Source organism: Molothrus ater, chromosome 1 (assembly GCF_012460135.2).
Source record: "Molothrus ater isolate BHLD 08-10-18 breed brown headed cowbird chromosome 1, BPBGC_Mater_1.1, whole genome shotgun sequence".
NCBI classification, from domain to species: domain Eukaryota; kingdom Metazoa; phylum Chordata; class Aves; order Passeriformes; family Icteridae; genus Molothrus; species Molothrus ater.
The window spans coordinates 6542677-7119392 of record NC_050478.2 but is presented as its reverse complement, the minus strand read 5'-3'; the positions used below and the strand labels follow the sequence as shown (position 1 = coordinate 7119392).

At 42.3% G+C, this 576716-nt stretch overlaps 8 protein-coding genes across 16 annotated transcripts in view; 5 read left to right on the top strand and 3 right to left on the bottom strand.

The window, feature by feature from the left end:
* Window positions 1-136784, top strand: part of KMT2C (lysine methyltransferase 2C) — a 189246-nt gene extending 52462 nt beyond the window's left edge. Inside the window, exons 4-60 of the mRNA XM_054514634.1 lie at window positions 7064-7202; window positions 20537-20743; window positions 24733-24872; window positions 26564-26673; window positions 49445-49607; window positions 50267-50438; window positions 53173-53287; window positions 54062-54234; window positions 55014-55174; window positions 57583-57696; window positions 59250-59983; window positions 65062-65181; window positions 67595-67711; window positions 71432-71533; window positions 71710-71814; window positions 72978-73159; window positions 73833-73997; window positions 74596-74705; window positions 80070-80135; window positions 81600-81812; window positions 84572-84700; window positions 85909-86028; window positions 88426-88556; window positions 90159-90345; window positions 95573-95677; window positions 97219-97356; window positions 97542-97574; window positions 97657-97776; window positions 99686-99824; window positions 100082-100296; window positions 100409-100482; window positions 103063-103245; window positions 103872-105740; window positions 106782-107101; window positions 107881-109715; window positions 110776-110887; window positions 111820-111898; window positions 112018-112081; window positions 113946-114178; window positions 117038-118735; window positions 119988-120200; window positions 120577-120741; window positions 122464-122605; window positions 123728-123875; window positions 124691-124869; window positions 124968-125122; window positions 125312-125564; window positions 126143-126282; window positions 127240-127344; window positions 129182-130301; window positions 131246-131382; window positions 131546-131688; window positions 131953-132121; window positions 132994-133110; window positions 133713-133786; window positions 134433-134541; window positions 134767-136784. Of these exons, the coding sequence (XP_054370609.1) occupies window positions 7064-7202; window positions 20537-20743; window positions 24733-24872; window positions 26564-26673; window positions 49445-49607; window positions 50267-50438; window positions 53173-53287; window positions 54062-54234; window positions 55014-55174; window positions 57583-57696; window positions 59250-59983; window positions 65062-65181; window positions 67595-67711; window positions 71432-71533; window positions 71710-71814; window positions 72978-73159; window positions 73833-73997; window positions 74596-74705; window positions 80070-80135; window positions 81600-81812; window positions 84572-84700; window positions 85909-86028; window positions 88426-88556; window positions 90159-90345; window positions 95573-95677; window positions 97219-97356; window positions 97542-97574; window positions 97657-97776; window positions 99686-99824; window positions 100082-100296; window positions 100409-100482; window positions 103063-103245; window positions 103872-105740; window positions 106782-107101; window positions 107881-109715; window positions 110776-110887; window positions 111820-111898; window positions 112018-112081; window positions 113946-114178; window positions 117038-118735; window positions 119988-120200; window positions 120577-120741; window positions 122464-122605; window positions 123728-123875; window positions 124691-124869; window positions 124968-125122; window positions 125312-125564; window positions 126143-126282; window positions 127240-127344; window positions 129182-130301; window positions 131246-131382; window positions 131546-131688; window positions 131953-132121; window positions 132994-133110; window positions 133713-133786; window positions 134433-134541; window positions 134767-134859 (14654 nt within the window). The 3' untranslated portion in view covers window positions 134860-136784. The remainder of the gene's footprint in view (window positions 1-7063; window positions 7203-20536; window positions 20744-24732; window positions 24873-26563; window positions 26674-49444; window positions 49608-50266; window positions 50439-53172; window positions 53288-54061; window positions 54235-55013; window positions 55175-57582; window positions 57697-59249; window positions 59984-65061; window positions 65182-67594; window positions 67712-71431; window positions 71534-71709; window positions 71815-72977; window positions 73160-73832; window positions 73998-74595; window positions 74706-80069; window positions 80136-81599; window positions 81813-84571; window positions 84701-85908; window positions 86029-88425; window positions 88557-90158; window positions 90346-95572; window positions 95678-97218; window positions 97357-97541; window positions 97575-97656; window positions 97777-99685; window positions 99825-100081; window positions 100297-100408; window positions 100483-103062; window positions 103246-103871; window positions 105741-106781; window positions 107102-107880; window positions 109716-110775; window positions 110888-111819; window positions 111899-112017; window positions 112082-113945; window positions 114179-117037; window positions 118736-119987; window positions 120201-120576; window positions 120742-122463; window positions 122606-123727; window positions 123876-124690; window positions 124870-124967; window positions 125123-125311; window positions 125565-126142; window positions 126283-127239; window positions 127345-129181; window positions 130302-131245; window positions 131383-131545; window positions 131689-131952; window positions 132122-132993; window positions 133111-133712; window positions 133787-134432; window positions 134542-134766) is intronic.
* Window positions 136785-138886: 2102 nt separating this feature from the next.
* GALNT11 (polypeptide N-acetylgalactosaminyltransferase 11) lies at window positions 138887-185276 on the bottom strand. Of its 3 annotated transcripts, none has more exons than XM_036379053.2 (12): window positions 185229-185276; window positions 169214-169546; window positions 165891-166014; window positions 164401-164567; window positions 160009-160134; window positions 158457-158706; window positions 156062-156179; window positions 154297-154449; window positions 151522-151740; window positions 148309-148413; window positions 143306-143443; window positions 138887-139667 (listed from the first exon to the last, which is right to left on the bottom strand). In XM_036379053.2, the coding sequence occupies exons 2-12, from the start codon at window positions 169506-169508 to the stop codon at window positions 139536-139538; spliced, it is 1827 nt and encodes a 608-aa protein (XP_036234946.1). In that variant the 5' UTR covers window positions 169509-169546; window positions 185229-185276; the 3' UTR covers window positions 138887-139535. The 3 variants fall into 3 exon arrangements, with proteins under 3 accessions (XP_036234946.1, XP_036234945.1, XP_036234943.1); XM_036379052.1 differs by having other exon boundaries at window positions 185149-185231; XM_036379050.1 differs by lacking the exon at window positions 185229-185276 and adding an exon at window positions 178304-178390.
* A 31739-nt stretch (window positions 185277-217015) lies between these two features.
* Window positions 217016-433503, top strand: PRKAG2 (protein kinase AMP-activated non-catalytic subunit gamma 2). 6 transcript variants are annotated; one of them, XM_036399135.2, is made up of 16 exons: window positions 217016-217242; window positions 283099-283170; window positions 294542-294821; window positions 364951-365165; window positions 385595-385676; window positions 403982-404091; window positions 417036-417117; window positions 418635-418693; window positions 420123-420168; window positions 420848-420902; window positions 422748-422874; window positions 423589-423754; window positions 424204-424241; window positions 427484-427630; window positions 429864-429957; window positions 432390-433503. In XM_036399135.2, exons 1-16 carry the CDS (start codon window positions 217135-217137, stop codon window positions 432419-432421), a joined length of 1713 nt encoding a protein of 570 aa, XP_036255028.1. In that variant the 5' UTR covers window positions 217016-217134; the 3' UTR covers window positions 432422-433503. The 6 variants fall into 6 exon arrangements, with proteins under 6 accessions (XP_036255028.1, XP_036255033.1, XP_036255048.1 ...); XM_036399140.2 differs by lacking the exon at window positions 217016-217242 and adding an exon at window positions 268573-268705; XM_036399155.2 differs by lacking the exons at window positions 217016-217242; window positions 283099-283170 and having other exon boundaries at window positions 294797-294899.
* Window positions 433504-440954: 7451 nt separating this feature from the next.
* RHEB (Ras homolog, mTORC1 binding) lies at window positions 440955-480655 on the top strand. The gene is made up of 8 exons (XM_036406701.2): window positions 440955-441131; window positions 459885-459956; window positions 466253-466320; window positions 469418-469500; window positions 473694-473750; window positions 473851-473898; window positions 474422-474503; window positions 479645-480655. The coding sequence occupies exons 1-8, from the start codon at window positions 441080-441082 to the stop codon at window positions 479735-479737; spliced, it is 555 nt and encodes a 184-aa protein (XP_036262594.1). The 5' UTR covers window positions 440955-441079; the 3' UTR covers window positions 479738-480655.
* Window positions 480656-488115: 7460 nt separating this feature from the next.
* CRYGN (crystallin gamma N) lies at window positions 488116-496236 on the top strand. Its single transcript, XM_036407006.1, has 4 exons — window positions 488116-488157; window positions 488605-488853; window positions 491035-491180; window positions 496101-496236. The coding sequence occupies exons 1-4, from the start codon at window positions 488137-488139 to the stop codon at window positions 496234-496236; spliced, it is 552 nt and encodes a 183-aa protein (XP_036262899.1). The 5' UTR covers window positions 488116-488136.
* A 16032-nt stretch (window positions 496237-512268) lies between these two features.
* WDR86 (WD repeat domain 86) lies at window positions 512269-543907 on the top strand. 2 transcript variants are annotated; one of them, XM_036406698.1, is made up of 7 exons: window positions 512269-512285; window positions 512908-513179; window positions 515852-515993; window positions 517484-517916; window positions 526597-526732; window positions 540745-540848; window positions 542740-543907. In XM_036406698.1, the coding sequence occupies exons 2-7, from the start codon at window positions 513017-513019 to the stop codon at window positions 542956-542958; spliced, it is 1197 nt and encodes a 398-aa protein (XP_036262591.1). In that variant the 5' UTR covers window positions 512269-512285; window positions 512908-513016; the 3' UTR covers window positions 542959-543907. The 2 variants fall into 2 exon arrangements, with proteins under 2 accessions (XP_036262591.1, XP_036262590.1); XM_036406697.1 differs by lacking the exon at window positions 512269-512285 and adding an exon at window positions 512388-512504.
* A 2062-nt stretch (window positions 543908-545969) lies between these two features.
* NUB1 (negative regulator of ubiquitin like proteins 1) lies at window positions 545970-559617 on the bottom strand. The gene is made up of 15 exons (XM_036378814.2): window positions 559477-559617; window positions 557203-557320; window positions 556959-557120; window positions 555642-555700; window positions 555035-555105; window positions 554103-554285; window positions 552537-552625; window positions 551439-551545; window positions 550390-550576; window positions 549913-550020; window positions 549611-549763; window positions 548585-548731; window positions 548207-548302; window positions 547268-547460; window positions 545970-546645 (listed from the first exon to the last, which is right to left on the bottom strand). Exons 2-15 carry the CDS (start codon window positions 557317-557319, stop codon window positions 546482-546484), a joined length of 1836 nt encoding a protein of 611 aa, XP_036234707.1. The 5' UTR covers window position 557320; window positions 559477-559617; the 3' UTR covers window positions 545970-546481.
* A 3921-nt stretch (window positions 559618-563538) lies between these two features.
* C1H9orf152 (chromosome 1 C9orf152 homolog) lies at window positions 563539-569035 on the bottom strand. Its single transcript, XM_036379271.1, has 2 exons — window positions 568816-569035; window positions 563539-564110 (listed from the first exon to the last, which is right to left on the bottom strand). The coding sequence occupies exons 1-2, from the start codon at window positions 569033-569035 to the stop codon at window positions 563539-563541; spliced, it is 792 nt and encodes a 263-aa protein (XP_036235164.1).
* Between the last annotated feature and the right edge of the window lie 7681 nt (window positions 569036-576716).

The window sequence follows — 576716 nt, the reverse complement described above, 5'->3', positions numbered from 1 at the left end:
TGGAAGGGACCTCAAAGATCATCTTGTTCCATCGCTTCTGCCATGAGCAGGAACCCCTTGCTAATTCTGTGGACCTGTCGTAATTTTTATTACAGTAATGCTGTATTGAGGCTGACTCTTCCATTTGGTAAAAGAAATAGAAGTTCCCTGATAATGAATTGAAATCACAGTATAAATCAGGCTGATGTTGGAGTCCCACAAACACCTACCCTGGTAGCCCTTTTCTAGGTCAGGTTCAAAGGGGGAAAACATAGTGGGTAAAATGAACTTATTTAGGATAATAAAGGAGATACCCATTAAATGACTCTTAATTCAGTAGTAGTTCATGTAAAAGAACATGCAGGGCAAAATTACCATCCTGCTTTTATATAAACAAAATCATTCTCAAATAGCTTTTGCTACCTGAGCAAGTGGTGCTTCAGTTCTTCTGAGAATTGCAGAAGCTTTCATAAGTCAAAGAGAGAAGGAAATTCTAGGAATTACTGGCAAAGGTATAAGCAGAATGAAGCATCAGCAAGGGTTCTTTTTTTTCTTTTTACTGTTGCTTTATAAACCCTTGGCATGTTAAATGCCACGTGCAGTTCTGCTTTTCCTTCTCCAAAAGGATGATCTGTAATTGGGAAAGTACAGGAAAGGCCAACAAGTATGACAAGAAGTAAGCAATAGCTTCTGTATGGGGTTAAGGTAAAACCTTCAATCTGAAGTGATTTCACTGAGGAGGAATGTAAGAGGGTCCAAAAAATGATGAGTGATGTGGAGAAAACGGACAGGGCACAATGACTCATTTTGTTGTGCAGCACAGAAATTAGGGGACATCAGGTGGTGTTCATAGAGTACAGGGGCAGGTGCATTTGCACTCAGCATCTACTGCAATTACAGAATTCATTGTTCCTGGATGCTTTGGGCATGAACAACTTGACATGGGTTTCAAGAAGACCTAAACAAATTAGTGACAAAGTGACCTAAACAAATTAGATGGGTGCTGTTGAACACCACTCCTGGCTTAGGAAGTTCCTCAGTCAGGGAGGTTCCATGTTATGGTTATCCATAATCTGGTTTCATGTTTTTTAGGTGATCAAAATTACAGTTTAAATGGTCCTGCATTGAGTATCTTGGTCCTACATTGAGAATCTTGATTTTATAACTTATGCAAAATTTGCATTTTCTGTACGAAATGTATTTAACAGTTAAGAGGTTATTTGAATGAAAAGTATCAAAGTATACAGTGGAATGTACAGACAAGAATAACTGCAGGTTTTCTTCTCATCTCTAACACCTGTTGCAGTATGTAAATCAGAGAATTATAGAACAGTTTGGAATGGAAAGGACCTTAAAGATCATTCAGTTCCAACCCTCCTTCCATGGACAGGGACCCATAGACCACATTTCCCAAAGCCCCATCCAACCTGGCCTTGAGCACTCCAGGGATGGGGCATCCCCAGCTTCTCTGGGCAGCCTGTGTCAGAATCTCACACATTCACAAGAATAATTTTTTTCTAATAGTAATCTAAAACTACTCTCTTTTAGATTGTTGTAAAAGATTTCTGTACCTAAGAGATCTGTGCATGTGACTTCCTCAGCCACTGGCAGGAGAGGTGATGCTGCTATCAAATTGTGTCCAGAGCAGTAACAGAATTACAAACTCTGAGTAGTGGAAACTTGTTTTGTTCCTAAACTGGGAACAAAAGTGAGTGAAACTTGTTAATGATAGAACTGGGTAGTGTCAGGGTTTATCCCAGCTGTCTGCTTAGTACCACAGAGGTGCCCCCTCACTCTCTGCCCCATGGGAGCATTGGATCAAGGTAAAACCCCAGGGTTGAGATTAGAACAGTGCTGAGCCCCTGGCACAGGTTGCCCACAGAAGCTGTGGCTGCCCCATCCCCCTGGGTGTTCAAGGATGGATTGGATGGGGCTCTGAGCAGCCTGGTCTGGTGAAAGGTGTCCCATGGCAGGAGGTTGGAATTGGGTGATCTTTAAGGTCCCTTTCAAGTCAAACCATTCTGTGATCTACTGGGCATGGTGTTCTATGGTGTGGAGTATCCCTCTGGCCAGCTGGGGTCAGCTCTCCTGGCCATGCCGTCCCCTGGCTCATTTTTGCATCTCTTTGCTGGCAGAACAAGGGAAACTGAAGAGTCCTTGCTTTAGAGTAAACATTTTTTAGCAACAATAAAAACATCAGTGTGTTACCAAAATTAAATCTCATCCTAAATCTGAAACATAGATACCCAATACTAAAGAAAATTGACTATGCTAGCCAAACCCAGGACAGGTAGGCATTTTAAATTCATAGTTTGCATTCCCTTGTTAAGGTTTCTTTTCATATTGTTGCTGCACTGACATGTTTTTTTCTGTCCAAACTCCTGGAACGTTTTGGTGTGTTTGTAGTTCTGCAGACCCCTGTGGGGCTCTGTAAAGCCCTGGGGGTCCCCTTGGCTGTTTCCTGACACAGCACTACCCCTTCCTTGTGCACAAATAGCTGTGGCTGCCTTCAAAACCTCCTTGCTCCCTCTCACAGAACAGCTTGGTAGGCAACAGTTGAGACCCCTGGCATCTCCCTGCTGTGTTTGGTGATATTGGTATTTTCCAGCCTCTGCAGTACTTTCTGTTTTTAGTGAAGGTTTTGGAAGCCCATGACATGTGCTTCATTGTCTGCCTAATCAGTAGGTCTGACAGTAAAGTAGTTAAGTAGTCAACCTGCTGCACCTAAATATTAATTTAATAGTAGAATATTAATTTTATGTTTATGACAGGTCTTTGGGTTTTGTTTGGTGGGGTTTCTTTTTAAGTGTCACTTCATAATGAGTATTATAATATTTTAATTTTTTTTTCCTGGTAGAACTCTTACGGTATTTTTAGGTTTTGACTTGACAGGTAGTTTCTGAGTATTTAGAAGAAAACCCTTTTGGATATGCTGATGTCCTGTCCTTTGCCTGATTGCCACAGCAGAGCTCACACATCCATCTCCTTATTTTGTTTTATGTTTACGCAAGTAGCCTGTAGAATAGGGCCTTGTGATTGCAAGAAAACGGAAAATGATTGTTTGTAAAGAAACAAAAGGACATTATAGATCTGAAGTTGATTTTGCTTCATCACATCCCCAAAGAAAGCTGTGATCCTGTAACAAAATCCCAGCCATCCCCAGTTTCCTGCTTTCCACAAGCCCTGCTACAGGGGAGGCTCACAAAAACCAGGGCTTCCCTCCTGAGCCTGCATGTCCCACCTGTGTCTCACATGGAGAGAGTTTTCCAAGGGCTCTGGAGATAGAGCAGGAAAACAGGAAATGAGCAGCACGATTATTACTCAGAATGTTGTAAATCTCTACATAAGACATGTAAAGAAGGAGACCACTACTGTTAGGAAGGTGGTAGTCAACATAATCAGCTGGGGGTGCTGTGTGCTGTTTGTTATTTTATTTGAGTGTTCTCTGTATTCTGCTCTATAAAGGGGGATAAAAATAATAAGAAATCTTTGAACCTTTGTGTTTTTCTCTCTTGAAAAAACCCAAATTAAAACTTGAATAATGTAAAGCTAAGGACTCTGTTTTCACCATTGTATACATATTACTGAAGCAAATGTGATGGAAATGTTAATGAGAAGAGAAATTTAATACACATGCTGTAAATTTTACCGATCCCAGTGATTTTCCCTGCATATCTGTCCCGTGTCAGTGTTAGGCAATTTGATTTTTTCCTTCCTATTTCATATCTCCATCCTTGGAGATGCTCAAAAACCATCTGGCTCTGGTGGCCCTGCTTGAGCAGGGGTTTGGACAAGGTGGCTCTGGGCTGCCTCTACCAGATGTGATTCTATGAGTTACCCAAGTTGGATAGCATGTGAAGTCTCAAGCCTTTTGATGGCCCATATGGACAGGAACTTTAGTCCTTGTGCTTTTGGGGGGTTTCTTTTAATAGGAAAAGTAAGCTTTTCTGTCCTCAGCAGCCAGGTGAGAAAGAACTATGAATGCAATTGTTTTCAAGTAATAAAAAAAATTTAAGTGCAGTGTTTCCTAGTATTTTCCTAAAGTTTCAGTAAAGCATAATGACATTAAAAAATAACTTAGAGACACTGGGGAATTGTACAACTATGTCTTTTAAATTTCAGTCTCCCCACTAACTCACTATACAGAGGCAAGACCTTCATGGTGCCAGAAACGATCATGAAAAGAGGATGCAAAATAAAGCATTACATATGAATCTGCAAATGAGCTTCCCATTTATTAATCATCCATGGATCTTTCATTCCCAGTAGCTTCAAAGTAGAATGCCATAACCAAATCTGATGATATTCATTAAACATACTGTGCCAGCTGCTTCCAAGAACATCTCTGAGTTGTATCTGAGATATCTCCTTGCCAGGCCACTGCTGAGATCCTAGGAATTTTGACTCATGAAATGCATGGAGTGCTCCTGTTCTTCCTTCATCTTCTGCAGGAAAACTTTCACAAAGTTTTTTTTTCACAAGTAACACAGAAAATTTTCATGCTGTTTAGTGAGCACCGTGTTTTCAGTCTTCCAACGGCATATTGAGGCACAGTTTGCTTTATTGCAGAGACAGCAACTGAGATGTTGTTTGTCTCATTTAGTATAATTTGGGTCCCTCCTTCTCTGGAGAAGCAAACAGCAGGGGAAATGCACCATAAGGATGTAAGCTCATCTAGTTGTCATGTGTAGTGAAACAATCTGTGTCTTCTCACACGGCCCAGAGTTCCTGGGAGTGACTGGGAGCGCCCCTGAACTTGGCCTTCCCAGTGTGCTGGGTGCCCAGTAATGGTAATGAGCTGAAAGCTGGCAGAGAGTAAATGGCTTTTTTCCTTTACTTGATGGAAAGTTTCAGCAGGCACACAATCAAGCCAGAGTTCCTTTTGCACAGTTTAACTAGGTTAAAGAAAGTGGCCAGGATGGATCAGAGCGGGGCCAGGGTTTCCGGTGGTCTTCCTGCAGCGCTTCAGGCGTGGCCGTCCCGGGCTGTGCTGTGGGTTTTGTTCTGAGTGCTTTGGTGTCTGCCTGTCTTCTAGGTGTTTGTGTTTTGCTCTCTTCATTGAGGTTGCATTTAGAAATTTGGGGGTTAGTGGCACAAGATTGTCCTTTGGATCCAGCATTCTTGGAAATGCACCGCGGACCGTTGTGAATGGCTCTGCTGGACGCTGCCTGCTTCGGGAATCTTCATCCAGGAAACATCCAGGGATGTTTGTTCAGATGTGCCAGAAACTGAGGCTGTGGGGTTTGGGTTTATTTTGTTTTGTTTTCCCTACAGAGACATTTACTATTACAAGGGATGCATTCCCATGGGGATATTTATTTAGTGTCAAATCAAGATCCAGCATGCTTGTTCAGAATAGGTTGGTGAAAGGGATTTAACACAAACCATTGGGATTTTGGACAGGTAGTAGTCACTTTTGGATGTTTCAGATGCGCAAAAAACACTTCAGATGTATGTTACTGAGTTGTTTAACTGAAGCAGGAGATGCAGTTTCAATTTACACCAGCTCAGATAAGTACTTGGAACACTCAGTCATAACCAGGAATTTTTTTTTCCCTTAATGTTGTGTTTCTCATCACTATGGTTTGAGGTGTTCACTAGGGGTTTTAAATGTTATATACATTGTCTTCCTAAATGAGTTCACCTTAGGTTAAAGAAAAATCTTCTTTCAAATCTCTGTGCATGAAACAAGACAGATTTCCCATTTTCCATGTGCTGTAGCAGGCGTATGATTTCAGTATTTCAGACCAAGCTGCACAGTTTTATGTTCTGAGAATTTTCCTCCCTTTTCTTGGTTTTATTTATAAGATTAAAGCTTGTAGCAGGTTTTTATGCATGCCCACCCATGTGGCAGATTCTTCTACCCTTTCGTTTCTCCACTTGTCATTTATCCTCTGCAATATTTAATTATATTTTGACACGTATGTTAATTTAAAAAAAATGAATATATCTTCTGCTGAAGTTTTCTAAATAATCTGCTGCTTTACTCCAACTGGACTTCTTTGCAAGAGCTGGATGTACTGGCCTCTGAGCTCAAACCCATGTTCACTGGGAATTTTGAGGGGAACCAAAATGGCACTGCTATGAGACAGATCTAGAAGCCAGGGACGCAGGCAGGATGAGGCACATGTATCTTGAGCTGGATATGTCAAAGCACATCTGTCAGAGTCCTGTGATTTTTATGTTGCTTAGGTTTCAAAATCAAAGTACAGAGGAGTGCAGAAGCACCAAATTCTGTTCCTGTACAGCCTTGAACCTTGTTCTGTGCATTCTGGTGCACTTGGAGCAGCACTTTTCCATGTCCTTGTGGTAAATCCCTGACTCCTCCAAGCAAAGGGGGAAATGATTGGGAAGAGGATTTAAAGTTGCACAGACAGTGGCAACTTCACATTTCAGAGTAAAACCAAACTTTCTAGTCAAATCTAGCATTGTCAGCTAGATGTATATATAATTATACATTTATATATTTATATAGATGTGTATATTTTTCTGTCTAACAAGGTAATGTAAAAGTATGCTAAAAAATTGGTTATATTCCTTCAGTTCAGAATGAAGTTTAAGCTGGCATAAACCAGGTCTTTCATTCCTTCACCTCCTCAACCCTGTGCCAGCATAGTTAGTGCAACCAGGAATGAATTTGCAGGGAATTGAACAAAGTTAAAGGTAACAGGGGAGGAAAAGAGGTTTAATATACCCCAGAGTAGTGTGCTCACTGTGATGTTTGTTCAAGGCTGACACAGCAGGTGCATGAGAGATGTGGGGAGAATGGAAATGCCTAAAACTCCAGCCTTGTATGAAATTTGTCACTGAACAGCTCTCTCCTTGCCCCATTTCTTGTTGCTGTTGAACGGCTTTAGTTCACAGTGGTACTTTATGTTATGGAAATAATGTTGTAAGCATCCAGTTTCATGTTTTAGCTAGATGTGCTAATTTCCTATTCTTCTCATTTTGTTGTGTGGCAGAAGATATTTACATGGGTTAACCTGTCTGTAAATAAAACTGATGTTTTCTGTGCAACGGAAAGCTTCCAGGTGCAGATGAAATAGTAAATATTTTCCTCTTTGTGTTTTTTTTTTTAACCCAGAAGTCAAGGAGCAGTCTGCAGAAGAGGATGCCCAGACAGAAGTGGAGAGCACCAAGCAGCTAACACCAGTCCTTCAGCACTCTGTGTCCGAGGAGTCCGCCAGCTCCACCACCTCCGTGGGTGTGGAAGCCAAAACCAGGTGAGTGAGAGAGCCAGGGGGAGGTGGCTGCTGAGTCAGGGGCAGGGCTGGGGCTTTGGGGTGCAGAGTGCTCAGGGCACAGGGCTGGGACTCTCTGTAACTGCTTTGAAGTTTGGGGCTGTGCTTTAATTGGCGCACGGGGAGATCAAGGTGAGAAGCGCGTTCCGTGAGTGCTGTCCTCACAGGGCTCTGGGAAAGCCTGGAGTTACAGCTGGGGAAATGAAAGGAGGCATAAGTGATAGGAGATAAAATGTGATTACTGAAGCTTTCCTGCTGTGTAGGAAATGGTGTATTAGCAAATTTATAGAAAGTTATTTTTTGATGTTGCAGCTTGTATGAGTGTATTTTCAGGAACAAAGTAAACCAAATCTCTTGCCATGTCTCCTGTGTTCTTCCTTGTTTTGGAATTTATAACAGAGAAAATAACATTTGTATTTTTAAATATTTTTATTAATACAAATTAGCCTAAAAGCAGTGAAAGTATTAATTATGTTACACGAGGGAAACCAGAGCACGCTGTCTGTGATCACTGTTGAAATGGTGTCACACAATTCTAGCAGAGCTTCTCTGGTGAAGCTCTGATAAAAGCTTCTAACCCAGTTGCAGGTCTCTCCTGCTGCAGAAGGTGCTCTTACCAGCTACCAGACAGTTACAGGTGTAATTATATTTTGACAGACTTGGAGAGAATTGTCGTCATCATTTCTCTTCCTCCTAATCCAACACAGAGCATATTTTCCATGCACAAAAAATTACTTAATCTACTTGATGCATATATAATTCTCATGTTTTACATGCTCACAAACTTCTTAGATTTCAAGAGCTACTTTCCCTCTTACAGAAAATTCAGTTAAATAGTTTTTGTGCATATACCTGAGTGAAATACATAAAAATTTCTGTTCTTGATGGAATTTTCCAAGGCTGAGATTAAGTTGCACTAAATACGTAGAGCAACTTGAACTGAGCAGCTGTTTTGCTTCATTATTTGACCCTGTTTTGGATAACTTGCAAAAAATTTAGTGCTGTTTCATCCACTCTCTGTTCTTCTCAAGGTTACTTTTTTTGCTGTTATCATGAATATTTGATTACACCACTTTCCATAGCCATAGACTTGTTTCTTAAAAGCTGGACAACAGTCTCCTGGAAAAACTTTGGCCTGGTTCTGAGCCAGCCCTTATTTGCCCTCAACTTATTCTTCCTTCCAACTGAAAGTGTTGACTTTGATCAGTCAGGATGGAATGGCAATTATGTGCTCATTGCTTTGGCTGATCAAAGTATTAAAAGGCTGAGTACTATTATTTTTTAATTAAAATAATAGTGATCAGACTCTGTCTCTGACATTTTGGAAAGAAATGTATTGAGGAGATATGAAACTGTTAATTGGGAATCAGAGGGTTTCTCTGACCCCAGGTAATTTTGATTTCAAACTTGGATGCAGAATGAGGGTTAGTTGCAGAAGTCATTGAAGTCCTCAGAACAGTGGAAAAAGCCCACTTGTCAGGGTTTCTGTGGAAGTGATTCTTGATAAAAGTTTCTTCTGATCTGTGATGTTTGATCAATCATTTGTGTCATGGTCTGTGTAGTGCTGCCACTGAGATTGTGTCATGCAGGGGCTGGAGGACTGAATTCTGGGTGCTTGACTCTGTTTTCTTTGGAGAAAATGCAGTGTGTGAAATAACAGGCTCTGCTAATGCCTATGTAATGACTGGAGGAGATGTATCAAGATACAGGATAAAAAGTGACTCCACAGTGCCTTAAAGCTGTTACTTGGGGAAGTAGTTTTAAAGCTGATTTCCAAATAATTCGTACTCATCAGCTTCATCTCTTTCTTGGTAAGCTTTTCTGGTTTATAACTTAAGTAGCTTCCACTTTCTAATAAAATGGAAGAGTTGGTGTCTTTAAAAATAGCTTTAGGTATGTGAGACAGAGGAGCATTATGAGAGTATATCATAACAGACAGAGCAGAAATTGCCTAGAAGACAGAAAAGAATCCAAGCTTCCACAAGAAGTAGATAAAGGTGTAGGTGGAGCTACTTTTGCATTGCTTTTTCAGAGTTCAGTATAAGAAAATTCTGTGTTTCTGTCTTTGGTAGTGAAGATAAAGGAATTAGAGAAACACAGGACACAGGGCGTAAAATAAAGTCTTTTCCATGAAAAAAATTAAATAATTTACTACTAAAAACCAGTGATTTTAACATAGGAGGACATGTCAAAGCTAGGATGGGGATTTCAGTAGCTGAGAGATTAGCCAGAACTTGGCTTGAGTGGTGTTTCTCTCTGGATCCTTCCCGAGACTGCAGCTAAATAAAAACATTCAAGAGGAAGGCGAGAGAGCTGGTAAATTTTGGAACCTTCCTGAGGTGGGATATGGGAAACCAAGAGAACTACTGACAGCAAGTGGAATTGGGCAGGGAATTCAATAACAGATTCAGGATTAATGCTCAGAAAGGAATGTGTTAAAAACCCCATTGAAATAGAGAGAGTCTGAGCCATACTGGGGTGGGGAGGCTGAAAGGGCTGAGGCGTGTGCTTGAAAGGAGTGAGTGAATTATTGACCACATGTGGGGAGGGGCAATAACATCAAGCAGAGATAAACTCCCAAGCCTGGCAGGGGCAGGGGTAACACTGCCAGCTCCTATATATCACGAGCATCATGGGTTTTGGAGCCTTTTCCTTTGGTTGTTCCCTTTTTTCTTTTTATAAGCCTTGTGAGAAGCTTCTGTCAGGCCAGGACTTATGGCTGAGTGGAATCCAGCTTCTTCCAAAGGAATCTGCTGCCTTGGTTTGTGCTGCCTGCAGAGAGCAGGGGAAGTGCAGCCCTTGGGGAAGGCAGGGAGCCAGGAGCCGGCTGCGACTCAGAGCAGAGCCCACTTCCACCTTCCTCCTCTGGTTCCCACATTGGCAACCCCTGGCATTAAAAGCTAAGGAGAATGGCCTAGAAACACAATTTCATAGAAGAACAAAACACCTTTTGATTCATTTTAGTTTCTGTCTGCTCTCAGAGAATGTGAATTGCATTAATTGCATGTTTTCAGTCCTTTTGCCATAATCATGAAGACAGAACATTCTTAAAAAGTAGAAGCTGAGGTTTTCACACAGCTCTTTTTGATTTTGGTGCTTTGGCCTGCTTAAATATCTGCTCTTGTGAGATTGTTGCTAAAACTACAAAAAAACCCCCAAAGAACTGGCAAAACACCTTCCTGCTTTCTTGCTTCACTTGTAATTGGACAAAGCACGTAATTTTCATTCCAGACCAATTGCGCCATTCCCTGTTATTTTGTTGCTGCTGCTGAGATGAAATCTGGAGTGTGGAGATGGAGGGCTTGGGTGCTTTATTCCATCAAAAAGAAGTGGTTGGTGAGCATCTGTAGATTGTGTGAACAAAGAAAATAGTAAATAAGTAGCAGTGGGCTTCCTTATTTTTGTTCTTTTTTTTTTAAAATAATCTTAAGCACATTACAAAATTTGTAACAGAGCAACACTCAGTGGAAGAAGAAATTGTAGAGTGGCAGAGAGTAGACAGATAGAATAGGATTATTCTGGATAGAATAATACTGCAGTGATGGAAGGAAAAGCTAGATCTCCAGGCAGGAGGAAGTTAGATTACTATTTAATATTTAATATTAAAATATGTTTAAAAATTTGTTGAAGTTGTAAAGTCAAGCACATGTTTTGGGGAGATACCAGTATTAAGATTAATTTTGAAACTGATTATTTCTTTTTATGAGCATGTACTGTGATACAGTTTGTAGTTTTATGAGAATGTTTTTCTCCAAGGATAGTTTCTGCAGAGAATGGACCTTTGGCATGACGCAGGGCATTTGAAGCCATTGCAGAGTTTTGCCTTTACATTTCCAGCTCTAGATCCATATAAGCTATTATGGGATCTTCCTCTGAAGCCAGTGATTTACATCTGGAAAGAGGACATAGCATTCCTTTCTCTTTCAAACTGAAGTACTACTTCAGCATTTTATTAATGACCAGTCTAACCCAGAGTGGAATTACTGATTTGGCTAGCAGGGCACAACTAAAGACTAAGACCACACACTGAAAAATGAGAAAAAAAGTTAAATATTTACTGGTTTTCCATCCTGTTTGTTCATGCATTATTAGGGAAATGGTCTCAAGAAGAATTCTGTGACGAATCATTGTTAAAGCAACTTTTCCTTGGATTTATAGGGCAGGAAGGGACCTTTGGAACTCATCTAATTCACCTCCTTTTCCAAGGCAGTTATCTACAGCTGTCATTCCTAACACAAGCTTACATAAACTGCTCTTAAATCTTCCAGTAATAAAAGCACCAAATCTTCCCTAAACAGTCCCTTCCAGTCTCTTCTTTGTTTTTACTGTTGGAACCCCTTTGCTCACATCTAACACACATTCTCCTCATCCTGGGTTTATTCCATTGCTACTCGTACCATCTGCCAAGGATAATGGAGGACAGCTTTGTGCAAAGTCTCTCATTTAATTCCCCAGCATGCTTTACCTCGTAACAGAAATCCCAAATTTGTTCCTACTTTCTTTGTAGATGATGTTTTCTTGAGCTCAGATCCTTCTTGCTGGTTTGAGTTTTCTCCAGATGGTCTGTGTCTTTCTCAGAGCACAGAAGGCGTGTCACACAAATGGGGCCAAAGAAGGGTTTCACAGGCAGCCAAAATCCTGCCTTTTGCTTAGGCTGAACAATTGCCATTGTGGCCATAATGTGTTTGATGCTCTCATGTAGGACTTGTGCCTCGTGGGATTTGACACCATCATCAGTGACATTCATGGCTGGGCCTTTAAGTTGCACAGACCTTTGCTCCATGATTTAGTCTGTTCTGGAGGAAGGTCCAACCACAGAAACCATGAAATGTCTCCTGCCCAGCATGAGCAGGTGCTCACGGGTGCTCCAGGTTTCTGGAGTCCCACTCTCAGCCTCTTGGATGCTCTTAGGCAGCTTTTCTGTCTCATCCCCATCCTAAGACAGCAAGTCTCCACCTGGGCCTGCCCTGCTGCTTGCATGTTCTGCACTGGTGAGCAGCAAGCTGAGCACTGGCAGGTCAGGTCTGATGCCTGGACAAGTTTTCTGTCCTCTGGGAGATGGCAGACAGACAGACAGACAGAAGCACCCCATTGGCTGGCAGTCTGTCAGGCCATGCTGAAGGGCTGGGGGCAGTACTCACTGCAGCATGGGATGTCTGCTTTGTCAGGGATTGCACAGGTACAGGATAGTCACAGACTGGTAATAGTCTGGGATCTTCTGTGTCAGTGCTGAGTGAGTACAGCATTTTCTCTCATTTCTTCCAAATATCACCTCTTCCATTTGTGGGTTTTTTTTTTTTTTTTTTTTTTTTTTTGCCTCCAGCTTTCTTTGCCAGCTTCTTGTGTTTTTTATGCTGTTGGATAGTCATATTCCCATTCTCTTTGCTAATTCTAAATTGCTCATCAGTTTTAATCATTGTTTCAAGGTTCACCTAGTTGAGGTTTACTCTTCTTTGTCTCTTTGCCTGATGTGCAGTTTCCCTCCATCCATTTCCAGTGACTTCTAGACAGGTGTTTGTTACATGGTATTTCTTCTCACCTTTTTGTCCATTTTCTCATTCATTTCCTTGTCAGTTGTGACTGTTTTCTTCTTGCTTCCTTCAGATGTCTGTGTGATTTCTGTTGTTTCCCATAGTCAGTAGTCTCATTTCTCCAGCACCTTCCATTTCTCTCACACAACAAACTCTGCGTTGTGCCCTGAATTCCTTCCTTGCTTCCATACAGAAGCTGATGGAATGTATAAGCAATTACTCTGGTAAAATCTGGACTCTGAGCACCCCAGAGCTGTAGCTGCAGAGATGATCCCTGTGAGTGTCTGTGACCTTTGCCAGAAGGATGTTCATTCACAGGGAATGGATGGTTCATGTGGAGTCTGCTTTCACTCTGGGACTGAGAGATTGGAGTGTGCTTAGTGAGGAGAGAATCTTTGTGCTCGTGGCTTCAGTGTGCTAAAGCTGTTCTGAAGCACGTGTGCTCTGCTTGGTGAGGATAGAAGCATTTAGAGAAATGAGTTTGGACTAGTTTTCATAGGGTTACAGAAAGTCTGTCTAACTTCAGAAATGAATACAGTGAAACTCAAAACATGGCACAGAACAACAGAAGGGTTGATCAAAGATCTCAAGTAGATTCCAGTTAAACAATTCAGGACCCTTCAGTCTCTGAAAGATGTTGGAGAAGGAAGATAAGAAGCTTCAGAGTCATAGATGGAGTAGGAAAGGTGGCTGTATCCTGTCTGTTTATTTTAATGCAAGAAGCTGAGGGTCATCAAGTGAAACTTTTAAGGGTTAGATGCAAAATAAAAGGAGGGGATTCTTTGTACAGCAGAGAGTTGTCTAGAGTGATACCCTTGCCAAAGGATGTGGTTTGCTGAGACTTTAGGTGTGGTCAAGAGTAGACTGGGCAAGTTCAGGAAAGGGAAAATGAGAATGAGTGTAGAGGAATCACAGTTGACACAGGGAGGCCCTGAACTGAATGTGCTGGGGGCAGGGAGGGTATCGTGTCTGCCTCCTCTTCAATATCCCTGCACCTCTGCTTATCTGGCTTAGATGAAGCTTTCTTGAAAAACTGCTGTTTAAAGCCAGCTTGCTAAATGGTAAATCTCAGTAATTTTCAGATAGTAAGAACCTACTCAGTATTTGTATGAAGTTCCCTCCAAGAGAGGTTGGCACCTCTGTGTGAGTTGGGTGTGGCTGGAAGTGCTCAAGGCCAGCCTTGGAGCAGCCTGTTGCAGTGGAAGGTGTCCCTGCCCTGGTAGGAGGGCTGGAACTGGATGATGTTTAAGGTCCCTCCAGCTCAAACCATTCTGTGTATTACGTTTTAATTACCAAGAGAGAGAATTTGATTTACACAGACGATACTTTCTGGGCAGAGATGCATCCTGAAGGTTGAAGCTCCAGGACTTCTTATTCCTTGACTTCTATCCCTCAGAGGTGAAGATAACTCTCAGAATTGCATGAATTGTTACTTTTCAGGTACAATCAGTTGCATTCTATCAGGGATTGTTATTTGAGAGAACAAGTCAGTTCACGTGGACCTTAAGGAATTATCTAGAGGGCCTTGGATTGGACCTCTAAATTCCCTTTTTTTCAGCACTGGCATTCTGGTAACTCCTCTTGCATCTAGGGTATGTTAAACCCTAACTGAACTTTAAATACTTGTTTAAATTAAAGCTGACACAATTCATGGTGAATAAGAACGTATTTTCTACATTTCAAAATGTCAGCAAGATGTGTTGTTTTGGTTGTGTTTGGAGGGGAATGTTTTCTTTCTTTCAAATGAGAAGAGTATCATTAAGTTGATTATATGGCTGTAGAGCTCCAACTGTGCTGGTTTGAAGAAATTGGAAAGCAGTTATTGTCTAATGCAGTTTAATTGCTTTGTATAAACTTTTAAAATTCTTCACTTGAAGTTCGTATGAACTCTCTCCCGCCTCCTTTTTTTTTCAAAGAATTATGCTGCATAAGTTAAGTACTTACTTCAACCCCAAATCACTATAATAGTATAATAGTGTCAAACAACTTCACAATTTCAAGTTGTTCTGTGATTCAGGTACCTATTGGAAGGAGATTGTGCATCAAACGCTTAAATACGGCTTTTAGCAGAGATTTTTTGCTTCTTTCTCTTTGTGGTGTCTCCATTTGCCCTTTCCATCCTTGTCTGTCCTCAGTATCTTAGTTCAGAAGGGTGATTTATTGGGTTGTTAATGCTGTATCAATGTAAAGCTGTTATGCCTCACCTAATGAGGTTTCTTCAGTAGTTTCCTTTCAAGCTTTGTTATTATTGAAGTCCAGATATTTACAGAATATTTAGATACTGCTGAAAAGCTTCATCTGAATCTGAATCTAAATAAACTTTACCTCTGTGAATATCTCACATATATTTGAACTCACACTGATGCAGACCCCCAGTATCATTTTAAGTCAGAAATGGGTTTTTTTTTTCTTGACTTAAAGCGCAGCTTGGAGGTATTGATTTAAATTTACATAAATGATACAGTGATGGATCTTCACTAGGGAGAACACTCTACTCTTTAAATAACACAGTATAAAATGAGAGCAAAGGTATTTAGTGTATTAGCACAACTTGGCAGAGCTAAATAAATAGTAGGTCCGGTCCTCTGTAGTGTTTCATTTAGCCTTTTAGCATATGTTAAAACTACTAACAGGGTTAGGTGGAAGAAGAATTCTCAAGACCAGTGCTCATCAGTCTGCTTTGGTAATTAGTACAAATGATGCTCTGAAGTTCTGTTTTGCTCCCAAGTACTCCATTTCACTGTGATGAGCTTAGTTTTAATAGTGAAAAATAGATGCTAAAAACACTATAAATTTCTGTAACAAGTAGTGTGTGAAAAAGACATCCTGAAGGCATTTCCAGGCCCTTAAAAACAAATTCGTAGCAAAAGTCACATGATAATCCTCTCCATTTTCTTTTTCAACCCAAACCATGAATGAAAGAAATCTTGATGCTTTCCAAGTTGGATTTCTTTTTGACTTTAGTGCAATTGTTATCATGGTAATTGGCAGTAGTGATCATCTGCAACTTAGTGTTTAATGTTGAGGAAGTGGCTATAGTGGATCTTACTGGAATTGCCATGCCTTGCATTTTCTCAAATATAATCCATTGTTTTTTCCTGTTTAAACCTGGTTTTAATGTGATTAATTGGAATAGGTAAATGCACAGCAAAACTCCTTTGGTAATACCATTCCCACAGTAGGCTGGGAGGGATTTCAGAAAAGTTACAAGGTGAGCATCCCTGGAGCTGAATCCAAGAGTTTGAATTTCTCCTGCTGTTGACAGCCTCCCCTTTATCTCTGTGTGATGCTGGGATTCCCCTGTGCAGGCTCTGCTGAAAGAAGGGCACCTTTAACTCCTCTCTGCAGAGCAGGCAGCTGCAGGATTTCCTTTAGCCTGCCACCCTCTCCATTGAGTACTGAAAGGATTGGGTAACTTCAGGCATCTCACTGACAGACATGCTCAGCATAGGCTCTTTGCTGTCTTGCTTGGAAGGAAGTTGCTCTGTGAGAATGGGGAAGGAGGATTTACTCCCCCAGCTGTGGGGCTGCTGGGGCATGGCAGTGCCCCAGATCACTGCAGCTTCTGGTGCTTTCTACCCATGTATGAAAAACAGGCAGGAGAGTGAGAGTGTGAGATACTGTTGAGGGTCACACAACCTCCCCTGGACACATCTGAAGATTTGCAGAAGCTGCACAGTGCTCACATGGGCACAAGTGCACATCTGCGAGATATGGGCCACAGCATAAACAAAACATGTTTGCATGAGCCAGTCTGCACATCTGCTTGTTATCAAGGAGCCTTGGCTGGCACAGGATTACCCAGTGCCATTTCCCAGCTCAGAAGGATCTAGGAGGGGGCTCTGCTTACTCCTACAGGTATTGGTAATCCTGATGCTAAGGCTTAATTCTGCTAAAAAATAATTTTGGAGGACTCCCAGTTTTACCTCATTTCTCTGACTGAATATTTGCAAGCAAACCAGATGTTTCTCCTCCTCTGGTTGTGATTTAATATTGTGCAATTAGTTGCCCAATACTGCATGTGTTGAAATGAAGTCGTTTCAATGGGAAAGTCTGAGTTTGAGGATGAGTCCTGATGCCTGTCATCAGTCAAGTAAAGGAAATAGTGACTGGTCTCCCTTCCTTCAGGATTAAGTGGCTGCAGGGCATTTTGTTATCCTTTGTCAGGATGTGGACAGGGGAGGATTATAGCACTTCAGATTCTTGTCAGAGGGTTGAGTAAATTCTGTGTAAGGAAGAGACACTGATGGGATGAAATAAGGACCTGTAGAAGAGAGTGGCTGTGAAAGAGTGATGGGATCAACATGTTTCTTGTTAGAAAGGGCATCCTTCAATCCAAGGAGGCAAGTCTGGATCTCCTCCCATGGCTCAATGGGAACAGACTTTAGCTTCAGACATTACTAGGTTTTTTGCCTCTTACTGCATCCCCAAAACCCAGCATGTCTGGTTCATTCTGAACACAGTTTTTCCTCAGTGTTGTGTATTGAAATTAATGTGCATTCAAATCTACAAAATCCCCTGGGATGAGGTGAGGGATAGGAGCACCTCCTGGTAATAAACCACCTCTGGATCTTTAAACTCTTACAAGAAAGTAGCATTTCTCATGGCAAAATACGTAATTTAAGTTGAAGTTACAGATAACGATGAACTTTCATTTTGAGTTGGAGCACCTCAGATATATCTTAAATGGAATACTGTTGAGCTGCTTTTTTTTTTTTTAGTAGTTTATAAAAAGATTTGTGACACATTGTCTCTTGCTTTTTATCCCATTTTGAATTATCCTGTTCTTAAAATATGTTAATTATGATAACAGATCTAGGGTTTGATCTTAAGATTTGCCAGTATCTCTATTTCGTTATCTTCAATATGAGAGCTCTTCTTGCATCACAGATTTAGATCCTCTAATTGCATATTGACATATGGAAAGTAGATTTGTAAGTACTTTCTGCAGTCCTCAGATGATAAGAAAAAATCTCTACCTTCTGCCCATACAGACATAACTTAAAATATTTACTGAGCACTTAAAGCTAAAAGGCTAACGTGATGGACTGGCCACTTTGCACAGCATGACAAGCCAGCAGCTGTGCCATGTCAGGGGGCACAGGAGCATGGCTCTCCTGCAGAGGGTCTCTCCAGCATCCCAGCAGAGGCAGGGAGTTCACTGCCACTGTGGCTGCCTGGCTCTGGGAGCAGTTGAAGCCCCTCTGCTTACCCCCCTGGAAAGTGTGAAACCTTTTTTTCCCCCTTTGTATAATCTCTCTCGTCTGTCTCAGCCCCACAATGTCCTGCCAGTGCTCTGGGCACGTTCTGCTGCTCCTGTCTTTAACTTCTGTACTGAGTGCTCACAACCTTCAGTGAAGGCTCCCCAGCCCCCTCCCCGTGGTGAGCACTCTGTTCAGCTGCGTTCCCAGCTCTGCTGAAGCAGGAGCAGTAGCACAAACCATATGATTCTTGACAGCTTCACAGCTGTCCACACCACGCTGCAGAGTAGCTGTGAAACTCACTGCTCCTGTTGTTTCACTCCACCCTGCCTGCAGAATGCTGGAAGTTGTGATACTGGAGCTGCTTTACAGGCTCCAGAAATACCAGCTTTACTCCTGTATGCCTTTTCAAATAATACCACTTGAAAAGTTACTTTATTTTTTTCTTAATTACTGTTTCGTATTTCTCTTTTATAGATCTTAACATCATTGCATATTTGCTATGACTTCACTTTAAAGGGCTTTGTTTATTTGTTTGTAATTATCTTCAAGTCTTTTAATGAGCAGTGATAGTCTGTCCTAACAGGATGTATGAATAATTATTTATTCCACTGTGGATAATCTTGTGTTTGTAACTGGTGTAATTTATATACCATGGCATTGCCTGTTTAAATCTCTTAAATCTCCTCCCAAGTCTCTCTAGTCTCAACCAGCATAAATAGCTTTGCTTTCCCAGCTTAGGAACTCTGCCTGTGAGGCCATATCAGGTTTCCCTGGCAGTCCAGTGGTTACAGTCACTGACAGACAAATAATAGTGTATTTGTTGCTCTATCACACTAAAAGCTAGCTATAAAATAGACATATGTACTGTTCAGTGTAACTTTTCACTGCTCTCACACTACCTTTATCCATCTTTTCTTTGAATTTTTTTGTCTTCAGATATCTTTTTCTAAAGATTTCCAGAACGTGTCAGACATTTGCCATCAGCTCCGGGGGTTGTGCTGGCTCATGCTGGTTGTGTGTTGAGGCACATCAGTGAGGGATGTGCAGCCAAGGCCATGAGATGAGGACAAATGTTTCCTAACAGTACCATAGGAAGGTGTAATTTCAGTACCATGAATGGGACTTAATTTATCTGCCCACCAACCTGCATGTTTCCAGTGGTCCATCTGCCTTAATGAGAGTGCAGTCCTATCTGTCTATATATATAAAAGTTTTTTGCTTCATTCTGGGCTTCATTTTGGGCTCATGAAACACTTCTGCCTTCCTTAGCATCTGACTGTCTGGTATTAGCAGTAGTAGTAGGCCAGGTCAGTTTTCTTTCTTCTGTTTCTTTTTTCCTATTGTTGCTCTATGGTGAGAGCAAAAGGAGCCATCCCAGAGTATGATAAACCAAATATCAGAGGCTGTGCTGGATTCTTGGGGTTTTCTGTTCTGATCTGGAACTTTCCTTTTCCACTTCCACTTCTTTCTGTTGCTGTTCTTGTCTCTCCAGGCTGAAAAGCACAGGAGGCTTTATTTTCCCCCCCAGAATTTAGTAAATATTTTACAGCAGTTTAGCCTTAAGGTTTTCTCTTCCTCCCACTTCACTTCTCTCCTCTCACTCACACAGCACAGACTGTCCCAAATCCAAATGTGCCACCTTGGAAATGGACTGAAATCTATTTAAATGGAATCCAGGCATAACCAAGCCTCTATCCAAGTGCCTGATTCCCTGAGGCATCTTTTTGGGGTCTTTGGGGCATAAATACGAAGCAAACAGAATTGCTCATTTAAGCATTAAAAAAAAAAAGTGTTAAATGGCCTTCCTTTAATGCAAACTGCATTAGTTGCAGAAGTTCACATTTTAAGTTTGTGGGTATGTTTATTATAGAAATATTTTTCAGTAGCTTCCATATGATGTGACACAAGGAGTGCTGTCAGAGCTGTCATTTCAATCCTGTCGCTGTGTTGTGCATGTTAAAACATAATTGCAAATGGTACAGGGTATTGCAGCGGTCACGGTTCTGTAAATATAAAATTCCTCCAGTAGAACTTTTAGACATCATTTTGTTTTTAAATACTGAAGTAAATGAGGATGGTTGCATTTGTGCATGTGGTGTGCTCTGGCACGTGTGTCTGTAGCCATTGCTGTGGTTTTCTCGTTATTCCATTTTTCTCCATGTTAGTAAACCTTTTAGTCTATAGTATTTACACATTGGGTTACACATGAGCTGTGTGTGCTTCCAGAAAGGTGTGTGTGTTGTAATGTTCTATGTGTTCTGTAACATTGTGATGCCTTTTAGCAAGTATGTGTCTAGACACACAGAATTTTGGAAATTTTAATCATTTGAATATAACATGGACATTTTTTTGTTTGCTTCCTTAATCAGGCAGTTTTGTGAACAGTAAAAAGTTCTTTTAATGTAACTGTTAATTAGCTAGAGAAAGTGTTTCTGAATGCTGAATTCTGATACCTGACAGCACATTGGAGCTTTTATTGTCTTGTTATAAAGGGTTAAATTAGCATGAAATTTGCTCTTTGATGGGGTATCCTCTGCTGGTTTTCTCCCCAATAAAGCAGTAATGATCTTCCTTTTTACAGTGAACAACTCTGCGCCTTTTGTTACTGTGGAGAACGGAGCTCATTAGGACAAGGAGATTTAAAACAATTTGGTCCCACTCCTGGGTATGTTATCCCATGGAAAAACCAGCCTTTAAATAAGAGTGAAGCCAGTGACAGCACCGATGGAGCCTGTGAGAGAACTCCAAGGCAAAACTCAGTGCTGCGCAAACAGAGAGGCCAGAAGAAGTAAGTCTGTCCTAAAAGAAATATGTAGATTTTTTTTTTAATTTTGCATGAAATTCAGGAATAATCTTTACTGGTTCTGTACTGCAATAGGCAAGTAATTTGTATTTGTATAAATACGGGGTTATTAAAATATTAAAAATTGTTTGTATTAAAATATTAAATTGTATTAAAATTAAAAATAGAGAGGTAAGAAGAAGTAAGTTGAAGAAGTAAGTCTGTCCTAAAATAAATACATAGATTTTTTATTTTGCATGAAATTCGGGAAGGATCTTTACTGATTCTGTACTACAATAGGCAGCTAACTTGTATTTGTGTAAATACGAGGTTTTAATACTAAAAACATACAACATGCACCCAAGCAGACTCAGCGAGTGTGGAACACTCTGAGCAGCTTTTGTAAGAAAAATTAGTATATACAAAAACCTAACTAAAAATGGAACCCCAGAGCAACCAACACATGAGAGGTAAAGCAGTGGCTGTCTCTTCTGCTTTTTTATAAAAGGGTTTGTTTCTTCCCCAAGTGAGAATCTTCACTCTGGAAGAACACAGATAAGAGACATAGCTACTGTAAAGCACAAATCTGCTTGTGATGCTGAAGGAAAAGTACACATGAAGGGTGGAAGAGGATGGACTTTTGACACTTGATGTCTTGTGTAGCCTGGAATAAAGGGCAGCCTCTGCCCATTAGAGCCTTTCCTCTTGCCATCCAGCACTGACTCTCACCCTGGTGCCAGTGCTGTCCGGGCACCCAGCAGTGGTTCCTGCCCTGCAGGAGTGGGGTTTGCTGGCAGCTCTCCCAGACAGGGGCGTTTGGTCATGGTTCCCCGGCCTCTCAGTGATTGTGAGTGATGGCAGGGGCGTACCTGGCCCTGCAGTGGAGGTTGCTCAGTACATGGTGTGTAATCGCTGCCGAGGGCACTGGGATGGGACTGATCAGAGCCACATCTTTGTGGGTGTGGGGGCCCTGTCACTGGGGCCTTGTGTTGACTTGGGTTCATTCAGGGTTGGTGGTGAATGTGGGATCACTCAGCGCTCTCTGCATGACAGAGGGGCTGCAACCCTGGAGAAACATGAAGGGTTGCAGTGGCAATGTAGGGCTACAGGGCATGGCTACGGGATGGGCCGAGTGGGGTTGAGGGTGGTGGGGGACTGTGGGTGGTGAGGGGCTGAGGGCAGTGAGGGGCTGAGGGTGATGAGGGGCTGAGGGCGGTGAGGGGCTGAGGGCAGTGAGGGGTTGAGGGCAGTGAGGGGTTGAGGGTGGTGAGGGGCCACAGGCAGTGGGGAGTTGAGGGTGGTGAGGGGCCACGGGCAGTGAGGGGCTGAGGGCAGTGAGGGGTTGAGGGTGGTGAGGGGTTGAGGGTGGTGAGGGGTTGAGGGTGGTGAGGGGTTGAGGGTGGTGAGGGGCCACAGGCAGTGAGGAGTTGAGGGCAGTGAGGGGCCACAGGCAGTGGGGAGTTGAGGGGAGTGAGGGGCCGTGGGCAGTGAGGGGCCATTGGCAGTGAGGGGCTGTGGGTGGTGAGGGGTTGAGGGCGGTGAGGGGCCACAGGCAGTGAGGAGTTGAGGGTGGTGAGGGGCCACAGGCCCTGTGATCCAGGAGTTGAGGGTGGTGAGGGGCTGTGGGTGGTGGGGGTGGAGGGCGATGCTGGTGGTGTGTGGCATGGTGCAGGGTTGAGGACAGGACAGGATCAAGGGTGGTATGGGTGATGTGGGGTTGAGGACGGTGTGGGGCAGAGGACAAGGCAGTGATGGTGATGCACGACGCTGATGTGGAGCTGCGGGCAGGGCAGCAATGAGGAGTCGAGGGTGGGATGGTGATTTGGGACCGCAGATGGTGTGGGGCAGTGGTGATGTGTGGGGCAGGGATGCGGGGTTGAGGGCAGGGCTGTGATCCAGGGCAGTGGTGATGTGGGGCAGGGATGTGGGATTGAGGGTGGGGCTGTGATCTGGGGCAGTGGTGATGTGGGGCAGGGATGTGGGGTTGAGGGTGGGGCTGTGATCCAGGGCAGTGGTGATGTGGGGCAGGGATGCGGGGTTGAGGGTGGGCTGTGATCCAGGGCAGTGGTGATGTGGGGCAGGGATGCGGGGCTGTGATCCAGGGCAGTGGTGATGTGGGGCAGGGATGCAGGGTTGAGGGTGGGCTGATGATGCAGAGCCATGGGCAGTGTGTGGCACAAACCAGGCATTGGGGGATTGGCTCTGGGCTGGCCAGGGAGGGAACAATGAGGGAGGTGGCTGCTGGCTGTACCAAACTCCCCAGTCAGACCTGCCTGTGGCTGTGCTGCTGCTGCAGAAGCTGCTCAGAGTGTTCCACACTGGCTGAGTTTGCTTGGGTGCACGTTGTATGTTTTTGTCATCACGTTGGTGGTGGAAAAGTGCACGTTGTGTAATGCTGATACAGAAAAGTGGCTTTTCTTAAAGCTAATAAAAGTAACACCCTCACCTCAGGCTGTATTCTATAGGTATATGAAATATTTTCAGAAAAGTCTATAGAAAGGGTGAGATTGCAGAGTAAATTGAGAAGTTCTGGGAACGGATTGATCTTGTGAGAAAGCTTTTTTATATAGAAAAATGCCTTATCAGTGGAGATATATTTTTTCTTAAAGACCCTTTAAGCTTTGGTGTTGTGAGTAGCAGTTTGGTGTTGAAGTAGGCTCTGTTGTCAGGGGGTGAAGCACTGGCCCAGGCTGTGGATGATGGAGCATCCACTACAGAGTTGTGATTGTTGCATCCCTGGCAGTGTCCAAGGCCAGATTGGACAGGGCTTGGAGGAACATCTGGGATAGTGGATTGTGTCCCTGCCCATTGTAGGAGGGTTGGAATGGATCTCATTCCAGCCCAAACCATTCTGTAATTGCAATGGACATAAATGGTGTTCAGGAACCAGTTTTGTCAAACAGAACATAGTGCTTTGTTAAGGAGGTTTTTTATATTGATAGTGTCAGCATTTATAGGTTTTGGGGTAGATTTTTTTTTTTTTAATTATGCAGATCATGAAGATACCATGTAATAATGGCAAACTTAAAAGATTTCTTGGGTGATGCAAGAGAGATGTTGCTCTCCTCCCCATAAACTAAGGGGTTTTAAAATGTATTTATGAATGTAATGGCTGAAGTAAAGCATGGTTTTCAGGAAAGCAGAGTTATCACAGGTTAAAATTCCACTGGTTACTGTATCTACTGACAAATGCATACAATTGAGTTATTAATAGCAGAGAGTAATCAAGTTCAAAGAGCCTTAGTGGAAAATGCAGCACCACCTTTCCTACCAATTGTTGAGGCATCAGTGATCAGGTCTCTTATCAGTAGGCCTAAATGCACACCCTTAGATGTCCAAGATATTCTTTAGCCTGCAGGAAATAATGGCAGAATTATCGCTTCTATTTTTTTTTAAATGCAGCAATCTGAGTTGTGTGAATTGTTTTCTGATGAGATTAGAATTTGGGGAACAAATCAATAAGGTTATAAACTAATACAATATAGTTGTTTTTATATCACTGCATTTTTTAATCTCCCCCCTCCTTTCCTCCAGCTCAACCCCACCTTTTATTTTTTTTTTGCCATCTGATGGCATTGTATAAACATGTTTATTTCCAAACAGATTTTGAGGTCCTGGTCTTTTTTCTACCTTCTCCTCATAGCTGTAGTATTTTCCATAGGCACCTCACCTCTGGATGTTATTACCTCATTTTCAGTTCCAAGGGTTGGGCAAATTTTAATATCAAACAGAATCAAACTTAAAGAAGCATGTGTGTCCTGAAGAACTGGAAGAGAGAGCAGGCTTGTTTACTGAATAGTAGCTTTAAGTGGAAACTGTTACTGGGGAAAGTGTTGGGATAAAATGTAAGGAAGACTTGTTCATGTTGATTTATATTTTATCATATTAGGAAAAAATTGTACTCACAAGCCCTGAGTTTTGGATTTGTGAGTATCTGGCTAATTGAACAAAGAATGTGGTCACTTCTAAGTTTGTTCTTCTGCTCCCTGCTCCAGATCTCGATCGAGTATAGCACCGTGTACAAGTGTAAGCACCCAAACTGCTTCTGACGATCAGGTTGTCAAATTCTGGGATGAACTCAGTTTAGTTGGCTTACCAGATGACATTGATGTTCAAGCCTTATTTGAGCCAACAGGTAAGATCCATTCTTCTCCATCCTTTTTCTCCCTGTCCAGTAGCAGTACAGTAGCCACAGTGACATGAGTGAAGTTTTGCAGCTGTTGGTTTTTGGTGCTGTGGTGTTTGCCAAGTCTCTGATGGTGCTTTGGTAGCTTTTGCCTGTGTCAGGTTTTGTTTTTGTAGTCTTCCCTCCAGAAAAGAGAATCCTCAGCTTTGTGTGGGGAAGTGTTTGTAATCTGCTGCTGAGCTGGTGTTCAGGTAGTGATACCTTCAGTACCATGGTTCTGTTTTGGGGAGAAAAGGGAAAAGAAATGAGGCACAGATTAATATAATTCTCAAAAACGTTAGTCCTCTGATGTTACCTGATCTCCTGCAGCAAATTTTACTGGAAACAATGGAATAGAGGATTTAGAAGAGCAGTAGAGGCATAATGCACATGCACGTTTCCAGAATCTGCAGGCTTTCTGCCATAAAAATGCCTGGTTTATCACCTGCTTTTTAAATTTCAATTAAACTTCTCTATTAATTAAGTTATTAATTACTTCTTCAGACGGCATCTGTATCCAAATGCTGTGATGCCATTAGTCCATTCACATATTTTACTCCAAAAAATGGAAATACATTTACACTATCATAAAAATGTCACTCTTTCATGAGTATGGAAACTTATTTCAAGGTCCAGTTAAAAACAACAAAAAAAAATCCAGTGGTTTTGTTTTGTAAATAGTTTTACTATAGTGGGTGTAGATGGGTGGGTGTAGATTTAGCAATCTACATTTTTAAAGTTGCTGTTATTTGTAAATGACTCTTCCCAAACCCATATAGAGATTTTTGGGATTTTTTTTTGTAGCTTGAATTATTAAATTGGCTGATACCTAAGTTCAACAGTTAGTGTAAACCATCATTTCTAATTCCTGTATAAAGCAGTAAGAGTATTCCTTTGGAAGTATACATCATTTGCATTCTTTTTCACAGAATTGAATTAATAAAAAACTTCCTGTAAGAGTTACTTGTTGAATTGTACAAATTATGATTTTTTTTGTTAAGTAGATGTATCTCTATACTGTTTGTTGTATTGACCATTTTCTCAGTCTTTTATGTTTTATTTTATTTTTATTTTATTTTTTACTTTGAATTATTTTATTGTGGTCAATACCAAAAAATGTTTTTGTTGTATTGACCATTTTCTCAGTCTTTTATATGAATATCTGTTCATGTTGTATTTTGAGCTTTTAAACATTTTGTGTAGACTTACAAAGTACCATACTAGCATGTTCTACATGAACATACAGGTCTCCAGTCCTTGGGAATAATAAATTGAGAGTACAAACCTAGGGAAATGTTATCTGCAGTGAAATATGAGGTGAAATGGAACTGTGTGTGTGTTACACAAGCATTGAATGTAGAATCAAAGTCAGAGAATGCTGTGCACCCCAGTGCTATGATTACAAGTTCAGGCACTTGAAAATTATAAACACAGAAAAGGTGTGTTGTATATAAAAGAAAATTGCAGTGTCTGATAGCAACTGCAGTATATTCAGTGTATGATAAGATGGCTTTTCAATGTCACAACGAGAAAAAACAGGGGGAGAAGACCTCTCTGTTACTTGTGGCAAGTACTGACTGCCAGAAGGGAGTCCATGCTTGGAGGAAGTGCCTGCCAGAGCTGTCCAACCCCGGCCCTTTGTCCCTCTCTGTGCACACCAGGTCACTGCTGGGCTCATCACCGCTGCGCCGAGTGGTCTGTGGGAGCCTGCCCGACTGAAGAGCAGCTAGCGCTGAACGTGGACAAAGCTGTTGTCTCAGGGAGCACAGAAGTGAGTAAAAAACACTTGAATGCTCAAATCTCTAACAAAACTGTGTTGGTAGGGTTGATAAAAAAAACCAATGCAATACAATGTGTGGCTAAAAATACCCATGTATGGATCTCTGAGCTCTCATTTATAGTAAGGTTTCCTTGGGCAGATCCTGGTGCTAAAAACTTCCATTGCGATTTATTAAAAAGTTTTATGGAGTTGCACTGAAAATAGCATTAATTAGTTTTGAATTATTTCCTAGAATGTAGGAAGAGCCAGGCTGACCAAAACAAATTAGAGACAAAAGAAAAGTTGAGTTCAATTAGCAAATTCTCTGGTAGGTAGAGGTCATATTTATTGTTTCAGTTTATATCCTGAAATTATGTGACGCAAATACAGTAAAAAAAATTCTCAATTACTTTCAGGCCAGTTTCAAAAAGCAGATTAGTACAAAAAAAGCCAGTATTTGCCATGAAAACTTGCCTTGATACTCTAAATACCCATAGAAATACACAGATGAATATTTCATCTTTTAAATTGAAGTGGTAATGTCTTTGGAAAAGTAAGTACCTTTGAAAAGGATGAACTTGCTCTGGTGTCATATTCTGGTACCGTTTTGAAATCTTGAAGATGTACTTCACATTGGTTTTGACACATGTAGCTATATTTTTGGTCATATTTAATAATGCCTAAGAGGGTTTTTTAATAATTGTATTATTTTTTATATTAAATCAGACATGCTGTCAACAAATATTTGTAATTTTTGGTGGTTTTCCCATGGTTATGCATAGGCCTTTTTTCACTTGAGTCTTCTTGCTTTTCATGCATTATAATAAAAAAAAAAAATTGGCATGAGATACCAGTAGATGTTCTCCATCATTTGGACTAAAAAGATGCTTTACATCAGTCTTTCAATACAAGGATAGAATACAGCTTTTTTTGTACCTTTTTCTATTCAAATTAAGTAAATGCTTTGTTTTGAATAATTACTTAACTTCTGTGTTTCTGCTTTCAAAGTAAGACTATTGGAAGTGAGTGAACCTGACAGTATTAAGTTCTAGTTGAGCTTGAAAATGTTAAAATATTTTTGTGTATGTATAAAAAAACAATAGTAAGAATTGAAAGAATATTCAAAATTGAATACTTTTTTTTTTTAGTCTTGCTGTTGAAAGTTTTTCCCCCCTTGTTTTTGGCTTGCAGTCATTTTGTGATCGGCTCATTCCTGTCTGTAGCCATTTCTTTTAACAGAAGTCCTGGCTGAGCTGTTAAAGTTTGGGTTTTGCTGTGTTGAATTTCATCCTGTTTCCGTTATTTCGTTATTTCTTTCTGTCCAGTACCTTGCTCCTTCCCTGTGCTCAGGGTGATGGTGCCTCACCTTTATGTCATCAGCACCTTTGTAAGTTTTGCATAGGTGTTTACAATGGAATTATTTAACGACAGATTTTTTGAAGAATGAACATCTCTGGTGTTGCAGTTTCCGTTTCAGCTGTCTTTTCATGTCCTGTACTGGATCCTCCCTACTGATCTTTTCAAATTCTGCAAGTAATGTTTAGATCCCCCTGTTGCACATGTTTCATGGCAGTGCAGAGAGAGGAGAGGAGTTGAATTGAGTGCCATTCTGTGTATTTTCTATTCAGTCTTTGCTGAAGCCATTGAGGAACCTTTTTTTTTGTGTAGTTGAGCTGTCAGCCAGCGAAGAATGACACTGATTTGGTTATTCTCTTTTATCCTTCTTGTGATATCCCCAGGGAGAGTTGAGTAAAGGCACAACTGTGATTCTAGAAGAATAGCTAGATGGAATTGGACTTCTTTATCCTGCTATCACACCAGGGATTTATTTGCCTTTTTATTTTATTTTTTCAAAAAATAAGGACCAAACTCTTCTGTAGTTCTCTGTTCCTGACTACAGAGGAGTGTAGTGATTGCTCAAGGAGTTTCTCTGGAACTGGCTTGGAGCCCAAGTGTTTGCTTGTGTCCAGGCTGTAATACTTGGTAATAATTCTTCCACTACTTTTTAACTTGTTATTAAGATTAAGAAGGCAGTAAAAAACATAAGGTCCTGGCTGTCCTCTGTGGTAGTGGAAAAGCTCATCTTTGTATGAGTTATTTTAAAAAGTTTAGAATGAAAGGTAAATTAATTAATTCAAAGTATGTGTTCGTGTTTGCAGCATCTTCTGCTTCTGTTTGTTTGGGCTTCTTTCTAATGGGATGTTCCTGCATTTTAAAAGAAGAGTTCTGTTCAGATGTTCTGAAATCTGTTGGCCATGCAAAGGCAACTATGTGCTCAGGGCATACAGAAAAATAGTTTAAATAAAACCAAGCTGTATGCTGTTTCCTCTGCTTGCCACCAAATTTGCTTTGGGTTTGTTGTTGTTTGCTTGGTAGGGGATTTCTGCCTTCTTGGAAGTCTTTTTGGCATGAGGAACTGGTTTGTGATGTGGTCTGCAGTGCTGCATCTTTCCTTTTCTGGGAAAGTACATTTTCTTTTCCCTCTGTTCATGTAAAAATGCATATTTGAAGTGTAACCAACTATTGATAATTCATTGGTTTAGGTCTTTTAGCTTTTGGAGAGCATTTTGAGCCTGTTCTTACCTTGAGGAACTCTTTAATTTGTAAGCTGCATTCATGTTTCTCATCAGTCAGGCTGCCTATTGTTTGCAAATCTGCTTTAACTGGATATGACAGTGTTTCTTATTACTCTGTTTACCAGTTGAGATGTCCATTTGGCTTCACTGAACTTGTGATTGCATTAGTAAAGCTTGTGTGGACATACTCCACTGACCTGTTCCAAAATACATATTTTTATCCATTCTGGTTTTATTCTAGGCCCTTCTTTGCTGAAGGTTTAAAACACAGCACTGCAGAGATCTCAGAATCTGTGAATGTCTCACAAAATACCCTGCTTAGCGTGTCTTTCTTCTCCAGCTCTTTTGATTTGCTCATTGTGAAGGCCTGGCAAAGGCACCTGACCAGCTTGTTTCATGTATTTGTGTCTAGACAGTGGTGGATTCTTTGTCTTTCTTTCAAAGTCTGGGGTTTGCCATTCTTTACTATTCATGAGTGCACAAACCTGCATCTGTGAGGTGTTTGAAATGCTGTGTGTCACCTTGGTTTGTGACAAGGGACAAAGAAGAGCTGGAATTCACAGTCAGATCTGTGGTGGAAGTGCCTCAGTTCATCTCATTGCTTGTCTTGCTTATCTCAGCAAGAGAGTCTTGGCTTTTCTCAGAACTGCTTTCTAAGTTGAGGAAGCCATAAGGAAGAACTGGTGATCTTGGTGACAAACCTAGTGCCAGGGCTTTTCTCAGGATGATCCTAAGAATTCACCTGATTATCCTGGTACAGTGTGTAAGGTAGAGCTTCAACACCCCAGTGTGGCAGTGCCTTCCCCCCACTACTTCAATAGCATTTCATGGCATTTGGGAGTCAACTTTGTTTCAAGGTTTGAAAGAAAGCAACTCCTCAAAATACCAGTGGGGGAGAGAAAAGTTCCAGTGATTTGCTTGATCCAAAACTTAACTCAATTTTTCTTATCATTCATAAGATAAGAATGTACTGTTTTGCTCTGTATATAAGATTCACCATGGTGAAGAAGCTGTCATGTTGTCAGCTTCAGCAAGATGGACTTTACTGGTGTTTCTACAGATATTTAGTGTAAGATGCAAAACCAGTGTGAATCATAGACTTAATAAGACAAACTAAGCAAAAGAATCTGATCAAACAGAAATTAGAGTTTTTCCCCTGAAAAAAATACAATAGATGTGGACAAGTGGAGTTTACAGCTTTTTCTTGTATTTTTGGTTTCAGTCTTGCACTTTTGTAACTCTCCTGCTTTCTGATACTTGGAAATGTGAACTTACATTATCATGTAAAATGTAGAGGCCTTTAAAGCATACATTTGTTCAGCTTTTAACAAGACTGGTTTCTTAAATAGTGGTTCCCAAAGTATTTTCAGGTACTTTTAAGTAATATTTCATCATTTTGATGTTTATTTTGCATGTGCTGGGTAGGTTGCTTTTGTTTGTCTGCAGTCAGCTGAGGAAAAATAAAGTTTGCCAGTTACCTGCCTTACATTGTTTAGCCATAGCTGCTCTGTATGCTACAGTCCCAAATAACGTGGACTGCTGTTTGTTCCCCAGTATGTAAATAGCTCAATTCAGGAAGTGAGTGTGAGTAAATAATGTATTTAAAACACTTTTGAACACACTGAGCACAAGAGAGGAATGGAAGGGTAACTTTCCCAGCCAGCTTTCTCTTCTGATAAGATGTAGGAAGCAGTTTCCAAGTTTGAGAGAGTTTGTCAAGGACACAAAAGTCAAAGAGAACAGTGCTGGTGGAAATCAAGGAGGAGGTTCCTATCTGCTTGAAGGCTGAATAGGAGAAACATGATAGTAATGAAAAGTCTATTTTAAATTCTTTGCTCAAGAGTTGATTCTAGTGTGATGCCTACAAAGCTAGATCAGAAATAAATAAATTGAGGGGAAAGATGGGGAACATGCTTACACATCTTTTAAAACTATCCATATTTTGAATGTATCCTCCCTTTAATCTCAGTGCTCTTCTCATCTTGTTGAAAATTTTCTTGTTTTTCATGGTGTGTGTGTTTTATTTGTGCTGCTTCAAGTTGAAAACCAGTTTGGCTAAAATGATACTTCCTTTTGTTGTTCCTTGTATGTAAGAGTATCAACATCCTCATGTACTGGGGAGGACTGTGCCCATTTAACCTCAGCAGTTTTTCATTTGGTTTTACTTTTTGTTGAGAAAAACTGTGTGAGGAATGGCTTAGATGACAATGCTGAATGGTGTTGGCTTTGTGTATGTCACAACCCAGCTGAACAGAGCATGGAATGGTGTGGGGTTTTTTCTAGATAGAGTGAAGGATTTACAGTTCTTTGATGCTTTAAAAGCTCCCTTCTTCCTTTTTCATTGTTGGAAGAATGACTAATTCTTAAATCCAGAGAAAAATGCAGGAAGAGAATGTAATATATTCTAATTTATGCCATTTCTAGGTAGTGTCCTCTGCATTTGCCCATTTTTCAAGGATGAGCTTTGTAACATGAAAACTAAATGAGCACCTCTGGGATTCAGAAGCTCCTTTCTCACCCCTTGAGTTTTTTATGGTGTTTTTAGCACACAGCAGGCACTTGGCTTCTCCTCATTTCCCTTCACTACAGCTTGGGAGGGACTACCTGGCTGCTCTTGGGAGTGGCTTCTGATTTTATCTTATTGAGGTTATTTTTCCTGTATTTGCTTTTGTCCTGCAACTGAGGAAGTACTGCAGGAAGTTTTCTTCCAAAATAAAACGTATACTTTTTTTTTTTTTTAATGGGTTGCTGTCTCTTAGAGAACTCCAGCACAGAAAGTGCTGGAGAAAGACTGGAGAAATAGTGACATACATGCCACCAAGAAGACACTAGCATGTGCTTTTGGTCAGTTTGGTAGTTTCATTCAGTTCCTGGCATGTTTTAGACATACTGTAACAGTTCAGCAGTGAGGGTCCTGGACTATTCAAGTTTTCCAAGAATTTTTCTGTTGTTATTTGGAGTTTCTCTAGAGATCTGGAGCCATTTCCCTGCTGATGAGGATAAGCATTGTTTTTAAAGGACCTTGCTGACTGAGGGTACAACTTTAGGGATAGTTTAACACTGTAAATTATCTTCAGTGATTTACTCTGTTTCATAATGATTTGGGTTTTGGTCACTTAAAGCCAGATCCTTGTTGTCTTGAAGAATGTGAATTGTTCTTAGAGCTTGCAAATGACATCAGAAAGCCTGTGTCAATTGTTTTATAGCTGTATTTCCCAAGTTCTGGAAAGCAGCTGTGGTATCTTGAAATTATCATAGTTAGCTCTGATTTACATGTATAATTCTTCTGGAACACCTTAAACAATGTCAGTACAACTTCGGTAAATCTGTTCAGGTTACAGAGCTGCCATGGGACCTCTGTGTGTTCAGATTTTTTGCAGGTCAGCAGTTTGAGAACAGATATTTGATACTTGGTAAGATCTACAGCTTAGTTCTTGTTCTCATTGTCAAGTGAACAGTGATTAAAGTGTTCTTCATTTGAACCAAGAGAAGCTTTACCATAACATGAGTGTTGCTCGTGTGAGGTCACAGAATCAGAGAACGATTTGGCTTGGAAGGGACATTAAAGATCACCCAGTTCACCTCCCCTTCCAGCCAGGAAGGTTGCTCAAAGCTCCATGGCTTCAAACAGAAAGAGAGTGGGTCTAGACTGGGTTTAGAGTGGAAGCAGTTATTTCCTGCGAGGGGAGTGAGAGTTGGGACAAGTTGCCCAGAGAAGTTGGGGCTGCCCCATCCCTGGAAGTGTCCAAGGCTGGGTTTGGTTGGTGGAGCTTTGGCCAGCCTGGTCTGGTGGGAGGTGTTCCTGCACATGGCAGGGGGTTAGAGCTGGGTGATCTTTGATGTCCCTTCTAACCCAAACCATTCTTTGACTCTGTGATTCTGGTTTTTCTTCTACAGTGAAACATAGAACAGAAAAAATGTAAATTAAGTTCTGATAGAAGAGTTTTGTTACCTATCAAGACACGACACCTTTGAAGCTACAGACTTAAGGACTCAGCTTTCAAAATACAGTTTCTGTTTCTCATGTTGTCTGATAGACCACATTTTCTAGAACAAAATAAAATACATTTTTCTAAATCCCTGCTGGTATTTAAGACAATGAAGTATTAGTTAAAACTGAGTAAATGCAAATTAAGAACTTAGAGATTCTTTTCTTCTAGTACATTTTTGTAATTATGGCACCTAAATTATGGATACCTTGGGATATAATTAGACTCCATGCTTGTATCTGAATCTTTAGTGGTGTATTTAAAAGTTTGTGAGGATTACTGTAAACTACTCTGGTCTGTCTGAATAGTTATGGTCATAAAGTAAGAGGCAGTAACACACTGGAATTATGTGGCTGAAGTAAAGGCTAAGCATGTCTGATGATTGAAGGGGTCTGGAAATAATTTTAATTTTGAATTTTCCATTTATTGAGAAAAACTCCTTCATCTGTTTTCCTGGTGTTTCTGAGAATACTTTGATACTTGGATAGGTCCTCTCCCTCTCTGAGGGAGAGGTTGTTAGTAAGGGTTAATTGTTGCAATGTAATTGAGGTTTATTGAGTGAAGGGCTGGCCTGTTTTTTATTTCCCCCCACCATTTGTTTGATGGATTGATACTTCAGATTTGTACTGTGTGGTATGAGATACTCTGTTATCATTAAGTAACTTTCCAAGTCAGCCAGCCAGTGAAAAAAAAATAAACACAAAGCTACAGTATTAAACTGAAAGTATTTAATTAAAAACTTATTTCTAAAATAATCTGAGCAATATTACGTTTTTCTGCAGCCAGATTTCATTTAAAATAAATACAGAATTTTTAAGTAATTTTCCCATAATTAAAATTTTTATTATTAACATTCCAGTAAAGCCAGTACTATGCTTCAGCCTGTTAAGGTCTTTGGGATTTTTACAAGTGGAAAAGTTTATTAGGAATATGAAGAAATACTTATTCCAAGACTGTATGACACGTCCACTTTAGCGCTTTTTAAAATCAGCATCTCGAGAAACAAAAGATATTCCTTTCTTCAGATACACAAAACACTGATCTGTTTATGTGCTTATCTACTGTAGAGTATCAATATACCAAATATCAGTAAAGTGTTAGATTTAAAGCTTTTTCTGGGTATGGAGATTTTTTTAGGAGTTTTGTTTTGTGGGTTTTTTTTGGGGTTTTTTGTTGTTCTTTGTTTGTTGTTTTTTGTTTTGGTTTTTGTTTGTTTTTTGTTTGTTTGGTTTGTTTATGGTGTTTGATTCTTACAAAGTGCAGATACTTAAATGTCACTTTGCAGTCTCTGTAGTAGTTCCTTGTTTGATAACCTGTCAGCAGTGTGATTCTGACCTGTTGCCTGGAAGAAGGAGCACATGGTCATGTGAAACTTGCTTAGCTGTTGTTATTTTTTTATATTGTCTTCATCATGTTTATTGTATTTACAAGAGGAAGGCAGGCTTTAGTCTGTGAATCACAGTTTAGAGAAAAAATTGCCTTTTCAGATGAAGCAGAACAAAAGATGCACATCCTAAAACAAATTTTATTTTCAGATTTTTCTTTTGATGTGCTTTGTCACGAACCTTCTGTGAAATAACAGCTATTTTTTGTATCCCTACCTATTTGTTTCCAATTATATGAAAAAAATACTGTGAATTTGTGTGCAGATTAGGTGGTACTGTCAGTGCACATTGGAACTCACTGCTTAGAGTAAAACTGTGTCTTGTTACTTATTTGGGCCACAAGAACCGAGTTCTGGAGCCTACCCTTGCCAGGGACAATGGCCAGTGCATGGATTCCAATATATGTTTTAGGTTTAAGTAATAAACTTCTTTTCACAGTGAGCCAGGATTTTTCATAAACTATCACTTCTTCCCTGATACCATTTCTCTTGCTTCCATTGCTCTGTGTCCCCTACAGTTTTGTACATCTGAAGAGAAGCACGGTGACATTTCTGGCAGGTGAATCTACCTAAATGATCTTTCCCTTTATAGCTGCATTTGTGGATAACAGCAGCAAACAAGAAAGGAATACTTGAATTACTTAGACAGCACTAAGTGTCTTTCCTGAAGATGGTTTGTGATCTGAAGGGGGAAGGGTTTGATTTTGCAGCCTGATCCATTGTTTTTCTCTGCCAGAGCAGGGGTGCTGCTGCTGGGTTCCTGCTCTGGAGCCAGGAGAAGATTCCAGGGAGCTCTCCATGGGAGCACTCCCATGAGCGTCAAGTAGGAAAGCAGAGTCAGCTTAGAGTTTTCAGTGTGGGTTTTTTTTCAAGCTGAACGCTTTGAAAAAGGCACTTTTCTTGAACTCCAGATGTCAGATAGGTGGGTACCAGAATTGGGAGAGAGATTGTGGCTACAGAAACACTTCTGAGAGGGTTTTGATGCTGAATAAGTGATAGATAAGCACAGAGGGCAGGCCGAGGTGTAGGAACCAGACAGAATGGACTGGAGCATAGAAACAGGCTGAGAAACTGCAACAGCCCAGGAGTGAAAGCTGAAGAGCCTTGCTGAGAAACATGAAAGGGCCTGTGTTCCTGGAGGAATTTCCAGTGCAGGTTTCCTTTATTCACTAACATTCACTGAGATAATTTACTGGAGGCTCTGAAGTGAAATTGTTCAGTGTGTGTTCCAAACTGCTGAAGTGTGTTTCACAAAGACCTTTTCTTCCTTTTGCATGACTTGGGTAGAAAACACTTTTTTTCATAATGCATCGAAAGAAATCCTCTTTTTTTTCTTCTCCCCCCCACTTCCCTTGATGTATTTCATAAATGTCACTCTGAGCATTAAGGCAATGACATAGCAGTTCACTAACATTCCATTGCAGGATTTTAGGTTCTGAGGGGAAGGGTTATCTGTTAAAACCAGAGACAATCTGAATTCTGAAGAGCAAAGAAAACCCGCTAAAGGAAAATCACACTGCTCAAATCACACTGTCTCTCAACCTTTTTTCTTGGTAATGTGTCATTTTGCTGGTGGGACTGACCCATTTTGGGGCTTTGCTGTAGAAAATGAGAATGCAGATACTTGGGCCCTCCCTTTCTCCTGTCTTTCTGTGCTCAGCAACAATGGCATAGTCCTTCAATGTCTAAAAAAGTGAGAAAATGTCAGTGGAATGCTCCCAAACTCTGAATGTGGAACAAGGAAATAAAATCTCGTTTTAAAATGTATGAAAAATATTAAGAAACTTATTTAAATTATTACGCCATTAATATTTTCAGCAAATAAGAAAACTGGAGCTCTGTATATATTTAAAAAGTCAGGAAACCATACCCATCTCTTAACCAGCATGCCAGCAGTAAGTTTATAAAAATTTACACAAGGAAGTGTGGCAGTACCACCAATCTCTTCACCTTTGTAGGTGTTTTAATGCAGCCCTCCTTTTCCAACCTTATTACCAGCTCACTCATGGTTGCTTCTGATTTAAATATTTTATATTCAGTCTTTTCCATAGCTCATCTGGGGTTTTTTCTTGTTGGTGTTCAAGGGTCTAATTTTGCCTTTTGTGTGATGGTTATATTTTTGAAAAAAGAATAATCAGTCTTTTGGAGTTAATATTGGTTAGTTTCAGTCAAGGACAGGTCCTCATTATGCTTTGAGCATTATAGAAATAAAAAAGCCTCTTCAGCAGCTTTCCCTTTAATATATAGCACAGGAATAAAAAGAAAAAATACCTCAATGGGACTGGTGGGTGTATTTGCTCAGCTGTAGCATTGTTTGCTTAGTGTTACACAACTGACTCTAATCTAGGTTTCACAGCAGTTTCCCTTTTATATAGTATTTTATTTAAGCATGTCTGTTAAATTTATCATGAATGTGAGTCACATGGTTTTTTTTGAATGAGAGCTTTACAGTCCAGACTCTTTAATGAAATTAGAATTATAAAGGGGTTCTGATTATTCCAGTCAAAAGAGTCTGAGATTTTTTTCCTGATTACGATAAATTATATTGTGGATTTTCATTTGGGATTTTCACCCAGCCTCAAAAATATCTTACAAACATGCTTTAAAACTCAGGAGTACTCATATTAGTCTGTTGGCATCAGTTTGCTTTTAAGCAGTAGCCTAAAAACTACTTCTGAGCTTGGTGTACTCAGCAGCTCACAAAATCAAACCATTAGCAAAAAATAGTTTTGAACTCCCTGAAGATTTTGTTATTGACTTCCATTAGTGTAAGTTCTGTCCCAGAGTTGCAGATTGAGCATAAATATTGCAGACATCAGTATGAAGTAGTGCCATTAATGCAGGTGTCGTTGAGTGGTTTTTTAATAACATGGAGCAAATCAGGCATGAGAGAGGCATCTTAGGAATCCTCACAAATGGGGAGCAACTGCCCATCCTGTGCAAGTGCATCACCTCAGTGGGAGATCAGACATTAATTGCATTAAAGCTATTTTTCCTAATAGGCCACTGTTGATAGTCATTTATTTATGTGAAAGAATTAATATTGTTTATTTTCATGTATATACTTGTCCTCCCCATTCTGCAGCTCTGACCTGGGAATAAGAAGTAGGCAGACAATAGTAGGTCTGCTGCCAGTAATGAATGTGTAGGTGTTCCATGAGTCATAGTCATGATTAATTATAAAAATCCTATTAAATAACATTAATTGAAGAACTAATGAAGTGGCAGGTTCTCAAAGCAGCACTTCACATGAGGTTTTTTTTTACCAGTGTGATTTCAGTGATATTAATGGTTTCCCTCAAAGATGTCACTTTCCCCTTCAGTACATCAGGGAGGTAAAGTAGCTGTTATGAAATAAATAAATGTTTATTTCTTGAAGCATCTAACTTGGGTAAAATTACTTGATACACTATATTGCAGTGTCATGGTCTCACTTCAGATACATGTATTGAAGCTGCAATCTAGACACTTTTTTTATAAAACAGCAAGTGCTTCCACATCTTGCCTTTTCCTTTGCATTTCTTTTAATTTATACTTAAGTATTTCCTTTCTGTTCAAAAATTTTCTTCAGTATGAAACTGCTGTGCAAAGAACTGGGAAGAAAGACAGAATCTGCAGAATAAATAGTGAATGTGAATCTAAATACCTAATCCAACCAAATACCCAAGCAAATATTGAGGGCTTTTTTTCCTTTCAATTACTGCAGGTTGTTACAGAATCTTAGATGTTTTTTGTGTGCTATTTCCAGGGAGATGTGTTGATGAATTACAAACCTTTCAGAGCAAATAGAGAACTTCTAGAGAAATGACACAGGAAGATAGTTCAGTTGTTATAATTCTTTGAGCTTTGTGAGGCAAATGCTCTCTTTCCAAAATATAAATGGATTTGATGCGTTCAGTAAGTAGGAGTTTCAGTTTTCTCAAATGTCACACCAGGTGAGGTTTTTTAATGAGAGTAACTTGAAATAGATGGCAAATCATTGGGAAGACTCTTACCATTACACATCCATCAGCAGAATGTGCCTTGGGCACCTCCACAATGTTTGCTTCTTGTCAGACAAATGCTGTGATGGATAAACCCCCCAGAAAAGGTCGGCCCTGGCAGCAATGCTCGCTTGTCTGGGAAGCTGAAAGGTCAGGATGCTCAGGATTCTGCTAGGACTGGAAGCTGAGCCTCTCACTAACCTGTGGTTGGACTTTCACTCCTAATTTTATGTGAGCTTGTTGTGTGTGGCGCTTCTGGAAGTTCATATCTGTAGGTGAGTGCTCTCTTACAGTATTAAACACCAGCTGAGTGTTTTTCAGCCTTTTCTGAACTCCTTTAATTGAAATAAATCATTTTTGTGGGAAACCATCTCTTGTCTTATGGGTGTTTCAAGTAAAATACCTATCCTAGTACTGTGACAGAATTGTTATCTTAACACTGTCATGGCATTAGGATGTCATCTGATACTGAGATTTCTGTGCCATCAGATAAAATTGGTTTTAGAAAACAGTGCAATCATCTTGATTGTTTCAACCATCTGAACAGCTCTCTAATACTACTGAACTGCTGACATGAATTAGCTGAGCAGCCTGTGTCTCTTGAGGAGTTTATTTGTAGATGATGATGATGATTAAGCCCAGGAACCTCAGTGAAGTGGACTCTCCACTGTGTCAGCATGGGGACAGTCTATGTTTAGGGCTTTTGACCTTCCAGCCTGGTCTCTCTGGGAAATGCCCTGTCCAGAGCATAACACAGAGTCCACAATAGAGCTCTCAGAGTCTCTGACTGCCTTCTGCTCTCTCTCCAGGCACCACATCTTTTGTTGACCCAAATTGTTTCCCCTTCACTAGCTCTGATGTATTATTCATGTTATTTCAATGTGGTTTTACTTTTGATAAAGGAATGGGATTTCCCCATTTGACTGTAAACATGGTGAGAAAAAGCTTTTAGGACATTATTCCAGCCCTAGTTTAGCTGTAACCAGCTGAAATATAAATATCAAAACCTCCTTGTCCTTTCATTAGAGATTAAAGAAAAGCATTATGAAGAAGTAGGACTGTGCTTGGTTTGACTTAGTGTCACAAATGAAACAGAAGCTTCATTTAATTGTTTGTACCTTTGCATGTAACAATGTTAAAAAACACACAGAATCTTCCAGTGGAGAAAAATGGCTTTAATGTTAAAGAGAGCAAGTAGGAATTGGTGCTGGAACAGAAGAAAATATGTATATTTACTAAGGGAATCTGTGACATATAAAGCATAACACTAATCTCTGGCAGTTCTTTCCCATTTGATGGCACTAACATTTCTATAATTAAGAGCAATGGAATTATTTAGAGGAAAACTGTGTTATAAACCATTCTTTTTTTAATTGAACAGCTGTAATTTCTACCAATGGAGAAAACTATATTATAAGAAAATGATTATTAGTTTAAAATGCAAAGTTAAATGAATGCAAAATTAACAAACAGATGGTGAAGAATTATTGTGCTTTATTTTACTCCTGGGTAAAAGGGCTCATGCAGGATTGTAAAAATGTCATCACACTTCGTAAACCTGAAAGCAAACAGAATTTGCAGTTGTGCACATCTGTTTTGGGACACTGCTAGAGGGTTAGAAGAATCAATGTTGTTTTCAAATAAGGGTATTCATCAAAAGGATATCATTTACTTAACAGTTATGGCTTCTGCTAAGCATCAGACTTAATGTTCTGTGGAATTCATTACAAAATTTGGCAGCTTTTTTCTTCACAAGCTACTGAGGCAGCATTCTGCAAAACTGAAACAAACAGCCCCTTCTTACCCTCACCTCCCTGAAGCCCAGTTGAATAACCTGCTTCAATGTTTGACCAGTAATTTTAGGGTTTTAAATTCTAGGTCAAGATGTTGCACTTCACATTGCTTGCCCTAGGAATACCAGTGAAGGATCAGGATGGAAAGACATGGGCTTATTTATTTATTTCAGTGGCTAGTGAGTTAAAGAATTATATAAAATTTGGAATACCATGTCTTGGGAGAAGCAATGGGACAAATACATAGAAATGTCTAATTTAGTCAAGTTGAAAAAAAAAACTAAAAGCCCTAGCCAGATAAAACATGTCAAGTTTTTATTAGGGAAGAAATGATACTAATGTTCAAGCTGGTAGTTTCCAAGTATGCCACCTAATTGCTTTGTTTGAGCTCAATTTACAGAAATTAGTGAACTGAAGATGTAGGATTTTGTTTACGATGACTTTGTGCCATTTGGAGAGTGCAATTTAGGAACAGCCAAGGAAATAGGAATTATGAACAATAAGGTACTGATTGCAGTCAGTGGGGAAGGAATACTAAGGAGGTGCTCACTAATGAGGAAGGTATTAAAGGCAGGAAATTCTTGCATTTTTTATGTCTCTACATAATCCAGAGTTTCTTGTCACTCCATCCCTTCTACTACCTTGTAAATTATATGTATCATTGAGTGTATATAGTGACTTGGGCTGACATTAACTTTCTGTTAAATCAGGGTAATGTATCTTCAAAATCTTTCTTGAAAGAGTGCATTATTAAGACAATAAAATGAAAACACAAAGTAAGGCCATGTCAGAAGACAAGTTTTCTGCACACAATTAACATTTTTTGCACACAGTTTGTGTCCTTTGCACACAATTAATGTCTTCTGTGCCTTGGCCTGATTAAGCATCTTTAATTGTATGATCCCATGCAGAACAGTTTGTGCCTAATTCAGTCCATAGGATGGACATTGCTGTCTTAGTATAAAACTCTTCAATATTCCATTTTTTTTTATTGTTTAGTGTGTAGGTATGTAGACTATGCAGATACTGCTGAAAAGAAAGATTTCCTCATTTCTGCATTATTTTTTCAATAATGTTTTCACTATAATGAATATGTGAATAACTTGTCTGTAAATTTTTTTTTAAATAGCAGATATATATGGCCTTGTTATGTGTCTTAGGCTATGTTTTCCACCAGAGAAGTTGAATTTATTTATATCTGCTAATTTGGATGGCAAATTGAAGGAGTTTCAAAAATACTCAGACTTAGTTAAAAAGGTTGCACTGATATTGCAGTTCTTCATTCTGGTGCCGTTGTGAGTGCGCAATCTGTGTAGAAATTAAGGCTGAATTTTTACAGGGCAAAGAAAACTTTTAACAGTAAGATTAAGAACTAAAAAAAAAAACTAAGAAAAATTTTACTTAGTAAAAGTAAGTGATACCTGCCCAGTATCATCAAGGAGCTTCATGGAAGAGATGAAACTCTTTGCAGGCCATTACTCTGTTGCCATAACTAAGTGCTTTTCTTCTCCCAGGAGCCATCCACAATCTTTTCCAATATTTCCTTTCTTTTCTCTCTGTAAATTAAGCACAGTCTCACAGGTAACAGGTTTCTTTAAGTCAGTGACTCCTCTTAAAATATCTGTTCTATGCACAAAATCCACGTTTGATCTGTAATGCTCCTTGTGTCGTAGTGCACACACGTGTGCGTGTCTGCTCATTCCTTTATCTGTGTCTCTGTGTCTTGTGTTGCCTTGTATTTGTCTGCCTGTATCATTTCCTTTTGTCAGGGAGAAAAGGAAGAGGCAGACCTCCCAAACTGCAGGTTTAAAGCCTTTGTGGCTGCATGAGAGCACTGCTATTTGAGCTGGCTGGGTGACAGTGATACAGCTCTAGGTGTCAGAGAACAGTGTACTTTTCCTCCTTGTAATCTTCATCCAATTTCAGTTGTCTCAGACTTCTGGCTTTTTGTTCAGGTTGATATTTTTAGCCACTCCACTCTTCATCTCTCCTTAACATTTCTCATCCCTTTTGCCTAGGTTCTTTCTGAGATCTGTTCCATCACCATTTCCTGAGTCTTACACCCGAGTTCCCTTAAGGTCTTTATCCAATTTGAGTGCCCAGGTTTGATTAATTGGCCCTTCAAATGTTATCCCTGCCTCTCCTCAGCTTCCATCTCCATCTATGGTTTCTCCTCCCAGTCTCATCAGATTCATTCACACAGTGAATCCCTTTTGTCTCTTTGCTCCTTACTTGTCCATCTCCCTGTGTGCTGGATACTCCTGTTCCCCAGATGATTAAGTGACAGTAGTATCAGGATCCTTAGGGATGTCTTCTTTCCGTTTGAGTGGCTTTTTGTGCTTAGGCATAGTGCATTTATTACAGACTTCCTCCCTCTAATCCTTGTCACACTGAAGAAACCTTTGCAGGAGGTACATGATGTCCAGTCAGTGCTAGAAATTGGAGAGGATCAGTAATGATCAATGAGAGTAGGTTTTTCTGTGATTTTTCACTGACAAACTTGTGGAAGTGTTTTACATGAAAAAAAAAAAGAGATAGTTTTCTCAAGCTTGGTCACATCTGGATAGATCTGCAGGGAAAGGGCAGAAGTTGCATCCCCCATTCTAAAATTCATGACAAATTGCTTGTCCCATGAATGAGGCAGTTTTTAAGATGAACAAAATGTTTTTGTTAATGACTTCCCTTTTGTCAGAAATGGCTGGAAAGTTTTGTTTAAGTGTTCCAATAACATCTAAGAGAATTTAGAGATGTGTTGTGAGAAGTTTACCCCAGCTCTTTATTGTTCAGAAAACTTGCAAAATAGAAGAGGATTTATATGAAAGTATTTTTAAATGGTCTCCATTAACATCCCTTCTTTGATAGTGCTGTGCTGACAAAAACTTTGGTGTGGACTTGGCTGTGGGACCAGTAGAGAACTTGTGTCAACACAGGACAGCTCAGGACTCTCATCTAAATTTTGACCTCCCTGTGGATGTGCCTACCTGTGAGCTGTGTTCCAATTCCAGCTGCAGGCAGTGGAGATCTGGCCAGTATTGTCAGTGGAGCCTGAAAATGGTAACCCACTGTTTGGCCAACTGAATGGCCATGAGGTAAATTCCATAAAATGACTGAGCCTTATTAGATATAATGAAATTTGGATGTTCTCATCAAGGCTTGTGTCCTTTGGAAGCACAGTGTGATTGTATGAGCAGTAAATTCTCCTTATACTTTAAATGCCTTTATAAACGTACTTATGGCATAACCTATAGAATGTTTGAGCTACTTCAGAATCCCTATATATGATTTAGGAGTTTAGGAGCTGTGCTGTGCTGGGTTTGACAGAAAGTTGACTTCATCCCAGTGTGTTCTGCAGTGACCAGTAACAGATGCCTAGAGATGATCATTAAACAACAAGCATGTAGCAATGTTTCCCTCAATTATTTTTTCTCAAGCCTCCAACAATTTGTGGCTCAGCCCATGCTCTGCCAACACAAAGAAATGTCTACACACACTTCTTAAGACCTTCTGAGCATGAATCAAATGGAACTGGCACAATAGTCTGTTTTCTGAGCCTGCCAAAAAGCAGCCTCAAACCAAAGCTGATGATTTTTGTTCTTGCCTTGTTTGTCCTGGAGTTGCTGATGCTGAAGCCTAATAACCACAGTTTAAATTACATTAAACATTATTGACCTTCTTGTTGTTGACAGTCTAACTAAACAACAGGCTCATGTGTGCTCTTCTGCCATGGTGGATATTAGATGGGAATTAAGGGAGTAGCTGGTTGATAGCTGTGGAGAAGCTTAGCCTCACTCAAAACATTTACATTATCCTAACTCTTGCAGAAAGCGAGGAGGTGATTAAAAAAAACCCCTTTTTCTTCATGAAAGTGTGAAAAAAGCAGCAAAGGCAGAGCCTGTGAGGGAGATCATATCCATGCAGTTATTCTGCTAGCTTATGTAATGATGAGTAAAACACAGCTCTAAGGCACCCAAACCCTTCAGTAGAGCTTCTGAATAAACAGGGTATGGGAACATTTCAGGTTATATGAGGAAGAATTTATGTGCAATAAAGTTTGTATGTTTTCTCCTACATATTTCAGGTTTCAAATAAAAAATGGTATCTTACTTAGCAAACTTGATTCTTGCAAGTTTTTAACCTATTCACCCCCAATTTTACAAAAAAACACTCCTCCAAAACTTGAATGCTTTTTTTCTCTGAATTAGCAACACAGTTTATTTAATGTACTTTTAAATGAAGTGGTGTGAATGCAACTGGTGTGAATGAGAAACAAAGTAGTGACTTTTAGAGAGCCTGAAATTTCCACACTTAAAGAGACTTCTGCTTTCTGCCTTGATTGCATGTATTGAGTCACTTTGTTAAGGTTTGAGGAAGAGGAGTAACTGATCTCTGATTGACTTGCTTGTTATAAATTGAAGTAATTTCCAAATTTGTGACATGAGTCACATAAAATTAAAAAGCTAGAAGGTAATTTCCAGTACTCCTGGAAAGGTGTTCTGTTTAGTACTTCTAATCAGTAGTTCAGTCGAAAGCCATTAATTGTTTTTATGTTGCCATTTTACTGCATTGTGCTCTTTAGTGCTTTATGGTACTTAAACCAGTGTATTTGACATGAGAGGTGCTAATGGTCATTAGTGTCTGCAAGCAATATAAAGCTCTTTCTAGATGATGGAGTAACCAATGAAGATCATCAGAACATACTTCGTTAATCACTGTTTGTATAAAAACTTCTTCATGCTCTCATTAATGACAGGTTGTTAAGGTCCAGTTCTCTTCAGTCACAGGTTTATGTGACAGCATTTCCCTAGAGCTAAACTGTTGGAAATTTGCTCTTACAGGTAATACATTAAATTGTTTAACCAAGGACAGATGGCTTGTGTGTATTTTTGGTACACTGTCATAAAATTAAAAGTTCTTATTGTTCTCATACATTGTGTCACCTGATCTTTAAAAAAAGAAAAAGTTCATAATCAGTGAAAAACTTGTAATTTGCTTAAGAACATTTTGCAATTCACAGTACTAACATTTAGGTTTAGGACACTAACCAAGTTGCAAAGTACTTACTCAAAGACTGTATTTTAGCCTTTCTTTAATATCTGCCTTCTAAGGGTTGTTACTTGTCTGGTTGCTGAGTAATACTTTAAAATAATTCTAAGGGCAATAAAGTAATGATAAAACATGACCTCTGATTAGTTCTTGGTGCTATCTGGATAAACTCTTACATGTCTTACAGGCATCTTTTTATAATTTGAGCAGGATTTTGGAGTACCCTAAAGTATGGAGCAGCAGGAAGGTTAGAAATACGTAAACAAAAAGCTGCTGCTCTTGTCACCATTTTCCACTTTGGCCATCTGTTTCCAGTAAAGCCAGTAGGATTTGTGACATCAGCTGAGCTGAACAAGGCAGAATTAACATTTTTGTTCAGCTGGTTTTGGTGCAATTACGGTTGTAGCAAGGAGGTTTTTGAGTTTTTGTCTTCCTGGAAATCTTCTGTGGTTTCTGCCACTCTTATTTCATGGAGGATGCTCTCCCATAGAGCTAGAATACAGAGAAGTGATTAATCAGGTTTTGTTTTCTGTTGGTTCACTTAGTTCTTCCACTGTATTTGTACAACAATGTCATATTTGAGCCTGTGGGATTAGTAAATAAAGGGAATTCTTAAATCAAATTTTAAAGATGGCATAGCTTTTGCTTTCCAAAATCAGTTCCTTTTCTGTCTGAAAAAGCAGATGTAAAAATAAAAAAGTAAAAATTATCAAGTAGAAAGAGGAGTGGATAGTTTTAAATGATGGAAATCACAGTAGTAAGAAGTTGCACAAGTAGGGATGGACTCAGAGCTTTCTTGCAATGGACAAGTGCACAAGGAACTTGCTGAAGGGAACAGTTGGTAACCACTGAAGGACTTCCTGAGTAGGAAAATAGTCTGCTAGCTCTGCTTTAGTTTATTTCCTTGAGTGTACTATGAATAAGTAATAAACTATCTCTCCAGCTTTCTGACACCTTATAAAGTTGGGGTTTTTTTCCTGTAGAACAGGAATGTAAAATTATTTGATCCATAAACAAAACAGTGTTTGTCTTACCTTGACAGATTACCATTTTCCAACACCTGCCCTTCAAATTCAGCTTCCAGCCCCTTCCCATAACACCTTATTTTGTGCTCATGCTAATGAAACTGGAGACTCCAGCCTGTCCCTGGCTTTGGGACTGTCCTCATATGGGCATGCATCTCATGGGCAACATGATTGATTGCTTCATTCCATCTCCTGCTGTCATGGTGCCATGTTTTAGCAGTAGTAAAGTAGTATTTGTTACTGATTTTATTTAGCAGAGCTTTTAATATTTTTGTTTAATTTAATACATTTCTGCTGTTCTTTTGGGGTCATAGCATGGGGCCTTGCTTCAGAGGAGTGTTGGCTTCTAGTGCTGGAAAAGTAACTCTTCTCACCAACATCTGCTGCCAAAAAAATCCCTTTGGGCATTAGTTTCTTCAGACTGCTTTATCTCTCTTACAAATTCTGCAAATGTTGATATTCTGTGCTTTTTATTTGCTTTAGATGATACATACCACATTGTTTTCAAAGTGTGTTTCACTTATCTGCCAAATGCTTTTCATTGCCAGTGCAGTTTAGCAGATGGGTTTGAAGGGTTCAATTACATGTAACTTGGGTTTCCATTTTTCTTCCAGCATCTTTATGTGGTTCCTTAAAACACCATCAACATTTTTCAAGGTTTTTTAGTAATCCTGTAGTTTCCTAATTTTCAATAATTTCTTCATTTATTCATAGAACATTTGGGAAAAGTTACATTCTGATTTTGTACTTGCTACGTACCATGGTTGATTGGTGGTTTTGAAAAACAGATGTGGTATTTAAAAATGCCATTTGTATTGCTATTTTATTCCATTATTCCTAGCTTTTAATAAATGGTGGATTATTTTAGTGTTTTTTCAGTTCTTTCATAATTTTCTTTTCCTGATTAAATAGCTACTGAGGGTCAATGATGGGATCCAGCAAAGTCATGTTGAATACTTTTTTGAGAGATACACTTTGGACCTTAGTTCCTCCCAAGTTCCCCTTTCTATTTTTTCTCTACTGAGTAAATCTTTGAAAAATGTGGCCTGTAAGAGTTGTGTCTTAGCTAAACCTGGTCCATCTCCATAGGTTTTCAGAACATCAAGGACAAAGTAGGACACTGGTTGTGTGTGGGTCAGAGTGGAGCTGCAGTTCTTGTTGTTGGAGGCTTTGGGCTGTATTTTCATGGTTTTACATCTAAGTTCAGGATTTACCTTGTGCAGCATCCTCAGCAAGTGCTCACTGAAGGTAGCATTTCCTAAAAGGAGTTTCTTGTAGTATTTTGGTTTTGTTGGCAGTCCATAAATGTAATTGCCTTTGCTGCTGCCTTGCTCTCCTTCAAGAGCTTCATGTTATTATTTGCTTATCTTGTTCCTCTCCTCTCCTCTCCTCTCCTCTCCTCTCCTCTCCTCTCCTCTCCTCTCCTCTCCTCTCCTCTCCTCTCCTCTCCTCTCCTCTCCTCTCCTCTCCTCTCCTCTCCTCTCCTCTCCTCTCCTCTCCTCTCCTCTCCTCTCCTCTCCTCTCCTCTCCTCTCCTCTCCTCTCCTCTCCTCTCCTCTCCTCTCCCTTACCTGCACATCAGCAGGTGTCAGACATGGGTAGAGCTGATGATGTCCTGCAAGTCACAGGACAGACTTACCATTGTAGCCCACAAACTTGGCAGTAGTTCTCCTTGGTGATCCCCTTTCATTTCTTTGCCAAAGCATTTTCTCTCTTGACACTGCAGTTCTATTTAGCATACACTAATATTTTTTCTGTCTCTTGTCCATGAGTTTTGGTGCTGGCAGATATTTTTCTGAAGATGTTCATTTCATCTGGTTTTAAAGAATATCAAGGTAGCTGTTGACACAGCTTTGTGATTTGTATTTTCATAGGGCTGGTTTTGATATCTATGGACTTGTAGCACTATTTCATGCCTAATTTCATGCCAGGCTTTGAAACAGAGAAGAATTATGGGAATAAATATTGTCTGTATTTGAAGAATTAAGCAGATGCAGTACATAACTTTTCTTTGATTTGGTTTATGTTTGTATTTGGATGTTACTTGACACTTCAGCTAGTAATCAAACACAGCAGTGTTAGTGTTGTATTTTTATTGTGAAAAATGAGAGTCCCTGAGCTCAGTTGTTGCTGTATATTATGTATACCTTCCTGTGAGCTGCTGACCTGTTTTTTCTTAAGTTTACTCAAAATCTTACGGTGCTGTGCCTTAAAAATTATCGTTGCCTTGGTGAAAAAGTGCAAAAGGATGTTACAGTGCTTCAGGGACTGTAATGAATCTGAGAAAGAAAAAAGACTGATTAACTGAATCAGAAAGGTGTGGGTGATTTTTTACAAGCAGACTGATAGACTCTGCTCTCTCTTGACTGGAGAACTGGAGGATCATTGCGTAGTTCTTTCTGAGAAATTATTTCTCTGGTGCCTAATAATAATTGTGCTTATTTATGGCTTCTCAAAGTTCAGTGGTGATATTTGTGTAGTCTTGAAAGGCAAGATGAGAAGAAAGTGCAAGGTTATGTAATGCATTATCGTCCCAGAGAGAATTGTATAATGCCAGTAAGATTTCTGGGAGAACATCATACTTGAGTTCCATTTGCATTTCTGATTACAGTGTCTGTGGTTTTACATTTCAGCTTACAGAGCCATGTGGTTTTTAGTCATAACCTATCGACAGCATGGTGTCATCTGCCTTTATTTTCAGAATAAGTCTCCAAGCCCCATTACTGAAGGCATAGCTCAAGTTAGATAACATAGAATGGAAATGCTTTTCTGTGACAAGAAGAATTTTAATTGTCAGAGTGTGTTTAGAGCTCACTGTGTTTGGGAGTGCCACTGAAAGACAACACTACCCACTAATTTCCTTCTCAGTATTCACTACCTCCTACTGGCCAAGGTGTTCATCTGCTAAATGAATGGAGGGGGGGGACAGATCAGGCTAAAAAATTACAAGAAAAAGGAATTTTTAAATGACTTGTTCTGTTTGTTTTTCAGCGATGTGCATTTTGTAAGCACCTTGGAGCCACTATCAAATGCTGTGAAGAGAAATGTACCCAGATGTACCATTACCCCTGTGCTGCTGGAGCAGGCACATTTCAGGATTTCAGTAACTTGTCCCTCCTTTGTCCAGACCACATTGATCAGGCTCCTGAAAGATGTAAGTACACAGTGTTCAAATGACACAATTAGTACCAGGTTTTATAAAAAACAGGATCAGCTTAAGAATGAATTAGTTTACATGCACTGTCACAGTTCACATACCCAAGAATTCATGTGTATTCAGGGATAGAAAAGATGTGAGTTCATACTCTTCTGTTTTTAAAGACCAGCAGTCCTGCACAGCAAAGTGTTTTTCTTTTAATGACAGAACAAGGAAGAGGATTACTGGTAAACCTTGTCCTCTGTCAGGTTTTAGTTCAGTTGATAGACTTGCTTGTCCTAACTCAAGTTAGAGCAACCTTCTTGCAAACACTTCAGCTAAATAATAGATGTAGGTCTCTTAGATTTAGGTCTCTTTATTTTGTACTTGTTCCACAGAGGAGTTGGTTCCGAAGCTCTCAGCTTTATCTCGAGGAGAATAAAACTGTTTCTTTTGTAAGACTTCATTAAAGTTTAAAATGAATTTACTTTTGTTATGAGAAGATTAGTTGAGAAAATTGAATTAAAGTACTAGCTATTAAATATATTAATTAAATTTGAATTTCATGAGTATGGTCAAGTTTTCTATGCATAAGAACTACTAAGTAATTTTTTGAGTTCGTTGAATTGTTCATAATTTTGAACAAAATAGTAATTGAAAAAAATATTTCTTTTTAGCAAAGGAAGAAGCAAATTGTGCAGTGTGCGACAGCCCTGGAGACCTCTTAGATCAACTTTTTTGTACTACCTGTGGCCAGCACTACCATGGGATGTGCCTGGACATTCAAGTCACACCTTTAAAAAGAGCAGGTTGGCAGTGTCCTGATTGCAAAGTGTGCCAGAACTGCAAGTAAGTGAGACTTACAGGACATGGAGGAGGATGGTGTGAGATTTATGTGCTGTGGTTTTGAAATGCATATTTCATTAAATGTTTGGGGTTTTTTTCCAAAAAGTGTAGATTATTTCCCCATCTTTTCTGTTGTATTAAGTAGCTGAGCAAACCCTTGTATTGGAAGCTTTGTTCTAAAAGAGCTGAGCTGAAAGTCCTGTATGTTTTACCCCTAGAGTTATTATCATTATCATGGCAGGTTCTGGAAAGCAGCAAAACATTCTGATTTTTTTCCTCCTTTTATATACAGGAGGGTTTTTTCTCAAATTTACCAAATAAATAATTTTACTGTAGTGTCTTCACAGTCTAAGAACCTGTGCTTTTACTCAGCTGACAGTTCAGTTGTGCCTGTACCTACACTCTGGGCAGGTCTCCTGCATTAGGCCCTCTCATTTCATGTCTTTCAGAGGCAGATAAAGAATCATTATGAAAACAAAACCGTGCCTTAGTTGAGCAGAGAAACAAAGTGACATGAGTGGCCCTGTTTGAGTAGTTGCACCAGACAATGAAACTTAGTTGCTGTGGCACTGTAAGGGTTCACTTAGAAAATCCTGTCTGCTTGTGGGCTTGTTCTCTTATAACTTAATCTGATGGGCACTGCAGGGTTCTTTTGCTTGCTTGTTTTTTAAAAGGACTTACTGGAAAAGAAATGAGTTTTGTTCAGCTTTAGTCAGATCAGCTGGGACACTATGAAGGAAAAAACCCACTCTGCTACTGCTTCATGTGTCTGATCAGTCAATGCTTTCCTGTTTTCCAAGCAGAACACTTGGTATTTGCTAGCATTCACTCAACCCACTGCAAAAAAACAGGTGTTCCCTGATCATGCACTGCAGATAGCAAATCTCAGCAATGAAGCTAGAATAGAAAAGAATGTTCTAAAAAATATCCCTGAAAATGTTGTATTGGGTAATTACAGCATCTGCTAACAAATCTTCTCTTTAGTGGAAAAGCAGAGAAAATGAGGTATGTTCACAGCCAGTCCATGGGACCACATGGGTTCTGAGGGAACTGGTGGATGAAATGGCTAAGCCACCATCCATCATACTTTAGAAGTTTTGGCAGTCTGGTGAAGTTCCCACTGACTGGAAAAGGAGAAACACAGACCCAGTTTTTACAAAGGGGAATAAGGAAGATCTGGGGAACCACAGGCCAGTCAATCTCACCTGCCTGCCTACCAGGGTCATGGAGCAGATCCTCCTGGAAACTGTGCTGAGACACATGGGACATAAGGAGGTGATGGTGACAGACACCATGACTTCATTGAGGGCAGACAGTGCCTGAAAAATTTGGCGCCTGCTCTGATGGGGTTGCAGAGTTTGTGGAGGAAGAGCAACTGATGTCACCTACCTGGACTTGTGCAAAGTGTTCAGCACTGTCCAGTGCACTATCCTTGCCTCTAAACTGGAGAGAAATGGATTTCACAGATGGAGCACCCATGGATTCAAGAGCTGGGGTCAGGAACTGAGTGGAGACCAGTGATGAGTGTTGTTCCTCAGGGGTCAGAACTGGGGCTGGTGCTGGTATAAACATCTTTGTTCTGACATGGGCAGTGGGGTCGAGGGCACCCTCAGCAGGTTTGCCACTGACACCAAGCTGTGTGGGACAGTTGATGCTGAAGGGAAGGGACCCCATCCAGAGGGACCTGGGCAGGCTGGAGAGGTGGGGCTGTGTGAACCTTGTGAACTTGAACCAAATGCAACCTTCTGCACCTGGACTGGGGCAGTTCCAAGCACAAGTACAGACTGGGCAGAGGGGCACTCAGAACACAGAAACCAGGGATGCCTTACCCTGGAAGTGTTCAGGATGGGCTTTGAGCAGCCTGGGCTAGTGGGAGGTGTCACTGCCCATGGAACTGTATGGTCTTTAAAGTCCCTTCCAACTCAAACCATTCTTTGATTCTGTAATTACTTGATGTGGTATGGAAGTTCTTCACCATTATTGGAAGAACAGCGTTTTAAGCATATCTTCATGCAAAGAGAGGGCTTTTTAAAGCACCAGGTCTCCCACGTAATGAGGTAGTATCTAGCATGTATAATGCCATGTACTGCAAGGCTTTATCTAGGCAGATCTTGTTGCATGTTTACTTACTGCATTAATTTATTTAAACGAAGGCAGAACACAGTGCCTTTAGATATTACCAAACTATTTGTCTTGTTCTCAGCAAATTTATTTTATCACTGGAATCTGTGGTGGAGCTCTGTAATACATCATTGTAGAAAAAATTGAAATATCTTCTTTAATGTTTGTTTTGCTCTTGCAGTCATATTGTCTGAGATTGTAGGAGCTCCAGTAGTCAGACTTGATGGCTCCTTTTTTCCTTTGGAAAAATTACAGTCAGACTGCAGAAACAAGTACAATTGGCTGTTTTCTTCAGAAAGAAATAAAATGTATATTGCAGATTTTGAACTGATTTCAGTACAGAAAGGCCATCAAATCCATCTACACATGTATAAGTGAAAGTGGGCCAATATCTGGTGTCCAGAATGGTTGCACAGGCAGCTCTTGGTGAATAAACATAGTTGTATGCACTTGTATTTAAAAATGAATTTGAAAGCATTGTCTCTGGAGATATTTGTAAGTAGTGTTTGTATATTTTTATGTGCACACCTGTGTCTTCCTGTTTAGACTTTTCTTGAAACAGATATTTTGTTGCTGCTTATTGAAGTAATTTTTGATCACTTGTTGCTTTCCTTAGACACTCTGGGGAAGACAACAAGATGCTGGTGTGTGATACATGTGACAAAGGCTACCACACTTTCTGTCTACAGCCAGTTATGGATGCTGTACCAACAAATGGTTGGAAATGTAAAGTAAGTGGAAGGGTTTCAGAGTAACTCCTGGTCATTTATAAGAGCCCAAACTTTGTTGTCCACACTATGCTGTTCCAGGTGTATTGTGGATTGCTGTTGCTATGTAATATAATTTGTAATTTCTGAAGGAATCCCACTTGGACATAAATCCTGTGGCTCTACAGCTGCTCTGTGGGGGGAGCTGTCAGTGCTGTGGCTGAGGCAGCCTATGTAGGACAGTAAATCAGCTCCATAGGGAAAGGAGTGTAGGATCCAGGTGCAGGATAACCTGCAGTTAATAACAGCTGCTCTCGTGATACAATGGGAACAAAAATGTAAACTCAAAGTTATATAGTAGTGTATGGAATCCATACTTGAAATCTCTTGATATTCAACTCCTCCTTGCTTACCAAAACAGTTCTGCAGCTTGTGGGTTCCTTTGCATTTGAGGAAGGCAGGATGAATTTGTTGTTTTATCAGTAACTTTGTAAGTAATTGCAGTGGGAAGTCCTTGTATATGAGATTTATGTAATGTTACATCAATTTGTGGCAGTCATAATGTAGCTGAGAGTAGCAATAAAAAAGTTTGATCTCATAAATACTCCTTTCAAGCCAAGAGTAGTGTCAGGAAACTTCTTGCTATTGTGCAGTTTATTCATGCTCTGCTATCAGATCTTTGTGTTATCAGGGACAAAAGCTATTAAATTTAATTCAAATCAGGAATATGTCAGTTAATGGCAGTTCTGTCATGTTGTGAAATATCATAATTAACTACTAAATTCTTGTGATCTCTAGAACTGTAGAGTATGTGCTGAGTGTGGCACACGAACAAGTTGTCAGTGGCACCATAATTGTTTGGTATGTGACAGTTGTTACCAACAGCAAGACAACTTATCTTGTCCTTTCTGTGAAAAACTGTGCCTCCAAGACTTCCAGAAAGATATGTTGCATTGTCATATGTGCAAAAGGTAAGTATCCAGCTTTTGTTAATTTGTACTGAAGTGCATAAAGCTTATGATGAGCTGTGTGACACTGATGGGTTTCTGGGAAGGATGTACAATGTGTTTGATGTACAGTGCCACAGGATCTTGGGCAGCTCCTTGATCCTTCATCCCTAAATACAATGAACAATAGCAGACAGCTTTGTTTTAATCTTAGCAAATAAGTATTAATTGGGAGTTACTTGAGGGTACCTGGCAGTTACTTTCTGCAAGCTGCTGCTGCCTATTGAATTTAACCTATTTTGTGAGGAAGCAGGGTGAAAAAGTCATTGTCCTAAAGTTTAAAGAGTCATGTTTGCAGTGATCTAGGTGGTTTTGGTTTTTTTTTTAATTTTCAAGTTTATGTTTTCTGTTTAATTTTATGTCTTTTACTATTTCAGTAATTTAAAAAACCTAGAAATACAGTACTTGGAACTTTTTAAGAATGTAAGCTATGTTCTTATTCAATAATATTGTATATCACTGTGCAGCATCATGATGATGCTCCACATCTTGTGGAGTCTGACTGGCTTTAGGGACAATTTAGGTCTTCATGTTTAAGTTTGTTCACTGTTTGACATGCTGACATATCATGCTTATTCCTTTAAGGTTGTCCATAATCATCAAGCATTAGTTGAAAATCTCTATTTCCCCATAGGAATGGGAAATAGTGCTATTTTTAATGGGTTTTTACTATGATGCTTTATATTTTCATTACTAAAATCACAGTCACAATAAATTAAATGACAATAAATTAATCTCCCCAGATGGATTCACATAGATTGTGACAGGTCTCCAGGTAGTGAATTGGAGTCTCAATTGAAAGACTACATCTGCACTCTTTGTAGACAAGGAGAAGGGGATCAGACTCAGTCATGTGATGTAATGAACACTTCTGAACTCATTCCTGAACCTGACAGTATAACAGGTAATCAAACTTAAACTTCACAGCTCCACAATGCTAACATCAGATGTAATATCTGTAGTCTCACCAAGTCTTTTTGTGAACCAGCTACACAAATTCTACTCTGTGAGAGTAGAGAATTTCATCCCTTCTCTATTTAACAGCAGCTGCTCAGGCAGTCCATGGGTGGTTTCTCTTTCTGGCTTCAGGATCCTGGGTACAAACATGGGCTGGTGAGCACCATAATTGTGGCTCTCAACATTCCAGCTCCAGCCTCTCAGGCTGTAGCTGTAAACTTCACTAATTTATTTTGGATGTGGTACAGTTCATAAATGTATTCATTTGACAGCCTGGCTGTTTCACTCATTTTTGCCTGGTAGATATTTTTGGAGACATTCAGTTCTCCTGTTTCTCTCTAGCTGCTGGTCAGTCTCATAGTGCCTGTTCTCACTTTATCCAGGAAGGACAGAGCAGTGAGAGCTGGACTGTGTTCAAGGGACAGGTGTTTATTGAACTAGACAGCTTTTAATAGGTGTCCTTTTTCAAAGAAATGTATGATCAGTCATCTTGTTTCTGAGACATTCTTGTCTTAAGTGGACAAATCAAGCAGAAGGTGGAAAGTTGTAGAGAAGTGTAAAGTATGTTTTAAAAAATAAGTCAGTAACAGTAAGGAAGCACAGGGAGAACTTGGATCTGCTGATCTGAGCCCAGTGGTTCATCCACAAGAGCCGTGTTATAAACTCAAAACTAAATGCTTTTGTGTATTTCAAGCACCTACACTGATCCAGGCCCAATGTCCCTGGAGAAGCACAGCTGTGGTTACATTTAGAAGCAAGTTAAATGTAACACATTACCTGCACAGCCACTGCTATGTGCCAGTTTTGGGCTTGCAGCAGTGCTTGTGCACTGATCTTCTGTTATCCATAAGTGTCTGTGGTTTTGAAAGCCTGGTAAATTTTGGCAGGTAAGGGGAAGTGTTGGGCTACAACAAAACCCTAATGTTTGTGTTCAAACTGATGTTCTGTATAAACAAGTCATCCCTTTGATGTTAGCCTGTACATTACCTTTTGTGAGCAGTAAAGACATGATGGAAAAGGTGCTCCTGGAGGAAGGGCAGTGACAGGAGGGAAGTGCCTGTGAGTGAGTTCACTCTGTCAGTGAACACAGCCTCCAGGTTAGGAAGAGTGACCACTTCAGCCTCTGCAGAGCATTTCCCTTCTGAAAGCTTAGGAGAGGCTGTAGGCTCCCAGGCAGTTCTTAGAGCATTTTGAAGATGTCCAAAACAGAACATACACTGGCACAACTCCCAGTCTCCTACAAAAACCCTTTTTGAGTAGGTAGCAGGTTAATCTGAAGGAATGCTGAAGTTTTAAGCAATGCTTGTGTTGGATTTCTAGCTAGTAGAAACGTTGACAAGCATGCTCTTGTCCCCAAGGAAGAACAGGACTGTCATCTCACCTGCTGGGTGTAATCTGGAGCTATTACATCAGTAGAGCCATGCAGGGTTTTATACCCAGGAGAGCACTTCTGTACTTTAAAATCAGATTTGGAGCCAATCTAAATTACCATTTCCTCAGAGTTAAAATATCACTTTAAAGTTCACAGTCTGAGAGCAGCTTTTAAGGCGCTAAAAGTAGATCACCTAATAGTTGTGGGCTTTTTCAACTTAAAAAAGACTGTCTTGATGCAGAAAGCTGTGTTTGTTTCCCTTTTGTTTTTGTGCTAACATCCATGGAGGATCAGTTCTCTTCAAGTTAATGCTTGCTATATACTTTGTTTTCCATACTTCATCTAGTGCATTTTAATGAATTTCCTTAACTGAAAGAGCTTTTACACAAGGGGAAACAAATAAATTCCTGTTTCTGTGCTCTATAATGATCCTGTCAGCCAAAAGAACATTCAGTCTTTGCCTTTTCCATGCAAAGATTAAGATATCTTAGTTGTCAAGTGGCAAAATTCAGTTTTCAGTATGTTGTTGAATACATAAGGGGAAAATCAGTGTTGCCAGTGCTGATGGTAGATGGAATTTTATATCTATGCCATAATCCACTGTAGTATTTGTATACAAATTTGAAGCCTTCATGCTGCTGGTTCTGTTGAATTTTATAGACTTGGAATTTAAGAAAATTCTTTCTTGTATTGCTCAGGCTGTGCAGAAGTCTGTGACTGTGTGCATATTTTCACTATTAGGTGTATGCAGTTGCCTTACAGACATCTGAAAGCTTCAGTGTTAATGAGTAAAATATTCTTAATTTTTAAGGAATACTGTGTAGTCTCCTTAACCTTCTCACTGACCTGACTTGTCCTAAATCCTGTCATCATTAAATATCAGTCTCTCTGTAGCCAAAAGGTCAAACAGTGACAGCAGTTGCTGATGCCAAAGTAGTAGAATAAACACAGCAATTTTAATAACTGCTTTGCTTCTCCTTAAGCTTGTACAAATGAAATGGAAATGGAAAGTGCTGGAGACGATATGGCATTTCAGGAACAACCCATTACAGGTGATGGCCTTGATCAGGAATCAGCTGTTGGATGTGTTTCAGAAGGTAAGAAAGAGTTCTGCACTCTGAGAAAACACCAGTTCAGAACCTTCTTCCAGTCACTAAGGCTTGCAGTGCATTATAAATGCAAGAGGAAAGAGCACCTAGAAAGCAGTAGGAGACACATTGCAACAGTTCCATCTGAGCTCTCAAGCAAGAGTATTAACTTCTTTGCTTGATGAAAAGAAGTGTTTTACTGAAAGGGAAGACAGACTTCAGAATACTTGTGTTGCTTTACTTTTGTTTGTTGGTTTTACTTTTTTGTTGTGACTGGCTTTTTCCAAGCTGGAAAAATAGTTGAATGCTTTGTATGCTGGAAGTTTATTGTAAAACCCAATGACTTGTTGCTATTCAAGTACTGTCACTCACACTTTCTCTTATGGTTGTAACTCCACAGGCATCCTTGGTTAAGGGTTTTCTGGAGGATTTTTTTGGTTTTTTTTTTTTTTTTCCCTTTGTAAGTAAAAGATGATCTTTGACAGGGTTGCAGCAGCTGATCATTTCTGTTTTGGGAGAAACTGCATCTTATCAGATGCACAGGGAGGAGCAGCTAAAGAAGGGTCAAATCCACTGGGTGTGCTAGTGACCAATATCAAGGGTAAAGAACTTGGCAGGATGTCCCATTCAGATGTTGGACAATGGCTGCTGTAAGGGGATACAAGAAACTTGTATTTAAAGACAAAGTAAAAAAAACCACCAACTTTTCAGATTAGCTGTGATCACTCGGTTCTGCATCACAGTGCTAAAAGGGCCCTGATTTAAATTGTGAAGAAATATTCAGAATAAAATGCTGTCTATGAACTTAGTGGGTGAGGAAGTTGTAGCAGTGTGAGTTTAAGAAGAGTGCAAGTGTAATAGAAATAAATGGCCTGTAAGAGAATCAGGGCCCATCAAAGGAAGGTGTGAGAAGCCAAATTCAGAGGAAAGAATGTGGTTCTTTATAGAGTGGAACAAAAACTCTGGAACGCCTTGATGAAGAAAGTTATGGATGAAAGTTCTTGATTTGGTTCAAGGGAGGGCTAGATAAATATTTTTGAAAGAAATTCATAATATATTAGGAACTTAAATTAAACCAGCAGCAGCTGTTTTCATTTCAGTTGATTTCCTAAAGTCTGAAAGAGTTTGAGAAGGAAAATGTTTTTTATTTGTACTTGTCCTGTTCTTAGCTTTTTGGAAGTGTTATGACAGTAGCTTAAAATACATTCATTTATGATAGCATGCATCTTCGAACACAGAAATTAAAAAGAAGAAATTACTTTTGACTGCCTACCTGGAAATGTGTGTTCAGTTCCTTAAAAATGAATCTTGGGTCTATTTTCTTTTAATTTACTCTGCTGTGTTTTTAGGGAAGAAAAAGAACTAAAAATATAGACTACTGTAAAAATAGGTACAAAGAAAGATGTTAGTGAAGTATATTTTAAGCTAGATATTAAATTCACTGAAGTAAAGTGATATGTGTTGGCCTGCATGATGTGTACCAAGTATACTTGTTGATCAGAGCACCAGAAGTCTTTTTCTTTTTCACAGTGAGCCTTTAATATGGTTGTACTTAATTACAGGCATATCACCAGGAGAAAAGACCACACAACTGGAAGCAGAAGTCTCTGTTGAAATCAATTCAGCTGAAATGGAAATATCTCCTAAAAAGACACCAGCATCTGGTGACAGTCAGAGTGAGAAAATGATGGAAGTGGTAGAAGGTGTTCAAGCTGTAGCACAGCAGGAGTTGGACAAACAAGCTGAAGAGACACAGCTGCCTCAGGGTGGTGTGGAGGTATCAGAAGTGTCCACAGCAGACTCTCGGTCTCTGTGCTCAGTACCTGAGACCATGACTGTGACACCAGAAATTCTGGAGACTGAAAGAAAAGGAGATATTTCTGTCACCATAGAACAACAACTGGAAATAATAAAAGTGCAGAAAGATGTAGAAAAGGAAGAAACCCATGAAAAATCAGAAGCACCAGCTCTTCTGGAAGTAGAAACTACTGCTTCACATGGAGGTGTTGCAAATAGTTCACCAGTCAGAGACAAACCCATAAAACCACCAGCTGAGACTTGCCCCTCGCTTCCCCCATCACTTAATCTAAACAAGACAAACGTGTCTTCCTCACCAGATGTTTCTCTAGACTTGCATTCTGCACGAGATGTGCAGCACAGTCAGCCCCCAGTGCTGCCCCCAGCTGCTGGGAGTGCTCTCCCAACCACCTACATATCAGTCACTCCAAAAATCGGCATGGGCAAACCAGCCATCACCAAGCGCAAGTTTTCCCCTGGGAGACCCAGATCCAGACAGGTAAGCACATGCACTGTTCCATTCTGTGTTTATTAAATTGCAGTATAATTCATCAAAGTCACCTGTTTCTTATAAAATGCATTGATTCTCCTGACTGTGTAGTTTATTTCTTCAAGGAATTAATGCTCTGGTAAATAAGGAAAAAGTCATCGTAAAGCTTTTCTGGTGAGAGTTTCTTTTGGCTCATGGTTACAGCAGACTAGAAGAAAATTTGTTGTGTTTTCATCTGCTACAAATGCAGATAGACATAATGCTGTGCTATTTAACTTACCTTTTATATATTTTTCATATATGCATTTATTTTGGCTGGTACTTTCAAAGTGTGTTAAAACTTCTTAAAGTTTTAGAGAAGAACCTTCTACAACTCTGTGTCCTTTACTCTGCCAGATATTTTCTTGATGGACGTTTCTAATGGTGTGGTAAATAATTCTGTGGTTTTGTTACATTAGGAAATACCATGCAAGAGCTGTCTTGTACAAATCATTGTGGTTTGACTAGGATTAAATTTGATAAGTGAAAGAATCCTCAAGTCTGACACTTTCTGCAACGTCTTTCTCTCTGTTCGTGTTGTGTTCCAGGGAAAATGGTTTACCAATCCAGGGTATTCATTTCTTGTTGGTGAAATTCTATACAAAAAGTGTGTCAGTGTGACAAGTTAGTGTTTCATCTTCTCATCACAATTTATTTTTAGTCTTTGGGACTTCCAGGTTGATGATTTCATGCTTTTCTGGACTTAGTGTTAACAAAGCTTTTTTATATATTGCACAGTTCTTTCAGTTTTTACATGTCATCTAAGGGTTCAAAATTTTTGCTTCCTAAGGTATGAGAGAGTGTTCTGGGAAGTTTTTCTGCTGTTTCCATTGAATTTAGGAGATCTGTGTATGTTGTGCTGCAGTTAGGTTTTCCTGGGTCACTGTACAGTCAGGTGTATATATCATGTTTGCAGAAATATGTTAATGCCTTAAATTTCTATTCAGTACTCTTAAGTTCCTACTCTGGGCTTTTGATGAAGGACTGAAAGCTGTTGAATGATGTTCTCTAGACTGTGTAAAAGGGAGATTTTTAAATGTCCAGTTACAGGCAGGTGAGGTTTTTTTGAGCAAGATGTAATTGGACAAATTAACAATGTGGAAGGCATGTATTTAAATCACTTTGGATTGCAGACAGAAATAGGTTTAGGTTTATTTTGTGAGGGTTTTAAATTATTCTTTCTGCTGAAAACATTCATTTTTTAAGAGAGTGTGTACTTTTCCAAATGGAGAGTTGTGCAGAGGAGCAGAAGCAGATTCACAGAATGGGTCAGATTGGAAGGGATCACAATGGGCCATCTGGTCCAGCCTCCCTGCTCAGGCAGGGTCATCCCAGAGCACATGGCACAGGATTGCATCCAGCCAGTTTGGTTTCCTGTTACATGGGGATTCTGTGGGGTAGTGTTGGAAGAACACTGTGTTAAATGGTGTTGTATTTATTCTATATATATGAATTGAACAGAGTTGAAATGGTTATTTTTGCCACGTCACTGTGTGCTAGAAGGCATAAGATTAAGTCAGTAAATGGAAGGCATTGCAAATTCTGCCTCTGACACAGTGGTAGGTGAAGAGTTGAGAGCATTCTGTAGAATAATTTTGAATAAAAAACAATAAACTTCTGCTGGTTTTGTAAATTCCATAAATATTGTTTTAGTATTATTCCAGGGTGTGTTCCTTGAGAAATACCTTGTTCAGAGATATTTAATTTTCATCATGAAGATGTTGGTGATCACTGTTCCACAACACACTGAATATCTGTTGGTGTTTTATAAGAGATTGTTTTAAATGAGATTTAAGAAGGAAGAGCTCTGTGATGGGTTTGGATGTGTGCTGTCTTGGATGGGATGAGTTTTTTGCTGTCTTCACTTATATGGTACCACTAAGTATGTTGTTGTAAAAGGTAGATGTTGGAAAAGAAGAGAAAAAAAAGAAAAAGAGCTTTTTCAAGGATCAGTTGTTGTTACGGTTTTTATGCTTGGTGCTTGGTTGGTTTTTTGGTTGTTTTTTTTTTTTTTTAATGAGGAGAGCTGTATTTTCAAGTGATTAAAGTTTGTTCACAACCCTAAAATTACATTAAATATTAAATTGCAAATCCAGCTTTGTGCATTTGCAATTGCAGTAGGATTCATAAGCATTAAGCAGCTAAACAGTCAGTGGTAATTTAGTGAGATCTCCTGACCCTTGCTGACACTGGGTTTCCTTTTGTTATAATTTACTTGCAGCTGTGTTGTTCAATTTTGAGGACTCAAGAATATGATGGAGAATTAGAACTTCCTGTTTCTGTCACAGTACATAATTATTGCTGGGGTTCTGATGTAAATGAACTGAATAGAACTTTTTCTTCAGTGTTGTGTGGTAATAGGCATTAATTAAAAGCCAAAAATATAATTAATGCATCTCTTTGATGTAATTCATTTGTTCGTGGTATTGTGGAAATGTGTGTCTTTAATTAAGTTTATCTGACCAAGAATTCAAATTTTTCTGATCTACAATAAAACTTGGATTGAATTTCCAATTTAATTCTTAACAATATGGTTCATGAATCATATACAAATCATTTTGTTTTACAAGACTGAATATTTCATATTCAGATTTAATATTCTTTTCGCTTTTTAATCTTTTGAATATATTTAATCAGTAGAAAAGTTAACTTCCTAAAAGGAGAATAATTTTGTACCTCCAAACTAAGAGTGGGTAATTTTAGATGTTAAGTATTTTCAGCATGTTTAAGATCTTGAATTTTGACACTGTGAGCATGTTGCCTCCTTTACAGATTGATGTAAAGATTGCTTCTTTGATAAATAGATTTTCTTTGTGTTGCTATACAGATTTTCTTTGTGTTGCCACTTTATAAGAACAGTTACCTACCATGGGTTATGAATTTAAGAAGTAATGAGGAGACTAATTAAAAGTCAATGAAACTTTGAATTTTACCTGCTAATATTGACTGTTACTTTATATTAAAACTAGGGCTGGAATAGTTAAGGCAAATCTCCTGTACCACAGACCTGCTGATGTAGTTGCCTACCAGTGTATCAAATTTCCTTTTCCCCCCCCATTTCTGACATGATGTCCCTGTTGTGTCACAAATGTTCTGTCCTTGTGCTCTGGGTGTGAACAGGGACTCGTCCATCTTTAGGTCTGAAGGTGAGAAGGTTTCTGCCCAGCCCTGTTCCCCTGTTAGAGTGTGATGAACCTCTTGATCTTCTGAGTTGTCTGCATGGTGACCCCCTATCTGCAGTCAAGGAAAAAACTGGGATAGCAAAATCTTCCAGTCCAGGGTGTTGGTGGCAGCACACTGAGTGGAACCCATGAGCAGCTGCTGCCAGGAGCTCTTCTGGAGTGGGTTTTGGAAGCCCCTTGGCAGAGTGGGGGCTTTGATGGCCATCCCAAGCACACAGGTGCTCTGGGCACTAAGCAGTTTGTAGGTTGTGTGTCCAGTTTCCAGAATTGTCAGATGTTTGGGTTTTTCTAAGTTTTATGTTGTCCATATTCCTTTTCCTGTGCAGGCAGAGCTAAACTCCCAGAAAGTAGATTTATGCTGAATACCACTGTGTCCACACTGTGGGTTGTATCAAGTGTTGGTGTTCTTACCTTGAGACTTTTATCCAAAATTAGGCTTTTAGGCCACTGACAAGCTTTCTGGTTTGGGTGCTAGATCACTTGAGGGATGGCCCTGTTTTCAGTAAGTGCACCTGTTAGCAAGACACCTCTTTACAGTTCAAGATGAATCTATGTTTTGATAGAGTGGTTGATTCCAAAGAAACTCATTTCCCACATGTTCTTGATGGAGAAATTGCATTTCAGTAAAGGAAAACAAAACCCCAACATATTTTGCAGAGCCATCTCGTTTTCCTTGATTCTTCTTCTTATTATTATTCTGGTATATCCCAGTATTCAAAGGTGTAAATGTGTTTGAGCTTGCCCTTGTGAGCAGTTGTGAGTAGTTGGAATTGTTTGTATGCATGAGGTTGTTCCATATCAGCCCTGGGATTATGGCATTCTGAGGAAGGTAAACCTGCACTTTGCATCAGTTCCATTTTCATCCTGGTATTCAATATTTTTTACTCTCACAAATTCAGAATTAGGAAAATGTACTGTCCTTTATTAACCTAATGTGTAAATTGGCAGTGAAGTTATTTATGATGCCTGCCTCCTGCAGTCTTTCTTCTGTGCTTGAGAAAGTCTTCCACAGTTTTTATTTTCTATGAGGAGCCTCAGAATTTTTTTCCTTGGCTGTCTTAGCATTTTCTTCTCATTTTGCTTTACTTCTACTGACAATCATAGAGTACCTCACCATGATGGAACTACATAAATAGGGATAATAATTAGTTAAAAAGAGCTTGTAGGTACACCATATGGAGGTATATTATTACATGTAGATAATAACATGTTAAAATGTGATACCACAGCATAACATGAAAACACTGGGGTGAAAAAAATCAGTGGTAGGGTTTTATAATGGTTTATTTGTAGCAGACTTGCAGGAATTAGCTCCTTTGTTGATTACCATGACTATGTTCCTTTTCTTTTGTCTAGTGGTTTATTCATATTCCTTTTGTTTGCTGTGCTTCTCAGACTAGTTGTTGCTGTGATTGGGGGTAGCTTAGTTTGAAAAGTCAACTGAGGCCATCAGTTCTTTCAAAATGTGATTTGGAATATAAAAGGAGATGTTACCACCTTCAACTACTGTCTTCTTCATTGATGCAATAAAATTTAGGCATGTAATTTGTTGTTGTTATGATTGCTCGCTTTAGATTTGTATTAATCTTTGTTCATAAAACTCATTTTGTTGTGCTTAACCATCAGTTGGAAGTAAATACTGATTTTAGGGCATGTTTCATTGAGAACCTAAAAATTTCCCACTTTCTACTCACTCAGTGAACTAATTGACTGCTTAAATTAATGTAGAAATAAATGCCTATGCCTGCATGTGCTTTGCTTTTCAGATTTTTTTTTGTTGCTTGCTTTTTGCTTTTTGCTTTTTTGCCTTTTTTTTTTTATGTTGCAAAGTTTTATACATCTATTTTCTCACCTACCGTATCCTAGGGGGCTTGGAGTACCAATAATACAGTGAGCCCACCTTCCTGGTCCCCAGACATTTCAGAAGGTCGGGACATTTTTAAATCCAGACAGCTTCCTGGCAGTGCCATTTGGAGCATCAAAGTGGTAAATAACTTGAATTTATTTTCATGTATCCATTGCTATCTTTCTGCTGTAGAGATTAGTGATGAAATTCTGTCTCTCACACCTTAATTAATCTTCTATTCTGTTACTGCTCAAGATCTCTAAAAATTATTAAAGCTCTGGAGGTTTCAGGTTAAAAAATGTGAGCTTTCCAGAGCATAAACTATGATGGCATTGCCTTGATTTTCAGTGGCAAAGAATACTTTGTATTACCCAAATTTTGTGTGTGTTGAGTACATCACTTTCTGTGGTTGGCTTTACGTGGCTGTCAAAATAAATTACCTGAGAAGGAAAATGTCTTTAAGACTGGCAGTAAGGTAAGCCAGGCATGGAAAGGAGCAGAGATCTGAAGGATGGCTTGGATTTGTTGCTGTGGAGAAATCTTGCAAAGTGGATTCAAAGTGACATCGTTTTTAGCTGATGGGAGAATAAACAACAACTTTCCAACCTGATTAGATGGACCAAAATTGTATCCACAGTGACATTTACTATTAAAAACACCTGAAGTAACTAAAGTAGAATTATTTGGTTTAAGTAAAGGCAAAAAAAGCTAAATTATGAAACTGACAAATAGCTGTAGCTCCCAGTGATTTAAGTTCATCTCACTTTAACTCTCATGCTAATTTTATTTTGATTTGACATCAGCTTAGCTTTTGCTGCTTTAAGCATTAATTTTCAGCTTAATATTCAGCATTAACATTGATACAAGTATGTGCTTAGTCCTGTTACTAGTTGTGTGAAAATAACAATACTGACACCTGTTCTGAAACAGCAAATAAGAAACTTGTCAGAAGAGTTTCCATGTTAAAAAAATTGGTGATTGTGTGTCCTGTGTGTGCATATGTATTAGCTCCATAGATATCTAAGGACATTTTTTGTTTCACATCTTCCAGCAGCATCCTTCCTTTCACTCCTCAAATATCATTTTGTTACATGAACTTGGTGTGTGAGTCAATTTAATTTCCTTTTTCTTTATTAGATGAATGTTAATAAAATTTTAACATTGGGATCCTTCAATTCTCCCTTTAATTATGACCTCAAAGTTCAATATCTTCTTTAAGCCAGGAGTTGGAATATTTGAGAAATACTGTAGGGAATACTGAGCCCACAGTGCTTCTTTCCATCCAAGGAACTCCTGCCTCCATCAGTAAAGACCCTTCCTGGCTGTTGGTGTCACAGTCCCCATGGAGCTTTGTTGCTCCCATCAATGTTGTTTTTCAGAGCAAATGTTTTGCCTTGGTATTTAAAAGTATTTTGCAGCAAGCATTTGGAAACCCCATACTCTGTACTCCATACTTGGGCTGTATTGGGAGCTGAGATTATTGACAAATATGAAATGCAATAAATAATCTCAGTGCTCATTTTGTTGTAGGAAAGGTGCTTATTTGGGTACATGCCATGATTATCAGTTACACAGATTAGAGGCTTTGAGACTCATTGTAAAGATGTCTGGTATATCAGCCAGAATTTGTGGATGTGAATATGTTCTTTTTCTCTCTGGAAATGATTAGGGAGGATTAGGAATCCTCTTGTGCTTAGTTCATTTTGAAATTTTAAAAAAAGAAAACAAAAAAAACCAAAAAAACCACCCTAAATTTCAAACTTAAGTCACTGTATGAATAACAGGTAATTATTAGTAAAAACACACTTACTCTCCCAAGGATAATTGTAGTTAAACACACTGATACTCTAAAGTACAACGCTGCAACTCTGCATCTTAAATAAGGAAGGGAGAAAAGAAGCTCTCTGTAAATCAAGTGGTGATTGTGTAAGAAAAACTTCACATTATGGGGAATGTTGATCTGAGTGTAATTGATAGAATTCATATAAAAAACTCTCTCTGTATATACTGAATTAAGAGAGTTTCACAGAGCCAGCTCCCACTTTCCTTTGTGAGCAGACTCAGTCCTAATAAATTCCAGGTTTCACTTGATTATTCATAGTGTAAGAAAAGCATCTATGATTACCAGTAATCAAATGTCCAGACCCTGTGTAAAAGTCCCATGACTGTCTGGGCTGACTGTTCAAAGAGAAAAGAAAAATGAATCATAGAATAATAGATACATTTTGGAAACTTTGCAAATGAGATGGGGGTAACTGCTGGGGGAAATCCATATTTCCAGTTAACTCCTGAGAGGAATATAAACATTCCTGGTTTTGGCTGCTTTCTCACTGAAGATAAAGGTGATCATATTATGCCATGTAAGTAATTAAAGGTATTTCACCCAGATTTATGCAGAAATTTAATGACCATGCCCGGATGTGCTTGTACTCACCAGAAATCACAGGGTGTTTTTTACTTCTGTTTTTCCCTAGATGAACTGAACAAGTTTGAATCCCATGTGAGAAAAGACCTTGAGAGGTTGCATTGACATTGTTGCCTTCCACTGCATAGGGCCGAGGATCAGGATTCCCGGGGAAGCGGAGACCGCGTGGAGCAGGGCTCTCAGGAAGGGGTGGCAGAGGAAGATCAAAACTGAAGAATGGAGTTGGGGCTGTGGTCATTCCAGGGGTAAGGACATCTTTTTTTTACAGTCATATTGCAATCTGTTAACATAACAGTTTTATTAGGCTATAATTCTTGTATTAAAATAGTGCATAAAAAACCAACAAGCCCTACAGAGCCAGGGCTGTTTGATGGAGCCTGGCTGTTACTGCTTGTGCTGAAGAACTGGAGCACTACAGCTCAGTGGGCCTGAGGCAATTCTGTGCTGCTCTTGCCATTTAAAGACACAACAGTTGGGAGTCTTAAAGTACTGCTTCCATTTCCTTGGGTGCAGAACTACATGCTGGGTGAAGGCAGCACTGACTGGAGCAACCCAGGAGAGACCAGGGTTTGTGCATGAGAATGTAACAGCAGCCATAGGAGACCAGAGCAAGGTTTCTTCTAGACTGAGTGGTGGTGCAAGAGCACAGAACAGAAGAGGAGGAGACATTTCAGCAGTTTGTGGCTTGGGCACTTGCTGAACAGGAGGAGGTGGTCTTGTGCAGCCTGTGTTGGAGTTTTCTTTCATAAATCTTCCCATTCACTTGAAAAAACCTTTAGGAAACCATGTTAACCTTTTTCAGTTCTGCATCTCCTCAGCTTGTGTTTTAAGTGGCTGCCTCCTGGATTAGCTGCCTGCCCCTCAGTGCTCTTAGAGAATAGATAGTGGAAAGCTGGTTTCTATTCACTTCCTCCATCCATGCCACTCTGTTTCTTTAGACCTCCATCATTTCTCCTCCTTTTCCTTCCACTCTTGACTTGCAAGTATGGAGGATGCCAGTATTTTGAGTTGTTCCTTGTAGGGAAGCTACTCTATATTTCTGACCATCAATACCACTTCTTTTGTTATGTTAATTTCCTTATTTTGTGGACTTCCATCTGCCATTTTACAGCCCAGCACTCAGCTTTATGAAGTTCTTGTGCAGTTCTTCACACTTGTCTTTTGGATTTTATTGCTCTGAATATCCCAGTCCTGTTGGCAAGCTTTGTCACCTTGCTTCTCACTTGATTTTTCAGATTGCACATGAGTGTGTTGAGCACCACCACCTGTTAGCAGGCAGGCCCTGTCAGATTTTGACTAGTGCTATTCTCCCACATACAAAACTGATAATTTAGTCCCCTCTTTATTTTGTGTCTTGTATCAGTATAGGGACCGTTCCTCTTCAGTTTAACTTTTTTTAAGCAGCTTTGGGGAAGGACTTTGCCAAAAGAGTTTGGTGGTGAGGTAAGTTGCATCAATCAGATTTTCCTGTCCCCAGAATTGCTTCAGAGAGCCCTTACAGATCATTATTTACCATAACTAAAGCTTCCTTGACTCTTTAATGAATTCATATATCAGTGATTCTCAGTTCTTTGTTGTGATCAGATGTCTACTATTCTGTACACAGCTTCTGTCCAGAAACGCTTGAGAAAATAATGATTATATTTGCTGTCTCTTATTCAGTGCTCTTCTTCAGGAGCACTGAAGTGATTGTAAGCAGGTGATTGCTCACTGAAATTGGTAGTTAAGCTACTTAATACTTGAAGTATTTTTAAAACTTGAAAATCCTACACAGTCTTAGTCTGCTCCTCATAAGAAGGAGGATTTTGGTATGAAAAACTTGGAAATCTGGACTGTAAAACAATTATTTTTTTCCACTGTGGGCTTGTTCTATTTGAATGTTCCTTTTCAACTTTGATTACCAACAAGCCCTGCATATTTTGAGAGACATCCTGCTCCTTGTGTTCAGAGAGGGACTTGCTCATTTTTATGTATTTATGAAGTAATTCCTGAGACTCTCTTCAGAGCTGTATTTTTATGTTCTTACATGTAATCTGTTTGAGTTTGTCACACTTTCTGCTGCCTGTGTAATAATATCTTGGAGTACTCTGGTGTTTATGATTTGAAAAAGGAACAATAATCTCTATCACTTTTCCCTTTTAAAGCATTGGATGGTCGAGATTCAGAAGCAAATTTGTCATTTTAAACATACAGGATTAATTCCACTTAGGCTAGTTATAGCACCTTAATCAATTGGAGGCATTCACATCATTATTTTGCTGTTACAAAGCACAAATCTGTACTCAAGAGAAGCTGGGGTTTATAGATAAAGCTCCTAAAAGTTTTTGTAATTGATCAGAGGACAGTGATGTAGGTAACTTGCTATAAATACAAAGTGGACATCACTGTCCACCATTTCCTACAGAAATTTGATCCTTTGAGTCATCACATCGAAGGCAGCTCCAGAGTTCCAGAGATGAGGCTGCCTTGTGATAGAGTAGATGCAGTTAGCAATGCCAAGAGATCAGCCTTTTGTCAGATAAATGTTTGAAATGAGAATATTTTCAGTCAATTTGCACAAAATCATTCTTACTCAGCATGGAATCAGTGGACAGCCACACAGATTTGGAAGTACCTTGGTATATCTTGGGAGTTGGGTAAAGGTGGGTACAGGTTAACCCATGGTGGGTCAGTGCTGGGGTTCAGCAAACACCAACATTGCAGTCATTCAGTCCTGCAAGTTCTGCTCTTCTGCATTTGCAATTACAAGAACTTTGTGAAAGCTGTAGAAAAGTAGGTAAGGGAAGTGCTGTCCCTGAAGGTATCAAGGTGTTTCAAGTGCTCTGGAGTTAACTGGTTAGTTACAGCTGCAGTGCTCTCAAATATTTGGTAATCCAAACACATAAAGAATATATTCCCTTTTTAGCTGTTTCTTAGTAAATGCTGAGTTTGAGCAGCTGTGTATCAGAGGGATTCCTCTAGCTGATACTGTGGTATTTACATTTGTCCCTAGAGTTATATTTGGATTTGTAAAATATTTAAATTATTATTTAAACAAAACTTATCTGTGTAGGACTTACACTGTATTTAAAATAATCCACATATATATAATAGGAACAGCTGCTGAAACAAAGCTACATTTCTCTAGCATCTTTTTTTATGGAGCTGTGTCCCCCTATATTCCTGGTTCAGAGATAATAGTTGGGCCTATTAGTTTAAATTCATGAGCAGCAAATTCTGTGTTATAAGATTCACATGAAAGTCAGAATACAGTTGAAATGTTTCATTTGTGTTTCTGTTCCTGAGAATCTGTATATGAATATGCTGAATTAATAAAGGGCAGGTCAGAATAAAAATCACTTGATGAAAAAGAAAAATGGCTGTCTACAGTAAGAGCTGATGGACTGAGATCAAAATAGCTATTTGCAGTTCAGTGCAAGTATTTATGGTAAAGATAAATAAGCCTCATAAACTGCTTACAGCAAGTAACTTTAGAGCTCTTGGTTATTCCTCTAACATACTTGGAACATTAGCTAAACCTCATTTTAGGCAATATGGGACAAACCACATTTCTGCAGTTGCTTTTTGAATTAATATTCAAAAGTCTGTCACTGCAATTAACTTTTTGGTAAAAAGAACTTTAGTATTTACATGGAGGGAACAGCAGACTGGGCACAGTATGACAATTTCTGCCTAGTGATTTTTTTCTTAGACTGTGTCTTTCTTTCCATTTCTGTTTGGAAGTGTAATGGGATAATATGTGAAGTTGAAAAAAGGAGAGGAAGAGAATATGTGTGTAAAGCTATAATACTGATAATGAGAAAATGTGAATTAATGCAGTAATTTCTGATGGAGGCAGCTTTTTATGAAAGTTGAGACTGTATGAATAAATACGTGCAAAACTTATTTAGAGAATGTTTCATTTTGTCTCATGTCTTATAAAATGCGATGTGCTTGTTATTTCTATTTTGTGTCATTTTTAATAGGTCACAACCATGGATATTTCATCTAATAAAGATGAGGAAGAAAACTCGATGCATAATACAGTTGTCCTCTTCTCTAACAGTGACAAGTTCACTCTCCATCAGGTTAGGATAACAGTTACAATTTTTCATTTTGTTTCCCTGCTCTTAATTAGAAAAAAGTGCATGAAGTCCTTGTTAGGAGTTAAAGAATACAGCAAGCTAGTTGGATTTCCAGTTAGATGTTTTCAGAATGCAGTGTCTGACACGTGCTGAGAGTCTGCTCTTGTGTGTCCTTGCAGGATATGTGTGTGGTTTGTGGGAGTTTTGGCCAAGGTGCTGAGGGCCGGCTGCTGGCCTGTTCCCAGTGTGGGCAGTGTTACCATCCATACTGTGTCAGTATTAAGGTGAGTGCTGTAGTTCCACACAAAAACTGCTTGATTGCACTGTTTTCACATTGTACTTTAATAGCACCACGCTGCCTTCGGTTTTGAGGTAATTAGGGGAGTCATTAACTTGTTAGATATTCATCAGCTAATGTGACCATTATTTGTATGTGACTTATGAAAGACTTTAATTAAATGTCATTTTATGGTATGCATAGCCTCAAGAGAAATTAACCTTTTTGTAATTTCACAACCATAAATAGCGCTGATTATCCAGCAGTTGGTTAAAATAACAGTCTGAGATACAAGTTTTAAACCTAGATACAAGCAGAATTAAAAACAAAGAAAAAATTACACTGCATCTTCATTTACTTGGGGCATAAGGTTTAGTTGATTCAATTTGCCTGTTGGCTGTCAGAATTGACAGCAGTTGGAGTGGTTAATTAATACATTTTACATTCATTAGCCTAGGAGAGAATGTGTGAAAATTAAATCTGAATGCTGTGAAATGACCTAGCAAGCACAAAATAAGCTATTTACTGCAGTATATACACTGTACACTTTTCATTGGTTGTGATGTAAGTATATCTGTGTAAAAGTGGGATTTCTTTTAAAACATGTCAAAAAACTTTATTTTGCACATACTTTACAAAATGCCATATGCGTATTTCATGCAATTATAATTTGACTTTTTGTTTATATACTACACTTGCATTATATATTAATTGCAGTAAGTTAGATGCTTGCTTCACATGACTAAAACTCCAGCACCATGATCACATCATGAGGATCAGGTTTGTGACTTCTTGAGGAGCCAGAATGTACACAAAACTCTGGGAGCTGACAAGATGCATCCCAGAGTCCTGAGAGAATTGGCTGATACAGCTGCCATGCCACTTTCCATGATATTTGAAAAATCCTGGCAGTCAGGTGAAGTCCCAGGTGACTTAAAAAGGGAAACACTGCACCTGTTTTTAAAAAGATTAGAAAGGAGGACAGTTTCTTTCTGTTTAATCCATTCCTGTTCGTTGAAGCTTCAGAAAGTTTAATTGCTAAAGAGCTCCTTGAGATGTGGGTGGTGTGCCCAGAGGAGCATCCTGAGCTCCACAAGCCAGACCTTAATTTATACATTGATCACACTTCACTGAGCCATTTTCAACTAATTCTCACCTTGCATTTTTCAGATAACTAAAGTGGTACTCAGCAAAGGTTGGAGGTGCCTGGAGTGCACGGTGTGTGAAGCCTGTGGGAAAGCCACAGATCCAGGGAGACTCCTCCTGTGTGATGACTGTGACATCAGCTACCACACCTACTGCCTGGACCCACCCCTGCAGACTGTGCCAAAGGGAGGCTGGAAGTGCAAATGGTGTGTTTGGGGCTGGGGTCAGAGGTGCTGACTGCTGGCCTCTTCTGCTTCTCTCTGTCACTTGGTATTTGTAATGTCAGTTGAATTGTAACAAGGTTTTAGTTGTGTCTAAGTCAGGTGTATTAAACAAAGACAACAAAATGCTTTTGAGTTGTTTTATTCAATTAGAACTGCTTCTCATACCAAAAACCATGTAAGCAGAGATAGACAAAATTTCTCTTTTGAAACTCATAGCAAAAAAAATATTCCCATTTATATTCATTGTAATCATTCCAGTGTTCATTTGGAAAGATGAATGGGTGCTTCACCCTAGTGTTCTTGACATAAAACCTTGTGAAAACAATTTGTTTTACTTGGGTGAAACACAAACAGACCAGACCTCTCACATGGTTAAGTCTCCAGATCTCAAAGTGAATGGCAACTGGAAGCAGGAACTTCTTTGACCTGTTGAGCTGTTACAAGAACCCATCTGCCTGCTTTTGCAGTTTCAAGGGAATTATTAATTAGGAACTTTCTTTAAAAAGTACAAAAAATGTTGTTAAACATTTGTGTTTAAACATGTTGTTAAGTTAAAACTTAATTACTCACCTCTTTCTAAGTGGAAGAGATTTAAAGCCACAAAAATCATCTTCCTGTGAACTGACAGTAATAAATCCTTCTGTCTGTTCTGTAGGTGTGTTTGGTGCAGACACTGTGGAGCAACTTCTCCAGGTTTAAGATGTGAATGGCAAAATAATTACACCCAGTGTGCTCCCTGTGCAAGTTTGTCTACCTGCCCCATCTGCTACCGCACGTACAGGGATGAGGAGCTCATAATTCAGTGTAGACAGTGTGATCGGTAAGGATTTCTAGTATTTCACTTGTTTTTCCTGTTCAAGTCTTACTTTAATTTTTCCCCCTAATGTTGAAGTGTAGAGATGAAGGAAATGGTCATGTGGTAAAGAACAGTGGATTACTGAGTCTCAGAAGTCTCTTAGTAGTTCATTTCTGGTTGTACCACAGACTTATCTGTCTGACTCTGGGCAAATTAATTAATCACTTTGTGCCTCTTCCCTCCTGCCCTGTAAAAATAAAACTAATTTACCTCACAAGACTATTGTTGTGAGGCTGAATCTAGATTATATTGTATAAAGTAATTAAAATTATTGCAATACAGGGAGAAAATTACCATACAAAAACATACTTGGGAGATTATTTTATAGAGAGTTCGTTCCTGTGGAGGGAAATAGTTGATCTGCTGCTCCATATACAGGATGTAACACACACCACTGTAGAGGATGCTGTATATGGAAAACCTGATTCTGTGCTTTCTCCCTAAAAGAATTCAAACTGAACAACTGTTCCCCCTTTACTTGGACCATAGACTGATAACTTGGGTCTCTTAAAACACCACCTATTTCCTTTAAATTGTATTTTTTCCCCCACTTAATTTCTAGATGGATGCATGCAATCTGTCAGAACTTAAACACAGAGGAGGAAGTGGAAAACATAGCTGATATGGGTTTTGACTGTACCATTTGTAGGCCATACATTCCACCAACGAACGGTAAGGAGACGATCGAAACCAATGGCAGGATTGCACACTGCAATAAATAGCTTTGGGAATGTGTTCTGTGCTCTCATGGAGGTTTGGCTCGTGGTAGAAGTAAGATTTTATTTTTTTCACGTTTGTTTTAAGGGCTCTTGTGGAAGTGTTCTAGGCTCTTTTGCACCCTCAAGTGATTTCGACCAGAGGAAACCTCATGGGAATTCTAGGTAGAGGTATTAAAGATAGGGAGAAACTGTTAAGAGCAGTTGGTAATGAAGGAGTCAAAGGCATCTCACTTTGTCAAGTAGAAGGAAAAAATCCCAGTTCTCTGAAGTTACATCTGCAGAAGAATCAGAAAATTATTTCTAAGCAGAAAAAGTTTGTGTGTTTTGATGCTTTGAGGCTGTCTGAGGCAGCAGTAGCTGTAACAACAGTCTGTGTAAGCATTTTTCCCCTACTCCTTCATGTTTTCCTAATGCCTTTTCCTCAGCTCTCCCAGCATTCAAGACCAATGCTTCCCTCCCCGGCTGCAATCTCAAAAAGAATTATCCATACTTCTCTGTTTGGGAGTTATCACTTCCTTATTAATTAAAATGTGTAATTCCTTCTGATGAACTTGGCACTTTTCTGAACATGGACATGAGCAGCCTTATTGGTCTGTATCACAATTCTGTAGCAGTGGCACTTCAGGAGCTGAGGTTACTGCACTTAAGGCACATTTACAGCATCTGGTTCCATGGGATGATGCTGGTTAATGTTCTGTGAGTGACCTGTCAGCCTGTGCCATGATTTATAGTCTTATATTTTAGTCTTGCTGCAAGGGTGATAGCCCAGGTCTGTTTTCCCTGCATGTCAGCTCAGGGAGGTTGCTGCTTTAGTCAGCTCCTTTAACATTGACACCTATTCCCATTTTTAGCATAAGCAGATGAAAGTGTTCATATTACCCCTTCATTGAGGCATCACAAGAGAACAGGAGGAGGAAGGTACAAGAGCTAAGCAAATGTTACAAGAAAAATTCATATCCACTAAGAAGTTGTCAGTAAGATTGGTTTTCCTGATCAAGATGGAAGATGTTGTGATGCTTGAGAGGTCTGCCAAGAAAAGTTCAATAGAGCATCTAATGTCTCTTAACACTGATATCCTCATCACAGCAATAATTGTAACTTACTGACCTGACCTTGGAGGTTTATATACTCCCTGCTGGAACACTTCCAAGGAACCCATTTTTATCACTAATAGAAAAATGACTAATGCTTCTGTATTTCTGCAAGTCACTTCATTGTAAAGATCTGCTTTCAAAAATTCAAAAGGAAAGAGGTTTTGTAAGTGGAAAAATCAAGAAACTTGCAGATACAACACAGACTTTTGTATATTTTTATAATAAGCTTCCAGTACTTAAAGCAAAATGATCCAAGTAAGAAATACTTCTCCCTTTCTCCTTGGAGCTGGCAGGGCTACCTTGTAGAGATAATTAAAGTCCATGATATGTGAGATGGAACAGCTTCACAAGAGGTGTTTCACTTCTAGGCAGAAGCAGGCCCCTGAGTTAGTCCTTCTGCACACCTCTGTGTAGCTGTGCTGCTTAGGTTTGGATTTCAAGGAATAGGAACCAATCCTTTGGGAGTTCCCAAGTTTTCTTTGCAGGTTGTTTTCACCTTTTTCTCTAAGACTAGTTTTTCAGCTTATTCTTTCCTGTTTTGACTCAGTATTAAAACCTCTCTAACACATGTAAATTTGCACAGTTGCATGTCTGAATATGTCCTTTGATGCATGTTGATAGAAATACCTGCATGTACTTTTATATGAAATGTTTCAGTCTTTCATGAATTCTTTTAAAACTTCTCTGGAAAATTTCTGTAATTTTTTGTTTCAAAGTGAGAAGAATTAGTGTTTGATAAACTTAGGGAAAGAAATGTTACTTAGCAGTAGAAGCATCTAAAAATGTGTCATATTGTGGGACTCTTACTGGGATGGTTCTTGCCATTTGATGTGTCATAGATGTGTTGCAAGTATTATTACAGAGTTTTTAACCACTTTCTTTCTAGAAGAAACAAGAGCCCCTCAACCTAATAAAGAAACAAAACATTGCAGGTGTACCCTTTGTGAAGAGTAAGTGGTTCTTGTGTGTAGGTATTGAGAAGGAGCTTTCATTTCTCTTTCTTCAGAAAGTAGAAACTTTTTAAAATTTGTAAGAGCTCTTCCCTGTCTCATCATACCTGAAATTCTTAAAAAGTCATCTTCTTCAGGAAACAGAAATAAAAGATAGTGGTTTTCTTCTTGAACATAAATATCCAAATATTTCATAAATATCAAAAGCCAGAATGGTGTAAGATTTGCTGCAGTGTAGTGTACCAGAAACCTTCATTACTAGGTTATTGTGAAATAACTATCACTGATCACTCTTTTATCAGGTTCCTTTTAGTACTTTCTTAAGTTATAACAAATGTCCCCCAGCATATTGCTGTGTCCTGTAAAGAAATTTATAAATTCTCATGACTAGATGCTAGGCAGCTGCATTAGGTAGCAGCAGCAGCTTTTCCCCTGTGCTGTAATTCCTGCACACTCAGGAGGGGTTTGTGTCTCTCACCCACATCAGCTCCTTGACAAGCAGTTCTTGACCATCTCCTCAGCAGTTCTGCCTTTGTGTCATTTGCCCTTGCATGTCATATGCCCCGTCTGCAAATTTCATCCCTCCTCACTTGCTCCCATCCTGTCTCCATCCAGACTCCAGCTTCATCCTCCCTTGGTGCTGTTTTTGTTCCTCTGCAGGATGCAGAGCTCTGCCTGGTTTTCTGTAAGAGCTAGAACTGATCTGGGTGCAGTTCCTGCAGCTGCCTGTGCAGTTATTGCTCCTGGGGCTCAAGTAAACATGCTCATGGAGGCACTGAGGATTTGGTATCACCACTGTCCAGGGGTACCTGATGCTGCCAGTGAGACACATTGTGGCTAGCAGTCTCTGTTGTATCATTTTCATTAAACTGATGTAAATTTTTCTTCATTCTGAAATTTAATTCTATGCACTTTTCAAGATACAAACCCAACATAATACTGTGTGTTAAAAAATTAACTTTTGAATTTTTTTATTATTTAGCACATTTACTATGTCAACTCTGAAGTTCTTGTGTTACTGCATTTACCAGAAAAAATCCCTGTGTCATTGACACAGCTATGCAGGCACCCAGTAAAGAGTGCTCTGTTAGTGCTGTATTCTACATCAGCCATTCCACTCTATCCCATTTGCTGGTTGCATTTCTTCATAGAATTGTTCTTTTCTGTAACAGCCTTAAAAATGAACTTTTTTCATCATTGTATTCTGTGTAATTATTTGCTTTCACCTGAGGCTACTAAATGCTGTACAATATTCAGCACATTTAAACCCTTTTGCAGATAAGTTTGTCAATTTTGGTTAAACTTCAGCTGAATGCCTCAGAAAGCACTATTTTTTTTTTTCTTTGGATAGGCTTTCTCTAACAGTACTATGCTTTTCTACTATCCATTTTATTGATTGTAATCCTTAATCTGCACTCTAATTAGCTCCTTTTCTGGAAGTCTGTTTGATACTGTCTTCAAACACTGTTTGTTCATGCAGTTTTTGTGAGTGGGTCTCTGAAGGCCTCACCTCTGTCACTATCAGCTTGTTTATTTGAGCCTTTCAACTCTTATTCAGTCTCCAGAGCTAAAATTGTTTAGTCTGACCTGGATGAGATGATCTCTCTGTTGTTTGACTTTTAAATTAAGGATTTTAAATTTCTGTTCACAACTGTCTTTCTGATTTTCTTGTTTACCTTAGATTCAATTCAATAATTGCTACTTCATTCTTAAAACCATCTTGTAAATTATAAGAAATTAAATGAACAGATGATGTCTTATTCCACTTTGAATAGTTCTTACAATCTGCCTCTATTCTGTTTTTTCAATTCAGTGTTTTGAGTATCTTCCTTTCTGCAGCTTTTCCCCTGGTTTTTGTTTCTTTCTGGCTTCATATCTCTTTCAAAATGTCGTTTTCAATTTATTTTCTTCCTTGTCTTTCTCTCCACTGTTGAGTTCAGTTTTCCAGTAGTTCTCATAGGCTCCTTTTGTTTACTAATTGCATGAAATACTGGTTTTCTGTAGGTTACACCCTCTGCATTATTGTGCATTACATAAAACTTTGAAAGTGCTGCAGTTTTTGAAGACAGACTTGCACTTTCTTTCTATGTGTTTATATGCTAGAAAGCATCCTGTATGTTTCATATTCATTTTAAGTGTTACTTGGAAGCTTTTCTGCTTTTCCCCATCTTGTCCTGGCTCCCATGGTGTGTTGTGAGGTGGGAACAGCAGCACACTGCCATGGTTGATGTGACACACAGAACTCCCCCATGGGTTCTCTGCCTCAGGGGTCTCAGCTTGTGTGACAGGCACAAAGGAAATACTCCAGATGTTATCTTGAGTCCCAAATTCAGCATGAGTAAGATTTCTAGGCCAAAGAAAAAGGAAAAAAAAGTGTGGATAAACTTGTCTGTGTGGTAATGCTAACTGTGCCTGACTAACAGGTTTTCTGATTCTAGTTCAGTGTTTGTGAGATAGGAGCTCCTAATTTTCACTTTACTGCTCTGTCTGTGTAAACTCTGTGAAGCCACTACTAATACTAAACGTTTAGTCTACACATCATAGGTGAGTGAAGCATGATTGCAGTAGTGTAGTCAAGGCAAAAGGGAAGAGCATTTCTGCCCACTGCAGAAGTAGCCTTGTGTTGCAGGACATTTGGATTATTATTTTTTCAGTCCCGCTGTTCCACTGCTGCCCTGTGGCACACAAGGTGTAGTTTTTGAGTTTCTGCTTTCCATTTTCAATAGTCTTACCTGGAATAAGACTTGCCCTATCTAACTTCAACAGATCCTGTGTTATCTGTTCTCAATACCTCAGCCTTCTCCAAGTGCTGTGTAAGAGCACAGCATAGACACAGTGAGAGCCTTGTGTGCAGAGCCCCTCCTTGGGGAAATACTGATCAATACTCACTTCACAAAACCCTCACATTTTTAATGTTTAGGGCAGCAAAACCTGAACATCATGACTAGTGTACAGGTTGCTTTCCAACCCAAAAGACCCAGTGTATTCATTTGCCCTTGGTCCAGTAGAAGGAGATAATTTCCCATTGGCTTCAGTGCTATTCCAATGCCGTTCTTGGCTGTAGGAAATTGGAGAACTTCAGTTTCTGTCAGGCTTCTTTTGTAGTCACATCTGTGATGCTGAAAAGCACTTTATTTTAAAGGTGCAAGTAAATGATTGCCAACAGTATAAATTAGGGAGTTTAATGGAACTGCTTGAAGGAAAATTGATAGTTTCAATTTAAATCAAGTCACCATTTTTAAAAGTTGAAATTATTTTCCTTATATTTTTCAGTGCCTTCTTTGGACTGTTGTGATTCATCAGTTGGAGCTCAGATTATTTCAAAATCAAAAGAACTAGGTAAAGAATGGAAATGCTTAATATCTGATCATTTAGAATATTTTAAGGGTATATTTTTACATGAGACAAAAATTCCTTTTCCTGTGGTTTTGTAACACACAGCATTAACTATCCTTCAGTTACCACAGCATGCTTTCCATTTTTTTTTCCTCATTCTCTCTTCTTTCTTCTCTCTTGCCTGCCATACCTGCACTGTAATAATTACTTTAAATTATGCTTTGATCCTACAGTCTTAGCTGCTTGCCTTAATATCAGCAGTGGTGATAACACAGTGTGGCTGAGTCAAGCATGTACACAAATGTTTACAGGCTTGAGATGTTAGGAGGATGCAGCTTTTCTGTATTTGTCTGGTTTGTGCTAGGAATTTATAATCCTGACAAGCCTACTCACAAGTCAGTCTTTACAATGATAGCACCCAGCAGCTTCCATCATGTTAGGACAGCTTCCATCACATCAGAGTTTTGGTTTTTTTTTTCTGTTTGACACCTGAGAGAAGGTTCTCCCCTCAAATATTCAATCTGAAAAAGAGTGTGAGATTTTTTGAAACGTACACCTTTCAGGTTCTGTGTAAGAAGGCAGTCAAGTGGGAAGAATTTGTTCAGAACCAGCTGTATTGTCAGATGTTACATGAGGAAATGTTTTTGGTTAAATGGAACAAATGTTATTATATTTGTCTGTTTTCAAAAGTTGTATTACCAAATCATGATTTAATTGGCTCCAGAGAGCTGAAGCATCATTGCAGCCTCTTCATTATTTGGCAATTCCCTGAAAGTTCCCAAGCTTCCACTTGCAGGGCCTCAGCACAGGTGACAGGGCCTTTCTGCATGGTGAATTAAAGAATATTAGAGTTTATCAGTGGACTCAGTTGTCATTTAACAGCTTGAGGAGGAAGCGGTCTTGCAGGTCTTGGGAGACTTGGGTTCTACCCACAATTTCCTTTTTGATCTTGAGCAGCTCACTTGATACAACTTGGGTTTTTTGTCTGCCTATGAAATAGGGCTGATAACTTCTCTGAGTTACCAGGAGTTCTTGGAGATTTAAGGTTATTAATAAGATGAAGGTAAAGTGCTGAGGGCTGGATGGGGGCCTTGGCTGACAATCATCAAGGACCCAAAGTATGACTTGCACAGTTTTCTGTGGGTGCCAGTAATACAGAAATACCCTGCAAGGCACCAATTTCCATAATCAAATTGTTCTTTCTAATGAGTCCTTGATATAAGTTGTTTCATAGCAATGTAATGGATTATTGCTGGATTTGACATCGGACTCTAAATCATAAAGCTGTAATTGTAATATGTAAGACAGTGTCTGATATCTCTGGTTTATTTATTCCAATTTCTTCACTCATGGGTCAGCTCCATACTTGTGGATTATTAACTCTTGTAAGTGCTATTCCTAAAAAATCAAAGACTTGTAAATTAAAAGAGTTTTATATTGCTGTTATGATTCATTCAACTTTTATAGACCCACCGAAGACATACACCCAGGATGGAGTCTGCTTGACAGAATCCGGCATGTCTCAGTTACAGAGCCTCACTGTTACAGTACCGAGAAGAAAACGGACGAAACCAAAGCTTAAACTGAAGATTATAAATCAGAACAGTGTGGCTGTGCTTCAGACACCCCCAGATGCCCAGTCAGAGCACTCAAGAGATGGGGAGATGGATGACAGTAGAGGTAGCAGTCTACTTTTGGCATGTCTTGTAGCTTGGAGTGTTGCAGTACCTGTGTGTATTGCAAATATCCCTGGGAGTTTTTATTACACTGATACTCCTGTGTTCTGTACAGAATGTTTTATGGAAATTTCTTGAACAGTAGTCACAGCTCATTGTTGTCCATTTCAGGAATTTTCCTTGTTGTTCTGTTTATGGGTCATCCATCCTGTAGGAAACTCACCTTTCTAGGGCTGCCAGCACTGGAAATAGCAGATGATTTTTTGTCTAATCTTTGGGTTACCTGTGGAAAACATTGCACACTGACAGAGTATAGGTGTACTCAAATTCACTGCAAACTGAAAGTGTTGGCTCAGCAAAGCAACATCTGTATCACTGAGAGGCTGGTACTAAAATCAAGTGGGAAAGTGGAGTAGTTCTTTGCTGAGAATATTTCTCTTTTCTGAAAGGAAAGTCAGTGATCTGGGCTAAAATCAAGTGGGAAAGTGGAGTAGTTCTTTGCTGAGAGTATTTCTCTTTTCTGAAAGAAGTAAGGCAAGAGTCAGTGATCTGGGCTAACACTTGCATGGTGCAGCTCTGTTGTCCATGCCATGGTCTGCCTGTTCATGCTGAGGAGGGTGATGGCACAGTAGGTGTTAATCCATGGCCTGGGACAAGGCTCCTTCCAGTGGCAGGTGAGAAAGTCATTGCCTTGGTCATGTAGGTGTCTCTGGAGAGGAAATGAGGCACACAGGCACCCCCACCTCCCCACAATTCTGTTACTGCAGCACTGCCTTGTTAATCAGGTTAAATGTCATAAGAAGCTGGGTAGTTTAGCCATCAGTGAAGTTTCAGTGTTAGCTTATTGATAGAAGTATTATTCCTGTTGTTTAATGAGCACTTTCTTACCTTCTGTTGTTGACTAGAACTATTCTTTACTAAAAATAGCTTCCTTTTATTTCTTTATAACCTTTTAAACAGTTTGTTTTTCTTTCATGTCTTTCAGTATTCACAGGGTTTGGTACATCATCCTAGCATAATATGGACTCTGAAATTTCATCTCGTATTTTCATATTCTCCATCAATTGGATTTTTGACAGCAAAAAATGCTTTTGAATTTGGAGGCAGCTAGTCACTTCCCTTGTTCTCTTTCAGTGGTTAATAATCTTTATTTTTAAAAATGTGTGCCTGTTTTCTATGTGACTTTTTCTGACTTCTTTATCTGCTTGTTGGCTTCTATAAGTGGTAGGTCTTTACAAGTAGATAACAGGATATATAGGTGTGATACCAGGGTATGAAAGGGAGAGCCAGAGCATCCACAACTTCAATTTCAGTTCTATTCACCTTTTGTTGCCTTTTTGAGAGATAAAGCACATTGATGTGTGTGATGGTAACAGCACAGTCAGTACATGGGAGATAGGTTGGATTTCCTTGAAGCTCTGGGTGTGTAGGGCTCTACTCTGGAGAGAAGGGATCAGTGTCTATCTCCAAACATCTGGAATTTTTGTATGTGCATCAGCATGAATAAGGCTGTGCCATGGCTTTGATTGGAGTAACGCAGTGTAGTAACACCAGGGAAAAGGAAAAGACCCTTATTTTGACTACTGATGTTCCAGGTGGAAAAAAGGAGGCTTGATCTGGGAAAAGTGAGCTCATGGAATTTCGTTACCATCTTGTCTGTAGGCTTGCATCAGGTTCAGATTTCATTGGGTCTTCGACATTTTAGAGTCCACTTGAAAGCTGAGCTTGCTTTGGGAGCTTCAGCTTGGTGGCCTTTGCCATCCACTGGCCTTGTTGGTAGAACCCAGTGAGGTCTTTATCAGCTGGAAAGTCTGGGCCATGACCTAGGCTCTGGAAGAGTGAGGGTTGCAGTTCTGCTACAGCAAAAGTAGGGTGAAAGAATCCAGCTCTGTTATAACAGTATTTCTCCCTCTTAAAATTGCATGGGGTTTTACTCCATCTAGAATTATACACCTGTATCCAAAGCAGAACATGAGAATTCCAGTATCTTTTCAGGGGTGAGAGCATATTTAACATTTCAGAAGGTTTATGATTAAATGAAGATGCAAGGTCTTTTTGGGGATATCAAGAAGAATTCGTTCCCTCTCTCTTCAACACCAAAGGCTTTTTAATGTCAACATACTTTACATCTGTTTCTCCCCTGCTTTCCTACAGAATATAAACTCTAACTTTGAATTATAGTCTTCATCTTCAAGGCTGAGTAATTCCTTTGGGCTGAATTTTGTATTATATAAATCAAATTCCTCTTCATAGATCAGTCTGCTTTCAGTCAGTCACACAGCTTCAAGTCATGAGCCCGCTACACTAGAAGTCATTACACTTTACCTTCCAAGTGCAGGCTGCAGTTTTTGAGTGTCTTCTCAATAGAAAAAAAGCCCTGTCAAAGAAAACTGAGGAGGACAGTGAAGAAAAGGAAGTATCTATTGGTAAATTGGATCCATATTCCTTGATGTATTAGTTAGAGAGTGTCAGACACTTAGAACAAGCCTCTCCAAAGGAGGTACCAAAAACTTTCTCTGATTTACGTGTACTAATTACAGCATTGATTTGCTGGTTTTGTCTAAACATCATCTCATAGGAAATGTGTGTATAGATAGGAATGGGTTTTCCAAAAATGTCCAGGGATTATGATTATTTGTCACCCTTTTGAAAAATCTGTCATTCTCAGCCAGTTTCTCATAAAACAGTCAGATGTGGAAATTTTGTAAAAAATAATTTCCTTTGGCTTTTCCAGTTAAAGTTACCATTGCTTCTTTCCTGCAGAAGGTGACCTTATGGATTGTGATGGAAAATCAGATTCCAGCCCAGAACGGGAAGCTGTGGATGATGATACCAAAGTGGCTGAAGGAGCTGATGGGATTAAAAAAAGGAAGCGAAAACCTTACAGACCTGGTAGGATAGAGTAACTTAGATCATTGTGTGTCCATTGCTCATTTTTTTCTGTATAATTACAAAAAAAAAAAATTAGAAAACACTATGCAATTCTGAAGTATTCTACTGCTTATTGTTGACTGTAGATTTTTTTCCCCTATTCTGTTTAAAGTTTTCTTTTATCTTCTTTGCCAAAACACTTTTCCAAAGGTTGCTGGTCAGCAGTGCTCTTGTTCTTAGTGTGCTTCTCAATTACTTGTAGTAGTTCAGATCTGTGCCTTATTGATTCTTAACTTGATAGGAAATTGTGCTGTATTTCTATAATTGTTGAAGGAGAGTTTTTTCTATGTGTATATTTATGGCAATATCTGAACTTCAGACAACTTTTTGCAGTTATTTTATGTGTTTTCTGAAACATTTTAAAAGAGTAGTTTACCAGGTATTTGCAGATTACTTCTGACAGGTGAATTTTAATGAATTCAGTTACTGGATGAATTAATTTATTTTAATTTCTTTGTGCAGTTGACTTTTAATTATCCTGACTGAATTAATTAACTGTCTGTCTTGGGTGCACAAACAGTTGAGCTGTATCCACGTAGAATACATCCATTACTTGTCCATTAGTTTTCTGCAGCCAACAATTCCCCTGGAAAATGAAACAGATCTGTATCTGATACATTTAGATACATACACACCAACTGCAAAGATCAGGAACTCTGCAGTCAGTCTCTAATGAAGGATTCAGGAGTTCCAGGCCACTATGATGTTGATTAAGTATCTTTTTATTTGGGGTATGTCCTTCTCTGGTAGCATCATTTGGCGAGGTGGGCTCTCTAGAGCTATTTGCAGAGGATTTTTTGTGGTCCTTTGAGGTTCTTTAATAGGTTTCATTTGGTAGATTGACAGCTAATTCCAGCAACTCCTCAGTTTGCCCCAAGGGAGGGGAAAACCAACACCTGAATGTTGCCAGGTTTGGTGATTTGAACTTCTTGTGGATGTTCCAGAGTCCTGAAATTCTGATCATTTTTCATTACATGTGTACCCAGTGAGACATAAAAATTCAGAAATGTCTCGTAAAATTTGAAATGAAAACTCATCAAGTATCTCAGATTCATTCCTAGACATCTAGATGCAGCAGTCTCCTTGACCTGCAGAGTAATCTTGGCTCTCATTTGTACTATGAAACACAGTTTTTATTCAATCCATTGAATTTATACTTCCTTGTTCAGGTATTGGTGGATTTATGGTACGTCAGAGAAGTCGTACGGGGCAGGGGAAGACAAAAAGATCTCTGTCCAGGAAAGATTCTTCTGGATCTGTTTCTGAACAGTTGCCTGGCAGAGATGAAGGTAAGTGCAGAATTTGGTGTTAACTGTTTGTTCAAAAGCAGTACAGCTCAGCAACATGTATGTTTGTCATGATGGCTTTATGAATTCCACTGAAAATACCCATTCCTGCAGAGCTATAATTTCAACAGAGCCCATGATGTACAAAGAAACTGAAATAATGAATTGCAGGCTGCTGTAGAGATAAATAGAATTATTATTACTATTATTATTATGTTAGAATTAGAGCAATCCTCTTTCTCCAGATGTAGCCCTGGTCCAGGGGTGTCTTCTGGACCATCAGTTTTAATACTCAGCAGTGTTTCATATTCCATGAGTGTGTCTAATCAATTTTTATAAATCTGTTCATGCTCTAGGAAATCCTTTATTAGAGAGTTTAGTGATATGTTATTGTTGTATGAAAAAATCATTCCTTTTTATTTTAAGCCAGATATCAGATATCTGAGAGATTCATAAGCTGTCCTCGTGTTTAATGTTATGAAAGATTATTTTTTAAAAATCATTCATTCTAGAAATATTTTCTAGTTGTATATCATATTTCCCCATCAGTGTTGCCTTTTCCAGGGCTGAAGAATCCTTGACTTTGTTGGGTGCCTGTTCCCATGGCAGAGCCATTTTCATGCCTCTGACACTGCAGTGCTCAGTAGATTGGGCACCTAACAAGAAATCAGATTTTATTCATGGGCCTTTTTCTCTTCTTGCTGTGTCTGATTAGACTAAATTATTCCATCCATCTGAAGTTGCTCACACTAATCTAGGGGATGTTGAGGTATCATTCAGGGGAGATGTGGAATGTGTTTCGTTCAGTGCCTGTTCCCTGGTAAGTCAGTAGAAGGAGGCAGCTGCTTCTGAAGGATGGCTGATACCACCCCAGTTAAAGAGCCTGGCCTGAGATTTCTCCTGTCACTCTCTCCTTTCTGTTTAGATATTGTTTTTTTACCTTTTGTAGAGCCAGATCAGTCTCTTGCTGTAGATTTGTACAACGTGGTGGAGACTGGATCTTTGCTACAGCATTGAGGCAGTGTTATTGAAGTCTAACATTCAAGTGTTGGCTGTGCTTGCATTTGTAGAACTACTTCATAAAGCCAATAAACATTTCTTTTATCAGTGCAGCCAGAGATTCTGATTAAGTTCCCAATCTTGATGTAGTGTTTGCTTTCTCTTCAATATTAATGTTACAGCTGTGTTTCTGCTTTGTAAATAGTATTTCAGTGTAGCATGCTGCCTTATTTCAGGTTGTGCTGAAAATCTTGTGCTAGATCTTTTCATTTGCATATGGGTCAGCTCCTTTAAGTGAAACTTTTTTAAAAAAATTGGCTAAAAAGCTAATTCCCCATTCTGGGTAACACTACAATGCATACTGTTAAAAAGGAGTATTCTTAAGCAAGTATTCTTCAGTTGAAAGTTGGAGTTTCTTTTTGTGCTCAGGCACAATTGCTAGTTGAGAAAAATACAAATCATAGCTTGCCAAGAGCCTCCTTCTCAGTGGCCAGTTCTCATTCAGCTTTACCAGGATTTTTTGCACCCTTGTGGCATCCACTCCTTTTCTCTGTAAAGTCTCTCTCTCAGTCAGTGCAGAGGTCAGTGCTGGTGAACCTCATTCCACTCATGGTCCTCTGGATATCCTACAGGAGATCACTGCAGTACAAAGCAAAGCTGATTTTATTACCATGATAATTCAGTTTCTTAAATAACTTGCCAGAGTCCTTAACTTCATGTAATTTGCTTTGCCAAGACAGAAGTAGCAGAACTTGAAAAGTTCTGCATTACCTGCAGTGTTTTTCTTGCTCTGTTGTAATAAAATACTGAATGATTGATGAGCACTGTGTGCTTTTGTGTTTATTAGAAAAAGCAGTGCCACTTTGAAATATGACAGCTGAATAAATGTGCAATTTTTCTTGAAGGGCTTCTTTATAGATTTCTTTTTCTAGGCTGTTCATTATTGATATGATAGTTCTTTCTCAGATTTTTAAAAAAATTAGTTTTTTGCTTCTAATTTGAGAAAAAATAGTGTATGGAATGAAAGGTGGTTAATGTGTAACTCAGCATTGATGACACTGGAGGTACTTCTTCAGTGGAATTGTCTTTTTAAATACCTGGTTGAACAGCACCTATAATTTCTGTCAAATTGGCAAATTCTTAGGTTGCCTGCAGAAGTTAAAGGTCTGTGTGTCCCTGGGAGGTACAGCAGTGTTGTGGCTGGTGCCACATCTGGCATTTCCTGCTGCCAGAGCCTGGGTGGCCAGGGCAGTTCACAGCTGGATAAAAGCTGCTTTGGAATACATCTGGAGGGATGTGCAGTAACCCACACAGCCAGAGGTGGCCAGATGTGCTGCCACTGTACATTTAGAGCAAAATACTGAGTGGTTTATTTACTTGTGCCCTGATGTTCCTTTGTAGGTTGGACAGAGCAGCTGCCAGACACTCCAGTTGAGGAGTCTACCCCAGCTTCTGAAAGTACTGAGAAAATCAAAAAGCGTTACAGGAAAAAGAAAAATAAACTCGAAGAAACCTTTCCTGCCTACTTGCAGGTAAAGCTGGTGGTCTGCTCCTTGTCTTATAAATCTGTTTAAAAGCCTACTCTTCATGTGTTGTTTCATAGTTCATTTAAACCAGTACTGTTTCTTTTCTGGTTCCAAAATGATGATTTAAATGAAATGGGTTTTCTGTGAAGAACATTCATGAGCTTGTACAGGAAGTGTTTATTATGTTAAATCTCCAGGATTCTGGAGAATCCTTCTCAGTGTATTTGGATCTCTCCTTGTCCTGAGATGAGATGGGGTGGAAAATCATTCTTTTGCTGCCACATGATGTTTCCACGTTCAGCCCTGTAGGATGTCTTAGCCTGATCAGGCCACTTCCTCAGCTTCTCATTTTGCTTCTTGAGGATTGTAGAACATGGTTTGATAAGGGAAACTTGTTTCCTACAGTTTTATGGATTTATATGCCCTGCATCTCCCTACCTCAATAGTGTCTGCTCTTCCCTTCCATTGATTTCATGGTGTCCCTGGCATGTAAGAGGCAGCAGTTATGGATAATAACCAGGATATTAATGGTGATTGAGCAACTTTCCTTCCATTAATCAGGTTACAAACTGGCTGGTTTATATATATATATATATATATATATAAATCAATCACTTATTTGGCTTGTTCTTCTTCTCAGCCCCCTTCTTCATAGTGAAGGGAACTTGCCAAAGTTTTAACTTTCATTGTCTTGTAGATGTTCACCAGACTTCATGGCATGAACTGTATTCAGATTGAAAGCAAAAAATTAACAGAGAGGCAGAACATTTTCTCTTTAAAAGATAGTATTTCATAAGTGGGGAAGTGACTTGGAAAGAAAGTACTTAAACAATATTTCCTTTGGAGTAATGAGGACAAATACTTTTAATGCATGTTTTACTCCTTTAATACCAAGAATATTTCTTAGATTCTTTGTTGGCATTACAATAATTGCTACTGAAAAATCTATATTTAGATTTATTTTTAGAACTGTATCCTAAATCAAGATTTTAAAGACAACATGGGAACATGTCCCAACTTGTTATATAATGAATAAAGGTTGGCAAATTACTGAGTATTCAGGCTTAGGTGAGTGATAGCTGTTACATAATATTTTAAAAGCCACTTTTATAATGTAAGTTAAACATCTTCAAGTGTTTTGTTATTGCAGTTAGACATGAGGATGATTTTGTGAAATGCAGTATATGGTGAGTCTCAAAATGGAACCACAATTCTACATCAAGTTGCCCAGTAATGTGCCCCTTCTTCAGCTCTCCTTTTTGTGCAAGGAGAAATATTTTAAATAATAAACAAATTGTGACAGACAATAACACTGTATTGGTATGCTCTCTGTGCTACATATGAGTAAGAAGACTTAAGTTTTTCTGTATAATTTTAAGGCATGAATTTAATCCTAAAACTTTGGTCATGTAGCTTCCTCAGGTAAGTTGTAGCCACTGTAGCACTCCTCACAGCCTGGAATAGATATGGCCATACTGGAGTGTTTGTGAGACTGTGCTTTTATATTCGTAGTAATCCTTGGCTTTTAATTTTAACTTTGTCATTTACTCAAATTTTTCAGTCAATACAGTGTTCTTCCTACATGAAATCATTTTGTCTTCTTTGCAGGAAGCTTTTTTTGGGAAGGACTTACTGGATACCAGTAGACAGAACAAGATGAGCCTGGATAATTTACCTGAAGAGTCACTTCCACTTTCATGTAAAACAAACTTGGCCACCAATTTCCTGGATCCTTCATCTGACCCCCTTCTTAGCTCCACCTCCACTCCAGCTCAGGCAAAACTGGGAGCCCAAGGTATACAAACCTGAACTTAGTGATAACTCAGTAGTTTGATTTTATTGTGATGACTGGGCCTTTTCCACTCTATTTTCTTCTTTCCTCCCACAGTTTATCTGCTGTATTTTTCAGCATTCTATGTATGAACTGTCCTTGTGAGGTTAACTAACACTGATATTTAGTGATATTCTTCTCAAGGGCTCCAGCTGTTTCAGAAAGAGCAGTGGATGACACAACAATTGGCACTTAAGGCAAATCTGCAACATCTTGACTATAATATCCATGGCTATAAAATCCATGAAAATGAACTCTGTGTAGGAAAAAGCATAGAGTTCATTATAGAAGAAAACATAGATACTGTCATTAAAAGATATTTTTAGTAGTTTAGTGAATACTAGTTGGATGAATATCATCCATCTTTACTGTTTTAGATTATTTTAGGTTGCCAGTCCCTTGGAATTTTTCTTTCACCATGTCCTTTCTGAACATGAGTGCCCTTTCCAGGTACAGTTTGTAGCCCCTAGGCAATCTTCTGCTTCTGCTATTGCAGAACCTTACTGAAGGTTCTGCTGAGAGTTTTGCAAATAGCCAGAGGGTTGTAAAGTGCTGCTGAAAAAGCAGCCTCACACAAAAGAGCAATTAAAACCTTACTGTCTACTTGAAATTATTTTTTCTCTGTCATGTAGTAAGTATATGCTGTTAGCTAGAGGTGTCTTTATTTTAAGAAACTGCTGCTTTTTCTTTTGTATATTAATTAATTTATGGCCTGTGTTTCAGCTGATCCCCAAAGTTTTTCCATCCATAGCTGTTTGCACACACTACCACAGTTCCCACTGTCCAGAGAATCATTTGAAGAAAGGTCACCTATTTGTGATTGTTACTCAGTGAAAATCTGCTAAATGAAAAGCAAAAGGCTATATTATAATTAAACATTGATTCTTCTACAGTTGAACTTGTGAGTAATGGAGAATGCAAAAAAGTAACTTCCCTTAAGGTGAAGCTGCTGGAAATGAAATGTTGCATGGTCTGTATTTCCTCAGTTCCAGCACTACAAGAAGATAAGATCACTATGACTTATTTCCACCCTGGCTTTCTTTTGAAGCCAGAGAAATTCAACTTCAGAGGTCTTTGCTGGCCTATCCAACTGCAAGCTTGAAGTCACTAATATGTTCATGTCTTATGGTAGTACAGGGGTTTAGAAATTCATGAAGCTGATGTTAATTTAATGGTCTGTTTTTCCAAAGTCTGAAAATTCTTCATAAAAAAGCAGAGTTGTAAACTTTGTAGTTTCATCTTCTTTTTTATTCAGAAATGAATAATAAAGATGTGGCTATTAATAAATAAATCACCAGTAATGGCTTTAGTGGATAACCTACTGTCCTTTCCATTTGACATGTGAGACACTCAAAGGCTTTCTGGTCATAGCAATGTTCTCAACTCAATTGTCTTTCTCAGTTCTCTTGCAACTGTTCAGAGTTCCAGCCAGAAGAATTGTGTCCAGCTGGAGCTCTTTGGTGTAGTTGGGGCACCAGTGGGTGAAGTCACCTTCCAGTATTGATCAGTTCCAGTGCAGTTGGGAACTCTCTGCCTGTGACTTCTGGGACACAGTGATTTCCACAATAGCATCCCCCTGTGTGAGAGGTTCCCTGGCTAATTGCAGAGCTCCCTTCTGGTTGGAGCTGCAGAGGAGCTGCAGATGAGAGCAGTGTCCCAGGGCACTGTGGTGTTTTCATCATTGCCATACAGACCTGGCTGTGGAGCAGGAACAACATGAACTGTTTGTTCCCTGCACTGGGGGGCTGCAGGACTGTGTTGTCACCAACTGGGATGTTTTCCTACACTGCCACTTCCCACAAGGATTGCTGACTCCTGTGAGAGTCCTTCCTTAATTGCACAGGTCTTTTCCACAAGGAAAATGTTCTTCTCTTGGAAACCCCACTTGGATAATCCCAGGATGAAGGGTTGGGTATGTTTGTTCATCTTCCAGAGAGCTCTTTAACATCTAAAGCAGTGACCCTGCTCTGTTTTCCAGCAGGTACCCAGCACTGCTGGGGAGGGCAGTGATGTTCAGGCTGCTCCTGAGCTGACAGTGCATTTCAGGGACATGCTCTGGGATTTATTCATTCTCACACCTCAGTTAAGGGTAACTGGACCTTTCACTAGCCAGGATTGCAGCGGTGATGGGGATTGGCAGAGCTGGACAGAAGAGGCGTTTGGGAGTCCTTTGTTTACTGTTAATTTCTAGAAACTGTGACTGAAGTGAGCTTTAGGCTCCCAGCCCTGCATTTGTCTGACAGAGAGGTTGCTGGTTTTATTTTCAGTTAGAAAGGTCACCTTTGCTGTTTTTATACATGTGGCACTCTGCATGGGACCAACCCTTAAATCACTTCCCAGTGCTGGAACAGAGTGCAAAGGTTTGCTCACAGGTTCATGGGGGAAGTTGAAGGTGTTGCTTTAGATCTGTTGCATTCTGAGGACTGTCTGCCTCTCTCTTGAGTTTCCTGACCTATGTGTCCCTGATGAAAAAGAAGCCACTTGGTGAGGTGTGTGCTGTGAAGGCTCTGGTAATGTGACCTTTCCTTTAGTTTGAAATAGCTTAAATTCAGTGTATTTTTTCTGGAAGTACTAAAAAAGTCATCTGTTCAAGTGAGGTCTCCAGAGAATGCTAAAGAAATTGTTCCTAGACAAAAGGAGAGGAGTTGTCTCAGTCTCTGGAACTGATTCAGGTGCTGCTGGGACATTTTATGACTAGAAATGTTACTGTGTTATTAAACATCTTGGGATGGCTGCAGCCTTGGGAGAGGCATCTTTATGATTTTAGAACTTCATAAATAAATAAAGAGCTGCATTTGAGGGATCAGGCTCACAAGATAGCATTAGAACTGTACTCTCTTAGAGATCCAGCATTACAAGCAAATTATTTTCCTTTTTACATTGTCTTGGCTTTCATCTCCATTCTGAAAAGAGTCAAATTAATGAGCAGTATTGAGCTGTTTGTTTGGCAGCAGATGTCAACCAGCTATTGATTGTGATCTGAAGCAGCTGACTCAAGTGATTTCGTTGTTTCCAAGATAATATTTAACACACATGGAATTAAAACAAGGAAAAAATAGAAGAAAAAAAGTAAAAACATGCTTTAGATGAGATGTCTTGTGTGAGTTTCATGGATTATAGACTCTATCCCTCTGCTGTCACCAACACTCAAGTCTTTTTATAGACTTAACAAACTCCATTTTGAAAGCAGGATGGTTTTTCCAGCTTATCTCATATGAAGGCCACTGTGGAATCTAATTTCCTTCACTTGTGGAATCCTAATTTTCCTTCAGTTAGAGACCTCAAATTTGAAGCCTGAATTTATTCATGGCCAATTTGTAGCTACAGGTGGTAAACTTTGTATCATTAAATGTTAGATCTTTTCACCTGAGCTCCTCCCAGTTACTTACACAGTATATTTATATTCACACTAGAAGTTGAATTGTTAGGGCTGTGGAGAAAAGCACCATAACATAAAATACTAGAGAAGAATTAAATGCTGCCAGTACAGTCCCAATGCTTCCTTCATGGGCTTTTTTCTCCCTGATGCTTAGTTGCCTTCAAGTTAAGTTGAGGAAAGTTAAAGAAGGGCTAAGATCAATCCATCAGCCAGCTGAAGTTATCACATCACCTTGTGGTGCCTGCTTACAGTGACTTGCATAATTACACCAAAGTGCCAGAAGAAAAAAAGTATCTGAAAAAACCCAAACAAACTAAAAAAACCCCAAAAAAAGAACCCACCAAACACCCAACAACTAGGTTGTGTTGAGAGACCTACATTTAACAGAACTTTTTATCTGGTACACAAATAACTGTGCCTGCAAAGTGGTGTGGCTTTGAGGCACTTGGAGATAGTTTTGCTGGTATCAGTAGGAGCTGTATTTTGTTTATACATTTAAATGGACTGATCTGCACTGGGTTATTAATCCACCTTGTTGAGTGGCAAATATAAAACCTGATTTAATTAGGGTGGTTTCATCTTGTCTGCATTACAAAGGGTTAAAGTGAAGACTAAAAGTAATAAAGTGAGGAAAAACAATTTTCATTTTGACTTGGTAATGGAAGAAGGGAAAAGGGTTGTCTCTGAAAATCAGCAGAAGGCAGTTGTAATTCATTGTTAAACTTAGCAGCTTGGAAAGTAACCTCATGATAGAAGTAAATCCTTGGCACCAGGCTCTGAATTAAGCTGTATATTTTCCTGGGGTAGTTGGATTGTAACAATGGGAAATACATCTGTATTTGTCTGAAATGTGTGTGTTCTTTGGCTTTCTGTTCCCTCTTCTCCTGGCCATATATTTGTTCTCCACATTATATGTTTTGTGATTTGTTTTATTTCTTTTTTTTCTGTTAAATTTATATTTGCCATCTCATCATGTTTTATTGGTCTGGCAGTGATTGCTCATGTAGTCATGACAGTCTGCAGTTTTACTGAAAAATATTTTTCTCAACTTTTGTTTGTCAAACATTTTTTGCAAATGTTGCACATCTGTAATAGTCCAAAGCAACTAGTTAATAAAACCAGATGGGCCATTTGGAGTAATTCCTCTCTAGTGAATTGGAGGTCAAGAAGATAATAGTATCCAGAATTTATTATTTAATATTAAAGAATTTATTGCTAGACCAGGCAAGTTTTTCTTAGATGGCAAACAAACATGACATTTTTGTCTCTGGGTGTTACCACTCCATCAGGTGTTCTTCTGATCTTAAAAGTATCATCTTCAATTTCTATTTATTTACTCTTGCTTCTTACTCTAGTATTTCACTTCCCTATCAGGGTGTGATAACCAGGTGCTTCTGTATTAAGAAAGAGTGGTGGTAAAAGAAGTAACTGATTACCTTTAAAAAAACCCCACTCCTTGTAGATTTACTGTGAGCTGTCCTATATAAAACCCATTTGTTGACTTAAACATTCATGGGCCTTTGTGGCTCAGAGGTTGCAAGTTCAGAGTAGATTTTGGGGTTATTTTTCCCCTGGAATCATCCAGTCTATGTTTCACATGATCACTTCTGAAAAGACTAGACAATGTAAGCACATGCAGGTGGCTCAGTCCTGGCAGGGAGGGGCTGCTGCTCAGCACAGTCTCTGACCCCAGGGACCTGTGCAGTTTGACAGCAGAGGAGACCCTTGGAGCCCATCTGTGTTTGGGGCTGCAGCTCAAGAACATCACCAGAGATGCAGAAATGTTGATTTTGTCCTTTGCACCTTCTACAGGCAGCACCGACGATCCTTTAGCTGATCTTTCTGAGGTCTTGAACACTGATGATGATATTCTTGGAATACTTTCTGATGATTTGGTAAAGTCTGGAGATCATTCAGGTATGTATGTCCATGGGGTCTCTCCCTATTGTTTCCTTTTTTTCCCTCTTTGTTATAGATGTATTTGTTGGACTGTATCTGTAGGTTCTGCTCTAGGTCATTTCAGATACAATTTTCATATCTTAAGAGTACCTTGGTTTGGAATGATTTTGGTTTATTCTACCAAAAAAATGCCCAAACTTGTCAACATTTTGTTTTTACTTGGCTCTTTGCTTTGCTGCTTAAGAGAGGATAAAATGTAGCTGCCGTTGTCTCTCATACCTGCGTAGCTTTTTTCAGCATGCAGCTTTTTCTTTACTTTTTTTTGTTTTCGTGTTGTAATCATCCATTTTATCTGGTTTGGGTCCTGTAGGTCTTGATTTATGCACTTTCCAGGTTGAGAACTCACCCTCCCCATTTGGTAAGAATCTAAACAATGGATGATCCATGGTTAGCAGTAGCCCTCTTTTCCTAGTGGTTTTAGCTGAAAGAACTGCATGTGTAGAAATTGCTTCTCCTTTACTGTGTCACTAATTCATGTTTCATTTTCCACTCTGTGGTGTTTGACTCTAACACGACCTCTGAACTCTGCACTCTGCCTTTAAGAGTCCTGCATCAAGTTTTGCTTATAGCTTTTGAAACCTTCCTTAGTTTTTTGTGTTTCATCATACAGACCCATGCATTTTCTTGCTGCCACTGTAAATATTACTTCCTGTAGTAGTGTGTAGTTTTTATCATAATGGTATATTTTGTAAATGAAAAGCATTTTTATCAATGTGAGTATATAGAAGCATGATTAAAGCAGTCAGTATCCTTTTGTTTTCACTGGATAATGGTTCATCACTTTATGTTAAAGACAGGTTGACAATAAGTAGAATGGCATGTTTTATTATTTTAAATTTGGGGTTATTTGGTAATTATTACAGAAATATATTTTAAATACAAAGGACATGATTCTTTTTTCCCAGATTTTTCTCATTTGAGAGATTTATTGACTTGTTAGGGATGTTAGGAAATTTATGTAGTGAGTTCTGTTTTCTTAGTGCCAATAAATCACTTTGATGTAACCCTTAATAGTGAGGATTTATTTTTGAAAGAGAAACTTCTCTAAGTTGTTTTATATTGGCTGTACCTCAACAGCATTTCAGTAAATATTTTGTGTAATATTTGAAGTGAACCTAAGGTACATGAGGATGAACCATGTTTACTACTGGTGTGATTCTTTTCAAACAGTGAAAAATAGATAAAGTGGAACTATATTCTGAAACCTATACATTTGAAACCATGCTGAACCTAAACTCAGTAGTCTTACTTCCTGTTCTACCAGTTGCATTATATTCAATTAACATTCCTCAAACAATACAATAAACTGGAGGTAAAGAGTGGGAAGGGTTTTTTTACCTTTTCTAATCGGTGTTTTGTTTTGCCTTACCTTTCAAATATTAGAAAGTCCTGGTTTAATTGACAACTGAATTCTAGGGGAAGGAAACAGGGCTTATGCTCTTTATTCAGTACTAAAAAATTTGCTATTTATGTCTAATTTCATATTCTTTCTTCTCCAGCTGGATTGGATATTGGCCCCATCTCTGATGATCCTTCCTCCCTGCCCCAGCCGAATGTCACCCAGAGCTCACGGTCACTGAGTGAAGAGCAGTTAGATGAAATCCTCAGTCCAGAGCTAGACAAAATGGTCACAGATGGTAATTGGTTTTGGTCCTTAATCTTGATCTTCTACAGAACTTACGTAGAAATCATCTTTTCTTTTTTCTTTCCCCCAAATGACACATCTCTGTATTGTAACACACCTATTTGGGCTTGGTTGCACAATTACTTTCATTGCTTGCTCTGATGATTACTTACCTTGTGTTGCCTTTGCTTTGTCCAGGTGCTATTCTTGGCAAACTGTACAAAATCCCAGGTATGTGTTCTGATCCTCCTTGTCTTTTGTGGAGCACAGTTCACAAGCAATGCCAGCAACTCATGCAGAGTGTTTTTTGCAGAGCTGGGAGGGAAGGATGTTGAAGATCTGTTCACAGCTGTGTTGAGTCCAGCAGCCCCACAGCCAGCTCCTCTGCCACAGCCTCCTCCCCCACCACAGCTCATGTCTTTGCACAGCCAAGGTACGTTCCTCTGGTGCTTCTGTGGGCACCAGCCTGGCCAGGAGAGTTGTACACCTTTTAAATGCTGATGTAGAAGCAGGACTCATTGGACACTGTGCAAAATGGTGCAATCTGCCATTGTTAATTTGTGAAATACTATGCTAAACCTGTTCTGAAGGGAGTACGTGATTAACATCCATGTAAATGTTGCTAATAGAAAAGGACAGTTATTTGAGATTTTTCTGACATATTGGTGCTTTTACTTTAGCTGACACTTAGATGGTTTGGAAATTAGTCTGTGATAAAGCATATGTTCTCTTCTGACTTCACTCTTTAATTACTTTTGAGCACCTCCTCAAGGGTAAGGGAAGAGCCTATGTAACACTGATTTACTGAGTTTTAATATCTGTAAGAATGCAGTTTCATGTATTAGCTGGTCCTAATAGAAAGGAGGCTAAACAAATTTAAAATTTATCTTGGAAATTATACTTTATTTTTCTTCATACCTACTAAAATTAGCTTGATTTAGATACAGCATCTTGCTCTTGTACTGAAGGCAAGAGACAGATTGATTTTTTTTTATTGTTATCAGTAGAGCTGTTTTTTTAAGCAGTATGTGGGAATATAATTGAATGTGCTCCTTTTCTCATCAGACATCACCTCCAGGGGGTTTTCCATGAGCTCATGTGAAGAGTGTCCAGTCTTTGATACTGGTACTACAAGAAGGACTATGCAAATTGATTTGACCAGTAAATTAATCATAAGAAAACTGATTCATTCACTAGTTGGATCAGTTTTCATAAAAACAAAATACTTCAAAACCTCTTAGAAAGGAGAGTGTTTTAAGTAAATAATGAGTTGATTTAAAGCAAAAGATAATTTCCCAGATAACTGGGAAACTGCCTGTTTCCCAGTTACTTGAGTACTTGTGGATAGGTCCAGCCTGTGAGCTTTGTAAGATTGTTCAGCTCCTCCCTGGGGGAACTGCCATGATAACAAAGTTTTGGATTTACAGTTTGGTTCTTCCCCAGTGGAATCATCCACAGATAAATGCTTCAGTGGTGGTGCAGCTTGTGTCAAGTTTCAGCAATTTCAGATAAAATGATTGCTCTCTTCTCATAGACATGTGAGCACACAGTGCAGACCAGAGCCCTGACTCCATCCTGTTTGTTTGCCAGGTCTTCACAGTTAATTACTGTGTTTACCAGCACAGTAACAAAACCTTTAGATCAGAAACAGTCTCCTAAAGTGGGAGAATGATACAGTGTCATCCTGCAGATACATCTGATTCCTGAGCTACTTCTGTGCTTTTAAGGAAATACTGGGGCAACAGTTACAATCTCACTTAAGTGGTGGAATCCAAAGGCCAGAGTTAATTCTGTGTAGCAACATCTGCAAATACCATCTGCTGGAATGGAACTGCCTGTGCCACATTTGTAATACTGTAATCAAATAAATAACATTTTCTGCCTTCTTACTGCTAGACTGGACATTTAATTAGAAAATGTTAATGCTCATTTGAGTAGAGTTATCTGTTTCATTGGTTACAAATTAGGGAGTTAGTAGATAATGAGGCTTACTTTGGTACAAAGCTCAGGAGTCTCAGAAGAGGAGATGTTTAATTAGGTGGCTAATGATCATCCTGCAAGGACTGAAATCTGCCTTCTCCATGGCTTGCTGCTTGTGTCTGGGTCAAACAAACATGAAGAACATGAGCTTTTAAGTTTATTACCTCAATATAAAGTGAAGTACCATGGCATAGGATTTTAAACTGATTTAAAATCTTTTCCAAAAAAGTAAGGTCAGCACTGTAAAATTTTAAAGCAATTAGTTTTTAGAGGAGATATTGTTTTCTTAAAGATTCCACCTCTGCCTTAGAAGCATTCACCCTTGAAAACTTAAATGAGTGACTTAATCTGCTTCTTTCCAGGAGAGAATGCATTTCCAAGAGTGCCCCTCATGAATGGTCTGATTGGCCCCAACCCTCATCTCCCTCACACGGCTCTGGCTGCTGGAGGAGGGCTGGGCACCTTCTCTCCCATTACACAGCAGCCATACACTGATGCCAGGTAAGTCCAGATGGAGAATAAAAGGTATTTGGTGTATTTAGCATAAAAAAAAATCTAAGTAGCAAAACCACCTGGAGGATGTTGTTGGTTACTGATAATGTGATATTATTAGTTCTTGACAGCCACCACAAAACCTTGTGTGTTCTTGCAGTGTGTTCATTGCTGAGATAGCAAACAGAATGAGTACTTTGCTAATTGAGGGTAGGTTTGTTGTTTTTATGCAATCTGTAAAACAAATCCCTTTTCTGGTCTGTCAGGGATAAGAATCCAGCCTTCAATCCAATGGTGAATGATCCCAACAGCTCATGGGCACCAGCTGCTCCACCTCTGGAGGGTGAAGGTGATACCATGTCCAATGCTCAAAGAAGCACCCTGAAGTGGGAGAAAGAAGAAGCTTTGGGTGAAATGGCAACTGTAGCACCTGTTCTCTATACAAATATCAACTTCCCCAACCTGAAGGAAGAATTCCCAGGTGAGTGATTTACTGAATCAAGTTGAATATTTTGCAGCAATTGCTGCATCTTGATTTGAAAGTATCTCAAAGTTATCATAGCCTTGTGTATTGACATATTTTTTGTTTGCAGACTGGGCTACAAGAGTGAAGCAAATTGCTAAACTGTGGAGGAAAGCAAGCTCTCAGGAGAGGGCTCCCTATGTGGTAAGAACAATTCCCACCTGCATTTGCATGCTTCCAGCAAACATACATTTCAATTACAAGGTTGTGTTGTTTTGTTCTGTTTTTAATAACTCAAGTTCAAGGTTTAGTGGTAGTTCCCTTACTGCAAGAAGATCTTTTTAATTTAACTTCTAAGTCTGAATATTTCTACCTGTATTCTTTGTTTTTCAGTCTTGGAATAAACTCTATTAGTACTGTGCAATGTAAAGACATCAGCTGAGATGAGAACATTTGTGGCTCTCACTGCCTCTCAGCTACCTTTGATTCATGCCTCAAGTCATTTTTGCTCTGTCTCTTTCTAGGCAGAATCTCACCAGTTTCTTGAGAAGGATAATAACAGCTGATCATGAGATTTCTCTCCCTTTCATCATCCCCTCTCTCTGGGCTATTCTTTTTTCCCTGTTAGAGTTGCTGAAGTCTTTCAGCTATTGAACTAATGATTCCAGAGGTGTCAGTGCTCCCACCTCTGCTTTCCTCATTTACTTCTTCTCCTTGTGTTCTTGCTTTACTGTTCCCTTTCTCTGCTTACTCTCTTGTATTGCTTTGTATGGAGACTCTCCTGATAGCTGGTCCTATACATTTTTCTGGCACCATTTTGTGGGGAGCATGAAGGACTCCATTTTTCTCTCCAAAACCATTCACCTTCTTCACATCTGAGTTAAGTGAACACACAGGTACTTGTAGCAGCTGTCTGGAGTTATATGGTCATTGATTTCACCCTGCAGAACTTCTGCCATTCAGAGGGGGGTGACCCTTAAGCTTTGTTGAAGCCTCTCTTGAGGCCTGTGTGCATCCAAAGCATTATTGATTCTTTTGGACTTTCCAAACAAGTGCTGGCAAATGTACTTTTCTTTAACTTCCATTCTCTCCTGGTTCTCATCTTTGGTTCTTCACAGCAGCAATTGGATTATCACTCTCACTCTACAGGTTTCTGTGGATTTTGCAGTTTTCAGTCTCACAGCCTTCCCCTACCTGCTCTTTTTTCATGTAGTCCCATCAGTAAACAAACTTCATTCCTCTGCATGTTGATCACTCAGAGTATAGCAGTACTACACCATTTTCTACTGTCCAAATTCAAAATTGCTGTGATCTCTGGCTTAAGAGGATAAATCATATCCCAAACTCATTGTGAGAAGTGGAGTTCTTGGTCTTTCTGAAACCCTTTCCACTTGAAAGAATAATACTCTTGTTTTTCCTTTGTATCACTGAGGCATCAGCATTATTCCACTTTTTATTCAGTGTTGCAATTTCAGCACCTTCAGACCTCTGTGTCACCTTGCCCATGCTGTAGTTGATCTTGGTGATTCCTTCTTTGTGGTATTTATAAGATAATACCACTTACATGGGTGGCATTTACCACTTCACAGTTATTTCTATTACTGATTCTTTTTTTTCATTGTTCTTAAAAATGTAGTCGTGTCCTTATGATGGGTATCCAAAAGTCAGCAGCAAAAATTTCTTCCCTTATGTACAGGAGGAGAGGGCATGCTCCTGCACACCAGTATTTCCACAGCAAAATGTGGTTAATTCCTCTCAGAACAGTCCTTGTGCTTCTGCCATGCAGCTCCTGCTGGTGTTCCTGGCATTGTGCACACAAGAAGCTGCTGTGGTGCCTCTCCTGAGGGATTTACACTCTGAGGGGTTGAATGAAGGCTGAAATGAAATTCAGAGGAGTACTAGTAAATTTTCACTGTTGCTTTTTACTTTACTTAGCATGCACAATCCCATCACTTACAGGGAAACATGACAGTGATTTTTCTGCTGCTGTGACATTGGTGCTCTCATCCATGTCACTGTTTCATTGTTGGGGGGGATGTATTAAAGCATTTTCCTTTAGGCAAGCCCTACTTGATAGCTGCAGATAAATTTGTGAAAAAGAGGATGTGAGGGCTTGGTTCACAAAAGAAATCACATCCTAGATTGGTGGTAAAACAGGCTCTTTGAAACTTCCATTAGATACTTTAAAGTGTCACTATGGCTGTAAAATGCCTCATTGAAGAGGAATTGCCGTGTCTCCATACAGTTTGTCCTGATCCATAAGCCCATATCCTATGTTTATACTGTTAACTGTTAACAGACTCAGATCTTTAGAGGTCATTTAATGGACTAGACTGTATTTTTCTTGTCATTGAAGTTCTCTACATTAGTGGCCTTTATTGATCCAAACATCATCTGCTGTGCTCAGCCTTCATGTAGTAAGACCACACCAATATGTGATTTGAAAGGTAAACTGGTGCTATTAACGATTTCTTGGCACAGCACAGTGCCTGCAACAGACACCCTCCTGTATAGAAAAGCTTTGCTAATAGGTTTACTAATTTACTAATTGCTAGTAACCTCTTAGTTCCTTCCATATCTGTTAAACACAGAATTTCCATAGAGGTGTGAAATTTTTCTGTTTGGAATTCTTTCCAAAGTGCATAATGTCATTTCCACGAAGATGTGTGTGATTAAAACAGGCTGTACAAATAATTTGGTGATAGATTTTGTAGGAATAACAGATGCAGTGTGCCCACATAGTAAAAGAAAATAATTCTAACTGCATCTTTTCTCTTTTTCCAGCAAAAAGCCAGAGATAATAGAGCTGCTTTGCGCATCAATAAAGTACAGATGTCAAATGACTCCATGAAAAGGCAGCAGCAACAGGATAGCATTGATCCCAGCTCCCGCATCGACTCCGACCTCTTTAAAGATCCATTAAAACAGAGGGAATCAGAACACGAGCAGGAATGGAAATTCAGACAGGTGTGTAGCATTTAAGGTGTTTTGTTATTTTCTCCCTGCTTTTTATTGCATTGTAGGAATCTGTTGTAATAAAACCAGTTTGAATCTTTCTTTGTAGAAGAGTATACATTCAGCCATTCTGCTTGGGAAGAAAATGGATGTTACCAGGAGATAAACTGTTTGTAAAAAACCTTTTCTTTAAATTTTGACTCTTAAATCCTGTGTATTACAGAAACAGGTTGTTCTTTCTCTGCATGGGTGGTCGCTGCAGTAGGTTTTTATTACATCCCTGTATTGCAGTAACTTTGTCCTGCAGACTGCTGCCTCATACGGGGCTGGATGTCTCTCAAAGCCCACACCAGTGCTGCATGTCAGTTACCTTTGTCTCCAGAGTATAAGGTTGGAAAGCAGCGATGCTTTTTAGGCAACCTGGGAAATGCTTATTCCCAGGCAAGCAAGATGCATGTCAAGGTAATTAAACTTTACAAATAGCTGGACTCTCTGCTCCCTTTGCATTTAAAATTTGCAATTATTTGTAACTGATATTGAATGTGTCCTGAGGTTTTAATTATAGATTCAGTCGTTAGAAAGATTTTGTATACCCTAAACTTAGAAGTGTAACATATTTCCTCATCATTTTAAAACAGCAAATGCGGCAAAAAAGTAAGCAGCAGGCCAAAATAGAAGCCACACAGAAGCTTGAACAGGTGAAAAATGAGCAGCAGCAACAGCAGCAGCAACAGCAGCAGCAGCAGTTTGGTTCCCAGCAGCTCCTGAACCAGTCTGGCTCAGACACACCCAGCAGCGGGATCCAGAGCCCCTTAACGCCGCAGACTGGCAGTGGCAGCATGTCTCCTGCACAGCAGACATTCCATAAGGATCTGTTCACAAAGCAGCAGCTCCCTGCTACGCCCACGTCGGCGCCCTCAGATGATGTGTTCCTAAAGCCACAGGCCCCACCTCCCACTCCCACCCGAATCCCAGTGCACGAATCGCTGCCTCAGTCTCAGACTCCTCAGACACCATCACAACAGATGTTTTCTCCAGGTTCCACAAACACAAGGCCTCCTTCTCCGATGGATCCCTATGCTAAAATGGTGGGAACACCCAGACCAGCACCCATCAACCAGAGCTTTGTCAGAAGGAACCCCATTGCCCCCTTGGATTCCTGTGCAGCACAGCCCTCCATATCTCGGGAGCCGTCGGGCAGCAGGCCCTCGCCAGTCAGGGACTCATGTTCTTCATCTCCAGGTAGCAGCGATCCCTATGCAAAGCCCCCAGACACACCCAGGCCTGTCCTGCCGTCAGAGCAGTTCTCCAAACCTCTGGGAGTCCCCCGATCACCCATAGTTATGGAGCAGTCAGGGAAGGTTCCTTTAGCTGCCGGAAGCAGCGATCCGTTTACGAAGCCGGCTCCTAGGACTGACACATTTCAGAGACAGAGAGTAACCTCTGCTGATGCCTATGCACGGCCTCCATTGACTCCCACTCCTGCTCCTGTGGATGGGAGCCCTGGACCTTTCAAAACTCCTCTGCGCCCTCCTCAGTCTCCACAGGATCCTTACTCCTCCATGCCAGCCACGCCCCGGCGCGTCGCTGTCGATCCCTACGAAAGGCCCCCTCTGACGCCCAGGCCCGTGGATAACTTTTCCCATGCCCAGGCCAATGATCCCTACAGCCAGCCTCCCCTCACTCCCCACCCTGCAATGAAGGAGCCTTTTGCGCACCCGCCGCGGATGGTGCGGCAGCAGGGTGATTCTTTCCCTCAGGCTGGGCCCATTTCGAGGCCAGCCTCTCAGGACCCTTACTCCCAGCCTCCAGGTACTCCTCGGCCAGTTGCTGATCCTTATGCCCAACCCCCAGGAACTCCTCGTCCCAGCACGGTGGATCCATATATGCAGCAGCCACCAACACCAAGGCCTGCTCAACCAGCAGATCTGTTTGCTCAGTCCCCAGCAAACCAGCAGAGACATTCTGATCCCTATGCCCAACCTCCTGGAACACCACGGCCAGTTCTCAGTGATCCTTACTCTCAGCAGCCAGCAACCCCAAGGCCAGGGATTCCTGAAGGGTTTAACAGACCTGCCATGACAAGGCCAGGACTAATAACAAGTAGAGATCCTTTCCTGCAGACACCACAGAGCAGGTTGCAGGGCACTTTTGTCAGGCCATCAGACCCATGTTCTCAAACTCCCAGGTCTGCAGGACCTGCAATAACAGATTCCTTTAGCCATGGTGCAGCTACTCCAGCACATGACCCATATGATCAACCACCAATGACTCCAAGACCTCAGCCAGACTCTTTTGGAACTGGTCAGCTGGCCCATGATGCTGCTGAACAGCCACGGCCTGGATCTGAGGGCACCTTCAGTGCATCTGGAAATGCTCCCATGACTTCTCAAGGACAACAATTTCCCAAAGTTTCACAAGTTCCTGGCCCAGCACCCACCACAGGAGTAACAGATACACAGAACACCATGAATATGTCTCAAGCAGATACTGAGAAGTTACGACAGGTGAGAATTCTGATTATATTAAAATTCTGGAAGTAGAAGAATTTCCCCCATTCTTGTTAATACTTAAAAGTTTCTTGCCATTAAATCTAGCTGTGTTAGATACAAATTACCTTAGTTTTACTTAAATGTAGTTTGGTCCTTCTGGCTAGAACCATAATATACAGAATACAGAAACATCCATAATTTCTAAGGAGTTTGGACAAAACCCAAAAAAAAAGAAGCAAAGGATGTATTTGAAGCCACTGAAGACATAGATGGTTGGTCTGTCATAGTGCTTTTAGCTACAGTCTGGGGAAAAAAAAAAACATTTTAAAAGGTCAGTTTGTTCTATTCTGTAACAAATGAGGTGTGGAACTGATTGTCAGTGACTTGTTCACTGGCTGGAGAAGGAGTACTGACAAAGATCTCAGACCACATGTCTGACTTTGCAGTTGGCCAGCATGTTGAGGTGAATCCTTCCCTTGGTCACAGCTCTTCTTGAGGCACATTCACTCCAGGTTTCTGTCCATGAATATCTGGCAAACAGCTCTTGCTAAGAGATAGAATTACATTCAGCTTGGGGAAAGCTGCTCAATCTTGTTTGGAAGGAGGGATGGAAAGTTAATTTAATAGAAAACCAGTGGTTTTATCATAATGGTTATCATACAGAGTTAATTCTGCAGCTATGGTGTAAAAACCTTCTGCTGAATTTTCTTCAGTGGACCTCTAGTCACCTCTGTCTTTTAGAATGCACTTTTCCTGTGGTGAAAGGGCCTGCAATACTAGAATAGAAAAATGGAAAGAGAGTTGCTTCCATGTTAAATGGTAGAATGGGATCACACCATACACTTTACCAAGAGGTGGATGTTAAGTTGGGTTACCAGCACCCTGCACCATTTTGACCCTCCTTCTCATTTGTGAGGTGATTGTTGTTGTTAATAATATTTTCCTATAACAAGTGAAGAATTTCTTTCCTCTAAAAGGCTTAACCTAGCAGAGTGCAACACTTCAAAAGATGTCAGTTGCAGTGTCAAGTATAATGATTTATTTTCTTGTAAACAGCGCCAGAAGCTCCGTGAGATTATTCTACAGCAGCAGCAGCAGAAGAAGAATGCAGTTCGCCAGGAAAAGGCCTTGCAGGACGCAGCAGCTCCTCCCCATGCAGCCCCTCTTCAGCATTGGCAGCAAGACAACTTAAATCCAATCTTTAACCGCCCTCCTCCTCCCTACCCTGGGAATATCAGATCCTCTGTGGTCCCTCCAGGTGGGCCAAGGTTCTCCATGTACCCGAAGGAGCAGCGTGGGCCCTTCCCTGGCGATGGGCAGTTCAACAGGCCCCAGTTTCCAGGAGACATGAACACCATGGGGATGAGACCTCATGGTCTGAGGAGTGAGCTCTTGGATCTCTTAAACTCAGCAGTAGTTAAAGGGGGCATTTTAAACAGCATGAAAAATCATCTACAGGAGCTGATAACCTTCCTGAACTCTGTACGTGCAGTGGGTTTTCCTGTAACTTTTGTTTTTGTAGAATACTTTTGTTTTACACAAAGTATTCTACACTGTTTTGTTGGGAGTAATTCAAAAAAATAAGTGGAGAAACTAGTCAAACTTACATGACCTGAAGCATCTTGTTGTCTGTGGCTTTTGGGGCATTTCTAAAGAAAAAAAAAGTAAAAGACTTTATTTTTGATGTCTTAATAATGAATAAATTAATTTCTAATCAGCATGTTATCAAACATCAGTTTCTGTCTGTAGCACTTTTACAGTGAATGCTGCAATATAAAATGAATGCCAGTATCAACATACATCAGAAGTTAATTTTTTCAGTACCTGGATTTATTTCAGTAATTTCTAAATCCACACACTGAGGGTTTTTTGCTCTGAATTGCATTAATATGTATTTTAATTACTAGGTTAGTTCTGACTGTCAGAGTTTTCTATCCATTATTATTATTATTATTGAAATTGAAAACAGGTTGTTTATTAAACATAATTAAAGCAATTATTTTATTGTAGTCATAAAGCTCATTTAAATGTAAGTATAATTAGTCAAAACATTGATTTAAATATCTTGATGATGCATCATGTACAGCATTTTGGCGAACAGTTATTTAGTCATGTGAGACTGAGAAAAAAAAAATCATTTGCCTTTCATGCTTTATTTTAGATATGGATTTCCAGGAGGGGGCCATGGTCCACCCTCGGGCCAGGAACGTTTCCTTGGTCCTCAGCAGCCCATGCAGCGGCCTGGAGTTCCCCCACAGCTGAGGAGATCCCTGTCCATTGACATGCCCCGGGCAGTGAGCAGCCCGCAGATCAATAGCGCATCCGGGATCCCGCAGCATTTCCCCCCGCAGGGAATCCCGGTGCAGCAGCACAACATCCTGGGCCAGGCCTTCATCGAGCTGCGTCACAGGGCTCCTGATGGCAGGCCAAGGCTGCCCTTCAGCCCTGCTGCTGCTGCTGCTGCCACGGTGCTGGATGCAGCAGCTCAGCACCAGAGGCACCCTGGCTTCCTGCCCAGGCAGGACTTCCCAGGCCCAAGACAGGCAGAGCCGCTGAGACACAATTCTCAAGGAATACCAAACCAGCTGCAGATGGCTGCGGGTTTGGAGCACATCTCCCAGTCCCAGCAGGACCAGATCAATCCTGAGAACCCACCTGCACTTGTGATGCGTTCTCTGGGTCAGCCAGTTGCTGATGCATTCCCAGGAGCATCTTTGTCTACATCTGCACCAAGTGATGAAGCTGCAAACTTGCAGATTCCCAACCAGTCAAGTGATGGTCTAGAAGAAAAGCTTGATCCTGATGATCCTGCTGTAAAAGATTTGGATGTGAAAGACCTTGATGGGGTTGAAGTCAAGGATTTAGATGATGAGGATTTGGAAAATCTGAACCTGGACACAGAGGATGGGAAAGGAGATGAACTGGACACTCTAGATAATTTGGAAACCAATGATCCTCACCTTGATGATCTTCTGAGATCTGGGGAATTTGATTTAATTGCATACACAGATCCAGACCTTGATGTGGGGGATAAGAAAGGAATGTTTAATGAAGAACTAGACCTTAGTGTACCCATTGATGACAAACTAGATATCCAGGGCAAAGCAGAAGAACCCAAACAGAAAGAACAAGGTGATACAACTGTTGCCCCTGCTGAGATCCAGTCTCCACCAAAGAAATCAGCTACAGAAAATGAAATTAAAACAAAAGTACTTTCCCCAAACACTCAAGAGGAAAAGAAGAATGAAAATGAAAAAGGTGATGGAAATACTGAGTCCACAAGTGCTCAACAGGCTGCTGAAGTGGAGTTAAAGGATGGGGAAAAGGCTCCTGGGCAACCTGCTAACCCAGAATTCTCTGACAAAACTCCTGCTGTTCCTAGTCAGGATACAACTGTGCCTAGTCCAGATGCTCAGGGATCTGCTCCGCTGCCTGTTCAAGGAGCAGTAAGTTCCTGCAGTATTTCTGGGTCCACCCCAGTCCTCTCAAGTTTGCTGTCTAGTGAAAGCTCAGACAATGCTGAAGCAAGAACTCTGGGATCTCCATCTCAATCTCTGCCACCCACACAAATGAACCATGGATCAGGTATTCCACAAACACTCATGACACCTGCTGGACAGATCTTGGAAAACACTTTAAATTCCAGTCTGCCCATGGTACCACGAATGAACCATAACTTTTCTCAAGGGTCACCAAATCCAGGATTTATTCAGGGTCAGTCATCTAATCATAACTTTGGGACAGGACAGACATCTAATCAGACTGTGGCTGTACCAAACCGTCCTGGTCCCAGCGGTATCTCTGGTCCCCAGCAGATGATGCTCCCTCAGCCATTAGCTCAGCAACAAAACAGGGAGAGGCCACTTCTGCTAGAGGAGCAGCCACTTCTTCTGCAGGACCTCTTGGATCAGGAGAGGCAGGAGCAGCAGCAGCAGAGACAGATGCAAGCCATGATTCGCCAGCGTTCGGAGCCATTTTTCCCCAATATTGGTATGTGGGTGTCCTGTTTGTCTGTTTTTGGTTGGTGTTCTAAAAATGCAGCAACAAATAGTTAAATAATCAACAGGACTGCCAGAAGCAGGTAAATATGTAGAACTTGAAGGTGGCATAATAAAAATGAGCCTGCCTATTAGCTACAAAGGGAGTATGGAAATTGAGCATGTAGGTGGAATTCTGAACTCTGGCAAGGCTCCTGTTGTCATTACCAGGATCAGGGTAACTCTGCTTTACTGATAATGTTTGTGGCATCAGCTGTGTCACATACTCTCTTTATACTTTTGGTTCTCATGAGATAGGCAGTAAATGCATCCTTTGTAAACAAAATTAAGTGATCAAATGCAGTAGCTGACCTTCTTGATATTTGAGCTATCAATTGTATGTTTATGGTTGTTTTATGATTTATTTTTTGAGTATTTGTTGTGTCACAAGGAAGGGGATTATCAAAAGCTGTTACTAACCCACAGTCTAGGCAAGGCCCAGAAATACCACATATAATTCTGCTTGTACTAAAAAAATTTAAGAAAAACTGTGGTTGCTTGTTTAATATAACCTAGCAGTTTGAACATTCATATCAAGACCATGGCCATCATTTAACTGATAATGAAGCACTAAATTTTGAGAATTGTTTAAGTTGTAACTACAGTGACTATCAAGGCCATTCTCATAGTGCACTCAATGATGGTGTGGCACTTGCCAGTTGAGATCACAGGAACAACTTTTCTTCCTGAGTCTTAAACCCATAAATAGAATTTATTAATCTGTTGGGTCATAGGCCAGATTTGGTCTAGAGCCACTCTCAGACTGACCTGCTTTTGGATGTGTTTTGTGGCTGAAAACAAGGACAGCTGTTGCTGCACCAACTTCTACAGGATACGTGAAACTGCTTATTAACCTTGAATATCAAAGTGGGGAGGACAATTAATGTGAAGTAGGAATGCAGTTAATGTTTTACTGAAGATTTACACATGAACTAAATGTAAACAAATAATTTCCATTTAATAACTTGTGATGTTCAGCTGTGTGATTCACTGCTGCTGATTTTGTCTTACAGATTTTGATGCGATCACAGATCCCATAATGAAAGCAAAAATGGTGGCACTTAAGGGGATCAACAAAGTCATGGCACAGAATAACATGGGGATGCCACCAATGGTCATGAACAGGTAGGCAATTCTTGACACCATTCTTCACGACTACAGAATGTAAAAGGAAATGACAGAGCTCAGGGAAACTGTGTGCAGGAAATGAAAAAAAATATCTGTCCTGTAGTTCACATTTGAAGCTAACACAGGATTACCTCCTAGGAATAAAGCCAGTGTGGCAGTAGGAGCTATAAAAGGTACTCAAATGCATCAGATTTGTGTTCCAGTTGTAGTGTCATGGGTCAACATGGCCAGCATGTTGATGCTCTTCTTGTTTTCCCACTTGCTGATGAGGTAATGACACATCTCCCACGGGTTGTGCTAGAAAACTGGGGGTGGCCATGTAACAGTGGAACCTCATGTTGCAGCAAATCATTTAATGCTGGGTATAAGTAAGATTTTAGCCCAAGTAGTGGAAGTTCCATCCTCTCCTTAAATCCCTTCTGAGGACAAAAGGAGCCATGAACGGTGCAGGCTGCACCATGGCTGTCCTTAGGGCAGGTGGGGAGTCCATGGGCCAGGAGGGATCTGTGCCTCTTCTTTTTGTGTGGCCCTTCAAACTGGATTTTCCCTGTCCAGTGCCCCATGATAATAAATGGCTTACCCAAGGTGTGCATTTACCCAACTGCAGTTCTCTCTGATGGTGGCCATGAAACCTAAATACATTCAGCTGTATTTCTTTAAATTATAAAATACAAATACAGACTTGTGTGTGTTTTCACTATTCTAGCACAGTAGGTCATGTTTACTTCATCTTTCTGAAAAATGTAAAATGCAATAGTTTCAACCAAGGGCAAAATTCTGTCTGTATTCTCCAGATGTTGAAAAGGTTTGGTACAGAAGTTCAAGTGCATGTCTGTATAATATTTGGGTGCTTTGTTTAAGTTGAACATAATAAAGTTGTCTCTCCTAATGTGCTGGTTTGCAAGGTTACAATTTCTGTTTCTCAATAGGTTTCCCTTTATGGGTCAGCCAGTGCCAGGGGCTCAGACCAGTGAAGGCCAAAATCATATGCAACAGGCAATTACACAGGTAATGCAACTGGATATGGGCTTGAAACAAAACTGTTCAATACTGATCACTAAGTTTTGGGTATTTTAACTGAATCATGATTTAATATCCTTGTCTGTCTGTTTTACTGAAATTTCTAGGATGGAAGTTTGACACCTCAGATTTCTAGACCTAATCCTCCCAATTTTGGTCCTGGTTTTGTCAGTAAGTAGAGATTTGATTATTTATTTTATGGGTTGTTGTTTTTTTTTCATTTTACAGTTCTCTTTTTCTGGAAGCTATCATCAACAAAACCCCATAAGGAAAGAGGGAAACAGAAAATTAACATTATTTGGATTTGTGTGACAGCAATAATTTATTAACTGGCAGACTGCTGTATTAGAAACCTGGTCTTGGGTTGTGTTGCAATATTCTGAGCTCAATGAGAACAGCTGTGTGTTGATGGAATTTTTTATTTCAGAAGCAGAAAGTTTTGTGCAGCATCATTGTCATTTGAACAAATACCAGAAAAAGCTTTCCAGGCACTGGTTAGGCAAGCCTGGCTGGTGAAACACAGTTGGTGAAAGCAGAAATACACTGCACTAGCTTTTTGCATTCCATATTTCTGGCTGCCCTTGATCAATTGTGAATCCTAATCTCTGTGATGAGGAAGATTTATTAGCAGAAATTAAAACTGAGCATATGTTGGGAGAGGAAGACCGCGTGTAAATAAGTGTTTCTATCACTACAAATGCTTCACTTGATATTTGTGAATCAGAAACAGAAGTAAACACCTTCACATTTTCCAGAAGTTGAAGTAGCAGCACCGAGTATGCAATAAGGAGCTTTGGCAATATTATGTGTATTAATTATTTGTGGTGTGATTCCACATGGCACTCAGCATTGCCCTGCTCTGGTTGGGTGGTGCTGGGTTCTGAGCACTTGAGTAAATCTGGTTTTCAGTTCAGTAGTAGTTACTCTTACCTGGAACTCATTAAAATTTCACTGCTTTCATGTTTCTCATTAACTCTCAGTGTTTCCACTCAATTGTCCCCTCAGTTTTTGGGATCAGTTCTGCAGAACTTTTCCCTGAAAGCACCTTGAGGCTGTAGCTCACTCTGAGTAGGTTTAGTTGAGCTGTTCAGTCAGAGCTGGCACTGACACAGTGACTCCTGGAGGAGAAGGTGGCAGGGTCTGGAGCACAAGGAGGACGTGGTTATATTGAAATCATGGAGCTCTGTGGTATCTCTGTTAAACAGGGGTCTTCACAAGGAAAATCTCTGCTTATTTGTGGTGTCCCAGCTCACTGAAAATGTAATCAGGAGACAAATGGCACCATCATCAGTGTTCTCTCTTGCTTTCTGTGTTAGTGCAGGTCAAGTGTTATCAGACATGGTTGTTTGCCTCCAGAAAAATATCAGAGAGCAATGGACTGCCCATGGCAGACAAGCATTTCTCATTTGAAAGAAGAGCAATGTCTCAGTTACAGCCTAAATGAGAGACATTTATTTTGGGGGCATGAAACGACACTGCTGCTGAAGGCCCCATGCTGAGGGCTGGGACTGACAAAGTGATTTTTACAAAGAACAGTATATTTCTTTCAGTTTGTGAATATTTGATTGTGTTCATAATTTTAATATTTTTCTTCGAAGTTGTAATAAAAATAAATTCTATATGTACAAGTCTTCTGCAAACACCACAATTAATCAGGCCACGTTTCCTTTGTGTCCTTGCTCCCTGATCTCTTTGTACTTGAGTACTTCCAGAGATCTTCCATGTCCCCTCTTCTGTGGCAGGACAGGGAATCACTGCGTTCTGTAGCAGTTCTCAAAGCCACCTTTGCTCACTGGCAAGTTGTGTTTCCTCTCACAAATGCAGTAATTTGGATATCTGTCTCATTTACTCAGGTCACTCCAAGAACATACCACTTCTTGAAATACCAAGTTCCCTATCAAATTTGGCTGAATTTGACCACTAGTTTCTTAAAATAAGGGGGGGAACCTGATGGTTAAACTTGAGCTTTAAAAAGTAGGATGAGAGCTCATCTCCAGGATGAGATCATATCACACTTCATTTCCCTTCTCTGTAGATGATTCACAACGAAAGCAATACGAGGAATGGCTGCAGGACACACAACAACTGCTCCAAATGCAGCAGAAGTACCTGGAGGAGCAGATTGGAGCCCACAGAAAGTCCAAGAAGGCCCTTTCAGCCAAACAGCGCACGGCCAAGAAAGCCGGCCGGGAGTTCCCAGAGGAGGATGCAGAGCAGCTGAAACACGTTACTGAGCAGCAGAGCATGGTCCAAAAACAGCTAGATCAGGTAATCATCTGGAATCCAGACTGTTCTCCTTGGCACTGAGCTCTCACAGGGGTAGTGAGTCTCTCCTTCAAATCTTCTGAAAGACACAGTGGAGCTCTACCTGAAGGAGCCACTCCCTGTTTTGTTCTGCGTGTGTGTAACAGCGTTGCTCTGGAGTGTAGGTGACACTGGAGCTGCAAAGGAGTATTCTGTGACAAACATGACAAAAAGCTGGGTTAGTACTTTGGGAAGAGGGGAATTCCTTGGCAAAATGACTTGGAGCAGAGTTCTTGGCACCATGCAAAGCGAAATGAAACATTCAGAGAAAAGTTTTAACGTGCAGGACTTTGTTTCAGTCTTGAATGAATGTCCTAACTCAATGTCCTTTTTTTTATAGTTTGAAAATCTATTTTTATTATATCTTTAGTGTTAGACTAGTTTTATGGTCTGTCTCATTCCTAGATGCTGATCATCAGTATTGTGTCATGGAATAACACAGGTCAAAGGGATGTCTGGAGATCTTTTAGTCATGATCAAAGCAGAAGTAGCCTCATGATTAAATCAGGTTACTCAGCACCTTGTCAGTCAAGTTCTGTAAGTCTCCAGGGGAAGAGATTTCCCAGCCTTTCTGGGCCCCTGTTTCTACATGTAACTACTTTAACTGGGCTTTGTTTTCCTTTCCTTACATTCAGTTTGAATTTCATGTATTGTAACTGTGATAATAGTGAGATGAAACCTGTGATAGTTTTGCTAATATGCTTTGCCCACCAGTAGTTAGTGCTGTGTTCCTCAAGACTTTTATTATAAATTACCTGGCATGATTTTCAGGATCAACTAGTCCTGCTGAAAATGAAAATGCTTTAGAATTATCCTTTACTAGTATGAAGGAAAAAACTTGGCAGCAGACAACTTGGAATGAAGTCCTGAGCAATATCTGACCCTCGAGTTCTGCTGTATTGCTTCAAGACAAAGTATGTGCTGGATGGGATACTAGTTGGCTCATCTTTCCACTGTGTGGAAGAGGGATGGAGTGGGTAAATTATTTCTACATAATTTTTTTCCCTTTCCACAATGAATCACAAGTAGAACAAATGCAAAAAAAATTCCCTTTAACCAATTTTTATTGTACATACAAGAGTCTAATCTTTTGGTGGAATTAGACTGAAGTAACAGCTGTTAACCATGCCATTGCTGGCAGATCCATTTACTGCCCCATAATTAAGGTTCTCCTATTGGTAATTTTTAAATTTAAGTTTAATCTCCTGCTAGCAGAAGCCATGCACTGCCCTGTAGCCACTGATTTAGACCAGTGGTTGATTCATCCACGTCCTAAGCAGCATTTTGTTCTGTACCTAATAGGAGCTTAAATGAGGTTTAAAGCATAGTTTTAACCACCTTCTATTGGAAGCAATTTGCCACTCTTTCAAATCAGATCAAGTAATTTTTCTGCAATCAAGCTCCTGTTAGTTTTTGAAAAGTCTCTGTGTGTATGGAGAGAGAAAAGAGCTCCTGGATCCCTGGGAGTGGCTGGTCCTGGACACAGGCACAGAGAGCACAGAGCTGACTGTGCCCCAGGAGCTGATGTGAGTCAGGGTGATTGGCCAGGCATGGAGCCACACAGACACTGCCAGATGGCCCCTGTGGCACCGTGCCTGTGCTCACAGGCTCTGCCCTGCCCTCCCTGCACTGCTGAAATCTCCAGCTCAGCTCAGGGCCTCTGGGTGTGCTCAGCCCCGGGCCTTGGACACCACAGCTCATTCCAGGGACAGTCATGGCTGGTCCAGCCCTGGAGGTTGTGGTGCTTTGGGGGCCTCATGGTACAGCCCCACAGAGCCAGCACAGGTTTAGTGCTGTAGGACCACAGAGAAGCCCTGGAGCACTGGGTCTGTGCAGTGCAGATGGATCCAGTCAGTGGCTCTGTGCAGTAGCACTGTTTATCCAGCAGTGTCAGTGCCAAGGCAGAGCTCATAAATCATCTTGGACCTGGGATTATTGTGTAAATAACCTTCTGGGTGCATCTGTCCTGCAGCATGAAGTGTGTCCTATGGCATCACTGTTACCCTGAGCTTTCTGTCTTAGTCCTTGCTTCAGATAAAGGAGAGGGCTACACACAATTCAAAATCCATTACAGAGCTTCTCTATCCCTACATAAGCTGTGGAAGTCATAATCAAATGAGCATTAGAGAGAGGGAGATTTTCCATAATGTATGTATCATCAACCAGTGCATTGCAAATCCTTCTATTTTTGTTTTAGTTGGGTCTCTGCAGTGTTTCTGAAAAGCTCTTGCTTGTTGAGTTGACAGTGTTGTGTCCTTCCCTCAACTTCTCCTGTGTGTCTAAGCTACAAGGCATAACTTGTAGTGCCCATGTTGAGTTTATTTTGGTCTTAAAATCTTAAATTTTCAAGCTGCAGTTGCAATTTTCATCTGATACGGGGTGTTTGAGGATCTGCCTGTGAACAAATGGGAATATCCATCACTGGTTTCCTGCAAACTTTTCCTTTCCAGTTACATCTTTTTAAAATGTTGCTGATGTGTGAACATCATCCATCTCACTGTTTCCCTTTTCCTGTCAGTTCCCAACTGTTGTATTCTGTGCATGGATGATAAGATCTGTAGGACAAGGATCACTGCTGGTTTAGGTTTGTATATTCTCTCGGTGAGTCTTGATGTGTAATTAGAACTTCAAGACACTGCTGTTTTGTCTGAGGTCTTGAGCTGGGGAGTATTTCTGATGAAATAGTGGCTGTTTAGCATTAAAAACACTGCAGAAATTCTGAGGTTGGTTGTCTCCTGGAAGTACAGTGGTGAGTTACATGCTTTATGCTGCTCACACAGCCAGTTTGTGGCAGAGGTGAATAATGACTGTTTCAATGTTTAGATCCGGAAGCAGCAGAAGGAGCACGCGGAGCTGATTGAGGAGTACCGGATCAAGCAGCAGCAGCAGCAGCAGCAGCAGTGTGGGATGGCCCCACATTCCATCATGCCAGGGGTCCAGGGCCAGCCTCCCATGGTTCCAGGAGGAACAGCACCAGCAATGAATCAGCAGAGCTTCCCCATGGTGGCACAGCAGCTCCAGCATCAGCAGCACGCAGTGGTGATGCCTGGGCAATCCAACCCCACCAGGATGCCAAATTTACCCGGGTGGCAACCTGCCAACCCTGCGAGTCACATTTCCATGAATCCAGCGAGGATGCAGCCTCCAATGACACCACTGCCAATTACTCCTGGTGCACCAGCTCCTGTGCCTGGCCCAAATGCAGCTGCACAGTCAGGGCCACCCCCAAGGGTGGAGTTTGAGGACAACAACCCTTTCAGTGAAAGCTTCCAGGAGCGGGAGCGCAAGGAGCGCTTACGCGAGCAGCAGGAGCGGCAGCGCATCCAGCTGATGCAGGAGGTGGATCGACAGAGAGCTCTGCAGCAGAGGATGGAGCTGGAGCAGCACAGTATGATGGGGCCTGAAATGAACAACAAAACATCTTTATCTCAGATACCTTTCTTCAATTCTGAGCTGCCTTGTGATTTCATGCAAACCCCTCGGCCCATGCAGCCGTCCCCACAGCAGCAGCAGCAGCAGCAGATGGGGCAGATCCTGCAGCAGGGTGCTGTGACCTCCCCTCCTGCCACCAATTTTATGCAAAGCACAGAGCGAAGGCCAGTGGGACCTGCAGCTTTTGGACCTGATGCATCTGCTGGTGCAGGTGGAGCCCCCAATTTCCATAATGTAAAACAAACTCATGGGAATCTCCCTGGGGCTGCCTTTACGCAGAACCAGGTCAGGCCTCCGTTCCCTTCCACTGTCCCTTCATCTCCAGTGCTGGGGGGCAGTGCCTCATGTGGGTCGGACACTGGTGTGCCCCAGGCTGCAAACATCCCTGTATCAGGCCAGTCTCTCATCCAGCTCTATTCTGACATAATCCCAGAAGAGAAAGGCAAAAAGAAAAGGACACGGAAAAAGAAAAAGGACGACGATGCCGAGTCCATAAAAGCCCCATCAACTCCGCACTCGGATATCACTGCACCATCAACCCCGACCATTTCTGATGCTACCTCCACCCCCACAGTGAACACCCCCAATGAGCCAGGGCACCAGGATGAACTGGAGTCCGTGGAGCTAACGGGCCCCTCGACATCCAACACAGGAGAGAGTTCCCCAGAGCTGGAGGGGAAGCTCCCCAGCAGCAGCAGCAGCGTGTCCCAGAAACAGCCCGGGGGAAATGCAGAGGCTGAAAAGGCTAAAATGGACACACCCAGCAGCCTCCAAGAAGTTAAACTGGAAAAGGCAGAAACTGATCAATGCTCAGGTCAAGCTGAGCCTAAACCAGAAAATCCAAGCAGTATTAAGGTGGAGGAGGATAAGGTCACCTCACAGCCAAGCTCTTCAGCTCCGAGTCCAGCACAGCCACCCGGTGCCCTGGCAGCCAAAGGGGAGTCAGGGAATGAACTGCTGAAACACCTGCTAAAAAACAAGAAGTCCTCCTCTCTTCTAAATCAGAAACCAGAGAACAGTGGCCGAGCAGAAGAGGAGGCTTCTGGGGATAAAAAGTTAGCAGAGAAGCAGAGTCCAGCTGAAGGAATGGTGAGCCTGGTACTGTTTTGTTACACTGTGGTCAGCAGCAGCCCAGCCTAGCCTGTGCCTTACTGTGGGCATGTGTGGGGACATAACCTGCCTGTTCAAGGGTAGAGGAAACAGCTTTAAGAAACTTTAGCCTCTTTCCTGTCTTTTTTCCACAAGTAAATCACCTCTGCTGAGCAAAGAATGAATTTTAATATGGCTTCTTTGGTCAGCATATTCAGAAGTCACTAAAATGTAAAAAAAATATATTTTTCTATAGAAAATTGTCTTCAAAAAATACCACTTCTTAATATTAAGGCAGGATTTTACAGTATGATTCCTAATTATTCACTGGTATGTACAGAACATGATGTATCTCCTTTCTCCTTTGACTCCACCTGAGTTGTCTGTATGATCTATTAATTTATAAGGTCTTTAAAAACAGACCTAAAGAAAAGTGCTTTCTGTGTGGAAGTAGGATGCACTTTATACTTAGACTTGTTGGTCATTTTATTGTAATCTTAATCTCTGCTTTTGGATTTTGACTGCCTAAACTCTAAATTCATTCTTAACACGAAATTTAAGTGTGTTTAAAAGAAAAAAAATACTCATAAAAGTAAAGGTAATTGTGAGCAGCAGGTAATTAACCGTTGAAGATCCACAGTTAAAACATGCGATAGGGATATTAGAATACTGATGGTAGGGTTCATGTAGGGCTGTTTAAAATAATAATGAATTTTTTAAGAATGGACTTTCTTTTGGCTTGCCCCTGTAGCATTAGCATCCCATCCTGATTGCTTTTACCCAGCTTTGCTTCCATGGGAAGAAAGGCTTTGCAGATTTGTACTGGAAGTATTTAAGCAAGTGGAACAATCCAGAAAGATTTCACAACACATTTTTTGTTGCTAACCTCAAAATACTTTGGTATTATATTAACTTCCATGCCTCTCTTCTGCCACCAAGTCTGTGTTTCATTAGGCCCTTGTGAACATCTCCAAGGTTTCATGCACATGTAACTTTATTTTAGGGGGTATTCAAAAGAGAATGTTACTGGCCTGTGAGTCTTTAATGATGTTTTCAGATGTCAGTGGTGTTAATGGGAAGTCATAATTCTGTCTGTAGGGACAGTTTAGCAGTTCCACCTGCCAGTAAAATCCACTTTGTTATCAGTGAGATTTATTACTCTGAGCCTGTGCTTTCAGAATCATGCAGTAAATTGGAGTGAACTGTGTATTAACATGTCAAAAATTGTGCTGCACTTCCTTTTTTCACACAGCAAACTGCAGTAGCCCAGATGCAAGGTACATTTGGGTGCAGTAACAGCCAGCTCCAGAGAGCAGATGTAGGACCTGAAACCAAGAAGCAGAGAAACAAGCGGGCTCAGAGGACGGGAGAGAAGGCAGCTCCACGCTCCAAGAAGAGGAAAAAAGAGGAAGAAGAGAAGCAGGCAGTTTATCCTAATGCAGATACCTTCATCCAGCTGAAACAGGTGAGTGCAGGGGCTGGCAAAGGCAGCCCAGAGGCCATGTGGAGCTGTGGATTTCTCCCAGTGGAAGTGAAGTTGATGCTTAAGTTGAATTTTGAGCACAGGTTGGGGAAAATGTGAACTTCCACAAAATCAGGGAATTTAAAGTTTGGTGTTTAATTCTGGGAGGTGGGCTGACATGGCAGGTAGTCCCAAAGCCACAGAATTCCTGTCAGCTCTGGCAGCCTCTGGATGAGTGGCAGGGAGCTGGAGCTGAACAATTTCCTGACAGTGGATAAATTCCAATTCTTCTTTTAAATTAGAAACCACTCTACTGACTGGAGAATTGCAGTGTTCTGTCTTAGACTTAATTTCTGACTTTTTTTTCCTTTTAATACAGCAACTTTCTCTTCTGCCTTTGGTGGAACCAATAATTGGAGTGAGCTTTGCACACTTTCTCCCTTATGGCAGTGGCCAGCTCAATGGTGGAAATCGACTTGTGGGAAGTTTTGGCAGTGCTACTCTTGATGGGGCTTCAGATTACTACTCCCAGCTCATTTACAAGGTATGGTTTTAATCTGGATTTCTGTGGTGTGCTCTCTGTGGGAAGAGAAGTCCATTATATTATTACTCCTAGTCAGAGTTCTTGCCTTTTATGCAACTAGAAGAAAAATAATCTTTTATTGCTAGACTAGATAGTGTGAAACAGTCACCATTGTTTTACTCTCTGAAAGTGAAATTGGTTCTGGAAACTGTTGTTGTAAACTAATGAAAAACTGCAAATGCTCTTTTAACAAATGGATGCTAAAGAATGAAAATTGTAATTACAGTTTTGTGGAGCAGAAAAGACTGAATTCTCAGTATTTTGCAAAGTCTTTGAAAGCATTAAACATTTCTTAATGTGAATTAAATAAGAAATAGACTTTTTCTCATTTGCCCACCAAGCCCTAACTAAGACCCTGGGAACTCTGAACAAAATAGACTGTTTGTTGATGAGTTAATAACCCACAGCATTTAAAACTTAGTCTCTGAGATCAGAGTGGCAATACTGGATGGGCAGTGGGATACTGAACAGACAGAATCAAATTTGCTGCTTGGATACCCTAATATAAAAGCCTATTAAATCCAGTGGTGTTTTCTCCAGCCTTACACAGTGTGTAAGCTGAGAATGGGAGATAGTTCTTGTGGTCAAAAGTAAGTAATGAGGATTAGCTTTGTGGGCACGACTGCAGGAATAACAGATACTGAAGTTCTCATTTAATTTTCATTTAAAATGTGGGCAGTTGAATAAACTGGTGAGAAGTAGCCCAGAGTATGAACTTGCAGAGTATCTGCTGCTCCATGGTGGCTGCTTCAGTGGTGGCTGCTTCAGTGACAGCTCATCCTGTGCTGAAGGTGAGGCAGCTTCCCCTTGAGGGGCAGCTGGGGAGGCTGACTTGTTCATGGTGCTGGAGAGTCACCGTGGAACAACCCTCAGCATGGAGTTGGGACCTCTGCTGAAACTGGGGGAACTTGTTTGAAACCGTTCCTTACAACGTTCTTAGTGCATTTTTGTAAATCTTTTGGCTCTGTATTTGGCAGTGTTTACTCATGTGAACTGTTTCTCTGATATCCCTGATACAAGAAAAGCCAATCATTGTGTTTTGTACAGTAGATACTTTTGTGTCTCATGCTTGGGTCTCAGCTATGGCTGCATATCAGTTCTACCTCTGGCTCTAAAACTCTGAGTGGGTTGCATTGTCTGGTACTGGAACAGGGCAGGTTCTCTCCCTCTGTGATGGGGTTCACAGGGGTCTTAGGATGAGGGAAGAGACGAGGATCTGACTCCATGTTTCAGAAGGCTTGATATATTATATTATATTATATTATATTATATTATATTATATTATATTATATTATATTATATTATATTATATTATATTATATTATATTATATTATATTATATTATATTATATTATATTATATCTATACTAAAAGAATAGAAGAAAGGATTTCATCAGAAACCTGGCTAAGAATAGAGTAAGAATGATAACAAAGGCTTGTGACTGACCGAGACAGTCCGGACAGCTGGACTGTGATTGGCCATTAATGAGAAACAACCACATGAGACCAATCACAGATGCACCTGTTGCATTCCACAGCAGCAGATAACCATTGGTTACATTTTGTTCCTGAGGCCTCTCAGCTTCTCAGGAGGAAAAATCCTAAGGAAAGGATTTTTCAGAAAATATCATGGCTACACCTGTGTTCATCCTGCTTGATGATTCTTTAATCCCTGTCCTGCAGCAGAACAATCTGAGCAATCCCCCGACGCCCCCGGCCTCTCTCCCTCCCACGCCACCGCCCGTGGCCTGCCAGAAGTTGGTCAATGGCTTCGCCACCACCGAGGAGCTCGCGGGCAAGGCCGGAGTGCTGGGAGGCCATGATGGTAAGGCCATGATGTGTTGGGGCTGTAAGGTCTGTCCTGCTTCTAGCAAATGGCAAAATAGATCTTAGAATCAAAAACATGCTGAGCTGGAAGGGACCCACAAGGATTATTGAGTCCAGCTCCCAGCTCTGCACAGGACACCCCCAGCAATCCCACCCTGTGCCTGAGAGCGTTGTCCAAATGCTCTTGGAGCTCTCTCAGGTTTGGTGCTGTGACCACTGCCCTGGGGACCCTGTTCAGTGCCCAGCCACCCTCTGGGTGAAGAACCACATAGATATCCACCCTAAACCTCCCCTGACACAACTTGAAGCCATTGCCTTGGGGCCCTTCACTGGTGACCAGAGAGGAGATCACACCTGCCCCTCTGCCCCCGATCATGGGGAAACTGGAGGCTGCTGGGAGTCCCCTCAGACTCCTCCAGGTTACCTCCTATGATGCTTCTCAGTTGCAATGCTCCTTTATAAAAACAAAATGCCCAGACTTCTCAAGGTTCTAATCATGACTTTAGCTAGCCAGCAATATTTTACACCAGTATAGTGCCAGGTGTCGGTGCCTTTGCCTTGTTCCATTCAAAAACATGCTGAGAGCTAGACATACTCTTAAGAAATGAGAAAGAAAACCTTAGGATTAGTTTTTTAGGTCCAGTACAAATGACTGGCATGAGCTCCTTGGTTGAGTGAGCTCAAAGCAGCCTATCCAGAATGTGTGCAGTCAGTGTGTATTTCCTGGTACTTACAATTTGGACAGTTAAAATTGCTTTCTGTTCTTTATACTGGGTCTTTGTAAACGCCATTCAGTGATTAAAATCCTTTTTTTTCACATTCCGTTTCCTTTGTTGTTGCAAAATTGTTGATTTTTTGTACTTTTGTGGGTTTTTAAGTAAACAAACATCCTCTCATTGTGGCAGAAGACACACTCAAAAGTCTTTCAGGCCCTGTTTGCTCAAAATTTGCAGGTTTTTGTAAAAATGGAAGTTAATCCTGAATGGTCACAATTTTTTGAACTCCCAAATGTCTTGAGAGTGGTGTCACCATGAGGCCCCACCCACACCCAGCAGGCAGCATGTCTGTCACTGCAAGAGCTGTCCAGATGTCTCATTGTGCTGTGCCTCTCTGGTTTCAGTTACCAAAGCTCTGGGGCCAAAGCAGTTCCAGTTGCCTTTCAGACCACAAGATGATTTATTAGCCAGAGCAATGGCTCAGGGCCCCAAAACTGTGGATGTTCCTGCTTCCCTTCCAACACCACCTCACAACAACCAGGAGGAGTTAAGGTAGGTTTTACTTGACATCTACAAAAAGGTATTTGAAGCAGATTCTGTGATCTTTCATTGGATGAGACTGTGAAGGTGTGGAGAAACAAAATCCTTTTTGCACAGGCACAGAAGGGCAGAGAATGGAATGGGATCATTTTAACTCTTAACATTCCAAGTGTAGAGAGCAGCAGAGTGAAGTAGGTGATTCCATCCATTGCTAGACTTTAGATTCTGCTAAATTGTTAGGGATTCCTTACCTTGATATTTTAAAAGTGGAAGAAAATGATACAAATAGGTGCTTTTCCTGGAGCAATGTGATGCTGCAGTGACAGGTGACTGCTGTAGCAGCAGCAAGACTGTGCAGGAGCCAGCCTGAAACTGCAGAGCTCCACTCAGTTTCCCAAGTGAGAAACACTGGCTGGAACATGAGTCTCCCTGCAGAGATCTTCCCTTTTGCCTCCCTTTCACTTGCCTGCCCAAAATAAGGGTGTCTGTGAAACACTGGAGCCTGAATGTGGACAAAGGCCAGACAATTTAAATATTAAGACAGTTCAAATATTAAATGCTCATTATTTTACCCTGGTGGATAGAGCCATGGGGAACAGAGGGCTTGGCTTTGTTAGTGTCTTTGTTTTCTCTATGGATCTTTCCCAAGAAATGGAATATGTGTGCAATGGAATATGAGATACCCAGAGGTGATGGCCAACCACCTACTTGTGTTCTGTGACCAGGAACAACCAGCAAGTTCATTTAGTTCCCTGTCATGATTTATAACTTTGGCTTACCAAAAGTTTAGCCCATTTTCAAACCAGCTTTTTTGGGTTTTGTTCCAGGGTTCAGGATCACTGTGAGGACAGGGACACTCCTGACAGCTTTGTTCCTTCTTCCTCTCCTGAGAGCGTGGTGGGAATGGAGATCAGTCGCTACCCGGACTTGTCGGTTGTAAAGGAGGAGAACCCAGAACCTGTCCCATCTCCCATCATTCCCATCCTGCCCAGCAGCACTGGGAAAGGTGAGGCTGCAGCAGAGTGAGCACTAACAGCTAGGATTGCTTTTCTGTCTGTTCCCTTAAGTGTAAGATTAACCTGCTGTATTCTGGTTCATTTTCAGGTTCAGAAGCCAAAAGGAATTACATAAAATCAGAACCCGGTTCAGGAGCCTTACCTGGTTCTGGCTTCTTCTCCTCCCAGCTTGGACCATCCCAGAATGGTCCTAAATCTGGCCTTATCTCTGTAGCAATTACTTTACATCCCACAGCTGCTGAGGTAAAAAGAATAAGCACGTATTGTATGCATAGAGTACAACAGCAGTTAATTTGGGTTATATGTAGTGACTCTGAGGGGTTTACAGTGCAATAATCATGCTGTTGCAATCTTCTAATAGTTTGTATCTCTGCTGTCTGAGCTGCTTGTCAGATGTAAACAAATTATTTTGGTTTTTATTCCTCTTTTTAGAACATCAGTAGCGTTGTAGCAGCATTCTCCAACCTGCTCCATGTCAGAATTCCCAACAGTTACGAGGTCAGTAATGCTCCAGATGTCCCATCCTCCATGGCAGCCACCAACACTCACAGAGGGAACCCATCCATGGAGTACAGGCAGCACTTGCTCCTGCAGGGTCCCCAGGCAGGATCCATGGGACCTGCCAGGATCGTGGGGCCCTATGGACTGAAGCAGCCCAATGTGCCATTCCCTGCCAACAGCAATGGTGAGTGGGCTTGAACCTCCCCTGCTCAGTACCAGGGATTAACTGAGTCACTACTGATGCATCTCAGCCTCATAAATCCATGCTCTAAACTCAATATTCAATATTCAGTTCTTGTTCCACATAAAACTTTTCTCTTCTTACATGATCATGTGGATGCTCCTGGATTTAACCATGAGTAGTTCTCATCCATCTCTGATTTCCATTGTCTGTTTACATCACTGTCAGTGAGGCATTTCTCCCATAATTCCTAACATTATTAGGGTTTTTATGTCCAGTCTGGTTTTAAATACCTCATTCAGGAAGATTGTTTCCATGCTGAAAAGCTTGACATGATTGTTCAAGCCTGTATTCCTGTGTTAGTTAATTTTGTGCTTTTTTACAAAAGAATGTGGTTTTGCCTGGTTTTCACAGTTGTTTTAGATCTGATTTATACAATTGATCTGTCAGATCAAGGTTTAAAGCCCTCCTTCCATGGCCTATCCAGGAGGGTGGCAGTCCTCTAGACCAGTGAAGAATACTGTGATCTCATAAATCTGCTTTGATCTGATGCAGCCTCTGACAGAAAATCTGTTCCCCAGGTCTGGCTGGCTACAAGGATCACAGCCAGAGCATGGCAGAAGGCTCAGCCCTAAGGCCTCGCTGGTGCTCCCACTGCAAGGTCGTGGTTCTGGGCAGTGGTGTCAGGAAATCCTTCAAGGACCTGCCCTTCCTCAAACAGGTCAGTGTGAGGTGCCAGGGCAGGGCCCTGTGCTCAGCTGGGCTCCTTAAAGCAAGGGATGGCACAAAGTCCTGCTTGTCCTGCCAGCCAAGAGCACTTCAGCTTCCTGTGCTGTTCCCCTTCCTTGTGTGTCCTGATTCAGGTGGGACATTCAGGCACATCTGCAGCACAGCTAAAAAATGGCAAAGTTGTTGTTACTGATACAAAATGAATCCCAGGACATTTCATAAAACAGGTCCCATCTATGGGACTTCTCAAAGCTCTGCTACCAGCCTCCTTCCCTGACCTCTTCAGGGATCTCAATTCAAAAAAAAAGCTGATTTGTGAGGCAGCCACGTTGCTGTGTCAGGAATTACTGTAAGAGCAGGAATGCTTGCACTCCTGCTCTTGGGCAGGAATCAGATTTCAGTTGCAATCTCTTGTCCTTACACTGAGAGCTGTCATTCCTTCAAAGAATGCCATTGCTCCTCAGTGACCAGGAGGTGACTACACCACAAAGACACAGCCAGAACTTGCAGAGAGTAAAGTGTTCTTGCAGACAGGAATGCACTGAATTCCCAGTAAGGTTTTGCAGATGGATCAGGAGATAAAACAGTGTGATGTGGCTTTGATTAGGCTGAAATGAGACATTCTTTTGCCATCTAAAGATAAAAGAAAATGGATTTTGCTTTGCAAGAGTGCCTATGGAGCAGATGGGTGCATGGTGTAGAATGCTTTATTTTGATTGTTAAACTTCTGTGAAAGGCAGAAAATGCTGAAGAACAGGGGTGTAAGTGATGGCAACGTTAGATCTGTCAAATAATCAAGTATTTATATCACAGCATCCCTCATTATTTCACAAATGTTCTACAAATAAAAGAGTTTCCAGCCAGATTGGAAGACTTGTTTCATTACACTTACTATGTGAAGAATGGTATTAAAATGCACTTCTTACACTCTTCTGTGTTTGATTCCCAGGATTCCCAAGAAGGCTCAGATAAAATGAAGGACATTGTATTCTGTAGCAACAACTGCTTTGTTCTTTATTCAGCAGCTGTGCAAGCAAAAAACTCAGAGAACAAAGTAAGTATCAAACACTGGCAGACCCAAGTGAGCTGAAATTATTGCAGCTATTTGTTGGAGAACAGAGAGGGGCCAAGGGGGAAGTTTGCACTTCATTTGAGAGGTTTATAAATTAATTGCTCTATATTCAGACATTGAGATTCTGAACCAGCAGCATGAATTAAAAATCATATTTGCAGAACTTTGTGTCTGACAGATGCATGGCAGAAAAGCCATCACCTTTGGCTCCCCTCCCAGGCTTGGAAGATGCAGTCTCAAAAAATGAATGATTCAAGTTCTCTGGGCATTGTAAACAGCCACAGACATGTTTTTAAGGGGTATATCCTGCATTTGGATTTGGCTTTTACAGTTAAAACTAAAATTACAGCTGTGAAAATAATAATTGAGCAGCAAGTTTGTAAAAAGAGTTTAATTTGTTCAGTGTAACTGGGAAAATAGAATCCTGTTCCCTGACTTTATTTGGGTGAAGCTAGCATTTTAAAGCATTGATTACCAAAACACCAGCAAGGAGCCTGTGAGCTGACAGTGACCAGGAGAAGGAGTTTTTTATTACTGGAGAAGTACATCTGAAGAAGTTCATTCAGCTGAAGGTGAAATTAGGCCAGGGAATTTTCTCAGGTGGTCCCAAATGATTCTGCTGTAGTTCTCTACCTGCAGACACTGCAAGGGGTGTCTGACACCCGAGAGAAATGGGGCATCATTTCTTGCTGTCTCAAGGGTCATTCAGCCAGGAGAAAGGGAACTTAAATTTATCTAATTATTTAATCATTAAAAGTGAAATAGTCTTCACTGAAGACTGAATGATCTTGTTGAGTTTCTCACAGTTGAAATTTTTTGAGTACTTCTTTTAACTAACTTGTCTTCTGCTGTTTCTAGATCAAATGTACCTTTTTTTCCCTAAACTATTGGACAGAACAGGCTGTTTCCTTCAAGCTTTACCTAATTAATGTGTTCTCATAGTCCTGTATAGACTGTATAGTTTGAAGCCTTCCTTCAAGTATATCCTACTTACTTTCTCAGGAGGAACTGAATTTAAAAAATACAACCTGGAGAAGATAACTCTGTGTACATCCATATCCTTTTAGTGTCCCATGTAGCTCATTTTCAGTTGTTGTATAAACAGGGTAACATTCCTCTACAAGTGCATCAGCATGTACCTAATTTAGTTAATTAAATGTCATGTTCAGCCTCTTGATCCTTTAATTTACTCTTTCAAGATTAATCACACAAACCACGTTAAGCACTTCATAATATAAACTTCCTTTGTTGTTCTTGTTTTCTCTCTTAGCTTTTTGTGGGTTTTTTTTCCACAAATCTCTGCAGGTATAATTCTTGATTACTGTGACTGAGTTAAGTCCTCAAGTTGTATCTAATCCAAAGCCCTGGAGAAATTCCTCCTCACTTGTTTCCAGGAAAAAATTATTTGACATTAGTTCTAAATTTTCCATTTCTAGCATATATCAGATTCTTATGCTTTAAGTTAGTTTGTGACCCATATTTTAAGGTTACTTTGTGTTGTAACAAAACTTTCTAAGAATCCCTAAGAGCTAAAGCTGGCAGTCAGCTCACCAAGGGCAATTGAGGAGTTTTGCATTCAGAACCTGGACAAAGGATTTTTTGTGCTTTCTCTCATATATCAAAAGGTCACCATGTTCTAGGTAGGCTGGGAGTTTCCTGCTCAAAGCTGTGGTAACATGGGTCAGGATAATTTCATCTTTCTCTGTTGCTGCATCTTGATTTTAGGCATTTGGAGAAGCCTCTCCCATGTTTTCAGGTTATATTTAACAATCAACCAGTTTGGGATCTTTTTCTTAAAGAGTTTTCTTTTGATTACCAGGAATCGGTCCCAAACCTGCCACAGTCACCGATGAAGGAGAGGCCTCCCAAAGCATTCCATCAGTACAGCAACAACATCTCCACTTTGGATGTCCATTGTCTGCCTCAGCTGCAGGAGAAGGTTTCCCCACCCTCATCACCCCCCATCATGTTCCCCCCTGCCTTTGAAGCAGCCAAGGTGGAGGCGAAACCGGATGAGCTGAAGGTAACGGTGAAACTCAAACCCAGGTTAAAAGCAATACACAGCAGTCTGGAGGACTGCCGGCCTCCCAGTAAGAAATGGAAAGGGATGAAATGGAAAAAGTGGAGCATTCAGATTGTGATTCCTAAAGGATCATTCAAACCTCCTTGTGAAGAAGAAATAGATGAATTTCTTAAAAAACTGGGCACAACCCTTAAACCAGACCCCGTGCCTAAAGACTACAGGAAATGTTGCTTCTGTCACGAGGAGGGTGACGGATTAACTGATGGACCAGCAAGGCTTCTCAACCTGGATTTAGACCTTTGGGTCCATTTGAACTGTGCTCTTTGGTCTACAGAAGTCTACGAGACACAAGCTGGTGCCTTAATAAACGTGGAACTAGCACTGCGGAGAGGCCTGCAGATGAAATGCATGTTCTGTCACAAAATGGGTGCCACCAGCGGTTGCCACAGGTTAAGGTGCACCAATATTTATCACTTTACCTGTGCCATTAAAGCACAATGCATGTTTTTTAAAGACAAGACCATGCTTTGCCCCATGCACAAACCAAAGGGAACTCACGAGCAGGAGCTGAGTTACTTCGCGGTGTTCCGGAGGGTGTACGTGCAGCGCGACGAGGTGCGGCAGATCGCCAGCATCGTCCAGCGCGGCGAGCGCGACCACACCTTCCGTGTGGGCAGCCTCATCTTCCACGCCGTGGGCCAGCTGCTGCCACAGCAGATGCAGGCCTTCCACTCCTCCAAAGCCCTGTTCCCCGTGGGCTACGAGGCCAGCCGGCTGTACTGGAGCATGAGGTACGCCAACAGGCGCTGCCGCTACCTCTGCTCCATCGAGGAGAAGGACGGGCTCCCGCTCTTCGTCATCAAGGTGCTGGAGCAGGGCCACGAGGATCTGGTTCTGACTGACACAACACCTAAAGGTAAATTTTGTCAGCTAAGATGATGAATTTGTGGCCTTGCTGTTCATTGTTACTGTGGTAAGCGGCAGTACCTGTTTGAAGCAGCTGTTGCAGGCACTGTTCTAACAATGTTTATAGTGAGCTTCCAGGGCCCATTTTTAATACCCTGCTGTGAAGACTGTGATCACCTCTGAAGAAATTGTATAAGCTGCAGATCAGAAGAATTGTTCCAAGTCCACAGAGGAGACCCAGGACTGAGTGTTGAAAATGAACTAAAGCAGTAGGAAAGGAAGCACAGGTTTCATTTCATGAAAAGTGACTTTGTTTAAACACAGAGCCACTGCTGAGTTATCTTCAAATCAGCTGGGCTCAAATTAGGGAGCTCTAAAAACAGCTGAGTGACCACATTGTTCTCAGGGTGGGTAATGTCTCTGTCAGGGTGAAGAATGTCAGGGTGTCCAAAAACACTTAGGCAGGTCTTGGAAATTGGCTCCTGGATGTGCTGGAGGCCTGTAAGCCCCCGGGTCTCAAGGCCTTGGTGCTGTGGGTGCTGATCCCCTCACAGAATGAGCACTGACTATAATCAATCAGTGGAAATAGAATATATTGTGTCTTTTCAGAAAATCGTACTTTGCGGTGTTTCTCAAGAGAAACCTGCCCATGTTCTTGTCAGAGGACTGAAAGTTTCCTGAGAACACTGAAAGCTTAATTTCTGAGAACTGAGGGTGCAGAATCAATGGTGTGTTTCTTTGGGATTTGTTAAATCCCAAAAATTAGCAACTCAACAATCATTCTCCACTTCACTTTTTAGATCCTGACCTGTTTGTATAGGCAGTCAAAGACAAAAGCTTTCTCAGTGCTGGGTTCTGGTTCCCATATCCTCAGGAATTTGTTTTAAAACCAAGTGCAATAGTTTTTTGGGGTTTTTTTTTGATCACTGTAATTCTCTCCCAATGGTTGTGTAGGTGTGTGGGATAAAATCCTGGAGCCCGTTGCTTCTGTTAGGAAAGAATCTGAGATGCTCCAGCTGTTCCCCGGCTATCTGAAGGGTGAAGACCTCTTTGGTTTGACAGTCTCTGCAGTGGCCAGGATTGCAGAATCGGTGAGTTCACCACCTCACTTCTTGCTGGATCATCCCACTTGCTGGATAGACACACGAGAAGGGGACCAGAAAGAAGTGTGGAAAAGTAAACATTTTGTTGCACATGTAATTAAACACGTAATTATTTGGTTTTTTTTTTTCTTTCTCTCTGTTTTTTTTGCAGCTGCCAGGGGTTGAGGCCTGTGAGAACTACACTTTCCGCTATGGCCGAAACCCCTTAATGGAACTTCCTCTTGCCATCAACCCCACGGGCTGTGCCCGTGCCGAGCCTAAAATGAGTACCCATGTCAAGAGGTTTGTGTTAAGGTATTTTGTTTTAATTTCACATAGTACAGCCCAGGGTTTATAGGCTGCTTTAGGGTTATTTGTGCTTTCGTCTGCTGCTTACAAACCCTGTCGTCCTTGGCTGTGAATGTGCATGCCCCAGTCAGAGGAACTGCTTTGTGTCTCCGCTAGCTGGCTTTAAGTGTCTGTATGTCTGAGAGGGTTTTTATTGGGTTTCCTGGCTGTTTTCAGAGAAATCTTCAGTTTTTCTTGTATTCTTTCCTGTTACATGCCCAATCCCTACAGGCCTCACACCTTGAATAGCACCAGCACATCAAAGTCCTTTCAGAGCACAGTCACGGGGGAGCTGAACGCGCCTTACAGCAAACAGTTCGTCCATTCCAAGTCCTCCCAGTACCGCAAGATGAAAACCGAGTGGAAATCCAACGTGTACCTGGCTCGCTCTCGCATTCAGGTCAGCTCCCACCTCAGGAAATGGCAATTGAACAAATTGCATATGCTTTATTAATCTCTGTTTGACAGCTAAATCTTGTAAATGTCATATCTTATATAGAAATATTTATCCAAGTCCTGGTGAAAATTTGAAACTAAAACTATTGCAAAATTCCTTCCAGTCTCGTTCCAAAATTGGCAGTTTTTATGTGGCACATCAATTGCACAGATTTACCTTAAGTAAGATTTGTTTCTAATTACTGTAAATATCTTAAAAATTCCTTTGTTATTGTCATCTAGAAAAAGGATTTTTTAAAGTTCTGGGGTGGTTTGTTGTTTGGCTTTTTTAGCCTATTCCTCAAAACCATAGTAAAACTTAATAAAATTAAAAATAAAACTGTGGAAGCATGAGATGCTCAGGCCAAGCTGATGAAGTGAAACAAGACCAGCAGGAAGAGCTCAGTACTTGTTTGCCTTCATAGGAATATAGAATCCATTGCTTTTTGTCATGCTGCTGGTTTGCCCCACAGTCTGTTTTGGAAAAGCTTTGCCACTAATCCTGCCATGTGTGGGCACAGTTGTTGTTTATTTCAGGCTGGACTTCACCATGCCTGGGTTCTTTGCAGGTATCTCTGGTCTAGCAGAACCCACTTTTATTTAAAGTGAATTTATAACCTTTACACATTCAGTGTCAGAGGGTAAAGCAGCTTTCTCACCAAAACAGCAGCTGAGTTTTCTGAGATCTGTGTGAGGCTGGATTCTGCACTGGGCTGTTACTGCATCAATTATTTATCAGTGCTGCTTCTCTCTCTCCCCTTTCCACTGCTGGTTTGGGGCACAGTGAGGAACACAGTGTGAGTGTAAAGTTATTAACTCTCAGTGTACTTTCTGTAGGGCCTGGGCTTATATGCTGCTCGAGACATTGAAAAGCACACAATGGTCATTGAATATATTGGGACAATTATCCGGAATGAGGTGGCAAACAGGAAGGAGAAGCTCTATGAGTCTCAGGTAAGGCTGTTTGTTCATTCCCTCTTTCTCCTTCCCCATTCAGACATTCATAGAACAAAACAAATGCTATTCTGCCTGATGAATTCAGGTCCCCTGATTTGTTTTCTGCTCTGGCATAAATGCAAAATAGGCTTCAAATAAAACCAGAGGAGTCTACAGCGGTTGTTATCAGAGTATTTCAATGTTTAATAAATCTTATAGCACCCTGGCCAGGTAGGGAGGACACATCCTCTGTTCCAGAGGACACAGTTCTTGCAGACATGTCAGGACCTCAGTTTTTAATGAAAACTTCTTAAATCTAAAGCCACTTCCTTTGTGTAACTTTGTAACAGTGCCTATGACTGGAAGGCAGTCATGCACCCTGGATGAAAGGCAGTGGGAAGCTCTTGGGGAAAACTGAATTATCCAGAGGTTTGTGTTTATGACCCATGATCCCTCACAAACCCATGGGGACACAGGCAGTATGTGACAGTGCTTTCCCTCGTGAGCCAGGGGGCAGTGCCTGATGTGGAATGCAGAATGGAGCTGGGCCATGTTGTTGCTTCATCCCTGGCAATGCAGTCAAACCTTACCAGAGTCCTTGTGCCACTTGTGTCTTCCAGAACCGTGGCGTGTACATGTTCCGCATTGACAACGACCACGTCATCGACGCCACCCTGACGGGAGGCCCTGCAAGGTGGGTGGCCCTGGAGGGATCCCTGACCTCCTCCTGGGGCCTGGAGGGATCCCTGACCTCCTCCTGGGCCCTGGAGGGATCCCTGACCTCCTCCTGGGGCCTGGAGGGATCCCTGACCTCCTCCTGGGGCCTGGAGGGATCCCTGACCTCCTCCTGGGGCCTGGAGGGATCCCTGACCTCCTCCTGGGGCCTGGAGGGATCCCTGACCTCCTCCTGGGGCCTGGAGGGATCCCTGACCTCCTCCTGGGGCCTGGAGGGATCCCTGACCTCCTCCTGGAGCCTGGAGGGATCCCTGACCTCCTCCTGGGGCATCCCCCGTGTTGGCCTGGGGCTGTTGGAGGCTCTGAGTTTGTGGGGTGTATTCTCTGAGCTGGTACATTCAGTCTTCAAACTGCCCCACTGTCTCTTCCATCAGCTTTACTCATCTTTCAGTTACGTTTCGTGGCAGCTGTGAAGAAAGGAATTTTTTTTGATCCTTGATTTTTTTTGACATTTTCTAGGTAAAGAAACAAGTACAGAGTAATGTAATTGTATGTGGAAAGGCGGTGAGCCCGTGGAGCTAAGGCCATGCTGAGGTTTGGTTCAGATTTGCCTCAAGGGATGGGTTTTCCTAAGAGGTTTCATCTGTCCCACTCTTCTTTCGTAGGTACATCAACCATTCGTGTGCGCCCAACTGCGTGGCTGAGGTGGTCACTTTTGAGAGAGGACACAAAATTATCATCAGCTCCAGCAGAAGAATCCAGAAGGGGGAGGAGGTAGGGCAGGCTCTGGCTTTGCACCCCTCTTGCCACATGCATCCATTCCGTGATTCCTGGCCAGTGGCACAACTTGTCTGCTCTGGGGAGTGGTGACGTTTCCCTTCCCCTTTCCTGTAAAACTCTGCCTGTCCCTTACAGCACAGCCTCTGCCGGGTTTTGCTGTTTAAGCTGCTGTGGCAAATCCCAGCTCTTCCATAACCACTCTTGTGCCTTTCCTTCCAGCTTTGCTATGACTATAAGTTTGATTTTGAAGATGACCAGCACAAGATTCCATGTCACTGTGGAGCTGTAAACTGCCGAAAGTGGATGAACTAGAATGCATTCCTTGCTGTCTTTGAGGGTTGCTTGTCCCTAGGAAGAAGTGATTCACATTTTGATTTTGTCGACGGAAAATTGTTGCCTTTTTGAAGGGGAAAAAAAAAATCACTTCTGGAAATACAGATTCTACACAAGTATTTAAAAAAAAAAAAAAAAGAAAAAAAAAGGAAAAATAACCCACCAACCAACAAGCACCAGATGCAAGCCGGCAAAATCTGAAGCTGACTTTCCAGACACGTGGAGGTGAAACTGAGTTAACAGAATGGTCCAGCACTTTTGTTTTTGAGCTCACTAAGGAGAAACTGTTTAACTTGGGCAAAGAACCGCTGGCTGACCTGCAGGAGGGCAGGTGGCCACTATGAATGTAAGACTGAAATCACCAGCGAAAGGGAGAAGTCCAAAGTGCTGGCCACAGCCTTATTTGATAAAGGGGCAGGCCCTCTAATTAAAGAAAAAAATTTTAAATAAAAGTAGACACCACTGAACAAGGAATGTACTGAAACGACTTCCTTAGGGATAGAGCTAAGGGAAAAAATAACTTGCACTAAAATACATTTAAATACTTGATTCCATGAGTCAGTTTATTGTAGTTTTTGATTTCTGTAAAATAAGAGAACCTTTTTGTATTTATTATTGAATAAGTGAATGAAGCTATTTTTAAAAAGAAAGTTAGAAGAAAGCCAAGCTGCTGCTGTTACCTGCAGAACTAACAAAACTCTGTTACTTTGTATAAAAGTGTAAATATTTTGAGAAAAAAAATACAGTATAAAAATAGTTATTGACCAAATGCTACCAGACTCTGCAGCAGTTCGGGTGCTTATTCTCAAACGTTGATAGGGATGTTACAATATGATCTCATGTACTCACGGACACGCGATTCCCAGTTCGGAATAACCAAAATCTCAGTTTAAAGAGAGGGGGTTTTGTATGTTTAAAGCAGTCTCAACTGTGGTCTTATGAGAATTTTTTTAAGTAAACCTTAAGCCTGGTAAAGGCAGTGTATATTACAACTCTGACTTTTGTAGGTGTTTGGGTAATTTAGATTAATTTTATTTGTATTATATTGTTGCATCCCTATTTCTTAAGTCAGGTTTTTTTGTGCTTACAATTTGTGATAACTGTGAATAACTGCTAAAACCACCCAAAATAGAGGCTGGACATGGTTTTTTTTCTTCAGCAAAAGTAGTCAAGGATTAGGTGACTGTTCAGCCTACAGATTCAATCATGTAAACAGCATAGAATGAGTTGGAGCTTCAGTCTCATGCGATAGCCTTCTTAAAAGGAAAACAAGGAAAAAAATTAGGTGTAATGTGCTTGCAGCTGCAGGACTCTGGCAATAGGATTTTGGAAAATGTAATTTAAAGATGTGTTTGTATGGATTGTTTTTGTTTACATTTCTTTAAAAAATAAACACTGTTTTGTGTTTGCTTGTAGAAATTTAATCAGCATTTTGAACCAGGTTAGCTTTTTATTTTGTACTTAAAATTCTGGTACTGACACTTCACAGGCTAAATATAAAAAAAAATGAAGTTTTTTTTTTTTTTTTGTGTGCACAATTAAAGTGGACTGTAAACTGTTGGTATATTCAGTAATACAGTTCTGAACTTGTAATGTATATGGCATGATGTATTTTTATCTTACAGAATAAATCAATTGTATATATTTTTCTCTTGATAAATAGCTGTATTAAATTGTTTCTTGAATATTTTTCTTCTCTTGTACAATATTCCAACATCCTACCAGTATTTGTCCTACAGTTTTTTCTGTTCTGTATAATAGTATCTAATGTTGGCAAAAAAAATACAAAAACAACACAAAAAAAAGAATTTTTTGAAGTATACAGAGTGTTATGGGTTTTGGAATTTGTGGAAACAGATTTAGAAGATCAGCATTTACGAATAAAAATATTTTACATCTATAAAGTGCCTGCTCCTGTTGTCATTTGAGGTGTCTGGTTTCTGCTTCTTCCAGGACCTGTGTCTGCTTCCACCAAGAAGTATTTTGCCTTCCCCCTTTTCCAGTGCATCCAAAATTTCACAGTGGGTGCCACGTGCTCATCTCAGCCCATGAGTTGGAACACTGAACACCCTTCCCCAGTCCCCTCCAGAGTGAGCACAAAGGCCAGAGTGGGGTTAAAGCTCCCCATGCTGGCACTGTGACAGTGCTGGACATCAGAAACATTCCCAGCAAACTCTCAGAATGGGTCCAGACTAAAAAAAGGTTCCAGACTTACCATGGAGCAGTGGGAAGCAGCCAGGCCAGAGCTGTCCCCTGGTGTTGTTGATATGGTGCACTTTGGCTGCTGCAGGATCTCTGTCCACAGCCACCACCCACTCCAGGAGCCAGGAGAAGTCAGTCCTTGACACAGGGACTTAAAATCCAGCTCCAGAGTTTCCTTCTTTACAAATAATAAATCCTCAGTGTGACAGCAGCAAGCTGGGGGCTGTGACAGTGCCTGCCCTGGGATGAGGCTTTTCCCTCTGTTCTTCCTATTCACCAGAGCCTCCTCGGTCAGCTGGGAGCAGTCACTCACAGACAGGGCAGAGCTCTGAATTCCTGCTTGCACCGGGCAGCCCAGCTGGGAGCAGGCCCCTGGCCCAGGGCTGGGTTTTCCCAGCAGATCTCTCACCCTCACTCAGGTGCTGGCCTGGCTCTGTGGCTGCACCACATCTGTCTGTGGCCAGGAATGCCCTGCAGGAACAACTGACACCATCCCAAACGCCATCACCTCCCTCTGCTCCTGGAAACCAGCGCTGCTCCTGCTGACAGCAGCCTCCAACTCTCCCCACTGGGAGCAAAATGTCAAAAATTCTCTGTGGCTTCTAACTCAGACTGTAAGTAAAGCAAGCTGCTGCCCTCCCTGTTTCATGATTTGTTTGGGTTTCCTGATTTTTTACTTTTTTAAAAAAAGACAACATAAAGGCAACAATGTGGCTGCCATCACCAATGTAAGAATTTTGCCCCTGCACACAGCTGGGAGGAGCTGTGCCAGCAGTCAGGGTGAACCAGAGAGGCATAAGGGAAGATGCAGCCCATCCTTTCACCTCAGCAAAGACTGGAATTTCCCCCACAGCTGCCAGTGAAAGAGCCCACCTGAGCTGACAGCATGATCCAGCCCCAGCCTGCCAGCCCTGCCTGACTGCAGGAGGCACCTGAGAGCTGATGGAAGGCTCCAGGTGCCCCTGAGCAAGGCACAGCACAGGCTCAGCTGACCAAGGGGGCTGAGGTTGGTTTTAGAGGCTTTTCTTGGTAGGAAGGAGCATGACTGGTCTCTTACTTAATTACTCCCATTGTAATACTGTATCTTGAGTAACTTCAGCCAGCTGGTTCTGCTTTTCAAACCCTGGTCCCTCGTTCTCCCTGCCAGGGGCTCACTCCCTCCAGGACTAGTGGAGGAGGCAAAGCAGCTGCCCTGTGACCAGGCCACTCTTACCTGCTCCTTTGCATCCTCTGCTCTTCTCCTCCCAGGTGCTGGCCCTGGCAGGGGGCTGAAGTCCCAAGCAGAGTCTGGCACGAGCAAATCTCCTCTCTGCAGAAACATGTGGGTCTGTAATTACTCCAGCATTGTCATTATTTTCTTCACACTGCCCAAAAGGTCAGTAAGTGGATGCTGGAGTATTTATGCAGTTGGAGAATGTTTCTGCTGCCCAAGTGGAAGGGCAAGGCTGTCCTGGAACTTCCAAAATCCAAACTGCATGTTCCTAGGGAAGGCCATGGCTGTGGAGAGGGAAACAAGGCCAACAGCAGTGCTAAGAAAAAATGCACTGGGTAAGAGCAGCTGTTCTCTTCTGCAGGAGCTCCCACACACTGAAGAAGCTGAGGTAGGAAGTCAAAGAAATAGTAAAATAAATGAAAAGAGAGAAGTGGAGGGAAGAAACCAGAAATTATCTGTCAAGCCTTCCAAGATGCAGGGAAGGGAAAAAAGGAGTGAAAACAAGACCCAGATTGTCTGAACATTAATTTCCCTCAGTGTCTAAGTTGGTGCTTTCTGGTCTAACAGCTACAAAGAGTAAGGCCGTACAAATTAATAAAAAAATGATACTTTATTTTAAATGCAGCTACTGTCATGAGTCATCAAAATAGACTTTGCAATAGTTACTTTGTTTTAAATATGAGGTGACGAATGACAGCAAAGAACTTAAACTACATAAAATGTCCTAAAATTAAAAGAACTAAATTTAAATATTTCAAACGACAATTATCAGAAGATAAAAGGGAATAAAAATATTTTCCAGAAAAGTAAAATAATTTTGGCCAGTAATCCCATACTAGAAATGTAAATTATTGAGATACTGCACATGAAATAGTCAAGGAGGACTCCTTTCTGTCACTGTCATTTAGAAGATCCACAAAGCTGAAATCTCACCATTTAAATTACATTGCTCTAATGATTTCTCTTACTTAAAACCAGTCCAATAATCCAGGACCATCCAAGGAACTGATGATAAATTTCACTCCTTGGTGCAGTGGGGCTGCTGCTCTCATGTGTGACCAGGGACCTGGACCTTCCCACGCTCAGCTCCTCGGGGCAGGGCATTTCCAGCAGGTCCTTCCACGGTTGTGCCAGGTGTAGCGGCCAAGGGCTGCACACAAACCCCTCCAGAATGACTTCAGATCGTGGCTGAAGGGGAACCAGGCTCAGCTGAACTCTCCTCAGCCACCTGCTGGCTGTGTCAGCTCTCAAAGTGCCACTGCTGAGGAAGGGACCCGTCGCAGATGGCCACGGTCACGTAGCCCTTGTGGCTCAGGGGATCCACCACCTTCAGGCACTGCCCCACCGAGACCTGGTACAGGCGGTTGTTTTTCTAGAGCAGACAAAGACAGATGGGATTTATTTACTGAAACTTCTGTTCTCCATTGTCAGACTGGAGCTGGAAATGATGCCCAAGGGGAGGGGGTGCTCCTTCTGACAGATGAGCCTTTCAGCAGCCTCCCTGACACACCAGACCCACAGCAGTAGGGGACTACAGCACACCCCATAACCACACCCAGACTTGGAAACAAAGGCTCTCACATCCTCACGGGCCCCCAGCTGGGATTTTGTTTATACCACAGTCTTTTAATGAGGAGGAGGGATGATCAAACCCATTCCCCAGCACTCAGCAAAGAGAGAGCCCACCAGGCTGTAGTGAGCACAGACAGGTCATAGAATCCTAAAATGGTTTGGGTTGGGAGGGACCTTAAAGATCATTTAGGTCAAACTCTCCTGCCATGGGCAGGGACACCTTCCACCACATCAGGTTGCTCCAAGCCCATACAACCTTGCCATGAACATTTCTAGGGATGGGGCATCCACAGCTTCTCCGAGCAACCTGTTCCAGCACCACACCACCCCCACAGCAAAGAATTTCTTCCTAATATCTAACCTAAACTTGCCCTCTGTCATTTTAAAGCCATCCCTTGTCTTATCACTCCATGCTCTAGCAAAAAGTCCCTCTCCAGCTCTCCTGCAGCCTCCTTAGGCACTGCAAGGATGCTTTAAGGTCTCCCTGGAGCCCTCTCTTCTCCAGGCTGCACAGAGGTCCCTGTTTTGTGTCTGGCCATGCATTAGCAGTGCCCCTGCCCTCAGCACCCACACGCTGGGGAGCTGCCACACGTCGTGCCAGGCCTCGTGCTTGGTGGGTGCCCACAGCCAGGGCAAGGCCAAACCCCAGCCAAGAGTGACAAGGAAACAGATCCTATCCTTTTATTACCTTTAGAGGACTGTGCCATCTCTACTGCCAGCCTGTAGCAGCTGCCTGGAAAGGGCTCAGCCCCAGCAGCTCCCATGGGCAGCCACCTCCTGCTCTCCTGCACAGAGGGAGCAGATCCACAAGAACAGCCCTGCCAGGCTCTGCCACTGCCTGTGCCCACAACCAGACATCCAGTGAAGCAGGAGGACATGGTAAGAAAACAAAACACTCCTCCAAAATCTGCCCCCAGTCCAAGTCTTGTACCACAACTGGCAGTGCACAGTTAGTATTTCCCTGTATCAATGACTCACTCAATGGAGTTCCCCTGGTTCCAAAAGGTTTGATATCGAAAGGGCCCATATTCCTCATGGGAAAGGTGCCCCACACCTTCCATTTGCCTTTCCATGCCCCTCTGAGCCTTCTTCAGCCCTAATTCAGCCTTTCTGAGAGGAGGGGACCAGCACATGCAGCACAAACAAACTGCCATGGAGGGCTGACATTTATTTCCCTGCTTCAGTTTCTATCCCCTTCCTAATCAATCCTAGTGCTTGAGTCACTTTCCTTCCTTGTGGATCACTGATGAGCACAATGTGCCCCTGTTACAGATCCACCTCCCACAGCCACAGTGGGCCATGGCCAGCTCAAAGCCCAGTGTCACACGTGAAGTGCAGATTGTCCAGCCCTGCCACAGGCATCACCAGCAGCCCCATGCACCCAACCCCAGTGGCATTCCCCCACTCCTGTACATCCCTGCCTGCTGACACCAGCTGCAGAACCTTCAATAACCTCTGCTCAGCACAACTGCTCAGCTCACTGTTCCCACTGTCCCTGGGGGCTGTGGCAGTGCTGGTGCCAGTGTCAGACACACACACACAGCCCTGGCTCACACAGTATCTGCCTGTACCTCCACACCACCCTGGGCTGCAACAGGGCTTGTGGGACTCCCCTTGGCAACTCCAGCTGCCCACCAGCACCATGGTAGGAACCTGAGACAGGCTGTGCAGAGCTGTGCTGGAAGGTAGGAACCTGAGACAGGCTGTGCAGAGCTGTGCTGGAAGCACCACTGGCTGTGCCAGCAGGGCTCTCCTGTCGGGGTCTCTCGCTGGTCACTGTGACCCCAAGAAACATTAGAAAGTCTCTCTTCCCAGCCAGCAGTTGAAGGAGGAGTCAGAGCTCTTCATTTCTCGGTCTCAAGGTTGTTTATTGTATCTTATCTATAAAATTCTTTCTCCTGTCCAGCTGAGGTCCACTCAGCAGGACAGACAGAGGCACTCTGCCTGCCCCCAGGGCAGTGTTATGTCTTTATACTAAAAACTACCTGTACAATATTTACAATCACTTTCCAATACCTATCACCTGTGTTAGACAGTGAGCTTCTACTCTAAACCAATCTAAAAGTGCCAACACCACAGCAGAAGATGAGGCCAAGAAGAAAAAGAAGAAAGGCAGGACACACCCAGATCCCTCCATCTTACCCCCTGAACCTCCATTCTAAAAAACCCCAAAATCTATTTTCACCTCATGATAAATTCACTATCATTCTACTTAATTTGTTGTGGCTTGCAGATCTTCATCCAAGGTTGGTAACTTGATCCACAGGTCATAATCAAAACCCCAGGGGCATTTTAGGCTCTGTGCCAGGGTCCCTGAGACCCTTGGCAGGGGTCTTGGCTGCACAGGACAGCCAGAGGGATGCCCTGGGTCCTGACACTCTCCCTGCCTTTGTTCAACCATCTTGGTGCTACAGAGTCTCTGCTAGGCTGAGGGCATGTGAGGGGCAGCCTCTGAGTGAATACTCATGAGACAAATGCCATGTGTGAGCAGCACTGGCTCAGTTTTGTGGATTGGCCACTCCTGGCTTTAACAATTAAACTGATGAGATCAATTGCAGGGCAGAAGAACTGCTCTGCCCTGTGCTTCTTCAAGCACTGAGCAGGAATCACCACGTGGATTCCTCCTGTCTCCCACCCTGCAAACACAACACAACAAAGCTCTGGGGTGGATTTTGTTCTCTCTGGCATATCCTAGATGAGCCACAGTGCTGTGGGTGGCTGTGACTGGCAGAAGAAAGGTTTCTGCAGCTCCATTGAACCTTTCTTTGTTGCAAAGGGCCTGCATGTCCCAGAGCACAGCAAAAGTCTTACTAAGACTGAAATGCACCCTTCAAATCCTGTGCAACTTCTGTACAGGCTGCCTGAACCATGGGCTGGGCCTGGTGCAGTGCAACTGCCCTGGTACATCTGAGGTTTAGGCACAATTAAATTCAGCCCTGATGTCCTGTTAGTGCTACTGTGTCACTGTGATATTTTATGAAAAATATTTTTGCCAGGATTTTTCTCCTGAGAAGCTGAGAAGCCTCAGAAAAGAAATGTAAGCAGTAATTATCTGATTGCTTGGAATGTGGTCTGGAGGTTGCTTACCAACAGGTGCATCTTTGATTGGTTCCATGAGAATTGTTTTTACTTAATGACCAATCCAAGTCCAGCTGTGTCAGACTCTCTGGTCAGTCACAAGATTTTATTATCATTCTTTGCTAGCCTTCTGATGTCTCCTTTTCTCTTTCTTTAGTATAGTTTTAGTATATAATTTTCTTTTAATGTAATATAATATCACAAAATAATAAATCAGCCTTCTGAGAACTTGGAGTCAATTCTCATCTCTCACCTCATCCTGGGACCCACAACAACACTGCAACAATTAATAACCACACCACTGTCCCTGACTGAGACACTGATTACAAGCAATGTGCCCATGGCAGGCTCTGCCCTCACCCCAAACGTCCACTGCTGGGAGCCCCCGGAGCCGTGGCACTTCATCAGCCGCGGGGGATCGGACGAGCGAGTTTCAGAAACATCCAAGCACAGCAGATTATTCAAAATCAGCTCATGATCCTCGTTGTAAATCCAGACCTGCAAGAGCAGATAGAAAGACATTTATTGCAATGTTTCAGGGCAGTTTCATTGAGTCTTCGGTTCACCTACAGAGGAGATGCTTCAACACCTGGATGCCAGAGATGGGCCTTGCAGGGAGTGGTGAGAACTGAATGCAGCCCCTTCCCTGGGCCCACCTGCATGAAGCAGGAATGTGTAGGGGGATAGAACATAAGTAAATAAAGGTGGTACAGAATGTAATCTTACCCCCTAAAGAGCTGCAGCTGAGCCAATTATTAAGGATTAGGAGCAGGCCTGATGTGAACAGGCCACAGCTGTAGCCAATAATTAGAGTGTTATAAAAGAGTGGATTGGGTGGCTGAGGGAACCTGGAGTCAGTTGGCTGCTGTGAGAACAAGGAAGAGTCAGTGCCTGGAGGAGCTGCCTACAAGAAACATCAAGGAGGTACAAAACTCTGGCAATATGGAAGCCTTGCAATGTACTGATAATAGAACTTCTGCAATATAATGACAACAGGAATGCACTGGTTCATATTTGCAGCTTCAACTGCAATTGGGCTCCTGAATTTACATGACAGAAGAGTTTGTGATCACACTGAAAAAACCAACTGTCAGTTCCAACAAGCAACAAGGACACACTGAAGCTGCCTCTTGTCTGTCCTCTCCCACATGCTGCTTGAACAGAGCAGGTATTTTTATTCTTGGTACCAGAAATGTGTCAGGCACCTTCAGTTGCTGCCATTCATGCCCAAACCCTGCTGGCACTCAGCAAGGCACAGCTGGACATTGAGGGAAGCAGGAACAGCAGCCTGCTCCAACTGCAGGAGCTGCTGGCTCTCCTCCCTTGGCCAAGATCACATCTGTGGAAGACCTGGAGCTCTCATAACCAACAGGAGAGTCTGAATTCCCAAGCCAGAAAGCAAAGCAATTAAGGAACTTGGGGATTTTCACCTCAAAATATCCGGGGTTACAGAGGGGTAGAGAAAAGAGAAGTCAATGGAAAGTGAAGCCCTGCAGTGCAGGGAAGATCCTGGGAGCACCCAGTGACAGCTATTGCCAATCCTCAGTGCAGCCCTGGCACTCACAGGGCAGCTGGACAGCACTCCCCAGCCTCTGGAGCTGCTGAGCAAGGCAATTCCCTTCCCCTGACATGGGAGCCTGTGAACAAGAGGAGCAGAGCCCCTCATCCCTGTCCCTGAAGTATACCTACAGACACACAAAGTTCTTGTGGTGTGCTCCTGTTCCAGCCCTGTCCCCATTTCTCAGCTCAGTGCTGCCCTTGCCATGCCCACTCTGTAATTTATTTTTTTCCATTAAGTCTGCATGAGTTTCACAGTCAGAATATGGCATATCAAACTCTAGGCAGAAAAGTCAGGCACATAAATTTTGCTTTGTCTCTTTTTTTGGCCTATGAAACTAAAAGCAGCCTTCTGGGGGGTGCTGGGATTTGGGACACAGCCTCAGTTGGACAGCATGACTGGAAAGCACACAGTTCATTATCACTGTGACTATTATAACACAAGAAAGGCCTCCTTGGAAGAAGTGCAGGGATCACATTAAAATTTGCCCCAACCTCAGGCATTTTGTGCCTTCTAAAATAATCTTTTCTGTTTAAAGCCTGCCATGAAAAAGAAAGCATGGCAAGATTAAAGAGGGAGGAGAGAATGGAGAAATGGCAGGACTTGCCAGAGAGAATTACTATGGAAAGAACAATGATGGAGCCAAGTCCAAACAAGAGATGAACTGGTAGGAATGGAGAGAGAAGATGCAGTGACACAGGGAACAGATCTTCAATCAAAAGCTGAGTGATGGCAAAGAACACAAGGCAGTGGTTAAACCCAGTGTGATGCTTCACCAGAAAGGCTTACACAAGACAGCCAAAATTAATTTCAAACTAATTATGTGTTTACTGTAGAAAACAAAGGAAAGGGGAAAAATAGGCCCAAATTTGGTTCCAAATCCAGATTAGAGTATCACTATGAATTTGCAGATTATTAACAGATTCAAGCACCAGGAAAGCAAAGCCGCCCCATGAGGTTTCTTTGTTACACAATTGCAAGCCTTAGCATACTCCAGAAATAATTAACTGATTTTCTGCTGAAGACTGAAAGGATAATGTTCAGCTCTTGCTGCCAAAGGCTGTCAGGAGCAACAGCCCCATATAGCAAAGAAACTCCTGGCAGGCACACAGTATCTAAAGCCTGTAAGCAGAAAGGTGCCCTCCCAGGATTTGTCTCATTTCTGAGACCTCTCTTCTTTTATCCTCCTATGTATTTTCTTAAAATAATAATAAAAAAAAATTAAAAAAAAACCACCAAAAAAAACCCCCAAAAAAACACTCCAAACACAACAATTAAAAAAATCTAATCTATTTAAAAAAAAGAGGCAACAGCGGTGCAGGATATTTTCAACCTGCATGCACTTATGCACTTCCTAACTAGCAGAGTTACTGTGAAGACTTTGGTTTCTAAAACTGGGATTGTGTCCAGTCCCCAGAATTATCCCAGACTGTTTCTATTACAGTTAATGGAGCATCCTAGTTTTCATTATAACTTATAGACATAATTTTAAATATATTTTCTAGATACAAAACCCACTTCCCCTATTATTTTCTTTCTATAGCAAAAATATGAACTGAATGTCAGTCATGTCATGTCAAGCCTGAGAAACCAGGACAGTGTGATGTGCCTGACTAATTTTCAACTTTACTTAATGATGACCATCTAAGTCAACTACAATGAAAAGGATTGCCCATAATGCTGATGCAATTGAAAGCTACAGAATACCTGTTACTGCTTTTAAATCCAAGTTAAATGAGAATTTGAAATTCCTTAGCAGCCATGAAGGCTAGAGAAAACAAAGCAAGCATAAACCAAAGGTAAAACAGAACTGCTTTAAAGGCCAGTCCCATGACTTTAGAGAGGCTGGTCAACTCTCACATGCATTCACCAGACCAAACACAGGCTTTTTTCCTAGGACAAAGGCATAAACCAGATAATTCTAGGGCAAAACCAGCTGAAGATGCCAACAAGCTGAGTGAAACTACAGTTAAAAGCTTCCAATAGTCAGGATGTTTCTTGCTATTTTTATAAGAAGCTGCTAAATAAATGTCATCTTTCTCTACACTGTTCTCACATATCTATAGCAAGATTGTTCAAGAGGTTATGACAGCAAGTTGGCTGAAGGCACTCATGGGATTTATTAGGAGAACAAAATAAGTGTAATAGCAGAAAAACAGTGCTCGGTTGCCATCCTTGGTTGGAGAACAAAATCATTGTGAAAGAAGATAGCACAGCCAGGTTTTTTATGAGAAATAATTGCTAAGTTTACCAATAGCAAACCAGATTCATGAGAAAAGAAGCCAAAGATCAACAATCAGAGCACAGATTTGTCTTTCTCAGCACCAAAGGGACAACTGAAATTTGTTCTCCTGGATTAAAAAAGTCAGAAAAAAGTTTTGATGTGGAAAATCAACAGAGTTTTTCCTTCAGGCATGTGGCACTTCATTATGAGAAATATTGCAGCAAGGAGAAGGGAAGCATAACTGTGTGGACATCATGCCCAGGTTCTCTCACCCAAAGGCAGAATGGCTCAGAATTGCAGCTTTGGCACTGCAAATGTGCAATCACTTGGTGGTGATGGTGCCCATCAGTCACTATTACACTCACACAGCATTTATATTTACAAGACTTGCTGACTGTCCTACAGCTAATGGAATAGAACAAATAGGGAAAACTCCATTCTCATGCCAGCTTTAATTAATCTACCCTCAACACAGGAACTGGTAATTTGGTCACAGTGATGATTTCTCAGTGCTCCAGTGAAGTGCAAGGATGTACTTGTACTTGCCCCTGTCTGACAGCTGGACCTGGAGGCCACGTGTCAAGAGCCAGCCACACTTATCCTGAGAAGTGCAAACACCCCTCAGTCTTCCTCTGTCCCACTCAGCTGGTGAGGCCACCACAGGAGGCAGAAAGTCCCATTAGGTGACAAAGCCCACAGCATTTTGCTGGGACTGTCACAAATCACTCTGCCTCCACTGCTGCAGTTTCCATACCCTGGAAACTGTTGCCCATGTCATAGAGCATCAAGTTAGTCCAGCACAACCCACCTTTACTAAAGCTATGCTGCTTTACATCCCATGCTCCATTTATTCTGTGCCTTTGATTATTTTTCTCTTTAGATCCAACCTAGATTTTAGAATTGGATCCCAAGGGCTCTAAATCATAAAGTTCTCAGAGTAGTTCTTAGCTATGTAAGCCTTTATGGCATTAGCTGAAGATCTCTCTATCCTGGAGACTTTTTATCCAAGTCCTGAATTTCTGTCGCCTGCAAGAAGTGAAACAGCAAAGGCCTCATATAGTGATCCAAAAATTCTCATTAGGTTTTCACATCTATCCCTAACTAATCCCCAGATCAGCAATTCACCTGTAGCCAAAGAATCTCCTGAACTCCTTTTATTTAACAACAAATCATTCATTTATCCCAAACTGCAGCCACTCCAGCAGCAGAGGACTGGTTGTGCAGTACACAAACACCAGCAGGGCAGGAAAGGGCTGCTCTCAATTCCAGTATGAGGAACCAACTGAAAGAGCTGCTACAAATTCTGAAGTGCCAATCAGTGGATTATGAACCCATCAGGAGCCACTTTAGGGCAGCCTTCAGCCAAATAGAGAGATTCATGCCATAGAGAAGGAGATTATGACATCCAACACAGCATTAGTAGGAGCTCCGCAGTGTCCTTGGCCAGCCCCATGGTTTGAATGACCCTCTGACAGCAGCCTGTCTGCTGATGAGATGCCACACAGGGCACTTTGCCAGCAGGAAAACATTTTGGTCATTGTAAAGACATGAATGAACTCAATATAATTGGGAATCTCATACCTGGTTCTGATCGTTGTAGTCACATTCCCGAACAACCACCAGGCCTCCTTTCTGGCTTGGGTGGCCCTGGGCAACCAGGCATTTGTTGGTTTGGAGGTGATACAGCTATGAAAGGAAAACAAGTTGACAGTCAGTAAAAAACAGCCCTGGATCCCTAGTGTGCTCAAAAAAACTCAACCAACCCTTCCAGTTACTAAAAAAATCTTCCCTCTTAAAATGCCATTCTGTTTTTCATGTAATTTGGAGAAAAAACTGCATTAAATAGTTCCAATTTGCTTCCTAATTACATCAAGATTTCTCTCTCTGGTACAAATGTAGTACACACATCCTGGCTCTACTCTGTCAACGTTCTTTGCCCTCTTCACTCTCCATGGAAGCATAAGGCCCTACAAATTCTATTCAGGAATATTGACTGTACTGTATAAACTGCATTTCCCACAGTTAACTTAAACATAAGTCTCCTCCTACAGCTTCTCTTCATGGAACAGGACAGCCTCCCTGAGAAAGGAGAAGGAATTACTGAAATAAAAACAACTTCAGAGATTTATGTTGTTTGCAAATTGGTTTTCAAGAGCATTTATGTAACTGAAAAGCCACTGTTATCAGCTGTGGAATTTTGCTGATGGATCAGAGAGAGAGAGAACATTTTACAAGCATCTAAATGCTATTTTTGCTCTAATGGCCCACCTAGTCTGATTTAGGGGAATGGTGTATCAGAGGACTGATTCAGGTCAGGATCCTGTCCTGTGATGCAGAACTGTAAGCAGCCACCATCAAAGCAAACAAGGAGGCTCTCAGCAAGCTGCCAGTCTCTCCTGATCTGAACAGTGATGCCCACCCTAAGAGACATCCAAGACATTTTCTGCTGTACAATGTTCAAGTGTTCTATTTCAAGAACCAAAAAATCATTAAGATCTTGGTGTATCCCCACAGAGGTACTCAGGGAGACAAAGCACCTCTAATTCTGGCTTTAAATTACACACATGCTCTGAACTAACTGCTGGCCAGCAGATGACTTCTTTCCAGCCTGTTAATTTTGCTTCCCCTGATGTGGCGGGGATCAGGCTCTGCAGGCAGCAAACACTGCCTGCACACTCTGAGCTGAGAGATGGCAGGGCCTCAGATCTGACACCCACATTAAAAACACTTATTTCCAATCTGGAGCTGGATGTGGAGGAAAAAAGAATTTGCTGTCCTGAACTCCAGGCCAGGCTGATTAACTAGCCAGCTGAACTTTATTATGAAGGCATCCATAGCTGTCTTGGCATTGCTATTGACTCTACAAATTTTTAGAAACCAAAATACCCTTCCAGTAATAAAAGGAACAAACTGCTCGATCACATGATAGCAAAAATTAGCACAAATACCAAATAATATTTTTCACTAAACACCATTTCTGGAAATAGCTGTCCCAAGGCACAACAACAATTGCCTTGAGTGTACCATGCTTCTCCTGTTCCCCACACACATCTAAAACAAACTACACAAAACATTTTAAGTAACATTTCCTCACACCCCAGATCTAGCACAGATCTCATTTTCATCATTCCTCACTCAACAGAAGGTTTTTAAACCATAGACTACATGAGTTTTGTATGATTTTTGTCCTTTGTTTTTAATTGGCCATGATGGCCAGCATTGGATTTCACTGGTAACAGCTGCAACCATTTGTGATCATTATATTTCTTCCCAGCTGTCAAACCACCACTTATCTGTGGCCCAATTAGCTTTTGAGAATAAACTGAGATTTGGAGTGATTCCTCCCAAATCCTAAAGAGTCTGGCACACAGTGGTGACATTGGCTGATCATTCTGTTCCTTGCAGGCATCTGGAAATAGTTTATACAGCCACCAGAGCCAAAGCTGACTCTCTCATACAATGCTGGGTATAATTCTTGAACCCCAGAGAACCAAGCCAAGGAACCAGCATTTTTCTACTTCTTTTCCCCATTCTTAAGGGGTGCACAAAGTTTTTCTCTAAATTAAGCCATGGTAAATAACTGCTGGGAAGAGTTAACTTTAAGTGCTGCTGAGATATTCAGATCCCTCCAGGATCTGGTGGACTTCTCTCCAACATCAACAATTTCTCAGTCAAATTTCTGTCTGAATGAAAGTAAAAAGCTACTAAATTTTAAAAAGAAGAAGAAAAGGTCTGACTAGGGGAGTAACAGCATCCAACAACTAGGGGAATCAGCCCATCAGTTTTATTCAGGGAAACCACATAACAAACTTCACAGCTTGGCTGGGATATTGCTATAAAAATACTGCACAAATTGAGGATTCCCAGACAGCTGCTTCCAAGAAAAAAATCTAATGGTGCCAAGAGGTCCTGTATGAACACAGGTCCTCCTGACTCACTTCTTGCAGAACCAGCAGCTACTGCAGCCTGGAGGGACATCACTACTAAATGATTCCAACTACTGAGTTAAAAGGGAACCTGCTAACCATCATCTGTGTGCACATGAAGCAGTTTACTCCAGAGTATTTTCTTCCACAGGGAAGACATTGAGATAGTTGTCTTGGGTTTGAAACTATCAGTTATTTTTGGGAAGCATAAAAAGCACACATCAGGGGAATTTGACCCTGGAAAGAGCAGATGCAGCTGTTTGGTGACTCTGCCTGCATACAAACCTGTAAGCAAAGGTAACCTCAGAGCTAAGGCATGAATTTAATAATGATTTTCTTCATGAATGCACATAAAAATTTCTCTTTTCACTTCTACTTGGAAGAAAAAAAGAGAGGAGAAAAACTCATCTTTTGTTCATTAGCTAACAGCCAAGACTAGAAAAGCCATCATCAGCCTCAGATGCAAACGTTCACCTTTGCAGAAAATGACCCAGTAAAAGCAATGAGTTTGGAACCTAATTACATTGTACTCTTATCATAAACCAACAGAGCATGAATATTTGAGGCCAAATTTCTCTCTATCCAAATCCATCTTCAGAACCAACAGCCATGAAAACACATTCTAAAGACAGCAAAACTTCCCAAGTCAGAACTTCAAGGTAAGAAACCTCATAGAACATATCTAGCCTAAGGATGACCTGAAATATAGACCAGACTGATTTGACAAAAATCCTATTATTTTCAAGACAGCTTGTTGCAAAATTAAGGAATCAGACTATTTTTGTTGTATTTGAGCAAGTCTTTAAGGTAAAAAGGTCTCAGAACAATTAACACACCAGAATTCCATATATTTAAGTTTTTCTCTTACCCTTCCACGCTGGATTATTTTTGGTCGTTTCTGTGCTCTGTTAATAAAAACTGGCTGTGGAGCTTTGGCATTGGGCCCAGATATTTGCATCTCAGGATAGATGTTATCTAAATACCACTTAAAGGACTTGCAGTTCAGCCTCCTCCTCAGTTCTACACGGTCGGTGATATTTCCATAGCTTCTCATCCTCAGCTCAGGTCTCAAAGCAAAATACTGCTCCTGTATTTAAGGGAAACAGGTTGGGGAAAAGGAGAAAAAAATTTCAGATTTCAAGTAATTTCAGATTACTGATTCCCAATTTTTTCCTGTTTCCAGAACTCCCAAAATTTCACTTCATTTTGTTAGTGCTTTCAACCAGGAGGTTTGAAACTGGCAGTAGGAAATTGCAATGCTTGCATTGTCACAGGAAGTGAGATTTAATCTTGCCTAACTCTGAGCTAATCTTTCTAACTGAAGGCTTTTTTTTTAAGATAATTCCTGGGTAAAAATTTGCTGATCTTTGTTAGATGCCAACTTGAGGAAGAAACAAATCAGCCCCTGACTTTATTCCATTAGCAATACAGGCATCCTAAAATCAATAAGTAAAAAACACTCATGTATCATCAGCAGCCTCATCTGACAAAGGTGTCTTGAAATTATTTTGATTGTTCAATGGATTGTTTTTATTGTTGTGGGATTCCAGTGTGTTTTGTCTTGCACAGTTTCCAGCCTTCCAACTTTACAAATGGTCAGGGTAAAACCATTCCAGAATAGACCTATAAATGGACTAATATAATGAAGTTCAGTGGGAACACACCTTATTCATGTGAATAATCAGAACTGTCACCTGGGCTTTCTGGGAAGCCCAGTTCTTTCCATTCATCTGCATCATCTCCAAAAAGGCTCCCACAAAGTTATTCTTCTCACATTCTATTTTATGATGATACACAAATTAGGTGAGGATGGATTAAAATTCCAACCCAATCTCCTGTGCTGTTTGACTCCAATGCAGAGACAACAATGGGGACAAACAGGAACTCATGAATGTACAACATGGCACGAATACTATTGCCAAAACTAGGAAAAAATCCCCTTTTAGCATTTAATTCCAGATAGATTTACAGAGCCCACAAAAAAGGCATTGTGTTTGCATAATAATTTGTTTACGAGGTACCATTTAGAATTCAGTTTTCAGGGCACTGAACTATGGTATTTTGCTGGATTAATCTCTAAGAGACATCTGGAATCCACCCACCATAATGTGGTTCTGACAGTTTTCAAATATTTCCTGCTATCTGATACTCAGAAAACAGACAGCATCACCTCTGGACAAGTTACATATCTCTCCTCATCAAGATCTTTGAGCATTTGGATGTACTTGATGTATCAATGTTATCTTAACAGCAGAGGAAGGGGAAGTGTGTACTTGGGGTACATTGGACTGTTGGTCAGCTCTGAGGAAGTTTAGAGACAGACTGGACATCACAATCTGGCCTCCTTCAAAAAGTAGCTCTGCTATTCCAATTTCCTCTTTCCTGGTTGAAGTCCAAATGTTGGTATCCTACCTTGCATGTGTTATTTATTACCACTGTATACATGAACTTATAGTTTTGCATTTTGCTTTTGACAGTTATGAAAACTTTGCTGAATCATTTCCATGCCATTTCATTTATTAAATACTGATATTTACTCCTTTAAGTCTTATCTTTGTACTGTGCATTGTTAGATTGCTTTGGTAAATTATACTGGCCCTAAATACTTGCATTATTCTTACAAAAACAAAAATATTTCCAAGCTTGTCTTCCATACATCTCTGGCAGCTATCAGAGAATCAGACCAGAAACAGCTGGGAAGGTTCTGGACACAAATCTGTGATAAGAGACTGCTAGAATCAGCAGCTCAAGTGCTTGCTGGATAAATCAGTTCAACTGGAAATTAGAACAAAGAAACAAGTCCAAGCTTCAGAGAAAGCCATCATTAATCACAAAACAACTGTGCCCAGGCATTGGTAAAAGGGAAGGTGATAGATTAGATCCACCAAAGCATTACAGAGATGAAGAATGGAGATAAAAATGAATGACCTCTAACAGGTTCCTCAAATTGAAGATCAAGGTAAAGGATGGGGAATGAAACATAAACCTCCAAAGAACATAAAATTAATATAATCTATCTTGTATAGAAATTGTAGGGACCCTAGGAACTGAGCACACAGCAAATCCTGTGGTCTCAGAGAGCAAAATGTCATTAAGTATCTCAAAGATGAGGGACTCAGAAACCCCTGATCTATGTTTAAAAGCATCAGTATCAAGATCTGAAGACAAGATTCTGCCCTTGAATCCAGAAATTAGTCCTGATTGCTCTTCCAGGGCAAGACAGACTAAGAAGCAGATTGCTAATTAAAACAGAAAGCAAACAAGCAGCCAGAAATATCTCTGTCTCAGCAACATGGAAACTACCTGAAGGCACAGTACAAGGCTGCCATGTAATACTGATTTGGACACAACGCAATGCAGAGCTTACAAAAGCTCATCCATCATCTTTTACTTCACTAAAAGGGCATAAAACTCAATCTCCTGCAGGCAGTAAAGTAACAAGGAGGAGATTGAAGGACTCAAAAGCCAAATTACAATTCTACAGAATTTATGAATTCCTATCAGAACTAACATTAGGAGTTCTGGCTGCAGAGGAAAACCCAATCAGAGTTGTAACAGATCTCACTGTGACACAGTTCTTTGACAAACAAACCAGTCAAAACCATTCAATAAGCTTATTTCATGACCTAGAACTGTTCCTTACCTTGTATTCATCCATCCACACATGTGCCAGCCTCAGTGAGTTATGAGCCATAGTGTCCTGTCCCCCAGGTGAGCCATAGGGACGCCTCTTACGGAAAATGTGTCCCACCCTGGAGCAGGGGATGATCAGGAGTCTGCCCCCACACATCCAGATCTGTCCATGAAAAACCAGAACATGTTCAGGTTGCTCACTCACTGCTCAGATTGCTCACTAACTTCTCCCCTTCTTCAAGGGATACCTTGGTAGATTATACATTATACAGGATTAGGTGTCAGCAATGTTGGCCTTCATGTCACGTTTTCTGACAAATTAGATTTTTAGATCTCCATGTTACAAAAGATTATTCCTCTCATATGACCACACTTTCCACAAAACACATCATGGCTTTCAAGAGATAAACAGAAAATTTTGCTGTTTTGCTCTAATGACCTAGCAGAAAAGACTGGGATATATGGGCTAGGACTCATCCTGCAGATTAAGTTACCTAAATTCTTTTACCTGCATGAAAATAGTCCACAACTCTGTGACAGATAACAAAGACCAGTCTTTGTCATCAAGGGAACCTGGAGAGATTTTCAACTAAGTGTGGAAACTTACTGGACAGAACTGTTTGTGTTAAAATAGAGGAACTCAGAAACACTCTTCCCATTCAGATGCTACATTTAGGAGTCTCTATCTGTGGTACCAGGGATCTACACTTTATTTACACTCTACTTCCATTTCTTTTTTTAAAATTGCTTTTTTAACTTCATCTACCAGCAAATTACCAGCACTGGCCCTTTGCTGGACTAATATGTTCTCCAGCCCCAGAAAATCATCCCACATTAGCAGTTCATAATCAAGACACTTTCAAAACTCCTTCTAGACAAGATAAAGACTCAACTTCTTTCCAACCCTCCCCCAGAGAGACAGGGACTTCCAGAAGCTCTAAATTCTCTGAATGTGTTCCAATATTTCAAGGCCCTTTTTATTGAAACTGTGTATTACAAGATAACAACAATAATCTCCTCACACTCCACACACTTCTACTCAGATACCTAATAATTACATTTATACAGAAAATTGAAAGATTTTATTTATTCAGTATGCACTCCTTTAAAGTCACTCAAGTGCATGAAATTCCAGTTCTTATTTTTGAACCCTAATCTTGATTTTTCTACCTGACAGATTCTCTAAAGTTTTGGGGGCTTTGTGTCTGCTTTTAGGTTTGTTTGGTTTTTTTATGCTAACTTCACCTTTTAATCCCCTTTTCATATCTGTCATGATAGCATATCATTTTCAGGCAGACTCTTGTCAAACTGTTGATGAATGCCCTTTACAAAAATAAAGAGATAAGCACGACATTAAGCACAGTAAGTTGTTTTTCTTTCAGCAGAGTGACAGGGCAGATGAGAGAAAATACAGGAAGCTCAATGCAGCTCATTTTCACTGATTATGATTTTCTCATTACTTTTTCAACCAAGATGACTCCTCTCCATGATTCTCAATGTAGTTCCAGAAACCTTTACCTTTCCAGGTCCTCAAAAAGGAGGCAGAACTGTCCAAGGAAATACACTAAGCTTCCATCTTAGCAATATTACTGTGAGCCACACATCTCTAGTCAATTTGTGAAATTCATTAGACATTGCTCATAAACTAATTTTAAAAACTTGCATAATTCTTCTTTTCCTTTTTTTCTTCTTTACAGCTCTTATGAAAAGCTCCACCACCAAACTAAGAAAAAGCCACAAACATTCAAGCACAGAGCTGTAAATTCTCTGCTTACCCTAAAAGATATTTCCAGGTTTTCTCCTCCCCAGATGTCCATGCCACTGTCGTACTGCCCAAGCTCATTGAAGTACTCTCGATCCATGGCAAACAGCCCTCCAGCCATGGTGGGGGACCTAAAAAGGTGCATGGAAGGAAGGAAGTTCATTTTCTTTTAGACAGAGAAAAAAAACCCCACACAGTAATTTTTGCTGAATCTGTTGGTCCCAAAGTCCAAATTGATAAACTGACATAACACAATTAAAATCCTTCAGCCACTTAGACATGAGTTCTAGTCTCAAAGTATTTGCAAAAGCAGATCTGTAAGTGATATTTGTGATCTTCCATTGTTCCAATATCCATAAATCATATTTCTTTACCTGGTAAACTTGAGGAAAAGGGATAGGACAGAGAAAGAGGAACACTAAGTGCCAGAGGCAGCTCTGTTTCATTATTGACTCAATTATCAGTTCACTGGCAAGTTATTTACACTTTGTGTATTTATACCTGGCATTTCCCAGTTTTTTACCTTGCCTGTATGTTACTAGAATGTGTTCTATTCTGTAAAAATCTGCATATGATCCTCACTGTTCAGGCTCTAGATTGAATTCCTACTGTATCACAACACTAGAATATGTGGATGACCTACAAGAGTATAACAGAGTAAAAACACCATATAAAAATGTGATATGATAGCTGGAACATCCCATGGGCTAGAAAAAGGCTTTTTCCCATCCTTGGAAAAGCCCCCTGTGATGAAACCAAGCCTGGGTCAATATTTCATTGCTTGCTCTCACACAAATTTCTACAACAGATTCTGTCACCTTAAAAACTGGGTTGAAAGGTTACTCTCAATTTTCTCACTCTGACACAAAAATACCTCATTGTGGAAAGTCTCTAAAATTCAATACTTTCTGTTGGATGGAAAGCCTTTTTCAAGGTTAAATAGCAATCTAGGCTCCTTATTCAAAGGAGGCAGAGACCTTTAGGTAGGAAAAATCACTTTCATACTCAGAAAAGGTAATCTTTTGAGATGGTTACACTTGCTTTAAACTATAAAGTTCTCTGTCTTTTTAGCACAGGACTTTTCATAAAAGTGAGTTGAAAGAATGCAACAACAGAGTTGAACACAGCAACAGCTAACCTTCAGCCACTGACCACATTCAATGTGAGAATAGCTCTTAACACAATAAAGATTTTAACACCCAATGCTGATTCTCCACTCAGATTTTTTCAGTCTGTCCTTTCCCTCCAGGATCAGAAACTGCCACAGTGGCACTTTCCAAACAAGACAGTCAAGCTGTTAAATAACTTAATGATTTCCTGGCTTCTCAGAAAAAATCTTGGGATGGGGAGACATGGGAAGGCCAACTGCTGAGCTGTCAGATGACAGCAGAGAACCTGTGCTGGAACTGTTTGTGGCAGCAGAAATGCTCTTATTTACAGTCCAAGAAAAGAGAATGAGAGAGAAATGAAAACACACCCAATTTCTGATTCACTTGGAAAATCTTAAACACAAAGAGTAATTTTGTAAAAAAGGGACAGCTCCTCCACTTGACAAACCTGAATTCTTTACTGAGATTGATACCTGCAACTAGAGAAAGCACAGTAAGCTCCTTGCCTTTGCTGCAGCAGCTCTGGTTCTTTTCATGAAGGAATTCACTTGGGAGAGTTCTGCTCTTGTGTCTGAACCATACATGTCTGCTCCTAATAAAAGGTGCCCGCTGACACCATTTTACATCAGCTACACATCCACTAGAACCAGGTATTGCCAGTTCTGTACAGGTCACACAGCCATCAATGGTTAAAAGATAAGGAAGGTAACTTTCAAGTCCCAGTGTTGAGCTTTACTGAGACTTTTGTTTCAAAACAACTCTCAAAAGACCACAAAAACAAATTCCTATTACCACAAACAGATTTTCCTAATCCAGTAATTCTTCAGCATTTCATCACAGAAATTATATAGTTCTTATTAGTGGGATATGCAGGCTACTCCTAGAACAAAGGCAGTATCAGAATTATCATTAAGCCAAGCACATCAACAGACTGGAAACAAACATCAATGCATAGCTCAAAAGTGAAGTTATTGGATATATTTAATACAGACTACCCTAAGCTCCCCCAGAATTTTGTCTTCAGCAAAAGCTGCTATTGTATAAGCATTTTCTAGAAGTGTGCTTTCTTGACCTAATAAAACAGATATATCTAATTCCTGATTAAATGCCAGAAACTAAAGTGAAATAGAAATAGGGAATAGTGATCAAAACTAAGTGAAATAAACAAGTCAGATATTTGACAGGTTAGGCACCTGCTCCTAAACCTGCACAGCCAGAGACCACTCCCCACTGCTTAGAGAGTGCTCCTGATCACCCCTGTGTCACACTGAGCTTCTCACCACAGGGGAGGAGCCTTACTTGATCGGAGCAGTGGCTCCCTCGGGTCCCTCAAGCTCTGCCAGGGGCACCAGGTCCCATTTGAAGTGCAGGCCCCAGTTGAAGCCCCCGCGCACGACGGGGGAGGAGCTGTAGGCGAGGGTGTCTGCGCTGATGATGTCGATCACGGGGCACACCACGGTCCTGTGGTCCTCCCTGATGGGGGTCAGCAGAGGCTGCAGCCACATCTCATTCACCTCACAGTGACTGTCCAGGAACACCAGCACCTTCCCTGCAGACCACACCACACAAAGTGCCAAGGAAGTTCCTCAGTGCCATGGAACACAAACATGCAGTTCAGTGCAAACACACGTGCATTAGACAGAGCAACGCTTGGCAATTTCCACAGAGATTACCTGCAACATGTCAGTAAGAGCAGTTTGATCTGTGACACACCCTCATGCTCAGTTGGTGTAAAAAGGCACTAGCATCCTTATGAGACAACATAAAATTTATATAACACTAGAATAATATGGAAGAGATGGGAAACAGCTTTAAAGAAAACAACTTTGGAGCATGCAAGTATAACAAGTCACTCCACAGCCAGTATTTGACTGAGCATGGGGATGGAACTTCTGCAGTTCAGAAGAGCAATAAAATCACTTAAAATTCCACTAACTGTGCTTGCATTTTCCAAGCTGTGCTAAAATTCATTTCAATCTTCTCTCTGGATTATGCTGTTACAATGCTAATGGGCAAACATCAATTAAGAGATTTATCTGCCACTCAAAATTATTTAAGAAAGTAGCACACTTTCTCAGATGCCAGAGAGTTGAAATGAAAGCACATTCTGGTAAAGGCTGTTTATGAATCACCAAATATTGGTATTCCCAATTAACACTCACTGCAACAGAAGAGCTTATACAGAAAAACATTGTTATTAGATTTGAGCATTAAAAACTCAATTAGTGTACCTTAAAAGGGAGCAGATTTCATTTTAGACCAAAAGTTTGCACATAAAACATGCAAAAAATATTCTGCAACTACAGTATCTTGACCACATGGAGATGCTCCTGAGACAACATTCTTTCAGGGTAGGAATAAGAAAAACTCCACATTGTCTCACTAACACTGCAGTCATTGTTTGAGATACAGTGCAGGGGAAGATTTGGGATGATGATAACTTGTGTTCATAACTTTCAATAAAATGAGGTACTTTTTTAGAGTACAATACTGGTTTTGTTTCACAATTTCACTTACACGCTCTAAAATGTACCTCATTTTCTTGAAAGCAAATGTCTCCAGGAAAAGAAAAGAATCATCAGCTGAGACACTCAAAGTGTCTCAAGGTATAAAAATCACTCAAATTTGGATCCAAATTTCAGTTCTCATTTGAGAAAGTGCAGGGGAAGAAAGATTTGGGATAATGCTAAGTTGCATAGCTTAGAGTGTGGCATGACATGCAGAGCCCCCTCAGGAGGCTAAAGTAACCACAGGTCAAACATGCAACATCTGAAAAGCTGCACTACAAAAAGAGAAGTCACCCAAACAGCTAATCAAAGTATGCAAGGAAAAGAGAGAAAAGCAAGTGTACCTGTGGCATGAGAGGCTCCAATCATCCTTCCTCTGATCAAGCCTTCCCTCTTCTCATTTCTTACCAATTTTGTAGTTTTGGGAAGCTGAGTTTCAACATATTCACTCAAGTCTTTTTTCAAGTCAGCTGAAAAAAGGAAAACACAAGTTCAACAACAAGAAAGAAATTCTGAAACCTCTGTTTAAAATCTCAAGACATTTAACTCAAAAATGGCCAAAATCTTGAGCAAAACATTACCCTGACACAGCAGAGCTTCAAACCAAGAGTATCATAAGGACAATACTCACACATCCTATACTTCCCTCCAATGTCTTTAGTACATTACTCAAGTTAACTGGAACTACTAGGCTCAAAAAAAATTGAAAGATTGCTGTTCAAAGAAACACATTTCCAAATTCTTCTCATGGTGACTGTCATTTGCAACAGATGCAACAATAAACATTTCATGCAGGCAAATTATTTAAATTACTACATTCCATACATGAAAACAAATGCTGACACCTTTCAAAAGAGGCAGGAAGACACCTAATATTATCTGTGCCTGCTTAACTGACAGAACAACAGATACCAAGTCCAACTCACTCACAGCTGGTTGCTTTTCTTAAACCCAAAAGGATCAAAGCAAGCCTGTGCTTTTGAAGGAGTGCAGAGTTCACTGGAGTCTATGGGCACTACTGTAACTTAGCTAACATCAATGGCAATTTTAAGAGTAACAATAGTTCTTTCACCCAAAGTCAGTGGTTTCTAACATTAAAGCAGCACTACTGAAGAGAAGATGGACACATAAAGACTGAAGTAATGGAAAAGCATAAATTAATAAGCTTATGGAGAAATAAAGAGGAATATAAAATGAGAAAGAAAAGCAAAAACCCAACTGAGACTTCATAGAGAACCTTAGTACAGAGAGGCAGACAGACTTTTGTCAGAGGATATGCCAAAATAAACATTATTCTGATCAATGCAGCTCAAACATTAAAATTGCTGTTAACAAGATTAAATGCAATGGAATATATGTGTAACTTTAAGGAGGAATAAGAGATTTCAGGCAGGAGATTCCCAGATGCCATTCCAAATGTTAAGATCTCAGCCTTTGCACTGCAAGGAAACATGGTGGATCAGAAGTGAGAAGGTAACACACAGAAAGTATGATGCTAGAGAATACTCTAAGACAAAGGAAACTCTCTGGGGAGATACAGACAGAATTCATTTGAGTCATAGGAATTCTCTCCCTGGTCTGGAATAATGACATCATATGCCAGAGAAAATAGGGAAGATGTTTTCAGAGAAAATCTCCTAGAAAATTGATTAAATAATCTCTGAAGTATTTCCAAATGAGATACTCAAAAAGCAGGGCAGATTTGCACACCTTAAATTAAATAATGTTTGAATCATTCTCACCTGATTGATTATAGCAAGAGCAGAACAGTGTACACCTACAGAAACAATGGGCCAGCACAAGGCAGAAAAGCTCAGTTATCAAATTCAGCTCTTACAGCAGATGAGGCAAATAAACAAGGAAGGATTTTCACATCTGCAAACTTCTGAAAAGAATAGGAAGGCAAAACTAAGAGGAAAAGATGTCACATGCACACCAGGAGCTAAACCAGGTCCACAACATTGGCTTGAGCAGCAGAATGGAAGGGCCAGCAGAGTTTTGACCCACACAAAATGGCATTCTGCTGGCAACCGTGCCCATATCACAAATCATTCTTAACAGGCAGGTTTGTCTCAGACACATTTTGAGATTTTTGCTGTTGATGGGTTTTTGTGCATCACCTTCACGTCCACTGGGAACACTGATACTTCTGATACAACCCAAAAAATTGCTTCAGTCCTGAGAAATTTTCCTCCAAAGAGAGAATTGCTCCGTTTTAGCCAGTCTTCAAAAATTACTTCAGGCATTACCTTCTTCCATATCTATGCAACAAAGGCAAAATGGGCCCTAGGATGGGAGTCTGGGGTGTTGTTATTTTAAACTACTTTAAAGTATTGAGCTGCAGACAATTGGCTCCTTTTCTGTTCCTCAATCTCTCCTTCTACACAGAAGAATGCCTCCAGTAACAGCCTCCAAAACACATCCTCAGGCTTTTCCATAACAGGTTAAAGCTAAATCAGGGAGAAAGAGGTTATGCCAGAAAAAGAAATCCTACCTTTCATGGAATGGAAAAAAAAATACAACAGTGGGTTCAGCTGAGCCATGGCAATGCCTGCTTGGTTAGTAAAACTGTTGATGATTGAGTTTAAGAAGCTTTTTGAGGCAAAACAAGGTGCAAAGGCCCAAGGTTTGCACAACAGCACTGATGAGTAGCACAGCTTTCGTATTTGTAGGTGAAGAACTAGAGCAAATTTCATCTAGAACACCACTTCAGAAAGCAGGCAATGGAAGGAAAATTAATCTTTAATGAAAAAACAAAACAAAGGGGCATAAAGATCAAGTAATCTGCCTGAGCTCATGATATCCATAGCACAGCCAAAGGTTTTATCCATTTTCTCAGTTCCCAAACCATCCCCAGTCCCCACCTTTCTTCTTTGCAAGAATCCATCCATTAAAATTATGCAGCAGCAAAACCATAGGATCATTAGCATCAAGAGCAGTAATTCTGTGTAAACAGTACCTCCTCCTGCCTTTGGCTTCAGAACAAGTTTATTTGAAGTCAGAAAGGCAAAAATAGCTACCTGAATGTTTTGAACTTAATTTGGTTCAAATTCACTAATTGCTTCAATTTAACAACAGACCAGAAGAGTGATGGTATTACTGCCTCAACACAGGTACCAATCAAATGCATCCTTACATTCAGAAGACTGAGCTTTGAAATAAGGCAAGCTCTGAACACACAACAAATTGCACAAGACACTTTATAGCAAGGCATATGCTCCCAAAACACAAAACAAAACAAGCTTTTAATTACTACACATTCTTATCAGCAAAGAACAGTGTTTGATCTTTGTTCTCTCTTGTATCTCGACATTTGATCTGACCTCAGAGAAATCAACTTCCAGCATAACAAGAGAATGCCATTCTACACCAGACATATCTGATCAGTCTCTTAGAGCAAGTGAGACCTTAAACCAGAAACCAAACAATGAGACCAAGGGAGCTATAATTATATATATTAAATAAAAATGCAATCTAAAAAAACATTTTAAAAACGCAAGAAGTTGTGGACTTGAACAGAGGTGAGCAGGGAACCTGCACAGTCATGCTGGCAAGAACTGCTATGCTAGCACATTCCTCAACAGGCATTTGGCTTTTGAAGAGCCAAAATGAAAGGCTTTTTGAGGGCCATGCTTGAATTGCGTGTCTGTCTCTGCCTCGTCTGTCAATCCAGAGAAAAAACAGCAATCCTCCAACAGGAGCAAAGCAATTCTGCAGGGCCTATCCCTGCAGGGCCCCTCCACGCCTGCAGGAGCAGGGGCTGCTCCCAGAGCCAGGACAGCGGCTCCCGGAGCGGCCACAAGAGGCTGTTGGAGAGCCACGCAGAGCCCCGGCCCCAGGCGGTCCGGAGTGCTGAGCAAGGACAAAACACGGCGCCGTTTCCATCGTGCCACAGCAAGGCTGCAGCCGGGAGCGCCTCCAGCTCCTTTCAGATGCATGCACAGCGAGTAGTGGCCTCTCTGTCACCTGCTCTGAGCACCTGAGCAGCCTAAGCAAAGAACTGCTAAGAAAACCCAAACTATACACAGCTGCTCCATGACCTCCACTCATCAGTGTGTGCAAGAGGTAAGGTAAGAGAGGAGCACCTCCCCTATGAAGGCAGGGGAAAACTGGGGCTGTTCAGCCTGGAGAACAGAAGGTTGTGTGGAGACCTCATTGCAGCCTTTCTGTATCTGAAGGAACCCTACAGGGAAGCTGGAGAGGGACTCACCAGGAACTGTAGTGACAGCATAAGGAGTAATGAATACCAATTGAAAAAGGGAAAAGTAAGGTTAGATATTAAGAAGAAATTCTTTACTGTGAGGTTTGTGAGACACTGAAACAGGTTGTCCAGGGAAGCCCCATCCCTGGAAGGATTCAAGGCCAGGTTGAATAGGGCCTTGAGCAACCTGATCTAGCGGGAAGTGTCCCTGCCCATGGCACTAGGAGTTGAGACTAGATGATCTTTAAGGTCCCTTCCAGCCCCATAACATTCTTTGATTCTATGATTATTAGCTTCAAAACCTGATTTTGAATGTTAAAGCCTGGATGATACAAAGCTCATCAGTAAAATGGCACCAGTGGCAAAGAGGCTGTCACCTTGGCTATCTCAGGACACCACACATCTCTACTGGCTGGCACTCTGGTGATGGCCTGCAGTACAGATTGGTTTTGCATCATGACTTCCACAATTTATTTTGAGCAGTCAATAAAGCACAGGAAGGCCCAGGGGGGTAACATTCCTAAGAGTCTCTCACCCAATTCACTGTTGTCATCCACCAGAATGATTTCGTGCAGGAGGTGGGCAGGGGTGCGGTCCAGGACGCTGTGCACCGTGCGCAGCAGGGCAGAGAGCGCCTCATTGTAGAAACAAATCACAACGCTGGCAGAGGGAAGATCAGCAGGGTAGGACTTCTCTCTGCATCTGCAAACAGGAACAGAGTCTTTGGCACTATTTACAGAGGGGTTTCCACAGGGCTGGGTCACTGCTGAAACTTCCTAAGTAACAGGCAAACATTAAATGTGTAGCAGGAACCCCTATGGTGAACATAATGAGCCCAGACGTGTAACAGCTATAGGAGGGATCAGCATAGTAAATTATTTTCCACATAACACAGACTCATAGCTAACTCTGCTGCTTGTTAGGAAATAGAGGATGTCACACACTGAGGTGGGAGTAAGAACCAAAGATCCTCAAGACAGAAAATTAAGATAGTGAGGGCTTGTTTCAGCTGTCAAAACACAGTCTAGTACCCTCAGGTAGCTCAGATAGTTCATATATGACATGAGGCCCACAAAAATACCACAGCTTTATTGGCCAGCTGCTGCAGACAGAGTTGGATAGCCCAGAAAACCTCCACTGGTGCTAAATACCTATTTACACAACCAACACTGGGATTCAGAGGGCAGATTAAGACACTTAAGTCTAGTCACTGCTGTCAGTGCAGTCTAATAGTGTTCAGCTCACCCTAAGGCTGTCAAGTGTGTTTTGTCAGCTGAAGAGCTCTGCATGCTTCATTAACTCCACTGACTGGATCTCTGCTAATTATAACAAAAGCAGAGACAACTGACTAACAAGCAGTTATCTAAGCATCTTAATCTGCAAGATGAATCCCACTCAAAGCAAAAGATCATTCTTTCTTCTTTACAAAGCTCGTCCTTACTTCTAATAGGGCCAACTATCATAGATTAATGCCATATGAAGGTGCCAGGCATAGGGGGATCCAATAAAAATAAGAAATTATAAATGAAAAACCAGAAGTATAGAAGAAAAGCTTTCATTTACAGTCAGCAAGTATAATTCATTACATTCACCCACACCAGAGAAATCACTAGAAAATTTATGCAAGTTTATTTATTTTTCAGTGTTTGGAGTTTTCATTGTTGTTACAGAGGGAGTTGTTCCCCCCCCCCATATGCACCAGATTATAGAAAAATATCTACTGTTTAATAGAAAATATTCAGAGCAGTGCACAACCTATCATATACCTTTAGCAGCTGACCAAAAAAAAAAATTACATCTCCAGAAACAATATTCAGTAAAAAAAGACAAAAGACCCAAGAATAGAAATCTTAACTTCAAGCACTCCTGTTAAATAGCTGAAAAATCTGCCTTCAGCAACACATGGGGATGGAACAGTGTATGACAGAAATACCAAAATACCAAAAATATTAAATACTGCATCAGGTGTAACAAGTCATTGAGCTAAGAAACTACACCACGTTCTCTCCAAAAATCAGCACCTACTTTGGATCTCTTGTGTCAGGCACCTCCCTGTGGTATCCCAGCCGATTGCTGATAAGCATATTGAAAGCATGCTTCTGATAGCCCAAGTCTCTCACTTCCTGATCTTCTTCATTAAAAATCATTCCTGCAAAAGGAGCATGCCAAGATCAGCTAAAAGGCTCAAAAACATCATTTGAAAGAAATCAAGGATTGAAACCTTTAACCTCTTCTAAAACACATTATGCTCTTAAAAATCCCTCTGGTTTTGCAAAGCATGTATTTGTGCAACTATTTCTGCTCCCTCTCACAAACAGGCAGCACTTATGAGCCCTTGCAGCTGTAATAAAATTAAATCCTTCTCCAAAGATTGCTGGCTCCATTGTGTTTATTGCCTCCCTTCACTCATATGGCCTCTAATTCTTAGCACCACCTCAAACCAACACCAAACAAGCAACAGAGGATAGACTTTGGCACACAATGAATCAGCATCTATCCCTACAGATGACAGGTGTGAAATGGGATTTTTGAGTGAGGAAATACATTTAAAATGGTAGGAAAATCCTCACAACAGCAGTTCTTATTTCACACAGTTCTGAAGTCCGTGGTAACAAAAATAGTTATACAAGAACTGTAAACTTTTGTTTATCTCACCTGGGATTTTGACAGCAAGTAAAACACCAGCAGAGCTGCTGTTTATTGATTATTTTAGCAGAATTGGCAACTGTTACTAAGCACGGCAGAAGTAACTGTTGGTATTGGGACACTGCTATAAGGCAAGATGAAATTTTCAACTGCCTTGACTCAGTGCCATGGGCTTCTCTCACTGAGCCGTTCACCAGGGTGAACCAAAACATTGTGGCACTTCACACAACTCCATGAGGGGGAGACAGCTGGTGCCTGCCACCACCTGTGCCTCCAGCCACTTCTGCAACAATTCAGGTAGCACAGTGATTCGTTTCTGTTGTCTCTATTCAGCTGGCTGCACAGAACGAGATGCCTGTCACCTCTTCAGTTATTATCAAACTACACAGGCAATTTTACTGAAATTTCAGTACAAGAAGTGAGCAAGGATCATGTAAGTTATCTCCTTTCACCCTGCCTATCATCTCCATATCATTCAAAATCTGCAGAAAATAGTTAACAAGAGGGTTCCTCATTCACATGATACCATACTTCCAGGAAAATATGTTTTGAAAGGGACACCTGGTCTAATCTCCTTCCCAAGTGCGGGTCCAGCTAAATGAGGAACCAGAACCAATGCAGTTAAGTTTTGAAAGCCTTCAGTATCTCCAAAGAGGGCAATTCTACAACCTCTTGTTGCCCTGTTCAAGCATTTGACACCATCACACTGAAAATGTTTTTCCTCTTCCATAACTGAAATGCCCTTGCTCCAATTTCTTGTTATAATCCCATGCACTCTGGAAGGAGTCTGCCTCCATCTTCCCTGCAGCTCCCTATTCAGCTGCTGCTGCCAGCAATAAAATCTCACCCCTCTGCCTTCTCTCTGAGGCAGAATAAACTCAATGCTCTCAGCCTGTCTCTCATGTTCTCCAGTTTTCACTAGCTATGCAAAAGTCAGCTGAGCTCAAGCCTGGAGAAAATGAATTGAGTTAAACACAAAAGAGAAGTAATTTTAAAAGTTTGAAATGGAAAAAAAGCTTCAAAACAAGTAATCCATCTGGGCCTTTGGAGCACAGCTGTGTCTTAATGCCAAAGTCTACCCACAGGTACCAGGCAACGTTCAGGAGGGAATTCCATCCACATTCCCACCATTCACATTTACCACCCTGTGGCTTTTAGTCTTGAGTTCAGCAATGGCAATGCAGCTGCACTGTCCAACAGCTCAAGAGTAAATGCCCTGACATTTGAGCAGGACCAAGTGGGAAGTGCTGGGTAGTGATATCTGTGAGATAAAGGGGACTTGAATGATTTCAGTTCAAACAGCAGATAGAAGCCCTTGGAAAACAAAAAAACCTCAGTTTAGGCTTTACTTCAGCAGTGTTATGTGGCTCTCACAGGTTAACAAAAAAAGAAAAGACAGACTGACCTACCAGATGACAGTTTGATTTTGACTATCATACACCAAATTTCTTTTCACTTTTTTATTTTTTGCTTTTGTTTTTATCACTGTTCTCCTCTAGATAGACTTCAGGAAACCCTTTCCTACAACACCTCGTCTTAAGAGCTGTCTCCTGATGATTCCTGTGGAATTTATCCTGGCACTGTAACTCCCCTTGGCTTTCACCAACCAAACCAGTCACTTGGTTTGAAGATCAAAGGACTTCTCAGTTAAAAAGCTTCATTTCTTTCCTGGCCCAGACTGAATAGTTGGAAAGAAATGGCCACCTCTGGACTGCCCTTCACCTCACTTGGCACTCAGGCTTTTTGCAGTGAACTGAAAAACATTTGTGATGCCACAGGGCGACATGAACTGCCATTTTTCTAACATTCATTCTAATACCCAACTCAGAAAGTGAAGTTTGGTAAAGTTCTATAAACTCACAAAGCTCATGATTCACCATTTGTCCACAGTCATGACAGGGCACTTCACTGAGATCAGAGCATTAAACCCTGGCTATGAAGGTTTATTTCTGTGTTGTATTTCCCAAAGCAGCAGCAGAAGCCAATACCCCAACACTTCTGCCTCCAGACTCAAACCAAGATTCCAGCCAGTACACAGTGTGCCTGTTTGCACATCTAAACCCAGCAGTGAATATGCTGTAAGCACTAGAGTACACAAAGCATTTTATTTTGGAACACAAAACAAAACCACCTCATTGATGAGACATGCTCCAGTGAAACATCCAGACCTTTGCAGGATGTGGCTCTAACCATTGCCATCTCAATCTTGCATTGCAAGTTTGCCCCACATGCATTTCTTGTAGATTAAGTTATACTCCAAGCACATTCTCCAAATCAACAGGTCCTTCTCATTGTTCATTGATACCATGCTATTTTTAATTACTCCATATAAGTACAGTTTCTCTGTAGCTAATTAAGGCCTATGTATTTGAGCCCAATGAAAACAGGAGTAAGATATGAAACAAGCACACACTGAACCTTCCAAAAGCAAGATTTAGTTATATCAAGGGCAGACCCTGCTGGAACCCAGTCTTCATCAGAACTTACACAGCATAGATGCAAATGTTAGAGTGTATTTTGGATTAAGCACTGTAGAATAAATTTCAAGTAATTCCTAATGAAGAGAGCCACGAGTATCACCTGCATTTTAACCAACAAAACTTCTTCATTATACACTTTCCCCTGATAGAGTATTCTGTAAAAAACAAAATCTCATTTCTCCTGTTTTACTAAGTTTGTCATCAACACTAAAAACCACTTACCCATTTCAGGAGAGAATTCTATCTCCCCCTTAACTGGATCCTGGATATGATTTCCAAAAGAGTTTCCTATCTTATTCTCTTTCTGTTGCAATTCAGGTACATGAACTGGCCCCCGTGTAAAACGGGGGTAGAATTTTTTTGGGAATGGCCTCTGAGGTTCCAGCCCCTTGATGGGCACATTCTTGAAGGATTGGTTCTCTTCAGTGAAGTTGAAATAAACAAAGAGCAGAAGTGTCCAGGTCACGGATGTGAAGAGGCACCCATAGCAGAAATAGCGAAGTGTGACACTTCCCATTGTAGACTCAGCATCCTTGAGGGCCCATTCTCAATTACCTGGAAAAGAGTGAAAACACTCATTTTGAGAGTGCTGCCTGTTACCTTATACATTGCAAAATACATTCAATAGGTTACTCCTCCATTAAATGATTTTTAGAGCTTAAACTTCAGGCACAGACCATAAGAAGTAAATCCCTTTTAACTCTCCCATTCAAAAAGTAAACATGACCAGTTTTCACATTTAATGTGGATACCACTGCTTTAAAATATGGAGCAAACAATCACTAAGAGCCCAGTGACACACCACAATTAAAGGTAAAATTTATTAATTTCCCTCAGAATAGTTATATAATTATCTCTGTTCCATAACAATATATTTCTAGTACTCCTGCCTTGAATTAAACATATAACTATATAATTAAATATATCTACACAGGGAATTGATTCTTCACTGAACTGTTTTGGCTGGAAAGGACATCTGGAGGTCACCCTGTCCAACCTCCTTGCTCAAGCAGGGCTACTCTGAGCCAGTAGCCCAAGAGTAGGTCCATGTGTATCCATTTTCATAGCTCAGATCCTATCCTAAAGCATAGAATGAGAGACCATAGATTCAAAAACCTATGTGGTTCAGTTCTTCTTGCCCCAAATTTAAGAACAGCCTTCATGAACATCCCAGGAGTTCCAGAAAACATGGGATGCAATTGAACAACACACAGCACCAAGACAGTCACATTTACAGATAATCTTCTCCACAGAAAGAAGACAGATGGGACAGGAAAAGAAGGAAAAGCTTGAAGGTAATTTTCTGGGTTCCTCCAGGCCTCTGCAGACTCCAGAAAAGCTTTCATATTCCCTGAAGGAGGTGCCCATCTAGAGCTGGAAGGAAGCAACCCAGACTGGAGTTTTACTTTGGACATCCATAAGACAATTTTCCCTAAAGCCATACTGCATAAGCAAAACTGTGAAGTGAAGCTGGTGAAAATATTTTACTTATGGGCCAGAAGAGCTGGGTAAACTTTCTGGAGTTCCCCAAATCTAAAAAAAGTTCAACACCCTTCCCCCACCCTGCAAAAGAAACCAAACAAAACCAACCAAAACAAAACCAACCAAAACAAAACCTCCAAACAATACACAAAGCCCCCACACACACTAACAAAAAAAACCCCACATGCCTTAAAAACTATACAGATCAGTTCCTCAAACTGAGGAGGAAAAATGCTGACTCAAAGAATTTGATTTCTTTCATCACTACCAAACCAAAACAAAGTCTTTGCACAGTAACAAAAAGTCAGGAAATAATTTAATCACCTTTTAATTAGCAAAACTTTTATTTTAAGAAAACAAATACTGGGGTAGGGGTCAATCATTTATGCTGATATATTTTTCAAACTACTCAAAAAGTCAGAAACCACCAGAAGTTTTCAGGTCAGTCTGGCAAAGAACAAATCAGAACATTTCTGAGTACAAACAAATTATTCCTTCTCAATATGGGAAACTATAAAACAAAGGTAGAAGCTCTTAATGATCCCAAAGAACATTATAAACACACCATTTACTTTGGCAATGTAATTCTGAGTCCTTAGTGATTTGCATCCAAAAAGAATACATGTCAAATTTCAAGCTTACATTTCCCAGACTGCAGCAGGTCATCATCTCCCCAGAATAAAATATCCACAGAGTAAAGCAAAAAACCAAAACCTACCCTCCTCAAAAATAATTTAGCCATTGTTCTTACCATGTCAAACTCCCTCACTTCTGCAAGGCAATTCTACAGAGCAGTTGAGCCCAAGGAGCCTAAGAAAGTCTTAGAGAGGGTTTAAATCTCAGGCTGACCCTGTGCATACAGATGAATTGCACCCTCTGTGAAACAGGCTCTCTCTAACACTGTCACACAGAAATCTCACTGCTTAACTGCAAGGCCATTAAATTAGGCAGACATCAAACACCCTGGGGCAGAAATGATTGAAGAAAATCCTCATTTTTGCTAGCAGAATATGTTTCCCAGTTAGAGAAGTAGAGATGACCAATCCCCAGTGCCTCATGCCCTGTGCCAACACAACCACACCGGGGTGAACCTTGGCTCAGAACAAGCATGTGAGGCTGCAGAGGAGCAAGAGCAGACAAGCACTTATATCCTCTCATTATAATAATTCTTCTTGCTCAGCATTCTGCAGACAATTAATGCTTCTCCATAAAAGAGGATCTGGGTCCTTGCCAGGTTCTTTTTGCATGGCCACCAGAAGGTCATCTGCAGTAAGATTTGTCCAAGCCTAACATACTGCTCCTCAAAAACTGCTAGAGGTGTTTTTCCATTCACTATGGTAACACAGATGGACAATCCTAACATGCACTGACACTTGGGAACAGAACTGTCCTAGCAAGATAAAAATTACTATAACAGAGAAGGAACCTTCTCATTTCAGAGTTGTTTAAGGATACATCCACACTGCAGCTTGCACAGAAAAAACAATCTATTCTATCTCTGGTAACAAAAGACAGGCACATAGAGCAGAATTCCTCATGGATTAAATATTTCCATAGTTCCTTGCATCTCTTTCACAGCTCAGAGCTACACCCACTGCTGTGGCACTTCCAGCCATGGCAAAGGTAAAGTTTGCTGTGACTGCCATCAGGCACACACAGATTAAAGAGGAAGGGATAAATGACCAATCACCAGAGTGAGGACACTGCTGTACATCCCTTCCATCTCTAACCAGGCTAAAAGCTCATGCTTGGCTATTGCTACAAAAGTAATCAATGCAAACCAAAGCTAAATAAACCAAGTATTATTTCCACCTGATCTTTGCTAGATCTGCTTCACCTTCTTTTCCTCTCCTTCACTATTCTGTCATTTTGTAAAATGATAAAGATGTTGAAATACTGCATTTAAATCAAATGACAGAATCTCCACAATGCACAGCCTGTGCCCGTTCAGTACCTTGCTATTCAACCAAGACATTTGGTAATTTATTTGGCAGGAAAATACAGACTCACTATGCAGGACATTCTGAAGGCAGAACAGGAAAAAAAAAGTTAACCCTGGGTATGAAAAGCACATTGAGGCTAATTAGTTTATTTTATTCCCCAACACACATGTATTTACACAAACACTGTCCTTTGGATTTCAACCATTTCCACCATTTAAGCAGACTCATGATCTGTGTCAGAGCTGCACACTCCAGTTTTAGACAGTTTTAAATTGATTGTCTTCTTAAGATGTGCTTTAGGCCACAGGAGGTTTCCAAGTCTTCAGCCACATCAGTCCTGCTTGGGATCTGCCCTAAAGAACCAAGAGAACCTTTCTAGCCCTACACTTCTCTGAATACAAAGCACAATAACACAAATGTATCTCTGCCCTCCTCAATATACCAAGAAACAAGAATCCCTCCACTCATTTCAGTGTGCAACAAAAAAATAATCACTCTGCTAAGTGCAGAGGAAGAAGGAGAGGAGACTGCAGCTGGGCACAAGGAGGAAACATTCAGTTCACAGAGCCTGACACAGCCCTTGGCTCTTACCTCAGCCATCTCCCTAGCCATGAACTCCTTCCATGCAGACACAGTGAATAAAAGCCTTACTCTGTCCAGTCTCCTTTCCTCTCCAGTGTTGTGAAGTCTTCTAGGAAATATATTTTGCCAATTTACCCAACAACTGCCTCAGTCTATGGATGGTCAAAATATCTTGATGAGTGTCTTAAACATTCATCCTTTCCCACTTGGTTTCTCCAAGGAGGATTTTGAAACTTAAGCAAAGCCAAACCCTTCTTCATTTCTTCCTCACCTTTTTCTCCCCTTAAACAGAGAAAAACTGTTCCTGAATACAGGAGATGCAAAGGACATGCCTTTCAAATCCAAAGTATTAGGATCTTTCTCAGCCCTGATATATGTTGCATGAAAAACAGATTATATGTATTTTTAACTCAACAGCCTAAAGCTTTGCTAATGCAAGCACAGCTGGCAGGTTTGAACAGTTAAGACAGAAACAACTGAAATTTAAAAAAAAGCAGAACTGCAGAATTCAGATAACCAACGGGCTCATAAGAATAATTTTCACTTATGCAATGTTGTAACAATCAGTCCAGTCACCAATAAATTGCTATTTGGACAGTACAGTTAAAACCCTCTTCTATTTATTTATTCAAGTTCAAGCAAAAATACTAAATGCTACAAAAGAATAATCCATTATTTAAACGTAGCAAGAAGAAACGTTTCACAACACAGCTCCTCACAAATTTTCCTGAAAAGAGGCTACACTTGAGGGTCTATCATGCATCTCCCCTTCACTTCTGAAAAGCAGCACAGCTGCCAAAAGTAAAAAAAAAAAAAAACACCTCAAACAATTCTTCTTTCCAAAAACTCAAGTAATAAGGAACATCCAGAATAAACAGAAGGCATTTCCTTTCCCTTGGCAAGATAGGAGCTTCCAGAGCAAGCAATAAATGCAAACACCTTGAAGTATTTTACAGGCATTCATTCCCATGCCCTAGAGATGCATGGAGGGCAGGGCTGTTCACTCTGGTGTACTCAGGAATCCAGAGACACTTGAACACAACAAACACAAATCATCCAAGGTGGCAGCATCTCCTACATCAGGAAATTACAAAAACCGTATCTTAGAAGCTGCCTCCATCAGCTTCAGCTCAGAAGAGACCAAGACTGAAAGGAACAGTATTCTGAGAATTTCTAACCAAATATGCAGCCTTTCAGTGTCTCTCTTGTTGCTCTATTTTGACTGCCATATATTTATTGCATGACAGTTTTCCTTTGGCAAAGCCTTGGAGCTGAGTTTGCAGACCCACATACCAGAAATGCCAGTAAAATGCTGCTCTCTAATTTCCACAAATTCCAGCACAGAATTCTCAGTTCCTTGAACAAGTAGGAAATAATTGATTTTTTTAAGAGAACTATAAAGGTTAAATATGAATAACTCAGTAAAAGTCTCTTAAATTCAATCAATCACAAAGCTGAAAAACTCTCCAGGAGCCCACCTGCCAGAGCTGAGCTGCAGTACTCACTGTGCAGTAGGCTTTTCATGTCACAGCAGCTTCTTTTGGCAGCCTTACACCACCACCATGACATTTATTCCATACATCAAGCCCAGGAATATTTACATTCATTTAATAACTGGCCCAACAAAGATAGAACTGTGTTCCCCCCACAGCCCAGGAGGGTTTGTTGTTAGTAACCTGTGCAGCTCTCAGTAACACTGGCCCAATGTGTTGGCCTTGGATATTTTTAAAGGAAGCAAAAAATGTCAACCACAATCCACAATATTTTGGCTTGAAGAGCAATATTTGCTACAGACTCTATGACCTGCCACTGCTTAAGCACTGACATCTGCTTGGATTAACCTCAACAGTTTGGTAAACACACCGTATGAGTGGATATTTCATAACTGTGCCAAAACTCATGTTTGTCAGAGGTCAAACAGAGGATCAGACTAACCTCAAGATTTTTAAAATAGGAGTAAAAATTATTTGAGAAAACCTTAAAGTCTGTTTGAAATTTTTCCAAGAACAGCTTTTCTTAAAAAAAAAAAAAAAAAAAAACCAAAACCAGGAAAAGACAGATACTCAACTCATACTACTCAGGTCCCCTGCAAGACTACCTGTGTATTTTGGAACTACATTGAGGCAAGGAACAGATGTGTATAATCTTTATTTCTAAGGAGCATTCTACCAAAAAAACAAACAAAAAAAAATCATTAAACTACTTGATCTTTCTACAGAGTATTAGGATTTTTTGCTGCATGACTTTCTATAGATGCTTCTAATTTTTACTTTCTTATTCTTTGGGGAGATCACAACACAAGAATATAAACCAACACTACTTATGAATGCAACTTTGCTCATTTAATAGCCTTAACCCTTCCTACATTTCTTGGCCTCCAAGATGTTATAGCTACCCATGAACAGCCTTTCCAATTTACTGGCTGAATCATTATCAAACAACAGCATTAACAGTGCAATGAACAGAGGCCAGATAAGGAAGAGGTTGTAGTGCAGTAAGACACACTCATCATACAGAGATGCCATTCACACACTTCTGCACTTGCAAAAGAATTATTTTTTTCCAGGCAACCTTTCCATAAGGATCTCTCTCTTCAGGGAAAGTCACAGTTAATAGACCAGCAGGATGAGAAAGGGAGACCTCAGGCAGCTTTTGCTTCAGATCCAACACACATCACTAGGAGCAACATTCAGTCAGAGCAAAAGTAATAGACATTTCCAAATAAAAGTGTTTCATGTGCCTCAGAATCTAAGCACCAAGCCAATTTAACTCCTTCTTTAAAAACCTTCCTACAGGACTGATTTATCAGTAAATTGGATCAAACCTACCAGTTTGTTCTAAATTAAAAACCACTATTAATTTTTGACCTTACAGAGGGATGGGTGATTGCACTTTATGAATTAAGTGGCTTTTTTTGACAGAATGCAGGCAGTTAACTACTTATGTAAAGATAGGTTGGGCCTACAGGAACCTAAATCACTCAGCAGGGACAAATGCCAAGTGCTGCACCTGGGGCAGACAAACTCTGGGGCTGCTGGCACAGCCTGAGGAACAGCTCTGCAGACAAGGACCAGCCAAGGCCTGGCTAAGCCTGAGCCAGAGCACAGCCCTGCAGCGAGGGGAGTCAGGGATGGACCCAGAGAGCACAGGCAGCTGAGCCAGGGCTGCCATTCCACAGCTCCCTGTGACCACAGGCAGGGACAGCACCCAGGGAGGGACTTGCCAGTACAAGACAGCCATCAGGAAACTGGAGTGGGATCAGTAAAAGGCCACTAGGGTGGTCACAGGCTGGAACACTTGCCCGGTGAGAACTGAGGATGCTGGGCTCCTTCAGCCTGCAGAAGAGGCAGCTTTGGGATGAGAACTAAAATAGCAGCCTGTTGCTACCTACAGGGACGTTACCAAGAAAACAGACCCAGGCTATTTAGCGAGGTGCAAGGTAGGAGAAAGAAAGAACTAAAAAAGACGAATGTTAAATCATGTTAATGTTCAGTCACACCAACACTCATTCACAGAGATATCCCGTGGACCACAGTGGTCTTGCGTAAGACCACTGTTCCCATTCATTTTAATGAGATGACACATTAACATCTATTTTTAATTAGCCTCAGCAAGTCCCTTCTAAATTCAACTTTCAAAGCTTTGAGAGCCAACAGTTTAGTCATTTCAGCACAGATATACAAATCCATGTCATACCACCTAAAATAAATCCTCCTGGAATGAATACAAAATCTTGAGCAACACTTTACAGATAATCTTAAAATACCAATAATATTCATTATATTTTAAAGATAAAGAAAGGCACATAGTTGCCTTAGTTGCATGAATTGTTGAAGATCTATGAAACTGTACTCTGAGTATATGAAGTCTGAAAAGCTTTAAGTGTTTTAGGACAAATTTGAAAATTTATCTTATTAAGTCTTTATGTTCTCAGCCCTCACTATTTTTCCAGTGTCAAATGACTCACTCATATACTGATTTGTATTTCAGTGTTTGGGCTTTAACCAGAGATGTCTAAATATTGCACAGCATCATTTTCAAATCTGTGAACTACACATTGAAATGCCTCCTCTAGGAACATAAATTTGCTTATCAAGCTTTTTGGAATTTCTCAACTCCAGTAAAAAAGCTTTACTTAGCAGGCTGCCATTCCAGAGTGTATGCAAACACTTTGGCTTTTTTATAATAAGAATGTGAAACTCCTCCTTTATCCACTTCCATTTCAAAGAAAAAAAAGCACCCTAAAAGAAATGTTGAAGTATCTTCTGCAGTAACATCTTCCACTTCTTGTCAACAATAAAACATATTGGGTTTTTCCCTAATTGATAAAGGATTCTTTTCTCCCCATATAGTGCTCCACTCCATGAAGTGAGACTATCTCATGAGGGCTCTAATTTAAGGACACAATTTTAATGGAAAAAACAGTTACAAGTTTTGGAAAGAAAAACTTTTTAAACTCAGGATCTCATGTTAACAAACAGCTGAAAAGAACACCAGCTTTAGTTACAACCAGTGGTACAACATTGCATCAAGAAAAGTAACATAATAGTGCAGCCTGATTAGAGAAAACAAGAACTATTGGCTTGGAAATACAAGCTTACCAAAATCCCAGCTCTCAGTTCTGGGTAAGTAAATGCTATACAGTACACAGTTTCATGCTGCTGCAGTGTCCTCATTCCCCTCAAAAAAAAGCTTTTTATTTCCCAAAGCACAGTTATAAGAAAGAAATTCTTACCTATCCCCCTGACAAACGCTCAGGCTGCTGGGCTGGATGTTCCTTTAAGCCATCTGGCTCACAAATACATGTCATGCCATTCCCCGAGTCCTAAAAATACCTTCAGCCTTTCTTGTTGCTGACAAATACTTTCTTCTAATTCAAACAGCAAGATTTTATTTTCATCAATAAAACCAGCTCTGAAAGAAGCCACAAAGTCTCCAAAGAAAGCTGCAATGCATTTTGTAATACAGTCCCTTCCTTCGTCACAGAGCTTAGAAAACAGCAAGGTTAAACACCCCACAAGTTGTTCTTCATTGCATCTCTCTCACATTAAAGATCCATGCATCTAAATAATAGTTTAACAACCCTTCAGCACAATATACAAATGCAGAATGTAAGAGAGCTTACAAGGTCAACTACACACAAATAAGCTGCTTAATACCTTTTCTAAATGTTTAAAATCTGCTTAGCTGTTCCTCACATTTTATGTCTGCAAAGCTCACCAAAATAACAACAAAAAATGCAGATTTACGCAAAATAATTCGATTATGACACTTCTACAGGAGAGCTGAACTGTAGAACCCTCACCTTTTTCCAGAAGAGTCGGCACTAAAGCAGAGCAAGGTTACACAGGGAGAGCACATTGACTGCAGCAGCCGCGGTGTCTTCATTGCCAGTGAACAATGAACCGCTGAGCCAGAAACTTAACACTTTGTGGCTTGCAAGTCCTGCCTGGGAATGGGGCAACAAGCACAGGCTCCTCTAGGAAAACAGCCATTGGATGGGTCTGAGGACACCAACGCTGCATATACTCATTGGGCTGCATTCACTGCCCCAAAATCAGCAATATACTTTTCTGTTTGTAATTATTTTCCACATCTCTTTTATGATGTTTTTTTCAGCTGATGCATGGTCCATCTATCAATCCATGGATTTAGCAATATACACATGGTCATGTTCCTGTCACTCACATAATCAATCAGTAACACTCTCCCTCATGACTAGACCACAGTAATGCTAGAGAAAATCATCATTAAGTTGTATGAATATTCCCTTAGTTCTCATTTTCCAAATCCCTAGGAACTTCATAAGACTCCCACATTTCAACAGAAGTTTTCTAGGTATGTTTTCTGTTAATTTTCAGAAATTTTCATCAGAAGTGCTTTGGGCTTTTTTTCCAGTCTTTTACTAGGAAAGTGAAAACACATTTTTTAATTCTTAAAAAAAAAATTGACCAAAAAAAAAATTCAGGCCTTGTTTGTGCAACCCTCCTGAAAAAAAAAAAAAAAAAAAATAGCTGGCAGCAAATCTGTCAACCAAACAGACCTCACTGAAGGACTTTTGAGTGGGACAGTGGTAAAAAGTGGGGTTGACCAGTCTGTTTTAAACCTGTGACTGCTGACCCTGGAAACTGTACTTGGCACAGGTTCTGCAGAAGCTCCCAGAAGACATTTACCATCCACTTGTGCAGAACTCAGACTGGTATCAACAGCTGGATACAAAAAAAATACACAAAAGACATCTGCCAACTCACACTGGGAACTTCCAGAGACTCCACCTGAACTTGTATCAAATGCAAAACGGCTGCAATTGTGTTACTATTTGTACTAGAGAGTTGGAAACTGCATTAATGTTACATTGCACCTTTTCCTGCAGCCTCAGATCACAGAATTCCTAGACCTTCCTGCCTACTCCCCACAAATCATACAAGTCTACTTCATTTTGATTTCTGCATGGTTTTCCTTTTCAATAGGCAGAAATTTGCATAAAAATACTTGGTTCAAAATTCAGAATCAAATATCTTTATGGAGCCGAGTAAGCGATATAAGCAAAAGGATTTATTTGTGTAAAAAACCCAAACAACAAAAACTAAACACAAACAAACAAAATAGAAACAATAGATGAAATGTAGCCCCAGAATTAGATGCGAGGTTAAAACAAGTTACAGTTTAAATCCCTAGATCGCCTCTAATAGGAAAATATTTAACTCATGCTAAACTGCTCAGAGTTCTGAACCCTGTTACACTTCTCCATGCTGTTAAGGATAGCACTATCTTAGTGATTTCCTCAATGTACCATGTTCTGTGTTTTCTCATGGGAATGGCCATTGTTTAAAAAAAAGCAGAAGCTAAAATCTACTAAAAGCCTGAGTTGAAATTAATGTCCATCTGCATTTCTCATGCCCAGAAACAAACATCACTTGGAGTTTTTCACTCCAAACTTTAGCACACAGACCACAGTAGCCATGCCATTTGGAACTTTCATTTTTCCCCAGTAAGACATTCTGAGATAAACCAAGACCTTGCAATCTTCTTGCTTTGGATTCATTTTCTCATCAAAAGTTTAAAGTATTTTCTGCACACAGGTTTCTCTCTATGTCTCTAGACATTAATAAAAGAGAGGAATCCTAAGGATATAAACCTACTTTGTGTTCTGTCTTCAACTCACTGACTGCACCAGGACAGGTACCAGACCAAGCCAAGAAACACTCTGGTTGAAGTGTTTGCTCTGCTCAGGATTTTGCTGAGATTCTCAGCAACTCAATGTCTCAGCTCTCTCCTCATGCATTAAGGAAAATACCTTAATTGTTGGATTAAAGCAAGTCACTAGAAGAAACAGATTGTGCATTGCGTGTAAGGACAGCAAACTTCTACAAGTTATGCCAAAAATTAATTTTCTCGGTCTTTCATTCCTTCTCTGTGATCTTACAGACTCAGTCTTTCCTTCTCACAAGAAATCCCTTTGAGGAAAGAGTTGTGGACCACTCCTTTTCCATCCCCTCTTGGTCACTTTTCTTCTACTTATCTATTGCCAATGTTTCTAACAGGAAAAAATACTCAGGATTTTGATGTTGAAATCATGGATGTTGCAACAAAATGAATAGCAGATCAAAAATACATTTTCCTACTTCAGTAGGAGCCATGCCTCCCAACAGTCTGCTTGCACAGAAGGTTAATGTGCAATCCAGAACTTGGCCATCTCCTGGTTTATAGGTGATGAGTCTCAACATCTGCTGACACCAGAGATAAGAGATTCCTGCTAACTGACAAAATTAAGGTATTTCAGGAAATGGAAAACTAAAGGAAATACTTCCAGAAAACATATTCAAGAACAAATATGAGATATATCAATAGAGACAGTGGGACTCTTTGTTCTTGATGTTATGCTTGAGGTACTGGCAAAATAGTCAAAATACCTACAAAGATTGATTCATAAGGGGTTTTGAATCAAAACAAGATACTTTCTGCTTCCTGGAAAAGTATCTGTGTTTTAATTAAGGCCATCTTCAAGGTTTAAAGCATCCAATTTAATTCTTGCCTGCACAAGAAAATCTGTGTCATTTAGCCAAGCAACATTTGGATGGTTTTACACAAACTAAAAGGACCTCCATGAACATGCCTCTAACATTCATCAAGTATTTGCTTAAATCAGTCTGGCACATAGCAACCCTTCACTGAGGTACCTTCCTTTCAGCATGCCTCTGCAAGTTTATTAGCTTAGCATGTCAACTTAAAATCTGACTTCTTAAATGGTGCAGTGTCTCTGTAGCTGAAGTCTTGGGAATGACAAGAAGTTATTGCAGGCAGGCAGTTGCCCCCCAGACAACCACTCATGCACATATTCCTTCCTCCTTGAGCAGCAAGAGGAATTGCTTTTGTCTGCTCCATGGCAAGAGAGGCTGGAGCACAAATGTGAACAGTCTCTGTAGAAGAGCTGGTAAGGTAGAACTTGTCAGTCACAGCCAGCTTCAGAAACACAGAACTTGCAATGCCACTACTGCCATGAGACAGAAAACCACAAGGGCTCACCTGCTCCCAGCTGAACTTGGAGCCACAAAGACATCAAAGACCTGTGAGCACTGTGGGGGAGCAGCTCTGGACTCCTCCCTGGCCTGCACAACTTCTTCTTGTTCACCCTCTAAAGCACAGAGCAGGCAGCAGCAAATCCTACCTCAGGGGTCTCTAATCCCTATCAGCAGTGGAAAAGCTGATTCAGCCCTGAGCACTGTGTTCCACTTGCAAACATGCAAAGGATCAGGCTGCCAAGCCAGACTGCACAGGAAAGGGCTGAGATACAGCACATAAAACAACACATGCTTACAGAAACTTTAATCCATGCTCCACATTTCAGTAACACCATCAGGTATTTAATCTACAGATTTAATATATTTTCACATTTCAGGGAATAAGCTCAGAAGTTTCTACACCAAAATATCAGAAATTTAGTATGCCTGAAGTCAATTTTTGAATGAAACAGTACAATCAGCTTCCTAATTTTCTACCTTTTCTGCTGCAGTGTATTTCTAGTTTTTACAGAGTTTTCAAACAGAACATTTACACTAATTCTTACAGTGCTGACTCACATGAGAAACATGCTAGAACATGGCTGAAGGATGCATACAACTCTTCCACAAAGAGAGCTGAACAAATGCTTCCACTCCTGCTGCAAAACCCTGCTTGAACAGCCCAGACCTCACCTCTGACACTACTTCATACATTAACACAGTAGCTGCACCAGCAGATGCTTCCATCTCCATAAACCACCACGTTTTGAAAATAAACCCTTGATAAGAAGACAGTTTATCTTCCTTCCATACTGTAGCAGGGATTCAAACAGACTTCACCTCTGTAATGCTTTTTGAGAAGGAAAAATCAAATTCATTTCTGCACTTGAAATACAAGAACATACTTTTACTCTGTAACAGCAAGCAGTATCTCTCCAAAATGAATGGTACCAAAGGAATTGCTTGATTTTGGGGATACCTTTAGCTGCAGTATCACCTACCAGGCAGATGCAACTTTTTAGGAAGTTGACAAACAACAGTCACAGAAAGGAATGATTGTAATCTTGGAAGTTTTACATTTTCCTCTCAGTGGAAGTCTCACTTTACTTCTCCACTTCAAGTTATCAACAGACAGCTGCTACAGTGCCAAACTCAGCCTGCTGGCTGCTCTGATTGCAACCATTCTACAGGACTGCCAAGGAATGGAACCAACGAACCATCCTGCCTCTGTTCTTGTCACCCCACAGTACCTTGTTCTTTCTCACTGGAAAATCCCAAATCCTACTTTTACTACCTACTCAGACACTTCTAACCTCATCCATGTGACCCACACCACATGTACACCTTATACCTACCAGTAAAAACTTGAGGTTTCCATCACTTATTGTGAGGAAGCCTATTTCCTGTAGATAAATTTTCAAAATACCAATAACTTCTCTTTATTCCCCTTGCCCTGCTGTTTCCAGGCTTTCTGCCACCTAAAGTTCTTCAATCACACCTATTGTTATTTTACATCACTATGAAAATGATCAGACTCACCCATCCTCATAAACTACAGTCACACAGAAGCCTTTCAGAAACTCTATCCAGTGCTTCTCCTGTGCATAATGCAGTATTGATTTGTATCCTCTGAGAATGTGATTAGATAGTAGAAGCCAGGCCACAAGCCCTGAAATCTGCAGACTCTCTTCCAGCAGAACAAATGCCACTTCCCCCGCTGGCATCCTCATCTGAGGCTGGGAGACGAAGGCTCATTAGAGCTGCACTGTTATTTCTTTCCTTCCCTGCTGCAGAAGAGCTCCTAAAACTCTGCAGGAGCTTATCTTACCCAGAGATGAGGAAAAGCTTATACAGAAGGCATGCAGTTCTTCAGAGACAGTTCTACCAGGGGAGGCCAATTGCTTGTTAATCAAAAGCCTCTTATCTGGAACCACCTGAACATTTACACTGTTCTAAAATGAGGCCTAGGAATCCCAGCTGGACTATTTCACATATTTGGAGGTTCTCTATGGGGTAGCATGGCAGAAACATACTGGCAGGAAGAGATTGGTACCATCCTTTCCTGGGCACAATCTGCATTTGGATCAGCTTAAGCTAATCAGAGATACCCAGGAATAGTTTCCTATTAAGATGACATCCATAGGAAAGGAAAAAAAAAAAAAAAAACAAGCAGATCCTAGCTCATAAAGCATGCAAGAATACTTAATGTAACTTGCAGACTACCAGACTACTCTTTCTAAGGAAAGAAGGGATTTGATCTTATGTTGAAATACATTTTCCAGGGAAAAACAGCCTGTTAGCAGAGTGCTAACAACCCTGCCTACCTGCACAATTACCATGCTGGCACTGAGAGATTTCACCCTTCCCTTTCACAGAAAGCAATGCTCCAAATACTCTGGACCAAATGGAGAAAACACTGATTGTTTACAGAACAGCAACTAAGCCAGGGCATGAGATATTATTTTTTTTCTTCGGAAGAGTAGGGGCTGCAATTTAATTACATAATTCAAGTTCTGTAGGGTCTACTGCAGCTGCCCTGCAACTGATATTAAAAACAACTCAGGATACAGCTTGGCAGAGATGCTGTAATAGAGAGCATCAGTGTTCTAATTACTTTCAACAGCAGTTTTAAGGCTAACACCTGTGACAAAGTGATCAAAGATGAAACAGCTGTCTGGAAAGGTGGATTCTAAACACAATGTTTGCTTCCAGTACCGCATTACAGCAGGGAATTCTGACCTGCTAAGCCCCCCACTACAAGCAGCACGGGACTTTGAGTGGCTTATTCAGATCCATCTGTTTTCTTGCAAGCAAGGGACCAGAGAACTTTTATTCTGCCTTGCAGGTAACTTTGAGACAGTCCATTTGTTCCAGCATGTTCTGCTACAGCTTTCCTTACAAGCTTTAACATACAGACAAAAAAATAAAAATACCACATGGCAATAATGAACTGACTAAAGAGCTGGAGACCAGCCACGAAGAATAACACATATTTGCTAAAAGGAAGAGAGAAGCCTCAGTGTTGCATATAAGTTTATACTGAAGAACAAGGGGGAGTGGAGGACGGGGGGAGAAGGAAGAAACGGTTTCAAAGTAAATTTCCCAGTCACAAAGGAAAGAAAGCTTTAATACTTCACGAGGTCACACAGCGCTCCAAAAAGCAATGCCTGACCTCGCCCTACAAACGAATCAATGAACGGAGCAGCGCCAGCAACACCAACACGTAGCGATCCTCACATTTCGGGTCAGATTTGCAGAGTTTCAATCTACCTGCAGGCGGGCTGCTGCTGCTCCCTCACATGCATTTAAAGAGTATAAGAAACAGAAATTACGTTATCTCCCATCCTGTGTAGCACACCCCGCTGCAGCCCCTCGCTCTCCCCCCGGGGTCAGGGTAAACCAGGAGCCCCCAGCAAGGGCCGGGTCAGGCTCCCGCTGTCACCTCACCCAAGGCAGCCCCGCACCGCACCAGCCTCTGGGGCTCAGGAACCGCTGCCTCAGGGCAGGCGGGAAAACAGAATCACACAATCCATTCGGCTGGGAAAGACCTCCGAGATCATCGAGTCCAATCTACGACCGAGCACCACCGTGCACAGAGAGCCCGATGCCGCCGCTGACCACGACCCGCCCCCCCCAGGCTGCCCCTCACCCCGGCGCCGCTTCCCCCGCCGGGGCCGCCTCCTCTCACGCCGCCACCGCGGCCCGTGTCCCGCACAGCCCCGCACTCACCGCGGCGGTGGCATCGCCCCTTCGCCCGCCCCGCGCCCGCTGTGGCGGCGCTGGCGCCATGTGACCGCTGCCTCCTCCTCCTTCTCCTCCCCATTCTCCTCCTCTTCCTCCTCCTCCTCCGCCGCCGCCATGACAGGCAGGGCTGGGGCGGCAGGGGAACATGGCGAGCCCTGAGGGATAGAGCCGAAGGGCTGTGCGGTGTGTCCCGCGTCCCTTTTGCCGAGCTGTGAGGGGAATGGGGAGTGCAGGGCTGTGCATGTGCGGCTTTCACTCCTTTCCTCCCCTCAGATTTGCTGTGAATGTTTCTGCTCATCCCACCGGGTTTGTGCGGTCTCTGTAATGATTAAAGCCTTTTCCAGCCCCTCGAAGTATTTGTTTCGGTCTTTTCGGCCTTAAATGGCCCCATGGAAGTACAGAGTCACAGAATTGTTTGGGTCCTATCCAGCCCAAGCCTGCCAAGGCGGGTTCACATGGAGCAGGTGTCGCAGGAATGTATCCAGGTGGGTTTGGATCCAGTGAGGGCAGATCCATGACCTCCCTGGGCAGCCGTTCCAGTGCTCTGCCACCCTCAGTGTAAAGAAAGTCTTGCTAATCTTGAAGTGAAACTTCTTGTGTTTTAGTTTATGGCCATTGCTCCTCGTCCTGTTGCTGGGCACCCCCAAAAAGAGTCCAGCACCGTCCTCTTGGCACCCAGCTCTGAGATGCTTCTATGTTTTAATGAGATCCCTTCTCAGTGTTTAGTCTGAGCAGGGCCAGCTCCTGCAATCCCCCCTTATGAAAGAGATACTCCAGGCCCTGTACTTGTCCAGGGGCTTTGAAGGGGGGAAAAAAGGCTTGTGATGGAGGATGTCTGGATCCCTCAGCCTATAGGTTGAGTTGCTGTGGGGAATGTTAAAATCTACCACAACTACCCTGAAATAACCTGAGATTGGCAGTTAATGTGCTTCCACAGTGACAAGATTTGCGTCCCACAGGTGGGGAGTCATGCTGAAACCTCAGATCTTTGATATTCAGAATAAAGGGTCAAACCACTTGCTAAACCCACCACACCACAGATCCATCTTCATGCAGGACTGATTTGGCAGGTGTTGTTTCTCCAGGCAAAGGGGTGAAACTGGAAGGCATGTTGGGTTTGTAAACCCTGGTGAGGTTTAAGAACAAGCTTGATGTCAGATTTGCACAGCATAGTCAGGACTGGGAGCTTATTTTATAAATACCCGGATTACAGAATTTGAGCTCCTGAGTGACACTTTGAAGATGGCAGGTTTTCTTTTATTGAAGTGGAAATTAAACTGGGTTGACATATCCAAGCCCATTCTTTGGTGGATATTGCCCCCAATATCCAGAGATTATGGCAAGGTGCTTTATAATAACAAAAATAGAGCAGAACCCAGAACCTGTCAAAGAGCTGTAGCTGCAGCATTAGAGTGCAGAGGGCAAAAAGGCAATCCATAATCAGAAGCTGCAGTGAGAGAAAAGGGAGTTACAGCCTGTGGAGGGGTTAGTAGGTGGATGGCAAGGAGACAGCAGGGATCAGGATGAAAGCAAGGTGCAGTTAAATGAGATAGCCACACAGTCAGCCCCCTATCAGACAGCTTTTCAGAATTCCAGCTTCATAATGGCTAACATGCAGCTTTGATCTCTCTCTCATAATAATTTAGCCCAAGTGTGTGTTAAGCTCTTTTAGGTAAAAGCAACCTCAGCATATATGATATCTGTTTTTTGCAGAACCATTATCCTGGAAGTCCTCATCTGGCCAGTTGTTGCCCACCTTGTAATTCCAGCTATTTAATCTTTTTTAATTGATAAGAAGTTCCCTGGTGCTTGGATTATCATTTTATTAACAGAATTAATAAACCTATACTTCTTAGTGTCATTTACTGTAAGGTCTTTGAGATGTGTTTTATTTCTCAATATTCCTGATAATGATAATCTGTCCAGCCCAATTGCTTAATAAGATCTGTGATAATTCCTTAGTGTTAACTAATTGACCCACTTCCTATTTGTTCACAGCAAGAGGCAAGAACCCTTATAACAGTCCTGGCAAGAAGCCATAACCCAAAGCAATCCTGTGTCAATGTGGGTTGGGGTCAAAATTTGGGTTCCATATGTACTCAAGCTCTGAAATTTCATTTCTGTTGTTGACATGTCTTGGACACAGAAATTACACAAGAGAAAAGGACAATGAGCTACAAAAGATATTCTTTAAATCCTGTCTCTTTTTTAGATTGACCCATCTACTTCATGAAAAAGGAGGCAAATGTCCCCAAAACCAAACAGAATTAATGTGTATTGTTTTTCCAAATCCAAATTGTTCAGAACAAATTTCTCCAGCTGATGTGTAGTGCTTGTTGACCAGCTGTGATAGAGAAGACTGGAGGAAACTCCAGGTATTCTTTCAATAATTGGGAGGACTTGCATTTGTTTCAGTGGTTTCCTGTGACAATTGTTTGCCTACAGGCTGTCTATGACTGAAGTCAGTCTGCACATCCCCTAGCAGAGTTTCTAAGTGATTCTGGTTTTGAGTGGCATAGAAAAGCCCTTGCAAGTGCTAGAGAGTTTACTTGGAGTGTTTGAGGAAGCAGGACATTTGTCTGGTTGCTCTCAAACCTCTTCTTTCCCATTGTTACTTTTGCTGAAGACCACTTGATGTGGGTTTTTTGCCTGCTTTCCCCAGGGAAGGAGGTCAAATGACAACTCAGAACATGTATATGGGTTTATCTGTTCTGCTGTCCCTTCTCAAGTACTTCTGAAATCTTGGGCTATATGTATCAAATCTGACAGTGGGTGGAGATCTCAAAGGGATTATATTCTAAATAGCTTTGCAAAAACAACTGTCTGAATAGGAGAGATTCTTATCCACCACCAAGGAAAAGCCTGTAGAACAAAGTCATCCCACGTACCCTTAAATTTATTAGGAGCACTCAGGAAAGAATCTATGGAGCTCTTGTGGCTCATCTGTTGAAGGCATCAATTCTGTGCTTTGGAGCAATTGTAAAGGCAAAGAAGGATGTTCAGTACATGAAAACCAGAATATAGAACAAGATGGGAGGATTTGTACCATCAAAAATGCTTGCACATCTTAAATATTGTGTGGAATTCTCCCTAAAGCACCAAAAAAGGTACCTTTGTACCTTGAACAGCACTGAACTGATTGGAATTGCTTCCTAAAAAAAAAAAAAAAAAGGTGTTTGAATACACCTGAATGGTTTAATTTGGAAAAAGACCATGAAGGAATGTGAATGTGATAGTGGCCAAAAAATCTGTTGTAAGAGAAAAAGTCAATTCTGTGTTTCTTACAGCATAAGATTTAGATGTCCTGAGTGGAATTTCCAGGCAATAAATTTAAAATAAATAAAAGAGAGTATATTTTCTCTAGAATTACAGTTGTAAATTGCTGCAAGTGTAGCGGAGAGGCCAAAAGTATAAATGTTCTCATGAGTGGATTAGAAATGGAAATGAGAAAAATGTCCACTGAAGCCTCTTAAGCATAATGTTAATGCAGCTGCCAGCTGAGGAAATCTCCAAGTAAAGGGGTGGATTCAGCCAGCAGATTAAGGCGCCTAAATTTGGTTTTCCATGTGTAGGTGTCTCCATGTGAACCAGATGTCTAAGCTCCCCTTATACTCAGCAGAGAATTAATGTGGGATTTAGTTACATAAATGCAGGCACAGAGTGCCAGTTTAGGCACTGAGGAGTTTTCCACCTGGCCTCCTGCTCCAAGAAGCAGCAGGTATCCTAAAAAATCCTTTTCTGGCTGAAATCTCACATGGAAGTTGTTGATATCTCAGTCCAGCACAGTTGTCACTGAGCACAGATGGTTGGCAAGCTGAACCCTGCTCATGGAGGCACAGCAAGCTGTTCAGACCACCTCAAGGCAGAGAGATCAGTGTATTCTGAACAGCTCAATGGCTCCTTCCTCCATCAGCTGTACTGAGTAGTTCTGCATCGACTAGAGGAGGAATTTGCATGCAGATGAAGACATTGGCACGGGGACACTTCAGTCTAGGTGTCAGAACTTGTAGGTTCTGCCAGGCTGTACAGAGGGAATATTCCTTAGCTTTTCATGCTGTTTCCTGAAGTTTCCTTAGCTAGTCAGACCAGAGTTAATTCAGCAAGTATTGATTTAGGGGAAGAATCCAAGAGATTATGTATGAAGAGCCATCCTAAAATACTCAGATCTGTTGGTAATGAGGCTTATGTAAAGGATTAGTGACAGTGTGTTGTATCATGGTGCATGGATGTGGAGTGACACTTGGAACTCAGTTACATGACTCCCTCGGCCTGGAAGACACCCAATGGCCAAGAGTTCTGGGGCAGCCACAGGTACTGCTGCTGACACCCAGAATGGCCTGTTCTTAAGCCATTCAATCCTGTAGCTGAAAGGGATTTTATTTTTTATTTCCACAAAGGGAAATCAAAATGAATTTGGTTGATGACAGGCTTTGCATGCTGTCATCTGTGAATCAGACCAGTTAGGTCCGGTTAGAGTAGCACAACGTGTCTTAGAAGAATTTAGGCTAAGATTCAGGGCAAAGAAATCAAAAAGAAAGATAACTAGAAAAGCCAGATGATAATTAAATGAGTTTTGGAATGCTGAATCGGTTTTTTCCTCAGTCTCTCATGCTTCAAATTATTTACATTTCCTTGTTGGTAACACAAAAACTTTTAGCACTAATGCTGTCCTCTGGGGCTGGTGAAATTTCTAACAAAACAAGTTAGCAAGCTCAAGAGTTTCTTTCTTGGACATCCTACAGCAAGCTATGAAGCTTTTTTTTCAAACTTCATTGGGCACCAGCTGTGCTCCTGCACGTTTGGTATTTATTGACAGAATGCTTTGATGGTGCAACAAATACTAATAAATAATAAAAAAATAATAAATACCTTCTAGCATTGCTGGTGTCAGGAGAACATTGTACTCTCAAATATCCTGCTCAGACAGAGATGACAGCAAACCAAATATATTACAATAAACAGATTCTCTCCCTTTTCCCATACACAAATAAGATCTAAAAACCAGCTAAATATATTAACCCATCCTAATGAAGCAGGAAACAAGTAGTAAGCTGGAAGGATGAGCATGTGTGATGTGGCCCTAAAATCTGCAGGAATATGAGGAAGGCGCCAGTTGTGTGACATACTGTGCCTGGGAGAATCCACAGATCTCAGGATCTTGCTGAGAGTTGTTTTGTCTTAGCAAGGATTGCAGTACTGAGCATACAGAGTAACATTGTCATGCTCTCTTCAATTCCCTTCAAATTTTTGTCCTTCATTTTCCAGCCCAGGCTGTATTATTTTTCTGCACTTAGCATTTTTAAGTTCTTCTGTAGAGTCTCTCCAGAACTGTGGAAAAGTTGTATTTTATTTTTGAGGTGTTGCTGACTAAATTCCATCTGGTTTTCATGTTCAGAAGTTCTCACTCTTAAGATCTTTGAGTGAGATGCTACATTTTCTAGAATTTCTTTTTACTGAAATAAAACTTCCCTTGGAATCAGTGGAGGGAGGTAATTGGCTAAACATTCTGTCCAGTGTTGCTCAACTGTGCTCAGACCACTTCACAGGCTCTGGAGTCTGGGCCAGCCTGGGCTGATTTCTTTTCCACTTTGGACTGTTTTGCAAAGTTTGAGAATGAAAACAATCCCATAAACCCAAGAAATCTCATAATTGAATTGGCTTTTTACCAGTGAACTATATTACAACTCTACCAAGAGTTTCCTTCCGTCGTTGTTTCAACTCCCTGATAAGAAAAGGAAGAAAGTTTATTTGCAGAGGAGTTCAGTCTCATTATCTTCTTTTTACAGATGTGGAAGTTAAGCACAGAAAGTTGAAGTCGTTTGTTCCAGGTCATCCAACAAAGCAGTGGCAGACAAAAAAATAGAAGTGAGTCCTTCAGTGCTTTTTCTGTTGCATCACCCTGTCTTCCTGTTTTGATGAAAACTTCTAAAATGTCATTTTCATAGGTAAGTATCTGAGAAATATTCAGACTTCCTGAACAGTTTTGTCACATAAACTGAGGTTAGATAGAGTTCAGACTGACACTAGGACTCCAAGCCTGAATTGTGGCATTTCTATTATACAGAGGGTTTTTTTGGTAGTTTTTTCTCATAGCAGGTATAATCTTTCATCAAAAGATATCTCAGCCTGTAGCCCCAAATCTGTTGTACAAGAGGATGCTGAGCCTTTTTGCTTTTTCTGAGTTTTTTTCTGCGTTCTTAGGAATGGGCTTTCACTTTCCTAGAACTGAGAAATGCATAAATATGTATGTGTAACAAGGAAAGGGTGGTTATCCAGTAATATTCATAGCTCCATTTTAGATCTATTTTTCCCATTGGTTTTATAAAATTTATACAATTATTCTGATTCACACTAACTGGGTGTAATTCCTACTTCTCTGTAGCAGTTTCAATTACAGTGGTACCCGTTTTCTTTTTCTTCTATTCCCCCCTCCAATTTGTCTATTTTTTGTCTGTTTTAATAACACATCCTAAAAAAATTTTGCAACTTGAAAACTTTCATGAACAATCAGACAGTGATTTACAAACTTGTACTTTAAATTATTCTTCTTTTGCAGAGGCCTGACATGTTTGCAGTAAAACATTTCCTCATCTTTGTATTGTTTTTTCAAAGAATATGTGAAATTCAGGAGTATTTGTGGTTCCTACCTTATGCACATGTGAAAAACTGCAGAGGAAATTATATTCTTATAGCTAGGAGGACAAGAATTAGGAGACATGACTGTCCCTTGAGGCACTCTCTCCATAAATCTGGATTTATTGCTTGATGTCTTCATTTTTTACATACAGTATGTTGATAAAATTCTTAGTCCCACAATCTGTGCCCTACTTTATCTGTTTAGATTAGAACCACTTGCAGCCAAACACAGTTTCTTGTTGGGCAATTAAATATCACTACAAGCAGGGATGCCTAACTTCTCTCAGAATTCCCTGGCAGCCTGAAAGCAAAACAAGAAAAAAGTCCCCATCAGCAAGGTACTGTTCTTTGTTCCACCACCAACTTGTGGTTTACCAGAGAAATATGTTCGAGTAGGCTGTAAAAACCAATATTTCTAAAATGCAAGTTTTAGAAGTGTCATAGACTTGATTTCAATAAATGATGAAAACAAAAATAAGTGTTCTAATTGGTTTATACAGTAGCCAAGAGCTGTGCAGTTACATGTACATTTACTCCTTATTTTAGCATGAACAAGACTGGTATGATTAAAACCCTCAAGGCAAATTTGGGGCCTATTAAATTAAATGAATGACTGGAAGAAACCATTATTTCACTATCTGAAAATGCCAAGCTCTGAAAGAAGTGAACTGCCTAAGGAAAATGGTGAAGTTGGAAGATAAATCCCACAGAGATTTATCCTGAATAGACATTGTGCTATTCTAGGGAATAGCATGTTAATAGCAGGAGAATTCTGTGTGAGCTGTGAGATGCCCCCTGGTGTATTTCTGCTGAGACTTTGTACGTGGTCAGAGCAGGAGAAAACACCAGGACAGAACACCTGAAGAATTGACAGAGGATGAGGAAGTGTAAAAGGCACAGGAAGCTGCAGAAGAGGGATTGGTAGCAATGCCATTTAGCAGCTGCCATTTCCAATAGGAAGCATTAGCTGTAAGCTACTCAGATTTAGGTAAGATTTTCACCAGTAGAGGTTAGAGGATGCTATGTGGTTATGGGGATCCAGCTGGGGAAGGGGTCAGCAGCATTTTATGGATGCTGTAGATGGAAGGAGGGTTGGAGAGGCTTTGATGAGCCCCAGAGAAAGGAGTTCCATTCTTCACTGTGATGTCTCTTTGATAGAGAGCAATGTGAGGGTTATGGGCCTCCCCAAACTTGCCTGTGCAGCCATGTGGCTGAATTCCTCTCACCACAAATCCCAATACACTCTGCCTTCTTCCTTCTTCTTCTTTCCTAGAAAATTCTACTTGTTTGGAGCTGCTAAGAAGAGGAAGAAGCTGGGAAGGGACAGGAGAAAAGGAACTATTTCAGCAGAGGGGAAGGGAAGAATAGAAGCCCAAGAGGAAAGCTTTAGAGAGGAAGGATTTCTGTTCCTATTAGTGGGGTCAAAAATCACTGCTCCCAAGAACCAATGCTCTGACAGCAGTGCCTGCTGCCCTTGCTTTTAGGGACAGCAGTGGCTGGGAAGGTAGAAATCAAGTATGGCCTTGATGTTTGTGTGTAATCCAGAACCCTGAGCAGAGTCCCTGTGTCCCAGGGAGGGGTGCAGTCACTACTGGGACATGCTCTTACAGCAGCCCTGGATTTTGGGTACAATTTTAAGGAAAGTGTCATTTGTTACAGAAATGCTAGTGAGTAGCAGTAATACCTTGAATAGGATAAAAAGAGAAAGAAGTGGAAATATTTCAAGTGGAGGACTTAGAAAAGTCAGGATTTTCTTGGAATAGTGTTGTCAAGGGAGAGAGAAGAAAACTGTGATTGGGATAAGAGAAATTAGAATCCTGGTGCCTCTAAATTGGTATGGATGGCTCTTCTCCAAACTTAAGTGGCAGTTCTAGACACTAGAAAGTTGTTCTGTGGTGTCGATTATCCAGAACTTTTCAAGAAATAAAGTCACATAAACCAAAAGGACCTAAATATGTGTAGACAAGAGCAGAATCAAAAGCAGGTGATTCTAAGAGTTTGAGGAGGAGCTCCTGCACTATAAATTACCTGTTTATAACTGGAATTTAGTATTTGCAACTCTCTTTTGGAGGATGACAAAACAAAATGTGTTTGTTGCTTCATTCAAGAAGAAAAAGAGTATTATAAACTATTTTCATAATTAAATTAATTCAAATCTCAATCCTTTTTTGTATGCCCTTGTGATGGAAAAAAAAAAAGAGTATGTAATTTTGTATCATTAGGAGAAAATGACAGTGGTTGAGCCAGCCACAAAATATGTCTACATATTTTGGAGATTTTTTGCTAATGAAAGCTTTGGTTTTCTTGTGGATTAAATAAGTGAGGGCAGGGAATTGAGGAAATGAAGGCAAAATCCCTTTGAACAGATTGATACTGCCTGTAAAAAAATTTCATTTCAGCACTTTATTGCATAAAAATCTGTTGTAAACCAAACAATCCTGGTGGTGTTCTTACAGCCTTTGTTGCCAAAAGAAAGAAAATAAAAATTTCAGCTTTCATTGTAATGAAAGCCTCCAGTTCTTGTGATCACAGGAATAAAGCCTTAAAGATTTGACAAATACATAAAATGATGGCTCATCCTACAGATTCAAATTAAAAATAAAAAATAAGTGAAGAGACAGAGGGAAATAACTTCTAGTATTTTTTAACAAAGCCATTCTTCTGATTTTGCAAAAACCAACTCTGGGTTTTGTTAGTGCTCAGGCTGGTAATGCTGAGCATAAGTCCCAAATATGTTGTCTGGCAGTGCACCAGCTTGAGTTAAACCAAAATATATTATCCATTCTCCTAAATGCAAGCTTCTGCTGCACCAGATTTTGAAACCAAGTTATCTGAGAGTTACAAAGCAATACCAGATGGTGACTGTAGGTTGGCTGGAATTTGTGGTCTCTCTCGTCTTGCCACATGTTTCACCACTTGCAATATACTAAATTATATTGTTCAGTTATTTGTCTCCTTGGCTCAATATTCCCTTTCTTTCATGTTCTGGACTGGTGCAATTCTTCATGGTTTCACTAGGTGGGTCCCCACAACAGTGCACTGGGGAAGTAAATTGTTGAGCAGCCTGAACACACTCAGGTAACTTTATCTCCCAGTCAGCTTTATTTTCACTTCCTTTGGCAGGAGTTCACTACAGCACGTGTTCGATGTACAATCTGGTGATCAATGTGTTGGGAAGTTGTCATAAAGGGGCTGCTTCTTCCTAGGACTATTGCATTTCAAACTTACCTATTTCAAATTGAATTTAAAACCAGTTTTAATAGCCAGTTAGGTTCAGTCTCATAATTTTTTGTAATTATTTTACCTTTCAAAAAGTGAGGAAAAGCTGGTGATCAGCAGCATTACATATATCCTTCCTTTCAAATATGTAATAATTTTTAATGCTTTGATACTTTTTATAGTAGTCAAAAACAAACAAAAAAATCCTTTCCATGTGTGTGGAGTATTAACATGATGCCTTAAAGATCTAGAAATAAAGCAAACCACTTGCAAGACAATATTAGTATAGGAGGTATTATAAAGGCTGGTCTTTATTGGAAGCCTCCAAGGGGCAGATTTTGAAAAGTTCCCACCCCACACAGTGTGAATACAGTTCTATAAATTTAGCAAATTAGCATAATTGACAAGAATCACCAATTAGAGGCATAAGTGATAAAGTAATTCCCCCTTTTTGGTTCCACAACTTCTGTAGCCCCCTTTCAGATAGGATCTGAACTTTTTTTATGAAAATGTGTCTCAAAGAGCTCGTTTCAACCTTGGCTCCCAGAGAGCCAAGATAGGATAGGGGCCTTGGACCCATGGGGCTTGGAGCCTCTGGAATGTGTTTTGTCTTTCTGCCTGTCAGGGTAGGGAAGAGGTAGGGAAAAGTATTGCAGATAACTACAAATAAATAATAGGCTACAGAGCTACAAATATATGTGTAAAGAATATAGAGAGTATATAAAAGCAATAAAGGCAAAAATCAATCCGGCATCAATAGACTGGTGTTAAAAGACATTTTAGCTACAAGCTTCAAAAATTTTCTTTCCAAGTGTTTTATATGTGTATATTTAACATGGAAAAGTATTTACCCTCTAGACCTGACCAAAACAAAACCCAACACAAAGCTTCAGACCTCTGTATCTGATAATGTCCCATAGAGAAGAAAAGGGAAAAAGAAATCATAACGATATTTTTAACATCCATGGTGCTCTGACTGAGGAGGCAAGTGATTTCTTTTCTGTCTCAGATTTTGCAAAGAGAGAAGAGAGCTCTGTAGTGTTATGTCCAGGCTGTTTGTGACATTCAAACTTGTACACTTAAACCCATGGCTCTTTATCATGTTGTCTGTAACACTGATGTAACTTAGAATGGTTAACTCTTACTCTAGGAGACTTATCTAAGGATAACTTCAGTGTCCACTTCTCATATCTTGACACCTACAGAAAAAAATCAAAGCAGACAATTTCCATTATTGTGAGGTTTGAGATTTTTTTTTTCTTCCTCCTTTTCCCCTTCATGTCCAGGCTCACTAAGTGGATCTATTTAATCTGCTTGAGCTTATCAAGAAGCACAAATTCTGACTAAACTAAAAGTTTTATTCCTTGTGATTTATGTTTAAAGGGCAAAGAAAGGTTTAGAAAATTCTTACATTATGTATCACAGAGATAAACTGAAAATTAAAATTGATTGTTTTCTTGCTCAGTAACCAACTTGCATTAAATAAAGCTCATAATCATTATTGACTATATTTAAAGTCAGAAAAATCTTGTTTTTTCAAATGGAAGATGAGAAAGGCTGTCACAGCACACATAAACATGGTGGTACTTTATGTCAGAGATCTGGCTCAAAATTCATCCTCTATAGGAGTCTAGGAGTGATTATAACGTCTGATTTCCTGTTTTTAGCAAGTAGGTAGATAGTATCTTCTGTGTTTTATCCAAACCAGTTTTAATAGTCTCCTTCTCCTCATTTTGATGGCAAGACCCAACTTGGAAAAAAATAGCTTCTGTACTGTTTTAGTTGACTTATGTCTCTAAATGATAGTTATGAGCTCCAATAGTCCAAGTATCTCCCCATTATCAAAGTTGCATCACTTACAATCCCCCTTCTTCAGCTGGGGTCCAAATCTTCATTTAGGCTGAGTGCAAATGCTCCAGGATTCCAGGGCAATGAAGAGCAGTGAGAATTCCAATAAAAGTCTGATTCAGATTTGGAAAGATCTTATGTGTCTGAGTCTGGAGATTTGATGCACATAGGGGCATCTCATGCTCTCCTGGATTAGAGTCACCCTTCGGTGTCCCTGGGCAATGACCAGAGTGTGGTGGGAGTGCTCATCATTCCACTTGCAGAGTTACAAACCACACAGCCAGACACACTGTATGAGCTTGGTCTGCTCACACTTGTCTGGCACCATCACTTCCTCTGGGAAACTGGCAAAAGCAAATAGCAACTTGTCTGTGTGCATGTAGGCGTGAGCCTCCTGAGAACACAGCATTTGGCACCGTGCACAAGTGAAGTTCAAACGTCCTTGAGCTATGAGTTGTTGACATCTTCTCTCAGAATTGACATATAAACTACTTAAAGCAGTTTTGGTGCTACCTTATCTCAATATTGCATTCAAAACCTATCATGATTCCCAAGTCACCAAGTCAGGCTGACGGGGGAAATGTGCTTCCAGCAAAGGGTGTTAACATTTGCATCGTCCCACTTGTCTGCAGGCAGGGGGTAACAGCTCTTACAGCCTCGTCGGGAGCCTGAGAGGCAAAGCACACTCCATTAAATGCTTGTGTCTTGCTGCCCCACAGTGGCTGTGTTTACCAAAGGAATAATCCCCACAACAAAGGCAATGGTGAACACTTCAAATAGTAATAGTTTCCCAGTCAGGTTCTAACTCTGCAAAACAAACATTGCATTTGCATGGTTCTGTGTTTACTATTCTGAGTTTGAATGCAATTAAGCATGGCTGGTGTTGTCACACTTATGCTACCAGTGATGGACCTGTGCTTCCTCTAGAGGAGTAGAGAAGTGCCAAGTATCACTCTTGTAATGAAGTCAGGGGAAGGTAAATACACCATCCAAATATTCCAAGGCCTCTTGAGGCTGAGAGTCAGCAAGCGAACCTTGGCTACACCACCAAAAATCTGAGTTGTTAATAGAGGATTAAAGTGGTAGGCATCCTCTGGGCTACAGCAGGATTTAACAAATACCTGTGAATGAAACGTTCAAAAGGACTCCAAGGCAAAGCTTGACTGCGACTTGGAGTGTGCACAGAGGGAAAGGAGAAAGCAGTCCAGGATCACGTTACTCATCTGATTGCAATGGGCTCTGTTTTCAGCGCTGCCCCCGGGGCTTTACCTGATCTATCCAAATAAGTCTGCCCTTCCCACCCTGCAATCATTCATACATAAACAACTCTAAATACTTTTCTGACTGTTCTGCCAGTTTCAGCTCTTCGTGCTTATTCAGTGCCTGCTCTCCTGCCAAAACAACAAACTGAGCTCATGTGGGCTGTGGCTGGGGGCAGAGGCAGGCAACAGTGGTCTGCCCATTTCCTTTGTTTTCAGTATTTCTCTTTGGCCTTTCCTTGGGTGGAATCCAAGGGATGGATCATTGCTGGTTCCATCATGATGCAGACAGAACAGACATCAGTTGTCAAACAATGACAGCTTTATGAAGCTTAACAATCTCAGCCAAAGTCTTGATGCTATCATCAGTCATGTCTTTCTTCCCAGTCCCTGCAGGTGACTGCAGCTGGCAGCAGATCTCTTGACACTCAGATTCTCTTCGTTATCTCTTTTGGACCAAGCCTTTAAATAATTGGACAGGAAGATCTGGAAGGAGATATGCTGTTTCAAGGCATAAATAACATCCTGCTGAGTGCTACAGAAAGCTTTAATTTAATTTAGTTCGATTTGATTCAAATGTGGTCATCTCGTTTGGCCTGCAACCATGATTTCTGTAGATTTATGCTCAGTTTCTTCTTAGACCACTGACTGTCATACACAAATCATTTCACTGTACCTCCATTCCTCAGCTCTTCAGTGGGAATAAGAAGATGTTCTTTATTTACAGGAAATGGAAATAAAGACTGATGGGGTAAGGAGTTTGTGAGATTTTCTGATTTTCTAGTAGTAGAGATCCATACACATAACTGAAACACAGGGCTGAAATGCCAAGAGTCTTAGCTATTAACAACAAAGAAATGTGGAGAGTCTTGCTGGTACCCTGCCACCAAATCATGTGTTCCACCCCATGGAGAAAGCCAGACCGTGCAAAGTTAAAACTATTTAAGCTATCAGAGATAAGTGGACTTCAGTTTTGGGTACTCTGTCTGAAAAAGTCACTGTGATGGTGACAGGTATAAGGAAGAAGTGTTTTACAGTGAGGGTGGCGAGGTATGGCACAGGCTGCCCAGAGAGGTGGTGGATGCCCCATCCCTGGAAACATTCAAGGTCAGCTTGGATGGGGCTCTGAGCAACCTGGTCTGGTTGAAGATGTCCCTGCTTGTTGCTGGGGCTAGATAAACTTTGAAGGTCCCCTCCTACAACCCAAAGCATTCTCTGACTGTGTGCTTTCAAGAAGTTTAATTCTTCAATTTCCTTTTAGCCAATTGTGATGATGACTCAGAGCTTCATTTTAGGTCACAAAGTATTTTTGATAGTGATCAACTTCACCTTTTAATCTTCACGTATTAGCCCAAGGCTGTTTTTCTGCTTCTAACACACCAAAAACATTCACCTAAATGGAAAAAAAAAAAAAAAAAGAAGGAAAATAACCTCCACCAAGGACACACACACATTCATATTTGCCTTTTTTTTTATTCTCCCACCCTTTTTCACAAAGGGGCAATTGCAGCTACCTGGCCTTTTCTGGAATGTAATGTGGGAGGTGATTTAATTTTTCCTGTGGTAAGAGTAACAGCAGACTCCTGGCAGCAACAGCATCCTGCCAGCTAGTGCTGCCACAAGAGTATCAGCAGGAACTGTGAGCAGCTCCCCAACAGCTACAGATCAGGGGCAGTGAAGCAGCATTTGATGGTTTGACCTATGGCATTTTAAGATATTTACTTGCTTCCCAGAAGTCTGGGAGGCTCTGGATTCCTTGGCGCCTGCCTGAGCCAGGAAGATAGATTAACTGAAGGACTGTTACTGTTTTGTCTTGGGTGAGGCCTTGTGGGCAGCCAGCTGTTTTATTTTGTGTATTGCACAAAAGGTTCCTTTAAATCTGGGTGTTCTAGGAATGAAGGCTTGGAAGTGAGAGGGTAAACTGGGAATTTTTTTTTTTTTTTTTTTTTTTTTTACACAACAACCTTCGCTAGCCAAAATTATTGGCAAAAGCAGACAGAAGAAATTCCCTCAGAGCAGTGCTCATGCACACTGCCCTGCCATGGAAAGTTTAAACCAGAAGGGTCAGTCCAATATGGTGCTAAGGGCCTGATTATAAAATTCACTTTCTGCCTGTCCCTGGCTTTACAGGTCACTGCTGGAGCCATGTAATATGCTGAACATATTGAAGTTCTGAAAGTCAGAATCCAGAAATCTAATGCTGTAGCTAGACTAAAATTACCATCCTTATGTGTACACAGGGAGCTCTGCTGACTTCAGTGAGACAAAAGTATTCACCTAGAATTAAATGCTTATCTGTTTGCAGATGGTAGATAATGGGTGTCCTCCTGTCAGGAGGCAGCCTGAACAGAGCCAGGAGACACTGTGGGCTCAGTGATATTTGTGTAAACCACATGCAGTGGGCTTTCTTAGATCATCCTTTTATAGTGCCATGCTCTTGTAACACAGTCCTTACTTTTTTTTTACATTTTAAACCAGAAAAATTATTGTGTACTCTCTGCAGTACAGCTCCTCCTGCCAAAGCTGCCTCAGAACAGAAGGAAAAGCCAGCTTTGCTTTTCCAGCTATGGCTTTTTAAAACATTTTTGTCTGAATCTGTTAGGCTCCCAGAGAATGTTCCATGGATATGTAGCATATTATGTTATTACTGCAGTCTATCTGTGTTAAACCCTTTATCATTCCACAGCTCTTTGAAATAGGGAAGGCTTGTAAGTCCTGGTTTACAAATGAGAAAACACAGCACTTAACCCCTGTGAGATTTCTCTTGGGCAAAATTCCCACAAGGGAAGAGCCCATTGCCTTCTTTGTCCTTGCCTCAGACCACTCCTGTCAGGGATGTGAAGGAACCACGTGGGATTGTGTCCATGCTGGAGACAGGGGCCAAGGAGATATAAGCAGACCTGCTCCCACAGATTTCAATAAAAACTGTGAGCACACAGTACTCTGGAAAGGGGGGATCTTAAGTGATTTGGAGGAGGCACCTTCTAACTGCTTGTAAGAAAACTGCCAGGGATTTTGCTATTTGTATGTAAGTCTTGATCTGTTTTTGTTTTCTTATGCAGTAATGGCAAAAATTAAAATTGATAAACATATTAAGAAGTTAATGCATAACTTTCTCAACACTGTTGTCCTTCAGATTGCCATTAGGAAGCATTTAAGCTAATAGAGTGGTCTCAGAATTCTTATTCCAGCTTCCTTGCACATCTGTCTGTTTGTACTGATCAAATCTTTGGGGTTTTCCTCACAGCTGTTAAGAGATAGAAACTTTAATGGCATGTGTACCTATGTTGTACAGCTAGGTTAAAGTCCATACAGCTAAAAGAAACTCAGGTCTCAGGTTTCTAGGTTTATATATAGATTTTTTTCTGATGCAACAAAATGAAAAACAAACCCATAAAGCATGTGGACCCATCCCAAATTGCAGGTGAACACACTTTAAACCTCAAGACAATGTAAACAGAAAAGTGCTTGCTATGTTCAGGCTTCTGTCCTAGATTCACCCCGGCAGTTCCAAACTGCTTTGGCTTTTCCTGTCAAGTTTCTGGATATACTTAGATCACTGATATCTCACTAACGTATTAAATTAAATATATAATACTAGAGAATCTCACCAGTATAAGTAGAGATGTCATTTATATTGTCAGCATAAAAACTGGCATTGTAGTGGTGACTCTCAGTCTGCAACCCGTCCATTACTTCACTGTTTGCCACTGCTTGGACTAAAACTTGCTGAGCAAGTGTAGCTTTTCACCCCAGGAATTTTTGCTGTCTGCCAGTGGCTTGGGCCTTGCAACTCAGTGGCAGATTTCCCTTGTGTCTTGAGCAAGTCCTACAGCTGGTGTGCAATAAATATTCCAGGAGTTTGCCATTTACCCCCCCCCCCAAGGAACAGATCCACAGTGCTGAAAGGAGTGCTGAATTCATACTCCACCTGTGCAGAATCTGTTTTACCAATAGAGAAGATCTGGAGATAAAACAATACTTAAACCCACAAGATTTTCAATAATGGAAGAAATTACAAAAATATACAAGATGGGTCACTAGGATTATGTTTGTCAATAAAGCCCTTTCACAGCTGCTCCAACATCTCATGCAGTAGGAGGCTGACATGCTGATTTGTTTCTGCTGTCCACATCAGATTTGGCTCACCTAGAAAACTTGAGAGCTGCCTTTTTCCTGTCCTAGTGATAAAGAGGTTACTCAGAGTCTGGGATAGCTGTTCCAACCTGAAGCAGAATATCTTGTCACCTACCCCTGATAACACTTTCCCTTATCTCTTCCAATAGGGCACTCGAATTAATGAAGGAGATAAGGTCATTACTGTACTCTGTAAAAGCCTTATTTTCCTGTTTTACAGTTTGATTAGAACACATTCTTGGTTTCAGTTTTGATTTTGTTTTGGTTTTGGTTGTGGGGTTTTTTTTCCCTTACAGGTCCCTTCAGACAGGGTAATAATTTTTGCAAATCATAGCTTATAAATATATAATGTGCAATTCATAAATAATAAATTATTATTATAATTCCATTTCAAAATACAGCTGAAATTTGCTCATTTTTTTTGGAATTCAACGCAATTAAATTTTTAAAAATTTAATGAAGATAAATGGATGGCAAAAATGGGAATTGAAGTGTTTGGAAGTTTCAAGTTTCTAGGAACTCTTAATTTCAAGGGCCTTATTTCTCCTTAGCTCCTGTTTAGCAGAGAGATGGGAGAGTTTGGCCATCAGATGTAATAAACACAACACCCAAGTGCTCTTTGGTTTTGTGTGCAGGGTTGTGTATGGGAGTGTAGAGCCCTCAGACCCTCACAGCTCTGCTGTCACCTTTCTCAGGTGTTTTACTTGGTGTCACTTTGAACTTGGTACAGAATAAACAGCTCCCAGCATGGTGTGAAGCCCTGTAACACAGTCATTGCACTAAAATTGCCTCTACCAGACACAACAGTACAAAGTTCAGGCAGCTTGTTGAAGGCTGAACTGGACTGTTCTGATATGATTTTCTTTATCTTATCAGAAGTCCCCCAATCAGCTGGTGAGTCCAGACTGGTTCTTGGTCTCTGGTTCCTTGGCTCAGCTTCTGTCTTCAGGCTGCAAGAATCAGTTTGCAGTTCTCTGCCTACTGTTTTCTAATTATCTGCCTATTTTTTCTCTGGTCATTTTTATCTGTAACTGTATGATAGGAATATTTTGGTTCACAAAACTCTGACTTGTCTTAATCCATTTCAGAATAAAACATTTCTCTCTCACATTTTCCTAGTTCTGTCTCTGAACGTAGCCACAAAAATTTTGATTGCTGTGTTTGATTACTTACTCTGGCCATTTTGAGCTCCCTGCCACCTCATTTTCTATGCACAAAATCATATTAACCTTGTTTACTGTTCCCCAATTACAACTTCTACATACTCAAACAATAATTGGATATTAATTAGCAATTGCAGCTTCACAGAAACAGTCAGAGCTGTGGTCAGCACCAGTAGCCTGAAGCAGTGGGTTTAAAGTTGGCCCATGACATTTATTACCTCTTTTAGATCTGAGAAATGCTCAAATCAGAGTTTAAGACCATTACAGTTTGTCCAGACTGAAGCGAGGCTGGTGGGTGCGTGTCAAATGCCAGCCTGGGACTACTACAAAATAAAAATCATTTTCATGTGTTTAGTTCCAGTTTTATTTCTCATGATGTGTGACTAGTGGCTCATTTCTTCTGAAAGGCCTGTCTTTGGCCACTTACCTTCCAGCTGACCTTATAAGATTGCACTGTGTGTCTGAAAAATCAATTTAAAAAGAACTGAAATACACCTCTATTATATATTAACATGTGTCCTTGTAAAGAAAGGCCATGATTTGAGTATGCAAAAGCTAATAATTGACCAACTTGTGGTGCCATACTATTTGTTCTATTTATTTTCTTTGCAGAAAGCATGCAAACCCTTCACAGGGACACAAAAAAAATCTGCAGAACACCCACACCAAGTTTAAATGGGCACATTTTGAATGTTGAGCAATGATTATCAGTTTATATCACCAAGGCTGCAAAACTCTTCTAACAAAAGAGAAAATTCATATTTTATAGGTTCATAGTAATGCATGAAAAATAGGTTTACTTTGGCTCATTGTAAGACTTAAAAAAACCCAACAACTCCAGATCTAATGTGATAAAGGCACACGAAACAACAGGTTTGTGGTTTTGTGTTACAAGGGACAAGTTCAGCACTTGACTTCAGGAAGTTTCTGAGGGCTCCATGTGGCATCCAGCCTTTACTGAATGTGTCTGCAAGCCACTGGAACACTGGAGCTCAGCAGAGACATTGTCTCAGAGCAGAAAGCCCTTGTGGTCACTTGGGGGGACAAAGAGGACAGTGCATTCCTGTGTCAGCTGTAGTGGCAGAGGGGACATGGCCTGGAACTGCCATGTCCAGTGGCAGCTGAGAACTGATTTGGCCTCCACCCTTGTTTGCCTTCCTCAACTTGTCTGCAGTTTTTTGTACTCCTTTTCCTCCAAGGTTTGCCCTGTGCCCTGCAAATATTTCAGTATTTCACTTCCACAGATTTTATACCACAGGACTATTTTTTCCCTTAGCTACTTTCACTATAGAATCATTAGCATAGAATAACCTGGGTTGGAGGGGACATTAAAAATCACCAAGTTCCAGCCCCTCTGCCATGTGCAGGACACCTTCCATTAGACCAGGTTGCTCAGAGCTCCATCCAAGCTGGCCTTAAACACTTTCAGAGATGGGATATCCAAAACTTCTCTGGGCATCCTCTTCCAGTGCCTCACTCCCCTCATAATAAAGAATTTTCTTCAGTTTGAGGCCATTCCCCCTTGTCCTATCAAGTATTCCTCTTGTAAATAACCTCTCTCCATGCTTCTTGTGCTGGATGGCTGCAATTAGGTGACCTCAAAGTCTTCTCTTTTCCAGTCTAATTGGTATAATTTTGAGAATAATTTTGAGTTTCTATGCTCATGGTGGTGCCACACCTTCTTTGGCTTCACTTTACTTCCAGAACCTCTGGAAGTCTCATAATGTTCAGAACTATCTCACAGTCTGCAGGACTGAGGTCAAAATGAGTCACTCTTGCCCTTTCTCAGTAATTTTTGGGAAAACTCACCTTTCCTTATGGGCAAGGATATATATTCTTGGAAAACATGAGAGGACTTGGAGCATTTGAATAGTTGACTTCTGTTCACACTGTTGTAGGGTAATAATGGTCTTTCACCCAAATGAGTACATTCTTTAATTCAATTTATAACTCACAATGACCATGAGAGTTGAGCTAATCTGTGGTGCTTTCAATTCCAGCTTTGTAGTTTGAGAGCACCAAGATTTAAGGGTTGCTTTTCTTCCTCTGACTGAGTTTAACTGAGTGCTGTATTTAAACAATGTAATGACAGGGTAGAGCCAGCCCTGGTATCCAGCTGAGAATTGGACACTAATCTTTTGGTAGTCATACCTCATTTGGCCTAACTCTCAGATTAACATTTACATTCTGTGTGGGAACATATTCCAATCACCTGTTATTAACCCTGTTATCATATTGAATATAATCCCTTTCATTAATTTATTGCCATTATCTTTTTTGCCCCTGTTTCTCTTTGAAAATCTATTCCAGAACTTACTTGCTCTTATACATAAGAAACTTCTTCCAATTCTAAATGGTTTTGTTACAGGTTTTTTAAATTGTTTTTTTTTTCTTACAGCAGCTTTAAATTTTAGCTTAATTGATTTGGCAGAGAACACTCTCAGAGTCAGGCTGATGTTTTTTGAAAGAGCTTATAAATCTGTAATTCCAGTGCTCTCCAGCTTTCCTCAAGGAGAAAGTACATGTTTCCTCCTGCCCAGCACTCCTTTGATACCAAGAGCTATTTATTTGCTTAGAGCAACTCTTCAGTTTTGGGAGTTTCTTTTAATTTTGCTTTTGCAGCCTGAAATATGTGGTCTCTCATAGCAGATATTAAAGAGAAATTCAGCACAAACTACCCAGGAGCGATGTTGCTGCTAATTGCTTACCCAGAGGATAAATAATGAAGCAGCTTTACTGTGAAAAGAATTAATGAGGGACATAATTTTTTATGGATAAGAAGATTGTATCATCCACTCAACTTTACCATTGAAGCTGTAATTTTTTGTGTGATTTGGTGATAAATATTTGTGTGACCTTTGATGTGTACTTGTTTGGGTATTGGGATTCCCTCAGTTTCACTTTTAGTGTTAATGAGGAGAATGAACTAAAAATATTTTTCCTGAACTTGCCCTAATTTTATAGGACATCAGTGCTCTGGTGGGACTAAGCCTTTTGCTGTGGGATTACTGTCAGATTCTGCAGACATGAATGGCAAAAGTTGTTACTTTATCTCCAAAAACCTTAAAATAAACTGAGTTTCCACTCCCAGGAGTGGAAGTCTTGCTGATGAGTTGAATGACAGCAAGCTCACAGAGCTGAAGAATAGTATAAATGTTTTTCAAACACCAAAAAGTAAATTCTGAGTATTAACAGCCCAAGATGGCATTTGACTATTCCTTAAGTCAACCACATTGTACCAAGTATTTTGTATTTTATTTTGGCAGTGAAATAATATTTGTTGAATATGGATCCTCAAGGCCTGATGAAAACTAAACTTCTGTTATGATAAGATTACAGGATTAGACTCAGCTTTAGTAATTAATGGCCTGCTTCCAGCAAATTTCATATGGAATGCTTGAGACTGGTTTGAGATATATATGCCACATATGTTTATGTCTGCATATCAGCAATCCTGTATATTTATTATAGTATAAAATTATTATATGTTTATGGTGGGTTTTACATATGGGTGGTCCTCCTATATTCTTAATTAGTTATACATAATTTAATTACTCTTCTAGTATATGCAGTCAAAATACAAATGTGTTACAGTCCTGATTTGAAGTTCCCAGACACAAAATGCTTGTCTTTCTAATCTTCTAGATATTAAATACCAGTGCAGATATTCATCATTCTGATAATTCTGAATAACTGATAATTTTATTAGTTCAGACAGTAAAATAATGCTCAGTAGAGCTTACTACTGTACAATAAAAATATCTTCCACATGATCAGCCTTGTGCCATCAGGAGCAGTGTGGATGGGCATGAGGAAATTTGACAAGAGGATGACTGTTCTCTCCCTCCTTTCCCCCAAACTGTTGTGGTCCCAGAGCATCTTACCAAGGCCCATGGAGTGCAGCACTGAGGCTCTTGGGACCTCTCAGCTCATGGTCAGCTCCCAGGGAAATGGATTTTGTGTGGACCACAGTAATGCTGGGCATAAAGAACATACTTCACTCAGCTTAAGAGAGCCTCCCACATTTCCCACCCACATTTTTATGTATACCAGAAAATAAAATAAATTTGTATTTAGTTCAAAGACCATGAAGTCAAGATTATATCCTTCCTGTCATCTGTGAAGCTTGCAGAGATCCTTGCAGAAACAGAAATCAATTGCATCTCACCTGATATAGGACTTAAAAATTTTTTTCAATTATCCCCTTGCTCTCCACCCTCCTTCAGTACATAAGTTTTGTGCCCTTCCTGCACATGATTCCTGATTTTATTCATCCAGCAGTAGCACTTTTCCACACTTTGTGGCAGATTTCCTTGGACTGTAGAAGTGGATATGATTTTGGCATCTGTTCTTTCCAAGCAGACCTTTGTATCCCAATTTTCATTATTCCAGCAGGCAATTGCACTCTATTGATGCTCACTTCCCCAGCACTTTGTGTGAGCTTCTGACTCTGTCCTCATTCACTAAAACAAGAGATTTTCCTGCTGCTTGTTTGTATTTGTTTGGCTCTCTAAGCTGACTGTTGAAGAAGGAGTAAAGACCATGTATAGGGAAGTCAATTTGACTTCAAATAACCTAAATTCAAACTGTTCTCTGTGCTCTCCCTGCAGAGTTGAGTACCCAGAGAGCTGAGAGGCTGCTTTCTGCTGGAAGTTACTAAGTTGGCCCAAAATGGGGATCTATCAGTTACTAATTACAAAGGTAAGAGCTACTTTCTTTTTATTTTATGGAGGATGTTCAGTAGAAAATACTCTACATGCATGGCCAGCATAACTTTGAGGATTCATGTTAACTACCTTGTGCCTTCATATGTTAATTCATACCTATCTAGGAATATTACAACTGTAACCTCTCCATCAGTAACAGAACACAATCAATCAATAATGTTATTTGTTTGTTTTGTTGTCTGTCTTCAACATCTGGAAATTCTCCTTGAGCCATTCCTTTTCTTTTACCTCCAATGTATCTACTGAGCTTGCACATCTCTCTAGTGTTACCTTGTAATTTTTCATTTAAAGACTCTAAAGTCCAGGTACTTTGCATAGTAAGACATAATCAAAGTTTTAGTTGAGAATAAAATAATAATCTTAATGAAGCTACACTGAATTACATTAGCTATTTTTGGGAACTCTTTGGATTTATTGTGGGAACCACTTCTATATTCTAGGGTCATTTCTAGATATTTGTTGCTTCTAAAGCTCTTCTGATAAGATTTTAGACCCTCTTCTTAAGAAAAACAATAAAAATTAAATGATTTTGAGATATTTTGAAATGGAAGTTCTTCCTGACATGAAATTATGGTATTATAAACATTTCATTATGGACATTTTCACCATTTTCTAACAGTGTTAGTGTTAGAAAATGAAATGAATGAAATTTGTTAAATCTGCCCTTGCTATCTTATATACATATACTTAGTTTGTAATTACATCAATGCTATGGTGATGCACAATCTGCAGTCTTTAACTGGATATATCACTCACCATTCATATGTCAGAATAATTTGCCAATAATCATGACCTTGGTACCTTCATCATTGCACATCTGAGATTCCTCCTTGTACAGCTCATTTTCTGCCCAAACAGGAGCAGTACAGTGGGAACTGTGTTGTCCTCCTCCTATGGAAGTGGTGGGCTGACAGGCATTGAAAAGACTGAGGAACAAGTGTAGTTTAGTCTTCAGAGAGCCTAGGCATGCAGGAAAGCCAGGATCTAACATTTCCATCCTCTTGGCACAGGTTAGAGCTGCAGATCTCAGATGGTACAGCAAGGCTTTTAGGAAAGCTCTTACCTCTCAGACAGAGCAGCCATGACCAGGCTGCCTCCTGGCAATGCTCCCTGACTGGTGTTAATTCCTGAGCCATGCCTTGGCAGGGTCTTGGGGAGCTGCAGAGAGCCTGAGCCAAAGCGCTGCAGGGACTGTGAACAGTTTAACAATCAGGACAGTTCCAGGACACTGCTCAGGTCTGTGCTCTGCTGCTCTGGTTTGCTGGTGCAGATGACAGTTCTGAGCCACCTTTCCTACGTGTCACCTTTTGTCCTGGGGAGATGTCATCTTGGATCTGCACGAATTCCCACTGAACACCTGCTCATCATGCTTGCCTGTGCCCATCACACATGGAGAAGCAGAAAAACAAATCCTGCAGCACCTCAATGACATGGAGTAGATACCTGGGATCAAAAAAAGATGTTGGCATTGTTGCAAACAGGCCTAGTACAAGAGAAGTACAATTTATTTATGAAAACAAGGAGGAGTTGCTATTCACCTCTCATGCTTTTCAGATGTTTGGATCTTGTTGCACACATTGTGATATCCACAGATCCTGGACACCAAGGTGTGGAGCCAAGCAAAGTTTTGGAGCATTCTGATCCTTTGGAAGCCATTGTGCAGAGGAGGTTTCATATCATTCTGCTCTTTCTTCCTGTTTTTATTCATTCCTCTGTGTCATCCATAAACTATCACCTTCTCATTGATGCTTCACACATAATGGGAGTTTCTGGGGCTCTCCTGTTATTAGTTACTACCAGATGAGAGAACATGTTTGGGTTGTTTTATAATTGTTGCAATTTTTCCTTCCCTAAAGGGAATCTTGCCACTGGCCTTGGCTGGAGGTCAAGTGGAGAACACTGCTACAGGCGTGTTCTGGGACACTGTGCCACCAGTACCTTGCAGCATAACAAATTTGAAGGTAAATATGCAAAATTTATTTTCTTTGAGATCTTACAGACCACCCTGGAATCGACTGCTCATGATTGCTTTGGAAGCCTCACCTCTTTTTGTGTCTGCACCCCCAAGCAGTGACAGACTGATGTTTTGGGGCAGTCTCACCCCCTCCACTCCAGAAGGAAAGTGCTGTTCCTGCCCACTGTCCTGTCTGAAGCCAAGCACACTCCATGCCAAGGAATAAATTCTGATATTATCACACACAGAAGGCTCACAGAAAGTGTGTTTGTAATTCTTCAGCTCTCTGAATTCTTCCCAGTGAACTGGGAAGAACATGGAAGTACTTTCAGATTTGTGCTGCTGAAAACACTTTTTGTTCTTATGCCCACACATACCTGGTAGAACCATGTCTCTGCCTCCTTTAAATGTTCTTTTAGCTAATGTACTGCATTATGCATATTATTGGAAAAGAAAATGAAAAGCAGACTCCTCTTGAATTCTATCTGTAATTCTCTGTGTTAATTTGCACAACTGACAAAAGTCACTCAATATGGGAAATGAATCCTTTCTCACTGGTTTTGCATATAATCTGTTATATTAAATTTTGATTGAGGTTATCTGTCTAACTTGTAGGCCTACATATGCAAATCAAAGGTTCAAAGTATTGTGTTTGGCTAACAGCCAGAAATTCTGACTCACAATCAGTAGAAAACACAAAAGAAATTTTCCTGTATCAGTAAGGAGGAAATTAGCTACTTTAAAAAGTCTTTGTCATTTCTTCTTCATGACTCTTAAGTACTAAGAAAGCTTGAGGCTGAACAGCATCATTCCAGTTAATGGAAATTTGGTTTATATATAGAAACTAATATAAAGAGATAATGTCTCATAAGGTACTTCAATCTTTGGAAGGCTCTCCTGGCTCTCAGGACCAACAGACGTTGTGTGAACTTTGAAAATCAGCCTCAAGGTCTTTTATCAAGCTGTTGTGATTCAAACAAGAAAATGTGTTTTCCATGTTTGTACCTAGTCAGGTCTGCCAGATGCTTTCTAGCAGAGATGACAGAGAATATTATTCTTATTTTACAGTGTAGTGATACAAATGAGAAACAGAACTTACCTGTAGACACAGTCTATAGAGCAGTGCTCATGCCACCACACAATGGGGTTCATGTCACAGCACCATGCACCATCTGATTTCCTGTGCCTGCATTTCCTGTGGGGTCAGTGCTCTACAGCCTGAGGGCAGCCTCGTGGGGATTGTGGTTCTGGAGCCATGAAGATGGGACCCAGTGAGACACTACAGCTGCCAAACAGGGAGCCTCCTGCCAATCCTTGCTCCAGTGCCCATGCCACAGCCTTCTGTGTGCCAAATAAACCCATTCCATGGGCCTGCTCATTCTGAATGAAGACTTCTGAAACTTTTTGATACCCAGGATCAGTTGTCAAAATGGACAAGGTCTGCAAGTGAAAAGGAAGTAAACTCAAAAAGCTGCCCCTTCTCTTGGCAGTTTGAGAGAAATTAGCAGTCAGGTTAAATTAGAGAAACAGCCTAGAAAGGTCCTGTGAACCTGCTTCTCTCTCACTTCCCCTCCTCTGCACTGTGGTCAGGGTGAGAAGACATCCCAGTGACTCAGTGGATGAGCAGTGCAGCAGCCCTGGGGGAGTGCCCAGCACCCAGCAGAAATTCTGGGTACAGATTCTGGTGGCAGTGGGGAGGGAGCTGCAGGGCAGACCGTGCTGCAGGGCTTTGGGTGACAAGAGAATCCACTGCAGTGACCACTTCCCTGCCAGGAGGTGCCTGACAGCCTGGAGAGGAAGCACAGCCACCTGTCCACACAACCTTTCTTTCAGCATAAATATTTGCCACTCTTTGCTACTGTTATGCTCCTGGAGACCTTCTGGGGACAAGAAGCTCCTCTCATTAACCTCATTACCTCACCTTGCTTCAACCACTCATGCCTTCCTGGCAGATTTACAATTTCTCCTGCAAATTTCCCCACAGAAGGCAATTTTAATAGCAGTTTTGCTGCAAGCAATGCAATTTAGCTGTCTACAGGAATTTCCTCATGTTGATTCCATATTCTACTTGACTTGAAATTTGCACCCTGCACTGTGCTGTGTCAGCAGGTGAGTGTGGGTGTGGGCAGACAGATGTCAGGGCTGTGTCCTCTCTGGCCTCTACAGAAGACTTGTGCAGGGACTACTGCATCCCAATTCTGCATCAGGTTAATTAGATGGTACTGGTAATTAAGTTAAGGAGCCCTGTGCAGCAGGGTCGAATTCAATTTAATAAATGTGTTGAACAGAAACCAAGCAATCCACCTCAAGCGTGCTCAAAGAAGTGAGTGGCAAATTGGAGAAGAGAGAAAGATGGAGAACAACATCAGGAGGATGAGAATGAGAGGTGAAATGTGAAAAGAAAGGGAGAGGCAGAGGAGGAAGTGCAGAAACTAACATGGACAAATATTAATATAAGAAGAGAATAAAGAGAAAAATAGCTATAATTAAGCATAGTTAATGCTGGGATACAGCCAAACAAGGTCTTGGGCTTCCAGACTTCAAAATGTCTTGATTTTTAAAAACTTGTCTCTAAATCCTGGAAACATTTTTAAAAGGTTTGAAAGTCCCAAATAAGAATATATGTATATATATATATACTTAAGAAATAATGTGGTTGACCTGAGAAATTACAATATTTACCCTGGTATGGAATATACACGTTATTTATGGTGGGAAATGTAGTCACCCAAAATGAGACTTCTGCAGGAGTCTGTGCCTAAAATATACCTACAGATTGCATGTGTGAAAAATCTACATTGAATACTCACAGTCTGATTAATATATCATCTGCAGAGAAAGAATAATAGTTTGGTTTTTTTTTTCACAGATAGCTTTTTTTCTCCAAGGCAATATATATGGTATTACCAACAACAAATTATAAAGCATTACCAAAAAATGCTGGTTTTAATAAAGATTTGAAACCCACCAACAACTCACATAGCTCTCCCCATTCACCACTTTTTTTAGATATGCTTTTTCAGTGAAATTTAAAGCCTTTAGAAAATCTCTACAAATTGCATTTGGAACCTCAGCACCAAAGCTTGCTGGTGCCATATTATTTTCCTTCCAGCAACTACAATCGGTACAACCAAGGCTCAAAGGAAAGTTTTATGGCTATTTTAGAAACATAGCAATGGACTCAGGGAAATTTATTATGGAAAAATTGACTCAACCTGTATTTAAGGATTAAGTAGGGTAAGTCCTGTGCCAGGGTGTAGCCCAAAATGTGCTGCTTCTGCTGAGTTGCAGGTAGGGCTGAGTTATAATGGGAAGCGTTCCGGTGGTGTTGGGGAGAGGCAAAGTGTGGCTGGTGTGTTTGAAATGCTGTTCTGCTTTGCCCCCCCGAGGGGTTATGAAACCTGGAAGTATTTGGGTGATAAATGTAAACCCCATCCCTGGAAGTGTTCAAAGCCAGGCTGGATGGAGCTCTGAGAAACTTGGTCTAGTGGAAGGTGCCCTTGCCCATGGGAATGGGGTTGGAACCAGATAATCTTTAGGTCTCCTCCAACCCAAACCACTCTCTGATTCTATGATATTCTCCAAAGTGTTTAAGTACCCATTTGTCTGTGAAATTAGTAATTTTGATGCTTACATGCATCTGAAAACGTGGTTGTTGGTAGACAAATCAATCAAAATAACTTTAGATCTCATTAAAAGTATTGACAGTGCTGTTTGTTCAAATGCTGGCTACATTTATCCATGAAAGATAAAAAGCAAAGTGGTATAAAAACATTGTGCCCTAATGTCTGAAATAAGTCAGGTCTTATTAACACTTGATTTTACAAGGAGTCAAGCTCCTGAAGTATAGCAGCTGTAGGAGGATTTAGGCTTTGTTTTGCTGTTTGTTGTATTTTTTATGGTTTGTTTTCTTTTTTGTTTGTTTGTTTGTTTTAACATGTCTCTAATCCTCAGAGCTGCAATGAAAAGTTTAAAAATATGACTGGAGAATAAAAGGTCATATTTGAGATCTTAGAGGGTCAAAGGAAAAAAAAATAAGGATATCTCCTTATTGTGGTATTCTGAAAGTGATAAACATGCTTAAGGCAATATCCTGGTGGAGGGAGGTTGATTTGTGGATTTTTTTTAGGTTTGGGAGTTTGGTCATGCTGCCTTTATGTCACTTTCTGAAACTTCTTTTACAAAAACCACAATTATTCATACAAATAATCTAAAATAAGAAGAATTAATTTAGATTCAAAATACTAAATGTAGAAAATAAATTATAATATCGTGGGAAACAATTTTGCATAAACAAGGGAAAGGAGTATTTATATGGTAGATTTTATTCCAACTCGAATTAATTAATTAATTAAGTTAATTTATTTAATTTAATGAAGAATGGCCAGAAGATCTGAGTGCTTAAAATACCAATTGCTCAAATCCTTTTAAAGAAATTCTACCTTTTCTTCCCTGATTTTTTAACCTTCAACACCACAGTAGCTAGAAAAATCTTGTGACAGTTTTTTCATAGGCATGCTTCTTAGTAATTTTTAAATTTCTTTATTCCAGTCATTCCCTTATCCCTTGGCAACAGCACTTTGTTGGCAGAGTTTATATAAATACTGGGAGAAAGCAGGTGTTCCAGACCCATCCACATCCCTTCCTGAGCTGCTGTCAGTGATCTTAACCCCTGTTTCATTTCCAGGTCTGTTTCCTTCTGTGACATTCTGTAGGAACCTATAGGACAATTGTCTATTTCATTAAAGGGGTCACATCTTTATTTAATTCTGTATGGTTTTAGAGAAGTGGCTACAGGCTTTACACCCGACCAAGCTTTGGAAATACTCAACTTCCATAAGGCAGGAAATAAATCTGAATTCTTGTATTTTTTGATGATAACCTCTGCAACCCTGTATTTTTCAGAAGATAAGATTTCTGGTGAAAAGTTTTCTCCCTTCTCTCCTCAATCATTGTTTTATAGACTCCCCTAAGATTTGTTGGGAGTGATTACAGTGTCGGCTTTGTGAATGCATGCATGCACATCTTTGAACCTGAAAAATCTGAGTTTAAGCACTGTGATCAAAGGTCTGTGCCTGTAACGGGCTTGGCCTTATCCTCAAATTCAGGCACTGTAAAAAGATGCAGAGATTGACAAGGGAAGAAGAGGCACTTCTGAAACAAACCCTCATATTTTGATGCAGTATGTATGCTTGTTTAAACCACCTGCCGTCCTAAAAAAAAGACACCTCTCTGTCCTTGCTGTCCCAGACTCTCAGCAAGGGATTGTCAAGGGAAGAAGAGGCACTTCTGAAACAAACCCTCATATTTTGATGCAGCACGTATGCTTGTTTAAACCACCTGCTGCCCTAAAGAAAAGACACCTCTCTGTCCTTGCTGTCCCAGGCTCTCAGCCTTGGTGGCAGCCTGGCAGCAGGGTGGCACTGCCATGGGGATGGCAGAGGCACGGCAGCCGGGGGTTTTACCCAGAGGGAATGAAGCCTGCCAGGGGCCCCTCCTTGCTGGGAAGCAGGGACAGAGATTGTCAAGGGAAGAAGAGGCACTTCTGAAACAAACCCTCATATTTGATGCAGCATGTATGCTTGTTTAAACCACCTGCCGCCCTAAAGAAAAGACACCTCTCTGTCCTTGTAGTCCCAGGCTCTCAGCCCTGGTGCAGCCTGGCAGCAGGGTGGCACTGCTGTGGGGAGGCTCTGGGCAGCAGCACAGCCACAGGTGAAGGGATGTTGGAAACTTTTCCTTCTCTGGCACCCGGTGACGCCAAATCCATTGGCCCGCGGGGGCTGAGCCGCTTCTTTCTCTCGGCTGAATCTGCAAGCGCGCTGAGGACATTTTGGAGGGAGGGAGGGAGGGAGGGAGCGGAAAAATCTCCGTTCAGGAGTGGACTGCGGCCCTCCCGGGCTTGGCACGCGTTCCCTGTCAGCCCGGCAGAGGCAGGGCAGCCCGGGGTTTTACCCGGAGGGAACGAAGCCTGCCGGGGCCCCCTCCTTGCTGGGGAGTGCGGCTGGGAAGCGGTGCCTGGGGGGCACAGGAGTACCCCCGGCTTAGGGCAGGGCCGGGAGAAACCCTGCGGGGAGGGAGGCGAGGAAACAGCCTGGGAGGTCGGGAGGGAGAGGAGCCGCGCCGCCTCGGGGCGTTTTTGGCAAGGTGAAACGCAGCCTTTTCGCCCACCTCCGTGCTCCGGGAATGCAGGCACGGCTCCAGCTGCTCTCCCCGCGCCGAGGGGCCGGCGGGGCGGCCCGGGGCGAGCGGCAGCCGCGGGGAGCGGCCGGACTGCGGGAAAGTTGCGTGGTGCTCGTTTGGCAGCTCCTGGGGACCCTGCCGGGGCTCTCGGAGCGCCCGGGCACCTCCTCCCATCCTCCTGACCCCCTTCCCTCCCTCCCTCCTCCCTCCCCGGTCGGGCTCCCCGCGGGACTCCCCAGTCTGCCAGAAGCGTCGCCCGAGCGCTTCCCCTTTTCGGGTTTTCTAGCCTTTGGGTGTTTGGGGGGTTGTTTTTTTATTTATTTTTTTTCCTCTCTCTCTTTCTGTGAGAGTGCGGCCGAGCTGGGCGAGGGGAAGGAAACTTTCTCCCCCCCTCCCCCAGGATGCTCCGGATATTTTTGAAAGGGCGGAAGAGTGAGAAAGGGAGCAGCGTCTGTGCGGGCATCTCATGCTCTTGCGAAGGTCCCCCCTGACACCTCGCTGCTGGGATTAAAGACCGGAGCTGGAGAAACTCCTCCCCTTCCCTCGGCTTCTCTCTTTCTCCCCCTCTCCTCTTGCTTCCCCCCACCCCCACCCCCCAAAATTTCCTAAGGCCATTAGGAAGGGGAAAAAAAAAAAAAGAGAGAGAGAGAAGAAAAAAGAAAATAAGGAGCCTGGACTAACTGCGGCCCGTGGGACGGTGGGGAGAGGTGGAAGAGGAGGCTCCCTCTCCAGATCCATCGCTCAGCACCACGCTTGGGTGAAGGCATGGGAAGCACTGCCATGGACAAGAAGAAAGATGCCTCCAGCAGCAGCAGCAGCAGCAGCAGGAAAAGCTCCGGCCACAAGAAACTCATGTTGCGAGTGCACATCCCCGTAAGTGGCTCCTCGCTCTTCTCCCGTTCGGCAGCTGGCGTGGCTTGGGCATGTTTTTCTCTGCCGTGGAGCGCAGCGAAAGGCAGGGAGAGGTGTCGTGTTTGTTGTGTTTCCTGCCGAGCTCTGCAGTTTGGGGCGTGCTGGGCTGGGGGTGCACCCCGCAACAGGCGGGTCCTGCACACCTGGGGGGGGCTGAACAGTGGGGCCATGGCCCCACTCCCCTGCAGTGCTGGAAGCCCAGGATGCCGGGTCCGTGGCACGGAGGTGTGTCCCCCTATCCCAGTTTCAGAAGTGACTCTTACTCCCTGCTGTACAAGTGCCCTGGGCTGTGGGTTTGGCTCAGTTTGTCTCACCCAGTTCCCTCTCAGACTCGTATGGCTGAAGGTCTGCTCACCCCCAAACGCTGCTCTCAACTTTCCCAGCTTTGGCTCCGGGAACTGTCCCTGCCTGTGGCTGAACCAGCGTTTAATCTGATTCTTCCCTCTCGAGACTAATCCACTTCTGAGTTTCCCAGGGCTAGGGAACCCAGAGCTGGCTCAGAGTTGCATCCAAGCAGTCTGGTCACTGCTTAAAGAGCAGGGCAGTTGGATTCACAGTGGAGAAAACTAGTGAGCCGTGCAGCCTGTTCACCGCTCTGTTCTGTATATTCCACTATAAAGTAACATGCAAGAAATTCTAGAAACAGATACAGAATAACCACAGATCAAAAGTTTCTATTTCCAGTGAGTACTAAAAAGCTGACTGGCTCCGTCTTCAGAATTACATGCCTTTCAAAACTTAAATTACTGGGTTTTTATACTATTAGGATGTTCTTGTGATCCATGTAGCTATTAGTTTTCTATTCTCAGTCCTCATGTACTTTTGTTTTCGGTGCTTCTGGCAAGAAACGGCAAAGTCCTTGTATCTTCTCTGTGCCCTCTGTTGTTTTATTGGTTATTGGTGTTTGGTTTCTTTTTTTGTTGATTTGTTTTGTTTATTAGTTTGTTTTAAATCCCATTATATAAAAGTGGGAAACAGTTCTACCCGTATCTCTGCCAGGCCACCAAGGAGCAAAAAGATATTTGTGACTGTAAGATTTTCCTTTGTTTTAGGAAAGAATAAGAAATCAAAGCAAATTTATTAGGTGTCTCGAGTGTGTGGAATAAAATGGAGGAAAAGTACATGACTCTTCTGCAGAATTTATTTTTCTCTGGGGAGGAATGCAAGCCCAAGAGCCCAAGCCAAATTTCTGGAGCTCAGAGCGCATTCAGTACTAGAAGAAAAGGGTCTGTTTCTGCTAACAGAAATGGGTGTTGCCTATGTGTTTGTGACAGAAGATTTCAGGCAATAAACTTTACCATGTTGGCAGTAGTACTTCACAATAGGGATGTAAAATACCAGCAAATAAAATGTACCACACCAAAGCACCACTCCCCCTGTGCTCATTATTCCTTCCCACCCTGCTTGCAATATTGTCTCTGCCATCTCTTTCCACTGCCCCCCCACCTCTGACTCACTCTGGCCAGAAACTCTTGTGCAGTTGGATCCCCACTGCTGCTCTCAGGAGCTGCATTTTCTGCTTGCTGAGGAGCCATAGGTAGTTTTGGATTTTCCTGTGGTTGTTGCAGGATTTTACAGCATCCACCTGGTGTTTTTGAAATACCTGCTGATCAGCAGGTATCTCTGACCACACCAGAGCTTAGAACAATTTTCCTCCTTTTATGGTGTGAAGCTAACAGGAAAAAAAGTTCTTAAGGAACTCATTAGCACTAAATCATTATTGACAGAGGAATGCTAATGCTTTTTTCCTAATTTACTCCCTAATCCATCGACAACCTTTCTTCATGAGTTTTACCTTAATTCTACCTTGGATGGAATTTTTTTAGTAGTGGGTCATAATTTTTCATGTTCATCATCTCTTGGCTTTTTGGTATGAAGTTTGTCACCTGGATAATGGTAGGGACTCAGATACACAAGCTTGCAAATGCCTGATGTTGCACTGAAGTCAACAGTTTTGTTGTTCACCCAGTTGGTAATGAGATAACACCTTCTATCCTTCCTCTCCATCCCCAAAATATGACCTTTCTCTTCCATTCTGCATCATTCTAATATTCCTCAAATGGACTATTGAGCCCATGGTTATACTCATATTTTTAGTGGTTTTCTGTAATCTGGCAGAGTTTGAACATGGCTGTGCTATAAGAAAGAACATTTTTCACATTCTCCATACTTGACAGAAGAATCTGCATTTGAAAAGATCTGTTTAGACTGTTGTTTTTTTTTTCTCTTTCATAACGTTGTCTTGGCTGTTGTTTTGAAGCATCATTCCTATTATTTCAGTGGCGCCTGTCAGTGTAGCTGTAGTTGTCAAGGGAGCTTTCACCAGACTGTAATTTTTATTTTGTTCATCCTCTTCTTTGTGTTTCTGTGAGATCATGTTTATTACTGAGACATGTAATTCATGCTCATTTGGATCTTCAAATTAGGAACAAGAGAAGAGCTAACAAGGTCTGAGTAGGAGGGGAGAGAGGAGTCCATTCTGAAGGAGAAAGCAGTGGGACAGAGAGGTACTGTTGTGATGTATGCTGGCCTAAAACATATTTATTGGTCATGCAGAAATGCTGATTGAAAAAATAATATATATTGGGGGGGAAAAAAAGGGAAGGATGCAAACTACACTATAATTAGGTTAGAAGATTCTGGAATAATAGGGATTTCTGAAAAGAAAGTTGTATGCATTTCTTCCCTCCCCCACATAGTTTTATTGTTTTGGGTTTGTTTTTGACAGTGGGGAAAAAACAGATCAGTTGAAGAAAGCAGGTTTGTGGCTTGCAACACTCCAGGGCATTTCTCAGGTACATCTTTCTCAAGGAAGAACAAGACATGATACAAAAAATCTGGAAACACTCTATTTTCTCTATTTTCACCAACTTTCTGTGCTCAGCCTCCCTCAGCACAGGTGGGTGGTGCCCTGCCTGTACTTCTGGGAGTGGTGGTGCATCACTAAATTCCTGCAGGCTGGCTCTCCCCACTGCTCTCAGCTTGTGTTCAGTAGCCAAGAATAAAGTAGGGGCCACTGAATTCTGCAGCATGGCAAGGGAGTGTTTGTTAAATGGCTGGGATGATGGAACATCTTCTTGTTTGGTTGTTGTTTTCTTTGTAGATACACCACTGTCTTAAACTAGTAATTTAGATGGACCAGAATATAATTGCAGGAGCCTTTGTAAAGGTCATATCAACCTCTGTCTATCCCAGCAGCACACTCAGAAGTCTTGCAATTAGAGATGCCTAAATGGAAATTTCTGGTCCAAATATCTTTGAAAGCTGCTACAGATTTAAATAGAAACCTTTGCTCTCTAGATGCATCATAGCTGTAATATGAAGACATTAGCATTATAAAATACCTTTTTAAGCCATTAGAAGTTAATGCTTGCACATTGCTTTGAACATTTTTAAAACTCTATTCTGAGATGGGATGCAATTGTCTGCTGAGTAGGAGCGCACAGCAGTGAGATCAGAATGTTCTTTTGTCATCTGGCAAAATCGATCTGTTCTAATGTTAACGTTACCATTGTAGGCCCCTGGTGCTGAAAAAAAAATATTCTGCTCTTGTTTACTTTTAATTTCTTCTGGGATGGTTCAGTCAGTGCTAGCAAAGTTAAGTTGTATTTACATGAGCACAACTGAGGGCAGAACCTCTCTCAAGAGCTTCACTATGCCAGGTGCCAAGCACCTGCTGCTCCCAGCAGGTGGGAATTGCAGGAACTTGGCACTTCTTTGGATTTTTCCCAAAGACATCGCAAGGTGACTTTTTATTCAAAAGAACAAGAAGTTTTTTTCACAATAAGCACAAAAATAACATCTGTGAATGAATATCAGAACACCTGTCAGTTCAGTGTTGATGCACTAAAAGGATCTGCACAGCAGAGTTGATGCACTAAAAGGATGTGCTTGGTGATCAGGGTTCTTTGTTTTCCATGCCACACAAAGAAACATCTCTGCACAGTTTCTCCCTTTTCTTTGTCAGCCTCTGTAATTTTTGAAGAGACTCCTCAATGTCAAAATTTATTGCTGTTTCCAGGCTTGGTGTTATGGGGGGATGCCAGGCTGAACATCAGATGGGTTAAATATTTCTAACCCGATAGATGACAATGATGTTCTGACAGCTACTGTTGGCTCAGGCTCTGCCCCTCCATCTTGCTTTCCACACTTGCAAAGTCATTAGTGGCTGCATGCCTAATAAATCACTCTGAAATGATTTTGTTCTGTCACAGTTTTTGCAGGGTGCTTCTTGTCTCCCGGTAATTGCAGGGTGGGCTGATAAGAACAGCACTTCAGTCTAGGAGTCGCTTTAGGAAGTGCAAGTGGGGAATAATCTAGTGAATTCTTTCAAAGGTGAAAAGAAATCAGTTTCCAGTGTGATCTAGGAATGAAAGAAATGTTTGTTTTCTTGGAGAGAGGAGGTGAAGGGAGAGAGAAACAGAGGAAAGAGAAATGTTTCCCTAAAATTAAATCTCAACTGTTCTCCCTCTTGCTCTCCCAGGGCAAGCTCTGAGATGTCCTGAGCCTCTGTAGCCTTGAAGTTTAAATTTGGATTCCTCCCTCAAGAGCTGATATATTAAGACAGGAAAGGGCAAGAGGTATTTGCTCAGGAGTGTTGAGATGGTACTTTGAATTATCTGAAGGATAAAAGAAAGGATTCGTGTTTGCAATCATAATAGCTGCCACTGCAATCAAGGAAGAATTAGTCAAAATTTTTGGTTGTAAAGCATAACAGAAACACTCCATCAGTATATAGAAATGTGCTGTGTCTTACAAAATATTACTTTTCCTGGTTTGACATTCTGCTCCTAAAGGGCCTCACCCAACCTCCTTTATTCATACCTGAGCCTGTGAGGATTGTGGGCTCAGAGGAATATGAATTTCCTTGGAGAAATAAATAATGAATGTGGAAGAAACTCACAAAATTGTGGATGGTGAGACTTTTGGGCTCAGGGAAGTTTATGGTGTGCTTGTACTGGGAATTAGTGGAATAGAAGAAAAGTCATGCTCCAGAGGGATGAGGAGTGAAGTGAGGGGTAGTGATCTCCACCTAAGAGGAGCCAGCTCCTGTTCACAGACCCACAAGGCTCAGCTTAATCTCAATTTCTCCACATTAAATTCAAGGGAGCTACTCAGATGTGACTGAAACCAGAATTTAACCCTCATTTTGTTGATGATATATGGACAGTGATGGAAGTAGGTTGGTGTGCCCAGGTGCTGGCTTGGCAGAGATAATGGGAGGAGAAATGAGGCAAAACTGAGTCAGCATTGGTTGCCCAAATTGTGGATGTTTATGTTGAGTGAAGTAACACATGTAATTCTCATCTCTTTGAAGAAAAGATGAATTTCTGTCAAAAGGCATCCCATGCACAAGGAATAATGAAAGAACAGAGTTGGTTACAGGAGAAATGAGACATCAAGGAAGACATCAACAGCAGACAAGGAATGTCACAATGTGGGCTATTTTACCCTAGACTGATCACCAGGCTGTGGGAAATGGCTCCAGAGTCTGCTCTGGTTGCAGGGGTCTGCTGTCTCAATTTTGTACTGTTTGCACTGTAGATACACTGGAGAAAGTGTTACAGTCTCACAAACAGGGAGACCTGTGCATGTCTTCAAAGGCTAAAAGAAAATGATTTCAATCTTGAATGGAGTGTGGTTTTTCTTCTGAGAAGGAAAACTTATGTGCACACGTGAATATATGATGCCATCAATAAATATAAAATAATATTGTTGGTGTGGTGATACAGTGCTGTACTGCTACTGAACTATTTCTCATACCAGCAGTGAGCTAAAACACCAATGTGTGTTAGATATGCAGAATGATTTTTGTGTTTATTCTTTATGTAGTTGTAGAAACTGCAGTACAATGCTTCAGTTTAGTGTTTGCTTCTGTAATACTGTCTCTCTCAAGTTGCTTGCATATGAAAGCTTTAAAGCATGAAAGCATCATTTACACAATTGAGAACTGAAATATAACACCATACTCCAGCTTTTGACATTGAGAATTCATAGAATGGTTTATAACATCCTTCAAATTTTCATAAAATTCAGCTTGACAATAAATTACATTATGGAGGCGTGACCCAGTGGGATGCAGAGCAAATGCATTGCAGTGTGAGTTTCATGGCTGTCATTTATTTCCCACACCGTGACTCCTCAGACCCTATGGTCATTATTGCAAAGGGTGCCTGTGACCTTCTGCTCCAAAAACAGAACCTATGTCATAAGCTGAAGACTTAATCTATTTTTGTGACCAGGGTGAGAGAGCTATATGCCTTTTTTAAGCTGCTGGAGAACGTGCTCACACATCTGGGGATTCATCAGGAGGAATTGTGTGCATTATAAGCATTGTCTGCCATGTTATGAAACTTTATCATCATTTATGTACAACAGCATTCTGCAATTTTCAGTCAACTTTCCATGAGAGTAATGCTGCTGGAACAATGAAAATAAGAAAATACTTCTGCAAGCTGAAGAAAGCAAACTTCTCTTGAGAGGTCAGAGTGCTTCCTGATAACGTAAAAAAACCACAGGACCTTCCTGCTCAGTTGTGGACTTACCAGGGGTCGTTTATGAATGACTGAAGTTTGGGTCTGGTTTCTGCATGTTGATTTCTTTAGAAGGGGTTGGAAAAGTGTTTTCCATGGAATTGGAGAAATCAGTACTTGATGAGCTAGATTAGGGGTAAAATCTGAGTCCAAGCATGAAGAAATTTTTCAGTGAAGACAAGCTCTCCATAGAAATGGGATAGTTTTAGGAATGTAGTGGACTGAACAGGTGCCATAAGCATTGCCTGTTGCCTGTCTAGTGGAAGAAATGGATTGTTACCTGCTTGCCACTTATATTGAATGGGCTCTACATGGAAATCTGAAAAAAGGAATTGTGTAGAGATTGTTCAAGCGTGTCACAATGACTCCATTAAGGCTACCTAGCCCTAATCTTTGATTAGGGATTTCCAAGTTTCCACTGAAACAGAACTGTTCTTTAAGTAGGTGTGCATTTAATGTGTTTTCTAGGTCTGTGCTGCTTTGCTTTTGGCCATGGAGCCTTTAAAAGGTGTAAGTGCAAACAAGTGCTTTTACAGAATCATAGACTTGTTGAGGTTGGAAGTGAGATATCTGGAGGCTGTCTAGTCCAGGTGTTATTGCTGGCCCTGTGCTCAACTAGAGCAGGTTTCCCAGGACTGTGCCCCATCAGATTTTGAATTTCCTCAAGGATGAAAACTCCCAGTTTCACTGCTCTGACGGAACGCATATGAGCAAGTGAAAGTTCCTGGAAATAGTCTATTGTTCAGCCACTCCACAGGCACATGGAATTGAACTCCTCAGTTGGTTGGATCTTGTTCCAAAAGCATAGAGCCAGTCTGAAGAGTGAAACTGAATTTGGCTAGAAGGAGTGCAGAGACTTCTGGGAAAAGGATTCTCTGAGATGATATCAAAACTGGAGGCACAATAGTCTCAACAAGACTTGACAAAGGAAAGAAGAGTAAGGAAGAGGTAAAAAAAGGTGCTTAGTCAGTGCTACCATGCTGTGTATGACTTTGCCAGCTTCTCAGTAGATCATTGCATCTTCTGGAATGTGGTTTTCATCATGTGTTGTCATTCCTTTTGCATACATTCATTAGAGGGGGATTTGCTGTTACTGAGTATTAATCATGTGTTGGAAGAGTTATCTAAACCAAGAAGCATGAGGAAAGACAGTTCAAGGATAAATCCTCAGCAATCTGAGTCTCTATGTGCTGTATGGCCTGAGGGCAGAGGAGGTGCAAGCTGCCCATTGATGAATTGCTGAGGCTTGAGGTCCACAAAAAATGAACTTTTAAAGTGTCAGTGTGCCACACTGAAACACCAAAACAGCTTGTGGGATCTTCTTTCCATCCATGACTGAATGCTCTTAGATGTCTGTACATATGTTAGCAAAAACAAATTCTCTGAAGAATTTAAAGCCTTGACAGAATGGATTGGCTGGAGGAGGTGTGAAGAAATCCCTGTAGTGCTGATATTCAAGGAGATGGCTGGAGTTAAAGTGACTTTTCCCAGGTTGTACAGGAATGTGACAGTTGGACTCATGAAGTTTTCAGACCCAGTTCCCTTACCTTAACCATAAGCCAAACCTTCTTGCTATGGTATCCAAGACAAGCTCAGCCTAAGTCAGATCCCTATATAACATTAACCTAAGGCAGCAGTCATGGGAAGTATTTTTCCTTTTGCTTTTTGAAAATATGCGTGAAGTGAAAGGATTCCAGTCTAATGTCTACAAACAGTCATGCCAGGTCTTAAAATAACACTATTAGGACTCTTGGCAGCCTGAGCAGGAAGACCAAGGATTGAGGATATTAGATAAATTAGAGGAGACTATTTTAATTTCCAGCATCAAAAGTGGTACCAATGAGTGTGCCTAATTATCACATCCTCCATGTGGTCCATGTGATTGTTGAAAGCTGTGCAATGTTACTCTTTTATTTTCTGTATAGCTGGTGGCACATCAGTTGTAGAATTCTTGAAACAAGGCATCTACAGTATTTTCACATGTAGTCATCTACATTGTCAAGAAAATGGAGTTTGGGTACATATAAACAGTTCTTTACCAGTCATATTCAATCTACAGCAGTCTCCAAAGAGTTTGCAGGCATTCTGTATCCTTTCCTGAATTCCACTGGCTTGTGTTTCCAGTTATTGGAGCTGGGCATTCTCTAGTGCTGCTGCCAGCTAGAGCAGGAAAGAGAATTACCAGCATGGTCTCAACACCATTCTTTGATACTCCTTCCACTAGTCCTAGATCAACTCTACATTTTTATGGGAAAATGGGGAAATTCTGCCATTTGAAAAATTGAGCCAACATTATTTGTAAACATAAAATTTGGAGCCTGAAAAGAATGGGAGTTCGAAAATGTTATTCAGCTGTTCCCTTTGCTCTTTATTTGGTGAGTCAATATTCAAGGTAAATACTAATTTAAGAGACTTCTTTTAGTTGGGTGATGATTAATTATACATTTTCTTTATATTTGTACACGTTTTAGAATGACTCTACATGCTTTAAGCTGTGCAGAGGCAGGAAAGTACATGCCAGCATTTTTCTTTATAAAGTAAATCCAGTAATTCAAAAAGTGCAATTACTTGAATTCCTTTTTTTCTGTGTTGTACTAAGAGTTCTGGCTCTTTTCACTGCTGCAGATCTGTGGACATGTCATCAATTGGCATGTAAAAGTTGCTGTTAATGCAACTTTTCTGATTTTCAGCTGTAAAACACTGGAGTCAGTAAAAGAGGAAGTGTCTTAACCATGCACAGGATTGGGCTCATCTCCATTACTTAGCCAGACAAAACTCTTCTTCACCCAGTATTCCTCAGCTGTCCTGGTGGACCTCAAGCATTTACCAGGGCAAGGAAAGCTGTTGTTCCCCAGCTGGATTTCCCAACAGACTGTGTGCATCCTCCTGCAATGCTGAGCAAAGCCTTACAATGCCTTCCTACTTAGCCAATCTGTTTTATTTTCAAGGTGAGATAAAACGAGTGGTAACTTGGTCACCCTTGGTAACTCACTTGCTTTGATGCCCATCTGTCTGTAGTCTCAGATCCAAAAATCTGCAGAGATGACTCAAGTTTACTTGAAATGCCATTCGCAGGATTGTGAAAAGAAAATAGGTGCTAAGAAGGCTAGTAGCTCAAAAAGATGTGATTTTCAAAGGAATTTAGGCATCTCAGGTTCTTCTACAATATTTGAAGATCCTGCCAGTCCATTTGCATCAGGATATCCTTAATTACATTTGAAAATTAAGCTTTACATCTTTCAAACTTTCAAGATGCCATTCTTCCCTCTTTGCTATTTATAGCGGCATTACAAACAAGACACTTTGCTACTTTTCCACTTCCAGTAACATTCTCTTGTGCCTGATAGCTAAAATGGAAAAAACAAACAGACAAACAAAAAATACAACAGCAATCAAACACCAAAAAACCCCAAACAAATCAGAAATTGGCTTTTAGTTCAATGGAACAGAGATTGAAAGCAATACTAGGAAGTAATTTGGGAAGAGATAAATAGCATCTGCTCTCCTGATGATAAAGACTGAAACTAATACTGATGCTTGGTGCATTGCAATCTGTTGTGACACATAATAAAGTCAGTGTATGTTTGTCTTATGTTTGACTGAGAGGACCAAGTATTACATGTGATAAAGATTTCAGAAAGAAATTTCAATGTAACTTGAGAAAAGGCTGCAATAATTTAAAATTGTCAGAGGTTTTTTTGGTTTTATATTTTTTACCTGGGTAAACTTCAAAGGTTTTGTGAGCTACTGTAGGCATTTAATGTGTTCAAACTCTCTGTGGATAGTTACTTTATATTTACTTTCAAATATAAATGTTTAAAAATTAAAAAACAATATATTTCACTGCCATAATCCACATAAACCTTTCTGTCAGCATGTTTATGAAGCGGATTTAGGTTGAAGTAACCAAGGAAGAGGCACACATGTAAAAGCAAAGGATGTAAGATCAATGGCATTGATCACTATATGCACTTTAATGGATGAGAGTTGGGACACACAGGCTGAAATCTGGGGACATGTGTCTGGGGATTGATCACCTTCTCTTGGAAGAATGGTAAAATCAAAGTTCTCTACTTGAGCAACAAAGTGAGAGAAGATATTAACTAATGCAGTCTATACATTTCTGAAAGTTCATTTTCAGAGGGCAATAGGTTCCTTTGTTTGTGTTTTATGGTCTTGAATGTTCTATATATCTGATTAGGTTAATTTAAAAAACAGATAAGGACACAAGTCCTTACTGACTGTGTGGAGTTCAACAGGAGAAAGTTCTGGATTCTGCGGCTTGAATGGGGCAGCCTTGCATGTACAGGATGGGAGGCTGGAAAGCAGTGCACAGAAAGGGACCTGGGACTCCTGGTCAATGGGAAGATGAATGTGATCAGCAGTGCCCTGGAGCCAGGAGGGCAACAGAGCCATGGGGGGCATCAGGCCCAGCATTGCCAGCTGGGCAGGGAGGGATTGTCCCGCTCTGCTCTGGGCTGGGGAGGCCTCACCTCGAGTCCTGGGCGCAGTTTTGGGAGCCACATGACAAGAAAGACACTAAACCATTAGAGACCATCCAAAGGAAGAGATTAAACCATTAGAGACCACCCAAAAGAATGCAATGAAGATGATGAAGGGGTCTTGAGGAGAAGCTGTGTGAGGAGTGGCTGAGGGCACTTGGTCTGTTCAGCCTGGAGGAGACTGAGGGGAGACCCCACTGCAGTTACAACTTCCTTGAGAGGGGGAGAGGAGGGGCAGGCACTGATCTCTGCTCTGTGTGACAGCGGCAGAACCTGAGGGAATGGCCTGAAGTTGTGTCAGGGGAGGTTTAGGTTGGATATTAGAAAAAGGTTCTTCACCCACAGGGTGGTTGGGCACTGAACAGGCTCCCCAGGGCAGTGGTCACAGCACAGAATCTGGCAGAGCTCAAGAAGTGTTTGGACAATGCTCTTGCTCACATGAGGTGACTTTTGGGGATGGTCCTGCACAGGGCCAGGAGTGGGGCTTGATGATCCTTGTGGGTCCCTTCCAAATCAGCATACTTCATGATTCTGTGATGAGCAGAGCCTGTGTGTATGGAGGGGAGCTGCCTGTGTGCAGCTGTTTGCTCTGAACTGAATACATTCAGTGTGTATAGACAAGCTGGCAAATTGCTCATGTTGCAGAGAAATGAGCTGTGATGGAAAATACAATAGATGTTTAATTATTTCAGGGGAAAACCCCATGTTATGAATATCCTGTGTTTTCATGTCACAAAACAAACAGAGCAATGAGCCTGACCTTTAGGCTGTTTTGATTTCTGGTGGTTTTTGGTTTACAAGACTTAAGTAATTTAAAGTTCAATCACCTGGGCTGTTGTGCTAGGGGATTAACACATAGTGACTTGCATCCTATTGTGCCAGATGTAACCAGGACTAACTTCTCCCTTGCTTCTGTCTGATTCCCTGCATACAGCCATTGCTGTAGAAGGCCTCCAAGCCATGTCATGTCAAATAATGCATGGTCTTCAGAGCTCACTGGGGGAGAGAAAAGTCTGGGAACAATGTGAGCAGGCACAGCCAGGCATTTCCACTAATTGTTGATGTGGACGATGGAACACAAAAGCAGAAGAAGGGAGGGGGGAATGGAAATGCGTCTTGGTGTGGAAACAACTGTGTAAAAACAAATATGCCTGGGCTTGCTTTTTGGGAATGTAAATGTAGCACAGGAGAACTCCCACAACAGGAATCTTCTGCTTTAGTCTGCCCCTGCCAGATAATTTTAGAAGGTTTCTTTTTAATTTATATACCTCTAGACACTTTTTTGGCTATTGGGGGTTGTGGACTTCAGCAACCTTAAATTGTAACAGGTAGCTGCATTTTACTGCCGAGCTAGCTGTAAATTATCTGTTACTTTTTGTTTCTGGTTATTTGATATTGCCTAAATATTGGAAATGGAAAACTTTAATTACCTAATTGTTAGTGTAACATGGAAGTGGCATTTCAAAATATATCCTGGTGGAGTTAAATAGCTAAATGATTCTCTTCCATACTGTGTACTCTAATCCAATGCAGGGTGGAGTGATTTCCAGACCAAATGTATAAAATAAGTAAAATAAAATGGCATATTTGGATTTGGGTGAGGGGGGGGGTATTATCCATAATGGCAAAATAGAATTTCCTCTTGAGAACTGTCATGCAGAAATATCTATGATGTAATTTCCTTAAACTCAGAAACACAACAAGTAAAGACAGTGATGAAGACATGACCATTTGGTAGGATGAGCCTGAATATTGCGTATTTACCCTATAAAATGGGAGCTATATGGAATTAGCTGAAAATGAAGTTAGTAAATTTAGTGAGATTCATAAAGTAAAATTGGTAGATTTATGTTTCACTACACAGTGGAAATTTTTGTACACAGGTAAGCTACCAACCCATGCTGGGCTTCCTCATCCCCTCAAGATGGAAAGGTTTTTTACATCAAGGAAGCAGAAAACACAAGTTATGCACGGTGCACTTGCATGTTCACCTGTGCCTGAAGGATCATCCTACCTGTGCTGAAAAGCAGATATTTCTGCAGAGAGATGCAACAGCTGCAATTAGTAATCAGCAGAATGCAACACAACTGGTGTAAATCCAAATGCTTACTTTGTCCATTTTCTAAATGAATTGCAAATGTCTGACTGAGCTGAGAACCATTATGGAGGCAAGAGGAAAGGGAATAGCCATCAAAAACACCAATTTGTTGATTATATAATGGATCTGTCATTAGTAACTTGATCGTGCCAATGCAATTGCTTTTTTTCCAAGACAGATACTTGTTCTTACCAGGACTGATTGAAAAGCACTCTGATTGTGCCAAAGTGTGCTTTAAATGGAAAGAGGGAGATGGAAAACTATTTAACAGTAGAAATATGATTGCTGATAGCATTGCAGAAAAGTGACAAAGCAGAAAGATAGCAGGGTTTTATCCAAGCAGTTAGATTGATCCTTTTTAGTTAAAAATAAACTCAGTGCTGTGAAAGTTATCACAAGGACAGCTGTAAAGACTGATCATGGGTCAGAGTGAAAATTGAGTTCATTCCATGAAATTCATCACAGCACTCCATTGTGGCACTTCTATTTTGACAGGCAGGATTGGCCTCCCAGCAATTACCATTGAAAATATTTACCATTGCAGTGTGGAAATCTGACTTCCTGGCACGGGGCTGGGAACGTCATTTCACTGTAATCTCCTGAACATCTTTGCTGACTAAGGCTGATTCTGAGCAGGTTGCCAAAAGATCTCAGTTTCTCCACCTTCTTCCCAATCTTCCAGTTTTTACATCGGATTTGTCTTTATTATGTGTTCCTATTTTTGTAATCCTGTGATTTCCAGCAGCCACTGTAACCTCCACACAAATAATAATTGTTTATTTAAACTTCTTTGTTGTGCAGGTGATGACACATTGGGACAGATTGTCCAGAGAGGATGCGGAGTCTCCCTTGCTGGAGATATTCCAGAATGGTCTGGACATAATTCTGTGCCATGTGTTCTGGGATGACCCTGCTTGAGCAGGGAGGCTGGACCAGATGTCCCTCTGTGGTACCTTCCAACCTGACCTGTTCTGTGATTCTGTGAATATCCTTGAGCTGTATCCCCTGAGCCAAAAGCAGTAGCTGCTATCTCTAGAGTTTCCAAAACCTACCACAAAATATGAAGAACAAAAATCAGGCTCACAAAATTACATATTGGATTGTTATGGAAAGGATTTTTAGATTTTTTTACGTTCCTGAGATGTGGGCAAGCTCTAGGGGTGAATATCTTGTTTTTCAGAATTTTGGTGACTTTGCTCACAGCTGGGGTACTTAGTGCTGATTTGTGCCACAAGATTCCTGCTATTTCATGGAGAATTCCCACAGCTAGCATTTTAGGGGATTTAAAAATTATTTTTTATGGCTTAGGTAACCTTTTCAGCTGCCCACCACTAGATCTGCTGAGTGCCATTCTGGTGTTATTTGCCTTAGCAGGAGAATTTTCCCTGTCACTGGAGCTGCTGTGGACAGTGGGGCTGGAACTGGAGAAGCTCATTCTGCATGGGATGGAAGTGTTACGATTTCATTATGGCTCTTCAGCTTAGAGGGATGGGAGAAGGAACCACCTAAAGCTTGTGGGTGTACAAAGTATAAATGAGCAAAATATGGTGTACCAGAAATAGCTCATGAATGGATACCAAAATATCAGTATTTTTTGTTTTGATTTTGCAATAATTCCATTTGACAAACAACCAGGTTTCTTCTAGTTGTTCTGCCGAGACCTTTCTCTCCTTGCAGCCAAATTTTACAGCTCTGCTTACCACAAGGCTTACCACATGTGAGAGGATTGTGTAAAGTGTCTGATATAAGAGAGCTGTAATGGATTTGGGGGAGTGAAAGCAGGGTACAGTGGTAATATTTATGGCTAATGCTATGATGCACCCTCTCTGCTATTCTGACTGTGTTCCAGCTTTAATTCTGTAGCTGTGGTCTAAAATGGGGAGGCAGGTAAGAGGCTGAACTCACTGTGAGCCAGGAAACCTAAAATATCTCTTCTACTTTTGGCCAGTTGCCCAGACCAGAATAAATACATTCAGCCTTTCTCTTTCACATCCCCATTGTAGAGACAAAATACAAAAAGGCCAAACAGAAATCTGACAGACCATATTTTGTTTATATAGAGGTTTGTTAAATATATGAGATGAAGAGACAGTTATCAAGCTAAGTCCTGTATTTTATATGGATTTATAACAGCCATTTAAATAAAGTATGCCTTGTGCTCAGGCTGAGAATTTGTAAATTCAAACTGTTTTATGCATGTTTCCATAATATATGAGGGGGTTTTATGTGTAGTACATAGACTTGCCTAGATGTTTTTGCTGTTGGAATGATCATGGTGATATAATTAATGTTGTTTTCTTTTCTAAGGATCATCTCAGAATTTATCACTATTTCATTAATAGGAAAAATCCTTTCCTTTATCTGTGATCTGTGCTAATTTGAACACGAGGCCAGTTTGAGGGAAAGGTTGACTTTTCTGAGAATCTTCCAGAAGTTCCAAGAAAGGTTTATTTCCATCTGGTTATTTCCATCTGGCAATTAATTAAAAATAGGCCTTAAACTTCCTATTTCCCTTTCTAGGATATTCTGTTTCCCAGGCCTTTCAGCCTGGCTGTCTGTGAGTCTGATGGTGTGTCACTTTACAGAACTGCTCTGTGGTCACAGAAAAAAAGCTGTGACACCACTGGAGGGACAGGACCTTCCCCTGATGGCCGGAGCTGGAGTTCTTGGTCTGGCACATTGGCTGGGCTTCACAGGAAGTTTATAGCTTTGGGAAGGAAATTTTATTATATGTTCTGGCATAAGCCTTAACATTTTCTTGCTCTTTTTATTGTTGGGAAATTACATGTAAAGCAACTGCAACTGGTGCAACATATTTCTGTATTTTATGTATAACTTCAAAGCAGAGTGAGACCAAATGTTTATCTCTGCTAAGTCTTTTCCAAGTCCATGTATTCATTAAACTGACCATAGAAATTCAGTCAAACATAAGCTCAGCTATTGCTGGTAATTCATTAACAGATTCATCTAAAACTTTGTCCAAAGCTTTAGTTTCTGAATCAGGTCATGAACATCTCATTTCCTCACCAGTCCAAAAACACACAGTCAGTTTGGTGGTTAAACCAAGTTTAGCCAGACTGAGCAACAGCACAACCTCCTACCACAAACTTGCTTTATCTTGGATCCAGCTGTGCTTCTCCTTCCATGTGGCAGGGCTGAGGAGGAAGAGGATATCCCTGAAGTGTGAACATGAAAGTCTTGACCCTGCCACCCTGATGGCTTTGTTCTGCATCTTGAAGGGAGTGTGTGGCCCAAACCAAGCTCTCACTCCACTGACCTTTGGGTGGTTCATGACTTGGCTGGGAACAGAGTGTGTGGAGTGAACCCTGGAGCTGATACAAACTTCTGCATATGGAAAGCCCTGAAGTGCTTTAGGAGTTATGTTTTGTCATACATGACTGGCATATAGATAGCTATCTTAGATATCTGGGGCAGTGATCACTAAATGCTTTGCTTGTGTTTAGCAGTGCTAGGAACGTTTATGCTGGAATTCAAGGAAGTTACTTCATCTGGACTACATGATAGGGAGGACTTTGCCAAAAAATGCCAAGTGTGGAACAGAGTTTAGAGTAAAAGTTCTTTTTCTGAAGGAAACTGTTGTGAGATCCTGAATGAACAAAAGAAGTTTACTTCTCTGGGTCTGGAGAAAACATGGTTTTGTTCATTCCATGCAAACTCAATTTTCTCTGTAGCACTTTGCCTGACTGCACTGGCCCTGGCTTGTTTCCTGGTGAACCCAGTAACATCAGTGCCCTAACTAATCTGGATCAGGAATGTAAGGAATCACCAGCCTTTGAACTGTCAATTCTTGGACACATACAAGATCCTGATTTCCCCCAGTCTCATCTTGTTATCCATACAGTATTCAGTTTATCCTCTTGCAGCTCTTACCAGACAAGTGTGCCTTTTAATATCAACCTCCTGTGCACTCAAGGTTTCATTTACACCTGAAACACAGGGAGACCTGCTTTATTTGCTCTCACCAAAGTGGACTCTTGGAGGATATCCAGGTTTTTATTGAACAGGTATTTGATCCAAGCATTTTCTTTTAAAACTCTCCTCAAAAGAAAGCCTGGGGAAGAGCCAACATAATAACCCTAATGCACTGGCCCCCTCCATGTTCTTCCTTCTGCAAATTTCTAAATGTTTAGGAGAAATGGTTGATTTAATGTCACCCTGGAAGTATCATTATTTCTGATGTGAAGCTTGGAAAGAAAAAATTTAAGAAGTAATTTGCCCAAGTCTGTAGCATGCTAGAAAGTAGGGCTCAGCAGCTCCCTAGTCTTATATGTAAGCTAAAAACCCATCATGCTTAAAGCCAGGCCACTGTAGGTAATTCAGCACTGCAGATGTCTTGGCCCAATCCACTCCTGATTCTGCACTCTGTGGAGCTTTCCCTATATAAAATCATCTGTTGCATGGCTCCCTTTGGCCTCAGGAGTTTACCAGGGATGAGATCTGTTGCCAGACTTCTGTGTCGGTACATTTACTGCCTTCAGTTGTGGATGAAGCCAATTTGACTCACTTGAAGCAAAATCAAAGAGGACCATGAGCCTATGGCTCCCCATAAAACCTCCCTTCCCTGCCATTCATGGTTGTTACAGCTGATGGAAATGAGCCAGTGTTGAATAAGGGTGGGAAAGCATCGCCCTGCCTTAAACTGAGTACAGCTGCACTTTTGTTGCTCCAGTTATATGCAAGGGCAAGCAGTGTTTTGGCATGCTCTGGGCTCCTGAAAGCACTGCTGGGGCAGCAGAGGAAGTGACTCCCATTATTTTAAAAGGCAGGTCACCAGAGTCCCAAAGCTGCAGCAGATGGAGCCTCTGGAGAGCCGCGAGTTCCCTGGGCCCTGGGGAGAGCTGAGGAGGAGCCTGTGCTGCCAAGGGAGCTCACCGTGGGAACTGGCCTTGGAACCTGCAAGGATGGGCACAAATCCCTTCAGATGTCCCCAGTGAGGGTCTGATTTTTCTAATTGTGACAAAAGAAATCAGCCAGGTGGCTCAGACAGGTAAAAGTGGGGACTGTGGTGGTGGCTGGTCAAATGCTGGAAATTCCAGTGCTGTGCATTTCTAGGTGGCCTTTCCCATCCATTTTCGGGAAGTTGTGTTTTTTTTCTTGTCTTTCTCTGTCCTTGTTTACTTGTAATTTCACTTTTAAAGCTCTTCCTTCCTCTTTCTGGGCTTCTCTTTCAAATGTGTTAAAAAGAAATTTCTTTCAGATTCACAGAAACAGTGTTTGCTTGCTTGTTTGTTTTTCCAGGCTGTTCAGTAGGCTACAAAGATAATTTCTGCTTGTTGGTTAGTTTACATAGGTAGGATCCTCTTGATTCCCATTTGGAGTCATTATACAGCTCTTCATCAAAACTTGGGACATTTGAAACTCTTAAATAAGCAGATGGTACATTTTTATGAGCATGTTACGTCTATGTGTAGGTGGGTGTGCCTGCACACACCCATATTTCCATGTGTATTTTTTGCATATAATCCTTGGGGCACATCTGATCTGATCTGAGGCTTTTGAGAAGGACCAGAACCATGGCATCAGTGAGCAAGGATTTCTTCTGACACATCTGGTATGTTTTGATGCAGGTGTAGCCAAAGATGATTATCACACTCTGAACATGGAAAAGGTCACATTCTGACATAGAATGTAGCCACAGGTTGTGTACCAGACTCTTTCTAGATTTGGAAAACAGTTCAGAATTAACCTTTCTGAATCATCATATATTTTTATGTTGACCTCACATTGTACCTAGAATAACTCCTTTCAAGTGTCTGTAGCCCTTTCCTCATCTTTCAGTCATTAGACATCAGAGCTGATTTTCTTCTGGAGATCAGTTGAGATCAACAGGATCAGAGTATCTTGAGTCTAGAAAAAAAGTGCTACAAATAATTATTATTTATTTCCCTTCTTGATCTAGGGGTTGCATAAAGCAAAAAGGAGCCTTCTTTAAGTTGCCATTTATTTCCTACCTCCCGTAGGAAAACCCTTTAGGCAGTGCCATCATATCTTCCCTGCAATAAACTCCATCCGTTTGCAAAGTGGTGATGTTTCTTGCTCTCATTAGATCTTTCCTCCAGAACATCACACTTTTTTCCCTTCCTAATTTCCAACCTCAATTTATGCACAATAATTTCCCATTTTCTAATTGCACCCACAAAGTGTCCTTCATCTCTTCTCCCTTGTTGCTGTTTATGCACCTTATGTAACTGAGGAGAAGGATCACACACACTATCAGCTGTCAGCTGCAGAACCCAGAGAGCCAAGCTCCCTCAGTCACGTCCCACGAGGGAGAATCTCTGCTCCTCTCACCACCAGAACATTCTGCTAATGCACCTGTTGCCAGCTGAATGAACCTTCCCTGAGCAGATGACCAGAACTGCACACATTTTTCCAGATGAGCTTTCACACTGCCTATATAGATATATCAATATCGGAGTGAAGTTTTTTATCTGCTCTGGAGGCCTCCTGATGCCTCTTCTGATCTGTGCTTTATCTATGGCAACATTACCATGAGAGCTCCCAGGGAACCTTTTGAGACAGGTGCACTTCAGTTTGTTTCTACCCAGCTGTTGAGTGCTCAAGTTTTAGATAAAATTATAGTCCTTGAATACATAAATGAGGGATTAAGGACTGAACTAAAATAATTAAATTAAGTTGATTAAATTGACCTGATTCTGATCCTCCACTTGTTCACATTATCCAGTCCTTTTCATGAGAGATCCTCATGTTTGTCTTAGGGAGTGAGCCCAGTATCTTGGGATCATCACCAAGGTGTCTGGCTCACTTTAACACACTGCTGTTGTTTACCCAGGTTTCAGAAAGTTGCTTCATGGAAGGATTATTGCTTCTCTTTGCACTGGGCACTTGCAATTCCTTGTTGTCCTCCAAGATGCCCAGGATGCCAGCAAGAGAGAGCACAAGAGACTTCCCCTTTTTCTCAGCATTGTTAGCTGCCACTTTGAGTGGCAAAGAAAAATAGCAAGAGGAAAAAAAGGGGGAAACTAGGGTTTTATGGGTGCAAACTAAATCTTGGCAGAATTTAGTAAGAAATTGAGATGTCTCCCACAGCTGTCTGGTTTATTGCTAGGCCAAACTTGGGCAGAGTCTCACAGAGATGGCATGAGAAAGACCAGGAGACCCTACCAGATTTCGGGGTCATAGTGACAGTGACAGATCTTTGTGATTCCATATTGTATATTTTTATTTGAAAAATAATATATTTTTCTAATTTTTTCCATTTTAATTTTAGCTAAAACTTAGCTTGAAAAAATGTATACCATAAGGAAACACCTGTAATTTTTGTTGAATTACAGCCTGCTAAGACAGGAGCTGTTTTCTAAGTATTTGTGTAGCTACAGGTTTTATAGCCTATGGACCTCTTGTTGCAGAACTGTGAATGAAAAGAGATCAGTCTTGTGCAGGAAGGCAAAAGAATTATTTGACCAAGTTGTTAAGATGATATTTAGCAAGTTTGCATGTTTAGTTAGGACTACATCTGTCCTCCTTGCAGCAGTAGTAGCTGTCTAGAGCTTTAAATTTACAGTAGAGAGAGTGACTAGAGCAAGTGGAGGGAGTAGATGTTGGGTGGTTTGACTAAAACAGTGTGACCTTTAGTGCTAACCTGCTTACTCTTTTTCTCCCTCTCTTCAGGGTAACTTGCTTTCCACATTTTTTTAATTGATGTGGTGCATACTTTTTGACAGAAACTGAGCTCGTGTAATGTAGAAGATGCTGGGATTCTTTTTCAGGGTCTTCTTCAGCTGTCTTAAGAGGCTGATAATGCTTGGAATAAACTTTTTAAAGTTTTGTTTCCTTTTTTTTTAATGCTGTACTTTATATTTCTTATTCCTTGTTTCCCAGACCTATCTCTTTATTTTTTTTAATTTTATTTTTGCTATCTCTTGAAGGGTGTGAGCTGTCCTTTTTAAGTGGTGATGTTAAAGGGAAATAAAAGGTTAATACAAGATCTGGGCAAATAATGATTCATTTCCAACAGTGCTACCAGCAGAATTGGCTTTCAGCTGCATTGTGTACTGAAAACTGATGAGTTACAATTGGCTAAAGCTGACAGTGGGGCTGGAACAGCTGTGGTACAGCAGGGCAGCAGAAACTTGCAGAAACAACTGGATTTGTTAAAGCTGAAAAAGAATGTCATTTTCATCCCCTCTTGTGTAAGTAGGTGCTCTGAAGATTTTCTTGTGCTGTTAAATACCTGCTGAGGAACAGCAGGATTTCAGGAACAAAGCTGTTTGCATGTGTGTATACTTACATAGTGAAATGTTTAGGTTATTGATTTGGTAATGCTTAAGCTTTAGTAAAGTTTGGGGTTTTTTTTTATTTTCTTATGGATTTAGTGCCTGTGGCAAATTTGCTGGATGGACATCCCTGTAGTACTCCATTTATCCAGGGAGCAGGTCCTGCCCAGTCCCTGGCCTGGCATTTCCTGTGCCTCACCTGCCAAGATTCCCTGGAGAGGGACTCTGTCTCTCCACCCCACCACCATCCTGTGGAGGTGGGAGAAGTTAAGCTTTGCTGAAAGCTGTGATAATTCTGTGCTGCAGACTCTGGACCATACAAAATTCAGGCAAGCACAGATTCATCTCGTGGCAGTGAAGCTGATTTACGAGGGCACTGCCAGGGAGGGCATTTGCTGTGCCAAGGGAGCTGTGTCTGTGTGGCTGGTGATTCTGGAGAGAAACCAGCTGCTGTTATTCCTACCAGCTCCTCTTTCTGCTCTGCTTCTATTAGGACCAATATTCTACCAGAGAGCTAGAACCCTTCTGGGAAACAAAAACCCCATGTTTTCTTCTGTGAAAATAGATTGGTTTGGCTTGGTTTTGTTTTTAGCACTACCTAGAGTCCTTTCATCTGTCCTGGTGATGTTGCTGCTGCTTCCCCCAGGGCTGCAGCACCCTGAAATGCGTCAGTGCTGCCAGAAATGCTGAGCCCTTCGTTGTTTCCTTAATCCCTGCTGACTCCGTGGTTTTCTGGCTGTTAGCAGGAAAGTGCTCACCTCGGTAGCAATTCCACATGGGCCACTGGACTTCATGGCCTTGCCTGTGTCACCACACGGAGCGGTGTTAGAACTGGAGAGATCTTCCCTCCAAAGAGAGAAAACAAAGGGGAAGGAAGAGCGCAAGTGGCTCTTCTTATCAGCAGAGAAAGAGGATTTGTTTTTGAAGGCTAAGCTGCTAATGCTGAGTGACATCAGGAAAGAGATAAGAGAGCTGCTAAGTCTTTGAGGAGGGTCCTGGGGACAAAGTGCACTCTCCAAGGAGGATACAAAAGAAAAAAAGAAAGGAAAATCAAAACAGTTCTGGTAAGAAAAAGTAAGGTACTCCGAGAGGAAGCTTAGCAGAGAAGATGGGCAGCAGCCAAAAAAGTTGTGATGTTGTCTATGTGAAGGAAGCCAGGGCTGACAGAGGCTGGTGAAGATCATCCTCCACGTAACAGAGATAAGATCCATAAGCAGCAGGAGAGAAATGTTAAAGGTAAGGGCCCTGATTTTTCTCACCTTCCTCCAAGCTATTTTACTTTAGCTGCCTTCTTTGGGAGAGTTGGATGGGTTGTTCCCATATAAACTCCCCTGGTTTGCATTTGATTGGTAACAAATAAGCTTCCAACACCAAAGGTATAAAATATCTTCTACAGATGTAATTATTTCCTGAAAGAGAAAGAAGTATATGAAAGAGCAGAGAATGCTATCCAAGACAGAATATCTTTCTCAAAGGAAGGTATTGCAGAACCAGTAAATGAGTTTGAGTGCTCAGCTGGGAATCCTAAATTACCTTCAGAAAACATTAAAAGAAAGAAAAAAATTTTGCAGTGTGATGAGATTAGATGAACAGCCTGATGTAGAGGTGGCAGAAAATCTGACCTTTGCTCTCGGATGAGTAGCCACCAGATTATCTGTGGAATGAGAAGCTTCCAGTAGAGGCTGTTATAAGATACCTTTGTGTTTCTGATAAACATGAGAACTTTTTCAGAGTCAAACAGGATATTCTGAATAATATCCAGATCATTGATATTGTTCTGAGTAGGACATGGTGAAAAGAACTTGTGGAAAAAGCAAGACCAGCTGACTTGAAGAATTCACCAGGATTTCTGGAGTAGGTGATGGCTGTTACTGAGCCATTTTACCTCATTTCCTAATGGTACCCAGTAATACTGGAAATGGAGATCTGACACAGCACAGCTGTACACAGCCTTGTGTATTTTGGTATTTCCCCCAGATTAAGTTTATTTTAGCAGGCTGAAATTTTGACATGGGCATGATCTATCCTTACTCCTTGCCATGGATTTTGCTATATTTGCCATCTGAGCTTCTTGTGTGCTGGACAACACAAAGCAGGGCTGCTTCAAAACATAATAGTGGACTTGTTATTAGTAGCCTGTTTGTTTGTCCTCAGGCCTATTTATAAAAACAGCCCCAGGCAGGGAATTCTGCCAGCAGCCCAACCAACCACTAAACAATTACAGATCTTTTCTTGGAGCTGTGTTTTCCAATCTATGCAATAATTCAGCAGCAAACCATAGTCACTGCTCACAAGTGTATGAAAATAGCCATTTTTCTGTGTGGCACTGTTTTTGCTGATTTTAAAAAACAAAACCAGAGTCTCCAAAGGTATCCCTGTTAATGCTAAAAAAATACAAAATTTAACTTACAGGTATCACTGCCAGGTTAGTAAAACCAAGCCCAGTATGATATGCAGAACTCAAAAGTAAGTCAAAGTGGTCTAGTAGATATTAATCAAAAACTATACATAGGGTGCAATCTTGAACAAGGAATTCAAGGGACTGGTACTCATAAAGAACCAGGCTTTTCAGATCCTTCCTGTTAGGTTTAAGGAAAAAAACCAACCAACCAACAACAACAACAACAAAAAAAACCAAAACAAAACAAAAAACCCAAACAAAAAACAACCCCACCAAAAAAACCCCAAAAAGCAAACCAAAAACCAAAACAAACAAACAAAAACCAAACCAAAACAAAAAAAAACAAAAAAAACCCCAACTGAACAAACAAACAAACAAAAACTAACAAAAAACAAACAAAAAAAACAACAACAAAAAAAACCCCCCAAAAACAAAAACCCCATCACCAAAACCCAAAAACAACTGTAAGGAGAAGATAAATCTAATTTTGAAAGGACATTGTAATATCTGGTTTTATTGTGATCATAGAGTTCAATTCACAATTGTGACAGGTGGTTGATTGGGTTTGCATGGTTGCAATGCAGATGAGGTTTAATTAGTGGATAGGAAACTAGAGGGAGCAAACCATAGAACCTTGTTGGCCAAAATGGGATGGGAGGAAGTTGAAACACTCGGTTTTGTTCATACTAATTTAACAGCATAGAGTATTTTGTGAAAACAGCCTGATAAACAAGTCAGTAAATGAGTCTGGTGAGTCTTATGAAAGGTGGGAATGGCCAGATGAGACTTTGGGGGAACTCCTCTCCAATGGAGACAACTTTGCACAAGGCTGGGTCACTCCTCTGTACAAAGTTCAGAAGTCATGAACCAGAACATCTCTGCTTGGAGAATGTGGGTTTGTTAAACAGATTGGTTGTGTTTCAAGGGTTTGAAAGGTTCTTTCTGCACTTGAAATATGTGTCTGTGTTTGCTAGATATGACGCAAGGTTTTGGCAGTTTTGCTCTTGATTTATAATTTATGCTTTAAGGAAGACCTAGAATTTGGGATTTAACCCCAAATCACCATGAAACTTGTTAGGGGTTTTGGTATTGGGGTTTAAAAAACTGTTATTTTATTATTATTTTACTTTATTCTTTCTTGGAGGGAAAACAAAGCTAATCTGCCTGGCTGCTGCCATGGAGAGGTGTGGCAGGGACAATTTGTTCCTTAGATAACTTGGGCCTGCTTATATAAATACACCCTTGAAACATTCAATCCCTCTATTGATGTCTGAAGATTGAGGCAAATTGTGAAGTAGCTTAAAAATCAACTGCTGTGCAGAGCACAAGGGTTGGAAGTGCAGAAACCCTGTGTTTTCCTGTGTACATGTGAAAACACAATCTGTAAAAGGTGTGACAGAAGCAGAGCCACTGCATCTCCAGGATGTGCAGCAAATTGGAGGGATATGGAGCATGGATGTGGAAGCTCAGCATTGTCTGCTGCTTCTCCTTCACAGCAGCCTGGGACTGTGGGTGAGAAAGGTTTTATTCTAGGAAGCAAACTCTGTCCCTGTTCATTCCTCAGGTTAATGAAAAAACACCCAATATGTCATGGCTCAAAATCGAAGTCAACCAGTGCTGGAAAGTGAATATGAAGTGTCTTGAAGTAGGAGGTGTGGGAGAGGGAGGAATCTTGTAGCATTTGTAGAGGCTTTTCTCAAATGACAACTAATATATAATATTGTATTAATGAGTAGATGCAGACTTTAACAATAAAGTTTTAAGTTCTTCAAAGTTAGTGACCTTTTATATTTTTATTTTCTTTCCATCCCCTCCCCCCTGCCTTTTGCTTTGTCTTCTTTAGAGTTTAAAAATGGGGAGCAGCAGAATTGTAGCTTTCAGTCTCAGTTCCTCCTTTTTGCACAAAGCCCTTGTTGGATTGCCCTGGTCTCCTTCCCTACAGATTATTCAGCCACTCTTCTTATAAAACGTTAAGATCTGATGGTGTTGAAACCTCTTGTTTACAATCATTGCAGAACTGTAGTATGGAAATTTCCATCTGCAGCAAGATTAAAAAAAAAAAATCCCTGCTGTTTTTGTGAACATTTGGATCCAAATAAAGAAATAGTGGTTGAATCAAGCATGTTAATTCTGACTAGCACATACAGTGTGTTCAGCCAAAGAGGTCTAAGCTAATACCCCCATACTCTGAAGAAATTACTTTATTCTGCTTCTCCAGGAGCCACAGTCTCACTTGCAGAGGTATCTAAACTGCTCTGATAGTCTTTGTATTGAGGTCCTCTAAAGTGCAGTGCTGCCTTCCTTAGGGAGATATGATCAAGGTAAAAAATCACTGACTTGCTGCCAGCAGTGGGTTAATTTTTCTTCTTGTTTAGCTCTTCCAGATGTTTGGGCAATGCCATGTGCAAGGATGTCAGTGCTTTTGGAGAGTAGTGTTCAGTACTTTTGGAGAGCAGTGTTCATAGTGCAAGGTGCCTGTGACAGATTTAAGTCTATGATTTGATTGTTTTAGGAAGGAAAAGCAACCTGTGGACCCTACAGGCCTTTTGGAGAAAACAGTTACCTTCTCTAAAAGCAACATCAGTGCTGCCTGTATTTCTTATACTGTTTTCTATAAGTTTACAGTATTACAAGGAGTGTAATTTCACAAAGAACTTGGATTTTCCATATCAGTTCAGAGCAGACACAATAAAGCATCCATTGCCCTGCAGCCACAGCTGCCTCTCCTGCTCCTTCCAGAGCCCAGCATGGCAGCAGCTGTGCACTGGTTTCACTGGGCACAGAAGGGCACCCTGCTCGCATTTAAAACTTGTTCTGAAGACTCTGATATTTTCTCTCAACACAGCAACAGCAATTTAAATTCTGGGGTTAAGTTCCTGACAGGAGCAGATGACAAAAAGCAAACTTTATGACAAAATGCAGGGTTGTGGTTTTGGGAAGAGGTTCTTTCCCAAGCTGATGCTTTTCAGTTGTGTACATGTTAAGGTTTGTCACTGGGCCAGGTCTGAGGAGGAGCATTTGATACTTTTGTGAAGCTGGTCCATGTGCTGCTGGGAGCTAGGAACTGACTGAACTCAGTCTTGAGGCTGAGTGCTCAGTGCTCACTGGAGCACCCTTGACCACTGCCTAGTGAGCTCAGTGATCTCAGCATCTTCAGGCTGCTCTAAGTGACCGTGGTTTCGCACAACAGTGAAATTGAGGGTGTTCCATGCTCTCTATTTTGCTTTTGGGACAAGTTATAATTACTCTCCTCTTGCCTTTGTGAGCCCTAAACCAAAGCACTGCATAAACAATAATAATCAAGGTTAATAATTTTACACTATAGTGATTGATATTTTCAGAGGCCTCTACCAGCATTACTCAGTTAACTGTCTGAGTTATTTCTGTCATTTCTGCTCTATATGAGCATTAGGCTCATTTTTATGTGGGAAACCTTTTGCTGAAGAGCAGGGCTGTGTTGAAAGCATTAGTGAAACAAATGGTGGTGTTGGGATGGATCCCAACCGTGCCTTTTGCCAGAATAAGGCAGGATGCCTTGGGTTTACCTGGCAAGGGAGAATATATGAGAATGCATAACCTCTATAGCTGCTGGGAAGGGCAGGCATCTCCCCACAGCATCCAAGAGGGCTGTGCCATGTGTGTTTGCAGCTGTGCACTGACAGCTGCAGGTGCTTTCCTGTCACATAGCATGGAAGGTGCCTGGCTGGCTCTCTGCTGCTGTGCTGATCACTTGCAGAGGTGTTGCCTCGTGCTCATTAATTTGCTGGTGCAGGGCACCTGGAACAGACAGGCAGGATTTGTCTGGGGGAACAAGGAAACCCTATAAAAATCAGGAATTTACTTCTAATCTGACTGCCTTTGGGCTGCCAGTGTCCATGTGAAACATCATCTGTGGCACATGGAACACTCCAGTGGTTGCTTTTGGACTATTTGTGGGTTTTTTTCAGTCATGGAGTTGTTCCCCTGGCAGCATCCCTGTGGTAAAGGCAGGTGGATGTTTAAAGGGAGAATGTGAATATCCAGAGCCAGTATAAGCAATATTCTCACCTCATGATTTCTGGATCAGGTCTGCCCTGCCTCAGGGTACTTTTCAAAAGGATGCTCTGCAAGCTCCTGTGTGGCAGGATACCACCCTTATGCCACTACTAGAGTTGGACCATGGTCACTCCAGCTTCACCACTAGTGAGAAAGGCAGTGAAGTGGGAGGAAGGTTTCTGTACTCCATGCTATTTCTAAAGCCACAACTTCAAAAACAACAGAAAAATCAAATTCACAGCTTTTTTTCTCCAGACAGCTCCACTTTTTGGTTTTGTTTACATCAAATCTTCCTAGTATGTATAGAAAGAAAAATCTACAGTGGAAGAGAGAATATCGTAAAAATAAGAAAAATCCCCACACAGCTCTGGAGGAGATTAAAAAAACTTTTCCAAGTTTAATTGTTGCAGAGAGATGCACTTGTAAGATACATCTGGGTCTGCATGTGTGGCTTTGCCTGGTAAAACAAGGGCATATTAGAGGCAGAATCCTGGCAGTGGTCAAACCAGTGGGATTTTTGCCAGTGATTTTAATCAGAGCCAGAATTTCACCCTAGGTCTATAATCTTGTGTAATCTCCCTTTGAAGTCACATGGATTTTTAACCAATGTCTTATATAACACCAAAACAATTCACTATCCACCCCATAATGTCTCTTTTCCTTTACAACCAAAACGAAATGTCCAAATCACGTGTTCCAATACCTGAGATGAGATTGAATTAGAAATCTTTTTCTCCCCATTTTTCTGAAATGTTTGGTGTCTATAGAGCCACTTTGAAGCTATGGGTGTAGTCTTCTGTTAAACCCCTTGTCTGACCTTATAGCTAACCATGTTTAAAGCCTGATGTTTGGGACAAAGATTTATGTCTTTGCTTCCAATCTGCACTCTTCTCTGATCTCACAGTCCTACTTTAGATCTTACAGAAATGTCTTTTAGGCTCATCTGCTGATTAAGAAACTGAGAGGCTGCTGAAAACACAGTTTTTCCCATTATAATGAATAAAATTATCAATCTTAATAATTCTTCATAAGAATTTTAGTTTGGGGGGGGTTTGTCTGCATATTTGGGGTCCATTAACCAGTGACCAGCTCTGAAACCTGAGGAAATTCCATTTCCAGCTTAAATATCCCCAGAATTTCACTCTATCATCAATGCAACGTCTGGGTTTTTAAAGACTCCAGGTGTGCCTTGAGCCTGCTGAGCTAAAAGAGAGAAGGTGATATGAAAATATCATCAGTACAGTAATAATGCTTCCATGTCAGTGACAATTAGAGGAGTATCACACAAAACCACTGTTTTGAGACAAGAACTCCTGTGTAATTTTGAAAGGAGTTTTGTCTTTCAGATCTTGAAGATTATGAATATTTGGAGGTTTTTAAGACAAGGCTGGCCAATGCCCTGTGCACTCTGGTTGAAGTTCCCTCTTGACCTTACTTTCAGTAGGAGCTGGGTCTAAAGACTTAGAAATTCCTTCCCCTTTGAATTGTTTTATGATCTTGAATCATGCACAGGTCTGCTTAAATAAGCATTAGTGAATCCTTGTCAAACACAGACTATAAATTATCAGGTGACAGTACACAGGTTGTCTTTCCAGTGCATTTTGGCTTTAAATTCTGTTTTTACAGAAGGCAATTTTGCTTTCCTTTAATAAAAGTCAGAAGGTATATCAGTGACTGAGGCAATTCTCAATTCCTGACCTGATGGCCTGATAATACAGTCTTCCAGGACTGAGGAATTGTAACCTACATCTGGGAAGATTTTATAATTCACAGCAGTATCTTAATTCACAAGTAGAATTGCTGTTGACCTGGTTTATATACATATATTTTAATTTTAAAGCAGTTAAGAAAAACTTTCTGGCTGTATTAATCTATTTTTATTGTCAGTTTAATGAGTTACCTTTTTTACCTTATAGCAATACCTTGGTGGTTTGGGTTATGTTAAAAATAACTGGCTGACAGTTTCTGTGTCTTTGTGGCTTCTTAATTTGTGTGATTTTTATCTTAATATTTTTGAACTGTGCATTTCCTTTTAGTTCTTTCCTTAAAAGAAAAACCTGTGGCTTTGCAGTTCAGTCAGGTTTGAATGAATTTGCAAATATCTGACTCAAGCTAAATTTGCTGTAGAGCACATCTTTGCAAAGCCATGAGTTTTCTTTGTTGAAGGTTAACTTTATATTGCTTTGATTTGAATGCCTCAGCCTGGGCATTGTTTCAAGTGGTGGATTAAGAGGTTTGTCTAAAGTACTTAGGAATGCAGGATTTGCAATAGCAGGTGAAATAATTTGTCAGCTACATCTGGTAACCTGCCTCTAGCAGTTGTCAGTCTCTGTGGCTGTGGTGGAAATTTGTCCTCTTTTTCTCAGCATCCCTTGTACAATTGGGCTGGTTGCTTGTATAATGCAGTACAGGATAACTACAGGAAAACAGATTGTGTTTTTAAAGAATAATTAAGCTCCTTACACTGCAAATTTGACCCATATTTTAAAATTTCAAATTTGGTACACAACATTTCAGACTGTCAACCTGGTTTTTGTTCTCCTCCCCCCCAAAAATGGACAGAAGGCTTTACCCAGTTTTCTAATTCTTCTGAAGTAATGTGTTTTTTCTATAGAAGTCAATATAGTTGAGAGCAAAAGAATGCATTAGGTTTAGTGAAGTACACAAGAACTAATTTAAGAAGATAACTGCTAATCAAGAGATGATTAGAAAATCAGTGAATCAAAATTTGTTTGGTTGAAATTAGGCTGCATTTCTAAATGAGAAGATGACCATGGGCTCAGTACCACTTCTGGGATCCACCACTGGTAACCTGAAAGCTTAGAACTGCATCTGATGTTTGGAATTGGGGGCCAAAGCAAGCATGTCCTGCTGTCCTGACTGACAGCCCTGACCTGTCACCACAATGGCCTTTCCTTATTGTCATCCTGAGGAATGCTTTCATCAGGGACAGAAAGATGGACATAGAACAATGTAATCTCCCTGTCCAGCTCCCAAATGACAGCCAAACAGGGGTTTTTTTTCTCCATTTCTCTTTTAATTTGTCTTTTCAGAGAGTACAGGCTGTAATCAGTCATGTGTCTTTTCTCTAACTGTCAGCACCTGAAGGAAAATCTTAAATTGCCAAGCACTGCTATAAATTGGACAGGTTGCTGCATGGCTGGTTGGGCATTGTACCATGCCTGTGTTTCTCCAGCTAAAACAAAATGAATCAAGAATTGTGTTGAAATGAAAGCTTTCCATTTTTGGCTGCTTTGAATTCTCTTTCTTCACTTCTACATTTGTAACAAAACCCTTTTGAAGACAGTGTTTACTACTTTGATACTAATCAGGGCAGTGTTTCTGTACCTCGAAACTCCAAAACTTGCTTAATTATTAAATGTCATCCTATGCCAGGGTCATATTTCACCCTTGCACTCCCAGAAATTCTTTGTTATATAAATATTTTCACAGCAAGCCCACTGTGGTGGAACAGGGCTTCCCTCAGTGTTACCCAGAGGGCGTGTGAAGGAAAATCCATAAGCAGCCAAGGGCAGTGCTGGGACTGGGTGTTACTGTGCAGCCAAAGCCAGTTCACCTCTTCAGCTGCTCCATAAGCCATGAGAAGATTGAGAAGGGTCTGTTGGCTGAGGAACATTCATGAGTCAGGAAGCTTTTAGCTCTTGAGCCTGGGATTGACTTTATGGACACTCTTTGTGCTGTGTTCTTACCAAACAAAATGGAAAGTGCTCTTGGGTTTTGCAAGAATGCTTAGAGGTGGCTGAAGTGTTTGATGAACAGCCTGGGTGGGATCTTAGCCTGCTTGGAGCATTTTGCTGTGTAAACATAGCATAAAAAAGAGATCTGATCAGAAAATCCACTTGACTCACTGTTTGTGAGTTGAACTTTGAACTTTTTCTGGAGCTCTCTTTCCTTCAGGTGATCCCTGGGTCTTGCTGGAGGGAAGGTACAGTTTCTGCTAAAATAATGCCACATTTCTGGTGCCAAACAAGAGGACTTGAGACGCAGAGGTTGGAAGCATCTTGCTCATTCACTGTGGGAGCAGAGGATGGTCCAACCCCTTCTGTCCACCAATCTCATCTGAAGTTCAGAGTGTGCAGGGAAAGGGGATTTGATGTGTTTGCAGGAACAAGAATGGCTGTCAGTATGTATGTGTTAGCTCATCTGCTTCAGGGGTTATTTTCTTTATTAATTTTGTTATTTATTGATAACTGTAGACTTTGCATAGTGTCCTGTTTGTAGAATGCTGTTTGGTACCACAAATTGAATACCTAAGCACTGAATAAAAGGCAAAAAAACTATTACAAATTTTGTTCTTGTAAGAATATATTGAAGACTGCAGTATGTGAGAGGGCTCTTGGGACACTTAAAATCAGGACCATTCAAATATATACTTTTCTTTCATTTCTTATATGGGGTGAAGGGAACCATATCTGATGTTACAGAACTATATTTCATTCCTGCTGGGAATCACCAGATAGTCCATGATTGTCTGTTGTGGGAAAAAACAATTGAAATGGGTTCAGCCTTTATGAAATCAAAGCCAAGGTCTTCAGCCCCATTGTTGTGACACACCCTCTGGAAGGTGGCTTCCCAGTCTGGATCCTAGGAGATCCCTCAGTCCAGGCTCTTGCACTAAAGCAGGATAGGTGCAGCTGGACTGGACTGAGCCCATGGATGGCAGATGGGTGACAAAAATCCACAGGATCAATGAAAGAGGGAATGCCTGCTAAAGCAGCAGCTGGTGCTTCCACAACCAACTGTCCCATCCTGGCCCTGCACACACAGGTGTTCAGGTGAAGCTCTGTTTCTGCTGAATCCAGATGGGAAGAGGAGATAATGCTGCAATTTCCCTTATCCAAGACAGCCCTCTCCATGAAAGTGGAGTGTATGGGATGCTACAAAACTTAGATGCAGCCTCCAAAACTATCAGACCATCTCTGGCTAAGCTCTTTTTGATAGAAGCTCTTACTAGAAAGAAGAAGCTCTTAGAAGCTCTTACTCTTACTACCACCTCCCAGAGCAGCAGTTCCTTCAGCATCCCTCGGCTGCCTCTTGAACTCTGTGGTCATATTGACAGGAAATGATCCCTGCTGTCCAACCTAAATCTTACTACCTGCAAATTAAGTTAATTTGTCTTTGTTCTTGCCTTAGTGACCATGGAGGGTATTTGACCAATCACTGACACGTTTATTTTTTGTCTTCTCTTTCCTAGTCTGCAAACCCCAGTTCTATCAGCACATAGACCATATGTGATAATCCTCCTCTGGTTCTCTGCACTGCTCCATTTTGGAGTACTGTGTTTTGAAGATGCTCTGGACAAACAAGATCTACAATTAGACTCACAGAAGTTTTATGGAGTGGGAAAATTGTCTAAATTGCCTGTCTGACAGCTCTCCTAATGTACCCATTTGGATACATTTGGGGTTTTTTTTGCAGTTTCATGTCACTGACTCATCCTGGAGTAGTTGTCCCTTTTAGCAGCCTGGCTAATAGCCAGCTGCTCCCTGCTTCTTACTTAGATGTTGTCTCCCTTCTTTCTCTAACCTGTTGAGTTGAAATTTTCCCCTTCAAGGGGACACAGGTTTTTTTTCAGCAGGGATGGGATGTATGGACCTTCACAGAGGCACTAAAGGGCAAGCCTGTCGCCAATCCCTGTCCCTCAGCCCATCACACTGAGCAGCACCAGGTGCTTCTCCAGGAGTCAGACACAGCCCAAGCTCTCACAGTGAAATGACCTTCTCCACACTCAGGGGACCTTAATTTCTATCACACACACAGAAAGGTTAAATCACAGCCATCTCAGCAACCTCAGCTTTTTAGGCCCAGTCTTGTAGCTGTACAACATTTCAGTAAGAAATTCACAGCTCCACACCAGATCCCCTAAGTGGGAATGCACAGATGCCCTTGGGGAAAAACATTCCACAATGTCCCTAGGGTAATGTCACTAGGATAATGCCACTGTGTCATCCCAAAACTACTAACATCTAATATATTTCAACTGACTTTGATATTCTGTTGCTATTTCTTCTAACCAAAACTTTTTTATTTGTTGCTTTCACTGAAGGAACAAGATAATATTAAAAAACAGGAAACAAAAGAGAGAAGAATGAGATCCCAAGATATAAAACAAAGAAATTTACTTTGATTTTCTTCTCTTCTCTCTTTTTTTCCCTTCCCATATTCAATTGTCTTATAAATCTATCATGGTTCTTACAAACTCATAAAAGGAATAGTACAGAATAATTCTTTAATTTTTCAAAGTAATTTTTTAAATATTATTTCCCAATTGTTTAATACATTGTATTGTTACTTTGGGAACATCTCTTCTAGGTTACTCCATTTGCAAGCACATAGTTTTACCCCCAGTGATGTCTCCAAGCAGCATCATACAGGAATTTTTTCAGTTATCTCAGCAATGCCATTCTTGCCTTAAGCAGCAGGGGGTATGTAAAAACCAGCTTCATCTGGTTATGGTGCATGACAGTTTACTAAATTGTGTGCAGTTTACTAAATTTACTAAATTTGGGAGTACTTCGTTTTATTTAGCTGAGCTATTGATACACTGCAGTCAATTCAGCTGCTGATTTTTGGTAATAACACATTTACCTGCCTTTCTAGTTGCTGCTTTTTTTTGCTTCCTCTTATTTCTGCCTTTTCACAATTTTGCTTGGCCAACTAACACAGATATAAAACACAGTCTTTAACCTTCATCCTCATTAGATATCTGTTCCCCATTAACCATCATCTTCATTAGATATCTGTTCCCCATCTCTTTGGCTCACACTCTGGTTTCACATACAGGGTACAATTTACCCCAAACACATCCTAAAATGCACATATTCCAGCATGATTACATCTCCTCTCAGTGTGAGTGTTGTTGCCATGTAGATCAAGCCTATGAGATAAATTTTAGTTCTTCAGGGGCTGAAGTAAGTCAAACAACACCCCAGTAAAGTTGTATGTGGGAAAAACAAAGCAAAATCTCAAAGTTACCATTCATATCCACCAAAACAACCTGAGAAAAACACATCAGACACCCATGTAAAGCTTTATAGGCATCATTACTGGCCAGAGGTTGAGCAACTGGGATGTGCACATTTCTTGTAAGAGCTACTGAAGGAAGTGACAATCTATAATTTAGCTTATTTTTCTATGTAGGAATGCAGCATGAGCAAAGGCAAACATGATTGACAGCACACATATAACTCAATATGTTTCACTTAGGAGATCTTAGAGCATTGCAATTAGTGAAAAAACAAAATACATGTTTTTGCTGAAGAGCTGTCACCAGCTCAACTCACAGGATTTGCATTTTCAGTTTGAAAGAGTGCAGATTTAGTTTAGAGAATTCAGTTTAATGTTATACCAAATGACATTGAGCTTTTCTAGTGAAGGAGCCAAGAAAGCCCAAAATGACCCACAGCATAAATACTGTTTGCTAACAAATATCATATAATAATATCAATAGCAACCCAGAGTCTGTATTACATTGCCAACAACAGCAAACTCCACAGGTCATGTTTCCCTAATGATATTCATGAATATTTTTGACCACAAATAGTATTACATAAAACTAAAGGAATATTTGTACCAACTATAGCAACTAAGAACAACTCCTGGAAAAACATCCTACCTGCATGTAGTACCTCAACACCTTAAAATGGTAATTTGGGTCTCTTTGTTTATCCTACATGGTTGAAAGGTTTTTGAGTAATTCCTAAATAATGCCACCTTCAAGCCAAAAAGATCTGAATTCTGGAGCCAAGGCAGTCCAGCAGACAAACCCTCAGGGTGCTGGGAGCAGAAGGAAACTCTGAAGCCAAAATGCTATTCAGAAGTTTGAAAATAAGCTAGGAATTTCCCCCAGAAGAGCTCTGCAGCAAAAAGGCCTGGCTGAACTGACAATTGCTGGGGAAATGTGAATCTGGACAGCTCTTCAAGGGCCAAGGCATTCACCTGCTGCCAAGGAGCAGCAGGTCTGCTCCCATTCCTGAGCTGCCAACAGGCTGAAGTAGTCTTTGACACACACTGGGTAAATTAGCATTAAAATAAAACGCAACAAATTTTAAAAGTTATGCAGATGGAGGCAGAAAGTGGCCTCAAATTAGGATTTTCCAGGCTGCAACTGATTTGTGGCTTGTTGTTCAATTACTCTGGGTTTATAAGATCATTACTATAAACAGACTCATTAAGCCGCTGTAAAACTTAGTGAAGCTGCTCTCCTGGCATTCATTTCTATGGAATCACATACAATATTTGTAGGTCAAAGATTACCATCAGAGTTCAGAGAAATGCTGGTGGGTTTAATAAGGAGTAACATTCAAAAAAAACTTCTCACACCCAGAGTTCTACAAACACATCCTAATTCCAAATAGCTCCACTGGGGAGATAGCGACAAACGCTTCTCCTTTTTAGAAACTAAGGAAAGAAAAGCAGAAAAAGTCATTCCTCCAGAGTCACTGCAGGGGCAAGAAGGAGGTAACAAGCTTTAAATCTTTAGTCACACTTGTTGGCACAAGTGTTGGATCTACCCAAGCCCTTCTCTCAGCACAGCTCCCAGACCTGAGGAGAATTCCTGGTCACCAGCACTGTGTCTGTGTCGGCACTGCTGACTGAAACTTCAACAGGAAGACGTGGAAATACTTCCTAATGAAACAGTTTGGCAGCAAGGAGAATTAAGGACCAATTCTCCTTGCAGGCTTGGCACGTAAGTCTCATTAAAGTTAACAACAGATATGAGACTCGTGTGCAAGGGAAAGCGATTAGAGCCTTAAATCCAATCAATGTCATGTTTGCCACATTGTTCCACTTCAACAACTTCTTTACTGCCCACGCTGATGCTGCTTTCCCAAGGAAGTTTATTTGTACTTACAGTTTTCTTTCTGTGGCCATTTTTTTTTAATGAGAAATTTAAACATTATATGTTCAGTGTCTCACAGGCTCGTGGTGGTTGGGTTTTTTCCTTAGGTAAACTGGTAAGCAATAAATCATCTGCATCTTTTTTTTTTTTTCAAGTTAGCTGACAGCTGATTTCCTTCCTCTTTCTCTTTGAAGATCTGAGCTCTTCTTTTGTAGTTGTTTGTTGAACTACTGGCCCAAGGTCTGGTACAGTTCTCAAACTTTTGCAGCTCTGTGGTTACAGAACTTATTCTAAGATCTCAGGAACTGCAAACTCACGCCAGAAAGTAAACAGCTCTAACAGCAGGACAAAGAGCAGGGTTTTCTTTATTCTTTTGCACATAGGTTGGTGATTGCCAAATATCCACATCAGGTTTGGGGCCTGAACTGCTCGAGCTTGTGTTTGAGATTTCAAACAAAAACTGTTCATGATTAACATAGTGCAAAGCATGTCTCTGTTTCCAGTTGTTGTCTTCACTAACCTTTTCACAGTGCTTTCAGCTTCCTTTTTGGTCTTCATGAGTTACACAAGGACTTCTCAGTTTGAATTCCTCAAGGAGAGATAAACAGGAGGCAGAGAAATCAAACTAGACTGGCCTTGCTCTCAGTGCCTTGCTATTGGATTTCATAAACCATTTGTTTAAGCATATTTGTCTTTAGTGGTTAGGAAAACCATCTCTGGGGTTGCTTTATTTGGCAAAGGTACCTATCTGTAGAGAACATGCTGTGCATTATGTATGCCTAGTGCTGTTTTATGGACTATCACAAATCAAAGAAGTCTTCTTTGAATTTCATCAGATGCTTCTGGCTACCCCAGCCCAAATTCATATATAAGGCCTTTTTATAAAAATATGCAAGAAACATTGAAAGAATATTGGTAAGATTACAAAGTCAGTGCCTCAAAAGCTGAGAAACATTTGGACACATGTAGCTTGTCCAACTTCAATTCAGTTCTCTTCTGCAGATCCGTCAGGATGCCCATTTATAAGCCTGTAAGTTACCACTGGAGCTGTGCTAAGGTACCCTGCCAGCCCTTCCTCATTGACACTGGGATACTGCTGCTGTCCCCTCTCTGGAGAGGATATATCAGACACAAACAGTGACCTATTTTCTGCCAAAGGACTCCAGGCAAATTGGTGAAGTGTTTTCCCGTAGAGTGCAGGCCCCATGTAGATGCTGTGGCAGATGTCAGCCTTGTGCCCTCACCCCTGTTGTCTCAGATGGCAATAAGGACCTCTATTTCAGCCACTGAATGCCCCCCTTCACATCTATCTTCTATCCTGGGAATTTAAACACTAGGTTATGTGGAGGCATTTGTGGTGAAACACCTGAATTTAGGTGTCTCAGTCTTGCTTGACTCCTGCTCATAAAGTCAGTTTACCCAGTCCTGATGCTTTCTTCAGGAGGATTGATTCTGTTTAATCTTCTGCAGGTGGACAAGAAGTGAAGTCTCTTCTGCCCATTCCAGTAAAGCTGTGTCACTCACACCCTATGCCTTCAGCCACTTTGCCCTGTCCCTGCCCCATGTCTGCTTCTTAATCCCAACTTCCATTCTCTGGATTTCTGAACTCAGTTTCAGTCTCCTTGTCCAGCAAGTATTAGATTCTGTGCTCTACCTCTCAGTCCCTTGCTCCTTTTGAGATATTCTCAGGTACCACAGCTGCTTACTTGTTAGTCTGGCCACATTATCTCCCACATTTTCACTCCCAGTATTTGAAGGGGCTCAGTTTTTCAGTGCTAGTGCTTGTCCAATGTAAGCATCCCTCTATAAAGTAGTTTAATTTAGGTTCATTTTTGTATAGAGAACAGAAATGTTTGCCTTATGCTGTCCATCCTGCCAAGTCATAACTCTTAACCCAACCCAAGGAGGAGCTAGAAATCTCCCTCCAAAATTCACCAGAAAATTGTTTCTTATACAGAAATATTCTCTGCAACATTTTTTAGGAATGGCTTAAATATTTTGGCTGAAGTTTTCTCAGATAATTCCTCTTTGGGCAGACAGAGCTTTGGAAAATTTCTGCTCTTTCTCATTACAGTTTGGCAAGACTTGAAGGCAACTTAAAACAGGTTGTTAAAATAGCAATTGCAAAATACTAGATTCAGATGCAATCCTTGTTTTGAGCATGTGGCTGTAGCTGAAGCCATACATCAAGCATATGACTTTACAACTAGTTTTGTAATGTATTAGAGGCACTGACTTGCTGTACAGCTTTCTGAGTAGCTGACACAGAAACTACCTCTTAGAGATTTTCATAAACTGAAGAAATTTAGTAGTGGGATAAGATCAATATGGACTGCTCTGCATTGTCCTGTTACCTCATTTCCACAATGAAAAAAAAGAAAGACATTAAATTGGCCAGAGAGCTTAGTTTAATCTGCTGAATGTTTGTGGTTACATCTGGAGGAACAAGCTGATCTGGTGGTTGCTTAGGACAACAAAATGAATGTATCAAAAATTCTGTGTGCAGTGGCACTGGTTGCCATGAGCATGTTGGTGGGGTGTGTGCAGGGATGTTTGTGAGAGACAGAAACTTGGACATACATTCCTGAAGTGCTGTGTTTGCTTTTTGTTCCATGACTGGTTCCAGTTCTTTCCAAGAGGTGCTCCTCTGTCAGCTTTGGCAGTTGCCCTCTCCAAAGGTTTCGTGCTACAAGGATCTGCAGGACATTCATTACAGGCAGGGACCCACTACAGTCCAGAGCATGTCCCAGCTTCAGCAGAGGGTCACTGAAACCAAAATCCACTACCATGATGTGCTGCAGGAAAGGGGCTGCAGTAATCAAGACTGCTACCAGCTTGTTATTCTGAAATTTACTCTCCCAGCAGGAAGGATTTGTTAGGTAATCTTCTGAAGTGGCCCTGGAAATGGAACCACACATAAAAAGATGAAAACCAACCACACAGAACACTTTCATGGAAGGGAAGGAGGAAGGAGGAAGGAGGAAGGAGAGGAGAGGGAGGAGGGAGGAGGAGGAGGAGGAGGGAGGAGGAGGAGGAAGGAAGGAAGGAAGGAAGGAAGGAAGGAAGGAAGGAAGGAAGGAAGGAAGGAAGGAAGGAAGGAAGGAAGGAAGGAAGGAAGGAAGGAAGGAAGGAAGGAAGGAAGGAAGGAAGGAAGGAAGGAAGGAAGGAAGGAAGGAAGGAAGGAAGGAAGGAAGGAAGGAAGGAAGGAAGGAAGGAAGGAAGGAAGGAAGGAAGGAAGGAAGGAAGGAAGGAAGGAAGGAAGGAAGGAAGGAAGGAAGGAAGGAAGGAAGGAAGGAAGGAAGGAAGGAAGGAAGGAAGGAAGGAAGGAAGGAAGGAAGGAAGGAAGGAAGGAAGGAAGGAAGGAAGGAAGGAAGGAAGGAAGAGAAAATCCTTTCTGTCCTGGACACTCCATTTGTTTTAACCTCGAGCATGTGAATCACCTTTTCTTCTCAGTGATCCAATAATCAGTTCATTCAAGAACATTATGCTTGTCCTTTCAATACATGAAGTTCAAACTCTAGCACTAAGTTAGATAAACCTCTTAATTTTTGTAAAACCAAAGTGAGGAATGGGTTCAGAAAGATTAACCATTAACTAGTGGATGTTGCTGGTGCTCACTTTTCTCTGGATGGTTCTGAAATGCTTGTGTGGGCAAGACCACAGCTAAAATTACCACAGGGTACAGCTAAGACATTTTGAGGGACACTGGCTGACTGCCTTTCAGCTGGGATGTAATCTAGAGTCTCTGACACAACATCTGGATCATCATTGACTGGAGTAGATGTTGGACTTGGGCCTGGGGAAGGAAACTCCATTCTGGAAATGCCCTGCTGATATCTCTTTGGTGGTAGGAAAAAGAATTGTTCCTGTAGGCAGCCACATAGCCCCATCCTGTGCTCCTGTCAGTGTTAGGAGTTGTCCTGGATGGCTCTTTGGACAGGATGCCTGTTAGGAATAAGTTTGTACAGAAGAAAGGGGAATAGTTATTATTCTTACCTAAAAATAAGCACAGTATTGAGCTTCACAGTGCATTTAAATATAGTCCAGTCAGTGGTCACTTCCTTCCGTGACCTCGAAATCTAGCATTTGAAATGGTGTTTTCCAGGCAGTTGTAAGGGTTTCATTTTCTTCTTCCAGATGCTTTCTGCTTCCTTTCTTCCTGCCCTAGAGCAAATAAACCAAATTAGCTCCTTTTCTACTGATGCTTGAGATGTTGTCAGTGTATTACACAAAAATCTGACTTCACAGCCTAGCTTCCAAAGGCAGAGAAAGGCTGCACTGCAAAGTTCAAGTTAGATAATTTCTCTTACTCCTTTCCCAGAAAGAGTCTCTACTGATAAGCTTTCAGTGAAGATCTCTACTGATGTTCTGAAGAGAAGTAATCAGACTCTGAACACCAAGGAATGAATTCTGTATGGAAAAACCTTTTGTAAAAAAGCTTTAGCTGAGGTGGAAGCCAGTTTATTACAATGTCTGTGTGCTGTCAGAGTTTCAGCAGGAGGTCCCCAAGGTCCTCCTGCAACTTGTTAAATGGGCATATTTCTGAAGCATTCAAGTGGAAAGCTGAGGGACTGAGAAATCTGTTTTCAAAAGCTGCTTTGCAATCAAGAGAGGCAGTGGTCCTGGAGAAACAAATATCTTGAGCTGTATGTGGATGGAAATGTTTATTCTATTTTAGGGCATTGTAGCTGGCATATTATGCCACACTCATAATGTTTTAATTCAAGTACTAGGAGAGGGTAAACCCAGAAGTATTTTGTATCTGCAATTCCTCCTTTTTTTCCCTTTCAAAATAGCTGACAACTTGTGCATTCTTAAGAAATTGCTGCTAATAACACATACAAATAGTAATTAACATATCCTAAAGTAAATAAAATTCTCTTTTTGGAATATATTTCTGGGCTGTAGGGGAGGATTATCTTTGGCAGGAGCTCTACAGAGGTATCCAACAACAAGGGCAAGGTTGAAAGCCTTTCTGGAGTTGTTTGCAAAGCCCTGAACCACTGGCTGTTTGTTGATCAAGATCCAAAGCTGCTGTTTGTCATACTTAATGCTGGTGTTGTAGCCAAATGATTTCTCAGGTTTCTTGGTGCTTCCTTATTTAATGCCATATTATTATCTCCATATCAGAATTTCACTGAACAGTACTTGTTCTTGTATGTTCTGTTAAAAGGTGGCACCTCTGAATACAGTGTAGTCTAAAAAAAAACAACAAAGACCAGCCAGGAGGGGAGAAATGAAAACAGTAAAGTTTTTGGAACAACCATTGATGCTTTTTCCTTTTCGTGATAAATAAAGCAGAGTTGTGGGTGTACCTGCTTGTTCTAAACTGATACTCCTGCATTTTGCAAATGTGGCTGCACAACCTGGTGTGGAAGATTGGTTCTTGCTGGTAAATCAGTGGAAGTGTTATTAGATCTTATATTAGCACAATTTTGCCCAAGTCCATGTTGGGAGCCAGCTCAGAGATTGGGACTGGGACCCATGTCCACCAGCCCTGTTCTCACTGGAAAACGTGTAGAGGCTCAAAAGTACTACAAAAGGAAGAAAAAGGCATTCAATGAAACACATAAGAATGTGCTTTGAATTACTGAATGTTGCCAAGAAACAAGATTTCAGTCTCCAACCTTCAAAACAGATGATCCTGCTGTTTATGGGATGTGTTCCTGTTCAGGAGCTGCTCTGGTGCCGACAGCTGGAGGGGGTGGCTGGGCACTCACAGGGGGATTTCTGTCAGCTCAAAAGCCTTTGGACTTTTGTTACCCAGTGCAGCACTATAACATAGTGATCAAAACAAACACTATAGAAATGTGGTATTTGAGGTATGGGATTGCTCTTTCCAGGAGGTTTTCAAGATGTGACTGGGCAGGCTGCTAGATAATCTCATCTAGGCTCCCTTTCCATGAAAGGTTGGTCTGGATGATCTTTTGAGGTCTTTTCCAACTTGGGCAATTCTATGCCTTGGAGAAAATTGGTTGATCTTTTAAACTGATATGATGTAACTAATGTTCTGATTGCACTCTTCAGTATTTTTTCAGCATAATTCATAGAATCTCCCCAAAACAGATTTGGGGCTTCCACCCCCAGTGGAATCTGGGGTGTTTGGGGCAGGTTTGGAAGCCCAAATATCTGTGGAGGACAACCTCCGTGTGAGGAATCAAACAAATGATGCTTTGTGTGTAGGTTGTAGTTGTTGCTGCCATTTCATTTGTGTGTTTAAGTCAATATTGTGTCCAATGTACAAAGTTTAAAAATAATCATTGCTTTTTCTTCCAGTTCCACAAAATACTGAAAGTATTAAAAAAAAATAAATTAACTCTTCCTAAACAAATCTAGTCAATCTATGATTGAGAGAAAAGACCCAGCAGCCTTCAGGGCTTGCTGGAATTTGTCTGCTGGGAATAGAATGTGGGTATCCTGCCAACCTCAACCACAAAATCATCCTTCATCATTTAAATTGTGGATGTAACAGGGAGGCCATGGAATGGGGGAAGAACTAAAAATATTCACCTGCAACAGTAGTTTTCATGCATGTGTCTGTATTTATATATGTGTGTGTGTATTTTCTCAGATAGATGTACGTATATTCACACACGTTATTACTCTTGTTAACCAGAGTCACAGTGTGAATAAAATTAATTTAGTGACAGTTTAGACCCTTTCTTTGGTGATATAAATGTTACAGCCTTTAAAAGACTTCCCCTTTTAAATTATTTCATGAACTTCTTAAGTGAAAAAAGTCTGGTTTATATACACACTGTAGTGATTGCTTTGTGTGCACCTTGTCTTACCTTTAAAAAACCCAACCCAAGGAAACAAAAAAAACCAAATTAAAACCAGAATACTGCAGAAATTGACATAAGTGTTCCTTCTGATCTGATCTTTATATTTCTGTACTTTATATTTGATTTTTAAAAAATTTGTTGGCTCTTTATTAGTTGAATTCTTTAAAATCAAATTGCATTCACTTTTCTTTAGGCAAATTTTGTGTCCAGGATGTCTTTAAAGTGCTGTTCTCTGCGGTGAGAGACTTTGAGAGAACACTTCTCTTTCCAGTGTGGGTAGATTACTTTAAATTATTATTTACATGACCAAATTAGGAAGTAAAACCTAAATATGCTCTTACATGGGTTTGTTTTTTTTTTCATTTCATTGGTTGCTTGATTGGTATTTTGTTTTTGTTTTTCTTTTTGTTTTTGTTTCTTTTTTGTAAATAAATGCCTGTGGTGATAATCAAATATTTGATCTTAAAATAACTTCACTCTCACTGGGTGCATCCTATGTCCAGAACTGCCTCTGGCAGTTAAATAAACACTGGACTTCTATCATGGATGGCATCTATTTCAGAGCTCATCACCACAGGGCTCCACTGTGCTTGTGGGTGCCACAAAGGAGCAGGGGGGCTTTGCCTCTGAGCATTTGCATCCTTTTGGGGAGGGGATGTGGCTCTGCTGGGAGGTCCCTGAGCTGCAGCACCAGCAGAGGGGAGCTGGTGCCAGCAGCCCTGTGTGATGTGTCTGCTCTGGCACCAGCCCTGTGGAGCACCCTCCTGAGAGCTGGGCAGCCACCAATGCTGCCCAGGGAGTGAGTGGATGGAGCAACTCTCAGGGAAATGGTCCATCTGTATTCCAGGAATCCCTGAGATCACCTCTAGTTACAGCCTGAAAGTCTGGCTGCTCATCCCAATGGGATCCAGCATAATTCTGTGGATGTGACTATTCCTAGCGTGTTCATGTCAGCCTGCAAGTGCTGATGTGGCTTGTACCCATTTCATCAGCCCCAACTGCTGCATGTCTCTACATTAAATTGAGTGGATAAACTCATTTTTTTTCTATTTTGGTTAAGCTGACAAGTTCTTTCTGGTGAATTTGTAACTCTGTGTCAGGTTTCTGCATCAGGATGTATTATAAAAGTATTTCTTTTCTGGCAGTGCTGACCTACTTTAAATGCTGCAAGGTGCTCTTACCTCCTCTTTTTCTTTTCTAACAGCCAGTTGATACCAGCAGAGATCTTTGTACTTCAGCTTCTAAACCTTTGATGATATTTTAACTGTTCATTCCTGTTTGTAGGCAGCCACTTTATCCTTTTCTAGGTGGGCCCTTGCTTCAATTCAGAGTTAATGGTTACTATTTATTGCACACCTACAAAAGGTAAAACCTACATAGAGCAAAGCTGCTACGTGCACAGAGTGCCTTAGAAAGCCCAGAATCCCTGACCTGAAGAACAAATTGTGCCTAGCCAGGCTGTACAAAGATGTGAGGACGTGGGTAACTCACCTGGGCCCTGCAGGCACGGGGACAACTTCAATGAAATAACTCAACATCCACCACAACAGTCAAACCTAAGTCATGAGGCTAAAAGAAAATAAAACTTACTGTGAGCATGCAAGGGCATCTTAATTCCTGGATGGGTGTCCTGTGATGTTATTGTAGTGGGATGTTTTCTTTTGGGTAAATAATTAGTGCTCCCCTGAGAGCTGCAGATGTGCTGTAGCATTGCATGTTCTCCACCACGCTCTCTAAGCCAGTCTTAAAATGTTACAGACTGCTCAGGTGTGGCTGGGTTTATGTGCAGCTAATTACCATCACCTTTTTTCTCCTTCCTGCCTATTTTTCACCCTGTTCTCCTGTTTTTTTGGCACTGACACCCCTATCTCTGTTGCTGCCACAGCCCCCAGCAGCAGTGTGTGTGTTGCCAAGGGAGGGAGCACAAAGGCAGAGAGATCAAGGAGGCAGCAGCAGAGCTGAGACATCTCCACTCATCCATGTGGCCACTGCTGTGTCCTCATGGAAGTGCTGCTCCTCAGAGATCCCAGTCTGGGACCAGTGAAGCTGAAAGCCATATTGCAGAATTCACATTTTTATAGATCCCAATAGCCTTTGCATACAGATATAAAAGCATTTTTTGCTGAAGCCCCTGGTTGGATTTCTTACCCATAATCCACCAGATCCTACTTCCCAGTGATTATCTCCCATTTCTAAATGCTGCAGTATCATTCTTCTATTATCTTTTGGGACTGTTTCTGGCCTACAAAGGGTATTTTCATCCAAGCTCTTAAGGGATACAGTAGGAGCAAGGTAAGACCCATCCTGTGTCCTTCAAAATTTTTAAAATTCAGTGTCTTTGTAGAGAACAAAAGCAATGGGAGCTCTGAGCTAGTCCACAGTGTTTAAATCTGCTCATCCTGAATCACCAATTGCTACTGATTCAAAACCTCCCAGATCATCACTGATACCAGTGTGGCAGCCCCTCAAAATGCCTCAAGCAAAGCTGAATGAGACACCATAGAGGCACCACCAGGTTCCTGACAGTAATTTTGCTCTCTGGTTTATTCATCCTCATAGATCAGGACATCTCTGATGGGTTTCACCCACCCCACAGAGGATTATAGTTCAAAGTGTTGGTCCTTCACTCCCTGAGTTATTGAGCATTGTGTCCTAGCTCAGACTCTGTAATTCTCCCCAGGCACCCAGAGACCTCCACTGGCCCCAGACACAGCAGAGCTCTGCCCTGGCACCTCTCCAGAAGTGTCTCCACCCCTTCCTCCCCACCATGATGCAGGAAAGAGGCTCCATCCCTCCATCTGTGGGATTCAGACAGGTGGGAAGGGCAGTGGGGTCCATGTGGAGCAGGCACAAGGGTGCTGGGCAGCCTCCAGTACTGCCTTTGTATGAACACCTCATCATTTCAATGTCATTTGCATCTGGCTATATATGCAAATACAGAGGGAAAAAACCCCTCTGTGAAGAAATAAAGCTTTTCTCTGTAAAGAAAAATCTCTCTGCTAAAGAACTAGATTTGAGAATGCAGCTATCCATTTTTTGGTACCCAAACTGGCTGAGGCGTCCCTGGTGCAGTGTGATCCATCCTCACTGCAGAGGCTGGCAGGGCGCTCCCTCCCCCAGGAGAGATGGGTGATTTCTCACTGGGGTTTGGTGTTTCTCACATGGATGTTCTCCTTCTGGCTCGTCAGCAGTGAGTCAGGAATCCCAGCTACTTGGTTCATTGCTTGGTAGATCATGCTGAAAAAATGCGAGGAGAAAATCATGGCTGTTTGAGATGAAAAAGGGAGTAAACTGTGGATTTTGTTTTGTCATGGGATATTTTTCTCTGCTCCTGAGGTCTCTTTCCTTTTTGTACCATCTCCATCACCCTGCATTGCAGTTTTGCCTGATTTGGGTGGGGTGGACTCTGCAGTTCATCCCTACCTCTTACTCTGGGGGCTAAATGTTTTGGTTTTTTTCTTGTACTCCCTTTTCCAACTCTCGCAGATCACAGCTGCCCTTTGCTCGACATCAACTCTTGAAAGACAACTTTGGTTGTTCCACTAAGAGCTGGTGTGTCTTATGGTGCAGTTTAGGATTTTTTTCCTCCCCATTTCATCTTCCCCTTGGGCTCAGCTGCTCTCCCAGCTGCTGCTGTGGCTTTCCCTGTTCTTCAAGGACTTGCTTCTCTCATCTGAGCATTGCCCAGGTGCTTTGGCTTCATGGCTGGAGGCTCCACATCTGTGTTGCACGTTTCTTTTGGTTGCTGCTCGTGCTCAGTAGGAGTGGGGATAGGGCAACCATGAATATGATGGCTGTGTTGGCTGTAAAAAATATGAAAAATCTTTCTTAATTACACAGTGGACAAAAGCCCTGCCCTGCCATGCAGAGCTCTGGCTCACCATGCACTTCAATAATTGCTGTATCTGCTGTGTTCTGAAATGGTGTCTTCACAGACAGAAGCTCCATTGATTTCAAGGCACTGTTTGCCTCATAAGAAAAAGGAAACTATAATGGAAGCTGGCCCCATGAACTCATCTAATTTATGTAGTACTTACAAACCCACCATATCTTTGTGGAAAATTATGGAATATAAATAACAACAACCAATAGCCAGACATTTTCTGTCTCCTCTGGGAAATTGCAGAAGGTTGCTGTACTGCCAGATAGAAATTTATGATACTTTAGGCTTTTACTTGGACTAAAAGGATGAAATTGAGTTGGTGTTTTGGAACAGTTCAAGGAAATTGTGCAGGAATTATGTGCAGTCAAATCTGAAGCTGATTGAGGGGTCTGGCTCTGAATTTTTAAAAACCAAACTCTTCAAATGGAAAAATAAACGAGTACAACAATGCCTGTTTCAGCTGGACAGGGAATTCTGTAGCTTTATTCTGGTGAAAATGTGACAGTCATAAATCTGCTTTGCTCAGAGTTTGGTCTTTGGGCCATAGGTGAGTGTGTAATTCACAGTCCAAGGCACAAGCAGGTTTTGGTGATTTGTTTTCCCTCCAGAGTTACTGCCTGATAAAGTGTGAGAATCCTACAGTTAGTCCAAATATGTGAGTGATCTAGAAGTGCTCTAAAAGGAACTTTTTTTTAAGACATGCAGTTATAAAATGAATAATGACTGCTGAGCTTGAGATGCGAGGACTTAAGAATTGGGGGAAAAAATTGAAGATATCTGAAAAATCTATTGTCATGGAAAGTTGATTATATAAAGCATTTTCTGGAACCTCCTGAATTGTCCTTGATATGTAAGGAAGCAAGGAAATGGCTGGAGTTTTAGATCCCTGTTCATAGAGACTCCTAGAACTTGTCAGCAAAGTGTGGCTGAAAACATCATCAAATAACTTTATTTGTGTGATTTCCCATTTTGCACCATCTTGTGCTAGATGATGTGCTGTAACTCACTGCTGCTTTTAGTCACTGAGCCTCAGCATCTCTGATAGAGCACAAGCACTTGAAACCCAATGTGAAACAAGGTATTTATTCAGAAATTGGTTGGTTTCTCTCAGATCTTCACCACTTGCTTATGCAGCCACATATGAGCCCAGGTATTCAGTACAGGAATATTTAATAAAGAATATATAAATATTTACATAAATGTGATTTGGAAAACTCAAGTCTGTAGATTCAAGAATCACTTGGGCTTCTTCGGCAGGAGACATCAACATAAATACAAGTAGTCATTAAATAATGGTAAGAAATTATAGCAATAAAATCTCTGCCTATTTTTCACCCCAGAAGGGTGAAAGAAAATGGCAAATTATTCAATGTTTTTAATGGTTGTCAGAAACTGGACAGAATCCAAAAACCAGTTCAGCAAATATTTATGAAATGGTATCTAAACCATTAACTGTTCTGCCTATCTGAGATGTAGTTGTGCAATCTGTTTCACACTCCTTATCCAAAGGTGGGGGAGGAAAAGGCATGTTTTTGAGGTGGAATTTGTGCCAATCAGACTTTGAGACCAGAAACCATTTTAAGATTTTTTTTTAAACACTTTAATAGGTCTGTATGATTCTTGGCATTGGGTACATCGAACTGAGCCCATGAGTGATTTAAAGGGGATGATTTAGGGATGTGGGACATTTCCCTGGCTGTTAATGCCCCTTTTTGTTTGATCTGATTGCTAATCTGAATAATCCTTAGAAGTTACCTATACAGAGAAGCATTTGATCTGAACTGTGCTTTGCAGGAGAACCCTTTTTATTCCACTATGAATCCAATCTTCCCTTTTACCCTCTCTAGGTCAGCCACAGATTCCTTCCTTTCTCCTACAGCTCAAGGAGGAAAGACAAAATGTGTTTTGCTTGCTCCAGCTGGTTGACTCGTTTCTCTTGTACCCCTTAAACAGCATTTAAGAGGAAGCTTGTTTATTTTCCTAAACTACTTGTACATTCTGCATGCATAAAATATTAATTTAGCAGGGGACAAATCTTCTAAACACCAAATATTTGTGCATGTTTCTGCTAAAAAGTGCTGCCAGTGATCTTGTCTTGAGAGGATTCAAGTAATAGCTGCCATTTGTGAGTGAACACTATGTACCATTTTCAGCTTTTTTTGCTCCCAAGGGGGTTGTGTTATCAGAGGCACTTAGCACACTGAAGGAGGAGAGAGCAGTGGATGGTTCCCAGGGTGTGCTGTCTGCCTGGCACATGAGGGGTGTCACCTGGACCTCATCCTTTTGGTGCTGAAGTACTACCCAGCCTCAGTGGGGTTTATTATTTGATGTAGCAGAATTAAGGTTGGTGTTGGCTGCATCTTCTTGCAAAAGGGTGCAGCATCATCTGGTGAATGGGATGAATAGACTGAGAGTGATGTGTAAGCCAAGTCCATTCCACTGATCAGGTGGTTTAGTGACCTGGAGTCATTAATTAAAGCAAACCCTCCCTTTTAGGGGGTTTTTCAACAGATCATCACAAATGGTATTTTGAGATGACCAAGAAAGGACTAGCAATGCTCCGTGGCTCAAGATCTGGCCACTTGTTTCTCCAGAGAGGTGTCAGCTCTCTTTGCATGGTGTTTTGATGCCTCTGTTCAAGTATTGGAAGCTGCAGGGATGACCTTTCTGCCTTTTGCTTTCTTTGGCTTTCTTCTAGTAGAGGTGTCCTCATCTGAGCCAGCCTTCGACAGCATCTTGGCCAAAGATGTGTCCCCATGGTCTGGGGAACAATTTCATTGCCAGTGAAGGACAATGTGAGACTGGTTGGTGGAGTACTCAATGCTGAATGGGGTTATAAAAGAGGGATTTAGCTTGATGAAGAAGAAAATTGAAATCCCCACCATCCCTCAGCTCCTACTGGGAGAGTTTGCATTGCTCTGCTAAGCACTTGCTCATGTGGTGCCCTTTCAAAATAACTCTTATCTTTTTTTGGATGGTGATACTTTTGATGGTTATGCATTGTACTCAGGCACTTTATTTTCCCAGTGAGGTCTTTATAATAAATTAAAAAGTTAGCCAAGTCATCCCCTGTTCATGCTGCAGATGGGAAAACAAGCACAGAGAAATAAAGTGACTTTTGTGCAGCTACAAAGTGGGGCTGTGGTTAAGTGGGGAATAGGGCTGATATGGAGCAGCACAGACTCCAGCCTTGAAAATGCATTTGCTGCTCTGTGCTGCCTTCCCCAAGGTATTCGACACTGATGCAGATGCAGCCTCAGTCATCTGAAACTTCTGCTATTGAAAACGGGATCTTTTTTTCCTCCCTTCAGATCTCATTAAAACCGCCTGCGGTTATTTGAACCCTCCGACTTCCCCCGTGCCCCCTGAGCATCCTGCACCCAAAACTCCGCTAAATGACCCTCCCACCCTGGCCGAGCCCACGGCCGGTTCTGCAGGAAAGTAGCTGAACCTGGCCGTGATGCCCGAGCCCATGGCCGGTTCTGCAGGCGGGGAAACCGAACCTGGCCGTGATGCCCGGGGCTGTGACCGAGCCCATGGCCGGTCCTGCAGGCGGGGAACCGAACCTGGCCGTGATACCCGAGCCCACGGCCGGTTCTGCAGGCGGGGGAGCGAACCTGGCCGTGATGCCCGGGCTCTGACCGAGCCCATGGCCGGTTCTGCAGGAGGGGGAACCGAACCTGGCCGTGATGCTCGGGCTCTGACCGAGCCCATGGCCGGTCCTGCAGGAGGGGGAACCGAACCTGGCCGTGATGCCCGAGCCCACGGCCGGTTCTGCAGGAGGGTAGCCGAACCTGGCCGTGATGCTCGGGGCCATGCTGGCAGGGAGCCCGCAGGGGCAGAGCCCGCCCGCCCTCCCTGCGCTGCGGTGGCTCCGCCGGCGCTGCCATCCCCGCGCTTGCCGCGATGGGAGGCACCAACACACCCAGCCCTGAGCCCCATCTGTTGCAGCATCGGCTCCAGTAGCAGAGCCCGAGATGTTTAAATGCGCTTGCCTTTAGGGAAAAGCTTTCAATGCAGTTCTTCGATGGACGTTTCCAGCCAGACTGCAGGATTTTTCAGAGCTGTAAGTCAGAGCCGGGGTTCGGTTGTCCCTGGGTTTCTCTGGATTTGATTGTTTTTATTATTAAATTAATTTATCTTAGCAGGGGAAATGGGTTTTGCATTCATTTAGGTGGATGCCCGAGTGCACTGCAGGAGTCTGTAGAGAGGCAGGAATTCTTCAGGCTCTGTAAGAAATGCATGGTTCTTGGGTATTTTGGGTTTTTTGTCGTGTTTTGTCTCTCGTATGCATGACCGGCACGGGGCTGTTGTCCTGTTTTTAGAGCATTTAATTACAATAGATACTCCAAGGCTGAACAAAATGTTCTTTTATCTAGTTAAAGAATGTAGCTTGGGTTTGGGGTTGGTTCGTTAGTGTTTTGTTTTTTTCCCCTTGCATAACTTTTCCTTAATGTTTTGGAAAGAGACATTATCATTTGGGGGGCATTCATTTATTTTCAGCCTAAAACCATCTGGTCTCTGCATCCTGCAATGCTTGGTTTCTCCTACTGCTCATCTCAGAGCCTCCCGAACTGCTGAGCAACTAATTTGCCATGGCTAGTCACTGCAACCCAAATCACAGGTTTGCAGGAAGTGCTGTTTTGCTTAATGATTTTAATTTGATATTTGATGAGGTTTGTTAGGATAAAGAGCTGTATTATTGGCTTCATGCGTTCCCCCTTGCATTTTTCCCTTTCTACAAGAATTAGTGCTGAACACACGCAATTTGCACTGCAATTAATGGATCCGTGAGATAATGAACGGCCAAAACGGATGAGGCAGCTCCATCCTGGGATCAGAGCCTGAAGGGCTTCAGGATCTTCTGTTAGTGGGGTGATGGTGAACAGCAAATGAAATTTAATCCAGTATAAGATGCAGGGTATTTTGCCAGCATCTTGTGTGTTTTGCTTGTTGTTCTGTGTTACGGGCCACGGGAGAAATGAGAGTGTCAGCCTTTGGGGAAGGCATTTCCCCCTCAGCTGTGTCCCCTGCGTGGTGAGCGCAGGAGAGGCTGGAGAGCAGAGGCGGTGCTGACTTTGAGCAGCCCTGGGAGGTGTGAGCAGACTGGAGTTGCTGCAGCTGGGAGCCTGGGGGGCAGGATTATCTGATGGAGGAGGGAATGATGGGCAGCAGCATGAAAGGGATCCTGCTGACAAGGGGCCAGCCCTCAATTCAAAGGGAGGCAGTGGGAAACCCAGCAAAGAAGACTTGGTTGTACTTCAATTTAGTACATTTTTATTACTAGGAGTGGAATACAAATGTATTTTTTTTTTTAATGCCCCAGTTTGAAAAAAACAAAAAAGCTCAGCCATCCCCCCCAAATCCACCCCATCAATCTGAATGAACAAGGATGTCTGACATTCATCAAGAAGAAATTAGGAGAATTAAATGCAATATTGTTGCAAATCTTTAAAGGCAAAACACAGAGTTGATGGAAATCACCTGTAACCAGAGTTTGCTTCAGGCAGCCAAGAGCCATCGGGTTTCCATCAGGAGGAGAAAATCCTTCTGTCATTTCAGCCTCTTTGGCCACCCAAGTAGGGGCAGTGAGAAGCTGATTTGAAGACAGAAATATTTAATCATCCTAAATTTAAAATAAATGGCAGTTAAAAAATTGTAAGAGCTTGTTACCATGTCTGTATGCACATATGAATATATATGTTTCCCATATCCATTGCCCTACATGAAACTATGATTCATATGTGTGTAAAAACAGTGATGCCCTGTGAGTTGAACTCTGTCACATCTACATCTGGGAGGAAATCGTCACCAGGGCAGTTTGTTTCTGCTTCTCAGTGTAGGTGCCAGTGCCCTTGCTTTTAGAACTGATGTATATTTTGATAAAGTTATCAAAATTTACCTTTCTGTGCTGATGTAACAGACACTCTCCTCATAGGTATATGATGACTTCTAGTGCCTGACTTTGTGGTTCAAAGTCCAATTTCTATTTCTAATAGACCTCAAAGTAAGTGTTAATAAAACTTGGATGTAAATATATACACTAATAGTTATACAGCTGTTCAGTACATATAGAGAGAAATTAATGTTCCTGATGGAATATTATGTTCCTGATGGGAAAAAAATACCCAATATTTTTTAGGGCCATATTACTGGTGTGAACCTAATTTTTGGTAGTAATGAAAAAACAAAATTGTTATTCTGAATCAAAATTCCTGCTTATGGATTTAATTTATCTTGAGGGGAAAAAAATAGAAAAAAAAAGAGCTTTGCTGTGTTTTGCTTTGTTTTGTTTCCTTCTTGGGTGCTCATTAATTTCATGGGAGGTTTTCAGTGATGCTCCTTGGCAGGGTGGGTGTCCCTGCCAGGATGAGCTGCAGGCAGGGGCTCTCCCTGAGCCTTGGTTTTTGGTAATTCCAGTGTGAGCTTTGTTTTTTTGTGACAAATGGGGCTGGACTGTCTGCCACATGGCTTGGAGCAACAGCCAGTTCTGAAGCGGCCTCTCCCATGCCAGGCTCATACTCTGCCCATCTGTCACCATGTCCAGGGTGTCCTGCTAAGCTGGAAATGTTTCCCACACTCTCCAAGCAGGATCAAATTCTTCTTGACACATTTTGATGCACAAACTGTCAGCCAAAGCAAATGCAGATTTGCCTGTTTCAGCTCACCAGTGCCTGCTGGGTTTCAAAGCCATTGCAGAGGGCAAAAATTACTTTTGGTGTATGTGGATAATGAGCTTAAGTTTTCAGTTGGGCTTCTCTGAATGTGTGTTTGCTTGTCCTTTCTCCACAGCATGTTCAGGTTGGTCCATTGTAATTGTGGTGCTTAAATGGACTCATAAAGAATAATATGATGGCTAAAATTAGAAGACTCCTTCTAAAGGAGTCAGAATTTGATATGGCTTGTTTGTAATGTTTTCTTCCCTATACTGGATCTAAACTAGGAACTATTTCTGAAAAAAAAAAATTAAAAAATTGATGAAGTCATAGTCCTTGAAAGAAGCCTTGAAAGAAGAAGTTTACCTGGGGAAATATCTTCCTCAGAATTTTAGTACTGCATGTACGATAATTAGAAAAAACCCCTGGGTATGTGTCATTTCTTCCCTTCCATTTCTATATGAGGATTATTTCCAAACTGGACCCACTGCAAAGATTTATTTTCAGTAGTGGTTATTTCTAGTGTGAGTGAGTAATCTCTTTGTTGTGTTCTTCTGTTTGCCTCATTGTTCACAAGATTTTCCAGATGGGCAAGTATTTTATCCATATTTCTTCCAGAGAGATGGCCACTGGTGTCTTCTAACACCTTCTTCCAAGCAGAACTGTGATGCTCTTTGAAGCACATCCCTTCAAAGACAGACAGACTTTAACAAGTGACCAGTGCTTGGTGTGTGTGAGCCTGGAAATGTGAGATTTATATCCCTTGGACATTGCCAGTTCTCTTAACAAACATGCTTTTCCTCAGAAGCTGCATAGCTGGCCTGTTTTCTTAAAATTTAAATTCTGGGATTTTTCACTTGGACAGGGAGGTTCCTTCATGTCACTCCACTGGGCACTCAGAGAGTTAACCCTGCTTTCTACACAGCACTCGGGGCTGTGCAAAGGAAATCCCATCTGAGTGACACTTGGAAGTGTCCCCAGATATCCCAGCACAGGGATGCCCGGAGTGTGTCTCACCAGCGAGCACAGCTGGGATTGAAACTGGCCTGAAATGGTCCTGGCTGGGTCCTGCAGCCCGAACACGGAGCTGCGAGGGGTTTGAAATGGGGCTGAAGCCCGAACACGGAGCTGGGAGGGGATTGAAATGGGGCTGAAATGATCCTGCAGCCCGAACACGGAGCTGGGAGGGGATGGAAACCGGGCTGAAATGATGCTGCAGCCCGAACACGGAGCTGGGAGGGGATGGAAACCGGGCTGAAATGGTCCCGGCTGGGTCCTGGAGCCCGAACACGGAGCTGGGAGGGGATTGAAATGATGCTGCAGCCCGACACGGAGCTGGGAGGGGATGGAAACCCGGCTGAAATGGTCCCGGCTGGGTCCCGCAGCCCGCACACGGAGCTGGGCTCTCGCTGCGCTGCCGAGGCCCGGCCCAGCCTCCTGCGGGGATGGCAGCCCGGCGTTGCCATGGCTACGCCGGTACCGCTGGAGCTGGGGAAGGAGCCGGAGTGAAACACGCTCCGGGTGCCGTGCACACCGTAGTGAGAGGCAGCCCCTTGTCTGGACAGCTTTCTAGAGGGGGAAAATTAAAAAAAAACCACCCTACTTTATTCCCAGTTTATCGACAGTAAAGATGGAGAGGTGAGATGCAGGGTTTTTTTTTTGGTTTTTTTTTTTTTTTTTTTTTTTAATTCTGGGCAGTGGGAATAGTACAGAACAGAACTTTTCTCCTAATAATAGTGCTTTTCATTTCAGAGCTACCACACGAGATGGTCATGCTTGTCAGGCTGCTTTTGAAAGCGAGCTTCTGTCAAAGGCACTGTTTGCTTTGTACATTGGCTTAATCATACATTTAAAAGTGCACAAAATTTAGGGTCTATTCAGAGTTAAATCTGTTTGCAACAAAATTTTAACAGAAGTAGGAAATTAGAAATGTGCAGTCTCCATATGTTGCAAAGATAACAAAAGCCTGGAAAAGAAGAGGCCATTTATCTTCTTGACTGTTTATTTGCCAAAGCAGGTTCATATTTTTCATATATTTAGTTCATATAAAAGTGAAACTGTTATTCTTAGTTGGATTACAAATGAAAAGGAATTGATTACGCCACAAAGAAATGGTTACATTATAATGACTTCACTGAATATGTGAAATTCAATGACATAGAAACTCCAAAGTTTTGAGCAAGTTGCCCAGCCTCTGCCACGCCAGGGAAATGGGAGCATATTGCCTGTTGGAGATGCTGGATTTCCCCTTCCCTCTAGGCTGGACAGAAAGTGTGGGGGACATGAGCAGTGACAGATACCAGAATGCCTTCCCAGAGCTAATCCAGAAAGCCAGAGCAGGCAGTGAAATCTCATCACTGAAATGCTCTCATGAAGCTGTTCTGGACTGGATCTGTAGCTTGTAAAACGCTTTGGATTCCCACAGCATAAATGATGGATTGTAATTTATTAGCATTGGATGTCACTGCTAACTGAAAATCTAGGAATGGCACAAAATCTTGCTGTGTCTTAGCTCAAAGTCAGGGGTGGGACACAAAGGCCATGCAGGCTGTGTTTGGGCAGAATACTGTACCAGGAGTGTGATAAAGTCTTCTGGGTTGTCTCAGACAAGCTGAGCTTTCTTCTGTCCTTAAGGGCATTTTATGTTGCAGCTTCAGCAAAATACACCTTTAAATAAAGGGTTCAGAGTGTGATGAATGAAGACATCCATTCTTTTGGGAGAAGAAAAAAACTAGTTTAGCTTATGAAACAAAGCATATTAAATTTATTGGTCTCTTTTTACATGTGGGGCTAAAGGTATAAGAAAAAGCTGTAGCAAAGTGACTGTAAACTTCATAGAGGTGAAATTGCTCTCTGCAGCTGCAGAGTGATGTTGGAAAATGTGTCAGGAAAGCACCAAGAGGGGAATCTTTCCTCATCATGGACACCATGTGCTGCTCCCCTTGACCTCCTGTTCTGTCTTCAGCACATGAAGCACAGAATCATCTTGTTCTTCCTTTCCTTCCCTTCCCTAATTTCCTCTTTGCTTCTGCATTTTTTCCCTTTATTTTTTTTTCTTCTTTAGTTAAGGGGCTACTAGATCAGAGCAGGTCCCTTTCCTCTAATTGTCAAGATTATTCACGGTTAATGCCTGACAAGAATGGAAAGAGGAGGCAACAGGCAGCTGTCTTCCTAAATGCAGTGAACTGGAAAAAATAGTTGCAGTTCAAGTGTTTATGGCAGAGATCTTTCGCCTGGTGTGAATGTCACCTTTCTCAGTCATATACAGGCAAGGGAGAACCCTGCAAGTCCTTTTGGGATAAGGCCATCAGCTGGGGGTTTTCAGTTCTGATTCTGTTTTGTTTTATTCTTCCTTGAGGACATGGTTTTGGAAGAGATTTAGCCAATAAAAAGTGGGGAAAAACATAAAAATCAAAACACAGTGACTCAAAGTAGCTGAAGTGTGAAGATGACTTAGTAAGCCTCAGTGTGATCCTTGTGTTGAATCCCCTTCAGATTGTTTGCTCCTGTGCTGCAGCAGCTCAAGTGTTTTCATTACATTATGGCAAAATCTTCTTTTGTTTCCTGCAGTTCTGCTATTTCACTGTGGCTGAAGTTGTGTTTTGTAGCAAATGCTGGCTTTTCTCTGCAAATACATTGGGATCTAGTGTCTCATTTATGTAAGACAAACTCATAAGTATTGGAAAGCACTTTTATTGGCACTGAGTGTGAGCCATCTGAAGGGTAACATTTCCAGTCTCCTGCAGTCCTTCCTTAGAGCCATGTCTCTTGGTTTCTTAATTCCCTCATCACTTACCTAATCACATTTTCCAGGACTGAGGTGTGTTATCTTCTGCTTTTACCTTGTGTTTCTAAACTTTGGGTGCTTCTTAAATGAAACGTCTCGCTGGAGAAAGGTTGTCTTTGACCGAGCACCCAGGAATAGCACTTAATAATGGGTTTGTATGTGCATCATGGTGGTGTCACAGAGACTACTGGGAATTTTGGTTTCCTCCCTGGCAGGCTTCCTCTGCTGTTCTCTCACTTTCTCTCTCTGTCTCTCCTTTTTTTTTAAGTGACATTTCATTATTTGCACGTTTGCTAGGTTGTCCATCTGCTGTTGTAATAAACACTCTGCTAGTCACTGCTGTGTGGTTCGTGGTGTGAAGGAGCTGACAAACCAGGCTGTGGCATTTTCTGGGTCCCCCATTGAAGGGAGGAGTGATGGATCTGACTCCATGTTCTCAGAAGGCTAATTTATTATTTTATGATACTATATTATATTAAAGAATGCTATACTAAACTCAAGAATAGAGAAAGGATACTTACAGAATGCTAAAAAGGTAATAATGCAAACTCCTGACTCTTTCCAGAGTCCCAACACAGCCTGACCATTATTGGTCATTAAGTCAAAACAATTCACATGAAACAATGAAACAATCCCCTGCTGGTAAACAATCTCCAAACACATTCCAAAACAGCAAAACACAGGAGAAGCAAATCAGATAATTATTGTTTTCATTTTTCTCTGAGGCTTCTCAGCTTCCCAGGAGCAAAGAGATTTTTCAGAAAATATGACGGTGACACCAGGCTATTGTGTGCTTGGGGGTCCAGGCTTTGTCACTTGATGAGGTGGGGAGCAGCACCCTCCACCACAGCATTTCCACACAGCCCTGAGCTCTCTGCACCTTCTAAACATGATGGGGCTGGAGGCAGGAGGGATTCCATCCCACCCCAGGCTGTCTGTGCCCAGCTCATCTGCAAAGACTGAAAAGACTGAATCACTGATGTGGTACAGTGGGGTTTTCTGGCAGCAGAGCACAAGGCTTGAAAGAAACCTTCTTTTTTTTTTTTTTTTTCTGTAAACAGCATAGGAATGTGTTCTAGTGATTTAAGTCTGAGATTGAGAACAACACAAAAAACAATCCATGCTGTCTTTTAAGTTTTTTTGATGGATCTTGTCTACAGCTCTGGAAACAACAACAACAAAAAAAAGAAGTGAATTTGCTGTAGACTGCTGGAGATTAATTCCTGTCAGGATCAGTTAAGAATTTCAGAAATTAAGAAGGGTATTCTGCATGCTGCCAGTATCTCATGATCAGGATCACTCAGGAAGAAGTGCTTGGAAGACAGCTATTTAGCTATTTTCGGGGAAATATCAAGGACTTATTGGTTTCATGGCTTTTTAATCCCTTCCCTTTAAAATTCATACTTTTAGCAGCTTTTTCTGCCCAAGTGGTGGCAATCCAAGCTGGAGGACCTGTGGTGAGAAAAGTGGCTTCAGTAGCTCCTTGAGTAGACCATGTCCACTTCTTATTGCAGCTGAAAGAAATGCCTTTGAATTGCACATAGGCTGTTTTCTTCTGCCAAGCTTTCATATGTGAGGTTTTTTTTACATAGAACATTGAATAATCACCTGATGGATGGGGATTTTCACATTTTGAGATCTGGGTTAGATTTCAGTCAGCCATTACTCCCTAACCTTTTAGACAGTGCCTCTTTGGGACTGAATATTTTCCCTTTGTTCCAGGCATGTCATTTAGAGGGACTTACCTTCTGTTATTTCAAGTCTGATGCTGTATCCACCTTGAAGTGCACATAGCTGGTCCTGCACAGTCACCCAATAATCCCTGGACTGTGCTGCCTCTGGAATCTTCATACCATGGACAAAATCATAGAATCATTAAGGTGGAAAAGGCCTCTAAGGTCAAAGAGTTCACTGCAAACCTGCCATCTCCACCATTTCCTCTTGTCCTCTTGCTTGTTTTGGGAGCAGAGACCAACTCCCTCCTGGCTATAACCTCCTTTCAGGGAGCTGTGGAGGGTGATCAGGTCTCCTCTGAGCCTCTTTTTCTCCAGGCTAAACTTCCCCAACTCCCTCAGCTGCTCCTTATAGGACTTATATTCCAGACCCTTCACCATCCCCTTGCCCTTTTCTGGACACTCCTCAGCCCCTCAATATCTGTCTTGTAGTGAGGGGCTCAGACCTGAGCACAGGATTCAAGGTACAGCCTCACCAATTAAGTCTTTATATCTTATTTCTGCCCTCTCAAACTTTCCAGACCTACATATTTTTGTTTTGGTTGTTTGTTTTTGTTTTTTTTTTTTTTAAATACAAATAGTCTTAAAAGTAATAGCAAACAGATAAATTGTACTAGCCTTGTGCAGTACAAAGCTGTCTTGCACAAATCCAACCAGCTTTGTACATCTGTTCCTGCCCACTCCCATTGAGTCATACTGAGACTTAGTCACCAGCATCCTCAGTCTCACAGTACAACTTATATATTTCTCTCCAAAACACATGCCACAGTCTAGATGGCATGGGGGAGTGAGAAAAGCAAAGCAATGAGCAACCTACTCCTAAAGGAATAAAGGAATGTAGCAAGTCTTATTATACTTTACTATAGCTGGAACATCAAAACAACAATAACAAAAGGACAGAAATGCCTGGGTATGTCCGTTTTGAATCTTTCCTTGTGCAATAATGGGCTGATTTGTTATAAATCCCCAAAGGCTCCTAGATAGGATTGTTCTCAGAAAAAGAGAATTTTCTATTCAAGCAGAGCTACCAAGCTATGCCCTCTATTCCACGGAGATCAGACTGTGGATTCTGCTCACAGGCTATTAGCACATGCAGCATATTTGCTGTTCAGAGTTTTACATAGGCTTGTAATAGGTACAAATTCAAGGTTGATCTAAAAAAATCTGCTGGTGTGCAGAATGCAATGAAAGAAACTGTTCACAGCTGATGTTAATAAAAATCCTGACCTTCTTTGTCCTTGCTAGGATGCTTGAAGTGCTCATAGCTCAGTAATATCAGCAGAGGAGGAGATTTTGTTAAGGTGTGATGCTGAGGAGTGCAGCTTTTATCAATCTTTTGTGAGATCAGAGCTCTTGTCAACACACAGCTTAATTCCACTGTATGTTGTTTTCTTTGTTTATTTTATTAAAGGAGCTGTCTCCCCATATTGAAAACTGCCTTAGTAAAGTGTCACCTTCTGCTTGAGTTATGTTGTAAAAAGAAACTGTAATGTCTGGCAGGCATTTCACATCCTTAAATTTGGTGCAATCCTAGCACATATATAGAACTCAGTGAGGCAGAAAAACAATGCCTCAGAGGTGACACCATCCCTAGTCAGGACTGTGTGATGCTACCCACACCAGGACTCTGAATTTGTTAATAGCTGAGGCACCCAGACTTGCAGCAGAGCTTGGTTATGGGGCTGCCATGAAGCTCTTCTGACCTGTGTCACCTCTGAAATGTGGCCAAGGAGTTGACCACGTTCCTGGGGACCCACCACTGTGGGCACAGATTTTACACCCCTTTGTTGCTCACAGTCATCCCTCGTGTCTGAATAGACAGTTGCAAAAGACGCCAGCAGGGAGCTGTTTGTGAAATACACTTTTGATACCCAGCCCTGAAATTTTGGACCACTGTCGAGTGGGGCCATAAAAAGGTCCTACTTCCACCCAAAATACAGTGGAAATTGGTCTCTGGCCTGTCAGCCCCAGCCCTTGCTGGCTCTTTGGCTTCAGCCCTTGCAAAGAAGCTTTATCAGCCTGGCTGCCAAAGTAGCCTTGAAACTAAACAATAATACAACAAGAATCCTGTTTATTCTGTGTTGTTTACTGGATTCAAGGCTCTAGTGGTGTGTTATTTAAGTATGCAGCCTCTGCAGCAGAATTGCTGGAAGCCCATTTCTTACACCAAGGTCTCCAACTGCAGCAACCTCCAGACCAGTGTGTCTGGGCAAGCCTTCCTGGCAGGAATTCTCCCCAGTAAGGAAAGAAACACTGAAACTGGCTGGAAAAGCTGAAAAATGGTTTGGCTAACCAGATCTTGCTCCTATGTATGGCAGCCAATATATTTGCTTTCTGCATCCTCAAATGTAGTTTTCTTTTCTATTCTCCAAACCAATTCAGGAAAAAGTTTCTTTGTTTTCCCAGGATAACAAAGAACAGTAATTTTGTTCTTACTTCTTTTCACATAATCCCAAACATTCTGATATAAGAGATGACAGAGGAAAGGGGGCTGGAATTAAGAAGGATCATCCTCTAGATGTAGGGGTAACCCAGATCAGAATCATGCTAGAGTTAGTCTCACCTTTGGAGGAGAAATTCACATGGAGAATCTGTGACCTTCCAGATATCTGCTGTTAGCCCAGAAGAAATAGAGAAATAGGTGGTAGAGAAAATAAGTGCAAATGCAGATAGAATAATCCTGGCTTGCACTGGAAGCTCACCTGTTGAGTTTTGGGAGATTTCCCTCCCCAGGAGGGAGGCTGATTGCTGAGAGCAGCACTGTGCCATGGCTCTGCTGTGTCATGGCTCTGCTGTCCTCCAGGAAAAGCTTTGCTGCCCCTGGGGCTGTGTTCTTCAGTGAATATAACAGGAGCTGCCATGACAACCTCTGTAAATAAGAGTGGATTGAAAACAAAATAAATCTGAGGCAGCTTTGTGGCTGTAAACTAGATCTAAAGTGGTCAATGGGTCCTTCATTTCTAACAGGATGGCAGGAGTGATATCTGCCTGTCAGATGGAGCAGAGTGATGGAAGGATTGATGAAGGAGCACAAGCATGACAGGAAAGCCAATGAAACTTCCAAACCAGGTTTTTCACACTCTTAATTCCAGGTTAGCAGTACTAGGACCTGCTTTTTCTCTGTAGTACAGGAGTGATCACAGACTGAGGTCTCTGCAGAAGTTGTCTGTCCAAGGATACAATGCAGGACTGATGGACACAGGGCTCGATGCCATTCTGCAGCCAGGGCTCTGCAGTCTGAAGGACTCTTCCTGCTACCAGACATCACTGTGTGCCTTTGATGGAGTTTTAAATGTCACTGCAGAACCATGTGGTTGTCCAGGGAGCTGTTTCCAAGTGGAGCAAAGCAGAGCTGGAGAGCAGCAAAGCTGTCTAAGAACAGCTTCAGTGTCCCTGGCAGAGCAAGCCTTCTGTGTGTATCTGCTGGCATCAGATCAGACAGTCACAACTGTGACAAGGGTAAGGGGTGCACCATTGGTCTGTCAAGAGTTCTGTGGTATTTTGCAACACTTTTGGAGCAGTTTGGTTTTTTTGTTTTTGTTTTTGAGTTGGTTGTTTTGGTTTTTTTATTGTTTTGGGTTTTTTAAGAGTAGCTGTATCATCAACTGCATCATCACATGTGTTTCTGGTTAAAGAGAAACACAAGGAAGAAATTGTTATTTATCTGTATTCTGCAGAAATATTCATGAAGGGGAAATAACCACCTAATGTTTCCTTGCTTAACCAACAGATTGGAATTGAGAGAGCAGCATTTGTAGCCTGGTATTTGATATATGTATTTTTTCCCTTCTGTGAATGGATGCTTTCATATATAGAATCCCATGAAAGACTGAAAAATTGTTAAGTAGCAGTTACAATTATAGACTTTTTCACAGGACTAATAGTACAATTATTACCCACTTTGAAATGTTCAGCAGGGCTGTATTAACAAAAAAAAATGGTCTCACACTGCCCAGAAAGCTCCAGCTTCAGTTATTTTGGCTTACAGGTAGAGATTTGTTCTGGATGTAAAGATAGATGAAGTCACAATACCTCCATAGTATCTGAGAGTTACAAATCAGAATAGAGTCATCATCTGGCTTTCATGATACTGTTAGACTTCAGACTTTAGCATATATGTGGCTTTAAATTTGGAATTGTAACTGAGAACTGAAATTTAGCTCCTAGAAAAATAGTTGTATCTACCTACCCTCTCCTGGTTTTGAAGGTTTCTGCTCAAATAAGATATTTTGGTTCCATTCCTGGCAGTTCTAGGTTTCTGAACAAGTTTTTCAACCCTGATTAGTAGAAATGTGTCCCCTTCCACCCAGTTTCTGCCATCCAGTCTCCAGCCTTCCTAAATAGCTGCTTTCCTTCTTGGAAGTTACACCAGGGAGTAATATAGAGCTACTAATATGTGGAGCTCAAAAGATGTTATTTTCTTGATTTATTCCATGGAAAATTACTTAGCACACATCAGATTCCAGCTTCTGCCATACTGAAGATGGGTAGAGGAAAATGTTGGTAAATCCTTTGGCTAAATTAAACACAAGGGGATATGTTTTTGTATAACTTTCATTAGGCTCTTAAATATCTTCACAGAGATTCTTCAATTAAGTCCTGCAGTACCATACGAAGTAATAATAATAATAATGATGATGATAATCTGTATATTGATGGTGTTTATAAATGCCATTTATGGAAAAATAATTTTTATATGGAGTAAGTAATTTTAATCTTAATTTTAATCTCTTTCTTTGGTTTTGAGATATTTCCTTATGCTTTATTTGCAAATAAAGATGATGTGAAAAACAGATGCCCAGGCAAGAGGGAGATGTTACATAGTTGAGCTTTGTAGATAGTTCCCATTGAAGGTGCATAGATAGGGTTGGAAGCAGACAGAATTTGTCAGGAATACATTTGTTTGGGGGCCTAATGATTTGGGGCCAGCTTGGCCAAGCCTGGCTGCTGCTTTTTTTTTTTTTTTTTTTCCTTTTCAACTTGGCGTGAATTACTCCCATGTGTTTCAGTTCCAGTAATTCAATATTTTGTTCCTTATTTTTGTTGCTTGTTATGTAACCAGAGTATTTTCAAACACTGCTAAGAATTATGCCTGAGTTATACACAATTTTTGAGCATATATTGACTTCAGTATGATTACACAAAGCAATGTGATTAGACCTGTGGCTGCTCTGAATTCTGAAGACAAGCAAGCCCTGCAGACTTCACGGGTGGTGCTAATTTTTAATTAAGCTCTGTTTGATCACAAATTAGGTTTACATGAAATTGCTATTTATTTATATTTTGAACTCTTTTAAATGGATGCAGATGTGGTGGTTGAGAAGCACTGAATCATTGCATGGAAAGGGTGATGCCTCTCATCTGGGAGGTTCTGTTTTGGAGAGGTGTTCCTGACATTTAGAACACAATTTAAGACCCAAGACTCAGCTCTTCAGCACACAGTGTTAGGCAATCTCATGCTTCTGGTCACAGAATTGCTCATTATGTACTTTTCTGATCAAACAGATGCTAAACTTGACACTAACATAATTTCCTTATGCATGTAGAAAGGAGCTCTAAAAACCCTGTGGCTGGAACATGAAGTATCATAAACAGAACAGACGGCAGGAGGTGGAATATAATTGCAGTTTGTTTTTGTTAGTTAAAAATGAGCATGTGTGCTTTTCTTATGCCTTTATTGTCTTCAGTCCTGCAGAATTGGGTGCTCCTCGCCCATTTGTGCAGGTGAATCTGTTATTTCCTCCCTGAACACCATGTCAGTTTTCTCTGTCTTTTTTTAGAAGTGATGTATTTCTCAGAATGCTGACAGACTTTCATTCAGGTTGTGTTTCCTGCCATAAATATGCTTTAAGGTCATGCATCCCACTAAAGGCAAGATAGGCATGAGCAAGTGGATGTGTTTAAACAATAATTTACTCACAATTTAAATTTATAAGGTTATTATAATTTATAATAAACTATAATACCAATTTTTCTATGGGATTTCATTACCTCCCCTTGAAAGTTTAACGCAGGACTTTTGACTTTGGCTGTGCAGGTGGTTTTTGATGGTGATGTGGTGCAAGTGCTGCTGAGGGCTCCCTGTTCACTTGTGACTTAAATCTGACATTTTTTCACAGCCCAGGAGAACCAGCAGAGTCCATGGTATTGCTTGCCAGCAATTGCTGTGGGTGAAGCAGTGGGCACTATATAAATAGACCGGTGGGCTTCAGTCATGGGGTTCTCTGATGGAAGGAAGAAGGCATTAGTAAAATACATCCCCTTTTCTTCTCTGTCCTTGCAGGATCTCAGCTCATTTGCCATGCCGTTCCTGGACGGTGATGTGGAGAGCACGGACAAAAATGCTCCTCGCAAGGTAGGATTCATCCCAGCTTCCCCTTCTTTGCAGTGCTTGAATCCCTTGTGGTGCACACCATTTGTTAGGCTTAAAAAAGCCTGGGGTTTGCATTTTCCCTGCCATACATTAACCTGTTGAGAGTGGTGCACTAAGGCAAACCCAGTGGCTTTTGCAGACTTTACCATGACAGTGCCTGAGCAGTATAACCTGTGAAGGATGCAAGCTGCTGGTGGTATTGCTGTAAATACTGCAGATGTTGTGTGTAACACAGCTGTAAATCAGTGAGGTGATCTTGCATAGCTGTATTCTCAGGAATATCTTTACCTTACAAGATCTGAGGTGTTGCTGCAGAAATATACACTGCCCAAGGAGGAATCTGTGGCTGTTAGAAGGTTTTCCTGGAATTGCCTCCTGATGGCTGCTCTCTCTCTGTGAGGGTTTTTAACTGTTCACTGTCCTTGATCTCTCTGTCCTTGGCACTGGAAAAATGAACTGTCTTCTTTTCCTGAAGCCATAGCGGTAGAGCCTTCCCATGAACAAAGTAGAGAGTCGCCTCCTCAATGTGAGATTAACTCAAGGTTACCCTTCTGGAGGCATTGATTTGATTTTCTGATGCTGTTAAATTAAGCCAATGTAGTCACAGAGTTGGTCTGCTTTAAAAAGCATCAGGGCAGCACATTTAATGGATGACTTTGGGGATGTGCCTGTACAATCTTCAGAGCAATAGAAATGGTGGGATCTGTCATCTTCAGGTCCTGGCCTCCTCATTTTCACAAAGCACTGAAGTACAAGCTGGTCTGCTAAATGGAAGCCTCCTACCAGCCACATCCTGGGCTTGGCAAAGAGGCATTCTCCTCCAACCCACAGGCACCTCCAAAAGCTGATCTTCAGCAACTCCTCAGACCAGTTTCACTCGTCACAGTATTTACAAGGCTGTGGACCTCCATGACCATTAAGCCTGCTACAAGCCATGTGGCTGCAGGTTTAGTTTAAAGCAGGCAACATAATAAATACGCCTTGGTGAAGCTGATCTGCATCTAGAACAATAATAACTTAGCTCTGTTGACAGCATGAGTTTCTATTCCTTTGCACCTCATAGCTAAGGGCAGATATTTTAAGAATTTCTACAATCCATCAGCAATTGAATAAGTTTATTGTCCTTGTTCTTTTCTGTGTTGGACCTTTTAGACTGAGGTAGGAGATGCTGATGCTGGGGAACTCTTGTAGATGCCAAGGAAGCTAAAATATACAGTGCTACCAAAAGGTGCCTGTTTGAAGGGTTTGAATAAAGGGAACAATGTGATGGTTTTGGAAGGGATAGTCGTGCTGGAAGAAGGCAGGGCTTTCTGGCTAAAACTTGATTTTTCCATTTATCACCTTCTTTCCCCAAAGAAAGGTGAGAAAGATGCATGAATCTCAGTCATGAGGAAATAATGTGCCATGCCTGATGTGCAGAATTACATGAAATCATTTAATGACTTCCACTCTACTGTTCCTGAATCCTGTAATTTTCTTCCAACTGGTCTCAGGACTATTTTTTTACAAAAGCACAGAATCACTGAGGTTGGAAAAGACCTCTGAGATTATTGAGTCCAACCTTAGATCACCACCTGGCCTTTGGTGAGTTCATGTCTTGGAAGAGCTGGAAGGACATTTCAGCAGTTGCCTCTTTTATTGTACAATTGCTAAATGCTGGGGCAAGTTCTGCTTATGGAAGTGCAACTGATTTTGCAATAACCACAGAGCTGGGGCTTAATATCTGAAGTTCTAACTGGCCTTTTTGACTGTGTAAGACCTAGTGTTTTTTCCTACTATTATACTTGAGCTCTGTTCAACACATGCTGCAAAATGGTAAGAAGGGAGCTGGCAGTGCCCCACTTCTGATAAAAAAAAAGATATAATCTTTTAAAATCTATTGCCACACAATGGATTGACATCCAATATGTAATTTTCCTCAGTGAGAAGGATGGGATTTTTGCTGGTAGTGAATGATGAGTAGCATCACACTGCTAATTTATTTAATTCTTACTAAAACGTTGCCAGTCCCTACTGCTGATGCATAAAAAAGTCCCCAAGTTACTTTTCAAGGAGGAAGGTTTTTCTTAGTTCAAGTTTGAAACCACTTGTATGGTGTGTAACTTTTGTCTATTAAAAGTCAGTATTTCATCAGTAGTTTGGCTTTTTCCATTCACTCATCATGCTGGAGACAGGAAATTCATCAGAGATGTCTCTCTTCCTGCACTTAACTCTTCTGTCACTTGGGCTATAGATCAAGAGTAGTTCACAACCCCTTTTTCAAATCTGCCATTAATTTAATTCTCTGTTCTTTTTGAAGGGCTTTTAGAAACTGAATTAACGTTTTTCACAGAGACTCTCAGCAGTTTACCATGCAAGTGTCTCTCAATCATTATCCTGTGACAACAATCTTCATTACACAGCTAGGAAATGCAAGTCTAGAATTATTTGTTCGGCTTCACATAGAAATTTTTTGGCAGCAGTGGCAAAGTGACGCACATTTCCTGAAGTTCAGCCTTAATCACTTCTCATTAATATGTCTACTATTATAAATGATGTATTCTTCTTTCCTTTATAACTAATGGCAGGAAGAGGATAGGGATAGTTTTCACCCTCCTGCTTTGAAGATGGAGAATATAATACTGTGAAGGAAGGAGAAATGTTTGGCCTGGTGTGGTGGAGAAAGGTACCTGGAACAGATACTTTACCCTTCTTATTGCCAGAAAAAATGCCTTAACCCTTGTGTGGGTGGCTTTGTCTAAAGCAACTGGTATTGCCATTCCCCGTTTCTGGGGCTCTCCAGAAATGGCTTAAATCCTTCCTGCACAGAGGATCATTAAAGACAGAAATATAGACAAGGACAACTGGGAGCTGAAAAGCAATCAGATTTACTGCATTTCCTCAGCTTGGGAAAAGACAGTGGAAGAGGGGAAGTTTAGAGACCTGGAAAATCATGAGTGATTGGGAGCAACATTCAGAAAATAATTCTGGTACATTGTGGCAGGGCAGCAGTCAGGGATGAGTGCCCCCCTGCACTCAGATGGCTCTTTCAATTTTAGAGGTCTTCACACCTTGAATGTTTATAGATCTTTCATCTCAAATGGAGGTTAAAGGATAAGGTGTGGAAATTGCAGGAAACTGACAGCCATTGCTTTTAGCTTAAGGCCCAGGGTTGTGAATGATCAAAAAGAAAAAAAATTACAGGAAACTTTTTTATGAGGAGTCAGCTAGCAAATTATAGATGGAGGAGGGAGGAGGTGGGAGAAAAGATGTTTGAAGAATAATATTGATCCATTTCTTTATGGCAATAATGGAATTGTCACAAAAATATAGACAAAAGCCTTGAAAAGAAGTGTGCATTAAAATTCTTTTCTCTGTGTGAGGACAAAGCTGGGGAGATGTTTATCTTAGATTACAAAGGTGGCTCTATCCTATTAATAGCTTAAGTGTCTTTAAAGCACAAGCTGTTAAAGTAAGATATTTTAAAATTAAATCCAAACAACTCTGATGAAACACTCTTGAATGAAGTGGCAGAGCTTTCTCTGCCAAGTGTTGATTGTGAATAAATCATGGAGCAGAGATGAAGTTTCAAAAGACTGCAAAAAAGGCAATTACTGTGTTAATATTTATGATGTTTGCAATTAGGATAATGTACAGGTTTGTCAAACATTAGTCCTGAGCAAAACAATGAAGTAGCTAATGTTGGCTAGTTAATGATGCTGTTATAATAGACTCATTTGGACTGAAATTAATTGTAAATGGCTCTTACTGAACAAATGTGGGGGTTTAAATGAACTATAAATTGGGTTGAGAAATGTCATAGCATTGGTGTCATGTATATAGAAAAGTAGAACAAGTCATTTTTATTTAAGAAACTGGAATGAGACTGAATAAACATGGAGCCTAGTAAATGAATAAAAACCTGGCTGCTAAAATAAATTGAGACTCACCAGTGGAAAATTTTGTTTCTAGGCCTACAAAACATTCTGCTGCTGTACTATATCAAACCTTATCAGTGGTTTGAAGGATAGGCAGACTCATTACTGCTACAATTTGTGGTTCATACAAAAATGAGAGGGGAGAGAGTGGTAAATTCTGAACAAGAGACTCTGATGCAGAATGACATGAGTCACTTAAAACACATTTTGCAAACAAACAGCCCACCTCCATTTGGCCAGTTACACCTAGGAGCAGTTACACCCTGGAGCATCTAATGCAGACTTTTTGGGAAGTCTTTCACAAAGCCTGGGTTAGATTTTGAGAATAGCTGTAGGTAATCAGCTGTTTGTGGATTCTGGATGTGACTCAGTGGTTAAAGGATTAGTTTGGGTTCAGTGAACAAATGTACAATGTACAAATGAAGGAATAGAGTAAAAATAGAGGTTTTGTTCTGACTGTTTGACACTAACTCACTGTTCTGCTATCAGCAATGCAGGGAAATGTTGGTGAACTAGAATCAGACTATTGCAGGAGTGACTCCAGCACTGAAGGATTCCAAGGGGTGTTTTGTCCTGCTACTGGTCCCAGAATTCTTTTTGTTTTGTTCAGTGACTCATGGGAATGACACGAGCAACTCCTGGATAAGGGAGAGGAAGAAAAAAAAATTCAGTCCCTCCTTCCTCATTCACTGGCAAATAAATCTCCTTTGGATTTACTTTTATTGTCCATTTTTATGAGCAGTGAAGATGGGGGGCAAGTCCTGGATAGTGCCACAGCCTTGGCATAGGGCACCTGCAGGGGATGCAGGAGCCTCAGGGCAACCACTGCACTGTGATGTGCACAGCTCCTCCCCATCCTCTGCTTTGAAATAAATGTACTGAGAGATTAGGAACTGGACAGGGAGCCAGCCCTGCTCCTCCTTTTCCCAATGCCTGCTTTCTGTCTCTGAGCAGCCCTGCTCAGTGCTGGAAACCTTCCCCTGCCCATGTGTGCAGCAGGGCAGAGCTCTCAGAGCCTGCCAGAGCAGCCAGCCTCATCCCATTGTATTTTAATCTGGGAAAGTGTCATTGTGCTTTAGTTTTGGGAAGTGACATCTGTGACCCTGTAAAACATGGTGCCATCTCAATTGGTACAGCTCATGCAGAAGGAAGGGGACCAGTGGTGCTGAATGTGACACTGGGAGAGCAAGTCCTTCATTACCTTTCAGTCTAATGAAGTCAGCTCTTGTGTCTCTGTGAGCTCTTTTATTCCAGCAGAATGAGAGAATCGTCCAATTAACTTTATCAAAGGGCTTTTTTTGTTGGGATTCAGTGGAAGGGCAGGAAACAAGTGCAGACATCTATCTGGTGTATTGTCTCTAATTGTGTTTACTGTCCCTGTCAAGGATGGTGGGAGGCAATTCCTTTTCTGTTCTTTGCCTTTCAAAAAATTTTTAAGTGAAGAGGCAAAATAAAGGTCAAATAACTCACTGTAGTAAAATCAAACAGAGCTCCATAGTGCTCCATAAATTTCCCCACTGTTCAGGGTTGAAGAAAAACAGAACAGAGCTCAGGAGCATTTTATAATTTTCACTTAAATTCAAAAGCATTTTGAAAGGCTGTTTAGATTGAGCCCATTTGTATTTGACAGATTTTTTTTTTTTGCTTGTTTTGAGAAATGAAACTAAATTCACTGCCCCAAACTGAAGCAGAAACAGAGATTTTTCAGAGAGAGCATCCTCTGGGGAAGGCTTTGTGCTCAGTCAAGGGTCTGTTGCTGGAGCACCCTTGGCAGGAGGGCAGAGGGGATGGCTGTGAAGAGGTGCTGGGCACAGGCAGTGCCTGGATTTCCAACACAGCCTCTGCCTGGCCGTGGTCAGGGTCTTCTCAGCAGAGCTCATTGATTTTTCTGGGCAGGCAGCTTTGGCAGGACACTTCTCTCCCCTGAAGTTCAGTGCTCCTTAAATTCTATGTAGGGACCAGAAATTTCTTCTTAGAGAGGATTTTATCAGGCAAAAAAAGAGTGATCATATTTCCAATACAAAGCAAAGGAACAAAAAATAACAATGTTGGGAAAATTTCTGCCTGTGGCAGGGCTGAGATGGGTGGTGTGAGCATGAGGAGAGACCAGTTTGTGGTGACATATGAATAGTTTGCTATCTTAGCCCATTGCACTGGGGATTATCCTATGGTAGTGATTAATTGTAGTGCACTTCAATATTTCTTGTGAAATAAGACGAAGAATTGCAAGCCAGGTAAGAGAATAGATGAAGGAAAAGATTGGTGTTGAAAGGATGAGTGCTGGATGAAGGGACAGAACTGCTGGGGTTTCCCCAACATCACTCCTGGGTCTTTGCCAGTAAAACTGAAACAAAAAATAAAATCACAGCAACCAAATTTATTGTAGATGCAAAGGAAATTGATTTTTTTAATCATAGGGAGGGATCTTATTCAGGAAGACCTGGGTGATCTTCAGGGTGGATATTTCTTAACAGCACAAGATACAAAGTTGTTCACTTGATGTATGTTAACCAGAGCAACAAGTAAGGGGGGTCAGGGAATGTTCTCTTGGTCTGAAGATGAAGGGTTTGGGCACAATCCTGTTGCAGAGCCAAGCTCTAAGCCCGGAGAAAGGAAGAGGGGGTTAGGAAGAGAGAAAGATTCCATCATCCAGGTGAAATGACAGGGGCAGTTTCACAGTCTTATTCCTTGTAGTGAAATCTTCCAGAGCTTCTGGACTTGGGGACGAGTGCCCCACTATCAGTTTATGTTTCACTCAAAAAAATGCAATGCTAAGTCTGCTAGATGCCAAACACTGTAAGACATGGCTCATTTTGTGGCTTTGTTTTGAACAGTGGATAGGTCTGGATGTATTTTCAAAACATGCCTGTGATCACTTAGTGTGTAAAACTGGGCAAAACCTCTCCCTGGTCCCCAGCTGGGGATCCTTTTGTGCTGCAAAGCATGAAAACTGATAACAACTTAGAGCATTTCAGGAGATGTTTTTCTCAGTGCTGTGTGAGATAACCAGTTTAGCCATGAACGAGTGCAGTTGGTCCCTAGAACCAGCACATCTGATGTGGAACAGGGCTCTGCTCTGTTGCTTCACCTCCCTTGGGGAGCACATTGCTCTAGGCTGAGGCTAGGGTGACACTGGCACTGGCACCAAGCTGCTAATTTAGCCCTGTTCCAGCTCCTCTGCTCTCTGCAGGCATCAGGTCAGGGGCTGACATGTCTCTCCAGCATAACCAGTTTTCAGATTTAAGGAGTCCAGTGTTGGGCAGACAGCTCAAAGATCCCATTTAGGCTTTGCACAAAGCCAACACAAGAAATGTTTTGTTGTTGGTTGGTTGGTTAATTGGTAGTTGGTTGGTTGATTTTGGGGTTTTGTTTTTGGTTTTTGCTGTTGTTTTGTTTTGTTGGGTTTGTGGGGGGAGTTTGGTTTTCATTTGTTTGGTTTTGGTGTTTGTTTTTTTTTTTAATAGCTGAACAGTATTAGCACTTAAAAGAATTTTTAGATTTTTTTATTAGATGTTATTTATGCACTGATTAGTATTGTACTTGCATTGTGTGTTTGGATTCCTTATCTCCAAGAGGCAAATTGTCCATTTGGGATAAAACGAGCCATACCTCCATGTGCATTTATGCTGGTTTTAGGTGTGTTCCATATTTCTGCCCATTCTCTCTTTACAGCTTGTCCTGGACCAACACAAAGTGATTCACAGTGTTTACTAATGTGAGAAACCAGGGTGTAATACTTTTATTTTGCTACTAAAGCTCAGCTGGGGGAATAGTTATCTTTCCAAAGCACATGTGGGAGTTTTCAGCCCACCTGCCTATCATAGCTTTAGGGAATGAGTCCAAAAAGCATTCAAAACAGGCTGATGAACGATCTAGCTGTGTAACCTGCCTCTAGCATCACTGCCAGAGTTGTCACACCAAGTCTGCATGGGCTGATGGGGTTTATTCCACAGCAAAGATTCTTCTGCATTCCCAGCTGAAGCATGAAACTGAGCATTGCCTTATGCTTTTGGATATGCTGTGATAATTGTTGCTGCTGATTTTACTTGCAGAAGTAAATAATAATAATCTTTTAAAACTTGCAATCCATTAGCCACAAATGATATTCTAAGCAAGCAATCCTGTTGTAATTTCCCAAGCAAAATCACAAGTGTTTGTCCACCGTGATGGTGGATGTAACCTGTGTGTAATTAACAGGCTGGGGAAGAATTCAATGCAGTAATTTCCTTTAATTTGGTAGCATGCACATGTGTATTTAGCAGTGTGCCCCTGGTGCTCTGACAATTAATTAATTCATCTGCCTGGCACGATGGAGAGAAAGCAACTGGTTGTGATTGCAGTAAATAAAAACACCCTGCTGCTTCTGCTCAGAATTTGAGAACAATTTGTTTTTGTGTCTGGCTTGCATGTACAAGGCAATACTGACCTTTTTTACAAATTGTTGTTTGACATTTTACATCTCTAAAATTGCTTTAGTGTGTAAGGACACAGCAGTTGTTTTGAAGTGTCTCCTATCAGTGTGCCAGTTTAACCAAACAAGCATGCAAAAAAAAGAGTTAACAGGCAGCATTAAGGGAGTGCCAGAATGAGGTCCTTGGCTTTACAAATGTCATGGCCTGTCACTCTAGGTAAAAATATAATGAAATTGCCATCCTGGAAACACACCTAAACTACAGTAGCAGTGTCAGATTTGGATCATGATTAAAATAAGCTAGAAATTGTTCTTACTCCTGACTTTCAGGCAGTAGATTTGGCAGCAGACCTGTTTAAATTGCAATGCAGAAGGAGGTGCCATTGTGCTACCTGGTTGTTTCTTGAACTGTGTAGTTGTGAAGAGAACAAGGCCTAAGTAGTCTCAGATGATTTACAGATGATATTTTAGTAAAGTTAATGAGCTTTTATGAGAAAGCTATCACTTTGGGACTGTTTTACCCATGACAAAAGTGCAATTTGTTTATTAATTTCCTATAGCATGGTTATTATTCCTGGTCTCAGTTGAGGGACTGTGCCCTATTATTCTTGATAAATACTCACTGGGAGACAGTGTGAGTGCTGGAAGACTTGGGGTGGGAATAAAGGAGAGACAGTCCTCATGGCAGAATAGATTTATAATTTAGAATGAGTTTTCAAGATTGCACATAGAATCCATGACAGAGCTAGGAGGCAAGCCTGAGCCTCAGGCAACTGCATAAAGCAGGAAACTCTGCTTTTTTCTTCTCTTGTGGAGACTGTCCAGAGTCTGTTGTTGCTTTTGGTAGTTGATATTGCTTCAGTTAGAATTGATTTATCTTTTTGAAAAACTTGCCCTTGAGGGCAACTGCTCCCCTAATTCATCTGGAAAAGCACAGGTATATGTTTGAGACATTTTTGCCCACACTGTCAAAAACAGGAATGCAGTTATAAAAAAAGTTGTTCTGTCTCTTGTCAGACATCTCTGTGCTGTGCAGGGGAACACAGAGCAGAATTCATCACCTAACCAGGGCTGTGCTGGCACAAGTCTGTGCCCCTCTCATGACCCACACTACTTGTGTCCATCTCCCAGACAAGGTGCCACTTGCCCTTTGGGTTAGAAATCTTCCCAAAAGGGAGATTGCAATCTCTGCAGGCCTTTCTGCAGTTCCCCACATCAGGACCTGCTCCAGCTCTGTCCCATCTCAAGTGGAAAGAGGAGCTGGTCCAAAGTGTGTGTGTGCAGGACACAGAAAGGTCTGCAAGAAAGGGGACCCTGGGTTATGGAGGGAGCAGCTATTTGGCCATTATGCTGCTTGTGCATATTTCTACACCTGCTTTGGAGCTGTGAATAAACTGTGTTTTGAAAAGAGAGTTATTTGCATGGGTTTTAAATTTTGCTGACCATTTTTAGTTGGGTTCATACACACAAGCCCTTCACTGACCCAAAGCAGAGCATATGTGCCGATGAGGTTTCCTTTCATCTCAATCATCCTAATGAAAGATGCTATTTTTTCCCTAAGATGACTCCCATGGCAGCAATGCCTTTACTGAGCTGGACTGACACACATCAGGAGGCATCTTGACAGTCCTGCTCCATCCCTCCTGCTTTGTGCTGAGTAATTGGGCAGAGAGGAGCAGGCATGCAGGGGGCTGTGGGCACATCCACCTTGGCCTTGGCCTAAGCACTCCCCGGTGACCTGGAACCCACTGGTGCCTTCTGCCAGGAACAGAGCCCTTCATTCATGAGAAATGCCCCCAGCTAAAACAGCAGCCTCATACCCACAGAACTACTTTGTGCTTCCAGAAGGAAATAAACTCTCCATATAGCCCAGGCACGTGCAAATCCCACTGAGATTTTGGGTCAGCTTCTGTTAATTGTATGGGGAGGAGAATTTAATCTTAGTTCCTTTTTTTTGTTGTTTGTTTTTCTGGGTTCTTTTCTCCCCCTCACTGGGCAAACCTGCACAGTGCAGAGCTATGCTGTGCACAGATATTTACACTGCTGGAAAGGCAGCACAGGTCCCAAAAGGGATCCAGCTGTTAGAAAGGTCATTTCCCAGCTCAGGTAACTAGCAGGGGCGTCATCACTCTAAAATGGCTCCTCTATTTTGGGGATAGGAGTTGCAATCCCACAGTTGTGGATGTGGCCAATGTCATGGAGGCCTGTCAGGCACTTGGGGACTTGTGTGCTGTGCTGAGTCACATCATGGGATGGAGATTTAAGAGCTGTGGGTGGGTCCTTAAATTCATGGGGAAGACTTTTGGGCACTGTGTTTCCTTAACCACAATCATTCATTGCCTTAAATAAATTCATTGCCAGTCACCTTTCATTTGTCTGAGAAGGAAAAGGGGTTTGTGACAGACAAAGGCAGTAGACAAATTCCTGTATTATATGTGTGATAATAAAATGTATGCACACCTTGAAATGGTTTTGTGAAATTCAGGGTGCCTTTAGGAGCAAGGGGCAGTGTGAGGCCAGAGAGGTGGCACACACACACCTGGGTGTCAGTGGAGGCAGGTGCTGGGGTGTGGGGGGATACAGTATGGGTAAATGAAGGTGGTACAGAATGTAATCTTAGCCCCTAAAGAGTTGCAGCTGAACCAATTACTAAAGATTAGGAGCAGGGCCTGATGCTAACAGGCCACACCTGTAGCCAATAAGAAGAGTGTTATAAAAGAGTGGATTGGTGGGAACTGGAGTCAGTTGGCTGCTGCTAGGGCAAGGAAGAGTCAGTGCCTGGAGGAGATGCCTGAGGACCATCAAGGAGGTACAAAACTCTGGCAGTATGGAAGCCTTGCAATGTACTGACAATAGAACTCTTGCACTATAATGACAACACTGGGGAAGGTGACCTCTGGCTAATCCACCACCCCAACAAACAGGAGTTGGCTCTGTTGAGACAAGCTCAGAGATCCTGGAAGCCTGAACTGAACTGAATTAATGGAAACTTTTCTTTTTTTCTTCCTCCTTGTCTCCTCCTCAGGTGGATGAAAGCTACTCAGCTGGCAGCCCTTCCAAAGGCCTTTTCTCCAAGGGGCTCCAGAACCGACCTTCCAGCCCCGTTTCTGCCCCTGTGAGATCCAAGCACAGTCCTGGCTCACCCAAAACAGTGTTCCCCTTCCCCTACCAGGAGTCTCCCCCACGCTCCCCACGCCGAATGAGCTTCAGTGGCATCTTCAGGTCCTCCTCCAAAGAGTCTTCCCCCAATTCTAACCCGTCTACCTCTCCTGGGGGCATCAAGTTTTTCTCCAGATCAAGAAAAAGTAAGAAATTGCTCATGTTATTTCAGGAAGATACACGGTACCTCTGGGCTTGGCCCATGCTTTACCTGCGGTAGTGAAGTAAGTGCAGATGAGGCATGTGCTAATTGTTCATTCTCTCTTTCACTGACCATGTCTTGTGGGTTTCTGATGTGCTGGCCATTAGGTGTGACTTCTGCAGGGTCATGGACGCCTCAGGGGAGCCTCCACAGGGCTGAGGATGGGAATCACACTCCTGTGCTTTGTTTAGAAATCCTTTGTCCACATTAGTGGGAGTTTTCTGGGTGGTTTCAGCAATGTCACTGCCAAGACTTGAGAACAGCTGGAAACATTCATGGGATGTGTAGTGGAGGTGGGCACTGACATGTCACTCAGGAGTTACAGGTTCTGTAGACCCCAAAGGGAATTTCAGCTGTGTTCTCTAATTGGTGTTTATTTGTTCTATTGTAGGAAGGGCAGGGCATTAAATAAATTTAATTTGCTTCCAGTCAAATGACCATTAAGGGGATATTTGAGCTCCTCTGCAGGAATATGAAAGGCATAGCAAACCTCTTTGGCTCAGAGCACTTGCTATATACAGCTTTATACTGGGCAAAGATTTTAGCTCTTCAGCAGCCTGGGTGCTATTAACACACTACTAGAACTCAGAAATGAGCAGGATTGAAAACGTGCTTCAATTTTAAAACTTTCTTACTGAACAAAGTTTCCCAGTGCTGGTCAACAAACCGAACCTGGTCTGCATGAGGGTTTGGTGGCTGTGGGAAAGGAGCAGAGTTATAGGGGAAGAGAGGAATAATGTCTTGCTGGATTGTAAGATCATGGAGAGTTTTCAGTCTGTAAGCAGAAGAAATAATGAAAAATTGTTGGCAAATCTTCTGTGACAATGTAGGTACAGAACTGGTCATGCATATACCTGTGTTGGGCTATGTGTTTCCTGCAATGTATTGATAATGTTCAGTGATTTTAAATAGTAGAGAGGGACCTTCTCATTTTTCTTTATGAGAATTTATCTTAAAATAATTGGCTTTAATCAGAACAAGTTATTTCATAATGACTTGTCCACAAGAACACAGCAATACAAAGCCATGCAGGGTTTTTCTCTTGGTTTATCAGAAGTGCTGCTGAAGGTTAATTGAAATGGTATCCTTTCCACTCCTTCCTTCTCTCTAAAACACCATCAGGAGATTGAAAGTAGGGGTCAGTGTTTCTGAAGGACTCAGAGAAGGCTCTAAACATCTATTCAAGGACATTTGTTCATCCCTTCTTGAAGTTCAAGTACGCTTTTTACGCTCCCCTCTTGTTAAAACTTCACGATATTTAAAATCCATTTAAGCTCTTCTTGCTAGTCCACATAGGTTCAAATATGGCCTTTCAATTTTGGCAGTATTCTGCTGATGGAGTGAGAAGAGAAGGGCTCTCTGCTGCATGAATAGCAGCAATTCAGACTGCAGAGCAAAGCCATCCTGGGATCTTGTAATCAACTTATCTAAGCAGCCAGCACTATTTAAGTCCTAGCTAGGTACAACAGAATATTAAATAAAGCAATCTTCCAGGAGTCAGCAAAATCCTTTTGATAAGGTCACATCAGTGCCTCAGGAGCAGGCTTGGAATGGGGCCATGCTATATTTGAGCCAACAGAAGAGATCCATGACCCTGCTGCTCTGGGAGCCTTGCAGGAATTGCACTGGGCTTGGGTGCTTGTGGTCTTTTGTTCTTAAGGCAAGAGAGACAGGCCCTTGGAAAGGGTGTGCTGATTTTAATTGGTGTTTAAATTGATAACTCTTCTCTTCCCACAGCTTTTTGCAAAACAGGTCATTTACTATCCCTTCACAGCATTCAGCTCTTACAGTGAGTCTAATGCAGACACCCACCCTTCACTACCACATTAAAGTGGATTTTATCCAGAATGTGCTAAACAGGGGCAGCAATGAATTACACACTTAGAGTTTACTACATTTAATTAACTTTGATAAGATTTTATTTAGCAAAACCCTTTCAGGACTTCTGGAAAAGTACAGGTTAGCATTTCTGCTGTTTTATTATATTTTTATGAGCAATACTTCTGCATTCTGCTACTTTGCAAATGGAGTAACCCCAGGTACTACAGAAGAGTAAGTTAATTGGTTGTGTGCTGCTCAAAACAAGGTCTCTGTGGCTTGAGCAGCATTTCCTGAGATACAGGACTTCTCAGGCACACCTCAGACTTTTGCAGAGGTGCTGTGCTGAAGAGCTCTGAGAAAGCTAAACCAGCACGTGGCTCCACATTTCTAAAGGTGCTTAAATGCTTCACTGCTCAAAATTGTCACAACCTATGTGATTAAAATCTCATTTTCTCAAACAGTTTGGGGTGCCTGTGTTCAAAGTGAATGGGACTCGGGTTGCTTTATCAGTTCTCAGACTGTGAGTGCATTGAGATCAGCTGTGTTTGCCTGCCTTCACATCCCTGCTGGATTAATTGCATTAAAATGAAAATTAAGAGATTGCACTCTGAGGATCACTGGCAGGTCAAGGGAGGTCATCCTCCCCCTCTGCTTGGCACCAGTGAGACACATCAGCAGTGCTGGGTCCAGCTGTGGGCTCCCCAGTACAAGATGGGGACATCCTGGTCCAGCAAAGGCCATGGCACTGGGGCTGCATCCCCACAGTGGTGGAGGGGGAGGAAGAAAAAGGAGAAGAAGAATTTTGTGCTGTCTTCAGTTTTCTAATGGGGTTAGGACAAGACAGTGCCAGCCCCTCCAGGGATGCCCAGAGAAAGTGCAGGAGTCAGGAGGGAAGTGCCAGGAATGCGTAGGAAAAGTGTTCTTGGAGGGGCTGGTGTGGCAGCAGGGCTCCAGAGGGGCTGTGAAATTGCTGCCCTGGCAGATTTTAATAAATTGACTGGACTAGGCTCTGAGCAGCCCAGTTTAAAGTTGCTTTGAGCAGGATCAGACCAGAGATCTGCAGATGTCCCTCCCAGCTGTGGCTCTTCTGGGAAACTCTGTACTGGAGTCTTCCCTTTGGGTTATAGCAAATGTGTGTTTTATCCAGGCAATCAGCAATTTGAAAAAAAGAGCAGATAAAAGTTCACAGGGACCTGGGGTTTGTTTTTGTCCCCCACTTTATCTGAAAGGAGTCTGTGCTGCACTCCTTTCCTGTCATCATGAGCAGTGTGTGGGGGAAAGTAGGTGCAGTCCTTGTTTTAAATAACATACCCCATCTTCCCTCCACTTCCTCCTCCCACACATTGTCCAAAACATAGACTAACCTGTTACTCTGCATATTCCTTGTTTTTCTTGGAAGCAACTTCTTCCTTGCTTGTTTTCATTTTAAAGACTATGTGTGGTATTTGCAGCACTTGCTTTCCCATGTAGTTGCTCTTTTCCCAGCTAAGTTATTTTGTCTTTTGAATACACACAGTTTAGGGTAGGACAATGGTAAAACAGAAAGTGATTTGTAGATGTGATACTTAAACTATTTTCCACTTCAGGCTGGGAGTTTAAAGGTTTTGCTTATCTTCAGTATTTTATCATTGGTTTTGGCACTATCCAGAGCTCATCTTTGTGCCTCTTCCCTTTGGTTACCCCAGTTCAGTATCTGGTCATAACCCCACAGCTTGATCTGACAAAAGATTTGCCTTGAAAGAAAAAAATGCCTTCCCACAACAAGTACTTGGCTGCCAGCCACTTCAGGTAGTTCATAAGTAACAGCAGTAAACTGCTGCTTGGGGCTTCAAATTCAGCTTCTTGGGGCTTCACATTCAGCCTCCCACCCTTGCAAAACATCCACCTCAGATCCCTCTGGGAGAAGCTCTGTAGTGACATTTTTGGGTGAGGTGTGTGCTTGGCCACTGGTGCAGCCCCTTCACTGCAGAAAAATCCAAGAGAGTTCTTTGCATGTTGGATTTCTGTACAAGTGCTCTGAAATGTAATCATCAATTTATTTAATTTTTCATTTCTTTTTTATCAGAGAATTCCTTTTCAACAGCACTGTTAGACTGACATCTGAAAACTGAATATGGATTGGGGGTGAATCAAGCCTGGCTTTGAGGTGAATATGAATATGAGGCTATGGGGTGAAACTGAATATGGATTGGGGGTGAATCAAGCCTGGCTTTGAGGGGGTGCAGAGGACTTTCTAGTGCTGTTCCCTGCACTGTGATGCTTGGTAAATGCATCCCCTCAGTGCTGCCCACCTTGCACCTCCCTGAGCTTTCTGAAAGTGGAGATTGGCCCCAGCACCTGGACCCAGAGCTGGCTTCAGCCTGCAACAATCCAGCACTGGGTGTGCACATCAAAGGACAGGAAAGGTGGTTGTGATTTATTGGGGTGCAGTGGAAAATGTTAGAGCTGGGTGTGATGTCAAAGCAGAGCATAAGAGATGGATACCACCCTGGTTTTGGCTGGGAAAGGGTTAATTTTCCTTCTAGTGGCTGGTACAGTGCTGTGTTTTGGATTCACTGTGAGAATAATGTTGGTAACTCCACTGGATTTGTGTGGCCAGGATTTGGTAGTGGGGGGGGAACCAGAGCAGTGGCTTCTGGAAGCTTCCCCCATGTCCAACAGAGCCAGTGCCAGATGGCTCCAAGAAGGACCCACTGCTGAGCAAGGCTGAGCCCCTCAGCAGCAGTGCTAGCACCTCTGGAATAACACATTTAAGAATGGGAAAATATCCTGCACAATTGAGGATGTACAGCTCAGTACCACCAGCAGCAGCGTGGCCACATGGGCAGCCATAGAACATTAAAATAATTACAATTTAATTGGATGTGAGTGCATTAGTGTGACCTGGAGCTTGCAGTGGGCTTCTACAGAGCTGACAGTGATTTCACAGATTTTTTTTCAGGGACAACAGGAGCAAAGGGTGAGTGAAGAGGTGCAAGTTGAAGTTTGAGGGGCTGTGAAAAGTGATTTTCAAATTGGCATTGTGGAACTGCTTCCCGGTTTGTTTTAGCTCAAAACTGCAGGAGCTGCTCCCATGGGGCACAAGCTGGGACCTGCTGCCCCCAGACATGGTTGAGTCCTGGCTGCAGTGGGCAGACACTTCCCATGTGTGTCATTTGTGAGAGGTGCAATGCCAAGAGAAAGCAGTGACACATCTCAGTAAAGCAAACTGAGGTGATCCAAAGTAAACACAGGAGCGTGACCTGCACTGGGAAGAAGCACAATGCAGATGTCACTTTTCTTGCATGAGCTCTCCCTGCACAGCCAAAGCATGTGCAAATAAATGAGAACAGCTTTATTTCACTGGGTGGCTATGAGGGAGCTACCCCTGCAGATGGGCTAAAATCAAGTACCCTGAATATTTCATTAGAAGAGATGTTTGTATGAAATTTAATTCATTTAAAAATTCCTTTTTTGATGGATCTGAGTGCTTCATTTGAAGGACATCAGAGCTTTTTCCAGTGCTGCTTCCCCTTCTGAAAAAATTGGTCCAAGTAACAAGCAGCAATACTCAGGACACATTAATGATGCTGTCAGTTTTACCAGTAAAGGAAATCAATTAAAAGGTTTCCATTGACCTAAAGGTTTGGGTTGAGGTGCATGGGATCAAAAGACAAATTTAGCTCAGAATTAAAAATTCCTTATGGAACTTTGAATTGAAAATTACATAGCTTTGAAACATCTTGATGCTGGTGGTCAGATTTGGATCACAGTGAATTTTCACTGCACTCGAGAAAGGAAATGTTTTTCAATATAAAGTTTTAGTGTTCTGCTTCTACTTAATACTTTTTTCTCCTTCTGGTATTCAATTCTATTAACTGTGGTACCTGAAGCAATCCATAAGGAGGACTCCTGGTGCTCCCATAATAATGGTCCAGGTGGTATTTTGTTCAAAGGACTGTGAGAAGCAAGGCAGAATGGTTGTCATTTACCTTATTCATTCTAATAATTTATTTTCCTGTAGAACATCTCGTGGTTAGATGATGCCCTCTGTGAGAAAAGCCTATGACTGTACTAATTTTTACCCATAGATGGAGCAAGTAGCTCTCATTTGCAGTAACCCAGGGAAGGAGTTGGGGAAACCCTGCCACACTGCAGCCAGGTTGTGCTCTGGTGCCTCAAAGGCCTTTGGACTGAAGCTGATCTCTGCTAAATTTTTTTTTTCAAGCATCAGACTGGAGTTCATTCCCTCCCAAGATTTTACTCCATGTTTGTGGTATTTAGGTGACAGCTTGCAGAGGAGTGAGTTTAGCCCAGGACAGGCTACTGGGGAGGGTTGGGCACAGCCATTTCACCTTCCCTTTCCTCAAGCTGTTTCCCACCATTACCCTTCAGGAATGTTTTCCTGCAGAATGGCACCATACAATGGGGTGTCCTTCCTCGTGCCAGCTGCTGCACTCTGCATTTGGAATTTTTTTTGGCTAAACCAATACATTCCTCCCATGGTCTTGGAACCTGCCAGCTTTGGGCCACAACTGCAGAGATCCATCAGTTCCAGCCTGCACCAGGACCCTGAACACTGAGGCCATTTCCAGTTCTTCTCTATTCACAGTGCCCCAAACTTCTGAATGGGCAGGCAGGTGGGATGCAGAGGGAAAGGGCAGGAGGCATTGATTTGTGGCTGTGACCACTCTGCAGGACAAGGACAGGGCTGCTTGGTCCGGGTCCACCTTGGGGGTGGTGTAGACTCTTCCACAGTCAGCCCACAAAACCTGGAAAAGGAGAAAAGCTGTTTGTCTTGCTTTATTCTCCAGTACTGGTGTGCCAGGACATCTGATCATCCATTTTCAAGCTTGCCTTGCCCTCAGAGGCAGACAAGGGGACCAGCACTGTTCATTTTGGTCTCATCTATGCCAGAAAAATGACTTTTTGCAGACAAAATGTGTCAGCACTTCTGCAGCAAGGCTGGTGCTGCACACATGGCCAAAGAGCAGCCACGTTCAGCACCATTTCTGCTGCCAGTTACTGATGTTGCTGTCAGCAGCAGATGATTTGTCTGCTAAAACGTGCCTATGGTGATTGTTCTTTATTTGGACATCTTTCCATGTCCTTCCCTTTTCACCTTAGTTTCTCATGGTCAGTCTTGTCTGCATAGGGGGAATACATCCAGTATGCTTCTATATTCCTCCCCTTTCTGTCCAGACAAGAAGGATTTTTCAGATTGTCTTCAAATTTTTAATGGTTTATATGCAGTCATAAAATAAAACCACCAAAAAAAAAAACCCCAAAAAACCCAAATCCAACAAAAACAATGACAAAAAAACCTGTGTCTGCATTCATTCCCATTTTTTATCTCTTTCCTGGGGTTTCAGCTGGGAAACATACTGCAAATAATCAAACTTTTTAATAATAACCAAATTATTATTTCTTGTGATGTATGGACAAGACCTTAGTTTTGGATTTGCTCTTTTAGAGACTGCTGCTGGCATAAGGGGAAATAGAAACTGCAGATTGAACATGTCCAAGGGCTGATGAACTGCTGCTCTTCTTTGTGTCTTGATAAAAGTTGTCTGAAGGGCATTGCTGATGTACAGGTGACTTTTCCACAGAGGCAGCAATGTAAGCAATAGTAAAGCTAAAGTGAGTGCTTTGCTGTCTTAAGCTGGCTAATCACAGGAAATCATTTGGAAATAAATTGTGGGGGAAATGTTTGTGGTTGTGGGCTGTTAATATTTAGCTATCTGTATTTTACAAATCTGAGAATAAATGTAGGAGCAGACCTTCAATTCTATTTATGAGTCCATTTTCCATTTTGATCAGTCATTTCAGAATTTGGTCCTAAAGCAAGTATTTGTTTATAAGTGCTGGAGAAATCCTATTTATTTAAGTAGGTTTGTTCATACATTTAAAAGTACATTGCTTTTCCTGATTCTAAATGAATGCTTGTTCTAATTCCACTGAAAAAGCATTGTGCATCCAAGATTTTTTGCTATGTGTTTGGAGTCTGGAGGACTAATAATGACTTAAGGTATCAGATCCAAGTTTTACAGATATCATGGGTTATCAGCTTCTTAGATAAAGTGCTTGGGAAATGCCTCAAAAATGGGCTGAATAAACATGATAAATGTTGGCTCAATCAGTTTTCTGATCTGGAAAAATTTGTAATGAAAGAATCTGATCACAAGGCAGAGAAGTGCATGGATTGAGGAATACAGTGTGTGGAGTAGAGAGGGTAAAATACAGTTAAATTCCAGGCTCAGGCCAGCTCTTATGTAGCCATTTTGGGTCAGTGTGAGTTATGACTGAGCTTGGTGTGATTTAAAAAATAAAATAGGCCCTATAAAAACGGTGGTGAATTGCTGTGCATTGTGAGAGTCAATAGGGCAAGGAGCTGATCACTATCATGTCTCAGTTTATGGGCTTTGTGGAAATGAGCCTTTGCTTTTTCAGCCTTTGGGGCTGTGAAAACCTCTTGAAGGAGAGCTCTGCTGATAACCAGTGATTTGGCTGAGGGGGTTTTACAGAATTCACACAGACTCTGCTACTTGCAAGGCTTTCTAGATTTGTTTCCTGCTTCCACATGTACATTTTCCCATTGGCCATAAAGCCAGCTGAAGGTAACATTCCCATTTGTCTGGGAAATAACCATGGGCAGGGACTGCAGTGTCTATAAACCATCACAGGAGCTTCCAGCAGCTGCTTTAGCAGCTCCTCACTTCCAGCAGTCACTGGCAGAGTCACAAACTGGGCAAGGAGAACCTGGATCATGGATTTGGATTCACTCAGGGGCTGGAACACCTTCAAGCTGTGTAGTGATCATCTGACAGTGGAGTTGGCATTAGCTCACTTGATCTGTACAGCAAATTTAGAAGCAGGGTGGTTGGTACTGGGAGAAGGAAATGTAGAAAAGCAGAGTAAAAAATACAAACCTCTGTGTGGTGCCAGGTTTAGGATTTTTTTCTTCCCCACTGCCATAGTAAGTCAAATATCAGTCTGAATTAGGAGATATAGGAATAAGTCTTTTGTCCTTGTAGTTTGACAGAGGTGGGACTGCTGTGGAAATGGTGTAATTCCAACCTAGGTCACTGATCTAATTCCTGTTCTCCTGAACCTGTGTAGTGCAGCTGAATCTTTCCGTGCTGCTTTCTCTTTGACCAAAGTGAGCTCATGCTTCCTTTGTCAAAGCCAAGTACAACAGAGATGCCACTTTTTAAAATTAATTCATTCAGAATTTTCTAGCCCAGTGAGTTAATTGATTTGAGGTTTATTGTGAGTAGAATAATAAACACATCAGCTGGAGAAGGCTAGAAGTCATGTTCCTAGTTTAAAATGACAGGCAAAGTCTTCTACTCATGGCAGAAAACAGGCCTTGGGTCTAATTTTTGGACAGTGATCTATGAACAGTTCCCATCCATCTGAAACTTTTAATAAGTATGATTGATAATCCATCAAAACTTCTGACAAGCTTCCCTGGCACAGTGTGGGACATTCTGAATGAAGGACAGCACTGTGCAAAAGACCCAATTCAGGTTTATAAAAGCAATTTTGTTACTCACAGGCACTCACATGCATGTTAGCCAGGGGTCCATGCTCCCCAGATTTGGCACCATTTTGAGATTTGGCCTCTCTGTGCTGCACCAGTGTTGTATGAAATGGTTTGTGCTTCTGAGTAGGTGTGTGGGGATGCTCCACAAAAAAAAAATGCAAAGGATGGGGCAGGGAGATGAGGATTCATGGGGATAGAGAGTGAAGCTGGAGTAAGCAAAATGTTGTAGTGAATGTGATTTTGAGAGTAATGCCCTGCATGGAAAACTTTCTGAAGGGAAGATTTGAGTCAGTAATCTCTGATTATCCATCTCTGGCAATAATCTGTAATTGGTGTTCTCACACAGTGCTGCCCCTTTGGTCTGCTTGGGTATTAGAATTTGTTATCCAGCTGACCAGCTAAACAGAGCATTGCTGAAAGAGCCAAATGGCAGAAATTAACTGATTTATGACAGTCCTAAAACCAGCAGTGGTGACTGCTAAATGACAAACCTAAAGCCAGCAGGGAGCTTACAAAGGTCCCTATACCTGGGAGCTCTAAGATGGATCAGGAGACTCAACCACCTTCCCACCAGGGAAGGCTGGTTCTAGAAAGGGCACCAACTTAATGAAATCCAAGTTTTCTTATGTTAGTTTCAAAACAAAACAAAAAAGGGTAGTGGATTGTTTGGTTTTGATTTGTTGTTGTTTTGGATTTTTTTTCTATATAAACTTTCTGATGAGCCCTTTTTTTTTGCAGTTCACAGAATATTTGAACATTCTTCTGTATCTTAAAAAAACCTCTTGTCTTAGATGATGAAGATATTAATGTGTGTAGTTGATATGTGAAACAAGTACTTAGAGCCTTTGATGATCAACCATCAAAGCACCTCAGTTCTTTAATTAAATTATTTTGAAGCTTGCCTTGGGTTTCCTGTAAGCACACTTTATCTGTTGGCAGCTGTGGTGTGTTTCTTTGTAGTTTGCTTCTTGCAGCATCTCCTGCAGTTTACAGCTCTCTGAGCCCCAAATGTGGGTGAGTGCAGGGTTGGGAGCCCTGTGTGGGTGTGTGGCACAGGGCTGGGGTGACACAGAGTTGGGGGCCCTGTGTGGGTGTGTGGCACAGGGCTGGGGTGACACAGAGTTAGGAGCCCTGTGTGGGTGTGTGGCACAGGGCTGGGGTGACACAGGGTTGGGGGCCCTGTGTGGGTGTGTGGCACAGGACTGGGGTGACACAGGGTTGGGGCCCTGTGTGGGTGTGTGGCACAGGATTGGGGGCCCTGTGTGGGTGTGTGGCACAGGGCTGGGGGCCCTGTGTGGGTGTGTGGCACAGGGCTGGGGTGACAGGGTTGGGGGCCCTGTGTGGTGTGTGGCACAGGGCTGGGGTGACAGGAGCGTGGGAGCAGCTGTGCCACACTGTGCCAGCCCAGAGTGCACCTCCCTGGCAGCTCCTCCAGCACTGTGAAGCCCAGGTGCCCTCCTGTGGGCATCCCACTGCTTCTCCTTCTTGTGTGGAGAGCCTGGCATTGCCCTGCCTGCCTGGAAATCCTTTGGCTTAGGTTTTGAGCTAAGAACCTTTGACTGTTCTTTCTGTCGTTTTGTTTTGTTGCTTTTCTTTCTTTTTTTCCTTCTATACCAGTTAAAACATCAGGGGCTAAAAGCATCCCTCCCTCCAAACTGGAATTTCAGTAGCTGCTCAGGAAATCAGCTTCTCCTCTCCTCATCCCAGGAGAGTTTGACATTGCCCCCAGGTCAGGTTATGACACTCCATATCAAGGTAGACATTTAATTGTGTTGATAAATGCATGCAATTAAATTTTGGCTGAGGAACACGTGTGGAGGTAAGCCATGAATCAAATATTCTTCAAGGAGCAGTTGTTTGGGAGTACAGAGCATTTCATTTCAGGGTCACTGTGGATGTATCTGCTTCACTGCCTGCCTGAGCTGGGCAGAAGGTCTGGTGTCAGATTTGTTTGCTTAACCTCAGTATAAGGTTTCCACAGCTCTTCATGTTCACAGCCTTTTCCATGAAACTGTTTAATGGTGAGAGAGCTGCGCTTGGCAAGCTGAGCTGTAGCTGCAGCAGGATGAAGCTGTTTGCACTAAAGCCTTTGCTTCAATTCCTCTGTCACACTGACATGCCCCAGAGCACTGAGCATCCAGAGGCCAAAACTGCCTTTAATCCATGCAAAATAGAGGTGCACATCTAAACTCCACAAAGGTCAAGACTTTCTGGAGGGAAGGTGGAAGAATTTCACATGAGCTGGTGCTTAATACAGGAGCAAGAGCAGCTGCAGGTGGCAAACAGTGCCTGTGGGATTTATTCTGTGTTCAGCATCTATATTAGTGCTGCCTCCTTTGTGTGTGGTAGAGAAGGGTGAGTTTGGCCATGGTTTAGAGCACCTTGGAGGATTTCTGAGAGACAAGAAGCACCAGTGGCAGCTGAAACAAGCAGCCAGCTGATAGAAATGGGCTTTTGGCAAAGGAGTCCTCAGCAAGGCAGCACCAGCCTAAACTTGTTCATGAGAGTGAACCTCAAAAATGAATGTGTGGTTAGCTGAGTTTTTTCATCTTTTAGAAGAAAGTATTGCCCCTTGCAGCAAAGCTGGTTAAAATCTGTTTCTACCTCCATGAAGATCAAATTTTGCTCTGTTATGTGCATTTAAGGACATTGGATTTACTACCTCTGACTTTTTCACAGTGACACAGGGGAAGATTTTATCACTGGGCTCTGAACCAGTGGAACAATTTCCAGAACTGGTTGCCTGAAATTAATAGTAAATCCTTGCTGATCCATCTAAATCAGTTGATCTGAAGAAAAAAACCAGACCTCCTTAAAACAAAACAAAGCAAAATCAATACAAAAACAAACAAAATCCAACACAAACCCCGCCCCCCCCAAAAAACCCCACAAAACCACAACCCAAACCTGCCAAACCAAAAAACCATAAATATTTTGGCTAATTTCAGCAATATTTGTTCATCCCCCCTGTGAAGGTGGTGAACAATAAATAATAGTTTCCTGCATGGGGATCTAAGTGTTGGGTTTTGTCCCTAAAAACCAGAGGAAAACCCTTCTGGTGCAATCAAAGGGATGAAAAGTAAGTAATGAGGAATATTGCTGATCTGACATCTTGTGTGTTTGCTGGTGCTCACAGAAATCTTTCAAACAAATGGTGGGGATTAGTGCAAACCCACTTGTACAGCTCTCTAGATTTTGTTGGATCAGAAGCCCAGTCTGCAGAAAAATAGGTGGATTATCAGCAAATTCTTACTAGTGGGAAGGGAAGACAGGTAGGGAGAGATGTTCTAAATTTAGAGAAATGGTCAAAGCCACAACTGTGGAATGACAGATCTGGGCTTTGTTGCAGATGTTAAGAACATTTTTCTTTTTCTCTGTTTGTTGTAGAAACAAAGACCAAAAAAGAAGCTGAAATTTAACATTTTTTTCTCAATTTCATTGATGTATACAATAAATAGCCATTCCTTTGAGATTCCTTTGTGATGGGCCACAGTCCCTTGAAGTTTGTTTAAGCAAAGAGGATTTATGCTTTGGTATTATCCAGACCTTTGGAGTGAAGAATGTGTAAAAGTACTAGAATATGAAAATGCAACTAAGATTGGCATGTCTTATTTCTGTGTGTTATATGGAACATCTCTATGCAGCAATAGTCACACATATCCATGCTGTCAGATAAATCCTGAAAGATAAAGCTCTCCTGGTTTCTGGGTGGTGTGGGGAGGGTGTGTGGAGCTTCTGTGCAAGGGAGATGTCATCAGAGGGGTTCTGCCCCATGCTGATTTTTTTGCTTTTTCATTTAACCACAGAGTTCAGGGGTGATGAAAAGAGTTGAAATCTCAGATCTTTTTTTAAGGGAGAAAGCCCCACCAGACACCCAAGGATGGTGGCTACCTTGGGGTTGTCCCCAGCCTCAGAGAGTGGTGCTGGAGGAGCACCTCCAGCTTTTCCAGAGGTGACATTTGGGGCAAGGCTCCTCACTTGGTGTGGCTGTGCTGGCAGCTGGAGAAGCTGTGGGTGGCTGCAGTCCCTCAGTGACCCAGGGGAGGTTGTGCAGCACCCAGGAAGCCACAAGTGAGAGAAGAGGGGACTGAAAACCCTTTGGAAACTGGCCTTAGTCAGCTCTTGTTCCAACCACAGTTTCTTGGCGTGGGTTTTGTTATTAAAGACATGTCACCGCAATTATATGGCACTTAAATCAATGCTGCTGAGGGCTGGCCAGGAGTGATGCTGCTGTTAAAGTCACCCAGCATTCTGGGATGAGCTTTGAGGCAGAGTGTCTGGAGATTTGCTGGAAGCAGCTGGAAGCCACAGGTGGCTATCACAGGGAATCCCTACAGCCCCTCTGTTTGGAAAGCTGGAACATGGAGACAGTGAACGTTGTCAGTGGAGGAGCTTACAAAGCAGAATGTGCAAAAAGTCTGTGCTGCAGAATGGGAAACTTCTCTCCAGTGCATGCAGCTGCTTCCCTGGAGAGCCCAGCTACAAACTCAGGAAGGAGGGATGCCAGCAGAGCACAGAGCTGCAGCAGTGGTGCCAGGGCTTTGCCATGCTTGGCTCTGGTTTAGCCAAGAGAGACCAGAGAGGATCCAGCTGTCCTGGGCTGGGCTGGGAGCCTCACCTGTGCTTGGAAAAGAGACTTGGACAGTGTGATTATCAGGACTCACACCATCACTTTTGCTCCTTTATTGCATTCTGTATTTAAGAAGAGATGTGCAGTGGGACAGGGCTTTTCTTGTGCATGAGTTCAGTGGGAGCCTCCTGGCACTGCCTCCATGCACTCCAAACACATCCAAGTGCTCTGATGGTTCCAGCATCATCAAACTGGGGAAGGTAACAGCAAAAGGGATCACCACAAAATGAGCCTGTTGAATCATCTCCACCTTTCTTTCCTCTGCCTATCATTTTGTCCATTCCAGTTTTAAAGCTGAGAAGAAGAGATTTTTTTTTCAGGGCTTGTCTCTGCTTCAAAGTTTCCATCAGGTTTTTTTGGTCAATGTCAAGTTTTTCTGAGTAAATTTTTTTGCCAGTGCTTAAATCTTAAAATTTGGAGTGCTACAACAGGAAAGTGTCTTCTCCTCCCCACAGAGCTGTTAAAGTCAACAATGCCCAAAATCTCACATCTTCTACCACTGTAACAAGAGGGAAAATAGGATTACATTGAATAGATGAACTTCACATGTTCACACTGCTTTGTGCTTGGCAGCAGCTGGGAAGAGTTATGAGATTGTGGTACCTGTTTTTGTTGCATTCAAGCTTCATTTACCCTTTTGAGATGATGCAGTCATGATGTTGAGTGCTAAAATATATGGATTTTTTTTTAATGAAGAATTGGAAGAGGAAGGAGTGTATACCCTTTGCTTCAGCGTGGCTAAACTGAGTCATTCCCCAGTATAGAAAGGCTTGCAGGAATGGGGACCTGATGTTTGGGGTAGCATTGCTGGAAGACCTGTTTTCTTATTGAAATCCTGTGGCACTATTAGATAAATTTAAAAAGTGACACTAAAGAAAGTATCTGAACAGCACATAATTTCCTTTGGAAAATAACTCCACAGGGTGCTGAAATCTGCTGCTGTGGGGCAGCAGGATAACTGCATCATTCCTCACTTGGGAACCATGTCAGGGACCAGACTGGAAAATTGTCTGCAGTGGATGTTTTTTACTTCTCTGTTATCTAGCTGCCAGGAAGAGGAGTTTAGAGCTGTATTTTTTATATGCACTTTGGTTCTGTTTCTCTTTCTGCATGAAGCTCTCCAAAGTCCTTCCAAATCCTTTACCATAAAGGATAATAAAACACTACAATACTTCATTAAATGGCATCCAGAACTCTTTTCTCCAAACACTAAAGCACAAATCAGATTGGGAGCAGAACAGCAATAAAGGGAAAGACTGGGAAAAATTCACTTCCCTTTGGAGTAGCTGGATTTTTACCATCCGTGAAAACCTGGAATCCATCCACTGTAACAAAAAATTAGCAGGTACTTAATAATGCTCTTTTTTTCCCAAGCCTCCATGGATTGGGAATCACAGCCACCAGCAGTGATTTACTGTGAGCTCTCCATGAGAAGCAATGTTAAATCCTGCTGCCTTCTGCTTTGGAGGTCACAGAGAGACAGCTGAGCAAATCTCAGCAGTGGCAAATGCAAGGCATGAAATACTGTCACTGGGAAAGAAGGAGCAAGTCTTAATCACATAAAAAGATTCTCATATACTTTTGCCATGCTATTTTTATAAAGTGTTTATATAACTGAAAAGATTAACCTGGAGGGAAAAAAAAAGGGCTTGAAAAAATATTTTTATGGCTTCTTATTTATGGCTTTACTATGGTTGAGGAATTAGTTTGTATTTTGCAAAGCTGAAAAGTGGGGGAGGAGAGAGAAGGAGGGATCTGAATAAGGAGAGATATTTGCACAGATCTCAAAATATTAAAGAAAACCTAAAATCCCAAGGACTTACTCCTGTCAAGTGCAGACATGCAGGCAAATCCGAGGCTGGAGCAGGACTCAGTATCCAGGCAACGTCAACAATTCTTGTTAAGCTACTGCCAGTGCCACTGACTGCTTTTGCCACTTTATGGTCACATTAAAAAAAGAAAATGCCTGACATCACTGAAATTCTTAGAAATTACTTTCTTGTCCATCCAGCACATGTGAGGCTCAGCAGCACACAGCACATGCACATCTTGCAAAAATTCTGAGGGAAAAATCCTGTGATGAGTTCATGGCTAGGAACTTGTGTTTCTCTCTAAATCTGGCACTTTGTTTCCCCAGAGTTTCTTATCCTCTGCCTTGGACACAGATATTTGCTGTGCACTGGGGAAGGAATCATGTTCAACTGAGCTATTTATAAGCAATTTCTGCTCCTTCACCAAAGGTTGCAGGATTAGAGGAGCCCTTTGCTGTGCTAAGGAAGCCTCCAGCTCTTCTTTCCTTGTTCTTTTTGCATGGTGCAAAAGCCAAGGAGGTAAATGAGGTTAAGAACTCTATTACTACACTAATAAGGGTAATGTAGGAGGGGGAGAAGCCCTTGATTTGCAGCCTTAAAGGGGTCAGATGGGACTGGTGGGTGCAGCCTGGTGGGCTCAGTGCTGGGAAGAAAGGACACTGGTTTGCCATGTCCTTAGAGAAATGCAAGTGGCTTTGTGCTGGTATTGTTAACACAGTGGAAATTTTCTTGGAGCTGAGCAGTTAAAACTGTTGAAGAGCTTCATTCTTCACTGTGGACCAGCTCAGGGAGTTTCCCCAATGCTTTATCCAGTAACTTGAGTGGATCCTCTCCATGTTTTGGTGAAGTTTCATTAATTATTGTAGTTTAAGAGTGTGAATTTTGTAGCAGGTGGCTGTATTAGGGAGAACTGAAGGGTGCAGGGGGAATTTGAAGGGCTGATTTAGGCTGGTGGTGTTGAGGGCTCTGATTCAAAGATCAGCAGGACCTTCCTAGTCAGTGCTGTGCTTGGCACAGGAGCTTGTGTCGCATCTTTTAACACGTGCCGGGAAAAAACCTCTCAGAAATTAATTTAAAGACATCTTGAGAAGCTCAGTTTTGCTGGCAATGAGCCTGGGTTTTGCTACTGAGGCCAGTGGAAGTTTGGTCTCTTGGGTTGAGGGTTGGTGCTTTCCTCCCTGCACTTATCCCTCTTTGAGAAATTCCTGAAGACACAGGAATTTTTGCTGTTTGCCTATGAACTCATAGGCTTGTAATGGATACAGGCAGCAAATAAACAGGGAGGCAAGCCAGAAACCTGTGGTCACTGTAAAAATCTACTTCTTCTGCTGTGGGTCTACATTTCCTTAAGATTTTTAATTAACTTTCTGGTTAATAGGAGTACAAAAAGGATTAGTCTAAGCATAAGACTCTTGCAGTGCAGTAACATCTGAAAACAGATTTTCATCTGAAGCTCTCCCAGAGATGATGTGGGTTTTTCCTGGCTGTGCAGTTGCCTGATAGCAGAGTTTAGCATAAAACCAAAGTTTATTAATGCCATACTCAGTCCCATTTCAGTGTTTCTTCTTCCCCTCCTCTGCTCTGAAAGTATTTTATTATGACTGGAAACAACCTACCTGGTTTAAAGGAATATGTGGCTTGGAGCAGTAATTTCTGTTTGTGTCTGTTAGCACAGAGGTTTTAATAGATTTTTTTTTTGCTCCAATGACGTGTTTGCAAATAAGCTGAGGGTCAGATTTGCCAGCCTTTATTGCCAGCTGCCAGGTGATGATGGAGTGGGTTTTTTACACAAATATGTAATAATAACAAAAGTGTTCAGTCTGGAGCGTGGGTAGGTATTTACAGGCTGTTTTAGGCAACTCTGAGAGCCAGAACTGCACCAGGTGGGAGAGAGCTCCCAGGCCTGTGTTAGAAATGTGCCCCTGAGAGCAGAGGCACCTGAGGGAGGGACTAAGGATGCAGGAGTCTTTTGGGGCAGACCAAGAAATTCAAGAGTCTCTGCTGCTGGATATATCCAGAGCTCTGTGACCATAACAGTGAGCTTCTGCTTTGTTTCTTGATGTGGAATTTAAGGATTAGTGACAGGAGAGTTACTGGGTGGAGTGCTTTCTGCTTTAAGCACTGAAGCCACTGCATGAACCTTGACAAGATCTGGGGATCTGATGGCTCTCTACAACAAATTCTGGTCATCTGTGGTACTATTTTAGATAATTTTCAATTTACTTGACAAGGTACAAACAGTATTGTGATTGGCCCAATGTATTGCTGAGCTAAGTCCCACTAAAGAGATTCCATGAGTCCAGAAGTCTCTCAATCTGAGGCTCAATGTGTTTTGAGGAGGTGAGCAGGGAAAGATGCTGGCTGCAAACTGAGTGTCAGCTGGGAAGTGCCTGAGCACTGGTCCTCTGATTCATAAGGGGATCCTAAAGCATAAATGACCAGGGAAACACTGTGTAAGGAGTGGCAGTGGTGTTGCCCCTTTCCCACTCTGGCTTTCAAGCAGATCCCCAGGGACACAGCTGACAGCCTTTCCAGTCTCTTCCTTTATCATTAGCTGCTGTGAAAAGTTTCAGACTGTTTTTTCTCCTGCCAGGTATTGTGTGTGCAGGCTGGCAGGGTTGGCTTTTCCAGGAATATTTTCTTGCTGCCTTGTAGCTCCCAGGTTTCCAGCCCTTCTGTCATCTCGAGGAATAAAGACTCAAAGCTTTCTCTAGTTCATGTCTGCATTGGTCCCAGCCAACCCACTGAGATTTTTCACACAATCCTAAAAATAACAACTCTGAACTTTACAGTTCTTGGTGTTTTCACTCATACAATGAATGAACAGGGAACTTTTCACCACCCAAGCTGTTCCACACTATCCTTTGAATTGTAAGATTGTGGCTCCCATGTCACAGCAGCTTTTTAGCTGGATCCTGGGGATCCTTTTTTTCCAATTTGACAGTTAAGTTGGTAGAATCATCAATAAATGGGAAATACTTGGGTGGTTTCTAGATCATTGTGAAGAGTAAAACAATCCAGTTTTCCCATACATGTCCACTGTCTCTTTCTTCGTCCCTTCTGTAGCTTTGGAGATTGTTAAGGTGCCTCTGTACCACCTTCAAAAAGCTGCAGTCTTGTCTTTCTCACAGTGCTTTCATCTCTCTTTAAAATCACTTAAGTTTCTTTTGCTATCAAAATTGCTCAGCGTGATACGGGTACAAAAAATGTAAAACAAACCCCATTAAAACAAACAACAGCAACAACAAAACCAGGAAAAAGAAACCAGAAAGATTTTCTCTTCCAGACCACATGAGTGTGACAATGTATTTTCTCTCTATATTACCATCTCTTCTGGCATATTTGGAAAACTAATCCTAGTAAACTTCCTCTCTATATATCTATATCTATCTATATCTATTTATATCTTTATCTATATAGAAGATGATGGTGGTTCCTGAAAGGTTTATCCTGGGAAGTTACCAGAGCTGATTTGCCAGTTGTTCAGTTATTATAACATTAAGGCATGCAAAGCACTTGGCTTTATTGCTTTGCTTAAAACTAATCATGCTTCTGAATCATTAATTTCTTGGAAAAGTAAAAGTAGAAAATGAAGACAGATCTTGAGGTGTTTTTTTCCTAGATTTATTTTCTGTGGCATTTTGTTTTGGTTTGGTTTGGGTTTTTTTTCTTTTGTTTGGTGGTTTGGTTTTTCTGTTTGTTTGGTTGGTTTTGGTTGGTTTAGTTTTGTTTTGTTTTTTATTTTGTGTTGTTGGTTTTTGGGGGGGGCATTTTTGGGTTTTTCTTTTTGGTTTTGGGCTTTGGGGTTTTTTTGCCGAGGGGGGTGGGGTCATTTGGTTTTTATTTTTTCTGGGTTTTTTTTGTGGTTTTGGTGCAGGTTTGGGGTTTTTTTTTAAATCCCTTGTATTGTTTTGTAAGAAAAGGTCTACTGTATTTTACTAAAGCTTGAACGAACAGATGAAGGGATTTGCTGCAATTCAAAAAGACTGTGCAGGATGGATTTCAGTGCAGTCCCCCCTACATAGAGGATTCCTCCATTTCTATTGCATTCCCCTGGCTGGAGCAACTCCACTTGTATTAAGAATACAGTGTTGGGTGATCCTGTAGGGATTTTCCCTCTTGGTATCACTGCTGTGTTCAGTTCATCAGGATGGAGTCCTGTGCAGTGTCATTGGTGTAACCAGACTGGCAGTGGTTGTATAATTGTTCAAGTCCTTCCCATGGATACCCTGGCTTGTCCTTGGGATTCTGTGAGTTTTGAGCTTGAGTTCAATGAGAATTCAGCTGACTGCTACAAGACCCTGCTCTCACTGCCAAAATAACATTTATGTAAACACCTATAGGTGACCTCAATGTAGGTTTCAGGTTCTTCTGCACCATCAGAGCATCAAAGAGCAGGAGAGGCACACAAATCCTCCTTTGCCCTTGAGATTGGTGGGGAATGTTTGATTCCTCTGGAAGTTGCTACTCCCTTGCAGCTGAGCCATGAGACCCATTTTTAATCAGTGAAGAGTGGGACAGTAATTGGTGAAACTGCTGGAGTCAGGAATGGGAAAGGCTTCTCAAGCCTTATCTAAGCATTTAGCTTTTCAAGGTGTGGCTCAACTTTCTCTTCAGTCAGCATTTCTGTGCTGTCTCACAGGTCTAATAGGATGCTGCTGGCCACTGTCTCTGATTTTATGTATGTAATATAAATATGGCATGTTTATGGCTTTATTTCATCCACTGTGACATAGCAATGGGTCATTCTGGGGTGACTGGTTTGTGTAGGGTTGACATGCAAGGTCAGCTGAGCACTGGTACCAGCTGTCGCTAACTCAGTGAGTCTCCTCTCCTCTCCTCTCCTCTCCTCTCCTCTCCTCTCCTCTCCTCTCCTCTCCTCTCCTCTCCTCTCCTCTCCTCTCCTCTCCTCTCCTCTCCTCTCCTCTCCTCTCCTCTCCTCTCCTCTCCTCTCCTCTCCTCTCCTCTCCTCTCCTCTCCTCTCCTCTCCTCTCCTCTCCTCTCCTCTCCTCTCCTCTCCTCTCCTCTCCTCTCCTCTCATCAATGCAGGCCTGTATTTCTGTAGAGTTGTGGTGCTCTGATTTTTTAGTCTCTTTTACTCTTTGAGTATTGGGGTAATTGTATAAATTTCACTTTTCAGGTACTGACCATCCCTAACATATTACTTTTTTTGAGCGATCTCTGTCTTATTTCATTTGCTGACATTCTCTTTGTGTTGCATTCAATGGTGGTTTTAAGACTTTAATTTAAACTGAAGGCCCTACAATGCCCATTTTAACTTTAGCATCATTTAATCTGTTCCAATTCTGCATGAGAATTGAAGAAGCAGTAAAGAAAGGAGGACAAGAAGAGAACAAAAAGGAGATTTGTGAATTCTATCTTTTTCTCAAGGTTTTGTGGATCAATATATTTGAAAGACTTCAGAGAAGCAAGAAGAAAGAGAAGCAAGAAGATATGAGAAAACCCCGAGTGGAAAATGCTTCTAAGGAATTTATTATCTCTGCTGTTTCTTTTTTTTTTCTTCTTCTTCTTTTGTAGAAGTTATTGCTGAGATGTTTTTCTTTAGCTGAGAACTTACTAAATTTTAGAAGTGGTGTTGTCATCAGACATCTTGTACTTCCTGGATTGAATAATGTTTGGTGTTTTGAGCACAGCCAGATTGTGATGCATTTAAAAACAGCTCAGTTTTTCACAATAGATGTGAAATTGCTGAAGTGAGTACTGGAAACATATGCACCAAGTTTATTAGAAGGATGTGGGGAAATGATAAAATTATCATTTGGATGGGATCACAGTCATCAGTCCCAGCTTATTGCTCTTCTGGGATAGGCACTCTGGGTATGAAAAAGTGTTTTCCTTGCTAGAAATCACAATTATGCCAACACTACCATTGCTGCTGGTTTGTGTTAGAAGCTCTGGAAAGGTAGGATAGGAAAACATCACAAAGATGCCAGGATGTAATTTATAAGTAATTTACCAAGAGTTCTGGGGAATGCAGTGTGCACCTTAGGGGACTGCTGGAAAGAAGTGAAATTAAACTTTTAAATTTTTCTAACAGATTTTTTAGAGATTGAAATCTTTCTTAATGTATAGTGAAAGCAGCATGAAGTAGTATTAAAAAAGGGGGATGAAAGCTTGTTACAGAGAAACACTTGGTTATGATTATGGGAAATAATTGAGCCCAGCTTGGAGTCATAAACTTGCAATTCTTTTATGGGGTGTGAGCTGGGCTTGGAGCAGATGGAGAAAGTGGTAGTTTGTGTTTCTCTTTGAGAACATGGGCTATATGTTCTGTTCAATCAGCCAGCAAATGGTTTTCAGGCTACACAGGCTTTTTGTTATTCTGCATTGCATCAGATGGACTTGAGTGGCTTTTTTTTTAGAGCAAAGGTCTCTTTTACATATTTATTTACATGTTATTTTGAAATATTTTCCGCATTTTCTATTTATATGAAGTATGGTTGCAGTTAAGATCAGTCTGGTGTTGCAAGATGTGTAAGCATGTGCCAGCACCACTGACAGCATTAAAATGTTCAATTTTGCCAACATCATTTTGTAGAGTTTAAAAAATGAAAATTAGGGAAAAAAAATCCAATTTAGGGGAAATTTTTAGGACAACATGGCAGAGAAACATGATCCATGTAGAAATGCAAGCATGATTCATGCTTTACCTTTCTGAGCATGGATCTGAACTTTATTTCTCTTAGCAATGACAAAAACAGAGGGCATTTTGAACGAGGAAATTCTCAGCAATGAGGAAAGGGAAATACTTGATTTTGCTGATTTGCAGCCAGCAGCCAGTTCAAACAGTAATTGTCACTAAGGGGATACATATTCCTCTCAGCCTTCCTGTTTTGAGCTAAATGAGCTCTTAAATTTCGAGGAGGAAAACATTGTTTTTTCCATTTTCACATGAAAATAAATTAGATAGCATTTACTGGCCCCCACTGCCTTCCCTGTGTTCTGCTGCTGTGTTTGTATATCAGGCTCAAGCTCCTGTTAAAAAGGCAACTGAGGAAATGGTTTGAAATACCAGTTTTTAAAGTATTTTCCCCATGGCACAAAATTTACACCTCTGTAAAATGGATGAATCAGTTTGTGCTTCAAAGCTCTGATGTCTGCACTTGTTTGGTGTGATGGCATCTTCTGTATTTTCTGCCTGGTGACCAAATCTGAACACTCAATTCTACCTCATAGAACAAACCTTCACATCACATCCAGAGAATAAAATATTTTTATTGTGTTTGTGCCTGAGGAGTTGTGGTAAATCACTGGGGGCAGGTTCTTTTATCCTGAGAGATGGAGAACTTCAAAAAGCATCAAAAAGAGGGAGCCCAGGCAGGGATGGGGGTTTTTGGGCTGAGATCTGCTGAACTCTGCAGATATAATGGGATTAGGGAAGTGTTTCACTCACATATACCAGTGTTTCTTTGCTACTTCCTCAAAAATAATTGTATTAAACTGCCCATTGCTTGGTATCTCTCAGAGTGAGTTTGTGTAGGATTTTTGGAGGGGCATGGTGTTATCCTTATGCAGCTAAAAAATCATAATATGGGATAACTAATTAATGTGGCTTGACAAGTGTACATTTCATGGTTGCTTCGAGGGGATGGAAGGGATTTGTGCTTTCAATCTCCAGAACATAGATGGCCCCAAAGGAACACTTTGAAGCACAGCTTTTTATTATTAGTTTTACAAGATCCTTGCACTGGAATCATTAAGAAGATGTAGTACCTGGTGTAAATGTGCAAGTATCTGCTAGACAATTAGCTGTGGGAGACAGAATGATTTTACTCAAAACACTTAGTGCTTTTTTAACAAATTACTGTGAAAGTCAGTTGTTAAACAGTATTGTTTCATTTTCTAGTAGCTCTGTGTAGAAACATTAGAGTCTTGCTGCTTCCCTTAATAAGGGGAAATGAGCCCTCCTGGTGCAATGGCCCTGCTTGAAAAGGTCATCAGTGACTATTTATCCTTGGTTTCCATCAAAAAGGGGGCTGTTTCCATGCTGAAGCCATAGCAATTCTTATCTCATTAAAAAGGGATTTAAATTTTTTCTTTCTGATAACATTAAGTCGTTCCTAGCAATCCTTTGGACACTGAAGAATGAGGAATGCTTTTCTGAAATAGAGGGAGCTTGAGGTTCAGACTGCACTGGGGGTGTAGGCAACATTTCCTGGGGTTTTGGCCAAGTAAAGACTGGCCAGGGAACTAAATAACTGTTGTCAAATATGCCAGGGGTGACTCTGGATCAGAAAGGAACACTGTTCTCCCTGTGCATGGGGAGAGAAGGATGACTAGGCTTAGTTTGCAGCAAGGAGAATCCTGGTTTGGTTTGGGGGAGCTGGTTTTCCAATGGAAAGTACTTATGGGAATGGATTGAGAACCAGCACTTGAAATGTGCTTGTGGGGAGAGGCAGAGCTTGTCCCAGGGCAGCTGCTGTCTCAGTGGTGGTGCCATGATCATGGCAGAGGGAAGGGAGGGGACAGTGCTGATGAAGTCGCAGAGGTAAATGTGGTGGTCACATGTGGAAACCCAGGGCACTGGGAATATTTCCCTGTCTGCTCTGGGGTGCCCTGACCCCCAGGGGAGCACTGACTCTGACCCTCATTCATGGAGAAAGTTTCCTAAACTCCAGAATAGACCAGAATCCTCTAAGGTGTGAAGTAGATTGTAGAGAGTAGTGTAGGTGCATCACTTGGGTGGGAAATTTAGGGTTTGGGATTTTTAGTATGTTGTGGATGGAAGCAAGATGGAGGGCACAGGGTGTCATCCTGGGCTTCTTCTTCATGCTTCTTCTTCCTTCTTCATGGGTTTGGGTGGCATTTTGTAATTGGGCAGAAAAGTCCCCATTGCAGCTCTGTGGGATCAGTTATTGGGTTAAAAGGGAAATAATCTAGGTGTCAGTTCTTAATTGGATAGTTTAGCTTTATCAGACCTTGGAACAAGAGATTGTTGGCCATTTTGTGGTGCTTTTCCAGTGCTCTGACCCTGGTGTGGACAGTGTGCAGAACTCTAGATAAGATCACAATAAATAAGAACCTGGAAACTGAAAAAACCCAGTGCATCTCTCTTTCCTGACACAAGACCACTCCAGGAGGGTCTCCCCCAACAGGGGAGCCCCCTGGGAGGGCCCAGCCAGAGTCCAAGAAGTCGGGGAATCAGCAGCAGGAACCCCAACAGTCACACAAAGCCAGATGGGATGTGCAGAGCTTAAGGCTTTTTACAGCTACACTATACCAAAAATTCAAGTAACACAGGTACTTTTCCCTGCTAATTCCTCAACTCATTGCTCCATTTGCTTCTCCTCTGCTGGGTGAACAGTGAGCCTTAAGGGAGGGGCTGGAGAAGGGGCTTTGTAAACACACTGCGCTGACAGGGGATTTTATGCCAAGGATTATCTGGTTAAAAGCAGCAGGATATTCACTTGCAGAGCTGAAATAGGCCACAGAGATGAGGGTAAGGAGAGTGGGAGGACTAGTCAGAAGGGGAAAGTCTGAGAACAGCTTCACGTTAATTATCATCGTGCTTCGCTTGGATATCAGTTCAGAGCCTTGTGTGGACCATAATTAAGTGTCTTGGTAATAATTTGATTGTTTTGGTTGCTAGGTGAAAGAACAATGGTGTCCTCTGTACTGTCTTCCACATTCTGCAGGGTAGACTTGGGGGAGCCTCTGGTAGCTGAGGATGACAGAGGAACCTGCTGTCACCTCTGCACATATTCTTGGGGCCCTGAAGGCCCAAGGCATCCTTGCATTAATGCATATTTCTGAAAAACTAGAGCTTGCAAGGAGTCCATGTTGATCAAGGCCTTTTCTGCAGCATTCAAGGCTGGGCTTTGTTTTTCTTCCTAATGATATTAAGTCCCAGAAGCAATCATGGGCACAAGGAAGAAGTCATGTTTCTTTGTAGAGGAAAAAGGTGAAACCTTCAATTCCTCCTAGGAATTAAAAATATAAGACCCTCATTACTCATATGGGGTTTGATTTTTGAAAGAGTTGAGCCTCACAATCCAATGGTGTCTAGAGGAAAGGCTGATGCTCTGTAACTTTAAAAAAAGCTTTTGATTTAACAGAGCATTTACTATGATCTTAGGAAGGTTGGCTACAATGGTTTGACTGTGCCTTGGATCACACTTACCCCCCTCTCCAGCTGCTCAAGATCCAGCCCACGATGATCAACCCTTTCCTAAAATAAACAGCTCTAAATGCACAGCCTCAGAGCCAAACATCATCATACAGCCTGGCTGATTGGGATGAGCAACAGCCTCGTGCATGTTTGTCTCATTGAAAAGACCACGAGGGGGATTTAGCTGGGTTACAAACAGCTGTGCTGGTGCCTTTTGCTTTGCAGAAAGCAAATTTGGACAGAGCAATCTGCACTGAGCACAGGGATATGTGCAGCACGGGGAGGGCACGTCACAGAGAAGCTCCAGCTACAGTTTCCAGAAAGTATCAGCCTTCTTTTTATGAATTGGCAGGAGCTGGATGCCATGAATCCATCAGTCATTAGCTGTGGAGGGTTGGGCATTCCGGGGCTCAGGGACAGTCAGCTGGGCTCTCCTGTCCCTCCCAGGACCCAGCACACGTGAATCAAAATAGTTGGGTGATGTCACATCATGGTGCCAGTGTGCCTGGGGCGCTGCTGCCAGGAATTGTCTGTCCAGGGGTGGTTTCCTTTTACAGCCTGCTGGAAGGGTGGTCATGCCCAGCCGCACGTGACGGTTCCCCTCAAGAGGGCTGGTGGCTCCTTCGCTCCGTCAGGAGTTCCTGAACAAGGGAGCTTATCAGGCGGCTCCTGACCTTTTCCACACGAGCTGATCCACTGGGAAATGTTTTGGTCTCCAAGGCTTCTGACAGCTGATGTATAAGAGCTCTGTGGCTGCTAGCTGGGCAGACTTTGAACTTCTCCCCGTGTCCAGGGCAGTCACTGTATGCCGGAATTACGGCTGGAAGCGCCTGGCAGGCAAGGGTCGGCAGCCTGCTGCAGGACAGCTCTCCACAAAGACCACAGCCAGGCACCTCAGAGCTGAGCTGCTGCCCAGCTGGACTTCTTCTGCAGCCACACTGTCTTTCTGGAGAGTTCTTTTCTCACACCTGGGCTTTTGGTGTGAGCAACACCTCACCTTGCCCCTTGTGCTTTCCTCCGACGCCGGGCATGAGCGCCAGCTGCCGCCACGCAAGTGCATGCTGCAGCTCATGAAGCGTTTTGGCAGCTTCAGAGGGAGCAAGAAGAGAAAGGAGCGATGCAAAATCTTGGAAAGGCGCCACTCCGACCCCCAGGGCCTGGCTGGTAAGGAGCCCCTGCATCCAGCAAGGAGGGACACTGCTCTTTGGGAGAGGGGGATAGTGAATAATTGAGCAACAGTGTTGTGCTCCCCAGTTTCACCTACTGAATTGTGCATTTGTTGTGTGGAGGTTATTTTGGTGTTGGTTTACACCAGAGATGAAATTCTGAGCTGATACCTGTAACACACATCAGCCATAACCTTTAGGAAAAGAGTGGTGGTACAGGAAGTTTTGCAGTAAATCCTATGGCATTCAGAAAGAGCTGCTGCCTGATGTCACTTTAAATGAACAATAATTACTAAGTTCTAAGTTAGGCCTAATAATACCTATTGAAACATGAATTTCAAGTAGAGAAAAATTCTTATCAGTCTCATAACTAATGCATTTAAAACCATCTTTCCAATACTGCAGTTATCAGTACAATTGTGTTTGAGTTGCAATTAGGGACCGTTCTCTCTTAATCAAAAGCTTTTCCTGGTCACTGAGTATTAGCTCCAATACAGGTGCTGAGGTCCATTGCTCTAATCTGCTATTTTTAAAAGATTACTTTGTCCATTGCTCTAATCTGCTATTTTTTAAAAAGATTACTTTTCTCCTGCTGTATGTAAATAACCAATGAATATGGTGAAGTTGTACTTATTGGCTAATGTGGTTGTTGGAAGATTGGAAACTAAACTAAAGAAAAGGCTATTTTTGGGAAATAGGAATTAAAAAGATAAGACTCTCATTACTCATATAGGGTTGGATTTTTGAAAGAGCTGACATGTGTGTGTCAGAGAGTATCTGTGTGTCATACAGGGATCAGCTGGTCAGAAGCAAAGGGATTTTTCAACAGGATCTGGCTGTTGTCTTAATAATGCAGAAATACCAATTTTAATGCATTTCCTAATGCTTATGGTAGCTGTTTCTCTGAAGACTATGAGTGTTACTGATTCTGTGACTAAGAGGGTTAAAACTGATGTTACACTGAATCAGCTGGATAAGGCTCTGTTTAGGGAGGCTGATATGTACAAAGGGTAGGCAAGACTTTTTTTACTCTCTATTGATCTGGAGTCACTGTGTCAAATCCAGCAGAATGATGGAAGTAGGAGCAGTGTTGGACCAAATGAACAATGTGGAAACATACATGTACATTTAGTGATGGGGAATTACAGCTGGTGGATGGGTGGCTGCCCAGAGGGTTTGGTTTTCTATTTAATGTTTTCCAATTTATTTAGTGGTTGATTGTGTAATTTTTAAGTTGTAATCTTTGCAAACACTTCTCCCTTTGTTCCTGTTGTGTACAGTTAAGTGATTTTAAATCTGAAACTGTTTACTGTGTCCTGTTTGCATTTCCCTAAACCCACCTGAGGGTTTCATTGGGAGTGGTAGGAAGGTCAAGGTGATGTGAATGAGAAATGACCCAGGTCTGTGGAATTTCACAGTGTCAGCAACATGCACAAAGACAGGTCACAGGGTTTATGCAACAAGAAGGGGAATATTTATTTATCTTAAATATATAAATATTATTAATCTTATTATTTATCTTAAAGACATAAATTTAAAGATTTTATGTCTTTAAAGACATAAAATTCCTTCCCAAATTTCTGATTAAACATCATAAATTCTCATGTAGAATAAATAGAAACATGCATGCAATTTGTTGATTGAATGTTCAATGGCACTCTGGACCACTAATTCACTGTCTAATTGTGGTTTCATCAACAGAGGGGAATAGCCAGTATCTGCAAAAGGATTCACTGCTGGAAACACTAAACATAGTGTTGCATGTCTGCTTCCTCTGAGTCTAACTCTAAACCCTGTCCTCAACTCCCTCCATGGAGAAAATAATTTGTTCTGCACCAAAAAACCTGACGATATGAACTGTACTGTTTGTGACAGAGTTATATTAAAAATTTGGAAGTATAATGCCAGCAGTGCCAAAATACTTGCTCCTTCTTTTCCTCATTCCTAATTTTCCAGCTTTGTAGCCCACTCCAGTAATAGACAGGCAGAGTTTTCAGCACAGTTTTTATTCCACAGATTTTGCAGATGCCATTCTTGTAACAGCGTGACCAGGTCAGCTCCCTGCACTTCCATCATCAACAGAGAACTACTGAGTCACAAGGGTGGGGAAAATCAAATGGGATTTGTCTGAGTTATTCCTTCCTTGGATGCCCTGCTGTGGGGTTTGCCTCTGCCATCCCAACAGTCTGGGTTCCTTTCAGGGAACAGGTTAACACACTTGCAAATCCCTTCCCCTCATGCTCCCCACCCCAATGGCCTTAATTAATTGCAGGGAAGTGTGAAAACAAAAGCTTTGCACTATTTGCTACATTTAATCTGTATCTTGTAGCTATTAGGCCTCAAGAAACACTTTCTGAGCAGCTCTCAAGGGAACTGCTGGCACTCAGCAGGTTTTATGACCAGTATTAATGTGTGCAGGAGTGCTGGTAGCAGCCAGGCTTGGTGGCTCCTCAGGGTTAATCACACACCAGCACATCCCATTTGGTTGTCATCTACCATCAGGGGTGAGAAATGAATGGCAGCAGCATCCCTGTTGCTAAATGAGCTTGGATTGTATTCAGAAAAGGGGTGGAAAAGGAAACAAGAGGAAAATATCCCCAGATATTTACCCAAAAGGGGTATAATCTGATACCCAGACTGGTTGAATTTGTAATTTTTTTAATTTTTCTTGGCCACTTCCATAAGTGTTTTTAGGAAGAATCCTCCAGTCCTTGTAAATAGGATTGGGCCAGTGCAGCTTCTTGGCTTCCCAGGGCTAAATGCCATCAGGCCACTGCAACTAAAATAATCAAGTAGTACCATTCTTCTGTGTATCAACTGAGCTAAACCCCTTCCCTCCTCTGCACTGGGCAGAGGTTGCATCCTGGTGGAGAAATGAAGAGTGGCATTGCTAGGATGGTCATCTCTGTAATTCCCTAGGTTTGGAGCCTTACAGTCCTTTTGTTCCAAGTGAACAGCAAGGGGAGACCAGAATGCAGACAGAAGCAGAGAACACACAGAGAGGGAAAGGAGAAAAACATTTATGAACAGGAGAAAATGAGAGCAGGAGTGAAGGCAGAGATCCCACAGTTTGCTCTGGGAGAGGAGCAGCCAACAGGGAGACCTCGAAGCTTGAGCTGTCCACCAAACAGCAGGGAAGCTGATTTATGCAATAGGATTTTGGCAGGGCTGAGAACAGGGATTACCCAAAATTTCTCCAGCCTCTAGGTCACCACTGCATAGTTTCCTCCTTCCTCTTGCAGCTGCTGTGCAGGGTTCTGGCATTTTCTCCTCCTGGCAGCTCTCACTGCAGCCCGATGTGCTGTAAATGGATAGGCCCTGTGGCATTTCTGAAGGGGAAAGATTTTTGACCTCATAGAGGCTAATTGCTCTGCCCTTTAAAGAACACCATGTATTCCACAAAGGACTGAGTGACATATGCAAAAGGAATAATGTCTAAAGTGGTTTCTCCCTACCCAAGTCATCAGTGCCCAGCAAAGGAACCACTCTGCAGCACATGTGGTTTCTCTGAGGCTGCACCAGGGCTGCCTTGTACTGGGCATTTAGCCTCAAAACACTCGTTTTGGCATCTTTTATCTGCATGGAAATGCCCAGGAGCTTCTCTTCTTTGCCCATGCTGCTCCTCTTGGGGGTTGTTACTTTAATCAGGTGGTTTTTAAGCATCAGATGCCAAAGCTGAGTCCCAACGAATCAGGTCCAAGCAAAACCTTGGTGCTGCCCCTCAGCCCCTGTCCTGTCCCACCTCAACAGCACTCTTGAGGATAATTTCCCTGGAAGGTGGTATTATTTGGTGCATATTAGGACTAAACTAGGAGTGAGCCTTCTGGATGTCTCAGACCCCAAAAAACAAAAGTGCAAAAATGTTTCAGTCCCCCATGAATCAGGCAGTCCCAGAGTTGTTCCATAACCTGCTGAGTGCACCTTTTATCTCATGGCTCTGCAACCACCATGGAATGGAATGGAATGGAATGGAATGGAATGGAATGGAACGGAATGCTGCTGAGGCTCCAGAGTGCATCTGGGAGGTGCTGTGGGGTGTCCTTAAATGCTCAGCCTAAAGGGAAATGTCTTCCCTTCTCAGTCAAAAACTTAAGGGACTTCTTCTGCCTCTCTTGTCGTGGTCCTTCCCAGACCCCAGGGGTTGGGTGTGAGTGTGGATTGTGTGTTGAGCAGAGAAATTATGTTCTTCCTTCCCAATAATGGGGATGTAGTGACTGCATCCATGATCATCACCACGTGCAGGTAATGGGCCATGGGAGGTGACCAGGTCTCACAGCTGTCCATGGGCAGGGACTTACACCAAACCAAAGAGTTGGTGCTTCACAGCTTCTTGAAGTGCAGGTGAAAACCCAGGGGACAGATAATTCAGCCTGGCTTTCATCACCATCCATTGGGACAAGCCTGAGAACAGGGGTAGAAAACATGGGAGACATGCAGAGTGGGAACATGAAGCACAGAAAATATGATGGAGTAGCAATTGCAAAAAGGAAACACGATGGAGTAGCAATTGCTAAAAGGAAACAAGACTTTATCTCCTTCTCTTCCAGCCTGGAGAGCTGCAGCTCACCCAGTGCTTCACCTCAAAGTGGGTGGTGCTGCTTGTGGGAGGATCAGAGATATTTATTTTTCTCATTCTGGTGGGATGTTTTTGTTATGAGGCAGTGGGGGAGAAGTCATAGTGAAAAAATTTCTGTAGAAATAAATGAGAGTGAAGGAATTTCTGCATGTTCCAGCGCTGCCATAAATGAACTGAAAGAGCAAAATCTTGTTGCTCCAGTAAAGTAGCTTAAAACCACCAGCACCAGACACAGGGCATGAGAAACTGAGACAGCTTTGGTTTGTTAATGATTTTCTCTACTGGTTTTCATGCTCTGTTGAGCTGACAGTGATTTTAGAAGATGTGCAGCCCCAGCTGATCCGTACTGATTAATCTTGTACTACAGAGAGCACCAGGACCTGGAAGCTGTGAAATTTCTATAGTTGGTTGTTGGAAAGGAGAAGAGCAGTGACAAGACTGATTAAATGTCTGAGGCTTTTTAATTTGCCATTTACTGCTTCCTTATAGTCACTATCCTGGTGCTCTCTGGCACATCCTGGCTTTGTGCACAGCTTTGAGGCATTCTGATTGGGAGGGAAATGACTCTGGCCATGAAGCAGTAGAAACAGCAAGGTGTTTTCAAGCAGGCACCTTGAATTCAGGTTGTAATAAACCCCATAAGACCTCCACTGCTTTGGTGGAAACTGAAATGGAGGTGGATTGAGCAGAGTGCAGCATCCTGCCTCTGCAGCCCTTTGCAGGCTTAAAGAAGATGTAGACTCTGCCCTCATGATGAGTTGTCCAAGAATGCAAATTCTCTGAGTAATTTATTTTCAAAGAAGTTATTTTTGCCTGAAGGGCAGGTTAGACATGTAAAAATACAGTGTGTTCTTGAGGCACAAATTTCCAGCTCAGTGCTGCAAATGAATCTGCCCACTGACTCTTCTTCCCAGTTCTGCTCCAGGCAGCTCTGTGTGCCTCATCACAAAATTTGGTCCAAAATATCTGTATTACTATAAATGACTGGATTACTCAGTACTGACGTGCCGTTGTCAACAACGTGGTGAGAGCAGCAGGGCCAAGCCTCCCTTTTGATGGGCTGCTTTACAAACTGGGCAGGTTTTTGGGCAGGGACATTCATCTGGGAGGAGCCCATGTAGCTCTGGTCCTAGTTGCTATTTGTGGGGGCAGGTGTTTGTCCCCCAGACACAACAACGGCAGAAAAACTTCATTTTTAACTGTCTGAAGGACACTTTCCTGTAATTCTGCAATTATTCATATAGTGTTATTTGAAAAGTGGGATAAATGTTATTGCTGAGAGAAAGAAATTAAAAGCAAGTCTTGGGACTGAATCTGGGCAAAGATGTTAAATGCAAGTATGGAGAGGAGTTCACTGAAGTGGAAAAGGAGAAACTGAGGCAGAAGGAAGCTGGATTGTGACTGTGAGTGAAAGAGGGTGCAGACCCTGCCTTTTTCTGACAGCAAGTAATATTTATGTATTTATCATATTTCCTTTTTCCATCCTCTGCTTCTGTTATCTTCAGGTAACAAGTAATTTCTGATAGGTATGTAAGGCCAGAACACTATCTCTGTTACTTCTGATATAAATAAGTATCTGATTCATTTTTGAGTCTGAAATAAAATAATGTAGATAAGACTTTCATATGTGGCACCTCAGTTTAATGAGCACAGCCTGGAGTGCCTTCCTGATGGATGCTGGAGGGTCACAGCCTACACACTAAAAATCACTGGAATTGCTGATTTCCATGCATCCTCTCTCACCCTTATTACACCAGCTGGGAGTAGCATAGAGATAATTTTTTCCCAACTTTCCCTTTACTTTCCAAGGGTTCTCACTTCAAAGGAGTATCTGCATGAGGAGCTGTTATCCTAGACTGACTTTCTACTTATTTGAATGTGCTAAGCTAGACCACAATTTATTTATACTCCCATGCAACTATATTACAAATCCTCTTGTCAGACTTTAAAAGCAAATTTCAAGCCCAGGGCTGTTTTTACAGCCTAAAATTGCACCTGACAGTAGCATTTAGGTAGGTGGGTACTTTAGTTTAATTAGAAATCAATGTTTTTTTGGACTATTGACTCCTTGCTCAAAGTTTGAGTGAATTGGCCAAGAGTGCAATTTCAAAGATGTTGTTAAAGCAGTTTGTTTGTCAGGTTTAGTGGATCAGCAAATCCCAGGAATTACCAAGATTCAGCTGTTTTCTACTTTCACCTCTATTTTTGTCCAACCTAAAAGCAGTTCAAGGACTTAAAAGTGCTCATAATGGTGAGATTGAAGGCCTTGAAATTGTTTCAGCCATTTGATTGTCATTCCAGAGTCACACTGACACGTGAAGGCTTTGCTCTGGGGAGATGAAGGGCTGCTCTGTGAGATATCAGGGTGCAGCTGGCAGGCTTGGCTCAGCTGAATTCTCCCTGCTGGAAAGGTCACACAGCCTCACTTGGTGGAAGGACAGAGCCCAGTGCTTGCACCAGAGAGTTCCCATTCTGTTCTTCTTCTGCTTCTCCTTTGGTAAAGTTGGGGCAATTTAGCTGGAGGAGGAGTGATGGAATTAGCTGGCATTAATTAATAGCATCCTGTTTGTTTAGATTTTTTCCCAGTCCTTGGAAAACAGCTGCTTCCCAGTGCTCTGTTCCCTGTGGGGCAACAAGGACCCTTTTGACACACTCAGAGCTACAGTCACTGGATTGTTTCACAGATCCTGCCCATCTGGGCCCTGGTTTTATTTCAGTCAGAGCAGGAATCGTGATAGTGAACCCAGGGACAATCCTGCCTTTCCTGGAGGAACAGATGATTTGTGACATTTTCACTCCTTGTGTAGAGTATAATTAGGGATAATAAACAAGAGCAGGGCAATAAATCAATTTAGGAAATACAGATCAGGCAGAAATGAGATGGCAAGTCAAACCAAGACATGAAGGTGATGGAAAGCTTGCAATGGAAGGGGTCTTGCAGGAGTGACTACAAAAGCTGGGTGGGTGTTGGGAGGTGAGGGTTGCACCAGTCTCCTTGAGAGGAGGACTGAGCTGAAAGGATGAGAAGCTGGAATAATGTTGGCATTTCCCAAGGGATCTAATTGCATTACTGAATTTAGGGGTAGTTAATATCCAGGGATTAGGAGACTGGTAATGTTCACCAGGGACCTGGGGACGTGCTGGGTCCTGACTCCCAGTGACTCAGCCACGCCAGGACTTGGGGTTGTGGTGGATATAATCTGGAAAATGATCCAGGAATGTGCTGGCACTGTCAGCAGGTGAGCCACACACTGGGTTACATCAGGACCAATCCAGTCTAGGGGGTTATGATCCCACTCCACCTTGGCCTGCTGGGCTGCACCTGGAACAAGGTGTCCAATTTCTGGTTCAGAAAGGACAGAAGGAGGCTGGGAAACTGAAGAGGGTTTTCCTGAAGAGCTGTCAAAATGTTTTGTGACCTACAGCAAATATTTTTTTGGATGGGATCTGCAAGGAGAGGCTGGGGAAACTGGCAGGGTTTGGGGTTTTTTTGTCCATAAGGTGCATTTCATTAGCAGCTTGCAGCTCTCTGAAGGGCAGTTTCAAAGGTGATAGAGCCAAACTCTTCTTAGTGGTTGCAGATGGTAAAAGAAGGAGGACAAGGCAAGAATTTGTGCCTGAGGAGGATCAGGCTCAGCAAAAACTCCCTCAAGAGGTTGATGTGGTACTGGCACAGGCAACCTAGAGAGGCTGTGGCCTCCATCCTAAGAGATTTTGAAGAGTCTTCTAATCAAAGCCATGGTTGAGCTAGTCTTGGTTGATACCAGACCTGTTTTGAGTAGGATGTAGAAGAGGGGGCCTCCAGACATCCTTTCCTACCAACATTTCTGTGATGCTCAGTTGTTCAGCTGTAAGGAAAGCTGAAGTTGCAGATACTGTGGCTTTTTCCCACCAATTCTCAACGCAGGCACAAAATCATTGTTGTTCTGATGAACATTCAAGAACAGAGTGATTTTTTGGTGGATGTATTTGTGCAGCTGATTTGGAGAAAGGGACCACTGCAAAGCTGAAGACCAACACCAGCACATTCACTGGGCCAACAGGAGCAGCAAGAGGTGTGTGATTCCTGCAACTGGTACCCAGGCTGCCTTCTGGCTGTTTCATATGCATGAAGCATCACCCTGAGAGTCCTGGGCAGTTTTTAATGCCCCCTGAGCTGAGCAGTGCCTGGGCACGCCCAGGTGCTGCCCCACTTTGGGGAGGGTTCCTTTCCCAGCCCCAGGAGTTGCAGTGGGACTCAGTTTGTATCAGCTATCTGTCACTATAGCAACTCCTCACTTAACCAGCCCCTGCACTAAAAATAGATCACCTTGATCTCAAGGAAAGAAAACCAAAGGAAATCAAAAGGGCCAGTGATAGCAAGAGCTGTGGAGTCAGGTATTGACTCAAGTCTGCAGCATTTGAAACCTCTTAGGAATAATCTGTCACATAAAACTAATATTTCAAGGGAATCTATTTATCCAGAAGCCCCCTGTGTCACTGGGTTTGAAGCTTTAGCAAAGGACATGACTTTTTATCAGAGGGATGTGTCTGCAGCTATCACCCAGCACGTGGGATGTGAAACCCTGTGGGATGTTGTTTGGCTGGTTAAGACACATAAGGGATCTTATCTTCCCAAAAAGCAGATCTGCAGCTCTGTCCCTAGAGCTGATAGCCTCCTGTGCTCTTGTGTATAAGTTATCAAAATCCCTGCTGGTTTATGAAATTGTTGCTGTTGTCTGCAGGAGCCTGTGAGGGACCCAAACCTGAAAAAAGCCAAATGCTGTTGGTGAAGTTGCTGCTATCTCACGTTGCAGTGAAGGGGAGCTGAGTGTTTTGGCACCTGATAGGGACAGGGCCCTCTGTAAGGGATGTGTAAATTATACTTGATCCTATTTTTCCTCCAAACCCAGCTAGTGCTTACATCTTATCCTCACAAAGATAGGGCAATGAAGGTAAAACAGCAACAAGATTAAAGGTTTGTTAAAGAAATACAGAATTAACTGAGAATGCCTTTGATGGGGAAATAACAGAATTTACATAAAGACAGCTCATGTATCACAGGCAGCACGTATGATGCTCAGGAAAGGGTTAATTTAGCTTGTAGAGATGACTGGAATTAGCAGCAGGTATTCAGCATTATCAGTCAGCAAGAGTTTGCTCTTGATAAAGGGCCAGATTATTTTAATGACCTTTTAGGGCTGACAGTTTGCAGAGACAGCTGATATTAAAATGTGTAGGTGCTTAACTGCCCCTGTCCTGTATATTCTGATTCTTGTTTTATGTAGTATTATAAATTGCGTACTTACATTTAGTTAATCTTCCAAGAACTAAGACAAGCAGCTTTCAATGCTGTCATGCACCTGTGTAACAGGGGAGGGTGAGAGGTGGCACCAATCCCCAGTTCCCTCCATCCTTCTCAAGGGTATTATTGCAAAATATGGAATTAGTTCTTAGTAAATTTTTTGACCTCACTTGAGATCCACTGCTTTTACATTATCTGGGGACCAGAGCCATATTCCTCACCTCTCTCTTCACCAAATGATCTTTTTAATCAGCTTTGGAGCTGTGAAGGAGCTGCCCTGCAAAGTTATTAGATATCCTAAGTGTAATCCCAAACAGCAGGCATGGAGGTGTGAAAATATAAATGTAAGTTTTGGAAACAGAAGCAAATCATTCATTGAAAAGGTCCTGTGATTCTAAGCCCACCCCAGGCATGACTCCAGCCCTCTGTCACTGCAATTTGGGGAGCAAAAACTTTATCAGCATTTGGATGAATGTCTCTAACACACAGGCATTAATGAGGAGGAGATGAGAGCAAATGGATTGTACATATCATTCAAAGACTTATACAGGAATAGTCACAAGTCTTCTGGAGATGCTGGTTGCCATCACTCAAGGTGCCAGTGCTGTATTTGCCAAAAGGCAGAAGTTTTCCCAAATTGCAGGAATTAGTGCCAGTAAATTCCCTGCCAATGCTTTTATTCCCAGCTCCAGCCTGGCAGCAGATTTGGCACAGCTACAAAATTTGGGGTAGGAAAGAGCAGGGCACCCAGAACCAGTATTCTCCTTACATGAACTTTTCATGACAGTAAACTAGCTGGAAAGATTACTAGAAGTGCTTCTTCTGCCTCTAAAGAAGCTGCTGCTTCCACTGAGATGCAGTAAAACTCCCCTTCATATCCCAGAGCAGGTGACAGCTTTCTCCTGCTGTCAGATTTGGGTTTATTTTCTTCCCTATTTTCTCCCCTTATCCTATAATAGGATACCAGATTTTCCTCTCTATCAGCCAGGTCTTTGTTTAAAACTTCATGGAGATCCTTCCGGGCAGCGGTAATAGGAAAACTAGAGAGACTATGTGAAGTCTGTCTGAGTTTTGAGGGCTGAAAACAAGGGTCTTAGTGTAAATTATTATCATTTTTTCTCAAAATAAACACCAATCTGATGCAGAGCGTAAAGCAAAGCAGCAACATACCCATACAAGAAATCCCAGCAGCATAAACCTTGAGATGCAGGAGACCAACACAGAAAAGCTGTAAAATACTCAAGACTGACAAAAGTAATCTTAACTGAGACTTGTAGATAAATGATGATATTATGGGTTTGAAGTGCCAGCTGAAATGAAAGCCTGGAAAACAATGAATGAGCAGCACTCTTTAATATTTAATTACAAAACTCTCTGGGAGATCAAGAGATGCTGCTTCTCTGTTGGGTGGAGCTGGTGAGTGGTCAGGACCTGGAATGATACACCTGGTGCTGCTCTCAGCCAAAAATGAGATCTGTGAGGCTCCCACATGAAGAGGAAAGTCATCCTAAACTAGAAAAGAATTAGGCTGAAGAAATCATACTGGTGGGAGTTTTCCTGTCCATGTGGGGATAGAGAATAGCCTCAGTCTCACTGCAGCTGCCAAGGTGGGTTTGTGTCCCTGCCTCATCCTTGGGTGACCACATAGACTTGAGTGTGCCTCTGCTGCAGGCCTGCTGTGCAAAATGACTCCACAGAAGCCAACTTTTAAATTAGCTGATTGCCAATTTAAAGGAGAGCAGCAGCTTCCCAACTGCCCCATAATGGAGTTATTAATTCACCTTTTCCCCTGCAAGCCCCTCAGCTGTGCTGACACGACATTGTCCTGGTGCTGTGTTTAAAGGTGGCTTGGATCCCTCCTCTCTGCCCTGCAGGCAGGACAATTCCAGCTTGCCTTTTCCTCCCCAGCTTCTTTCCTAACAGGAGCCAGGAATCCACCAGGTCTGATCCTCTCACTGCTGTTGCAACACCTTGTAACCATAAAAAGGCCACGTAAGCTTGGACTTGACTCTTCACACTTCTGACAACAGCAGCCTGAGCCCCTCATCCTGGATCCCAAAATAAACACACAAAGGAGGATTTGACCTCAAAAGGCAAGAAATACTCTGCCACAGTTGATGCTTCTTAAAATCAAATTTAATACCTGATGTGTTATTACCCCTTCTTTTAAGATCTTTTCATAAACCCTTGACTAATTGGACCAGCACATATAAACACATTTAGTTGGCTGGAAGGTTTTGGCTAATAAAACATGAGCAACTCCTCATTGTGTTATTTGTTCAGTTGCAGATCATGGAGTATCTCTAAAAGATGGGCACCATTAGTATCATTTCACAAATGGTAAAGTTTAGGCTGTAGAAAATAGAGTGTCTTATCATAACCATTGTGTGGATGGCACTAGGATAAAGGCATGGGTGTAGGTTACATTACTATTTTTACTGCTTTGAAACTCACTTTCAGTTAAAGCACAAGAACAACTGTACCAGGTCAGGCCAATTATCCATCCAGGTCAGTCTCTTTTTGTGCCAATTGCCACTGACACAGGTAGTGCAAGAACAGGACAGGAGCATAAGGGACACGTTTCCCCTTGTACTCTCCCAGCCTCCAGCACTTTGTGGCTCACATCCTAAGCTAAAGCTGATGTTTGGTAGGCTTTAAATAGTTTCTTTCCAGGATCTTGTCCAATTTCATTTCAAACCCAAACTTCTAGCAACTACAAGAGCACCTGTTCTGCTGTTTAAGAATGTGATATATCAGAAGTATTTTATTTGTATTTGCTTCTGATGCTCCTTCCCTGTTTACCATCTCCATCCCATGCCTGATTTTACAGGCTTCTGTCAAAGAATACTTTGCTTGCATCTTATTTTCCTAAATTGAAGAGTCACTTTGGACCTTCAATCAACCTTATCAGCCTTTTCTGCATTTTCTCTGGCTTGATTGAGTCCTCTTTGAGCCTGCTCAGTAGAAACCCAAGGTCATCTATTGCAATGTGTAACTGCAGCTCACTCTGCCCCTCTGTATCATGGAGCTGCCTTTGAGCACAGCCCATAAGTGACAGGAGAAGGCCACCCCTGATGCCACCCTTGGGCCTGACCCATGGAGCTTGACACAAAAGAAGGTTATTTTTGTTCTTCAGCCCATCCATTTACCTCTGTGGATTGTCCACTCTGGTATGCAACCCTTGGCCACCCAAGGCACAGCTTACCTGAAAAGAAGCAAGCTTGGCCTTTGTGGTGTATTTTATTATTTTTTTTCCTGCACTGATGAACAAGGAATGGGTACATTTGCAAGGTGGGACATGTAAGGGGAAAGCATTTCTTGGCTCACTGATAGGATTAGGAAAGTAGCTTTGTAAGACCTGTAATAAGGGTAGTCAAAAATAGTTCCCTGTCTAGCAGATGGTAAAATGATAAACCCAAAAAGCGTTATTATGTGATTTATCTATCTGGAAGATTTAACTCAATAGCAGGAAAGCTTTTTGCAAAGAAAAGGCAGATCAGACTGCCTTGAAGACAAATTCAACTCCGCATACAACTGTGCCCATAGTAAAATAATTTTCTGAAAAGTGGAGTTGTCTATTTATTATTTCCTTGGCTTGTGTCTGACTATCTAATCAGTCTTTGTACATGTCAGCAGCACATCCATAATAAGAAAGTGCTGTGTGGATTGTGTGAACTGGAATTAGAAATGTGATAATCAGCCAAACCGTTGGAGGCAATGTAAAAGCTGCCTGGTATTTGCATTCCTCTAGCTGAGGAGAAAAACCTCATATGTGTAAATGAGTTGTTGGGGTTTTTTTCCTTCCTGATATGTTATAACCAAATTTCTCCTGAAGCAGCACTTCCCTGACAGCAGGCCAGCTCACACTGGGGTGCCTCCATACCTGGTCAGACCTGTTCCAGCCTGGTGGGGAGAGCTGTGCCATTACTCATTTGAGAGGTGATGGGGCAGATAGTGGCACAGAGATGTGTATATGCCATGGAAAAAAATGCTGATGTATTGATGGGCCCTTGGTTTCATCATAAGGACACCACAATTAGGATCAGAAAATCTATTTTCCCATCTGTACAATTCTGATAATATTAATCCATCCCATCAAGATGTTCTGAAAGTAAGTAAGAATTAGAAAAGAAGCCTCACTCTGTGATCCTCATGGTGCTTCAGTATCCTAAATTGTTACAGATCCTGATGTGAGCAATCTGCCAGTTACCTGGTTATTCTTCAGCCTCAGGATCTTCTTCCTGTCCTCCTTGGCTCCTTTCTTCCCATATTTGGACTCACATCACTTTTACAAGGTTATCAAGGAATAAGGAGAGGCTGTAAGCACAAGGCTGATGTTGCAGAGGGAAGGTATGAAGTGCTGAGCTGGTAAAAGCAAGGTCAGAAGTGATGAGTAGGACAAGTTCAGCAAAGTCTGATCCTAAATTCAATAGCAGCTGTGTATGGCTACCACACCTTTCCTGGGTGCAGGAGGAGAAAATTGTGGGTGAGCCACTGGTGTGTTGCTGTTCAGTCCCTGTGCTCAGCACTGCCCATGCCCTGTGTCCCTGCTGCCATGGCAAAAAAATGAGACAGGAAAAGGTGAGACTTGAAATGAAGATTTTTTTCATTTTAAACACCTAGACATACACCCCAGGGCATACATTGCTTATCAAATTATTCTTTAATGTATATACTTTTGAACAATTCATGGAAAGTATTTATCCATATTTATAAAATGCAGAATTTGACATTGCTCTATACATAAAGAACATTCTCCTCCCAAAAGCTGCTAATCAGCTAAATGAGTTTTTGCATGTTTTAATGGTTTGGATAACTAAAAAACAGATGAGATGTCAGCTCATCCTGCATCAGGGCAGACTGGGATCCCTTGTTGGGTTCCATGCCCCAACACTATCACCCCCTGCCATGAAGAGCTGGATATTTAAGTTCTCAAAGGTACAATCTGAGAGAGGGAGACAGAACAAACTCCCCTTCTGCACTTTTAAGGGCATAATGGGACAGGTCTGTATCCATTTATTGGTTTCTGAAATTCAGGCTCATTATCCCAGGCTGAACCTGCTCCCTGCTCACACTGATGCTGTGTTTAGTGGCAGGTGCCAGATCCCAGCTCCTCTGGCATCTGGAAGAACAGGAAATATGAAGGGAACTTTAGGTCTACAATGTAAGAGACTGTCTGAAGAGCTCATAGCTAAGACACTGTGCACCAATGGTTGGAATCAGGAACTCACAGGAGTTCTTGGATTTGTTCCATTGTCTAGTGGCAAAGGGAACATTTCAGGACAGAGGAAGCTGATTACATTCCTCTCAATAATATTCTTCTTCAAAGAGACTGACGTGTCTTTCTGGTTAAACAGAAATATGAGCTGACAAATGTAGTTATCCACTTGAAAAGTAGCAAATCTCAGCTCTGTGTTGGTTACTCAGGAATGGGAAGGATGTGAGAACAAAATAGCTGAGTTGTATTCAAATGCAATATTTTGCAGGAAAGTGATACAAGGATGCAGATCAATTCCCCTCCTGCTCTCAGTCTCCCACAGCTCTTTTCAGCCTTGAGAAAAGACTTGATGAAAGAAATCTGACCCACTCCATTTTAAATTCCCTTCGGTGAAGTCGTTCAGGAAAAGGTGTTGTCATAAGAAGAGGGATCAATGTAGCAGGTGAAAATCAGAGTTGTGTTCACTGCACTGGCAGCTCGAGTTTCACCCCAGCTGACTCCTTCTCACATGCAGGAGCTCCTATCTTTGATTAAGGGATGCTCTAAGGCTGAGCTGCTTTGCTCAGAGGGGACTGTGTGGCTGACACTCAGACTGGAGCAGGGAGGGGGCAGCTGAATTGCAGAGGGGCTGCTGACACTGCTCATGACAGCAGGGCTTTCATTTCATTTTCTCTCACTCACAGGGAAGAAATCAAATACAGTAAATCCTGCTAACACTGGCAGGCAGCTCCTACAGGAGAGGGCAAGGAAACACAAACAGTGTTAGAGGGGATGTTGAGAGGGACTGTAGCAGGGTTGTGTCAATAACTGGAGAATTTGACAAAGACTAATTGTTTATACACGCAATGTTTTTTGTGTTACTTACCCAAAATACATGTTGCCTAAATATTTCTTTTCAGGAGTTTTATTGTAGCAGTTCCAAAGAGTCTTTATGGTCTATTTGCTCTCTGCAATAATGTGTCATGGTCTGGGGTAGTAATAGCAGTTTCAGCCTACATTCCCTGTTTTTACAGACTGTGATAAACCTCAGCCACAGAAAGATGAAGGAATTCTGTCAGGGGGAATTCAGTAACAAAACCAGAACTGAAATTTTAAATTTTTCTATTTCAAATTGCACTTCTCACACAAAGGGGACCTTTTCTGCTGGCTGGCTCACCTAGTTTGTGTGTAGCAGGTGCTTCTATTTAAATTAGCATTCCTGAACTCATTTTTCTTGGGCTTTTTTTGTATCATAGCACTCATTCACTCCTGCTTGTTGCTTAAGAAGACTTTGGAGAGTAGACCAGACAAACCACATCTCCTCCTTGGGTTACAAAGCAGGTAACTCAGGGCCTGGTTTGCTCAGGATGCCTTCAGTTGTATTAGTGCCTGTTTTCCATCCTCATAGCCAATGACAGTGTTTTGTGCTCAGTTATCTCACCCAAGTATCTTCTCCTCAGGTCTCCCATCAGGATGTGCTTCCCATGGGCAGGTGCATTTGCAGAGATCTTTGTTAATTTTCCCAACAGAAATAGTTTTATGGAGGGTAGAAGGACAAACAGGCTTCCTTCTGAACAGTGATTAAGTTATTAGTGAGTAAGAGCAAGCAGAGAAACTCAGGCAGAATGAGATTTTTGTGGGCACTGTGTCCCTTTCAAGGTGAGATTATATTTCAATGTTTGGGAAAACCAAAGAGACACATGGAATAATCCTTAATTTTGCAATTATGACAGATGTTGCTGAGCACATAGAGAGGAAACCAGCATATTTTAATGCACTTTTTTGACTCTCTTGGAGGAAATCTGAAGGCCTGTGTGAGTGTGTCGTGCCTCTGACATGCTGGGATAATATACAGCCACCTTGCAGGTGTACTGAGTAGGCTTTAATTTAGTTAAATCAGGTAATCCTCTGGCAGGAAACTCTCTGCATAAATATCCTGAGGTGTTGGCAGCTCTGGTGAGTGCATGGCTGCATATTCACATCTCTTGGTTGTGGTGCAGACACGCTCTTTATTGCAGCCAGCATGTTGTTTGCTCAGATTTTTTTGTATTGTGAAGTTTAAAAGGATGCTCAGGGAAGCATTCTGCTGAGTTTCAGATGGCTGGGATTGCCATTTCAGACTGGGGTGTTGATGCATGTACTGCTTAGAAAGAGAGAGGCTAAATGAAAGGTTTAGATTTCGTTGATCAGAGCTTGCTGAGTGATTTTGGATCAATCAGATAAAAACTTTCTCATTCAGGTGCTTGCAGCTCATTTCCTAAAACCCTGTGGCTCAATGCCAGAACAGGCTTCAATAGCACAGTGGAATCTCTGAATCCAGTGAGTGCCCTTTGCCTTAGCTAAGGCTCTTGGGTAATTGTTTAAATAATTTCTATGGATTTGGGTGTCAGATCAAGTTTACAGTTCTTGCCTTAAGCTCTCTGTTTACCCTAGCTGGTGAAAAACGTGGAAGAGGGAGCTCCCTATTGTGAGGCTGCATTTCTTGAGAGTGCTGAATGTAGAGGGAGAGGCCTCATTTGGCAACAATCTCACCACATTCACCATCACCACCAATCTTCCCTAATTTAATTTAGCTGGACTATCAGCATCTGAGGCACATTCATATAGCATGGAGATTTGAAGAGTCACTGATCTGAGGCAAATAGGAAATGATGGTTGATGCCTTGTGAGGTTTTTGGAGAAGGAGCTGGTATTTGCTGTCCCTTTGCTGCATTCCCAGTAAGATTTGAATCATCCTGCAGTTCTGGGAATGAGTCTGGAACTGCAGTGTCCTCTGCTGTGGGTATTTCTGTAGGGAGAGGCAGCTGTGTTGGAGCTCATGGACTTTATTTTACCAGTGCAGTCAGTGAGGGAGAAGAGAGCCAAGAGTCTAAAAGTCAAAGGCATGCTGATGCTTCTGGGAAGGAGGTGTTGGTAGCACAAGTAGTAATGCCATGTGTCACCAAGCAGCAAAACAGCCAGGAACAGGTTTTCTTCCCCAGAAAACAGGTTTCTGTGATATTTCTGAAAAGGAGGTGGAAGTGTCAAACTCCCAGAAGTGGAAAGAAAGCAGCAGAAACTGTGAAAGTTGTTTGGCTTTTTGCTTTCTAACTCCCTGTGTTTCATTCTAATGATTTAATGGGCTGTTGAAGGTACGTGGGTGAGTTCTTGGAATCTGATCCACCTATAAAACTCTCAGCTGGTCCTGTCAGTGCTCATTAGCTGACATAGAGCTTCCTTCATTTCAGCCTTTCATCTCATCATAGAAGAGGTTTGCAGGTGGGGCCTCTGGGTAGGTCTCCTGTCCTGCCTTCTTGGGCACATGCTGAGCATGACTCTTCCAAAAGCAGACTCAGTGTGAATCAAGCTCATGTGATGCCTGAACCTGAAATACATGAGCTGTGGATCACAATCTTCTATTCCCCTGTGATTTTATTTTATATATAAAATATATGTGACTAAGCTTTCCTGTTTTCATATGTTTTCAACCCAAATATTGTGCCACATTAGGCACAGAATTTTAGTTGTGTGCAGGGAATGGTAACACGCAAGATTCTAAAGCAGTGTGGCTGTGTACAAGTAACTGGTGACAGATCATTTAATGACAGAGCCCACTGTGCTTTTCAGTGAGTTATTCTGTGTCCATGTGCTTTTTAATGCTGTAAGTGAATGTAGGTTTTCATGGCATTAAAAATCACAGCAGAATTTCTGGGTTTAGCTTTTCAACACTATAAAAGCTTCCTTATGTGGATAACTCATGGAGGGACTATTCATAGCAATAACTGCTTCTCCCAGCCCTAAGGATTTCTATTTTATTTTGCATAAACCTTGCCATACAGGCAGGACAGGGAACATCTGTCCCACTAACATTATGGAATTCAACTTTTTCTAGGAGATGATATTGAAACATGGGCATGGGGGTGGATGAGTTGGAGGTGCAGGCAGCAGAGGGGATTCAGGGCAGAAATGTATGGCTATTTCTTACCTCAGGATCATATTTACCTGGGATTGCTGTTACAATTTTTTCTTCTTAGAAGATGAAATAGGAGGTGAATTCTACTTCCTGTTTAAAAAGCATCAAACTGTTCCTTCTGCAGAGCCAGCAGAGTTACTTTAGACTGTTTTTCAACCCTTGTTAAAAACACAGGGTTTGGCAGTCAGGCAGGCTGGGTTTCAGGATTTTCTGTGACTAAATTCCTGGTACTGTTTTGAGTATTGGAGCCTGGCAGTTATCTGTAGCTGTCTGACAAACACTTGCTTGTCTTCAACTGTTCCCACAGGCAGCTTTGCTTGATTTCCATGAGGGTTTTTTTGGCAGCCACTTAGATCTAAGAATACATTATCAGTCTCCATCCAGATCCCCAGAACTTGGGCTATCTGGAGGGAGCAAAGGGGACAATCTCCTCTGTGGAGCAGCAGAGAGGATCCAGGGCTGTGGCAAGTGGTGTGGTGGCTGTGGTTGCCTCTGCCCCTTTGTGAGAGCATCCTTAGCCCTTCCTCAGCTGGGATCCAGCACAGCCATAAAGTTGGTGGAAGGCAAAAAATGACTTGCCAAGGCAAAGCTGCTCTTTATGCTGAGGATATGAACACAAAGACTTTGCTGGGGAAGGTTTGAACTCATCCCTCTGTCCTCAGCCATGCTCTGGCTGGTTTGGCCCATCTCTGCCCCATCCTTGCTGCAGCAGAGTCCAGAGATGCCTCTGGCAGAGCCTTCCCAAGCCCTGCCCTTCCCAAACTGCATTTGTCTGGTTTTATGGAGACCTTTCACCTCTGTGTCTGTCAGGTTTGGCCGTGGCAATAAAGTATGGGCTAAATTCTCAGCACAGGGCAAGGAGTGTAAAACCAGGAGGTTTAACCTCAGGGTGTGTCACCCAGGCATGCCCCAAGCCCAGGTGGCTCTGAATTGAGTGGTACAATATTTATCCCACTGCAGCAAAGCTGCCAAGCCACGTGGCTTGGCAATCAGGCATGCAGGCAGATTATTCTTTGACATGTTTAGAGAGGCACACCTACCAGGCAGCATGTTTGCCCACATTTGAAAGAATCTTGAGTGAAACAAGAGGGATTACAACATTCAGTGTTCAGGCTCAGGCTGCAGGAGTGATTTCAATTAATTAAATGGCATCAGGACAAGTTTGGGAGTTGTGTAAGAATGTAAAATTTAATTTAAAGGAGTCATGGAAAGGCATCTCAGCACAGCTGTGAAATGAGGGAGGCACCTTCACTGCCCTGTTCTGTTGTGCATTTGGTGCTCAGGATTTAGAGAAGTGCCATTTTGTGTAGTGGCAATCAATTAGACAAATACTGCACTAATTTGAAAGTATTTCCACAGTCTGTGGGATTCCTCTTGGGCATTTCTGATGGATCTGGGTTCCATAGTCCTTCCACTGACACACACAGTACCCTTTGTGCTGGCTGGTGGGATTGTCATTGTGTCTTCTCATTCTCCACATTTTTGGTCTATAAATGTCTCTATTTTCACTAGTGAGGGAATAAATTTTTTTTAATATCATAAATCTTTCTATTTCAGTTTCTTTACCACACCTTATGGGACATCAGAAAGAATGGCTTGTTTTTCTTCTATTTTCTTTAACATGGCTTTATTCTAAAATCCCAAAAATTCTCTAGTATAGTTTTACACATAGGAAATCTGAAAGATGTCCAGCCTGGATTTTTACATGGAATGTTTGTTCTAAAAACCTGAGTTACGATTTTATTGGTTTTTAATTTGCTTATTTACGTGTGTGCATATGTACAGTTACAGGTACAGGCAGCTGGAAGTTGGTAACCTATAAATCTGGTAGCAAATCCAATGTCACAGCCAAATCAAAATACAGTCCCTGGCCATGACTGAAGTTATAACACACATTTCTATAGAAACTAATGCATGCATGGCAAAGACCAGCTACACTTAAGTATAAAAAACCCTCAACCCAGAATAAAGTAGTTTAAGTTCTTTTGAATTTTAAAATATTGGGGAATAAAAGTGGCAGAGACTGTGCAAGTCAGATATGAACAGCTTGCTCTAGAAGTTTCTCTGAGGCAGGAAGTGCATGAGCAGATATGTAGAGTGAATTGTTAACTCTCCTGGAGTCCAGGTAATGTTCACTGGAAGTCTCTCTATTGATTTTTATTGGGATTTAGATCAAGAGTTTTGCTTGAGAGTGAAATGAGAGATGGAATCAATCACAAACCATTTCCTCTCTTCCAAATACAGCTTCACTAAATAACAACAATAATTAAACAAATCAGCTTGTTGTGGCTTGTTCCATCAGTTTTGTAGAAGGGCAGCACACATTTCAGTCTTGCTGAGATGGTGTAGTATTCTATTTTACATTTTGCCAATATTTTTTGTATAAAATTGAAGAGGTTTCTTAGATATTCATAGCATGATAGAGCAAGTCATAGATCATTGCTGTGTGGTAGGTAGGAAATGTCCCCAGGATTCACAGAAAGGGGAGCAGAATCAGAGGAAAATAAAATTGTGGAGCTGGAGTGTTCTTTAATTTCCCTTGCTTTTATATCCTATACCATTATTTCAGTTGAACATTTATGGTTTTTTGTGATCATAACTCATGAATAATTGCTGGGTTTATTATTGTATTATGTACAATGGAAGTTGATTGTTGCTTCATAAATAAATACAAATCAGAAGTTAGTTGAGGTATTCATTTTTCATATGTGTATATAAATGAGAAAAGAAATCAAAAGTAATTTATGAAGCAGAATTACCAGTCTAAATTTATTACAGCTTATTGAATCTGTAGTCTCTAATGTCCCTGGCTTCTGGAATCACATTACTTTATAAAAGCTTTAATTTTCTTTCTTTTAAAAAAAATGAAACAAAAATAAAAGCTTTTTTTTTTGTCTCCTTAGAATTTATAGCCTCTCAGAGTGGAGAAAAATATTGGAAAGACTTAATGTTTCAAAAGAAGAAAACATAGGAATCCTGACATTTGTAGGTTTAAATACCATGACACTTTCAGGGTTGAGCTGGTGATTTTTTTGAGGCATTTGAAACCAGTCCTAGTGATGAATGCAGTAGGACCATATCCATTAAAATGGCTGTGTAGGACTATTGTTTATTTAATCCTGGGACATGTCCATGGAAAACCAGGCAGCTAAACCAGAAGCTGGCTTCATCATCAGGGCTGCACTACCCAGGCTCCACATGCACAGCTTCAGGCAGAGTTCTTTGACAGTTTTGGCTCTTGGTCTGGGTTGTGCAATGCTCAGACAAAGGTGGCTGAGCTGCCTGTGATGCCAATCAATGAATGAGTTAAAATTGGCTTGTGAGACATCTACATCTAATCCAGTGTTTTGGTAGCTCTGCTGTGGCCATATCAAGTCCACTTACAACAACACAGCTATTGAAATGCTGGGTTATATTTACATTCAAGAGGGGAATGGTTTGTTGCTGTTGCTGTACCCAACTCAGGGTGTGAGATCCAGCATTTGTGCCAGGGGATCTGAAACACCCTGAGCAGAACAAGGTGTTTGGGAGCACATTCAGCTTGGCCATGCTCTGGTGTTATGGCCAACAGAAGCCACAGCTCTCAGAAATGACAGTCTTCCCTTATGCATGGAGTAAATAAACAGCCTAAGAACCCAAACCTAGATTGGTTACATTGACTTTTTAATGTGTAAATGACCCCCTGTGAATCCCAGAGGGAATTTTTTTGAAGAACTGTTTGACAAGGTCAGCAAGCAGTTCGGAAATTGCAGAAAAACCCACCCCCAACTTTAGCAGAATGGCTGGGGAGGTTTTTAGACCTGTTCACAGGAGTGAGGGTGGACCTGGCATCCTCAGCCAGAAAGGATAAGGTCCATATTGGAGACGAGGCATGAAGATCCCCTGGGAGGAGGAATGGAGCACAGGGAGGAGGACTGGTGCACAGGGAAAGGAAAATAGTATATTTTATCCAGTGCAGTTATTTGAAATGGGTATGTAAGAAAGAAGGTTTCATGGCATTTCAATGAAATTCCTCTGTTTCTGTCTGCAGCACAGACCTGTGCATTGCAGCCTTGCACTGGTGGGGACAGCTGGGAAGCCCAGGTCCCCTTGAAGTAAGGTCAAATGAGGACCAGTTTCATTATCCAAGTGGGGTGAAATGTACAGAAGATGGAAAGCAGATGAGATCTGAAAGATCCCTAAAGCAAGACAGCTTGCCTTCAGGAAAAACCAAATAAACACATTCATGATTAGGCATGATCAGCCACATTTCAGACCAGAATCATCCTGTGTGTTACCATCATGATAAGCATGTGCTTTTCCCAGGAATTCCTGTAGCAGGCTCCTGTGGCTTGGCCTCTCACCAAGCCAAATATTTGTGCAGGAGGGATCTCCATGGAGTTGGAGGGATCAGCTCAGCAGCCCAGGAGGGATCTCCATGGAGTTGGAGGGATCTCCATGGAGTTGGAGGGATCAGCTCAGCAGGCCAGGAGAAGCAGGGGCAGCTGAGTCAATGGCAGGGGCTGACCCCAGCAGCCTGCCAGGAACCAGGAACGGCAGCTCCGCATTCCAGCTCGCGCGGTGGGAACGCCGCCAGCCCCGGCTGCCCAGGAAAAGTCATGAATTAATGCATGTCTCTGCCCAGGAACAGGGATGTGCTGGGGCCTCTCAGGAAGGAAGGGAATGCACTGGTTTGTGCTTATGTCCCCCGTTCAAAGAGCAACTTTGAACCCTGGGGAGTGTGTAAATACTGGGTTTGTAAACTGAGATGTGTAGGTTGTTATTTTGGTCTACGTCTCCTTGTGGATAATGCTCTACATATTTGATGTAAATGGTACAAAGGGTCTGGCTCCAAAAGAATATGTAGCTCAAGGGATAAATTGCAGCTCTGTTCTCAGGGGAGTAAGAGATGCTGCTCTGGTTAAGTCTAATGCAAGCTAATTTCTGCAGAGCCGAGTGTATTTGACTGCTGATGTCTTGCCTTTGTTGGGTTTTGTTTCACATGATTAATTAACCATACTGCTGCTTCCAAGCACCTGAGACTCCTTTGAAGTTGCAGTTTGATCAATTGATATGTGTTGTGCTACAGGTATAAACAACCTCAGTGCATTAAACTGACACTTTAAGTAGTTCTGCAGCCTGAAAACTTTCCAGGAGAAGTTCTCCCTGCTGAATCATGACTCCATGTTCTAGCAAAATCTCTACCACCAAATGCTGGCTATGGTCTTTAAAAATGCCTGTTCTAAGCAAATGTATTATCACTTTCAAGAGACAAAGCATGCATTGCTGCATGTTTAGGGCAGTTTTATTGGCAAATAGAACTCTCCAGAGAGAAGAGAACTGCAGCCTGTAAGGGATCTATACAGTGATTAATAATCTGCTGTGGAAGAGCTTATTGTGAGGGCTATCTGGTTATTTGTTCTCTGCAAAGTGCCCAGGATTTGTGATGGTGTAGCTGATCTGTGACAGTGTTGCAGAGCTGAGTGGACATGTTGGTATTTGATGCCAGTTCTCCTGGGATCTGCAGAAATCTGGCTCTGTGTTTTGAGCCATCTGACCTTCCCCTCCTTTGGCAGGGCCAGCTCACTGGTGGGTGCTGCCACCAGGGACTGTGATGGTGTGAACACATTGTGCTCCTGCCTCATCTTCCTCAGCAAACCATGGGAGCAGGAGCACTGGGAATGTCCAGGACATTCTATGAGCACCAGGATGCAGGAGGGAAGGAAGAGATTTGTTAACAGAGTCTGGTAATCCCCACAGGAATACAGAAGGACATAGCAACATCCACATTTTCAAGAATCATCCCTGTAACCTCCATGAGGGAATGAAATCCCACATTTCAAGGACAGCACCTGGCTCCCAGCAAGGTCCCATCCCACTAGTGATATCATCAAAACCACAAATCTTCTGCTCATGCAATTGCATGAATTTTTCCAGCCTTAGTCCTGAACCTGAATGCTGTTCCCCTGGTGCTTTAGTCCTTGGCTAAAGGTTTTAGACCTGACTGAAAGGCAGCTGGGAGAGCCCAGAGCTGAGTAAAGGAAGGATGAAGTGGCTGTGGATGACTCTGAATATTGAGGTGTTTCCTGCACCCTTCACTTCCTATATATTGGTGGCTGACAGTTTCCCTGTGTTCAGCACACATTTCTCCTTTCTTGCTTAATTTAATTGAGATAAATCCCCTGTGTCAGCCAAACCAAAGGGCTCCGAGTGTGAGAGAGGAAACCAGCACGGGGAAGAGGAGGAGGAGAGGAAGGCAGGCTAGGGAAAGGACTGAGCCAGTTTTCCTTGATCACATTGTGGCACGTGGCTGGGAATCACAGGGTCCCTGTCCGTGTGTCCTCCCACCTGGAGCAGCCATCCACATGTCTGTCACACTCTGACACTGGATCTGCAGCAACTGTTGCTTCAGCAGCTGCTGGCATGTACTTATCATCAGGGGTGTTGAAAACAGAGCCAGAGCAAAATGTCATTAAAACTCCAGCTCTGGACACCAGCCACAGGAAAATAGAAAAGTAGCAATATGGGATGCATGTATGTTTAAGAGCAGGGTTTGGGATATTTTTGTTTGGATTTTGATTGATTTCAGGTGACAACCAAAGGAATGAAACAAAATATAGTTAGCAATGTGTTCTGCTGTTCCTACATGGATTTATTTCTACCTGTTTCTTGCTCTTTGCCATAGTACAAAGGTGTGCAGTGGCTGGGAGCCCTGTTACTGCTGGTGGGACAGGGCTTGGGGAGCAAGGTCACTGATGGGTGCTGTTGTGTCTCAGCAATGACAGAGTTACATAATTATGTCATTTGGAGATCCTTTTCCTTTTGCATATTGCTGAGGGACTCCCACAGGCTCCCTTGTTTACCTTGGCCATTTCAGTGCAGGGCAGGCTCTGGCTGATACCTGTTTGTTTCTGCAGCTCTCACCTCCTCCCGTGGCCAGCTGTGCCCCCTGCCCAGCTCTGATTATTTTCCTTCACACTAAACAGTTTTGATTCACCATCAGAGCCCTTTATTTTCACTTTGCCTTTGTTTACTGAAATGAAGCAACGCACTCAGAGCCCAGAGTAACACAAATAATTGCAATTTTGGGGAAACTGTTCCCCCAGCCCCTGAGATTTCAATCTTCCTGCTCTGCCTTCTTGGTACCAGCACACCCAGCTCCCACCTTGACTTGGTTTAAACACACAGCCACTCCTGCTGCTACTTCACTTGAATGGAAGTCAGTGCCTTCTCCAAAAACTGCTTGCTGGTTGCAAAGTTTCAGGTCTGTGCTGGGAAGTTACTCTCATACGAACTCCAGGACTTTGTGGGGTGGCAGAAGTTGACACAATCTGTGTTTGGAACAGGGCTGAGCACTCTTTTGGCATCACTGAGGTGAACAGGGCTGAGTCAAATGCTATCACAAATCCCACACTTGGCTCCACATAGTGTGAATACCTTGGACAGAAGCTCTGCAAGGCCAGGGGCCAGCCATGTGATAGTCCAGAGATCTCAGCTGGCCTGGGCTGGTGTTCAACCTGTACCAACCACTGACACAGCTGAGCTGCTCCAAGCTGGATTCTGTTCAAGTTCTGCAGAACTTCAGGGATGTTCATACTCAATCATGTATCACGAAAAATTGTCACTACCAGCTGCCTTCTCCAAAACAGTGACTGAATTGCTTTTACAATGGTGAAACTTCAGCAGACTACATCTGTTTAATCAATGCAATTGTTGGGACTTTTTTCTTTTTTTAAGAGAAAAAAAGGTGTCTTTTAGCCACAGCTTTACAGTGCAATGGAACAAGTGGTGCAAGTGAACTCCTGAAGCCCCTTGTTCTTTCAAGAGCCCACCCATAAGGACAAATCTCAGGGAAACTTGTGGAGAGCCCTGACCATTATTCTGTACCATCCTGTCCTCTCCTGCAAGAACATTGCAAAAATTCCTGATGTTCTTTGCAGTCAATTTGGAAGCTCATGGTTGATAGGAGTTAAGGATCTCATGCTGTCTCTGCAGTATTATCTATTTTTCTGGAGGTACTGAGAACATGCCTCAGAGAAAAGAGGCTCAGGAAAGCAAAGGATGTGGTTTTCTTGGCAAGTGCAGTCTCCTAATCTTGTGTCCTCTGAGTCTGGCCTGGGAGGACTAGAAACCAGTCCCCTTTTCTAACTAGTGTTTAGACCTGGCTCAGCTCATGTGGTGTCAGCCACCAACCCTCATCTGGGTGGCTCTTTAAGCCAGCTCTTCTTTTACCACCTGACTGATTCATTTGTGTTGAGCAGCAGCAGCAAACTCCCAGTATCACATACATTTTTACCAGTGTTCTGTAAACTGGGGTAATATGTAGATATTACCCAGTTATATAGATATTTACTGCTTGCAGAAGTGCCTGAGAACCTGTCACAGTGTTTGTGGAGGCAGATTCAATCTAACTGGCTCCCTGAGCAGGAGCCCTGGCTATCTCAGGGGTATGCAGACACTGAGATAGCAATGCACTTGTCCCAGGGCTGCCAGTGCTTCGAGGAACAGGTTGCAGCACTTCCATGCTTTAACAACTGAAAGCAAACAGTTTTCCACTGCAATAGTTACTTGTTACAAAGAGAAAACAACTCATAATTTATTTTCAGGAATGAGGTCAAAACAGTGCAGCTTGGGAGGGAAGTGACGGCTGCAGCAGGTTGGTGATGAGACAAAAAGCTAAAAAGCCTTTCCCTGCTAGGTTAAATCCAGCTTCAGTCAGCAGTGACTGAAATCTTTTCTCATCTGACAGTTGTTCCCCGTGGCCTTTGCAGTGTTGGCTTTGCTCCCTGACATCTGAGTCAGTGCTTGCATAACCAGCCCCCTGCTCAGGGCTGGGACAGGCTGGCAGTGAAGCATCCGCTGGCCTTGCCGGGATCACTCGTGTCCTGTGAAGAGACCTTCTGCTCCTCACAAGGCTTCATGTTGAATGGACTTTCTTCCAGTTTTGAAGCCCTGACCCCTGCCTGTTTCCAGCTGTCTCAGTGGGGAGGGTGGTGCTGGGAGGAATCATCTGCTCCAAGCTGAAGGGCAGCATTTGAGTGGCTCTGCCAGGGCTGTCGCAGCAGCCTCACCAACTGCTCCATCTGCTCCTGGCTGGTGGAGTCATCCCTTCCCCAGGAGATCTGGTCCTGCCCTCAGGTCCCCTCCTCTGAAGCCCCTCTGCTGTGTGCACAGATTCTCACAGGATTAAAGCCGTAACTAGAAGAGCTCACAAGTCTTCTGTGCATTTCCTTTCCTTGACCACTGCAGAGTTACAGAAGAGAGCAGGGCAGGCAGTCAGACCTCTGCCCACAGGCTGCCCTCTAATGCAGAGCTTTGTGGGTCATCAGTGTGGCCTTCTTACTGATCCATCTTGGGTGGGTGCAGATACTTAAGAGCTGTCTGTCCATTCTTCTTTTCTCTGGCAGCTCAGAACTGCTCCTGCAATTGCTCCCCTTTTAGTGTATTAACATTTATATTGTAGACTTTGTCTGCATATCTCCTGCCCAAGATTTTGGGTACTGTGTTGTCCCTAGTCAGAGAGACAGCAAACTTCAAGGAAGAGCCTCTGCAAATGTACCTGCTTGGAGATGTGCCAAGTTTTATCCTGATGCAAAGGAAACACCAAACAGTCCGATCACCTTTTGTGATTTTTATGGCTGCTGGCTTTGCCTGGCTTCTGCAGCTTCCAGTGTGCCAGTCCTTTGGGTCTGTGAGCAGGCATGGCTCAGCCTGCCTTTGTCCAGGGGTTGAAGTGATGCTGTAAATCTCCACCCCACTCTGGAGTATTAACTTAGTGGGAAACAAGGCTGGGTTTGTGTGTCAGTGTGAAATGCCTGTCCACAGCTGATGCTGATGTGCAGGAATGGGATCAAAGTCTCTGGAGACATCTGCAAAAGATGAGAACTGGACTGATGGAGAGGAGCAGAATGAAAGGGCAGGGCTGGATCTGCTGAAATAAATCACATTTCCCACTGAGCCAGGGGAATCTCTGGCATGGAGGTGTCCTGTGCTCCAAGCCTGCTGTTGAGGGATTCATTCTCAGCATGCCGAGTCCTTCTGGCTCCTATGTTTTCATTTGCTTTTTAGGAGGATGACAGCTCTGGGGAGTAGAAGAAGCCAGGACAGTGACTTCATCATGTGCTGGAAGCACACTGGAGTAGTGACCTGGGATGGGCTGTGGGGTGAAGCTGGGCTTGGATGACAGGGAAGGTAAAGAATTTCCTGGAGATGCAAACTGCCTGACCAGCCCTTAGAAAAACTTGCTCTGCCAAAGGGCTCTCAGGCTCTTTCCTGCCAGAGGTTTGCAGCACTACAGGGCTGGGTGTTGAGAGGAAGAATCAGCTCCTGTTGGGCAGCCAAGCAAAGAAAGCCACCCTGTGCATGCTTTTGGGGGCTGGACTTACAGGCACTCTGTTGACTTGGCAAGTAGAGGAGATAGGTCTAAATCAGCCTGTATTTGAAGATGAAATTGCAAGAAAAGAAATAAATGTGTGAGGAAATCCTCTAACTTATTCTCATAGCATCAGTCTGTACCGGTCCTGAAATGGAGGGTCAGATATGACATTTTAGCAGGAAACATGGAGTGGAGAGGAGATGGTTGGTCTGAAGAAGAAGGGGGCAGATCAGGATTGAAGAAAGCCTACATGGCTGGGAAGGCACAACCTGTGCCCTGTAGTTGGTGCAGAAATATCAGAAATGTTGCAGACAATAGAAACACTTGGTAACAGAGACAGGAAAGCACAGCAGGTGTTGGTTGATCCAATGCAATGGACATCACTGAAATGTTGTCCCCTCCCATGAGTTTGAATTTTATTCATGGGCAGGTAAGAAGAATAAGATGATGGAGTTTAACTTGACAGGATCATTGAATAGCCCAAGCTGAGTTGTTGTTCATTCCATGTAACTGATATTTATCCAGGTATGAGTTTGAAATTCCCTTTAGGCTTATGCTAACAAAGTAGGGATTAATTTCTGGCTGAACTCCTTAAGTAGGACGGGCCCAAGTGTTCATGGCTCTCTTGGGCAGCTAGCAAATGCTTGCTAAGCCTGTTTGGCTTCACAGCTGTGGCAACACCAGCATCTAAAACTCTGTAGACATATCTTCTGGTAACCCTTGGACAGCTTCTTGGAGTCCTTCCTGGCTCCATTCTGAAGTTTAAATGTACAGATGTGATATTGCTGCTCCTCAGCCTCATTTCATGGCTGAGTATCATAACAGTACTTTATTGGTAAGAGTGTAGAGAGTCACAGCAAGAGGACAGGGCTTAATTTGATTTTAATCTCACCCAGTTTCTGTGCTGGGAAAAGAAGATGTTAACTGATTCTTCATGTATGGGCAGCTTGGACTTGCCAGTGATGAGTACATCCCAGTTCAGGGCTTTGATATATATAGTTGTGGATTTGTTGCATGGTTATGCAGCTGTCTTCTCTCCTTTTTCCTCCCTTGTGCTCCCAACCAGATCCTAGATGGACAACTCTGTCCCACAGCAGAACTTGGGCTATAACTTCCTGTACACTTCCAGGGGTGAAAACCAGCAATGCCACTGTACAAAGTGATTCTGCTTTGCTCTGGCCCCTTTCCCACTGCTGCTTACCCATGCCAAGAGGAGTGTTTGTTCTGCACTGGAAACCAGTCTGGTTTAGAACTAACCAGAAGGAAGGAGGCCTGAGGTTCTTTGTCATTACCTCCACATCACCTTGAGATCTAATTGTGAAAAGCAGAAGAAAGCTGGTGCTGCATGGATCATTTCAAGGGAAGGGCAGGGAAAGTTCTGTGCCAGCTGGTGTCTAGAGAAAGCAGCCATTTACTGCACTAATGTTCTGCTAAAAGCACCATCCAATACCAGCTAAGGCAATGGAAATTATACTGGCAAGTGGCATAAGGAGCAGGAGCAGTCCCACAGCAATTTATTTTCAATCAAACAAGAGCCATGGAGTCATTAGTTATTTCTTCAGAAGGCTTTGGTAGGTGTGCAAGAGAGCACTGAGTTGTCTCTGCCATGCCATATGTGCACAAAAAGATTAATTCCCAGGTTAGCAAGAGAGGAATTATGATGAGGCACAGGTCTGACTCAGACACAGTGGGAAGAGGCAAATGCCACCGGCTGAAGCAGTGCTTGGACTCTTGCTGAATTTTGAAAAGAGCTAGAAGGAGAGATTTTTCTTTCCCTTTTAATAAAAAAAGAAAAGAAAGTTTAAAAAAATTAGTATCAGAAGCAAAGAAATGTTAAATTATGGCTTCTTTCTTTAGCTACAGCTTTCCTGAGGATTTGGAGTACTTTGCAAATATTTAATTACTCGCAGCTCGGTGCCCTTGTAAACATTGCAGAAAATAAACAAAATTAAACTGTGCTGTGAGACTGGCATTCCAGCTGTACCTCTGGTGCTATTACTGGCACCTCTGGAGCCATCCTATTCATTGCAAGAGTAGGAACCTGAGGCTAACATAAACCAATGAATTAAACAGAGAACAAGTCCCAGGGCCTGAGTCCTGAAATCTCTGCCCTGATAGCCTTATATCCTGCTATTCCCAACCTTGGGAAGCATCACAGTGTGATCACAGCCTTTAGCTGCATGCACAGAACAGTGCACATTCCCCTGGCACCAGCCCTGAAGCTGTCATGCCTACCCTGCAAATAGATGCCCTGCTGGTCTTTATGTGCATTAATATTCTGTCTCTCGCTGTTACACAGTGAGTGGATGTACTGTGCAGATGAAATCCCCCACAGGGATTTCAGTGGGGTTCTGCAGACTCTGATTTACACTGTTCTTTTCGTCTACTTGCCCCTCTAATGACATATTTGTAAAATGTTTGGAGCTTTTTTTTCGATTCCACGGGGTGTTCCTCTGCTTTAGTGTGTTACAGAAATAAGGTAGGTGGTTAAGGCGCTGTTTTATTGCAAGCAAATCTTCACCTCAATTACCTCATTTTTTAAAAATTTACACTGGATGAGTATGTCATAAATCATAGGTGAAGCAACAACCTACCTCATTCTGCAACCCCTCAAGCAGCAGCTTCAAAAAGCTGATGTTTATTGCAGTGGTTAAATATGAAATCCCTAAATGTGAAATTAAGCATCACAGCAAGTAATTGCTTCCAAACTTGTCTTTATATACTGTGCATGCAGCATTCCTCCTCCCACCTTTTCCCCCTAATTCTCCTCCTCTTTTCCCTTCCCTGTCAAAATGCAAACCCTTCAGGGCAGGGTTCTGTTTCCCAATCTGTCCATGAGGAACTTTGCACGCAGCAAAGAAGAAGCAGAGCAGGAGCAGTGATGATGGTGGCCAGGGAGAGAGGCAGAGAGCAGTTCTAGCAGCCTCTGGCAGAGGGCAGGGTGGTGGAGGGACAGACAGTGCTGGCCACCAAAGTGTCCCTGTGAAAAACACCAATCCCTTGTTTTTAAAATTTTAAAAGTTTAATAGTAATAAAATGGTTATAAAAATAGTAATACAATTAGAGTAATAATAATTTGGACGATTTGAATTAGGACAATATGAGACAATAGAGACAAAGAGTTACTTTGGGTACGTCTGGGTACCTTTTTCTGGGCAGCACAAGCCTGAAAAAGGACCCACATTAACAAAGGATTAACCCTTAAAAACAACAGCCTGTTGCATATTCATACACCTCATACATGATGCATAAATTCCATACAAACACAGGATTCTGTCTGGTCATCATCAACTTCTTCCTCTGAATCCTAACAGTGCCTTCAAGGTGGGAAGAAGTTCTTTTCTTCTGATAATGGAGCAATAAATTCTCTTTCTCTGAAAGATTTAGGTGTCCTGTGGCTGCTATCTCGCTGCGAGTCCTTTCTTTAAAAAAAGTATCCTACATAGCATAGTTTCTATTTTAACATTTTTATAACCTATATTTAACACACTACTTAAGAGAATTAATACAGCATTACTTTCTAAAACAACAGATACAATATTCATTTCAATATTTGCGAAAAGCCAGTCATAAAATACGCATTTTTCACAGTCTCCAAAGACGAGCAACTTGCAGCTTTCTGTAATGGCAGGGGAGCATTTAGCTCAGCTTGGCTCAAAACAGAAGAAAGCCTGGGTAGGACAATAGAGGTTAATGTGGAAAGCGCTGTTAAATGCCAGCCTGAGCAGCCAGCCTCTTTGCTGGAGTAGAAAACAAAAGTTATTTCATTAAGGGCTCTGAACACCAAGTACCCAGTGAAAGTTTAAATGCCAGGTGGTGTATTAAGTAAATAAAGGCGTCCTGCTGTAGGCATTGTTCCTCCCAGCAGCCGGCTGTAACCAGCAGAGGCGCCGGGGCCATGTGAACCCCTGCCATGTGCTGGGGGCAGCGGGGATTTGGCTTTCAGCAGCTCCCAGCACATCGATAAGGGCCAGCAGTGACACGTGGCTCGCTCGCCTGCATTGGCTTTTGCTCATCACTCATCCGGCTGGACCAGAATGCAGGGTTTGCACGGATGCTGTGTCTCTGCAGCGCGATTTGAATGAAGAGTCTCGTGGTCTCTGGCTGGTCACTATGACCATAAGAAACATTAGAAAGTCTCTTTTCCCAGCCTGGTGGACGAAGAAGGAGTCAGAGCTCTTCATTTCTCAGTCTCAAGGTTGTTTATTGTATCTTATCTATAAAATTCTTTCTCCTGCCCTGACGAGGTCCACTCAGCAGGACAGTCCAGGCACTCTGCCTGTCCCCGGGGTGGTGTTATGTCTTTATACCAAAAACTATGTATATAATGTTTACAATCACTTTCCAATACCTATCACCTGTGTTAGACAGTGAGCTTCTACTCTAAACCAATCTAAAAGTACCAACATCACCCAGAAGATGGAGGCCAAGAAGAAGAAGGAGGAGAAAGGCTGGACACGTCCTGATCCCTCCATCTTGCCCCCTGAACCCCCATTCTAAAAACCCCAAAAAAATCTATTTTTCACCCAGTGATAAATTCACTATCATTATTCCTAAACTTTCGTGGCTTGTAATTCTTCATACAAGGTTGGTAATTGTTTTTTCCAAGGCTAAATCAAAGGCACAGGGGTCTTGGGCTCTGTGCTAAGGTCTCTGAGCCCCCTGGGCAGGGTCTCGAGTCCTCCAGGGCAGCCAGAGGAATTTCCTGGGTTCCCACAGAAGAGGAGCAATTCGTTTTCATTTTCTAACTTTTTAGATGGGTATCACAGCTCTGCTTTTGTTCCAGCCCAGCGGTCGTCCCCAGGCAGCGGCTGCGGGATGTCACATCCCATTACCGGCACTCCCGGCTCTGTCTGCAGCAGGAGCCCTTTGGGAGGTGGCCTTCCTCAGCTCCTCGAGGGGAGTTGCCCAGCCAAAGTGAAAAGCTGATATTAAAAACAGGAATACACTCCCAGTCCTAAAGTGATTTCAGCATTTATTATAAGACCCAAAGCTCAGGGGGCCCGTGGGTCGAGCAGGAGCGTTCCCAGTCGAGGAGGCTGCAGTGCCAGCGCTGGATCTGGAGAGACTTGACACGTTATGTTAGCTCATAAAGCAATAAAGACAGTGAGATCCAAGATCAGAAATTCTGGTGGGGAGCATCCCTCCCGATGGACTTTTTCTAGTTCTCATTGGCAGCAAGATTCAGATTGGTGCTGAATCTTCTTCCCTTCTTGAGCAGCGAAGTTCCCGCTGTTCCAGGTGCAGCGGCACAGATTCACTGGGGTGGACGCCCCCTTTTTATACTTTTTTGTTCCTTTGGATTGGTTTCTGTTGGGATCCTTCATTTGCATGAAGGTTTAAGGCCCTTGATCATTACAGTTCTGTCCAGGCTGGGTCGTTTTGCCCGGGGGCAGGGATGCACTTTACTTAGATGTAATACGGTACATGGGGTACCGTGTTTCTGATAATTACCTGTTATAGACACATTTTATGAAAAATCCTTTCCTTAAGATTTTTTCTCCTGAGAAGCTGAGAAGCCTCAAGAACAAAATGTAAACAATGATTGTCTGCTGCTGTGGAATGCAACAGGTGATCTGTGATTGGTCTCATGTGGTTGTTTCTAATTAATGGCCAATCACAGTCAGCTGGCTCGGACTCTCTGTCCAAGACACAAGCCTTTGTTATTCATTCCTTTTCTCTTCTTAGCTAGCCTTCTGATGAAATCCTTTCTTCTATTCTTTTAGTATAGTTTTAATATAATATATATCATAAAATAATAAATCAAACCTTCTGAAACATGGAGTCAGATCCTTGTCTCTTCCCTCATCCTTCCCTTCCCTCTTCCCTTCCCGTCACAACTACTCTTTTAAACAGTACACGCTTAACAATTATCAACTACTTTACAGCAGTTTCTAACCTATTTTTGACAGCTGGTATCTGCAACTTCTTGACCCCGTGCTCTGTGGGTGATGGATGCACTGGGAGGGTGAAGCATTCTTTGCTCATTCCTGCCCAAACCTCCTTGCTCTGGTGTTAGAACCCAGGGCACAGGGAATATTTCTCTGCCTGTCCTGAGAAGCCCTGACCCCCAGGAGAAAACTGCTTTTAACCTTTGTCCATGGAGAAAGCTTCCAAGACTTTGGGATGAACTGGAATCTATGAGTGTGTGAAATAGATAGCAGTGTGCCTTTATCACAGGGTGAAAAACTTAGAGTTTTGGGGTTTTAGTATGGAGGTAAATAGGAGACAAGATGGAGGATGCTAGGTATATGTAGGGTGATAGAATATAAGTAAATAAAGGTATATAGAAAGTAATCTTACCCCCTAAAGAGTTGCAGCTGAGCCAATTATAGAGATTGGGAACAGGCCTGATTTTAACAGGCCACACCTGTAGCCAATCAAGAAGAGTATAAAAGAGTGGATTGGTTGGAAAGGAGCTGGAGTTAGTTGGCTACTGCAAGGATGATGAAGAGTCAGTGCCCAGAGGAGCTGCCTACAAGAAACACCAAGGTGGTATGAAACTTTGGCAATATGGAACTCTTGCAATGTACTGACAATAGAACTCTTGTACTATAATGACAACAGGTATAGTCTGATCTCTTGTTCTTCATCTAGTCAGTTTTCTGTAGTGTTGGCACTCTGGCACAGACTGATGGGTTAGAAAGAACTGCAATGTGGATGTTGCATGAGAGACAAATGATTAGTTATTGGTAGAAATAAAGTGTATTCTAAGAGTTAATTGGACAAAATAGCTTTAAAAGATCTTGAATCTGTGTGCTTGTGACTTTTGGTGCCTTCTCTTTGTATGCTGAGTCTGAGATGTAGACAGCATGCTGAATTTCTGATAAGAGAAAAATAAACAACAACCTGAAGACTGAAAAACCAGAAATCCCATCCATCTCTCGTTCCTGGCACAGAACTTTTCAGGGTTCTCCCCATCAGGGGGATCCACGAGGGAGGTTTCCACACCCTGGTCCTAGAGGGTGTTCCCTCATAAGGCTGTTACCTGCTGAGGATCTCTGTTAGTACTTTTCTCCTCTCACTGGCACTTGTGCTGGCAAGGTACACGTTGTCTGTGTTGGACTCTGTCTTGGCCACAGCCATCTGGTGTCTGACAAAGTCTTGGTGCTGCTGAGTCTCTCAGAATAATTACCATGCTGAGTTAATTATTGTGCCAGCCCAGGCACTTATTCAGTGACTACCTCAACCATTACCAGGACCTCTTCATTCATCACCTGTCAGGCTGTCAAGCAGCAATGGAATGTTCATTTGGTCGTCTCAAAAAAAAGCCATTCTTTGCCATCAAGCTTGTGAGTGATCCCTCTTTCTTTGCTCTGAATTATTTGGCCGTGGTCTTTTCTCCAGTATTTGCAAGACAAAGGAGAAGCATTGGCAGAAAATTTGTAGCTAGAAGCCAGGCTGGAATCTTGCTGCCAATGAGAACTAGAAAAAGCCCACTGGGAGGGATGATTCCCACCAGGATTTCTGATCTTGGATCTCCTGTGTTTATTGCTTTACAAGCTAACATGATATGTCAAGTCTCTCCAGATTTGACAAGTACATTTAACAAATGTAAGATAACCTAGGTGTGGTTCTGGGCAAGGTGGAAGTTCCTCTGTCTAATCATCATTGCAGGAGAGGTCTTCAATAAACTCCTTTAAGGATACAGCATCATCTTTTTTAAAGGAAATAGCCAAGAGTTTCTCCTGGTTAGCCTTTCCTCATAAAGGGCCTTGAGATCTTCAGAAAGAAGAATAATTTTCAAAACTTTGCTAATTAAACTCTTCAGCTCCTGATTTTCTCAGTTTTATGAGGAAAAGGTGTTACATTGCAGATTCCACAGATACAAGTGTGGTTTTGGCACATAAATACACCCCAAGTGGAGTAGAACAGGGTGAATTCTGGATACCAGTAGGGTTTTGTCTTTGGTTTTACAAAGTGATATAGCATCTGAAGTAGAAGCTGGAGCTTTCAGGGTCAGATATTTTTATGGCTGAGACCACTTAAAAAGTGGTTTCCTTTACTATGTTCAAACTACTATAAATAAATTAGATTTTTTAGATTTTTTTTTTAAGTTACAAAATTATACATTTTCCCGTGACACTTTCAAACAGCATATGATATTTTAATTACTTTAGGGGTGTATTTTTCTCTTCCTCTGATATATGAAAGCATCAGAAATGTGTTTGTGGAAACAAGTAAGCTTCCCATTGAGTGGTGTACCTGCTACATGGAAATCCTCGGAGCTGTTTCAGTAAGATTGAAACAAAAGCCTTTGCTGATGCAGCTGGGATCGATGCTGCTCAGCTGGAACCAGGGAGCTTGGAAGGGCTGGAAGACCTGGCCATTACATGAGTGATGCAGTGTCAATCACAGATAAAGGCTGTAGGGTTCAAGAGTAGGACCTGTAATTCTTATATGGTGGGAAGCACTTGAACTGGTGTGTGAGTGGCAATGTTAGATAAAATAGGAAATTTCCTGAGCAGTATCCATGCTAATTTCTTGTACAATAGCTCTTCAGATTTACTCTTCAGACTTCATTTGTTATTTTTAAACTAACGGGTATTTTATAACATTTAGTGCCAATGTCATCAGCACTGTTTGGATAGAAACAGGCAGTAACCATTTACCTGCTGATGGGTTCAGAGCTTTACTGCCATTTAGTGGCATTAAACCTCATTTCACATCATTTGCATTGATTTGCTTATGTGTCAGAATTAACATAGTATTGTGTCTGAAGAGTGAATCAGCTTAATGAACCAGCAGCTCAGCTCAGATTCACTTGTGCTGCAGGGTACTTAAAATTCAGCAGCCACAGCCTGCAGCCTTCTCTGTTTCACTGCCAGCAGAGAATGCAAATGAAAGGACAGTGCTGTCCTGGGAAAGAGTCAAGACAAAAAGTGTCACATGGAGACACTGCAAATGGAAATTCCTTTTGGGTTTTGTTTTGGGGGTTTTTCTGGTTGGTTTTTTTTTGTTGTTTGTTGGTTCATTGGTTGGGGGTTTTTTTTGTTGTTTTTGGTGCGAATTTTTTGGGGATTTTTGTTGGTTTTTTTGTTTGTTTGTTCCTGAGAGCTTTCACTCTAAGTGGTAAATGAATATGTCCCTCTATATAAACTTGGGAAACTGTTTTAGCCACAGCTTTAAGTATTAGCAGTGTTATGATTTGTTTGATCGGGTACAGGATGAGGGAATGCTGAAATGTGATTAATAGGGAAAGTGCAAAGAGTGATTTCATTTTCATGGCCAGTAACTCTCTCCAGTTTCAGCAACTTAAGTACACAAATGTAAAAGTAGAATTTTGAGGGCAAGCTGCTGGCTCCAACCTTAGGGCTCTCAATGGGAAGTGTGACTCTGTGACTGTCCCCTGAAGCCAAACCTCTGTAAAGGATTGTTAGCACATCCCTCAAATCCCTTCCAGCATCCTATGGGGGTGGCTCCAAAGGTTCATGGGGGCAGCAGCTGCTTTTCTTTCTGGAAAAGGACTGATGAAAAGGGAGGCTTTGGCAGGAATCACTGGGCTGTGAGCATCCTGCCTCCCAGAAACCACCAGATGCATCCTGCCAGGTCAGGCATGAAACGTAGGTGACAGAACTCATTGTGGGTGTCACCCTGGGAATGTAGGAAATGTAGGAGGGCATCCACCCTTCTTCCCTTGGGAGTACATGGATGACAAGGCAGCACTTCATCCTTTCCTGTCATGTAGCACTGGAGGCCTGGTTTGGATCAGAGTGCCCAAGTATGTGGCTGAAAAATGCTGTGCAAAATAAGGGCTTTATTTAAGAGAAACTGTTGTAAATACCTAGGGAAACAAATGAAAGGAGCAACATTTGGTTTGTATGTGCCCAGCTTGATACCAGCCAGTGCTGGGTGTGACTTGAGCTAAAGGTGTGGGCACTGCCATTCCAGCAGCACTTCCTTGGGGCTTTTGCATCCAACCCATGATGTGTGGCTTGATCCCAGTTGAAGCTGCTCAAAAAGGGGTAGAAAACTGAGTGCTGGGCCATCCCTGTGTGCCGTCCCTGTCACAGGGGGAAGGCAGCTGGAGACAGCCCCATTCTGCTCCAAGTCTGCCATCTAGTTCTGCAAGGATCTCACATACACATTCCATGTGAAGTTGTAATATGAAAGTTGTTTTGAACCACATATTCCTGTGAATCTCATGAATATTCTTATTCATATGCATAATCAGTTATGCAAATGTTAGTAGTTATGATTCATCAATTTGGAGACCACAAAGTTATCCTCTCTATTTGCACTTGTTTTGTCCTGAGAAAGGTAATGTGAGAATGAGTCAGAACACAGCAAAACTCTCAGGCTGTTTCAGAACTGGATAGGGTTAATCAATAGGAAATATAGAATCATTGAATCATCAAATGTTTTGGGTTGGAAGAGACCTTAAAGATCATCCAGTTCCAACACCAAAGGACAAGCCCTTTTGTTAGCCAGAGACACAGCAACCAATCTGCTAGACCCTCTTCTCTCTTTCTAATTTTCTTCTAAAGTTTCTTTCTCCTATAAAAGAGGGACAGCTATTTAGTTTCATAACATAAAAACACCACATTTTGTTCATACTGTTAGCAGAACTAGTAGGGTTTGTAGCCAATGTCAAAGTTTGTTTCTTCCCCCAAATCCTACATACATAGCAAATTGTTTCAGCTTCATTATAGAAGAATCCTGATTTGTTGTCTGGTTTTCCCTGCTTAGTTGTTTTAAGTACATTCTCCCATACAAACTGGTTTTAGCCATGGGATAGAGTTGTATCTTGTCTCTTCACTGGATTCCTTCTGCTGTAGTAGAGCAGGGCACCCACTGCAGGTACAGATAACAATTTATTTACACCAGTGCTGCTGTTTAGTTGTCAGGCCAATAGGACTAAAGTTAATACAAAGTCCTGTTACTCCTGAACTGATTTGGAACTGATTTGCTCGGGAGATATATCACAGATTTTCATTCTTTGATGTGGAAGGCTTTTATAAAGTCCTTTTCATAGGGTTTAGGGTGTTAGGCTGTATCACAGCAGCCAAAAGTATTTTGTGGCAATATTTGTAAAAAATTTAGCATTTCCTATGTGATTATGACTTCAATATCAGTATTGTACAAATGTAAATAACATAGATACCCCAATAATACTCTGAGGTAGGCTTATAAAAGACTGAAAAGCTTAATTACATTAATTTTATCAAGTACCCTGCAAAATAATTATATTTTTCTCTCCAACTCTGTGCAGAAACTGAGTCACAGACGAATTGAATCTGAGATGTATTAGGGTGTGCCTCACAGCAAGTACTTTATGTTTGAAGTGCCTGGTTGAAACAAACAGTTCTAAGGCTCAGAGTGCTGGAGTCACAGATGCTCCTCATCCATAAAAACTCATGCCAAGTATCCAAGGCTGGCATCCAAAAGGAGATTCACCAGCAGTGAATGTTCTTGTAAGATGGAAACCAGGCTGTCTGTCCTGCCTGGGCTGTGACATGTCTGTGATGGGAGTTTTCACAGGATGTAAGAGGTGTTACTTCCATGGTCCCCTTTGGTCCCTGTGTCCTACAGATGTCCTCTGCTCTTGGCAGCCTTGCTGGGCTGCTGAGTGTGTGGTTTCTGTATGTCTGGTAAAAGCTCTTCTGGCAGAACCTCTCGGAACTGGAAATGGCTCTTGTGGACTTGCAGAATACATTAGCACACAATGAACCCATCCAGCAGCAAGACTTTAAGATCTAATGGTGTTTTTCTCCCTTTTAGTGGTTTTCCATTTGCATCGATTGCAGCTATCTCAGCTTCCAGTCTGAGCACGCAGGGAACATTTGTTCCATAAAAACCCAGAGGAGCATCTTCCCCAGAACTGCTTATTTAAATTTGTCTGCAAGCAAAAACTGAACAGGCAAGTTAGGTGTCCTTTCAGTCCTTAGGGAAGTGTGGCACGCTCTCCAGTCCCCTGAAATGAGCAGGGCTTGGGGACATTGAGAATGCCAGGGTGGTGACTCTTGCCTCACTCTGTGGTGTGTCACATCTGCCAACATCTGTACCTGCCTCCAACCCCAGTCCCCTCTGAGGTATTGCTGCTTGACTGGCAGAGCTGCAGGGCTCCTTAAAAATCAAATTAAATGGAAGTCCAGCTGCAAGCTTGGAAAAGGACCAAAGATAGGGACTGAGTAGGGGGGTCCTTTTTGGTTCCAGCAAAGCTGAAGTTTATCAGTGGGAATTAAGATTTTCTTTGAAAGAAATAAATACAGTACTCTGTGCCACTAAACCCACCATTAGTAAAACATATTAGAGCCTAATTATTTTGCAGGGTTCCCTGTTGAGTGACTCTATTATTATAGCGTTAAGTCTCTTATTATGTAAAAGCCATCAGGAAAAGTTGTTTTCAAAGAAGAATAATAGGTAAAGAACAGTTACCCATATTACATGTTAATTCCTTTAAACACAGACTATGCCAACTCTTCCCTAGATATGTCAGGAGTAACAGTTTCTTCAAGTAATAGATCCCTCCCTGAATTGTTGGGTGTCCAGTGTTCCAAGTCTGGGAAATTAGGAAAAAACCTCTGGTGCAATAATCTCTGGTGGAGCCCTGAAAGCTCCCACCAAGCAGCCAGATTTACCATGAAAATGCAACATTGTGTTCCCAAACACTCCTTTGAGTAGCCTGGGCTTTTATGCTCATTAATCTGCTCTCTTTAGATGGGCTTGAGTCCCCTTTGGACTAACTGATCATCCACATGAATCTGTGAGCCAAACTCAGAGGTCTTACAGCCCACTTAAAAATATACATCCCAGTTCAGGTTCATGGTTTTTATGATCTAAGTCTATCCTGATTTGTGCTGGCACCAGAGAACCACCCTTGGTTTGCTGATGTACATGGAACCAGAAACACAGATGTTGGAACCTGAATTTTCTGACTGGTGGTGGATGTCTTCTGATTCTTAAATGGGTAATAAACACAGTTTAAATCTGTTTGTTCACAATTCAGAGCTGCCCTAGGAACATAACCAAAAATACAGCTGGGGTACATACACGTGTCAAATGAAAACAGGGTGCTCACAAGAGCAATTATCTACTGCTGACACTGATTTTTGGCAAAAGATATGATCAATCTTTCTCCTCAAAGGCAGCTGAAAACAATTTTAGTTTGTACAAAAGCTGTACAAGAGCTTTACAGAAAGCAAACTGAGGCTCAGGAGGAATATGCTCTGTTTCTTTTTTGTCTCTGCTCCTAATTGTATTTTTACAGCTGGCTGAGATACTGTTAAAATAATGAAAAATAAGGAAAAGCAACCATTAAAGGTTTTGAGCCATGTGCCATGAGATAAAGGTAATCCTGAGACTCACTGGAGTATTAAAATGACAACAATAAAGTAATACCCATGCTGAGTGTCATTTTAGAAATGAGCAATCAGACAGGAGGGAAATACAAGAGAAACCTCCAGCACTCCCACCCTGCCACTGGGCCTCCCTGTAGTGGATCAGACAGTTCAACCAGCCTAAAAGTGCTTTAATGGCAAGGCACAGATTCCCTTTCACAAACAAGGAGGTGAGATCCCTACTTTTAGTTTGGGGAAATGTGATGGAAAATACAGGATTTCTGTAAAGCTGAGATTTCCATCTGCTTTTCACCTGAGCTGATCTTTGGGCATTTTTGTTGTTCACAGCCTCTGGCCTCTCCTCTTCTCCATCTACCCCAACACAAGTGACCAAGCAGCCCACGTTTCCTCTGGAATCCTACAAGCATGAGCCTGAGAGACCAGAAACAAGAATTCACTGTTCCTCACCTCCAGACACGGGGCAGAGATTTTCTCTGCCTCCATCACAAAGTGCAGCCAAGCCTCCCATCATGACACCAGCTCCCTGTGCTACCTCAAAACCTGTGAGTAAAGCTTGTGTCCAGTTTTCCAGTGGGAAATGTGCAGGGCTGTGTGTGGACTGTGTCTTGTGTTACAGCTGATGGGCTGCAGTGTGGCTGTCCATACTGTGGGACAGAATGAGAACAAGGATTTTTAGCTCAGCTTAATTCAGGGTTTGGCTGAGAGGGCACTGGGAATCCAGAGGTGGAGGTTTCCTTCTGATTTATCCAAATAGTAACTAATCTTTGCACTGCCTTCAAAGTCAGTTTTGCAATAGCTTCAGATCCCAGGGTACACTGCTGAGATGCCGCCTTAGAGGTGGATAAAATTTTATTTAGGATTTTCTTTTATCTCTCTCAAGAAGAGCTGATGAGAGAGTTAGCAGCCAAAGAGAGCATATAAAAAAGAAATTCACAGTCTGAGCTGCAGGGGCTCTGAGTCCCTGCTGCCTCTGGAGTCTGAGATGACTGGGACAGCTGGTGACTAATAGCACACGTTGCTATCACACCTCCTGCCCCAGCCCAGGGAGTAGAAAAAGAAGGGCAGCACTACCAGGGCATTTATCCAGCCTCCCACCTAGAGGTGTCTTCATTAGAGTGGTTTCTTCAGTTCCTGGTAGTGCATGAACTCAGCAGTTCCTGGGAGCACATGAACTCCAGCCACTGATATTCTGCACAGCTCTGTGCCTTCTCCCTCTCCCTTGGCCAGCCTGAGCCTCAGAGGCTTCACTCTCCTTTTCTTTCTCCTCTGCCTTTTTGCCCCTTCTCCTTTTGTGTTAATTCCTTTGCATTACCTGTATCTTTCCATTCCTCTGACTCATGGAACCAGCAGACTGTGATCTGTCATCAGAGTAAACCACCCTGCATCTGTCTTGCCCAGTTTTTCTTCCCTTTTTTCCCCTCCAAAACAGAAAGTCTTCAACATTTTTTGTATCTAGAAACCTAGAACTGTAAAGGGCATACAGGTTCATGAGGTCAGTTGCTCTGCTGAACAGCTATGAGTCCTGTTTCATTCCAGTTCTCAGTAATTTATTTAAAAGCAGGAAGTTTCCTCCCACTCACCCATGGGAAAGCTGTTCCAGGATCTGAACACAGTAACACAGCAACCCCAAAGCCTTTTTGCTTTTGTGAGAGGTACCTCCAGCAGCAGCAGCAGCTGTTGTGCTGAAAGCATTTGGGTCCTGGATCAGAGTTCATCTGCTGCTTTCAAGTCATTCACACACATCCCACAAAACACCTGCCCTATTTTGGGGGCCCCTTCTGTAAAGGCCAGGAAATCTCTGATTTTCAACATAATTTTTTCATGGACAGGTTATAAATATTTGCTTTTATAATTAATGGCCTTTTTCATTCATTGTTTGCTACATCCTGTTGTACCAGTTGCCAACCTTTGTTTTTTCAGATTAAGTAAGCCAAACTCTCCCTACATATTACAGACTTTCTGTTTTTCTGCTATGCAAAAGTAAATAATTAAAGTATTAAATAAAATAAGTCCTACATTTATAGTTAGGGAACTCCAGCAGTAACTCTTCTGCATCTAGCTCACTGCCTTTCCATGTCAGTATATCCTTGGGGTACAGAAATTATTAAACCCAGAGGTTTGTAGGATACAAAAATATTTTGGGTAGGTTTTAGTCAATCAGTCATATTATTTCCATATGAATGTGTTCATCTGTGTTTTACAGCTACAGAAGAGTCTTTTGTACCTGTTAGAATAGAAGTGAGGAAACAGCATAATCTTAGCACATTCCACTGACTGAAAGACTGAAAGTTTGTTTTGTTTTTGATTATTTGCTGATTCAGACAAATGAAGCTGAGCAGAAGATGCCAGAATAAAGAAACAGAGTTCTCAGCAGGTTTTTATGAACAGTTGTGGTTGTATATATGTACAAGAGCGAGTCTGGGGAGTAACTCAGAATGCTGGACTCAGTTCCCTCCTGCTCAGAAGATACAGAAATGTGTGGGATGTGTAGCACCTGATTGTCTGGTACCCTCTGTACTCGTTTATGTCTGAGAGCAGTGAGTGTGCAGGGCTGCCACTGAATCACTGGGGGTTTGGTTTACTTGGCAATAAATGTCAGCAGCCACAGAGCAGTGAGGAGCAAAGCTCTGGATGTTTAATTTTCAACAGAGACTGAAAAGAGAGATTAGATTTGCCATTCTCTTCTAGGAGAAACTGTTAGAGAGAAAAGCTCAGTTCCTGCAGAAGGACATGAATCTGAAGCTGATGAGTGTTCTCTCAGCACTGTCATGTATTTTGATCCCTGCAAATTATTGACCCAACATTCCTCTGCAAATACAACAGCACTATACAAACATTCTTGAGTACTGTATTTCAAGCATTTCATTTATTCTGAGCTGTGTGTTAATAAATACATCATTGCACAATCATGTGCCATAAACAAATATGTAAGAGGAAAACTCAATTTCCTCTTTATTTACATCACTATTTGGTGGCAGAACAATTTCAGTTATTTTTAAAACACACTATAAATTTTATGATAAATGCTGTTAGGTGATCCGTTCAATGATATGCAGTCTTCTATGCTGACATCTGAAATGAGAAATTGACTCTTATCTACAGGGTTCTGTCAACTTAAATCTCATTTACTTATTACATTGCTTAACTGGTAATGATAATGTGGGAGACCCCAGAACTATTATAAATGAATCATGATTGCTATATATATTGCAGTTGGAAAGAGGAACCCTTGGACCAAGACCTGGAAATATTATTAAAATTAAAAAAAAACCAAAAAAAACCAAACCAAAAGAACAGATGACTCTAGGAAGATATATAGGACTTGGAATTAATCTTATCCCAGTTTTGTAATAATTGCATTTGGAGCTGGTTCTGAAATTTTTGACCTGTCTGAGATTCAGGTGCAGAATGGTTAAATCTGTTCAGTAAGAGAGAAGACATGGAGGGAAGAATAAAAATACTTATTTCCCAGCAGATGTAGCCAAAACCTTTCATGTTTTAGTAGCACTTGCAACAGTGGCTATTTTCATGTGATTTTTAAGCCTTCAGTTCTGGGGAGGGGAACAAATAGTGGGAGACAGTTCCTGAGAGAGGGACCTCCTCCTTCAGCAAGTATCATCTCAACCCAGTAGACAAAGCTGAGCAAATTAACCTCATGCTAAATGGGTGTCTGTGGTAATCACCAAGGCCTGGATTTATCCCACCTAACTTTAGAAACCTTTCTGAGCTGCTTAAGCTGGGAGTGCAGCAGCTCCAGTTGTGTCTGCATCCCCCAGAGAGGAGTTTGCAGGGGATGAATCAGATCCAGGGGGCTGAGGAGCCTCTGGGACTCACTGGGCAGGAAGGCTTTGGCTCCAGGTGCTGCATTTCTGATCCAGACAGCATCAGGTGCCCAAAGCTGGAGCTGCTGGGCTGTCCCACACCACTGCAGCAGCTCTGCCAGCCTCTCCCCTGCGTGTGGAGGTGTTCCTGGTGCCTGAGTTTGAAGGTTATAATGAGAGATGCAGCTGATAAGAGATCAAAGCTGCGCCTAAAGATTACTGTGTGTGCTGCATGAAACAGCAAAGGAGCAATTTGATTTCTCACAATGCAGTTCACTGTTCTGTACTTTGGCCTTGTGTTGTTTGGGTGGTGTAACCTTCAAGCAGTAAGTGGTGGATGATAACTCTTCTCTAGTGTGACATTAGGAACCATGATAGAAGTGCAGAGAGGTTGTAAATTCAGTACCAAACCTGTTTGCCCTGTTTCCACCTTGTCTGTATTTTAAAGTGGAATGTGGTACACTGGGCCTTATGTGGTTGTATCCTTTTTTTCCATCCTTTCTTCTTCCCCTGATGCATAAGGCACTGTGAAAATAGCACTACTCACTGCAAACACAAGCATTTATTTCTGTGCTACCCCATCTCCTGGTTCCCCTTTCCCAGCATGAGAGGAGCCCAGGCCAGAAGGTGCTGGCTCCAGACTGGAGAGGTCTCTTTGGGTGGAACACAGGGCTGGGGCTTCCTCTGCTCACAAGAAGTGACAAAGGCTGAACCTGCCTACAAATGGTCCTTTCCCTATGGTTGTGTAGTGAGCCACTGCCCTCCAAAGAACTTCCAAGCCAAGTAATTCCCCAGAATGTTCTTAGCAAGAGGAAAAGTCAGTCAGAGGCTTACTCTAAGCTTGTGTGAGTGAATCCTGGTAAAACTGCAGACAGAGCACACAGAAGGGAGTCTGGGCTGTATTCGTTTTGCACAGTCCTTGCTGCTCTGGCATATGGGAGAGGAGAGATGTGATGTACAGCTGGGACTCTCTTCCAGCCCTGGATAAAAGGGAGAAACCAGATTGTTCCTGCAGCTATCACTTGTTAAACAGTAGCACTTCCCTGCAAAGCTATTCATGCTGTTTCTTAGCCAAAATGTAGTAAACTCCAAAACAGGGCTGTTAACTTGTTCAGAGGGAGAGAGAGGCTGTTGCATCACTCCCTGTGCTGGCAAGGAGCCTGGGAACCAGGATGCGTGTGTGCAGCAGGTCCTTTGGTTTGCCTCTCTCCAAAAAAAAAGCCATACCACCTAGCAGAGCTCCAGAGCTGCTGGGTGAGTCAAGAGATTGAAATCTGATGGGGAGAATAGAAAAGTGTTCTTTGATTCTGAGAAGGTCAAAAAAAAAACCAAAATAAACCCTCCAAAAAACAAAACAAACCGAACAAATAACAGCAAAAAAAAAAAAAAAAAAAAAACAAAGAAAAAAAAAGAAAAGTACAGGCTGGGGGAAAATGGAATCCAGTTTTCCAATGTACCAGAACTCCTTATTTCAGTATTTGTGTGGTTTAAGGCAGTGTATGAGAGTGCCAAGACATTACTGTGATTCACACCACAGTAAACTGATCACCAAAATTAGAGCCCCAAAGGCTGTCATTAACCAGGGAAAAAGCTCTGGCAGTGCTGGTGTGTCCAGGCTCCTTTTAAATGCTTTAATAGCAGCACTCCTGGGAGGTGATTGTGTTCCCTAAGAGATCCCAGGAGCTGCAACAAGCTATCCTTGTTTAATCCCTTTTCCCTGTGGGAGCTGTTGCTATCCATGTGAAAATGTGTTTAAATTTAAAAGATTTCTCCAATAGTGGGCACATAACTAATTAGTTGCAAACCTAGTAAAGTAGTCACTCTGTGATCAACCCTACAACAATTCCAAAAATACTGCTGGGAAAATGTTTGGAGCCCACCTGATTTGATTTCAGTCTCCTTTGACAGGCATGATGGTGCCTCCACTGAATCAAACCAAATATAAGCTCACAGGAGAATTATTTCATATGATTGGAAAATCCATAGTGAGATTTAGTGGGACATACAGAATAAATGAACCTGAACTTTACAAAAAAAGCTATATCACGCTACTTTTTAATCACAGCTATCATTTTATTAATGTTCTGTTTCCTCACTTCACTTTCTCCCTATTAGTCATATCTTTTGTATCCCATTTGGTGTTTTTCTCCCATTTTAGTATTTAGAATATGCAAAAAGCATCTTGCTATCCCTTTTATCTTGGTTAATTTGTTGGTTGTTTTTTTTTTTTAATCTACTTACTGGTTTTAAAAGAAAAAATGTTCAACCACAACCTCCTGAAACACTGGTGCCCTCACATATTTGTATTCTGGTTGCAGTGTCCAGATTTGTGCAATCAGTCTTACAATGCAGAGAAATTTTTTTGCATAAAGATGATCTTTTTGTGCCCTAAGGAAATGTGTGTCTGTGTCTTGTGGCTTTTTCTGCAGCTACAGAAATAATTTCACCAACTATCTATGGGTTCACTCAGTGGAGAGTTTATTTTAATTACATGAAATCCTACAATTCCTGTTCCTCCTAGTCCTAGATCAAAAGGAGGAAGGTGAGGTGGGAAGGATGAATAGCCAGAATGCTGAGTCCAATCAATTCCCAGCTGCTTTGGCAGCTCTCATAAGACTATAAGTAGCTAAGGCAATTAAAACTAGAGCATCTCTGGGGCTTTTTTAAGATACTCATTGGTACTGAAATGATGACCCCAGCACCCTGAAGAGACAATTAGTAGCTTAAACCTAAATTACTTCTATCACCCTAAATCCTGCACTATGCATGGTATAAAAAGGCTAAACCTAAGGATCTGGCCTGGTGTGTCTGCAGAAATAGATATCTTTTGGTTAAGTACCATGTCTGTATAAATAGATATCTTTTGGTTAAGTACCATGTCTGTATAAATAGGTATCTTTTGGTTAAGTACCATGTCTGTATAAATAGATATCTTTTGGTTAAGTACCATGATGTAAGAGGGTGCTGGAGGGACAGCCTCATTTTACCCATTGAACTGATTTCTCATGGCATGGTTTAGCTTGAATTTTAGACTTGTTAATTTAATAAGCATCCTGTTATTCTGTTTAGAATATCAGAACTTCTGGTAGGAGTAACCTCCATCAGTGATTAGAAGCCAGATGCCTGCTCTCTGATTTAATATAAAGCTGCAGTTTCATGCAGGGTCACTGATAATTTCTTCCCAGCTGTATCTGGACAGTTTTGGAGCACTAAAATTATTCACCATCAGGGCTGTTTATTCACAAAGCAGTAGGGATTATAGAGCAAAGCTTTCCCATGAGAATGGAGGAGAGATAAACAGTTTGAACCTGTTTGGTTGCACCTTTCCTGCTTCTGGATTGGACTAGAGGGAAAGTGACATAAGAATAAGGAAAAAATTATATGGAAGGGAACTCTTAGAATTCCTAGCCATCTTCATCTCTCTTAACCCAGTTTTGTCTATATTTAATTTTTAGATACACTGTCTTTAATGGCCAACAGAGCTTTGAAGCTTTGAATGTAAAAGGCTGCTTGACACCAGGAGGAAATTTTCTGTGTAAAGCAGTCAAATTCCTTTCTCACTTACAACATTCCCCAATCCCTTTCTCTGACTGGATGAAAAAAAATGGTGAAGTTGGAAGAAATAAAAGGGGACATCCCAAAAAGGGCTCACTGCTTCTTTCTCCCAGCTTTCACATTTTATAGTGTCACTACCTGCTTGTGCAAGAGGAGAGCAATACAGCTCTTTAAAAATGCAGCTGGTTGTTGTGGTTTGGTTTGGTTGTTGTTTTTTTTCTCTTTTAAGATTACAATCAAGCAGGTTTGGCCATTTGAAAGTCAGCTGCATGGGCTGCTGAGTCAGAGGAGGACTAGATACCATCTTGGCAGCAGCCTGGAAAAATGTTTCCATTGTGCTGGTGAAATGAATGCAAAATATTTATTCTTTGAGCTTGTTCACAACAGCAGCTCAGTTCTCAGCTGGAACTGAGGGTGGGGCCATGTGGAAGACATTTATAGGAAGACAATAATGATTTGTACAGGGCCCAAGGTGTACATAATCTTATTTTATGATTAACAAAGGACAAGGCTCCAGCCATATGGAACTCATAAGCTGAAGTGTAAACCAGTGAAGTAATCAACAGAGAATGAAAGAGAAAAAGTAATGGAGGCAGAAGGTTAGCAAAAGAAAGGGAGGGAGCAGAATTCAGGAGGGGAGGGATTACTTTAATCTTTTTGCATATTTAGGGTTACAGTAAAATACCAGTGCTGAGGTTCATACCTTGGACTTTTGAAATTTTGATCCATCATACTTTTTCACTTCCAACTGCACAAATCAGGTCATCTGTGGTACATGGAGAGTCTTCTTCCTTGTACCTCTGAACAGAAAGTTACTAATGCTATTTGGTGGTATATGAGCACATATGATTCAAGCAGAAAAATAAACATGCTTTTTGCCCTGGGGACCTTATTGTCCAAGAGCCTGATCTAGCAAAACAGGCCAGGCAAATTCTAAAACTGTAAAAAACCTTGGCTTAAGCAGGGTTGTTCCCAAACACTACTTCCAGCGCATGCTTGCAGAAGAGGCTCTAAGTGTAGCCATAACAGAGGTAGCAATGACAGAAGGCACTGAGGAAAGGTAACCTGAAGGTTACAGCACTGGGTTTGGCTGGGGTTGCTATGTTTTTATGTTGCTGAATTTCAGGTGCTGCTTTGTTCTGGCTGATGTCAGTGTGGTGATGGCCTTGATCCAGGAAAACACTTAAATGTGTGGTTGGATTTAAGCACAGTGGTAGCTCTGTTGGCGTCAACAGTAGTGGAGCACTTAAAGCTCTGTGTGTGTGTCAAGGCACTTTGCTGGATCAGGGTCTTTGTGCAATTTTTATGGTCTATTAAAATATTTTAAAATGACAACAGCAGGTACTGGATATGAGAAAGGAAGCTGAAGGACAGAGGATAAAAAAAGAATCAGGGAAAATATTAAAAGTTAAAAAAAATGAGAGGAGAGAGGAGAGGAGCTCTTGGTGCCAATGGGAAATTGCTGCTGAGTGAGTGGCAGGGAGAGCAGCAGCTGGAGGATTGCTCTCTGCCTGCTCTTGTGTGTCTGGCATTTCTTTGGGGGTCAGGATTGCAATTACTTGGAAACATTGATGGTGTGTCCTACCTTGGGATGGAGCTCCTTGTGTACATGGCAACAGCTACTGATGCAGACATGGTTCATGAGAGGGGACACCTGACCCCTTTCCCAAGAGCCTGCCAGAAACAAAAGCAAATCCCAGCAGACATCCTGCACACAGGAACAGGACACTGCCAAAGCTGATCTCTTAGCTGTATTCACTGTGAGGAACACACAGAATCATTCTGGAAAAGACCTCTGAGATCATTGATCTTTCACTGATACTGAGTGCCACATCCACTCATTCCTTGAACACCTCCAGGGATGGTGACTCTGTCACCTCCTTGGGCCTCCATTCCAATGTTTAACAACAATAATCATGAAGAAATTCCTCCTAATGTCTAAACTGAACCTCCCCTCATGCACCTTGAGGCTCTGGCCTCTTGTCCTGTGACTGTTTCCCAGGAGCAGAGCCTGACCCCAGCTGGCTGCACCCTCCTGGCAGGAGCTGTAGGAGTGAGAAGGTCTCACTGAGCCTCCTTTTCTGCAGGCTGAGCCCCCCTGATCTCCCTCAGCTGCTGCTCACAGAATTCACTCCCCAGACCTTTCTCCAGCTCTGCTGCCCTTCCCTGGACATGCTCCAGCCCCTCAATGTCCTTCTTGTTGTGAGGGGCTCAGAACTGGACACAGCACCTGAGGTGTGACCTCACCTGTGCTGACTACAGAGGGACAATCATTTCTCTCATTGCTGGCACCCAATTCTTGTGTACTTTCTGTGGCAATGATTTCGTATCAACTTTCTTCCCTTTTCCCATGAGGGCATGGCTATGGTACAATATGAACTGGTCATTAAGCAGTTGCTTCCATCATCAAAGATTTTATGGGTACAGAGGTTACACCATGAAGATATAGATGCCTTTTTTTTTTCTCATGCCCTCATGGATTTGGCTGTTGCTATTTCAGGGAAAAAAATGATGGAATTGAATGAATGTTTTAGTTGAAGAGTCATTAAGGAAAGCAAGAGTTTGAAAAGGAGAAAAATAGTACCAGAGACCCCTGACTGCAACCATCTGCCCCATCAGAGATCACTTGTGCAGCCCTAAGCCACTTGGTCTCTCAGTGCCTCAGTTTCCCATTTATAAAAAAATGGGGCTACACTGCTCTCAGTCAGAAATGTTATAGTGATAAATGTGTAAAAAAGTTCTGCATAACTCAGATAGTTTTTGAACAGGAGCTGCAAGTGGCTTAAGATAAGCTAACCATAGATAGAATCTGTTGTGTTTGAAGTTTGTAGCAACAGGCTTTCATGCTGCAGGCTGTACTGTGGCCAGGAAGCTCTCATGTTTTCAGAGCACATCAAGATTTACACAAAAGATCACTGTGAAGTCAGCTGCTCTTCTGAGCCCCAGGGAGGCATGTCAAGAAATAACTTCAGCTCTTCTCAGACATTTCACTACAGACTCAATCTGCATCTCAGGTTAGGTGCAGTGACCCCAGCATTTGCCATTTCCACACTGAAAGCACCCAGTGCCCATGAATGAACCTTTGTATCTGCATCTCCAGCAGCTCTGCAGGGACATGAGTGTGGGGGCTGGCTTGCTGGAGCTGTGTCCCTGGTGCTTAGTGTGGAAATAATTTCCATTTTTTTTTCAATTCCACTTCCTGGAATACAGGGAAAAGCCTCAGCACTATCTGCATGTCCCTTTATGATCTTGTTTGTGGCCCTGAAACACTGAGCTCATGTGCTTGACAGGCTTCTTGCTCAGCACAGCCCTTGTTTCAGTCCTTCCAGGGGGTGTCAAACCACTGAGCACAGTCTGGTTTTGGTGTACCTGGAATGAGGCAAGGATGCAGTCAAGAGGCTGTGAAAAGGGAAAACAAGCATGGCAGAAGGAAGGTATCCATTGTGTGAGCTGTCATTGCAGGTCTCTTTTGTGCATAACAATAAAAAAAAAAAAAGAAGCAGCACACAAAAACAAGGCCTGGAGTGATCAGCAGTACATCTGGAATGAATTCAGGAAGAGGGTCAGGTTCCTCAAGCTATGCACATTCAGTGCCATCAGAAAAACAGCTTTTAGTCAAAAATTAATTTACTTGGGGATTACAGGCCAACTGTGGAGTCTGTGCTGAAGGAGGTTTATATTTGTTTGTTTGTGCATAATAGCAGCTACTGTGAGATAAGAGGCTCACAAGCCTGAGTGGGGCCCCTGGTAGCACCCATGCCTCCAGTTTGTCAGCTCTGGGGTGGGCTTGAAATCTAAAGCAAACACACAAGCCCCAAGTGCTACCAGGAAGTTCTCCTCAGTGGTCAAAGTCCTCCTAGAGCTGCAGTGAAAAAAGACATTGTTATCTTTGCCTGGCTCTTTGAGAGAGCTCCCAAAAGCTCCTTCTGGAGCCCTCCTGGGATCCTCAGTGTGATGAGCACAGCAGAAGGTGGCCACCTGCAGCAGCTGCTCCTTTTCTGTTCAGCTGCACTTACTGCACCTCGTGGCACACAGGAGGTATTTGTTCAGCCCAGGTCTAGGCCAATTTCTTGAAGTTTTATTGATGTTGTGGGTGACTCAGCTCTGAGCTGTAAGTTGTCTGAATTTCTCAGAAAAGCACCTTTGTAACTCTGCCCTACATCTGATGCCCTGGTTGGACAGATCTGATTCAGCCTTTCAGAACTGCTGATGGTTGTGGGAATGGCAGCCTGGGAGAGCTGGGGCTGCTCAGGGTGGACAGGACAGAGCTTCAGGGAGACCTTAGAGCACCTTCAAGTGCCTTAAGGGGCCACAAGAAAGCTGGAGAGAGACTTTTCACAATGGCTTGTAGTCATTGGACAGGGGGAGATGGTCTTAGGCTGAAGGAGGGAAGGTTTAGAATAAATTTTAGGAAGAATTTTTTTACTCTAAGGGTGGTGAGGCACTAGGCTTGAAGCTGTGGATTCCTCATCTTTGAAAGTGTTCAAGGATGGGGCTCTGAGCCAAGCTGGTCTAGTGGAAAGTGTCTCTAACCAGGGCAGGGGATTGGAATAAAATTACCTTTAAGGTCCCTTCCGAGCCAAACCATTCTATGATTCTAAAATTACATTTTGATGATAGACTGTGACCGTGTTCACAGGGGTCTGAGGATGAGGGAAGAGACGAGGATCTGACTCCATGTTTCAGAAGGCTTGATTTATTATTTTATGATATATATTATATTAAAACTATACCAAAAGAATAGAAGAAAGGATTTCATCAGAAGGCTAGCTAAGAATAGCAAAAGAAGGAATTATAACAAAGGCTTGTGGCTCAGACAGAGAGTCTGAGGCAGCTGACTGTGATTGGCCATTAATTAGAAACAACCCCATGAGACCAATCCCAGATGCACCTGTTGCATTCCACAGCAGCAGATAACCATTGGTTACATTTTGTTCCTGAGGCCTCTCAGCTTCTCAGGAGAAAAAATCCTAAGGAAAGGATTTTTCAGCAAATATCATGGCTACAATAGACTACAATTCTGATACTAGAATTTTGTGATGTTTACTCAAGCTTTAAGTATAGTATCAACTAAATTCAGGCTTTTTTAGGGGAAACATGTTTCATTTTAAGTTTAAAAAATATCACTGAAAGCTGGTGTAGTAAGTGTTCACTCAGTGAAGTCACTGAGTGAAGTTCACTCATGACTGAGCTTTGAAATATAACACTGAGATGAAGAAAGCAAAATGGTAGATAGTAAATGTGTTTATTTAAATCAGTTTTGGCTCTGAGTATTTTTTTTTTCATTTGTTATTCTCAGTGGCCTCGGTTCTGCAGATTACTCATCAGTACTCTGGCCTCAATCCAGCTAAAGTACTTAAGTAAGTGCATAACTTTAACTAACATGAATAATCCTGTATTCAATGCCAGCAAATGGAGACACACATCCATGTGGGTTCACTTTCTTCTTTCCCATTCACTTTAAATTAGTGAATGTTTACCTGTGTTCTACCATTAACAGTATCTTAATGTTCTGTTTGCTTTTTTTTTTAATGTACATTTTTCACAAGAAAATATCCACTATAATCATGCTTAGTACCTGATTGCTGCAGCTCTCTCCTGCAATAATTCCCTCTTGCTCTTAACTGAGCCCCTGAGTATGATGAGAGCTTGGTCTTATTTCAAAGAACCCAAGGAGCACTCCAGCATATGTGTAAAAACAGCTGAAGAGTGTCTTTTTGATCATATACAATAACAAATATTTAAGATGAGAACACTTAAAAACTCTGGAAGAGATTAAAACTGAGTGGCATCCCTGTGTTTGCAGCCAGGTAGAACACTTGTAACATCTGTATTCATAACAAACTCAGGTTAGCTCCTCACAAGTACTTGACTTCTTTGAAAGTTCTTCAAAAGGACAGAATTTAAATTGTGTGGCTGTTTGATTAATAACATGTCACACTGATAATTGTGATTTGGACTCATTTGGACTCCACCTATACTCAACATGAGTAATCTGAGGAAGGAAAGTTGGCCACAAGGGCTTGTCTAGAGAATGCCTCTGATATTCTTGACTCTAAACTCCACCTTATCTGAGTAGCAGAGTGATACAGGATCAGACACAGCCACAGATTAGAGGTTATGTAAACAAATCCTGCCTCTTTCCTACTCCTGCCTTGATTTCTCTCTAGGAGTTTAGCTTGGGATCTTGTCTATTCCTTCATATTTTACTTTCTTTGAAGTTTATTTTTCAGAAGTGCTTAACTCTTCTCTCACTGGGACCATTTTTCTTTGCCTTAAACTGAGGTGCTGGAGGACACTGTGTGCAACACAGGTTCTTTGTTTCTGCTGTTAGATCAAAGGAAGTTCTGCAAATCTATTCTGTTTCACAATTAAGGAACAAAACTCACTGGGATTTAACTTCAAGTTCATTTCCATACAGAAATATTTAGGAAGGGCTCACCACTAAAAATGTGAAATCTCTCTGCATCTTTGTTCCGTGTGTCTCCAGGGTAAGCAGATTCCAATACTCAGTATTGCAGTGAGGATTTAGTAGAAATTGAGATTGTCCATTTTGTCATCTTTCCTCGTGCAGCGTGCACTCCATTTTTATTTTTCTTTTTGTTTGTTTTGTTTTGTTTTTTGTTGTTGTTTTTAATTTTTGTTATTTATTTAGGATTCAGCTAAAATTGATTGTTGTTACATTTATGTTATCCGTTTGACCTACTAAAGATCTCCAACTGCTTATCACTAATAATTAACTCTGTAAAGTAATTCATATCGTAGCTGCTTTGTGGAAGGATACCTGCAGCAGGAGGCTGGTTGCTAGTTATAAAATGTAAAAGCAATATACACTTGTTCTGTATTTCATGCCACAAGACTCCTGCTCAGGACCACTGGGACTGTCATATTCTGATCAGATTGGGATGAAATAAAAAAATCCTTCCAGGGTAGAGTTCTTATCCAGTGGTAAGCTCTGTCTGAGCTGTTTTGAAATGAAATTAGAGTTTCTTCAGCCTCACTGTACATACTGGAAATACATTTAGAATAGATGCTCCCTCACTTTCATACCTGCTGTGGGACAGTTGTGACCCTAATTTATCAGATTAGGGACAGAGCACCCAGCTGAACCCAGTAAGGACTCACTGGGGAATATTGTCAGTGCCAGGCTGGTTTATGGGGCTTGGTTATTCTGTTCTAAACAAATTGTAAAATCTGAGCTGCCACCACCTTCATTTACACATGCTAGGCACAGACTTGATTATAGCATTTGGTATTTCAAAACCCTTTTAAGGCTAAAGCAATTTTTATCACATTCCTTCTGGATATGGGAAATAAAAACTCCAACCCAGTATTTTGTATGAGGCACCCCCTACCTTACTGCTTTGTTTGGTGCTTGGAGCAGTTTCCTTAGAATAAATGGTGGAAATTACAGTTCCTGCCCAGCTGCTCTGGTCACCCTGAGCTTTTTGAGGTTTTTGAGGTGAGACCAGAGCTGTGTCCTCAAACACCCTCAGGGACTGCCACCCTGCAGCCTTTGCAGCACACAGGTGGCTCTTTCAGATACAGAAGGGATCCAAGCTGGGATCCTGACCTCAGCCTCAGTGATTCCAGTGTTTTCAGCTGTCCAAACCCACCATATCAGTTACCACACTCTAGCACAAAACAAGTAGCAGTTTAATTTACAGTTTAACCAGAAGATGAAACCTTTTTTTTTTCCTGCTAACTTGTCCTTTTCCACTTTACAAACCAGGCTAAATTAAAGCAAAAATAAGCAGGAAGTGTTCTAAATTAATTTTATACAGATTGCAAGAGAATAAACATATTTATGGCATACATTTGGGAAAAACTGTAAGTTGTTCTTTGACAGCTCATCAGGAGAAGAGTTGTTAACTACTTCAGTTGCGCAGAACTGTAATTGTAGGAGGGAGCAGTAGCAAATGGTGGGAAAATTACCATTCCTAGTTTACTCTTGCATTCAAAATGGCTTTGCCTTGATTTGCATTTAGATGGGAATTCCTTCTGTTGCTCTTCAATCCATTAGGTTTTATAAGGTAAGTGGCCTTTTTTTTTTCTGAAGTGCTGGGAAGGGCACTCAGTTTTACTGCTGAGCTGTGCAGGTGGCACCCCAGCATATCCATATCAAAGCCATCAGGAAAGAGAAAAGCAGCCTTGAATTTACCTGGAAATGCCTATTTTTAAATAAAGCACAGGTAACATTTTTGTGGCAATGCCTGAGTAAGTCTGCTCCATACAGACTTGTGGTTTGCAGCACAATTTCTTTTTTTAGGTTGTTCTTTCTATTCCTACACAGTCACCAAAACTAATATATAATCTTTATTATTACTCAGACAATATTTGTTTCAGAATATTTCTATTTCAGAATTAAGGCTACTTTTTTGAAGGGAGGGGAAAAAGAAAATTTACATTTGTATAGGTTTGTAAACTGAGTTTTGTACATAACATACATACATAGAATTCTCATTGAATTACCATACTAAGACTGTATATATTTTTCTAAAGATTGGACAAAAATAGAAATTAAAAAATAACAAGCCTGGAAGGGACATTTAAAATTCATTTCTCCCCATCAACACAATCAACTATATGGAAATAATAATAAACAAATGGGAGTTTTTAAATCCATTGCTAAAAACCTCCTGTGATGGAGATTTTAGAGTTTTTTTCAGCAAAACGTGCTGGTGCTTCACTTCTGTTACACTCAGAAACTTCTCCCAAAGTCCAACCTAAGAATGCTTTAAAGGCTAAGTAGATAACTTCTCATCCCATAACCAGTGGACCCAGAAGAGTTAATCACTTTTCTTCTTGCAAAAACAAACCATGTCTGGAGACTGTTGAGGTATTTTAATTCAGTCTTTTTTTTTTCTGGTGTTGTGGTTTTTTGTGGGTGGGTTGTTTGTTTCTTTGGGGTTTTGATTGTTTGGGGTTTTTTTTTGTTTTGTTTTAGTTTGGTTTATTGGGGGGGTTGTTGTTTTTGTGGGGTTTTTTTTGGTTTTTTGGTTTTTTTTTATTATTATTTTTTTCCCTTTGTAGATGAGGAAACTGGGAAGTTTTCAAGTTCTTCCTTACAGGTCATGTTTTCTGAACATGTAGATCATTGCTGTTATTTTTTTTTTAGACTCTTTTAGTTCATTCTTGAGTTTAATCCCTAAAACTGAATGCAGTATCCCAGCTGGCATCTAACCAGGGAATGTGTAGCACAGATGCTCCATGTCTTACCTATAACACATTTGTAAATAGTGTGATTTTTTTTTTAAATTTCAGAGAAACTGACATTGTAGTCTCACATTTAGCTTCACTCCCAGGTCTTTTTCTTTGGCTTGCATGACTGCTGGAAGTCCATCCTTTCCCATTTTATTTTTGCATTTGATTATGCAGACTCTACTTACCCATATCAAAGTGCATCCTGTTTTTCAAAGCACTGCAGCAATTCTCAAGATTATTTTAAGTTCTAGGACTGTCCCTAAAACAGCAGCTTCTTTTACCATTGAGTCACTTTGAGTCATTTGAAAATGTGGTCAGGTTATTCATTATTTCTTCCTTGAGTCATCAGTGGAAACACAGAGTGGTGTTGGACAGAACACAGAGCTCTGTGGAGCCCTCTCTTAAACCCTTCCAGTTAGATAAAGAAATCTTAGTGCCTTCCTTGAGAATATTCTTGTGACCTTCAGCAGTTGTTTCACCCAGACATTCTGGGTGAATCATTAGAGAGGCTGAGAGTGCTTTGGCTTTGGTTGCACACCTTGACTGTTGCTGATGATCCTTCTTTCCTGTATCTGCTTAAAATGTCTCTTACACATCTCAGAATCAAACTTATACCAAAGAGTGTAAGGCAAGATGGCAGGAAATTATATAAAAAATTATTTTCTGCTGATGTTAATTGTTGTTCACATCCCTGAACCATTTCTATGACTTAAATACTTGTGCTTATGAAAGGGATGGGGTTCCTTCAGTAGGACACAGGACTGAAAGGACTCCTAGCTTATCAGAAAAAAGAAATGTAGCTTATCAGATAAGCTTTAATGTATTCATTCCAAGTGCATCTATAATTTACAGGTCTGATTTTACTTCCACAGAGTATTAGTCATTCCTCACTCCCTTTACCCTAGGAAGCTAAAGAAAACAGCCAGAGACAAAGTAAGCAGTTACCTATTAAAATTTACATTCCAGCCTTCCCAGAAATCCTAAAATCTCTTTTGTTTACATCTACCTTTTGTGGCTTTTGCTGTTGTATCAACCATGAATTTTTTCTTTGTGTCTACAAAGATTGATGCCACTGCTTCAATGGCATCAACATGACCACTATTAAGGTCATGCTGTAGGTCCATGTTTTTTGGCATAAATAATGTTCCTGTAAAAATTTGACAAAGAAATGTACTCAGGCAGTTTTGGGTTTGTGCATATTTCTCTTCTAAGCTTTTCTCTCTAGCATTTATGTCACCTGGCAATATTTAGGGTACAAGTGTTCTGTCACAGTGGTGTCTCAAACAGTTAAATTGGGTTACCTGACACACTCTGAGAGCAAACTTTTTAAGCATAATTGGGATAAGTCCCTTGGTTATAGTTCAGGGAAACCTCCTGTGGCAAATAATAAATAGTCACAAAAAACAGGTAGGAAATGTTACAAGATTTAATATCATCCTATTGGAAATTACAGTTCCTTTCAAATAAATATTTTTTCTTTGTGTTTAGCCAGTAATCCTGCTGTAAAATGACAGAAGGAGTTTTTAGAGAGACAATACTGCTAAAAATACCTTTTAATTTGTCTAACCCTGTCCACAATGAACAGGATGGTGTTTTGACCATGATTTAGGCTGACTTAAGAGTGGGTTGTTCCCAGAAGGTGTGGTCCCACTGTCACTCCTGCCCTGAACAATTCCTGTGCCAGTGCTGATACAACTAAACAGTGAGTTGGATCAGGAGCTGATCTGGATAAAGCCCAATCTTTTCTTTTAGTCCCTTTGGTTTTCAGCTGCATCAGTTTCCTGCTCTGACTCACTGTGTTGCCCACAAGCCAAGAGGAGCCAGAATGCAAAGCGAGGAGCAAAGGGAACGCCATGATCAGCAGCTTGTTCCAAAATTGGTTTAAACAAATCCTGAGACTGCAGGCACATTGAAGGATGGGGTTTCAGCCTTAAGTTCTCCATTTCCTTTGGGTTTCTTTTTTGAGCAGTGTGGATGGTACATGTTTCTATTACAAATCCCTGTTGTATATTAAATTACTGCCTTTTTATTATCCTGAGTTTCTCATGGTACTCTTGGTCTGGATGTAGTTTCTGCCACTGTAAAACCCTGATCTTGCAGTGAGCTCTGGGGTTTGTAGCATGAAATAAGCTCAACTGACTTCTTATAAACATCTCGTGTTCTGTGGCAGTGAAATTCAATGCACACCTTTCAAGTCTCAGTGTCACTCCCAGCTACAAAAACCTTGGAGTTGTATTTCCTTATGGCTGGTGCTTACTAGATAATTATGGGAGTAAATTAAAACAAAAAGAAACAAAATCATGGCAGTTATTTCCAATCAGATATGTCATCTTCTTCTCGGCCTTTGATTAAGAGTAGATGTTATAAACTCTTATCAGTATCAAGGTACACGATAAGGAAGATAAGTAATTTAGAGCTTTTACAGCTAGCTCCCAGAAGTAATTAAAAGCTTCCAAAGCATTTTGATTAGTAGGCTGAAAATATTATAAATTAATATGAACTGCTTTGGTATCTTGAGTGACTGGTCAGTTAGAACATTTACTGAAATCCTGGAAGCATCTTAAAAATACACCTGTGAATGAAATATTTTAGAGTTTTCTTTTCAAAGGATCTTTACAGTAAAGAAGAACTGGCTATTGTTCACTTCCTCCTATATCCTTAAAAGTGTCCATAGAAAGAGGTAGCTTGGGAAAAGAAAAAAAGCTGTCACTAGCAGTTTGTTTCCTTGCTTGAAGCTTCACTGGGCTTGAGAAATTACGAGACAGTTTTCTGTTTTCCCATAGATTTTGGCTCTCTCCCCCATCACAGTTTTATTCTCATTATCTTTCATCTTTCCCTACGTTTAATTCTCATTGCTGCGCTGTGCTGGGTCTATCCAACCTCCCCTCCTTGAAGGGCTTGCTGAACTTTTGAAGCCTGAGCTTCCCCTTGGGACCAGCAGGTTTAAAATATTCCTTGACGACTCCTGTGACTCCTTTGAAGCTCCATCCATGTGTGTCAGCTGCCATTGCCAAAGAAATAATCCGTGTATCCCCTTCTCCAGCATCCGTGTCTGAACCGCTCCTGCTGAGCTTCCTAAGCAGCCAGCGGGGACCTGCGCATTTCAGCTAAAGCTTTACCACACCTCACGGCCAAAATAAATATAAATGACGAATCTATTTCGAATATTTCCTCATTTCCCTCGCTTCTGCTGTAGCCTGGCTCAGGGCTGTGATGCAGTAAATCCCATCCCCTGTAAACTGCAGCGTCCCATGGTGCGAGCCCCGTCCTTGAGCCGCGCCGCTCACCCGGGAGACGCCGACACTCGGGCTGATCTTGAATTGTGACTTAACCCGGGATTGTTTTACATGGAAACCAGCGCGCCCGTGCCCACAGGGATGGAGCGGGTACCCTGGCACAGAGGGCAGCTCGGGACGGAGCGAGGATCCCGAAACGGGGAACACTCCGGGATGGCGGATACCCCGGAATAGAGGGGGAATCCCGACATAGAAGACATCCCGAGACAGAGCGGGTATCCCGAGAGAGGACACCCTGAGATAAAGCGGGTATCCCGGGATAGAGGGCACCGCGGGATGGCAGCACCCAGGATGGAGCGGGTATCCCGGGATAAAGGGCACCCCGGGGCCGGGATAGCGGCACGGCGCACTGCGGGAGCTCCCGTCACACACAGGGGAAACCCCCTCGACACCCTGACACCCCCCAGGGCGCAGTGGAACCGTCCGCTTCCCCGCCGCTGCCTCGCAGGTGAACGCTCGGGAGCGTACCAAGCCCCGCTGACAGGGGGAGAGAAGGGTTTCCCCCAGTCCACCTTCAGTCGCACCGCTCTAGTTCAGGGCAGCCCGGAGAACAGCCGAGGCTGCGGAACGGGCTGCGAGAGGCGGCTACCCCGACAGAGCTCTCAGGGCACTAACCTTCCCCTCCTCCTCCTCCCTTTTCCGCGCGGAAGTGGTAGCTCCCTCCCCCTCCCGCCGCTGACCAACGGGCTCGACTGCAGCAAAATGGAACGTACCAACCGCTCCGCCGGGGGGAGGGGGGAGCGGCGAGGCGTGGCGGGAAGCGCCGTCCTGTGAACGGGCGCCCGGGGAGCCGCTCCCGCCGAGCGGGGAAGAGGCGGCGCCCGCAGGAGGCACGGCCAGGGAGCCGGAGCGAGTCCGGGGGGAGCCCGGCGGTTCACGGGCTGGGGGAGGGCGAGCCTCGGTTCCTCCTCCTGGTTCCTCCCCCCGCGGTGTGTGCGAGCGGCAGCGTGTGCGGAGGCCGAGGGGCAGCTGCCGCCGTCCCGCCTTCCCTCCCCTCCGCCCGCTCCGTGCCGCCACTCCCGAGCCGATGCCGCCGCGGGGCCGGTGAGTCCGCGCCTGGATGCTCATCTCCTTCTCCTCTCTTCCCTCCCGCAGGCGGCGGCAGCGGCTCCGGCTCCCTTGCAGCTCCCGGCCGCCTCCGAAGGGATGCTGGAGAAACTAGAGCTCGAAGATGAAGGTAAAAATCCACGGCGGCAGCGGGGGCCGGGGGCGGGCCGGGGACACCCACGCGGCCGGCGGGGTCCGGGCGGGGGCGCGGGCGCGGGGGATCCCCGGCGGGGAGCGCGGGATGCGCCGTGCCCGGGCCGTGTCCTTGCGGGGCGGGTCGCAGCCTCGCCGGCCGCGGAGCCAGCCCGGTGCCGCTGCGGAGCTTTTGTCCCGGTGCCGATCCCGCTGCGGCGCCCTTGTGCCGGTGCCGCCGCCGGGCCGTGCCCGATCCGCCGCTGCCGCCGGCCGGGTCCCGCTCTGAGGGAGCGCAGCCTTCGCGGCACCCCCTCCTCCTCCTCCTTCTCCTCCCCGTAAAAAACCCGTTCTCCTTGAATACGTCTGCGATACCAAATATAGACTTTGAGAGCAGTGATGGAAAGCTCTTTCAAGTGAAGCTTCCCCTCCTTATGGCAGCACATACATCTGTTCAAAGCAGCTGTACACTGAATTTTCCTTATGTGGCTGCGCTCTGTGGTTGTTCTTTGCCGTGCTCTGAAGGGCTGCAGTTCTCACTGAGTGTGCTGTGCTTTCACAGGGCAACTCCTGGCAAGTTTTTCCCTCTCGCAGGCACTAAACCGTGCTGTGGGAAAGCATGGATGGATTTTTTTTTTCCCTCCAACTTGCACCAAGCAGCCACTTCACCCCTGAAAGATCCGTGCTGAGTATCTCGAGCTTTCATTTTCATAAAGGATTAGCTTCGTGGATGCAAATGTGGACGCATGGCTTAATCTCTATGCTCAGCATTGAGAAGTGGCTGAGACTTCATGGGATGTGTTTTTCTGTAGTTGGTAACTCCTATTGTAAAATGTAGGACAAATATTTAAGGAAAACTTTGAAAATAGCAGGGTGAATCATTCTGGGAGAAGATATATCTAAGCTGGTATGCTAATAAGGCAAGCTTCTTGGTTACTAGCATGCTGCCTGCAGTTGTGGGACTGGTCTGGAAAAGTAACACCTTTTATTTTAATCTTTCTGTGTGTGAGAAAAGGAAGCTCTTAACAATTGCATTCTTTGAGCTGCCTTTTTTTTTTTTTAGAGTCCAGACAGAGTTTGAATTGCAATGAAATGCTTGTGCCTTTGTGCGTCTTGAACATGCTTAAGTATGAGTATTTGGTGCAGGGGATCTGTTGCTAACTTGTAGGGTTGTTTTTTTCCTCACACTGTTTAACTGTTTTTAGTTAGGCATTCATGTTATGCTTATGGAGAGGTAGAAAGTTACCAATTTCCCTGTTTATTTTTACTTAAAGCTTGCTACTGTGAGATACAGGTTCCTAAAACCTGCTGAATCATTTCTAGTTAAGCCATTTAAAAATCTATTTAAAATATCTTACAAATTTAGGGATATAAGAAGGATCTCTAGGTTAAAAAAAATCTGAAACAACAAACCTTCAGTTTGCACTTTTTTTAAAAGTGTAATGTGGAGTTATGTGGAGACACTTGATAAGGGTGAAGATCTGTGTGTCTTCTAAAACCCTGCAATAAGGTAATTCGAATTCTTTAGAAACTTTAGTATTTCAACCACTTTTTTTTATGTTTTTCAAGCTTCTGTTTTGCTTTGTCTCCTAATTTGTTTGGCTCTAAGGTTCAGGCTGTGTGGATGCTCACTCTGGGAGGGTGAGAGGAGTTCAGGGGCCTGTCGGAAGATCATGGCTAATAGCAAGTTTAAAGTAGGGTGTGGGTTTTGAAAGGAAGCAGTCACCTTATTAGCCTTTCAGACTAAATGAGAACCTGGCTTTAGGCCTAATTTTAAAGCAAGCATAAAGGGGGTAGAGTGCTGTATTCAGAACCTGGGGTGTGAGTAAAAGTGAGTGTGTGAGAGTCAGACCCAAAGCTGCTGCCCAGAGTGCTTCTGTGTGAGAGGCCCCGGGGAAAGAGAATCACAGAAAGTTGAGATGCAGCTGGAAATGCAGCAGCTTTGTTGCAGTACCTGTTTTATGACCTAAATTTTTGCACTGGTTGCTGTCATTGTATTTGTGCTGATATTGGGGATAGGAGAGTAAAAGACCCTGAAATGTTCACTTTGTTGTTGGATAGCAGGTGGTGAGTGCTCAGAAATTGAGGAACACCTCTGAAGTCTTGATAAGGTTTCATTAGGTGGCTGTAGCCAAACTGTAACTGATGATCTTTTGTCAAACTTTAAGTTTCTCTGCTGAGGCTTAAAATTGTGGGTTGAATGAGAAATTTGAAACTTGTTTTAGAGCTGCTTTCCTGACTGCCCCTGCTTTGGAGTACTTGCCCATGTGAGTTTTCCAGTTCTGTATCCATCAACAGTTGCTAACTATCTTGTGTATCAAATTATGCAGCAGTTCTGTTGAAACAGGGAGCTTAATGAAAAGAGCTGAAAAATGAGGCTCAATGTGTGTGCTGAATGCCATCCAGTATGTGAAGTGGATCTGTTAGTCCCTCTCCTCAAAGGTTACACAAATGAGAATGTGAAAGCACAGAAGGCATTCATTTAATTTGGATTCTAATTAAGAGGGTGAATTGAAAAAAATTGGTGCTAGAAAGATTTATGATTTATGTAGTACTGTAATGAAATATGCAGAGTCTGGCCTGATGGTGTGACTTCTAAATAAAACAGTGGTGTCAAGTGAAGAGCAATTTTAATTTTCATTATGTAAAAAGAATGTATATGAGCTATTTTGTACCTAATTAGCATGGACAGTGTTAGATAGGATGCTATTGTTGCAGAGAGAAGTGCTGGTCATGTTTTTAGCCTAAAACATCTTCATCTATCTGGCTGAACTCTCTAAGATCAGTGTCACTTCTTACTGGGGGGTCACTGGTTCTGCCTAGGACTGGCTTCATAATGTTGCCTGGGTGATGTGTAAGTCTAAATGTCAGTGAGGTGATTTTAAACAGCACCAGGGCACCACAGCTGGAACAGCTGTAGGCTCACTATGTGCACAGAGGAGAAGGACTGCATAGGCCAGGGATATTTATTTTATTTAGGGCTCCCTAAAGGATCTTCCTCCAAGCAGCAGTCAGAGCAGGAAAGGAAAAACTCTCATGTAAGAAGGCCAGAGGCTCTTTTTAACTGAAGAATGCTCAGCTGAAAAATAAACAGAAAATTTTGAGTAATGACCTCATCCTGCTCAGTATTCCTTTGGATGGGAATGACCTGCCTACATTTCCTTAAAAATGTGAGAGCTACCTGTTGTTGGGTGTGGAGCTTTTCAATGTAGCCTGAAATACAGTGCTTAGAGGCCTCTCATGAAGGTAATAAATGATCAAAAACTGGTTATCTTCATACACATTATGGATTCTCCTTTTCAGCTCTACTGTATGTGCAATAATATTTCTGTAGTAAGATTATTTCTACTTCTGATCAGTGTCAGGAGTGGCTCTGGGTTTTCTTTTATGGATGATATGATGAGCTTGGAAAAGGACATGGAGAAATTATTATGAAGATTTAATATAAAAAAGGACTTTAGTTAATGATTTACACTTACAAGCTTTATTTTGTTAAGCTGGAATTCCATAAGTGGTTGTGTTCTAACATCTACCTGGGCTCTGAGAGGAGAAATTAGGGTAGGGTAGTAAATGGATGCCTGTCATGTATTGATTCAGTGGGTATAGTTTTAGCATGTTATTTTAGAAACCAGTTTTGTTGCAATGTTGTCTCTCATCCATGTTATTCTCTTCCTTCTGCTCTCCTTGAGTAATGAAGTAGTAGCTGCTGAAAGCAGGGCTAACTACTTCTCTGTAGCATCTGCAAACCCCTTCTGGAGGTGTTTTCTGCAGAGTTCATTTAATTGCAGGGTTCTGCTGTGTCTGTGCTCAGTTCCTGGTCTGGAAAAAGGGAATTCTGCAGAGTGTGTGCAGCAGTTGCAGCATCAGCGTCATGGGACCAACGTGCTCCCTCTTGGGCTCTCTCCTTCTCTGGATTGTTGCACAAAGCAGCTTTCAGACATTGGATAAACAGTTTGCATTAGGGAGGAATCTCTCCTAGTAGTGCTCTGGCCTTCATCTCACTCTCTTCTGTTACCTGCTCCTTTCTGGCTGTCTCCTGAAATAGACTTTCACCAGTAATTGCATCTTCACTGCTCTTGGGTCTGGGGTCATTCCTTCCCTGCTCTGCAGGTTTTCTTACTGTGTCTTATTAAAAATAGTTTCTTGGGCTCTTCCTGCCTGCCAGCCTCCCACTGTCAAGTGAATATCTGAATCAAGGTATGAAAACAGATGTAACTCTGGGGCCAGAAACAATTAAAAGAAGCATGTAATAAAATGCATGTTAATAGGCAGGTTGGGTTTTGTTTCCTTGTTAAGACTGAAGGATCAAGTGCTTGGGTTAGGAGGTGGTAAAGTTAAGCCATTGTTTTGCAACTGTAATTAATTTCTAATAAACATTCATTATGTGATTGTTTAAGCTGATGTTCTCTGGCACATAGAAACTGTATTTTGCCCTCAAGATGTGCTTTGAGATACCAATGGACACGGTGATAGTGATAAGGGGATGTTTTGTATTAAATTTTACATAGTTTAGAATCCTGAGTGGACACAGTAAGAAGTTGTTAAGCAGAGATGCTAATTGTTATTAATGGATTTCATACAGTCTTTACTATGATGTACTTGACAAAGCTGTTAAAGAGCAACATATCTGGAGTATTTGGATGTTCAGCTGTATTAGTTTATACAAGCAATCATGATTCAGTGCTACGCTGTCCTAGGCACCCTGGTCCTTTGCCTACAAAATTTCACTGAGCAGTGCAAGAGAAGATGCTGGAAGCTTTGTTGTCCTCAGTGAGGGCTGTTCCTGTGACCCACACACGAGTCTTTTGTGCAAGTATTGCAGGGGCTTCATGTCAGCCCAGTGCCCACTGTGTCCACACAGTCCTGTTTTCCCTCTCCTGCAGAGGACACAACTGTCTTATTCTTAACATGGTATTTAGCCTCACAGTGAGCAAAGCCCTACTCTGTCTTGACTAGGAAATAACCCATTTAGCAGCTAAAGTTTGCAGTCTTTCTCAGGAAGCAAAAATTTTTAAGCTTTACTCATCTGGGAAGTGATGTTTTAATATAGCAGGATGTTTTAATGTAGCAAAATACACAGGACATGCTTCAAAACTCTGCTTTGGGTCTAGAGGGAGGCAAGAGCTTCTTGATGAGAAAGCTTTCATAAAATTTTAATGTGGTCAAAACATGTATCTTCCCTAACTTGTTTATGGAAACAGGTGGCTGGGACTTCCTAGAAAATGCTTACCATGGCAGCATTTCCATGTAATTGCTTTGGCAAAGCTGCAGGGAACTGAGAACAGTTGTACAGGAAGCGTTGGGGCCCATTGTGTCCTGCCCAGCTTTGCACCTGCACAGTTTGCAGACATTTATCTTCCAAGTGAAAGCCACTCTTGGCCTGAAAAATATTGGGACAATGAGGTTTTCTCTTACACCTGGATGACATTGCTGCTTCAGGTTGTGCATGTGTGTTAGTGTCTGATGGACAAAGACTGATTTACAGTCACTTTTACCAGCCACTCCTGCTGCTGCTGCCACTTCTGTGTGCTCCAGAGGAATGTCAGCTCTTTGAAGAGCTTCCCTGCAGAACCTCCCTTGTCCAGAAGCTGCTTGGTTTGATAGTGGGGCTGGTAAACAACTGCTTGATAGGAGGTTGAGACTTTGGCCAATATCATCTCAGTTTCCTGGTTTAGAGTTATTGAGTTCACAGTGTTTTGTGCTTGAACAGGGATAGACCTGGAAGATGTGACAGTGTCAGTGTGGCCTTGTAGGTGACTCCAAAATGCTGTTTGTTACTTGTCTGTGACTGCTGTTTGTTATTTGTCTGTGACTGCTCTGCTGAGCACTACCAGGATGGAGAAGGGTGGCTACAGAGTGTTTCCCTTAAGAAACTTCCTGGGGGATGTGCTCCAATGTTCTATCCAACAGATTTTTTTAATGCCCTGCACATTCATAGGCAGGACAGTACAGATGGAACAGGATAATTGTCTTGGTGGTTTGATTCTTTCTGCTGTTAAATTTGGCTGATAAGTCAATGCTCTTGGAAAACCTCCTGCCTTGGGGCATGGCTGAGTTCTACGTGGAGGTGACTTGGTTTGAACTGAAGTAATGCCAGTGTGACAGGAATGACAGCAGAATATTTGCATCAGTTGGCTCAATCTAACTGTGCTAAACAATCTTAAATAGTTCTGCTTACTAATCATCTGCAGCAGACGTGGGTGTTCTGTAAGACAGGACTTTTCATGAAGTGCTCTGTGGTTTTGATAATGTGAGGGTGCATGATCACAGTGTTTGGAGCCTCAGCTCATGACACTGACATCAGTTCTGCTGTTTGTTTAGGAGCTTGGTCTTTGGGTAGCAATGACCTGTCTGCAGGTACTTTGTTGATTTGAATATTTTTAGCTTCCAGAATGTACAACTCTATTAGCATTGCATGGGTTTAGAGAAGTAGTTGAGTCTGAAACATGAAGAGATGCATTTCCAGAGTAAGTACAGGAGCTGATGGCATTGTTTTTCAGAGCAGTTCTTGTATCTTGAAACAAAATATTCCTTTCCATACTGAGACTGTTTGCCTTGGGTGCCTGTTGTGGTGGGTTTCACTGTAGTGTTTTACTGCACTGTACTGTTTTCTTTAGTTTCTTCTACTGTACAGTAAAACTGTACTGTTTTACTTTACAGGAGACTGACAAATGGAAAATCTGACAATTCAGGGGAAAATCCTTCTGTGGAAGGGTTGGACTAATGGCTGGGACTAACATAAAGCCAAAGCAGTTTAATACAAGCCTGACTATGTTAGAGCAAAGTCAAATTTGTCTTTTAGACATCCAGCTTGGCATCTAGATGGAGTTTTGGAAAGCTTAAATTACCTTGTCCTTCTAAGAGTGGACCACATCTAAAAGGTTTTTGAGTATGTTGTGGATATCTTCAGGGTAGCTTCTGAATACTGTTTGAATACAACTAACTTGATTGTAGGTTCTTTTCCTCCTCTGCTGATTTTTTTGTGGATTTTACTTTTTCAGTGAACCAGTTGGGTGATTTTACCAATTTTGACTGTGGCAGAGGTTAATGGTACTCCTACATTTTGTCTAAAAGCAATCTTCCTGTGCTATAGACCACTGGTTTTACTTGTGATGTAGTTTTCTCTTTGTCTTTTTAAGGTGTTTTTTAAGTTGTGTTAGGTTGGGGTTTTGGGGGTTTTTTTTGTTTGTTTGGTTTGTTTGTTTGTTTCTTTTGGTTGGTTGGGGTTTTTTTACAAAATTATTATTTTCCTTTTCTCTTTGTATTGTGACAGAGTATTTAGTTCTGACACTGGGCATTTTAAGAAATAGAATGAAAAAGGTGTTTTTTCCTACCAGTCCCTCACACTGGCATTCTTTTCTGCTGTTTATTTTGAATTTCTACTGCTGTAAAGACAGAGAGAAAAGAGATGTCTGAGCTGCTGGAGAAGGGAGCAAACTGAGATGGGCATAGGAAAAGGCCATTTATGAGGAAACCATCAGGTTTTGCTCATTTAACTCAGTAAAAGGAAAACCAAGAAGGGATAACACTGTGTGTATGAAAATATCCTAGAAGGGATGGGAAGGGGGTAAACACTGGGGAGGGAAATTAAATGAAGAACAACATTGGCACAATAATAAATGGATTTAAACTCTTCCTATAAGAGCTTTGAAACACTATTCTAACTTCCAGCATAGGTACTGTAGGATGGGGTTGTAGGATAGATTTAATGCTTTGGCTCAGTTCAGGGTGGAGGGTGATCACTCACAGCAAGGGATTGTGTGGCTGCCTTTGATAGAAGTCTCTGAATGCCAGAGTGCAGAAAGTGAGTGCTCTGCTCTACACAAGCAGTTCCATGGATCTCCCCTGCCACAGCCTTGCTTGAACTTCTCTAGTATAATTTTGAGTCAGTTCCTGAAAAAAAATAAGTCAAAAAGAACCTCTCCAAAACTCCAGTGCTACTCTGTATAGACATCAGGTCAGCTTTGGGAAGAGTTGCAGTTTATCTATGGTATAGAGAAAAAATCAATAATACCTGTAAAATGGGTTCCAGAAAACTGTTTCTGAATACATTGAATGTGTGTTGGATGTCACCTGCTTGAGTTACAGAGCTCTTGGTTCATTTTCTGTGTAGCTTCAGGCTACACCTGCTGTAGGTAAATCTCCTAAGTGGTATATTGAAACAGAACACTCAATAGCCTATTAAACTGTACATACAGATTCATAAATTTTTATAAGAAATGCCAATAATAGGTGTTAGAAGGTGTTGGCATAGGGAGGGAAGGAGAAGTGTGCAAGGGCAAATTAGAGAGAAATGAAAATGTAAATACCTCATTATTAAAAGCTTCAACTTTAGATGTTGTAAGTAATTAGGATTTGAGACCAGCAATTTATTAGACTTCACAAAACTGTTTCTCCAGCAAACTTAGTCCAAAGTCCTTATGGCTGAAATCTTAAAAAAAGCATTTCTCCCTTAAAGCATTGATCCTTTGGGTTTAGTCTTCAGTGGAAGATTGCCTCCAGATTAAATATTTGCCCTGTTCAGTAGGGATATGGCTGCAGCTTGTGAAGATGCTGTGTGCTCATTTTGAAAATGCTTCTTGTGTGATTAATGTTTTGGTTAACATGAGGTTTGATCTTAAATGAATTCCTAGAAGACTTAAATGACTACTTATTTTCTAAAAGTAGTTTGTGCAAACTGTGTATCTAGTAGGACTTGGGCTTGTTTTAAAGATACAGCAAAAATTCAAATTGTTGACTAATCTTGCAGCAGAGATACTGGCTGGTTTATTCTCTCATTAATCACATACCTTGAAGTTCCCTTGAATCCAGCTCTGCACAGAGTGGTTGCTGATATTAATATTCAGAAGTTTAATACCATTTTTAGTTTCTTGCCTTTCGTGTCTCGCAATCTCGAAGAGCAGGCCCACATTCCAGACAGGCGACATCTTAATTTAGATCTTTGTTTGGGATGCTTAGGGAAAAATGGTAGTGCCTGTTGTCAAGGGAAAATCTTGAACATGGTTTAGAAAATTCTTCAGGTCAGCTTATTCTTTGTTGTGGTGAAAATCCTAGAAGCATTAAGGTTGCAGGCTGAAGTTGCTACCTTTATTCACAAAACCACAGTGATGCTTTTCTCAAAGTACAGACCTTTGACCAGCAGTTGATGTAAGAGATACAGAGCTGTTTCAAAAGTATTTTTCAAAAGGATTCAGTTGGGCTTATGGTACTGTTTACCAGTTAGGTCCTAAACAAGGCACCTCTTGCTTGTACACAAATAAGTTTCCCTGCCTGCCTGGACAAGGAACTTCAGAGTTACTATGATGAGCTCAGGAATGTGGAGTTTCTTAAGTTGCCCATCACTTTTTTTTGTCTGTCTCAAATCTCACAATAATCATTTGCTTATCCACACTTGCAGTAGAGAGCTACAGTAAAATAGAAGTGTTAACTTTGCCCAGTTACCAGGACTTAACTAACACCACTATAGAGGAACAAAATTCAGGGCAGGATTTTGAAGCGTGCTGTGAATGTAAGCCTGCAAAGCAATCCAAATCTCATTGTTTCAAGTAATTGTTTGTAACACTTTTCTCTTACAAGTCTTAGGTACTGCTGGATTTTGAAGACATGTAGGTATCTAAACCTCAAAACCAGCAAAGTGGATCTTTTGAAGTATTGTCAAGAACTAATAACTGTTTTGTTCTAAGGAGGATGTGCTTTTGGAGACACTTGTCTCATTTCTTGTTTAGGACCTTTAAGGAAGGAGGTTGTACAGTGTCCTAAGGTTGCTTTGTTCTGTCTAACCAGCTTGTGGAATGCATTAATAGCTCTCCAGCACCTGTGGTGGTTTTTTTGTTTGCCTATTGTTTTGTTTAAGCAAACTGCCTTTTCTTCTTCATTTCTGCTGTAGCAAATTAAGTTAATAACAAGGTAATTCTCTCTCAGTAGTGGTGGTGTTTAGTTACTCCATAATTTGCACTCTTCCAGTTGAATGTTTTTTTCAGATTTTGGTATTTTCTGAAAAATTGTATTATCCCCAATCCACTTCTAAATTCAGGTTGAAGATACTGTGAAGTTTCAAGTTTTGCAACCATTTCAAACTCTTACTGCAAGCTCTTTAAAGTGTGGTCTGTTCCTGTTTTGAAGATCACTAAAGAGAATGTTGAATAAAATGAAGTCTTGATCCCCTGATACTCAGTTGTAATGGGAGGTATCAAACTCCTGGTAAGAACACTTCCAGGGTGAGTTGTAGAAATGTCAAGTCCTGCACTATGAGCTTGCATTGCCATTCTGCACCACCTGATTTGCATGAGGTGGGCCTTGCAAATGTTCCAGCTTGGGAAGAGTTTGAACTGGAGTCCATGTCTTGTTAAGAACACACAGTTGTCATCCAGTCTTGCAAACCCACTGGAAAAAAAGCATATTTCTAGTTTTGCTGCAGCTGGGATTGCTTGTTAGGCAGCTGCCATGGGGTGACTCTACTCTGTCTTCTCATGCAGTGATATCCATGCTTGCTTTAAAATTAGTGTCTCAAGCATGCTGTGATCTTTTTACTATTATTTCTATTTTGTGTCTTCCTTCTTTTTCATCCAGTTGATCATTTTATTCTGGGTAAAAGCTGTTAGTCTGAACTGTTCTGACACAGCTGTGTTGACTTTATTCTTTGCTTTTGATGAGCTGCCTTTGTTGGTGCTTACAAATACACTGGTCTTAATAACTTGCTTCAATACACTCCTAAGAATTCTGACTGGGTTTGAATTTGTTTGGCTTTCCTATAGACTGGTAGTATATCTTCTCCTTCATGAACTTGCAGAGTTCAGGAATGGTTGCTTTTAGTTGGGATGATTCCTGTTTACACACATAATAACCTGCTGTCTCTGCATGAAGCAACTCCTTGTGACAAGATGAGAAAACATCTCAATTACCTTGCTGATCCAAAGTGACTGAACAGTTGCACTGACTCTGGAATTCAGCAAACACTAAAATGTGTGCAAAAAAAACAACAAAGGTAGATGCACACAACAGTGAAGCTTATGTTTTAAAGTGTCTTAAGCAATTCTGAGTATAGTTCTTAAATATGTGTTCTGGTTTCTTTTAGCTTGTTACTGTTATTAGAAGGATTGTCCTTTGTCTGAAGACCTGAGTAACAAGACAGCACATTTACTTCTGTATTCACTGTTATTTATCTGCTCATGTATCTGTTCTCCTCTCTTATTTTCTGTGCCTCTGGACCCTCTTCCTATTTGCAGGATGAGGTGCAGTTAGCAAGGGAGAGCTCACTTACTCTATTGTAGTTCCTGTGTGCTCACACTTCTTTTTGAAGCACTTTCCCTCTGTCACATCATATATCCATGCTGGAATATACAAGTGAATTCATCTTGGAGCACTGAAGAAGCTCCTGATACTGATCTCCAGATACATTTCCTATCACTTCTTTGTATCAGAGTTTCTTACATCTGTAAACTTGCTGTAATCTTTATCTGCCAGCTCAGGCATTCCTTTTGATGAGGGTGGGAAATGTTCAATCTGCAGCATCCATGCCCTATAGCCCGTGGCTGCATGAATAATGCCACTGTGTAACTTCAATGTGTGGTCTTCCAGAATATTTTTCTTTCTGAGAACTGCAAAGAGCTTTAAAATAAAGTCTTGTTTCTGTCTCTACATCCTTTCTTCCTGTTCCTTGCATTTGAAAGCCTTTCAGCTTGTGATGGAGTTGCCAACTTCTATCACTGTCATCATATTATTTCCTTTATATTGGACTGTAAACCTGTTTGTTTTTTCCCATGTATAATTGGAAGTAGTACATTGCTAGTCTTGGCTGCCATCTCTGCAACAAAGTTTTGTCAAGCATGTTCTAAAACTTTTGGGGTTGTCCTGTGTAAAGCCAAGAGCTGGACTCTGATCTTTGTGGGTCCCTTCCAAGGATATTCTCTGGTTCTGTGATGTATCTCCTGCCACATAGACAGGTATTCTTGTGACCATCTCTTCCTGCTCTTTCTCTCTTTTTTACCACTTAGTCTTACCCTGTGGCTGATTACATGGGTGGTTATTTTGGTGGTGTTTTTTTTCTTTTTCTGAGATAAGTTTCCTCATGAATAAACAGAAATCAGATACAGAAAATGATACAGCACAACAGTGCTTCTTTTCTCCTGTGCTTGCCCTTCTTAAATTATGTTAGTGTTCTCTTCCTACCAAGTCTGACATTGATTCAGCTTCTGGTGTCTGGTTTCTTGTCCACTGTTTCCAGTGTTCTTGGCTCTTCAGCAGACAGCTCAGCAGACTGAGCAGTCATACCCCCTTACTGTGTTATTCTGTACAAAATTGCAGTTTCTTGCACTTCTCTGCCAGCCCCTTGGTTCCCTTTTTCACTGGATATGCCACAAACATTTTAATTTGTGCAGCATTCAAACCTAGCTAAGAACCTGCTAAATATTTGTCTTGCAGAAGGTAGGCTGAAGTGAAGCTCTTGCTCATGATCACAGCAACATGCTGTACACAGCAATTACTGGATGAATCTGTTCCTGTCTGTCCCTTTGCTGAGGAATGCTGGTCAAATCCTACCTAATTTGATCCCCAGAACATTATTCTAGAAACCCTGCTTCATTCAGATGCCTCTATTTCCCTTAAAAGCTGTGTTCCAGGGCCTGGTGGTGAGGAATAGTTTATGGTTCCTTCTGAGTGGTGTCACTGTTGCTCTTGGAGTGGATGAACTGTATCCATTGTGGATGTTCCTGTCCAGATCTGTGTTATGTTAGTGACTTATGCTGGAACTCCTACAATCTCCAGCACTGTGAAAGCTGTGTGGGAGGTTTTCAAGGATATTAAGGAACTCCTTCAGTAAATTCAGACCAGGAGTTATCAGAAACTTTAAAGCCAGTTTTGGTGACAGCTTTCAGATAAAACCACAGTCAGAAGAACAATTTACAAGGTTAATGATGTCTTTTACCTGTTGTATTCTCTGCCAAGAGTTATCTGTAACAGGAGGGAGAGAGGGTGACTTGTCCTGGCTTTTTGAAGTGATTGCTCACCCTGGTGTCTTCTGGCAGCACTTGGCACAGCTAAGCTGATCTTTGCTGTGGGTGCTCTCATTGTTCTGGGTAGCTTCTAGTGTAAGGAAAGGGCAGGTGATATATAAATATGTGTGTGTGTTTATATATACATATAAGAATAGTATAGAGTACTTTGGCATAGCACCTTTCAATACAGTTTATCAGTATAATTACACTGATAAATTTGACTTAATGTATTGCTGTTGGATTAGTTCCATAGTAAACATTGTGATGAAAAAAATATTTGGTCTTTAGTATTTTCATTCTCTGGCATCTGAAATTTGATATTTAGTACATCATGCAACTTTTAAAATAGAAGTATGGCTTGGAGTGCCCTGAAATGTAGATATGTATGTGTGCAGTAACAGAAAATAAAATGTGTTTTCCCCTAACTAGGTTGTTTAGTACAAGTGGGAACATCACAAAACTACATTTCTACTTCCCCATTTCCTTTTATCTATTGGACCTGGCTGAGGGGAGATGATTATGCCAATAGTAGTCAGGGTGAAAAGTAGTGCTGGGAGTGCTTAGCTCAGCTTCTGCTGCTCTAAGAGAATTCTTAAGCTTTTTAAGTTGTATGGTTTCCATACTGATTCTTATTAAAAAATCAGGCAGAATGGTGCAATTACTGGGTATATTTGTGGTTTCTGTCTTCCTGCAAGCTGTTCACCAGGCTAGGCAGTTAGCTGAGCGTATAATTTGCATACTTCTCTCTGCTGTTTTTTTCCTTACTTTTTAAAGGGCCTTTAAAATTTGGCCATTAATTTCATATGAAACTTTGAGAAGTCAGTTATACTAGCAGTTGTTCAGGTTAATAAGAATGTTTAGGTTCTTAAGTTTGAATTCTTCAAATGACTGAGAGTTGCCAGAGGTCCCAGCCCTCAATCTAAGCATGAGGACAGGGTTATGGAGAGCTGCTGTAGCATGGCTGTGGTGGAATTAACACTTTAAAGAAGGTGAGAGAACCCAGCCTCTGTGGAACTATTTCTTTTAAATACTCCTGGAACCAATGAATGAACTTGAAATATGACTGGATACCAGGAGCATAACACAGCTGAAACATTAAATATAGTAGGAGAGGTCCTGATGTTGTATTGTTGAGATCTGGAAGCACTTTTGGTCCAGGATCTTGTTGGGCCATCCCAGTAGGAACACAGCCTAGAAATGCAGCCTGTGGCTTGCAAGAGACACTTCTGAGGAACTTTCTCTAGGTTTTTATGTTGCAGTATTTGGAAGCTTTTCCATGACTGTTGACATTATATTCCTATTCTCCATCTGCAGGCACTTCTTTTTTTTTGTTTGTTTGTTTGGGGGTTTTTTTGTTGTTTTTTTTTTTTTTTGGTGGTGGTTTTTTTGTTTGTTTTTTTGTTTTTTCCTCTTCTTTTTTTCTGCTTTTGAAGACCTTGAAATTCTGAGAGGAAATCACCCTGCAGGAAATCATCTTGCATTTCTGAGAGGAAATCACCCAGGCAAAGGCATGAGTGGACCTGAAGGATTTTTTCAGTAGATCTGAGGAAATGGCTTCAGCAATGCTGCAGAAGTTTCTGTGTCATTCATGAGTGTTCAGATGGTAGTTCTACCTTAGAGCTCTCTGAATAGAGAATTATGCTTAGTACTGAGTCCCACTGCAATCTGAGTCAGTATTGATGAATAATTAATCTATCAAAAAAAAAAAAGACCTAGATGCTCTTGTAAATAACATCTACTGGGTGAAATAAAAAACAAAAGCATGTCTGATTTTGTAGTGAAGGGTGGGAGAAAGAGAGAAAGTAAAAATCATTTTGGTGAATAAGACTGAGGAGCAGAGTGGCAAAAATACAAATAGATTGATTTTCTACTCTTTAAAGGATCTCTAACAGTAGGAGCAAATAAAATGCCAATGCAGAGAATTTACTCTGTAAAAGCCTGTATGACAAGGTGCTCAACTTCAGCTGTCTGACAGGGTTTATTTGTAACCTTCCAGGTGACTTGTCCTTCTTTTCTATTAAAAATTGCAAAAAACAGCACTGGGAATTTGGATATTTTTGCCTTCACCTTGTGGAGAGGGGTGCACATGGCCAATGTCCACTTGCAAAATAACTTGCAGCTGAATCTTCAGGAGATCAGCTTGCATGAGTGTGCACCCCCACAGAAATACACATTCAGCTCCTTATTAGTGGATTCTTCTCCTCCCTGATCCTGCTCTAGATTCAGATGCCTCCTGCTGGGAATCTGCTCTGTGAGCCAGCTGATCTGCAGAGGATGAGCTGTGGAGAGCTGAGCTTTGGCTGGAGGCAGTGCTGTGCTCACATCTCCTGCATGCTGGGCAGATGATCTCGGGTGCAGATCAGAGATGATGTGCAGAGGCTGAGGAGGTTGTAAGTCAGGCCAGGAGGGATCTGTCCACGTCCTTCCAAAGGAAATACTGCTCTGCAGGTGCTGCAGAGGCCTCAGAATGAATGGGCAGGGAAAATATATTTGGTAGTCCCCAGGAAGGTTTGGTAGCCCCCAGGAGGGTTTCCTGGCCCCTAGGAGGGTTTGGTGACCACCAGGAGGGTTTAGTAGTCTCCAGGCATGTTTGGTGGCCTCCAGAAGAGTTTTGTTGCCACTGGCAGGGTTTGGTGGCCCCAAGAGGGTTTGGTGGCCCTGGCAGGGTTTGGTGTCCCCCAGGAGGTTAGAAGTAGCCCCCATGAGGGTTTGATGGCCCCCAAGAGGGTTTGGTGGCCCTGGAGATGTTTGGTAGCCGCCAGGAGGGTTTGGTGGCCCTGGCAGGGTTTGGCTGTCAAATCCTGCCAGGGCCACCAAACACTGGCAGGGCCACCAAACCCTCCTGGCAGTCAGCAAAACCTCCTTGGGGCCACTAAACCCTCCTTGAGGCTACCAAACCCTGCCAAGGCCCCCAAACCCTCCTGGAGGCCACCAAATAAAACTGGAAGAGACTAAGCAGGTAATAAAGTAGAAGTATCCTCATGGAGATGAGGGTGTTCTGATTTGATCAGTTATATTTGCAGCACAGTGGTGCTTGGATACAACCCAAAGCACTGGAAGGGGAGAGAAACTTTAAAGAGGATTATGCCCTCCCTGTGCAAGGTGTGAGTGCATCCCTGAGATGTGCTGAGCTTAGGTTTGGGAGAGCTTTTTCTCCATTGAACACCTGTGTGTGTACATTAATATACACATAATCCACAGTACCTGCACAAGGAATTGGGCTGTGGCAGCTGCTGAGCATTCCCAGGCAGCTGAAGGTGTTACAAGGTCTTTAATGCCCTTTCCAGTGGGCACTTGATGGAGTTGTGTGGGACGTGAGAGTTAAATCAGTGCTGCTGATTTTTGCATGTTCAGTTAGTAACTAATAAAGTGGTGCATTGTACTTCCTTACAGTATAAGGATCTTCTGTAGAAATAAACCTCAGCTCCAGCTGGACAATTTGATCCTTGTCCAGATCCTGCTAGAGTTTCCTAGCTATTTACAGGGGTGTTAACAGTGCTCACAGATGGCTATCTCATGCTTCTGAGTATTTTTAATTGTAACTTTGCAGTTAAAGTTAAAGGGAAGCAGTCCCTTTGTGGTGTCTCCCCTGAGCTGGAAGACAGCACAAGGTGAGATAACATTTAACCATTCCTTTGCATCTGGGTGGGGATTGTTGAGGTCCAGCTGAGGTTGTGTTTGGAAGGTGGGAATGTGTGGTAAGTGAGAGGAGGGTTTATGGACACAGCCTTCACTGTGCTGTTGAGAGTTCCTGGTTGTGGCTGCCATGAGCAGCCTCCCCTGATGGAATTGTTCTGGCTCACAGTTACCGTGCTCATCCTGATACATTTAAAAATTGTTAGTGAGTTGGCAAGACTCTGTGGAGCCATGATGTGCTTTTTTTCAGCTGGTTGTTTTATGGTTTATAGAATCTTTGAATCATTTAGGTTGGAAAGAAACCTCTTAAGATCATCAAGTCCAACTGTTAACACCATGTTCACCATCCCATGTTGAACATGCCCAGGGATGGTGATTCCACTGTTCTGGTGGAATTTGAGGTGTTCCTATGCTTGTTTCTATCTGTAGTATCTTAATTGTTTACAAACTTGAGATTGAAGTAAATAAGGGCTCTTGGGACTGCACTTAGGATTGTAGAAGCAACCATAACTTTCTAAAGACCAGACTTATTGATTATTTATTTAGTTATTATTTTAAGAGTAATGGGAGTAGGAAATTAATTACTTTCTCAGTGTGTAGAAGATGCTGGATCTTGGAGCAGCCACCTGTAGGGGAAATCCAGCTTTGCTTCTGTAAATTTGGACTAAAAAGGCTGTGCTGAGCCATTTGGTGGAAATGACAATTTATCCAGAGCAAGAAAACTGATTTTGAGCAAATCTAGCAAATGAGGATTTTGAGTTTTTAACTCCTTACTATGAAGTTCTTTAATGGTCAGTAGGTGCTTCAAGGAGTTTTTTAATTTGTTGTCTTTTATATTGTGCTCTTCAAAAGTGTAATATGTGTCCAAGTTTCTGTGGAATTAATCCAGGGTCTAAAGGGCACATCTCTGATGGAGGGATTATCCTTGACCGAGTTCTAGGTACCTGCTGGAAAGAATAGAGAGCCAAACAGCCTAAAAAAGAAAAAGGTTAATGTACCTTAGCAAATCTAAGGGTTGTATGCACATGCATCTGAACAAATGCAAAGGAAATTTAAGGTAATATGGATGGGATTGCATGTCCTTGCTACAGACATGCAGCACTAAAACCATTCCAGCCACATGGATCCTGGGTTTATAAACAAAGTGTTGGAGTTGTGATGCTCTGTGTAGCCTGAAGAGAATGGAGCTGATTACAGAACTTGCCTGATGCCTCTTTAGAAAATAGAAAATTGCAATTGAAAAGTGAAACAGGTAGTGGTAAAGATTCAAGAAATACTAATTTAAGGAGCTTGAGTTAGTCAAGCCCAACACTTTCAAAGTGTCTTCCTCTGTATATAATAGTGTTGAGATGCATGTTCCTGTAGGTTGCTGTTAGGGGAAAAAAAAAAGAGATTTTTTAAGAATGTAACTCTCCAGCATGGAGGTCCTTTCTCATCAAAGAAGAACAATGCATTTTGTCTTTGTTACATTTAATCTGAAAGGAAAGAGAGTCTGAAATGCAGAGTGCAAACCTGTGACTGTCTGTCCAGATCTGAAAGTGTGAATTTGAGTTTCACTTTAGGGTTGTCCTTCTGCACGATGGTTGATTCAGTTGATTTGGCATGTTTTTTTACTACTCTTTTTTTTTTTTTCTAAGGTTACTTAAATAAAACAACACAATGTTTTTACTTGCAGCACTTGAAGAATCGGAAAGTGACATTTATGTGCGATTCATGAGGTCACACAAGTGTTATGACATTGTTCCAACAAGCTCTAAGCTTGTTGTTTTCGACACTACGCTACAAGTGAGTATTCTCCTTTCGGTCTGCCTTTGCTTGCAGTTCATTTTTGTTTTTTTTAATGAGTGTTTCCTGATTGTTAAATGAAATTTGATCTTCTGAAGAGAAGCACTGCCATCGTGCTGTGCTTTGACTGTACAAAATTATATTGTTTCTGCTGTGTCTTTCATGTTGTGCCAGAGGAGGAGCTGGGGGAAGACATCCTAGCAGAACAGAAAGAGGGGATGTAATCTGGTTTGCAGTTGAAATCTCTAGCTAAAACCAAAAATTTCAGATGAGCCCAAATTTATATTGGCTTCTTCATGGTTACCTGAATCTTTATGGAGGCATTTGGTGTAAAATCCTCGTGCAACAGCTGAGGAGTACCCAGGTGCTGTGAGGCTGTTCCTGCTGTACTGATAAGACAGTTTAGGACTCCAATGGATGGCTTAATTATGCAAATTATTACATTCTCCAGAAAATTTTTGTTTTCAGCTTCTCATTTTGCATTTAATCAGTAAATCATCTGCTAGACTCTTGGCTCTGTCTGAAGAGTTTGTTTGCCAAAAGAAGGCATTAGCTGCCTGCTATAGAAACAGACTAATCTGTTCTGCCGTGTGGTACAAAGCTGTGGCTTTCTTTGTTTCCTGGATTTTGCAGTTGGTATTTTTTTGCTTGCTTTGGTTTCTTGCTGTTTCAGTGTGTTTTCCCTTGTAAAGATGCTCAAATTCTGACTTAACTAAGCCCATTTAGTAATTTTGGTCTGGAATGTGCTACTCAGACCTCAGCTTTCCGTAGTCAGAGGCAGCCAAGTAACAGATACTCAGTCCCAAAACATTCACAGACCCATCTTGTGTATCAGATAATTGTATATAGTGCTGGATTGAGTGCTGTGATCTGAAAAGTGGAAAATCTACATTGACTTTTTCACCATCTTAGAGAGGGGAAAGTTCTGCAGTGTTTCCTTTCTTCTGCCTGGAAGAGAGGATGACTGTCAGCTCTTGAGTAAAAAATTTAGACCTCTTTAACCTGAAAAATTAGATTTAGGATGATGGGGTTCATTCTTTCAGCTCTTCTCAAAGACTCTTGGCCTCCTTTTCATTCCAGAAGATATTTTTTCCTCACACTATGCTGGGAGTTGGTATCTGCAGTGGGCATGACCCACAACCTGCACTGTCAGTGCTCCCCTGGGTCACTGCTGCAGTTGGAGGGATGATTGTTCTTTATTCCATTTACCAGTTCATCTTGAGGCTGTTGGGACAGGTCACTGATTCTTTTTGGAGTTTCCAGATCTCTTGATGAAAGACATAATGCCAGATACCAGTTTTCATTGCTGGAGCTGTGCTGAGAAAATGCTATTAATGTCAAGAAGTGAGAGTTTCCTCTCCTGGGGGTGAGCCAGTGTGAGGTAACAGCTGGGGAAACTGTCAGTGAGTGAGCCTTGGGAGTTTCAACATAAAGGAGAACTGGTAATTTAATGGTAATGGAAAACCTCCCACCAGCATTTCACCAAAATCCCTGTCTTGTTTGGCATCCTGAGAACAAAGTCTGATCATGGAGTCTCATTCTCAGTCTGCTTCTCCAGGTATTTGAAAGCAGTTGTGGTAGAAGGGAAGTCTGGAGTTGTTCATTCAGACTCTAGTGTACAATAAATATGGACCAAATCTTGAGTTTGTATTGCTGGTGAGGAGCTTTTTCCCCCTCTGAACTGCTTTTTTTTTTGACTTTGCATTATTACATGTAATCCCTTGCATTACTTTTAATTTATAAAGTTATAAACTTTATAAATTAAAGTTGACTTTTAATATTTTACAGAGTTCTCTTCCAGCATGGGCACTCTCTTCCAACTTAGCAGGTTTTGCAGAACTATTTAAGAAAACACTAAGAAGGGAAATCTGAATGCTTCCCAAGCTTACACTGTTAGGAGGTCTTTTAAATATTTCTGTTCAGTATTTCTGTTTAGTTCTTTACCTGGCACCCTGTGTTCATGTTCACCAATCATTCAGCTTGATTGTTGTGGCTGGTGCACAACCATGTATGGAATTTGAAAATAGAACAGCATTTTTTATTTGTCTAAAATAGCAGAATAAGTACATGGTGGAGAATTAACCCAATAAGGGTGGTCAAATAAAATTTCTAAACTGTTTCCTTGCATTTTAATTTTTAATGTATAAATTACTTATTGTCCTGTAGTTCAGGACTTTGTATCAGTTAATACTTTGAAAACACAGCTCTGAAACTGACACTCTTCAGTGTCCATGAATCCTCTCAAATGGATATTTGTCTTTCCTGGCTCTGTTTCTTTCCTACCCATATCAGTGTTTCACCTAATATAAAAACAAATAAACACAAAACACCCACCAAAAAAAAAAAAAAAGACCTGATGCCTTGAAAAAGTTCTCCAGTGATTTGAATTCAAGTTTTTATTAATATTAGAACTAAAACACACAATTTAGGAGCTCACTTCTTGCCTCCCTTAATATAAGTTAGTAATCATCAGTGGAGGAAGAAGAAAAAATGGAGCTGGGTTGTGTTCTCATGGCATCCTTTGAAAGATTCCAGATTTTGGATTTTTGTTTGGGAACAGTGTCCCATCTCCCTCTGCTGGTCAGCGATCACAGCACACATCATATGTTCCTACCCTGGAAAATGATTCCTGAGATACTTTGGGAAGTATTCTAAACCTGTTGTTAGTTGGGGGAAAATTGGAGATGTTACCCTTATATAACAGGGCACCAGTCATACCACTGAAGCAACACTGATTCATAAAAGTAAATATTTAGTCTCAGTGTCTGTGAGGGAATTAGGATGAGGTTTCAAAGGGAATCTTGTTTTAGCCCTAAGAGGGGATGGTGAGGTGCCCTTACACTGGAAATAGAAGGAAGGCTTTAAATGGCAGAAATAGCAGCTACTGAAGAGCAGCAAAGGGCTGAGAGCCTCTTCAGCCCTGTTGTGTGTCAGTCAGGTGTGGGGAGCTTGGCTCCAGCAGGGCTGGCTCAGCTCTGTGTGCTGCAGTGTGCAGAGCACAGGGTGCTGTGCTCCTCTGTCACCTGCACACTGTGGCTGTCACAGCTGGGCTGTGGCTCCTGCACCTCTGTAGCAATGCTGCAAGGGCCCTGACAAAGGAGGAATGATGAGGAGGACTCAACTGATATCAGAAGGCTTATTAATTACTTTATTATACTATAATATTCTATACATCTAAAACTGAATCTGTTAAGTTCTTAGCTCTGTACACAACTGTATATACTGTACTGAATTTTGTGACTGTCACCTGACAGTCCTGACACACACACTCCTGAGAGGCCAAGGAAACAAAATACCATGATTTTGGGTAAACAGTCTCCAAATTGCATTCTACTTTTGCACAAACACAGGCACAGCAAATGATACTGTGTTTTCATTTCTGAAGGAAATTGTGTTTTCTTTCCATTCCAAAAAAGAATTGTGTTTTCTTTCTCTGATGTTCAGAGAATGTGAAACCTAGAAATATTCTTGGGAAGAACTGTGCCTTGATTTTCTCTGTGAAGAGAAATGTGGCTGCTCACCTCTGCTGGCCATCAGCTCGTGTGATGCAGGAGAGCAGGGCAGTGTGCCCCTTGGCACCCAGCACGCACACTGAATAAATGCAGTGTGCTGAGCCCTGCTCTGCTCACCTGCCTGAGGCCAGCTAGCACAGCTCAGTTGGCCTCAGTGAGGTTTCACCAGGAGCTTCCCCAAACCAGGATCTGCCTCTGCTCTGCCTGCCTGGAGTGGTGCCTGGCCCATCTGAGCCCTGGAAGTGGCAGATGTTGCCTGGGAAAATGTTTGCTGGCACAGTTTTCTTGATTTAGACTGACAGTGGACTGTTCTTTCACCTTTTCAGTTTATTAATACTTATTTGCTCCTCATAAATATTTATGGAATAATATTGAGCTTTGTGGCCGTGCCTTTCCCTGCCTGGGACCCACGAGTGCTCCTTGTTTGTGACAAGCTGCTGCCTTTGGCTTTTCCCAGGGAAGATACTGTCTTTGCTTGGCACACATGAAAGCCACTTCATAAAGTCTGATCTGACCAGGAAGGGAGTCAGGAGACAATTAGATGTTATGAGCTTTCTTATGAAGTCTGGAAATTTGACTCTGTGGGTGATGGGGAAATTGGGCAAGTTGCAACATTGTACAGCTCACAGTGGATAAACTTTCTCATCTTTTACACATCTCCTGAGATGTGAACAGGAGAATAAACCCTCCACAGCCCCTAGGAGGGGTTAGGGAGGTTGCCCTTGAAGGGCTGCTCTAAGACTGTGCTTCTTCATTCTAATGATGCTTAATGTAAATGGCTCTGGATTGTTTTTATGATAGACTTCAGGAAATCACTGAGCTGAATTTGGATTTGTTGGTCAGCAGCTTGTGTCTTCAGCCCAGCATGTGAGCACTGTCATTTGGTGTGTAGATGATCTGGGGGAAGGAGGGTACACCCAGGGCTGCCTTTTCTTTCTTTTTGTTGGTTTTGACCTGTGTCAGGTACATACAGTGACACAGCAATCTGATCTTTGCCTTTGATGGTAAACAAAACAATTCCTGTATTAAGTAAAAGATGAATGAAATATAACACTTTGTTGACATTCTGTCTGCCAGGTTACTTTGTCTAACATAATCTAATGTGATTTCAGTTTTTCCTTGTTGCTGCATGCATCTGGTTTTTTTAGAGGCCAATACATTCCCTCCCCACCCCATCCTGAACTGTATTAGCATTTTTTAAGGAAATGCCTCTTACCTAGCTTATAGCAATCTCTGAAGCTTAACTCCAAAAGCTTTCTTAAGGCCAAATTTTTGTCTGACCTTGAAAGAAATGTATTAATTTGTTGTGGCTTTGCCCAGACTACACAAAGATGAGAAGGATTAGCTTGTTTTCTAGCACAGAGCAATTAACCCTTGAAGAGGAGTGTAGAAGGTGAGTGTTAGATGGGGACTTCCCTGCTTTGTATCAAGCAGCAATCTGCAGTCCCAAGAATGATCTGCTAGCAGATGTAGTGGCTGTGTCCTGTGGAGTTTGGGGTCAAAAGCTCTGTCTAATCTTTGACTAAATTTTAGTCTTACCTGTTACAAGTAAATTTGGGTTTTAATAATAAAACATACATAGCTTTTGCTCACCATGACCTTGAAACTGTTTTTTAAAGCATTTGTCCAGCACTTCTTCATAAACTAATAAAAATTCCACATGTTTATGTGGAAACAGTCATCAGAATAAACTTTCAGAATCCTAAAGACTCTTTCCTTTTATTTACTTTTGTATGCAGAAGAAATCTTTGTGTGACTCAGTTAAATTATTTAACCTGTCTGTTTAATGAAATTACCTAAGTTGTTAATGGACCAGATGTTGTTATCACCAGTGCAGGCTTTTGTCAGAACCTGTCACTCTAGTAAAGAGCTCAAATAATTTTCTACCACTTAACTAAAAAAAAAAAACCAAACAAACATTTAAACAATGTTCTGGAAACTTCTTTAGTGATTTGACCAGCTGGCAGTAATATACCTTGTAACTTCTACAGAGCATGCAATGGATTCAACATTAGAAGAATGGAAGAGGATTTATATTTCTCTTCCTTGGGCTGACTCTGTTCAGTAAATGGATTTATTATTCTGATTCTCCCCAGGTCATTCTTGACTGGGGTGTTGCCTCTCTCCACGGTAATGAGATAAATCAGGCTTCCAGGAATAATGCTCCAGGATGGTTTGCTCCCAGAACCACAGAGCAGACTCTGGCTCTGCTGTCACACAGCTCTACAAAGGGGCTGCCTGTCTGTTCCTTAGCTGGCCTTGAGGCTTCTCCCTGGTGAAGCTGCTGCTGTCTGCATTTCTGAGGAGTGTGAATACCCCTCCTTGCTAGCCCTGCCCACAGAGCTGTAAGAGAATCATCTGATTTAGCTTCTAACCAGCATGTGGGCTGAGGCAGTGGAGCAGCCACATAAAAGCTCCCTTCATTGAGATCAGGCTGGAATCACTACCATAATATGGGAAGGCTGTTGTGTTTCTTCAGAGCTTCTCCTATTGCTGGTATACAAGCATAGGAGTTTGATTCCTGCAGCTCTGAAAATCAATAGGGAACACTCATTGGCATCGTGGATATTGGAGGAATGATGGTGTCACTTAAACAGAAATTTCTACAGAGGGTGTAGGTGAGGTGTTGTGCTTGGCTGAGTGAAAGTTACATATCATTCTTCCTGCCTTCTCTGCCCCATCACCACTTTTTGGATAAGATCTTAATCTGTGAAGGAATTTCTGTGCCCTTCCCCATGCAGCTGATCCCACTGGCTCTGCCCCTCAGATTGACCTGATGTTCCCTCTTAGCCCATTGTGGTGTGAAATCTGACAGCAGAAAGCTCCAGTCTGGGCACACTGACACAGAGCATCAGTGCAGGACTTGGTTTGGTGCCTTTGGCTGCACTGGGACCTTTCCATGGGCATGTGGTGTGGGGAGGAATTCTGCATGTGGACATGGCATCTGCTCCAAGGGGAGAAATCTAGAATATGTGCTTAGTTTTAACTGGAGGATGAGACTCTACCTGCTACTTTTGGGGTTTGGCTTGGCCCTGAAGGGTATTAAACCATCACATCTCACATTTTACTCAGCTATGGTGATAAGAAATGCATGATCTACCCAGGAGTGCTCCCTTTCCATCACCTGCAAAAGATAAATTAATTTTGATCTGGTTTCATACGAGCTTTCCAAAATTGAACCTGAGCTAGAGGACCTGACTATGAATGTTTATTGGTTGGGGTTTTTCAGATGTTGAAGCAAGTGTAGCTGCCCAGTTAATAACAGGTTTGTCCAGTGTTTCTCCAATCTACTTGGTAAGGTAAAGGAGGAAATTCTACTTGATATGGTCCGAGAGTGCTTGTCCCTTGATGAAAGTCTTTATTGTCCTTAAGTAGCCTCTTGGTTTGACAGCATAGTCCTTTGAGAAGGAAATGCTTCTAACAAATTCATAGACCAAAGAAAAAATCATTGGAAAATGAATTTGAATGCAGCAGTCACAATGCTGAGGTGGTTGGTTGTGTTCTTCATACTGGTTTAATCTCCCCAGACAAATCAGTTTATAAAAACACTGGATTATATAAATGTCCCAGAAGAGAGATTTTTAACTTTTTTAAATAGCTCCTTTACAGGACTGTAGTTCTCTGTGACTTGGAAAGATGTCTGGATTGGGCATCACAACTTTATTTGAAGGGGAAAAAAAGGAATTGCAAGTTAAATATGCTTCCCAATGTGAATTGCTTCAAAGTGAAATTGCCTTGTGGAATTGGAGAATATTTAGCTTGTACTGCTTTTGTATTATCAGGATGGTAATTGTGGGATCTGGTGATGAATGCAGGAGTATTCCAACTTAGCTCATAGAAAAAGTCCTTTAAAGGTGATGCCAAGAGCAAGGAAGAGGAGAGCTGTCCAAAGAGCTCTGTGGCAAAGTTATATTTTCAACTTAGTAAAGTGTTCATAACATGTTCCCAAAGAATATTTCATGAGCTTAGTTCAGGTGGCAGCCTTGTAGAGAGGAAGCACTGCCTGAAATCCTGGTGATGTGAGGGAGTAGCAGGGGAGATGTGCTACACACCTGTCTGCTGGAGCAGGACCATCAGCTTTACCTGCAGAAGGTTTTTCTTTTTCCTCTCTTGGAGACTTGCTAAGATTTGGGCAGCCAGAGAACTTGCCGTGCTACTGAAAGAAGCACAGTCCTGTTTATGTTTGGCTAGAAACTGTTGCCTCATTCAGGAGTCTTGGCTCATAAAACACACTTGAACCAAGGGAATAAAGTGTGGGTTGCCCAGGTTTTATGCTGTACAAAGGTTGCAGCAGAGCCCTGATGGTTCTCCTGTTCCAACAGAGACCTGTGTGTCTTCCTGCTTGGGAAGAAGTATTGAAATGAGAGTGTTTGGCCTCTTAAGAAGGAATTCTCAGAGTAACTTTTTCTTCCACCTTCAAGTTGTTAACAGTGAGAACAAAGTCTGTGTCTGGAGTGACTTTGCCACATTTGCTCATGTTGTGGAGATAGAGATAATGCTGTTTTCTTTGAAATTATAAAACTTTTGCCCCTTTGCAAGGAGAAACCGTTGAGAAACCCTTCCATGGTACTTAAAACATGTGAATGTATTTGTGTAGAAATCCAGCCTTCTCCTTTAGTTCTTCAGCTACTCTTGCCAAGTCAGCTAAGACTGGATGCCTTCCTCTTGGAAATTCCTTTCAACTATATGTCAAACTTTGTACTTTGCTATGCTAGGAAGGGTGGTTGTTTCTCAGGGACTGCCTCAAAGATTTGGGGTTGATACTGCGGTCTGCGTGTGTATTTTTGGAGGTATTTGTCCTCTCTAGTTTTGTACTCCTTAAAAATAGTTGGGAATAAAAACAAGCTGGGAATTTGTCAATTTACCCAGTGAAAATGGTGAATGTTCTGCATCACTTAGAGCATCCATCCATCAGGAATCAGAGATGATAAAAATGTCAGGGATCAGCTGGGTCTGGTACTGTTTTTATGGGAGCTCTGTGCCAAAGATTGTAAGAAGGAGCTTCTTCCTTTCTATTGTGATCTGATAAAATAGACATTTCCTGGGGTTACTTAGGGGCTTTCAGGCAAGTGACTGATGCTGGCTTATCCAGTGAAATAGAGAAACATTTATCATCCTGCCTTTTGATAGCAGCCACACCACAGAATTTCTGGCAGGTCTTTGAATGCTGTCCATGCTACTGGACAAGGATTTGCATCATCCTCTTGCTTGGTACTGGCATATCTGAAGGTGTTCCATGGCTTTGTTTCTTACTTCTGCCACCTTTGAGCCTTTTCAGTGAATTTTGTCACGAGGCAGTGGTGCTGAGTTGTGTTTTTCAGCTCAGTAGGATTCTCTGCTCAGCTCTGGCCCTTCAGCACCAGGAACTGTCAGAGCTCTTTTCTCACAACCATTTGTCAAGGACAGGGATCTTTTTGCAAGGCAAATGAAGTCAAATATTTCAACAGCAGCAGTCACTCTCCTTGCCTTATGGGGCAGTCCTGGAAGACAAGTCTGAGGCCACTGGTTACTTATGGACATAGTTACAGTTTCCATAACACAGTGTTAGGTAAAACAAACGTGCGTGTTGTACAAACACTGAATTTTTGGAAACAAGCTCATCCTCAGTTTTCCTTTCAGGTGGGTTCCCTCATTCACAGATGTTTACTGGGGAGAGCATTTCTGCAAGGGCTTGTAAAATCCCTGGTGTCTGGTAAGGAGTGTCCCTTGCAGTGTTTCCCAGCAGTGAGGAAAAATTTATTCTGCAGTCTGGTGAAATCTTCTACCACTGTTCCTGGTTTCACTGCCCAGTAATCCAGCTGTTTTAGGAGCTCACTGACTGTAAGGGACAAGGTTTTCCAAACATTCTACCTGGAAAACAGGACTTTTATGTCTGGGTCTCTTGCTTTCTTGGTAATGACTGTTGTATTGGAAGAGGCTTTGTCCTCCTTCAGACTTGCACTGGAAATGCTTGAATGGTGTGCAGAAACAGTGACCTCCAGAGGCTGTGTCTAACCTAGATGAGTCTGTTCTTTTATTCAGCATATCCACAGTGTAATGAGTTCCTGTAGTAAGAAGAGCTTGTTCCTGTTGTGCTCAGTGTAGTGGAATTGCAGCTCTTGTTGAGGTGATCAGTGATAGATCTAGGATTTAATTGCTGTGTTCTTTTGCTGAAATGTGACTCTTAAAGGGCAGAATCTTGGAGAAGACAGTCACACAAAGTAGGATTGCTCTTGTAATTGTAAATGTCTAGACATCTTAGTGGGGGGGAGATGGCATCTGTGGGATACAGTTTAGTCCCTGTGGAGGGCTGGTGAGGGAGATGGCATCTGTGGGATACAGTTTAGTCCCTGTGGAGGGCTGGGGAGGGAGATGGCATCTGTGGGATACAGTTTAGTCCCTGTGGAGGGCTGGGGAGTCGTGCCCCAGCTGACTGTGAAGTCAGGGTGAATGTCAGAACAACCACTCAGTTTGGGCAGATAAATCCCATTTTTAGTGGCTCATTGTGTGTGTTAGGACATGGTTAATGAGAACAAAAGTGCTTTGTTTAAAGAGTGTTTGTACATGGTGTTGAACAGCAACAATCCATGGGCTCTGGCTGCTGAACAATGGGTTTGTGAAGGTCAGGCAAGTCCAGCACTGTGGGCTGGAGAATTAACAACGCTGTTGGAGGTCCAGAGATGGGACATGGTGCAGATCTTCAAAGGCTGCTAACTGTATATCATCAGAAAGCAAGGTCCTTGTGGGTATTTTCTGCATGAACATCACTGAAACATCTAAAAGTGCTGGACAGAAGCCCAGCTCCACAGCCCTGTGCTTGGCTGGCCACCAAGCAGTCCTTTGGGCAACTGAAATTGGTCAACCACAGAAACTGCAGGATGGGTATCTGTTTGCACTAGCAAGCAGTTTTAGCAAATAAGAATGAAGATGGGTTTTTGCTTTGTAATTACCTCACTTAAATAAGAGACAACTTTTAACATTAAGAACTGATGGCATTATTACATTATTCAAAAGGTGATCATGTAACACTTTCTACAATGCAACTGAAGGCAACAACAGCAGTGTCACTTGAGCTATGGTCTAGGAGGACAGCCCAGGGGATTGAGTTTAAGTATTCCTTTACTAAATTTCAGTGATTTATTACATCAAATGTTTAATATTCTTCTGCTTAAGCTAAAATCCTTGTCTTTTATGAAGGATTTAATTCTGAATTGTCTTAATAGCTGTATCTGTTCAGCAGATTTTATCTGTTCAGATTTTCCAAAATGTGTCTTTTAAAGCTAGACAAGATGGCACCTAACTGAAGATTCTTGTGATTCTTGGAGACAAATAACTTGCAAGTAAATCAAACAGCAGGATCAAGGCAAGAACTTATCCTTTGAAGAATCCTTTCTTTTCCTTCTGGATTGTCTACAAGCTCAGCATCTTGAGTAGTATATCTTTGGAACTCTCTCTCTTAAAGTGTCTTTTCTGAATCTAAAATATGACCTCAGCCTTGCTGTCTCACCCATCTGAGCATGGTGCTGGCTGGTGTTCTTTGCTGCTGCTGTGTCTGGGAAAGAAGTAGTAGCAGGAATTTGGAGACTGCTTGAAGTGCTGTAGTTGGCTTTCCACACATTTTGTGCCAGAGGCATGCTTCTCTTCCAGGTTATCAATTACAGGGTTTGCAAGCTTGCTGGAGGAGTTGTGTTGCATGATTGCTATCTGGGAGAAAGCTATTTCCCCTGGCCTCAACAGGTTAGCTGTTCCCTTCTGGCTCTGATCCAGCCTTGACATCTTTTTCTCTTGTGGAAGACTGGGGACATGAGCTGACAGTGACTGTGACCTTGTGTGATGGCTCAGGGTTTCAGACAGTGTGAGGTCCTTTCCCATTTTTATGATGAAGAATGTTTAGAACTTATTTTGCCCCAAGCTGGAGCTGGTCTGTGTGCACTCACATCTGTCTTGTATCTGCTCCCCAAATAGCTCCCTGCTTTTGCTGCATCAGCTCAAAAGTGTGATGCTGTTGTGTGAGAACACTTCATGTGTCTTGCCAGGAGGGTTTCTTTGTGGTTTCAGTCTTCCTCATGAGTTAGGATGCTCCTGTGGTGGATTTGGTAATGTTTGTTTAGGCTGACTCCTCCTTGTTTCAGCAGGGTGGCTGAGCACCTCTGGCACCTTTCTGTTGAACCATTTCTAGATAAATCCTGTGGATTTAGTCTTACTGTGGCCCTGGGGTTTTGTTGTTGTTTTTCCCCATGTGGCTTCTTAAGTTTCAGTGCAGTTAAGGGATGATGGCTGAGGGTTATTCCTGTTCATTGGTGAGATGGGATCTCCAAAGTCAGGAGGCAGCTCTGAGATCTGCCATCTGCTGATGTCTGGAGGATGGATTTGCTTCTCACGGTCAGGGAGGAAGCAGTCAGGCTGCATAGATGTAGCAAGAAAATAGAGATCACTGCCTACATCCTTCCTTGCCACTGCTCCATTGGATGCTGATTCCATTGACTGTGAAGCCCTTTTACTCCTATTGATCTGTTGTGGAGAGGATGCCCTTGCACATAATTTAAAGTGGACCTTTCAGATACTGATGTGAAATCATGATCTGTTCAGATTGCAGTCACCCAAAAATTGCAATTCTGTGTTGTTTGGACCAAGGACAAATTTCATGGATACAGAAATAAAGATTGGTTGTGTCCTGGTTTTGTGCCAGGTCAGGATTTGGACAAGAACCATCCCTCCTGTATTGTGTTTTCCATAGGAAGACTGTTTAGGGGTGTGGGCAGGACAGGAAGGATGTCATACTCCAGCACATCACCAGATCAGGATTTTGAGGTGCATCAGTGCCTGAGTCCTTCATTTTCAGAGAACCAGAGTTCACAGGGAAGTATTTCTTTCCAGAATGACACCATGACCTTGTAACCTCTGATTCTGGGGAGGATTCATTCATTAAAAAATTGAAGTACTTGGTTGATTTCTTTAGCAGCAAAACAGGACAGGTAATTCTTTTAACTTTCAGTCATATTTAGAATAATCAAACTCTTTTAAATTTGTGTGAAATCAGGTCTAAAAGCTGTAGGGGACATGGAACTGCTGTTGTTTCAATCTCATATATTTAACAACTTGCTATAGTAAACATTGACTAGAACATAGCACAGTCTTCATGTGTTAAATTTTAAGGCACTCTAGTTTATGGATATATCAGAAGCTTTAATGTAGAATATTCACAAAATAAAAGAAAAACAGATCTGGTTTTTCTAAGCTTTTTCTAGCTTTTTAACCATTTTAAAAGATGAAGGTTGAAGGGTTTTTGTTTGGCATTGTGATTCCTGTTCTGTTTTGAATGCCAGCTACCTGTTATAGTGCTTTTGGGTTTTTTCCTGGTGAAAGGGGAAACCTTCTGATGGTGTCTGGTATGTTAAATCAAGGCCAAAATTTGAAATGTATTTTGGTTTGGGTTTGGTTTTCTTTTTTCAGGTAAAGAAAGCCTTTTTTGCCTTGGTGGCAAACGGCGTGAGAGCAGCTCCACTGTGGGAGAGTAAAAAACAGAGTTTTGTAGGTAAGTAGTTCTGACATTTTTCAGGATTACTTGAATTTCTAAGGTGCTTTATTGTTCCAGAAGGTGATCTGAGCCTGGCCATCACAAAACATCCTAGAGAAATACTGGCAAAGAGAGTTTCTTTCCCCTCCTTGTGAGGAGTGAAATGTGCCAGCTTTCACAGCTTTGTTGTGTCTTGAGAATCTTGAGGCTTCTTTTAGGTCCCAACCTTCTGAAATTCAGTGTCTAATATTTGCACTTCACTGTGTATTTAAAAATAAAGGCAATGGTCACAGAAAGGAAAATTTGAAAACAGGAACTGTAAAGAGAATAATTTAATATCCTGGTATCCTGATGTAAGTGCAGTAGGAGGGTGTCTCTGCCTGTGCTCAGTGAGGATCTCTAAAACCAGAACTGAAGCTGCAGAGTTGTCCCCATGTTGGATGAAAAACATTAGATCTATGTACTGCTTTTTTAAAATCATGTCATTAATTACCACAACAATAATCTTCCAAAACTACATCTCTTTCAGTTAGAAAATGGGGTCACAGTGGCAGTGACAAATAGAATAACATGTATTTCTTGTGACCTGGAATATTGAGGATTCCTGGAAATGAATGGTAGATACTTAATAAAGCATTTGTTAAAATACTTTCAATCCAAGTGGGGAGGAGCAGTCTTGCAATACACCATAGGAGTGCTGTGTTTTTTATTTTCATTTGACTTAATTTCATGTTCTGTCTGTAACTAAGCTCTACTGATTTGAAGCTGACCTCCAGATTAATTTTTCCCTTCCCCATTTCTTAGTTTCTTCAGTTTAGATGTAAGAGTAGTAAACAGTGGAGCAATTGCATCTTCTCAAATCTAGAACTTGAAAGCTCAAAAAAGATTAATATTTTCAGGTAACTAAACTAATCATCAATATTATATTGCATAGCTTGGTGTTGGTGCTTAAAATATATATAAACACAATGGATGTGCTATTTTTTTCTTTTGAAAAGTCACATTTCCATACAGGCATTGAAGATTACCATGGAAATGATTGAATGAAGTTCTGTAATAAGTAATAGTCAAGAAAAATGTATTATACTGTTCCTTCATTTGAGTCTAGGAGTCTGCCTGACTTGGCAAGTACATAATGAGAATGTGTCTTATTCAAAAAGAAAATGAAAGACAAGAATAGTTCTCCAACTTGGAAAGATGTTCTAAACCCCCTCATTTCCTTCCATGCTTTTGGGGGTGGATGTGGTCTGAATTCAAGGGGATTTTTGAGTAAGATTGAAAGTGAGGAGAAGCACATGGGTTATAATATTGAATATTATTTCAGATGTGTTTTTATTCTGAAGCACTATGTCAATGTGAAAGTGAATAGACATGGTTTTGAAATCCCACTGTTAAATAGTCCAATACCAGTAGTATTTTACATGGATTTAACATTTATCATATTATATTGTGAACATAAATAGAGAAAATTGCTGAAAGTTCTATATGTTAAGTATATATCTAAAGACCTTTTTTTTATGTATCACTTGTTACAGGAATGTTAACAATTACAGATTTCATTAACATACTGCATAGATACTATAAGTCTCCTATGGTAAGTATGATGTTATGCTATAATTTGATAATTTAATACACAGTATAGGGACTGATATACCAAACTGAGAAGTTTATGATGATTGTCATTATTATTTAAGTCTTTGCATGGCAACTTACAGAGGCTTGGATGCTGTAAAAAATTACTGTTCTTGAAGTGATGGTATAGAATAAGCAAGTTAAACTAGTTAAATATATGCAAATATTTTAGTTACATGGCTGAATTGCACAATCAGTTGGAGATCTGTTGACTTCAATTAACTGTAATTTGAAATTCCCATTGGCAGTCAGTTGATGAAATTCTCTAGCTTGCATGTTCATACAAACATTTACATCCCTTTCTTGCTCCTGTCAAATCACAATTCCCCCCCTACCAATTAAAACATATGTATTGTGTTTTACTAGCTAAAAAATCAAGAGCAGTTGGATGGAGCAGACATCTGATGTATTTGCCTTCTCAAAGCTCATGTTACTTTTTAAAATTGATAATGAAATTCTCATCAGATGCCAGTAGTGTGGTGCACTGTCCTTTCTTCATGTTCAAGAATTCTTTTTTTCTCCCTGGGGATTGGCAAGGAGTGGGGGGAGGAACAAATGAAAAGTGCTTGCACACTGGGAACTTCTTTAAAATTGTCTCTGTGTTGTAATGACCCTCTGCATCAATATTACTGATTTTCCATGAGACTTTGCCTGATGAGTTCTCACTCATTTACATTGTCTAAGGTCCTGTTCACAACTTCTGCTTAAACTGGCAGAAGCAAATAGGAGAAGCTGAGGAGGGACAATATCTGACTTAAGGGATCATACAATCTTCTGTAAGAACATGAACGTTCCATCAGGGAATTCTCTAGTTTTAATAGGTGAAATTATGCAGAAAATATGATTCTTGAAGTATTTTAGTCATTCTTCCTGAAAGCATCAAGACATTCAGTGTGAAGCACATTGCTACTCATGTGCTAGACAATATCCACCACTGAGTGATGAGGAACATCCAGGTAGTTTCTCCCTAAAGAAATGCTCTTGCTTGTCAGTGGTAAGGTAACTTTGTTCTGTTGGCATTAAGAAGTCAGGTGATCAGGGTAAGCTTTTTACTGGTGTGGGTGTGTGAGGAATCCCCCAAGGGTTTTACCCTGGATGGTTGTTTGAGGGTGGCAAAAATGACTGAGGTGATGTCTCTGAGTACAGAAAATACCTGGGCTGCCAACCTGGACCAGTAAAAGGCTTTCCTGTCCCCTGAAATGATAAATCCAGAATTGTACTCTGCATTAGGGGCAGATAACTATTTTCCTTGTTACAAGAAATGTTGTGTTGGACTGTTCTTGCTCTGTTAGATTTTCAGCAGTGAAATAAAATTATTCAGATGTTTACACTGTTAATGATGGATTTAAAATGAAATTACTTCAACTTGAATTTCCAACTACTCATTGTAGGTTCAGATTTATGAATTGGAGGAGCACAAGATAGAAACCTGGAGGGGTAAGAATATTTACTACTTGGTTGATCATTTACTAGCTTCTGATGTTTTTCAGTAGAGTGGATTTTGAATTAATCATAGACTTCTCTCCACATATTTTTTAATGGAAACAGAAATAGTAAAAGCTTCTCTTTTGGCTCTATTCCTTATTTTTCTCTCTGAAACAGCTATGAACTGGTGGTCTGGGCTGTGTAACACTTTGCCCCTTGTTCATGGCTCTTTAAGAAAGGAAAGAAGCCAGTGGAGTGAGGCACATGTGGAGTGGGAATGAACAGAACTGTGCCTGAGTGAGCTGCACCCTGCAGCCAGAAATTCATGCAAAATTCTGGGTGTGCCCAGAGGTGCTGGATGCAGGGAGGCAGCTCCATGTACAAAGCAGTGTGTGTCCCATGGAGTGATCCATGGAGGTATCTGTGTGCAGCACACACTCACAGAACCAGCAGGAGTAAAGGATTATTTGTTGTAATTGCAGTGACCTCTGCTGGTATCAAGTTTAGTCCTGCTTTTAAATTTGATGTCTTTTAATGTCAATATAGAGCACTGTGCATAAATGGTAGAATAACTAACTGTAAATTGCTGTCTGCCACTTAATTTTGTATGAATGAATTCATGAAATGCTTTCATAAAAAAGCTGATGTTTTTGTTTGAAGTGGTAACAGTCTATTAATTTTCTAACCACAGAGCTTTATTTACAAGAGACTTTTAAACCTTTAGTGAACATCTCCCCAGATGCAAGGTAGGATTTCACTGTTCACTCTGCTTAACTTGAAATACACTAACACTGTCTCAACTCTGAATTTAAGGCCTCTTTATATGTAAGAAGAAATAATTTGTTTTGTAAACTACAGTACAATAAAGAAAGATTGTCTTTTAATAGAATCAGGAAGGGGTGAGAGCTTATTTTTATTGTGGGTGAAGATTTCTTTGATTACCCTAAGAAGGGAATTTTTAAATTGAACTTCTGTGGTTTATCAGCATAACTGTTCTGGTAAATGAGCTAGACATGGGTCAGAATTAAAATGCAAACCAGCCAATAGGATGACCCTTCAAGCTAGCCTGCAGATCATCTTAATTTCCTGAAAATCAAAAAATTTAGAGCCCTTCAGCTGTCGTGTTCTCAGCAGTCACAGTAATTGGAAACTTAAAGCCCTTTTCAAGGGAAGTAACTTTCCTTAATAAAGACAATATCTCTGTGGTTTGTTCTGCTCTACTAAGGCTCTTTTTCCTAAAATATAAATGACTGTCCTTTTCTTCTTGATGGAAGTTGAAAGAAATAGTTTTTAAACTGTCATTATGCCTTATGTAATAAATAACTTGAGAGGGAGGTTTAGTTGATCTCTTAAATCTTGAACACTACTGAATTGCTGAACTGGAGGTTGAAATTCTGGTTTTTGCTTTCAGTTTGTGGATCAGGATTGTTTGTGCCCTGGTGAAGGGAGCTTGTGATTACAGTGAAGTAATAATATGCAGTACCTCAGTAAAATTGCCATTTAGTTATGAATAAGTCATTTAGTTCAGTCATGAGGGATGTGTTTTGAATGGTGGCAGGTTGCAAATAATATTGCTAAGACAACAAAATGGCCATAGTTGTTTTCAGTCAGAGTGCAGCACAAGCAGCTTTGCCATAAAGAAGATGCAGTAAAACTTTTATAAAAAGTTACAGCAAGTCAGCTCCAGAGCTGATCCAGAGATGGGCTTGGGCTGTGGGGCAGTGAGACTGCAGCACTTGGGAATTGTTAAACACTCCCTGCAGCAGTGGGGGAATCCTGGCTCTGTGTACATTAAACAGGGCTGTTCCATCCCTGTGATGGACTCAGAACACACTGCTTGTCTATGGGAAGGAGTCTGCTTCAGCAAGTAGGTGTTTATCAGAGTTTTACCAAATTTTTACTTGCTAATTTATTGCAGTTGTTGGTCAGCTGCTTTATCATGGTCTTAATACACCAAGGGAAAAAATAAAAGTGTCACTTGCAAGAAGAGCAGACTTGCACAGGTTGGAGTGTTGCTAAATCCTAGTCTGCAGTGCATGGGAATGTTTTAGATCTCCTAAGGATCATTTTTTGCCAATCTCCAGTGGTAATTCAGTGAAATTATTAGGTAATTGTTTGGGGTTATGCACATATATGCATGTAGCCATAAAAATGCCCTTTGTGGAAAATGTTACAGAAATTTGGGATTGGGATTCATTAGGTGCAGGAACTCCATTTTTCACAGTTTGTCTATTAACAGAAAGACCCATTCTGAGTGCAGGGATAATAAAAGCACAGCACTTGCTGAAAAAACAATTTACTCTTGTGAAGAATATTTTTTTCTATACTTTATACCACAAATGAACTTTCCATCACATTTTCTTAATGGATTTAGATTTCCATAAGCATATAGCTGTTCATGTGTTGCAAAGCAAAAAGCTGCAAAAGTTAATTTGAAATCCCTCAACTTCTGTTTTTTATAGCATTAAAGACAATGCAAATAATTACCACATAGACTTAATGTGGATTTATAAATGTGTGCATATGTATCACTTGGCTTTACTTGGTGTTAGCTAGAATTCATTGAAAAAATAAAATGTTTTTCTCCTCAGCCTTTTTGATGCTGTATATTCGTTGATCAAAAACAAAATCCACAGATTGCCAGTTATAGATCCAGTCAGTGGAAATGCACTTTATATACTTACCCATAAAAGAATCCTCAAGTTCCTCCAGCTTTTTGTAAGTATTTAAAGCCATGCTGTATTAACTGATTTTTCCCCCACAGTAGACATCTGATATAATTAAGTAATTAAAGTCTTAGTGCAGAAATTTCATAATGAATTTCCAAATTAATTGTGTCTTTGTTTATCTTTTATTGGTAACAGGGAAATTAAAGCTTGATATAAGGCCTATATTTTACCATTACTTTGTTGTACTCCTTTGAAGAAACCTAAACACCAAGGACTTGTCTATTGGTGTAATTTACTGTTGTTTCTGGAACATCTCCTTAGGTTCAGGACTTTGTTTACATGAAAAGAAAAAGGAATTGTCTCCCAGAGATGAGATTGTCATTAGCTCTGTAGTAATGCTAGTCACAGCAATGTACAGGGGGACAAACAAAGCAACAAGAGTTCAGAATAAATATTCATATTAATGTTTTCTATCTTCTCTCTCCAGTTTTAGTGGGAATGACATAGCTTAGGATCTACACCTTTTAATGATGTGTTACTATAGAAAAAAGGGAGCAAAAGTCCTAGTTCTATTGTCTTAATGTAGAGCTTTGAGCAGAGTTATTTAATTTCTTAATTTCTGCTTTGAACAGAAACCCCTTGGGTTGTTTGGGTTTTGTATTAATCTGGTGTCAGGAAACTGCAGTGACCTGTAACCATCACTTGGAGTCTGCAGGTGGATGGGTGAATGTCAGTGTAAATCCATTCCTTCTGACTCCCCTAGATGTCAGAGATGCCAAAGCCTGCCTTTATGAAGAAGAATCTGGATGAACTTGGAATAGGAACTTATCACAACATTGCCTTCATACATCCAGACACTCCTATCATTAAAGCCTTGAATATATTTGTAGAGCGAAGGATATCAGCATTGCCTGTGGTGGATGAGTCAGGTGGGTGCAAAAGTGGGGAGGGAAATGCTGCTGGGCCCTGGACTGTGCTGGGAAGGAGGGGAAAACACAAGAAAAAGTGTAAAAAAAAAAATTTAAAATCAATTTTTAATAATTAAATATAATTTAATAATTAATTATTTTGTTATTTAAAATATAATTAAAATAATTTAAAATAACTTAAATTTAAAATTTAAAAAATAATTTTAAAGGGGAAGAAAAGAAATATAAAGAAATACTTATGCACAATGAAGGTTGATGGGCTTGGAAGAATTTTATTTTTTGATGGGTTGTTTGGTTTTTGGGTTTTTTTTTCAGTCTTTCATTCTTGACCTATAATTTCTTTCTTGTGATTATAACAGATGAAAGCAGGAAAACTGATACTGTGTTTTAAGCACTTTGTTAACTTTCATTTTTACTTTTGTTAACTTTCGTTTTTCTTTTCTTTTTAGGAAAAGTTGTAGATATTTATTCCAAATTTGATGTAATAGTAAGTATATCTCTTAAATTCTATTAACTATTTTATATGTAGTAAGCATATTTGCAAGTTTGTAGTATATGTAATATATGTAGTAAGTTTGTAATACATGTAGTAAGCAAGTTTGCAAATTAATTTGTTAATATGACAGTTCTATTTTGTTCCTTTGGCTGTAATTAACAAACTGAATGAAAGAGATCCAATTCAACCTGCACATAATTTTTTTTATTACTATTTTTATTTAAGCTATCCTTAGTAGTACTATTTGCACACAGGTTTTTATTGCTCTGGATGTTACCCAGAATAAGATCTGGCTGGACATAATCCAGAGGAGGGGATCAAGGCTGGAAGGAATATTCTGTGAGGAATATCTGAGGGCTCTGGGTATGTCTGATGAGGAGAAAAGCCCCAGGGGTGATGGGCTCATTGCTCCTGGGGCTTCCTGAGGAGCAGAAATGGAGAATGAGGTGCTGAGCTCTTCTCCCTGGGATCCAGTGTCAGGACATGTGGGAATGGTCCAGAGCCACCCTGCAGGGCTTCAGATGGGGCTTTAGGAAGCATTTCTTTGCCAGGAGGTGGCTGAACACTGAACAGCCTTCCCAGAGAGGAGGTGGGCAATGCCCCAGGGCTGTCAGTGCTCAAGGGGCACTTGGGCAGTGCCCTGAATAAAATGGTTTTTCAGCTTTTGTTCCTCCCTGCAGTGTCAGGCACTTGGACCAGGTGATCACTGCAGGTCCCTCACGGCTGAACTGTTCTGTTCTTGTTGGTTTCTGTTTCTCAGTGAGGATTTCCTTTTTCCAGCTGCTGCCACTCCAGTCTGCTCTCAGAGAGAATGCAGATATCTCTGTGCAGTCTGAGTACTTGCTACAGCTTGACCTCCTCACTGATGTAAAAACTACTTGGCCCATTCTTTTGTGCCTCTGACTCCAGAGTCTTGCATCCATGTTCCTTCTGCTTTAGATTTAATCCAGGATTTCCCTCAAGATTCCAGTTGCACACTCAGATTCATGCCATGATTTACCAGCCTCTGAGAGCAAGGGCTTTTCTATTCTCATGGCTTTCAGAAACTTGAAATATATATATATCTTTTTATCCCTGTCCCCTCCCAGCTGTGTGCCCCTGCTTTCTAATTGCAGCATCTGACAACTACATTATTTTCTAGAGATTTCCCTGCCCAGGTTGCCACCAACCAGCTGCACTAATGAAGAATCCAGATGTTTGCAACACTGCCTAGAAGGCATTCAGTAAAATGGAGAATAGTCCCAAGTGGAAATACTTTAGGCTTATAAATATCTCTGGCTGCAAACATTGTTCTTAATACTGAAAATCCTGTGATGTCACTGTTCTTGCCTGTCATTTCTAGGCATTTGTCTTTATTATTTAGGATTGTCTATTGTATAAGATCCTGTTCTGCCATAAAAGCTTGTGGGGAATAGGCAGTAGCTGTAGAGAGAATGAACTATGTATCAAAGACAATGAAATTTCCCAGTTGGTGGATTCAGTGTTTCAGTTTATTTTGTAACTGTGTTAGATTTTGAGGCAGGACATGTTTCCTTCATTTCCCATTCTTCTTCAGAAAGACACCAAAAGGAAGAGGGCTCCTTATGTTTTTCACTTCTTTTCTCATTTTAAGTGATGAGGCAGCAAATTGGGTTTTTAGAGATGCTGGATCATTTATCTGGGGGAAAAAAATATGTATTGGGAATTGGATAAGCACTCCACACCACAAAGATATAATTTTTAGGATATGATTGTTTGCACACAGCTAGTAACATGGGAGAGTTAGGGCATCTATTGATTTGGGTTATTATTGGGGTTTTCCTCACATGTCCTAGTTTGCTTGTTAGGTTTCTAAATAAATCTAAATTCTAGATAAGAATCTAAAAAATTCTGTTCTTAAAAGATAATCACCTCTGAGCTTCCAGATTTCATCAGGCTGCTTCAACCTGATCTTCAGCTTCAAAAGAAGGAAAAAAATTGTAATCTGAAGTGTATGGATCTGATCTTCCAATAAACATAGAATTTCCAAGATAGTGATTTTTAACTTTTAACCATGTGGCTAATGTCCTTGCTTGGTGGTTGAAGCTATGCCTTTGTGTGCACCTGGCTAAGTTCATAGATTTCTTTCCTTTTAAGAGTTCTGAATTAATTTTTAAGTTCTTGATTGGGGAAACCTGGGAATGGAATGATGTATAGGAATAGCTTTATATTGCATCAGTTATTGTGTGTAGGGTGACTTCAGTTTGCAGAGGGTTTTTATGTCCTCTCAATGTCCTTCATTAGGACCTGGTTAAATTAATTAACCAAAATTGTTTTTATCTTCGTGATCACCTTGAACCTGTCTTGTCACGTTGGGTGTAATTCAATCAAAAAACTTGACCCGAGTATCTTCTAGCCAAAATTTAATTTAATTTTATTGCTTGGTCCAGTGCTTTCATTTAAAAGCTCTCTCTTTGTTCTCCCTTCAGTGCCTCAGCAGCAAAATCAGTAGGCCAGGCTGTGCCAACACTTCTAAAATACCACAATGGTCTCACCTACAGAAAGCTTCTGCAGGTCTGGACAGAGTCCTCTCACTGCAGGCATGATCCTGCTCTTAGAATGAAAGTGGAAAATGTCAGCTTTCAAATTCTTTTAATCTCTTCCTTTTAGTGGTGGGGATGGGGTTTCATTGTTATTATTCTTATAGTACTTATTAAAATACACCCAGACACACAAAGTGTCACTGAATGACAGCACCAGCTGAGTCCAGGAGAGGGAGTTTGAGCCCACAAATTAGGAAGGTGAGGAATGACTTTGCTCTCCACTTAGCTCTCAGCCACTGACATCTACTCTGTGGGTGGTGTTCAGAACAGTTGGTGCCTTCCCCAGCCCTATGAAAAACAAACAACAAAGAATTGTATATTCTGTGTGGTGTGAAATCTGAAGAGCTTCACCTTTACATTTGCTGCTCGTGGCAAAAGCAGGATGAGTGACCCCAAGCCAAAGATGAGATTCAAAGTAAGATTTTCACTGGCCTAATGCATAACCCTGGTTTTATCAATGAACCCAGGGTGTCAGATGGTGTCCAGCATCATCTGTGTACTTGACAGCTCCCAGAATCTGAAGAGCATCTGCTTTGTTTAATGTGTTACTTGGAATGGACTCAGCTTAGACAAGAAATGCCTATCTGCTTGATGCCAAAATATTTACTTTATTGAGTGCTTTGTTACTAAGTACTGAGCTGTCTGATGTGGCCTGGGTTTGTTTTTTTGCAGAATCTTGCTGCTGAAAAAACATATAATAACTTAGATATCACAGTGACACAAGCCCTGCAGCACCGCTCTCAGTATTTTGAAGGTGTTGTAAAGTGCAGTATGCTGGAAACACTGGAGACCATTGTGGATAGAATAGTGAAGGCTGAGGTGAGTCCCTGCATAAGAAGTTACAATTTGTGTTATCAAACTGATAAACAGTACAAATTTATCCTCTTTAAGTTGTTTTGATTACTTGGTGAAAGTATTTTTAACAATCATTATTTAATAATATAATATATATTATATTAAATATTTTTTCATTATCTAATTACTTTTTAATAATTATAATAATTAATATTTAACTCAGTCTGCTCTACAGACTCAGGTTTTAGATGCTTATAGGGATGTGCAAAATATTTCACAGTATACCTGTAATGATATTCAGTTATTTGCATTTCTGTTTTATTAACTAAACTGAATGCAAAGCTTTCAGTTTAGTTAATACATACTAATAATAATATTAATATTATAATCATAGATTATAATATAATAATATGCTATGATAATTATAATATTATAATATAATCATATATTATAATATAATATATTAATTAATGATAATAATACCCAAGTTTCTTCCAAGCCTGTCATAAGTTTTGCAGACAAATCATTTGTTAAACTCCCAGTTTATAGCTTGGCTCAGGAAATGTATTGGGTGCAACTTGTTTTGATGCATGATAGAATCCTGCACTGCTCTCATAGAAATGCAGTCAAACAGGGCCATAAAGTAAATTCCTGTGAAGAAGCCTTCACTAACTGCTCTTGTAAATTTTTATCTCTGTGCTGTCCATTCTTATGGTGCTTTTTATCTTGTCTGTTAGTACTGGGAACTTCCTTATGTGCAGAGGTGAATGAGTTTGCAGGTCTTCCTCCCCTGTAAGGCTTCTCTGCAGGAGAAAATCAATATTCCCAATTTCAGTCATCTCTGAGTGTGATCAGCTCCATTTAGATGCTATAACTTCATAAATTACGAGATTTATTTATTTTTAGGGTTGTAACCAGGCATATACTTGATATGAGGAAAACTTCCACTTTGTTGAGAAGCCCTTAGAACCTCATTAGGCAATTTCCACTTGTAACTTTCAGCATTTGCTTGAGCTTCCTCCTGAATTGAATAATTTTAGCATTCCTGATACACAGATTTCAAACTTGGATTATTTTATTACTACCTTAAGAAGCTTTAGACATTTGTGTTTTAAGAACAACTCCTACCCTCTCTTTCAGTCTAAACACAGTGAGCTTACATGTAAAAATGAGTCAGTCAAAACTACTACACAGCTATTTTTAGCTGCCAGACAACTGCTTGATCTTACAAGCAATTAAACAAATGAAACATTGTCCATTTTTCTTGAATTCATTACACTGAGAGAGGAATAAAATTATTAAATATGTGCATATGCAGAAACAAATAAACCTGTTTAAAATATCACCAGCGTAGTTTTATCAAAAATAAAATATTTTTTCTCAACTTAATAGTGAAGAGAGATAATTCAATTGGGTAAAAGTAAACATGTAGTAGGCTCTGAACGTAGGACAGACACTTCCCTGGTTCTGCAGTGGCTTTTCTCAGTTTGCTCTGCCCAATAAGCCTCAGGATACAGGAGTATGTACCTAATTTCCCTGCAGTTAGCATAAAATTTTTGTGGTGTAAAATGTTCCATAGAAGAGCTTTGTAAGGATAAGATCATTGTTTGAAAATATGGTCTTACTGTTGATAAATCTTTCTTCCCAGTTGTGTCCTTGTGTTTATTTGCATAGATAAATTTAATCCTTTTTTCTGTCTTAAACAATCTGTTTAAATCAAATCTGGCACTCATTTTCCATTGTGTATCCCTGTGAGAAAAATTAAATTAAAACCAACTCAGAGGCATCAAAATACAAGTTTTAGTGTTGTGTCTCTCTGCTGAGGAAGTCAGGAAGTATTTTTCAGAAGGAATCCTCATTTTATTACTGTATCTAATTTTTGGAGACCACAGGCTGAGCTGGGCAGAGGCTGTAACTTGGGGAAAAGTCTTTGATGTGAGTGCCACATTTTGAGAACAGAAGTATTTTCAAGACCTAGATCTAGACTTACCTGTCACTTCACATCAGACTCTGTTCAGTCAGCCAGCTGTGTGCCTTTTAAACATTCACTGTTTTCATTTATGTAGGCCAAGCATGGCTGTGTTGCTGTGAGAGAATTTCTATTCCTGACATTTTGAACCATTTTGGGTTGTTTTTTCCTACTTGTCTTCATGCTTCACCTTACTTTAGGGGTTTTGTTTGTTTCTTTCTTTGCTTTTCTTTGCTTTGCCTACTTTAAATCAGGTCAATATATCTGAGACTCTTCTCCTGCTGGCAGGTTCATCGTTTGGTGGTGGTGAATGAAGCTGATAGCATTGTGGGGATCATCTCCCTCTCTGACATCCTACAAGCTCTGGTACTCACACCTGCAGGTATGGATCTGCCCTCGCCCTGGGGGTGTGCACACCCTGCTGCGTTTCAGTTATTGCACAGTGATAAATGTCCAATTTTTAGCTTTTCTAACTGATTCTAGTTCTTAAATACACAAGTAATTTCAGGAAAAAAAGCTGACAGAATATTAATTGCCAGTCTCCTGTTCACTGAGGAGAACATGCAGAAGCTGCATGAATGTCCCTGCTGTTCGTATATCTTTTCTAGGGGGAAAAAAAAAATCTTGATTAATATTTTAAGTGGATGAAGCTGAATGTATAGACAACATTAAAACAGGGCACCTTCTGAGTTTCTGTACTCTGGCCAAGTGTGGCTGTGTTTTCTACTAAAAAATCACCTTCTGGAGCCTTGCTGTTGTCCAGCTGTGCATGGCTGGCACAGCTTAAGTCAGAGATTGAACCTCAGCCCACCAGAACTCTTCCAGTATAAAACTCCCTTGTGATCAGGGTCAATCTCTAGTGATCAATTTAAACATGACCAGGCTCCTTTAAAAAAAAAGGGTTTGGTTTGGCTGGGTTTAGTTTGCTTTTGGTTTTAAGTTTTGCCCAATTTCTTAACCTGCTTTATGTTTTTAATTGTAACTTCACTTTGACCTCATAAATTACTTCAGTGTCACAAGAGGTAAAGCAAAGTCCTGTTTTGGCTCTGTCAGAAAGGCAAAATGTCTTGAGAATTATTACCATTTTGCCTCAAAAAAAATCAGACAAATAGAGCCAGATACATACTTAAAAAAAAAACAAACAAAAAAGTCAATATGTGAGCTTAACTGAAATATCTTACCTGCCCTGCTAGATAACATAATTATATAAAAGTGTTTTTTCTGTAGACTTTAAAAAAAAAAAACAAAAACCAAAAGGTAATATACCTTGTTTAAATAGAAATATTTCTGTCCTGAAGAGAAGCAATCAGCCTCACTGCTGGAGGTGTTGTGTCAGTACATCTGGTTCCTTTTAATGACCTGGAAGAGCAAGGGCAGAGCAAGGAACCCATCTCTCTGTGAAAGCATGGATGAGAAACCAGCCCAGAGGTCTGGGTCAGATGGAATCCTTGCCTGGAGAAAGAAAAGGGAGGTGTAAAGACAAGCAGGCAGTCTTGGCAGAGGAGGGAGTTTCATCCATGGCTGGAGGGTAGCAGGATCCCAGGAGAGCAGATTTTAGTGCTAATGGTGCAAAGTTCAGACAGAAAAGATGCATTTGGGTGCTGACAAACCAAGAGCTTTGTTGTACTGGAGTCACATGCACACCTATGCTGGGACTCTGAGCTGAGCTAAAAGCGCTCTGGAATTATTGCAAAGGGCAGTTCCTGCTCCCACTCTGGGGCTGCAGCATGCTCTGAGAGCCCTGAGCTGCTGTAACTCACTGAGCCAGCAAAAAAGCTGCAGTTTAGTCAGCCTGGCACACTGAGCCTGCCCACAGAACAGTCTGGTAGAGGGGTTAGAGCAACAGAGAGGACAGGATTATGCCACTGCAAGAGAGGAGGTGAGGGAAGGTTTTTTGGGGAGCAGTTAAGCATCAGATTGCATTTCCACAGGCAACTGCCCAATTTTAGACTAGAATTTGTCTCATGCAGGGAGGATGTCTGCCATGTAAATCTGATTTGTAGAGTATGAAGTGTGACTTTGCTCCTAACAACACCAGATAAATCACTTGTCCAGTTCTCTTCACAGATGGAAAGGAAAATTTATTGACTTGCAGGAATTAAAACCAGCCTGTGTTTGGGGAAAAAATTAACAGTTGTGATGTGAAAATATTTAATGAATCTTTCAGTGTTTGATAATACATTACAAGTAGCAGCTCCAGGTTTCTGGCAAGAGATTCTCATTCTGTAGAGTTGGATGCTGAATCCAAGCTCACCACAGGGTTCAGTCATTGCCCAGCATGTTTGAGTATCTGGAGAAGAGGTGAGATGCTGCACAGTCCTGCTGGACAGGTCTCTCAGATCCCTGCTGTAAGCAAAATCTGCCTCTGAGCCAGGAGAAATGGCTCCATCAACAAAGTGCAGTTCAACTAAATTCTTCCATCGTTTGTGCTCAAGCAGGACTCATTTTCTGGGGGCTGTTAGGATGATTAAGCTTGGCTCTAAGCTGAGGGACAGGTTTGGGCTGTGGGTTTTTAGTTGGGACTTTTTAAACAAATTTTTTTTATGTGCTGAGGAGAATCTTCAAAGGCATTTGGAGTAACTTCCCAGAAGGGTTTCTTCAACTTAGCAGTGAAATTAAAGCAGTGATGGTCTCGAGCCTCCCCTGCTCTGTCTCACATTGGCATTGAGCAATCCTGCAGTTTATTCTCTATAAATGTTGTATTTAGGAGTGTGATTTTGGTAATGTGATTGGGGAAAGTTGCAGCAGTTGGAATGAGCTGCTGCAGTTGTGTGTGGCCAAGGAAATGACAGCTGCTTTCCTCTTCTGTTCCAGGTGCCAAACAAAAGGAGAATGAGAGTGAATGACTGCTGTGAATGTAAACATTTGTAGGAGAACTTGAACAGAGTTTCTGGGTCGTTTGTCTCAAGAGCAGTGACTGCAGTGGAACAGAGCAGGATGGTTGAGAATGTGTTTTGGGACTTAGTGATGGATGATGAGTCTCTTCCCCCCAGTGATGTCGCAAAAAAAGCAGCATGACAAAAGCTTATGTTAAAATGTAGGCTCGTATTTCAAAATGTCTTCAAAACATTTGCTGGAAGACTTCACATGATGTCCTTCATTAAAATGCACTGTATTCTGAAACTTTTTCATTTTGTATTTGACAGAAGTCACTGGTCAGCAATGGATATATGTGGCATAAGGCAAGTGTATGGCATATTCATATCATAGTGCCTTATGTCAAAATACAGCAATATGTCATCACTGTTGCCCATCACTGTCAAAGGAAGTGTTGTGCTAAACGAGACACTGTATTTGAATGTGAAAGTCTTTAAACCTAAAACCAAATCAGTTTCAGTTCTCATTAGATTTGTCATAAAAGCTGTAATTTGGGTATCGGTAGACTTCTTTAAAACTTCAATGACAGTTTTGTGTTCAATGTTGCATTCTGAACAGAAATGTAAAACAAGACTGATTTAAAAACAGCTTTATTTATTTTTACTTTCATGACAATTTTTTACACATCTTTGGTGGATAGCTAAAATTTCACCATATCCATTAATAAACTGTTGATTGTTATACAAACAAGTGGGAGATTTTTCTCATTATTTAAAACTTTGGAGTTGCAGAAGCTGTGCCCTGTTCACCAATCTGTTACTTGAGCTGAAGATTTCGGAAGCATGGATTGAAAGTGCTCTGTCCTGTCATACACAGGCACCATGGAGGAAATGAGGTGCCAGAGGACAATATTTTCACCTGTATTAAAGTGTAAAATGATGTTTGTACAACAAAAACCCAAAACTTTTTATTGTATATGATTTGTACAGAAGCGGAGGAGTGAGGAAAGCTGTGGGGTATTTGCTAATGTAAATGTACTGTAAAGTTTGAAGATGAGACTTTTATAATTGTAGATTCTTGTAGATGGAAGAAATTAAACCCTACAACATCAGTTTGGTTTTAGCAGTTCGTGCCAAGTTCTTTCGCATGTATGAATGTACATGCACTGGGATTAGTGCAAACCAGGAGCATTCTTATTTTCCTCTGAATTTAAAGGTGGCTTATGCTGATGGACTAATGTAGGTAGGACTTCTGTATTGTGTTTCCAGCCTGAATACTGCACTGGAATAATGCAGGAAGGGGATACAATATTTTTTCATTTATAAACATGGAGGTAAAAGGTGAACAGTTTTCAGTTTGCTTATAAAATGTAAATATAATTGTAATAATAGTAATCAAAACCTTTGTTCAGAACATTTCTCCTTTCTACAAGAATTTAAATTCTGAACTAAATGTGTAAAAACTTCCTTCTTACAGGTATCTTTCATGACTAAAAATATTCCTGTAGTACATGATGGAAACTGTTCACTTAGACTTTCTTCCACTTTCTTACCTTGTGAAAAACATTGTCAGCACCTTTTCTGACTGGGTAAATATTGACTCTGTTCCCTGCAATTCCAGGTGGTACTGAACTGGAGCAGCTGCTTTGTCCTAAGATCAACAGCCTGGTGCTGGTTGCTGCCATCAGAGCTGACCTCAGCCCAGCTCTGATTATCCTCATGTGGGAGCAATTCTAACTAAAAATAGTGGCTCTCATTCTTCATAGGGTGTGTGGAGGGGAGAATCTGAGGTTGGAAACTGATTAAGTGGGCAGTAGTGCCACCTGCAAATGCCCCAGAAACCACATGGATGCAGCTTTGTGAAAGCAAAGTTCTGCTCCAGCACAGGCACTGCAGCCTCCTCTGGGAGATGGGGTGGCAGGGAGGTGCCCAAAAGCATCCTGGCATCTCTCTATCACTCGTCTGCATGGGCACATTGTTCAGCCCTCTGCTCAAGGTATTTTTAAAGATAAGGGTTCAACCATTGGTAATTTTTTAATATCTGTTTTATAGCACAAATTCTGTCCCTGTTCGTGCAGATGCTGTGGGCCTGCCTGTGTGCTGCAGTGTGCAGAAAGCCAGAATGAATTTGCAGTTTTCAGACAACCGCATGCAAGCTTCCCATTTTCACGTTACTACAACTGCTGTTGACATGTTGTGGACACAGGACTGGCAAAAATAGGGAGAACAGCCTCCTCAGTGTCACAAAACTGTGTTTAGAGAATTTCCACCCTTTCTTTCTGGAATTCAGCTCTGAACTGTGCGTTTGTGAGTGGCAGAACTGTGATGTGACCCCACCAGCATGAATAAACAGCAGTGCCATCAAAACACACTCTGCTTGTGCTGGCACAAGTGCCAGTGCTGATGCAGTAAACAGAGCTAAAGAAATCTTGTCGTTTTTAATACAGATCAGTTCTCTACAAAGCTAGAAAAATTCTTGTTCCAGCATAAGGGAGGGACAGGAGTAAGTAAATGAGGGTGGAGAGAGGAGGGGTGACTCAGCAGCACTGCAGCATGTTCCAGATTAAAGGGATAGTGTAACTAAAGCTTCACTCTAGGGCTTGTCATGTAGCTCAATAGAGGTCTCAGCCATGAAAAAGAATTAATAAAATGTCATTAAACTCCAGTTCTTGTGTATTGTCCCCTCTGGACAGGCAGCAAGCAGTACTTACAGATCTGAGACCACAGCAACAGCTCCAGAAGCTCCTTTTCTTGTCACAGACAGGACCATGCTGCAGATGGAGGGGTCAGTAAATGTCCCCTGTGACTCCTGAAAGCCTGTTCAGTAGTGCAGGTGAAGAAATGGATTCTATTTTAACCAGGACTGTAATAACATCTGATTGATGCCTTTGCTTTCCTGTGCATTTCCTTGCACAGCAAGAGATGTCTGTGAAAGATAATTATTCTGAAGGGCTTGTCCTGGAAGGGCTTTTACCTACTCTGGATATTTTTAACTGCTTAGGTGTAAGAAAATGTTTCTTAGTAGACTTCAGCCCTCAGTATTTTTCAGTACCTAGAGATGCTCTGAACTGAGGAAAAATCACCCTTTGCTGACATTGATGAAAAACATTTTCCCTGGAATCCTTGAGGTGAAGGGTCTGAGGTCAGATGGTATTTGCTGTTTGCTAGGAAGTGAATTCAGTTGTTGTTTCTCTGAGGCTTATTCATCTTTTATTAAGGGATACTGTTGTGCTGGGAATGAATGTTGGAGTAAGACAGAAAGAACAAGCCTTGATTTCCAAGGCCTGAACTCTTGTCCTCGTGGCAGACAGGAGGAATCTGACTGAAGCAGTTCCAAGACATGGAAAACACTTCTTGCCATTTTTTGAGGGAGCATAGGGTAAGTTGGAGCTTTTCAGTTTTGGTCCAACTAGAAGTGAAACCACACGTGCTTAATCCTGTCTCACAGCAGGCCCTGTAACTGCTCCCACTGAGCTCTCCAGGCAGCTTTAGAAGTAACCAGTTTACTCCTAAAGTTTCTGTGAACTTTCACCCATATTGAACACTTATTAAAGGTAATTTCCAGAGGAAAATGCCATTCCGGATAATTTAATGCTACCCTTGTACCCACATAATGCATTTATGCAAAAGGAATGTTCTGCAGACACTGCTCTTTACTTTTCACTTCAGGACTTAATTTAAATGTGGTTTTGAAAGTCACTTTCTTGGTACTCATTTGTTTTCTGGTGGTTGCAGTCAGACCTGTTCCTGCTGAAGTGAATGGGCACGAGGTGACCTGTACTCACACATCAAACTGATTCCTTCAGAAAAAGCCCTGTGGAACTTGTGTCCCTGCCAGCTGCACACCAGGACCTGCAGGGCACCAACCCCTGGTGTCAGCACCCCCTCTGAATTGAATTAATCCCTTAATTTGCTTCTACCGACATTTTGCCAGCGTTTCCATGTGAATATTGCAAACTACAGTCCCTGTGAGAAGGCAGGAGGGAGCAGAAACGAGTGCAAGGCTGAGCTGAATGTACTTTGTAACCTCTGCAGGCTGCAGGGGCTGTGCTGTGCCTGTGGAAGCACGCCCAGTGCAAACACTGGACACACTTCAAAACACTGCTTGGGAAGGTCCTGCTTTGCTGAAGGACAGAGCAGGTAATTGTGCTGCTAATTGCTGCTGCAGGAATTGAAGGTACAAGTCAGAGCTGTTCTGCATTTGGGAAGGGGTGGCTGTGGGTTTGCATGTGCTGGATTAGTGTAAAAATACTTGGCTCTTGAGTTACCTTTACTACATGAAATCTATTGTGCTTCTTTCTCCATCAGAAAACGTAGATACAGGCAGCAAAAGAAAGCCATGCAACATTTGTCCAGCCTCCCTCAGCATCCTGACCTCCCCACAGACACTCACTGCAGCCCTGCTTGCAGTTTTTCCCCTTGGTATCTTGTCTTTCAGAACCACATCTGAAGTGTTGCATTCTTTGAGCATGTGTGTGATGGCGTTCGCAGGGGTCTTAGGATGAGGGAAGAGACGAGGATCTGACTCCATGTTTCAGAAGGCTTGATTTATTATTTTATGATATATATTATATTAAAACCATACTAAAAGAACAGAAGAAAGGATTTCATCAGAAGGCTAGCTACGAATGGAAAAAGAAGGAATGAATAACAAAGGCTCATGGCTCAGACAGAGTCTGAGGCAGCTGACTGTGATTGGCCATTAATTAGAAACAACCACATGAGCCCAATCCCAGATGCACCTGTTGCATTCCACAGCAGCAGATAACCATTGTTTACATTTTGTTCCTGAGGCCTCTCAGCTTCTCAGGAGAAAAAATCCTAAGGAAAGGATTTTTCATAAAATGTGTCTAAAGATAACATGTGACACATGTTATCTTATTTGTCATTAGTGTCATTTATCATCTGAACTGATCCCAAGGCTGTGTTTGATTTGGGGGAGAGCCTGGCAGAGGGAGGCTGGGGGAAGGCCTGGAGCACAGCCAGTGCAGAGGCACACAGGGGATGTCACTTGTCCCACAGCTCTCTCAGCTCCTTGGGAGCTGAATCTGCAAACACTGCAGAGGTGAGGAGGCTGCAGCAGGAGCAGGGAATGCACAGGCACAGCCCTAATTCCTAATGCAATGATGCTATGGAATGCTGCCCTGGGAAAACTGAACCTGAGCATCACACCTGGATTGTTACAGGGAGAGGATTTAGCAAAGGGGTCCTTGGTGTGTGGGGCTGTTCAGCCCTAAATGTCTAAACAACAGGAGTTCAGATAATGCACAGTGCCTGGATTGGACACTCACAGCCACAGGTGTGCTGTCCCTCTGCTCAAAGCACTCCAGAAGTGTTTAGACTTCACCTGGGCAGGAGAAATGCAGTACCAGCCTTCCCACAGTCCAGATCCTCTCAGCTCTGCTTAAGCTGCTGCCTCTTGAGCAGCAGCATCCCAGAGTGCTGCCAAAGGCCATCAGCAGTGTCACCCAGCCCTAGAGCATGGAAAAACAACAAACTACCCTGAAAGCTCTGTAATTCCCTGTATTCCCAGTGGCCCAGCCAAGATAAAATGAAGCACTCACAGGATCCTGCTGGAGGAAAGATTATTAGGCAATTCCCTCCAAAGGAACAGTGGAAGAAAAGGAAGTTAAAGGTTTTTCTTCAAAATAAACCCACACCCAGGATGGATGAGTTCTGTGTGACTGCTGACAAGCATCCTAAGGTGAGACAACTCCATTGCAATTTGAGGCAATAGAGCAAATAAAGAGGGAAGAACAGAAACCCTGCAGTAGTGAACTCCCCTAAACAAGCACAGAGTGAGCCAGGGGCAAGGTAACAGAAACCAGATAAATAAATAGACACAGCTCCAAAAGGAGAATGGGATAAGAAAAAGAGAGTAAGGGAAAAGACCTAATCAAGATAAGTGGAAGGAACAAAACAGAAACTCCCACAAATGAAAAAAATGCTGATGCTCATCACTCTGAGCATGTGGAGGGGTATGGATATATATCCTGAAAATACAAGTCAAGTTTCACCAGAGCAAAAAGCCCAGTACCAAAACATGACAGGCAAGTAACTTAAGAACTGTAAGGAGATAGAAACTGAAAGCATATGTACCACAAACTTCAGCTATTTTTCCAAATCCATGTATGGCATTGGAACGTAATCTTATCTCAGTCGTCTCAGTCTTCTGGCTCAGTAAAAAGCCCACATTTTGGACCATGGCATGGTTCCAGAAGGAATGAATGTAAAGATGATGGCACAGCTCCAAGGGCTGGTCCTGCAGGATCATGGCTGCTGCAGTCCTCATGTGCTTCATAAACAACTGTGTCTGTCACAAGACAAAGAGGAGTCTGGTGCTGCACATCAGGCAGGGCTGTCCCTCTGCACCTCTTGGGGAGCTTTGAACGGGATCCCTGTTCACAAACACTGGATTTCCAGGCTGCTGCTTTTTTGCAGGCTCCCCAAATCCCACCAATCCCATCCTTGAGGGCTGTGGTGAGGTGGGAATCTGCTGTAGTGAGTGGGAAATACAGGCTGGACACAGGGAATGAGCCCGCAGAGTTGTATCGCCACAGCCATCACTGAGAAAGTACAAAACCCCCACGTTTCCTCAGGAAATAACTATCCTTCCATCATGTACTATTCACTGAAAGCTGTTATTCCTGCTGTTTAGCAGGTTACCAGCACTTATCCTGTAAAACTCCATGATCCAGAAGATGAAGGGTATAATTAGACTATTCCAAAAAATGCAGGTATCTCCTAAAAGCCTGTCTGCTCCTCCAGAAGTGAATCACTTTTGTATACAAATAACTTTCTTTTGCTTTAGCTCCCTGCCCTCTCCCCAGGTTAGATGAATATGTGGGAGGGGATGGATCAGATCAGGGAGAAGCCAATCCATGTCCCTCAACATCATCCAATTATTAGATTGGTTTTTTGTGCCCTGGCATAATTGCATGTTAGGTATCAGTGTTCCCCAAAAAGACAAGATGCACATTTAAAAAAAAAATTCTAACTAGCATTCATTTTTCAAGCAAATGTGTAAAGGGATATTAACACAAAGAGTTCCAAATCAGTAGTAGAGAGGGGAAATACCACTTTCCTGTCTTGGTGTCTTTCTCTCTTAAATTCTGCATCCACCAAGTGTTGCAGTCACCACCAGTACCCGCAGCCCTCTTTTCACAGCGGAAAACTCTCCAGCGCCTGGATCTCACTGTTAACCATTCCCAAGCTCCCAAACTCCGCCTTCCCTTCCATGCAATCCCCAGCACTTTATCGACGCTGGGACCCGACGTTTCTCCATCAATCACCTGCGCGCACGGGAAACGCTCGGAGATAAATTCAATTTATTTATTTATTTGTTTATTTATTTATTCAAACTCAAACCAGCCCCGCCAAGCGGCCCCTCCCGGCACCGGACCCGGGAGCCTGAGGGGACACGGGTGGGGCAGCGACAGATTCCCCCTGCCCTGGGAGGAGACCCCGGGATGGGCACGGGGACGGGGATGGGGAGAGGAACGGGGATGGGGACTGCGATGGAGAAGGGGGTGGGGAAGGAGACGGGGAGGGGATAGGGATGGGGAGAGGAAAAGGGATAGGCACGGGGATGGGGACTGGGATGGGGATAGGGACGGGGATAGGCACCAGGACAGGGATAGGAACAGGGATGGGCACCAGGACAGGGATAGGAACAGGGATGGGCACAGGGATAGGGGCTGAGATAGGGATAGGGAAGGGATGAGGAAGGAGACGGGGACAGGAATGGAGACAGGAATGGGATTGGGCTGGGGCCGGGGACAGGACTGGGATAGGCAAAGGGACGGGGATAGAGACCAGGACAGGGAAAAGGGACAGGGACCGGGATAAGGGACGGGGACAAGGATCGGGATGACGAAGCTGACGGGAAAGGGGCCGGGAAGAGGACTGGGACAGGCATAGGGTCGGGGATAGTGACCAGGACTGGGATAAGGGACGGGGATGACCAAGGTGACGGAGATCGGGACCCGGACTGGGACGGGGACCGGGCTGACCAAGGCGACGGAGCTCGGGACAGGGACAGGGACCGGGCTGACCAAGGCGACGGAGCTCGGGACAGGGACAGGGACCGGGCTGACCAAGGTGACGGAGCTCGGAGATCGGGGCCGGGACAGGGACGGGGCTGAAGAAGGTGACAGAGCTCGGGGCCTGGGCGGGGCCGCGCGCGCGGGACGCACCAACCGCCGCACGCTGCGCGCGCACGCGCGCGGGGCCTTGGCGCGCGCCTCTCCTGCCCCCCTTTCTCCCCCCCACCTCGTCCCCGCTCGCCCTTGCCCGCCCGGCCCCGCCCCCTCCCCTTCGAACGCGGCCGTTGCCGCTCCCCAGCCAATCCCCGCCCGCCGCAGCCGCCACGCCGACCAATAGGCGGGCGGCGGGGGGGGGGGGGGGGGGCGCGCGCGCCGAGCGGGGGTGACGCAGGGAGTTTTTTCCTGTGACGCGCAGGTGCGTACGCGGGGCCGGCGCGCGGCGGCGGCGGTCACGTGGTGCGGCCCCGCCGCTGCCAGCGCCGCGCGTCCCGAGCGCGCTCCGGCCGCCGCCGCTCCCCCCGCGCCCCCCGCATGTCGCTGGCGCCGCGCCCCGCGCCCCCACAGCCGCCCGCCGCCGCCCTCCGCCGCAGCCGCCGCCACCGCCGCCGCCCTTGATGTGGTTCGGGGCCGGGCGGGGGAGAAGATGCCGCCTTCCAAGTCCCGCAAGATCGCGATCCTGGGCTACCGGAGCGTGGGTGAGCGCGGCGCGGGTTTCGCGGCGGGGGTGCGGGCGGGGTGCCCCGGGTGCCGCCGCATCGCCCTCCCCCGCGGTGGCGGCGGCGGCAGGTGCAGCGGAGGCAGCGGCGCTTCCCGCCGCCCCGAGCGCGCAGCCGCGGCCCGAGGGAGGGAGCGAGGGAGGCCCCGCCATGGCGGCGCCGCAGAGCTGCGGGCCCGCGGCCGCCGTGCCCTTAATAGGAAGTTTCGCCCCCCGCACTCCCCGAACGCAGCCCGGAAAAGCGGGATCGGGGGAGCTGTGGAGGGTCCCTCCCCGCCGGCTTGGCTGTGCTGGGGTCCAGCTCCATGCAGCGCTCCGTAGGGAGCGAGCCCGGAGAAGGGCAGCGGAGCTGGGGAAGGGTCTGGAGCGCGTGTTCTGTGAGGAGCTCGGCCCGGGGAAAAGGAGGCTCAGGGGAGGCCTCGTCGCTCTGCACAAGTCCCTGACAGGAGATGCCGCCAGGTGCGAGTCGGGCTCTGCTCCCAGGCAACCAGAGATAGCACATGAGGATATGGTCTTCAGCTGCGCCGGGGGAAGTTTGGGTTGGACACCAGGAAGAATTTATTCTCAGAAAGAGTGATCGGACACTGGAACGGGCAGCCCAGGGGGGTGGGTGGTGGAGTCACCGTCCCTGCAGCTGTGTAAGCAAAGCCTGGACATGGCACTCAGTGCCGCGCTTAACACGGTGATGTTGGGTCCCTGGTCGAGCGCCTCAGAACACTTTTGCAGCCTCGGTGGTTCTGTGGTTTAGAGCCCGCTAGGGAGGCCAGACGGGTGCGTTGCCCGTGCCTGGCCCGGTTCTGCCCCCATGGAGGTGTTCGTGAGGCGGCAGCAGCAGCGCAGCCGCTGTTCCCGAGGGGCCGCCTCGGCTCCGGGCTGTGCCCGGCACGGCGCTGCTGGGACAATCCAGAGCGGGCTCATCCGCTGGGACGAACTGCCTGGAAGCGTCCAGCACGAGTCTGTTGCAGCTGATGGAGGGTTTTGTTCCGTATAAAAAAGTGCGATCCTCTCTCCTGCATCTGATGGAGAACGGTTTCGGATGTTTCAGCATTCGGGCTCTTGAAGCAGAGGGGAACAAGCTGTAGTACAGCCGGTGCTAATCGATCAAACTTAAAAGCATAGATCAATGTGGAAGATAATGTGTGGTTGGGGGAAAAAAATTCTACAGAGAGATACTACTCTGATATAAATGGGGTTTTTACATTGAAAGCAGTGACTATATCAGTAATTTTTCTTCCATGGCACACAGCATAAAGAACCCTTTACAAAAGCTTTTTTAAATATAAAAAGGGCTAAATAAGGAGAGCTTTTGCTCGCATTTTGTGCATAGCTGCAGCCAGCTTGGTGTTTGAATTTGTTTGGTGAATTTGTCCAGCCCTTAAACAGAACAGTGAGTAGTAGATTGATCAGTTTGCACAGTTGTATGACATCACTTGTTGCAGTCTGTTCATTGTCTTGTTGTTATGTTTTCTATGAGCACTGGTGGGAGCAAAGCAATGGGCAGTCTAAGTGGGAAGGGGAAATGCTTGAAATTCTGTTCTTAGGAAGTCTGTGGTGGGGACTGAGTGTACTGTTGAGCTTTGGTCCTTCATCTGTTGACACTGACAAGCAGCAGACAGAAAATCAGATATTAGTAGGGTGTAGGACCAGTTGAGGAGAAATAGAGAAGTGATATAATGTTGTTAGTTTGGTTGGGGATGTGAGGATGTGAGCAATAGTAGCCGTGGAAAGGGAAAGGATGGCCAAAATGTTACCTAACTGTAAAGACCAACTGCTGAACTTCTTTAACTAAAGTTTTCTTGAACTAGTGTGGAATTTGGCTTGATAGGACAAGACCAATTTTGTTAGAAGAGCTACAATTTTTATGAACATAGAATTAAGAGGTGGGGAAAAAAAATCTGTTTTACTGGAATTTCCTTTCGTTTTCATTAAGTTTCTTGGCAAATACTTAGGTAAAAGTTCAAGCAGTAGAAATGGGCCATTGAGGTCCTACTTCCATCTTGTAAAGCTGTTAGAAAAGCAGGAAGGTTAACCTGTGAGATTTAGATTGTCCTCTACTTCCCCAAATATGCCTCCTAAAGTGTGGTAGGATGGGGACTGAGTTTGGCTTCAGGGAAACTTTTGATTAAGTTTTGCTTTGTATTATGATGGCAAGAATATCACTTGAACCCTGGGTAAGAAAGGATATAATCTCATTTTAGGACAAGTGTTTGGGTGGTAGAAAAGGAAGTACGTTTCTTTTGAAGGAAATGCTGCATTGTATAGAGGTAATGCTCATTATTAAAGTGGGGAATAATTCCAGAATCTGAAGGACTGGAAGGAAATGCTTTCTACATTTCCTTTTGTAATTCAGGAACGGTATTGTTTTGCATTAACATTAACCTTAACCCTGGAATTAGGGAGGTTAACTTTGGTGAGTTATAAAATGCTTGCAGTTTCATAGGTTGGCCCCCTAAATGCCTAGGTGACCTGCTCTGGGATGTTGGGTGTTCCCCCTGTAACTACAGTGTTTGAGATGAGGCTGCCATAAAACAAGGAGCTCTTTTCCCCATGTCTCTCTCAGTTAGGTGCTGAAATAACCAGGTTTTGATGATGCTGTTTGTAAAGCAGGGAGCTTTTCCCTACAGCTGTTGGTTCTACAACCCCGTGGGTCTCTCAGGTTACAAGTGTGTGCAGTGAAGGGTGGGCATGCCCTCCGTGGGGATTTGTGAAACAGGGGCTGAAAATTGTACTGGATTCCTGCTAAAGCCTTGTTTGTTTTATTACATTAAATTTTAATCTTATCCCGGTGCTGTTGTCAGGTAAACTAGAGGTTGGGAGTGGTATTCTGGTATAATAGTTCTCAGAATAGAAAATTCAGGAGTCTGCTTGTTTGAATACACTCCCTCTATCTTTCAACACCGCCATCAAGCCTTTCAGATGTGAAACTTTTATTCTTTGCTGATGGGAGAGATCACAGTGGAAGCCTCGTGAATTCCCAGGCAGTCATACTTTCTGAGATGCAGACAGAGTATTTATTTGCCAGGAGCTTCAGGAGGTGTTTTTTGGTGAGGAAGACTGATTATCTGTGGATACAGCATGCAGGTCCTGGCATGATGTGAGACAAAATCACGCAAGAATGTCTCTGTTGGGTTTTGCTCAGGCTTAAATTGGTCTAAGAAAGTTAAATTCCATTATGTAATTGTGCTTGTCTCAGCAAGGTTCTGAGTAGAAATCAGATGGATTTCATCCCAGGGTCTGAGTTTCACAGAAGAGGAACTTGACTTCCATTACTGTTAGTTGGGAAGTGAGCAGAGTGGATCAGCTATTTGAGATTTGATTCTGGAAGAAATCTATCTTGTGCATGATGAAGCATAAAATTTTTTAAAGTTACTGCCTTCACTAAAAAGAATCTTCATATTTGTGTTTTGGTCATAACGTAATATCCCAAATATAATTGGAAATAATGGATTTACTTGGAAATAAATCAAGCAGGACTAAGATCTTCTGAATCTTTTTAGAGTAACAGCCTCTCTAAAAAGCAGGGTGGAGTTGCCAAAAATGCTTTGTGTTCAGTTTCATTCTCTTTCTGTTTATAGAACAGATGTGCAAATTCAGACCACAAATGCCTGTAGGAAAGAAGAAGTTTCTTAGATCATCTTGTAAAGTACCTTATTACTGGGATTGTCTGTATTATATTGAATGGATGGATTTAAGATAAGCAGGAAGGTATTGTTTGGATCAGCTGCTTCAGTTGTAGGTCTTTATCTCAGCCTGATTTCTTTTGTGCTGTTTGGATAAGTTGTGCTGCTGGTTTTACAGATGTACCTGCAGAAGCAGGAATTCTCTTTCTGAATTTTACAAGTTTGGACTGGTCATCTGAAAATGCTGTCCTGGGCAGTTTAAGGCTCTGAGGGGAAAATCCAGTTAATAATAGGGAACTTACCTATTTTCTTCCCTGGATAAATAAATCAACTTCTTTTGTGTGTGTAGGTGTAGAGCAGACCATGCTGCAGGCAGAAGTAGTCATGGTCTGACTGCGGCATGCAGGTATCAGAAAAAAAAATTGTGATGGAACAAAATGATCTGTCAGGATTAGATTTGTATGGAAAGGCTTCCATTCAGCTAAAAAAATGCCTCTGCCCCGTCCACTTTGCTTGAAAAGCAAGAAGGCAGAAAAAGCAGTAACATCAATATGGACCTGTAAATAGTAAAAATAATTGTTGTGGCAAAAGGTAGTTTGAAAAGAGGAGTTGTGTGAATATTAGGAGGTTAGCAGTGTAAAATGGAGCTGGGGCTTTGCTGTTGGTGCCTGAAAGATGGCATCTGCTCTCACAGCAGCGTTCCGCCCCGAGCAGGGATCCCTCTGGGATTGGATGGGGAAGTGGTAATTTTAGCAGGCGATAAATTGCCCGTGTAAATGTCAACAGAGGAGGAATGGAGAAATTACCGCTGTAATTTGGTTTACACAACCGGCTGTGGCCGCAACATGGGAAAGCCTCAGATTGACCAGGAAAATTGAGCGCTTCGGGAGCCAGCTGATCTGTAAGGTTACATTTTGCTGTCCCCTGTAAAGTGCCAGGATGACTGCCACAGCCCTTCCCTCGCCAGGGCCGCAGTTGGCTCTGCCAGGGTGCGGCAGTGCTGGAGGAGGAAAGGTTGCAGCTCCCAGGGGACGGGCTGAGGCTGGAAATGCCAGCTTTAATTGCATTTCGGTGTTAGTGCCTGCGATAGTGGCTGCAGCAGGGAAAGTTGCTACAGAGCATTTGATAGCAGTAGCTGGAAGCACTCGAGGCAGCGTGTTCAGCTGTAATATCAAGCCACCGTAGGGTTATTTGAGGACACTGCTCGAGGATTAACTCTTAAATTGCCTGCTCTGATCTGTCAATGGTAACACTTGCACATTTTGTTTGTATGGATGGGGGCGTTTTGGTGTTTGATTACACAACTTGAAGTTGACATCGACAGGAAAAGCCAAATGAAATGTAGATCCTGTAATTTATAAGCTATATAAAGTTGGAGCTCTTCATTTAGATCTACTACAGTGCCTGGAGTGTAGGCTCTGGCTCAGGCAGCCACCTCTGCGGTACAGGCTGCTGCGGAAACTCGGCGTGACCACGCAGCCGGGATTAGAAGAGCAGGCTAAAAAGTGATAAATGCCATTATGATTAATTTCCTGTAGCTCTCCTGAAGGTGACATCCAAGGGCGTGCTTTAAAAACTGCTCAACTTAATTGTGTATTCCATCCAAAATCGAAACAGCTTCTCTGTGGGATGTTCATAATGCACTCAGGCTCTGCGAATGCTGCATGAGTCAATTGGCTGGTGTCATCTCAAATTCTCCTAAATCAGAAGCTGCAGACATGAAGCGTGGTGTGTAAAAACACGAAGTGGCCCTTGCCAGTCATGAATTGGTCTCCTTAAGGATTTGAGAGGTTCCTTTTTTGTTTTCCAAGGTTTGTATTTGAAGTGAATGGCAGATTTGTTGTGAATTTGATAATGTGAGAAAGCAAAATCTGCTTCTGGAGTTTGGGCAATGATTGTTCCTTAAAAATTCTCTCTTCCAATCCTGGTCAGGACATTGGCATTGCACTGTGGTTCCTGTCCATTGAGGGCAGCTGTCCTCTAAATGAGGGTATGTGGGATGGGGGAAAAGGGCAGTGTGGACAAAATCCATGTTTTATGTTGCCTAGCAGACCTTTTCATAAGATTTCAGATTATTAAGTTTACTAAAAGCATATTAACATGGACCATTACAGGTTGCATTTCCTTTTGGAGAAATACAAAGTACGGTGGATGCTGAATTGGGTATTTTGTGGGGTAAAGTTGCTTGTATTGAACTTGTCACCAGGAAGGAAACTGAGGCAATTTTTGAACAAGGTGCCAAAACAGGCTTTCAGGTGGGGCTTTTCTCAAGAAACATCCAAGCCACTTTGTTTTTTAATTGCCACATAATGAAGGCAGATGCAAATGAACTCTGTAGGGTGGGGCACCTTTTGGCCCAAGTTAATCCTAAACTGTGGCTGGAAGTTGGACCTTGCTACTCCCACCCAGGAGTGTGATGGAAGCCTGTCCAAGGGATTGATTTATTTAAATAGTAAAGCAACCAGAAAGGAAAGTTTTTGTATCCTTCAACTGGTCAGCTCAGTGAGTGCAGCCCTGACAGGGGGAATGGGGTCAGGAGCACAGGATTTTGGGGGAGGGTGGTGTAGGCTCTTTGTGGCTGTGCAGATTTCCCTTCAGTCAGACTTGTTATGGAACCACATCCGTAGTGTTTTCCTCCACCACCTGAGACAGGCATGGATGCCTTTTGGTCAGCTTTCAGCAGTGGAACTTCTGAACTGGACTCATTCCCTTAAAGGAAAAAGATGGCCTTGTGCAGGTGCTGAGATGTGTGCTAGGGAGCCATGGGGAAATCAAGTTCTTGCAGGTTCTTGTTTAAATAACCTTCTGTAGTCAAATCTAATCAATTCATGCAGAATTGTGGAAAAAAATGTTTGACCTGGGGTAAACCTAAACCTTGTTCCAGAAGTCTTTAAATTCAGAGCCTGGAGTGGTACAATCTGGAATTTTCTGGAAACACGTGCTAGTAAAGATGTTGCAATGAATTAAAGCCAAAGCTTCAGGAAAAGACCTCTAAGAACATGGAATCCACCCCTTAACCCAGCACTGCCAGGTCCACCACTAAACCATATCCACACAACTTTTAAATGCCTCCAGGGCTGGTGGCTCACCTGGTTCCCTGGACAGCCTGTTCCAATGCTTGACAACACTTTATGTGAAGAAATTTTTCCTATCATCTAATCTAAACCTCCTGGCACAACTGTTTTCTCTTGTCCTGTCCTGTCCTGGGAGATGAGGCTGACTTCCCACTTGGCTACAACGTGTCCAACAAATGAAAGGCTACAACCTGTCCCACAAAATGAAAGACATTCAGAGTCACTGATTTCCTTCCTAGGTGGAAAACCAGTGGAAACAAATCTAAACTGTGTTGCTTTTCAGCTTGGTCTTCTGTCTTTGGTAGGATACCTTTCAAAGTATCTGTTTCTTGCAAATACTGGTTGACCCCTCAACCTGGCTGACTCCTCCTTCGGTTGTGTTTATCAACACTTGGATCCTAGGGATGAATCACAGCTACTGCATTGTTGAAATGCTCTGGTTTTTCCTCAGTTTACCATACACATGTTGATTGCTGGGCATGTACATTTTAAGAAATTAAGGATGCTGGATGAGACAGTGGTGAATGAAGCATTGGTCAAACAGATTACACAGGTTCTTGTGGTGGTTGGAGTCCTTGGTTTTTCTGGGTTTGGATTGAAGGCACTTGAGACAGGAGTTCATGTTTGGACTCAAGTGTTTGTTATTTTTTAATCAGTAAAACAGTCTCATTGCTGTGAGCTTTTCATTAGAAGGCACAAAATTGCTAACAATCTCTTGTTCCAAGGTCTTTTAAGGCTGAACTATCCAACTAAGAGCTGACACCTGGATTAATTTCCCTTTTAACCCAATCACTGATCCCACAGAGCTGCAATGGGGACTTTTCTGCCCAATTACAAAATACCACCCAAACCCAAGAAGAAGAAGGAAGAAACATGAAGAAGAAACCCAGGACAACACCCTGTGCCCTCCATCTTGCTTCCATCCACAACATACTAAAAATCCCAAAACCTCAATTTCTCACCCAGTGACACACCTACACTGCTCTCTATAATCTATTTCACACTTTTGTGGATTCTGGTCTATCTTGAAGTCCAGGAAACTTTCTCCATGAATGAGGGTCAAAGTCAGTGCTGCCCTGGGGGTCAGGGCACCCCAGAGCAGACAGAGAAATATTCCCAGTGCCCTGGGTTTCCACAGGTTCTGAAAATTAAGATTTTTGGATTATGAGGCACAATATTCCATAAGATGAAGTTAAGACAAGCAAAAGACCGGCTTGAGCCTTGGGGGCTCCTGTAAAATTGAAGTCTGCTAGAATTTCTTATGGGGCTTCTTATGTGAATTAGAGAACTTGAGGCTAGAACAAAAGGAGGAAATGTACAGCAGTTTGATTTGGGTGGAATCATCAGGAGTTTGTGGGTAATGGCCAAAGGTTATGAGGCATAAGACTAAGTGCATGATTTCTGAAGGGCTTTTAAGGAATGAAAGATCCTGTGTGACACTTGGAGGATTAGTTCAGAAAAGTTGTGGTCTATGTTAAATGGGTATCAGCTGCAGAAATCACAATTCCCTGATTATACTTTAAACAGTGAATTTTTCTTTTGACACTGTTTTTAAATATGACACTAAAATCTCAAAGATTGAGGAGTCAGTATTTCTGGGATGGTTGTCAGTGTTGTTGGGTATTTTAGATTACAGGAACCAGAACATTGTGTGTGCCAAACCTAGTTATTTGTGTTCTGTGGGGTATGAGTTAAATTAATTTTAATTTGGAAAAAGATGGAATATATAAGTGGTCCTCAGTGTGTGGATGTAAACATGTGCAAGTGTAATACAAAATTAGGATATGAAAGTGTCTCTTGACAACGTTGTCTCCAGAGTTAGTGGGATACATCTGTCTAGCTTCAACAACTTGTCAGATTGTATTGCCAAAACTTCATTCAATATGTATGACCTCCTTTAAAGGTACTCTTGCTGTATGTAAAAGAGCTGGGATGCATAATATGTAGGAAAACTCCATTAAATCTGCCCTACAAGCTGTCAAAACAATCAAGCACTTGACATTAATGCAGTAAAGTGTATTTTGCTTCAAGGCTTGTTATTCCATCAATAACAAATTTTTGGTCTTCTGAAATCTGTTTCAAAATTAGCATTTTTTAATTAGAATTGGAAGTTTCTGCTTTGAAATGTGCATATAAACAAGCACTATGTTTCTTAGTGTGCTCAAGTACCTTGTTCTTCATTGCTTTCTTGGAAATGGTGTTTGCTTCTTTTGTATGGTTTGACCCTGGTGAATAAATTCGAAAGGAAGGTGTTGGTTGTGCTGTTTCCACCTTCATATTTTAAGAAAAAACATTAAAACTCTTCATAAACCTTTTGAAGTTGCTAAACTTAAGTATAAAAATGGTTCAGCTGAAAGGTAATGCAAGTTTTTCTGAGCAGTGAAGGTAGGAAGAATAAGCTGTCTGAATGTTTCAAATCTTTTCCTTATAAAGAGTGTATAGGAGTCTTAGGGCACCTCAGCCTTTTTTCTGCTTGTCCTTCTACAGCTGCACATTTTTATCACTTTTATCCCTAAGTGTGGTGATAGGACAGAGGAGGAGCTAATGTGAAACTTGCAGAGCTGATGGGTTGATGTGCAGACAGACAAATAGAATGTTCTGCTGTGTCTCCTGAAGCCTGACCTGACTTAAGGTTGTCTTCAGCTGTGGTTCAATACTCAGCTGCTTGTCTAAGGTGTGTTGTTGTACTAGAGGAGCACTGGGAAGTGAAGTATCCAGCCTGTGTTTGCAAGGGCTTCCTCAGGTGCTGGAGCAGGACTGGCTGGAAGATGCTTGACTTGTGAGAAAATGGAAAAATAATTTATTGTCAAGGTGCAGGTGTCATCCTCATTTATCCTCCTGGGATACTTTCAGGGGAGTTGAGGGAGGGTGGGAATGAGATGGCAGAGGTGAGGTTTTTTTGATTTGTGTTTTTCTTCCCTGCAAAGGTCAGAATTCTGTATCGTGATCTTTTAGTACTACATAATACAAAAACCGAGAATAGGGCAAGTATGATTCTTATGCAAAACCTCTTAATTTGAAGCATCTGTTGAGCCACCAGATGGATACGTGCTGGTTGGGAAGGTAAGAAAGCCAGCTGGCTGTCATGGCAGGCCAGAATTTGATAGTAAGATACAGCAGACAAGGGTTACCCATTCTATCTTCTCTGCCCTGTGGCAAAATCAACCATGTCATGTCATATCTGACAGATCTTTGGCTTCAATTCCCTTAACATTTCCCAAGATTGGGGGCTTTAATGATTCTTTTGGTATTCTACATGGTGTTATTCTTACCCTGGAGTCTTATTTTTGCCCTGCTGTTTTACCCATGTGTATCAGGCAGAGATTTTGGTATATTATTGCTTTAAACCTCCCTTACTGTTGACAGATTGTCCTCTGCATTCAGCAGCTACTCTTGGGTGGATGGTAAGTGTGGAGATGCAGGAGGCTTGCAGCCAGCCTTGGTGGGGAGGGGTTGATGACTAACTGCAGCTGGGTGAAGTGCAAGGCTGTGAAGATGGCATTTAACAGATTGTGGCTTTCCTCAACCCTGATAAATAGCGGGGAGGAGCTTCCCTGATCAGCAGAAGTGACATGGAAGGTGCCTGTGCAGTTAATTCAGAGAAGATCTAGAGATGAAATGGAGAAGAGACAACAGTAACAACAAAAAGCCATCAGAACCTGGTGGTGTGGACAGAGCTGTGTAGAGGAAAGAACAGTTCAGGCACATGCTGGGTTTTATGTTGGTGTGGTTATGTATAGATCCACTGGGGTAGCACATGAGAAATAGTCAAGGCTCAGCAATATGAACATCAATCAAAACTCTCAGTGTTTACCAGTTGTGGACAGAGATGTGATGGAGTTGACTGTAGGGGGATAGAATATAAGAAAATAAAGATAATGTACAAAGTAATCTTACCCCTAAGGAGCTGCAGCTGGGCCAATTGTCAAAGATTAGGAGCAGGCCTGACTTTAACAGGCCACAGCTGTGACCAATGAGAAGAAGAGTGCAATAACAGAGTGGGGTGGCTGGGTGAGAGGGGACCTGGAGTCAGCTGGCTGCTTTGTGAAGGACTCAGTGCTCTGAGGAACTGCCCACGAGAAACACCAAGAAGGTGTGGAACTTTTGTGATAAGGAGACAACAGTATGGAACCCCTGCAGTAAGATGACAACAATTGACCATGTCTTGCTCTGCTGGAGAAAGAAGGAGTCAACACAACTCTTTGTCAGTATCCCCAAAGACCTTCCCTGTTCTGTGCTAAGAGATTTTGGTGTTGCAGGGTTGGTACTGCAGTGCCTGATGCTTCATGCAGCCTTGGGGGCTTCCCCTGTGTAGGAATAGCACGTGAATGGTGCTGGCTGCTGATGCTGGGTGCTGCTAGCAGCTGTCCACGAGTGCCAGGGTTTATTTGCCATGTGCATTGCTGGCATTGGGTTTGTCAGACCTTGGACCATCAGTGGTGACACAAAGAGCCTGAAACATTGACTGACCACCTAGCAGTTACACACTGCTGCAGAGTGGAGCTCTCTGCTGTTGCCAAGATCTTCTGGTGGTTATTATGCAGCTTGATTTATGTATTATTATAATATGCTGTACAAGTAACCTGCCCTTGGGGGCACAAATCAGTTTTATCTTCCAGCTTTTGCTGCAGTTGGTGGAGAGCTCTGTGAACTTCCTGCAGAGTAAGGCTGAAACTTCTTTGCAGTAGTTACAGAATGTGCATCACATGATTTGATAGGATAGTGTTACCAAGAGAGGGAATATTACCATTACTCTCCTGTCAGTATTTTGTCAGGAACTTACACCAAGGAAAAGAGAAATACATCTCTTACTATTCTTGCAATTCCAGGAAGATCCTGAGGCCCTCTGGTCGGTCTTAGTAGTACTGCCAAGATGGTCTGTTCTTCACCCATTTCAGCTGCTTTTGGTGGTACTTGGTGTTACAGTATGCTCAGGGTCATGTTCTTAGACTTGTGTTTTTAAATGATGCCAGGAAAGGTTTAGTGAGGTTTTCAGAGCTTGGCCTCTGCTTGGTGGTGGCTGTGAGCAGGGATTGGTGTGTGGTGGCCACAGTGTTGGCAACAGTGAATCCTATGGCTCCAGTCCTCAAGGTCCTTTTCAGGGAAGACCTGCATGTCAGTGGAACTGAGGTCTTTCATCTTGGTAAGGCTTCTCTTTCTCTCTTACTGGTCTGAAAATGCAAGTGAGATTTGTGGAAGGAAGGGTTCATCCTGTTTCCTAATGGAACTTGAAAGTTTAACAGGCCATGTCTGTGCAGAGGGTGGAGAGTGATGCTGTGACTGCAGCTGGAAGGATCCACTTGGAGAAAGAATGGCAATTTAGGTTGTACATCCCAGAAATCTTTAGCTGCAAAAAGGAAGTGACTGGAATTTGAGAGTTTGATCCCTTGTGTGGAAACTAAAACTTTGAAGATAGAAAAGGTGAATGCATGGAATGCATTAAAGCAAGAGAGATGTGTTATTTCTTATGACATAGCATTTAAAAATGATTTAATGATGAAACAATGGCAGTTCCTGAAAGGATCTTTCAAAGACATTTCATTTCATGTTGTACATACCCAATGATCCAAGGAAAGGTCAAGTTCATTCAAACACCTAATGAGCTGCTTGAAGTGTGTGTATAGGGAGAAAGGACTTGGATTCTACCCAGCAGTAGAAGTTGAATTTTGTCCCTTTGGAGAGGAAGTCAGTACAAATTTCAGGCTCTTTACCTTTAGGTGTGTCATAAACTGCAATGTTAGGGTCTGATCTTTAAGCTTAATAAACTTCCCTTTAGGAGTTGTTAGGGTTTAACCCATTGGGCAGATGAACACCACACAGCCATTCATTCATCTCCCAGAGTGAGAATGGGGACACAGTTGGGGAAAAAGATAAAATGGAATTGGGATAAAGACAGTTTAATAGGACAGAAAAGGAAAGGTAAATGATAGTAATGGTAAAGAAATATACAAGTGATGCACAAAGCAGTTGCTCACCACCCACCAACCAATGCCATTGAATTTCTGCTGCCACCTGAAATATTTTAAGCCTTGTGCTGTGGGAAGGTGCTGCAGGGACACACAGTTTCTGCAGGAAGTCTGAAGAGAATACAGAGGATGGTATTTATCTGAGAAATACAGGTTGACTGTCAGGGTAGGAATGTCTGAATTTCCTTTGCAGTTAAGGAACACCAGGATGCAGCTCCCCTGACCTGTTTAAAGCATCTTTGATGCAGCCAGGTATGCATGCATTCCATGGCCTGGTGAGGTATATGCCACAGAGGTTGTTGTTTTGGTTTTTTTTTTTTTTTTGGAAGCTTTGTAACACCTTTTCCCATCTTTGACAACTGACAGTAAACACATGGAATTAAAATTCATGTAACTTATTACAAGGGAAACAGGGGGAAAGCTGCAGCCTGGTGCTTTCCTGCCAGCAAGGATAACAAGCAGAGGTAACTGGACTGTGTGCTAAAATAACTAAAAGATTTCTTTTGACAGTTCTTTGCTGTAGTTACTGACTTTATTGGAGACAAAATGGACTGCCTGGAAGTGTAAGCCGTTGCAGGAATGCATTGGAATTTTTCTCTACATACTTGCTTGGACATGTGATACATTGCAACACAGTTTAAGTGAGCATTGAGGGATGAGCACTGCTGTAGGATGGAACATGCCTGCTGCTAAATATCAGGGAATAAAGCCCATGCTCTCTTCTTGCTTTCTTTACAGGAAATATGATCTAGATAGCATTAGGACTCCTGGCTTGTGTTCAGAAGGCTCATTGCTGCTGACCTAGCAAAGGCCTGCAAGTACTCCCGTGAGTGTGACCAATTGCTCTGAAATCTGAAGAAAATAAAGGAAGCCATGTGGCTTTGTTTCTAAATGACTGCTCTCAGATTTCCTCTGGCCTGCAGAGGAATACCTTTGATAAACCTCAAGAAGATTGTGCAATGCAGATGGAAGGGAAACAAGCATCTCCCAGCAGGCTCATGCTCTTGGGTGTTACAGACTATCATGTGAAACTCCTCCTTTACAGCAGAAGTAGTTCTTGCTACAAAACCTTGCCTTAGGCTTCAAATATATTTCCTTATATGCTAATTTAAAAAAAATAGAACAGGAGAAGGCAGGGAACAGTTGTAGCAATGAGACAGAGTGGCAAAGAAGTTAAAGAAGAACTTTGGTTATCCTGAAAAGCTGATCTGCTCTTTGGTTTGTCATAAAGGGTTCTGCAGTGTTTGAAGCTCCTTATCACATTACCAAAAGATGTGTCATTGAGGTCCTGCAACTTTCACTCCTTCAGAACTCCAACCTTTAGTTTGTCCTCCAGAAAGCTCAGAGAGCATGTTGAGAGAGGAGTGCCACCACTCTGTGTTGCAAATCAAGCATGAGTATCATGAGCAAGTGCAGGAATTGAGGAAGAATTTTGTCTCTAAGCATCAGAAAATATTTTTCTAATCCTGTTACTGTAATGCTGACATCACGAGGAAATCACTATAAAAATGTATAAAACAGCTCAATGTAGATGTTTATTTAATTCCTCACGATTAAAAGTCTAATAGTAGAATTAAGTTGCATCTGAGTAAAACACAAAATACTCATTGTATTTCTGTCTCCAGAGATTTAGAAACAGAATGCTTTATTGACCCAGATGTATCATTTTTATAGCCATTAGACTAATTCACCAAATACAAAGCAATGATCAGCAAAACAGGAACTACACAGTCATAATTAGTACCTGGGGGGGTATCCTTAATTAACTATAGAAAGTTGCTAACGATGTGGCCTGAGATGAATGATGAGCTAGTGATGGGTTCTGAGATAGTCTGCAATCTTGTGAGAGGATCTTTGTCAGAGAGGGATGCTGTAATCCTCTTTGCTACCCAGTCAATCTCCATTGGCTCCAGGAAGTCGTTCAGTCCCACTCTGTGCTCTGAGAATGGATAATCTGCACTATGGAAATGCCAGTGTCTCCATTTTGTGCATCTTGGTATTGTGAATTAAAGAAGATAAAGATCCCAACATTCCAGTTAAATCAAGTGTATCATTTGGTATGAAAACTTCATCTCTGTGCAGTGTAGTAAGTTGAGTGTGCAGCCAGATTTACCTGATTTGATGTGACTGACAACATTTCATTATGAAATTTGTTGAGTGCTTTTTGTGGCAAAGCCTAAAGTGGTTTGTTCTGTAGGCAAGACTGGGCAGACCTAAGGAGACTGACTAGGTAAGTCTAGCTACTAAGCTGGTCTAGAGACTAGCTTGGGTAAGGTGCTGTGCTTGTGGTAGGAGTAGATGAGATGCTGGCAGCTGTTACATGTTGAATGATTATGCAAACCACATAACCATGCATTTTTATAGCAAAAGATGGGTTAAAGAAACTGCATCTACACTGCCAACAGAACTGCAGCTCTTCAGTAGCTGTTGTTCTTGAGCAGGACAAACTGTTTACTGATGGCTCGTGTGGGCAGTTGCAAGGGTTGAGAAACCCTTCCTGTTGAGATAAGCTGCTCTGTGCTGCCCGTGGGCAGCTGTGCAGCCCTGCTTGCACAATGCCCTGCTTGTGGAGCTGTTGTTTGACTTACTCTCTGCCTTCTTGCATCATTTTTGTCTCCTGGGGTTGGGGAGAAGTTTGGCTGCCGATGAGAGTTTAATCTGGGCTTTCCCTGTGTCTGTTGCAAGGAGGGCAGGGTGTGAGATGGGGACAGCAGGGCAGGTGGTGGTGCACAGAAGAGGGGCATGACCTCTTTGGGGAGGCCAGCTGTCCTGAGCCCACCCAGGCTCTGTTACTCATCTGCTTGGTAAACTGCCTTGTGTTGTAAAACTTGAATTTTAAGGCTAGATTATAAATACCGAAGCTCTTGTCCAAGTAGTAAAAGGATGAGTAAAACACAATTTGGCAATTGTTTTGCCTTGACAATTGCAGTGGCATTTGAAACTGATGTGCTGTGATGGCACTAGTCAGAGTGTTTATGGGATGTTCCTCTCTATGGTGCAAGTGGTCTAGTGTATGTACAGAAACACGACAGCTTTAGTTTTTGAACTGCCTTTCTGTCTGAAAATCTGCTCCTTTTCTGTTTTGACAGTGGAAAACTCTTTTCTTTACCACTCTCACATAATACTATAAATAATGAATTGTGTATGCAAATACACTTTGGGTACTTCTGGACAACTTGAGCTGAGTTTTCAGTTACCTGGGACTCATATTCTAAACTCTCATGAAACCCATTTCTTGCAGCCCTTCCCTTCTGTGCCATTCCTTCGGGGAGAGTCAGTATAAACTTGGAGGATTTTGTTTACAACTCTGCCATGGAGTACCTGGTGCTTGGAGTTACTGTAGCAAGGATCTGCACCCACTTCCAGCCTTGCTTCAGCTCGTATCACTTCTCCTTTTGGTCTCAGTGGATGTTTATTTTCCTAAAACTCAAATACAGTGGATATCTTGAATTTACCAGCATGGAGGATGCTACAAGGAGAAGCATAGCAAACTGCAAAAATGTGTGGCAGCATTCCAAAGGAGAATATGTTAGAGCTGAGCCTCTTTGAGGTGTGCACCCTTGAGAAATCAGCTAATCAAGCTTCTGCTGCTGGTGTCAGACTCCCTGGTGCTGCTGAGGCTGAAGTGTGCCTGTGGTGCCTGCACATGCAGACAGCCCTGTGTTCCCTGCTGTGCCCCCAGATGGAGTTGGCAATTGGCAGGGTCCCTTGGCCTCAGGACATTGTGTTTGTGTTGCAATCCTTGCTGAAAGCCTTGCCTGATCTCTCTGAGGCAAGAGCAGATAGGAGCTAAATCGTCAACTTGATTTTCCCCTCTGTCCATGAGCATAGGTCAAAGACCTGGAATAAAACCTGTGGGACAAAGTTCAAGCCAAGCTGTTGGTCACAGGGTTCTGCCTGCTGCTTGCTCATGGGCTGAGACACAGGGTGTTAATGACTCATGGTTTAGATTTCTGTGTCCATGGAAGCCTTGGTTCGGTGGGATACAGTTGCCTGCACTTCCCCGAGGGGGTAGGTGCTGAATCCCAGATTGGAGAGTTTCCCTGTGCCTCGTGATCATGAACACATCATTACTGGAAAGCTTGTTATAAAGCTTGGAGGAATTTCGGAGGAGAGTGTTGGAATACTGGTTTTATCTGTTTCCTCTTCTGTCACTGTTAGGAGGAAAGCAGTAATTAATACAGCTGGGTGTGAAATGCAGCATTTTCTGTTGGCTCTGACTTCTTTCTGCTATTCAGTTTCCAGGCTTAGCACAGACAGACGGCAGCAGTCAAGTCTTTCAGTTAGTTCAGAATCCTTCTTAGGAGGAAAAAAGTTCAGTTATAATCTTTAGTGAATTTAGCTCTCTTACCTTGACGATCTAACAGCCTAATATAGGGGTAGTTAACCTTTTTTTTTAAATGGAGTGCTTAATGTGCTGGTATTGGCAAAGAATCTGGGAGCATGAACTCTGGGTAGCAACTTCATAAGTTTATAGCTAAAGGAGAAATAGCTTGGAAGTTTGCTCACTTTCTAAATGATGTCCAAAATACACAGTTTCAGAAAGTTCCTGGGAGGCACAGTTTCAATCCTTAATCTGACTTTATTGGGATGATTTGGGGGTGGGGTATGTGTGCCTTGCTGGAGCAACAGCTTAAAGTGAAATGTCCTCTGTCAACTCATGCATTGTGAGCATGACACCTTCATGATAAGAAGACCAGGAAATGTATCTTAAGAACTTGATGTTAGAAAAAATAAAATTGATAAAATTTGATAAAATTTTGGTGATGGTTGGTCTTTGTGGGGTTTGTCTGGAAATTTTTTTAGCATTTTTTCTTGAATAAACTGTCATGATTGATAGGAGACAGCAAAGGGGTAAGCATGGCAGAGAATGAAATGGAAGACAGTTTTTTTTAATATCTCCTGAAGGAATGCTTAGGAGAGAACATTTTCTGAGTTCTGGAAGTGGGCAGTTTTTTTACCCAAAGCAATTTATTCTTTTAAACAGCGATAGTGTATATTTCCACCACAATGTTGCTTACTTAAGAGGTCATTGAGAGGTTTCCACTGAGTGGGGTGGTTTTGAGTCAAAATTTTAACTTGAGGTTGTATTTTGTTTGTGCTTCTTGATGATGAAAAGAGTATAAAGGAGCATGAAGAATGTGCTCATGTCCAAAAGCAGCCTAATGCACTTGGCAATCTCTGTAAGAGGGTATTTGTCCAGTAAACATAATGTAATAGGATCTAGGAGATTCCCAGATGTACATGATGTGCTGTAATGGAAATTGTGTTAAGGCTTCAGTAATGCTTTGAGAAGCCTTCAGTTGCAGAGCTTTAAAGGTGCTTTTTATGGTCAATGTATGTGATTCACCATCTTATAAAATATTTCAAGACTAAATGAGTTCTCATTTTTTCAGTCTGGTACGATGTTCAGTGCTTTGCATTACTCTCTAAGTGAAATGGGGAATGTTGTCTTCTAAAGTAGTAGTTAAATGGCTTTAAAGAAAAATCCAATTATGCCACTTCAGTCACTGCTTAAAATACAGCATCCACTGGCCTGTTGTGGTGTGGCAGTAGGAAGATTAATAGGAGAGTATATTGGTCTCAAGAATTTTGAGATCATCCTTTTGTCATGGGGAATCTGTCCAGTCTCTTAGTAAAACCAAATTTGGCTAATTCAATCCAAGTTTTCTCTGTGGTTACTGAAAATTATTTTGAATTTTACTTGCTTCTTGACAGAAAAACGTTCCAAGTATATCAGTTTGTTAAATTTAGTTCCATGAGGATCGTGCACTGCTGCTTTTAGATTTCTGTTAAACTGGAGGAATCATTTAAATTATGCCCTGTTAAAACAAAAGCAGAACACATGCTGAGTAGCTTTTGCACTGCTTTTTATATGTTCAGGAGACCCAGTTACTAGAAATAGGCACTTAAATTAAAAATAGGTCAGTTGTCATGTATAGATAGTTTAAATGAACCACACAGAGCTCATATTGGATAGATGGAAAATTGGTGTATCTACTAGAAAGCAGTGAAGTCATAACAACCAGATGATTTTGTTTCATTCCAGACTTTTCTTTCCTTTGCTTTACAGGAAAATCTTCACTGACGATCCAGTTTGTGGAAGGACAGTTTGTTGATTCATATGATCCAACCATAGAGAACAGTAAGTAAATAACTGCCAAGCTTCTCCTCTGTACCAAACTAACTTCTATCAGAAACCATTGGGATTATACCTATTACTTATGTGGGTATTTACATATTAACAACTAAATCCATTAATTACCAGAGAAGTTTTATTATTCTTTTGAATCAATGCTACATTGTTGCAGCATGGAAATCACTGTGTGGACATTTCTTCAAACAGTTGAACTTTTAACATTAAATGAAGTGACACCTAATGAATCTGGCTAAAATGTATCTCCTTGTATTTTGTGTGTGTTGTTGAGCATCTGCTTCCCCTAATGTACTTGTGGCACTTTAAATTCCTTACATCACACTATATGAAAATGTGCCACCAAATACCAATACAAGTATTCCAGAGTCTCACATAAGGTCAGTGTATCCAGATGAGCAGAAAACCAGCAATACCCATCAGGATTAAACCACTTAAAAGGTAGGCTATGTGGCTATGATAGCATGATAATCTTTTCAATTCCTCCTTTCCAGCAGCTGGATAACAAGGCTGCTACACAATCAGCTTGCTGCAAATACTGGGTATTTGACTTCTCCAGTGGCTTTTTTCCTCTTAGCAGTTCTTTTAAAAATCATTTTAGTACCTTTGTGAGTAGCTGGCATAGCAGCTGAGTAAAGACACTAATGCTAAAAATGCTGCCAAGAGGAAAAAGTCATTTCAGGGCTTACCTGGCATTCATTACAATCCAGCCACCTCTTTCTGAGCTAGCAGTGGCCATAAAGTACTTGAACAACTGCAGTGCTGGGCTGAGTAACTTGATCATGTTGGCTTACTTTAGTCATGTGGCAAATGAAAGTGGTTTCATGATCATAGCCCTGGGGTTCTTGTATTTTAATGACTTGTGTAGCACACATTTTTAGTGTTTTGAACTTCTGCAGTAGGATGTTAAACCTATACTCTGGAAGTTTGAATGGAGCAATCGGCAGAACAAGGTTATTTTTGAATATGTATATATGTGGTATATAAGTACATCAGTAGCTATCAGAATATTTTACTTGGGATTATTTTATTGCTTAGAACTAAAATTCAAATGGTACTTTTGGAGAAATGCTAAATTTGCTTTAGCAAGTCAGAGTGGGTAATTTGGCCCTTGGTCTGAATGTTAGCTCTTATACAGATATTAATACTAACACTTTCCATTGTCCTTTTTTACTTTGTTTGAATTACAAGTCAGGTATGTTGTGAATTAAGGCTGCTAGCAAAATACTGGGGTTTAAGTTTCTGTGTTTTATTATCTTAATTCAGCTGGGGCAGCTTATTTTTCACTGTCTGTGCCATATAGATAGAAATTATTTAAAGTAATCATTTAGTTTTATGCAGCTGCATGTGAATGAATAAAGACTGAGAGACATGGAGTCAAAGTCTTTACAAAATACTGAATCTGTGTCTTGTTTTAGGCTTTTGACACACTGGTATAAGGTTTGTCTTGTTTCATCCTTTACCTGTTGTCTGCAGCTGTTGTTTGTAACTCTGTAGTTGTGTGTCTCACAACTTCAGCATTTCTGAACTACACAAAAATACCCTGTAGATGAATTTTGCTCCTATTTAACTCTCCTAGTCTGCACTGTGTGCTTGATCTGAATTTTAAGCATTGAGCATGTCCTGGCCATGAAGATTTGTTGGGAGGGGGCATCTTGAAAAGCCTTAACTTTTCACTTGATTTCTTCCTTGTTTGGAAAACAAACATTATTCATTTGGTGTAAGTCTTGTGATCTGTGGCATGGCTGGGGGAATTTGCTTTCTGAAAGGTAGAGAATTGAAGGGTCCTTCTGACATTAGAAAATGTTGCTGGGAAGTAAAGGTTAAAAAGATAAAAGTTATGCCCTGGGGCTCAAAACAGTGGGAAATCTGTCCAATTTTTAAGCCCCAGAAGGCCTGATAATGTCTTAAAAATGCTTCTGTGAAGAACAGACAAGAGAACACATTGTAATCTAACACTAAAATTTAAAACTTACTGAATTTTTTAAGACATATGTGAAATTAGTTTTAATGGGTTAAGTAAAAAATAATTCTTTTGACTTAGAATGTAATACTTTTTTTTTTTTTTTTCTAAATAGAAATCTTTGTTTAGTGAAGTCTTTGGACACTCCCAGCTGTTTCTGATTCCGTGTAGGGTCCTAAGATACAAAGAACATGAGCAACTCTTAGACTTTTCCTAGCTCATGATTTCCCAATTGGTGGACAGTGTTGGCAAAAAGGGTTGAGAAGTCCAGGTTCTTATGCTAGGGACATTGTTGGAGAATGTTGGCTTTTTCCAGCACATTATATAGTAAGGTGTAAAACCTTTCCGTTTCATCTGGTGGTTGGGTCTACACATGTAACAAAACTTGGAAATTAAAAACATTCATAGGAAAGGATAGTCTGGCCTATGTGATTTCTGTTTTGTCTCCAGAAAATTGTTGTTGATAATTTGTTACAGTATTCTACCAGCAGTGAAGAAAAGGTAGAAACCTGCAGTACTGCTGGTAATGCACTCTTTATAATTCTTGTCCTCTTGTCCTCAAATAGTAAAACTTGCACAAAATGTTGACCTGCAAAGCTAAACTGGATGTAAGGCAAGCTGTAATCAGGCTCTTACAGGAACAAGTTGTGTCATTTATAAGCCTTGAGCAATAGGAGTAAGACCTAATATTGTAGAAATATCAGGTTTTAAGTGTGAGAATCTCTGCCTTTGGAAGTGATAAAAGGAAAAATAAGGTGTATGAGATTTTCTTTATTGTTTGTGAAGGTTAGGACAGCTTCATTGCTACATTTTCCTTTGCTTATATTACATCAGCACCGGAAAAGTGAATTTATTTCTGTTCCTTCTAACAAACTTGTGTATCAGGAAGAGTAACTTGTATCCTTTTGTGGCAGCAGTGGAGGTGAGAGATAATTGCTTTGGGAAGAGACTTTCCCTGTGTGAATGTCCCAGCAGGAGTGACATCTCAATGGGTGACTATTCCTGAGACAGCCAGGTTGAGAAACGAGTGGAACTGCTGCTTGCAGGAATGTTGGAAAGAGAAGAAAGATCCTGCTTGGAGAGCAGGAATGTGTGCAGGCAGTTTGTGTAGACACTGGGCTGGATGGAGCTCCGCAGGCAGATCAGCTCACATCAACTAAGACCAGTGCAAATTAAAATGCAACAATTTTACAGGAATGAAAACTAGAACCTGAATTTGAAACTCAAATAGTTCAGAAGGATCAGGTAATGAAGATGTGCCCTTAACTCCACCCACATCATCTTTGCAGGGATGGCTTGTGTTGCAAGATGACTTGAGTGCCCAGGTCTCAAATGTGTTCTCCAAAGCCTGCCTGGCTGCTTTTTAATTTTTGTTGCAGTTTTAGAGAGCCTTCTAGCACTGTTTCACAGCTCTGTGTCTTCCCTTCTCCCCTAAGTAGCTCCCTAAGGAAAGGAACATCTTCCCCCATGCTTCCTGCCTCCATCCCATGTTTTTTAATACAAATGTGAGTAAAAGCATATTAGAAAGGGGCAGAGGCCTGGAGGACCCCTACTAGTGGAGAAGCACCTGTAGGTTTACATGAGTCTGACAGAGAATCTTCAAGGCTAAACTTCTGCACGTGCCTTGGCAACTGCACTGGAAGGGTGAGCTGTGTTTCTCTGGAGCTGCTGGTGAGCAGCCTTCTAAGGGGTGCAAGTGAGGCTTCTGAGGAAAACTAAAAATAGCTCTCTTGCATCACACATCTCAGTGTTGTGAAAGATGTCCTGGTAGATTAGTGGCAGGCATTGACTTTGGAATGCAGGCAAGTAGAAAGAGATGCAGGAGGTGGTAACCAAGGAAAGCTTGTGAGATGATTGTGTTCAGCTACCAGCCAAGTTGTGGCAATGATGTTACAGCACCCTTGTACCTTTCTTCAGTATCACTGTTGATCTAAAGGCCTGCATTTCTTTGCCTGTTACTGTTTGGGTTTTGTTTTTGGTTTTGTTTTTTTTTTTCCTAGCATAATGGCTAGGATTATTTGTTTCCAGCAGCTTCATGGAGTTGCACATGCAAATAATTTCATTCCTGCTGGTCTAATTGCAATGTATTTCATCTTCAGGTAGCCATGATCACTGGAGTTATGTGTTGCAAGGTGAAAGAATGTACTGTTCCAAAATCCACATTCCAGTTGATGAACAGTGTTTTGGAGATGCTCACATTATGATTTAATGTCAGGTCAAGTCTGCTGAAAAGTGTCCTTGGCCTACCAGGAAAAGCCAAATTGTGCAGGGATTGTATTGTTGTTTGTCGTGTGCATAAGCACAGCTGAAGTCCCAGGATGATAAGTGATGGAATTGGAAGTGAACACTGACTAGATCAAGGGGACCAGATTTTTCACAAAATTAAATTCTTAACTAGGAATAGTTTTAAAAAGCTTCAGCAAAGAAATGGAAGTCATTAGTTATGACTTCATTGAAGCAGATTTGTCTTCACACAGTGGGCTGTGCTTGGTGCTGCAAGGCTCTGCAGTGCACTAACAGCTCTTCTCACCAGGCTGTGCTGACTCCTTTGCTGTTTCCCTTCTCCTGTCTCTGTCACACTGTGCTTTCTGTAATGATGATGATGATATTATTGCTGTGTCTCTCCTAGAATAGTCTGAAAAAACTGCCGTCTGTCCCTTTTTAAATATTAACTTCATGATGCCCTTGAAGTTACTTTGACTGCAGATGCTTTGATGTGTATGTGAAGTGTCAAGAGACTGGAGAAGCTGTTACTTGCACACCTGTAAATGCAATGTGTCTCCAGAGGAGTCTGTTTTCCCTCTGACTCTAAGCAGGGATATTGTATATAGCAACACTGCCTCAGTTTGTCTCCATCACAGCATTCATCCAAGGCAAAGAGCCATTGTTGGATCTGTGTTTCATAAGCTAAAACTTCTAGTTGTTTGCAGCAGTAACAGCAGCATCCAGACTGATTTGAGGGCAGCACTTGTGCTAAAGCAGCTTTCTTAGGGGACAACCAGGATAAGGCAGGAGCTCTCCTTGTGGCTCCATTTCAAATGTCATTTGCTGATTTTGTAATGGAAACTATAGGTACACTAGACACTGTTGATTTAGACATTGTTAGGTTGGATTTGCTGTTTGAATTGCTCCTTTTTTCTGAGGATTGGATTTATGAGGTGGGTTGAAACCTCCAGTTTCAGCTATTTCAGCCCACTTATTCAAGATAATGCTCACATTGTGGGGACTTGACAGAGGGGCAAGCTTGGGCTGGGAGGAGGAAAGTTGGCCAATTCCATCTACTCCAGGCGTGGGCAGGGACTGCACAGCAGGGTCAGGAACGTTCAGCTGTGCAGCTTTGGGAAGCTCTTGGCCAACTCAGCTCACCTGAGTGACCTGTTCATCTGACTCTGTTTCCCTGCTCATCACTGCAGTGGCAGATGAGGTTTCTGAGGACTGCTGCTAGTTGGGAACACCACCCCAAACTAGAGGGTAACACAGACTTTACTCAGGGGTGTCAGTACTGTCCAGCAGTGGTGTGTGTCTCAAAGGCCACATGAGACATCCAGAGCCAGGTTTGTGTGCTCTGCTTGGGCCATTATTCCTGCAGGAGCTGTGACACTGTTTGCTTTTGCAGTTGCATAACACAAACACTGGGTAAGATTCCTTGGCTCACAGTGTGTTGGCATTTCATGACTCCGAGGAAGAGCAGCAATTCTCATCACTTCTAGGGACTGAATGTACTTTGTGCTGGGGACTGCATAAGCTGCTAGCTGCAGCAAATGGGAAAGTAACATGGTGAGCTTAGCTAATTGTCATCATTTGGGTTTAATGTAATCATAAGTTCTGTGTGTTTTAGCCCCCAAAGATTTTTCCTTTTTTCAATCCAGGTCACTTACTTCATGGTATTTACATTTAGGAAATTGATCTTGCTAAACTGTTTGGAAACCAAGGAGAAGACCCTATAATAAATTCAAACTTAGCTTTGATCCCAATTGAATTTAAGTGTCATGTGTTACCACAAATTATGATTATCTGGATCTTGTAGAAATGCATGTAAAACCCCGTTTTTATTCCTCTTATTCCCTCTTTTACTTAAGAGAGCAAAGAATAAGCTGCTGCATCCAGAGTGAGAATCATCTGAAATCTTAAATTCAGTTTCTGTGTTTTACTACCTGCAATAGACTAGTTACAAGTACAGCATCTGATCAGCCTTTTATTGCTACTTAAAAACCTGTAACTGGAGTTCTTTTCTTTGTGCCTTGGCTGATGCTAGCACAGATGAGTGATTTCTGATCTCTTCCTTGTGTGTAATTCTGACCTGTTTATGTATTTCTTGTTCTAGCTTTTACAAAACTGATCACAGTAAATGGCCAAGAATATCATCTTCAGTTGGTTGACACTGCTGGCCAGGTAAATTATCTTTCTTTGAATCTTTCTTCTAAGTTATGACAACAGGTATTGATATTCCTGTTGACCTAAGTTGGTAGTGACTGTGCATTCAGATGTGAAAGTTAACTTAAAAATGATCCTGACTTGTTGTTTAGTCACTAAAGAACTTTTTATGTAGTGTTTTTTTAAAGGTTTTGGTTTGGGTTTTGTTACTGGGTTGGGTTTTTTTCCCCCTATGTATTGAATGAGTATCTAAAAAAGGGAAGGGGAAACTACCTTAACCCAAAAGTTCATCAGTAGTTGTGTGATATTTATAGAGTAAATGAGCAGTCTTGCTTCAGATGAAAAATGGTGCTTCAATAAACCATGGGGAAAATTTTCATAGCTTTTTAGTATTTGTCTGCTCCAGCTACACTACCATGACTTGTATCCATGGAGCAGTCATGGGGAGCAGACAGATTCATGTAGGTGGTACTGAGTTAGCAATAAACTGCTGCAGTTTGGCTGCATTCTAACGTGATGGTTCACGTGTGTGTCTGTAATGACAGGGAGGGGGTGAGGACCAGGGAGCACGTGTCCTGCAGTGTGTCCTGCAGTATGCTGGGAGCTCTGGCACGGGCAGCTGTTCATTATTTACAGGTCCAGGGGTTCATTACACACTGCTGCTTGGCTGAGCCCATGCACCAGAGTGCTGTGTCTGTTGAGAGACTCTGTTTGAGAGAAACAACTCATCATGGAGCACTCATTAGACCCCTGTATTGTTATCCTAAATTTCTTTTTTTTTTTTTCTTGCTTACATGCTCTTGCCTGCCATGATCTCATACTATGCCTTTGGGTTTTTCCAAGCTATGAGTAGTGTTTAACAATGTTAGTGTTATAAAATACATACACTGCCAATACTTAAGGCTTTAAAGCTGCAGGATACCTGCTCCTAGCTGGGATGTTCAGAGGGGTTGTAACTTTCTAGGTATGTTTGATTGCTTTCTTGGAAGAGAGCTGTGTGACTGGGGAATAGCCATGCTGTATTTATATGGTGTCAGCCCTTGGTGCTCATCAGCAGCATGTGTAATCACTCAGAGGTGTCTGAGCACAACACTGGCCACAGGATTGCTGGGTGAGGAATGCTCTGCAGAGGAGAGGGTGAGAGGAGCAGACTGAGCAGTGTGAGCAGCAGAACCAGCTCCATAGGTGTCACTCAGTGCCATTGTAAGTGCACTTGCATTACAGCTCTGATTGTGTAGCGTAGTGATAAGAGAAAAATTCCTCTGGGAGGAGGAAATTGCCTTCTGGGAAGGCAGTGTGACTCACCACTAACATACCTCTATTGCTGAGGATTGATTTAATGTTATACAGTATTGTGGAACCTAAATAGCTTCTCTCCCAGCCTGTGGTTATTTTCAGATTTAATTCTTCATGGAATGATTTGAACTTTGATTTCTGGCACACAGGGTTAGAGGAGGGAGACAATGTTGGGTTTTGGAAGGTGTGGCTTGGACAGATTTCTTTCTCAAGTCTGTCTTGCTTAATGGCCCATAGGGAGTCCTCATGTGCATACAGCACAGCAAGAATTGTATTGCAGATTTGTTAAATACTTTTGAAAACCTGGCTATGGCCTGAAAAAATGTAGCAACGTTGTTTTATCACTTGACAGATTTCTTAATTTGACCCATGAGTTTCAGTGAGCATAGCAGCTTTCTTTCCATCTCCTAACGAGCTAAAAATAAAGTCATGAATTAGCAACAGTTGAGATTATGGCACTTATTTTTCTTGGTATTCATCCTCTGTCCAATACCTCTACTTTTCTGGTTATTTACTGAGCTTTGTGCAGTTCGGTCCAACAGGGGTCTTGATAGAGGGTCACAGAAGAGGGGTGTAAAAGGAAATCTTACCTAACACCAAATTCCAGCTGGGGCAGTCCTGGGAATTTCCAGGTAAAGTCAAGCCACTACAGAGTTGCACTTTCACCTTTTTTACACAGACTTAGCTCAGATCCCTTCTGAGTATTGACTTTGGGATTTCATGTCCAACTGGAGTGGCACTTTGGCATTTCAGAGAAGATGGGGGAGGGCTGCCCTCAGTGTGTAGCAATAAAGGCAAATAAAGCCAGCTTTTGCCAAGTGTTATTCTTTCTAACTTTTTTTGGCTGGATCTGTGAAGTTGATTTATAAAGAGTTTTTCCTCTTCTGCCAGTGAGGGAAGTTTGATTCCTTTTGGGTGTCTTAGATTTTAAGCAATGTGATTGCACTGCTCCATCTGTTCAGCCATGACAATAACAGAGAGGTTATTTGATCTTCAGCTAAAATTAACATCTTCAAAAGCATAGGTTTAACAATTTGAGAGCTCATACATTAGGAAGTATGGCTCTTGTCAAAATGGAAATGTTTCCTGGGAATATCTGTTGGAACAGGTTTTTAATGTTGGATTCATAGTATTTGTGTTGCATTATCTGCAATATATCAGTCTGGTTTGTTTGCCAATTTGGTCAGTCCCTTTTCTAGAGGGATAATAAATTCACTGAATAAGTTTCTGGTGGTTTTGTCTGGTTTTCTATTTATGTAAACACTTATCCTATAATGTAAACTTACAGTTGTCATAAAGCAACTAATAACTGTATTTTTTGCATTTGATAAGCATAAGTTAGCCACAATTATTCACTTCCTACCAGATTCCTTAGCTAATTTAGATGTGATCAGTGTCATTTGAAATTACAAACTGCTAGATCCTGTTGTCAGCTGTTGAAATTAAGATTTTGAAATGTATCACCAGCAAGATAAGAGGCATGATTGCTAATTAGTGGTGGGACAGAGTGGATGTTTTGTACTAATACAAACAGATAATTAAGCAGGATAAGAGGATTGAGAAGAGCTTCAGCTCATCCATAGTCTTAGAGGGAATAAACCATAAAAGCTGTAGATTAAATTGTAGGATAGACAGATAGACTTCTGGCCTTCTCTAGGTTTGGCAAAGATGCTGCTTGTGACATTATGATGATAAATTCTGAATGTACTACCTATACAAAATGTCTTAGAGATGTGACCAACTTAACTGATGTTGATCTAATGGCATCAAGGTCTGAACTGTGTCACCCTTAATTTTAACTGCAATATTCCTTCCACAGGATGAATACTCCATATTTCCTCAGACGTACTCCATAGACATCAATGGCTACATTCTTGTTTATTCAGTCACGTCAATAAAAAGGTAATAAAATCTGTTTGTGTTCTTCTCTTTAAATATTTTCTGGGTTTAGCTCCTACCTCTGCTGTATTTTGTGTAATTATTTCAATTAGTCTTTCTCCTTTAGAAGTATAGTAGGAGTGAATATTAATGGTTTTTCAGAAATGTCCCCTTGGACTCAAATGTCACAGACACTTTGCAGACTAATGTGTTAGGTACCATGTAAGAAATGAGACAGTGTTAAACTACATTGTTTTGAGGTGTAAGAAGAAGTACAAAGGATCATTTCAGAAATGAGTTCATTGCTCTTGCATCAGATAGAAAGGCAGACATAAATACAAAGCTGAAGGGCACTGTACATTTAGGTGAAGTACCCAAGTAGTTGCTCAATTCTTCCTTCAGCCTTGTGGCTTTTTATAGTACTGTGATTCCTTTGACTTCTTGTACTGAATTGTCCTGATTAACCATAGAAATACTCCTATAAACAGCAATAGATGGCTTTTGGACTGTAAACCCTCTCCTGGCATGCTGCAGCAAATAATCCTCCCTGGAGGTTGTCCCAGTGTTCTTCTTGTCCTTGCTGTTCCCTGTCCAGAGTCCATGTTACCTGGAGTCATGCAAGACACATCAGCCTCTGTGTGGCTTTGTCATCCTCTGTTATTTCCTCCCTTCCTCTGGACATCTTGCTTTGTTTAAATCCTGCTTATCCTTGAATGGCTGTTGATTTTCTAATATTGTACATCATCTTTATTAGGTCAAAATATTTTAGGTCAAATATATTCTTGTTCAGTATTTTCTGAAATCTTTGTTTGAAGAAAGTGATTAAGACCTTAGACCTTTCAGTCTCATCAAGTACAGGAGAAGTTGATGCTGCCCTTCTACTTTCAAGGCAGTTGATGAGCTTTTTACAAGTGCTGAAGTGTTTCATATATTTTCCTCTGAATCAAACAAAACTGGTCATTTCAAGCTCTTTGACTAGACTATAAGAAAATACAGGTAAAGCAATTTGCCTGTTGGCTTTTTCCTTCTCAAAGGAAGGATACAGTCTGGCTACAAACTTCTGCTGCTTGCAAGGTCTTTAATGTTGAACAGATTTCACAGTTCTTCATTCTTGCTTTTCATCTTCAGTTCTGAAGTAGAGAGGGGCAAGCACGTGTTAGGCTTTTATGTGTGTCTAGAGATCCTAAACTACCAAACTCTCTCTGGGTCTGGGTTTTTCAGTGTGAGGTTCAGTGTTGGTGCTGGCTAACTTGTATGGAATAGGAGTCAGTATTCTCTGCCTAAGTAGACAATGCTTCACTCCTAAAGCAAATACAGAAAAGTTCACTGATAAATGGGTGCTGTGAGGACAGAATTGCCTTTGGCTGAAACCAGTGTACATCACTCAGGGGATTCTGCTACCTGTGCTGTTCCCTGTTTGGCAGATAAAGGGTGTGTTCTTTCTCAGCCACTCTGGTTGTTGCCTCATGATGTCTTGAGCTCACCAGGTGAAGAAATGAACACGTTTTCTGTGGGTGCATTCAATCAGTTAAACCAAGTTATGGGAAAAATACGAACAGGACAGACTAGGTTAAGGCTGTAGGTCAAAAGTCTTTTTATCAGTATTTATTCTTGGTCAATTTATTCCAAGTTTTTATTGTTGTTGTTTCTTCTGTAAAATTTCAAAGTGTCCATGATCCTGTCTTGTTCAATTCTTGATGTTCTGTATCAAGACAGCGTTTAGGTGATAGGAAAGATCTTCCACAGTACTCTGTAGCTTTGATGACTTGCCCTGACAATGGGATCACAGTCTTCATCTGTCCTGACTCCTGTCAAAGTGTGTATATTGATCTAAATATTGATCCAGCTGGGTGAGAGCTTTGACAGCAGACTTAATAGAAATGTTCTTTTTAAAGTTATCAGCTTCCTGCTAACCTCCAGTGGGAAGTTTAAATAGGACTTGAATGAAAGCTAATGCCCTACATTTTTCATATTGCCAGGCTCTCAGCAGCAAGGTTACTGGAAGGCTTTTGCTCTAGTTCAGCTTAATTAAATTCCAATTTTGTATCTTGCTAGGTTCCATGATTTTGTGTAACACATTTATCTGACAGCTAGTAATGGGTTTTTTTTTGTATTTCACACATTGAGTTGTTTGCTGTAACCCATTTGCTTGACAGAACTAGAAGGGACCTCTTACAGTCTCCAAATCTCTCAGTTTCACAGCTTGATGTGTTGGTGCTATTTTTGGATTGGTCAGTCCTTGCTCCTTTTTGTCCTTGCTCCTTTCAACATTATTAATTTGGAAAGCATTCTAGAACATTAATTGGTTGAGCCAATTTCATTCCTGGCAGTTCTTAGCAACTTGTTTCTGTGTCAGAATTGTGTTGGAGTTTAAATAGCACTTCTCCTGTGGTTTCCATCTTGGTCTGTTAACAAGGATCAGCTTTTTATTTGTAGTATTTTCACTAAAAAAGGAAGGTTGTGAACAATCTTGGAGAAGCAGATAGGTACCCAAAGTGAGGCAATGGAGAGCCCATGTTCAAAAGCACCTGGCAGCATTGTAGAGGGGAGCCTCAGGCAAGGACAGCCAGGGTGCTGTGCAGTGGTGTTTTTCTGGCTTAGCTGGAAGCAGCACACCTAACTGGGGAAAGGAAGCAGTGATTGTACTGTCCCAGGGATTCACTTAGCCTGTGGGTAGGGTGCTAAGATTTTTCCTGTTGCTTCAGACTGAGAAACAGTTTTGTGGTCTGTAGCAGATGGGATTTTTGGTGCCGTTTTTATTCTTTCAGTTTGCAGGGTGACGTAGTTCTCTGTGTACTGATGCCTCTCAACTCTGTCACAGCCAAGCTCCATTTAACTCTTATTTTCTTAATAGTTATCATCGTCCAAGATGAGTTCTCAAGACTAGAATTTCAGTAATACTCTTTCAGCATAAGCTCCTTATGTCCCTAAAATCCTTTCATTGATTTCACATTTTTCACTGATTCCATGTTTTCCTCAGTGTAATTTGTAGTATCCTCCTTGAGTTACCAGTAGCAATTTGTGCCAGACTAACTCACACTTCTGTTTACAAAGAACTCATTTTCTTGATAGGATACACTGAAACTATTAGCTGAGCATGGAGAAGCTTTGTGTTCCACACAGCCTCAAATATTACTGCTGCAGTCAGACAAATTGACCTGCTTAACAGAAAATCCATCTTAAATGTAGTAGAGCTTATTGTTCTAGAAGGGAGATGTTTTGCTGCTTTGAATGGTGTTTTTAGGCACCAGGTCTTTGATTGCTCTGAGCTGGAAGTGTGTTTGAGTGCTGCTCTATTTTTCAGAGTTTCTATTTCTAATTGAAATGCAGTGCAAGTCAAGACACTGCCTGTAGCTAGCAACCTTGGAAACTGGAAAAGTTTTGGTCCCTTTTCTGTTGTCTAGTTGTGTGTCTCATCCCTGAGCCTCTGCCTCTCTTAAATCTGAGTTGTGCACTTCATGTATCAGCATTTTTTCCGTAGTGTAACCAGAGGAGTGCAACATCTGCTCTTCAACCCTGTTTATAGCTTGTTCTTAGAAGTACTGAATGTCAAATGCAGTGGATTTTGTTAGTGAGGTTTTTCACTTGATATTCTCCAGGACTGCTTCTTACCTCCTGTCATCCAAACTTCACCTACGCGGTAGGGGAACAGACAAAGAGTATTTGAATAATCACTGTTTCAGTGTCATCTTGCAGATCAGTTTACTCACTTCCCATAGAAAATTAGAATTTTGGCTCCTTTTGGCTTTTACATAAATAAAACTTAGTAATTATGTATGAACTAAATGTTTGTTAAAAACAGTGATGGAGCTTGCCTAACTAATTACTTTTTCTTCCGATTTGCTTTAATTTGACATACTCATCCAGGATTGTTGGCCTGCAGCAGTTAAATTTCTCACTGCAGATACAAACCAGATGAGAGGTGGGAGGGACTTGGGGTGATTCTGTGTTAGATGCATCAGTCCTGGGTAATGTTATTTATTTCTGCAAATACCATAACTGGGGAGGCTGCAAGGGTAGGCTCAGGCTGGTCTCTGCTGCTGCTGGGACCAGTTTGCTGTTGTTACACAAATGGGTAAGACTTTCAGCATCTGTGTAGTTGTGCATACATAGAATAAGTTTTAAACACAACCTACATATGCATTGAATTGCTTGTGTATTGGGTATTGAGGATAAACATCAGAGTGCATGTGTGACTTCATCCCTTTATTTTGCAGTTTTGAAGTGATAAAAGTTATCCATGGCAAGTTATTGGATATGGTGGGAAAAGTCCAGTAAGTAGTGACACTTTCATCTCATTTCATTGCAGGCATGTTGCTAGTGCTTTGTTCAGTATACTGTAACTGTTCTGAAGTTCTGAACTTTCTTTCACAGAATACCCATTATGCTGGTTGGAAATAAAAAAGACCTGCATATGGAACGGTATGTGAACTCCAGAATGTGAGAAATGCAAGGCAGCAGCCTGCATTCCTGTGGCTGCACACGCTGGGTTTGTTCTTGGCTTTCCAGAGCTAACATCAAATTGTAGGTTAAAATAAGTTACTGGCAAAGGACTTGTGTCCAGAATGTGAACTACGAACCATGAACTTCTGTTGTAATGTTGATTTTTGCTGTGAGGTTCCAGGGACAGTCATTTAACACTCTGTGTTTTTTTCAAAGTAAGTAACAGAAGTGTATTTGTCACAGCAGCAATACCAGATGATATTACAGATTATGAAAACAAAGCAATACTTTGGGACAACTGCTCTTCTGGGTCACAGAGCAGTTTTACCTGGCCCAGAAGTGCATTTGACAGCAGCCAAAAGCAAATGCTTTGGATCAAACTTCACAAGAATTCCTATTACCATGCACTTAAGTGCTTTGGTACTCTTGAGGTATTTCTTGACATATCAGATTCCAATTCTTCTGCAAGTTATAAGAAACATATTTTTCTTTCTCTGATCAGGGTGATCAGCTATGAAGAAGGGAAAGCTTTAGCAGAATCCTGGAACGCAGCTTTCTTGGAATCTTCTGCTAAAGAAAATCAGGTAATGGATTTAAGAGTCACTTTATTCAAATAGCAGTGTAATGGATGACTCAGAGTTCCACTAAATAAAGGAAGCTAAAATATTTGCATGCACTGTACAGGTATTTTGTGTAGATGGAAGCAGAATGGCTGTCTGCACTCAGGTTTTTATGTACACAAGTTTTTCTCTGCAACTGTCAGTGGGAGGAGGAAGTGAAGAACTGAAAGTTCAGCTTCACTGCACGTATCAGAACACTTAGTGACAAATTAAAACTCACATCCACAGGGTGGGTGGAGCAGGGTCTGTTACCTTAAACAGGAGTCACTGCTGCCAGAGCAGTGAGTTGGTGTAAGAGGATGATCCTCATGTTTAAGGTGCTGGGCAGGCTCAGTCTCTCTAAAGGGGCAGTAAAATCATTTTGTCTGATGTTTATGGTCAACATTTCTGCAAGTTATTTGAGTGAAGTTAGATTATTTCCCCCGAAAGAAAAACTTGGATTATATTTTACCATGTGATATGGAACACTTGGAGTTAGTTTATCAGTATTTCTGTTTCTGGCTAAGACTTGGATTAACCTTGTCTAAACTGGCATGATGGAAGCATGAAATTTCTCAATGTCTTCTCTGTATGCTGGAGAGCTTCAGATACATACCAAAGGAAATTAAACTGACAGTGTAAAGAATAAACCTGTTAAAAATGTCTGATCTTTTTTTCCACCCTTTTATTTTAAATAACTTCTGGATTAGGCAAAGCTGTTGCCTGTGCTCTTTTTCATTTGGCATATGTTCACAATGTGCAACACCACAGCAATTCATATCCAGCAGAAGAATATCTTACTGATAACTTTTCTGGAGTTTTTATTGCTCTTGAACCAAGAAGAAAAAAGTCATGTTTTTGTACATAAAGAAGCTACAAGCTTTGTAGGATGCTTGGTATGCCCTGTGTGTTAACTTGCTGCACTGACAAAGTCCCCTGTACTGCCATGTATTTGTGCTCCTGTATTAAGTTGCCAGCTGGAGTTTATATATCAAACATGGTTACCTTCAGGGAAACCAAAATGGCAATTGTATGTCAGGTACTCAAAATCCTGAACAGTCTGTACAAATCCCACCAGAAGAATTCAGAAGTCCTAGGCATTCTGGCTGTCAAAGGTCTTCCTTTCTGCAGGACCCTTCAGAACAGTGATCACAGGTTGCTGTGAATTCCATCCCTCTGCATTTAGCAGCAGGTTGTTAAAAGCAAGTGCCTGAACACAATTCCTGCTTCATGCCTGCTGTATAGTACACTTGGTAAATTTGTCCATCTTCAGAAGTCTGGCAGATCAGATGTCACTTCTGAAATGGGTGCCTGCAGCATGTGACCATCCTGGTGTTTCCTTTGGAGGCTTGGGATGGCTGGAATAAAGTGTGAAAGAGCCCAACACTGGCACAGCTGCCTCAGTCTTCTCACACATCTCCAGCTCTGAAGAGATGCAAAATTAAATTTGGAGAGCCAAGTGTGGAGTCTGGAGCTGTGGGGTGCTGGGGGAAGAGGAGACACCAGGCATTGTAACATCCCTCCCTGTGAGTTGGACCAGGAGCACTTCTGAACTCATTTGGGTTTTCTCCTCCAAATCCTAATCTGACAGGATCAAAAGAGCTGATACATAGACTTCTGTCAGAACAGGGCATCTCCTCTTCCTCTGAAGCTGTGTCTGGTCTGAGGGTGGAGGGAAAAGGGTTTGTTTTGCATTTGGTAACAAGCTGTGTTGTCATTTTCCTGGTACTGAGTGCTCACCTTACGTAAGCCAACATTACTGGAAAGAGAAGACTGTTGGCACTTTCTGCATTGAGGTTCATCCAAATAATCACCTGTACTGGCTTGGTACTGCAAATGTAACTTGACTATCCAGATTAATTCCAAACTCCTTCCAAAAGTGCTTCAGCTTCTGTTTGCTTAACAGAAAGCTGGTTTATGCTTAAGGCATGAGCTAAACTGGATGAGGGATTTGGAACTTGAGCAGAGAGTTCAAAGCTTCTTGACTGAGGGTATATCTGTTAATTCTCTCTGAAACCAAGCCCATCTGTATTTGGAGGAGTTGGAGCAGAAATGTGATAATTCCTGGTGTGCTGGTCTGGCATGGGTTGTGTACATGATGTTCTTCATAGTGGTGAGGAGAGGGGGTGTCCCTGATAGCAAAGGCTCTTTTCCCCCTTTTCTATCTTCCTGCTTTGCCCTCCATAGCCCCCCAAAAAATCCTTTTTGGAGCATCTGTGAGAGTCCAAGGAGCATAACCCAATTGTACTGGGCAATTAAAATAGTTCTATAGATTAACTTAAACAAACTATGCATATTCTGCCAAGAGTTATCAAAAGATAACATGTCCCAGAAGTGGCATGACTTGGAGTAGATGGAAAGTGAGAGAGGCAAAGATTAAAGCTGTGGTGATGATAAATGATAGTGGCTGGCAGGAGTTCTCAAGGTCAGATAGAATTGAGTATGTGCCAGCTCCTGCAGAGCTGGGTGACCTGGTAGGACTTTGGGAGGAGCCTGCATATCACCAGCACATCAGTCATTAGGGGAAATCCCTGGGCTTTGGGAAAGCAATCCTGACACTTAATGGAAAAGACCTCTCTGAGATGACTGCTGGGCTGTTACTGTCATGTCTTCTCAAGCTGCTTAATTATTACCAGCCATGTTGCACTGCTTTGGCTAACTTCAGGAACTTCAAGTCCTTTCTTGTGGAATTCCCTATGCAATGTCACCTAGGCTGTGGTGGAGTGCTTCATCTTAGTCCCAGTGCAGTAACATCACTCTTGGAAACACAACCAGAATCCAAAGTGGTCTTAAACCCAGGTGAAGCTGAAAGCCAACTTCTACTGGAAGAAGTTAGGAAGAAACAAGAAACTAAATTGTGTTTATCCAGTTATGCAAAATGCATTAGATAAATTGCAAGGGAGCAAGGAAGTAGCAAAAAAATTTGCTTCTTACCAAAATGGAGTTCTCTTAAAAAGCAGTTGCTTGGTTGTGCTGCTTTTTTCAAGGGCAGTTTCATCTTGGAGCTCACAAGATGCTCTGCTTAGTAAATGCTTCAGAGTCATTTGGAATCCAGCAATCTGACATGTTTGAACTGGCAAAGGATGGGGGCAAACAACCCTCTTTTACCTGGTTATTATTCAAATTCCTGTGCCCAGTTCTGTGCTAGGATAAACCAGTAGTGTGAGCAGCTGAGGGTTTCCTCTTTGAAATAATAAAACAATTGCCAAAGGATGACTCTGGCACTGTGGGCTGGATTTGGGTGGTTGCACCTTCCTGCTGCCTCCTGGCAGCACATTCCCAACTCCCTGCCTGTGCAGGATCTGCCTCCTGAGCTGCCTGTCCTGCTCCCACTGAGGGCACATCTGCAGCAGCAGCTGAGCCTCTGGTGTCCCTGCTCACTGCTGGGCTCTGTGGGCAGCAGGTGGTGCCCAGGCTGGGCATCTCTGCTTTGCTCAGGGAGAAAGGGAAAGGGAAAAGCCAGATGGCTTCCCGTGGGCTAGGTGTGACCCACATTCCAGAATTGGACCATATGGGGGCAGATGCATATAAAGTCTGGCTGCATCCTTTATTCCTTGTCACAAAACATCTCCCTGTGTTGTTTAAAGGCTCAGTCTAAAACTCCTCAGCACGTTTGAGCTGAATGACAAATTCCAAGGCGTTCGCTGTAGGACAGTAATTAAACCTTGCCAGTGAATATGTATTTTCTGTGAAATGAATTAACAAACCCTGTGAACTCCTACATCTTAGTGCTTCAAACAGCACATCTTTGACAGGGAATGTGCAGCTTTTTGGTTGACAGAGTAAGTTGTGGAGGTTTTTTAATGGGTGCTGTGAAACGTGGGCAAAAAGACTTTGTGTATTAAAATGAACCCATTGAAAATTTCAACTCTTAAGGAAACAGTGGTGCAGTATGTTTGTAAATCAGTGCATCACCAGGTTTTGATTAAGGGAAGCTCTTCATTAGTGGAAGCAGTTTGATAGCAACTGCAGTCCTGGCCATGCTTCTCCTAAAGTCTTAATTTGCCCAGGAAATGTGTTGTATCATTACTGAACTAAACGAGCCTCTTCTGCCAGGTTCTGTTGGGATTCCAGGAAACTCCATTATATGGAGGAATTCCTTATTTTCCAGCTGGTGAAGTACTTTAAATAGTTCCAGAGATTGTACTGTGCACAAACAGTATAAATGTAGGAAACTAACATTAGTCTAATCTTGTTAAGATTGCTGTGGGGCTTCAGTCAATGAGATTAATTTGGAAGTGATCCAGTTAAGAATTATATCTTGTGGAGGTGGAAAAACATCTGTTAAATCAGAATATGTAGCCATAAATCATAGGGTGCTCTTCAGCCTGCTGATTAAAACCAACAAAACCCCCTTTTTATCCTCTTTCTAGCATGACTGCTTTTATATAATGAATATACTTTCCTGTGCTGGGAATTCCTGAAGTGGATGGCCAGAAGTTGGATCAAATGTCAGTGTGAGATGGTCAGGAGACCATTTCCAAGCTGAAGATTCACACACTGAAGCTCTATGCTTCATGCAGTTCAGGCTATTTAAAATGTAACCCCTTTTCTCTCAGGAGGACTTTATCAAAGGATATTGCTCAATATTAGTGACAGTTCAGCTTGTGCTTTCTGCTGGTGTCCTTGCACTGTGTCTAATACAGATCTTACAGGGACAGTGAGAAAATCAGGAGTAGTAAAGTCACCCCTCATACTGAGCTGTGCAAAGTCAGTGTTGAGAGCTGAAAAATCTGCTGCCTTCTGTAATTATTCATTATCTTAAAGATTCCTGAGAGCAAACTGACTGGTTTATTCTCCAGATCAGCACAGCATCCAAACCTTCTGTGCTGTCAGTCACTCAGGACAGGCTCACCATGCAAAGCAAGGTGATTACAGTTATTAGCTCTGTTGTGAATCTGGCTCAGTTTGTGCCTCCCCTCCTGCTGAGGATTGCTGGCGATGGGGGTTTGCACTTCCCTTTGAAACTAAAATTACTCTGTTTGCCCTCCTCCCTTTTGGAATATTCATTGGATGTGTGTTTATCTGCTGATGTAGTTGGTAAAACTGCTAATGTTTTTTTAGTTATTCTTTCAGTAAGTGGGCAGCCCCACCTTCCCTCCTAAACTTGTGCTCTCTCTTTGCAGACTGCCGTTGATGTTTTTAAGAGGATAATTTTGGAGGCAGAAAAAATCGATGGGGCAGCTTCACAAGGGAAGTCTTCATGCTCAGTAATGTAATTCCACTGCAGAACCTGAAAACACTGGGAATACATTCTACCTGAAGAAGCAAAACTGCCCATTATCTTTAAGGATAAACTATGCTTCTTTTTTTTTTCCTTTTTTTTTTTTTCCAATTTTTTTTTTCTTCTGTTAACCTGAAAGATAAACAGTTGGTTTGGAGCCTTTCCCTTCAGATTATGTTAAACTCTGACTCCTGTGCAAATGGCTTCACTTCCATTTTCAAATTTTAAGCAATCATATTTTCAATTTATATATTGTATTTCTTAATATTATGACCAAGAATTTTACTGGCATTAATTTTTCAGTGTAGTTTGTTGGTTAGAATAATCATCAAAATGATGCATATTGTTACACTACTATTAACTAGGCTTGGATATCAGTGTTTCTTTGTGTTAAATGTATACTTGTAAATAAAATAGCTGCAAACCTTAAATGTTCTGTTTATAATTTTTCGTTGATTACTCCATATCAACTTTTTTTTTTGGTTTTTTTTTGTGAAAAATGTTCACCTGCTGACCTTAAGAGAAGGCCTGAGATCCTTGGAGCCAATGGATTGTTTGACTATTGCTCGGGAAGTTGTTTGCGAGTGATCCCAAACGTTTTTGCTACTGGAACTCCAGGCTGGCCAAGCAGCTCTGCTTTGCTTTGTGCCCGGTCACGGGAAGGAGAGACAAGTGCCAGCTTTATTTGGAAGGGAAATCCTGGGTTTCAGTCAGAACCTGCTCTGTGTTTTTCCTCTGTAACCGTTGAGTGAAGGCTGCGCAGAGCCGCCCCGAGTTCCTGCGCTCCGGACTGTTCACGCAGGCTTGTGGCTGGGAGTGCTGTCAGGATGGAGTGGATTTATCCAGGTCACAAGCTTAGACTTGTTAAGAGAACAAAAATGTCATTTAAAATAAATTGCACGTCCTGAACAAATCTGTGTGGGCTGTTTGTTGTGAATTCCTGTGCTCCTGGTAGAGGTGAGCGGCCTCCTGCTGCCTGGCTGTGCTGAGTTCAGGGTTCCTGCTCAGCTTTCCTGACCAGCTCAGGCTTTTCCTTGGCTTTTGGACTGGAGGCTCAGCAAGCTGTAATCTTGGAAATAAACTCCTTACAACCATATATTTAAAAAATCTGAGTTGACCTACTTTGTATTGAAAAGCAGAGCAAAACCCAAAACAGTAAAAACAAACAAGCTGATTTGGGGAACAGCTAATTAAATCAGTGTTTTGCCTGCATTTTTGTGTTCATTTGAAAACTTAAATTTCTGACAGGAGTAGGTAAGAAGGGAAAGTTGGAGTGTATTTGCAAACAGAATTACATTTTTCCTTCCAGTCTGTGCTAAAAGATACAAATGAAGCATTTTGTTCCTTTATTTTCTTTGTGCAGTTGTTCCCTCATATCATATAAAAAATGATCTAAGCCTCTCAACAGTGTACGTTGGTAAGCTTGGTATTTTCTTTGGTCATCATGAGAGCAACTAGTTTAAAAAAAAAAAAAAAAGCCCTTTTTCTCCATTTAGGATATTTCCCAATGTTTCTGAAAACTCATTTTCCATGAATTCACACACCTTGTGCCAAGCACAGGTTGAGTAGCTGGATGATTGTTCTGCATGATGGATTGCTGGAGTTCAGCAGAGAGCTTGTTCAGGGAAACGAGTCCATGCTTTGATTTTGGACCCAGACTGAGCTGGGGCTGTTCCCTGCCCAAGAACCTGCAGCATTGCATTGCATTGCAGTGAGGGCTGCTTGGCTGGCAGTGGAATGGCTGAGGGTGCAGAGCATGGTCTGAGGAGCACAGCCCAGGGTGTGTCAGTCTGTGATCCTTCAGTGCCCCATCCCCAGGACTGATCTGAGGGTGCAGAGCATGGCCTGAGGAGCACAGCCCAGGGTGTGTCAGTCTGTGTGATCCTTCAGTGCCCCATCCCCAGGACTGATCTGAGGGTGCAGAGCATGGCCTGAGGAGCACAGCCCAGGGTGTGTCAGTCAATGTGATCCCTCTACCCCATCCCCAGGATTGATGAGCTCTTGCATGACCCAAGGCTGTGACGTTGCATGACGTGTTCTGCGTCACAGGGTGAGAATTCTGGAGTAGCACAAACCTCAGTGACCACATCTACTCCATTTTCTTTGTCAAACTGGCTGCAGGTGTACTGGCATCAGTGTAACCCCCATAACAGCTGCTGCATTGCTTCCTGAGGCGTGCCAGCTGCTTAGAGTTTTAAAGGACATTCATGAGGGCATGTGCAGTTTAACAGTCTGGGATAACTGAGGTCCTGCCTTCCAGTGATGAGGCTTTCCAGAAGGGCTTAAAGACAAGTGCAGATTCTCTGGTTGATTTGTGGTGAGAGTTTCTGAGACTTGAAAGGCACATTTCACAAGGCTGTGTATTGATAGGACAAGGGGCAATGGCTCCAAACTGCAAGAGAGTAGGTTTAGAATAATTAATAAGAAGTAATTCCTCAGGGCAGTGATAGACTGGAACAGGCTGCCCAGAGTTTATGGATGCTCCACAAAGCCAGGATGGATGGGGCTCTGAGCAACCTGGTGTAGCAGAAGGTGAACCTGCCTGTGGCAGGGGGGTTGGAACTGGATGGGCTTTTGGGTCCCTTCCAGCCCAAACGATTCATGCACTCAGCGCTGAGAGATGTGTACTGCTCTTGCATTTTCCATAATAGCTGAAGAATTGAACTCATCCACATATGTTATTCCCTTCTTCCTCTTTCTGCTTCATCCAGTAAAAAATGGAAATTATTCCACTCGTCCGAGCCTTTCTCTGCTAATAAGATCTAAAGACCAGCCATGTGCAATAGTCTTGCAGTTCTGCTGAAATGTGTAGTCAAGTGTGACCAGTGAATTCATCCTTGGCTATACAGATTTCACTTGATTTCTCAGGATGGCACCTTCAGCAGCTGGAGTCTAACAGAGGCTGGGGCAGCCTCGTGCTTCCTTGCACTGAGCTGGCACAGGTTGAGTTCTTCACCCTGAGAGCCCTGAAGGTGAGGATGGGCAATTGTGGAAGTCCTGTTATGTAGAGAAACAAAATACTGCTTTGTAGCAAACTGCTGCTTTCCTGGAGTTGATGAATTTATCCTTGTTAAAGTTCTCTGATCCAGGCTAGGAAAAGAATTATGTAGACTTAATAACTTTATTAAGGGATGATCATTTGCAAAGGTGAAAGTGCAAAGATCCTTTTCCTGTTGAGGGAAATGAGCAGAATTTTTTCATTGTGAGGTTGAGCACAGTCCACCAGTTTCCCACCTTGGACATACTCAAAAGCCACTTGGACACAGTCCCAAGCAACGAGCTCTGGGTGACCCTGCTTGAACAGGGCTTGGGCCAGGTGTCCTCCAGGGGTCCCTGCTGACCCCAGCCATTCTGTGGTCATGTGAAGATTGACTAAGTCATGTTAAGTTATCACTGACTTGTGTGGATCTATAATGCCGTGGTTTGGAAGTGACTCCTGCCTTCCTTGTGCCCCTGTCCAGCTCCTGGCTTTGCTGTGTGAATAATCCTGAGAGCCAGGGCTGGATCTGCCCATCTCCCAGCCTGGAAATGCTGAGGATGAGCAAGGCAGTGGGGCAGGTGAGCTCAGCAGGGGGAGGATGGACTGCAGGTGCTAAATGGAGCCTTCTTTTTCCTTTTGTTTCCATGCCTAACAACGTTTGTCCCTGCCTGCTTAACTCCATGACAGGGAGTTTGGGGAGTCACCTATGGGTCTGTGGGGCCTTCTTTGTAATGCTTCTTCCCAGCTTCTGTAGAGGGTTGGTGAGTCCATGCTGGAGGAAAAAAAAAAGCTGGAAAACTGTTTCCATTGTTCCTGTGTGTCTGCAGTAGCTGTGCTGGTGAATCTGGATGAGGTGCAGATGTCCCAGGTGCTGTGTGAGTGTGGTGCAGGTGGTGATGATGTGCCCAGGCTTGCTGGGCTTACCCTGCTAATTAACACTGCTGAGCATCTCCAGAAGGAGAAATCAACAGCTTCTGATTAGCCCTTATGTAATCAGGACTGCTCATCTTCAGAGCATTTTGCTAATACTGGGTCATCTTCACAACTTCATCTAAAAGGTCAATATTGCTCCCCTTTGACAACTGGGGAGGGGGAGTGAAAACCTTTTTACAGATCCCTTCAGCTATTGTGAGTATGCAGAAATGTGGCTGAACTGGTGTGGGTGATGGGTGTCCTCAGCATCCAACTTTTCCTTGGATATCCTGTTTCCCTACTGGAACTTTTGCTTTTTTGAAATACAGTGAAAACTGAAAGGATTTCACCCCCCAGGCTTTCTGATGCTTTCCAAAGTGAAGCCCAGGGCCCATCTCAGTCAGATGCTGAGGTGTGTGATGATCCCTGGACAGAATATTACTGAAAACAAGACTGTAATTGGCCAAACCTGACCAGCAGGTCTCCTCTCCAAGGTGAGGAGCTGTTTTTCCTAGTAGGAACCTGGCCAGATCCATCATGTTGTGGCAGGATTTGCTGAGTGTGAGGAGGTTTTTTGGAGTCCTTACCCCACATGGGTGACACGAGGTGTTGCTGGCATGGGGATGGGTGGTGGGTCAGGGTGTGAGATGGCCACCCTTGGTAGACATATCCCAGAGATTTTTATGTTGTAGTGCATCCATGCTGAAGGCAACGCATTGAACCCCAAACCATTGCCTGGCAGCTGATTCCCATTTCCAGCAGCAGTGATGTGTTCTGCCAGTGAGGGTGTGGGTTGGATGTTTTGCAGAGATGTTCTGCAGTCAGTGTGCCCTGGCAGCTCTGGGAGGCAGCACGTGCTGCTCTCAGGTACAGGGGGTGGGTTCATCACCAGCAGAAATTGGTACTTCTGGCAGCTGGGCTGAGGTGGGCCAGGTCTTTGACAAGCAATGTGTATTTCACACAGAAACTCCACTTTGAGTCAAGAGATGGTTTCTCACTCAGGTCTGTTGCTGCTCTGAGGAGTCTCACAGGATGTGCTCATCACTCCCAGCAGCAAGCCAAAAATTTTTCAGTGAGAAGGAGCAAAACTCGTGGTTGTTTCATATTTAATGAGCTCAAAGTATCCCATACTGAGGTATGTGAAAAGTCTATGAGCTTTTCAGAGCAAGGTGGTGTTTTGAAAGCCCTAAGCTAGGGATTTTCCATGCCAGGTCTTAACACTGCTTTGCAAATATTACAGGCTCCTCCAGAAGCTGCCGTGTGGCCCTTTCAGCAGATGTGGAGCAACTCCTTGGCTGCTGCTCCATTGCTGGTGATTTGTGTGGGGCTGTGCCAGCTGTAGGAGGTACCTGTGAGCAGGATGCCCATCCTCTGACAGGGAATGTTCCATTCACGTAAGTGAGGTCACTCCCAAAGATTCACGTCCAGGAGTCACACCCTGCTCAGCTCCCCTGACTCTGGCCTGGACAAATTGGAGAGCAAATTGTCTCTCACCACTTCACTCCTCAGCCTTGTGGCAGCAAAGGCCAGCAGAGATAGCACAGCCTGGAGCTGCCCTTGTGGACATCAAACCCAATTCCTTCCTCTAAACCAAACCCACAAAAGAATCTCAGATTTTTGGGTTCTGGCTGTTGAAGCCAAAAACTCAAACTTACAAGTTCATTTCCAATGTTTCATCCTTTAAGCAGCCCCAGTGGAGGAAAGCTGCCCACAACCCTTTTGCTGTGGGGCTCATGGTCAGATGGACCTGGCATGAGCAGCAGGTGAGGTCAGCCCCAGCATCCCTTGCCTGAAATGCTCTTAGTGGCCACAGGCTCCTCAGGCTGCTCTTTTCTTTCTTCCATTGGCAGCCTTTCCATCTTTGGCAAGGAGTTAAGGGGCTTTGTCCAGGAATTATCATTTGCAATTCTTCCATATTCTTTTTTTACCCATCATTTTGCTTTTTTCTAGAGATGGGTCCTTTCTTATTTCACATCTTTGACATGGTTTGTCAAAGAAATGAGGATAAAATTGCCACAACCTGTGGAGGGATAGAATGTAAGAGAATAGTGCAGAAGGCAGTCTCACAGCTGAGGAGTTGCAGCTGTACTGATCACCAAGGATTAGGAACAGCCTGCCCTTAACAGGCCACAGCTGTGTCCAGTAAGAAGAAGAGTGCTAAAAAGAGTGGGTTAGCTGGGTGAGAAGGGAGTTGGAGTTTATTGTCTGTACTGTGAAGAAGAAGGAGGAGTCAGTGCTGTGAGGAGCTGCCCAGGAGAAATCACCGAGAAGGTGTGGAACTTCTGCAATAAGATGTCAACAGCAACCTCTTTCCATCTCTCCTGAAATGACTTTTGAACCTGTTGGACAATCTCTAAGAAATCTGACAGCTGGCCACAAGTCTCAGATTCATCAAGCTCTTGCACATGGAATTAAATGTCACACCTTAAGAGAAACAGGAAAATCCCCTCATGAGACAGAGCCAGAGGAAACCAGGCTTTTGTGGTTCCATAAAAATCTCCTGAGGCAGAGTTTGCTTTCCTGGGTGCTTTGGAGCAGTTTGCTGTGGGTTTTCCCCTCCAGGCACCCCACAGCTCGTGGCCAATGCAAAGAGTGCCTGAGCTACGACCCCAATGGGTGGAGAGTTGGGTCCCAAAGCCAGCAGTGGTGCCACCCCATTGTCCTCGTGCTCCCAGCCACGACTCAGAAGAGGGACACTGCTCCTTCCCTCCCAGGCCACTGACTGCCACAGGGACTGGATGGTTTTGGGTTTTTGGGAACAGCACTAATGCCCCCCATCTTGGCTGCAGCTCTTCCAAACGGGACTCTCTGCTGTTACTTTTCCCTGCACCATCTGGTGATTAATTGAACACCTTAAAATTAGCACCGGAGTTTCAAAGAGGTTTTGGGCAGGGATGTTTTTTTATTTTTATTTTTTTATATTTTTATTTTTCGTTGTTTCCTGCCTCACAGCACAACACACACGTGTGAGCCGTGTTCCTGTGCTGCCAGGGCAGGTTTGCCTGCATCAGCTGGAGGATGTGTTTCCTCTCCCAGCACAAAGTGCCACCTCTCTCCTTCCTCCTCCAGTGCATCCCAGTCAGTGGCCTCCTCTGGCTCAGCCTACGTGTGTCTGCACACGTGCTTATTAACTTTTACATCTTAATTGAGAGGGTGGCACACGTTTGAGCCCTAATAATGACATCCTTTCTCCTGAAGCAGTCTTTAATCTCGAGATGAAGCAGTGAGCCAAGGCAGCAGAGTGGGGCTGCTGAGCCAGGCTGCTGGCACACCTGAGGATGGGAGCAGCCTGCCAAGAAAGGAGGTTTTAGGGTTTGGATTTGAAACATGTGCCTGATGGTTCAGGGAGAGAGGCAGCAGCAAGGGGAGGTGATGGAGGGCCAGTGTGTGAGGAGGAGGATTCAATGAGCAGGAGCTGTGTGTGAAGTCTCTTCCAGAGCTATTAAAAAGCATAAAAGCACAAATCTCCTTTTAATGTGGCCCCTTGGTATGTCTCTGCATGCTGCTCCATGGGCCACCCCCATACATCTGCCTTTACCTCTTCCTAGCCTGGCTCATTAGAATGAACTGATGGGATTTATGGGCTGGGAGCTTCCTTTGCTGTTTGTCCTGGGAATATGAGAGTTAAAATCTCTGGATATTCTTATAACACAGACAAGGACTTTATGGTCCCATATATCTGCAATGTAAGTTACTTTAATATGGTAACTTTATGGTCCAAAAGTTCCTCTAATCCTGACTTACAGCTGTGAGTCAGGGCTTCAGTGCTGGAAGATGAAAACATTCCTGAGAACGATGCTCGGTAACATCAGTGGGTTTGGGAGCCCAACCTCTGTGCTTTGGAGGGGATCAGGTCCTTGCATTTTGGAGGTGCCATTTAGAGAGGTTCAAAGGTTGAATGAGAAACCATTGGTTTGACAGATGGAGTGCAATGTTTGTTGGTGGGGAGTCTTCAAGGACACCCTCTCTTGGCTGCCACACTGCAGTAGGTGGGAAGAAGCTGGGAAAAAGCAAACCATTTCTCTGACATAGAGAAATTATGTGCCATGCTCAGAGATGCTGCTGAGGAAAAAGGATGGGGAAAAAAAAAAGAAAAAATAGGGGAAAACAGAGGGGGGAAGTAAACAAGAAATAGAAATAAAGATGAAAAAAAAGTAAAAAAAAAACAGCCAAAAAAGTTAAAAAAAAAAAAAAGAAGTCCTCCAAAAAGGAGCAGTAAATGTGCACTGCTAATCGACCAAAGCCCTGCCAAGCAAATCTTTTGTCAGATCATCTGCCCAAAATCAAAAGCCCGGACTCAGCAGCCCCGTTACCGGCGGTTCTGCCTACGAAGCAGGAAAAGCAAAGCCCCGGTTCCCGCGGCTTTGTTACAAAGCCCTCGCCACACCAGCCCCGGCCCGGCCCCCCCCCGGCCGCCCCTATATAGTGCCCTGTCCAATGGTCCGGCCATCGCAGCTCTGCTCTGGCTCCTGCTCTTGGTCTTGGACAGCAGCCAGCAGAAAATGTCCCAATACTCAGGAAAAGTAAGTAACGACCCGACCCTTCCCTTTCAGCCTGGGGCCGGAGAGCCGGAGCATCCTCCGGGTGGAAAGAGACGATGAGGGTAATAGAGCCAGCAGTGGTGTGAGTGGTGATCCCGGGAGCGAATCTGGTAGCAGGGATGGGGAGGGTGTGGCAGAAGGAGCTGCATTTCGGGAGCTGAATTTCCTGTTTAAACATTCCTGCTGGAAATATGTGTGAGTGAGCACGAGGCGGCGAGAAGTGTCATAAATGCGGGATGCAGTGCGTTCCCAGAAAAACAAATACGCTGCTTAGGAAAAAATGCCAGTGATGCTTTTGCTGGAAAGCAGCTAAAATAACCCAAACCACCCTGAAATGATGCATCTGCAAGAGATTCCCATCTGCTTGGAAAGGGAATCCGGCCGTGTCCCTGCTCCTCAACGTGGGCCCTTTCTCCTCCCTCCCCCCAGATCACTTTCTATGAAGGCAGATGCTTCACAGGCAGGAAGCTGGACGTCTGTGGCAGCTGCAACAGCTTCCAGGACCAAGGTTTCCTCAACAGGGTCAACTCCATCTGCGTCCAGAGTGGAGCTTGGGTCTGCTTTGACCACCCTGACTTCCGAGGGCAGCAGTACATCCTAGAGCATGGGGAGTACCCCGACTTCTACCGCTGGAACGGGCGCAGCGACCACCTGGGCTCCTGCCGGCCCATCGGGATGGTGAGTGGATGCTGCTGGTGTTGGCTCTCCCAGCTGGAGCACCTTTGGGTTTAGTTTATCCTGGTCACTGGAGCCAATTATGTGAATAATTGCCATAAAAATGTGTGTTCTTTAGGAATAGGGTGTCCCATTGAGCGGGAAGGAGTTTTCTGGGTGGGTTTGTCCCTGTTCAGAGCAGTCTGTGCAGTGAGGCAAAGTAGAGATTTTCCAAAGTAGAAATCCATTTTGATTTAAGTAGAATGTACATCTTTGAGTTAAGTATGTAGCTTGCTGTGTAGTCTGGCTGCAAAAAGCCTAGGCTCAGAGAAACTGCTTCAGTGAAAGACAGAAATAAGGGGAGGGGAGACAGAGAATGATAGAGACAGAGAATGCTGTGAGAGCAGGTCAACCTGACCTAAAAATTATTTCTGATAAAGAAGAACTAGTGGCAAATGTCACACAAAATTCGTAAAAATGAATATGTATGAACCTACTGTGAAATTGTATGCATATGTATTTGAGAGGGGGATAAAAAGAGACCTGAAGTTCCCAGAACTTTTAGGGGAATGATTCCCACGTGTCCAGTGCTGTAATAAACACACCAGCTTTACAACTTTCACAAAAGCTGTAGAGTTTTGTTTATCTCCCACAAAGCCGAGACAGTTTCCGTGTCCCCAGACAGGAGGAAGATGCATCTTCTTCCTCTCACAGTGAAACACAGTGCCTTTAAGAGGATGAGATATTCCTGTGGTTTTCCAGATGAGATGGCAAAGTCCTGCTGGTACCATGTGCTTTTCCTTTTCATGTAAGCTGCTGTGAGATACTCACAAGGGAATTCAGAAGGAGATTCATTGCCCAAGGCAAGTTTGAGCTGCAGCTGCTCCATCTCCCCACGCACCCAAAGGGGGAGAGGGCAGCCCAAGGGCTTCCTAACCAGACCATAGGGCTGCTCCTAGCAAATTTTACTTGAATTCTCTGCTGTTGCAAACCACCCTCTGACCCCGGTAATCCTGCACTAAACCCAATTATTTTCCCTTCTCCTTATCAAGCTTTTAAAAGCACTGTCCAAAGGAAGGTTTAAATGGGAAGATTAAAAAGTAGCAAAGAGAAATTAGTATGGCTTGGGTCTTTCCATTGATTCTCCTACCACTGAGGGCCTCTGGGGCAATGGTGAGCCCAGCTGGAGCTGCTGGGATTTCTCGCTGGCCCTGAAACTGCTTTTGGCACAGCAGCAGATCTGTTTCAGGTCTGTAACATCATTCCCAAAGCACCTCCATGATCCATTTGTGGAGGGATGCTCTGGCCCAGGCCCTGGACCTTGGCCAGCACAAGGATGTGCTCCTCCTTTCCTGGCCCAAGATGTTCCTGTGAGATGCCAGTGAGGGCCTGGAGGGGTTTGTGCAGCGTGGATTCCCTGAGGAATGTTTGCTCAGGCCCGGTGTCTGCCTGGCTGCTGTGGGCTTTGGCATGGCAGCCCAGCTTCTTGTGTGCTGACGTTGTTTATTTGAAAAATGCCTTTAGGTATTCTTTGAATTTGGCTTAAAAATATCCTTTGAGCTTGCTCTGTCCCACATAGCTCTGCCACAGGCTGCAGAGATGTCCCCAGAGTCATTTGTGACACGTGACCCTCAAGGGCTCACGCAGCAGCGATGATGCTGGGAAAGTTTCCTTTTCTCCCTGTTTTTATTTTCCTAAGAGAAAGGCACAACACCTCTCACGAGGAACAGCAGCTATGCACGAAACTGGAGGCAATACAAATTAGTTTAGGGGAATAATCCAACATCTTTGTACACTTGGGATATGTTTCTTTTTTCCTGTTTGGGTGTGCAGAGAGTCGGGGCTGCAGCTGATGCTGCATTTGGGATGGAGGGGTTGTGGGCTGGTGGGATCTGCAGATGGATGAGGGGCTGTGTGTGCCTGAGCACTGGCACCCCAGGATGTGTTAGCATGTGCACAGCAGTGCAGGAAGGTGCAGCCAGGCACAGGTTTGAGGGATTTTTGGCTGCTTTCATGGTTGGTGTGCTGGGAGGCAGCACAAGTTTGTGCGAGCTCTGTTCATGCTGGCACCAGTGCTCTTGGATTGCTCTTCACATTCCCCTTCCAAAGCACCCTTCTGTCTCCCTCTCAGTCTGGTAAAAGCCAGAGGAATAATTTGTTGTGCTGTTTGGGTGTTGCTGTTGATTCCAATCCCTTTGTCCCCAGCATGGCGAGCATTACAGGATCGAAATATTCGAGGGGAGCCACTTTAGGGGTCCCAGCCTGGAGCTGACAGAAGATTGCTCCTTCCTGCAGGGACAAGGCTGGGACAAGACCTGCATCAATGCCCTCAAAGTGTACGGCGACGGCGCGTAAGTAACTCCACATCAGCCACTGCCATGCTCCCTGCCCTGGGCACTGCAGGGGACAGGGGCTGCAGACACCCCTCCCTCATGGAAAACCCTCTCAGTGCTGGGAGAAAGCCTAAAAATGTTTGTTAAGCCTTTGGTTAAAGGCGAATGTTGGTGCCTGCCCACGGCAAGCTGCTTCTAAGGGCCGTGACTCTGAAGCACGAGTTACAAGAACTCTGAGACACCTTTTTAAGGTGTATGAAACAAGCCTAAAACCATCTCCTTCCTTCCTCCCTTCCCTCCCTCCCACCTTCCACACCTCTTTCAATCCATGCTGAAGCTCTCAGGGAGGTTGGACGAGCAGCTCCAGGTGATGCAAGTCAGGGCTTTTGCTTTGCAAGTGGCCTCACCACACCTTTTCCTATGATGGCAAAATCGAGGCAGCAGCATCTCCCCTTTACATTAAATCCTGCCTCTGAAAGACAGGGCTGACAGTGGTGTTGATGCCCAGACTGAGGCTCAGCCCCATCCTCCTGCCCCTGCAGATGTTCCTGAAGGCCTGGGCAGGATGTCAGTTTTGCATTTTCCTTGATATTCGTGGCAGTTTGTATTTTCTCAATGGTGTTGGTCCTTTTTGTGTTTTTTTTTTTGTCAGACAGGCTTTCCTCTGTCTGACAATTGTGTTTTCACTGCAAGCCTGCTGGGAGCTGGGGAATGCCATAACACCTTCCCAGAGCCAGGCAGAGGGTGGCTGGAGGGAGGCCCTGGGGCAGAGGAAGGAGCACAGATTCCTTGTTCTTCACCTGTCCTGGATGTTGTGCAGCTCACAGACACCTGGTGTGAGATGCTGGACCCTTTGTGTCCATTTTTTTTCCTAAGAATAGGGAAAGGTTGTTGCCATCAAGATATCCTGCCAGCAGCAAGTGTCCTGCAGGAGCCTTTCTGATCCAGCCAAGGCCTCTCCTCTTCCAAAAATCCAGGCTTATGATTAGGCAATGGCAGTTCATTAAGGAGCAGAGCTACCCACTCCTGATGGGAAGAAATGGCTGGAGCCCACCAAGGGACCCTGCTAGTGCTGAGCATTTGAGTACCAACAGCACAAAGCCAAGAGGGAGCCTGTGAGTACTCTGGCAAGAGCTTTAGGGCCAATTTACTGCTTGGGTCCCTGCAGCAGAGCCTGGAGTTTGAGAAATTGGGAAGCTGCCCAGAAACTTTCAAGCACTTGAATTTTTAAGATTGATTTTCCCCCTCATCTACAAAATATATAAAAGGCACAAAGCTTGCTCTCCCTCACATGAGAGTCTGGATTGTTTGTGTTAACATTACAGGACTTCTCAAGGTTTATGAATAGTGAGAAAAAATAGGAAAAAATAAAACATGGAGAGGAGTGTGGTGAGGAAACTCGCTGAGGTTTGTAGCATTACATTCAGATCCTGGGAAGATCAGTGCTGGACATGCTTGGAAAGGTCTGTAAAGGCAATTAAAGGCAGGACAATGCAGAGGGACCTGCTGTCCTGGGCTGCAGGAGGATGGAGGGAGGGATGAGACACCACTGCAGAGAGGTGAGAGCAGGGGGAGAAAGGGACCCTTTGGCACCAATTTTCTCCTTTGGATGGACCTTCTAAACCCAGGTGCCTCCAGAGGCACTGCAGGTGCAGATGGTGCTGGGCATAACCTGGCAAAGCTGTCCCAGGACTCATCCTTGGATGTCTGGGGAGCAGAGGAGATGGGGTCAGTGGAGACAAAGGCAGTTTTGGCCACAGTATCCCTCTGTGATTTTCACTCTCAATTCCCACAACATGACATCTGTTGGATACAGAAATATTTGTTTCCATTTCAAAACCCATGGATGGTGTCATGTGCTGATAAAAAGTTGCTGCCTGCGCTTTGTGGAGGTGGCTGTGCCCGCGGGAAGCGATGATGGATCATCTGGAAACATGGCAATGGAGACAAACATCAGCCTTTGGCACGGTGCATGGTGAGCCTGAGGGGTCCAGCACCTTCCCTGCTGCCTTTCTGGGGCAGGCAATTGCTACCCCCACAGCCAGAAGGGTGATGGCAAAGCTGTTTAAGGCACACTGGCAATGAATTGCTATTTTGGAGCAGTTTTGAGGTGTCACCGCCTCCTCGGAAGCTGCTGCAGGTTTGTGGTGAGTGGCTTCGCCCGTCCCACGGCAGAGCCAGCTCCAGTATCACATATGGGATCATCTGATTTTAGATGAAGATGTGGGGTTCTTGTCCTCCTTTGTGCCTCAGCCACTCCACAGAGGACAGCCTAGAAACTGCAATTTTAAAAAGCTGAATTTGTTTTGTGGCCCAGGAGAGAATTCCCCAAAAAGAGCTTTACTACACTACAGTGGAATAACTTGAAGGAATCAGACCAACCATTTATTCTGCTGAAGTATTCATGAGTGTTCTGCAGTCAGGTTGTGAAATACAAAGCAGAACACATACCCAAATGCTGCTGCCCAATGAACATCACATATTTCTCAGCAAAGGTGATACCTGCCCATGGCACTGCTCAAATCTTACATGGAGAATAAGTAACTTTGAGCTCCACTGAAAGCCTCCTGCTTGGTTCAGGCTGATGCTACAGCATTCTTCTCCTTAGTTTTCAGTTTGAGCAGCCAGTGTTGGCTTACAGAGTTTGAGTTGTTTCCATGAGCATTTTATTCCCATGTCCGCTGGGATGATGTGCTAATGAAACACAGCACTGAGATGTTTGAGGGCTGTGTGCTATGTGCCTGGATCAGCTCTCCCATGCTGGGCTTGAGGACAAGATCATCTCTTTTTTTATTTTTTTTCTGGGCTCCTGACTGATTTGATTTCCCCTCTCACTGATGGTCCCAGAGAACGTAAATTTCAGGCAATAAAGGAACAGCTAAGTAAGCCATACAGTCCTTCACTCATCACCTTGCACTGCCAGCACACTTCACTCCCATCTTTCTGCTATTCCTTTTATTCCTTTGGTTTTTGGGTTTTTTCAGCCTTCCCCTAAGCAGAGGGACAAGTCAGTGGGGGTTCTTATCACCACACCAGGTCACTCACTGCTTCTATCTACACCAAAGCCTGTCCCATTCCCTCCATGTAATGGTGCAGACACATCAACCATGTTCTTGGAAAGAAATCCTGGGAAAGACAAGACAGTGAGGGGCTGCTCTTCCCCCTGCTCTATTCCCCAGGGTCCACCTGTTGTTGAAACGTGTCCTAGAGCAGAAGAGCTGAAAAGAAAAAAGGAGGAAAATTTTATAAATGGTTATTAATTAAGCTGGGAATTCTTTCTGTCACTGCACACTGGGATATGTGGTGGGGGTACACTACACTCACAGGTGAGCAGTGGGCAGCCTTCCCCACAAGCTGCAAAGGGAGCATCAAAGCAAAAGGCTGAGGATGATTTTGTAATTCCAGTTTGGAGATAAACTGGCTGCAACAGGTGCCAGAGAATGAGGCTGTTTGTTTGCAGGAACCACGTGTCAGCACAGGGCTCGGATACTGCAGGATGCTCTTTCCCAAAACCAAGGCACAGTATTCCATGCTGTATCCACATGCTGGTCCTGTACATATGGGAGAAGGGACCACCACAGTTCCACCCCATGTCCTCTCAGAAACACAAAACAAATACATCAAAGAACCTGTAAGGTGCCTTGGATGAACACCCCAGACTTTTCTTTGTTTTGTTTTTTAAATAATGCCTGTGGGTGGCTGATTTTATAAACAATTTTTTCCCAAGCCTCCAGCTTTTTGTTTTGGGTTAGACTGCTCTGAGTTCACCACCTGTTGTCTGACCCTTAAGGCCCAGCAGTCTTTGACCCCTCCAGCTCTTGAAGAAGTTCCTCCATGGAAATCCCACACTCAGTAGGTCCCAACCCCAATGTCCCAGTTGAATTCCTGCAAAGACAGACCACAGAAACCAAATTATTTGGAGGATTGCATTTCTGCTTTGCTGTAATTGTTGAGCACATAAACGGGAAAAGCAGCTGGGATCCTCATAAAACCTTCAAAAATATGGTGAAGAGAGGAAGGAGGCAGAGATGAACAGCTCAGTAATGTCAGGGTGGTAACCTGACCGTAAAACTGTCAGAGCAATGGCAAAATTTGGTTAAGAAGCATGAGAGACTCACATAGAGGACAGGGGTGACACTTGTGGCCACAGTAAGAGCATGTGAAGTGGAGAAAAGCAGAAAAATTGTCCTTCTTGACCATCAGAATTGCTCCTGACTTGACCTTCAAATGGAGAAAGGCATGGCACAAGCAGGGTGATGGAGAACGATGTAGCCAAGCCACGTGAAGAAGTCAGGCATGCGAAAGTCACCAAGGTTATTGAATGTTGTATCCATTTGACTGCATTCCAAGGGAAAATTGTCATTAAATCTGGATGTAGAGATAAAGATAACCAAGCCAAGCCCTGCTCTCTGTTGGAAAGCATCAAAGAGGCCATTAGGAATTATTAACAAAGAGAGAAATTACTAAATATGGTTCCCATCATAGCTAATGAATCAGTTCAAAGAGGCAAAATGTCCATCAAGCATTACATGTTTCTCCTTACAGGCCCTAAAAATTGGGGTTTATGCAGGGGCTGAGAGGACTCATGTCCTTCCTTAGCTCTATCAAATGCTATTAAATTGTTTCTGTTGCACGTGGTGAAGCTCATGTGAATGTGAAGCAGGGAGCCCTTGGGCCCAGGCTTTATTGCTGGTGTAACCCAAAACATCTTCCAAAGGCAAGGTCCAGTTTGGCTTTGGGTGCTTGCCAGGCCACGCTGGGGTGAGTGGAGGGAAGGGCGCACAGTGAACTCCACCGGGAGCATTTCCATGTGTGGGGTGGGGCCGGGAATCCGGCCCTGTGGTTTGCAGTACAGCAGTGCCTAAATGCAGCCCCTTGGAGCGGCCACTTGGCAGGAGCAGGGTGCTGGGGCCCAGGTGACCCCCCCTTTGTGCCCAGGTGGGTGCTGTACGAGGAGCCCAACTACCGGGGCCGCATGTACGTGGTGGAGCGCGGCGAGTTCAGCAGCTTCAGCGAGTGGCAGGCGCGCAGCGCCAGCGTCCAGTCCATCCGCAGAGTTGTCAACTACTTCTAGCTGAGCTTCCCCCCTGCCAGCCATGGCCTGCTGAGATTGAGCATCACCCTCCTCCCCACTCACGGACCCCAGGAATAAATTGTTAAACACCAGCTGTTGGCTCTAAGCAGTTTTTTTTAATATATAACTAACATAAGTTCGTGAGAGAAGAGGCTTGTAATCTTTCTAAGCTTGATTTACATCAAGCTGTGGGTTTGCTTTCTTATTCTGCAGTGGTTTATGAGGAGGACATGGGAGGATGGGCCAGAACTGGTGGTGACACACAGTTCTAGGAACACGCCTGCCGTTGTGGTTGTGGTCTGACACATGTTCCCCTTACCCTGACCAGGGTCACCATGTGATGGCCCCAGCTGACTCCTGGTCCTGGAGGGGGCCACATGGATGCACACATGGGTGGGGAGCACAGACTCAGAGCCACTGGGAGCCATGCGAGGACACACGGGAGGATCACAGGAGGAGCTGAGTGATTTGTGGGTTCTGTCTGAACATGACATGCTGGTCTTGATAAAAAGGTGAAAGCAACCATTCATCCTGAGTTACTTTAACTTTAGATCAGCACACATTAAAAATATATATTAAAAAACCCCCAAGCCTGAAGGCACAAAACCTGAGCAACCTTCTTTTTGTTCCTAACCCTTCATGACAATGACATTTTGAGGGATCAGTAGCAGGGGAAAACAGCCACGGCACTGCCATTTATTTCACAATTCTCTTCTCATCTTTCTGTCCCTTCAGTGTTCCTGGTCCATCCCATTTGTTGTTTCAGTGTTGTTTCAGTGCCCCTGAATCCCATTCTGTGCCTGGCAATTGGGATGGGAACCACTCTGCCCCTTCACCTATGGATTGTCCACAGCAGCCTGGGCGCTTCCCCTGGCATGCAGCCCCCAACAGTGCAGTAGCCTCCCTTCTGTAAAATCACAAACTGTGTTCAGCATTAGCTAGGGTGTTTCTGGCTGTTTCAGAAAGGGGTAATTTCATTCTTTTCACTCTGTTACTCTATTAGCTGTTAAGCTTTGGCTGTCTGATAGATCCTGACAGGTGCAGGCATGGTGCTGGCAGAGCTGCAAAGCTCTGTGCTAATCCAGTGGGAAGGCTGCTGACCTAACCCCAGCCCCAGCCCTCTGAAGGGACATGAGTGAGGCTGACAGCTCCCCAGCACACTGGAGCATGAGGTGTGTGTGCCCTCAGGGCTGCTCTGCTTTGCAGGTCTGCCATGGGAATCTGCCCTTCCCTGAGCGATGGGGAGGAGCAGGACTGTGCTCTGTGCCAGGGGCTGGTGGGTCCCTGCTGCATCCCAGTGTGACACTGGATCTGCCTGCCATTCCACCAACTCACACTCAGCCACCTGGATTTTGGCTCCCTGTGGCTCTCCACCAGGACTGGGGTGACTGGTAACAACTGGGGCTGTGTGAGGACATGTGCTGGTCCCACGATGAAGTGACACTGTTGGTAGAGTTGCATTGATTGAGATTTGCCCCAGCTGCACATACGCTGGATATGTGTTATGAGAGGGTATGGAAATGCAAAATAATTCTACCTTGTGAGTTCAACAGCAGTTTGGGTTAAGGCAGTTTGGTCTGCCTTAGCAGTGATACAATCATATCCTCTTGTAGACATCCTGTGGCCTGGATGTATCCTCCATGCAAATCATCACAGCAGCACTTACAGTTACATCAGCTCAACTCTGGACTTCAGTGGCCATGTCCTGGGTGGCTTGTGGTGACATGGTCCATTAGAGCTGTAAAAATATTTAAGATCTTTAATGGATTGCAAGGTATTTCTGTGTCAGAGAAGGCAGGGAAATGATTCATTCATTGAGTGGGATGCACAAATGTACAACTCGTGCATCAACTCTTGCGTATTTCATTTTCTTTTAATTAGATGCAGCTTATGAAAGATTTTAGGAGTCCTTCCAGGATTAGCATTGCTCTTGCCTCATGAAGGCTGTAATTGGCTCCTGAGCAAAATGCACTCTATTAAAAGTTAATATTCAGTCATATGCAGTGCTCTCTGTTGTGACCTCCTGGACATTAATCTGTTAAAAAAAACCCCAAAGTGGTCCCAGAGAAAGACAAGCATCGAATTGTGATGAGCTTTAAAGGAGGCTTCTCATTCATCTGAAACACATTCAATGTCACAGTGCAGCATGAAGGATAAAGAAACAAAGGCTTTAAAATATACAATAACTGGAGTCCCAGATGCTCCAAGTATTTGGAGGACAAAAGAAAAGAAAACAGAGAACAACCATCCACCCACATTCCCCTGGGAACAACAGCATAAGCCCAGACACCCCCACATCTGGGTTTGTCAACACTCAGTGCACACAGCCAGGGGAGGTGACTGTCCCACTGGTGTTGGGGTCAGAGCTGTGACATCACAGATACTCTGCTGTGTGGCTCCCAGTGGTCAGTGGTTCAACTCCCCTGCGTGCAGAGCAGCTTTAGAGGGACCCATCCTGACATCCCTGCCCGTCCTCAGTGGAAGCGTGGGACTGTGCACGTACACACAGCTGTACAGGCTGACTCCAGCATCCAGCCACTCTGTGCAGGCCCACTTCTCTACACACTTCAAACTAATTATTTGTTTATGTGCTCTAGTAGATTAATATTTGCTGCTTAAATTGTGGGAGTATACTTAGGATCCCAGTTCTGGGCTGAGCCATGCCTTGTGCTGTGAGTTAAAAGCACAAAAAACACAGTCTGGTTAATCTGTGCTGTTGTGTGGAACCCTGTTTGTAACCAGCGAGTGTTTAGCTACCTATAGCACATTTTACACAAGTCTGTAATATGCCTACAGAGTAAACACTCACCATTTATTGACATCTGATATGCCATTTATGAGCAGACCCTCAATGCAAAAAGCTGGTTCCATGTGAAGGCTATTTAAAAAATTCCTCTGTGTGCACAAGCCTAATCTCACTAAAAACTGGCAGCAGGGAATTGAATTCCATCTATTTTTTGCTTATTTGAAACCTAAGTAGGGTGGCCATGGGCCTAATCCAAACAGTGATGCTGCAGGAACATGCATTGCGTTGGCAGTGGGGGGACGTGGCTCTCGTTCTCTTCCATTTCCCTCCCCCTCCTTGCTAAATCTGCACTTGTTCAAAGGACAGAACGTACAGATCCCATATGCTCGCTGGGGGCTCGTTGGTGCTTTTTTCCCCTAAATAAAAAAGAGATTATTGACATTGCTCTAGTATGAAATGGTATGATTTGTGAGTTCATAGAGTATAAAATATAAATGACAAAAATGCCAGCTCGATGTGAAGTGGACGTGAGATTGTGCAGCAGAGGTTTGAGCTGCACGTCGTTAAACTGTATGGCTGAATGAGCTCTGCTAGTGAACACAGGAGGCAAGCAATGGATTAAGGAAATTGGAAACTGTTCCACAAAATGCTGAAGATGAAACAAAGATTCAAAGTGAACAAAAGGGACAAGTTATTAATTACAAGAGAGAGAATGAAATGAAATCAGCTCCATCTGGAAAACCAGGAAAACCCTAATAATCAGCGTTACTGTGCTTGGCTAAGCTGCTGCAGTGTAATATTCAGAATAACTTTGAATTACATCTGGCCCCAAAGCAAATAGCTCCTGCCAGAATGCCTGCACACACGAATGTCCTGTCTTTGTAGCTGGATAATGTGCAAATGTGATGGAATATCTCTTTCAAATGAATCCTTGGAAGATATCTGAGGAACTGCAGTGCTTTTGCCTTGCTATACTACTTGGCACATGTACATGTAGTGAAGGTAAGGAGGAAACTGCCTCCTGATCCACTGTTGGCACGTGTGATGTTGTCATGTTCAAATGAATCTCTCCTCACTGCTTACAGAGGCGAAAGGGCTGCACAGCCACCTCCCTTCCCTGTGGAATCAAAGAGGTGTTATCCTGCTATTGAGGCTGCCCCACGCTCACACCTTCCTGTGCTTTTTTCTCTCCTCCTCCAGAGACACTTCTCTGGACCTGGCAGAAATGAATTCACTCCTTGGTGTCCTCTAGAGCTGTTTTATTACTTCTTTAAGTAGAAAGTCTGGCTCAACGGTGACCTCCTTGACTGAGTGCAGAAAGGAAATGAAGAGCTTCAAAAAGTCTCTCTGAAGTCTGGCACCAGGAAGAGAACCCTGGTCATTGTTAAAGCCCAAGCAATGGCAAGGTAAAAATGTAAAGAGAACACAGTGACTGGGCTCTGGAAGAGGTTGGCATGAGAGGCTGGGGAGCCTCCTTCCCTGGAGATATTCAAAAGCTCTTTAGACACAGTCCTGAATAATGTGCACCAGGAGACCTTGCTTGAGCAGGAAGGTTGGAGCAGATGACCTCCAGTGATTCCTTCCAACCTCACCCATTCTGTGATTCCTGGGACCATTGACAGATATTCTGGCTCCTGTGCTCCATCTAGTTTGGTTTTCACTTTCTTTTCTTTACACATTTTCTTCAATGTTATATTGAAGTCAAAGGAAAATTAACTTGGGTGAAAACACATTTGGCCTTGAAATTTTTATAATCCATGGGCTCAAACCCTTGTCCAGGAGTAAATCTGATATAGTTAACAAGATCTGAACCAGAGAATATCTGCATAATCAGGTCAGCATCATCAACATTGCAAATGGTGATTTGTTTGGGGTTTAATTTTAAATAATCTGGTTTATTGGAGAGGTTAAACTCAGTTAAATCAACCTTCAGTGGTTGAGGGTCATGTAGCCTTGTGTCCCTTTTTTCTTCCAAGAGTCACCCTTCAGTCAGCAGAGGAGGTGCAATAACATCCCACACAATTTGAGCTGTTCCCACATTTACTGGTGGCTGTGGCAGAAACCAAACACACATGGAAAAGAGTGGAAGAGGACAGAAATAAAATAAATATTAATTTTCTGTGGAGCACTGAAGAAAGAGCAAGTGGTGTACCAGGTTTTCCATGGGCAGCTGACCATCTTTACATGATTCAGAATGAGACAGTTTGTAATCAAGTCAAGCTGTCCTGGTTTAAGCATGCAAACATATGGAGGAATGTACCAGTGTATTCAGTCAAATTGTCTGTGAAGTAAACATGAAATCGTACAGAAATTGTTAATGTAAATTCCTGCTTTGAATATGATGATCTCTAGTGGATTGCAGTAAATCCACATGTCCTGTAGGCATTTGCACCTGCACTCACACAGTCCAAAAAGCACTGAATGCTGCCTCTCAGTCAGAATGGTTTCATGTGCTCCTCCTAGGGAGTTTGGGATGGTGAAGGATCAGTCCCTGCTATTCCATGGAAAAAAATGCAATTTAAAAAATATTTGGTTAACTCATTGCAGCAGTTCTGGTATGCTGCCACTCAGTTTGTTTAGCCTGATATAAACTAAGCTCTTTTCTCATGTAAGTATTTATTGGTGGCCACCAGTGCTGCTCATCATCTGTGATGGGGTAAGTGAGCAGTGCAACTCCTTCCCAGCAAGACACCACAGCAGGCAAGGCTCATGGTCAGCACAGGTTTGTTCATGTTTTGGGAGAGGTGCTTTTAAGCTTTGACGTTGCTCCCTGTGACTGTGGTGGTGAGGAGGTGGGTGAATGATCCTGACTCATAGATGGGCAAAACTCTGTGGTTTCAGCTGACCTTACCCTTGCTTTTTTTTTTTTTTTTTTTTTTTTGTGCTGCTGGAAACCAAGAGCTCAGAGAGAAATAGCAAAAGACTGTTCATGGGACAGCCCTCTTCCTTGCATGCTTTGCTGAAGGTGGCCACCACTAAAACCAGTCCCTTACCCAGTGCTACAGAATCCATAAGGCACCTGCACACAGCTGAGCCCTCTCTGACACAGAAACACACCCAACATTGTGAGCCTCCTTTAGTTCTGCAGGGCAGGCTGTACAGAAATCCTGCTCTTAAATCAAGTTTTCAGGAAGACAAAGCACAGTGTGGGCCACTCCACACACAGAGCTGACCTGCAAAACTCTGTGAGTGCAACAGCTGCTCCAGCAATGTAAGTGGGAATCAAAACTGCTGAGATTTGCAAAACTTTGTGTGGTTGTCTTTGGTTTTCTTGGCTGGTAATGCAAGAAGAAAACAATAACATTTGAGTCATATGAACCAATAATAATAGTAGTAGTAATAATAATAATAATAATAGGATTTCAAAGGTTTTATTTTGTGTGAGTCTTGCTGTTATTGACTTGCCCTTCGAAATGATTCTTCTGAAAATAATAGAGACTTTTTTTTTCACTGAGGGTTGAGGCCAGATTAATTTGTCATCTCCCTTCTAAAAAGAGAGGAAAAAACACAGGCAAACACCATTTTGACTTCTGGAATTTATCATTTGTGTTCAGGTCTCTCTATAGAGTTGACAATCAGCATTTCAAAGGTTTCAGACTTCTCTTCTTAGAACATATTAATAAATTATATTTAATAGTCATCTTCTTTGACAATTAAACATCGCACACCCCATCAGAACCACGGGCTTCCACAACACTGGAAATACTTCTGCTTATACTGAATAATTCTTCTTTTCAGTTGCATTAGACAATACAGGTTTGGAAACACACAAAAAAATTCTGGTAGGAATCCAAAATTTCTGTAACAACCCCCCAGGCCTGGGATTTGTCTAATAGTTTGCTATTAAAGGGTTCTTTGCCTGGAAAGAAGTACCAGACAGACTTTCCCTTGTTCTAGTTCTTTGTTTATTTTTTTCCTTTTTCTTTTTCTTTTAATTTGGTATTTGACTGCTCAGCACAAACTTGCCATCAAGATGATGGAAGCTCCAGGGGAGGACAGAGGTTACCAGCTTCTCAAAGCTTGTACTGATTTATTTCAGGAGTTTTTCCTTCCCCAACCTCCCAAGTAAGACAGAATAACAATAGTATGAATAATAGTAACAACAACAATAATAAAAACATTCTAATCAGTGATTTTTCCATTAAGGTTCAAATCACCCCTTGAAAGACACAGCAGAGCATTTTAGCTTGTATGGAAAAGACCCAAAACTGTGTCAGGAGTTGTCACTCGCAGCCCTTTGCTGTTCTTGCCTTCTGCTGGGTGCAGCAGTGACGGGCTCGCTCTGATTTCCTGGCAGCACTGGGTGATTACCCAGCACTGAAGGCACTCAGTGCAATTAGTGGGAATTAGGGCAGGCCCAGAGCTGTGCCTTGGCTCCTGCAGCCTGTCCCAGAGGGACACCGGCTGCTTTAGGAGCCTGGTGCAGAACTGGCTCATCAAGCAAGCCAGAGAGTTCAATCACATTTATTTAGCATGACTGCACCAATTTAGTGCAGCTGAATAGCTGGCCCACAGCGTGAACATGTTCCTAGATGGTTAAAAGTCACTCTTCACATTTCCCTTCCTGTTCAAGTGCTCCAAGGCTGCATATTTCAGTAGTGCCTCTGGAAAGTAGCTATTGTTTTTATCTTTTCAGCGGTTTAGTTGTGAAATTCATGCTTGGAGAAGGGGTGGAGGAAAGTCCCAGAACAGCCAACCGAGGTAAATAACATTTCCTCTGTCCTAATTATTTTCTTCTGTCACTTCTGTGCCTTTGCAACTCCCTGAGAATCCATCTCCATGCCTTAAACATCAGATATTTGCTGTAGAGTGCTGATCAGATGAAAACAGTATGTCAGATTTAAGGCTGGAAGTGAGTCAAGGCCATTTGTCTAATCAGCTTCTCTTTTTCTTCACCAACACAAAAATCAGAGTAGAATGCACCTTCCTCATTAACAAAGAGTAATGGACACAAAAGCAAATTTAGAGTGGAGAGAGGAAAAGTATATTCCCTAAGTTAATAACCTTAGCTAATGCAACTGATTTGACTTAATTGAAGTCAGTTGTAGAACTGGGCTCTGAATCTTTCCCTCATTGCATGGCTCAGCCTAGCAGGGAACCCAAGGGTTAACAGCACAACTGCTGGTCCCCTTAGTATATATCTCTATCACCATAAGTAATGCATATTTTGAGCAATTGCATCCAAAATGAACAGATCTGTGAGAGGAGATGGATCACTCACAGAGCAGAACAGGAAGAGCCCTCAGCTGCCTTCCAAAAGCAGGGGATGGTTATTTCCTAGGTCCTAGTGCCTTTCCCAGTGTATCCCAGGCTCAAACACTTAATCAGCATGATTATCATCACACAAATGCTGCCAGAGAGTCTGATTTGTACAGTTATTTCTTTGCTAAATGAATAACCTTTCTAAAACCCCATGATGCTGGAGCCTCTGCCATAATTCTTCTGCATTTTGGATGTGTTTTTCTGCCTGTTTGGGGTTTGGTGCTTGTGTAAAGAGGTGTAATAAGAAAAGTTACTCACAGGAGAGTGTAAGATAAAGCAGGCAGCTCAGCCTGATTAAACCAAGGCCTCATCCTCCTGGGGCTGAAGCCTGGCCATGGTGTGAGCAGATGCAGCAGCTCCTATTGCTATTTCAGGGGGAACTGATCTGCTTAGAACAGGGGAGGGATTTTATTCTGGGTGAGCAGATGTTTTGCTGAAGTGGTGTGAGCAGCAGGGAGCTGTGCTGGGTCTGTGTATTTCCTTTGTCCTTGGATCTCAGTGGGTGCATTGCTGCTGCCTTGAGACAGCCTCCTTTGTTGGCATGATCAAGGGCAAATTCCGTGTGAGCCCACCCTGCCTCAGACCCCCAGAAGGTCCCTACTGGTGTGAGAACAGCCCAGGCTGAGATTTATGGGGGTATCTCAGACACAGCTTCCCAAAGCACCCCTTTGGGAGCAGTGGACATCTAACAACCCATGGGTGACTTGGCTGAGCCTCCTGGCTTGGTTTCCTAGCACAGGCTCTCCTTGTTCCTCTTTGGAGGTGGAACAGGAGAGCCCAGCTGCCCTACAGCTCCAGAACCAGGGCTGAGCCCCAGGGCACTCTGGTGCTTTTTGTTCACCCTTTCTCAGAGCTCCACCTCTGCTGCTAGGGCTTCACAAGCCATGTGTAAGTGCCTGCGATTTTTCTCTGTGCCAATTTATTCTTGAATGCCACCAGAATGTAGCACCAAACCCTCTAAGGAGCCCAGGGCCCTCTTTCTCTCTCCCTTTATGGCCTTAATTCTTGGCTTCTTCTCTGAGTCACAAAATGTCCCTTCCCCTGCTGCCAACTCACTGCTCTTTCTCCTGTTTCTTCTCCATTTCTCTCTTTCTCTTAAATAGTTGGCAGGAGGCCCTTTCTTTCCTAACTTCCAGTCATTTTTGCCAGGTGACCCTGTGAGTAATCTCCCCCAACAAATAAGTGAAGGCCTATTAAACGACCACTTCTGGCAGGAAGAATATTCCTCTTTTGAACCCCCTCATTATTCTCTCCAGTGGGTCTCTCAGGCAAACAACACAAAATCCGGATCACCCGCATCCCCAGACCAGACACAGCTCTGTGGCACACGCACATGGTTCTTATTTCCCCCCCAGAGAATGGCTCTGGGAAGAAGTTAACCTCTTGAGGGCAGGAAAAAGGCAGCAGAAGATGTAATAGCTTCAGTGATTCACACACAATATTCCATAAAGTGGCATGGCAATTGCCTTTATTTTCCAGAGTCACGCACAACCATTATTGCTTTTTTTTTGGTCAAGTTTAACCCAACAGACATTTTAAATGTCACGGTTTATACCCTTGATGAATTTCACTTGTGAGTGTTGTTGCTAAGACAGACCATATTGTGGCATCAATGTTTAATCAGGCCATTCCCTCAAACTCAACAGGGAGTTCTGCCTGAGATCTGGTGGTATAAATCATGAAGTTGTGCTGTTAGCAATTTTTATTACTCACTTTATGCCTCTTTGTGAAAATGAAGGGAAGATAAAAGGAGACGGAGAGAGTTTAACTGAAAAATGAAATATTACAACCTTTCTGATGAAATCTGTCTACTCTACATCCGTGAAAGTGCAGCATCAGCCCCCCTTGGAATTCAGTTTGTTTTTCCTCTCAGTGCTTAGATGCCTGAGTTTGGTACTCCTGACACTTGCTCAGTGAGGAGCTGGATGCTTGAGCCCAAAGTCTGGTGCTGGGCCATGTGTGGGTTGGGGTATCAGCAGATTGCTCCTTCACCATCATCTTTCTGACCATGTCATGCCATATCTGCTCCATTTTCCAGGGCAAAGAACACTCCCAGAATCTCCCAGCCCCACCTAACCCTTTGTTCTGGACGTGGTTCAAGTCTGCACAGACTGTATCAGTGCATTGTTTTCGTGGGCAGCTGGAAAACCTCAGGAATGAATGGAAACAGACGGTTACAGACCAGCTAAATTGCAATCTCTCCTCTCAGCAAGAGAGGACTCCAGTTAGGGTGCCTTTCCAAAACAAGAGTGGGATGAACACTACTGGGAACTCAGGGGGGACATAAAAAGGAGAGCAGACACAGAGAAAGATTTATTCACCAGGAGATATGTGGGCTGTTATTGAGGAATGAGGTGACATCCTGACACCTGATTTGTAATGCTGGCATCAGTGTGTGGCATCAGGCTTCCTTTATGTCCCCCCTGAATACAACATCAGCCACTCTCTGTGTTTTGCACTTGGATTGTGCCATTGATTTCCATAGGATTTTGCCAGGCACTGGCACTGTGGGCCCAATGGTGCTGCTGCTGTCCCAGTTCTATTCAGCCCAAGAGGAACATGAGAGACAGACTGCACCCATTGGTGAGCCCAGACTCACACAAACAGAGGTGGAGGTTGTAACAGCACAGCTTCCCTGAGCAAACCTGTGTTAGATCAGGCAGGAGTAAAGTCCAGTCCTAAGGGTGAGAGTATTTGAGAAGTAAAAGCCATGTATCTTGTGAGATAAGAAATGCACAAAAGAACATGAAGCACCAAAAAAGAATAGGTGCATCATAAGAATATTTTCTCTATGAATCCAACTTGAGATATTACAGCTGAGCAGTTCAGGCTTTGGAGGTGCTTGTAAACTTCATGGTGGGCTGAATGTTCACCCTGGTGTCCTTCTCTTTACCAAGGACCACTCTTGTATTTGGTGGAGAAAATGAAGAACAGCATTGGCTCTAACCATGCTCTGGCAGAGGCACAGAGCAGGGCAGAAGCTTTGACATTCCTTGGAATGCCAAATGTCAAAGGGTAGGAATCCCTTTATTCCTACCCCCAACTACACCCATATAAGACCTTCCCTGCCTTTCTCAGACTCCTGGAAGAGCTGTGCACTTCTCGTGGCAGCTGTGTCAGAAGCAGGGGCAGTCTGGCCCTGAAAGCCTCGTGCAAAGCTCAGTCAAGGCTGCAGAAGATTATTCTGTGGTCAGTGGGTTTGGTATCAGCTGTTCCCATAACTTTCTCAGCAATAATGAGGTGTAAGAGATCGTGACTGCTCCCCCCTTACCCAAGGTTTGGCTCTGTTAATAATGAGGCAGACAAACAACTGAGAAATCTTCCAGAGGCCAGATGTGAATGCAATTGTTAAAATACTGCCTGGGTCACTGGCTGCAGCTTCAGCATTTTTGGAAATTTGTTTTTGTACCAGTGTCAAAGGCACTGGGGCTTTCTGCTTGCATCAGTACAAATCTGGATTAATGCAGTTAAAACCAGCAGAGTTGTATCTGTGCAAAAGCAGTTAAAATGGGCTCACAATCAGACTCAGAAAGTTACCCTTGTGTCACTTAGTAAGATATATTTCTTTTGGCTTCCACTTAGATTTGGTCCTTAAGGAGCCTGTCATAAGAGATATATGGTCTGGGCAAGAGGCCAACTTACCGTCTGGAAGAAACAGCAGGGCTCCCATCGAAGTAGGGAGCAGGGGAAAATTAGCTTTTGACTATTATTTTGTAATTTTGTAAATATTTGTGATTTTGAATTATTCAGTAAAGTTCCCACTATGCTGTGACATGATGGAAGGGCCTTGTCATCTATAGACTGTGTGGGGAGAAATCTATTTACAGTGATCTTTGAAACAGCTGCCGTGAGATCTTACACTTCCTGGCATGTCACAGCTCAAAAATTTCTAGGAAATTGCAGCTGCTTTCTTAGCCAGGGAGATAAGATGCCTTTGCAGCAGTGCTTTTAAGCCATTGCTTCATCACAGCAGAAAGTTAATGCAATCTTCTCTCTGCCTACTCCAAGTTCACAGCTAAATTCCCATTGCTACCAGGGCCTGACATTGGAGTCAGCTACTAAGAGCCCATTTGTGCAACATTACCATTCATTAGGTCATTGATACCAGCTGATTATCCAGACCCCAGGCTTTCAGACTCCTGGCATTGATTAGGGGCACCCAAGTGAAGCAGTAGTGAGGAGCAGGGATGTACATGGGTTTTGCAGATGGGTGTTCTTGTTAGGAAACTCATAAAGCCAAGTATTTTCTGAAAGAAATGTTTTGGAAATACAGTTTCAGATCTGGTTAAAAAACCAAAAGAATGTTACATATAATTACAGGACAGTCTAGTGTAAGTGACAGTTTCCAAACATCTTTTGTCCTGTAGGGGAATTTGCTAAATGCTTACACCCAAACTACATTTCTGAGCACCCTGGGGCATTTTAAGCTGCATTTTAAGAGGAAAGGAAGAACTGTATTGCCTGTAAAAGGGGCCAGTTGCAGAGGGGTCAGAAGGAGCTGCAATGCTGAGTTCAGCTGTGCAGTCTCAGAGTCTGCAGTCTGCCCTTCCATTCTCCCTTCAGAGTAAGGCGACATCTGCTCCATGGTGATAATTGAACCCATGTAAACTTAATTTGCCTTCACCAATGTCAATTTTTACTGCTAAGTGAAGCCACTTAGATGCTGATAATATTTTGTATTAAATCAAACCAGTAGAAACTACATTTAAATCTATTTAAGGTTAAATTTTATTTGCATTGTACCAGTGTAACTGGATTGATTTTTAAATCAAATTTAACTTTAGCAGGGAAATTCTCTCAGAGTAGTTTGCTCAGTGAAGGAGCTTCCCTCTGGAGACACCATGTAACATGCTTTTGTTTGTAGTTCTTGTTGACTATAATGATGTGGCTGAATCAAAAAAGCCAACCAAGGCTGGAACCATGCAGGATGTGCCACTATAAATCTTTCAGGCCCCTGACAGTAGTTTTAAGAGAGTCAGTTGCCTTTTGCAATTTTCCAAACTGAAGGACAAGGTAATACTTAATTATCAGCAATTTTGAAAGTGAATGAGGTTGACAGCCTGAAGCAGAGAATGGATGAGAGAAAAGACCCTGGGGCAGCTGGACAGGCCCTTCTTTAGAGAAGGAGGGGCTGGGATGATGGAAGGGGTTAATTCTCTTATAAAGATAATTTGCATTGCTGCACACTTCATTCATTTGTTTCTGGTCGAGCTCTCTGTGCTGACTTCTTTGGGGTGTTATTGGCTCTGCTTCTTTGACAGAACAAAGAACCTTTGTTATCCATCAAAGACCATCCAGATACCCAAGGCCCCAGGAGGGGGAGGTGGATATGGAGGAGTTGCCTGTGTTCCTTCCTCCACAAACAACAGCAATAACATTATTGGAAGCATTTGCAGCATTACTGAAATATTTTCAAGAGAAATGTTCTTCAGCATTTATATCAGTGCAGACAGTGATGTAAATACTGACTTACTAATTTCTGGGAGCCTGTGCTGTGTTTCTGAAGGTCTGGCAAGTGAGTCTAAGCACAGATAATTTGGGATGAAGAGGATTCACAGAGGATTTTGCACCTGATCATTACTGTCTTGTGTGTGTGGAAAATAAAGTGCCTTCCTGTACTGTGTTGTTGCTGGGTCAGAGATGTGAGAACAGGTTGAACCTTTGCTGGAATGAAGGTATGATGTGAAGATAAAAGTCTCAAAATTTTCTACTTAATTGCAGAGAATTTGGAACCTTCTGATGTTGGACCCCTCTCATAAACCATGGTGAAGGGCAGAGGCATCCCTCTCCCCTTCCAAAATACAGTGTAGCTGATCCAAGCTCTGCATCCTTCCTTTGCTTCTGATAATTGCATAAAGACTCAAAACTTGCCTCCAAACTCAGCAACAGACACTGGATCCTGCAAATTGTGTATTATGAATCCAGCCATAAACATCTAGAACCTTTCTTAAGGTTTTTTCACTGCCTGGATATTCTAGGAGCAGTTCATGCATCTGTGTATGTACACATCTGTCTGGATGAAGGAGGATTAATTGCAGGATTTTGGCCCTGAGGATCAAAATCAAGCAGCAGGTAACTTTCTTTTACTTTCTTCATTGTCCTACAATTAAAAACCCACCACAAGAACACAAATACAATAAAGAAAACATACCAAAAATTCAGGCAGATAAAAACAACTGAAAAAAGATTTTAAAAACCCTCAAGAAAATGAATAAATATTCATGAAAACATTCAAAAGCTCAGATGTTTTCATTAGTCACCACAGGAGGGAAATATTAATTTGAAATAATAATATAAAACCTTGAAAAGACTTTAAAAAGAGCAAGGGGAGGAACAGCACACCCTCTGCTCCCACAGCTGATACATGGCTGAGCTGTGGCCAAGGGTTTCCCCTCTAGCTCAGCCTCCCCTTGAGATTTAAACTGTGTGGGTTTAAAATGTGCAGACCTGCCTGAAACCTAACAAAATATCCCTTCCCTCTGAGTTTTTCCTTTTATTCACACCACAGAAACACAGGAAAATAAAAAGCAGTGCTAATCTATCCTACAGTTTCCCAAGCAAGGACTCTGGGCAGGGGTTTGTGAGTGGATTTGACAGATGTACAAGCAGATGGTGAGGGACACTCCTTGAGAGCACCCGATTCCCAGGCTTGTATGTCCAAAAAACATCTTTTCACGGATAATGGGATTTTCAGAGGGAAGAAACACAAAATTCACGTCTCACACCAGAACTTCTCGGTCATTTCTTGAATGCGCAAGGGTTGTGTGGAAACGTTTGTCTTCAGAAAAGAGCTGGCTTGGGCCCATAAACCACAGGGCTCAACCTGACCCTCACAAAACCCAAATCTGCAGCCCGGCAGCTCCGTCTGGCAAGTTTCTCCACGGCTGCATGGCTGTAACTGGCAGCTGAATCGGGATCACCTCCTTGTTTGCATTGGGCGTGACATATTAGTCCTGTTTGGCCTCTCCCAGAACGTGCTGTGCAAAATAACACATCCCAGGAATTATCCATTGAACGCACGCATTTGTGTCCTGCCCACACGCTGGGGCACCTTGTGCCAGAGCAGGGCTGGAGCCTCGTTAATGTCAGTGAGCATCTGCTGAACCCCAATACTGCACCAACATGTGAAATGGAGCCAGGGGGGTGGGAATTTGACACAAAAAAGTACCTTTCTGATAAGTTTTGTGATTTATCTATCCTACCCCTGCCAGCATGTTTTTAGCTACAATTTAGCAGCAGTTCCCTTTTCTTGTGAGGGGAATCCACCTCAGACCCTGCTGCTGCCTTGCTGGGAGCTCTCAGCCTCTCTACGTTACTTTTCCCAAGAGATTCAGCCCTCCTACATTTAACTGCAGCACAGTGGGACAGAACCCTTCAGCCCATGTTGTCACAGCCAGGTGGTCTGCGGCAGCACAAAGCTGGGTCCCACGGCCAAAGCCGGGCCCACGGGGTGGATGGGCAAGGGGCTGCGCTAATTAAAAGAGCCCCAAAAGCTTCGGGTCGGGGCAAAGCGAGACAGCGGCTTTGGGGCTCCTGAGGCGAAACGTGGCAGGAGCTCGCCCAGGGAGAGCGGCGAGAAGAGGAACAAAAGGCGATGGCTTCCCTCAGCCCAGCTCCTAGCACAAGTCTCTGCGCCCCCCGGGAGGCACCGGAGAAGCCAGGGAGGAAATGCCGGTGCCCTCGGGCATCCTGAGGGGCGAAGGTGCCGCAGGAAGCGCTGCCTCCCCCGGGACGAGCCCAGGGCCGATGCGGGGGTGCTGTCGGGCTGCTCCGGCTGCGGTGCGGTTGTTAACGAGACCCCAGCCCGGAGAGACCCTCCCGCCCCGCCGGGAGACTGAACTGCGGTACGGGCGGCTGCAGCCCCGGGGAGGCCGCTGCCCGGCAAGGGGAATCGCTGCAGGCAGAGGCCGTCCCGGCGGGGCAGCGCTGCCGGGCACCTCCGGAGGGGAGGACGAGGCGCAGAGCGGCAGCACCGGGGAAGCTGCACGGGCGGGGCGAGGCGGCCGCCGCGGGGGGAAGCGGCTCGAACGTGGAGCGGGAGGTAATGGAGGCAGGGCTGGGGCGGGGGGTGAGGGCCCGCCCCGGGGTGGGCTGAGGGGGCACGGCGGGAGCCCTTCCCGCCTCCCCGCAGGGCGGAGGCGGTCGGGGGGACCTTGCGCTCGGCCCGGCTCGGCCGTGGCTCCGGTGCCCCGGCGGGAGGAGGTTCCCCCTGCCCGGAGCAGGAGTGCGGGATCGCTCCGGCGGAGCCGTGCCCGGGGCGGTGAGTGCCGAGATGTAGCGGGACCGTGCGGGAGGGATGGCGGCAGCCCGGGGCTTTGGGGGCCGCCTGAGCCCGGGCTCCCCTCTCGGAGGCGTCGCCTCCTCAGCGTGCCCACAGTCAGCGCTAAGATTGCTCAAAAAGCAGCAGCCTCGGCGAGGGCACCAGGTAGCGGTACCGCCGCCCGGGCTCAGTCCCCCAAGGGGCTGGAAGCGCCCCGATGCCCATGGAGATGGCACAGCGGGCAGCGTGTACACCCATCTACCGCCGTGGGGCTTGGGATCCTGCGGGGAAACGAGCGCTCAGTGGCTTCAGCTCACCCTGGCTGGGGAAGCGATGCAGCCGCGGGGGGATGAAATGATTTAACGCGCTCTTCTCCCCCGTTCCCCTTTGTGTCTCTGTGCAGAGCCCGGACTGCCGCGCTGATGTTTCGCAGTTGAGGTAATGGCAGAAGCCGGTCTGTGGGGCACGGCCGGAGGTCCGGAGCACCACGGTCTGCCGTGATCTGCGCCGCGATGGGGAACAGCGGCTCGGCCGTGAAGGTCTGCACGGATCACCAAGGCGGCATCAACTGGCTGAGCCTGAGCCCCGACGGGCAGCGGCTGCTCACGGGCAGCGAGGACGGCACGGCGCGGCTCTGGAGCACCGCCGACAGCCAGTGCCACGGCCACTTCCAAGGTACGGTAGCGGCTTTTCGCCTGGGCTGTGGGTCTGCGAGCGGCACAGGCCACACAGCGTGTTCTGGTCTCGTTCAGTGCCTGCCGGGCAGCCAAAATGTTGCTGGTTTTGTTTTGGTGTTTGTTACAGCAGCGTTAAGCAGGAGCTGTTTCAAGCCAAAACAGGTTACCAGCGCTACTGAATGCACGGATCCTTTTATCTCAGGGTGTGCGAAGTTTAACTTATGACACTTTCTGGAAGCCCTGTTTTGTCCTGTGAAAAAATACTGACTTTTTGTTTTTTCTCTCTCTTTTTTTTTTTTTTTTTTTTGGTCCTTTTAATCCTCTCATTTCCAGGTGGTCTTTATTTAGAACCTCTTGACCCAGAAGTCTGGAAAGGAACCTTGCTAAATAGGTTACTTCTGTTTTCCCTCCTCATCTGACGCACAGAAATGTTAATTGCTGGGCTTTTTCAATTTGAATTCATTTTGCATCTTAAGAAAAATTTATTATCCTTAGACTGGCATGTCAGTAATTGAAAAGAAAAAAAACTGGAGACAGTAGATATGCAAGAGTCTAGATGTGGGCTAAAGATGTTTGTATTCCCACTGATGTTCTTTTCATACAGAAAAAAAAGAAGCTGTTAAATTTGGAATTTCTAATGTTTTTTTCTTCCAAAGAAGAAATCACATTGCTGTGATTTCCTTGTTGTTTGTTTGCTTGCTTGCTTGTTTTTCACTATGGAGTATTGTCTTTCTTCCCCACATCCTGCCATGGTTCTAGCTTCTGGAAAACTCGCTGCATTTGCTTTAGGCTTAGAAATCCCTTTAAACTAGAAAGAAAAATGTATTGGATAGCATCCATTATTATGGAATCTGCCAGTGTTTGGGGTAAACTCTGAAGAAGGTTGGGCTGGGTGGTTTGTGAACTGCCAGTCAAATCAGATAATTGTATGTATTTTATAATTATGCATGCACACAGTTGTCATGTCAATTTTAATTTTACAAGCTATAATTACTGATAAACCTGTATCTCTAATGCAGTTTCAAGCTCCACCACAGCACAACCAGCAGACTTGTGTGGTGGCTGCTTTTGGCCAGACCAGCACCAGACCTTGTCTGCCACATGGGGTTTTGGCACCCTGTGTGTGGGTCAAGATGGTTAAAATCTGCCTGGCAGACTTTGGTGCAGTAACCAAGATGCTGTTTTGATCTCAGAGCTGGATTACATGATGCTATGAGAAAAATCCCAGTGATTGAAACCTGATCCATTCAGGCTGCTTTGCAAAAAGTTTCACAAATATGGGAGAACGAGTGTAGTTCTGCTTATAGCCCTGGTGATCTGTTTAATTTTTGGCATCTGATGAAGTTGTTTTAGAGGAAACAAGCCATATGTTTGTAACATGGATTCTGGTTTGCTTTTGAACTACAACAAGGCTTTTAAACTTCAGGAATTGTACTGAAATCTGTTTTTTGCAGTCAGTGAAACAGTGTTTTACTGGGCAGTCTGCTTTCCCTCAGTTTTTTTACCATCTCTTTATTTTACAACATTCTGTTTTTCTAATACCTTTGTCCATCTGTCTCTCTTTAATCGCAACTGTCCTTCTTTCATTTATTTATTTTCTTTTTTTTTCTCAAAGAATAGTATTTAAGTCACAGTAGGGCCAACCAACTTGAGCCATAACTGTCACTCTTGTAATAGTGACTTAAGTGGAAACAGTTCTGCTCCTAAAAGCTTACAGTCTAAATGTTAAAGCAGAGGAGTGCAAGGTAATAGTAGTCCAATGATTAGATAGGTGACAGCAATTTCACACAAGAGATCTGGGATGAAGCTAGGACTTGAATCCTAAGGTGATTTTTACATGTTATGCCTTTATTATTACAATAGAAAAATGACACATCTTGCTAAGCAGCAGCAAAAGCTTGAGGTGGTAATATTGATTCCTCTGTTTTGGTGTTGCCTTGTTTGTCAGTGTGACATTTTTAAAGCAGTGGTTGTGTCTGTTTTTATTGTAACTGTAGAATCCTTGTGTACTCCACATGTTGTGTAAACAATTGTGCTCTAATCCTCCCTCCCTCCCTTTCTTTTCCTTAAAGGTATACTTATACTTGGAAAATTGTGGGGTTTAGTCATGTGGGGGAAAGTATTGGCTGGCTATTTACTTGGTTTGTCTTTTTGTTTGCTTTTCATTCTGCCTGGACAATGAAACCAAACTTGTTGGTAAGTCTCAGGTCATTTTTTCAGAGTTTCATGCTTTGATTTATGACTGTGTCCTGACAGTCAGTGGGCTGGGTTGAAACGCTGCCTTTTTCTCCCTGCTTTCAGAAGAAGGAAGCAAAAACATTTTAAAATTAAAAAATAAGCTGTTTTTTTTACTGGTTTCAAACTTCATTAGTCTGACTTTTATTATATTGATATTAGTCTGTCTCATTACATTTTTGTAACACTGATTTACCTGCTTGGTGGAACTGCACTGTTTTACTCTTTCAGTTAATCCTGATATCAGTGAAATTTCCTGCTGTGACTTGAAATGGCTGTGTTTTACACAAATCTTTAAACATGAAAAGCACGGCGGTGCATTTAAAACTGGAGTTTTGCTACATTTGTTTGCATTTTTCTTTTGGCTAAGGAGAAGAGCTGGACTGATCTGTCCTTTCTGCACACACAGTGACTGATTTCCTTCGTTATTCCTAGGACATGAAAGCTACATCACCTTCTGCCACTTGGAGAACGAGGCTGCCTTCACGTGCAGTGCTGACCACACCATTCGCAAGTGGGACGTGCTGACCGGGCAGTGCTTGGCCATTTACCGAGGCCACACTTCAATTGTCAACAGGTAGGCTTCTCCCCTCGTGCCCCTGTCATCTGCCACCACACACTTCATCATTTCCCTGCTGCTCCCCATCGCTGCACTCATAAAAGGGGCTGTGCAAACCTCTGAGTTCGTGTTCTGTGCTGCCATGATTAGTTTTTCTAGCAACACTGCTGACACAGATAGGAGAGAAATGAAAGGCACACAGCAGGGGAATGGAATCCAGGGCTAGGGATGAAATTCCAGAAGAAATGATCCAATTGATAACAGATGCTGCTGATAAATAGGTTTAAAAACATCCTGTCAAGCTTTTGTGTCAGCAAGAGGGAAAAAGTCAGGGATTTTTCTGTAATTATCATTCCTGTTTAGTCAAATGAAGTTTAATAATAAACTTACTGTGTGTGGCTGATTGGCTTTTCCATTTAAAGTGCCTATTAATAGTTGGACTGGATTTAATTAATGGCAAATAGAGCAGTCAAAGATTGGTATTTTTTTAACATTTCTTTTCTGGTAGGCGTGTGGGCTTTTTAGTTCCTTTCTAAACTCAAAACACATATGATGTATAGTGAGGTTCTGTAAATAGTTAGGAAGGCTGGTTCTGTGTTTTGGCACAGGCCTGATTTTTGCTTGAATCAGCAAATGGGAAATGTGTTCCCCATTCATATGACTTTGTTGCCTGTTTGAAAGGTTCCAGAGGACCAAGCTCAGCTGACAAAGAAGGCAGGTTATGGATGTTTCCTATCTCTGGTTTGGAAATATGAACTGTAGATTTTGTTTTCTGGTTTTGTATTTTTGTGCAACTACAACTCATTATTTTGAAGGCCCAGGAAGTTGAATTCCTGAGGTGTAATCTTTGGTTTGCTCTTCAATTATGTAATAAGAGGAGTGCTTATGCTTTATCTTTTTGGAGATCCTGAGCTAAGTGAAATTAAGTGTATTTTTTTTCCTCACACTCTCCTTATTTGATGATGGAAAGATGGTTGTTTTGCACACTGTCAGTTACAGTTCAGATTCCTGGAATGTTGTTTTGTGGTTGTTTTGATTCCAAGCTATTGTCACAGATCTGTTTTTAAAGAAATATTAATGAATAACTGACAAGAATTAGCTAATTAAAAAAAACCCAAACAAACACAAACCAAACAACAAAGCAAACTTCCAGGTATTATATATAACTTATGAAAGTTCATATTCCTTGCTGGAAGGAATTTTAGCTAAACAAAATGCACAAAGTTACAATGCCATATTGTAAAAATATCTGCATCAATGTACTTGAATGAGGGTTCTCAATTTTAAAAGTAGAAACATGGAAGCGTTAGATTTTTAAAAATGCCAAAGATGTTATGTTCATGCTGCTGTGGGAATTGTGTTAGGTGCTTTGGCACCATTGATTTCTTGACTTTCCCAGTCAGGCAAGGTAACTCATACTTTGGGGCACTTGGCACTGAAATTGTGACAAAAGATGGTTATGTAAAAAGAACAATACTGTTCACATGCACAACCTTTATTTTTTGCAGAATCCTGGTTGCTAAAGACTATCTCTTCAGTGGCTCCTATGACAGGACAGCCCGCTGCTGGAGCGTGGACAAGGAGAAACAAATCCAGGAATTCCGGGGCCATCGGAACTGTGTGCTGACCCTAGCTCACTATTCCTCCAGGGATGTGCTGGAAGAAGAGGAGGAGGAAGAGGAGGAGGAGGAGAAAGTGAGCAGGGACCTGCTGGTGACAGGGAGCACGGACTGCACTGTGAAGGTCTGGTGGGTGTCCAGCGGGCGCTGCTACCAGACCCTGCTGGGACACACTGGGGCCGTCTTATGCCTTATACTTGATGCACCAAACAGGGAGCTGTTCTCTGGCAGCACAGATTACACCATCAGGACCTGGAATATTGTCACTGGAGAGCAGCTGAAAGTCTTCAAAGAGCACCAAGGATCAGTAATTTGCCTAGAGGTAAGGGCAGAGGCTTCCTTGAGGGCCTTTGTCTTAACTCATGTCAGTCTCTTATTTTTCATTCATAAAGAAGCTCTTCTGAGACAGATTATAAATGATGAGCTTAAATATTTATATAATAACAAAATAATAGTGCTCTCTGGTCTTGAGACAAACCCTCTTTCTCTAAAACACTTAGTGATCTCCTCTTAGCTTCTGGTGGCTGTCCTGGTCTAAGTTCTAGCTGAATATCTATTTAAATTCCACTAGGTCATGGAACTCATGGGTAGGTGTGCTGAGAGCACTGTTCATCTGAGTGGGATTGTGTAGTCAGGCTCACCAGACTTTGAAGAAAATAACCTGAGCAAGTAACACAGGGTCAGGTAATTTAAAAAGAGGAGGGGAAAAACACTCCATAAACCAGATAACTTCAAAAAACTCAATCCAGAACTGTGGGCAAAAGGTAATAGGAAAGCATAAAGCTGAAACAAATCCTACATTAAAGACCACACAGACAAGATGTGAGAAAAAAAAAAGGGAGAAACAGATGGCCAAGACAAGAAAATGGGCAAGAAAAATGGAAAAGAGAAGCAGAGCATGGGGGAGAGAAATCAGGAAATGATGGAGGAGAGAGAAAAAAAAATGTAACGAGATCTGAAAAACTATACTCTGTTTTTCTATTTGCAGTGTTTTTCTGTTGAATGCTGCCAACTTTGTTAACATTGCAGGGGGGAGAGGAGGAGGTCAGGCAGATGAAGCAAGAGGGGAATGATAGTCATCCACAAGCTCATTATCCACCAGAAAATGCTGATAGTGCATTCAAAGAGAGTACATAGTGGTCTGTCACTCAGTTTCAGGTCAGCATAAATGTTTATACATGGATGTGTCTGGCTGAAGTTAATGACAGTAGTTTTTCTTCCTGCTCTCCCTGTTTGTGTTTGTTGTCCATAAGTTTTTTTTTTTCTCCTTACAGAGGCTACAGGATGTATCTTTAATAGCTGTTTAATAAAAGTTGCCTTTGTTTCTAAATAAGGTAGTCACAGCTGACACTAGAAGACTAAAAACCTGGGAATACTGAAGGAATTCTGTTTTCCTTCACTTTTAGAAAAGAATAGAAAAAAACCCCACACAACATCATATTGCCCTGGAGTAATGTTTGTCTTGCTTGGGTAAATTCTTGGTGTTAAATCTTGTTTTTATGATATTGTGGTAATGTACTCTGAGGATGCTGAAGTAAATCTGCTGCTGTCCTTAGTGTCACGCTATGTTTTGTTGTTTAATTGTAACCCTTCTCCAAGGCACAGATTGGCAACAACAGAGCTTGCCTTAATTTAATTGGGTTCTTGCTAAAATTGTTACACAAAGCTGGCTTGACCCTCTCCCAGAAGCCTGGGAAATTCAATTATGCCCTTTGAATGCTCAGGAATGAGCAATGCCTGTGAACACAGAGTTAAGCAACGGCTTTAAACAAACAGAACTTCTTGTAGGGGAGAAGAAAAGCAAAACCAATACATCTATTTGGAAAACCTGAACAATTCAGAGTACACAAGACTGCTCCTGCTGCCAAGACTGTGTTGGCAGCAGTCCTGGCCAAATCTTCTGGAGTGACTGGTAGCCCCTCTCTTCTCTCATCACCAGTTAATGTGTGGGGCTGGGAGGGTCCAGCTGAGGTACAAACAGCCCCTACAGAGAGCATTTAGTGTCCAGGCCTCTCCAACTTATCCCAGCTTAAGCAGTCCCTGCTGGTGAATAGCTTTAGGCTGTCCATCTTTCCTAATTCCTCTCTCTGCCTTTTTGGGTTCAACACTATCCCTTCTGTTCCACTTGGCTGCCACTCAGCACAGCCCACATGGTATTCTTTTAGAAAGGGGTCAATCACCAGAATCTGTACAAAGATGTTTCAACAGAAAGGAAACTTCCGGAATAGAGGTGTGTTTTTTATTATTATTTTTGTTTTGTTCTCAGAAAGCTTTTGGGGCCTTTTTTGCCTCAGGCTTCCTAGTGACAGTGTTGGAATCTGTGGCAATGAGCTAGGATTGTACTCATCAAACCCTGGGTCAGGAAGGACTGGGAGGTAGTTGTGAGTTGCCCACAGTAGCCAGAAGTTTTAATTGTTGACAGTAATTCATTTTCTTCAGTGCAGCAGTGAGCTGCTAATTACATGAGATTTTCACTCTGCTGTCCTGGAGGAGCTGAGTTGGTGCCAGCAATTGAAGGCAGTTACCTGTTCTCTGGGTGGTACAATGCTTGTCTGGGGAGAAAAAAAGGGAAAGAAAAATAAAGACTTCTTTTCATTTTATTTATTAAAATAAAGATCCCTAAGGCAGGATGACCTTTCAAAAAGTTTGAGAAATGCTCAGTGTGATTTCTCATCCTGGACATAGATCAGGAAAAATTTGGATATTGAGACCATATTTTCCCCAACTTTAAAAAGCTGTTATTGATGGGAATGCCCCAGGATGTTCTGAACTGCTGCAAATTATGTCTGGCCTGTTCCAGCCATCTCCCATTGCTTTACTGTAAACACCAATAGTGTTGCTGGAGCAGTGAATGGAAATTCCTGGAGTTTCTTGGGGGAGTTTTCTGGGTAGATAGCCATAAAGCACACCCATGTTTTCCACCCTGCTTCCTGCAGTGGTGGTATGTGGAAAGCAGAGGGGTGATGCTACAGACAGATTCAGATTTTGAACATTCCCTTGTTGCTCTAAGATCCTTTAAACTGTTGTTGTCAGGTAGTGTAAGTAGAGGAGCCTGGAAACAACTCTGATCTAGCATGGCAGAACAGAAAGTGTTGGTGGATTTGGGGCTTTCCTTTGTGCCCTGTCCTTGGCGGCTCTGGGCAGGGGAGTGATGAGCTTGAGCTGCCCTATTGTCCAGCCTTGTCCTGCTGTCTGGGAGTCAGGCTGGTGAAGGTGACCAGCTGAACCCCCTTCATGTGCTCTGCTGCCAAAGGGCTTCTGCAGCTTCTCATAATGCCACTTTTCTCCTCCTTCCACCATTTAAATTGGGCTGAGAGAGGTTTTGCTGGGAGACTTTCTATCTGCTGTGGGAATTGTGTTAGGTGCTTTGGCAGCATTGATTGCTTGACTTTCCCAGTCAGGCAAGGTAACTCACAGTGGAGCAGCCAGAACTCTTCACTCTCCTCCTCCTGCAGTGTGTTGATAGCTTGGCAGACAAAGTACAGCAGCTGTTTTGGGAGCTCCCTCTTCATATAAGAGCCAATAATGAGATTTTATAGGAAGTGATGGGAAAAAGCAAGGGTGGGCTGAGTGTAACCACATAGCTCATGCTCATTCTTCCACTAAAATTTCAGGCCTGGCTAGAGACCAGTATTTGCAATTAATAATCAAATATGCATTTTCATTAATGTGTCTGCCTGCAATAGGCTGAATAACCCTGATTTAAATATTTACTTGTGTGTGTTTTTCTAAATGTTTCTCCTAAGTAGCTTTGCAAACTGTTCACAAAATAGTTACTTATTTAATCACAAGGATTGCTTTGTCCTTTGCTGATTGTTCTGCCTCTGAGTATTTATCAAAACTGTGCTGCCAAAAGCTGGCAGAGAGAAATGATCCAGCTTGGAATTTAGCTTGGATCCTACTGCAAACATTCTTGCAAGAAAACTCCCTTTTGAAGAACATGAACATGAGTGGGCAAGGACTTGCTTCTGGTTTTCCTGCAAAAGTTCCTTTGTTTGGACCATTCCCTTCAGTTGCCTTTTAAAGCTGACTAGAAGAAAAGAATGCTTTGAACAAAGCCACTGCCTGAACTCTGTTTATGTGCTGAACTGTTGTGATCATGGGGACAGAAATGTTTTCTTGCCACACCAGTTAAATTCACATATTTTTTGCAGTTCGTGTTTGTATTTGTTGCATCAGAGGATGAAGATGTGAATGAGTGGAATGCAAAGGTGTACAACACCTGTAAGAACAAAACACGGAGCCATCACTTCGCACTGCAGTAAAAAAAGTTGAAAAACATTCTCTTAACAGCCAGCCCAGAGAGCTCATTTTAGATGGATTCTCAGGAAAAAAAAAACCAACAATTTCTTGGCCACAGGGAGTTTGTTAGCTCATTAAAATGGATGTGGTTTAAATGGGATCCTGAAACTCTTAACTCAGCCCAAGGCTTACATAGTTGTATCTTGACGTTGGTCCCGCTTGGTGATTCTTGACTTAGAAGTGGCTGTGAACAGAAGACCCAAATTCCAGATTGTAGGAACACTGACCCCCACAAGAAGAATAAGCTGGTGATGGGGTATGTGGTTGCTCATATGAACTCATCCTGAAGTTCCTGAGGGCCAGTCTGAGTGCACTGACCCTCAGCAAAAGAATGTGTCCAAATCTCTTTGGAGAATCAATTGCCTCTCCTTGGCTCTCCAAAACTTGTTTCTCATAGCAAGGGTTAATTGGGAGGGCAAAGTCCATTCCTATAAGGTTGAAATATCTGCTAAACAGCTCTTTTGTAGATATTTTTTGGCATTTTTACAGGTAGAAGTTGGCTAAAGCTGCTGCATTTATGCAGTTCAGCCAAGCTTGTGAAGCAATAGGGTTGTGATTTTCTTGAAAGACCAACTCTGGACGTGATAATTTGTTCTTTATTAAAATTCTGGTGGGTTTGTGGGCTACAACCAAAGTTTTTTCTTATTAATGAGACCTGTAACTACTATAGTGTTTACAACTACTCTTCTGCTACTGCTATTACTCTGCAACTCACAAGCAGTTTGACTGAACTTTTACAAGGAATAGTTACATGTCCAGTATTTTGGGTTGAGGATTAAGACAAATTTTCTCCATTCACGTGTCAGTGTTCCATCTGGTTCAAAGCAAAATTTCTCATGAGAAAAATTAACAATCCAGAATTGCAAATATCAATGCAGTGGTTTTTTTTTCTGCTGTCTGACTGAGGCTTTAGAACTGGGCATCAAACTTTTATCAGGTTTTTAATGTTTTTGAAGCTATGTGGGTTTGAAACGTCCACTCAGCCCATTGGTATCTGAGCTGCAAAGCTGTTCTGTGTCTTCCACTCTCCTGCAGGTGTCCTTGCCTGGCCATGGTGTTCTGTGGTCAGGAGCTTTGTTGGGCAGCTGGCCAAAGTGAACCAAGTGCTCAAAGGCCAGCCAAGGAAAATACAGCTTTAGAAATGTCACCTCTTCTCTGGGCAGACAGACTGGAATATGTAACTGTGTCTGCTAAACATTTTGAAACCACAGAGTGTGGGGCCAGCTTGTAAGGTGCTTTTGCTGGGGGAACAGTAAATGATGATTATTATTATTTTCAAGACAGAGTAAATGCAGATATCTGAAGGGTTGCAGCTTAGGCTGGAGTTGCAAGCTAGACCTATCTTTAGTCAAGTGAAGGAGTGATCTCACCTGAATGATTCTGGCCACAGCTGAGAAGGTTGGCCTTGTTGGGGATGGGAAATAGTGAGTTTTAAGGCATGATCTGTTTCAGATGTGCCTCAGGATGAGAGGAATTGTGCCCTAGACCACAGTGACTGTAAGGGGGCTATCCTTAGCTGTGGAGTTGTGAACCAGTTTAGATGAGATTATGCCTATCATATCATTAAAGACAGATCTGATTTGCAACTTCAGCCTGAGCTGAGAGCTCTTGAAGGCTTTCTTCACTAACAGCCATTTCATGCTGTTTTATAAAAATCCCATGGCAATGAGGGGCTGTGTGACAGTCAGAGCCTGCCCTGGGTTTTGCTGTTGGCTCTGCTGCAGGCTCTGTCTGTGGCATCTGGTGGATTGTTTAACCTGTTAATACTTCCTTTCCCATGCAAGACTGAGAATCCTGTGCTACTGTACTACCTGCTTAAATTGGGGAAGGGAGGGAGGAAGGTAGGTAGGTGGGTGGGTGCATGGAAGTGTTTCATGGGGCAGCACAGAGGCTTTGAATTTAATTGAGATGGTTCATGTGCTGACCACCTCACCAGATCTCAAACATTGGAAAGCCAATCCTAGCCAGGGCTGCACCAAAACCAGGGCAGGCAGCAGGTCAAGGGAGGTGATTCTTCTCTGTTCTTCTCCTGTGAGACCCCACCTGCAGTGCTGCATCCAGCTCTAGAGTCTTAGTACAGGAAGGACATGGATTTGTTGGAGCATGTCCAGAGGAGGCTGTGAAGATGATGAAGAGGGATGGAGCACCTCTGCTATGGAGACAAGCACAGAGAGTTGGGGTTGTTCAGCTTGGAGAAGAGAAGGCTCCAGGGAGAACTTAGAGCCCCTTCCAGTGCCTAAAGGGGCTCCAAGAGAGCTGGGGAGGGACTTTGGACAAGGCTGTGGAGTGATGGGACAAGGGGAAATGGCTTTAAACTAAAAGACGGTAGATTTAGATTGGGAAGAAGTTCTTTCATGTGGGGGTGCTGAGGCCCTGTCACAGGTTGCCCAGAGAAGCTTTGACTGTCCCATCCCTGGAAGTGTTCAAGGCCAGGTTGGAAGGGGCTTGGAGCAACCTGGGGTAGTGGAAGGTGTCCCTGCCCATGATCTTTAAGGTCCCTTCCAACCTAAACCATTCTATGATTCTAAGGCTCTTAGAATCCTGATGCTATAAATTACCTGAGTAAACCTACATAACTTCAAACATTTTTGTATCTAACAAATTAGCAAATCTAGGTAAGCTGCAGCTCTCCTGTTCATTGATACACCCACTTAAATGTAGAAATGAACTGGTATAACCTAATGTACCATTAATGCAGAATGGCATTTACCTGTGGGAGGTTATAATTTAGTGTTTTTCCCTGCTCAGTGGGTGGGTTGATGCTGCTAGCAAGATGTCTGAAAAAGAAATGCAACAACTTGGCCACAAACCATGCCGCAGGATCCCAACCCCAAACATCCTCTTCCGTTTAGCAGGTGCACATGACAATTCTCTTCATGCCTGTTCAAGAGAGACTGAAATTTGAAAGTCCTTCCTCAGGCTAACTTGTGGTTCTTGGTTTCGTTAGTGCTGCTGGCCATTCGTTCTCTCTCCTCATGGAGATGTAGCATTAATGCTGTTGCTAAAACAGCTTAAAAGTAATAGGAAGTGACATTTCAAAGTACTGCTGGCTTTTTACAGTGGTTTGTGCTTTACAAGGTCCTGGCATTCAGCTGTGAAATCTCTCCCATGGGCCAGGTTCTGTGGCCCATGCCAGTGTGGCATGTCCTGCTCCAGCTGAGCTGGTGGCAGCTGTGGCAAGGGAGCCTCTTGGTCTGCCTGCTCACATTTCTTGTGTGGGTTATCACAGTCCCATCCCTGTAGTGCTTCATATCTTAAAATACCTTTTGCTTTATGTTGTAACACAGCACACACAATGCTGTTTTGTACAAAGCTCACTTCTGATGCCTTTTGGGAACGGGGTCATTCCTTTTTGGATTGGGAGTGGAGATGGAAAAGCATGAACATTCCAAGCTTACAGATACAGAGTGTGCAAAGAGTGGGGACCAAATCTAAGGTGGCAGGAAAACCAACCCTTAAAAGTGCTCTACAAGCAAGACCACAAGTTAATTTGTCATTTGCTTGTTTCCTGGAGATACTGGAGAAGCATCAGGGGTTTGTGCACTGCTGGTCATTCAAACCTTCTGATATGTGTGTCTGGTGGACAAACAAGGTACCATTCATTACTCCTTGGGGAAATTCCACTTCTTGGTGGGGGCTCAGGGTTCTCCCTCCTGTCTCTCCATCCCTCTGGTACAGAGGCTGCTGCAAGTCCATAAAACTTCCCTTGAGCCACCGCTGGGTGTTGGAGTGACTGGCTGCTTTCAGCAGGAGTTGGGCTCTACATAACAATGGCTGTGAAAACCTTCAGTTTGATCTCTTTACACAGAGAATGCCAGATTTTTCTATGCACTATGGATTTTTTCCTTGCTGAGGTTCCAGGCTTTGTGTAACTTGTTTACTGTGAACTGGTTGGTTTTTAGTCTTGCACAGGTCAGTTATTTTCTCTCTGTCTCTGTTCCCCAGCTGCAATCCTTCCTTTCGTTATTTTCTGTCCTGTCTATGTGGAACAAACCCCATCCTCCCCACCAGTGAGTTCTCACAATGTGCAGGATGACTGGTGCAATGAGGGGTAGCACACAGCAGAAGACAATCTGCTTGAAGATATTTAAAAACCTGTGTCAGGATAGTTACTTATTTAATCATTCAATAACAGCCTAAAAAGACTTGTGGAAATGCAGATACAGAACAGTTTCAAAGTTAGTGTTTCTGAATACTGTCCTTGTGCAGAGTGATCATACTAAACATAAACCCTGGTTTATGGTGTGTAGAATTTTAATTTACCATTTAAAAAAAAAATGTGTTACTCAGAATTGTTCTGAATTTTTTTGTAATTAAAAAGTAACAATTGGGTAAGAGTTCTTGTAAAATATGCTTTGCAGAAACAACACTGCTGGGGTGTTTTTGAGGCTTTAGTAATGTAACTGGTTATGGATGTAGGGTTAGCATTGTTAAGCTCCCTGGAATCCTCCCTGCTGGCACAAGCAGATGGGCTAAGCCTTTATGTTCTGAAAGCTGGGAGCTGCTTTTAAGACCCAGAAGTCAATGAGAGATGCGACTATGAAGAACTCAAGGTTGGCTTGCTCACCACTCCTCTGTTTCAAGGTGCAGCTTGTTGCTCTCTGAGTTGGTAAATGTGACTTGGGATGGGTCCCTTCAGTGCAGCTCTCTCACAAAGGTGCCTGGGAGGCCTTTGCTGATGTGTTTTTCTCTCCCCTCAGCTGGTGAATCGTCACCTGTACTCGGGGAGCGCGGACAGGACGGTGAAGTGCTGGTTTGTCGACACTGGGGAGCGGATCCAGACCTACAAGGCTCACAAGCACAGCGTTAGCACTTTGAAATACCACGCTGGCATCTGTAAGTTGCCTTTCCTGTGTTCTCCAGCCCTCTCCAGTCTCCTTTTCCATATTTGTGGTGGATTGAAGGTTGTTAATGGAGAATAACTTTGAACACTTGTGAAGTTTTCAGTTTTTTTCGACTCTGGCATGTTTACGTTCCGTACCAAACTGCTGCAGCACTCCATGTGGGAAGCTTAGGTCTTCCCTCTGTTTTCCACTCCCTCTTCTCACAAATGAAGGGGCAGTTGTTTTGTTTCTGTTACCAAGGGATGTGGCTTAAATCCTGAGCTGTCTGGTTGTTTGTGTCTCTGTGGTTTAACCTCAACTAGTCTGGTGTCTGTCACCTTCTTCTGCTGCGTGCTGGGGACAGCAAGTGCTGCTGCTGCACACACAGCCCTGTGCCTCTCTTTGCTGCCTTGTAGGCTCTATGTAACACCCTATCCTGAACCGGAATCACACCTCAGATGCTCACTGCTCCTTCAGTTAGGCTTCCCCTTGAGGTTCTGACCATCTCCTAGACTCATTTTCCACAAGTTCTTTACCTGTTATCTGTTATCATTTGTGGATTTGTTCCCCAAATAATTTTCCTCTAGCAGCCAGACCTTACTCTCTTACTGAGAGCCTCAGCTCTCCTACCTTCAGTCCTCCTGTTTACAATGGTTTCTGTCCATCAGTGTCTATTGCTAACATAACAGTACATGCTGACCATCAAACCTCCCTGTTTAAATCCCTCTCTGTGCTGGCTTTCCTTCTGCATGTCTGGGTTTGGGTTGCCAGACAGCACCTCTGTTTTGATCAGTGAATCTCTCTGTGTCATCCTGGTCTTATCCTGCTTCTGGTATTTGACTTGATGTATCTTCACTTGCTTCCCAAAAAAGAACTTCTCTCCTTCTCTCCTCTCCTACCCTGAAGGAGATGGCCATGGCTGTCCTAAGCTTACCTAGACATTCACAGCTCTTTCCTGATTTTGATTTCTTCCCTTCAGCTTTGAAGTGAACACATCACACTAAATGAGTGGTTGCTATCTGGGCCTTGATCTCTCTTTTGGCAGCTCCTCAGTGTGATGGTGATAAATAGCTGACAGATGCAAGATGGTGCACGTTAGCAGAGTTGTACCTGCACAGTTTAGTAGCAGTTGTCTGGCACCATGCTTTCCTGACTACATTTATAACCCAGTAACTGAACTGATTTCTTAATTATGTTTGGAAACTTAGCATGTAACTAGGCCCAGGGGTAACTTTTAGCCAGGAAACCTTGTTTTGGTCTTCCTTTCAGCATGAGTCCCACATCACTGCTTTTCTCCAGTAAAATATTTGTTTGTAATTTATGGTTATTGCAGCTCTCCTCACCTCCATGGCAGAATTACCCCATTCTCCCCTACCTGCAGGTTGTCATTTCTGCTGGTTTCAGCTTCCACAGTTGGCTAGAAGGCTGAAATGGAAGGGGACAGGGTCTGAACCTACACTGCCCCTTCAAGTTATTATTGCTCCAAGACGCAGGCAGAGCAAGGGAAATGAACCAGAAATTGTAATCTGGGATGATCACTGGTAGACAAAGTACTGATGATTTTGTGTGTGTGTTTTCCCCCTTTTAATGATAAAGACACAAACCAAAGCATTGATTTTGTCAAGACTAGCCAAAGGCCAGTGATCTGTGCTAAGCTGATGTTTGCCTGATCCTGTGCTGAACATGAATGTCTGGGTGGGAGACAGGGATTGTCTCCTTCATCAATGACACCTCCAGAGCTGCAGTTGTTCCCTGTCAGGTTCCTGTTGCTGATTCCCCAACTTCTGGGACTCTGGCTGGGGGCTCCCCTGTCGGGGGAGAACCTCCTGGAGTGGTTTTGTGTCAGGAAAGAGACACATTGGATCTTTTTGGTCTTCAGGTTCTTGTTTATTGTGATCTTATCTGGAGTTTTGCACGCTGTCCACACCAGGCTCAGTGCACTGGAAAAGCACCAAAAATGGCCAACAATTGCTGCGGTGCTGCGGTGATGAGTTTGCCCGGCTCACGTTCAGCCCCGATCAGCGGCGAAGGGGCGCTTGAGGAGCCCGGAGCTCCTATCGCGCCTATGGGTCCCGAAGAGATCCACGATACGAGAGCGGAGGAGGGCGGCAAACGCAGGGAGGCGCAGGCAAGGAAAGAGGGACTCAGCCTTCAGGAAGGGTTGGCAGGTTTATTGGAGGAAGGTCGAAGGGGGAGAAAAAGCAGGGTGGAGGGAGAAGGACTGAGCACCGAACTGAGGGCAAGTGACAGCTTATAAGGGAAGGGGGAGGGCCCGGGAGGGGCAACATGACAGCAAATGAGGGTATGAAAAAACTGATACATAGTTTGATGAACGCATGAGGCTAACAAATCAGCAAAAAACTGGGGAGGGGTCCCTGCCCTTGCCCAATCACTTGACACCCTGGGGAGAAGGTTCTAGAAGGAAAGGCAGGGCTGCCGAGTGATGGACAAAGGCCAGGGGTGGGGACAACAAGACACATCTGATGGATAGGGGAGGGGAAACATGATAGACAAATAACGATAAGAAATTGGGGATTTCCAGGGAAAGAGGGGGAAACTATTCAGGATGAACCAGACCAAATCAAACAACGTTACATCACACACCACCACATCTCCCCCTTTCGCAAACAACAAAAAAAGGAAAGGGGGGACGGGGGGACTAACTTATTATAAGTATCTGAGTTTATGTTCTCAAGGTTCGAATTCGCTGTCCTCATAGGGCAGTTCTTGGTCTACAGGCTCCATGCTGTCTCCTTCGTCAGGGTCCTCCCAAGAGTTTTCTTCTGGTGAGTTAGGGGGTGCTTGGAGTCGGAGGACTTCCGGAGAGGAGAGGGCTCGGTTAATAAAGTTTTTCAGTATTTTCCATAGTATTGAGGCAGCGAGTAACACAAGTATAAGGGAAAAACATAAATAAACGATTGGCTTCAGGATGGCCACTACCCAGTTTGAAAACCCCCACCCGCGGAACATGTCCCCCAGCCAGTCGGTGGTTTGCGCTTTAATATTTTCAAGATGATTTTGCATGCGCTCAATGGAGACTCTCGCGTCTTCAGCCCTGGATGAGAGGTTGAGGCAGCAGAGACCTTCAAACTCCTCACACTTGTGCTGGTGTAACAGGAGGAGGAAATCGATGGCGGCTCTGTTTTGGAGTGTGGCTTGCCTCGTGACTTTCTCATCATAAAGGAGGTCCGTTAGGGCGGCTGACGTAAGATTGGCCTGTTTTACAACCCAACACTCTAGGCGGCCCAATTCGCCTAGCGACTTCGCGATCGCTACCCAAGGGAGTAAAACTGTGAGGGCAGTCGCTTTTGTACGGTCCCAATGTTCAATCACAGAGTCGCAGCCTTCATCTAGATTCTTTAGATCTCTTTTGGTACGTACCGAATTGAAGGTCGAGTTGAGGCTTGCGCTTTTATTTTGCCAATCCATAATATGGGTCAGGTTGGGTGTAAACAGGGACAGCCGGCCTAATGCACATGGTCCCCCGATAGGATTAGATGGGATTCCCGCCCAAGCTCGGTTTCCGCAAATTAAGAACAAACCATGGGGAAGGGTCACTGCTTTGTCGTTCGGGGAGGTGGCTAGAGGGATTTTTTCAATGCGTTTGCACCATTGGTTCGGGAGATAGGAGGCATTGGAGGGGTTCAACAGGGTCAGAGAGCGTGGATACCGGAGTGAGGCAGAGGGGGGGTGTTGGGAACCCGGGGCTTCTCTAAAATATAGAGGATTACCGGGGCTGGGGATATATCGAAAAACGAGGCAAACTGGGGCAAGTGCAGAGCCGAGCAAATGGAGCTCTGGAGGGTTCACCTCAAGAGTAGGTTGTAAGCGGAGATGGTCTCTCCAGGCGCTCCAAAAGGCAGTGGGGGATTTCGGGGTGGTTTTGAAGGAATAAATATAATTGAAAGGGGAGGGAAGCTGGGAAGGGGGGAGCGGGATCCCCACGAGGCAAGACGCCATCGGGTCTTCTGCTGCCGCCGTGTTCAGGCAAAGGTGATCTTGCCCCAGGGCTTCCGCGAGGGTCCGCCAAACATTAGGTTTCGGCTGGGGGAGAGTCCATGCAGAGCAGCTGGTGGTGAGCGTGGCCCAAAGGAGGTAGGTGGCAACTAGGTGTGTCTGGGGCCGTGCCATACCTGAAAAACTAAAAAGAGGCAGTATCAGGGAAGGAGAACTGGGTTTTAAGAAATGTGAACTAAATATTCGAATGGTTCTGGCTCATCACTGAATAAAAAACAGATAGGCGGAAGAAGGGGGTCAGGGGGCTTTCTTCGGCGCCTCCAACTGGCGACACGGACCTGTTGCTCTTTCGCCCGGTGTTTCGCTTCCCTGGGCACAAAAGGCCGAACCCACTTTGAGGGCACCCACTTGGGACCAGAAGGAGTGAGAACGCAAGCGTACCCTCTCCCCCAGGTCACCAAGTCAAAGGGCCCCTGGGTCTGCCAAGTCTCCGGGTCCTTAATGAGGACCGGAGGTTTGGCTGTAGGTTGCAGCGCGTTGTGGCTCCCGAAGTGTCTAACCATGGGCGGGTTCAGGCTCTCAAAGGAACAGTTCAAAAAATTCAAAGTGAACATCGCCTTTGAGAGTCTGATGTGAGGGGGCTCTACCTTTATGGTGGATTTCTGGTGTTCTAAAGTTTTCTTAAGGCTTTGGTGAGCCCTCTCTACCATGGCTTGGCCTGTCGGGGAATAGGGGATGCCTGTTCGATGTTCTATTCCCCATTGCTGCAGGAACTGGCGCAGTTCCCTGGACTTGTACGCAGGCCCATTATCAGTTTTGAGCAGCCTAGGGATGCCCAGAACAGCAAATGCCTGAAGTAGGTGTTTTTCGACATCCGCTGCTCTTTCCCCCGTGTGGGCGGAGGCGAATACCGCGCCGGAGAAAGTGTCTATTGAGACATGAACAAAGCTCAACCGGCCAAAGGAGGGAACATGAGTGACATCTGTTTGCCACACTTCACAGCTCGAAAGTCCTCTAGGATTTGCCCCCAGGCCCAATGATGGAAGCTGGTGGGACTGGCACTGGGGACATGTCGCCACGATAGCTTTGGCCTGTTCGCGCGTCAGATTGAACTGGCGAACAAGGCCAGGCGCGTTTTGGTGGAACAGCTGGTGGCTTAGTTTGGCCTGACCGAAGCGATCAGGGAGCGGGGCCACCTGAACAGGAGCGGCAAGGGCATCAGCGCGCCTGTTGCCCTCCGCAATGAACCCCGGCAAGTCGGTGTGCGACCTTACGTGCATCACGTAGAAGGGCTGCTCTCGGTGGGAGACTAAATTTACAATTTTGGAGAGTAGCTCGAAAAGACGAACATTCGAGACGTCCTGGAGGATTGCTCCCTCCGCTCTGGACACTACACCGGCTACATATGCCGAATCAGTTACCAAATTGAATGGCTCAGAGAACCTCTCAAAAGCCCGGACGACTGCATCTAACTCAGCCACTTGTGGCGATCCTTCCACCACAGTGATGTCTGCCTCCCACCGCTGAGTTTGAGGATCCCGCCAAGTCATCACTGACTTGTGGGATGCTCCAGATGCGTCAGTGAAAACGGTCAGGGCATCGAGGGGTCTCTTGCTCTGCACTGACTTGATGGTGAAAACAAATTCTTGATTAAACAATTTGTGGGCCGGCCGATCTATCGTAATCTGGCCCGTGTAGCTGTCCAAAGCTAGTTGTAAAAGTTCGTTCGTCTGAAGGACGTTCTCAAACATTGTTAATTTGAGGTGGCCCGTGCCAAATTTAATGGGAAGATGAATGCACGTCAAGTCCTCACCTGCCAGCTCCCTGATCCGTGATCTCGCTTTCCGGATCAGGTCAGCCACCAGCTCCAGTGGCGATGTCATTCTCTTGGACCTGTGGTGGCTCAGGAATACCCACTCTATGATCAAGAGAGGGTCCTTCGCCCCGCGGTCCTTGCTCTTCCCGATGACTCCGTCCCACTGGAAGAGCATGCCGTGAAGGTGTGGCAGTTTCCCCAGAACAATAAAACGGAACGGCAGGCCCGGTTGGTACCGGTGGGCCTGCCTGGCCGAGATTAAACTCTGAATTTTCTCCAGAGCGGTTTTGGCCTCCGGGGTGAGGGTCCTGGGAGAACTCAGCTCCTCTCCCCCCTTCAACAAATTGAAGAGAGGGGTTAGGTCTTCCGTGGGAATACCCAACCAAGGTCTCACCCAATTTAAAGAACCACACAGTTGGTGGGCATCTGCTAGGCTTCGGATATTGCTTTTTATTGCCAATTTTTGCGGAACAATGGTCCGCTTGGTAATTTCAAGGCCAAGGTACCGCCAGGGTGGCATCCTTTGAATCTTTTCCTGCGCCAGCTCAAACCCTGCAGCAACCAACGCAGTGGTTGTCAGGTCAAGCGCATGAGCCAACAGGTCGTCGTCTGGCGCACAAATCAGAATGTCATCCATATAATGATGGATGACGGCTGACTCCACAGCTGCACGAACAGGGGTCAGCAGGGAAGCGACGTACCATTGGCAGATCACCGGGCTGCACTTCAAGCCTTGTGGCAATACTGTCCAATGGTAGCGCTTGCCTGGGGCTTCACGGTTGATGGATGGAACCGTGAAGGCGAAGCGCGGCGCGTCATCAGGGTGTAGGGGAATTTGGAAAAAACAATCTTTTATGTCAACAACTGCCAAATTCCAATCTTTAGGGAGCATCGCAGGGGACGGCATCCCTGGTTGGAGGGGTCCCATATCTTTAATAACTGCATTAATTTGACGGAGGTCATGCAGGAGTCGCCATTTGTCTTTGTTGGGCTTTTTGATGACAAAGATGGGAGAGTTCCAAGGCGACATGGACTCTACTAAATGCCCTTTCTGTAGTTGTTCCTGCACGAGCTCGTTGAGCGCCGCTAATTTTTGTTTGTTTAGCGGCCACTGCGCCACCTGTACTGGTTCATCCGAAAGCCAATCCAGCTTCCAGGTGGGGCGCTCAGCAGTGGTCGCTGCCCGAAAAACCTGGGGAGCCACTGGTAGGTCAATTCGGGCTCCCCACTGGGCCAAGAGATCCCTCCCCCACAAGGGTTCCGTGTAATCTAAAACAAACGGACGAACCGAAGCCAATTGTCCGTCGGGCCCCGTAATTTGTACGATGCTCTTCGATTGTTTTGCCAATTGAAGCCCTCCTACACCTCTGATGTGGCCAGGGACGCTTTGCAATTCCCAACGCGACGGCCAATCCCGAGAGGGAATAACCGTGACGTCTGCCCCTGTGTCCAGCAAGCCGCGTAGTGCGACTTGCTCTCCCCCCTTTTTTAATTTACAAATAAGTTTGGGCTTTTCATTCCCAAGAGTTTGAGCCCAGGCTACTGTGGGTATGTCTGGAGCCTGGGTTGCCGATTGAAATTCCGGAGGTGATAAATCGGAAACAGCATACGGTGGTGACACGACAAAGAATTGGGCCATTATTTGCCCCTTCGGTAGGAAGAGCGGGGGGTGGACACAATGCAGCATGAGTGAGATTTGTTCCGAGCCAGCGGGAAGCAGGCTCGGGACAATACTCACTTCTGGTGGGGTCGCCTTTGTGTCGCCTAGGACGAGGAGACTGTGGCTTTGACGTTCCCAGTTTGTTAGACCCTCCGGGAGGACAGCAACGTGGTGGAAACCGGCGGAACGGAGATGTAATGGTTCCGCAAGCTGCAACCTACGGGAGGAAACACAGGATGAAAGAGCATGAGTATTAGTAGGTGGTGTTTGTGTCAGTCCGGCATGAAGGTCAAGTCCAGTTGGAGGCATTATCTCACTGTTCTCCCTCTTCTCCCGCCAGGACGGATGGTGTGAACAGGCCTCCGCATTTGTGTCCTGGCGCAGGGGGCCGCTGCGCTGTTTAATTAGTTTTTTTGAACAGTTTGCCCGTGGGTCCCCTGCACGGACTTTTTAAACTCATAAAATTGTTGTTTGAGGGGACATGCGGGCATCCAGTGCCCCAGCTTCCCACACAGATGGCACGGTGTGGCTGGAGGCTTGGGCACCGGGGCTGATGTTGGTGGCAGTGGCTGCGCGGTAGTGGGACAGACGTCGGTGGTAAATGGGGGCTCCTCGACGGCGGCGGCGGCAGGACGAAAAGGTGTCTTCAGGCGGGAGGCTGCGGCAGGTGGTGGTCCGGTACCTGATGGAACTAATACCTTTTTCCCACACACCAAAAGCATGTCCCGCAGGGTGGGAGCTGGCTCCAGAGGGAGGCTGTTGATTGCATCTTTGCAAGCCGAGTTGGCATTGAGGAATGCCATCTCCTTTAACAGCTCGGCTTGCAAGTGTTCTCCTTCAACCTGATAGTTAATGGATTTTCGGAGCCGCTCCACAAACTCGAGGAATGGTTCCTCGGCACCCTGCAGGACTTTGGCATATGGGACCTGGGGTGTGGCCGCTCGCAACCCCAAGAAAGCTTTCTCAGCCGCCCGGGCAGTTTGCTGCAGAACCTCCACGGGTATGGCTCTGGCTTGGGTTGCTCCGTCACTCCAGTTCCCCGTCCCAAGCATATGGTCAATGGAAATGACATCCCCGTCTACACTCGTCCGGGAGTTCGGGGAATCCCATAGGGACGGGAGCACCTTCAAGGCTTCCTTTCTCCACGCTGCCTCCCAGAGCACTTGCTCGGTGGAATTGAGGAGGCAGCGGAAGACTCGGCGGAGGTCGGCAGGTGTAATGACCGACTCCGCCAGGACGGCCTGAAGGAGTCCCCGAAAATATTCGGAGTCCCTCCCGAACTCTTTCTGTGCTTTGCACAGCTCCTTCATGGACGAGTGAGAGAAGGGGACCCATTGAGCCAGGGTTGTCCCATCTCCCGCGGGATGAAAAACGACCGGGGCTGCTGATGGGACTGCAGACAGCTCCGGTCCCCGGCTCGGGACCCCCCCCCCCGCTAGCCCCCAGAGCGTGGGAACCGGAAGGGAGGGCGTGGGAACCGGAAGCGGGAGAGGGAGGGTCCCGGCGTGGGAACTGGAGGGAGGGTTCTGCAGCAAAGTGCCTCCCCTTGTGGGAGGGGCCACATGACGTCGTTGCGGAGGCGGGGGGTGGTGGGAGAGGAGGGGAAGGGGGAGGAGTTGCAGGGGGTGAAGGCGGGGGAGGAGGGGGAGGAGTTTCGGGAGCAGGGGGCGGAGGAGGAGGGGGAGGAGAAGGGGGAGGGGGAAGGGGAGGGGACGTGGGAGGAACCCGCGAGGGGGGAAGGGGAGGGATTTGGGGGGGGGCTCGGGAAGGAGTGGGGGAACTCTGGGAAGGAGAAGGGGGTTTTTTAGGATTGAACACGCGGTCCCCTCCATTTTGGGATGATTTGACGCCATCTTGGCGAGGGGACTGCGGAGAGTTGAACCGAACTTTGGGTTTAACAACTGGGGTCGAGGGGGTGCGGGAAGAGGGAGCAGGAACAGTCTCCTCCGGAGGTTGGCCAGACCTTCGGAGGCTCGGGGACCGAGTCGCCCGCGAGGAGCTCAGGGACGGATGACTCCCTGGCGCGGGGCTGTCGCGGGCTGCTCCCCGCAGGGACTCGGTTCGGGAGGGCGGGCGCGAGGAACGAAGGGCAGGTGCATGGGGACGGGGAGAACTGGGGTATAACTGGGGGTCCGCTGGCTGAGTCCGGGAAGAGGGTTTAACAGCGAGGGCAGAAATCAAAAGGGATATTAAACAAAAATGGCTCTGAAAGGATTTGCCGCCAGCTTGGATCTCTCTCTGAAGGCGGGATTGGACTCGCCTCAGGAATTTGGGATCCCGGACTGAGTCGGCATTTAAATCGGGGTAGGTATGGGTCAGCCAGCGGACTAAACTTTTAACTTCCCTTTTATTAAACTTATAATTCCCACCCCCCAGGGTACCCACAACTTGGTAAAAAACCCCTTTCTGAGTGGCCGACAGTTTAGCACCCATATTTGCAGATGGAATACGCAGGGGTCAGCCACTCGCTCTACCGCTAGCAACAGGAAAATCAAAAGGAATCTAAAATAAAACTAAACGGGGTCCCCACTGACCCTGACCTCCCCCTCCCACTGGCCGAGGAGAGGACCGGGATGCCTATGCCAGGTTTTCCGTGAGGTCAGGTGGTGGGCTGTACAACACAGCCAAGAGACTCACCCGTCAGGGGGACGAACCAAGGCTGCTGCTAGCGGGAGCTGCCTGCGCCGAAGGCGGCCTCTTTAGGGTGCGCTGAGAGGGTGTCGCCTTCTTCTCTCCGGAGCACCGCACCTCCCGAAACGAGGGCGTGCTACACGGAGAGCGGTGAGTCGCCCAAAGGATTAGAGTAATCCAACCCGCGCGTCGCGGGACTCCTGTTCCGAGATGCAGTCCTCCGAACGGTGTTCAGGATCGCAGACTGCCTCAGATGCAGGGGTCTTCACGCCCCACGTTGGGCGCCAAACTGCTGCGGTGCTGCGGTGATGAGTTTGCCCGGCTCACGTTCAGCCCCGATCAGCGGCGAAGGGGCGCTTGAGGAGCCCGGAGCTCCTATCGCGCCTATGGGTCCCGAAGAGATCCACGATACGAGAGCGGAGGAGGGCGGCAAACGCAGGGAGGCGCAGGCAAGGAAAGAGGGACTCAGCCTTCAGGAAGGGTTGGCAGGTTTATTGGAGGAAGGTCGAAGGGGGAGAAAAAGCAGGGTGGAGGGAGAAGGACTGAGCACCGAACTGAGGGCAAGTGACAGCTTATAAGGGAAGGGGGAGGGCCCGGGAGGGGCAACATGACAGCAAATGAGGGTATGAAAAAACTGATACATAGTTTGATGAACGCATGAGGCTAACAAATCAGCAAAAAACTGGGGAGGGGTCCCTGCCCTTGCCCAATCACTTGACACCCTGGGGAGAAGGTTCTAGAAGGAAAGGCAGGGCTGCCGAGTGATGGACAAAGGCCAGGGGTGGGGACAACAAGACACATCTGATGGATAGGGGAGGGGAAACATGATAGACAAATAACGATAAGAAATTGGGGATTTCCAGGGAAAGAGGGGGAAACTATTCAGGATGAACCAGACCAAATCAAACAACGTTACATCACACACCACCACAAACAATCTCTTGTTCCAAGGTCTTTTAAAGCTAAACTATCCAATTAAGAACTGACACCTGGATTATTTCTCTTTTTAACCCAATCACTGATCCCACAGAGCTGCAATGGGGACTTTTCCACCCAATTACAAAATGCCACCCAAACCCATGAAGAAGGAGGAAGAAGAAGCACGAAGAAGAAACCCAGGATGACACCCTGTGCCTCCATCTTGCTTCCATCCACAACATACTAAAAATCCTAAAACCTAAATTTCCCACCTACACTACTCTGTACAATCTACTCCACACCCTAGTGGATTCTGGTCTATTCTGGAGTTTAGGAAACTTTCTCCATGAATGAGGGTCAGAGTCAGTGCTCCCCTGGGGGTCAGGACACCCCAGAGCCGACAGGGAAATATTCCCAGTGCCCTGGGTTTCCACAGTTCAGTGTTGATCCTACTCTTCATGCAACCTGTAGAGACTTGACCAAACTGTTAAGCAAAGGAAGTTTTAGCTCAAACAAAAGTTTTATTATCTGATGCCACCTCCATCAGCTCTGCAGCTTTCTCTCTCTTCCCCCTCATTCTACCACCTTGTCCCTGCCATACACATACATTATTTTTCCACAACACTGTTTTTTGGAATTAAAATGCAGACAATATTGCTGCTTTTAGTCAGACCTGCAAAGAACATCCTGGTAGTGTGATAGAAGAGTTTACAGAATTATTTAAGATCTTGTTTTAAATCAAATGCAAAAATACTAAAAGTGTCAAACAGGAAGTATCAAATTGTTCCACTTCAAGGGTAGGAAAAAAAGCTCTGGAAAAATATTAGGAACTTGTTTGAATGCATTATATGCACTTTAATTAATGAAAGAGGAAATTTCTCCCTAAGGATTAATTTATAAACTATGAGTGCTTGCATTATTGTGGTGCATTCATCACTGATTTCCACAGTATCTAATAATTTTGTTAGAATTAGAATTATAAAGACATGTTAACTGGATACCAGTGTTGGAACTAGTGTAGCTTAAAATACAATCTGTTCACCTGGGACAGATCAGAACTGCCTTTCAAAAATGTGGAAAAATTTATTTAAATTATGTTTGTTATGGTTTATGTCACATTTGCACTAGTGCAAGAACATGAAAGAAAATCATAGCCATGAAGTGGTAATTTTCTGTTAGAAGATCTTAATTCTGCTGCTTTCTCTCTGATCAGAGCCCAAAGGCTCATTGCCCCAAAGGGTTTGTGGTCTAAATAAGAAAACAGAGTAGAAGAAAGAGAGGAAAAATACATGTCTGTTTCCAAAATCACTTTATAGTATACAGGGAGTCCAAAAAGATGTGAAAACTAAGCATTAAATCATCAGAATGTGTTTCCAGTGGCTTTCCTCAGTCTGCTTGTGTAATTAATAGCATAGGGAATATTACAGCTGGTTCTCAATCTAATTTATTTAATGATATGTTGATTATTTTTCTCTTAAAGTATGTGCACAGCCGTTTAAAATTTAACATGGTTTATATTTTTTTCATGTTACAAAAGCTCCAGGGGAACCTTTCAAAACTGTTCTCCCAAGGGTCTATGAAAATTAAGTAAAACAAGAAAATTAATTTTATTTTGTTGTTGTTGTTTATTTCACAGGTGGTTATATATAAGTAAGTATTTAAATGCTAAATCTGGCTTAGATCAACAGCTCTTCTTTGAAATTCAGAGGTGGAGAGAGACTTCCTAAATCCAGAGTGACAGTTCAAAAGACATAAAGGATGGCTGTCAAAAGGGAGATTCTGATGGCAGCAGCTGAAGTAAACTGGCAGCTGCATAGTGAAAACAGCTCTTAATTGGTTCCTACTCTTTGCATGTCTGTAACAGAATTAAGTGATTTCCATTCACTGGGAAAAAATCAGTACCTGTTCCCTGCTCTACTTTGTTGCTACTTATTTGCAGAGTGGGCCATGATGCTTTTTCAGGACTCTGCTGGAAATTGAATTATAGTGGCCCATATAAAGTGACATTGATTTTCCACATCCAGATGTTTCTTAGAGGTGCACCCAGGAGGTGCCCAGCTCCCTGCTGTTTCATTTGAATTTAAAAAGCTCATGGCAGTACATAGTCAGTTCTCTCATCTGTTATTGTAGTCCTGAATTTACAACCATGATAATTTTTTCACCCCTCTTTAGAGATTCAGTTCCTGACTTCTCCTAAAAGATAAGGAATCTGTTGGCTTCAGGCACACCAGTTTTGTAACAATCTTCCTATGCTAGTGGCTTTTACAAAGACATGAAATGCAGGGAGCAGTGAATATATTGCTTTTTGCAGCTCTGAAATATTTATGTCTAGAAAAACTTGAGGAGTTTGGGTTAACTGAAGGGAAGTGTTTATCAAGAGAGTTTGTAGCCTTTAAAGCACATTAATGGGCTCATTTTTGGGCATATTGCTAAGTACAAAAATCTAAATATTAACAATGCCTTACAGCTCCTGGATGCAGCAGTCTGGGAATCTGATGTGAAGATCCTGAAGTGTTGCGAAATTGTTTTTTGAACATGGAAGGTGCTCTAAGGAGACCTGATGAATGGCCAAAATTCCTGGTCATGCTCAATTTAGTTACCCCAGCCCTGCCCCTCTTGCAGCAGCAGAAGTAATGGAAGCACTGGAGTACTGAATGGAAAACTGTAAATAACTCTGGTAAAACAAATGAAAGGTTGAGTGGAAATCCTTAAAACCAGACTTGAGATAAATTGCCTGCTTAGAATTATTATAGGCAGGGAAATAGCTGTGGAAGAGAAGAGCAGAAATAGATACTTGAAACTTGTGCAGAGTGAAATGCTGATGTGTGTAGGCACTTCAGGTTTAAATCAGTTCAGTGTTTCAAAAAATACAACTCAAAACAAGCATGCTGGGGTCAGCAAAATGATCTGGTTTGTCTGAGGAGAGAATCCAAATGGTATGTCATGCCCCCCTGGGAGCTGGTTTTAGGTACATTTTTGAACTTGTATGAACTGTCCTCATGTGGCTGCTCACATCTGGCTGTGCTGTGTGGTTGTGTGTCAGTGTTCACAGGAAGTGGAGATGCCTGTGCAAGAGCTTTCAATTCCAGGAGTGGAGTCCTGCAGAAGATCTTCCGAGGACACAAGTTCATCATCAACTGTATCCAGGTCAGGAAGGGGTTTCTTGGTGGGGTTTCTTCCTTCTGATTGCTCCCTCATTTGTTTTGTGGGAACTGGTGTGGCTGACTGTTCTGTGTGTCTTGGATTGGATGTTGTTCTAGCATAATACTTGAATATTCTGTATGTAATTTTAGAAAAGCTTGTAAATAATCATAAGTGAAACCACGTAACGAGCCCCCAGGGACAGCCCCATGTCTGGGATCGGGGTTTTTTCAGGTCAGGCTGGATAAGCCATGAGAACTGAGACTGATGAACTGATGCTGTGTGGGGCACAGAATGGACTCCAGCCTCATGAGACCCTTTCCATTACAAGACACTAATGATAAGTGTTTGCAGTGCTCTTAGGGGAAAAGAAGTTCCTGCCTTATGCAGGCAGAATAATTATAGCATTGTCCCCCAAACCACCCGGGGGCATGGCATCCCCAAACAGCTCAGGAGTGATATCTGACCCACATCCTGCCAGGAAAATGGAGGGGTTTCTGCCACTGGCTTAAAACTGAAAGTTAATGTTGTTTGCAGAATGTCTAGGCTCAAGTGAGACTGGCATTTAATAGTTATAGCAGGGAGAATTAGTAATCCTCGGTGGCCATGCAAAGACCATGGAATCATAGAGGGGTTTGCATTGGAAGGGACCCCATTCCAACCCCCCCTGCTATGGGCAGGGACATTTTCCACTAGACCAGGTTGCTCAGTGCCCCCTTCCAACCTGGCCTTGAACACTTCCATGGATGGGGCAGCCACCCTGAGGATCTGCATCTCCCTGCACTGGGATCTCAGTGTAAGCTGTGTGCAGGATGAAGATTTTCATTAACAATGGGAGACATTGTTGGTAATTCTGGCTGGCTGACAGTCCAAAGAAAAAGAGAGGAGATAAAATTCCTTTTGCAGTTGATCCCAAGCACATGAAGTTGTAAATAGTTTTCTCTTGTATATTCTTCTGAATTAGCAAGTGGCTGGATGATCTTAAACTGCAACCTCCTGGTGCTGGGCAGTTTTTGTGCAGCAGGTGAGCATCTGGATGTGTTTGGGGAGTACCTAATAGAACCACCCTGGGCAGCCCCAAGTATTGACAAGACCAAAGCTTGGCTTTGTGTTCTTATTTGTAACTGAATTTCCAACTGTACAGGGGCAAAAAAAAAAAAAATGAGGAGAGGACTGAGAAGTGGCAACCTTAAGATGATCTTAGGTATAATAATGAGGGCTGGATGAGAGGTGTGGTGCTTGTGTGGTGCTGCATGTGAGCCAGGGAGATGCTCACTGTCACAGCACACGCAGGCAACCACAGGGCACCCATGGGGTGGACAGACTGATACAGGAAGATCACCAAGACCGATGTCTGGCTTCCAGGGCAGGACAAGGGCAAATGGAAACATTAGCAATAGCAGCAAATGGTTCATAAGGGAAATGAAACCACAGCAGTGAATCCACGTTAAATTACTGCAGGTTTTGAAGAACAGTGGAGTTTGAAGGAGGAATTGTACCTATAATTTAGTGCAAAGAGAGAGGGAAAGTGAGAAAGAGAGCATTCCTGAACCCCTGCTGCCCACTGATGATGATTTTGGTGTCTCCTTAAGTTCAACATCAAAACCAGCAGTCTGAAAACAGTGCAGAAATGCCCAGCCCCAGCCTGCTCTGACATTGGGTTTAGTTCTCCATTACTTTTCTAGAGGGTCTGGGTTATTAATAACTCTTGCTGTTTATGGCTCTGTGAAGTGGCTGAGAAATGAGTCCTGACTTGGTAATGTCTCATCCCACTTCAGCAGCTTTTGTGATAATTTATACTGGCTCTTGCAAGGAGCTCAGGCCTTAAGTGCTGGGATCAAGCTGTGTTTGCTCTGATTTTTGACAGTTTGATTGTGCTGTGACCCTGTTGTTCCAGATCCACAACGAGCTGCTGTACACAGCTTCCCACGATGGCACTCTGCGGGTCTGGGACATCCGGGGCATATGCAAGAGGAACAAGCGGCGCTTGAAGAAGGACAGGTCTGTGCAGGGCAGGAGCTCCCAGAAGGGGAGTCTGGCTCGTCTCTTCAACAATAAAGTTGGCTGTATGATCCAGCAGGAGAATGGGGCACACGAGGCTGTTGAACTGATGTGACTGTCCAGAGCAGGCTTTATGTCAGTGACCAAAGCTGAACCTTATGTTTTCTGCACCACTGTGTCCATGTAAACCAGAACTTGGAAAGAGATGGGAAGTGGCTTTGCCTGAACCTCTGTGTGAGGAGCCAGGATTCTCTGTGGCTGCCAGATGGACTCAGGTCGGATCCTGTGGCTGTGATGGCTCAGCTGAGCAGCTCTGGGGTGAGCAGTGTGGTTCAGGTGCGGTACCACTGTGTGCGTGCAATTAGGAACTTTCCTTACCACTGCTGGCATCAGTTCCCTGGGCACAGAGGTGTTTCACCTCTGGCTGCCCAGTGTCTAATGAGATGTTTTCCCATTCCTGTTGCCCCATGACCCCTGTCCAGCCCAGTGTGGCAGTGAAAGGTGTCCTGCAGTGAACGGTGGCCTTGAATTCCATCTCCGCAGCTGATCTTTGGCTCAGTTGTTGGCTGACAAGGCCAATGCAGGAGGGTTTAGCTCTGCAACAGAACCTTAAAGCAGACTGGACTTCTCTCTGGGAAGCTGGGAGTAGTAGGACAGAAATTAATTTAATTGGTTTTTTTTTTAACAAAACATAAGCTGCAGAGCAAGCTAAACCTCAGCCCTTTTGTGCCAAGGTCACCTGTTTGCTGACCTTGTGTTGTCTCTCCTCCTCCCAAAGCTGTGTATTGCTAGGTTGCCAGTAGCATTGGATAAGCAGTCAAACTCAAGAGTTTTCCCAGTCTTTTTCCAGGTTCATCCTTCTCTGATAACCACTGAGCCATGAATTAACAAGGGTTCTTATATTTTTCTATTTGCAGATATAACTCTTTGTAGAACCAGTACAAAAATATCTAACCACATGTTTTTATTTTTATGGCTTTATTTATTCTGTACTACAGCAAGATAAAAATGCTGTAATCCTTTTTTTTAGAATGGATTAATAAACATGTGGCATCTGCAGACAACTGACTGTCTAGTTTTTATTTTTGTCTCAGACATGGGGAGGGGTATGGCCTGGCTGCAGAAGCACAGAAGTTAAGAATGGATGGAACAGGGGGAAAAGCCTCCACATACACTTTTGGGAACATTTCTTGCCTTTCCCTCAATGCTGGGGTTGGAGTTGTTTGTGTGTGAAGCTGTCCTGCCTCCCAGCAGACACCAAAGTGCCAAAGCTCAGTTCCCATGTCAGGGGGACCAGACACAAAAGCACAGACTTAAGGGACAGCAGGGATGGCAAAGAGTTACAAGCCCTGACTCAGCACTGCCCTGGTGGCACCAAAACCTCTTGTTCTGACACCTGTGTCAGTGGGTCAGGCCCATCATAGACCCTGCTCTCCTCTCCTGCTAAGCAGCTTTAGTAGTTCTTACCTGGCAAGTTTCCACATCTAGTAGGAAACAGCATTTCAATTTTGTGAAATGCCTACCAAGAGACTAATTTGGGAGGCCACCTGCATTGTGGTGCAGCCTTAATTGCAATGTCAACCTCTCAGGCTGGTCAGTGTGGCTCAGTGGCACATGTCTATGAGCTGCTGCTGGCTTGCCATGCAGCTGACTGTATTTTGCTTCTGAGGATAAGTAGGAGGCCTTTAGGAGCTGGATGGAGTTCCCCAGACCCCCTGGGTTGTATTTTCTGTTTAAAACTTCACACACAGTGCATGAGACACAAGAGCCTATCTGGGCACACAGCAGCTGCACATGCAGTCAGCAGAGAGAGATCTCAAAAAGTGGAATTAATGAGTCATTACCTCTTCTGCCTGTTGCTAAACATATCACAGTGCCTCCAAATGCCTGGTCAAAATTAACATACAGCTTTCAGCCACTGCCTCCTGCTCTGCTGATCACTTACAACTGCTCTGGCAGAGTTACATCATTGATGAATGGCTGCTCTGACAAGCACTGCATGTTATGATGCTAATTTTAAATTCCCCAAGGACAAACCTTCCCTTCTGAAGTTGTCGCTGCCAGTTTGCTGTGCAAGCCACTTCAAAGAGGAGAATTGCTGCATGTGCAGCTCAATGCTGCCTTCAGTGCATGCCCAGGAGCTGGCCAATGCCAGGAGGTTTCAGAAGGGAGGAGCAAATTTGTGTTTCCTCCTCCTTCTTGTTAAAACTACATCCATGACTTGCGTGTTTTCAATTCTAAATTCTTTTCTCTATTCTGTTTTCCCTCTGCATTTTGTCCAGGGGTTCCTCAGTGCTGGCCTGTAAAGAAAACAGGATATAATGGGTGCTGAAGCTCATACTGCTGGCTTTGGAAATCCTTCAGCTTTCAGGGTAGAGATACAAAGCCATTCAATTTTTACAGCACTTGCCTTGATAGAGAAGAAAGAAATACAAATAATTCCTTAACAGTGTCATCACTGCCTGGTTTTTGCTGTGTTTGGCTGAGGGAATCAGTATAAAACCCAAGGCTGTGCTGCAGCCCGTTCATTCCCCGTGCTGGAGCTGAGCAGTCATCGCGCAGGCCACGGCCCTGCTCCCTGCAGCGCACAGCAGTGCACGCCCTCATTTCCCGGCCGGTGAGTGCCGGCTGAGGAGACACTGTCACACAGCAGGGCTGATGTTCTGGCTGGAAGTGGAGAGCGCGGCCGCTTCCCTGCTCCCACCGGCTTCAGACGGGGCCTGGGCTCCCTCTACCGAGAGCGTGGAGCCATGGAAAAGGAATAAACCACGTCCAGGCAGAGGAATGTCTGTTCCCGGAGCAGAGGAGTGCTTACACGGCAGGAAAAGCGATGTTACAAAACCACAGAAACCCCCAAATGCTTCTTCAGAATGCTGGAGCTGGACACAACTACTGAGACAGCGCCTGAAGCAAGCTCTGTTTAACAGCTGATTGCAGAATATCCTGTAATCCCCCAGAAATCCATCAAGCTTAATCCACACACCTGTAGAGGTTAAAGAGAGCTGCCTGGGGAAAGTGGCTATTTAGTTATAAAAGGAAATTGCAGTAGATCACTCCCCCAGTCCCAGGACAGGCACTGCCAGGTAGTTCCCACTTTTTAACAAAGCACAGAGGTCTCTCACCAAAGGCAGAAGCAGCACAGAGTTACCTTTATTGCCTGTGTAACACCTGTAGGAAGGGACAAGCAGAACACGGTAAAAACCCATGCACAACAGATACATTAATGTCTCTTAAAAATCTTTCAGAAGAAAACTTGGAAAGCTGATACACCTCTACAGCCTCATGAGCTAAGGTTTCTCTTTTACAAACTCATGTTTTTCTTTTTAAAGCTGGTGTTTTAAAATGGTATAGAAATGCTTCTTTACTAAGTGAATTAACTTATTTCACAATAAAAATATAGTTTAGTTCTATTAAATTTTCTTCTGAAAATAAATGTTTCTATTTTTCTATGACAATAAATTACAATGTATCACAAATGTAGGCTTTAAGCAGAGTTACAAATAAGCAGGAATTAAGTATTCCAACTATAGTCTGATGGAATTCAAGGCCCTTAGTAAGAGATAAGCTGAAGGTGCATTTATAATCCAAACTCAATTTGACAAGGTAAATACATATAACTGAAGTCGATTTAATGGGATTTAGTGCTGCGGTACTTGTATATAGGATAAGTATTCATGAATTATCTGCTCCTCTTCCTCGAGTGTTAAATCCAGATAATCCTCTTCATGTTCAGGAATATCCTCTAGGATTTCATTGACTGCATCAGTCTCCATGTCTTCATCTGTTGGTGAACTAGAGGAACCTTCCAATAAAAAGCAGCAGTAGTGAATTCACAAGGAAAGAAGCTGATGCTCTCCCTGTTTCACCAGCGTGGCTGTTCTGCTAGCCCCTTCCTGCACAACCACCTCTTACATTACTCTGCAAAGGACAGGGCAGGAAGGCCATTTTTCATTATTATTTAAATGTGGTGTAGGAAAGCCTTTCATTATACAGCAAGGATCACTACAGCTCTGACAAACAACGAGAAAAAAAAATATATGCAAGGTTCTTCTTTTAAAGTGGAAAGCTATCAATTATGGTTCTGTCCTGTAAGGGACATGATGAAGGACTATGGAGGCAGGCCAGCCACCTGCAGAGCACAGGTCTGGAATAAACTCCTTAGCCCTGCCCAGGACATCCTGAGTGTCACCTTTTTTCCTGGGCTGCACCTGCCTGCAGCTGGTACCTCTCTCCTCTGATCCTTTTGTGGCTGCCACTGCAGGGAACAACAGCTGCCTTCCTGTAACTGTGCTCCCAATAAAAACAGCCTGAGGCATTACTGCAGCCCTGTGCCATGATTTCAGCAGAAATTGCTTAACTATTTCCTACAAAAGCCAGAACAGCCTTGCCTTCCCTTCCCACCCTGCTGGATGCAACACTCTCACCTGCAGACTCTGTGAGCAGGTCCTTGGAAGAAGTGGATTCCTCGGATGGACTGGACCCTTCTGAGGACAGCAGCAGTGAAGGGGGAAGAACTCCCCCATAATGAGCAAGGGTTTGGGAAGCCACGTGGATGTTCCCTTTAAAGACCTTTAAAGCTTGCTCTGCCGACTCACGGCTGAAACCCATGTACGTCAGCTGTAGGGGGGAAAAAGGAATAATACAGAAAATCTGGGAAATCTAAGCTCATCTGAAACCAGGGTATGACAGGAATCTGACTCTGCAGCTGACAGTCATCCTCTCACACAGAGAAAAGCACTGCATGCCAGGAATTCCAGGACACTGACTCTGGTTTACTGGAACAGTTAACAACAGGGCAGTGACCTATTAAAGGCATGAGGATGTTGAGCAGGATCAAGAGGCTCTTGTCTAGTACCAGACCAATTCTTTTTCTGTTTTCAAAAGGAAACTTCAAAGCACTCCAGTGCATCGGGGGGTGCATGTGTTTTTCCTAGGCAATAAGAGTTTTCTTGCCTGGCATCAATAACACAGCCACTCTAACTACAGACAAGCTTGTCAGACAGCCTGTCACGAGAAATACACATTTCAACTCTTTCCCTTGTGCACTGCAGAGTTTAGAGACTTGAATAAATTTCTCACTTGCTGTCTTTTTTGGGATAGAGCATTACAGTGCACACACTTTCCCTCCACACCCACACAGGGCAGGTTGGTGCAATGGGCAGGAAATACACACAAATTACACGTTAGCCCCAGTGACTTCAGCATGAAGAGTGAGTGGATGCCAGACCCTGGAGTGTGACAGCCTGAGTGACATGGGCCCAAGAATACTTGTACAGCTTTACTTCAGGAAAATCTGCAGTCTCTGCAAGCACAACTCGGAAACAAGACAACCAACTCACAAGAAAGCAAGTGGTCTAACTTACTTGCTCAATACTTTCTTGGGAAACCTGAAACTGGTCCATGGCCACAGAATCATCATCATCATCTTCCAAGAGTAACTCAGGATTGTCAAGAATAAACTGCAAGAAAACAGAGAGAGATCAGAATAGAGTGACAGAGCTACAACAGTCCTCAACACAGTTGTGTATGCAGCCCAATGGTTGATATAAGCAAACCTCAGCAAACTTAAGTGACATCTGACTTACTGGGTCAGGAAGTGCAAGTTCAATCATTACAGTTCAGAAAAGGGAGCTATGAACTAAAAAATGTAGACTACAGAAAATAAGAATCTGCTAAACAATAAAAAAAAAACCAACCAAATTTATTTTGTACAACACTACTTCTACTGAAAAATCACTTACCTTAAAGGCTTGGTCCAGGTTTCCTCGTGTCTTTTGAAGAGCTATCTGAGCAGCTCTCTCTGAGTAGCCCATACTTTTCAGGGTATTGATGTCCTCCAGTCGCCGCCGCCTTTTAGCTCTCTCCTCCCTCCTGATCTGTGCCTTTTCCTGCAAGAGCACAGACACTGCAAGCTCACTGTGCATGGGAATGCTTTAACACATAGCCTGTGCATGAAGGGCTTCTTGGATTTTTTTGCTGCAAGTTTGAATCTCTTGAGGAAAAGGCTTTTTTTTTTTTTTTTTTTGTAAATACAGACTGTGCTGCCAGACACACAGTTCCTAAATAAAGCTGCATTTCCATGAGCCAGCCCTGTCACCACACTTCCGCTCCGCAGATCAGATCTAGTGCCATCACAGCTATTCCAGGCCCTGTGTGGTAAGTGACAAACCCATTTGGCAGATGGGCCCACAGACAAGACTTGCCAAGGACAGACAGTCAGAACCAGGCAGGGAGCCAGGGAGTTCTGTTCAGTCTTGCCTCAGCCAGTTGGCTTTTCTGTCCACACTTCACTGTCTGAAGTCTAGAAGTGCCTCCTCAGCTTACCAAACATCATTTCAGATCTGGACAGCACTATCTTCACTCACTCTAGCACAAAAAAGTCTTTTCCCTCCTGGATCTTCCAAGTACAAACCCACAATAGGGGACAGCCAAGACTGGGAGTATCAGTTTGGTCCTGGTGATTTATTCCCATATCACTGCTGAGTAGCAAACACTGGTGCAAAGCCTTCCCATGTGCCTCTGTAGCATAACCACAGGTCTTTGGCACTCTTGTCCCATCTGTTTTGAGACAGAGCTTCCCCTGTTAGTGCATTAAGTTTTGGTTTCAAACTTGTGCCAACACGTCCAACTGTCAGCTACACCAACAGTGCCAGAGCAGGATAATCCAAGCCCTTAACTCAGCACCACACTGCCCTGGCCACACAACACACATCTCATGGACAGCCCAACTCAGGTGATCCATGGTTTAATGCTTTCACTGCCCTTACCTCTCTCCTGTTGGTGATCAGATTGGCAGCATGCTCCACATTCCCGTGGCATGCTCGCAGGGCAAGGCGAGCTTCCTGCTCCGAGAAGCCCAGGAGTGACAGGCGATCCACTTTATCAGGATCTATGGACAGCTCTCCGTACAAAGAGGATGCCTGGATATGGGAAGGACAAAATGACACCACTCACACTGTTAAAATACAAAAAAAGAAATGCCTCCCCATTTCAAGAACAAGTTCCAGATGGAACCCTAACTAAGGGGCTGCAGTGAAGGGCTCCAGAGTTTTACCTAAAGATGTCTTACCTTCTGAATGTACTCCGCAGCCTCCTTTTCTCTGCCACTGTGGTAGTGCCCAATTCCTTGAAGGAGGTAAAGCCGTAGAAACAAAACCTTCTCCCGACCATAGCTTCCCTAAGGAATTGTTTAAAGAAGGAGAGGGGACCATGTAAATAGAAGCATGTGGTAGAACACCAGTTCATTATCAACAGAACACTCTACACATTTAGAGAAGACACAGTCTGAGTTTTGTGACACTCAGTGTGCAGATAAAGCACCACACCTAAACCCCTGCTGATGTCTGTGCATATAAACAGAGATTTGCCATGACCTTTTTGCCAGGCCCAGTGTTTTCCCTGTGCTGACAATTACAGAACCAGGAAACAGGCTGATGATACACAGGAAAACTTTAAGCTTCTAAAAGCCAGTCTTGCAATACTTGAACAGTAACTGAATACATGTAGAAAAAAAATTCCCACCCTAATTAAGTCAAACCCAGCATACTTTGATGTCAATAAGCCTCTCATGGTTCTCTCCATAGCACCTCTGGAAGCATCTCTGTGCTGTGGACAGCTTTTTCTCTGCATCATCCAGGCAGTCCAGCTGCTCCAGACGGAAGTAGCACCACACTATATCCAGCTGCAGCACTGCGTAATTATCAACCGTGTTCAGCAGCTCTGTGCTACACTCACTGGAAAATAAAACAGTGAGGTTTTTTTTTTTTTCTGGGAGAGCATTGTTTATTTCCCCTCTCCTCCACCACTTTTTAACATTCATAAAACAACATTAGAAATGTGCACACTCATGTTGGAGAAAGCACACGCTTTGTAGCTGAGGCAGCAAACTGATGCTAGGGGAACTGGAATCAAATGCTGATCCCCCATTCCATTCACTGACACACAGGACTGCTGCCAAGGTTACATCTTAAAGCATTACAGTAACAAAATGAGCTGAGGCTACTGTTTAATATGGCATCTCTAAAAGCATAATGGAATTAAATGGAGTAATCTTTGGGAGGACTGAGAAACTGCCTCAGTGCACATGAACATGCTGAGAACTGTGCCAGTCTCCTTGCACAGATGAGAAACAGACAGGGACAGTATTACTTTTGGGATCTCAAAAGAGCAATTTAGGACTCTGACAGCTGATAGGAAATGAATTTACTTGCAGAAGCCCTGGTATGGTTACTTATCTCAGCTATCTGCTCCACCTTTTACAAGAAATTATTACTTCACAAGAGCAACTGCAAATGAATATCCGTAACTGTCTCTCAAGCTAATGCAATTTATAACCTGGTACAAGAATATTGACAGTTTCTGTTTATGCTGTTATGAAAGATTAACTTGCCCAGTGGCAGTATCTGTTTCAGCTGTTCTACATGAAGCCACCTGTCACTGCAAGTCAGAGCTTTATCTGCTGCTTCCCATCTGCAAGAGGGGGTGTGGAGCAACCCCAGGCAAAACTGGCCCTGATTTATATGCACAGGTAGAGGCTGTGCTGTTCCTTTATGGGCTGACAGTAAAGACAGACACAAGGACTCAAAATGTTCTTACCAGAAGTGTTTATCAGCATCCAACAAATATGGCAGTGCTATTTCATATTCTTTCTTCTTCATTAATGCTCTGCCCTTCTCATGGTAACCCATAGCCAGCACAAGTGCCTAGAAAAACAGATTGAGACTTCTGACTGCACCTCTCCAAATCAAAGAGTTCAAAGGAAATATCCAAGTAATCCATCAGAGTCCTTGTTCTTCCTAGGAAAACACCACTGTATCAGTGCTTCAAGACCAGTGCTACCTCACACTGCTTCACACTTTTCTCCCATCTGATAATGTCAGATATTGTCTAGTTAAAAGCAATAGATGATACTGGCACAGGAAGTGCTGCACCAAGCTCACTTTAAGTATGCAACCCCAGAGAGATTTTCAATGGTGAGTGATACAAAGCTCAGCATTTTTCTGGGTGCTGCACTTTCTCACAGCACCAAACTTGTTTTGCTTTGCTATCACAATTATCTTGCAAAACTTAAGAATTCACCTTCTGAAAAGCCTCAGAACTGAAAACTAAATTTTGAGTGTGTCAGTAAAACACTCCTGCAGCATAACAAATGAAAATGTAACAATAATTCTGGATAGAAACAACCTGCAATATTTCCTCTGGTCCTTGATCAATACTGATGAAATCTCATTCACTTAAAGCATCACTGGATGCTTTAAGTCTTCAGGTGAATTATTACATTCAGTACTTCATCAGAACAGCATGCAGACTCATCAAGTTTACAAACAGAAATAAGGCCTAAGAAACAAATTACTTTCATGCCTTTCTAGGACACCCAAAATTTATAACAGCACAATGATCAACAAAATAAAGCTTGTCTTAAACCCCAAAGTAAGATATGGACCACACAGGGGTCAGTGCCAGATTAGACCTACAATGAGATCAGGAATCAGAGCTTGTCTCCAGATAACTGAAATATTCCCACCTATAGAGCTCTACTTCAATTGTATTTCAAAATTATCTGTATTAAACAAACATCTAGAGGGCCCTGGGTTATATCCCCAGAAAGTCTGGCTGTATTTCAATCCCATATTTTAAATGTTTCACAGGTTGAAGGAGCCATCTTAGTGGCATTGTAAGATGCTTTTCACCTACTTTTTTAGCTTGAGGAGGAATCTGAATTGACCTTCCAGTTTGATTAGCTATATCTAGGTATGGAACAGAGTCTGGATCCAAGTACTCCTCTGAAAGATATAAAAAAGTTTAAAATTTAAACAGCACCTTCAACAGAGCAACTCTGCTGCCATAAGTATATTTTAGTAATGTTGTTAAACAAAACAGCAAACAACACAAAACCCCAGAATTACATATAAAGGCTGCATGTCTGTTTTTCTGGACATACCAACAGTGGCTCTGGCCAGGTAAACGTGAGGAACTTCTAGAAAGGTCACTGTGGAAAAGGCCTTGTGCATGCAGAAATTTAGATACACTATCAAAAGTTCCATGAATTATAAAGAAGTATTTTTTTGCAGAAGACAAAACACCTACACAGTATTCAAAATGATTTATCAACTAAAGCTAGAATATTTAAAAAGTACAACTGAGCACAGTTGATAAAGCTGGAAAAAAAATACAGCTCAGTATTTTCCTTCCCCACATCTTTCATGCTTGTTATCAAACTACCAATTTTGTTTTCACTTCCATTTGATTTACAATGAAAAGATGATTTTCTTGTAGACAAAAGACAGTTAAGGAAGAGTTTGTTGAGATTAAAAGCTTCTGCCCTGTGGTTTCTCTCACATCAAACAAAAGGATTGTTAAACTCTCACTGCACTTCTCACAGACCCTTCAGCCTGGGAGCCCATTATAGATTCTGCTCTTTACTCTGGCATTGGCAAAAAAATATAAAGAGACCCAACTCAGGATTCAAAATTTGGGGTCTAAACCACCCCTTAAGTCCAAAAAAGGCAAACACTTCTGTCATGTGTTCAAAATCTGATATTGTGGTAAGAAACCAGAAGTCACCAGCTTTGATGCTTCATTCGGGTGTTTCTGCATTTGGCAAGAATTTGTGACCTGCTCAGCTTCACAGCTCCTTGCTTGTGGATTTGTGAAACAATGGAATAGAGAAGTGATTTAAACTCACCACCAAGCACTGCAGCTCACAAACACAACCTCATTTTGAAGAATTATTACTGTTAAATTAACTAGATCCCTTTAGCTTAATCCACAGTTGCCAGGAATCAACATCCCAAGGGAATGAGAACACCACAGCCGTGTGGCAGATGACAGTGACAAATGAGCTGCTCTGCACAATGAAACCATGGTTACACACAGCCATAGCTAAAGTACAAAAAAAAAAGTGTTTAATGACTTAGAACACATTATGCACTGTGCTTTTGTCTACAATAAATCTAAAGCTTCTCACAAGTCATCAGTCCCTTGGCTGCCAAGTGCTAATTAAACAATTGATTCATATGATATCCTTCTCTAAGTGCTAAAGTTTTTTGTACGTTCTAGTTGCATAAAAATGGTGGGAAAAAAAGTTTTAGCCAACTTAAAGCCCAGTTTTCAAGTAGATAGAAACCTAGAAAAGTGTGAACTGAAATTCAGCCATGGTATAGGCACTCTTCCATGTTGAAAGGCTTGTGAGAATGTAATTTTGGATGCACAAAAATTAATGAACACCCACCTCCCCCCCAGTCCAAAAAGCCCACTTACCTCTCTCTGCTAGAATTTCCAAACCCTTCTTAGTTCTCTGCATCTTGTCATTTATTTCTTTTTCTTTCTTACACTGAAGCTCTTCCTCCTGAACTTTCCTTTTGGTTTCCTCATCACTCTGTTCCAGTTGAAGCACCATCACTTTGGCATTGTGTGTGACACCTTGATCTTCAAGGGTTTTACCTTCAAAATAGAGTGTGATTAATACAATTCAACCACTGAACTATTAAAATTGCAAGACTTGAGAACTCAGTCAAAGCCCCTAAAAATTACTGACACAGTCAGCAAAATTTAGAATCAGTCTTGAATCTTAAAAGTGCTTTTGAAGTGACTGGTATGTTTCTTTCCTTGTTTTTTTTCAAAACAAACCCTAACCCAAAAATACCATTATTTCTATTTCAGTTTATTGATCTTCAGGCAAAAACTGCAATAAGAACATGTCCAGGATCATACACCACAAGAGAACAGGACAGAAAAACTGGGAACTGAGTCCAAGTTCCTTCTGTCAGTTCTGTGGTTCTAATTCTGATATATTCCAGGGCCATCAGCAAAGAAAAAGCTCTATCATCACTTCCCACATGTCTGACAGGTTGAGCATGGGCAAAGCATTACAAAAAGTCTTTGAAAATGCTCTTATACAATAAGGTTTTTTGAAGAAATTTAGAGTTTCTCTTAAGTGTGCATTTTTAGTGTTTCAACACTAGAAAAGGGGATTTTCTATATTCATTATAGTATTCCTTTAATTGATCTAATTCTATTTAAGAATTTGGATTATTATAATTTAATACATTTCCTGTAAAGCAAAAACTGACAAATGTAACAACTGTTTTTTGGAAATTTCTGAAATTAAGAGAGTTGCAAGGCAAATTTTCTTCTGAGAAGCAGAAAATGAGAAAATTATCATAAAAGTATCTTTAACTAGAGATACATACCCAGATCAAGCTGCTTCTTATTTATGATTATTTTGACAGCATTTTCTTGTAATGCATATTCCTGTGCTATCCTGTGAAATGAATAATTTCATACATGAACATTAATTTTTAAGGTTATACAATATTATTGTTTCAATAGCAATAAAACCTAAAAATAAGTGCTTATAAATGGCTTAAAATTTTTGCTACAAAAGGCTGCTAGAAGTAAAACAAAAACATCAGAGAGCTTTATGTACTACATAGAGGAAACCTGGGATACAAAAAGGGAAAAAACAAAGCAGAAAAGAATCTGATTCTTTTAGGCTTAAAACACAAAAGAAAGAGAAAGTCATGTTCACTGTTCAGAGGATCTGCCTGGTTACAGACTTGGAACACTGGTACTTGCTGGGGATTTACACACAACTATCTTCTTCCTGTTTTCCATCTGTTAAACCACAGCTGTTCCCATGAAGAACTGCCCTACAGGGACACTGGACATCCTGTTCAGAGAATAGATGCTAAGAAAAAGCTTAAATCAAACAAAAAGTGGGTTTGTTTGCATTTTTTCAAAATGCTCTGTGACAGGGTGGTGTCTCATGAGAGGAGCACAAAGGGTGATTGCACTTACTGGGATCTGAGCTCTTTGCCTGTGATGAACAGACTGGTCTCCAGTGGGATTTTCCTGCTCTGTAGTAATTGTATTGGGTGGGGAAAAGAAAGAGGAAAGGAAAAGCATGATACCAATATACTCTGGACATTTTCTTAATTAACTGTTCTACAATAACATTTCTATTCCAAATGACAATTGTATTTAGAAGATTATGGCTGGACATACATAGTAATAATTTCCAGTTCTGTACTTGCTATAATGCTAAAAATAAGCATTATAACAGCAGGATATTCAGAATTAAATAAATCTAAATTCAGAGCCAAACAATTTAAATTAATTTAATTATGCACCTCCAATCTTAACTGTGCTTTGCAATTATGCCACTCACCTGTGACTGGCTAAGTTATGATTAATTCCTATTAGTGTCTCTGGTCCCAGATTAGATAAACTGAAATTTTAAATGAATTCATTCCCCTCTTTGCCCAGCAGCATTATAAAGTAGAATTATGAAACTATTTGGTTGTTTTAACTGCATGGCAATCACTTAAAACTCTCTACCCTTTAGCCCAGGTAATTATTTTTCACTACAGGAGTATTTTATGCATGAAAATAGGAGTTGAAACCTGACTCTAAAAGGGCAAAACTTAATTCAGTTCTCTGTTGGGGAAGATTTTAGGAGCCTGCTCAAGAAGGTTGAGCTTGGAATGGGCTGCCCAGGGAGGTGGTGGAGTCTCCATCCCTGGAAGTGCTTAAGAAACTTCTGGAAGAAGCACTGAGTGCCATGGTTCAGCTGACAAGGTGGTGGTTGGTAGAGATTGGACTCAATGATCTTGGAGATCTTTTCCAACCTAATGAATCTGTGACTCTGTAATTCTATGAATCCATGAAGGGAACAGGTGAGTGCCATCACAACAGAAAATCCTGCTCCTCATTTCCAAGTTCAAGTGACATCAATATGCTGAATCAACTTCAGGTATTCTACAGCTGAAAAAATACATCTGTTCTTTATTGCTAATACAAGCAGTTACATCAGAAGGAATCAAACTGAAATAGACACTTAAATCTAATTTGCTTTTCTTAATTGAAAGATTATTTGCCATTAAATCCTAAAGGGAAAAATTACTCATCTCCTCAATATTATATTCCTTTGCCATGATATCCCCATATACCTGGGAAACTAAAATATGCAATTTCCCTCTCCCCTTTTTTTCTATACCTGACACAGATCACTCATATGAAACACCTGAAAAAGTTGTAGTGAAAAAACCTCAAAGTAAACCTACTCAAACCTCAAAGTAAAGCAATTTATGCAGACTTTTCTGCAGTGTTACTCACTTTTCTACGAGGCAGGTAGATATCAAGTCTTGCAATCCCAGTCACTTTAAAATTCTCATTTCCTGTCCCACGCTCAATTGCTTTACACCGGATTTCTTCCAGCATATTCTCTGTATCATTCTTATTGATATTCAGCTTGGATGAATATTTTTCTACAAGCTCCTGAAAAAATGACAAGAAAAACTGGGAAAATGCACCAGCAGTATGACATGGAAGATTACATCAACTCAGAGAAAATATTTACCTTCATCTCTTCACCAGCTTCCTTTTTTTCATTTGTATATGGTGGTTTCCATAGCTGAATTTTGTCCTCTCTTAAGCAGCTTGTCAGTTTTGCTATCAAATACTTCTTTTGTGCCATTCTTTTAAAATAAAAGTACAGTTGGAAGGGAAAAGAGAGAAAAATGAACAATCCTTTAATACAGCTTTCTGTAGTAAGATATTCTGCTTTTCAAGAAGTCTAAGTGACATTCTGGAATTCTGCAATAAATGATGAGTATTAAATACACTCCATGCATTTTGGTGGGGAGGGGAAACTGAGGCCAAACTATGAGAAAAAATAATTGAAAAGAGGGTGAAATTTGGATTGGAGTAGGGATAACTTACAAGGGCCCTGCCATTTCAAGACAAATTAAACCTCTTCCTATCCCTCATGTGAACTGGGATTGCATCAAAATACATAAAATTTGACAATTCAGTTCTTCTGCCCTGCTCTGGATCCACCAATTCTGATTCAGCTCAGACAAAGCAGGAAACTCTGAGTTAATCAGCATGACCCTGGGAAAAAACCAAACATCCCAAAAAGCAGGGAAGGCACACAGAGGGCAAGGAAAGCTGGGTGCAGAGATTGCAACAGGAAAAAAAACAAACTCCAGGTGCATGATAAAGCATGGGAGAGTTGTGGCTCTTGGATACTGGGAATCATATGGAAAATGATTAAATTAAATTAGACAGAAAAGCATTTAAAATGTTGGCATACATGCACTAAGATGGCCATGAAATTCAATTAATCAGTTTCACTTTTCTTTCAGAGTGGTTCCCATCTTTCATTCTTGTTTATTGGCACATAGATCTCAGTAGAAAAGGAAAGAGTTCCCCCAGTTTCAAAAATGACTCCTGGCTCAGAAAAACACTATTTGAGAGGGGAAAAAAAGTAGGCAAATATTCAATTTGTGTAAGTTTACCTGTCAGCCTTACGTCGAGCCCAGTTTTACTGAGCTACAAAGAATTCCCTGCAAGCTGCACTGACAAAAGTTTCCCCTAAACAGGAGTCAGAGGGAGGAACTGGGCAAGTGGATGGTTTAACAACCCTTCCAGCTGGATTGCTGTAATTTGCACAGTGTCTGTCAAAACCAGCAGAGACAAACACACACTCTTTTTCCTGCTGGGATGCCTCTGCTATTATTTGAGAGCCAAGGCAAACAATGGCATTTACAAAGCTAAAAGTGACAAAACCATTCAATTTTCAGAACATTGCACTGTAGCTATTAATGCAGCTTTCCCCCTTTCCCAAAACACACACCAGGGAATTCTCATTAACAGCCTGTAATCATCACTTTCCCACTTTTAAGTTATGCTGAAGACCCATTTTATAGCCACAATTCTGCTTAACATTTGCAAAAAAAGTTACTCGTGGTTTTGGGCCACCTAGATAAAATTTAAAATTGCAATCTACGCTTAAGACTAAGAATTGTAAATACAGATGACATTTATAAACTGGTCATTCATCTGTTTATCAATACTGTAGCTTGGTAAGTTTGTGATTTCTAAATAATCTATCAAAACAGAAAACACCACAGCAGTCTCCAATTAAACTCATTCCTACTAACACTCTATTTTAAAAATAAAACTTTTGCTTTCACAAAAACGAAACCTATGATTTTATATGTTACGTTTCTAACACTTATAATAAATTCCATCACACTACCAGTAAATTGCATTAGAATCCACAGCAAAAACATTTGTGACTTACTCTTCCATCAACCATGAAACGCCACAAGAGCTCCTGAGGCAATTTCACTTTCGGTATGAGTTTAAAGGGACTTTCTCAAAACTCACTGGAGTAAACAACGGGGGTATTTCCCCAGAAACGCTCTTAATGCAAGACTCAGCTTTTGTAAATAAAATGTCACCCTCTTAGGCCAGTTTTACGTGAAATAAAACAAGTGGAGAAGCAAGACGCGCGACCTAAGATGCAGCAAACAGCTTCAAAAGGCAAATTGTTGACGGAAGGAACAGGGGGTTGTCAGAATGGGTGGATAATAAAGCAGGACACATCAATTTTCCCTAAAAAGAAGGCAAGCACAGCTCTGACACACTTCACCGCGGCAGACCAAGGGGAAGCACAGAAACAGCCTCACGAGCGAACCCTCAGGGACGGCAGCCCCATCCCTGCGGGCCCGGGCATCCTCATCCCTCCCCAGGAGCGCTTCCAGCGCCTCCCGTGCCGGGGCTACCGCCAGTGCCCCGCTGGCACCGGGCTGCCAGCACGGCCCCGGCCCCGGCCCCGGGCACCCACCTGCGCCCCGCGGGCTCGGCACAGCCGCCGCCGCCGGGGGAAGCTCGGGGCCGACGCAGCTGCTCCCTGAGCTGCTTCCCGGCAGGGAGGGAGGCGAGGGCCGCGGTCCCTGAGGGAGAGGATGGGCAGCGGCTCCTACGGCAGCCCGGAAGGCCCAGGGAGACGGGCGTGACGTGGGTGAAGCCGCGCCCCGCCCGCCATGTCCGCCCTGCCCTCACTTGGAGGCGCCGGGGCGTGCCCGCTGCTGCCGGGCGCGCAGTGTGGCAGAATTGCCTTGGGTCGGGTGTGCTGTGCTGGTTGATGTGGGCGTGCTTCCCAGCCTAGCGAAAAAGAAAGGAATCACGGAATCACAGCGTCAGTTAGGCTGGGAAAGAGCTCTGAGGTCATCGAGTCTGACATATGGCGGAACGCCACCAGTCAGGCAGACCATGGCGCTGAGTGCCATGTCCCGTCTTTCCTTAAAATCTCCAGGGACTGGGACTCCACCGCCTCCCTGGGCTGCCATTCTAATGTCTAATCTTCCTCTCCATAAGGAAATTCCTCCAAATATCCAACCAAAGCTCCCTGGCACAGCTTAAGGCCCTATCCTGTCATCCTGTCCCTAAGGGGATACCCCATCCATGTGTAAGAGAGGTGCCAAGAGCATGACCTTGTCCTGTTCTCCTGTCCCTGAGGAGATTTACCCCATCCATGTGTAAGAGAGGTGCCAGGAGCACGGCCTTGTCCTGTTCTCCTGTCCCTGAGGAGATTTACCCCATCCATGTGTAAGAGAGGTGCCAGGAGCACTGACCTTGTCCTGTTCTCCTGTCCCTGAGGAAATTTACCCCATCCATGTGTAAGAAAGGTGCCAGGAGCATGGCCCTGTCCTGTTCTCCTGTCCTGAGGAGATTTACCCCATCCATGTATAAGAGAGGTGCCAAGAGCATGGGCCAGGCTCTCCTTGGTGGTGTCCAGCAATAGGACAAGAACCAACAGGCAGAAACTGGTGCACAGGAAATTCCACCAGAACATGAGGAAAAACTTCTTCCCTGAGCAGTGACTGAGCACTGAACAGTTTGCCCAGAGAGGCTGAGGAGTTTCCCCTCACTGGGGATATTCCAGAACCATCTGGACACAATCATGTCCCACATGCTCCAGGATGGCCCTGCTGGAGCAGGGAGATGGGACCAGGTGACTGTTGTGGCCCCTTCCAACCTGATCCATTCTGTGGTTCTGTGAGATGTAACCCATGAGATAGCAACTTACAAGTTCTAAGTGACATCCAATTGTTAGAAAAATAAATTAATTATTGGTAGAATTGCCATGTTAAGGTTTAGGGCTTGACATGTTTCAATGATCTCAGACCTTGGGGAAGGTTAACAGAGCTTGGGAAGAAGGAGCTACTGCAGATAGTGGACACAAAGAATGCAGAATTTACAAGCCACAAGGACATTTGGGAGAGCTTCCAAGATAAGGAAGAAACAAATAAAACCAACTCAGTAACCATGCTGAAATCAGCTCCAACTTGGTAAAAGGTGATTCTGCCAGGGAAACATCACAACAAAATGACCCACGAAACCCACAAGGTCAAAAGATGAGAAAGTGCTTATTAGCATAAGTGAGAGAATCATTAGCCAGTAGAAGATAGAACACTAATTAAGAAAAGAGCTATCCAACTTGTAGCAGATCATAATGGCTTTGTTTGCTAAAATGTATAAATACTAAAAAGTTTTGATAGTGGGTGTGCTTGATTTGTGGAAGACCACCAGCACCCAGGCTTGTACAACTCCAAAATAAATAATGTCTCTCTCAAGTGTGTAATTATTGGCTTGTTGCACACTGGTTAATGTGACAACAGCAGGACCTTCTGGCTCCAGAGCATCTGATGGCTCATCCATGGGATGTGATGGGGGTCCCCAAGGCTGCCTGAGGGACTGTCCCTCCAGGACAGGCTGGGTCTGGCTTGGGGGTGAGTGTTCTGCAGCCACCCCTCATCTGCCACCTCAGTGTGTGAGGCAGAGATGTGTAGGTTGGGGTTTTTTCTGTATTTTTTGAAGGCAGCAGTGTTGCAGGTGAGATTTAGCATGGGAGTTTGTATTTCCCCATCAGTGGGGGTGGGCAGGGTCGTGCCTGGTTGTGGGGCTGTCAGAAGTTAACCTGGGTTCAGAGATTGGGCTGGAAGAATCCATGAGGGATGTGGAAAACCTGGAGCTAAACACCCCCTGGTGCCAAACACCACCTCAGGTTGAGGCAGAGCTCCAGTGTCACTTCCAGTCCCCAAAATGTCCAGGAATGGGAGCAGGGAGCAAAGCTTCAGGGATTTGGCTGTACAACATGGCTGCTCAATACTGTGTTTTATATTTGAGGTCCTCAGTGAGCTGGGACTCGTTCCTGGAATGTTTTTGGTGCCTGTAAGAGACAGACTTTTCTTTTAATGGGTAACACCAGTTACAAGTAACTCATGTGGGTTAATTCTTTCATGTGACCAGCAGCAAAGGGATTTCATTCTGTTTTACTCTATTTTATTTATGTGTGACTGAAATAATTGCTCAGCAGTGTGATTTATTCTAGAATGGATGGACCTGCAGGACTGTCCTAACATTTTCCTTAGGAAGTCAGGCAAACTACCATGAGAGTCCCGTTTCCAGCTTTGGAATGGAAACCTCAGAGGGATCATGGGGTGTGAACAAGACACTGAACTAGAATTTCAGGATTCCATGTTCTCCCATGTGCATAAATGAGTAAGGCTTGCCTACTGATAGAGTAAATTTGCTTTATGGCAGTCTTGAGTTCAGTGCTTGAAACTTGACTACATCTGTGGTGACAGTGACGAAAGCTCCTGCCATGATGGCCAAACATGAAGAAGTTAACAGGAAAGGTTTTGCAGATCAGGTGCCCTTCAGAAGTGGGGCTTCCTAGTATTTGAAGTTTTAGGCTCTTTTCTTATTTTTCTGTTTCATTTTCACTACAGCTGCTTTAGGAAAAAACCTGTAATTTTCTCCTTAGACAATTGTGTGGGTGTAATTTTCCAGTCTCTAGAAATGTTAGTATAGAAACTTTTCTCATAACTACCCCACTAAAAAGTAAAAACTTACTGAAAATGCTCTTTCATAATGTCCTTGGAAATTAAATTGAAAGATTCCAAAGGCAAAATACCTTTTCTAAATTAGTTCCAGTCAGTACAAAGCACAGTAATATCCTAGAGAAGCCTGAGGAAAGGACAAAGTGTTTGTATGAGAGTTTACAAAGGAGTTAGTTACTTAGTCCATGCATAAACCTGCACTGACTTTAAAACCAAGGTTTTCAAGGTCCATGTTTAATTAAGATAACTAAATCAATCAAAGGACAATGAAGTTTTTGAAGTATTTCCTTGCAGGTAATTTCTCGTTTCATGTAGACTAATTGTTATCTAGTATTTTTCCCTGTTATATCTATTAGGTGTATCTATGCTTTTACCTTTTTTTTTTCCTTCCTAATAATACTTTAAATACTTTAACTACTGTGAAGAAAAAAAACCCAGTTACTATGGTGTCCCATGGCTACCCATCATGAAGTAAGGAGACATTTCCCATCTCCAATTTTTTGTGAAGACTTCGTTTGAAAAAGAGGTGTGTCTGAACACTTGCAGCCAGAAGTGGTCAATACAAAGATCCTGTTTGTGTCATTGAAAACCACCTGCAAGAAAGGGTTTCCTCCCTCTAAAGATCTTGAAGAAGGGGAGACCTCATTAGTTTTCTAATGAAACACTGGGGATAAATGGGAACCAAAAATATATTATGGTAAAATTTATGTATCAGAGAGGAATTATATTTACTAAGTCTTATTACAACAATAGAAATGAGCAGAGGTTTTATTAATTGATTTTAAAAATACATCAGAAATTGTCTTGAATATCTTGAAAGTGAATGATGAAATCACATGTTAAAAATTATAAAGATATTAAATATTATATAGTCAGAATCTTCCATGGCTAATACTAGTAGTAAACCCTCAGGAGGCTGATCTGTGTAATTAGAAGGACTACTTTGCTATTTTATGTTTTAGTCAAGTTTTTGACTAAGATTTAGGTATTACTGAATGTCCTCATTGCGAGACATATAACCCAAGCCTCCTTGCAGCTTCAGAAATCCTGGGCCCTTTCCTACTTGGGAAAGGGTAAAAGTTCATTTTGTTGCAGGCTGGCATGCCTTTTGTAGCAGAAATGTGCTGATGTGCCCAAAGTGCTGCAGTGGGTGATTTCAGAGGAGGCTTTTGGCAGGGGCTTGAAATGTTGCAGCCGTTCTCTCTGCTGAGACTGTTCAACACACTTGAGCTTCCCAGCTGCCTGAGCTCATCCAGTTCACTTGCTCCTGCTGGTTCCTTGGTCTGCAGTGTGCCATTTCCCTTTGAAATCAGTCTCTGGTTGTCAAAACTCCATGGTGTGCTGCTGCATTGAGAGAGAGCCCAGGAATCTCCTTGTCCCAGGGCCTGCCCCAGGCGGTGCCTTCCCAGGTGGATGTGCCATAGCAAATCCTCTTCTGAGTCACCACCGTTGGTTGTCTCCAGTGGGACCCTTCTGACAGGGACGTCTCCTCTACATGACTTTGATCTTTTAACTTTCTTATTAATTAGAACAGGGTTGATCATTGATTCTGGCAGAACAGATTCATGTCCACCTGCAGGAGAAATGCGTTTGTGCATGTTACTATGGTGGCAAAAATCAAGGGTACGATTTCAGCAGCATTAACTCATCTGAAAAGCTTTAACATGAGTTTAAACTGTGCTCTTTGTTTCAGTGGCTAAGAGTAGTGCAAGTTCTTTTGATGCCAGGTTAAGGAGTAGAACTACTTCATGCTTGCTTTTGCAGTTCTGAAAGCATAAATGGTATCCTAGTTTTAGTCAAATGAAAATGGAAATTTATCAAGACAACATTGATCTAACTGGTACTCTAAGACTCATTAACAGCACAGATTGAGAATTGACTTTCAGTAATTAATTGCTTGTAAGCAAAACTTCTTAAGGTGAGTAGGGACTTGCTCAGTGTGTTGGCAAGTGCTGTAATTTGAAAGACAAAAATGTTGTGTTTGATACTGTTTGAAGTTTGTATTCACAGCTTAGTAATATTGTGATTATTTCCAGATGAAACAAGTTGTGAATGTCTTCTTTTTCTTAATGAGGGATCATTAACATTATGGGCTTGTATTTTAATATTTTACTGCAATTTTACTATTCCAGTTGGTATAAATTGTGTAAATAGCTTATCACACTAGTGTTGCCTGAATGATAACTTAGAGGAATCTGCTTCCTCTGTGAATGGTATAGCTGTAACAGCTGGAGAGATTCTGGTCTCCTTTTTTGTTTATTCTTCTACCCCTATAGCTTAATTTCTGAAGCACTAGGAAAGTTGCTGTTAAAAATATTTAAGATATTAGGTACAGAAATGCTAATGCTACTTTAATTACATGTAGCAGTCATCAAATTGCTGGATATGACTGGTTTTCTGTGTCTTGAAAATGAACAGAAACTGATCTATTACAGTAAAGATAATTCACTGACATTACTTAAATATACTTCAGATGGTATAAATAAAGTTTAAAGTAGGGGTTGTACAGAATGCTGGCCTTATTTGCTGGGTTAACTTATAGTGACTGTCTGTTGCAGTATAAGTTCTGGAACACATTAAGGGGAGAAAAGAAGACATAGAAGAGTGCTGATTATATTTTGAGTGTCTTTGAACAACTGTTTTAAAAGGATTGTAACCCTGAATTTTAAATGAAGCTAGTTTGAGTAGGCTACTACCTGCACAAAAGCCCAACAGCACAACCTCTGCTTTACAGCTGCCTTTTGTGTCATCTTTACAAATATGTATTAGGAGATGTCAGAGCCAGCTGATTTACTGGCAGTAAATGAACCTGTACAACAGGCATTTTGCAAAGCAAGGGCTTTGTCTCCCACTGCCAAAACAACAACCCCAGCATAATATCACAGAACTTTTTCTGCTCTTTGGCCACCAAGAGTTGATCTGATAAGAGCTGTTTTGCAGTGTGGCTGGGAGGGAGAACCATGTCAGACCACACTGGCTCTCATGCCACGTTACTGGGAGAAAGGAGACTGAGGCACGTGCAGAGCTTTGAGACACAGGTGTGTTCATGCATCCCTCTGTACAATGAGGTGTGTTAACAGAATTTCTCAAGGTGACACCACTCAGAGACATAAGAATACACAGTTCTCTACCATGCAACAGTGACACTTGAAGTTATGACTGGACCTCATCCAAGAAATAAAGCTGAATGCCTATTTCTTATCCAAGAAATAAAGCTGAGCTTGGCTGACTACAAAAAGGTCCACGTGCAAATCAGAGCCCTGCATGTTCTGCAGAACAGCACAGTGTAGCACCAAGCTGTGAAAACCCAGGCTTGTTCTCTGTATGTGAGAGAAAAACCAGGAGAGAATGGAACTGAGAGACTCAGGTGAAGCACCTTTTGCATGTTTTTGTGGTGTTAACTGTGCTCTTGGCTGGACTGACATTGATAGGCAACATCAGAACATCTAGAACCTTATGAACTGGTCATCAGAATAATTATGATCTGTCTTGAGCTGATCAGAAAGTTCTGAGTGACTAATCAATTTTAATAGTGTGCACTGGTTTTGAGTTCAAGGTTGATTTGAGTCCTTGCTTGGCTACAGGTGCAGCACACAAAATTGAGCAATGACCTTGGATAGAAATGCAATAGTCCTGAACCACTGGGTGTTGAATTAACACACCTCCAGCACTGTCCAAACTTCTCCAGAAAGCTGCAATTATACAGATCTTTCTTTTTGCTTTTCTATCTTTTTTTCCTCCATGTAAATTGTATATTTATATTTATATGTAAATTGTGCCTTGTTGCACAGTTATTTACCCTCTGGTCATATGCTATCATCATTAATAGATTGTTTTAAGGTTCTGGAGTGGCAAAAGTTAATCTTATCTCAAGTTAGCTTGGGAAATACTTGGAAGAGATTTCTGCAGTCAGAGCCCCAGTATTTATTCTGTTGTGACTGCATGTGCTGAATACTCCCACTTAATTCCTAAAGTAAATACTGTTTTTCAGCTTCTTAGCCAATAAGTAATGAATGCGCTGCTGTATTATCCCCTAACTGGTGCCTTTCAAATCGTCTCATGGTCTTTGTTCTCAAATAATCAGGAGTGGGCAGAAGCATGAATGTGGCTGTGTGTATTGGGGAAGAAAATAACTAAGTTGTTTTCAGGTGACTCCTTGGTTACTAACCCCTCTGTCCAAAAAATAGAGAAGTTAGAGTGTCTTAAGTTCTGTTTAAAGGTCCACAATTTCATGACTTCTGCAGACAGGAAGTGACATACAAAGCTAAAAGTCCTCCAGAAAACTTGGAATTTCCCTTCCAACTGTGGTGCAACAAACCTACAGTGCTCAAAATCCCTGTGGTTCCATGGAAGGACAGCAGCTCTGCCAGGCAGGAGCAAAGCAGGGTTTTACTGGTAAGAGCAAAGACCTTTGGCAGGGACGTTTAAGACCACAGGGTGCTCTCCTTCCATGAGGGTTTGTGTGTCTGACCTTTGAGGTTTGTGTGTATGTGTGGGGTTTGTGGTGGTGCTGTGATTGTCACCCCTTTCCCAGCACAGCCTTAATTTTACCCTCTAGGGGAAACAATTTTCTGTCAGTACAAATCACTGATCCATACATGGACTGCCTTTTGGAGCTACCTGGAATTTCAGGATGGTGTAGGGCAGTCCTGATATGGCCATGATCATTTCTGCTCCACATTTTCCTGAAAACTGATGCATGTAACAGGTGCAAAGTGCTGAGCCAGGTAATAGGTTTTCCCAGCTTCCACAGGAATGTGTAAGATAAACTTCTAGGACCTTGAGAACTCAGTATAACAAAAAATGCCCAAATTCTGACTGCGTCTTACAATGACGTGAATTCTTTTCACACAGGTTGTTTGAAGGTAGAAATTAAGTGCAGAAGGTTATGTGGTTTTGTGAATGTTTTGGGGAATGTGCATGTGTATAAAAATACTTGTATGTGGATTTTTAGCCCTACTACATTTTAAACTCCCCAGAATCTTGTGCAGTTCTACTTTCTTACATATTTTAATCTTCATCTAAAAATGTCCTTGCAAAAAATCTGCTCTAATTACATTCATTATATCTGAAACTTCATTTGAATTAATCTGTATAAAGGCTTCTGCTCCCTTTCTTTAACTAACATATTTTTGCTATAACTGATTAGATGGGCTGTTTTGTCTGCAAGTTAGCTGCTTTTTGATACCTGATAAAATGAGCTTGTATATATATTTTTTTCTTCCTCACAGAGATTTTAATTCTTTTAACATGAGAATTTCAAAACATTTGGATGAAAGAATATTGAAGAAGCAAATCTGTTGTATAGTTCATAATTACATGTTTTTTTTTCTGATTGTTTTGATCATGAAGTCTTACACAGCCAAATGCTAGAACTGTTGAAAAATGTAGAGGAAAATGTAAAGAATGAAATAACCTAAGTCCTACACTTGTTAAGCTAAATATGAGAGGTGAATGAAGCATGGGGTTTATATTAAAATTAAATTCAGAAGACAACTTCATTAGTTGTCTTAGTATTCTCAATATCACTTTAACTTGGAAAGCTAATGTATCAGTGTAGTAGTGTCAACAGTAGTCTAACTAAAAACTTTAAAATAATTGCAAGTTTCTTATATAAAATCTGTTTGACACGGCAGGTAGATGAATGGTACATATTCTTACTTGTTTTTCTATTTATGCACTTTCCAAGCAATATGCACTGAAAATACTTTCCAAACAGGACCTTTTGTTCAAAACTTGCATCTTAGTTACCCACTATGACTTTTAATTAAAGTTATATTTTAACAAACCCCTAGCTTGTGCTTGTTACTTGATATTTGCCATTGTTTCCTGTAGTCTTTCTTTACACAGACAGAGAAGGGAAAAAGAGAAAGATGACCCAGAATTGCTCATTCTGATGGAAGCATTCAAGAGAGCAGAAATATTACAGAATACATTGCAGAAATTCACTTATCATAGACATGAAGAACATTGAGTACTGTAAAGGTTACTATTTCTGTTTAGAACTTTATTTTACTGATATAAAACCTGTAAAACCTTACCTCAAATATGTTCATCTGTTTCAAATACATAATAATATTTCACTAACATGAAGCTTATTGATATAAATATAAAACCACCTTTCAGCAAAACAAATAAAACCCCAAAATGACAGAACAGGAATTCACTTCTACATCTCTTGAAGCTGAACACAAAAAGAACAAACTGGGTGTTATTAAAGATTTAAAGAAATAATCTTTACATTACATAGGCTTTTTTTTCTACAAATAGAAGCGTACCTGTTTTATATACAATAATGTGTGGTTGAAGTTTTTGCTTCTGCTTTATATGGTCATACTGCTCCTCAAGCATGCATACATCCATCCTGGTGAGCTTCTTATCACCATCTGAAACCTGTGGCTCTGAGCTATGAGTCACTGAAAAATTACCAGTCACGTATTTGTAAGCCTTCACCATCTGTTCCAACAAGGAAGAAAAAGCCAAGCAGAAGCAGGACATTGTGCTGGCAAAAAAAAACCAACAAATCAGGTGTGAAGCATCTGAAATCTTCCTAAATCAAGGAGTGACTTTCTTCCAAGCACGGTGCCTTGTGTCAGGAGCTGTCAGGTCTGCACTGGAGCTGTGGATGTCACTCAGGTTGTTTTCATGCTGAGTGCCTGGAGCTCCTGCAGACAAGAGTTCAGGATCAGGACTGCATAGCTGGATTCAATGTTTACTTAAGGTTGTGAGCATATGAACCTTTGCCAAAAAAAACAGTGAAGTATAAACCCTCACTGAACACAGCCAAACACAGAAAAGGCTGGGTAATACTGGTTTACGTAGCAAAGTTAATTCTTAAATGCATGCTGTTGTGGAGGCATCCCCAGGCCAGGAGTTCCACCTGGGAAATATTTTTCTTTTTTCCTGTGTATTTTGTGTCTTTACCCCCCACTCTCCTTTCCTTAACTTTCAGTTCCCTTCTTGCTGACGCTTCTTGGGGCAGTGGGGTGGGAGGGGAGGATTTATCAAGCTTTCATACTTTTGTGTTTATTGTTGCCTTTCAAATAATATGTTAAAAGTATTCATGCCTGGGTGCAGAGTCAGAAAAGTATGAACCAACAACACTTGGAATTGGGAGGCTGGAGACAGGAATGCCTTACTCTGACTCATTCAGGACTTCTGCTGTTCTCTAAAATGAAATAAACTACAGAAATAATAATTTTGTTAAGGAGAGCTGAGCAAACTTTTAAAATGCATGGTAAGCTGAATTTTAAAACTTAATGTTAACATTATTATCTCACAATGAGGCAAAAATTTGAAAAGCATGTGGCTTTTAATCATATCAGATAAAGTATAACACTTTGCCTGGGCTGTGTACTGCAAGTTTTTATCCCTGAAATAGGTCCATCAAGGGCCCAAGAGAGTAGTATGTGAAAAAATTATGCAGTTCAACTGTAGTTTTAATACAATTGTGCATCTGCTCATTCTCATGCAGTGACACATTTTTGGTAAGTGTTTAAAAGGACTATCTAAAAAGTAATTTGAGTAAACAGTCGGGTATTTCCTAAGAGCTGCTTTGAATGCAAGACTGAAGTTTTCTAACTAAAATGTCATCCTCTACAGACAATTTACCTTTTGTGTGGCATAAACCAAGTAGAGAAATAAGGCTTGAAAGCCAAACTGTCGATGGAAGGAGCAGAGAATTGTCAGAATGGTTGGCTAAGAAATGCAGGCTAATAATAATAAAGGCAAGGAGGAAAGGCACCGGGCACAGCTCTGACACATCTCTCGTGGCTGGGGGAGTGGAGGCACCAGAGCAGTGTCCTGTGCATCCCCCTGAGCCAGGATCACCCACAGCAGCCCTGGGCACCCACCTGCACCCCATGGAATTGGCAGAGCCTTCAGGGGTGCTGGGGGACCCAGCCAGCTGCTCCCCGAGCTCCTTCCTGGGAGCAAGGCAGGAGCTGCTGGCCTGGAGATGAAGGGTCCGGAGCAGCTGGGGATGAGGCTGCGGGCACAGCAGCAGCAGCAGGAGGTCCCCATGGAAACCTGGGGACACAGGAGCCAGGCAGGTGCTTGTCACAATGGTCTGTGTGAGGTATGGCTGGAGGAAACAGCAGTGGGTTTTTCCAGCTTTGTGGGCTTCAAGTCCTACGATACACTTAGAACTGTGAATCTCCTGTGCTGGACGTGGAGGCTCAGGTGGGTCTGTGCCAACATATCCAGATGTGGTATCCTCCATCAAGCACTGTGGCATTCACATTCGCTGAACAGAGAGAGACATAATTCTCTCTCCCAGGATTTTTCCTGGAGAAGCACAGAGAGAAGAAGAGAAAACAATTCTTATCTCTATTCTCTGCTCCTGTTGTTCTTGCACATGTGGAGTGTGTTAGGGAGATTGTTTACTGAGAGTGAGTTCTTAATTGGATTCTGGTGATTGTTGTTTATATTAATTGGCCTATGAGGTCCAAGCTGTGTCCTGACTGTCTAGAGACAGTCCCAGGTTTTTGTTTAGTATCTTTTTAGTATTCTTCAGTATCTGTTTAGTACAGTTATAATATAGTAATAATGTAATATAGTATAGTTTTAATAAAGCAATTGTTCAGCCTTCTGAATCAATGGAGTCAGATACCTATCATTCCCAGACATTGGGGTCGCCCTGCATTAGATAAAGCACAACAGAAGTCACTGAATCACAGAATATCCTGAGTTGTGAGGGACCCACAGGGATCATCAAGTCTGAGTGAATGGTCCATACAGGGATCAAACCTGGTGTTATTAGCACTATACTCTAACCCACTGAGTTAAAGTCAGTGGAATTGTAGGGAAGATTAGTGGTTTGAAGTTGCCTTGAGTGAAAGAAAATGGTAGTTTCTCTTGGAAATGGATAACACTCCTGTCGCTTTGACAATAGGTTTTTATTTATCCATTGGTCTCTTTTCAAGATACTTTGTGAGGGGATGTTGTATTTTTCTAGCTGAGAAGAGTTTGTGTCTAGAAGGACATAAACCACAGCTGTTAGACTGGTAATAACCACTCACTTATGAAAACTTGCACATGTTTGTGGTGCTATTGTGGCACAAGAGAATTTCATAGAATCATGAAATGTTAAGGGTTGAAAGGGACCTTAAGGATCATCTTGTCCCAACTCCCCCTGCCATGGGCTGGGACACTTCCCACTAGATCAGGTTGCTCAAGGAATTGTCCAACCTGGCCTTTAACACTGCCAGAGTTGGGGAATCCACAGCTTCTCTGGGCAATCTGTTCCAATATCTCACCACCCTCAGAATAAAGAATTTCTTCCTAATATCCAGCCTAAACTTCCCCTCTGTCAATCTGTACCCATTACTCCTTGTCCTGTCACTACAAATCCTGATGAAGGGCCCCTCTCCAGCTTCCCTGTAGGCTCCCTTCAGATACTGGAAGGTTGCAATGAGGTCTTCACACAACCTTCTCTTCACCAGGCAGGATGTTAATTAAATCCTCTCTATAAAAGTCAGTTGTGCTACAACAGTTACATCTGTGTAGTTGAGGTGCTTACATTCCCTTTGTGCACACATGGGAAGAACAGGAAGATGTGTTACAGCCTGGTAAGGAAGGTGTGTTGTTTCATAGTATCAGGAAACTGAGTAATAAATTCCAGGTTTTGTTTCCTAACAAAATACAAGGGCTGGTTGGGAAGCAACAATATGTTATTATAACATTTATATATAGGAAAAAGATGCAATTTACTAAGACCCATTAAACAACAACAGAAATGAGCAGAGATTGTATTCATTTATTTTAAAAGTTATAAAAATATTAAAGATTTTGTAGTCACAATCTTCTGTAACTAGTAAAAGAAGTAAACCTTCAGCAGGTTGACCCATGTAAGTAGGAGGACTACTTTGCTATTTCAAGTTTTTGACTTAGTTTTAGGTATTACTGAATGTCTTAAGACATATAACCCAAGCCTCCTTGCAGCTTCAGAAATCCTGGGCCCTTTTCTATTTGGGAAAGGGTAAAAGTTCAATTTGTTGCAGGCTGGCATGCCTTTTGTAGCAGATATGTGCTGATGTACCCAAAGTGCTGCAGTGGGTGATTTCAGAGGAGGCTTTTGGCAGGAGCTTGAAATGTTGCAGCCGTTCTCTCTGCTGAGACTGTTCAACACACTTGAGCTTCCCAGCTGCCTGAGCTCAGCCAGCTCACCTGTTCCTTCATGTTCCTTGGGTTGCACATAAATGATTGACTGAATCAGGCTGAAATCCTGCAGATCTTGGGAATCCCCTTGGAGGTTCTGTGCCTGCAGGTGACAAGACTCTAGATCTGCAGTGCAGAGTTCTGGGAAGGCTCAGTAGGCTCACATGTGTAAATCTGCTGTAGCTGACTTGTTAATAATTACTCCTGCCTTCCCAATATGCTTGTGTCTTACAGCTGGGTGACCTACCTCAGCTGCAGTCCTTTCCTGCCTTAGCCAGGGAGAGAGCAGTAAATATAATACTCTGACAGACACTGTGGATACTCATGAATTTGGCTTCTCTCTACCTCAGAAAAAGCACATGTCATGTTAGAATTGTTCTGATGTATCATGGCTTTGTTAGATCTACTTTGATACTCTGTCTTCAGCAGTGACAAACACCTGGTGCTCTCTAGCAAGCAGTGCCTCAATTGCCTTGTTTGTCCAGTGCTCTGAGTTGTTGTCACATGGAGTCTGCCTCTGGACCTTCAGGCAGTTGGCTTATACATTGGGACAGGAGATTTAATTAACCTCATTACAGTTTGAGCTGGCATTCAATACAAACATTATTAATGGTCATAAAAGTTACCCAACCTTTTTAAAATTCCAGTCACACAGTTTGACTCTCTGACCTCCTGTGAAAGTGACTTGTGCAGCCTGCCTGTGTGTGTGGCAGGAGGAATTACTGGGATAGCATCCTTAAACCAGAAACACAGGCTCTGTCTTCAGAGATGTGAGCTTCACTTCTCATTAGAAGAGCATTTAACATGTAATGAGTTTATATCTGATCAGAAATCATTATTAGTTATTTGTGCTGCACCATTCCCTCAGCATCAGGAAAAGCCATCACACGTAGTCACGTGAGTGGTTTATACAAGTCAGTCCCCTCCCAAGCAGTGCCATGGGTAAGCAACAGGACCACAAAGCAGCTAAAGGAGCCAGATGGCTAGTGAGACAAAGGGAATGGGCCCAGGTGGTACAGCAGAGAGGAGGAACTGCAAACAGGATTAGCTCAGCCAATCCTATATGCACTGCAGTTTGTTTGCTTCTCAGGGAAAACTTGTGAGCAGAGTCTGCATAGAGTTGTTAAGGCTGGAAGAAGCCTTTAAGATCAGCAAGTCGACCCAGTATCACCATGTTCACCATTAAACAATGTTCTCAGGTGCTATTCCCCAAGTGCTCTGTAACCCTTTCCATGAAAAAAATTCCTAAAATCCAGTCTGAACCTCTCCTGGTGCAATGTGAGGCCATTTCCTCTCATCCTGCCACTTGTTACCCAGGAGAAGAGACCAAGCCCCCACCTCACTATGACCTCCTGACAGGAGCTGTAGAGAGTGAGAAGGTCCCCCCTGAGCCTCTTTTTCTCAGACTGAGCCCCCACAGCTCCATCATCAGACTTGTGGCCCATTCCCAGCTCAGTTGCTCTTTTCTGGACACACTCCAGCAAAGTCTTTCTTGTTGTGACAGGCCCAAAACTGCACTCAGGATCTGAGATATGATTGAATCAATCTCTGGAGGTGTGTATGGGTTTGTGTGTATGTGTGTTTGTGCAGGTACACTTTGCCATCAAGGCATGTGTCTTGTGTCTGTATATATACACAAACACATACACACACACATATATATATATATATATACATATGTGTGTGGTTTTTTGTGAATAATTTGCAACCAGGATATGATTAATAAATTAAATTGTAGCTCTAATCTCCATGACATCAGAAAATACATGAGGTTAATTGTGACTTTGATGTGTAGTGAGCTGATGCAGCTAATCCTTGTTATGCCACTGGGATAAACTTGAAAACAGATTACCCACAGGTTCTGTTCTTACAGCATGGTGGAACAACTTCCTTTTAGGTATTGCTAATAAATAAAAATAAATTCCTATTGACATGCATGCACACCATGTGATTTCTTTTAAAATCAGTCAATCAATCTTTAAATCGAGTTACCTGGAGCTCCAGAGCCCTGTACACTTTCCCAGTATGCAGCAGGTGGCACTATTGGAGTGGCATGACTGTGTTTGCCTGAGACTGACACCTTAGAGATCTCCATTTGGGTTGCTCTAGGTTGCAGAGGAGTACAAGCAGCCAAGCCATTTTCTAGCACTGGCACATGTATCTCTGTGCAGCATCACAGGTTCTGAAAATCTATTGCCATGATTAGGTTTGTGTCAAAACTCGTTCTTTTTTAATTGAACAAATTCCTGATCAAAACATCATCTGAGTGGTTTTCACTTGATTATCCACTAAAGTCTGAAGTGCCCTATTTCCCTTAAGGCTTTTCTTCCATCACAATGGAAACAATTCTTCATTTCCTTGGGGCAAAACAAAATTTGAAATACTTCATAGTCCAAAAGCTGTGTCTTTTAGAACCTGAAGTAGATGTTTACTACCCTTGACCTTGGTTGCAAAATCTCATTTAAAAAGATGCCACTAATTTTATCTCAAACTAATTAATTTGTGTGTAGTAAATTAGTTTTTTATTAAAAATTGTTTGGAGGACCTTTTAGGAATAATTGTTGATTTAAAGATAATTAAAAATGCTCATAATGCTTAACTGACTGAATGCACTTCCTGTAACACTGGGTTTTACTGCACACCTGAGACTAGAGGTATATTATTCATGATATTTGTGTGCTGAATTATAGACATGTTCAGCACTGTTCATGGAGGTTAAAAGACAGAATACAAATGTCTGTAGATTTTAACTGGCACTGAGAAGGAGAATCAAAGTTACTGTGCTAATCCCCTTTCTCTAGCTTTCTAGAGTGCTTTTTAAATTTTTATTGAAGTGCAGTCCTCAAGTGTAAGAAAGTGACTATTTTATTGTTAGAAAATGTAATAGCACAAGGAAAGATAGAAACAAGGTGGCTGCTATTATTTGGATTCCAGGCAGTGTTAGTAGAATCAATAGGAATTGTTTACTTTTTAGTGAGATTTTTGATAAGAGCACACACATTTCTATTGTTTGAAAGCACAACCTTAAAGCATGCCCCAGCTATGGCTGTTGTGAGTAGAGCACAGGACTTTCTGATGGGGCAAGATTATTTCTGGTGCTCTCTCTGTGTCCTTCCTAATGGGGTGAAGGATCCTATGGTGGAAGTTTTCAAAATGATCTTGAGATGTTTCCTCTGATCTGATCTTTCCTGTGCTTTGAGATCTAAAGGGCTCAAGTGTGCCAAAGGAAGGGACCAGGTGCCCTTCAGGTCCCTCTGAAGGTTTGATGAGCTTGGGTTGCCTGTAGTCCCTCTTCACATTTCCTTGACAGGATTCTAAATACCCATTTTATTCCTTGTGCCTTTAGGTAAATATAATTAGGTAGTGTTTGTAGGTAGGCATATCCCAAATATCCCTGATCCTGCACTCTGCCTGGGTGTCTCTAAAGCTTAAATCAAGCACACCAAATCAGCATTGAGGATTTCATACCAAATATCTTATGCTTTACATGCTGTTACCAAGAAAGGTTGGACCAGCTGATCCTTGAGGTCCCTTCTGACCTGGTATCCTGTGATTCTATGATTTAGTACTCACTCATCTGGCTTTGCAGGTGTCAGGAGCTTGAGGAGCTTGGTGCTATCTGCAGTCTCCTTTGCAGAACCACATTCTTTTTTTTTTTTTTTTCTTTTTGTGGATGGTAAATGTGGTCAAACAGAAATGACTGTGTTCCTGCATGTCAAATTCACTGCTACCCTTGAGGAGTTAAATGCAGCAGATGTTCTCTATGTGCTTTTTGTGCCTGACATAAAAACAGCATTTAAAAACCTCTGTTTTTCTGTCTTGACTTGCTGAGGATTAAATCATATTCCTTTGGAGTGTTAGTTGCTACAAAAAGTAAACTGAAATGCTGAAATTGCTTTGTTAGAAGGCTGCTCCCTCTGTTGGTTGTCTCATTGATAGGACTGGAACCTCTCCTGGGCAAACAAACAGCCTCCAAAACTGAGGATCAGGAATTGTTCATTTCATAGCTCTGCTATCCTTG

Bases quoted from the DNA above. Each gene is read 5' to 3' on its own strand.
- CRYGN (XM_036407006.1), top strand. From the start codon at position 488,137: ATGTCCCAATACTCAGGAAAA. The intron at 488,158-488,604 runs GTAAGTAACGAC...CCCTCCCCCCAG, and splicing joins TGTCCCAATACTCAGGAAAA to ATCACTTTCTATGAAGGCAG. The intron at 491,181-496,100 runs GTAAGTAACTCC...CTTTGTGCCCAG, and splicing joins AAAGTGTACGGCGACGGCGC to GTGGGTGCTGTACGAGGAGC.
- GALNT11 (XM_036379053.2), bottom strand. From the start codon at position 169,508: ATGGGAAGTGTCACACTTCGCTATTTCTGCTATGGGTGCCTCTTCACA. The intron at 158,707-160,008 runs GTACACTTGCTT...TGTGGTCTGCAG, and splicing joins TGGAGCCTCTCATGCCACAG to GGAAGGTGCTGGTGTTCCTG. The intron at 156,180-158,456 runs GTAAGGCTCCTC...GCACCTTTTTAG, and splicing joins GGAGCCACTGCTCCGATCAA to GTCCCCCACCATGGCTGGAG.
- NUB1 (XM_036378814.2), bottom strand. From the start codon at position 557,319: ATGGCACAAAAGAAGTATTTGATAGCAAAACTGACAAGCTGCTTAAGA. The intron at 555,701-556,958 runs GTGAGTAACACT...CAATTACTACAG, and splicing joins TCTACCTGCCTCGTAGAAAA to AGCAGGAAAATCCCACTGGA. The intron at 552,626-554,102 runs GTAAGTGGGCTT...TATATCTTTCAG, and splicing joins GGAAATTCTAGCAGAGAGAG to AGGAGTACTTGGATCCAGAC.
- PRKAG2 (XM_036399135.2), top strand. From the start codon at position 217,135: ATGGGAAGCACTGCCATGGACAAGAAGAAAGATGCCTCCAGCAGCAGC. The intron at 294,822-364,950 runs GTAAGAAATTGC...TGTTGTTCACAG, and splicing joins TTTCTCCAGATCAAGAAAAA to CCTCTGGCCTCTCCTCTTCT. The intron at 365,166-385,594 runs GTGAGTAAAGCT...TCCCTCCCGCAG, and splicing joins CCTGTGCTACCTCAAAACCT to GCGGCGGCAGCGGCTCCGGC.
- RHEB (XM_036406701.2), top strand. From the start codon at position 441,080: ATGCCGCCTTCCAAGTCCCGCAAGATCGCGATCCTGGGCTACCGGAGC. The intron at 469,501-473,693 runs GTAATAAAATCT...TTTATTTTGCAG, and splicing joins TCAGTCACGTCAATAAAAAG to TTTTGAAGTGATAAAAGTTA. The intron at 473,899-474,421 runs GTATGTGAACTC...TTCTCTGATCAG, and splicing joins AAAGACCTGCATATGGAACG to GGTGATCAGCTATGAAGAAG.
- WDR86 (XM_036406698.1), top strand. From the start codon at position 513,017: ATGGGGAACAGCGGCTCGGCCGTGAAGGTCTGCACGGATCACCAAGGC. The intron at 526,733-540,744 runs GTAAGTTGCCTT...GTTGTGTGTCAG, and splicing joins GAAATACCACGCTGGCATCT to TGTTCACAGGAAGTGGAGAT. The intron at 540,849-542,739 runs GTCAGGAAGGGG...CTGTTGTTCCAG, and splicing joins TCATCATCAACTGTATCCAG to ATCCACAACGAGCTGCTGTA.
- C1H9orf152 (XM_036379271.1), bottom strand. From the start codon at position 569,035: ATGTCCTGCTTCTGCTTGGCTTTTTCTTCCTTGTTGGAACAGATGGTG. The intron at 564,111-568,815 runs GTACGCTTCTAT...TTTCTCCTGCAG, and splicing joins CATTATTGTATATAAAACAG to GTGGACATGAATCTGTTCTG.